General features: G+C 37.7%; 2 protein-coding genes across 2 annotated transcripts; one reads left to right on the plus strand and one right to left on the minus strand.

Annotated features, from left to right (window-relative positions):
* Nucleotides 1–37,065: 37,065 nt before the first annotated feature.
* PRRG1 (proline rich and Gla domain 1) lies at nucleotides 37,066–100,210 on the minus strand. The gene is made up of 5 exons (XM_049834738.1): nucleotides 99,882–100,210; nucleotides 71,467–71,805; nucleotides 53,056–53,105; nucleotides 48,719–48,879; nucleotides 37,066–41,172 (listed from the first exon to the last, which is right to left on the minus strand). The coding sequence occupies exons 1-5, from the start codon at nucleotides 100,208–100,210 to the stop codon at nucleotides 40,648–40,650; spliced, it is 1,404 nt and encodes a 467-aa protein (XP_049690695.1). The 3' UTR covers nucleotides 37,066–40,647.
* A 5,969-nt stretch (nucleotides 100,211–106,179) lies between these two features.
* On the plus strand, nucleotides 106,180–453,817 carry CFAP47 (cilia and flagella associated protein 47). Its single transcript, XM_049834739.1, is given in 66 exon segments — nucleotides 106,180–106,381; nucleotides 116,506–116,768; nucleotides 120,118–120,268; nucleotides 125,104–125,229; nucleotides 127,294–127,432; nucleotides 129,524–129,752; nucleotides 130,416–130,576; nucleotides 131,471–131,601; nucleotides 132,200–132,435; nucleotides 133,136–133,328; nucleotides 135,466–135,679; nucleotides 136,077–136,229; nucleotides 137,716–137,905; nucleotides 138,011–138,107; nucleotides 139,353–139,569; nucleotides 140,205–140,449; nucleotides 141,456–141,586; nucleotides 143,581–143,703; nucleotides 145,128–145,259; nucleotides 146,493–146,570; nucleotides 147,128–147,272; nucleotides 148,838–148,932; nucleotides 159,757–159,925; nucleotides 162,614–162,714; nucleotides 163,942–164,101; nucleotides 170,780–170,972; nucleotides 172,454–172,663; nucleotides 184,083–184,183; nucleotides 186,369–186,510; nucleotides 187,762–187,771; nucleotides 188,295–188,500; nucleotides 189,315–189,524; nucleotides 193,763–193,856; nucleotides 194,416–194,556; nucleotides 201,852–202,047; nucleotides 219,489–219,586; nucleotides 219,890–220,006; nucleotides 233,641–233,775; nucleotides 234,220–234,332; nucleotides 242,611–242,773; nucleotides 243,392–243,480; nucleotides 246,090–246,176; nucleotides 251,658–251,734; nucleotides 253,923–254,068; nucleotides 259,643–259,751; nucleotides 260,598–260,824; nucleotides 268,361–268,541; nucleotides 284,331–284,527; nucleotides 288,355–288,498; nucleotides 289,675–289,848; nucleotides 298,428–298,539; nucleotides 307,569–307,706; nucleotides 334,291–334,388; nucleotides 355,060–355,235; nucleotides 357,541–357,648; nucleotides 362,062–362,173; nucleotides 368,263–368,367; nucleotides 372,744–372,900; nucleotides 384,217–384,312; nucleotides 413,860–414,019; nucleotides 414,650–414,744; nucleotides 418,020–418,181; nucleotides 432,652–432,823; nucleotides 434,390–434,551; nucleotides 443,632–443,800; nucleotides 453,491–453,817. Coding segments are annotated over 66 exon segments (9,885 nt in total). The 3' UTR covers nucleotides 453,713–453,817.
* Nucleotides 453,818–576,716: the final 122,899 nt, after the last annotated feature.

Here is a 576,716-nt window from a genome sequence, read left to right on the forward strand (position 1 = left end):
CCGGCAAAGGCGCAAGGCCATCTTCGGCCCCTTCGTGCATGAGCCAGGCAGAGCTTGTGAGGAACGGAAAATTTAGGCCACTGAGGAGATCCCTAGTTGAAAGGAAGGGGGGGGAAAACACCCGAAGGAAAATCTTGAAGCAGGTAGTAAGAGCAACTCTTACATGACACAAATGCACAGTTGCCACATCTTCCCCTGACGGTGTGAACTTGTGCAGCGTAAGTGAATTTATCACCAAAGATCCGTGACTTATGGTCACCTGGTGGTCTCTGGTACTTTCTCTGGAGATGCAGCCTCCATAATTGAGGGCCTCCCCCGAGGAAGGTGGAAAGAGCAGCTTGCTGGGGGCTCCAGCCGGTAGCCGGCAGCTGGCACAGCAGCAGCAAGAGCCGAAGGACTGGCCTTTGGACGTTGAAAGACCTTTCTAGAGTTGTGGCTGGCTTCTCTCTGCTTCGTGCTGCCTGCTTGTTTCAGCCCTCTTCCTGCCTCCCCCTCAAAGTACCTTCAACTCTGTGCAGGTCCTTAGTTGCACTTCCACACCCGCTTTTGGTTTGAACTCACCTGTTCTTTCTCTTTCCTTCCTTTTTGGGGGGTTTAGGATCCGCTCAGAGACACTTGTTTCCACCCTCTTTGGTTTCTACACTTCCCTTCAGTGCATTTTTTTGCCATGTTTATGTACATTCCAGATACCACCCGCTAGTCTGTTTGTACAGCGTCCCTTAAAGCCCCATTTTCTGGCTTATTCGCAACTGTACCCTATGTGCTTTCTACCACACAGGTCTTGGCAATCTAGAGCATTGAAGGTGGGAAAATGCCCTGTCAATGGATAGGGCACCTCACTGCTATATTATTTTCTGTCATAAACTGGTTTCTGCTGGCCCGTTGGTAGGTTTCAGGGTGTAGCTAGGGATTTTCTGGCACAATTTCTGTTGGTTGTAGAGAAGTGTATTCCCTAAGTGCTCTTTTAAGTGAAAATTTGGGAATTTGATTTTTCATTCTGACACCATTTATTCCACATTTTGGGGATGCTTGCTTCATCTTTTCAATCTTTTTTTTTTTTTTTCAAATTAAAAGGGCTGGTATTTTCCTGCAGTCTTCTGGGGTGGGAGGTGTCTCGTACATGGTCTTCCCGTTGATGTGAAGGAATCCTCTCACTGGAGGTGCTTGCCTCCTTTCACTGAAAGTAACCGAGTCAGTAACCTTGGCACAGGCACCTCTTTTTGAGAACCTTGTCAAGGGGAAAATGGATCTCAGCCAGTTTCAGCAGCAAAGGATTTAAGAAAAATACAGACTTTATAAGAAAATCACTTGGGTTAGCAACACTTTTCTAGATGAGGGTCAAATAAGACTGCTACAATATTTTTCAAAAAGGAGTCAGTAATGACATGCTGAAAAGGAGCACCTTCCGTGCTCTGGAGAGTCTTTTGACAAAGTAAAGAGTGCTTAGCCACTGTAGGGTCAGCAGGTGTCATACAGCAATCAAGCAAGAAATGAGGATGACAGTTTCTGCTGTACTTCTTTTGTGTAAGAGTATTAAACCACCAAGCCAAAAGGAGAGCTACATTAAAATTACACATACGCTTCTTATAGCTGTAAAAAAACCTAAGTCTTAAACTGCTCATGTTTTCATTTACAAAAGTTTCATGCTTTTAGACAGGATGTGTTCTGTATCTTTTTCACTCAGCCAAGCACAGATGCAGTCCTCTGCAATGTGTATGTATCCTGCCTGATACAAATGGAAGAGAAGTAGGGCTGATTCTCAGATGTAGATCGTGTGTCTCTCATCAGATCACCCTTTGAGGTTTGCCCTCTTCTTGGGTCCCAGGGCAAGTGTGGGCCTCCGGTGTATGGCTTCAGCTTGAGAAAAATGTGAATTCCCCCCTCTCACCCTTCTGCACTGCTACAGCTCCCTGGTTTTTGCTCGCTGGGCATGCCATGCCTCCTCTTTGGCTTTGTAAATCTGATGCAGCAAGCCAAGAGGCAGGAAACAAATTACAGATTATACGAGAAAAGGATATGATACTGGTGTGGTGGGTGGAGGTAACGGTGGAGGTGGGAGCTGGAGCCTCAAAGCTCTTTCTTCTGTTCTAGTAAATCCATAATTACAGAACACGTATTCTGGACATATGCTTGTTGCATATCGGTACGATGTAGACTCATGGAGTAATTCAGGTTGGGAGGGACCTTAGGAGGTCATCTAGTCCAACCCAAGCTCAAAGTAGGGCTAACTACTTATTAGTGTACTTGTTCAGGTATGCTTGTTCATTTCTACTTTTGATTTACGTATTCCTTCAGGGAATCCACCCATCTGATATTTCCAACAGAGCACAGCAGTCTGTCCTCAGTTGTAGTGTAAAGACTGGGGGCATCTCCTAACATGTCTTACAGGTTAGCCTGTCATTTGTTTTGTATACTTTTTACTGATGGAACAATTTAGTATGCCTTTGGGATTTTTGGATACCCACATGGTTGCCAGTTATGTTCTTACCCAGTATTCCACATCTTTCCTGAGCTGAAGGTGAAACACTGGGCTCCCATACACAGGCTGAGCTTCAGTAATGGAAGTGTATTTAGTGGTTAACAGAAGTGTGTTTAGTGGTGTGAACACATCAGCAGGGTTGTGCTAGAGGATCTTCAGGCTGGTTTGAGTGCACTGGCTGTTAAATTCAAAATGAGTTCCCACCCTACCTATTAAAATCAGCCATCAGTACCCCTTACTGCCCAGTACTGCTCGTCCCTCCCCAGAGAGCTTTGGCACTGCAGGTCAGCTTTGCAGCTAGCTCGTCTCCCTGCCTGTTTGGGCTTTGTCCTGGGAATCCACACTCCTAAACGAGTGGCTCTGGGGTTTACAGGGTCACCTCTATCCCTGCCCTCTAATCAGTTCATGTTTGGTAGGCAGCTGGCCCTTGGGCACTTGGCAGAAGGGAATGAATTAGGCAGAGCTGTTTCATGTCCGCATTAGAAAAGAAGTGCTTGCATTCCCCAGATGCCCTTCTTCTACCTTCCCTGCCATGGGTTCTCAAAGAGGAAATTCTCACTGTGCACTGCAGAGACCATGCTAGTAGCCAAAATACGGAGGAGTCTGACCAGGAGTCACACAGCGGAGGCAGCCCCAAGGATTTCATGGCATTGTCAGTCAGTAGCCACATTGCCCCAGCAGTCTCTGGTTGCTCAGTATATTCTGGTTTCTTACCATAAGTATTTGTTTCATTTCTCAGGTTGGGCTATCCTGTTCTGTATGGACTCCACTTACAAAGATACACAAAAGCTTTTTTGTTTTTTGTTCCACGATGATGAATTGACAGTGATATGAGGACCTGTTTTGAAAATGAAGTGCTTCTTGGCATTGCATAATGGAATCTCTTTTCCTAAGTTAAGCTTTTATTCTGTTACTTGTGTGTAGTTGATAGTACAAACACAATTTCTGCATGACAGAAGTGATACAAGTTTTAGTGCATGTATTGCCATTTAATCACAAGGAAAATTACACATCAGAAGATAAAGCATGTTATTTCACAGAGATTATGTTAAATATTATGTCACATATTTAAATTATCCTACCTCCTTTGAATTCCAATAGGTATACAATGACTGCTCTTGTGCTTTTATGCAGCAGACCTACACCCTGAGACTTGCATGTATTTGTTGTTAATCAAGGTGGTCCATGAGCAATGGCACTAATAAGGTCTGGTGTTGACTGATTTGTTTTCTGCTTTCCATTATCACCATCTTATTCCCAGGCCTGCCCCGTGTTGGCATTTCTCACCTTGGTCACTGCATCCCAGTCACGCTCTTCCCATTTGGTGGGAAGCGTGTGCCTGCAGCTGGTGAGCGGAGTTGAGTTACAATTGGCCCATGCTAAGGGGCTGCATTGAATTACTTTTTGCTCCAAGGGCACACTGAATTTCTGTCCACTGCTAAGTTCCATGAAACTTAGGAATTGAACAGAAGTTTAATTTCTTTGAGACTCTGTCTTTATTACCAGAATTGGTTGAAATTGGCCAACAGATGCAAGATTATGGGGATGGTGGGATCTGCTGAATAGGTACTCGGGTAGTCATGTATGATCATGCAAACCTTGCTTCCTTAAGAATCTAGGCTAGAAAGTTCTCAGGTTTGGGATTTTTTTAATGAGAAAGTACAGTGAACAATTTAAAGGTTCTTGTAACAAGGTACTGAAGGTGTGGGTAGAGGTGGTCATTGCTTACAGAATTGATTCTGCTTACAGAATAGCACATTTTCCACTTGTAGAGGAGGGCTAATTTTGGTAAGGGTTTCAGCTTAGGTCGCAGCTGTTATGAAGTCTCTTAAGAGAGTACACATTTTTCAGTATCTCTATGTAGACTTATTTGCGATGGGTGATTCAGCTGTTGACAAATGCCAGGGCTTTCTGCAGAGCAGGAGGTTTGAAATTCTGAGTTTGGGCTTAACTGGTAAAAATCTAACTTCAAAATAGCATTACCTTGACCCTATCCTGAGCTTTTTCCATAGGCATTGTTATTCCTAGCATTCCTTCCCTCACCTTGAACCTACTCAAACTAACAGGATGGTGGAGCTATTTTCTGCAGACATGTCTGTCACAATCCACAGTTTCTTCATCCAGCAGATTATGTCCATTTTTTTATGTTCAAAGTGATTTCTAATGAACCACGAGTACTCTTACATGCCTAGAGAGCAGTACTTCATCTGCCGTTCTCTGCATGTGTCTGACATTGTCTAACGGAATAAGGAAGCAAAAAATCCCACTGTGCACACCACTGTTAATATTAAAACAAAACAGTTATTTTTGTCTTACTAATTAGTCTGTCAGTACAACATATATTGTAAATTGTAAATTTCCTTAAGTGCATCTTTTCTACAGCTGATGCCAGTGTGATAACCAAGATTTTAATTGTAACTTTTTTTTTTGAGCTGGAATTTGGAAGCATTTCAAAGTACAGGAAAAAAACCCAGTATCTGAAATCAAGTAGTGTTTTTACCTGAAAGCAGCTAACATTTTTATCCATGATGTTTTACTTGAATTTTCTTCTCTGTACATTTTGCTGCTGGCTTTGCACTGGTTCGTCTCAGTAATTGCTGTCATGGAAATACTAGACTTTTATTAACAAATCATGCTTCTACTTGCCAGGGCAAAGACCTCACCCAGTGGGCCTCATCCCACAGAACCTGCACGTGATGAAGAGAGCTGGGGACAGTGACTGGGCCTATTGCAGCCCTGGGGCTGGACACAGTTGCAGGCACTGAGTAATAATGCAGGTTGTTGGGATTTCGGGCTAGAAGACAAAGTCTGATAAGAAAATGTCCCGGGGTCTTAAATACAACTAATGATGATAATAATGTTTTTATGTCCTTGAGGAAAGATAGCACCTCCAGAAACAAGTTACGCTTTAATGATATGCTAGGAAGTTAGATATCTGCTAATGTGGATGGAAGATTTCCAAGTTCTGAATCACCAAAACTAGTGCAGCATTTGACCTTTTTTAAAAAATTTCCATCTTGACCAGCATACTGACCAGGTCTAAATCTCTTAGCTTGACATATTTGAGACATTCATAGTTCCAGGTGATATGCTGCGTGTTAGAAGATACGGACACATGCACTGTCACACACATAAAGTACAATATTCTCCAGAAACAAAACCTCTTCCAGGATGTTTGTTGGTTTGGTTTTATTTTGTGGGGGGTTTTTTGGTCAAACTAACAAAACCATAAGACAAGGCTGGGTTTACAAAAATGAAAACTTTAACATGAGACTTTTTCTGAGAACTTTCTAGCCCAGCTATTTTCAGCATAACCTAAAGAGTAAAGTAGCCTAGGTGAGGGAACACTGGGTCATGCAGAATTGCATGGGTCCAGCTTTGTGTGAGTGAGAGCAGCCTGGTCTAGATGCTTTCATGAATCTGCAAAATACTGACTTCTCTCCATGGGAATCTGAAGAATTATCCCTTACAACTGCAGACCTAGGAAAACATAAAATAACCTGACTTTGCATGTATAATTATTGTCCACTCAAAGAATGAAACATAGCTTGATTTAAGACATTGAAAATGAATGAGGTTGATACTCAAGAAAACAGCAGTCTCCTCAGGAATTTTTTTGACTGACATATTTTAAAGTACAATTCTCAATATATTCACAGGATGACAGAATGGCTGAGGTTGGAAGGGACCTCTGGAGGTCATCTGGTCCAACCCCCCTGCTCAAGAAGCATCATCTAGAGCCAGTTGCCCAGGACTATCTCCAGGTGGCTTTTGAATATCTGAGCATGGAGACTCCACAACCTCCCTGGGCAGCCTGTGCCAGTGCTTGGTCACCCTCACAGTAAAAAAGTGCTTCCTGATATTCAGACAGAACCTCCAGTGTTTCAGTTTGTGCCCTTTGCCTCTTGTCCTGTCACTGGGCACCACTGAGAAGATCCTGGCTCTGTCTTCTTTGCACCTTTCCTTCAGGTATTTCTATACATTGATGAGATCCTTCCCTGAGCCTTCTCTTCTCCAGGCTGAGCAGTCCCAGTTCTCTCAGCCTTTCCTCATATGAGAGATCCTTTAGCCCCTTTCTAATCTTGGAGACCCTTTGCTGGACTCTCTCCAGTAGCTCCATATCTGTCTTGTACTGGGGAACCCAGAACTAGACACAGTGCTCCAGTACTATTCTTGGTCTACTAAATGTTAAAAGTCCATAAAAGTTTGTTTGTTTTTCATGTAGATGTTGCAAATGAACTGAAAATAGGTCTCAGAAGAGCAAATAACTAAGGATGCCAGAGTTTTTAGTTCTTAGGAATCCTGAAGCAATGCATGGAACACTTTTTTTTAAATCCAGTGATGATGTTTTCTTGGGAAAGTGCCAAGAACATTTCAAAATCAATTTCTGTTCACATTCATTTACAGCTCTTGCACTTAGTACACCGTCTGTCTTCATTTCGTTGCTATATGTTAGTCTGATGGGATGCATAGAAGCTGTGCTATACTTTGCTAGATGAAGATTCATCTGTAGCAGTTTATGCTGTTTTGCATACTCACCATCCAAGGGAGAGGTAACAGAAATGTGAAATACATTATACTCTGTCTGTTTGGGGGTTTTTAGTAGGAACAAGCTTTATTACTGGTTTGAAGTTATAGATTAAAATAATATGAAGTAATGATATTGGACTTTGAACAAAAGTATTTTGCATTATTTTTGTACCCCCAAATGTGTAAGCCATGATCCAGGAAATGTTTACATCTGGGATTTGTCTTACATGTGTGAATAGTCCCTCACTGCTCTCAGTAAGTATTGTTTGCAAGATCATGGTCTAAGATTGTTTCAGAATGCCATTAAGCATTTTTGTTTTTCTAGTCTTCAGTTTGCAAATGCCTTTTAAAAAAAAAGCTGGAGGATGTATAAAAATAATGCACAGCTTCATGAATTATGCAGGGAGACATTTTAGTTCCCTGTTGATAAGGCAAAATGTTCAGGTGCTAAGATATAAATTTGGATGGGATATTACAAAATTAGGCTCTGATTCAGTAAACCATATGGGTCAGAAGAATTGCTCACATAGTTGATATAAAGCACATGCTCGAGTGGATCAGACCTATACTGCTCTGGCACAGGATTTGCCCCTTCCAGGTTTCTGTAAGTTGAGATTTCTCTGAAGTAGGCAGAATTAAGGCTGTTTAAAGGACATTTTAAACCACTTAAGACTTCGCAAAGTGACACTAGTGAATGACAGAAAAAAAACCCACTGCCTTTCCACACAAACATGGTTATTATAAGTTCTCTATGTAAGCCAGATGATTCAAGTTCTCTAATGAAAAAGGCAATGTAGATAAAGGAAATTATATATATGTAATATTTATACACAAAGTTACATTATATATATGCATGTATAAGCTCATTTCAAATTTGAAAATAAAACTTGCTCTGATGAGTCTGAAAATAATTTTAAAATGGAACCCATTCCTTTCTCTGATTATTACCTTTGTTATTGCACCTCATTAAAAAGAAATGAATCCAGTTATACCTACTCATTTACTGCTTGGTTTATTTGCTGGTTTCCACAGCTGGTAAAGCCAGCCTTTTTTGTGTCACCTCATTGCTTTCAGCACTTATGCAAAGAAGAAGAACCTCGACACTACTTTTTAGAGTCACAACTAGTTTAGAAGAATTTGCCTGCATTTGCTGTCTTCTCTCGCTGCCTCTCCTTCTCTGTTCCCCTCTGTCAGAGTCAAATTATGAAACAAAGCCATCAGCTTTCTGGAATCAGGCATTAATAAACCATTTGATGAGAAACCTCTCCTTTGAAAAGGATGCTGGGCTCAATCATCAGAAGTCACTGCAATAAAAATTTTGTGCTTGGAAGTGCAGCTGCTGATGCTGGCAGGGCTGGACTGGCTGGCTTTCTGGATGCCCCACATTTGGATGCTTGTTCTTCAATGCACAGTGACTTTCACAGATGTCGGTGCTTGTTACCTAATGAGAAGAAATTAAACTTCTGCATGTTAGCCAATGTGCAAAATGTTCCCTCCTTTTCATGTCACTTTGCCTTCCAGCATAGGAAGGCTCAGAGTCACACACTGGGGTACTTAGTCACATTTTCCCTTATTCGCCTTTAGATTTAGGTATTGTGTTCAGGAGATGGATTTAAGTTTCAAATATTTCTTCTGATTAGAAGAGCCCTATCTCAACAGGAGGTCAAACTGATGTTTTCAATGGGCTTAACTCCCATTTTCATTAAGGTCCTGGACTCCCATTTACATCAAGGTCCTACTCTTGCATAATGTTTCCTGGAGTGGTGTCTGGATCAGCCTTGGCTGTCACTCCAGTTGCTTTTCACTGCTTGGGCAGTTAAAAAAGGTGGAAAACCAGTATATCTGACCTTGTCATGCACAGGAATTTTCCACTGGCATCCTCCCCACCATTGGCACGGAGTTCCTGGGTGAGAGAGGACATGTTGCAAGCATTTTATGGCCCAGTGATGACCTGTTCCTAAAATAGGACCGAAAGACCATTAACTTCTGGAACAAGGTAATGAACCACCTCCTCTCCCACCCACTCATCCCTGGCACACACGTCCTGGAGAGCGTAGGTACTCCCTGCTGACTGGCAGGCAGCAAGTGGACTGTGAAAGGAGCTCTGGTGGCACTCGGGCAACGTTTTGCTGCCAACACGTTATGTCTTTAGATCCCTGTTCTTCACCTTATGGCCCACAGGCGTGACTGTCAAACATAAGAAGTTAGGAACAGAGGTTTACATGTGTTGTCTGTAAAATTACTAGTTAATTCATTGTAGGTCCCACTCTAACCCGTGGCTGAAAATGAAGATTTCTGAAAAGCCATCTCTGCCTCCAGCATGCTGCAGAGAGAAGACAAGTTCTGTAGAAGGTGACTTGCCAGGTGCAATTTCTTCCATCATCAAAAACTCTCCCTGCCTTGCTTTGTTAAAAGTTGCCGCTCTTTGGTGCTTGCCTTGCAGGCCCCAAAAGCTCATTTTTCTTCTCACAGAGAGTAAGAGCCCCTGCACAGGGTGGGGAGGTACTCTGGTTACGGGGCAGAGGAGGTGGTTCAGGAGCCAGGAAAGCGTACTGTGAAGTGACACTCCCTCATTTAGTTTGTTTTCTCCTCCCTTGTCCTGTAGGTTGGAGGAATAAGGGATGGCAGCTGGCTGCTTCTGGGAGGGAGGTTTCAGCTAGTAAGAAGGAAGATGTGGTAAAGCACGGCAAACAAGTGAGACGTAGCCATAGCCCGAGGAAGTGTGACGTGAGCCAAGTGTATCAGTGTCAGTCTCGGTGTGTGAGACTTGACAGGTCTTTCATATCAGAGCCACGAAGGTCATGTGTGGGTTTGGAGCTTCCCTTAGGGCAGCATAAGCAGGATTAAAGACCTGAAATTAAGTCCATTTAGTTTAAATAAATTCAAAAGATGCTTCCTTCTTCCAGCACTTTCTCCTCTGTATAGGTTGGATTTTTATGATGTCAGGAATTAGTAAGAGTAATATAAGTTCCAGCATGTGGCATAACTGAGATGAGTTAAGAATTCATAAATGCATTTGGAACAAACAACTCCATGTTACTGAAAATAAGATCAGTTATGTGATTAAAATGAATGCAATCAAATTCGAAGCTTCAGGCACTGCAGCTAAACAGACTGATATCTCTAATCAGCAAACTATGTTCTTTTAAGGAACATTATAATTTGAAATGGAGAAACTACTTTAAAACCATCTTCTCTAGTGAACAAATGACTATGCAGGAATATTTACATAGTCGTATACGACCTTTTTTAAACGGAATTCATGAAGATTCTCTAATTGGAGCTCAACAAAAACTTTGCACCTAAGAATTTGATACAAGGGAGACATCTGGTGAGACATCCCCGTAATGCCATGCCTCTGCACTGTCAGGCTCGCAGCAAGTGGAGCTGGGCTTAGCTTGCTCGGTACAGAATTCCTCAGTGAGCCTCAAACGTACCTATGAGACACACTGGAAATTCTTGCCTCCTGGCAAAAACCTGACTTCTATGTCAGTTGAAGTATTTATAACATCATCTTTGGGGACTTAGAGAACTGGGGAAGGGAAGGGAAAAAGCAGCAAAAAGAAAAAAAAATAAAGAATTTGTGTGTTATATTTTATACTTCTCTTTGATATCTGCACACACAAGCAATTTCTTATAATTTTTAGAAGTTCCCTATTAATGCATTTCATTTATGCTACACTGATGCTTTTTTACTCTAAGTTAGTGCTCATGGAATGAGGTAAAACATCCATGTGACTGGGCCAGGCTAATGCTATGATTGAGAAGAGCCAGGACCATAGACTGCCTATCATCAGGCCTGTCCTTTGGTGCACCCTGCTTTTGGAAAGAGTGATCATCCTGGTGAAATCAATGAATGTGACTCCAAAAAGCCTTGGTCCCACTCCCAGCCCTTCTCTTCATTTGCAGAATGAACAGAGAGGTGAATTCATCCTCTGCAGGAGAGCAGCTTACCTGTTCGATAAAGCACAGAGAACTGGTATGCCTGTTTTTAGAGCTGAGATCTGTGAAGATGTCCGTGAGACCATACTTGGGTCTCTTGATTCATGAGACTATGCAAGTGTAAAACTTTATTAAAGATAGGAAAAGCTAGTAATACCTGATTACCATGGCAGTTTAGGCCTATAAGCATTTATTTGGAAGTGACATTTTTACTATTGTAAAACTCCACCTATTTTAACATGTATTTTTGAATGCATGTCTGTGGCTGTATGCCTCTATACAAACACAAAGGTGGAGTGAAAAAATAAAGCTAATCCTAAGTTTACTGTGACATTTGTTTGAGAGACTTAGGTAACTGGGTTCCCTTTTGTTGCATTTTCTACTTTTGAATTGCTGGAAATGTTTTTGGTAACCACACATATTGCAGCATATACCACAGAAATACCGCAGGCACTATATTTTTTTGCACCCACAATTAGAAATTGAGCAACTCAATGGAAATCCATCAGAACAACTTATCCTGTGCTGCAGACGTATCTGTTGTGAGATCTGATGTCCATATTCTATCATTTACCAGCAGTCCTGGCTAACCGGGGAGGTCCCAGTTGACTGGAAGTTAGCAAATGTGATGCCCATCTACAAGAAGGGCTGGAAGGAGGATCTGGGGAACTACAGGCCTGTCAGCCTGACCTTGGTGCCGTGGAAGGTTATGGAGCAGATCATCTTGAGTGCCATCACACGGCACGTACAGGATAACCAGGGGATCAGGCCCAGTCAGCGTGGGTTTGTGAAAGGCAGGTCCTGCTTGACCAACCTCATCTCCCTCTACGGCAAGGTGACCCGCTTAGTGGATGAGGGAAAGGCTGTGGGTGTTTTATGCCTGGACTTTAGTAAAGCCTTTGCCGCCATTTCCCACAGCATTCTCCTGGAGAAACCGCTCATGGCTTGGACGGGCTTACTCTTCACTGGGTAAAAAACTGGCTGGATGGCCGGGCCCAAGGAGTTGTGGTGAATGGAGTTAAATCCAGCTGGCGGCCGGTCACAAGTGGTGTTCCCCAGGGCTCAGTTTTGGGGCCAGTTCTGTTTAGTATCTTTATCAGGGATCTGGACGAGGGGATCGAGTGCACCCTCAGTAAGTTTGCAGACAACACCAAGCTGGGCAGGAGTGTTGATCTGCTGGAGGGTAGGAAGGCTCTACAGAGGGATGTGGACAGGCTGGATCGATGGGCCGAGGCCAATTGTATGAGGTTCAACAAGGCCAAGTGCCGGGTCCTGCACTTGGGTCACAACCACCCCATGCAGCGCTACAGGCTTGGGGAAGAGCGGCTGGAAAGCTGCCCGGCAGAAAAGGACCTGGGGCTGTTGGTCAAGAGCTGGCTGAATATGAGCCAGCAGTGTGCCCAGGTGGCCAAGGCGGCCAACGGCATCCTGGCCTGTATCAGAAATGGTGTGGCCAGCAGGAGCAGGGAGGTGATCGTCCCCCTGTACTGGGCACTGGTGAGGCCGCACCTCGAGTGCTGTGTTCAGTTTTGGGCCCCTCACTACAGGAAAGACACTGAGGTGCTGGAGTGTGTCCAGAGAAGGGCAACCAAGTTGGTGAGGGGCCTGGAGCACAAGTCTTGTGAGGAGCGGCTGAGGGAACTGGGGCTGTTCAGCCTGGAGAAAGGGAGACTGAGGGGAGACCTCATTGCTCTCTACAACTACCTGAAAGGAGGTTGTAGTGAGGTGGGGGTCCATCTCTTCTGTCAGGTGGCTGGAGATAGGATGAGAGGAATTGGCCTCAAGTTGTGGCAGGGCTGGTTTACATTGGATATTAGGAAAAATCTCTTCGCCAAAAGGGTTGTCAGGCATTGAAACAGGCTGCCCAGGGAAGTGGTGGACTCACCATCCCTGGAGGTATTTAAAAGACATGTAGATGTGGTGCTTAGGGACTTGGTTTAGTGGTAGACTTGGCATTGCTACGTTAACGGTTGGACTTGATGATCTTAAAGGTCTTTTCCAGCCTAAATGATTCTGATTCTGTTGCAGCAGTCTAATATAGTAATTAGGCTCAAGGTGAATCTTCACCTGAGGCTCATTTGACAAGTGCAGTCATTTTCCAGATTTCTTCCTATGTATAAATCTCAAGTCAGGAAAAAAAAATTAAATTGCGTTTATGGTATCTATTTATAGTGCTGTCAGGCTCTGGCTGGGGTCATGCTCAGTTCAGCTGCCCTTCTGCCCACAAGATTTCAGTTCTTCCGAGCACCTGAGATGCTACCCAACCTTCACTTCAAAAAGCACGTAGACAAGGCACTTCAGGACATGGTTTAGTGGGCATTGTTGATGGTTGGACTCGATAATCTTAAAGGTCTTTTCCAACCTAAATGATTCTACGATTCTATGATTCACTTTCCTTTCCTTGGAGCCCCAATGCTTGCACTGCAGTTTCACCTGGCTCTTCTGCTCTTCAGAACGGTGAGCCTTCATAAAGGGTAGGAATATGCACTACCAAAGGTCCCTGCAATGCTTATGATGTCATACACTAAGAATACCTTAAATTTAGTTTCCACAATGAAAGGTGCTGTTCCTGGCAGATAAGACTGGCTGTGATGTTAATACTCTGTTATCTATCATAGACACAACAAAAACTTGCAAAAAATTATCAGACCTGCATGCACTCTTTTTATTGTAGGTGTCTGATAGACCCTGCTGAACAGAGCCTGCAGAGGACCGCTAGCTACTATTTCCTGAGTCTCACAAGTGATGTTTGAGACCATTCTCTTAAATGTGACATCAGAAAAAGACTTTAGCTTCATACTATAGTGGAATGAAGTTTACCTTCCCAGTCATTACTGATTTTGTTGAGACAAGTGCAAAATGGGCACTTGTGGCTGTGCTGCATGTAGGGTACTGAATGGTAGCTTCTGTGTGGCCGCTGTTTACTTCAGAAATAGTATGTCATCATCAGTTGTCCAAAGAACAGAAAGAAGACTTCAAGGCTGTCAAATTCATCTTAAGGCTATAGTATTGCCAGGATATGCGGCAAAACAAGAAAAAATGCCCTCAGAAAAAAATACGCTGCTGTGCACTGCTCTTTCATCTTCCATTTTTCCCTGCTATACTGCATTTTTGGTTTGTGTTTTCAGCGTGCCTAAAACAGTAAGTTTCATCCCCCTGCTTGTAGCTTCCTAGATTGTACTGCAGTGCACATAATAAAGATTGAATATTTGCTACTGGAATAAAAGTTACCTAATCAGGTGGCTAGAATACAGATTTACAAATCAGAGAAACTCATCTCAGTTCTTGCCTTAGCTAATGATCTATTGTGTGCCTTCAGTGTCTGTGGCAATTTCTCAGATATAGAGTAGGGAGAGTAGGACGTGTTTTTCATGATAAAAAGAAGAGCTGCTCAGGTGAAAAATATTCTGAAATCGTATTGTGATTTTATTACATTTTAATTTCCCATGATAAAGAACAATGATATCTCTAAATTAAAAGTGAAATATTATTAAGACATATAAAAGTGAAATTTTATTTTTACATGTCAAACTAGGTCTTATTTGAATGCCTCTGGACTTTGGTATTGAGCTTTTTCAAAGAAGATATATATATATCTATCTCTACCACTTTTCGTTGCATGTTTAAGGTTCGTAACCTCATTGAGCAATGACTGAAGGAACCAAAGAATGATATGTCATACTTATCTGTAAACTATATTTTACGTGTTTATTGCAAGGAATGCAAAGACTGAGAATTAGAACTATAAATAAAATTTTATTTGTTGTGTTTGTCAAACACACACAGGCACACTGGCCCTTTTTCGTTTCTGGTGTTCCGAATAACGACAAGCAACAAACAGTTTGGAAAATCAGAAAAAGGTAAACATAAGAACCAAGATAAAATCATCATTATCACACCTTTTATAATTATATAACCACTCCAGAATAACTCATTTAGACATTGTTCTCTTCATATCCTAAGAGAGTGCAACACAGTTTTTCTGCTCACAGGCATAAGCCTAACCGTTGTTGTTCTTTTTATTCTGTATAAAGGAAATTAGTTAATATTTCTTCCAGATGGAGAATTCTGCATCATATGTGGAAAGCTGTCAAGAACAATCAAATCAAACAGCAGTATAAAATATATAACATAACCCACCTGAAAAACAGAAAAGAATTTTTTTGCTATATTCCCATTCTCTTTTAATCGAAAGCTAGTTGAGAGTTTCTAACCACTCATGTTTTTCAAATGATTGATTTCTCACTGAAGTGGCCAAACAATGAAAATATTGCAAATCAAGCCAACCTCCCGAGTATTTTATGCCACTGAAAAATGACATATGATTTGCTTTCAGAGACTTTTCATAACTTGATTAATAGATTCAGATTTGGATCAATAGTTGTTCTCTCTCAATGGACTATTTACTCCCCACCTTTGGTTGTATGACCTTATGGAGCAAGGGCAAACATCATCATTGCTGCCTATTCCTGGTGAAGTTAATCCGTTCACCTTTATCACTGGCCAGAATTAGGGACTAAGCATACCTATAGCACAGTCATTGCAGCACTGACCTGCTGACAGAACAAATGAGTTTGAGTCATTGTGTCCATTAATTTTTAAATAATTTACATAAAATTGGCAGCTTCAGTGAGAGCTTTCAAGGCCAAGTATTGCAGCATACAAGGAAGCACACACAGCTACCTCCTTCAATTCCTTTCTCACTCACCGCTAACCCTACAGCTCAAATTGAGGCCAGCTCCAAATTATCTGCCATGTGAATTGTGCCAAGTGAACCCAGACTGCCTTTTCAGTTCATAAAATATTCATTCAGTCCCAGCTGGGACTGTAAAATATGATGTTTGTTTATAATGTTGATAACATACCCTTTTCATTCTCTTACATATGTATTAAGGAAATAGTTATACAACCACTCACAAGTACAGCTATATGACAAACTATAGCTCTAAAAAAAAAAATTAACTTCTCCATCTTACTCTGCTGGAAGCCCATTTGACACTACAATAATCTGTCTAATCCAAATGATAGCCATTACAAAAATGTTTCAAATTTTCACCCTGCCATAAATTCCTACCCTCTCCCTTCATATCCATCTCCCATGTGGGAAACATAAGTTCCTCAACATTGCCTTTTCCTGGCATTTGATACTCCGTATTGGACAAGTATTTGCGGCAGGATCAATGCAATGTATTTCAGAGCTTCAATGCTAATGGAACGAAGAGCTTGGAAGTCTCCCAGAATATATATTGACTATACCAGTTTAGAGAACTGGCGAATGCCTAGAAGAGTATTTTAGAACACATTTGAGAAATTTTGTCTGTATTACTCTTGGGTTTTCTGTCTTCTTTAGATTTACAGGCAAGGATTAATGCAAATCTTTACACTTACAGAAATTAAGATATTCACCTCCCAAAACACTGTTAACATATTCTGAAAAAATATTTAAAATTAACTTTTCAGTAGAAAATAATATACACACATACCTATCTGTAGTAGGTGTATTTATATGTGTGTAAATTGGATAGTGTCATGATATAATGCATAGGTTTATTTACAAGATTTGGGATGAATGTGTCATCTTTACAGTCCAAACAACTGCTAATAAAATGCTCAGAATGCCTCATGCTAAGAAGCCTTAAGAGAGAAGAGTTGGGATGAGTTGCCTTGTAGCCCCAGTGTTGTGACATGAACAAGAATGACACAATGACAGACACTGCAATTTGAGTTGGAACTATACCCATCAGGTTTAAAGAGAAAGAAGGCAGTGTGCTTTGTGAGGTGCTAAACTTTACTATTTGGTCTTTATTGGCATCTGATTTACACAGTTCAACAACCTGCCATTTGTCTTTAAATCAGAATAAGGTCCCACTCTAGTTGAACCCGGTACTTACCACATGAGTGATAACACGGGTACTTACACGCTACTTTAAAAATTGTGTTATATATTCTGCTGGTGTTACATTTAGATCATCCCAAATACAAGCTGCTTGCTACTGTAATATCATAAGGTTTCTCTGTATTGGATATAAAGAACTGAGGAATAGTTGTATCCTGTTTGAATAAAATAAAAAAAATAATGTTTAACAACTAGTCTGTGCTGTGTTGCCTCTCTTGGTGATAAAGGCTATTTTAGTCACAACCAGAGAAGCATGATTTTTTTTGAATTAGGTAGGCACGAGAACTGGTTTGATTAAGAACTTTGGATATATCTGAAATGAAATGAAATGTCATGCCATAGAAAAGCTTATACAAGGAGTAACAGTCATGTAGCAGTCATGAGAGTCTGAATCTGTCCAACTTTTCTATATCTTAAAGCGATGAGAGAGAAAAGTAAGGGCAGATACAGGACATGCTGAGTACAAATGTATGGCCTGCTATCATTGCAAGAACCAAATTTAGGTCCCAGTCAGAGAGCAGATGCCTGACTGGCAGAGAAACTCTGAAGAGATGTTAACAGTTGGTTGGAAAGATGAAGCACTTTTCTATGGGAGAGGGCAAGGTGGCTACAGCTGTCAGCTGCGCTTTCAACGAACTGATGAAGAGCTCTATATTCTTAAGTTTCAATAGGTACTATAGGATCTTGCTTAAAGAATCCCCCCATGTGTCACAGGCACATTTATACATAATGTCAAAAACCCAGTCCACTGGCCTTCATTCAGATCTAGCAGACTCTTTTGTGTTCTTTTTATAAAGAGGTTTCCACATAGGCGAGATCAGACATGCTCTTACCCCAAGAGTCTTCCAGCCACAGTGGTGTGAGATGCAGGCACTTGGGGTTTAGATGAAGCCACTCTTCCCAAAATGCCTTTACCTGAAGTCTGGGACTTTCTACCTTTCCAAGTCATAAGAAAATTGATCATGGGATATCCCTGACCGTAGAAAATTTTGTGAAGATACTGTCTTAAACTGTTTGTAGTGACTTGGACTGTCTGTAAGAATGGTAATATGACCCGTAATTTGAGTAGTAGAGGGGTAGACTGCAGAAAACTGGACTGAGACATCATGCCCCACGTACAGATGTTTGCTGCTTCTCAACGAAGGGGAAATTCCTGGTACTTCCCTTCTTGCTTCTAGAATTAGCATTGGCCATCATTGCCTCGATATGAAAGGAAGGGCTGGCACACTTTCTAGACAGTCCACATCTCTAAAACACTGATGCATAAACAAGCACTGTAGTGGACAGGAAACCCAATTTTATAAGAGTGAACGAATCCGTGCGCTATATTCAAGCCTTGAGGCATCTGTTACGGATTGCCTCAGAGTTTTATTTCGAAAGCATACTTCATCCAGCTACTTAAAAGTTCATGTTACTAGAGGGAATACAGTCAGGCAGGGGACCGTCAGGTGGTTGACGCTGAGGGTCTGCTGGTAGGTAATCCAAAGGGACTCCATTTTCTGAGGGAAAAAAATCATTGATGTGAATTTCCTTCTTTCTGAGATGAGGAGGGCTGGTTGTCTAGCCCCTATGCTAGAAGAGAAGCCAGTTGCTGCGGAAGTCGAACTGGTGATAAGAGTGTCCAGAAAAGTGATGAGGAAGGTGAATAAGTAGCACCAAAGAAACCAGAGTGCAGTCTATCTCCACGAGTTGCATTGTCCAACACTTCAGCCTCTGAAATGGTTGATTCCAGTGTAGAAAGATACCTGGCTAATTAGCTGTTGAAAGGGATCTATAATGAAGATTGATAGTGTGGGGAGAGAGAAAGACTGTATCCTTCAATATGCCTCCAAAGCTATTCTGTAGAATACGAAGCTACGAGAGGCTGGTAGATACAAACAAGTGGCCTCCAGCAGCAGTAATGTCTAGCTGAACCTTGTTATCTCAAGATTGTGTTGATATGCTGTCACGGAGGACAACTGGCTTCTGGACTTACCACACTAAAAGGTAAACATAGTATGCGCTGTTGCTTATGCTTAGTGGTTCTAGATATTCTTAGAGATCAAATGGTAGCCTTTGACTTCTTGCACACTCAGAGTCCCATCTTTTCTGGGACCGAAGATCTCCACGCTCTCAAGAAGATCCTCTGCTGGAGGAAGAGTCTTTTCCCTTGGCAGTCCCTATGTATACATTTTACCGAGGCTGAAGAGGCAAAGCACTGAATGGCAGTGACCATGGGATCAAGTTTCACTTGTAAAACAGAGATGAAGGTGACAGCTTGAATAAGGAAAAGATTAAGAGCTTTACCTTGAGACAGATCATCAACAACTGCTGTCATTTAGATGAAGTAGAGATGTGCATAAAGGGTGAAAAGAACTCTACTTGATGATTATAAACAAAAATGTTTGCTATATACAACATTTTACTTACTGTATCCTCTCTCTCCAGACTTCTCATAAAAGGATTATTGGACAGCTGAGTCTTTTCCAAGGCTCCTGCCATCACTTACAAGCCCAGGGTAGGGTGAATTTAAAAGAAAACCAATTTCAGATGCAGGGCGCTGCTATCACTGGCTCACATTTTGGCTTAGGTGCTGCACAAGGTTTCCCACATCAAGAAGACTGTTTCCACTTGAAATAGTGCACATGGATATAAATGAACGTTACCTCGTGCTTGAGTCCTAACATAGGGCAATTTGAGGGGACCTACTATTTCATCTCATAAGAGCCAAGAAACCTCTATAACCGTGTACCTTGGGTGAACCTGCAAAGAAACCCATTCCTACCTAGACAGAGAAGTAATAAAAGGTCTGTTGTAGGAAGATGGCCCTAAGTGAGAGTGTGCACTTGCAGGGTCTGCTCTGGCTTGGGTGCTGAGAAAATGTGATCTCAAGAGTCTGCCCACATTATCTACCAAACAGGCTGCAAAAGGACCTACTGCTAGAAGGACCAGTGCGGCGAAGAGGAAGGTATATATCATACAGCTACTATGGCATAAACCATCTCAAAGGAACTTGAGGCTCATCCCAGTGCATTTAGTTGGGGTTTTTGGGGGGTCATTGGTGCAAGATTTGGAGGGAACTGGAGGGAGATAGCCTGGATGTGAGGAGCAGTCTGTACAGTCTCTCAGGGGCTGGAGAAGATCTGGGAAAGAGCCTGGCTTAAGGCAAGCACCCCAGTTTGCCTATCTGACTGGTGCCTCAGAGCTGCATGTGGGAGTATGAGAGAGCCCCTTTGGTAAAATCCCTTTCAGCTCTCTGACAGCCAGAGAGCTTCTCTGGCAGGCAGGAGAAGCTGAGAATAAAACTGGTGGTTTTGAAAAAAACTTAAAAAAAGAATAATACAGGTTCTCTTGAGAGATATAAAATCCTTATTCAGTACTTGGTGATAAGACTCAGGGCTGAGGAAGTGCCTGAGAAGTGCCCTGAAAGCCAGAGAAGGAGATGCTTTAGTAGGTGAAAGATAAGCCATGTATCCTCTTTTCTCTCTTCTCTTCTCTTCTCTCCTCTCCTCTCCTCTCCTCCCCTCCCCTCCCCTCCCCTCCCCTCCCCTCTCCTCTCCTCTCCTCTCCTCTCCTCTCCTCTCCTCTCCTCTCCTCTCCTCTTTTCTCTTCTCTTCTCTTCTCTTCTCTTCTCTTCTCTTCTCTTCTCTTTTCATTTTCATTTTCATTTTCATTTTCATTTTCATCACATGATAGAGACCTGCCATGCCAGTTTGGAGGCACTGATAAGGAAAGGGAGCTCACTCAGACCTATTTATATGCTTCAAAGATAAAGAGAGATCTTATATCATGAAGGTGTCAGTAGTGATGGAGAGCCGCTTTCCTGGGCTGCTTTGCAGGTGATTGATGTCTCCTTTCTAGCTATGGAGTTATGGTGGGTAGAAATTCTGCAGCGTTGGTCCTCTCTTGTTTTTCTGTAAGCCAGTACTGAATTTTCAGGAAATCATATACTTCCCAGGAACATACTTTTCTCTGAGGCAATATAGTAGTATATAGCATATCTGCCAGAAAGGGAAATCTCTCCCCTGTAATCTGAATTCTACTGTATGTTTCTGAGGACCCAGGAGACAAGGAAAAAAGTCCAATTGTTAAATGAAAGCAAATAAGGATGAAAACAATTTCAAAAAAGAGTAAGGTCTGTGTGAGGGCAGGACACAAAGAAAAGAAAAGACAAAAAGGAAAACAAAAGTAAAGAAAAAAGAAGATAAAAGCAAAGAAAAAGGAAAAGAAAAGAAAAAGAAAAGATAAAAGAAAAGAAAAAAGAAAATAAAAGCCTAATTTGGCTGGTAGATAGGCAGTGATGAGTGTGCTCATCTCATAATTATTATGCAGCTAAGCAGGAGGTACATCAGTATGGATGTTGTTAGGGCTAAAAATCTTGTCTTGCATGTTTGGATCTATGCACACCACAGTTTGCATGCTCATATGGACAATCACTTGAAGGGAAAACACAATCTGCTATAATGCCTATCTGCTAGACAAAATGTGCATGATTAGTTCCATATGGCTTTTCTTTCTGAAACAGTAGAGCTCCAAAGTGAGGAAAGATTTCAAACAGAGGTGATGATGTATTTCAAAATCCCGGTTCAATAATGCACTTATGGGGGAAATTGGCCTTCAGTGGGATTTAAACACACATTTGTGTGCTTTGCTGAATAGAGATGTCTTTAAACGTCTGCTTAAAGACATGTACATACTAAGACGTGATCTTCTTTGGGTGGGCTTTGAATCAACTCCCAAGTGATTTGCCGAATGAGGCTTCAAAAGAAGATATCTGCAGTCTACAGAAAAACAGTATCTGTTTTCTAATGTAACATTTTCCTTTACTGCTGAGCTGCATTATCGAATAGAAAAGTGCTAATGCTATTCCTCCTCACACAGTCACATTCAGGAGATAGATACACTACTTAATGGAAGGAGGTGCCTAGTCTTATAGGTGCCTCATCTTACAGTTGCAGAGGAGAGAGTCCTTTAGAGGACAAATCAGAAAATCCAGATGTTGCACTGCATTTGAACGTAACCCACCACCGATGACTTTAAAACAGCCCCCGACCTTTCGTTCCAGCTTTGAAAAGCTTCTGGGTGAGCTTTTCTTTCTCCACACACCGTACAAGGGAAACGAGGCAGGCTAGTCTCCCAATTTAGATGCCTAAATCAGTTGCCTAAATTTAAGTGCTGTTGGTAAGCAACATGAATAAGCTCTTTTAGACAGAATATTTTAGGGGAGATGGGCTCTGAACCACTGTCATAAATGCAAGAAAGAAAACAAAGCAGTCTATCCAGCATGGCTGTTTGCTTTCAACAGTCAGGAGCACTTCAGCAGGCGTTCAGCAGCGGGATGCAGGAGTCGTGATGTTCAGCACGTGAAATCCCTGTCGTCAGCACCGGCCCGGCCATGCCGTGTCCAAGGGTGGGGTGACGGTCACTCTCCGTCGAAAACAGGAAAATCAGGCATCCAAGTGGGAATGTCCAAAAGCCAAATTGCTGAGCACAGGGGAGTTTTAATCAGAAACACCAAGAGGTCTGAAACCTTGTCTTTGATGTTTCCCAGGGGGGGAAACAGGGATTCAGAGCCCTGAAAGCACTGTCTGAGGTGTCTTGCCTGCTCTCTTCCACAGCCAGGGATTACAAAATGTGCCCAGGAGGCGAGAGCTAAATCCCAAATCATCATCACCCTTGCTGACATTTGAACCGATGGCTCTGCATTACAGGAAAATATGTTAGCTGCCAGCTTATGGGATGTTTTGTACAGAGGTAAGCCTCACCTCTCTTACCGAACTCGGACAGCCCTGTAAAGTGCTGGATTTGTGCGAGCAGGAGGCAAGGGTCCCACAGGGAACTGGATCAGTAGCCTTGGCTGAAGGCACTTAGCCTGGGGAGGGGTGCTCTCTGGTTCCTCAGGCTAACTAAGAAAATCGAAACATAGTGCTCATAAAACAGGGAAAAACGCTCTAGAATAGGAGCCAGAGTCCTGCCCTCAGGAAACACGCAGCCCATTGAGCTCCAGGTCCCAGTTGCTCTCTGCTGGTGCCACGGTCCTTCCTTTCCCAGATGTACAATGGCCCAAGAATAATGGGGAACATTCCCACCCCAAATATGCAGTGTCTGATGTTTAGGGCATTTTTTGAAGCTCAGGGAGGTGGAGGCTCAAACTTTCGTGGGATTAGAAGAGCCTCGGATGCAGGTTTTATGTTTTCTGGAGCAGTGCTCTATGTTATTGGGCAGAAGTAGGGCATCACGTTTTGTGATCAAGTCAACTTAACTGAACTCAGGAATAGTTCAGGCTTGTGAAATGAATTTGGGTCAGGCCCCAAGCAGCCTCACAAATTAAGCATAAACCTAGCTGGTGAGCTCAGGGAAGCCAAGGCCATGTAGAGCATATCTGTTGATGCTGCAGTAGGCTCTCAGGGAAGATTTTCTCTGGGGACGTAGGTGTCCCATGTGCATAAAACAAGGGAGACGACAGCATTTCCCTCAGCTAGTCACGGCAGGGTACGACAAGATCTTGCCTTGATTCCTTCCCCTCTGGGAGCTTTGCAGCCTGTGCCTCCTCCACTATCCCACCGTGATTGCTAGTAGCACAGGCTGCATGTGAAGTCCTATCTGAATGCAGTTTTATTTAGGAACTTCTATTTCATATACAGAAATAAATGGCTCGTAACAAGGACTTGAACTGCTGTCACTTTTCCTCTCCCTCAGGCAGAGAAGGGAACTCCCTGCCAGCTTTCTGCATGCTGGCAGACACCTCCAGCCCTTGAACAGGGCTTTTCACAATGTACATTTTGGGTATAGACTCTTAAATTCTGCCTAAGCACCTCTTTGCATGTATAAATCTCTTTTGGGAGCTGAGAATTAATCCGCATGCCTCACTTTTTGTCATCTGCAAAATGGAGAATTTCCTTACCTGACACGAAAAGTGAGAGGATAAGTATTTCAGAGACTATGAAGTACTCAGACACCTCTCTCAGTGTGGGTGACAAAAGTACCTTGGCTAGACAGGAAAACTCTGCTTTAAAATTCCCAGAAGAACAGCACAGAATAGAGATGAGAGAGAGCAACGTGGGAACCAACTGCAGCAATCTGTGTGATAGATGGTATCACTCACACAAAGGCAAAATGGATCTCTGTGTAGACTTTCATCCCTCGTACGCTCTCTTCACTTCTGGCATGTGCTTCATCTGTGCACTACGCCACGAAATAATGTTCACCCTCCTGCTTTTTAATTACTGTCTGGTACATCGAGTCCCCCAGAAAGAGAATTGGGAAGAGGAGTTGCTCGTATTTGGACTGCTGTATGGGGTTTGTGTGGCAAGGTTTTGGTGGCGAGGGGGGGGTGACTTCTGTGAGAAGCTGCTGGAAGCTTCCCCTGTGTCCCATTACCCTACTCTGCTTTGACTGGTAACAAACGAAACTGATTTCCACACGTCGAGTCTGGTTTGCCCATGGTGGTAATTGGTGAGTGATCTCTCCCTGTCCTTATCTTGACCCACGAGCCTTTCGTTCTATTTTCTCTCCCCTGCCCAGCTGAGGGGGCAACGGATAGAGAAGCTTTGGTGGGCACCTGGTGTCCAGCCAGGGTCGACCCACCACGCCTGCTTACTCTTTTGACATTAATGGGACAATCTTTGCAATTCCAGTAGGGACCTAGGCTCGGAGCTGTTTTCTGCAGAAATGCAGAAAGAGAAGATGTAGGGGGAAACGGAATTCTTTGACTAAATATTTACCATGTGCAGGTCTCGCACCACTTTCTCCCCAGGCAGGGCATCCCTTGGCCATCAGCCTCGGGCGGTGAGACCCCCCCGACACCGAGGGAGGGGAGCTGGCAGCTCTGGCACCTTTAGCTGCTGTTTCCAGGCTCGCCCCACGAGAGGGCAATATAGCAACATCCATTGCACTTCCCTCCCTTAATAAAAGGATCAGGCTCTTGAACTGAGAATTTCATTCTACAATACATGCATAGTATGTCTAGAAAGAGCATTTACTCTTTTAAAGTGTTGCTATTTTGCTTATAGCAGTAACATATAATCAGTATGCATTAAATTTCTTTCATCTCACAGAAGCTAATATGACCCTCTGCTGCTATCCAATCTAGGACAACTAAACATCGGAAGAAAACTTCGGGTTTTTTTCATATCTCAGACGTTCTATAAGGCAACTAATCCGGAGGCTCAGTGGTACAACTCATCCTCAGGGGTAGCCCGTTTATCAGTCGTTTTAACAGGACTAACAGAATGAATTAAATTCGATAGGTTCATGTCCTTACGTTCATTAACCCTTATGCAATTAAATACCTTATTTTGTATCTCACCCTCGGGTCTGTAACCTCCCTTGTTTAGCCGACAAATTTCTGTATCACCTCCTAACCTGGCTGATCCAAATGAGCTTTTTGAAAGTGCCACTGACAGCAAATCACTGCTCCTACTGCAGTCTATAAAAGGTTTATCTTCCACTTGAGTGGAAACTGCTAACCATATGCTAAACATTTTTGATAATGCCATGCAGAAATGTTTTTTCCCCCCGTATTTCATATTCTGTCTTATATTTCAAAAGGCCACACATATTTTGCAGCTGTCTTATCAGATGCAGCTGAAATATTTCTCTTCTGAGTGAGTCAGTTCTAGACGAGTGATTTGTCTTCACTTTGCATTACACAGAAGTTACTTGCCAGCTCCAGGCTCTGGCAGTGATTTGCAGTGTCACCAGCTATTAGAAAGGAGAACCGAGAGTCGTTAACCAGATCTTGACAGGTGAATGACAGACAAACCACATCCGAAATGCTATGACTAACGCTGTTGGAAGGAGGAAACACGTTCTTACAAGCAACCCCTTAAAATGAATAAAGAAGTAAGGTGAGATAAAGGTCGGTACAGGCTATGGCTGCGCTATTTGCAGCAGGATGAGCAGCAGACGATGAGGACAGAAAGGCAGGGACGACGTTGCAGGGACGCAGGGAGGACGTTGCAGGGATGCAGGGAGGATGTTGCAGGGATGCAGGGAGACCTGGCAGCACTGACTCCTCCAGAGCAAACCGGCTGGTCAGCCTGCAACCGAGCGTGCCGGCGTGGGCAGGCGGCAGCAACAGGGACCGGGGCGCTGGCTGGGCCAGGCCCACGGCCGCAAAAGGGTCAACATTTTTAGCACGGCATGGACATGACTATGTGTGCTTCTCCCACTTATCACGCTATTTAATTGCTAAACCATCGGGCAGCTCCGTCGGATGGAGGGAGTAACTAGTTTGATTAGTCACTGTTTGCGAAATCGTTTAGACACACGCGCTGAGCCGTCATCGTTTGTGAGGGCGAGCTGCCGCCCTCCGAGGGCAGGGGAGAAGATGGTGGAAAGCAAAGAGTCGTTGATGCCACCGAGACTGCGGCAGCGCTGAGGGGGCGAGTCTCAGCAGGTCGGAGAGAAACTCTGCACTTGGAGAATTGTCTTAGTACTTCTGTATAAATGAGGACAGGTCAGTCCCTGATAATCCTGTGCCCCACTGTGAGAAGTGGCTGTGCTGCCATCGTGAAAAATTTAAAAATTAATTTACTTGCCTTTTTGTTTCATCTTTCCTTTGGGCACTGCAGACAGGCAGGGAGCACTGTTACCTCTGCGCTTCTGCTGCCCACGGCTTTTCTGCTGGCCCGGAGACGCAGCGTACGCTGACGGAGAAGTCTGATGTGGTACCTTTCTACGCCAGATGTATTTGAAAGGGATCTTTAGTAAGTATGTAGTTTCCAAATCTACTTTAGGAAAGACACGAGGAAACTCTGCTCAGAAAAAAGCGCGGTGGGAGTGGTGCAGCACGAACCAGGAGCACCGAGCGGCTGCTGCTGGCCCCACAAAGAGAAAGAAAATATTTCTGATAGGAATGCTTAGCAGATTCAAGCACGAGTAAATATAGCGGCGCATGCCAAAAAAGCGAAGGGCACCCCGGGGCCAGGCTGGGAGGCTGCCGTCCTCCCGTCTGCCCCATCACATCCATGCGGAGCAGGCAGAAGGCGACGGGCACCAAAAGGAGGGTCCTGCGGGTTATGGGGATCAAACCACGGCCAGGGCCACGGCTGGGGTGCCTGGGGCTCTGTAGGGCTGGCTCCGGTGGGGAAGAGCACCAGGGACCTCTTCCCTGGGCTGGGAGCAGACCCTGCCGCCCCAGCTTCACCAGCCGGACCCCCTGGCTCGGCTCCGGAGCTGCCCCGTAGCCGCGGCCGTGGCCAGTGGTCCTTGGGTCTGCGGTGGTCCCTGGTCACCGTCCCCAGCCTGGCTCTGCCCCGGGGCTGCCCTGCTGCCAGGACAGCCCGAAGACCAGTATGACCCTTTATAGGTTCATCCTTCTTCATGAAAATAGTGGCCTTCTCCAGACTATTTTTTACCAACTTTTCACCGTAGTTCAGCAATAGCAAACCACCGGCTGGAAAATTTCCTTTACATCAACAAGATTTGCTTAATGGAAAAGGATGTTACTATTATGGAAAGCAGTTTTTCCAGCCCACAGAACCAAATGCCAGCCAGCAACAAAAAAGCGAAAAAGGGGGAAAAAAGATGGAACCTATAAAAAGCTCTATAACTTTTTAAATGTGAAGCTTTACTTGTGTTATATATTTGACCATAAATTGCAATAGGCTTTTAAGCAAAAATAAACTTGAGTAGACTTTAAAGAAATTTTATCTGAGAGACACATATGTAAATTTTATTAAAGCTTCATAAAGAGGAAAATACAGATTTAGTGTGACATGCCATGTGTAACCAATTCATAAATCTCCAGTTAAATTCAAACACTGTGAGGGACGTGCACATGTAGGGGTTGGACTCTAGATAATCCCTGCTATTTAACTGGGGAAAAAAAGAAGAGTGGCGAAGCCTAAAGAGTTTTGTCAGCTCAGCCACCTCCAAAATCACATCCCAGCCACGCACAGTCCTGTTCTCACAGGACAAACTGCTGTGCAAAGCCACTCAAACATGCTGGTCACAGAGCATAACCAAACAGGATCGGCTTCTGAGTTAAGAAGTAGATAAGATTCAAACGAAGCCGACCTGAAACTTCAGCCCAAATGAAGAACTTCATGGGACAGGGCTGGTTCTGCCTCGTGGCAGAGGACGGGAGCAGACGACTTCTCCAGCCTCTTGCAGGCCTGTGCTCACAGCAGTGACCTGTGTGGATGTCGCTATCCAAAATTTGCAGCTTTTGTGTTTTTTGCTTAATTATTTTAACCTGTAGCTAAAATACACTTCTTTGAAGCAGGTAGCTGTCAAGGTGCCCCTTCCCACTACCTGGTTAAGTAAATACATGGTCCTCATAGCTAAACATAAGCAAAGAGGTTCGTATTTTTAGCTCTTATTTGATTACCACCTTTGCTACAAGATTTGCAATAAATATTCTACAGCATCCAGATGAACAATATGTTACAGAATTGGAGCATCAGCCACTACTACTTAATCATGGTTTCATTCTTTACATTTTAAATAATTTAACTGGCTGAATCAGCTTAATATCAGGGGAATCTGCAAAGCATTTAGAGCTTTTGCAGTCAAGTTCATGACAATTTCTTTTCTCCACAACCATAACTGTTTCCCTGAGTACCTGCCTACTTATTTCTTGCCTGGGATGTTTACCTATTACACGGGGAAGGTCAGTAATTTCAGCTGAGACAGACTGGCAGTGTTAAGCTCAACGGGAGCCTGACCCCCGGTTCCATAACCAATAGGTTATGTAATAGAAGTTTATTACTTTTCAGAAAAAATGACAAAACTAAACATTAACAGACAGATTGACTTTCCCGTGGGGTCACTGTTCATTAAATTTCCCACTGCTTTTACAATCTGAGCCACTACAGTCATTTAGCTTTTAGCTCAAGTCCTTAAAGGGAGAAGATTGTTTCTTTATTACCTTGCGACTATCCTTCATTTCAATGGCATTTTTCAAGCTCTCATCTTAAAACTGGCAAACACTGTTAAAAAACCAAAACCTGTGCCTTCTATGTCTCAAACACAAACAAACCCCGTTGCTTCCATCCCTCTTGTTTAAAATCCAACAGGTACCGATTTGTGCCAGGCAGGTAACTGGGTGCCTAATGGAGACAGCTGGGTAAGGATGAAAAATTCCTTCCCAGAGGCTGATGGTAGACCCGCAGCAATTATCTATGAAGGTCTCGTTCTGTAAAGCAGCAGGCTGTGGGGGAGGCCGACACGTTTTGGACCCAGGACTGGGATCTGGGGATGGGTAGTTGAACTGAGGAGGACGTGCCAGGGAGGGGTTTTGCCACTGTGCACAGATGCCCCAAGGCAATCATAGTGCTGTAGCTGGACCAGAAACCGGTGACATCTTTTGTCTTCTCCTTTCCTCTTCCAAAAGTCAATATACGGACTTTGAAGAGGTACCATTACAGAAGGTCATCCAGGTACGTTACAGAGGACTGTTGTGGGAAAGGGCACACACAGAAAACAGAAAGAAACTGTGGAGAAACTCCCTGCAAGAGATCCTGCCCACCAAAGGAGAAAGGTGGTTTTTTATTTCTTATTAGGAAGATATGCCATAACATTTAAAACCTTGCAAAAAAATAATTTTAAAAAAAGGATTTATTACCCACCTTAATCACATTCTGTATCTACAGATTTCAGTGGCTACAAGGACAGTATTTTACGGGCCCTTCTTTAAGGTGACAGGGTATTTAAATATACAATGGCCACAATATCCAGTGTTTGAAGAATAGTCAGAGAACCCTCTTATCTTCCATCACTGATTTCCCAAGGAAAACACCTTTTCTGCACATATTACATGATACACAGTAACCTAGTTCCCTCATTTTCTGATAACATGGGGCTCAGGTCATAGATTTTACATTGCTTTGATGGAAGACTGAACAAAACTCTTTCATGCTTGCCTCCTGCTAATAGACCGTGACCTTTTAACTTCGTTTCCTACCACTGACTGATCGTGGAGCAATGCAACCTGACCGCCTGCCCTCCTGCCCACTCCAAAATGAAAAGGTGATAAAAACAATAGACAAGATAGAAAGAGGCAAACATCTGTTGAATCGATATTCTGTGTCTTAAAGCTGTTTTTCTGAGCCCTTAACCCAGCAGACTACAACAACAGCTAAGGATGCCTAAAACAAGAAACACTTGGGAGAACTTTGCAGCTGAGCAACAGCAGGGGAAGGAGGATGTTCCTAACATTACAAGCTCCAATTGTTTTTCTTTTCTAAATCCAGATTTATTGTTTGGGGCCATCACCAAAATGTTCTTTGTTTTTCCACTATGAAACAGATGGCATAAATGTGCCCTGCAATTTTATTGCTACGTTACAATTTCATCGTGTCGTGCTCAAACCAATAGGTTCATTCAGTCTACAATAAAACTTTCATTCTGCTGTGCTGCCTATGGATGCATTGAAAAAAATGGCAGTTTAAAAAGTTTCAAGTTGCTAAATCAATATTTCATAATTTGTCTCATATTGGTTTTATTAGCGATAGAAATGAAGCTCAACAACAGATAAAAGCCTGAAATGATTACTTGGAAAGATGTAATGGGAATGGACTTGTGCACAACCACTGCAATTTTAATCTTTTCATTTCTTAATACAAGCTTAATACATCTTTCCCGACACGATGAGATTAGACAAAATGGCTCGGCTTGTTCTTTGTAAGGTTAGTCAAACTACCAGCTGAAAGAATCTTTCTCAAGGTTATACACAAGTGGAAGAAAACTTCTAGGATAAATTTACCTTGGCATAGGCTAGAATAAAAAAGAAAGCCTCATCTGCGAAGAGGTGCTCTGAAGAGCGTTCAGTTCAAGAGGAACACGACTAAAGGGAAAACACCTGAAATACAGCAAGATTTAACTCTCCACAGTTTTTTATCAGTGCTTTTCAACCACAGCCAACAATCAGCCGTTCAGCACATTTAATCATTTAAGGCCAGAGGCAGGCACAGGAATTTGCTACTCTAACCTCAGAGGCATTCTCATACCCAGGGCAGAGCGGAGTTGATACCTGAATACATAAACATATGTAGAAATCCAACTTCAACCACTCTGTTGATTTCTTAAGGTGAGATAGGGCAGGCCAAGCTCTATTGTTGTTACAGACAGAGCTTTAAAAGGGAAATGACACGGGGACATGTTGACGACAGAAATTCTTTTCTTCTACAAGAAAGATATTGCAAATCTCTTTGCTTTAGGGGACACTTTATCTATTTGCCCTGTAGAGATAACCTTATACACACCACCGAAGGAGCAGAGAAGTGATTTAAAAAAATCCAAAGGAATGAAAACACTATCAGGTTAGACAATCACTGCAAGGTTGCTGGGATAACCTCAGCATTCCTGCACGCCTCCCTCCCCGCTGCCCCACCGCACGTCAGCCAGCCGCCCATTAACCCTCTCTGGAGGTTGTCTCCTTCCCACAGATACCACCAGCGCCTGCCCTGCCGGATCCAGTTTAGTGGACTGGTATCTCTGGTTGCCCCCCGAGGGTGGTTGGTACTGCGGGACTGGTCCAATATCCCCATTTTGAAGATCTCTCCGCTGTGGATTTGCTGGGTATCTTGGGATCAACCGCGGCAGGAAGGCAGGCCAAGTCAAAGCAGGGAAGTCTGCGTTAACTCGAGCCAAATATAGACAGTGAAGTTATAAAGAGATCAGAGATACCTGTACATGAACAAACCCGAGGAATTTGGAGGACTTCTAACACTCCTGTACTCTTACTAGTGTAGTTGCTTCAGCTGACCTGGCCTCTTCCTTTTCTTTTTCTTTCTTTTTTTTTTTTAATTAAGAAAAATACTAGACCATTATTTAATTGTATCACTTTCTTTAGATTTGGCATTAGAAGAGACCTTTTAACATTTCTGAGTGCCCTTCCAATAATTAGACTTGCAAAACCCACCCTGTAGCATTCTATTAAAATTAATTAACTCACCTGCCAGCAGTTTAAATAACAAAGTGAAGAAAACAATTTGTATCAGGCACCAGACAGCGATGGCACGAACATTTCAAAAGCACACTCGCATAATTTCTTTACGCTCCCTTCAAAGCCTTGTAAAAAAAATGCACCTTTTACAACACGCCCTCGAGAAATTAAAATTAAGGCCCCATGAGTCAGAGAGAGAAAGGCAACGCCATGGACCTGGAAAGCTTTTGATGCTCACCCAACCTCCTCTGCAGCACAAATCCAGCGAAGATGTCGCTACCTGTAGTTGCAGGGCTATGGCACAAGGAGAGAAGTGGTTTCTCAAACAGTGTCATCGCAGGCGGAGGAGGTTATCCGCTGAGAAAGCGGAGGGGAATGCCAGGAGGAGAAGGGGGAGAGCAGGGCGGCGTCTTGCAGCATCTCACCCGTGAAATCTCACGGCAGAGGAGCACTTGTTCACGACTAACGCGAGCGATCTCTTTGAAAGAAAGGGTTAGTGAAATGGTGTTGGCTATTCGCAAGACAACTGTCGTCGTCGCCAGCACAGAGGAGATGCCAGGTGACAGGTCCACAGGCTGTACCTGACCGTGAAGACCCGTGTCCGACAGCAAAATGGGCTCTACTGGTCTTCACCCTCTGCAAGCCCCGGCACAGAAGAGCTGCTGGGAAAGGCAGGCCGGAGGGAAGTGAATGTTTTGGCGAGGGGCCTGGCAGGGCATTTTGCATGTGTTTTGCCCCCAAAACAGGAGCCTGAGAGGGGTGTATACCTCTAATGCCGCTCTTGGAGAAGCATTTTCAACAATATGGCACAAAAGCTGGTGTAGGAAGTACTGGTGAAGCGAGATGGTTTAGTCAGCCTCATCAAGCTAAACATGTTTTTACACAGCAATCTGGAAATCTCTGGACATATGAGCAACGTTGGATGGTCTTTTTTCAGCCAAGTTGCTAGGAGACATCACTGGAGTCAATCATATAACCATCAACTACTGCTGCTCAGGAATTTTTTTAATAAACTCTTTTATTCTGAAGAGTAATTCAGTGAAGCTAAAAATGCTCATGGGACCACGCTAGTTTTGACAAAAACATGCAACAAAACCTGCACTGGCAGAGACTTTCAGGTTCCAGATGGAATTTGTGATCCAAAAAGTGTAAAGGAAGGTCACCAGCATATAAAAAACCCAAGAGGAGCGGCTCAAACCCACACCCTGTGATATCCCTTAACAGAAAAATACCGGTCTGCTTTCCAGCAACCCTAAGAAGCTAATTAAGTAAATTAAGTCTATGGTAAGTAGTTTAAATTCACTACACGCAGAAATCTGCATATACTATAGGAAATTTCAAGGGATGTTGAAGTGTGAAAAAGATGAAGACTGCTAGCCGAGTCTAATGTGCAAAGCAGCCTAATGCCCCGCAAGGGAGGAAATCCAGGTTCAAATCCTTTCTCCAGGGACGTGGGGGAATGACAAGGTCAGGGCAAGAACCAGCCTTCCTCATGGGCTGGGGGTTGGCCGACAGCCCCAAGCCACTGAGTATTTTGGCACTGGTATCGTCATTTTGTGACCAGTCTTCGGGCTGTGAATTTTGTGCTGATGCAGAAGAGTAGATGTTGAAATCTGAAAGCATTGCGCAGGACAGAAAAGCTTTTTCTAAACACTTTGGACAATGGGGGAGATGGTAGCATTTTCACAGAGCCGAGCTGCCTGTGTGGAAAGGCTGAAAGGTAAGGAAAGTGGTGGCACAAATACGTGTGAAAAGGGAAACTGAGCTACAAATAACACTTTATAGGGCTAAAAAAAATTATCAAAGAGAACATAACATTAGAAATTATTTCCAAAGCTACATTTCTTCTAAAGAATCTGCACAATAAAAATATCAACATTTATGTCCTTTGATATAAGACCACGTGAAAGATTTTAGGGGGGACAGAACAAGAGGGTATCATTATTCAGCAGTGTTATTAAATAAAGTGCAAAAATCAGTGAGTTAAGAGAAAAAAAACCCCAAACCCAGAAATAGAAAAACAAAGCACCTAGCTTTTTACCATTACCATATATATCTGACTAAACATCCCTTCATTTTGCAAAAGCTATTAAACTGTTAAAAAAATTCTGGAGCCGAGACCAAGAGTAAAAAAAAGTTATGTAAGTGTTAATAACGATTCCTATAGGTAGTAACAACTCTACTCTGAGTACGGCTTCGGTAGCTTTGCCCAGCGCAGGCTCCACGGAGGCATTACGGTGGGCAAACACGGTGCAGACACGGAATCGGTGCCAGTCCCTGGAGACCATTACGGTCACGCAGATGTTAAAATCAATGTTTTGTTCTCAGCTACCCCCACGCCTCAAATCTTGGCGAGCACCCACACGTGGAGTACAGAACCTAAAAGGTTACAATATGCTTATTGTGGGCGAATCCCACAGAAGCGCCAACGTACAACGGGCTGGGTTGTGCTAATTGTCGGGATGATCGACCTTCTCCCAGCCCACGAGTCTCGCTACGCCGGCAGACGTGCCGCACGTCGCCGATGCTGTGCCAAACCCTCTCCGATGCAGGGGGACCGCCCGGGGCAGTAGACTCAGCCTTAGGTTTGGGGTCAGCACTCTTTTTTTTTTTCATGGGAGGCAGCTGTTTTCATTTTAAAGTTGGTGTTTACCTTCAACTTTCTCCACTCGTAAGGCGCTTTCACAGAGGAATTTGCTTACTGCTGCCTACGCTACTAGCAAATGAATGTGCAAGTGTGCCCAGCCTTTATTATACTTTTACTAGCACTCTTGAAGCTGTAGGCGAGCTGGAAATGAACCAAAACATAATTTCACGTGGCTGTTGGATGGAAGAAGTACATTTAGAGACACCAACCTAATGTTCAGGAACGTAAGCCCACAAGACAGCATGCAAAAAGGGGATGCTGAGGTGTAAGTATCACTGTTGGGAGACGCAGCAGGCATCAGCGTGAAACTGTGGTTTTATTTAAAACCTGGTGAAGTAGGTACATGCGAAAAACGTAGTCTGACCAACCCTTATGCACGTTGGTTGTTTGTGTTTTTTTTTCAGAGGGCAGATATCTCATCTTCATCCACCTGTAAGGAAAAATTGTGGTTACAATAGAACCACAAACAGAAAAGCAGACAATACAAAAATGAAAGAAAGAAAAAATAACCGCAATTCTAATAGTAAATGGAAATAAATGACTTGTGATAAGACAGTTTAGGGGTACCAGACAGGGAAAATTTTTGCACTGGTCACACCGTCCTTGCTATTCTTTGACAGTATCAATTTTCACAGAAAATCCTGGCAAGAAACGCTGTCTGCAGTGGTTTTAATCTTGGAAATGATCCATGTGTGTGGCTGCATTAAGACTGGAAGTTAAAAGGTCACAGGTGACAATAACCTCAGGAGCCTCTGACCTATGGAATTGGTCCAGGGTCTGTTCTTTGGGAAAACGCATCCTACACCACGGGAAAGGCCAGGGAGGCAGCCTGGTACAGCTTATTCCTTATGCAGAGATTTCATTGCTGGGAGTATTGAAATAAATTTTCTGAGTACTTGTTTCTTTCTTGCTTTAAGCTCCTCAGGTAACCTCAGGAGCCACGCAGGTACCTACAAAGCTCCCAACTGGAGAAGGTAACGGCAGGTCACGCTGAAAGGGTTTGAGTCTTAGATTTTGTTGTTTCTAAGACAGGGGAAAACAGCACAGCAGTCGGGGTGTTTTTACTGCCTGACACACTGGAGACAGGACACAGGGAAAGAGAACACAGGTCCCAATATTACAGCAAACATTGCTGCAGAGCGCTAAATGGTAAACAAATGCTGCACAATATAGACAGTCAAAAGAATATCAGGCAAGGCCTTTCTTGCACTGACTTGTTACTTAGCATTCAATAACTCACTGTCAAATGAAAAATACAATTACTGGGATCCCACTGCAGAAGAAAAGTGTAGTTCAACTTTCTGGCAAAGCTCGAAGTTCAATTACTCTGTAGCAAATCAATCAAATGGGTGTGCAGCAAGCAATGAAATAGTACAGATGTCACCTCACTACTCAGCTAAACATGGTTTTTCTTCTTCTTAAAAATCAGCAAGTAGCACTAAGAAATTTTTACAAAGTTCGCATTATGCCGAAGATAAAAAGGAACCTATCAGTGTGATTGAGAGTGGCAGAGAACAGCGTTCAGGGCGTACGAAACAATAAATAATGAATGTTAATCACTAGCAACCTGGTGCGATGATTTGATTTTTATAGACACCAAGATTCATGATACCAGTTTAACATTATATCCGCCACTTTCAACAGCTAGAAGCCAGGCATGCAGAGGCAATCACGCATTGAATCATGTGCAAACACATTACCCACTGCTGATGGATGTACGGTCAGGACACTGAACGTGTATGTGCACAGCGAACGCCACTTAACCCACCACAGACTGTTCTGTTTGGATGGCGTTGGTCTGAGCTACGCAAATAATAGTTTACCAAGGGGAGCAAGGTGCTACGCTATGCACATAGTGGCTTGGAAAGTCACACACACTTTGTTGCTTCAAGTGACTCTTTTTGTACTTTTGTTATGACCAGTACAAAACTGCACTCGTGTTTACGAAACTCTTAAGATACGCACCTCCTATCAGGCTTCACTAACGTCTCCAACAGGCTCCAGTCATTCAGTAAGCTAGTGAAAAATACAAGGGACATATTATCCTGTTTACCAGCACCTGAGCGAGACAAGATGACACAAAGGTTGTCTTGACTGGAATGGAGATCTTTAGTTTCCAGCAGGGATCATTAAGCAAGGCTGCGTTTTGGTTTTTTTGTTCGCTATTAATACATCATTCCCAGAGCTGATGCAAAGTTTTGCAATCACTGCCTTTCAAATGGCTGAAGCCAACTTTGAAAGTAAGTCCTCTGACTTAAACATTTTTGCTAGAGTGTAGTGTTTCAATTTGCTGTAATAGAGAATAAGAGAAATAGAATCATTAAGTTTGGAAAAGATCTCTAAGATCATCAAGTCCAACCATCAATTTCTGCTTTCCCTCTGCCTGTGACTGTTATTTCGCTATGGCTATAATAAATACTTTTTTTTTTTAAATGGAAAATAAACAAATTCACAAATCTGATTAAAACTGAGCCTGAATTTTGAAAGCATATCAAGTCTACCTGCAAACAAGATTATATTTATATTTTAAGGTATCAAAACAATTGATTCACTGCAACTGATTAAGTACATACAAGAATGGAAATGAAAACATTGCTTAAATACACAAAGTTAATTCTCACTGTAGTTGTGTAGAATTGATATTTTGAAACATTAGAGGCATCTTAAAAAATTTTATTTAGCACATCCAAAAACAAATGTTACAAAAAATTTTCTATAAACATAGGCAAAAATGTTTAAATAGGATAATTTAATGTAAACCAAACCCCTTTAAAATATGCAATACTGTAATCAGAGGTTATTTACATCCAGTGAAGACAGAACAACCTTCACTAAGGCTAAATATCATCTAAGCAAATAATTAAGTTCCATAATTTCTTAAAAAAGTGACACTTATATTTAAGTTAGTTTTAGTAGATAAATCATCTCAGTCCTAATATAAGATGAAATTCAATGTTACATTCAGAAGTGGGAAAGGCAGTATCCTGACTATTCGTGTCATCAGTCAAGATAGTACTGCATTCAGACTTGCAAAACCTTTAGAGAGGTACAACTATAAATTTATAATATTTATTCCATGACAATGCAATTACAGGATAGGTAAAACAACTAAGTGACCTGGAAAAAAAAAAGCTGTATAAAACCCCAGTACAAATGAAATTTTATTTTTCCATCAGATTAGAAAAGCCAGCCACAAGACTAAGCTATTTTCCCACATTTCACGAAACAGAACAAAATAATTTGTAATTTGAGGTTATTCCAACATGGAGAAAGCTGTTCATGTCTTAGGAAAAAAAATACATTTGGATAACTGTCCCATGCAAGTTTTCTTTAATTATGAAATTTATTCACCAGGACATAAGTTTATAGCCCGAAATGGCTTTCATGCTCATGTACATGGAAAAGGCATAGCCCTTTTCAACTAATAATTTCATAAATTCAACTCATAGATCATTTTAGATATTTGGTTGTGGCTTTTTTGGAAAGACAAGCATCATTTTTGCATTGCACATAAAAGTATCTACAGGATACAGCAACATAATCAACTTAGGAGCCAGAAACATAAAACCGTTAAAAGTGGTAGTGGAATACAGAGTAATAAGGAAAAACCCAAAAGCCAGCTTATCTCTAGACTGCCCATGTTCAAGGGATGATGACAGCTGCTGAATGACCTAATGTGAAATGGGTGATCTCCATGCATTTCCCACAGGAGAGTCTTATATCCAAACAAGAAAAGTGACTGCTAAAACTTCTAGCTGTGCTGGCAGGAACAGGAGATGCCAATATGGCACGGACATTGAAACACCAGCTCTTTTTGAGGTGGTTTCTGCACGTTGAGATGAGGCACTTTGTTTTGGTAACGTCTGCCTAAAGCAGTATATTAACTGTTGCTCAGTATAAAAGGAGCTTTAACTTCTACAAGTGGTAATTCAGGACACACAAGAGCTAAAACCACTTCAAAAGAAAAGGTCAGACAGTCCAAAAACAAGACCCAGGCAATTCTTACTACAAGTGTCCAAAACATATTGTACTTATCTGCCCAATATCTATTATATAATAAACATAAATAAGAGTTATCTTTTTGACAGCAGTTTGACCTGGAGTTCATCTGTTAACTCTTAATACAACTTGCCTCAGCATCTGAAGATCCCCAGTAGACAACTTAGGCAACCTACTCTCTGTCAAAAATGAGAACACAAAACTAATCATAAAAATCCTTACTTCATTTGTCAATACATTATATCAAATTCTTACAGAAGTCTGCATATACACACCCATCTTTGACCATACATTTCTTTTCAGCAGCTTTCTGTAAAATTCCTTAGGGAAAAGACGGGCCATGCCCCCATGAGACAGTAGACACCAGCACACGTCTCAGACATTAACAGCAAGGATGGCACTGGCATTTCATTTGGGGTCTTTGGAACAAGATGCAGTTTGGGTTTCTGTTGTAAGAAAGCCAACATAACACAGTAGTCCTTCAGGGCTAAATACATTTCAATCTGTGCTAACTGATCAGTGGAACACAAAACAATACTAAAGCTAATGCCATGCTACCTACGTGTGGGAAGAAAGAAAACTGAAATGAAAATTCAGAAGCTAAATCAAGCAATGAACTTTTAAATCAAGCTGGGAAAAAAGAAATCGCCACACTACAGCTTGCACCACCTTAACTACCACCAGCATCTAAACCAGGTGGTGGAAATTCTGTACAAACCTCTATTCTAACTTGCATCAAGCCTGTCAGAAACCTCCATCTCTTCAGCCTCTAAAAGTCACTCCGGACTAATGCTTGGGGCTATGCCTGCGTTGTGTTCTTAGAAATACAACACGATGGGTCCTCGGAGTTCATGCCCTCTGTCAGGTGGGCTCCGCAGCTCACAGCCGGGGCGAGCAGAGCCAGGCTGGGCACACAACTTCTGGAGCCAGCCTGGACTAACACGCTTCCCAGCAGCTCTTACTCTGATGAGCACTCGTAACCCAAGAGCTGTGAAAAAAAGGCTTGTGTACACTGAGAACGGAGTGTGCCTTAAGAATTCATGTCATGGATAAATGCACTACACTGATCTTAGAAACAATGAAAAATGTAAGTAGCTTTATTTCTTTATAACATACTGTTAACTTTTGCAACAGAAGCACCTTGTTGGAATGGATAAGCAATAAATGTATTTGTTGTTGAAAAGAGGTATCTATATCCTCTGCAAAGTATTTCCATAGCCACCAATACAAGGTGCCCACACGGTACATGTACACATGCAAGAGGCAAAAGAATATCAGGATTTGAGGAAGGGGTTTTTATTTCGTAGTTGGGGGGGGGAGGGGAAAGTCACACACCCCGAATGTTCTCCCTTTTTTCCCCTTTTAAAAAGGAAATTAATACCTCTGGGTTTATGTGTTTATGGATAATAGCCTGGTCCCAGCGAAGACTATGATAGGAAGACTATGATCAGGAATTTATCCACTCTTGAGTATAACAGTATTTCATTATTTACCTTTGCATGAACTTTCAAGTTCTAAAGTTAACATATGCACACTTCTCACCTCTAGAATACACACGTACAAACAGATAGGAAAACAGAGAGGAAAGGCAGAACACAGACAGAAAAGTACACTAATAAATCCACTAATTAGTATCTTGAATTGTTAGCGTCTAAACATTTACAGAATTTTGAGTTCTAATAGCAAAAGCTTTAGAATACACCTCTTCTGCTAGGACTCTGAAATTATTGCTATTATGCCAGCATACTCTTAACGAGAGACTGGTTTGAACACAAAGGCATACTGCTCTCAGCCTTCCAAGGGCCCAGGATAGGGTGCAGCATGTAACAAAAACCCAAGTGAAAAAAAGGAACCAACCAGACCAGAGGCAATACTGCAAAATCAGTCCCCTTTAAGTGTAAATAATTATCTAAAATGTTGCTTAAGGATTTCCTACTTCAGGCAATTCTGGCAGTCTGCAGTAAGAAAGGGGAGGAGGATTCCACAAATCTTGTGGGGAATGCGGACAACGTTCTGAATAAAACAAGTGACATCCCTCAAAGCAGAGGGACTTTTGAGAAGTATGACAGAGTACCACGTTTGTACCTGCACTCACTCTCAATACAGATTCCTTAAGACCTGCCGTAGAGGAAAAAATCCCAAACCCAAAGAACAAGTGAATCTAAAACAAAAGTGAAGTTCATTGTACAAGTCCATTAAATTACAGAAATGCATAATAAGCCAAGATAAAGTGCTACAAAATGATTAGTAATTTTTAAAAAGTCCATAGCATTCTTCTTGCTTTACTTAGTACCGGTGACAACAGGAGATAGTGCAATGGCACTGGCTGAACTGGAATTCACAATGTCTTCGTATTGCGGGGGTGGATCTAAATGTTGTTCAGTTTCACCGCTTCTCACACTGATTTCGCCAGTGGCTTCCTCATATGAAGGAGGAGGATCACAGTTTGAGAGCCTTGTGGATATTGAGTCTGACCGTCCATCCATATAGCTCAGACCTCCTGGAGAAAGCCCACTGACTTCATACATTTCCTCCTGTGGGGAATGAACAATGCTGAGAGGCGGCGGAAGAGGACCTCTGCCATCAGCCACAGCACCATCACCCATTGCTTCGTGGGCTCCCCTATGCACGTACACCGACTGTCTACGCATTTTCTTTTTAAACAGGCATCTCCATATGACAAAAATGACAATGAGGATAACAAAAAGGCCAATGATTAATGGAAATGCAAGGTAAAATGAATACCAGGTATGTCCTGTGTTACTTTCTCCCTGAAGTCCATTTTTGTAGACTTTCCAGAACTCCTTCTAGAAGAGCAAGACAGGATAAGTCAGAAACTATAAGACAGTTAAAAAAAATAATCACTGTAAGCAAGTTGTTTTAAATGAATGAGGAAAAAAAGGCATTTCAAATACTGATGATTAAAATAAGAACTGGTACGGATAAGCACACACAATAAACTTTCAAATTTTCTTCCGATGTGATTAGTGATACAAAAGGGTTTTTGTTTTTTAAAATCAGCTCCTCACTGCTTTTAAGATTCCTGTGTCTGCACTTAATATTTACAGCAGCACAGACAGGACCAGGTAAAAAATAGTAGTGGTAATAATAATAAAAAAAAAAAATCTAATCAGCATGCATATCAACCCTCTGGTGGATCAAAATTTTTCAGCACCACTCAAGGTAAAAGTTAGTGTTTTGTTCATCTGTTTTAAAATTGTAACAATATACTAATACAATTTAACAGGGAAATACTGTTTCGGAATGACAGACCATTTTGGCAAAGCACAACTATGTTGTACTGTCATCTCATAATTTAGAATTCCCCCACCATGTGGCTCATAAAGCAATCGTTGTCAGCTTATTTTGAGTTGATTCATACCCTCTGTTTATAGTTAAAAATAGCTCCAGCACTATGAGAATATTACACAGCTTATTATATTCTAGAAATTTTGACAGCACAGCTACAGATAAATGGAACAAAGTGAAAAGTGAAAATATGGACAAGTGAAAACAAAGATGAAGGGGGATACCAGTACTTGAAAATACTCTTTGCTATATTAATATGCACACACAGGAGCACAAAGATCATGTCGCCATCCAATTTTCTCTGCAGCGAATGCTATGAAAAAAACAGTACAAAGAAAAACATACACTGCCTCAAAAAAGTAGTCATCCTCACCTGTAGCATAAGGTCTCTCCTACTAAGAAACACTTCCACTGTACTGGGGTTTATAGTCATGTATAATTTAAGAAAAAAATAAATTACCTCCATCCCACCAAATCCATGCCAGAAACTCTGAACTCTTTAGTTTTCTTTAAAAATGCAGAGACCCGGCCCATTCACACTCATGCCAGCATTTATTTTAAATGATAGCACACATCTAACATGCAAGTATTTATAAAATAGTCACCAGGAAAAATGGATGTCATTGCTCAGTTATTAGTAAATGAGATGCTCAGGCTGCAGACTGACTGACTTTGTGCACAGACAAATCAGATCCATCAATTTTTTTAGTTCAGGACTGCTGCCACATGATCAGCATTAAACAGATAATGCCACCAAACTTATCTCAGAGGCAGCTTGGGTCCAGAAGCAGCATGGCCCCTCTAGTGTGGAGGCTAAGTTTGCCCTGTGCAAAGCCAGGACCAGGACACCATGGGCAAAACACATGCTCGCAATGCTTCTGGATCAGAATTAACTAAGGTTAAGAGCAATGCCATGTGCATGAAACAACTGGCTATCCTGTGCATTTTCTTTTTTTAAAAATAAATTCAGTTGTTCTTAGCCCTATACTCAGTACAAGTTCCCCCACCCCCCAAAGTCTTAATTCCTACAGCAGCCCAGGATCAGGCATTTTTCCTAAATTCCAAGGCTTGACATCACAAGCAGGTCATCACAGTGCTGCTCTTTGATGTGAACCCAGGTACAAATCATCTAAGCAAAGTCAGGTAGCATTGGCTTCAAAGCAAGCAAGTCTCTGCCTTCCTTGATGCATTGTTCCACAGTGAACTCCAGATCAACTGTGCTGACTTCAGAAAAACATATTTGAGGGGGGAAACTAACATTTAAAAACTGGCATTAGCTGCACAGCTGAGGACTTTTGGGATCTCTGCATGATAAAACCCAACAAACCCAAAAACTGACAAACCCAAAAACCTCAGTTCTCCCCACCATACCACCAGGCAATTAAGATCTGTTACCTATTACCTTTCCATCTGATTTGAATACAAGTAACTAGATTCTTTAGTGGAATAAATATATTGTCAACTAAAAAAAGCTGGTAAGGATTCATTAGAATTATTAAATGCTACTGTCTGTACTGGAACCACACTTCCCACTTCACTGTTCTGTGGCCTCAACAGCAGCAAAGGAATAAAATGGTGCAGTGTTTGTTTTTGAGGCCAAAGTTGCAAAGGTTTACTGAAAGTTATCAAATATACTGTGCAAGGATGTATTGTTTTAAAGACTCTGTGGAGGAGAAAGGTAGATTTGATGAAAAAGAAGAAATCACACTTTTCCCCTAGTAATATATTTTGTTTTGCAGACTGCAGAGGAAAAGCACCTTCTCCAATGGAAGGGTAGTAAGTTGTGACTGGTACTTTAGTACTGTTTCCATGTTACTTCTAGCTCAGCTCTATCTGCTGGAGAAAAGGTCTCTGTACCTTCTTGAGAAAGCTGAAATACCAGCATCTGTCCTTGTCACTCTGCAACATGGCAAAGCAGCAGAAAAGCTGTTTTCCCAGAGTGGCAGGCAATTAGTTCAGAATAGGGTGTGTGGCTGTGGGGGATGTTCAAGTTGATGGTGTGACCGTACAGGTGCATAAAGAGCTTAAGAGTTTAAACTGCCTTAAGGATGAAAGTAGTTTAATGTCCACTTTCATTTACATGCTAGACAAAGGAAATAAATTCCAAGACAGTTTAGACACACGCACCCATGTCAAAAATTACAGTGCTTCAGATCTAAGGTTATCTTACAGAGACAGAAGAATAAAGTTCTGCACACAGGTAAAAAAAATGCTAAGAAAGAAACACTTGTTTCGTCATTTAAAAAAAATAATCTTTCTTTCAATTTTTCTCTTTGGAAAAAAAAACCTACCCCACAAAAATCCACCAATGAAAAACATACTAGTACTAGAACTCAGGTTTCCAGCTTGTATTTTTGCAAGCCAAATCTCAAAGAGAAGCACAAAGACTGTTAGTTTCAGACTGACGGAACTGCAGGAAACTAATACTTCAGGTTCAAGTTGCACAGCTGCCAAGCAGCTCCCCCTCTGCTCTGTCATCCCACAGCTACACTGCACTGTAAAGTGAATGCACAGGAAGAGGACAAGCCACCTGGTCAAAGTCAAATCATGCCCAACAAAACCACAGAGAACTTGGATGAATTTGCACAGTCTGAAGATTTGTATAAAGTGCTATAAAAAAAACCCCAAGAAGCGGAAAATACTGAAAACCTAGGAAACAGCTGTACAACTCAGAGAAAGTTAGAGTAACCCAAAAGTTGGAAAACTAACACCACAAACATCCCTTCCACAACTGCTGGTCTCTTAAACCAACAACAAAAAGGACTTTCTTTCTACTTAACAAAATTACTAACTCGTGATTTATGAAAAGGACACTCCAGTAATAATTTATCCTTGAGTGCTGTACGGCTGGGAATACCACGCGTATATGCCTTAAAAGGCTGAAAAACTAAGTTAAGCAAGCCACAGAATCAGATAACTGCAGTGGAAAAGACTTAGAAAACATCCAATGTATATTCCTGCTACGAACTACTTTTCTGAATGTCCCTTACTGCTTTGGCAAATCCAGTTTGAAATAATCAAAAGGAATTCTCAAGGGCATCCCACGCAAAGACAGTTATGGTCAATTTGCCAGAATTTGTTTCCCTTTTATTTCTAATACTTCTCAGAACAGTCAGCATCAGTCAACTGGATCTGAACGCAGCATTAAATAAGGGATCCACATGAAAGTTAAGAGACTCGCACCCTGCTGAGAATTCCAGCTGAGGCCTTTACTACATTTGGCAGCATCGTCAGCCTTAAATGATTCTTGGTCAATTGTCTGACTTGTTTTAAAGGTGGACCAATAATATACCACTCAGAAGACTGCTTGATATTCAGTAGGCAGAGGATGCAAACAAAGCAATAATGGGAAGTGAGTGTACCTACTACACCGTTTTCTTCTGGTGTGCCCTCAATTTCAGTTGGCAGGAAAAGATTCACCTCTTCTCTTCTGGGTATTTATCCAGCATCCATAATTAGAAATAGACTGATGCTAGAAGTCTTACTTGATCACATCATTTTAGATCTCGTGCTGACAAGTTTTGAGTTGCTTGCTAAGCTTTTTAGTAGTTTGTTTGTTTGTTTTGCTAGAACAGAGCTATATAGAGAATCTTGCAATCTGTGACATCTAGCTTTTAAAAACTTCACGGAGTATAATTTAAAAAAATGAATTAATGGAAATAAAATTAATATCAGTGCTTAAATCACACTTCGTACAGTAACCTTTAAACAAATCTTTGAGTCTCCCAACAACCTTTGACAACTGACCAGTGACCACATACAGTGCTGCCTGCAGGCTACAGGTACTACAACTAAACAGCTTTACTAGATCAGACCTAGGGTTCACCTAATTTGTTACCTTCTCTCTGACAACAATCATTAAGAGACTGCCAAAAGAAGAGTTCAAACACAAGCAGGCAGCGATACGCTCCCAGCCTCCACGTATTTGTACTTCAAGACTTCTGTTAGCCAAAGCTGACCCCTTTTATTCAGTAGTTCCAGATTGATTTATCTTCCATTCATTTATATTGTTGTTCTCTGAACCTATACGAGGTTTTAAGATCTGAGACATCCTGCGGCAAGGCAGTCCACAGTTCTATTATCTGTGGTGAGAAGAGATAATTCTATTTGCTTTGAACCTCTACCTTCTAGTTTCCTTTGAGGTCCTCTCAGCTCCCCTGTCTGTCAGAAGGATGGCAAGTGACTGACCTCAGTTCAATGTTCATGCTCCTCACAGACATCACCACATATTCCCCGATTTAACTCTTTTCGGATCTATTGTTACAGAAGTCTTTTCATATCTTTGGTCAACTGCCACACTTTGTTGGTTCTCTGGTCTTTCCTCAGCTACTAATTTGCCTTTTAGGAGATAGGGAGATCAGATCTGTACACAACACATTCAAGATGCGGATGTGCAATGATGTAATTATTTTCTCCACTTTGATCCCTATTCCTTTCTTTGGATTCTTAGCACTCAGGTTTTTGCTTTTGACTGCTGAGCATTAAAGTCTTCATAGATTCAAATTCAGATCTTGCTCCCGAGTTCAGTTCAGAGCCCATCATATATATAATGAATGTTCCCTTTTCCCCCGCACGCATTACATTTGTCAACGCTGAATTTCATATCCTACTTTATCCACAACGTCCCGCAAATTCTTCCCTGTAGGCTCTAGCCTTACTAACATAATAGTATTATCTTCATAATTAACTTTATTTTTTTAAAATAATAATTCTGAACCTATGAAAATCCCCAAGCCCACACCATATTAAAGGCATTCAATATTTCTATGACAGCTATGCACATACACTTAACATACACAATGCTAACTTCCAGGAAAAACTCATGCATCAAAAATAACTTGAGGGAACTGCTTGATATTATTTTAATATTACAAATCTGGGTGTTGCATACCTCCCCGGAAGACTGCAGAAAAACAAAGAACCAAGTGGACAAGATAAAAAATACAAAGAGAGAGATTACACAAAACAAAGCTACCATGAGATAAATAAGCTACAGACCCAATTCAAATCCAGTCTATTTATACTATGATATCATTGCATCTTTGTTTACTCTAAACCTACTGTATCATGATCCTAGCGTACTGCATCCGTTTCCTTCCCCTGGGACACAGAAGTTAAGTCTTACTAAGTGGCTGTAAGGATGAATACTGCTGGGGCACAATGGACTAAATAAAGCCTAAGTAAATGAGGCTGGTCAGGCACGACTGCACATTAGTAGAGCCTGGCCCATTAACAAGCTACCAACAACAGAATAAAACAGCTAGGCGAAAAGGACAGAGTAGCAGAAATGGATAAAAGGCCAGAACCTTATTGGGAGCTTCTTCTCCACTTATGACACAAAGGTTGTGGCAAGAGCAGAAATGTAACTATTTCTATTTTATTATTTCCCAAATAGCTCTGCAAGGGAAATGCTATCTACCAAAACAAAATGTTCCTAAATGGGGCAAAAGGAGCTGGAAGTGAAAAGCAACATGTTTTGGCTACAGTTTGTCTAGTAACTTGAACTTCTTGTGCTACGTAAGCAAAAGTGATATTGTGTTAGAATTTTACACAAGTTATGTCATTGTACACACTATTCTTAATTACACAATGAGCTATCATTAGGAATGGCCACACCAAGCCAAGTTTGGGAGGTAAAAAACATGTGTGTGCATGCATTTTAAACCTTCAGAGAAAAGAAGCTTTGAAGAGACACCGCATGTTCTACTACTTCATTTTAATAAATCAGAAAGTTCTCATTCCAGCCTTATCCATCTCCCCAGGTATGACCTCCAACAAAAAGATGCCGAGAACTTAAAACGTTCAGCACGCTTTTACACATCACTATTTTTTGATGTGGAGCTCAGCCACTAAAGGGTGGAATGCATCACCTGTGTAAATGCTGGAAGAAAACCAAAATGCCCCCGTGCCACTTCACCCATTAACCCACTGGCCTTGCAAGTACAATCTGCCTGTGCAAAAACACACGAGGGATAAAAGGATTTTTTTGAACATAGGTTTTCTGACTCACATTTTCTAGCACTTGTTTTTCTCTTTAGATTAATTCTCAAATTCAGCCCTAATTTCAGCCATGTCTGTCTTGAATTAAAAAAAAAATAATAAAAAATTCTTGATTGTATTGCATTAAATAGGTCAGATGCCACCAAGAAAAACCTGTGTGCTGTTTTTATTTGTTGGGAACAATATAAGATATGTTGGGTATGATGTGCAGCTATTGCTTGCAGAGCCATTAGCCCACAAGCTTCTTTTAATTAGAGAAGCCAACAGAATTATGCAACAACTCTGTGTGGGCCGTATCTGCTTCATTCCCACAAAGTTAATGTATCACTGCCCTTGCATAACACATGGTAACACTGAGATCATTGTGCTTTCCATGTTTTAGATCATGGGGGCTTGCAGATTTTAGCCTGAAGAAGGCCACTAGTCTTTCCTTATTTTTAGACTATTAATAGTCTGGGCACTGAACACTTTGGCCAGCTACACCAGCACCCGGGATTCAAAGGTGTATTTTAAGTGGAAAGCTTTTTGAGTTGCTCACTCATTTTATGTGAACATATTCAATAAACGAGTTATTCCAGAAGGAGTGAGATAAGTGAAGACTTGTGCCCTTTGCTACTATATATTCCCCATAACAGTCCCAATAGCATAAATTCTTCCAAGACAACTGCATTTATGATATCCAGGTCAGACTGTTGTGTGATGACAGGAGAACCAGTACCTAGGCTATTTGGGTAAATAGTGCTGCCAAACAGATGACAGTTTTGCCCACCTTTTCTCAACTGGAGGTATTAATTCATGTTCCTTTTCTTCCCAGTTGTCAATTTTCACAATACTTATGAGCATAATTACCTTTGAGACTTCCACCCCTTTCAAATTCAGTTTAAGTGGGATGAAGGATTCAAAAGTTATTGCTGTGCAGTCTATCCATCTCCACTGTACGCCTTATTTGCTTAAATAAACAGGTCAAAAAGAAAAACTAATCTAATGTAATGCTGGAAAACACACAAGCATTCAGCACACCCAAAATTTAGTATCAAAACATACCGTTTTTTCCTCATTTTCAAATGCTTCTCTTGCTTCTTCATAGCTACAGATTTCTTCTTTGCATTCATGTTCTATGTCACCTTGCTTTAATTCTTCCAGAAATGTGTTGGCTCTCGGGTATCTTTTTAACACAGAGTTGGCTTTGTCCCCTGTTAAGAACACTGAATAAGAGGAGAGACAACAAAGGTCACTTCTAAAATAGATATCCAAAACCTCACGCCAAAATCACTCAAAGAAAGTGTGCATTTAAGAAACAAAGAGCTTTTTCAAAGTCTTCCCCTTTATTTAATATGATAAAAGGCCTCTCCTAGTTTTGTTCACTATTGTAAGTAGTTGGGCCTACAATTTCAGTAGTTATTGCTATAACTTCATAAATGCAATGGACCTCAATTCAGCATCACAGTCATGTACGCTTAAACAAGATTGAAGCCAGTGCCTAAGAAGAGTGCTCAGAAGAGACAGGCACATGCTCAGCTCAAGCGACTTCTTAAACTAAGATGACACAGAACAAACAAATCCTGCTTGTGAACATCCAAAAAGATATTTGCAACTGCCTGAGGGCATCACAGCCAGAATGCTCTGAAGTTTTTGATATAAATATTTATGAATATTACCCAGAGTCACACACACCAGAACAGCTGGATTTATCAAAGTTTAAGTCTATAAGTTTTCTTATAGGAACTGCAACTTTGAAGCAGACTTGCTCCCTTCACTCAAGAAATCTCAACCATGAAATACTGACACTTTTGGGGGTGTGGGGGGGAAGTAGCCTCTTTCTAGTTTCTTAAATCATGCACAAAACCCTGCCTTATTTGATGAATCAAATACAACAAGCCCAAAAGGCAACCAACGTTCTGACACACGTATTCTTTATTTGCTTTCCTTACTTTTCTGTTCAATGAAAAGAGCTAGAAGCAACCTCTTTTCTTCTGATGTTCCAGCTTTCCCTCAAATTCCCCGACGCAATGATTTTTACAGTAATATGCAGCAACTGGAACACTCCAAAATCCAGCAGACTTAATTACCCAGGAGGTATACGTACAGTATTTCAGGTCAGAAAGCAAGAACATCATGTCAGTGCAACACTGTTCTTGGGCTCTCACTGCCAGCAAGAAGGGCTAATTATTCAATGCACTGGCATACTAATGCACTCATGCCACTTTCCTGACCTATGCAATCATTTCTGCATTGGTTCATTTACAGCTAGTCTGAGAGCGCCAATATGCTATGAAGACAAATTGTCATTGTCTGCTGAAGGACAGAGACTGACTGATTTAAGCAATGATTTATCTATAATTTTATATGAATCAGTTGGCTGGGTTTTTTTCCTTAATCATCCGATTTTGAATTTTAAAAAAGGATGGCAGCAAGTCTACAAAGATGATCACTATGCTTTTGCTTTAGATAGATGTGGTGGCATTTTTCAGCAATGAGGCTACTACCATAATTAGGCTGATCTACATTAATTTCATTTTGTTTAGTCTCTGTGGTATTTTTTGGTCTAAATTGTTAGACAGTCATCTTCCTTTTGCAAAGGATTAAATGAAGATTTGAAGATTAAGCTCCAAAACACCAGTCACGCCTATACTTTCAGTTTAATACATGTGGTATGTACATGCACCACACTAATTACACTATTCATGGTGTTGCCAGAGTTTCAGTGCATACAACTCTGCAACTGTACCTATTGCAATTTTGGTTTTCTACAGCACCACAGGTGAGCATGTGGGCATCTCCTGTTGTGTAAGTTCACTGACTAAAAAATCTCTTCAAAAAGGAAACAAAAAAAAGGGATGGCTTCTTTCCATTTGCCACACAATTCTCCTTACTCCCCTCTAGGCCTGAAGAACTTGGTTTCTCTCAACATGCCCCAGTGATCACCTAAACATAATGAGCTGAAGGACTTGTCCACATCAGGAAGCCAGCATGCAGCCACGCATGGGGATCGACTGCCAGCACTCTACCTGCTTCTCACCAACTCCTCCTGTGGGCATTCCTGAAGAAGAACAACCTGCAGCCCAGACTCTCTCAAGAGTCCCCATATGTGGAGTCACCGAAGAGTACATAACGCACTATAAATCAAGTTTCCCTTCCTTCAGCAGATAAAACCTAGGGAATTTCATTTCACAGCTGGAATCCATCCCTGAAAAGAGCAATAAGAGAAACTACGACAGCTTTGTACTGGATGCAGAGGGAAAAGAAATACAGAGGAAAATGCAGGTAGCTGAAAATACCCTGATTTAAAGGTTCTGGCTCCCAGAAACAGTACACAAATCTTTGTTTCTGCATGCACTTTCCAATTTACCAAAGCAGCAAACTGACAAAAAAGGTTTAAAAGCTGGTATGTTATGAAATATTGCATTTGATACACATTGGAATTAATTTCTAGGCAATAGGTTAGTTTTCCAAAAAGAGCTAAGCAGACATATCTGCGTCAAAATGCATTGATGAAGAACAGCAAAACATTAAAATAATTCAATATTCAAGAGTGGCCAATATATGACTATCTAAAAACCCCAACTCTTTATTTAGCAATTCGTATTCAGAAAGTTTCTCTCTTCTCTCACAATACAGTATAGAAAATGCATACATCACAGGCAAAAAAGCCCTCTAAGGAAAATAAACCACACCCCATATTAATTCTGAATCTATCTGATAAATAATGATCTATGTTAATCCAGACCAGGAATAGCTTTTGACACTGCAAGGCTGGAAAAAAAATGAAGTATATTAATTTTGCTTTGATTTGACATTTTTAGAGCTCTGCACACTCCTAGTGACTTTAAATCCTATTGAGAAGTCAATACAAATGTACCAAGGAAACATAAAAACATACACTGATCCAAGCAATCTTGATGGAGATACTGACTGAAATACAGTGTTTTAATGAGAATCAGTCATTGCCTGATGAATCCTGTAAAAAGAGATAATGGAACTGTATTGCAGAAACCACTCTGACTGCTTAGTATTCCAGGACCATCACCATGTAGACATTTAATTGCATAGGTGTAAAAAAACCTGCTTTGTGTTGGATGACCACCTAGCCAAGCTACAGTGTGGCTGAATTCCCTACAGCTGTTACTATGGAGCTGAAGATAATCAGGGAGGAACTGCATGTGGCAAGAATAATAAAGCAAGATAAAACTTACTTTTTCACTTTAAGAAGATTAACTAGCAAATACAAGATAAAGGAAAAATCAAAATTATTACTTTGGCATTATGTAACATAGACACAGAAACAAATATCTGAAGTCTCTTCCTCTCACAGTCTTTCTAGAATATAGATGAAGATATAAAACTATCAAATTTAATGCATTTGAATACATGTTTATTTCTTCAGACATGCTTGTGCTCTGTGTGTAACTGTAATACTTGGCTTTTAGCAAGTCTTTATGCATCAGAAAGCTACAAAGAAAATCACTCCGAAGTCTTAGTTTCATTTATTATTGAAGAGAGTAATACAGTCAGATCAATGTATTATATATTCTCTGGAAAACCTGGGTGCGATCGTAATAGTGAATAGATACTCTAGCAAGGCGAAATTCAATCAGAATCAGAGACAGGCAAGGACACAAGAGGATATATACATCTCAGCCTGCCAGCTGAAACTGTCACAGGCAAAGAAAATAGGCTTCAGGTCTTTAGTGATAGAAGGAGCAGGGAGCAGCACCAGCATGGGAGAAGTACTGAGACACAGAAGTGTTGCCAAAGCAAAGCCCAGGGCATTCTGGACACCAAACCCATCTCTACTGAGACCATTTTTGAGGCTTCCTTTTTCTGACTCTTTACCAACACCCAAGCAGATGAAAACCACCACTAAATACTAGAAATTAACAATTTTAAATTCGAAGCTGAAGCTACTGATAAATTCGAATCTTTCTGTAGGCGATCTTAAAAAAACTATTTGGTTTGCACAGTGCAGAAGGGAGAAAACGAATTCTGAGCATTTATTTAGGAAGCTTAAAAAGTGACTTCTGCTCTGAGAATCTGGAGTTACTGGGACAAGCGTAAAAACAGTTAAAACTGAAGTACTCAAGGCTGGAAATTCAGCTCTGTGGTCTTCATTCTGCAGCCAGCTTTCAAAGGTCCACAAATGAGTCTGTGATATTATGCTCTGCATATAATACCTCTGTCAGAACAGTAGTATGATTCCAGTTCAGTTTACTGTGGGCAAAGATCTGCACCATATGTAACACCAAACCCAGTTCAATAGCAGAGGACATTTTTTGCGCAAACTGACTGGGATTTTGAGCAAAGGACAGTTTTGGGGTGTGTTAATGCCCACTTGATAGTGGATAATAAAGAATGCACACTCATCACTAAGTTAACAAACTTACCACTATCCATGATGATTACTGTCAAGGCAGGGAACTCGCAAATACCAAGTCTGTAAACAAAAGAGGAAACATCTGGTTGAGTTTGTGAATTACCATGAACTTGGAAAAGTTTCTCTTGATTCCCAAGTAATGTTACAAATATATCAGTGTTGGAAACCCCATGACCAAGATTAATCCCTCTTTTGAGCTGTATGGCTACCACATGCAGACTAATTTCAGTAGTATAGGAATACTGTCCAAAAAAAGATAACTCTTGTGAAATGGTGAATGCTTTAATCTCTTTCAAAGCTTTCCATATTTAGAATATGCAAAAATGCTAATATGAAATAGAAGGTGTGTATAATTTTAAACAAATCTGCAACCTCTGTTTTACCTAATTGAACTTGAAAAGTATTGCATTCTCTACTGTAATTACTTATACCTTATCTAAGACTTAAATTCACTCTGCAAAGATCATCAAGTCAACTCATTATCTTTAGTCTACGGATCAGATTTTGTGAAATCAGAATGAGCACATGCAAATTCATTCAGAGTCTGCTACTGATTAAAACAGAATGGCTGCATAAAGTTCAAGAGCAGAACAAGACCTGTGATTTGGCGAAGGAACTTGCAATACATGTGAGGATCCCACCCTGCCCTACAAGAACGTACATGTACTTTATACCTCATCTTGGAAAGAGAACAGACAAGAGATGCTCTCAGTCAAGAAAGTGCCTGAAGCTCATTGCACCCACCAGGCAGAAAGCCAAGAAGAACTGCATTTGAAGACAGCAAGAGTAGTTTGAGGGACTGTTTTCAGTTTCTTGGAGTTGTTGTTAGCATGGGAAAAATTAACAAAATAAAAGCCTTCAGGAAAATAGGAGAAAGGTGCAGCTGTCTAACCAAGTTGGTAGAACACCACAAGGTTAAAGTTTCTTCTACTAATAAATTACCTACTCCAAAAGGTTAGCATTAGTTCTACTTCAGAGGCCAGGTTACACATCAACATATCATACCATACTAATGTCCTCACTCTCCATAAAACCAAAACCTCATAAGCAAACCCCTCTGTAAAAAAGTGACAACTATGCACAAAGTTTGGCCGTAGCTGCTGTGATAAACAAAGATGGAGAGTTAACACTTCCAGCACGGCCCATTCACCACTGTAATTCATCATGGAAAAGCAGACTGCAGTACTTGTAAGGACTGCTCCCGAAGTGAATGGAGCTCTATAAAGGCATCCCAGTCTGCTGACAAAATTGTAGGATTGGGACTACAAGACATGTAGGATGGAAGAATAAACTGATATCAAAGCAAGTTCATCAAATCTCTGTAAAGGCAAATAAATGTGAATAAACAGCAGATATTAGAGCACTCAGATCTCACCACCATGGTATTTAGCTTTTCATTACTAAGTATTGTAGGGTAACAGAAGCAGAGGGCTTAAAAAAAATTCTTCAGAATATATATAAGCTCTTTTAATAACCTGAATTTTTCTTAGCAGACTGCTCTATGCAAAGACAAAACTGCCTTTGCCACTTGCTTCTTGAATAAAATTAAAGTTAGCGTAGTTTTCTGGATAGTCACATTGTTATAACTCAAATATCTGTGCTGAAGAAATTGCCAAGCTTTTAATAATAAACAGGTCACACACACAAAAAAAAGCTACTGGTATAACTATTCTCTTCATCTGTTGCATCATGAGTTTCTTTTGCCCTTTATGACTGCCAGTTTCAGGTGGCTGCTTTTGCAACAGCACCTCAAATAAGATTCACAGCAATACAAGAGCAAGACCCATGAGTGCTCACTTGCTCTGTTGAGCAGAATACAGTGCATGAAACACACCTTGCAAGGCTTCCCATCTCTAATGGGGATGTTTTTCTGCATTAAATTTCAGTTAGTGTTTAATATTTCACCCTTTTAACAAATAACTTGGGTGTGGATTTCAACAACATTAAAAAAAAAGGCAAGCAGAACACACGCATCCACATCCATGCTCACTGAGTCACAACTAGATGGCTCTGCCTACTGGGAACTGTCGCAGAAACAAGGGGACTAACATGCTTCTTCCCTGCTACGGGATGTTTTCCACCAGGAGCAGAGTGTGACACTGCCTAGGCGTGCAGTGCCGCCTTAGAACCTGGCACCAGGTGCTTGGTACATCATGATTTTTGGGAACGAACCTCAGAATACTGACATACACAGATTGGGAAACAGGAAAACCTGTGGAGGAGGAGAAGAAAACAAAACACAAAAGGAAAAACACCTTTTATTTTCCTCAGTGGAAACTGAGGCAAGTATATTACGAGCTAGTGACAAAATAAAGATTTGCTGAATTGGGAGCAAACCACAAATTGTTTCTCTTCACCCTTCCTTCACTACAAAAGGAACCAGCGTGCCCTTCTCTATGAAATGTCAAATACAGCTTTCCAGCAGCTGTGGTGCAGAAACTTCAACAATCTATGTTAGATTCTTACAGTACTTACGAGTATTCAGAGATCCCTGGAACTAATTATGTCCATTTTCCCCGAAATGTGTGTCTTTTTTATGCTCCCCTGCCTTCCCTCTTCGTATCTCCCCAAACTTCTTCATTTCCAAGCTCTCACGAAACATAGCTAGCTTCTTGCTATGACACCCAAATACCTACTGGGCAAGAGGTTGACTGAGGACACAGGCAATGGTTGCCCTGCCACTACATGGACATTACACTCACAGAACAGACTCTCCCACTGCAGAGGAACTGCTTGGGTCTTTGCTCTCTACTTCACTGCCCCTTCCCCTAAAGGGAAGGAGCTTAATTATATTTTGGTCCTCTACTCTCTGACAGTCTTGTTTCAAATTGGCTAAATAGTTCACAGGTTGTTTGGATGAAGGGATGAAACACAAACAAGTACATACATCTTTTTTAGCTTCATAAACCAGCTAATAAAACTGAAGAGGGCTGGCAACACTACAGGAACATCTTGACTTGCTACTGACTCATTTATTCCTCTACCCAACTCTTTATTTAGTTTCTTGCTTTCAAGTCTTCATGAACCTTACTGAAGGCTAGGGTGGTCCTATGGCATCAGAGGAATGTTTTTCATATATATACACAAATGCAAGAACAAGAAAACCCCCACAGACAATATCTTACTAGTAACACCGATGTTATTGTGTTTCAGGAATCCCTCTTCCAACTATCTTCTATATATTATCCCTTACACACCCTCCAAGGTTATACATCACCTTACACTTGCTTGCAGAAAAAGCGACAACACAGTGGACAGCATGGATAACACTATAGCCAAGCTGAACGTCAAATTCTGAGTTAATGGCAAGCTGATGTACCCGACCAAGTGATCTCTTCTGACTGCTTACTTGGCTGTCAGTATAATGGTAAAAAACAAAACAAAACTAAAACAATCAACCATCCACTTCTAGTAGAAAATATAATGACTCAAAGGGAAATACAATGAGTTCTACAGCACGTGAGACAGCAACGGAGACATACCAACAAGGCCTATGCTATTTACCAGCAGTACTGTGCTCACCACCAAAGGGCTGTAGCATCTTACTGAGGAGAAATGTTTTGCATGAAAGTTTAAGGAACTAATATTGAAGTAACAAATCAAGCTGTATATTTGTTTCTACAACTAACCTAACTATGTTTTCCTCAATCCTGAAAGTGCCCAAACCTTGTATACACCGTGTATAAGCTCAAAGCATAGAATATTTTTATACACATTTCCAAAGCTGGTAATCATATTCTAGCAGTGCAGTGTATCCCTTAAATTCAGAAGCTAACTAATTTCAGCACTGAAAGTTGTTGGCTCAAGACAGTATTTCTGCAAGATTTTGTTGCATTTATTAAGATAACCACATTAGGTTGGCAGGTACACCTCTTCTGGGTACATTTCCTGACTACAAGTTTTATGGAAACTTGTGTGCAGCACATACCATTAAAGGACAGAGGATCTGATGGGGGGCACACAAGTCCAAACTGCGTTCAGTATTCTCACTCACTGACTATATATTCTAGGGAGACAGCACATCAAGAACAAAGCAAGTCCTTAAGGGAAGGGATTACAAAAAAGAAGGGAAAATAAGGATAATGTAAAGCAGCAGCAGTACTTTTCCTCACTCAGTTCCTCACTTGCTGTTTTAACAGGGACTTAAAACATTGCAAGGCCATCATGCTCCTCTCACAACCGGGGAGGGACGCACATTTACAGTACCAGGTAGGGAAAAGGGAACTGGCTTTTTTCATTCTGCAATACAACTCTAACAGTGCATACAGCTGTTAATTTTAGTTTTGTTATCTGTACAATTAATGAGAGCACTGGGATGCAATTTACAGCCAGATGCCACATAAAGCTATATAATTTTTTGAAGTTATAAATATTGAGGTTCTTCTGGAGCTTTTTATGAAAGCAGGGACATTCAAAGGACACTGCTAACTAAAACATCAGTAGATGTTCAGTCTAAAAATAAATACCCCTTTTCTAGTCCCCAGCCCCAAACCAGGTGCAATGAAACAACTGAAACACTCCTGTGGGAGGTTTGTTTAGAAGAAAAATGAAAACATTAAATAATTACACAGGAAGACAGATGATAATTATCTGACTGCCATTTATTCAAAAAGTGTTATGTGCCTACCTAAAAGTCCCAGTCCCACCACACGTGTCTTTTCCATCCTTGCAAGAAAAATGTTACAGAAGACTACAATTTTACTTACTATAAGCTGTTTCAAAAGAAGTTTTTCCCCAGGGAAAGTGCACAAAAGAATTTACATGGATTCAAATGCTAGAGAAAGATACTGATTTTTCTCTGAACAGGAAGTCCATAATTTAAGGATATAGGAAAAGCCTGTATTTATTAAGTTTGGATTGCTTGAACCGCAAGGTTTTCCAGGGAATTCAGGTGGGAATAAAGAGGGATGGAACACTTTGGAAACTACTCTATCAAAGATACAAAAGCTTTGTGCCACCTAAGACTACAGGGGAAAGGAGAAGAGTGAAAAAGAACTGAAAAAAACCCTTTCCTTTGTAGATACTATCCGATCACAGCATTATAAAACATTATCATTAATTTTGATTACATATGGACCCAAAACCACAGGCCAGATCACTAAGAGAAACCTGTACTTAGCAGACTGCCATTACGTCTAAACCCAGTAAAATATATCATTACTCACAGAACTAGCATGCTGAGTACAACTCTCAAACACCGCCCTGTTAGTAGAGAGAAGGTGGTTCCTCATGACTGCAGCTGGACAGGACTTAAGCCAGCTGAGACTGAGGTCTAAGCTTCTGCCTCAATTTCATTACCCCTTCTTTACTTAGTGGTTTTTTGTTGTTTTAAAGCTGTGACAATGTTCTGGCTCGTTATTCTGTGGTTACTTCCAGGCTCTTCCAGTTCAAAGGGGGAGTTGCTATAAGCTAAGGTATCTCTTCCTTCCCCTCCCCGTCAAAACCAGACAAGAACAATCTCCTGATACACACATTTTGGCAAATAGAAGAACAACTAGGAGGACAAGTAACAACACTATCACTTCAGCAAGGCAGAATTTTGGTGGGTTTCATTGTTTTGAAGTGCGTGGGGACCATCTAGGGCAGTTCCTGGGAAGCTTAATTGAACACTTACATAACTACCTGTGTTGAAACCAGAATTGCACAAATCCTCAAGAGACCATGCCTTTCTGACCAGCTTACACAGCAGCATTTCAGACACCTCAGTCTTCTGTAAGCTACTGTTAAAAGACATTGCTTTAGGTTAGACAATATCACTATGCTTTGTGAATTGAAATTTGGAGTATTTAACTTGATAATCCATTTAAGTGTTGACATAACAATAACCAATTCTACTCCTCCTTTTTCAGGTAGGAATGGTGAACAATTAAACAAAGCTTTCACAGTAGGATCTATTTTTATCCTGATTTTGTTTGGACACAAGCCTAACGATACTGTGTTACTTATCCATTCTACTTTCTGTTCCCTCCTCAACACCTTTTAACTAAATTGGACAGTGAGATTTCTTCTTCTGTGTACCATAAGTTTTCCACAACAATCAATGACCAAGAAGAACTGACAAAACCCGTTAATTTTCTCACTGAAGTAAAGATGGGGTTTACCAATTGTGGCAGTATCTCATAAAGCACAGCACCTGTGGCAGCTGTAAATCATTATCCATTTTTGCCAGCAGAAAGTAGGTAGTCAGAAAGTATACACCATGCTCAGGAGCAGCCACAGCCTGTACAGACCTTTGCAAGCTGGTAAGTCAAAAAAACGTTGAAGAAATGAGAATAGGGAAAGAGCGCAGCCAGCACATAAGAGGTGTCAGAATATTGTGGTGATTTGGGTTAGCTATGGGGTCACAAGAATAAGCATGTTATAGAATGGAGAAGAACTCAGATTAATGAAGTAGGAAAGGGCAAAAGGTAACAGAGACAAGAAAACAGCTTCATTATAGCTCTGGTGCTCCCTGACCTAATTACGATTTAAGTGTCAGCTTCCAAATCAAACTTAAGGTGTCAGCTACTTTGATATTATCTATTCTAATTTAGGCTTGAATAGGTGGACTCTCTATCTGAAGCAAGCACAGTGGTCATGAATAATAACTTCTAAGTGCATTATATTTATCTCTATCCATGACTATATTCACATTAGCCAGGAATGCAGAGCAATAGGAGTGAATCTGAAGAACAAAACAGTTGGTGCAGAGGACCCAACATTAACACACCACCACGCTGAGAACTTTCCGTTGGGGTAGTTCTAATTTGCTTCCATGAGCTGAATGCTGTGTGGCAGTGGGACTGCAACAGGTATGCTCTTGGAGCACATCTTCTGGTTTGCTTTCATCCAAAAGTAATTCAATCTGAGTGCTTTGAAATGATTCTGCAACACAAACCAATGCACAGTAAGTGTTGACAATCGTGAGTTTTGCTTCCAAAGCATACTCCTAATCTGAACCAAAATGCTACTGCAGATACACCCAATGCGTACTGTATGATGACACTCAAAGTAGTAAGAACCTCTGAGGAAGGAAGCTCTAGATAAATGATTCCTCAGCAAAGAACCAAAGGTTGCTATGGGATGACAGTGAATGTCTGGCAAAACTTCCCGCAGAGCTACAAAATTACTTTGTCAAACAAGTTGACAAAAACAGAGGTAATGTGAGGTTCTCCCTCAAGCAAAAAACCAAACCAACCAACCAAAAAAAAACCCCTAGAAACAACCTCACCACAGTGAAAGAGATTTCTGAAGCAGTCTATGTGCTTGTCTCTTATCTTCAAGTGTTGCGTTCTTACTGTAGAAATGAAATACTGTTAATAAACAGGATGCCACAGGGCCCAATTTAAGAGATAAAAAACTTGAAATACCAGAGTGTTTACTCAGAAACGCCAGAAAAAAAAAAGAGACATATATAGATAATCTGGGAACTAGGAGACAATCTAGTCACCCCTCATCTCCCCCAAAAAACTCCACAAACAAAAAAGCACATTGTCTCCCCACATACCCAAAGAGTGGAAACTTGCAACTACAGACTACAAAATTAACATCCAGTTTATGATCACCGTTATCAATATTTTCTATTACTTCCCCTCCAAAATGTTACAGGCTTCTAAAATAATTAAGTAATACACAAAGTCGATACACAATAAGCCAGGGAAACTACATTATGATCCTTCTGCCTTGCATTTACAGGTGGCTGAAGTTTTAAATAATGTATTGATAAATTCTTATGTTATACTAGTAAAGTGACAGCTGCTTATTGAATAGCTATCATGTATTTTTTTAAAATTTATAGTAAGATAAAACATTCAATGGACTTGCTAGCTCTTTTCAAGAAAGAAACCACATGAACTGTATCAGAATTGCTGCAGACTGTTTTCTTTATAGCATATTTTCACTCACAGCCTCCCTAAAATAGAATAAGCTTTTAATGTGGACTCATTTGATTTTCCCCCCCTATTTTGTCCTTGTTTTCATACAAATGTAACATTTGCCTGTGCTTTGTAAATTACAAACAAGCCAGCTTTCATTTTGCAGTTCAGTCCATCTCCTGATGCTTTACAGACAACAAACTGAGGAACATTACTCAGAAGCTCTCAACTCCAGTTGGAAACTGGATTGTATATGGATTAAAAATTACATGCTGCTTTTATTTAAAAGAAAAAAAGATGAAAAAGAAAAAAGAAAAAATCCTTTGTGTTTAAGTAATCACTATATAACCACTCTGAGTTCAGAAAAGGCAGACATTCAGCTGAGGTAATTGTAACACACAGGGCCTCCCTGGATAAGTTGGTCTCTTGGCTATACACCTGTGACCAGAGAAGAGAAGATAAAACACATTACAGCTAACCATTATTTCTCACACCATGAGAAACAGGAGGGCACCCACTGACCTAAGCTGACATAGATGTAAATAAAGGACCTGAATTTTCTCATAGTGCCTAAGTTAGGGAACTTGCTGCTGCAAGATACTGTTCAGGACAAAAACAGAAATAGCTTTAAAAAACAGAAAGGAAATCAATAAATGAGGGAGACCTTTGGTGATTACTATAATAAAATTCTCCAGATGTATCCTCTATCCTGTGAAACTTCCGATATACCGGGGAAGGCTCGCTCTGTCCACGCTCTGCTCCAAGACTCTTTCAACAGCATCTCCTGCCAGCTGCTGGCACAAAACACACCACCAGGCTGACTTTTTGGCTGATCCAGTATAGCAGCTCTTACTTATGTTCTCCAGTGTGCTAAAATGGCTAACCATTTAGCTTCCAACAACCTTCACGTTATTAATACCTAGTTTAGCATCTTCTACAGTTTGTGGCCAGACGTAATTTCCCAAACGTTTCAACCCTTTGCTAAAGTTCAGGAGCCAGCTGACCTTCAGATTTTAGTATTACACAGTTTTTCAAAAAAAGTATGTATTATTACATACACACAAGGGTCACCACATATGCCTTTTTTGGTAACAGTAACTACCTGGCTATGAAAGGAGGGAAGCAGTCCAGTGCCCAAGATGGAATGAGTAACTATATCCAGTTCCTCTCCAACGCGGTTTAAAACTGGTTTAGGACCAGGAGAGTAAATACCAGCACATAATAGAAATCGAGTTGACAGATAGCAAGTGGTCTCTTTAACGGATCCTACTCACTATCTACAATCTCCCTTTTTCATTCAGCTCTGGGTCTCCCATCTGCCCCCAAATCAACACATCAAAACATTCAGGATAAGCAGAAAGTAGATTGTAACAGTGCTGTCTGCCTTTTAAAAGCATATATGGGTCAGGTAGGAGAGGAAAAAAAAAAGAAAAAAAAAAAAGAAGAAAAAAAAAAGAGTACTACCTTTACTTCAGATTATACCTCTCCAGGCATGAGACAGAAGGGCCAAGCAACCTGGGCACAGTCCATTCACAAGAATATCATTTCATCGCAGGTACAGTGTTTGTCCACTCAGAAAAAGTCACAAGATCAAAGCTAAAAATGTACCATTCTTCCTGCTTTGAAACTCGTTATAGATACTTTCTTTCCCAACACATCTTAAAAAGCAAAACCATGACCCAAATGTCATAAATAATACCTTTATGGATTTTCCAATAACACAAACTGGCTGTACAAAATTCAGCCTCCAGCTGTATCAGTCTGTATCCAATATTCAAGTCTCCTCTTTTCACAGGAAAAAAAAAAGAGAGAAAAAGAGAGAGAGACCTGACAATTCTGTACATTTGAAAAAGATTATTCTCAACTCAGTGACTTTTTCTTGAAATTGTTACAATACTGTGAAGGGTAAAGAGCAATCGCTATTTTTTAAAAATCAGTTTCCCTCTAAACTACCACTATTTTTCAAGCAGCTATTAAAAAACCCCAGAATGATCCTAGATTTCAGAATGCGTGTTTCTTTAGCCAAAAGAAACCTGGATAATTTCACCTTGGCATCTTCAGTTTTGCATGCAATGATTTTATAATGAACATAAGCCTACTACTTTGTAAAGTTTATTTTGCTTTTCTGTGATGAGGCAAAGGTGAAGCAAATATTCTGTTCTGTACAGAAACTGCATTTAGCACTTGTTTGGTAGGCCAATGTCTTACACCTCATTTAATTTAGAAAAATTAGCCAGAAAACAATAAAAAGTAATTTCTTTGTGAAGTGCTAAACTAAGCTAGAGAAATGTGCAAACAAAGCCTTCTCTTCCAAATATTTACGCACCGTCAGCATGTTTTAATACAAGTTTCCACCCTGCCTGTCTTCCCCTGAAGCAAGGCACATATGACAGCATTTCAGAGCATGTTTTAATGGGATTTTCCAGTCAACCAAAAATCAAATTGCATAGAAGTGATGGAAAAGTCATAAATACATATTTCATCTTACTGAATTATATGGTAACTAGGGAAAAGATAATGAAGCACAACTCCTTTACATATTTTTATGAAGTTTTCTGTCACACTGGGAAATTGCATAAAGAAAGTACACAGAAAGGTATACACCACCAGAATCCACAGAGCAGCTGCAGTCATACTCCTCAGTAAAACAGAAGGGTAAACAGCCCTACAAACTGGGGCGGGGGAGAATTTTTTAAATACTGCTGTTTCCCACTCTCACAACACCCACAGCCATTTCCCCTCACATCAGCTTTGCCTGAATTTCCAAATACGTTAAGATGCACACATTACGACTGTCTTTTTTACTGCATTTTACTGCATTACACTTAATTTTTTCTAATTTTTTTCTGAAAAAAACCTACACACAAAAGTATTCCAGCTGATTTACACGTTTGGAGTATAATAAAACGTGATGTTTTGGCTTCAGCCTTGCAGAGGAGTCAAGAAATTTCTCCTCCTTTCCTACCTACCACTGCTACCCACCTTTTACTGGGGACCAGTGCCCCCGATGTGGGCTGATGTGGTTCTGTGCTCTGCACTACGGCTTCGCACCTCTCCCACTGACCTCCCTCTCCTCCTCTCCCTCTTTGCTCTCGAAGATGGCCGCAGAAGGGAAGTATGAACTTCCTAGACTGTATCTGCCACCAAAGCCAACCTATTGGGCAACTAGTTTTGCAAACCCTCCTTATTTACCTTGTGGTCTCAATAACAGATTACATTTTATTTAATAAGACTGAAATCAAGTATCAATTTTTATTTGAAATGGGTACAATTCTGTGAGATTTACTAGAAATGCAAAAATTGAAAACTTCAACAGTATTTCTTTACAAAGGGTGTTAACACAGTTTTCCTATTTTGAGATTGTTTTCCTTCAGTAAAAGAGGTTTGTGTCTACATGGGGTTTCCTCATGTCCTCTAGTCCAACAATTTTACTCGCTGGTCCTTTCCAACCAACTAGTACAGAACAGTAGAAAACCTTAAATTCATGGAAGTTTTCCTAAAGAAAGCACACTTGTATAGAGAATGGAGGCATTCTGAACATTGTAACTCGATAAAAGTCTGGAAGACAAATTAGTATCTAATTCAAATTTGTCATTTATGAAGAATTAAGTACCACAGTAAAGCTTTAAGTCACAGGTTATAACTGATCAACCACGCAGCATAAATCCATAGGAAACGAAGTCACAAAACTACTTATGAACAGTTTTCCACAGTTTCAAGCACTGTGAAAACACTAGAGCAGCTCCCCAAACTAAAACAATAATTCTACTGATGCTCTCCTACGCCTTATGAAGTGATTCAGTACAATACCCATTCTGTCTGTCAGTAGGAAGCACAAAAAATTATATAACAAAACAATTCAGAAAGATTTTAGCTTTAGAAATCATTTTTAAAAAATTTAAGGCACGAAAAATTTTACTCATATTGAAGTTCCTAACACTGCCATGCCAAATTAATGTGATGAATTTGTGTGCAGTTAACCGTATTTGCAGATACCCTTTATCTTAATTGTATCAAAAGCATACACGGAATTAAAATAAAGTTAATGCCCGAAAACTTCATTCACAACTGAAGAACCTCCACAGGATCTAACATGTCTAACATTTGTTCTGGAAGATTTAGAGGGTGCTGCTCCCCACCCCCAAGAAGCTGTATACCTACCCCAGCACCTAGAGATTGTGAAGGAGGAGAGGAGTTTTCCAATGCAAACAAATACATCACTGATAACTTTAAATCTGGTAATTCTGCTGTATTCATTTACATATGTAATACACTGCAGAAGTCATTGGAGAACCTTCCTAGACATGCTGCCCACCAGCAGGTGCATCTCCACCTTTTGTATTTCTGGTGTAGATCACTTCACTCACACAAAAAAATCATAGAACCATAGAGCAGCCCAGGTTGGAAGGAACCTCAAAAGATTATCTGGTCCAACCTTCTGTGGGAAAGGCAGCCCAGATGAGGTTATCTAGCACCCTGTCCAGTTGCATCTTGGAAACCTCCAGTGATGGGGATTCACCACGTCCCTGGGGAGGTTGTTCCAGTGAATGATTGATCTCACTGTAAAAAATTTCTTTCTCATACTGAGATGAAAACTTTGATCAAACCTTTGCCAAGATGAGGTCCTAAAGAATGGCCATAGTAAAAGTGCTTTGATACTTCTGTTTTTCTGAGACAACAGAAGATCTGATGAGCTTGTAGTTGGGCACTTCTTTACAGTTCATCGTAAAGTGGCCTTTCCATAAAAGATGAGTTTGTTCACCTTCTCACTTTCTGAGTTTGACCCCAAGATCTGTTCACCAGGTTCTTGGCCCTCTTGAGGGACTTCCTTGTATCTTCCCCTGTGAGCAATTTGCTGCTGTCCTTCAAAGATGTCAGCAAAGACAGACACTGATACACTGCTCCTTCACTGATAGTTTCAGAGTCAGTGCTTAAATCAATCCCAGCTAAAGCTGCTGTCCGAGTAGGTAGCTGTCCCCCCCAGCCACATAGTCCCACTCCCTCCCTTGAGTCAATACAAGGTCCAGCTGGTAGTCCCCAAGGCCAGCCAGAGGTAGCGCAGTGGAAAGCCTTTTGTGTGCGTGTGTGTCAGTATGCTTGTTTTAGTTTGACTGGTTTCATTTTAAAACAAATCAGCTCCTTGGTTTAGCTGACTGCACAGCATTAAGAGTGCTATTGCCAGTACAAGAGAAGCAGTCAAAATGCAAAACCTAGCAAGTATGGAGGGGAAAAGCAAGAACTCTTGTTTTCAGGCAGCAAGACAAGCTTAGATCAGTTAAGCTGCTTACAAAGCCACACACTCAGTTCTCCAGACTAAGTCATGCCTTTATTTTGCTGCTGCCCACAGCTCTGATGACCAACAGTAGCGAACAGAAAACCGTACAGTGAGTCCGCTTCATTTGTGCTACTCAGAACTGCTCAGCAGTACTGCAATAAAATGTCACAGACTGTGCCCATTTCAGCTGCCACAGGGGAAATCTATAGAAAGACAGGCAAGAGAGTTAGCCAATAATTTTGCTGTTGAGACCTCATTCAACCCTTCCCCATAGCCATGAGAATGAAGACTAGGGACAGAAAAATGAAAAGAAAGTTGCTTCTCTTCCCAGCTTTATTTAGCAAATAGTTTGAAGAGTAATATTCTGCAAATAAAAGCTGAAGAATACATACAAGGTCAGTAAACAGCACACTGATAAACCTGGAGGCGCTGTCAGGTGCAAAAGTTCACATGCATGTCTAATGAAGCCACTCTTTCTGAATTTTCCTGGTAGCATTCCCATAAACTGCCTTACACCAGCAAGCTAACAAATTCACACTTTTTGAGCCAAAAATGAATCATTCTTCAATGCTGAGTAGTAAATATTTAGCAATAGAGCTAATTATAATAAATATTACACAGTTTAGACAGTTACATTAAACAGTTAATGTAGCAATAGGGTTTTAATGAGGAATTGCTGTAAAGTGACTCTTGAAACCGGTCCATGGCATTCAGTCTTATACTACAGGAAAACAAAGAGCTCAGCAAAACAGGAACATCCAGAATTACAATAGGGTGTAACGTCTTGGTGTAAACAAACAAACAAACCACACCTACCCTAGAGTTCTGGCAAACATAGAAATTCTGCAGTTTCAGGCAACAAAATTAATACTTCACCAGGATTAAGAAGTTTTATCTATGATATACTATTCCAATACTACCTTTCACACAGTCTCTGGATTTTAGTATCACTTATTCTGACCACTGTTGGAGCAATCATATCCTCATATCCGCGCAGACTGACCACTACATTGAAAAACTTAAAGTATGTTGACCAGGTGAGCTTAAAATGTGAGATGCCAACTTTCAAAAGTCACTTCAGAAGTGCCGTGAGAAGCTCGATTCAAATGCTTTAAAAGAAACACTCCACTGAGCGGTTACACAGCACAATGTAATGTATAAAATGCAAATGATACCAAACTTTCAAGATGCAATTGCAGGATAGTCTGTCACTCCCACATACAAAGACATATACTCTCTCAAAAAAAAAAAAAATAAAATACACAAAGCAGCATTCTTAGTTTGAAAACAGGCAACACTTCTTGAGCTACTATATTGTCCAGGAGTCTTAGGCCTGGATGCTAATACCAGTATGTTGGGCTGTGCAAACATGGTTCTTGTCTGATTTTACAGTGTATTTCTGAACAGATCCGTAACTTTTATCCAAAGTTAAAAGACATTTCACATAATGATTATCTATCATTAAAAATAAGCGATAGCCAGTGATACACATCAAGCAGCTTTCAACAAATGTTTCCTTAGCAAGCCAAAACACATGGTATGATTTTTGTTGGTTAGTATGTAATTTAACTTCCAGTATGAAGACAGGCTTTGCTTTTGAAATGTAGCTATTTTAATAACACTATTCAGCAACCTTGATTAAAACACAGATCACCTGATAACCATCAAAACTGTTGGCAACAAGAAAATGGACTAAGTGTATTTCAGACCTCACAAATGTATATCAAACTTTACTTAACAAGAATCAGTAAACAAAACAAAGGTAAACAAGGAAAGGGCTGGGTATTGTCAGATTAGATTTTAAAAGGTCAAATAGTTACCAACATCTGAACTCAAACAAAAATAGCTGGCAGGAGAACAGATATTAGACATTAGGTCATTTAATCCACTCCCTTGCCAGTTCTGTATTGTTCTCTACTGCACATTGCAAGTGCTTTTGTTTATAATGTGGAAGAGGAGAGGAAGCAAGGGATGGGGGAAAGAAAGTAGATTGTCTGTGGAGGCTGAAGCAAAAAAAATATTAAAGAAACATGAGCCAGAGAAAAACAGCATCCTGGAAACACATCTGATAGCAATTCATGAAAGAGCAAGATAAAAAGAAGCACAAAAGTTCAGAACTGAGCTGAGAAACTGAAAGCAAAAGCTCTTAATGGGATGGTGTAAGCAAATAAAATTCTTGCCTATAGGAACCTGGAGTCATTTGTCGAGCAAATGGGAAGAAATGAAGCATATAAGATTTATGGGACTAATGGAAGAGGGAAGTGGCAAGGCAAAATGGCTTAGGTTTTTCTCAGCACTCATACTGGAGGTCAGCGGTACCAACCACATCTCTTGTTCCCCTGTCCATCCAGTTGTTTATAAGAGCCAGGTAAGAGTCAAAAGTAAGTCAGATATATTTTTTTTTTCAACCTGATTAATTCTGTGATCCATCTCACCAGATGGATATGGAAATGGTTATGCTATCACAAGTGAGGGAGGTCACAGAGGTAGGCAGGACACAATGATGGAAAAGAGGATCACAGGAAAAGGGAGCTGTTTAAAACGACACAGCAAACAAAAACGGTTCACAATACTGTGGTCTAAATTCACACTGTCCTGAAGTATACTTTATCCCTGCTTTTGTCACAGAATTCATTCATGACTCTACATAAATTACTTAAAAACGCTGTTTCAATGTGAACACTAACTACATGCCTTTTATTTTAGGGGTGCCTCTCCCAAAATCTGAGTGCATGGCTTGCAAAAGCAGCATAGGCTTACCAGATATTCAATTTATTTGCACCTGTGTACTTGATATAAACCAGGACACTGAACCCAATACCCTGAAAAAAAATCAGATCCTACACCTGGACCAGATTTGGTCTCCATAGTTTTATCTTTCATTCTTCATGTGGAATGGGAGGATGATTATTTCCTTGTCTTAGGAGAGTTTTGTCAATTAAGGGGGGGCTTTGTCAAGTACCAAGATATTAAGGTGATAAGCACAGTAGAAGTCACAAGGAAATTTAGAATTCCATAGTCAAAGCAGAATTTGAACACAGATTTGAGTCATGCTCAGGAAATAAGTCTTGATGTCACACAACCAAAATAATGAGGTTAAGACCAAAATCCTTCATCTCTTTAATACCTTGAGTATAACAGGATTTTTTACACAACAAACAATATGTTATTGCTCAATAGAAAACTGTAGTTCAATCTAGATGTATGAAGAGGCTGAATTAAAGCTAACTCAAAAACTTCAGTTCTCCTTTTCTTCATTTGTGAGTGCTTCTGGAAATGACAACATTAGTATAGTTACTCTAACTGTAACTATCCACTTCTAACAGAAGAAAACTGATGCCACCACGTTATAATCTCAACACCTATGTGTGTTATAACCAGACGCAATGCTTTGCCGTTTGAGCTAATACATTAGCTGGATGCAAATTTCTGGATAAACTTGCGTGAGAAAGGGATAATCCGTGTTTTGCCTGGGGATGGCTGAACAGATGAGTAAAAAGCCTCACTCCTCTGTTTCCATGCATTATTCTCACACAGAAACTCCCCATCCCTTCTTCTCTGGCTTCTACCCTCCCGCCCCTGGTCCAGCAAGAACTACTCTTGCAAACTCACCCTTACTGGATGTCTACGCAGACTGCTAGTCACCTCCCGCACTTGTAAACCTCCCCCACAACCACTTTATCAATGGCACTCACGCCGTTCAACACAAGACCCAGAATGCACAACATCGCAGTTGCATAATCCCTTTACACAGGTATGTGCGTGCCTATGTGTATACATACACATACGTACATAAAAACCCCAGTGCTTTTACATACTTACTTACTCATTTATATACAAAAAAATTAAAACTCTTCCCCCCCATCACACATCTTTCCTTGAGCTAGCATGAGCATACCTACGGCAGCGCAGAGAACCAGACATGAGTACTAACTAGGTTAATGAGAAAAAATGCTTAAAAGGCTAGTGTGAATCTGTGGGTAACGCTCCATGCCACTTCATCCCACTGCTGTATAAACAACAGTGCCAGCATGAAGAGAAGATGGCACAGAAGGTGGCCACGAGCAGCACACCTAGTTTGGGGTTTTTTCCAGTGACAGCATCAGCCTATAGTAATAATAAATTTAAGGTGTTGATTTCAATCTAGAACACCAACATCTGCATAACTGTCCCTCTTCTCTCCCCAGACTTATCTATGACAATTGGGTTATGAAAACTTGAGATTCTTTCAAGTGTCTTCACTTAGTTACAGTCTTCTTCCCTTTACTCACTGGCTCCACTCCTCTGTTTTGTTCCCAACGAGCCTAGCCACTGCTCGTCCTTTCACCCCTCAATCAATGCAAGATTCAATCCCAGTTTCAACTGTGATGACATTGAGGCTCCCTGTGCTCCTCCTGTTTCCTGTGGGTATGAATAAGTGGCCCCCTTGCCAGTGTTAGGCCTAGGAGAGGTCCATCAGACCCCTGCAGAAGCAGGCTCACAGGCGCAATACACCTACCCACACTCAGCATCTTAAGGCTTCAGCTCCAGTGACTGCCCTGGCTACTGCAGATCTACTACAGATGGAGCCTTTGGGTGACCCTTCCAAAGCGAAAAAAAGTTTTACCAGGAACATGAAAGCTTCAGAAGGCTGCGGTTTTATTTTGTGGTTTTGTTCTGGTGGCAGTGGTTTCTAAAACTTCAGAGAAAAATTCATTAGCCGCCTATTTTGGGGACAGCCATCAACCTCCTTCAAAAACAGAAAGCCGGCAGGATTTTTCCTTTGTTAAGCACAGCCAAAACGTTTTCTGCCCTGGCTTAACTGGAAATGGCACAAACCCCTCGAGGGAACTTTTCCGGGCGGCTCCGCCAGCAGCCGCCGGAGCCCGGCGAGGGGAGGAGGGCGGCCGGCTACGTTTCAACCCCCTCTCCCCCCTTCGAGGGCCTCCCCGCCGGGCGCACCCCCACGCGAGACCCCTGCCCCACGCACACCCGCCGGGCAGCGCCGCGGCCCCGCTCCGGGCAGCCCCCTTCCCCTTCCCGGGCACTCCACGCGGGTCCCTGCCCGCCCTGGGGTGGGGGCAGCGCTGGTGCCTATGGCTACCCCCGTAGCTAGGCGAGGGGGAGCACCGCTGGCCGGCCCCGCTTCTCTCCCTGCGGCGCGGCTGCCCGCTCCCGGGACGCCCCTGCCCGGCCAGCTCTCCGCCACCGGCCGCGCTGCGCCCCACAGCCCGGCCCGGCCCGCGGGACGGGACAGGACGGGACGGGACGGGACGGGAGGCGCCGACTTCCTTCGCTGCTGCTCCGTACTCACCGCTGCCGCCCGACGCGAGGATCCGCCGGGAGACCGGTATGAGGGCGGCGGAGCTGGCTGAGAGCTGCCGGCCCCGCGCTGCCGCCGCCGCCGCCCCTCAACTCTCCGGTACGTGCCCGGCGGAGCAGGCGACGCCGCCGCGCATGCGCCGCGGGCGGCTCCCCGGAGCGGCCGCCAGGGGCCGCGAGCGGAGGGCGGCCGTGAGGCGGGGCGAGCCTGAGGGGGCGCGAGCCTGAGGGTCCGCCCAGCGTGAGGGGCCGCCCGTCCCACCGCCGCGGCTGTCGGTTTCCCCGCCGCCCCTCTCCTGTGCCCGGCCTGCGGCCCAGACCCTCTTCCGAGCTGGGTTTTGGGAGTCAGCCACCCCGGAGGGCAGGGTGATCCCTTCCGCCGCCCGCCTTGGGGGCTTTTCCCTCGCCCGGGGCCCAACAGACCTTGTTAAGGGGTGGGAAACGCGGGCGCGGCGGCAGTTACCTCACCGCTGCCCCAGGCCTTTGCAGTCCTAAAGTTTGTGTCAGTTTGTCCGTATAGGTGCATGCAGCCTTTTCTTGTGGTAGGGAAGTCATCCTCCCCCCCCCAGCAGTTGTGCCCTTTCATGGAGAGCTAAAAGTGACACAAAAACTTCGAATTTTCCCTTTCGTTGTGTCCCCAAGGGTGGCTGCATGGGACAGCGGGTCTTGTTTCCAAGGTCTGGCCCTTTGGGTGTGCTCAGATCTCACCCCCCCCACCCCCCGGTAGATGCATTTCAGGAACCCTAAAACCCTAATGTTCCACATTAAAAATTAAGGGTAGGTTGGGTTTTTTTGCACTGCCCAGGCTTGGTGCTAACTAACTTTTGGTCCTTCATCTGAAGCAGAAAGGTTTGTTTAGTACCTTTGGTTTTGCCTCTATGACTTTTAATGGTGCATACGGAAAGAGGATAAAGCTGCTCAGAAAATTCACAGCGAGTGAATAATCCCTACCTGACTTCAAAGGTGCCGTTGTTCAGTGGTGCAGTGGCCTGGTTATAAATGACTTAGGAACGATTCACAAAAATAACAGCTTGGCATGCCAGAAGAGAGATTGAGGTCTAAATGGTGTGGAGCGTAAAATGCCTTTTATTCCATGAAAATGGAAGTGAAGCTCCCTATAAATATGCAGTGTCTTTTGAAGTTTACGTTGCTACTGCCTTCATATTCAATGCTCTGTGGCTGCAATTTTTAGTGAATTACTATGCTGTATACCAGTACTTTTTAACTTTAATTTTATATTAATAGACAACTGACAATGAGCAGAAAAACAAATGAGGTAATAGTACAGTCAGAGACGTTTAGAGAACAGAAAGATGAGACAGTTTGCAATAGTTCAGACATGTCTCAGCTTCTTTAATGGATCTTGACCTATAATTAAAAGTTAATGATTTCATATATGTCAGCTGAGACCTGACACTAAGACCATCACGATTTAAACAAAAGAAATTACATTAATATGTCTGACAGTACTTTGACAGAATTATCTAGAAATTCAAATCCCTTGAATCGATAGGAGACAAAACACTTGTGCTCTTTGAAAGTTCGCTGAGGCCCTGACAACAAATGGTCATCAGTAAGTCCCATATAAATTTCATATGTAGCTGAATCAATCAGGGTCACAATCAAGTTTAAAGAGAGAGAAAATGATAAGGTAGTTGATAATCATGAATATTAGTATCATATGTAATATACCTTTCCTACTTCACAGTTTTCTCAGTTTCTGAGTCTAGTACCGTCCACTGGTGTTTTGTATGAGGTCTTCTAAACAAAACAGACTTCACTCCACAGAGGACAGTCTTCCCAGTGTTGTTGAACTGATAGTCAAAACTATTCTGCAGAATTAATTCCAGTTGGATATTAAAAAGTATTTCAATAAAGCCCTCTTATCCATTCATTCATGTCTGTGAAGGACAAAATCTGCATCAAAAAAAGAATGGTTCAACTAAACAAAATTTAATATTGTCTACATAATTAGATTTTCATTTATTTGCTTAAAGCATTGATTTTTATAAACTCAAGACTAAAGGTCAAAAAACAAAGTTGGGAGGAGGGAAGGGGCTTTGAAAACTATAAAATTGTATTATGTTCTCTATAATAAAACACCATGAGCAGTGTAACACTTACTCTTATGGCTGAAAGGCTGAGAAGGCAGAGACACACTGCACAAGTAAACACTGTGTATAGGGAGGAAAAAAAGAATGTCCCAAGTAATTTTCATGTTTGATTTTGTATTACATTTGTCACAGTAAGATGTATATTTAGTGAACATGGATTCTTATATGCTTATGATAGTTTTTGACATTTTCCACATGGAAAAGTTGTTGTAAACCCATTTTATCTCTTGAGAATTTTCACCTTTGTGAGTGATATACACTTTCAGCCATCTGCGCAGACAAAAGAGGTTATTCCTGAGTCATTTCTAAACTCCAGCAATCCCTGGTTGCAAAAACTACCTCGGGGTATGAACAATTTTCGTAAATTACAACAATCACCAGGCATTTGAGTTTGTCCTGAACACTAACCTACACTGATATAGTTTTGTTACTGGAAGAACATAAAATTGTTTTGAAGTTACTCTAAGTTGTTCCAATTGCCCCTTGTCTGCAGCCAAAGTAGTAAAATGTTTGCCAAGAGAACAGTGATGTGTTAAGGACTGCCCACGTGGCATGACAAAAAACATATGATTTTCAAATGCTGAGAGTCTGATGTTTCAAGGAATTCAAAACTGAAGATCTAAATATGAAATTTTATATGCAGTATTCACAGACTATTAGCTCAATTTCTCTTTTCCAAAAGAAAAGTTTCCTTTTTTGCATCCAGTAACAGTTGCATCAGTGAGAAAAACACTATTATTGCTTATGTTGATAATACTTTTTAGGACTAGAAAAACATCTTCAGTGCTATGAAGAAGGAATTTAGAGAAGACTCAAATACATTTAGAACAAAAGGTACCTTTTAAATTATGGTGTTGTAATTGCTTTTGAAATACAGATAACTATATTCTATTTACGGTTTGGTCTGAATCATCAGAACATCTTTTTTGAGTTGTAGACACATAATTCACTAATCTAATAATTTATTTATTTTCTGAAATGAAACTGTATTTTGTAATTTAATATACAGATACCGATTAGTTTTAAACACAATAAAAATAAAAGACAAGGCATTTTATGACTCAGCTGCAACTTTAAAAATATTTTACTAAGTAAATGATGGGAAAGGTACAAATTTTAGAAACTGTCTGTATCTTAGACTAGAATATTCTCCAGAATTATGGCCTCAAGTTTCTCCTAAAATAATACCGCTTGAAATTTCCATGGCATGAACAAAAAATAGTGGCAAGCTTCATTAGGTTGTTTGAGAGAGTAAGGTGCCTTCCTCGGGATGGTCTTATCTGACCTTTTGCATTTTCTTGTAGGTGATTGGGACCAATTTTCATGTAAAAGGCTGAATCTTTTTTCCTGCCTGCCACAGCCTGATGCAGGTACTGTTGATGCTATTGTCCCTGCTGGTAAGTGAGAGTGGGAATATCTAGTGGCTCGTTCTGGCCCTCTCACAAGACAGCAGTAGCAGAGGCAGTCCACTCTCCTCATCTCAGTCTCTTCCGTTCTACTATGTGAAGGCAGCAGCTGTTGTAGGGCCTCCTTCCTGTCCTTTCCCCGTAGTTGGCTGTAATCCGGAAATTGTCTGGCAAATTGCTGTTGTTAGAGAGAATGAAAGGCGGAAAGCAAGTGCTTGTGCAGAGGTATGTGGTGTGTGGCTGCAGCATTTGGAGTTTAGGATGTGTGTATGTCTGAGTCACGAAACTTGGATTTGGCTCCTAATCCCAATGCTGCCAAGGTTGGCCCATTCTGAATCTAGGGCTTAACATTTTCTTCAGTGTCTTGACACCTGATTCTAATGCCATGATGCCTAATGACAAAACACTTTCCAGGGGCCCCCCATTCTTTGTTATTCCCATCAACTAAGGCATCAGGTTGATTTCTTCCAAATACATAGCAGGCAAAATGGCAAACTGTCGTCCTTCTCAATGATGAGGTTAGAGGTGAGAGCTCCAGTGTCCACACACACCCCTGAAACTTGTTTGTGGCAAACTGCCCAGCTCTTCCATGCACCTCTAACATCACCCCCTTAGCATCTTGCAGACCTCTGGAAGTCTTGAAACAGGAGATGTGCACTGTGTGAAGAAAAGAGGAGGAGAAGTCAAAGGCAGGTGTGTAGGCAAGGCCTGAGAAAGAGCACCAGAGTTTTTAGCAGAATGAAAAGGAACCTGTTGCCACCATCTCCTGAAATATCTGTGGGAAGGGGCTGTTCAGCAACTTGTGTGGAAGCTCAGATTCGTTAGGAGGCAGGTGAATGTGAAAGTACAGCAAAAGTATGGTACTTGTAGTGAAAGGCTGAAATGTAGAAGACTGCAAAATAAGGAAAAATAGATTTCACAAATCTGTATCAAATGCAGCTAATCAGGATAGGCAAAAAGAGACAAGAAACTATGTTGTGGAGAAAGGAGAAGCTTTGACAATTGTTAAATTCATCTTTAAGGAACGAAGGAAACAATCTCCCTGCAGTTTGGCTGAACAATGGAGACAGGCATGCACCATTGTAGGTTGGGTCTCCAAGAGTTGTGAATTTGCAACTGCCTTTCTTTGGAAGGCAGGGAGTTTTTATGTAATAATTTACAAATGCTTGCCACATCCTGTTTGAATAAATAGCATTTGGCCATATCTGTTTAACTTAATAGCAGGTGGTTGGGAAATAACCAGGAAAGGCAATAGATGAAAAATTTCTTTATAAGGGCTAGGAGGCAATATTTACCTTAATAATTGGGCAGTACTTTCTTCCTTGATTCCAGACACATTGCAGAGTTTGTTTGTGAAGGCTTAGAGCCAAAAGCTGAAACGGGCAATGAAAAAGTTAAAAAAGACTCTGTGAACAGAGGACAAGAAATGTCACAGCCATGTTGGAAGAGAGCAAACTGTCATTGAGCCTTGCTGAAAGGAGTGGAGGCATAAAAGCAGACCAATCCTTAAGTAGAACTCATTGGGGAATCTTACAGTTATGTAGACTTTCTCCTCAGAAAAGAATCAGTTTTTAAGGATGTAGTTTAATAAAATTTAATATGGGAGAGGTATCTTGGTTCCAAGGTGGGATTTCCAGACAGAAAGAGACTCATTAGTATGAGTAATAGATGTACTGTTTAGGTAGTTTACTTGGATTTTTGAAAACAAATTCAAATCTCTGCTCTTCTACTTCCCATACATGAGGTGGGGAAACATTTGGGTCCTGCTTCTTGGAGATGTCTCACTTTATATAAAGTAATTAAGTATTCACTGGAACAGCAGTAGTAAACCCACCTGAAGGTCCTAACTTCCTGTTAAGCTGAATGACAGTTTTCATGAAAAAGTCGTAAACCTCAGTTTCTCCCTGACTTTTGTTGTGGAATGTAAATAATTTTGAAATGTTATGTCGTATCTGCTTTCATCTCTAAGAGTAAACAGTCATTTATTTTTAAAAAGATTGTCATAGGCTTGTAAGCCCAGGGTACCTTTAGGAGGCCCACTCCTAAATCCTGAAGAAAAGAGGTACAAAAGTGAGAATACAGCCAGACCATTCTGGGGTGAAATAATTATCATTATCATGCAGCCCAGGAGCAGGACAAGGAGTGGGAGAAACAAGAATTCCAGATGAAGGGAGATGAAAGTCCAAAACCTATCTCAGTAAAAGAACTGACAGGACTTTAAGAAATGGAAGGAAGCAGAGTTGTAGCTAGCACAATATCTGTGATACTGTACTGTTTTCTAGAAAAATATGGTATAGTATATACCCTAAATTTAGGCACAGTGTACACATATAAAGAACAAGTGCCTTACAAAGTCTTCCTTTTTTATGTGTATAATATGATACAAGTAAAGATACTTTTAAATACAGAACTTTCTTGAAACAAGAAAAGGGGATATGTATCAAGTATCATTTACTGCTAAGAATAGTGCAGGTTTATTATGGGTTCTGTCTTTCAAACTCACATATTAAGTTTTCCTGTTTATGCTGTGCATTGTGTTTGCACAGCTAAATTGTACCTCGCACTAAACCATTTCCCTGGATGTCACACTTTCACATAAATGTAACTGGTTTATTATCTCTTTGTCATCAAACAAAGCATGCAAAGGTAAAACTGAGAGGTTTCTGGATTGCTGTGTCGGACACAGATCCAGTATCCTCATTACTCAACATTTCCTGCTTGGTGACTTTTCCTCATCTCCTGACAAATGACAAATTTCAGCACGGAAAGGGCTAGTCTGATAACGAGAAAACAACACAGACTTTCCCTTCTCCTTTTATCCTTTGGTCTTGTTTTGCCATCTCATTTTGAAACTTCTGAGGGCACAAAGAAGCAATAATCGCTGCGGGGAATTGTACAGTATTTTCCAGTGTATTTCGCCATTTCTCCCCTCCAGTCCCTCTGCCTTGAGATCCTGGACTGGAGCAGAATTCCTCTTAGCCATGTAGGGCTACTTTAGCTTCTATTTAGGGCTTATTAAAGTTGCCTCTTAATCAGGCAGGGGAGTTGGTCTGTAATGGCAGCATTGATGAGTGATGTTCCCCAGGAGCTGAGTGTGTTGCCTTGTAATGACCCTTAACCCTGCTTCTGCACTGAAGCATTGCCTCGCAAAATCTTCAGATCAGCAGACAGGCTTCGCTAAGCAGTTGCTTGCTGCATTATGTGAATGTATACCACATTAATGAATTATACACTCTTGGGCTATTTTCAAGTGTGTTTAAATATCACTGTGTAATACATTAACTCGATTCAAATATTTTAGATTTTTTTGTAATCCTTTATTATTCCAGCACAGTGACATTGGAATGTTTAGTGTTCTGAATGACTGACCACTCACATCTAAATGGCTTTGTGCTTTCAGAAATTAATTTATGATTTGCTACACTCCCTTCCCAAACACTGACAGGATTTGATGTGTGTTCCAGTTGTATTGTGAATTGTTTGGAAAGCACAATTTTGCATCTGTGAGTGTACTCACCTGAATTGCTGTAGACCACACAACTGTGCTATTGATCAAAGCCAAATATTACAAAATAATTGCAAGTGTATTTCTGTTCAATAACCGGCAGTAAGGAGAGCAGGCTGCATGTAAATCCTATACCATTGTTTTTATAATGTATATTTTAGTTTGACTGGTGGCCTCCATGTGACCTATGAAAGTTATTTTTCTGATCCTGAGTATCCTATATATCTCATAATTCCTTCTGTGGTGTTGAAACAAATAAAGGGGAAAAGAAAAATAAACAAATAAAGGGAAATATAGGAAAACAAATCGGGTGCTTTAGCTGTGCAGTTCTTCCCTACACATTAGCAACCACAAACCCCCCAGCATTGTATGATATAAGTCTGCAAGTTAAGATAGTGGTAAACCTTGGAACTGAAGATTATGTGCCCAGATCCCTACTGTGGCAACAAAACAAGCAACTTTCTAGTCAGGGCTGCTGCGTAGCTTTGTTTTTCATTGCATAAGGATGTGAGAATATTCAGACTAACATCCTCAAAGAAAAACAAATAGCTGATGAAATAATACATTCTTAAGAGTCTGACAACTGTTAGGAGAATTCCAGTTCCTATATTTGTGGAAATAAGAATTTGGGATTCATACTGCTAGTCTCTACCCTGTGAGTTTGGATTACATTTCCATACTGTTAAGAAGAGAGGGAGAACAGGAAATAGATGACTGAAGTTTCATTTTATAACACCATACAAAGCTTTTAAAAGTCCATTTGATGTAAAAAATAAATAAGCAACTATGTTTAACAGGGCTGTTCTAGCAATCTCAGCAGCCCTGTAACATCACAAGCAACTCAGATTTCTTTTCTGTGGTTTATAGTGTCTCTCCAGAACATCTAAACAGAATTGCATCCTTGCAATGCATTTTTTTCTTAAACTCTGTTATGCTGTTTGTAATATATATTTGATACACACATTTAGCAACAAGGCAAGCATACAAAAAGAGCAAATATCCCAAGTATAAAATCCAACATAAATTTAAATGACTGGAAATTGACTTATTTAGCACTTTGTTACTTCAGGCTGTCAGAATTCCACTGACGTGATCTTATAAGATGCAGCACTGCGTGCCTTCTGATTGTTAACAAAAGCCTAAGGAAAATTATATTTATTCTGTACAGTCCTCCAAGTACGTAAGTCTTGAATTCACCCACAACTCAATGGTGGCAAAATCCTCTGTTGTGCTATAGTTCTGCTAAATGAGAGACCTTATTAGAAGACCCCACTTCTATCCTGGGCAAAATAATAGGTCTCTTGGGATGAGTGACTGATTGATAGACCAGATGGGTGTCTTGTCATTCAGAGGGACCTTGACAGGCTAGAGGGAAGGGCCAACACAAGTCTCATGATGTCCTGCCCCTGAGGAGGAATAACACCATACAACCAACCTGCTGGAAAGCATTTTGGCAGAAAAGGACCTGGAAGTCCTGGTGAACGCCAAGCTGACCATGCCATGTGCCGTGTGAGGGAGGTGATCCTTCCCCTCAGGTCGACCCTATGACACCCATTTGGAGTGCTGGGTCCAGCTCTATTCTCCACAATATGAGGGAGACATGAACTTACTGGAGAGAGTCCAGCGGAGGCCATGAAGATGGTGAAGGATTGGAGCATCTGTCATATGTGGAGAGATTGAGAGAGCTGGGGCTGCTCAGCCCGGAGAAGGAAATGCTCAGGGGAATCTTATCTATGTGTATAAATATCTGATGGGATGTTTATCCCATAGAAGGTAAAGCCAGGCTCTTCTTAGTGGTGCCCAGTGACAGGACAAGAGGCAATGGCACAAACTGAAATACAGAAAATTCCATTTAAATATAAGAGAAAATGTTTTTCATGGTGAGGGTTGTCTAACACTGGCACAGGCTGCCCAGAGAGGCTGTGGAGTCCATCCTCGGCGATACTCAAAACCTGACTGGGCATGGCCTTGAGCAACCTGCTCTGAGTAGAGGTTTGGACTGGAGGATATCCAGTGACACCTTCTTGCCTCATCTGGTTTGTGCTTCTGTCTCCAGACCAGAACTCCATGTAAATGAGGGTTTTGCAGGGGCAAAGACTATAGCAGTGGGTCTGAAACATAGGACTGGGCCAGGTCTTGTGTTTTGAACCAAATTGTACATGTTTTGATTAAATGAGGAGAGATATGAGAAACTCCGTGCATGTAGAACAGGTCTAGCTGCAATACAAGGGTGGTGGCCTGATTTACAATACCAGGATGCAGCAAGCAAATGCCACCAGGTGAGGACCAGGGAGCAGTGGGTAACAGGGGGGATAGAAAACACCCCCAGAGGCCTTCTGGAGCAGGGTAGAAGCCACCGATGAGACTTCCTGATGCTTGTTCTTGCCTCCCCATGGCTTTCTCTACCACCATCAGCTCAGAGCTGGCCCCCACTGCCGGTGCAGGTGCTGCAGGGCACTGGGGCACTCCAGGCCCTGACATCTCAATTTTGCCCACACTGGATTCACTCTCCAGTTTAAATCAGCAATTTTTTCACAGCTATCTATGGCTAACCTAACTGATTAGTTGAAAAGGAGCGATGTTAGAAACGGTGTGACTATTAGCATTGGGAAAGACAGCAAGCAGAGGACCCCCTGGTGAAGCACTAACTCCTTGTGTTACTGAGTAAGTGTGTTAGCGAATGAGAGGCTTTCAGGTGACTGCACCCAAGCCTGCGTGAAATCACAAAGTTTGAGCTTCTGTATCAGCATCAGTGATGTAAACATTTGCCTTCGGCTCTGAGGCTTATCCTTCTTAGCATTGCAAAGAGTTAGTGGCTTGCATGTGTTCATTCACAGTTTATTTTGAAATGTCTTAACTATTGTTTCTGGATATCTGAGGAGATTGTAGGATAACACTGGAGGATTATTGCTGTTTGGGTAATGCTAGCTTGTTTCTACACGGCTAACAGCCATATTAGCAAATAATTGATATGTGGTCAGAAGCAGGAGCAAAAGTGGACTTAATCTTCAAGCTAATTTTTGGTAAAGATACACCCTTCTCATCTTGCTTTAACTTTGTAATATTCAACAACCCTGAGAAAGGTCATATTATTCTTTTGTAACTCATAACCACGTTGGAGCTGGATCCAATGGTGAGAGCTTAAGCATTCCACAGTTTGCAACTCCATGGCTGAAAGAAGAGTGGTAAGAAGTCATCTTAACAAAATCAGGAGCTCTTAAAGAGAAGAAAAAGGAATACAGAAATAGGAAATTGTGTCAGATGAGTGAAGATGAGTATGAAAAAATGGGGTGGGTGTGAGGGATCTAATCAGAAAGATTATAGAACAGCAACATGCAGAGAGAGTGCAAACAAAAAGGGTGACAAGAAGTCATTCTATAATCATGTTAACGATTAGAGGAAGACCTAGGAATGGTCTTTCTACCACTTAATGAAGTGGCAGAGCAAGAGAGGTGTAGAGAGCAGTTATCAATATCTCACTGTCAGACGAGCTTCTGGTAGATTTGTCTGTAGTCCTGGTCCATTCAGTGAGTGATAAAATGGAAAATATGCTTATTACAATGTCAGATAATATGTGGAGAAATGGCCAGTATGCTTGAGGACAGGATTAGAATGAACAGTAATCTTGATAAACTGAAAAAATAGAGGATGAGATTCTATAGAAACAAATGAAAAGTAGAATACTTGGGCAGGAATAATCACCTGCACAAATATGGTATGGTATATCAGTTCTCCAGGGGAGGATCTAGGGAGGGATCATGATGCAGTAGATCACAAGCTGCATGTGAAGCTAAACTGAAATTCGTGTTGGGACTTACAAACAGTAATAGATTGAAGGACATAAAAAGTCACTTTTCCATTCTGCTTATCACTGTTAAGGCCTCTGCTGGAGTACCATATCCAGGTTCTCAAGAAAAAAATGTAGGACAGTTGGAGAGAGTTTAAAGGAGACCAGTGAAAGTGATCAGACATCTAAGAAGCATGGCTTACCAGGAAAGACTGAAAGAGCTGTGATTGCTTAGTCTACAGTGGAGAAAACTGAAGGCAGACATGACAGCAATCATGAAATACATAGAGGCTTTTCTGAAGAAAAAGGGAATAGTCAATTTTTCAGGTCCTTGGTGGACAGGGAGAGGAGCAAAAGAGATTTCTGTTGGGTATTGGGAAAGTCTTTCTCACGGTAAGCTTAACAAAACAGTGACATTCATCGCCTGGATAGCTTGCAGTCTCCGTAATGGGTTCTTAAAAAGTAGACAGACACATGTCAGGAATGGCAGTATCATTGATCCTGAACTGAGGCAGGAGGATTATGATTACTAGATGCTTTCTTGAAGTCTTATTGAGTTCTTAGAAGTTTCTACCAATAAACCTCAAAGCACTTTTTGCAAGAGATACTATATTTAAATAATACGTTTATGATTAAAGAATTCCATTTATTCCCAGTCCACAGGAATTTAAAAATTATTTACAACTTTAAAACATACTAGGCTCCTGTATCCTGGCAAATCTCCAGTAACCCAACTGACTGCCACAGATCTATCAACAACCTGTGATTTCAGTTGCTACGCAATAAAAACTTACTGTTGTTCTTAACCTATAGCATTCTTTTAAGCTGGGTGTTTGGCTGTCAAGTGCTGGTATAAGTTTCTCACATAGATCAGGATTTTAGATTACTGGGTGAGGAAATTTTGGTTCCACATATATTCATCCTATGTATCTGTCATCAGGTGGTTCCGTCCCTCCCTGCTGGCAGGTCTGGCCGGAGTTGAAGCTTTGCATAAGGCAGTCTGCAGTAAAATGCAACACCAAACAACCAACATCGTGCTGATCCTTTGAGTTTTGAGTTTAGCACTAAGGCATCACCCGTGCCTACTCTGCAGACAAAAAATGTGTTCTGAGATATATGCCATGATCTTTTGACAACAGAAATACCAAAGAAACATTACTTTCTTGAAAAACAAGCAAACAAAAAGAAAATAACAATGGCTGAAGGTCTCATTTAATGAAAAATAGGGTTTATACATAATGCCACAAAGAGAAAACAGCACATTACCTGAGATCTGTGTATGGTCTTTCTCAAATATTTCCAGATACTTCCTTTCTTCTGCTAAGAAAAAGAAAAGCTGATAATTCACACTGAAATAATTTATCATTCAAACCTCTCCTCGTAATATGATATTTCTTTTTCTTATTTATTTGCCAGAAAATACTAGGATTTCACCTGCTTATGGCAACAGATACATTTCCATTGCTTGGGAGAGCCAAGAGAATCTTTAGTGGTTTATCTTTCCTTTTCCCTTTACGTGGTGTCTAGAAGTCTCGTGCCCATAAGGATCTCTCCATTTAAATTTTATTTGGTCTCTGTTTTATTAAATAGAATGCCGACCTACATCTGATTGGCAGGACAAATTCCTTAGAACAAAGGTGATGATTATCCCTGAAATGTCTGCTTACCTGTTAGAAGAGAGGGCTTACAAACTGATTGAAGACAACCTCATCACTCTCTTTAATGCCACTGTATCTTGTAGTGAGGTGTTAAGAGAAGGATGGGGGAAAAAACCAGAGATACATGATAAAGCCATGTGATATTATGTCTTTAGCTATTGTTGTGTACAGTCCTGATGAATTAGATAGCCAGTTAACTTTATGAACAGCTCCTGTGGGCAGTGCACTGTATTTTGTAGTAGATACTTTCTGTTTGTTGGCTCTGAACTTCCCTGAACAGCCTTCTGCCAAGAACTGGACTTCGTGGACCTAGAGCATTTCCACCAGCAGCCTTCAAAGGAACAGCTCCATTTTCCCAGCCCTTTGCTGTTACATATCATTCCCTCAGTGCAACTTTGGTGGTTTACTGTAGCACTTTTCTTATCTGTTGTAGTGCCAAGTGAAACAAGTTTATATAAACATTCAGTGGCAGTTTTGTGCTAACACATTTTATTTTGCTTTCCAGCCCTCTAGCAGTATGTACATCGTCAACAGTTACATCTCAGCTGTGAGTTGGCCCTTTCAAACTCAGAGCTAGTAAAATATCAGACTTTTATAACAAAAAGTGAAGTATTATCTTGCTCTTCAAATGTGTTAGTAATAGTATTTTATCCAAAGTATTTGATAAACAACATCTGTTGTTTCCCCAAGGAAAAATGTCATGAAATTTGTACTGTCATACAATCAGTTACTGTAACCAGACTTAATACCTAAGGAGACAGGAGGAAGGCTTTTAAAAGGAAAACAGTTTAAACTAGTGTTTCAGGCAAACCAGGGAGATAAAAAAATGTATTTTTCTTCCTGATACTTAAGATCTTACCAAATTCACTATATCAAAATGAAAATCGTAATTTTATCATACAGTGTAATTTTTGCTAACACAACACTCTGAATATGTTCTTGAAATCTGTTTTAAAATGGTGAATGATCAATAAAATGTATAGCTGCTTTCATTTTTAGAATTTGTTTAAAAAGTCTGAATCAGGCCAAGTAAGCAGATATTTGAATGCTTCCACAGTTGCATTTATATAACCTTATGCCCAATTTGTCAGCAATAATGCAACATATGGGGACAAATTCAGATTTGGCTGGAAAAGAAACATTTTTGTATTGCTGTCTGAAGTGGTGTATTTTGGATCTCCATTAAGCAAACAGATATTGTAAAAATAAATTCAATTTCCTGATTTCATATTCAATTATCATGTTAAAAATAGTTCTTATTACTATTGTGTTGTATTGTTTTCCAGCATATGCTGATTATTAAATACAGGATTTAAAATATACAGATAGGAAGTAATTTGTTTTGCAGCTGAATAGTGATTCAAACTCAATGAATCTGCTCTTAGGTTTGATTCTTTCCAAATATGAGAAATTCATGAGAACATTTGTATTAGCTGTTTAAGATAATATAAAACAACTTTGGTTTCTTCTGGGAACTCTCTATAAATTTATACCCTAGTTGCATTTGGCTAACTATTTCAGTTCAAGTCCTGCAAATCATTAGTTCTGAAAACTATCAGGTTATTCAAGAAAAAAAATTTGGTTACAGATGGCTTCTAAAGTTATTGCAATGCCAGATGTTAACAGTATTTTCTTCCATTATTTATCCTTACGTTCACTTTGTGCCATGCAATGAATATAAAGAAAATGATCTGTTTCTTCTCAACTTGTCTTCAGGCTTTACACACACACACACACACACAAGACAGAAAGTTGCTGGTTTTAATTGAATTTATATATGCATCACAGAAAAATGTTAATCTTTTCTATTGGTCTCAGGGTGTGCAAGTGTTTGTTCTTAAAATGTTTAGAACTTAAATTTTGGCTCGAAACTGATCTCACAGTGTTCCTTAAAATCTCTAGATCAAAGGTGCTTTGGAAAATACCTGTCTAATAATACCAAAAGACCAATGCTTTCAAACTTTAAGACTTAAATTAAAGGTTCGGTTCCACGTACAGCTGAGCTGATTACATGCTGGGACTGAAAGGAGGAGAGCTTCCTTCACCTTTTCGTCTTCCAGTTCCCTGTCTCTCCAGTTCTCTCTTACATCATCCTGCTCTCTCCATCTTCTTTCCTCCAGGCCTTCCCTAGTTCTGACCATCTGGTCCATCCTCCCCTGCCTCATTCCAGCTCTGATGCTCCTCAGGACCTCACCCATAGTAGCAGAAATGAGTTTTTATTGACTCACCTTGTGGAAATGAACTCTGAGGTACATCAGCATCGATGGACTTAGGAGACACACAAGTGGCAAAGGTTTTGGGAGTATTGTGTCACCAGTAGTCGCCCACAAAAATGACTTTAACCTAGAGGTCAGGTATCCTACTGACAGAAAGTCCTTGAATGTTTCTGAGTTCAAACATAGAGTTGTGGTTTTCTGCACTTCATAATATAGAGAAAAACAAAAGCAACAGTCTGCTTGCATCTCTGTTTTGTCACTTAGCGTCTCTGTTTTTGTCACTTAACAGCATGGCAATTTCAAAGAAATAATGCTAATCAGTGTCCAGCACTGTCTAATGAAATTCTTTTCAGCATGAGCATTTTTACACTCCATTGGCCTTTGTGGATGGCTTCCTGTAAAACAAAGATGGTGCATTCAGTACAAAATCTAATAAATGGGGAAGAACAATTAAAAGGTTTTGTTCTCCCTATTACAATGTGCCTGGCAACTAAGGACAGGACAAATTTGATTGCAACAAGAAAGTCCTAATGGGTTTGCCAAGATGCTATCCCCAGCATGTCTCCCTAATGAGGCTGAGAGACTGTGATTGGGGGTGGTATTATATTTATTCTACACACACAGAAACATTAGCAACCCTTTGGAAAGATTAAGATCCTTTCTAGCAGTATTAATGGATGAAAAATGAAGATTTTATTTTTTTCACAAAGAAAACAAATTAAGAAACAAACACAGGAACATTTGGTTCAAATCAACACCAGCAGTTTTCCATCCAAGAGGATTTTTGCTTATTTTTATTCTTTTACCATTTAAAAACTAGACCAATTTATTTTTTCTTTTAAACTGATGCCCTGAGCAGCAACCTTACTCAGCACAACAAGATCCCACAGTAAGTCTTTTAGAAATGATAAATAATGTTAATGAAAAGAGTCATCCCTTCCCTCTACCTAAAGGAGCCTAAACATGCCAAAATACCTGATAATCAACCACACCTTCAACTAGTTTTGGTTAAGGCAATTCAGAAGATAATGTATTATGTTTTCAAATATCATAAGGGGTTTGTTTGCCTTATGGTTAGCAAGCATTTAAACATTTAGATTTTTAGGCTTTACAAGAATCAGAATCTGGCTTCTCACCCTTTTCTTAACTGGAGGCCATGCTTCTTAGGAAACAAATGCAATATAATCTTTAATAATTACAGAAAATGGTAAGAAAGTCATTCTTTCAAAATCAGTGGCTAACTTATACATGAGTACGGTAGTATCTGAAACCTATCACTGTCAGCAAGGTGTTTTTCAGGCCACTGGAAGGTGCTGTCAGTGAGCAGCAAGGGTCGGGTTCTCCCCCAGGGACAGGCAGCCAGGAGGTGAGGGCAGTGATGTGACCAAGCAGGGCAGGGATGCGGGAAGCTGGGGACCAGTGAGCTTGCAACATCCCTGGGGCAGGGACTGGTGGCCCCAGGCTGGGCTGAAATGGGCCTCCCAGTCCATGAGAAGGGTTGGGGGAGGCCCTGGGGGTGCTAGGCAGGGCCAGTAAAACTTATTCATGCACTCAGGGCCTTTACAGATATCTATGGGCCTTCCTTTGACGGCCAGAGACATCCTTTCACAGTTGTGTTAGCTGCCTTGAACAGAGTTCAAGGTCCACATTGACATGGGAGAAAGCTACTTTTTTCCTCACGTGTTGTGAGATAGAGTTGGAGGAAATCACTGGCATGGGAAAACTTCTACAGCTTGTACTGTGTCTGTTCTACAGATAAAGTATAAGTTCATTTTTTCGGTATTACATTAAATACAAAATGCATTGTGGAGGTTGAGCAAAAAATCTGAAGTCACTTGCTACCAGTGAATCTTTCTGTCATAATGTGAGCATATTACATGTCTTTTGTACTGTTCGATGTGGACTAAATAACAATCAGTGGTGTATTGAGGATTTGTTTTTTCAAGAATGTAATTGATCAGCAGTAACAGATGCTGGGAAAGGGTTTTTCCTAAGGTAGCACAGCTCCAGGAGCAGGAATAATGCAGCACCCAATTCCAATGTAGGTATAAATGAACAAAGGTTAAAAAGAACACTATTCAGAAGAAGAAATCTTCTTTAATGGATTTATAAGCTTAAATATATTTTGTGAATGATCACATATAGTTGTCATCAGAAAGTAAATGTGCTCAGCAGTACCTACACAGGAACAGTTAGAGGAATGCTGCTGAGATCAGATTGTCAAGATCCCAGAAGTCAGGAATGGCGGAAGTCTTTGTAATCTCAGTTGATGGCCTCTTTTGCTTGTGTTATAAGATAGTCTTTAGTTGTTATAGCCTCACCATTCCATTCAATTTGCAGAATAAGCAAGGCTTATCTAAAGTGAGATTCATCCTGCTTTTCCATAACTATTTACAAATTAGACATCTAGTCTAGACTAGTTCCTTCTCTTTGCTCTAGCCTCTGGCTGCACACCAAAGCAAGGAGAGCAGAAGATACAAAGTCTGAAATATAGTCTCCCATAAGTGGCACACATACAGTTTGGTCAGTCTGAGGAGCTGCAAGTGGTGACATTAGACTTTTTATGGATTGTAGTTAGTTTTCTAATGAGGCTTTACCAGTATGTGCAACCTGAGATTATTTTTTTCTTACTGGTCAGTTGTCAGCTTTTCACTAGGTTGCAAAAGACTCTTCCCTGACAAAGAATTAACCCCTAAACAAAGGTCAAGCTCCTGCACTAAAATCTAGATAAAACAGTATGTTCAATGAAAAGGCTGACAGGACTGTATTTTAACATGGGTAAAACAGTGTGATTCCCTAGCTTTATTCTCAGAAATGTCTGAATTGTTAGAGTTGAAACTTTTCAAAGAAAAAGCATTGTGCAAACACCAGATATGGGAAAATTTCCTTGTAAGTAATTGAATTTTGCATAATTTTAAGCCCTCAAAACCAAGGCCTTTTAATAGCACATGTGGCCCCATCTGTAACAGAATTTATTCCAGCTGCTTGTATTGTGATGAATCCCCAAATATGCAAAGGATTACCCAGCTGTCTGGCAGACCCCCCTGATTTTCATTATGTCCTGAACATTCAAAGTATTTTGAGAAAGTTTCAGTGAGCACCCTGTTCTCCAGAGATTTAAACAACTCTACAGTCTTTTACAGGCAGGTATGAACTCACTCTCATCACATTCTAAGTCAACTGGGAGCCACGCTGATGTTTTAGCACACTGTTGAGCCCAAGCTGATGTACTCTCACAGGGTTTATTAGCTTTACCCCTTGACAACAGCTTTACATAGCTTCTAGCTTGGAGATGGCTTGTATCCAGTCTCTCAGGACCACGTCTGCCTGCAGAATCCATGTAGAGGTGCCCGTGGGAAAGGAGTTTAAGAAGTGCTGCCTATCTTGTACACAGGGGAGGCTGCTGAGATGGTGCTTATAATGTGAATAGTAAACTTGCTTACAGCTGTGAGATTTCTCTTTGGCAGCTTAGAGGGAACTGACTGCAATCATAAATGCACACTGTGCAAATGGTACTGTATTAACTCATTATAATGGTTTCTATTTTGTTACTATCCGGCACTGTTATGCACACTGCACAGAAACTAGATTATCAGGAAGAGTGAAAACCTGCCATGGGACAGCTATGTCCCGTTACATCCGACAAACTAAATAACTTGCAATGGCTTTCAGAGCATGTATTATTTATTATCAGTCATACAGTCTCCCTCAGCTGTTTTTCAGATTTGACCTGCACTGCGGAGTTTTGCCAGCAGAGTTATTTCAGCTGCAAGTGTGAAAGTAATCGTACTCCCTTGCTGATAGAGCCGTGCTGCAGAAGAGAGCTTTTGTTGGCTTGATTAATGTTGCAGGGGAAAAAACCATAACCAACTTGACAGAAAACCCCTCTTCAATGAATGCACACTGCATCTTCACCAGGCTGCTGTGCCAGAATAGCTGTGCTCAAACTGGGGTGTCAACAGAGGCTCTGTAGGAGAGATGTGCTCTCAGAGATAAACAGTCTTTAAAAAGCAGCCAAAATGGAACCTACATGTAAAAGGAGGAATAATAATTTTGCTTATTATGCATCACAGAGAGGGTTACACATTATGTGAAATCCTGGATGTGTCGAATTCAATAGCAAAGGCCCTGTTCTTGTAGGCATAGAACTAAATGCAGGATTCAGGCTGAAATTTATTCTTTGGCTCAGGCAGTCCCCATAGAACTAACCTGTTTATCTCTTCACATTGCATCTTTTTTGTTTTCCAAAGGACTCCTAGTATTTAATTCTTTAATATATTGAACTATAACATTTATTCTTCATTTCTGCTTATTGGAATGCCAATATGCTCTCTTTCCTTATTGTTGCTTTATTAATGCATTGTTTTATCGAGGTAATGGAAATCGTTAGCACAAGAAAAATACCCATGGAGAACTGTGAGCTTGTAGGGATTAATCATCTTTCTTATCCTTTTGAGAGTTTGTTTTTAATTCAGGGAAATCTCTTAGGCTAAATGGAGTGGGGGAATAGAGGGAAGGTCAGATGAAGCCGGAAAATAAAACAATCACTCAAAGAAGAGCATTGCTCTGCGCAGTGAACACAAAGATAACAGCCTGAACAGAGCAGAGGTGTGGAATATGTTTTGCACATAACTACCCACCAGGTCCAGGCTGCAGCTTATTGCAATACACTGCACTGTTGTCTTCATTAAAATTACTTGATTTCCTGAGATGTATAAGTTGCGCTTGTCTTCCCCCTGGTGCCACATATAAAGGCTTCCTTCATCAGTGGTGCTAGTCTTCTGTGCATGTCAAGTCAGTGTTTAATGCCGTCAGGTAGTCCCAGGGTACTCCTCGTGTTGCTTGAAGGCCTCGGCGCTAAACCTTAAAGTGATTAAAAAATCAAGACCAATCTGTATTAAAGGCTGAATTTCAGTCTATGAACTACTAAGGCAGCTGATCTCTTGGGATGGTGCACTTTACAATTCAGAAGGTAAAGCACACAGAGCTGGGAGATTGGACAATCTCAGGATCACACACAATTTTTCTTCCTGAGGGAGCCTCTTCACATGCCTATCTCCTGGCTAACCCAGTCCTCAATTTTGTAGTCAAAATAATAATAGTAACAAAAATCCAAAGGATAGATATATATACTGAAACCTGAGGGAGATCAGATATTTCATGAAACCCACTAAGGTCTTCATTGCTGGAAATCTGGGTTACAAGTAAAAGTTGCGTAGCTATGACAGTGATGGGTAGGATTTTTAACCCCCCTGTAACCTGATATGAGTTAGGAATAATGATGACAGTATTTTGTGACTTTTATTATATTTCTATGAAGTAGGAATGGTACAGTGTTAATTGCTTATGGGTTTGTCTGTTATATTTATAATGGTGTCATACAGATAATTGCACTCTGCTAACTGGGTGAGTAACATATCTCAGGGTGGTAAAGGATGAGTAGGACTGAATACAGAAGTCCCAGTTTTGAACACTGGTCTTTCATCAGAGACCATCAAAGGTCATTTATGTGCCTCACTGTACTTCATCTGTCATCTGTCATTTGAATAGTATCCTTTAAATTTTTACAAATGTATTGCCAAGGATCACTGACTAGGAAAAAAAGTAAACTTCATATCTGTACAATAGTTCATTAGAGGAAAATATTCAAAATCCAATTCATTATATTAATTTCTTCTTAAAAATGTTAAAAGCTATATCTTTTGAAACTAAGAAACTGTTATTTGGATTTGAACAGAGATTTGAGAAAAACAAGCAAGTGCGATACGTAAACTCATAGGCTAGTCAAATGCAAAGGTAGGTGGATGCCACCTAATATAGTAATTCTGTAGTCATAATTAAATCATACAAATTAAAGTTAATAACAACAACCACAACTGCTTTCCACCCTACAAATTTTCTCCAGAAATTACAGAGGCATAATTAAGCTAACATAACTGTACTAATATAACTGTCTATATAGATGCATATTCCAGTATGAGAGTGGCTTTTTCTGGTCTAGCTGAAATAATTTCTGAAGGAATTAATGCCAAAAGTGGAAAAAAGAACTCTTATAATGAGGTGAAAGTGTCCACATATGAATTTGTATTAATGCCATTGTAGCACTTTAGAATCACAGCTTACCTTTTATTGCCATAATTTTCCATGTGAACAATCTGTAATCTTCTGTCAAATGCCAGTAGCATTAACACAATCTGAGTTCAGTCTTGCATGAGGGTCCTATTCTAAAATAAATTCAGCTGTGTTTCAAGCTGTTCTCTGCATTTCCATTCTTTTTTCTGGTTCTGGGAAACTATGCTAAAAGCTGACTAGTCACATTTTTCTGACTTGCACTGCTGACATGTAAGTTCTTTTAGAACTTAGAGTATTTTTTACCCTCTATTACAGTGTTTCATTCTTCTTCAAGTGAAAATGTGTATTTACACGTAGTGTTTCTAAAATGGTCTTGCCATTTGTATAAATACTGCTCTGTGTATACAAGAATATTAAGTTGCTTAAACAAACACATAAAAGTGTATTACTTGATCTAGGAGAAAAGCATTTGTGATCCTGGTGTAATGTTGGTTTCTCTGTGTTGATGAGGACACATACTGGTTAAAGTAAGTGAATCTGCATGTGCGTTTTAGCAATACTATGACTCCATAATAATCCTGGTTTGCTTTTGGGAAGACTTGAGGGATATGCATTTCAGGTATGGTTGTGGAGTAAATGTCATCTCATATTTGCAGACAGCTGCAACACGTGCCAGCAGAGCTGTTCATGCACAGGCCATATTCATTCTTCATGTCACCAGAGCATCAAGCAAAGGCAGCAGTGGTGCCTCCCAAGGAGCACGTGTGTAATTCCTCCCTTCTCAACACTTCATTAGTTGCCATCGTACTTTTAGATGTGATGCTTCATCAACTCTATCAAGATACCAGTAACCATAAAAAAGAAGTCTCTCTATATCTTTTCTTTCCCAGCTGCACGAGTCAGTGCAATGTGGATCAGATTATTGACCTCTTCACTCTTGGGATACTAGAAGGATGATTTTCATAGCTGCCTTGTTGAGTCCCAGGACCCAAGTCCCTGAAGGGTCTTGAGAATCCTTTCAGACTCTGGACTATGTCTCCTAAAAATAGCTGGAAGATGGCTTTTCCTTTATTTTCCTGTCAGTTGCTTTTCCAGATGTCTGGCAGCCTTGACAGTTGATGCAGGAATATTGCCTATTGCACACACGCCGTACAGCTGCTCTGCAAAGGCGTGCTCGCGTGCACAGCCAGCCTGCCCTACCTCACTCGATGTGCCAGCAGCGTGCTCATCACGTACGCACGTCAGCTGTGCGAAACCACAGAGGCCCTCAGCCAGCATTGCTCAGGGCCCCCAGTTCCCTCTGACAGCCTCCAGCAGGATCTCTTAGCCACGCTTTTTCTAATTGAAGGCAAATCGCGTTTGGACCCAGTAGTTCCAGCATGCCTTTCCATCCGCTTCAGGGACTCGTGTACTCGTACAAGTAGTTTTGCTGTAATTGCAATGCTGTGATGTACAGCCCCGAGAGGAGTGTGGGCAGTATCGAGCTGGGGCAGGTACTGATGATACCATACAGCGTCTGGCTGGCTTACTCAGCCCTGCCAAAGGTTGCCACCCTGTTGCAAATGTGGCAGAAGTAAGCAAGCGCTTCTTAGCTCCTTCCCTTAGCAGCCTGGTGTCGTGGCTCAAGCCCGTCTTTGTTGATAGCTTAAGGATTTGCTCTGGAGGAGTTGAAGTACGTGCACACACCGCAGTCTGCCAACTCTTCTCTGAGGAAAATAGCCTCTGGCAGAAGAGAAGAGGCAGTTTTGAGACAGACATTATTGTAAAGTGCTTTGGCAGGGCTCCCTACAGCTCTTCTGTTAAAGCCCTCTGTGGTACTGACGTGGAGAGCGGTCCTACCGACTTCTGTGGGAAAGAGAATAAAGTCCCATTTTATGTGCAATGACAGTACATCTTTCTGATGCAAAACCCACCTTCCTAGGTGTACTGGGAAAACATAGTCATTGTGGACACCGAGTTTCAGTGATGAAAGCTAGGGCTGACTCATTATTTCATTATTTATCTCATTATTCTGTGAATAATGAAAGCCAGATTTGAGACTATAGGGAAAAAAGGAATAACCTGGCTTATTTTAAAGTTACAGAGTGTTACTGTAATGCCTCAGAGAGAAGAACATAGTTTTGGCCCTTTTGTAGTTTCAGATAATTTATTCTTCCTTAATTACATAATTTGCTAAAACTCATAATGAAGTGATAAAGCAAATTTAATTTTTTACTGATACGAGTGGTAGAGGTGAAAGTAATTTCCAGTTACCGCAGCAAAGCACCAGTATCTATTTAGAGAAATAAATTGATTTAGATGCTGTAAAAAGTGGCAGCACAAAGTTGAAACATTACCCATACTGTTAAATAATTTAGCGAGTCATTTCTGTCTCACTTGAGTATATCTGACTTGCTGCACTTCAGGATTTGTATTTGTAGGCCTTTGATCTCCCTGAGCTGACTACCTTTTACATCCTTCCCATGAAACTCAAAGGAACGTCTCTGAAATGAAGGCTGTGCCTTAAAATGCTTCTGTTTCTTTTTCCTATTCACTTCAGATCCAAAGGGTCAAGGCCATTCAGAAGTGCGAAACATTTTTTTCACTGACCATAATATTATTCTGGGCAGCTCCTCCTCCTCCTGGAGGAAGGGCTGTTTTTTCTCTGGGTGAGATTTCCAATGGTTCAGTGGATGTCTCACAGCAATAGTGATATCTGGCAGTGAGTTTCTCTGAGAAAGCTTCACTTGACTGCGGTGAAAGAGGGAGCTGGTCCCCTAGCTGCTGTCTGTTTACAGGCAATAGCTAATTTTAACTATGATGTAAGTGAAATCCTGTGTTGGATCCAATATAGTCAGGATGAGTTACCTAATTTCTTAATCACATGTCTATTTTGAACTCCAGTGTGGCAGTTAAAGATAAATGAATAATCTCTGGACTTGATGGTTACCTTGGGACCAGTGGTGTTATTATACTCAACATGAACAAACCATGGGCAGTTCCATTCAGCGTTATATATTCACTTAATATAGATAGATAGATATGCTTCAAATAGCAAATTAATTTACTGATTTGAGAACATTTCTGAGATAAACTAGGTTAAGACAAAAAATAACCCTTAAATTTGTGAAATAAACTCATTACCCCATTGATTCCACAGTCAAGTAAGAAGTCAAGTAAGTGTAGCTTGGCAGTTTGGTTTTTTTCAGTGGTGAGTGAAGGAAGAAATTAAAAGAAATATTAAGAAAGAAATTAAAGGAAAGAAAAAACCTAAAATACCAATATTAGTTAGTATGAATTACGAATTAGAAAAAAGGGAATGTCAATAAGGAGAGATAAAGATATCAGAACAAATGAGATTGAAAGTTCTGAGGACAAAAATAATACCTTCTCAAGGGTATTAAGGAGAAAATAAAATGTAACTGGAATCCATTGCCACAGGGAGTTGGAAATTTTTGAAGAGCAAGAAGAAAAACTATTTATTCAATAAATGTTTTTGTCTTCCCTTTGAAAAGAAGCAGAGGAATGTAGTCATAACACATGAGGATGGAGAAAGTACTTTCCAGTGAAGGGAATCCCACTAACTCCAGTTTGTGTCCAGCGGTCCAGCCCGTGCTCGCCGTCGGCACCTTCTCTCCAGCCAAGGTCAGGCACTTCCAGAGGGGAATTTATTCCACTCTCTGTACCTGGGGCTGTAGCATCCACGTTACCACCATGCCTCGGGGGGGAAGCAGGCCAGGTGCGTACATTACGTTGCCCTTTGATAATAAAACGATGCCTGCATTTGTGGCGGAACCAGCCGGGCGCTCGGTTCTGCAGACCCTGTTGTGCGGCGAGGGGGGTGCACAGCTGGTGGTGCTTGCTGCAGGCATGGTCTAACGATAGCTCCTCCCGTGCAGTTAGGGGCAGCTTCAATAGGTTCTGTTTGTGGTTAAATTACATGATCCCCCCGATACAATGAATGATTGGGTATCGCACAGAAAGTGCCCTTTTTTTAGCAGCTTTCAAGATAATAGTCTTTGACAGTATAACCATTGTCTGTTCAGGCAGAGCTTAAAATTCTTTAAGATATTCTGGCAGTGTTTTCCAGGTGTGGCTTTGTGATAGCCTCAGTGCTTTGCAGTACCTTCTTCTTCTAGGTCAGTGACTCAATCACATACGCGTTCTTGTTTTAGGATTCCTGAAAACTCCGTTTGCACGGCACTTTTTTCAAGAATATAGGCATACATGTATATAATGCTTTGTCACCCATGTGTTATTAATATCTGTGTGCTTACAGCAATGTTACTGCTATGTGCTCAAATTTATTTGCTTCTCTTCAGGCTACAATAATTCTCTCCTTCGTGGTGACCTGTTCAAATCACAATTTCTTTAAAAGCGCAGTTGGTCAAACTGTTCAGTACCCAGTTTGTACATAATCACCGGTCTCTTGAGGAAACATTTGGGGTTTGCCTCATAAAGTATTGATTTTTCTGTGCCTTGTTGAAAATAACCTTGAGATAACGTATGTAACAAATTACCACTATGGTACATAATACCATAACCTGCATTGCTAATAATTCAATAATGGATGAAATAGTACACATAAACTAGAAGGCATAGGACTGTAGAACAGCCTGTCCCACCAAGACTTACTAAATACTGTCTTAATCTCTGATGCCCATATTGTAATTTCTTGCTGATTATATTCAGTTTTCTTCTTGGTTTGTTGAGACAGTGTCACTGATTACTGATTACTATGGATTCATAATAAAAAGCTTTCTTCCACTTCTTCCATTCAGCTCCTGTTGTTCCTGTGACAGTAGTAGTTGTCATCCACCGGGGCGGTTTATGGATTATTTTCAGTCATTCTGATTGGAGAATGATGTTTGGTTGTACACCTAAAACCTGGGAAGTATTGAGCAAAATATCCTTGTAAAATATGGGTTTCAATTTTAAAATATGGTCTTACTCTGAAAATACCATGATAGAAGTTTTTTTTTTTGGGTGGGGCCTACCAGCTGACTTTTGGATCAGAATAGTTCTTTATCGTGAATATTTGCTTCCATTTCTCTACAGCAAGAATGCATCCTAATACCTTTCTGAAACTATGCAGTCAGCTCCTTCTTGAGGAATGCCTGGTTTCCACTGGGACGGATTTTACCAGTTCAAGGGTCATGAGTTTATATGTGGTTCTTTCATGTATCTGCAATACAGCTCCACACAGTAAAGTAAGTAAAGCTACTGGTTTACAGTCTTCTAACATACAGTTAAGATGGTGGACCTTTCTATACTTAATTAGATCAACTTTGCTTCTATTAATCCTTGCAATAATGTATTTTAATAGCAACAAACCACATAGAACTGATAATATTGCAATTGGATTCATCTACTATTATTACAGTATTTGAAACTAATGAGAACACAACTTTTTCAAGGAGCAATGATTCTCCTTGGCTATGTACTGAAACATATAGTCTTTCATTTCTTTGTGGGAAGGCTTCAGTCACATCATTGCCCATCAGTGATAGTTTATCCCAAATGGATTCAAGGTCTACAGTATTCAGTGTTCCATTCACTACACCTAAATTTCCTAATAAAGTACTTAAAATGCTACTTCTCCCTTTCACTTTCAAATATTTCTCAATCCATTGCTTAAACAGGCTTTGCTCAGCATATATTCCAGTTGAATAATTATGAAATTTAATGGAATAGTTACTGGAGTTAATTTGAACCATATGTAACTTTCTACTCTAGCTTTGAAAGACCTTCTGACTTTCCATATTGTCTTGGAAAGTGAAGCTTCCGGGGTCTTCAATTCAAGCAGTAGTTGGTATTTGCCCAATAAAAGGAAACAATATGAGCAGATGGAGATGGTCTGTGAGCTTGGGTAGGTCCAGCATTAGAACAAAGCAATCTGACGTGATCTGTTCATGAATGAGCCTATTCTGGCAAAGCTAAACATTAGATGGAGTTAGTACAGTGTGATGGTGGCTGATGCAGAGCAATGGGTGCACAGCAGGACCAGTTGTAAATGCTCTAATACTTCAAAACCAAATCCATCTTCAGTGTGTAGGAGGTTTTTGGGCCAGGGTACAGACTGACTCCATAGGACCCCTTTGGATCACCACTTGGGGAAACCAGTATGGTTTAGTTCTTTTTCACCTATTTACAAATTGGATAAAGCCATTCCTGTGAAAAGAGCTATCACACAGTTATCTGCAATGCAATTACATAATGTGGCGTTTTAACAATGGAGAATTCCCAAGGAAGCCACATCAAGAGCAAATAATGAAAGGCTTGTGCACAATCTTATGAATCAAGAAAAAATAAATCCCACATAGCAGGACAACCCCAAAGTGTCCACTTGTTCTGGACAAGTGGAATATTCCTACAGAATGAACAAGGAAACTTAGAAAATTAGTAAAAGGTAGTGATAAAAGTTAGGATAAGGAGCGGTCTACTGTACTTATGGCCCTAAGAGCAACCGCTGTGGTTTGATTGGTATATGCTTCTTGAGACTTTCATTTGAAGAGAACCGAAAACAGCACAACACTAGCTGTAAGCAGGGTTGCTTGTTGAATGGTAATCTGAGCTGAAATCTTGAAAAAGTTCAACCTAACTAACAAACTATAAATTGTTTGGTTTAGAATTTGAAGAACAAAGTTTTACATCTACAACACTGGAATTATATCACACTGCTATCTTTTGTTTAGGTGATTTCCAACCAAGGTACCAGTGGAAATATCCTGAAGAGTTTAAAACTTACAATCAGTGGGCTAACTGGACTATCAATGTTAACAAAGGTATCGTACAAGGTCTAATTCATTTTGAATGTAAACGGCGAGACCCAGATGATCAGTGATCACTGGTGTGGGTACATATAACAACCACACTAGTTTTCCTACTGAGGTCCCTAATTCCCTTGCTATGGCTTTAAGCTCAGTGGCATCTAATTCCACTTTAACCATGATTTGCGCCGTGTCTGCTATTACAGCTAATTTATTTTTCAGCTAATTTTTTTTAGATGAAATCTGTTTGATGTCTCCTTGTATTTCATAGTGTAATCCAAACAACAGCCTGTGCCTCGCTTAGTGTTTGGCTTAACTCTCTCCCTCTTCTGGAAAGTGTCCACCCTGTTCCATACCCGTGCCCTTTTCCTGGAAATCCCATAATATAGCTGCTGTCCTTAATCCTTCTGTGGTTGCATCATATTCCCAATTACGCTTGGATATTGTTTTCAGCTTGCTTCCCGAACACTCAGAAGCCAGAACTGCTCATCCAATAAGCTCTTTGAATGCCCTTAACTTGGTTCTCATTGACAACCATGCCTTCAAAAATATGTTTTGCATTTCCTAACTGCCTATGGAAAGCACCCTCTGTCTGCAGATTAGGACCACACTGAATCATGATTCTAACTGGCAAGGAATTTTTCCCTCCTTAGAGATGGCAAGACAAAGGTGGTGATCCTTTCAATTTGTTGCTTACACTCTCCTCTTTCCATTACTGGACTGGTTACTGTTCCATTGCATATTCTGCAATCTCCCACTGCAGATCTTGTTTGGATATTTGGGCCTGGGTTGCAGTCAGAACGAGACAAGGAATATCTCTTTCCCTTCCCTCAGAGTTTCAGGAAAAGCTTACTCGACTATGCTGCCCACGTTCTCCACCAAGCATAGCAGCCAAATTACCACCAGGCTTCAGGTGGGGAACCCGGCCAGATGTGCATGCCATGTTGCCCTTTAATGACAATAAACCAGTCCCTGCCTTTGTAGCGGTACAGGCTGGCACGGCGCTCGGTTCTGCGGAGCCCGTCCTGCAGCAAGGGAGGGTGCACGGCCGGTGGTGCTTGCTGCCGTGCAGGTAGGCACAGTTTACCGATAGCTTCTCCTGTGCAGTTAGTTAGGGGCAGCTTCAACAGATCCTGTACGTGTTTGAAGTTACGTGACCCCCTTACAACTCCCACAGAAGGCGCCTGGTTTTCTTTAGCAGGCATCAAGATAATAGTCCTTAACGGCATAGATGGTGTTTGCTTGGTCACATATGCATTCCTGTTTTAGAGTTTCTGAAAATTCCCTTTACACAAAACCGTATACAAGAATATAGGTGTGTGTGTGTATGCAGTGTTTTTTAACCTACTATTACTAATATCCGTGTATTTACAGCAATGTTACTGACATGTTTAAATTTATTTGATTCTCTTCAGGATAATTAGAATCAAATAGCTCTATGGGGATCTTCTCTTTCTTTCTCTATTGTGGAATCCTAGGTAACTTAGCTATTTTTAGATGAATTTAGGTGAGATGAATCACACTATTAGTAGCCAACGTGGATGTTAAATGATGTGTATTAGCAGAAGAATATTTCACATTGGCAAACCTAGATAGCTTATGCCCAGGATTCCTAAAAGCAATGACTTTTAGGATTGTCTCCTGCAAATGTCAGGTTTGAATAAGTCTTTGCATGTGGACGATTCTGAAGATCAAAAACATACTAGTATTTTATGAGTATTCAAAATGTTCAAGGGGGAAGAGAAGGTAATAGGAGCCTTGGTGGGTAGCATCAGTTCTTGGCAAAATAGTGGAAAAATGATAAAGATTCTGTTGATAAAAAAATGAAAGAGAAGGGTTTATTAAGCTTGGTAAACATGATTTATGAAAAATAGGCTTCGTCAAATATATTTGATTTTCTTCTTACAGTTACAGTTGATAAAAGTAAGTACATAATGGACTTCGTGAAGCATTTGATTTACTATAAATGACACGCTGATAAAAATATTAGGGCTATGCAGTATGAGTAAAGTACATCTTAAATGGATTAAGAACTGGCTCACAGGACTCAAAGAATACTCGTCAGCAGGGAGTTATTACTGATGATGACATTTTTAGGAAGGTTCTCTAGGGATTAGTTCTAGTTCTCAATCAGCTTCGTTTTCATCAGTTCTGTGTTCTTTGTCATTTCAATCAATTAGCTGAAATAAGTAAGAAATAAAATCAGTGGTGTCAACATTTGTGAATGGTCCGAAGTGGTAAGGAATGTGAAAAACAAGTCATGCAAACACAGTATTCTGGATTACAAGGGAGAAAGTTGAGCTAAGTGAAGCACGCTGTACTTTAACACAAACTGCTAGAAGAACATATGACAAGGAATAGGACCGTAGATCTTACTTAACAGGACAGAGTCTGTGTCCTGGAAAACAACGAGAGGTTTTAGTAGAGAGGCAGCATGATCTCCCTGGGTGACGTGCTATAACAAAAAGTTTATGGTGCATAAACCATAAGAACTGTAAGCAGGGAGTATCGAGGTGATTTTAGCTCTCTACACAAAATTCCTAGTGTATGCAGTTGTGATATCAACACAAAAAAAAAAAATCACAAAAATGACTCTGAGGTTGAAGGCAATATTTTACTGTAGTAGACATATTTGTAGCATAGTTAATGTATCAATGCCCCTGAACGCTATTCCTTCAATAGTGTAGTTCTGTCAATCAAGTTTTTTGGTGCCCTCAGAGGAGATTTATATATATTTATATAATTTCTCAAACAAGATTTTATATTGGTACCTTCAAATGAGATTTGTATATATATAAAATACATATAGTACATATATCATATATATACATATATATATATATATTCCTGACCTATATAGGATGAAGGCCAGATATTTTCCTTTGGTTTGCTACTCTCACACTTCTCAGAAACATACTAACCACTGTGAGACCTCTGTGGGCACCTGGATAAAACAAGAGATTGTCTTACCTTACAGCAACACCAAGAACATGAAGTGTATGTCCAGAAGTCCTTATGTATTAAACCAGTGAGCTGAGCACTGAATGAAGACACACAACATCTGGCAGAGTTTTGCAACGAGATTGTTAACATGTGAGCAGTGCTAAATTAACTGCTGCTCATCAGAAATAGACCATCCACTAAAATACACCCTGAGATGCTGAAAAAGTTGGACTTCTTTCACTTATCAAATAGAACGTGGCCTTGTAAGAGTGTATAAGCACTTTCAAAGGAAAACAATACTAAACAATAAAGGCTTCTCAGTGGAACCAAGCAAAACAATAATCTGGGCTTGGTTACTAAGGCCAAAAATATTCAAAGTACAAATCTGGCACATATTTATTTTGTTACTTTTTTAATAGCAAGGCTGATAACAAGAACAATTGTCAAAAGAGGTTGGTGTTTCCCCTGTTAATGTTACAAAATCAGTGGTGGATATCTCTTGGAAGATATAATAGAAATTTTCTTTAGGAGTTACTGGCCTCTACAAAAGTATTTATGTAAAGTTTAATAGCCTGTGCTGTAATAGAGATCAGACTACAAGATCTAATACTGTCACCAAAGGAAATAATCTATAAATAAACTATACTAAAAGTATTACATGAGAAATGGCATTGGAAAGCACCATTCAATTATCTTATAAATAATACCAATGGCTGTGATCCTTTCTTGAAATTCTGGGACAGAATCTTATTTAATTTCCTACTAAGGCCTAAATATTCATTCTTGAATTGCCGTGAAACATATATCTCTCTCACATATATCTCTCATATAGAGTGTCATAAGTCATGGTGATATTCAGAAAACTGAACCAACTGGGAGGATGTAGGGTGTGATTGTTAGAGCTGGAAGAAACCCTATTAAGATCCAAGAGGTTGAGTAGAACAGAAAAAGAGGACATCTGTCCTTTATTAAATGATACTTGCAATAGAGAGAGGTAATGAAGATTAATATTGTTGGTTTTCTGATGCTTGAGATTAAAGCAGTATTACACAAAATTCATGCAGTAGTTACTCTTGCAATACTGACATGGTACTTTGAAATTAACTCACATTGCTGCAAGTATGAAAGATATTTCCAAAACTGAAAGTAAAAAGGATTGCTTTGCAAAATGCAGTGATGCTAACTTACTAATTAATTTAAAGTGGTGATTTCATGATCACTGGCTGCCATTAAATTGTTTCTTGCAGGATCATGCAATGTGTTTGTTTTGAAAAGCTACACCAATTTGCTGTATAATTGCAAGATCTAAGTGGAATAAAGTTGAAACAAATTGCAGGAGACAAATTCAAGAGCTATATCTTACAGATGTAACAGACCAATTTGTTTTGTGATTCCTAATTGTTAACAAGTCAATGGAATGAAATGTGCTTTCAGAAGCTTCATTACTGACATCACCCCATTCAGCACAGAAGCTGCCTCTTTGTCTTCCTGCCCTTTGAAAGTTCCAGCAGTTGATGCTGAACAAGCGAAAAATAGCTACCAAAACAATAAAAGCACAAAGTATGGGAAACACAGGCTGAGTCATGGAGAGGAAAGAGAAGAAAAGATTAAAAATAAATGGGAAATTAATGAATAAAAATATGTTGCTCTGGGCAGGCTGGGGTATGAAATAAATTGCCGAATGAAAAAGAAAACTGACAAAATCATGACAATCAGAAACAACGATGATAAGTGAATATAGAATAGTGAGTCAGACAAATATTAAATCTTACAACTAGAAAAAAATCAAAGGGAAGAAACAAGCTACAAAGTAGCTCAGGCAGGAAGCAAATCAACTTGAGAAAAGTAAATAAAAAGTGATTCATAGAGGGACAGATCTAAAAGCAATGAGTTTGTCCAAGATAGGCAAGAGGGTCATAGCTAACAAAGAGGGCCATAATTAACAAAGACATTTTCAAAGGGTCATACTGAGGATGAAATAATCAGTTTCATTAGGTAACAAAGAGTAAGGACAAGCAGAGGGAAGAACCATTGTACTCTGAGCTTTCCCAGCTGTGAAACCTCTGTGTATGCCACAGCTTCTGATTGCTGCATAGTTAATGACGCGATGGCCTGAAAAAGTAAAGGCAGACTTTTTTTATGTAAGTCCGTGCCTTTCTGAAATTGTTTTTCTTATTTGTAGAAGAGTAAGTTGAGACATCTGAGGGTTCTTTGTTTGCTTTTTGTTTGTAACATTCCCTTTCTAGGGAGTTACAAAAAACCCTTTTGAAGTATGTTCTGTATTTAGTCATTCATTTTTAAAAAACAAACTCATGGTTTTTTTGCAAAAATGCTTATGGATTTTTGATATCTAGATTTCTAAGAAACAGTGCCAGTTCTAGGACTCCCTTTCAGAATCTAGGAGTGAAAGATGTCCCGTTTTATTTTTAACTCACTGAAAAACCTTTTCTGTTACTAAATGGCAGTCATGGATTAGTCTAATCTACCGATCTAAACAGGATTTAGTTGACATGAAAGAACCGCTGTCTTCAGAAGCCTGGTGCGAAACAATGTGCATGATCTCCCCTCCTAAAAATGACTCATTGAGAGCAAAGGCACAGAGCGGCTACAAAGAATCGCCCTTATTCAGAGAGACTAAATAACTTATGTGATGTTTTGTGTTGGAGTGCAGGCCACACCATCACAATAGCGAAGGCTGTGTACAGCCCCTACATATTTTTGACTGAGAGGAAAAAGTATAATCGTAGATTCCATTCCTCAGACCCTTTTAGTTGAATGTGGTAGTATTTCTACAGTTTTACCCCTTTTTCTGTTTTACATAGTATTTGCCTGAGTCAGGGTCCTGCTGCCTACACGTGACTGCTTCCCTGGTCTCCTTGAGTGACCTCCCCAGCTGGGCGGGCAGCCACTCCAGTTTCTGGACCTCAAATTCATCTGCACCCTTGAGAGGGTGCCAGCATCACAGCACCTCTCTTAACTCTCTGTGACCCCTCTGGAGCACCTCCAGACAAGGACTTCCTTGGAGTCTCTTAGAAGCCAGTCTTCAGCAGTAAAATTGACAGCTTAGCTCCACCACCAGCTGTTTGGCTTTGTTTGTAGAAACTGCAGTTACCAGGACTAAATCTCTTTAGGATCTACATTTTGATGGTTAGACTCGATGATCTTAAAGGTCTTTTCCGACCTATATGATTCTATGATTCTATGATTCTACATGCACAGGCTCAGCGTACTGCAAGATCAGTTGCAGCGGTGAATGGTAAGGAGCCATTCCCAGGTATCATTTAAAGTCTCTACCTGGCTGTCTCATCCATGCCTTATTCAACTCCTTCCCTTTCTCCTTCTGTCTCTGAGGTAACACCAGAGCAGTCAGCGCCCTAGATCAGGATGCGGCACTGCCTCCCGTGCTGACCACCTTTGCTGTCAAGGGTTTGTTCCCAAACAACTACAAATTGTCAATGTCTGGTAACTTTTTGTCCAGACCGTGCCATCACCCTTAATTTTTTCCACTGTTAGAAAACCATACATGCAAATCCAGAAAAACTGAGGCAACCGCAGTGAACATAAAACTGCATCCCAACATAATCTTCAATCTACTACAAATCCGCCAGTTAAATAAGCTGACTCTTTGTTACGCTTTACTGTTTGCATTGACCTCAATGACTAAATATTAACATATTCTATGATTATTTTATATATTGAATAGGATCCATCTTTGTTCAACTATTCCGGCTTCTCCATCTGCTGTTTCATATATGAATTCTTCCACATCTTTCAAGACTGCAGCTACTGACCTACAGTTGTATTTGTCTCATTGCAAAACTTTTTCACATCTTAGCTTTTTGAAACTTTTTATTATTCTTCATTAATTATTTTGTTCTAGCAACATGTGAAATGTCTTCTAGTTGCTTCAAATACTTCAAAGACTTTGTGCCAAAACTTCTAGCAAACTTCTCTAGTATATTCAGTTGAAACCACCCCAACTGTGCTTCAGTTGTGATCTTGGTAGTGTGGGAGAGAGATGAAAATTACTTATATGTTTTGCTACATTTTCAGATTCCAATTTATATTTTTTTATCTGTCATCCATAGTGTTTAAATGCTTCCAAAAGAACAACGAAGACTTTCAGTTTCTTATATCTTAGTGTCCTGCATATCTGGGATTAGCGTTTGTAACTAACTACATGTTAATAGAATATTTTTTTGTTTATGTGCCCTTGGACATTTTAGTTTTTAAGTGGAAACTGAATATAACAAAGATGAGTCTAATTAGAGATTTCTGGAATGCCGGTAATGTATTTAAAATGCCAAAACAACCATCTACTATTCAAAGTGTCAATAAAACTGCTCTTGGTGTACTTGGTTACCTCTGTACTAGTGAAGCATCTTTATCTGCAGCCAGAGATCTTGGATTTAGAGACAAAGAGTCCATGGATGATGGACTGGGACTAATCTGGGACAGTACAGTGAATGAGCCACTGGGAAGATAAGGATAATTAGCTATTGGAACAAATCAAAGAAATAAGTATGTCAGAACTGGAGATCTTGATACCAAGATGGGATGTTTCTCTAAAGGATAAGTTTTAGTACAACTCCAGCTACTGGAATTAAAGAAGCAATTAGATCTTGGTAAATGACAAGGCTTTTATATTACTGAAAGTCTAATTAGATGGTCACAGGACCATTTTTGTCTTAAATATTGTGAAATGTCACTCATGACTATGAAAAACCAACTTTGCTGACTACTAGGAAATGCTTCACAATCTGTGGCAAGATGTAACGTGATGTGTTAAATACTGTGGATAGTTGGGCCCCTGAAGCTTATATAGGATGACAGAGAAGTGCTGGACTCATGATGTCAGCATAAAGAAATGCTTATTGTATCCTTGGCTAGAAATTTGAAAAACTTTGTAAGCTGGCTTCTAGCCCTGTGGGTAAGAACTTGAGGGGAAATGTTCCAGTGGTTGCTGAAAGCTGAATTTGAGTTAAAGTATGCCACTGTGAAATATAAGCAGCTAATTCAAATATACTGAATTTAAAATCAGTATTAAAGTGTTGTTATACTTCCTAAACAGATAATGGCATTGGGCAGATGAATTTATTTTCCGAATGTGCCCCAAAATATAAAAATATTGCAATAATAGAATTCAGCAGTATAAATTGCTATGCTACGTCTGACCACTCTTTTGGCAACAGAGAAAAGAAGAGCACTGTCATAAATATAGTAGCTTTCTTCATCTCTGCTGCTTAGTGCACAGCTGTTCTCAGTGCTGGGAGGCCTGCAAGGGAAGACAAATGAGAAATAAGTCATGCATACAAATCCCTACTGCATTACCATTCTTGTAGCTGATAGGTTCAGCTAAGTGCCTCCTCTTAGGATCGATGGAGAGTTATGATGTGCGTACCATTGATTTCTGCAAAATAAAAGACAAATCCTGAAACAGGGTTCATTAACAGTCAAGAGTGGGGAAAAACGTAAAAACACTCTCCTCAAATACTCTGCTTATTTTGAAAATTCTAGACCCTGAAATGTTTATGAAGAAAACTCTTCAGAAAGCGTGTATGGTAACTGCTTTGGCTCTTACACAGATCATTTCTGAGAACACATGGAGACATAAGAAACGTGCTAGACTTAACGTTTTATTCAAAAAAATAGAAATACTAGAAGATCACACCACAGTAGCTCACAGTTTATACGGACAAGGGCTTGGCTGCGTGTCCAGCAGGAACAGAGACCTCTGTCTTTACCTTTCCTCCTCCTCCTTTCCCTTCACTCCCTCTCCTGCCCTCCCACGGCAGGGCCATCCCCTGCTGCACTGCTGTGCCAGGTAGGACTCATGAGGGCAGAAGTGGATCCACTTTCAGCAGACTGCTGAAGGATGCTGGGTTTTGCTCTCTGTAGCAGATTCATCAAGGTGTGATCAAAGTATGTACTAGCCTGCCAAATTACATTAGTAGCTCTTAAATTGGATTTTTCCTCTAATTGGAAATGCCTCTTGCATGTATGTCAGATTGCACTCACCCACCCTAAGCTATTTACGAAGTCCAGTGAGAACTTATTTTGGTTGTTTCAATATTTCCTAGGAATTCATAGTGCTCTTGCAAATAATTTTGTTATACATTTTCTTTCACCAAATATCTAAGCAGTTAGATCTCAGAGATATAGGTGTATTCAGTTATAGTAAAGCAGCTATAAAGTTTTTGGAACCTCTTGCATTTCCAAAATGCACATTGAGCTTGCTGACCTGCAGGAGAGGCCACACAGTGCCCAGGTAAAGCTAATAAAGTCACGCCTTCTCCCAGAAAATGTGAAATCTGCCTGCACACAGGCAGATGGTTCTCTGTTTGGGTGGAAGAAAGAATTCTGTAGGAGACACCGTCAATTTAATGTCTTTTAATTTTCACTGTAAATGCGTCTACAGTTTTAGGCATATACATATTGCAAAATTAATTAAAATTATGCTTTCATCATGGTCTGCTCAATTAATATTTTGAGCATGATTTACTGGTTGGGCTATGGAGAAGCTAACCACTAAGGGCTGCTTCTGGAAAGGAGGGTCCCTCGCTCTGGGTGCTCTGGCCAGCCGGGGTTGTTTGAGCACCAGCTGCTGCGCTGCCATAAAATAGCCGCACTGTTTGCTGCTGGGGCGCAGGCATTTCAGCACACAGCCGACGCTAAAGCAGAATGTGTGTGCTTTTTTCATGATCAGGCAAAGCATTTTTGATGTTTTCTAGTATTCTGCCTTCTACGGTACTTAGCTCGTGCTGCTTAGCTTTCATTTCCACCCCCTTTTCAGAGAACTTTTAGCGAGATATAGAAAGGAAATAGTTGTTACAGCAGGTGACGGATATTGCAGTGGTGGAAGCTCACTGTTGACAGGACCTCATCACATACAAGACATATGAACTTGTGCCAGCTATGAATTAATCTAGGATATTTTGCAACAATTTCTGTAATTTCAGGAATGTGGATCCCTCTTCAGTTAATAGAAAGTAATAAGTACTGAAGAAATGAGATTCAGCTCTCAACAGTTCCCCAAACTATTAGCTCTGTGTGAATAGCCTTCAAGACTGGTAATACTGGTGACCTCTATTCCCACTGGATAATTGCTTTTATTATGCATTGCCTGTTTCTGTTCTTGTCTTACAGCACTGATGGATGTGATTTTGTTGTATATGACATAGGTGCTTAATGAAATTGCTGAAAGAAAGTTTATTGCTGAGTTAAAAAGATTATGTCAACTCTTGAGTCTCAATGAGCATCTTACCTGGAAGCTTGCCTTTTTTTTTGCCTCAAATACATTAAATATTTTTCATTATGGCTAGGAAAAATTAGAAAGTGCAAAATGTCCATCATATGTAGCCTAAAAGACAAACATATCTAATACTACCATAATAAATAGGCATGCTCTATGTGTAGCTGATAAACGAGGCCACATGGTGGCAGGTGAAATGAAGTGTAGATAAGGTGAAAGTACTGCATGTTGAAAGGAGAAGCTGAAGACCTGCGGAACCCCTATGTTGATATGACCAGTCAGAAAGAGAAATGGATGTCAGCGAGGAGAAATCAATTTAATGTCTGCTTTATGCAAAATATCAATACAGACAGGATATTAAACTGCATTAAGAAACATATCTACAGATAGATTTACAGGCAGACCACAGCATTTAAAAATAGTGAGTGACTAGAAAAGGGAAAATAAATGGCATGGAGAAACCCTCAACTGAAGAAAAAATATACAAATACAGGATTAAGCTGAGCAAGAAATATTAGGATAGAGATATATAAAATAATGAATAGAATAGTGAAGGTCAGTTGAACATCCATGTTTCTCCTTTTTGCCTAGTGTGCGATGAAATGTTGAAATAGCAATCTGAAAAAAATCAGTGTAAAATTCATAAAAGAAAGCGTATATTGACACAACGCATCATTAACCTATTGAGTAACATGAATTCCCCAGAGTATATATATCTTCTACACTCTGCAAGATACGTTCTATCCTAATTCCCATTTAATGCAATTCTGAAGCTTTGTTATTGATCTTCAAAGCCATCATTGGATAAGGACCCAGATAAATTGGGTAGTATCCTTTCGTCTGTAACTTAAGAAAATAAATGAGCTCTCCTAGTGTAATGCAACAAGCTATGATGATGTTCATGAAGACTAGGGTTCGTATTTTCAGGCAAAGTGGATTGATAATGCAACGAGTAGCCGTAGAAGGTTATACTGAACCACAGTCTGACTGCATTTAAAGTAAATAGACATATCTATTTGGTAATGGTTTTCAACTGTAATTGAAGTCAAGGAAATAAAAACATCAAGCAGCTCAGAAGGCTGAGTACCTAAAAAGCTGAAAACTGGGGAGTGATCCGATACTTCAGACAATCACAATGCAAATTTAATTTATTTTACTAAGAACTTGGATTCTAAGGAAGTAAATTGGATAAATTGCATATAAAATGTAAAAGATACATGTATAATAAAAGTACACATAATTGTACCACAAAGTGATTAGGCGGTAATTTTCAGCCTTCAGGCAAAAGAAAATAAATTCACTAATATCTGCACATGCTCCTCAATAATTTTATCATTACTGCCTAAGAAAAAGGCTCTTGAAATTGTTTAAGTAACTGGATAGCAGGAGACCTGCATAAAGTCAATGTGATATATGGAATTCTATTTTAAATACCTATGTAAGGGGAGGGGGTTGATCACCCTCTGGAGGTACTTATCTCAATCCTAACCACAGTGGAAGCTTAGACTAGACATTGATTTTATATCAGTGAAGTATGGCGAGATGAATCCCACCATTAGTAACTTGAAGAAATCACACCTTAGTTGTGTATAGTGCAAATTTAGTATTGATTCATTGATACCAATAGCTGTTGACATCTTGAAATCAGCCTGGAAAGGCTACTGCTCTGGTTCAACATGGTAAATATCATGATTTTATGGGAGTCTTTAAAAGCCACAGGCAGCTCTTAAAGAAACCCTGAGTTATATGAGAGATTTTCCAAACTATCCCATATCTGAATTTCCGATTGCCTATATATGTGCAGTTTCTCCATAGTTATGTTCTGGTTTGATCAGAGATGATCTGCCCAGCTCAGAAACATACATCTTCATCATGTTGCTGAGTGTGGTTCAGTGATTTTTCTTTCTACCCAGCAATTTTTATATTTGTCCAATACACGAACTCCGTGAGTGGATATGGATGCTTTTAGAGTTACTAAATTTTTCATGAATGAGGATGTTTTCACACATGGTGACTAAAAAAGATACCAGATGCAGAAAGAACTTCCATTGGAACAGACTGCAGGAAACAAAGGGTGCATTTGTACTTTGGTGCTGAAATCTTTGGACTAACTGCTGCGAGCTTGTAAGACCAAAATGTTCAGCTCACTGGGTGCTGGTACTAGCCTTGGTCCCCAAATCAGTATTGCCATGTTACAGCAGTACTATGGCTTCCCTCTTAGTCAGGCTATTTAGCTAAACTGAAGGATTACAGTGATAAAATCACTCTGCTTGTGCTCTGTAGATTTATATAATAGCTCAGTGTGTGGCTCTTGGAGCCCTAAACCATATTGCCGAATAATGGAGACAGTATGTATTTATGATTCTGTTTTTTGTTTACCAATTTCTACAGAGTCACCCTAAAGAGAAAAAAAAAAGGAAGGCATTTTTGATTGCCTTGTCTAACTGACAGTCTATGTGTCGTTCACTTTTTTCAATAATTTTGGTCCTGCTCCTTTCAACCCAATCTGAGAAGGAAGGACCTCTCAGAGATTGGCAATTCTTACACGTTTTGTGAAGACTGATGGTTTCATTGAGCAAAAAGACCCAATAAAATCTTCATTAGTTCTGCTTCTTGCAGAATGCTTTGTTTAGTGAAGAGACCTTTAGAGAGAATTAGAGCCCAAATCTGTCATTTTGAGCATTCTTGTTTTCCACTAAACAGAGCAATTTGCAAGATTAAATGCAAAGGAATATATCTTGTTACTCATCATTATTTGGACTTTGTTTCTGACTCCTAAAAGCTGATATAAATGTACACACACTTTATTTGTTTTACCAGTAAGTGGCCCTATTTCCTTCTAGTATATTCTAAATATATTTATTCCTCCTGAAGTAGAATAAATAGGTCAGCATTCACAGTTCAAATCACAGTTCCTCTGGATTCAGAATGAAGTGCAGTATGAGTGGCAGTTTGTTCAAATTAGTTTAATTATCTCAGATATCACTGTCATTTCTTGTTGCTGAATTACTATCAAATAAACTACCCTTATGATCATTTTAACTGCCCCTTTTCCTAACCTCTTGAATACTTTCTGAAGGGGTTTGTCTGTGTTTTTAGAGATCCCTGGATGAGTGAGAGCTAATTCTGATCTAATAGATGACTTGGTCAGTGCACAAGCATCTTTGATCTGTGTTTAGAACATGGGCAGATAGGACCAGCGTCTCAGGTCTCCCTATTTTCTAATACGTGTTTTCTAATAATGTTTTCCCCTGTGCAGCAGGGGAAAACAGACTGGTGATGGCTTTCTAATTCTGCATCTCATTTTACAATGGCCATGCCCCCAGGATAGATCTGAACAAGCTGGGGGCTATTTCATTTTAAATAAATTAGCTTCATCTATTAAATGGAAAGAACTAATGATGCTATCCTGGTTTTCTGGCTGGAACCTGGGAGGATAGTCAGATCAGTGGATAGTCAAACAAGTTTCATGTCTGGAAAGTCTGGCTTACAAAAGTTGGAAGTGACTCAGACATTGAGGTGTGGTAGAGATTTATATAAGGTTATACTCTTCACTCTGATGACTATAATACAATTTTGAGAAGTTTGCTGTGAAGCTTTATTATTCATCATCTGATACTGCTAAGGTGAATGCAATGTGAATTGTACAGCTTACTGCGCTGTAAAATAGCATGAATTTCTGCAGAAGTAAAATCACTCTTAATGTGGTCATATGATTTAGTGATAAAGGAGAAAGAATATGCATAATCCATACGCTAGCACTAGTTACGAAGGATTCTGTCATCAAAACAAAGTACGCCTGTTCCTTTACAATAGTTTTCTCTTTGGGGATGATTATTAGGTGACTAATAAAAAAATTTTATGAAGCCAGCATAAGCTGAGAAAAGGAAGGAGCCGAGTCCATTATCTAATGTTGTTTCATAATGAGTTATCATAATGATGGCAATAGTAAGCATTTGGATATAACGATCTGCAGAAGAGGAGGAGAGCCTAGCCAAACTATTTCAGAGAGATCAGGATTCTTCTAATGCAGAACTTGGCTCCTCTACACACAAGCTAAATCACAGTTAAAATTTGCTTTCAAAAAATTTAGTTAAATTGATAAAAATTTTGTATGGACATATCTACATCAAATCAAGTGAGAATAGGGCACTGTTCTTTGCTATTAATTCTTCTATGACAGAAGTGATTTTTAAAGATTTCTGTCTCTGCTGCTTGCTCCAGCCCCCACTCACAAAGTTAGCATCCTGTCAATAGTGCTTCTTCAACTGTTCATGAAACAGAGCTCTAAACTGAGACCAAGAAATAATCTTGCTTAAAGACAACACTCCTCCAACGACACCAAAAAAGAGAAGCATGTATGAGTGCTTTTACCCTGGATCGTTTCACAGGTCAGGTTTATTATACAGCCCCACATGGAGCTCAGTTAGCAGAATGAAAGCTAGTGAACTGACTAGGAGGCAGATGGGAATCTAGGACACCAAGAAGGTCAGAAGGAGTAGAGAGGGCGGGAACCTTCTGAGGATCCTCTTGTACTCCAGCAAGGTCTGAACTGAAATGAAAAATCATAAGCAATTTTTCTTTCTAATAGTTTTGCTAACAATATTAAATGTTTGTATTGGACAGGAGTGAGAATAGATGAGAGAAACAGCTCTGCAGACCCCCAGGTCGGTGAAGAAGGAGGGGGAGGAGATGCTCCAGATGCCAGAGCAGAGATTCCCCTGCAGCCCGTGATGAAGACCCCGGTGAGGCAGGCTGTCCCCCTGCAGCCCAGGGAGGTCCACGGGGGAGCAGATCTCCACCTGCAGCCCAGGGAGGACCCCACGCTGGAGCAGGGGGATGCCTGAAGGAGGCTGGGACCCCGTGGGAAGCCTACACTGGAGCAGGCTCCTGGCAGGACTTGTGGCCCCATGGAGAGAGGAGCCCGCGCTGGAGCAGGTTTTCTGGCAGGACTTGTGACCCCACGGGGGACCCACACTGGAGCGGTCTGTGCCTGAAGGACTGCAGCCCTTGGAAGGGACCCACGCTGGAGCAGTTCATGAAGAATTGTGGCCTGTGGGAAGGACACACATTGGAGAAGCTCATGGAGGACTGTCTCCTGGGGGAGCAGAGGAAGAGTGTGAGGAGTCCTGCCCCTGAGGAGGAAGGAGCAGCAGAGACAATGCGTGATGAACTGACCCCAACCCCCATTCCCTGTCTCCTTGAGCTGCTGCGGGGAGGAGGTAGAGAAATTGGGAGTGAAGTTAAGCCTGGGAAGGAAGGAGGGGTGGAGGGAATGTGTTTTAAGATTTGGGTTTATTTCTCATTATCCTGTTCTGGTTTGATTGGCAATAAATTAAATTAATTTTCCCCAAGTTGTGTCTGTTTTACCCGTGATAGTAATTGGTGAGTGATCTCTCCCTGTCCTTATCTTGACTCACAAGCTTTTTGTTATATTTTCTCTCCCCTGTCCAGTTGAGGGGGAGAGTGATAGAGCAGCTTTAGTGGGCACCTGGCATCCAGCCAGGGTTAACCCATCACAATGTTCCTACAATTCTCAGTGGAATGGAAAAAATAAATGTGACTGACTACTTTGCTGTGACATAGTATATAACAAGTGACATATTTGACATTTTCTCTGAACTAGTTAGTTCTTTGCTTTTGAATTTGATTATTTCCAAGTACTAGAATGGGTAATCAGAAAGACAGAACATTTCCACATTACTTTGATGTGAAAACTGAGGAATAACCCAAAGTAAGATAAACTAATGAGCTTGTGACTTTTTGGCACCATCATGATGTCTTTGTAAAGTTTCAAAGGTTTCTCTTTCTTTGGATCAGATATTTCTTAGGTCTTATCTTACGTCTCTTGACTTTCCTCAAGAATTCATTCAAGGATCAGAGAAACTATGTAGGAGTATTCTCCGTTCTCTAGTGAAAAAGCAGAGGGAGTTTAATTCTTTGATAAGGTAATCTTCTCTTTTAATTTTTTCTTCTTTTTTTTTGTGTGTGTGTCAGTTAAGTACAATCATGTTACCATAAAACAGATTCAAGTAGTCATCCCAAAGAACTCCCTTCAGATGCCTGGATTTTACCCTCAGCACTTGCAATGTCATATTCTTCTTACTCATTCTTCAGTACCTACCTTTCTACAGATGGGTAGCTATCACTCGAATTTTTAAGAGGGACAAAAAGACATGTTAGCATCCCTCCCCAGCAAGAGACACAAAGGCTCTCCTCTCTCATTGCTCCCTCTGGGTTTCTTGACCCATTAAACATAGGCTTTTGGCCCTTTTTTGTACATTGGTAGTTCTCCTGATCCTGTACCATCCATGTTTGCAGATTCTCACATTTGACTTTTAAAATATAAATAATTTGAGTCCTCATGCACTTTCAAGGGATGAAGTAATCAAGGCAAAACATTTTGGGTTAATCAAAACTGATGTTTGACGTTCTGTGCGCATGCTGTGCGTGCTTTTCCCCCTCCTTGCTTCTGCTATTTTGAAGCAAAGCACATCACCCATTATCCTCCAAGTCTGCCTAAGTGCTGGATTCTTGTCAGCTTCATTTTACCACTTAAATTACAGCATAGGGATACAGAACAGGAACACATCTTTCACCACTCAGTAAATGCATGCAATGAATTATTAGCGTAGTCACTGGCACTGCAGACACTGAGCTTCCCACCAACAAACAGGCGCGTTAGTGCCCTGCTGTGGTTCTGTGTAGACCACGTCTGTGATTAACATGCATGCCCAGAAGAGGAATCAGGTCATTTTTATTTCAAGTTAATCCACCTTTACTGTAAGAAACCCAGGGCAGGAAGAACATCCCTGTTTGTATTACCCCTCACTGTCCCGGGCCGCTGCTGGAGAGCAGAAAACACCTCAGGTGAAGAAGAGGGACCACGCTGGACAAGCCGGAGCCCATGGCAGGCCTCAGGTGTCTCTTTACTGGTAAAGGCAGGCCAATAGGATGGTGCTGTTTTGGCGTACTTCCAAAAAACCAGGGGGGTCTGTTTTTTTTTTTTTTTAAATTTCCTTCCAGCTCCTGCCCGACCTGGTGCCCATGAAATGGCGGCCCTCCACCTGCCCCAACGGCCCTGACTACCGGGGCCCCCTGCACCTGCCGAGGCGGCAGAGTGTGAAAGCGTAAAAGGGCGGGCTCAGGCTGCGCCCCTGAGGAGACCGCAAGGAAACGCCACAGTTTCGAGCTAAAAATCCCTTCCTTTGGGCAACGACACGACACGGCGCGGCCGAGGACGCCCGAACCCCGATGGCACCGCAGGGCCGGGCCGAGCCGCTCGGCCCCTCCCGCCTCTACCCGATTTCTCCTCTTCCGATTGGTCAGTTCGGAAGCGCCGCTCTTTTCCGTCCAATCCGCGTCCTGCGTCCGTTGCTAAGCGATCGTTTCCAGGCCGCGCTGATCGCCCAGCTGAGGCGGCGGCCGCCATGGCGGGTGGGTGGCGGGACGTGGCCGGGGTGCGCATCGCCCCGGCTGAAGTGTGCTTCAGGGACGCGGTGCCGGGGGGCCGCTACCGGGCCGCCCTCAGCGTCCAGAACGGGCGGGTGGAGAGCTGTCGTCTCCAGCTGCTGCCGCCGCACCGGCCCCAGGTGAGGGGTGGCCGGGAGGGAAGCGGCGGGGAGCGTCTGCCCCCACAGCCCCTGGCCCGGCCGGGCGGGTGTAACGTCGTCGAGGCCTGCCTCTCTCTACGAGTCAGCTGTCGGCTCTGTGCTTGTTCATGCAGCACCTCGCACCGGTCCAGCGTGCGTGAATAACGGTAGTGCCTCATGAGAACACACCTCACGAGTGGGTCCCGAGGGTCTGTATCCTTCCCTCCCGGGGTTGCCCTGAGGAACCGGTATGCAGCCCGCTCACCTCGTGGTTCCCAGGCCTTCCTTGAGGTGCAGAACATTGCCAGAGGAAAAGTGCATCTCCAGAGGCTCTGCTTTTATTTCCTGCAGTTTTGGGGGGGTGTCTGCCCACATGTCTGCCCAGCTAGGTAGGTCCTGTGTAAGAGGCTGCTTGGGCAGGTGTAAATGCTTGTCTGTGTTCAGCTACTGCGAATGGAAAATGCTACCGTGGACTGTCTGAGCAGCTTATGAAACTGACTGGAATTTGCTGGTGAATTGGAAATTAATTTAAAATAGTTGAATAACTGGATAAACTGGAAAGAATAAGAGGTAATTCTTAGAGCCAAAGTTGTCTGAATTGCTTCTTGTGTGACAGTTCAGAAGGAGGAAGCCAGTCTTGGTTTATTGTTTTCTTGTGAGAATGTGTAGGTCTCATTTCTATGATACTTGAAAAATGTTGTCATATAGAGCTTCAGATGAGGCTGCTCGTTTGAAGCCTGTAAGTCAGAATGAAATGAACCCCAGCCTTCCCAGTTCTGTATTTTCCTGAGGTCATGAGCAATTTGAAGAGAGCTTCCTTTTTTGTTAAACCCATAGTTTCTGTGGAAGTAAATTAGCTTTCTTGTATGTCTTACTACATGTCCATTGCTGGTAAAAAATCCTGCTTAGCTTTACTGGCTGGTTTTGCACTCTCCAGAAATTTTATCCCTCAAGAAGCCCACGAGTTCCTTGTTACTTCAAGGAGTGTTACGTAGAAATGGCTCACTTTGCTATGGTGTGAACACCAAACTCGTGGTGTGTTCCAGCTCAGCTGAAGGGCACAACTTTTGTAATTGTTTTTGCTTGGATTTCCATAGGGCTGATTGATCGCTCTGTTACCTCATTTCTGTATTGTATGTTTCTAAGTTTTTTGAGTGGAGTGCATTTGTGGTGCTTGCTTGCAGAGAGCCCTCTTGGAAAAGAGGGTTTTACAGTCTTTTCTCAAGATAGTATGTTTACTATTGATAGCATCTGATTAGTTCTGGAAAAATCATCGCAGAGCCAGACTTTTTAAAGGCAAATGCATCTTTACAATTGTAACCGTTTTAGCCCTTGACTTTTAAAGTATGTGGGTCCAGCAAAACCCAGCTGTGGTTAGTAGTTTTATGTTGCTCTTTGGTCTAGCTAGTTTATTATCTGTTAATTATGCCAAAATCAGGATCGAAGGGTTGGACTGGCGTTGGGGGTGGAACAGAAGCTGGTGTTGCTTTGTGTTCACAGCAACTTGAACTATGAATAAGTGTATTCCAGCATAGTCATTAAAATGATTGTCAGACAATTGAAGTACCTTGGATAATTTCACTATCTGTGTAGTCAGCCTTTCTCTTGGAGGTCAAGAGTGGCCAAGACTGTGTATGCCTTTTATCCCACCCTAAAATCTGCTAATTTGCATGACGTAGACATCTTGATTTTTATTACACTGTAACTGAAGATTTTTGGAATGAGCTGGAAGCTGTTGAGAGTGCTTGATCTGGTAGGGCTGTGCTTATTCTGTTTTGTTAGTTTTCATCAGCCTTATCAATTTTTCATGTGCTCCAGATGTGGAAAGGCAGAGCCAGTTTTAGAAAAAAGAAAAGGTTACTCAACAATAACTTCTGAGTTTTTACCTCTGTGAGTATCTCGTGCCTTTTGCCGAGTATTTTAATGCTATTGTGCATGAGATGACTAATATGACAGGGGACAAAATTCCACTTCACATGCTCCATTCCTGAAAGGTCTGTTGTGTTGCCCTTTCTCATTCCCAGACCTTGTGCTGCTATCTGCGATTAGATGGCTCTGAAGTATATGACTCATCTGTAAATTTTGAGGCATACATTCATAGAGTGCAAGAACTGAAAAATAACCTTCCTTGAGCTGTCGTAGTGCATGGCCAAGAAATGGCTTTCAAGGAATTTAGCTTAACAAAGCAGTTTTCCATAGGTTTCGTTAAAAGTTCATAGTACGATATATTCATTTTCCCTTGTAGAGAATGAATATGCTTGGCTGTTTAATTCTCTTTAGAGAAGAGTTCAATTTTACACAGTTCAAAATTAAAACATGGCTGCTCTTTCAAAGTCAAGCCCCTAATCACAGTGCATATTAGATAAAAAATTTCCTTTAGCTGAGTGTTTATACTGCTAGGAAAATTATAAGGGAATAGAAGGAGGTGTGCAGACAATAGAATCAACAAACAGTAAATTATATGTTTGCATATTTCAAACATAAATTAGAACAGAAAACTTAAAGAATACTGGGATGACTCTCTTTCAGAAATAAACATTAATTAAAATGGACATATAGAGGAGAAACATACTGTGGATAGAGTGACGTGAATTGTAAGGAGACTGAAACACCAGAGAAGCTCTAGACCTTGCTGTGAGGCTTTCCTAGGAATGTGGGAACTGCTGGATTTCCCACTACATGCTAGTAGGTTACTCGTGTATACTGTTCAAGGAAAGATGGGCAGGAGGTGTTGGATATAAGTAGATGCTTACAGACAACAACAAATCCAGAATTATTTTTTTGAGAGATGAAAAAGGTGCTTCCTCTCAGCTGCTTCTGTTTTTTTTCTCTTTCATTTGACCCCCAAAATTGGAGGTGCCATGGGCCTTTCAAGCAGATTTTTCAATGTACAGTGAGACTTTCTGTTGACGTCAGCTGAACGTCAGTGAGACCTAGAGAAAACTCTTATACTGTCTCCTTTTGCTGCTGCTTTGGACTGAGACTTAATCCTTATTACTTTCTCAGGTACTAAAAAGATTCTGCATTGAGTAGTAGCTGAGTTAATTTTGTATTGCTTTAGAAGGTTTATTGCAATGGTAGGAAAAGCTCTCTTGAAAGACTAGAAATGATATTTACTCTTCCATGTAATTTGATGCGTTAGTATTCATTGTGTCTTTCTGTTTCACTGTAAAAAGTCTGGGCTTCAGTAAATAGGAAAAGAAATTTTATAAATCCTGCATATTTTAAAATTGGTTGTGAATTTTAAATCAATCTGCATATTCTTCTGAAAATGAACCACATGTATATGTTTTTTAATCTAGAAATGTTTAACAATTTTAAACAAAAATTATGTTCTCTTAAATTGCAGTTTAAACTGATTGTGGAAAATCCAGAAAAACCTGTTGCATCTGGACTTCAAGTTACAGCTGTTGTGGAATATTATCCTGAGAGTGAAGAAGATCTTCAAGATAGACTACTTCTTTTAATAGAAGATGACATAGTTGATATCCCCCTGCTTGGGTATGATGGTCAAAAGTTCATATCCTGCTGTTATTATTTGCAGTTTAATCTTATGGAAAGTTTGCGAATACATGTCACCTATGGCTATGTAATTAATCTGTCAGTTGCATTCAAAACAAATAGTAGGTTTCCTTACAAAAGTAAGATTCCCTGCTCCCCCTCCCCCAGCAGCATACAGGTAAGAAGTTAATTGAGGTTATGTCCCTCTAAGATCTAGAGAGTTTGGGTTTTTGTTTTTGCTTTATTCTAAGTTGGTTGTGATAACGTTGATAATTTCCACTTCCAACATTAGACAATTTAACATCTACTCTTAATGTCTTCCCTCCTTACTGAACCACTTATATAAGAGATTGTCCATATTTGCAAAACTGTATTATAGTGAAACATATGTTGCCTAATTCTAAAAATACAGTGTATGTTTTAGAATAAGGTCACACATTGAAGGATCATTTTCATCAATCCATGTGTGATTGTGCATGCCTATCTCTGTGTGTGTATATGGGTATATGTCTCATATATTGTATGTAACATATATTAGTTGGAAAAAGGAAGCCTCTAAATATAGTTTATCAGAGTTAGGCTAGGTGGTTATCTGAGGATAAGGGGAAATTGCTCTGGAGTACCTTTCTCTCCTTTGTCTATAAAGGTAAATTAGAATGACAAACTTCTGTTTACAGGTCCAGCTTTTAGATGCTTAAATCAGGACAGATTAATCCCATAAACTATTGCAAATCATAGGTTTTATGAAAATCTTGACACTACAAATTACATGTACAGACAGAAAGGAATTTCTGTGGAGATTTTTCAGTATGAGTTGTTTTTAAAAATCAAGCAATCCCACAAATGTCTCATGCTATCCTGAATTGTGTAAGGTTTTGCCTTCAGATAAGCAATGCTTACTCCTACATTTTGTTTACATGTTATGTCATGAACTTTTTTGCTGATATGCTTTTCCTCATTTAATCTTAAAAGTTGTGGGAATTTTTTTATTTTAATGTTGTACTCTTGTTAATGTAGGACACAAATAGTTAAGTCTGACTGTCTACCATTGGAAGACTTGGAAGTAACAATTTCAATTAGTTGGGTTTTTTTCTGTAGTGTTCGTAAACTCTTATTCTCTTAGGCCATGGTATTAAACAATGCTGTTATAGCTTTCTTAAATTAACTTCAGAGAAATTTAAATGGAAAGCCCTAAATGCTTTTCTTTGGCTGAAAGACAGGGATGACTTTTCATAAGGTAAATACAGAACTTAGTAATTCGATATGATTGTTTTACTATTAAAGATAGCTGTCTCTAAATACGTTCTCCCAATCTATATTTTCCTAGAAGAAAAAAGTGATTAGGGAACACTTTAGATTTTTTTATGTTTTTAATTTTTATTTATTTTTTACGTGGGTTTTTGTTTTTTGTCTTTTGGGTTTTTTTAGATTTTATTAGGGTAGTATTGTGGAGGTAAGACCACTTAGGGTGATAATGCTATTGGTGAGTCCTTTCTGGAAAGGCTTTTGCAGGGAAAAAAATTGACAGGCTATAATAATTTTTTTTGCTTGTTTGGAAAAAAACAAATATACTTTGTGATTCTTTTTAAATCAGTCTTTTTCCTAATGTATTTCTTGTAATGCATGTCTGCCGTTTATAGATGATGATCAATTATTGCACTGAAGGGTCACTAAATACATGATATATTTTCCTATACAAACATAGTTTAAAATGCACCATTAACCATTTTGAGAAAATAATGTATATAGTGTAACACTGATTGAGAACTACTAGGCAAAAGATTTTTTTGATAAAAATTGCATTATCACTATGAAACGTCCATGAAAGTGTTTAGTTTGGTGGAACAACCTGAAAATATTTTCAGGGGAATATTTGCAATGTTCTGTTTTGAGGGACAGACGTCCCCCTTCCCCCGAATTTATTTAATTCTGATATGGTTTTTTTCACTTCCTATTTAAAAGTTTGTGCATTTTTAATAATGTTATACTATTTCTACTAATGTATCAATAATAATGTAAACACTAATGATACTTTTCCTAAAATGTCAAGAATTGAAATAAGTGATTTTAAAAATGGTTAAGGCTATGCTTAGATATATGTCAAATTGCTATATATTTTTTGACACACAAAAAATCTCTTATCAGCAACAAATTCTGATTTTTGGCCAGCTCAAATATAGTGTTTATTTTCATTATCTCTGGTGAATGTCACTCAGATTGTGTATTGGCAATACGTCTGAAGAGTTGCACATCTGCAAAACAGAATTAAGTTTTAAAGCACGTGACAAGAAGTTCAGAAAATTCATAAATATAATCCAAGATAATGTATTATTGTATAAGAAATATTTTGAAGTTGCTGGTATTATTCAGACTGGCCTCTTTAAATGTCTGCTACTTCTCTCTTACCCGTTAGCTTATTTGTAGTCTTCTTTCTTTGAAATTATATTGTTTTTCAGTCTTTATTTCTGTATGGGTTTTAGGCCAATATGTACATATATGTAATTCACACTGAATTTGTAGAAATTGTGCGTCTGCGTGTTTTGTCCCTAGAATTTTATTGAAAGAAAACTTCACTGGTGGTTTAGGAAAAAAGCATGAAAAGATTTAAACTTTTTGCCAATAATTTGTGTGATTCCTTCAATCGCATCTAGTGTTCATTTTAAGGTAATCTTTAGTCTGGGATGAGATTCACTGAGAGTGTAGGCAAGGTTAGTTTCCCATACAACATTAAACTGCAGTAACACTTATTTTTGTAACCATTTATTTGGTAAAAAATGCCACAAAAATAATTTTATTTCTATTGTGCTTTAGTGACATTAATATCACAGTTGTTTGGTTTGCAAGTAAAATAGCTGTTACGTGTTTGCCTGACTCATGAGACTAGATCCAGTGGTTAATCATATTGATTTGTGGCTGGTGTATTTGATATAAGGGAGGCAAAACAACATTCTTAGCTTAATCTCTACAGCACCATGGATTTATGATGTGCTCAGTAATACAAGTGTAATGATTTAGTTATGTAAATATTAGATGGCCATAGAAAATACTTAAGGTTTGGGAATGTGTTTCAAACAAGCCAGTTGCGGTTGTGTAGTGGTGGTTTGTTTTTTTTTTTTTTTTGTTTTTTTTTTTTTTTTTTAAATAATTAACAGAAACTCTGCATCCAAAATTTTTTTGAAATATAGTAATTAAGAATTCTTTTTGTTTTAAAAAATATTAAGAAAACATTGAAATTAGGCATTTCCAGGGGTAAATTCCATCTTCATTAAAAAACCCCAACCAAATACAAACCAGCAAATTAAACCAACCAACCAAACCCCACCCTGTATTAAAAAACAAACCCCAAAACCTTTAACTTGACTATCTGTCTTTTTCCACAGGTCAGTATCTATTGAAAAATCTCACTGCAGTTAGAATTTATGCTTATTCTTGTCCACTTGGGAAGTTTATATGTATGGATCTTGAGAGGAGAGATACTTGTGTTTCATTTTTCTAACAAAGCTTCTTGGAAGAATGTCTGAATACTTGGAACGTGTGAAGTTTTTACAGTCTTTTCAAGTGTACTCTAATTTTGATAGCAGTTTCCTGGTATTTTTTTTGTTGTTTGTTTGGGTTTTTTAATTGTTTTGGTGTTTTGGGTTGTTTTTTTTTTCTGCATCCTTGTGTTTCATTTTTCTAACAAAGCTTCTTGGAAGAATGTCTGAATACTTGGAACACGTGAAGTTTTTACAGTCTTCTCAAGTGTACTCTAATCTTGATAGTAGTTTCCTGGTATTTTGTTTGTTTGTTTGGTTGGTTTTTTTAGTTGTTTTGTTGTGTTTTTTTTTTTCTGCTTCCAATATTGCATTACAATAAATTATTAAAGAGAATTAAAAAGTGTATTAACATTCCCAAGAACAATTTCTTTTGTTGCATTTCCTGATTAATTTGTTTTTTTGTTTTCCCCTGTCTCCCTTCCTTTCCCTCCTGCTCCCCACCTCCCTTTTGCAATGGATTATATGGGCAGGGTCTAGCTAGCTCAGCCAAGGAGATTTATCTTCCTGCTCCATTTAGTCTTCCTTACTGCATGTAATGCAGATCATGCGATTCAATTGTTCCTGCGTGTTCCTGTTTGTGGTTAAGAGGAGATAGACTGCTGTGCTGATGTAAAATTCCAATTCATATCAAACACAGTTTTATGTGAGATCGGAGGTGTGATTGTATTAGAAACTGGAGCCTTTAAAATACAAGTTTCCTGAAGCGAGTATGATCTTTTCATTATAGCTAAGCAGTACCCAGCACAGTGATGTCATCATGCTGGTTGAGGCTCTTAAATAATACAAATAACTTGCGTCATTATCTACTTCTGTCTGTTATAGTAAGTTTTGTTGAAACCACATAAAGTATCTATTAAACGTGAAGACTGTAAATTGAACCTGGCATGCATGTTTTCCCTCTGCTTTTAGTTCAGGCAGCTGAATAATGAAATATTGTGAATGTTTAACTTTGGTCTTATTTTGTGATGCAACTAACTCAAGATAGTTTTATTTAAAGTTCTTTGTAGTACAATAAAGTATTTGAAATTAAACAGAAATTTATACATTCCATTTTGACTAATTGTTTAAAGGTATGTTGTTTTAATGTTACACTAGATAGCCATTGAAGCAAACAGCTTGATAGATAGCTAGATCTCTTTTACACCTTCCCTGTGTATGCTATGCTGCTGAAGTGAGTTGCATAAACATTGTAGGAGAACAAGGAGAAAAGGAGAATTCTCTTCCACTGGAGTGCTTAATCAAATTTCTTTAAAAATGCAAAGGTATTTTCAAGTTTTGGGAAAATATAACCATGTCTTTTCTCTGCAGATTAATTCCGTGCTGTTATCTGGAAATTGAGTCAGACATTAATTTTGGCACAGTGATTGCAAACAGTAAAATAATTAGTAAAGAGATTAATATTGCTAACCATGGATCATCTTCAGGTAAATATTTAGTATAGATTAAATTATAAAAATATTTTGTTTCCTTGGCAAATGTAATTTTATGCAATTTAACCCTTCAGTGGCCAAGTAGAAATTAACTGAAGTTCTGGGTTATGCATATTATGAGTGTTGTAGCTAAAGTTGTTATAAATGGCCCATTGCTTCTGTAGGCAGTATTATATTTCCACTTAGGGAAGAAAAATGAATTTAGAACTTTGTCAAATTTTAGGAGTTTGCTACTTATGAGTCCCACCTGAAAGATGTAAAAGTAACAGTTTCTCATTGGCTTACTATGCTCAACATAAATAGTAGCAAATCACATCTGGTCTTGCTTTGTTGTCTTTGTGATTCTGTGATCCCAATAGCTGTCTAGGAAATAAATTACAAGCTCCCTGTGCTTTCAGAGCTAAAGTCCTCTAGGATGGGAATTGAACCGTATTTGTTACCAGAAGATAATGAGAGGTCTGATATTGCTGCTATAGCTTTTGAAATCATACAGCTTTCAAAACATGCACATCCTTCAACTTCTGTGAGGGACCCTTCCAAGGAGTGCAAGAAACATGGAGAATGGAGTGCAAGAATGTTTATGTGATCCAAGTAACCTATTTGACTGCCTTTTCCACTGGACAAAGCTGCAGACACCTTTCTCTGGAAGTATGGTGGCAACTATGCTGAGTTTCAAACAACAAATTTGAGGCAGTGAACTGGTTTTGTTTTTCACTTGTACAGCTGTTTATTATATCACAAAGTATCTGTATTTGCATTAGGCCAAGGTTTTGTGAACATTTGCTTCATAGATTTCCACAAGAAATATTGTACCAAGAGAAAAATACGTTATTGTAGAAACATAGAAATGGGTTGCAATATATATATATTAAAAAAATAAGTTAAAAAATCAAATGGCTGTCTATTTAGAACAGAAATTTATTTTTAATTTCTTTTCCAAAAAACAAAGGCATTTTTTTTTCTAGCCAGCTCAACTTAAATTAGGTGTAGTATGTAGTTTATATAATCAACTCTTACACATACATACTAACTTCTTACTTTGAGGAATTATGATTAGATAAAGAAAATGAGATAACCTACAGTACATATGCATCTACAACTAATTTGCATGATGTAAAATTTCTCATGTTGTACAGGAACTGTTTCTAGTTATAAAATCTGTTGTATCACATGCAGGCTGCATGATGGAGTTTTGCAGGATTGGACAGAGCCAAAATTAGAATGAAATCGGTGGTTAGTAAAGAATGTATTGAGGGCAGACAAAGGAAGAGCTGCTGAATCTGTGTTTTTGTAGGCTCTGTAAATTGTAATACAGCAGGTTGCACTAACAGGCAGTATGTAGACTATCAGCAGGAAGTTCTGTATGCTGGCCTGTGACTCAAGGATTGCATTTCATGTGTTATCCCATGCACAAAATGGGTCCTTTGTTCCTGCTTCTGATCTCATATCAGAGATTATTGTCTGAGGTCAAACAGTGCATTTTTCCTACACCATTTGAAACAGTTTCTTGCTATCTATGATATGACAGATAATTAGTGCTGCTGGTTAAATACACATTTAATAATCTTGTCACATTTTAAAAAATATTTTTATAACCTAGAAATATTCACTGTCCTCTCCTGCAATAAGTTGTGTTGTGTACATACCAAATCATGAAAACTATTGTTACCTGCAATATGCTGTTAACTTTCTGGCTTTGGTAGCTGCCTGGAGCTGTGTATAAAATAGCATGTAACTTACAAAATGTTACCTACAGCTGCTTTATAATATAGTCACTTTTGTTTGGAATGCGAGTACCTTTTCTGTTACAATCACAACTTGTGAAGTGGCATTGTACATGTGGGTGTAATATTTAAAGAAACCTTGGAAATAATGATCTACTCTGTGTTAGAGAGAGTTTTGGAAAAGATTAACTCCATGTTTCCTGTTTCCATAAGAAAATGTACTGCTTGTGAATATCTGCATTATGTGTTTTGTAATCCCAAATGTGTTATAGAAGAATGTAAATCTACAACTTTATGTTGTGTAACATGCTGTGTATTATTCTGTTTCTTTTAGGTGCATTTAAAATATCATATGATGGGGCTGTCCTGCTTAACATAGAACCTACTAGCGGAGTGGTAGAGCCGAAATCTATAAAGATGGTTAAAGTGGATATCTGCACAGATGTACCCAGAATCATCAAAGAAGTGATAAAGTGAGTGTATGACTGAAGAAATCCAGCTCTATAAGTTATGTTTTTGTCTGTTATTAATTCTAGTCTTTATTGTACATGTTTGTTTAAAAAAGTTAAAACAGTTGCTGTCTTCCACATTTATTTTTATTTAATCAATTTGATGATTATGTTATCTCCACAGAACAATGATGCATAAATTGCATACCTAGCTGTGTTATTAAAGAACTCTCATAAATTGTAATGATATGGATGTTTGCACATCTCTCAGTTTACGACTAACCAAGAGCTTTTCTATCTTCACCTTTCTATACATCCTGTGTTCCTTACTCTTTTTAGCTTCTGTAACTTTGCTATTTTTCTTTCAGCTCTGTGTTTCAGAAGTCTTAGAAACATGATGTCCTTTGGTGTATCTTATTTTAAATGGAGGGGATGTATTTGCAACCACTAACTCTTTTAAGAATAGACTATTTTTAAATGCCTACTCTACAAATGGTGAATATAGACTTTTTGGGAGGTGCCAGAATTTGCAAGTGGATACCAATCCAGAAAGTCCTTCTCAATCCTGTTTTCTTATAATAGTGAATAATTTGTGGCTGGGTATTTTTGAGAGGGTGGGGATGTTTCCTGTTTTGTTTTTATTAAGATATATGACTTATTTAGTTCAGTTCTTGCCGTTCTTGCTTTTTGTAGCCTGTTGGAAAAGGAAATGAAAGGAAAGGGGAAAAATTCTATTAAGAGTGCCTGGGAAGACAGTATCTGTATTTTGCCACACAGTTACATCCTCCTTCATATGATATTTTCTTTGGTTACTGAGTTTCAACCTTTTGGTTGGAAAGTGTCATGCTTTCTGCCTTTCCTTTGCTGTCCAGGCTACCACCACTGTTTTCTTCACCCCATCTTGGTCAAATGGCTACTGTCTCCTGCAGTCTCGTAGATAGTTTATCTATTAAACTGAAAGAACATAACTACACAGAGCTCGGATTTCATCCTTCACCCATTTCCTGCCTTAAATTCTACATAATTCTGTCAGTGAATTTGGCATTTCTTAGTCATTGCTATATCCTTTAGACTAAATGAAATCTTAAGTTTCCTTGTCAAGCCTTGCATGAATATCTAAATATATGTGTATACATGTGTGTGTATATGTATTTAAACAAACTGAATACTGAAAGTCTTACAATGGGTATTTGACAGGATTTTGACTTGGAGAAATAGTACAGTTTTGATGAAAACACCCTGGTTATTTCCATTTGCCTTGTCCTCTAAGCATTTTTCTTCTATGCGCAAGCAAAATGCTTTTCAGAGGAGTCTACTCTTTTTTTTTTGATATTTCTTTTCTGTCTTAGAGAATCTCCTAATCACGGTTAAGAAGTTGAAAGATGATATTTAGAGAGTTTGAGATCCTCTCCTAGATCCCTTGTGTAGTTGTATATGTGACTATTCAAAACAAAGATTTTTTTCTTTTTTTTTTTTTTTTTAGCTCAGAGGCTAGTTGATGCTATTAGAACAATAACTTGTATTGCTAAATTTTATTTTTGTGCAACAAGAAGAAATATGCTTTGTTCCAGTAGAATTCTAATAACGAAGATTTGTACAATGTCTATATAGTCCTTTGGTGTTTTGTGGTATCATCAAAACTAAGCATTCAGGCAGGAACAGCAGCAGTTCTTCAACGCTTATTCAGATAAACTTCTAGCTCCAGTTGCCTAAGACAAAATTACTAAATATACGCTGAAATTGGTACCTAGATACAAAGATTCTCAGAAATAAGAGCAGTGTATCATCTGTGGACTTCTGATTCTTTTGAGATGTCATTCCTATTGTTTCAAACACTAAAAAAAGAAAAAGGGGAAAAACTCAAAATCTCTCCAAAACTTCACCATGTATTGTGTGATTCTTCCTGATTGGTAATATTCTTGTTAGGTATCACATTGTCAAGTACACTCTTCCCTAACCACCCCCGCCCCCTCTCTGCTTAGTTTATCTATGGAAAGCCAGTGATTTAAATGTTCTGATTTGATTCAGTTTTGCATAGGTTCTAATATAAACAAAACTAATTATTTCTAACACTTTTCTACATTACCTATTTCTGCTTGCTACTCTTACTGATAGAGTGGAGTTGGAAGGTCATGGCTGCACTGAAGTATGGATCAAAGCTGTTGTGGTTGAACAAGTTATTAAAGTTCTAGGAGTGTCTTGTGGAAATGTATTGGAATGCATTAACTTTGGACCAGTTTACTTCGGGTCTTCAAAGACTGAACAAATATCTTTATACAATGAAAGTCCTGAGTGTACGGACTGGGTAGCAGTACTGGAAGACAATGCCATTGGAGGAGAGATGGTAAGAAACTATTCTAATTTTTATTTTAGTTAAAAACTTGTTTTCATTTCTGCTTTAGCATTTTTTTTTGTTACTCAACATTCATCTTCTAGTACTATGTCATGCTATTTCCTGATCAATAGGCTTTCTGAAACTTCTGTCCAACCAATACATTTTTTACTATAATTTAACCTTGGAATTAAGTTTTTCAGATATTTCTGTTTCACTATGTGACATCTTAACCTTAAAAATGTTAAGTACATCCCCTGGGTGTGTTTTTTTTCTTTTTTCTTTTGTTTGTTGTTTTTTTTGAGTGGATTTGCTTGAAATCCTACTAGATTTCTTATAATTTAGTAGGAATTTTCAAAATATATTTTGGTATTCTATGATGTTAAGCATCTGTAGTTTCACTTTTTTTTTTCTCGGACAGCGAAATCATCTGAATGAGCATCATCCTTAGAAAAGGGAATTCAGAATATTGCCATGAAATTGATGTTTAAAAACTGATAAATTAGCCATGTGATATGTAACTATCTTAGTGCTATTACTTACATTATATCTTTCTACTTTTTTGTGAAAGATATCAAAATGTATGTATAGGGAAAAAACAACCCAAACAAACCACCAAACACAAAAATGGAAGCAGAACAGGCTGAACTATTTAATATTTTGATTATTTTTTAGGGGACAGATCTTCAGAGGAGTGCAGATGCTGTTTTACAAGACTTAAGCCTCAAAAATAGAACAAGAGATGTAGATGTTTCCACCTTGATCTTGTGCATTCCCAACCAAGGAACCTTGCAACCTTATGAGAAATTATTGGTTACATTGTGCTTTAGTCCAAAGTGAGTGGTCGAAATTAGACACATGCACACAAGTTGATTCGTCTAAACTCTTTTGTAAAGAGCTATGTTAGAGAAAATAATTTGAAGTTAAAGTGCCTGCAAATTTTTTTCTGAATGACTGTTTATGTATTTGTGTGTTAAAAGAAATTGCTTGGCATGATACCACAAATAAGAAAACAAAGTCTGAAGTGATTATCTAGGAGATGTTTTATAATATAATAAGGATGTATGTGAACCAAGAATTGGTTAAGCTTTTTTTTGTGAGAATAGGAATTTTATTAGATTAGATTTTGCCAAGGGAACTAATTGTAGCTCCCATTAAACATGTTGAATCTCTAAAGATTGTTGAGAGAGTCCTACAGTGTCAAATTAAGTGCCTTTTTAATGACTGCAGATTTATTTCATAAAGATATAGTATAAGTGCAGCATTATGGCAATATATATATTTCATCACCAAAAGACTGAAACATTAGGGAAAGCTTTCATTCCATTGAAAAAAAGGTAAGGACAAAGGAACATTTCTTCTTCACGTAAGGAAAAGAAAAAGAAAATGTGCTCTTGCCCTTTCCCTTACTTAAACTCTAATTAGAAGTGATTATTATGCATGTAATATTAGTTTAGAAAACTTGTAGGCTGGAAAAGATATCAAATGACTAGTATATAAGCATACAGATATTGTTGAGCTTAAACTTGTTACAGTTCTATTTTCTGAAAGGAAGTATAATGATAATTTGTTCAAGCTGTAACCAACAGCAAAGAAGCCAGACTGGATGATGAAAAACAAGCCTTGATTTTTTTTTTATTTTTTTTTTTTTTTGGTGGGTTGAGGTGTTTTTGTTTTGTTGTTTTTTTTTTTTTTCCCCATCTTGTAATTAGAGATTGTGACTCTTACAGAAGATTTAAAAGGGACTTTGGAGTAAATGACTCATCACTGAAACAAGATTACGTACTGTTTCTGAGATTTGAAGCTGTTGGGAATAAAGATGGCTATCTGCAGGCCCTCAATGATGGCACAGCATTCACAGGTACGTTATCAGAAATGTATAGTCACCATCAGAAATGTATATATGGATGATAAAACTATGTATCTTGATTTTTTTTTTTGATTTTTTTTTAATTTCTTCATCATAGTTTTATGGGAAACCTGTGTTTATTTTATTTATATCAATACAGATAAATTATTGTAACTTACATCTTTAATGCTTTAGCACCAAAAACTCTTCGAACAGTGAGTAGAAAGGAGGAGGGAATAATGCATGTCATGAGTACACCTGCTGGTAGTGAATACCTAGGACCTAATTATAAATGTAAATATTTGGAGAATATAAAAAAGACTCCAGCCAGTTGCAAGTCACCAGCACTTTGGTAATACCAGTTTTGTGCATTTTCAGGTGACTATTTGATCACCCTCAACTTCCTTAATGAGGGAATATGTTATCTAACAGCCACTATAAGTAAGCATGTCTATGTTAAGTTTATAGAAAATTGCATTATAAATCATTTTGTATTATGGTATTACTTGGTTTTTGGAACCATATAATACAGTATGACTTTTCTGTTTGTAAGCCAATAGGTGTGTGAGGGTTTTTTTGTTTGTTTCTTTTTTGTGTTTGTCTAATATAGTGAATCATCCTCATCACGTGGAGTTAGCCTTGACAGGTTCTGGGCTTCCTGTCATGTTAACTTTTAATCCAGGACCAGTTATTGAGTTTATGGACTGTTTTTTGGGTGAACAAACACAAGTTCTATGCACACTCAGAAATGAATCTGAGTCCCTTCCAGTAACATTCAGCTTCCGCAAGACTGCTCACTTTAATATTTTTCCTCAAAAAGGAAAAATTAAAAAAAGATCTGCAAAGGTAACTAACTCTTTCCCTTAGATTATGTAGAAATGCAGATTACTTTACAGTGGACAGTGGTGGAATTTCTTGAATGTAAAACAGAACAATTTCATTTCAGTAGCCATGATGTTTAATATCAGCCAAATATATAATTTTTTTTCCTTATGTAGAGTCTTTGAATCCTCTTTCCTGTATTCCAGGAAGCAGCAAGTGTTATTTTAAATTTCAAAAAAACAATTGTAATACTAAAGAAACTTTAACCAGGTTTTTCCTGGCTTCAAAGTTTTTTGTATCTTACTGACTTGAGAAGCATTGGTTCATAATCAAACCTTTGCAGGATCCTTTTGATTTTTTTTTTTTTGCAGTAAATCACAAATACTCGAGTAAGACAACATTTATTTTAATGGAAGAAACTTTGCCAAACTTAAGTCAAATATGGAAGCATCCATAATTCCATAACCTGGAACTCAGGGCACAAGAGAGAACAAGTTGTCCCAGAAATGAGCAAGTGAGACTTGTTCTGATGTGTAGCAGTTTTCTTTCTATTTCCTTATATTGCTAATTTATGTGTGGCAGTTGGCATACTCTAAAAGCCCAGTTTTGAACACCTATCTTAGAAGTAAGTGTGGAGAGAAGTGACTCAATTAAACAGAATTACACAAAACTTTTCTCTTTGCTTTTCTGCCTCATATATCTCATAATGACTTTTCTTTTCCAGGATGTGATATTTTCATTTTCTCCCCATCAAATAGGAACATTTAAAGTGAAGCAAGTTGTTGATATCATTGGTACAGGACTAGAGAAAAATAATTTACAGGTTTCGAAGACAAAATCCTTTCACCGCATGTATTTGAGCTTTATTGGTGTGTGCAAATCTAAGCGAAAAAACATTCTATTCAAAATTAATCCTGGTAAGATGCCAAAAAGATAAGTGACAAGTGATAAAATGTTTTAAAAGTACATTTTTTTAACATTATAGATGAGATTTTTTTTTTTTTACTATTTTTGGTTTGTTTTTAAAAAATATCTCTTTGGGACTAGAAGGAATGCTCAATTGTATGACATATACTCATGAGAGTATAAAACAAAAGCTAAAATAATGGTAGCACCCCCCCCCCCCCCCCAATATTTTAACCCAAACTGAACGATTAAAGCATAAATTTTCATCATATGATTATTTAACTTTTATAAATCAGAAAATAAAGGCTTCAGTTTTTGGCAGCGATGCCATTACACAGCTAATATGTTTCAGTTGTAAAAAAGTAGAGAGACGGGTAAAGCACAGAAAGAAGTTAGGAAAGATAACAGGGTATTCTTTATTGATTGAAAGTTACTAGTCCCAGGTGAATTTGCCCGTCAATACAGCCTGCTACCTGTCCCATGCCCATTGACTCTTCCCATCCTATGAAGCCTATGCTAGCATAAAGAATCTTTCAGGATATGTAATAATTAGTCCCTAATTTGTTCCTCATGTTCCTAACCACTTTACAGTAGATTTGACTAAGCCTGTCACTGGATTTTAAAACCAGACATGGGAAACGTGGCTTTTTCTAGTATTCAATATGCCATAGCACCTGCAGGTAGTGTGAGTGCAACGGGGCTGTACTGTACAGTGGTGCATCTGGTTTCCGTGTGTAGGTAAGGAGGGGAGCTTGAATATTCCTTAACTGACTGCTGCCCACTTGAAGATGGGCTCACTAATGAAAAACAGGAAGGCAATACCCATATTTCTCAGAGTGCATTGTAGGGAAGTAAAAAGAGAAAGTCATTGGAAAGTCGGGATAAAATGTTCTTTCTACAAGTATCAGAATGGTTGATAAGCCACTGGACGTTCCTGCTACTTTCAGGAGGGTATTTCAAGTCCATGGCAATCAAGAATTGATGAGAAACTAAAGTTTTGCAAGCTCTGGGTTTTATTGTTGCAATCTAGAACTCCTGCAGTTTTCCTGCTTCAGAAATACAATTAAAATATGTTTCTGTGGATCAAAGATTTAATGTAGTATTCAAGTTTTGTCAGCTTTTCTAAATGCTCTTGTCTGACATTTGCTCTATTAATGTCCCCATTCTGCTCCTATTTGCAGGTTTTTATAAAGAGGTTGTGAGGGGTAATTGTGCTCTATAGGCTACTGATATCTGTGTTTTGCTTTTAAGCTTTATTGAAGTGTGGAGGGAAAGTGATCTTTTTCAGATCTTATGTAGATGGTCTCTATATCTTCCTGTTCTCTTCTCCCAGTCTCTGTGGATAAGTATGTGTACTTGTCTCTGCATTCGGTGGAGGGGGAAGAGACTGGAATGAAGCTTCTTGCACACTGTGCCTCCCTGGGCAGTAGAAGTTGTAATCGCTCCTATAGTTTGGAGGATGGAAAATAGTTTGGTGTTTTTTCTTTCTTTTTTTTTTTTTTTTTAAGCCATTTTAGAGTAAAGTAAGGTTAATGTGGGTAAAACCAATATGTGTAGTATAATGTATCAGTTTTTGTGCAGGTGAGGGAGGAAGGGGCAGTTGAGGAATGGATTTACTTATTTGTAGTGCTATTTTAAACATGTACTTAATGTAAGGAGAGGTGAGAAAACACATGGCCTAGTTTCTGTCATAATTTTTCTCTTTAATGTATATGTGCTTTTCTAAAACTAGAGTGAAAAAGATCTGAGCTCTCTTTAGTTGTGCTAGCTTGGGAGTTCTTTGTTGAAAATCATGCCTGTGTTTGCAGCCCTTAAGACAAGCTTTAGGACACTGCAGACAGTGTTGTGACAGAGGCAGCTCTGAGTGTTTGGTCATGTGCATGTGCAAGACAAAATGTCACAGCTGGACATAGTAGTAGTGGTCTGGGCTCTAGTATTTGTTAGTCTGTGATCTAGGCCAGGGAAGGCAGTTGACTGTTAGTATGGTCGCCTTCCCTCTTGTTTGAGAAAAACATGATGGGATGGGTGCCTCATTGTTGTGCTGCTGGGTGGACCAGTATAAATTAAGAAATATTTTTCTAATACTTTGGATTTTGTTTAGAAAGTATTAGTGTAAGTGTATGTAACATGTTTTATTTGAATTTGAAGGTATAACACCAATGATTTCCAATGCAACTGGACAGTTTGTAGCTGATGGCATAGGACGGTACACTGATATGGCACCTGTGGCAATACTTAAATCCACCCAAACACAAATTCATACTCATCGGATAAACAGGAATTGTAAGGGTGATGCACTTACAGCTTTTCCTAACGATCGTGCAGCCAGCATTAGGCCTAGTGAACGGAATAAAAAGTACAGGTAAAAATTATGTCAATATAATATTTAAAACCACACATTTGTATATACTGTATAGTAGATCAAGATTGGTTACTCATATGATAGTTTACTGTTGGTTGTTTTTTTTTAATAGACTGAAAGTTCTTTAAAATTCATTGCATTCTACTTAACCTTGAGCCTCATGCACATAAACTTCTTGAGTTGCTTTTCTTACATGAAACTTCAAATGTAGCTATTACAATTTCAATATTTCATTTTTATGGTTGCCTTTACAAGGTCAAATATTAATAATCAGCTGTGATAAAAAGAATATTTGCAATGAAATATGTATATAGAAAAATCAATGTGTTTTCATTCTAACAAGACGCAGAACCATTTTATGCATGTAGCAAAACTACAATTCTCTTTAAATGTTTAGGACTATTTTCACAAAGACTGAAAGATATAATTATATAGATCCGGAGTTTTCTTATACTGACTGTGAACGATTGTCAAAAGAAGCACATAAGGAATACTACGCAGACTTCATTTCTAGTTTAAGACAGCGCCGTTTACAGAAAGATGCTGCTAGGTAAGACTTTGTTTAAAGGACAAATATTCAGCATAAAGGCTTATATGAAAAATATGTGTATATATGTGCAGAATTAACTTTGTGATACTAGTCATGCACCTAAATTGGTTCCATGCTGAAATGCTTACGGTCTTGGGGCCGTCATTTATAATGCATTCAAAACCTGTTTTGTTCAAATCTTCATTTAGACACGTAGAGATCCCTTCCTGGGTAAAACATAGGGAAAGAGGCATGGAACTTGAAATTAAAATGAACTTAAGATGCCAAGTCTTAAGAAAATTTGGTTAAGGTTAATAGGAAAACCATAACATTGATTCTGTTGGATTGTCTTTTCTTTTTATGTGATAAATTGGATGTATTTCCAACTAGCATGTCTAGCTCACCCAAAGTGATAGATTCAGTATGTAAATTTTGATATAATTTGTGGAATGAAACAGAGAAGGTTAAAAGATTATATTGGTCTTCTAGCCTTATCTTATAGTAAATTCTTACTTCATGAATTTGTGTATTTGGTTGGTATATTGTGGAGCAAAATAATGGAAAAGAACAACTGACAGCTCTGCTACTTTTAAAAGTTTTGTTTTGTTTTGTTTTTTAAACAAACAACCCTCCCCCCCGCCCCATAAAGCCTCTAAAGCAAGAGGAGTAATACCTTAAGTGTTAAGTTTGCAAGGCCCATTATTTAAAAATTAATAAGGCCAGTGGATTATTCTTGTAATCACAATTTACCTTGCTCTGCTAATATACAACGTGATTCAGACAAGGCCTTCAGAGCTGGATTTACTTTATTTTTATGCATGCGTATGATGCATGGCTTTCTTGAAAGGAACTGGTGTTGTGTAGTGGATGAACTGTTGTTTATACGACCATAACACACATATTCAAGGTGTATTGCGTGAGGAGCAAGAACAGAAATGAAAATTTCACAGTTATCAGATGAATGTCACTGTTACTATCAAACATAGTAATAATTTTCTGAATACTTGCTACAAAACATCTGTGTAAGATCTCTGGAAGTTTTAAATCTCTTGGTTGCAGGTGAAATTGATTGGTTGGAGTTGAACTTTGACCAAGAAAAGTTAATTGCTCTGAAAATTAGGCTGTAAGTGGTCCAGTTCAGACATATACAATTAAAGGATCCTTTGTAATCTTGGCATTTGTTAACTCTTAAGTGCTTGACTCTAGAACGTCATTGTTCTTTAAGAGGAATTTTAGACATGATATAATATTTATATTTTGGTAGCCATAGTGCTTGCAACCTATTTAGCTAAGCAGTTGCCACAAAATGTGCAACAGATATTAATCCTTGCCTAAACAATACAATAAAAGACTTTTCAAGGCATTTTCTGTACTTGAGGTTTTTTTAATAATGAAATTTTCCTACTTAAAATATTATTTATGTTTAAAAGTCTTAATTTAATGTGTAAACATGAAATGCTCAAAATTCTAGATTTCCATATTCTTTTTTTTTTCCCCTCCCCTATAGGCAATTTTATATTTATAATAATTCTGTGAGCATAGGCCTTAAACCAGCTGAAGGGCTTGTGTCACCAAAGATTTCAATGACAGATTTTCACAAGGAGAAGCTACAGTTCAAAATGCTTCCTTTAGATGAGAATTGCCTATTAACTAGTCGAAAATTGGCAGCAATTGGTTCTCAATCTTCAATCAAAGAAGTAAGTTAAATGCTTGAGTAGTAATGTAAGCATAATGTGTTTACCATATAAAAAAGCATAAGAATTTTGATTCTGCTCTGAGAAGATGTCTTATGCTTATCACAGATTTGGAGTGGGCTTAGCGCTATGCCATATTCTACCCAGGAGAAGGAAGATTGTAGTCTAACTTTGACATCCAAGCAGCTTCATCAAATATTCATTGGTAAGATTTTTAATTTGGTTAGTAATGCATATATTTGTTATAAAAGCACTTATTTATAGTAACACAATTTATGTTCATGATTGTTCACCTTGAATAGAAAATAGCTTAATTTGGTGGCAGCTTGATATCTATAGTAGTGTTTAACTAAAGCTTGTACTCCTCAGAAAACACTGAGATATAAATAGGTATGACCATATAAAAGGAGAGCTTCTTTTAAAAACTGCTCATAAACCAGCCTATTACAGAGAAATCAACAAAGCATAGTATGAAGGTTACTTATACACTTATGCCTTGTTATTGGATAGTATCTGGACCGGCATTAATATCAGGAAGATTCATGGGAGTGTTCAAAATGTTTCTGGGAATTAACAGTGATACCCCAAAAACATAAAAATTCTTCAGGATCCTCCTTCAAAATAATTTCAGTGGAATGCTCTGTGATGGGGAATATCACCTTCTAAAGTCTGTGACAGACTCATCTATTAACAACACTTGGTACTAAAACTGGTCTGTTTTAGGGTCATTTTTTTTCCAGTAAAATTATTTAGTAGCAAAGTGAAAATTTTCAGTACTTTCTGGGCTTTTTTTTTATTTTCAATGAAGCCAGAACTCTAATAGTGTAGCTGTGTATACTGATACACTTGGGAAAAGGTAGAATAAGATAAACATATTAATACAAAACTCTAAGTACTTTTTGTAAGATGTTTGATTAGTGCCATAAGCACCAAAGTTTGCAGACCAGCATAAAAACCAGTGGTAGCGGTAAATAAAGTAGTGTGATAATTCTGTCATCATCAAATTACGTGAGTTATTAAACCAAATGGTCACACATCAGGGAGCATATAAGCACTTAACAGGTTAAGTGCATAAACTTTCAGTGAATTGCTGGTTCTCTAGCCATTTAAATACCTGATTAATAAAAAGAAGTATTTATGATTATTAATAGTGCCTTTAGTAATTAGCACATTGCTTTTCCTTTTTTTAATAGCTGTCTAACAGACAGAATTAAGAAATAAATGTTGGTGCTGGCTTTTTAGTTGTACTACTGAAAATATTCACAGAACTTGCATGGTACTTACTTCCAAATTTTAGTGTGAATCTGTTCTGCTACAGGATTGTTCTAGCTGACTAATTCTGTAATTTGAGAAACTAAAATGTTTTGATCATAATGTTTTAGTAGTTATGCTTCCTTACGTTAACATCCACTTTTTAATGTTGAATATCTTTATTTCTTTTATATTCCAGGTCCTTCTACTATGGATTTTGGTGATGTTTGTGTGTATTCTACAACAGCCAGAAAACTGCACATCATCAATAACTTGTTAGTTCATATATGGATACAAATTGAGATTGAAATTGATGAATTACAGCAGACGGGTCCATTGTCTCAGGTTGTGCCTCCTCTTACAAAGACTCATATTCCAATTGTATTTGAGACAAACACTCTTGGAATGTTTAAAAGGTAAGGCTTATATTTGTCTTGATTTACATGTTTTCTTTGGAGTAGTAGAATAAAAAGTATCATGTGTCTTGTTTAAAGTCAGTGTAATTATGATAAGTGTTAATGGTGTACACTAGTTTATGGTGATACTGCAATAATTAATGCAGTTTTATGTTGCAAAATTTGGCTAGTATAGTAATGTTTCATAGTGTTTAAAAAAAACCCAACAAACTGTATGAATGAAGCTGCCAAAAGTCCATATAACCACAGGTATATCAGGGAAAATAGTTTGCTTTTACCGTGTATTTGTTAAGATACATTTTATGGAAAATACCGTGCTCTTTCTGGCATAGTGTTGCATCACCACATCTATGCTCAGATCTTTTGATGCAGCTCATGGGTAAATGTATAGGCAAACTGTTTTTTAGCCTTCTGGCATGGAGATCCTTTGGGACGATCTTCACTTTTGACATAATTTAAGTTGTATGCAAAACAATTACAAGTTGCTTTCTCTTCTCAGTCTTAACTGTGTGTTCACAATCAATTGTTTTGTTGAGTATTTTCTTGCTAATGATTATATTTCACATAAAGTTTACTCTGACTATAACATAATATATATGTAAAAATATTGAGAAATATGTATTTTTATGTTACAGGTCTTTCACTTACACAATAAACAACCAACACCTTGGGCATGTTCTGGTAGTTGCAAATGCAGTGTCTGTTGAACTTGAGCTGTCTGCAAGGGAAGTGATTTTAAATCCTATTCCTGGCTACCTAGCAGAGACAGAATTTAGAACAACTGTCAGGGTATACAATTCCAGAAACCATCCTGCTGAGTTTACTTGGAAACCTATAATTACAGATAGAGGAACTGCATTTTCTATACGTCCAACCAAAGGTATACTATGCAAGTACAGTGTGTGTGCACGTGTCTTAAATGTCAATAATCTTAAATAAGACAAACATTCACCTGATACTATAAACTGTATTTTTTAGATTTGGGTCAATATCAGTATCCCAAAAGTAGTACCAGGTCAGAGTGTTAATACCATAGTGGCACTCCCTGTATAAGCCCTACCTAAGTGCATACTCAGTCCAGTTTGTTGTCTCTATGTCCACCCAGCAGCACTTATGTAACCATTTTTCTAAGCACAGATTGCTGATATTTAAGAAGGGAAGCAGCTATTTAATGGCAGTCAGTAATATTATACAGCTCATCAGGATAGGAAATTTTCCAAAAGAACTGTATGGATGAAGCTGCTAAAAAGTTGATGTAGACAGTCTGAGTGACACAAATGGAATTCAATCTGGGATTAGTTTCCACTTGCATTATGGATCAGTATTTGTTAGAAATGTGTGAGACATCAGCTTTTACCTTCTTTCCTTTGAAAGATAGTGTTCTGCAGGAGTATGTTGGAGCTCTGTTATTAAAGAACTGCTAACTGAATTGGTATTACACTGTTCAAACAAGATTTGGCTGGATCAGGAACTTGGTGTGCTCTGATTCTTGAGAAAAGATATCTCTGCTGATACGAATTCAGACTCAATTGCAAGCAAGAAAATATATATGGTCTTTCCCAAAATTGTTATTATTCAAGGATAGTCTGTTCTTTTATTTTTTCAAATGTTGACTATTTGAGTAATTATGGCTAAAAATACTAGTGAAATTTGAGTGTATTTTACTGCAGGATACTAATAAACAGATTATGCAATTGTCATGAGAATTCAGAAACTAATTTTACTTAATTCAACATACTGTTCAACACCTTTGAAATGTAGGCTTAGTCTTCAGTAATAGAAGGTCATTTTGTTTTATTATGCTTATGTTACTTCTAGTTATACAGTGTAATTTGATAATTGTACATGCGTATGCTATAACGTGTAAATTATGCTCATTTATTTAGGCTTTGTGGAGGCCTATAGAGATCTGGAGTGTGAAGTTGTTTGGCATCCAGGGTTCAACTCTCCTGAAGAAGGAGAATTCAACTTGTGTGTGCGTAAAGGAAACACAATTAAGTTGAAATGTTTTGCAAAGGTAACAATTCATAAAGCAGATCTAGAGAAGCAGAATGTGTGGGTTTTTTTTTAACACAAGTAATTTCTTAAATATTTATATTATTTTGTATTCAGAAAATTATTTTAATTTCACATGGCTTCTATTTGAAATGTTTAAGAAAAGAATATTGCTCCAAAGACATAGAAACATAGAATTGTTTAGGTTGGAAAAGACTTTTAAGATCATTGAGTCCAATTGTCAACCCTGCCTAATAACCTGTGTCCTGAAGTGCCTTGTCTACGCGCTTTTTTAATACCTCCAGGGATGGTGACTCCACCACTTCCCTGGGCAGCCTGTTTCAATGCCTGACAACCCTTTCAGTAAAGAAATTTTTCCTAATATCCAAGGTAAACCTCCCCTGGCACAACTTGAGGCCATTTCCTCTTATCATATCACCAGCCGCCTGACAGAAGAGACCAACCCCCACCTCACTACAACCTCCTTTCAGGTAGAGAGCAATAAGGTCTCCCCTCAGCCTCCTTTTCTCCAGGCTGAACAATCCCAGTTCCCTCAGCTGCTCCTCACAAGACTTGTGCTCCAGGCCCCTCACCAACTTGGTTGCCCTTCTCTGGACACGCTCCAGCCCCTCCATGTCTTTCCCGTAGTGAGGGGCCCAAAACTGAACACAGCACTCGAGGTGCGGCCTCACCAGTGCTGAGTACAGGGGGATGATCACCTCCCTGCTTCTGCTGGCCACACTAGTTCTGGTAGAGGTCAGGATGTCGCTGGCCTTCTTGGCCACCTGGGCACACTGCTGGCTCATATTGAGCCAGCTCTTGACCAACAGCCCCAGGTCTTTTTCTGCCAGGCAGCTTTCCAACCAGTCTTCCCCAAGCCTGTAGTGTTGTACTGGGGTTGTTGTGACCCAAGTGCAGGACCCGGCACTTGGCCTTGATGAACCTCATACAGTTGGCCCTGGCCCATCGATCCAGCCTGTCCAGATCCCTCTGTAAAGCCTTCCTACCCTTGAGCAGATGGAGAAAGCAAGACAAAGACAATTTGCTTTTTTTCTTGTTTTCAGCTATATACTTCCTTTGGCACCACAACTTAGTGATCCTTATATATTAAGTGGTAATTGTTCTTCCTGGCATGCATAGTTTAGCCAAACAAAGGTTGAGAGGTGGTTGAGAAGGTGGTATGATAGTGCTTTAGAAATGTATTACAGGGGTAAAAATCAAGCTGTGTATGGGAAGGTATGTTTCAGAGCTTCAGGGTAACAGCAGGCTGTTATGTAATTTTGTATTGTCATTTGAATATGGTATTTGATACTTTGAAAAGCAATGTTCTGGATAGTCTTCTAAACAACAAAATTCAGCTTAAATTAATCATTTGTTATCATGTTACATGCCAGGGAGTGTGAAGGAGACAGATTTTTTTTTTTCTTTTTTTTTTTTTTTTTTCCCCTCACTGTATTCTACTGGCTGCATGCTCTTGAACTTCCATTTTGGGAGCCAAGAACACTTTTCCCCTTCCTTTTGATGTGCCTGCTTTCTCTCCCTTTTTTTTTTTTTTTTTTTTTTTTTCCCCCCCCCCCCCTCCAGTAGCTTTTTTCTTTTTTTCTTTTTCTTTTGAAGCCTTGGAAATTGCCGAATGTAAACCAGGATGTGTGTAAATTAGAATATTGGCATTTCTACTGCTATTAAAATTTCTTGTCCTGATCACACATTTAGGATTAAAAAAAAAATCATGGAGCTTGTGCTGTTAAATTAAATTTGATTAAAATATTTGTCTTGAAATTAGCCCAGAAATATCTCTGGGACTGTGTCTGTTCACTTTAAATCTAGGTAAGTTCAATATATTGAGTAAATCTTGTCTCACATTTAAACTGTGTTTGTCTATTTGAATACTTTAATTTATGCATTTCCACAAGTATATTAGCTCATTATGTAATGAAAAGAAAATTAGGCTGAATTATTTATTTGTACTTAGTATTATGTTATTTAGTCTGTTTGTTTTCTCTTCTTTTTTTATAGCTTGGTACTACTAAAGTTCAGTTTATGGAACAAAGGATATCCTTCAGTCATAGTCCAGTGGGTTTATCTACTTGTAGAACAGCCATTCTTCAAAACATAGGACACAATCATGCGTACTTTCAAGTAAATTAAAATTATTTTTAGCATATTTGATTTCTGGGGATGGGGAGAAAAGAAGGGAGTTCATTTTATCAGATCATGTTACAGTTTTCTGTTCTCAGTTATTAGATACACACCTACTTAATTTTTTTGTCTGGTTTTCTGAATAAACAAGGTTTATGTGAATAGGAATTCTGTCCCTCTGTCAAATTTGGATTGATGGATAGATGGACTGACAGACAAGCAAAGTGGTAATGGTCTAAAAGATTCTGGAAGTTTCATGAGAACCAGTGGTGAGGGTAGAACCACATACTGGTGTACCCTGTGAAAAAGCAGTTACAGCTTGGATGGTTTTTGTATTTCGAGAGATAGAGCAAACTGGTTAGTCATCCTATTCATACTGGCTGCCCAGTCAGTGCATGCATAGACCCAGACTGGTCACAGCAAATGTGATTACTTTGCTAGAGTAACATCTGAGAGGAAGATAGGCTGTGTTGTGAATTGGATAAGAGATCAGATGGATGCCAGAGTGGGTAAAGACATAATACATGAATTAGTATGAAACCTAACCTCATTCATTCTCCTGACCACAGATGTGATGATCACAGATTATTTTACTTTACTAAATTGATTTTCATTTAAATGCTCAGAATTATTTTACTGTGTTATTATGGTACTAAGAAACTTGATTAATTTATTTTGATTTGTACCATATTTCTCTATTTATCAACTGGGCATTGTAATAACAAGTATTATTATTATTACACTCTTGGAGGATGGGCCTGAAGGAATAAAATCAGCATAATCAGTAAGATAAACAAGCAAACATACCTGGCCTTTTAAGCCTTCACAATTACTCTTAAGCCAAGAGATGGCTGGTTGGTCTTGGTCATTATCACTTATGTAGCTATACTTTTCAAAGTTATCTGTTCGGAGTGCATTAGAAGAGAACAAATTCTATTTTTGTCCTTAATAATTGTGGGTAAACTGAATATTACTCCTAGTATTATTACTGAATTTTACAGTATTAGGATTATGTGTCCCATCTTCTAACTGTGAATATCAAAAAAGAAGATAGGAATTTATCTATCACTGAAAAAATGCTTTGCAGAATATTCTAGAGACTTGCTAGATAGCAAGTCTTAATTTTAATAACTTCATGAAAAGAACCCAAAAACCAGACTGTGAAATTTCGAGCTAGTGTGCAAAAATTATTTCATAGTAGAAACTGACAGTCAACATATTTAGGAATCTGTTACTTTATTTTGCTTGCTGGTATTTTTGCCCCAAACTTCTAAGTCCAAGTTAGCATGATATGTTATGAAGGTTCTCCTTGTAGGAATACAAAATCTTCATGGTAGATATATTGATATTTAAAAAAAAACCCAAAGCAAAACACCCTCCCTCCCTTTTTCAGTATTATTAATGCTTCATGTTTGTGTTTGAAGGTTCTTGATTCAAACCCACTGCCTGGAATGATGATCACCCCTTCTGAAGGGGTGGTACCTGTGGGAGGCCATGCTGATCTCAAAATCTGTTTCACTCCGAATGCAAAAATGAGTTTTGATACAAGAGTGGAGGTATGCAAAACTGGAAGAACTTTGAGTGTTACATTGTGTGTCTGTTTATGTGTGGAGATGTGTGTACATTTGAGCATCTTTTGGATTTTATCTCCAGTGTTCTAATGCTTTTTAAGGAAAAAAAGAAAAAAGGTTTTCTTAAGCAGTTGATGGCTGCTGTAACCTATTCTGTTATTTTCTCTCAGTCCTGCTCTGAAGTATCAAAACAGCCTCTTTGTTTGAGGTTCATATAATACCACTGGCAAGCTGTTGAAACTAACGTGATTGTCTTCAGGCGATCATGTAGACATATCTGCAGTTTTTATGATCTGTGGAGGAGCAGGGTTGGAATATTGTAGTGTCTTTAATTTCTTGACTTCTTTTTGTGGTCATCTCAGGAATGGAGTTACTAGTAGATTCGATTTGATAATAGTGCAATAAGCATGTAATCCTATTTTGTTTTCTGCATGCCTGCTACCTGAACTTGTCCTTGGTCAGATAAGTGAGAATGGGAAAAAGGATGCTATTGCGGGGCTGGTCTTCGCTACCTTTTCTGACTCTAATCCTGGATTCTCCATCTTCTGTGGCTGCCTACATTATGCTTGCTAAACTTAGTATCCATTTCTTTTTTTGCCACTTCTAAAACAGATTTAGCATTGCTCAGAACAATAGTATCTACTTTGTATCAGCAACTCTGTCAAGCAATTTGTGTTGTAGTATACTTTCCAATCTTCACAGCTGCTGAATAGATCTAACCCATCCATTCAGCTTTCTCCTGTTGGAGAAAACTGTTCATTCCAGTGAAACAGCCTCCTGCAACATTATTTTTGTCTGCAGAAGACTGGTCTTTCCTAAAACTTTGTTGTTTTTTTGTTGTTGTTTGTTTGTTTGTTTTTTAAATTGACATCTGTGACTGTCCCAGATATGGTATGCCACAGAGGCATGATTGGTTCTTCTTTGAAGCCACATCTCACTGGAACCTGTATATATATATATTCTAGAAAATGAAGGAATTTTCTTTATCTCTATGTTTCCATAACAAAAATGCTTTATATTATAAGGGCAGAGTTATTTCCATATTTTCATTACAAATTATGCTGAGTGTCTCTTTCCACTCTATATCTGTGTGGTAGGTTGGTTTTTTTTTCTTTTTTTTCTTTTTAAACTTTTTTTTTGTGTAATTATGACAGATTTGGTGAGATATTGATGTTAAAAAGGCCTTGTCAACAATCACACTGTTATCCATTCACTTAGGTAGCAGTGCGAAATTCAGGAGTACTAGTACTTAGGATTGGTGGATTTGTAGAGATCCCTGAAATAAACATTGATGTGGTAAGTGAAGAAATTGTAGCAATTGGTAAGATTGATACTGTTTTGCTTTATCTAGATGTCTAAGTGGCTTATCCCTTCTTCATATTTCTCATTTTTTCCTGTACTAACTTCCTGAGAAAATTATCAAAGAGAAGAACTTAGGAAGAGAAATTAAAAACTAAGTGTACATATAACAGTTGCACTAAATGATAGCTGACAGCTTTAGCTTTTGAACTTGATAATCCAGAAAAAGTATGTTTAAAAGGGAGAGGATTTCTGTAAGGTAGTTATAGGAAAAAAATGCGATAAGGGGGAAAAGGAATCCACTGATCTGTTTACTGAATGATGAAAACTTTCCTGATGGTGTAATTGGACTTATGTATTGAATTCTAAACTGTTGCGTTTTATGTCCTGGACAGATTTTAAAGATAAGGTTTATGTAAGACAATTGATTAACCAAGACTGTTATTGTGTTATAAATTGTGAATCTTTGAACAATTATATTTTTCACATTCTGTTCAATTATAAACTTGACTTCACAGTGCTTTGACCTGTTTTTTTTTTCTTTAAACTTACAGGAAATATTTGACTTTAGTGGTGTTTATGTCGGCTCTACAAAATCAATTCCCTTTTTGCTGCAGAACAAAGGACAAGCGTGTACCAGAGTGGAGTTTGATTTTTCTAAGTATAAGGATTTTAAATTGAATGCTAATGACCATTCAGGTATTTGCTTTTGCTATATCAGAATTTTAATTAGATAAGGAATGGATAATGCTAAGAGAAAAATCTGTCAGACTATTTCTGGTATACAAATTTTCTGATTTAAGACAACCTAAAGCAATTATTTTACAAGTGCTGCTTAATATAAATTAAGAGGAGACATTTTGGTTTGCCTGTAAAATGACATTTGCCAAAAATAAGCATTTGGAAAATGTCAGGTTGCCTGTAGATTTTTTTTTTCTTTTTTTTTTTCTATAGATGCTAAAGTATGTTAAAAAAAAAAAAGTTTGAATACCCTCTCACCAGTTCAAATTACAATCCCCCACATTTAAAAACACCAAGCAAAGCCAAACAACTCTACTCATTTCCTATTCATGGGCTTTTACCCATATTTTGACAATATTTACCCTCCAGTAAATTCATCATGAGTATAAGGGTCTGGACTTCCCTGTTTTCCTAATCATACAGGGTGTCTGCAGGTTAATCACAGGACCTCTGTTCTGCCTGATGCCCAACTCAGAATGACATTGGGGCAATATGTGGAATTAGATTGCTATTCTTTGTTGTTTTGATAGAACTAGTGCAGATTCTTATCCTTGACTTGTTCATCCCTTTTTTTACTTCAGTCCTGGCATCTCCTTTGCTGTTACAACATCTTTATTCATGTGAGAATTTTGCAGCTATGCTTATATGGCCTCTTGTCCAAGCAAGCTCAGGAAATCAGGACTCTCCTTTGCAAGACAGTATTGTAATATTATTTGTATCTTTATGTAGAACTATGTGTGGATGATGATACAAAAAAATCTCACAAGAACAGAGGGGTTTTCTTACCATGGGGTGGACTTCAAAGGGAAGGTGAGGGCTCCTGGTTAGTCATCTTAACTTGGAAGAGAAATGTAAGACTGTCTACAGCAGGCAACTAACTAGCCAGCATGGGAATTGACTCATTACACATAATTTCTAGATCAGAGTTTGTGCTTGAAACAAGTAATGTGACATCCAATCAGGTCCAGTACTGTTCAAATGGTGAATACTGGATGAATACTGATCCTGGTGTTTCAGGATGAATACTGATCTCAGAGGAATGCCACCTTGTTTGTTGGAAATCCATGCTTCTGCCAGTGCCTTAAAATTGGACATGAAAGTCTGAAAAATGAAGCAAGCCTTACTGGTAAACTTCTGTAGTGTAGATTATGCCTAAAGTAATTCAGAAAAGCAGTTTCAGCCAACTATTTTTCTCCCTGTGGTATTAGTTTTCATTATTTAGTTAGCTATTTTTGCCTAACACTTTTATTCAAAGGTAAATGTCAGTGGGTTTTTTTCCTGAAATATTGTATTCTCCCAAATCAATAACTTTAATGACAGTTTCTGTTGATTAACACTTCTCAAAATTACCTGCAGAATCCATGTGAGAAATACTGTATTAAATTGTAACTTTGTGCGAAATGTTTACCATAGAGGTATCTAGATACCTAAGGCTGGAAATCACTTTGAAGTACTGCAGCTATTACAAAGTTGATATTTAGTGTGACAACATCTGTAATTTGATTCTGAATTTTGTTTGACAGTGGTTGACTGCTGTTCTTCAAAGCCTTATTTGTATTCGGTTAACTTAAAGGGAAAGTCAGCTTTGCAATGCTTGTTGTCCTTCATGCCAAAAGAGGTAGGTTTATGGGGCAGTGGTGATTATGCTAAATTAAAAGCATGCTCTGTGATATTTCTACAGTGAAAGAATATAGACGTTTTAGATGCACATTTTAGTGTGTACAATAGTTTTATAATAGTAATCCAATTCTTAAGAAAACAAGTTCTGAAATAACCTTTATATATCTTTTGCTGCTTTCCTTAAATGTTTGTGTGCACAAAGAAAACAGACTTTGTCAATTACTTAAAAATGGAAAAGGTATAAACTTAAATTGAAATGTCTTACCACATATGCATTAAATCATTCGACAAACTGGCCGCCATTTTCTTTTTGCAGCTATTAGTGCTTTAACTCTTAGATGACCAAGGGACTGCAAAAGTAGAGGAGTTTTGTGTCATAAAGACTGGCAAAATTTCTTTCTGACTGAGCTATTTGAGGGAAATATATTGAAGATAAGAGACTTTATGGGTTAGCTTCATATCAGGAAAATAGTATTTTATTGGCAGTAGGTGTCAGCAGAAAGCGCTATAGCAAATTGTAAATCTAAACCTATTCAACAACACTTACGAAATGAAGGGTTTGGGGTTTCCACATATTTGGAGAACAATGAACTTGAAGAAAACTTAGTCTTTGATGTTATGAACCAGCTTTAGAACAAGCAGCTGGGGACCACTTCTACAGCACATAAACCTGTTGCATTAGCTGCATTTTTACCTTAAAAAAATAAATTAATATCAGAGACAATGCATTTGGAAAGGTCAACAATATTCTTTTTTCACTTTTTTCCCTCTCTCTCCTTCCCAGCACTTTTGGTTTTGAATAAAAGGGAATTCCTTTGTTCAAAGCATCATTCAAATAGTATTTGCGTATTGCAGGCTGTGTCTGGTAACACTGGTTTTCTTCCTCTTATTACTGTCAGCTTAGATTCTGTGTACACATGGAAGATCTTGCGAAGTAACTGATGGTGTGAATTTATAGCACATTCACTACTCTGAGACAATTTTTCCTGACAGAACATGAGTCAAAAGATTCATTAAAAAATGAGCTATTTCAAACCAAATTAATTTCCTCCTATAGCATAGCAGGCCCTGAAGTTAGGGTAGAAGCAGTAGATGTTGTATCTTTAAGTATCTTGACACTGATGCAACATTCTCATAAACAAGGTAGTCAGATTTAGAGTAGATACAGTGTTGGGAAAGTATGTAATAGTTTGCAATATGATACATACAGAATATCACCCAGTGACCTATTGTCAAACTGGAGAGAAAGTCAGGAAGGAAAAATGCTGAAATTTTCATTTAAGTAGGAAGGGTCAGTAATAGAAATGCAGACTAGATAATGCTGTTGGAGTAATCTGTGTATGACACCGTAGATCACAAGCTGAACAAGAATTAAGAGTAGAGGCAGACACCATACTGATTTATATGAATAGGAATAATGTTAGTAAAAGAAGTAAAATAATTATTCTAATCAGTGCTGATAACACTTCACCTGCAACACTTTTCCCATTTGGGATGCTACACTTAAAGAAAGAAGTGGGAAAATTTCCCTTGGAAAGAAAGTCCAAAAGAAAGCAATGGAAATGATCAGAAGTCCTGAAAGCACAAACTGTGTAAAAAAAAAAAAAAAAAAAAAAAAGGAACCAACTTCCAATATTCTGTGGAATATATTTTATACATGCTTGTTCACTGCAGTAGATGGGTAACGAGTAGTTGGTTTAAGTTACGCCAGGTGGATTAGATCAGATATAAAAACTCATTGTAGCAAAAGGAGTCAGATATTGGAATAAATTACCTGATAAGATATCTCCATTACTGAAGAGTCTTAAGAAGGGGTTGGACAAGCATCACCAGAAATGCTTCACTCTGTCCCGAGTGGACAAGTCATGTGTCAGACAATCACATTTATCCATTATAAAATCATATTCTAACAGCATGTTGTTGTTCCAGAGACAAAATTCAGGCCCCTCTAAGGCCAGTGTTAAAGCTTTTAGTAATTATAACAGTACTTATTAGTGGCTCTTTCTCGCTAAGTGTGAAATTCAAACCAGTTAAACAATAACTAATACAAAGGGATATAGATTTTTGGCTTAAAATGATGAAATTGGAATGTGGAAAGGCCAACTTCCCATATAAATAAAAAGAAATGCATAAAATAGTGTAGAGCCATGTAAAACAAAAATGGGGAAAAGATCGATTGACCTTTTAATGAGTACATTTATATTATTACTGTTCTTAACAGCCAAGCTTTGAAACTTAATTAGTTTTGATTTTTATTTTACTGGTAAAGTCCTCTGAGATGCATATTTCATTTACAAAAGCAATCTGTTGTAACAGCATTCTCTCAAAGAACATTTTTCAGCTTAAAATCATAAGTATTCAACAACATTTTAAATTTTTTATTCTAATTGAAAGTTTGTCAATAGAAATAAGAAACAAAATGCTGCTTCGTAACTGCCAGTTAGCTTCTAGTAAGCCATAGATATAACACTAAACAGGGAAAGTAAATGGTTGTTAAAATTGTAAAGCCCTTCTGTAAGAACTTTCCAAATCTCCCAAGTTTCCATTCTTTTCTGTTCTTCATTTTGTGTCATTTGATTACTTTGGAATAGAATATACTTACTTTTGAGGAGTTCAAGTTGAGTTGAGTTTGTGCATTAGATGAGAACAAGGTAATGATGGTACAACTAATACTTTAGATTAGTTAAGCTAGTGCTTCATTTATTTTTTTTTTTTAATTTTTTTTTTTTTCAGCCTCTATACAGATAATTCAGTTAGGAGTTCTATAAAAATAGAATGCCACAAATGTACTGAGTTAAAAATTATAAATAGGGTCTAGAAATACTAAAATAGGGTCTAGCAATATTGTTCTATGGATGCGTACTATGTGTAAGATTTAACAGGTAACAGTAGTTTTAATTCCAAGGCCTCAATTTCAATTTATTGTCATAAAATAATTTTACTTAAGTCTTGTCAAGTATTTAACAGAGGTATTTCTAATCTACACTGTAGATGCAGTTTTCTTTTTTTTTTTTTTTTTTTTTTCCCCTTTAATCTCAGTAGCTAAAAGCACACAATTGTGTACAAGATCTAAACCACGTACATATCGGTGGGAGCCATAACTTGAAATCTGACAAATCTGTTCTTGCTTATGGCATTGGGTTTCTCTGGTAATAGTGCTGCTGTACAAAGTGATCCTTTTTTCTCCACTGTAGTGGAAAAGAGTGTAGTGGGTGGTCAGTCATTCCCATTTACAGACTTGTGAAATATCAACTTTCTAAAATCCTAAATGCCTTCCTCCTAGCCCCAACTATCAAAACAGGGATTTTATTTGCCTCCCAGTACTCAATTTCCCATTATTACAATTGAGGCCTGTTACTATTTTCTTTCCTTGTCAAGTTGCAGGATGGATTAAGAGTAGAAATGTTGCAACTGACACTGCTGTAAATTCAAGTGATTAACTAAATTAATACTTCTGAAGACTGCTGAAATAGCAGATGGTTCTTCATGTTTAATTTCGCTTGTCATGTAAACTACCGTTTGGTATTACTGTTTGTTATTGATGAGCATCTCCACCTGTCATTTGATACGGGTGGTATGGTAACCTAACTGAAGACAAGGTTATACGAGTCAGCAGTCTGCTTTAATTATGATACAAATTTAGAAAAAAAATTCTTACATTTGACTGGATCTGTTTTGTGACTACTCTTCTTAAAAAATAAAATAATCTGCAGAATATATTGCATCTGTTGGTTATTGATTTCCCTACAGGGTTTTCTGATGTCATCCTTTCTTAATTTTTCAAACTCTGGGTCTAAGTGTTCTTCCAGTCTTGAGAACAACTTTTGGCAAACACAACTTCGTGCAGAAGTAAGGGCATAAAGAACTTCAAGAAGGAAATTTTCCTAGGGCACCTTATACCTCATAACCAACTAATAACTGCTGCTTTATTGAAATGTCTTTATTTCAGTTTCCCCTTCTCTCCATGTGCTCACAGTCTTTCGGTGCTGGGTAAGCTCACTGTACAACCAACGCTTTCCTTCTGCTCCAAGTGTATTACTGCCCGCCTGTAAGGGGGCAGCTTACTTATTGCCAAGCAAGACATGCTCAGATACACTTAAAACTTACAACCCACTGGTGGTCACAAGTTAACATCACTGAGAGTTAGTGCAGTACTGATGGCTGGCAGCAATAGCACTGACTAATGTTGAATGAAGTTAACTTTGAAAACTAAATGTGTTGCCAAGTATGGTGTGACTAAAGGAAGCATCTGGAAGTATATGTACCCCCTGGGATGCTGTAGCTTTTCTTAAATTAAATTCCTGTGAAGTAGCATGCTAATAAAAAGCAGTGTTCTGTTAAGAAAGTGATCCAGGTACCAGCAGCTCTTGTTGTGATCAGAAAATCTCAGTAGTTATTGATTCTTAAAACGTTCCCCATTGGATCAGAATTCTTTTATCATTCTACCTCATCTAGATTTCCCCTTTTTCTCAAGTGATTTCTTCCTTCGCTTTCCTGATTTTCCAGTCTTGAAAAAACTCTAATCTTCTCTGTATATTGAGCTTCCCCTGTTCAGGTTTCACAGTTGCAAGTGCTTTTTTCTGCCTCTGCACTTGAACAGCTGTTTTTTCTGATCTCATCACCATTTTCTGGACAACTGCTCTTACCCAGCTTACCTCTCAGCTGCTACAAACCTGCATCCCATTGAGTTGCATTCTTTTCTATCTGCCTTCTGGTTCTACTAAAACTTCCTGCTGTTGTAGTTGTTACTGATAATACTACTCTATAAACCCTAAAACCCCACTATACTGACGTTATTGCTAAAGAAAGTAGATACTAGAACTAAGGAAAATTAAAATAATTCAGAAGTGTTGATAAAAAGAAATAATCACAAAAGCATGAAATTATTTTAATATGCTTTAAAATTTTATTAAAACTACTTGAATTATTAATGTAAGGTTTCAAGTAATTTAGTCTTGAATGCAATCTTGAATTCTCCTGCTAAAAATCAACTTGGCAATAGTTTTCCTTCTGCCTCAAAAAGCTTCAAATCAACAAATGAAGTAAATACATAGGACCTCTGAATAGCTCCTACAATTCTCACTAAAACTTAATTTCTACAAATACATGTGACATCAAAAGATGCTCTTAGAGAATAAGTATGTTGGCCTGCTTATAAAATATCTAAAAAATTTTGAGATAATTTTTCCAATAGTCTAAGTGGTAAAATGAAGTCGATGCATTATATATGAGGCTAGGATGCTGCTCAGACATGGCCTGGCTGTGCCTTCTTGTTATTCCAGTGTCTCAGAAGGTGTTAGAGGTGAAAGGGCTCTCCGCCTCAGTGGAGAGAGTTTAACTTTGGTGTTTGGCTGTGAAAGTCAAAGCTGTAAGTGAAAGCAGTATACAAAAATATATATAAATAGGTAAGCTAGCAAATACTACTTAATAGCATATTTGTATACGGGCTGTATACTGCTTTCTTTTCTGTTTTGATATAACTTTGTTTGAGAGACACTTCAACTATGTTTTAGGTTTTTTTCACTGCAGTGTAAGGAGGTTTAGCCAGCTGAACATCTGATAGGCTAGGCAGGGTTCTCATTTTAGAGCTGAATAGAAAAAGATTTTCTGGTAATTAAACAAAAAACCCAACCAAGCAAAACTAAACAAAAACCCCCATGACTATCTGGCCAAATACCTGTTGTAGCTCCCTCATCCCTATCCAGAGCCAGAGCTAAGAATTATTGCTACAGATATTATTTATTGATTGATTACTAGCAGTGATTATTTTTGACCCGAGTTTTAAATCGTACTGTCCAAGAAGCATAGAAGCATGGCTTTTCTGACCATGGCTCTCTTTCTGTAAACTACCTGTCCAGGTAACCTTCCTTTGGATTTGTGCCAGGGAAACAGGCAGCATGTAGTCACTTTAAATATTTGCTCATTTTTGTTCCTCAGCTGTTACGATGTTTCTCCAGGCTGGATGACCTGCCTGGTAGCAGCAGCGTCATGTATGGTCTGGTAAGGAAAGCAGGCAAAGCAAGGTGCAGGAGTGTACTGCTTCAAAATGACCTTTTTTCTTTTCTTTTTTTTTTTTTTTTTAACCCTGCTGAAAAATAAAAAATTCCAACATCTGGGAAAAAGACAAAATACACATCTGTGTAATAATGATGCCTAGGAGGACCTTTGATTGAGATGAATAGAACGAGTCACACCTGTCAGAGCTTATTGCTTAAGCTTTTTGTAGAGAAGTGACAGGTGGTTTTGTTTTGTTCTGTTTTCTTTTTTTTTTTCATTTTTAATGATGTAATTCTTTTCTGTTCTTTCATTAAAAAAAAATAATTCACCATGTAAGAAATGAATTCTGTGGAAAAACTGCAGCTGTGGAATTACAGGGTGTTGCTGGTGCATCTTCTCTGACAGTATACAAGGGAAAGAGTTAGTTTTATTTCAGTGTTTTGAATGATGGCTTCAAACACTAGTTACATTATTCATTGTGGAAAGCTGCTTATCTGTGATATAAAGCTGGGGAATTTAGGCTGCATGAAGGATTTAAATGTTTTTTAGGGAAAAGCTCCTGTTAAATCTGAGGGGAGATTGAGAATGTATGTTGTATACAGTTGCAGGACATAAACCCTTAGTTTTGCAGTTAGGTTGAAATTTGAATCAAACTGATTTTTTTTTCTAATATACTTTACATTCTCTCATAATACTGCTGAATCCGTATGTTGTTAGTGCTATAAATAAATAAAGTTCAAAATCAGCCTTTACACAAAAATTCAATGAGTTTTAATGCTTCAAGATATTTGAACAGTCTGCATGTTATTATATGATAAATAAATATAAGAGTATTAGCCTTTACAGATGTTTTAACTTAGTTTTAAGTCATAAATTAGCTTACTGATGTATTTGCAATTCCCTGTGAAGTTGTACTGTGAAAGCAAGTACTGCAATTTTAGGGAAATGTCGCATATTCTTTGTGCTAAATAAACTAGATGATTCCTGGATTTGACAGCAAAATTTTTACTCAACCTTGAGAATATATGCTGTATTACAATAATAATTAGCAAAATATATTTTATGAAGCATAAAATATATCATTGCATTGGGGTACTTAGTAAAGATAGAAATGAAGTAACTGCTTTGAAAGTTTTTTTTTAAAAATAACTTAATTTTTGTTTTCTACTCTCAGATTTCCCCCTCGACCTGACAACTGTGCTTGAGTCTGTTTATTTTTTATGCATAAGTTTTATATAAAATATCATTTTAATTGTCATGGTTGATGGGGTAGTTGTTTCCCCTTTTGTTTCTTTCAGTATACTGAGTATTTAGGCCTGAGGCAGGAAAGCATTCAGCTATGTTCGTTCTGCAATGTTGGGCTTAGAGCTACGGTGCACTTTGTATCAAACCAATTTTATAGATTCAAATGAGTTTTGGTAGCAGAGCTTTCTTGATCAGACAGATTTGTTAAAATCAACAACTTTTATTTGTTCAGCAATTCTAGCAAAAAAAGTGGAAGGTGTTTTAAAATGCTGTCTAAATAAAAGTTTGCAGGAATATCAGTTTTATTTAAAGAATTGTTATCTACTGGTGGCAGCCTACCCAAGCATGTACTTTTCTGGAATCCTTTGGAGGTGTTCTATGTGATCGCATAACAAAAACCCCCTCTGTCTCACGTGACTAGTCTTTTTAAAGCTTCTTTTGAAGTATTTTAATTGCTAAGACTTCCACTTTGTAGATGATGCCTCCTTTCCAATTAACGTGCATAATTAGTGTAAATCAGGACAGGAAAAATATTTCTTCTAATGATACAAACAACCTTGAGTGTTTGTGAAAGAACTCTCTCTGGGCTGCTTGCTTCCTGCCCCTCCATGTATTCTCTGGTTTATGAAGTTAAATGCAGCTTCAGAAAAATATCTCAATAGGTAAATAACTGTAAAGTATTCATAAATTATTTAAAAAGCAACTGCAAGTCCAGTAATAGTATAAGGATTTTTGTTTTTTTTAATATCGTCATTAATTTTTTGGAGTATATCAACTTATAAGAGAGAATTTTCCATTATGGAGTTTTAAAGATTAAAAATGCAACATAAATTCTTTTTCTTAAAATATGCATAAAAAGAAAAATAATGATTTACTTGCAAAGTGAAGTCCTAAAAAAATGAAATTAAGTTTTAATTCTGTTTCAGTAATATGTGCGTGTATGTATGTGTGTATATTGATGAATTACAATATGATTTCTATGTATATAGAATTTTTAAAGACTTTTTCATTTGTAGTACAGGTTAGTTAATGTCCAGTTAATGAGGCAAAGATATGTGTGAATGAAACACAAGGTCTATGATTTGTTCTCATATAAATACATTTCTATGAATTATGTTGGCTCTGAATTTGCACCATTGTACTTCAAAGCAAATACAGGTTTTCAGTGAGCATCCTGTCCTACACGTAGTGAATTGAGTGTCTTGCACATATTTGGTTTTATTTGCCAGTTCTTAGCAAATAAAACCCTTCATGCATAGTAAGACTAAACCAAATTTTCCTGATAGCAGGGATGAAAAACAAATTTTGAATAGCTGCTTTGGGAGAGGGATGAAGGGATTCTACCTTTTGTTGTCTGACCTAAACATACTAAGCATAACAGCATTGATGAAGAACAATTGCAGTGCTAGACTGTATTCTTTTGCATAGCCAATGATGTAATGATATCTGTTATAGACTAAGCATTTTAATCTTACTAAACTTTAAAAACTTACTTTAAAAACTTATATCTGTCATACATGCTAGGGATGGAAGGGGTTTTCTAGCTCACTTTTTACTGTAATTCTTGGCAATGGTGTTTCAAGTGTTACAATTACCCATGTAAAGAAGTACCTGCTGGCTATAGGGAGCTACCAAAGCTGGGAGCAATCTCAGAACATCTTCTCAGTCATCTTCTCTCTGTTCTCCTTACAGTGACCCATAATGCTTGGGAGAAGTTGGTTATTTATGCAGCATTTTGCATATTACACCTCTGAAGCTGTGTTCTGGGTACACTGTACCAAATATAGCAAACTTCTTGTACAGCCGAAGGAGTGTGACAGAATCTTTGGATTGTGTCTGTGTTGTGACTGTTGTACAAGATGCTTGATCTATAGAGTCCTGTAAAGTTTTTTTTCTCACTCTCTCGGGTATTGGTTCATTTTACAGTTCTCTCTTACATATCTGTTTTAACAGCTCCCAGAATTACCAAATAACCATATATTCAGCTCTGTTCTATCAAACATCTCTTATGTTTTAGGAAGAAGTTCTAAAAGATTTTTTTTTTGACAGATTTCACAGCCTTGAAATGCAATGCTTATTACTTTCTATAAGAAAGTAATTTCTATTACTTTCTGTAAGAAAAGATAGTTAGTTGTTCCTCTAAAACTGTGAGGAGCCACTGTTAGTGACATGAAATCATGTGCTTCACACATACTTTGAACTGAAAGGAACTTCTCACACTATGAAGAAAAGATCTTTTTCAGTCTAATTTTTAATTATGAGTTTTTATGCCACAGGAGCGTATTTTGAAGATGTAACTTGATGAAGTGACTTGAGATACTAAAAATAGAAGGATATGCAAATCGAATCAGGAGATTTTTACTCAGTCTGACACACCTCGAGCATTAGTTACTAAAAACATCTTAAATGGCATTCACCATGTTAATTTTGAAAACCCAATTCTGTGTTATCAAATCTAATAGTTATCGGATTTGAAATATCAATATAAATTAAGGAACTGTGGTGATCTCAGTAGCAAAAATTCCCCTCATCCCGTGCTTTCCTCTTGCTAAGCACAAATAAGCAAAATGTTCCAGAAGGCTCACCACACATCTTGCTCACCAGGAGTTCGTAATTGTTTGTTACAAACCCTGCTGGAACTCCAAACGCTGTAAGTGCTGCATACTTGCTTCTCATTATCTAAGCTCTGTGCTGATTCTCTTGCAGATGGCTATGTGCCTCATGTCCTAACATAGGACAATTTTTTTATTTTTTTTTTTTTTACATTTCTTTCCTGTCACTTATATATTCTGCTCACTACCACATATGTCAAAGTGAAGCATGACGCACTATTTTCTGTAGTTTTTGAAAGCTTTTAAATGATTCATAACTTCTTTATACAGCTGGTTTTACTGCAAATGTTGACCAGCATGCAGATTGTATAGGCTGGAGTCCTTTCTGGAGAATTCTGTGGCCTTCAAGGTGAAAATGTTATTTGAAGGACTCTAAGAGTGGTTTCAGTGCAGAAGTTTTGTCTTTTCTTCTGTTCCCTTCGTTAGGGTTATCCATACCTTTTTGTCTGGAGAGCATACTGCTCCAGTGTGGTGGTCCTTGGAGAGACAGAGTGAGAGGCAAAAAATGCCTCCTTCAGAGTGTGTTGTGAAATAAATTTGCCCTCTCAAGTGCACAGTCTCTCAAAAAAAGAGGATTTTGTATAAAAGTGCTATCTTTTAAATTTTAAATCCCACTTATTTGGGGCTGTGGTTGCAGAGATAAAGCTAGGATCAAAATCACTGGAATTTGGACTCCTGGAATTCAGTGGTGTTCAATGACAAAGGTTTTAAGAATTTTTTTTTTTTTTTTTTTTTTCCTTGAGCTTTCTCGATTTTTAACTCATGCTCCACCTTGATCTCAGAGCCCATTTTGTTTATGCTGGGTAAGGGCTGATACTGGGTGCTAATAAACTACTATCCTATTAATATAATGATCAGGTCCTAAATTAATTTCAATAGTTCTTCTGAAATAGCAATACTGCTCAGATGGTTCAAGAAGTACCTACAATTTCTGGAACAGTAATCACAATGATATTTTTGTCCCTTAGGTGGCAGCATATGACTTCACTCTTCCAGTTAATACTCCTCAGGCTGACTTCGCATTGACACAGCCAAGCCCTGTATCTGCAACTTCAGCTGGATCCGTAAAGCACATTGTTGCTCCTCGGCCACAGGCCGTGGCTGTGGCTCTTCCATTCTGTAGAGTTAAAGCAGTTGGTAGGTAAACTAGGGACTTAAGCAAATGGTGGATACTTATATTTGTAGTGAAGTTTTTGCATGTATTGCAGAGAATTACTACTTAACTGAAATTTGATTGATAATTGTATAATTCGTAAATTTCTTGGAAACTTTCAAAATTTTCGAATTTTGATTTGTATTTAAATATGTGTAAAGCTGAACTTTCTATATATAATTATGACATGGTGGAAAATATGTTTTTTCTCATATAGCCCTTTGTCATATATAAAAATTGGTTTACCAAAACTCACTTTTGCTTCTACTCATTCACTAGTTTTTCTAGACCATATCATGCAGACCCCAGTATTTACAGCAGTTAATCTGAAAAGTGTAGAAAAGTAGTATGTCATTCATACTCCTTTTTTTTGTGTGGTTTTTTTTTTTAGTCTTACCCTGTCAAAGCTAAGAGCTCTAGCTATATTTAAAACTCCTTTAAAATGCCTCTGTCTGGCCCTGATCCGATCTGAGACAACTGGTGGTAATTTAGTTCATTTGCTTCTGTTTGCTTTTATGTGCAGAACTGTACTCTTTTGGCCTGTCAGAATTTGTTAATAGCCAAAGTTATAGGCTGTTTGCCTGCAGCAAGAAATTGATATCTTAAATGATTCTTCTCTGCTTTTCTCAGAAATAATTTGTGGTTCTCTTTAGTCTCCTGTCTGATCCTTATAGTCATGTAGACCTACACATTGTGAATACTTGAATTCACTAGGTTTCCTCAACTCAGTGTTTAATATGTAGTCGCTGTTTATTTGTGATGAGACTCAAGTGCTGAGTGTCTTCCTGGAATGATGTTTGTGTAATGTTTAAACATCTTGGGAGCACTGAAGGAGACTTGGCCAATTAAAGGCATAATGTGGGGTAAAAGCAACTCCAATTTATTAGGTTTTATCTGTTTGGGTTTTTTTCTTTCTTTCTTTTTTTTTTTTTTTTTTTTTTTTTTTTTCCCCCTGTAAGGCTTTAACTTAAGTCTTACTTTTGAGATCTTCTAAGATACCAAAGACCTTGTTTAGATCCTGTGGTAGAAGTAAATTCATATTAAACATTTCTAAATATATTTAGCTTAAGAACACGTAGAATAAAGATAAATGTTCATACGTATGTGAGATTAGTAGAAGGCACATCTCTAAGAAAAAAATCATGAATCAAAGTGACAAATTTCTAGTGCAGAAGTGATTTATGTAACCTGAAGAAAAAATAAAATGTTTATTTCCCTTTCTTTGTGGAATAATAAATCAATACAATCAGTAAGTCTCACTAATAAAAGATAATCTTATATAAATTTTATCACAAATTTGTACTTCTGCCACACAGAATTTCTTCAAAGTTTTTTTCCTTGTGACATCTTTTGTGGTTGACTGGGATTCAGACTGCACAGGACAGTGCATTTGGCACTTAAATCAACAGCTTATATCTGGTGTTTATACTCGTATTGTTCACCTTGAGAAAAGAATCATGAAAATCTTGGAACAGTCAACCCAGTCTTTTAACTTCAGTGTAGTCAATATGTTTTCAATCCATCATGGAACTTTTTTTGAATTTTTTTTAAAAACAATGTCTGTAGACTGTTTCAGCACCTGGGAGGGAAAGCAGGTCTCTTAATTAAATACTTGTAAGACTTTTCCCTTGGAGGCTGCTTATTATTATGTAAGAAAGCACTGAAAGAGAAAAAAACCACCCAGCCCGCACCAGAAAACTCAACTGGAAAAACCACAAGCCCTACCTCAGCCAGACACAGAAGAGGAGGACATATTATCAATGTAATAGCCTCATGTGAGCTGACTTTTTTTTTTTCTTTTAAATCAGTCTCACATTTTTTTGTGGGTGGATGATTTCCTTTCTTTTTCCTCTTAGACTTTCAGTTGTGCTGTGTTTTCCTTGTACAGGCAGTTTCTATGAGAGGTGGGGACTTTGTGAGTGACATAGTTGCATATTGGTGGAAGCATTCCAGCAGATTATGTTCCTAGATATTAGTTTATAGAATTTATATGCCTGTGCTTTAGAGAAATATGGATAGTATTGTTGTTTACATAATGTGACATATGTAATTAGGAAATCCTTTGGGCTTTTGGGGGGGGAAGAGAATTGATCAACACATTTCCTCACTGACTGTGAAACAAACTTGCAGATTTTAATAAACGGATACTGTATGCTTGCTAGGTTAATTTCCAGTGTTAATTTAATCAAGAAGCAAAATGAGGCTGTGGGAACATATACCTTTGTTTTCCTAAATCCTTACTTTAAACTTCATCCTTTGTGACAGTTTCTTTTTCTCCAGCTATATGAAATTAAGAAAAATGCTGGTTTTTGTAAAATCTTTCAAGTCTTTTCTCATGATTACCATCACAAATGTAAATGCATTCAACTGCAGTAGAAAGCTCATGCGGCTCTCTGTTTATAGCATCTTTATGTGTAGAAGAGATGCTGTAAGTCTGGTAGATACAAAATTTAGATAATTTTAACGTGGCTAAAGGGTCATAATAAGACAGAAAGTTAAATTACAGTAACTATATATATAGTATGGGAACAACAGAAAAAATACAGCTTTAAAACAAGGGGAGAAAATTTTCTGCTAAACATGTGCAGAAACGATGATTTTATGGACGGACTTTGAGGAAATTTTTGTCAAAATAATGGTGTATAAACATCTTAGATTATTTTTTCCAATAGTACTTAAATCACCATTGGAGTTCTCCTCTATGGAACTTAAATTTGCACAACATGCAAGTGGCATACGTTTCAACATTGCCGGTGAAAGTCTGAATTCTCAGGTATGTAATCACAAGTGTTGTTATAGATATTCTTGGGTATAGCTTTCAATTACTCAAAAATGACTGGGAAAAGAAGACAGATTTGGAACTAAAAACTCAGTCATATTCCAAATATCTGGTTTAAATATAAATAAATATAAGTTTTCTCATTGCCATTTTGTTCAGTTTTTGATTTTATGTTTGTGTTTTACTAGAAATTTTTCCAAAACTCAAAACTGGGCTTGTCCTGACTCTGATATTTGAGAAAGTGTGGGCACTGTGAGAAACTGACCATGAGTTGTGTAAGAAGTAGCTTGCTTCCAAAGTTTTTCTGCCTCTGCCTATACTAGTAAACCAGACAGTGACAGTGCAGGAATCCAGTCAATGTGCCATGGTGGTCCATACAGTTAAATTGCTGTCCCAGTACCTTGTATGGTACTGATCTCTACCAACTGGCACTCTCCCAAAAAATTCCTGGTCATGATTTAGGGCTTAATTGTAAGGAGGCACTAAATAGGATATTTGACCACAGCCATTCTGTTTTGGAACATAAAGAATTTGGCTCTATGAGTGCAAAACATGCCATAACATAATTTCATGTTTCTAAGTCCCAAAGGCTTTGTTTGGAAATTATAAAAAAATATTTTTGGCAATGATGAAAACACTTGAAATGCTTTTTCAAGTATCTTCAGAAAACAATGATAATACAAAGTCAAGGCCTTTTCCTAACTATGGATGTGTTAGGAAGTGAAAGAGCAACTCTGAGATAAAGGAATGGAACTTTTTTTGTTTCCACTGTCGTCTTATTGAATTGAAAGAATGGGTTTTGAAAACCTGTTCTGAACTCTTCCTTTTTCAACATATCCACCCGTAAGTCTAGATGTCATGACCCATGTGTTTAGTGCTTGCTATGCTTCATTTGTATCGGGAAGAACTCATTTCTGTTTGGCTAAGCACTCCCACTGTGATGCTTTGATCTATTTACCTTGCATAAATTCTGAGAAGAAAGTATTGCTCTTCGTGAATGTAGTGAGTGACTGGAAAGCATCTAGTCTGTGCTTATAGACATACTCATCTTCTCACCTTACAGATATAATGAACTGGGTTCTTCATTGCTTTCTAGTGCTTTCTTGCTTTTACTCTGATCTGATTGCAAAAAGAATGCTTAGGATAGAGCAATATGAAAAGTATCAAGGTATTTGCTGCTTTCCCTTTTCCATCATGTCCTTTCTCTGCAAATATTTACAGAAGCTTGACCTGAAGAATGTCTCCAGGCAGCAGTTGACATGGAAATTGAATTGTGATGATGCAGGCAAAAATAAAGATGATGGTATTTTTAAATTTAGTCTGCAGACTGGATTTCTTGATCCAGGACAAAAAGTCCGTATTGCTGTATTGTTCTGCCCTTGTAAGTAATTTTCTGAGTTCTTCTACAGATACTTTGGCCAATATACCATTTTCATAGATTTGATAAATGACTTTTTATGATGAATTGTAACTAGTACTTGTTTTGATTAACTTCCAGTTAACATGATTAAATAATGAGCTGAAATGCCAAAAGAAAGGTGTGTTGTGGTTCTGAGAAAATAAGACAGCTGCAGACCTAACAGAAAGCGTGGAATTACTCGATCGCACTATTTGAAAAGTCTGGTTTGCACACATAAAGCATCAAGTTTTGCATCTATGAAGCATCAAAGGCTGGGATAGCTGAATCATTTTCAGTACTGCTCCTTCACGTGCATTTAGGCTGACTGACAGATACTAAAGCTTTCGAAGAGTACTTGGAATGTGTACGAACTTTTTTCCTAAATAGCCGTAATCTTAGATAAGCATGGAAATTTCCTGCTTCAATGAGATACAAAATCACTTAGCTATGGTATTTTCTGAGTAGCCTGCTCAGGCAACCAGACATTAAGTAAAAAACATAAAATAGATTTCTAACAAAACTTGGGAGCATGCAGGAAGATGCTAATCAACCACGTACACCAGAAGAGGAATGGCAGAACATGAATATTGGGATTCTACCTTATTCCCAGTCAAGTGTTTAGGGTAGAGAGTAATGTAACGCTCTATTTGAGTTGATAAAGCCCCCCAGCTTATGCAGCTGATGCCTACAGAACTCGGTTGTTTTGACAGTTTTAAGTGGCCTATTTTTGGGGCCCCAGCATTCTCAAGGGGAAGAGAAGTTGTTTTTTCAGTCGTATCTGATCCCAAGTCAGCAAGTGAGCATCCCTGTCCTAAAGAAAGATGTTGCTGCTATTCTTTATGATAGGATTGAAATCTATAACCTCACTTAAGTACTGGGAACTATTTAATATAATTATAAATAATAAAAAAAAATAGGTATAAGAGTCTTGCCATGATTCTGTATGATAAATTGAGAAGACTGTATTAGATGTTGCTCCGCAAACTTGTGAATATGCAAGAGCGGTATTTAATTGCACATGTTGCTCAGAGTTGCTTGCTATACTACAAAACATTTTTCCATGGTCTTATGCCTTGTTGGTAGCTTTTGTCTTCAACTTATGGTTGAAGAAAAATCACATCAACTTGTGATTTTGCTTCATGAAGTGGAAAAGTAATTAATATATATTGATTTTTGCAGAATTATATAGAAGGTAATTTGTTTTAAGTTCTTTTAATTTTTGTTTCAAGTAGCAAATTCTGACTTTTCTGAAGTAGTATTTCTTTGTGGATATAATACCTTGAAAGTTTCTGGCCCAATCAGTATCTATAGTGGTAGTTTTTACACTTCTGAGCTGTCAATGAGGCATCCTTTTAGAAATACGTATTTAAATTACACCATTAAATTATATATTATTACAGACTAAAATGCTAGAAGAAAGTTAAATGGCATTTACTATTGGAAGGTTGAGCAAAAATATTTAGAGCATGTTTCTGGCTTTGGTGCATCACTTTGTCTCCACTTCTTCTACATTCCTCCAAAGAAATTGCAACCCCCCTGGTTTTTGGGTCTGAACCACAAATTTATGAAACAGCCGTGAAAATGTGTTCAATGTAGTAAAAATTTTTTACTAAGGTTCTATATTGTACTTTGTGTAATCCTTGTTTTTGGAACAAAATGATGTGATCTCATCTTTGTCTCGTCTATGCTGTTCCTCAATCAGTTTTTAGTGATAACTTATATATGTTATCAAAATAAAATAAACATAGATGAAAATTTTTGTTAAAAATTTATTTTGGGAGCGATATGAAATAAAAAATCCAAGGATACTAGGTAAAATGAGTGAAAATATTGTCTCGGGGTGTGAGAAAATGTTAGAACACAAAAATCAGAAGGAGTTAAACACTGGGAGCAGGATGACAAGATTGGACAAAATGCAGAGAGATATCGTAGGAGAAAAATCTGGAAGTTATCTCTTCTCAGATGTTCAGTTTTACAAAGTGGTAGAAATATGGACTTGGAATCTCAGTTTACTCATGAAGGATGTAAGGATCTACTCAAAGCATGTCTGGAGAGTGTGTCTAGACAAAAGAAAGGCTTTGGGTAAACTTCTGTATTTTGAGAAACTGTTGAGATGCAACTCAGGAAAAATAAGTTAAGGAAGTAGAGGAACAGAAACATATTATGACCCCAGGTCTTTGGAGGAAGAATGTAGAGGTAAGAGGAGTGGAAGCCTAGAAGGTTGGAAAGTGAAAAACAAACGCTCATAACCTTCTGTTTTATCTTGAGATGCAATTAAAAAATACACATGTAGTTTACTGTAACTCTATTTATTTTAAACATTTTTTTCTCCTTTCATAAATTTCTACTTTGCTTTCAATAAGGTATTATATTTTTTTTTCTGCAGTATTTCAGATAGTAAAGCCTACAAAATAAGTGTTGTAACTTTGAGAAGGTATTCCAATAGATATTTTTGCAGAGTGTGCCTATGATTAGAATAATTGTGGATCATACAAAAATGATCACTTGTGAAGAACACATATAAACATTTTTGTCTGCTTTGAATTTGAGAAACATCTTCTTCTAAAGGGAGATAGAATAGCTGCATTTTGCATTGATTAGGTTAATGTATATAGCTTGGAAAAGAAAATGGCTCAGGGCAATATTAGACGTGGTAGATAAAAAGAATAAATCTGTATTTCCAGATATCTGGTGATTTTTAGGGCCCAGAGGAGCACAGAGTCTCATTTTCTCCTTCACTGAATATAACTACTCTTCCTTGTAAGAGAACATTAGATACATCAAAACCCACACAGGAGACCTAGTTAATGAGTATGGTGTGCTAATCACCTTTATAGGTTTGTACTGTACAGTTGTATGTGGGGGTGAACAAACCTTAAAATGAACTTTGAGTGTGCATTAGAGTAATTTGTTTAAATATGCCACAACATTTATAATAATGACAGTGCAAAATGCTATCGTAAGCTACAGTGTTAAATTAAATGCAAGAGTTTATATAATGTGTGGTAGTATGATGCTACCTGTTTAAAAAAGCATACTAAATTTAATAGAGAGTCTCAAGAACTGAAGTTATATAAATATGATCCTCTTCTGCTGTACTATAGAATAATGCATTATCAGTATATGAAAAATTTCACTGTATCTTATTGTAATATGAAAAAACTTATCTGCAACATAACAAGTTACAATAAATCTGTGCTCTGGGATCCCATGTGGAAAAATACTCACAAACGCACCTGCGAGTTACCAGGAGTTCAGCGCCCCTGGAAGATGTGATAATCATGTAATGGGCACAGATGACCCTGATGACCTCCATCTTCTAAGTTTTTTTTCTGCAGTAGTAAGATATTAAATAACTATGCCTTTTAACAGTTTCTGTGGAGAAATGGCTAGTTTACTTTTTTTTTTTCATTTTTTTTGTAGGGCTTACCTTTAAGTTTTAACTACCTGTGACTTTTCTTCTTTGAAGTCTGTATTTCAGTGTATGCAAATTCTTCACTGGCACCCATTTATGCTGAAGGTGTATATATGCAATAAGGCATGAATTACCGGAAAGTCCAAGGCAACTAAACTAAAAGTGCTTATTTGGGAGACAAATGTAGGAATTGAATAACAATCTAATACAAAGTTAAGAGGGTGAGAAGAGCAGATGGTGATTTTACTTTCTTCCCACACACTCTCAAAAGATCGAAACCCATGCTATTATACAGTTAAGATTTCTGGGGGAAAAATAAAATAAAAAAATTACATTTGTGCTGCTAGAGAGGAACAAGGAATATGGACACCCTTAAAGAGGTGGCTGTTTAAACTAGCTTTTGCTGCTAGCTTAAATTGCAACTGAAACAGGTAGGGTGGAAGGTGTGGGGAGTTGAAATTTCTCCTCCAGAAGTGTGTGAGCAGTATCGGATGGAGAACTTGCATATGTGTATAACTGACTTTTGGTAGAAATATAATCTGTTTATGTTTCTATTAACAAGGAATCTGCATAAAGTATAGTCCCAGGATAGCATCCCAGGGAGTTAGGCACTCTGAACTGGATGGGCTTTCTAGTGTGAATTAGACTGAAAATGAAGCAGCTAATGAATATATGCACAAATGCACTTTGAGGAGTTGTGTTCCTTTATTCAGGGTTTTTTCTCAGGTAAGGCAATGAATGCTTATTTCCCCTAATAAATATATCTAGAAAAAATGGGGAAATTTCCCATATAATAGTACAGATTTTGTTAGCCCTTGGCAAATTTAGATTGGCAGATTTGTAAATACCATCAAATCTCCCTAAGGAAAACTTTCACATCTGCTGGACTGCTTGTTGTTTGCCCTATAGAAATTAATGGTGGTATATCAGAATGGTAACAGCAGCACAAGCTTTGACAGTAGTCATGAAAGGCGTGAATAATAGAATAAATTCATGACTTCAGCTGTTATTTCAGGACATAATTGTCATTGATTTCAAAGTAATTTATTTAACATGAAATATCCTGAAAATGTTGGTCCTAGGCGTTACAAACTGATGAACAGTACTTAATGAAATCACTTCTTTTGTCTTTGTGTCTGTTTAAAATGAGGACAGTATTGCACTGGTGTTTCTGACGAGCAATAAATTATTGGCTTACATATTATGCAGAATTTTGGTGTTAGTAACTGTGTGGAGCCACACACAGAATGATCAGCGATGCAGAATAAGCACTGTCTGTTCTGCCTTCTGAGTGAGTCAGGGATTCTATGGCAAACAGATGTGATCATGTAGTTAATGGATTTGTTAGAATTGTTATGTACAGTATGGATGAAAACTTTGTATGAGGAAAGCTTAACGCCACTCTTTCCTAACTTTTGAAGGTTTAACTTTGGAACTGTGGTTAATATAAATATTTTAAACTGTGAGTTTGTGAAAAATGCATTTTCTCTGGTACTGACATATGCTCCTCTAGTTTTCTTTCTTCATGGTGTTCCATCCCTATGGCGTTTATGGGTTATGGCCCTTCACGTTCATTTACCATATGTCATACATATGTATGAAGATAGGATACCAGAAATACGGTTTAGTTAGAGCACAGCTGTAGGACAGTAGACTGTCTAGCTTGTATATGGGAGTAACTTGTATAGAACATCTTTTCTTACAAGCATGTAAAAAATATCCTGTTTGGCTCTTCATCCACCTCCATGACCTTTTCTGATGCTCTCTCACCTTTCCCTCATAAAAGAGCTAAGTGCCAGAAAAAGGTGTGCTTTTGCTGTACCAAAACCTAGAAGCACAAGCTTCTTAGCCTTCTCAGCAGTATTGTCTCCTAAAGATGATTTCCATTTAACAGGGATTTAGCCAGGCGTTGCAAACACTGCAGCAAGTTCCTATTTCATCTGGGTTTTTTACTTTGCCAGTTTCATGTTTTCTGGTCTGAAATGAAAGGATCCACAGGCCATGTTCTGGTGAGCTAAAAGGCTTCCATGAAGCTCCTCTGTTATCATCTCCATGAAGAAATTGGCTCTTATGAGGAAGGAATAAGACAAAATATTTTGAAGAGACTAGGTTTTCCTTTTTGTGTTTGTAAACAATTGCAGCTCTTTTCTCAGGCTGTGAAAATAATTATCTGAGCTAGTCTCAGAAGAGCTTGTCACGTGTATTTTGTTTGCAGTGACACATATGTGCTCATACAGACACATAAAATACAAAATTGTTTTGCTATTTCTTTCCATCTTAAATATTAGGTGAGGAAGTTTCCATACTTAGTAATCCGATGACATAGGGGAATCAAAGGGAAAGGTGTTCTTGAAAATGAAAAGATTAAACTTTTTGGGTTGTCTTACAACACCTCATGCAGATTTGTTTCTAAATACAAGAGGTGTTCGTTAGTTGGCCCTCAAAATTTTTTATTTTGCTTGCTCTTCAGCACGTAGGAGTGACTGTACTGCATGTCTGGAACACCATTTTGACAGTGTAATGGGTTTGGAAGGAAGACCCTTGCTCCCTGTATCAGTGAAAGAAAATGTGCTTTTCCATCCCTGAGAAAACTGCCTTGCAGCAGTTAGCAAGATGGCGTGAGAAAGGGCAGAAAACAAGGCAATGGGAGATGCTGTCAGTGGAGGGTAGAACCCGTCCTACTGGCTTGCGTGAGGCTGACTTGGCGACAGTAGAGGTTTTAGAGTCATCTTTTAAAATATAGTAGTGATTGCTGTCTTAAAAGGCACCAACATTTTCTTGTCTTGGCAGTCAGTTGCTTTTCTTATTTATTCCTTTATAAAATTGGGATTCTCTGTGTTAATAAGTGTAATTTATAATATGACTGCAATTCTTGAAATTCTGAGAAGTGCTACATTGATGTTGTATCTAAAGGAATATTAATACAATAAATGAAGAACTCTTTCCAGCAAATTAAAAAAATATGAATTTCTGGGTTGCTACAGGCAAGTGTTCTAAGCTTTTTTAATAAGTAATTCTTATACAACACTTACTGTATGTTAAGCTACATTTTGAGTAAGAAAGCAATACTGATGACTTCTTAAAAGAAAAAAACCAAAACCTGAAAAACTCTCACTATAACTCCTTTAGTTGCATGTATTTATGGTAATATAATTTTGTGGCACTTGTTTGTGTGTTTTTCTGTGTGTTGTGGTTTTATTGTTTGTTTGTTTGTTTTTGTTGTTTTTTTTTAACCATTTTAACAGCTTGTCCTGGGACATACACATCTGAAATGTCAGTGTGTCTAAATGATAATCCATCACTTTACAAAGTAATATTGTCTGGCACCATGAAGTCGCCAAAAATAAATTTTGATCCCCCCTTCTTAATGCTGATGCCAGTTCCTCTGGATGTGAAAACTGAAACAGCCATCAGTATCATTCCACAAGATTATTTAAGGTATAAATCTCAAAATAATTTCTTTATGGAAATCCTGAATAATTCTTGGTTTTGTTCTCTTCTGAAAAAGTGAATTAATTTTTGTTTATGAAGGTTAGTATTAATTTTCTGCTCATCAGAGTAAAGAGTCTGCAAATTTAAGAGAAAATTTCTGTTATTAATGTTGCTGTACATTCAACAAGCCCATGTTCTGTCCTCAGAACATTTTTGCTTCATGAAGTGACCATCTTCTGATATATTCACTCTGACAGATGTTTTTAAAAGTATTTAAATAGCACAAAAATTAAGAAGAGAGTCCTACCAGGATTTTTTGTTAACTTTAGCCATATACTAAGACGCAGAGTCTTATTTCTTTCTTCTTGCATTGTGATCAGATAAAATCTTTCTTCTGTTTTATTTTCTCTACACATTATAATACACTGTTTTGAAATCTAGCTGTTGTTTGGACAATTGGTGGGTTTGTGTTTGTTTTTGTTGTTGGGTTGTGGGTTTTTTTCCCTTCCTAAGCAAGATTTCAGTACCAAAGAGGGCAGCAAAAATGTTTTAATCTTGTCACTTGAAAAATATATGGATTATTTATTATATTATTTTTTGTAGCTCACCCACTTTATCCTGTTATTTGAATTTATGAGAGCCTTTTGGTAATCATATTATATAGATAACCCAGCACCACACCTATTCCAATTTGACAGAAATCTTAATATTTTAATCTTTCCACGCACTCTTGTCTACATGTGTGTCAAAAGATGCTTTTCTGGTCTTTAAGATACAACTTTTCTGTTTGTAACTAGTAAAGAGCAGTAATGTTAGTTTGTTATGCTTACGTAGGTATCATTTCAATCCCAGAAGAACTGGAGCAAATCTCTTTAAGTTGCTATAAATTAATGAATTTTATCTTCAAATTATTATTGTCTTATCTCATTTGAGTTGTAACAATTTATCAAGTGATTTGTCTATTGTCGGTAATTCAGTGGTTGGAACTGAAAGGATTCCATATGGGCCTGGACTGACTGCCATTCTTATTTCAGAACTGGAACTTAAAATTACATAACTGAGGAAAGCATCTTAGGTATCTTCACAAATTTCCCCTTAATATTTCTATTCTAAAACTTGCTTTAACTTGTTGTGCAATAATGCAGTTAAATCAATATTAATGAAAGCTTTAGTTTAGGAAACCTAAAGTAAGGAAGTAATATTTATGCCTTTTGTAGCACAATTAGTAGAAATTACTTTTCATTTGGATGTTGAACTATTGTGAGTCAGTATAAAACTTTCAGATACATATGTAGAAAGCAAACTAACATCTAAATGCTAAAGGGATTTTAATTCAGTTAGTTTCACTTGATTTATACTTCAAAAATGAAGTTATTCTTCTATATTTGACTGTGAAAAGCAGTTTTGTAAATGTGTGAATCTGTGAATCAACTTTATTACTGTCATTCTGTGAGCACAAACACCTTTACTATTTATTTTTAACACAGGCAATCACGAATTCAAGTTGAAATTCCAGAGCTTGAACTTGATGATGGTGACAGGATTTACCCTCTTTCTGTACAGTTCCCAGAAGGACAAGATATTGTTATTTCATCAGATGGCACAAATGAGGAACTAATTTGTCATATCAGCTTCAAATCATCTAGGCCAATGTCATTCTTAGGGAATATGTTCTTCATTGATGAAGAAAACAACAGGTAATGTGTGCAGTTCAAATTCTTTTGGGCACAGGGTCGAAACTGCCAAAGTTGGATATAAGACAAAGAACTCGTAATGGTTGGGAAAAGACATAAAAGAATCATTCTGAAAAAAATGAAAATGAAACATAGAAATGTATATCTTTTTTCAACTGAATTAAACCCCACAAAATTTAGCTTTGGTCTCTAAGGTAAGATTCATCTAAGTGGTCAACTTAAGGTCTTGTATCTCATTCACATCTGCTGGTGGCCTGGTTTCGACTGGGGTAGAGGTAATTTTCTTTCTAGTAGCTGGTATAGTGCTGTGTCTTGGATTCAGTATTAGAATAATGTTGATAACACATGGATCTTTTCAGTTGTTGCTAAGTAGTGTTTACGCTAAGTCAAGGATTTTTCAGCTTCTCGTGCCCAGCCAGCAAGAAGGCTGGATGGGCGCAAGAAGTTGGGAGGGGACACAGCCAGGACAGCTGACCCAAACTGGCCAAAGGGGTATTCCATACCATGTGACATCATGCCCAGTATATAAACTGGGGGGAGTTGGCCTGAGGGGGATTGCTGCATGGGAGCTAACTGGGCATTGGTCAGCGAGTGGCGAGCAATTGCATTGTGCATCACTTGTTTTGTATATTCCAATCCTTTTATTATTATTGTCTTTTTGTTATTGTTGTTATTATAATTATTACTTTCTTCCTTTCTGTTCTATTAAACTGTTCTTATGTCAGCTCTTGAGTTTTACCTTTTTCCTTCTGATTCTTGTCCCCCATCCCACTGAGTGGGGGGGTAGTGAGTGACCAGCTCTGTGGTGCTGGCTGGATTTAAACCATGACAGCTGGTAATTCTTATGTCTGCTTCAGTCTTCTCAGATTGCTTTGGAAGAGACATGATCTTCATCCAGCAAATCTCAATGTTTTCTACTGCAAAATATTTGGCTTTTTGAAAAATACCCTATTAAAATTTTACAGTCCATTCCATGCTGTATTTCAAGGTGGTCTGATTTTGGGTTGAGTCAAACTCTGTGAAATTTTATTCCACCGAGCCTTTCTCCTATGTTTCATTTTTTTAAGAAGAAGGAAGTGTTTGTGATTGGCTTAGAGTCTCTTTTCTGGCATCTGGAAGAGCTGGTGGTTCTTGTCACCTATTTGCAAATCTTTACAAAGTTGCAGTGGAGTGATCTTGCAAAGGATGACTCCATTTTAAGTCCTCTCAAAAGCTTCAGGTGTTCCTCTTGTACCTGAGAATTCAAGAAGAGACATCTTTGAGTAACTTAGCAGGTACTGTCTCTAAGTAAGAGATTCTAGTTATTTTGAAGACTATCTGTACAGTGTGGAACTGTGCAAAAGTACTCATGGTTGTGGTTTTTTGGGGGTTTGGTTTGTTTTAAAAAATTTTTGATAATGTGGTTTATTCATGTGATTTATTATTTTTTATATTTTTGTTATTTATTATTATTGATATATTTATTATACATGTGGTTTATTAATTCCTTGAGCCTTTGAGCTTCAGAGCAAAGGTAGGGAGACTTCTCAAGGGGGAATTACACTGGAAGTCAGAATTTCATTTTGCTAAGAACTGGCAAAGAACATGTACCAGTTTTATTTTAAAGGGACATCCCTCCCTCCTTCTCTCAGCATATGTCATTCTTCAGCCTTTTGCTCTCCATGTCATCTGTCCTTTTTCCCCTGCACTCTACTACTACCTTTTTCTTTTGAGTGAGTGTGTCTGCCCTTTCTTTCGTGCTTTTAATTATTTTTTTAAATGTTACTTTTAACTCATCTTCTACTGTTATATCTTAATCCTTAATTTTTCCTTCTCTGGTTTTATGTTCTCTGTTTTTAAGCTTTTTAGAACAGGACAGCCTATTATGAGTTTGTATCCTCTGAGCTGAGGCATTTCCTGATCTCTGGTTCTTCTGCAATATCTGCAATATTGTTAGTTAGCTTATTAGGAATCTGGAGGCTACTGTCCATACCAAAGATCAATATAGAATCCTTCAGCTGGAAGAGTGTGGGTTGGTTTTCTTTTCTTTTGTTTTGGTTTAGTTTTTTTTGTGTGAGTTTGTTTGTTTGTTTACTTGTGTTTTTTTGTATTAGTTTTGGTTTTTTTGTGTTCTTTTTGTTTGGTTTTTTTTGTTTTGTTTTGTTTGTTTGGTTTTTTTGTTTGTTTGTTTTTTTGGCTACTGAGAAGAAAGCTGAATATGTGTGTTCCGAGACAGGAATTGGGAACTATTAAGTGGTTAATGTATTAATGCTTCTGTCATTTTTTTTTTATTTTTTTTTTTTTAAATTGCAAGGGGCAGAGCAGCTCTATAGGGAAATGGTGCATGAATAAAAAGGAGGCCAACTCCTAATCTCAGTGAAGGTGTTCTTTGGGTTCTTTTGCTCTTTTGGGTGGTGAGCAATTGCATTGCGCATCATTTGTACATTCCAATCCTTTTATCATTAATGTTGTCATTTTATTAGTGTTATCATTATCATTATTAGTTTATTCTTTTCTGTTCTATGAAACCATTCTTATCTCAACCCACGAGTTTTACTTCTTTTCCCGATTTTCTCCCCCATCCCACTGGGTGGGGGGGGGAGTGAGTGAGCGGCTGCGTGGTGCTTAGTTGCTGGCTGGGGTTAAACCACGACAGGGGCATAAGATAAAGAACCATTTTAAGAGCCAGGTGACACAAGACTGCATGGATGGATGTTGGTTGTCTATATCAGTGCAATTTATTGTTTACAGATTCTAAAATATATGTATATACACACATACATAGATGTGGTTTTCTTTTTTTGTATGTGTAATGCTAGGAATTCATAAAAGTATGCTAGGGATACATTTCAGCTTTAGACCATACTTCCTGTATGAAAAGTATATGGGATACTATCTTTTCTCATATACTTCTGATATATGAGACTCGGGACTGGGTAGCAAAGTATGGAAAACTGTTGGTGTCTTCTCTCTCCCTCCCTCCCTCCCTCCCTCCCTCTGTGTTGGGCTCTTCAGTGTTTTCTGCACTGCCTTAGAGGGACTTTCTGGGCAGCAGCAGCAGCAGAAGCAGGCACCAACAGTGAGAAGGGATAAGTGACAGATATGCTTTACATTGGTATTTATTTGTTTATCTATTTCCTCAGATAAAATCCTGTGCACTATGTCAGAAAGCATTTGAAGTTTTCAAAAGTACTGAAATTATTTGGGAATATAAGCATGGGAAAAATCCTTAGGAATTTATGTGGTCTAATTCCTGTTAGACCTAAATTCCTTTAGGACAGAACACCTAGAGTTTGACAGCAATTTATATGCAGTGTTCATACCAAAATTCATCTGTTTAAAACACTGTTTAGTGATGAAGACTCAGGCAAACATGAAATTCATACCTCTTATTTTCATTTTAAAGTAGTAGGCTGTATTTTAAGTAACTTTTATGGTGAAAAGCAATGCAGAAGATCTCCCCTGCCCCTAGTAAATGGAGATCAAATCTGTTATTAAATGTTCTGTGCAAAAATAACTTTTCGGCATTTGTCCCTTTTGTTCATCTCTCCCTTTGGTGAGATAAATGAGTGTATGCATGAGAAGGAAAGACAGGTACTGCTGTGATTAAAAGTCATTCCTGCAGTTACTATTTTCAGTAAAGCAACTATTCTGAGGGTTAAATATCTCCACCCTACAGCTTAGAATCGGCTTTTTCCTAAGCATAAAACTAAATTTTATATTATTTTGATGCAAGGGTTATGGATCTTTCCGTTACTGCAGCTTGCATTGCATTAGTATTTATATTTTTCTGTATAGATTGTCAGCCAAGAATGTATTTCTTATTAATTTTATTTAATTCTAAGATTTAATCATTGTGTGGGATGTGATTCATAAATGTGTGCTAAGGCTTGCAGTAATTATGAGAAAAGGATAATTTAAGCTTATGATGGGGTCTGAAATATAGCAGCTGAGCAGGCACAATATTTAGTTTTAATAACTGTTTTTATATGGTGCACTAGCAGATTCTCAAACCTTGTTATAGAGAAATAATCCTTTCTGCTGTGTAATAAACGTTTTTCTATATTTGCCGTTAAAATGAAATAAAGGATACTATCCTCAATTTAAAGGCAAACTCAATGTGTTTTTGAAAAAAATATGCCAAATAAAAGTCATCAAAGTAACCTTAAAAGGCACCCCTGCTCATGAAGGTGAACAAATTCATGCTCAGGAGTGTCATATCATCTTGAAATTGTTGCTCTATTTTAAAACATAGTAAATAGGTATTTGTTAAAGGACAGAACTAATAACATTGGTTTGCAAATATACGTGATTTCCTGTCAGGCAGTTGCATGTGTGCGTGGGCTGTAGGAGCAGATGATATAAAACCTGAACACAACTGGATGAAATAGCACACCATCCAAAACAAATGGATTCTCTGTGTGCTATTAGTCAGTGTAGTAATATTATTCATATTGGCTTTTGGAAGAAATTATTTGTATCGTAACCAGAAAGAATTCTTTCCTTCGATTGGAAATGTAAGTGCCTGATTCTCTAATCCTGAGCATATTGTTATTATTCTAATAAAGTCTATGATAATTTATCCAGACTTGGGTGTCGTTACTACTGTTAGTATTACTATGTGCTTTGATATTCCACTCTATAGTAATCTGTAGCTGCAATTTCTTGTTCTCCGCATATCTACCCTCATTCTTCCCAGCACCCCCCATGGGAGACCTGTGCAATGCGTTCAAACTTCAAACCTGATTCAACTAATTATCTAAGCATTTGAGCAGTTTGTTTCGAACTGCGTAACTAATGAATTTAAACTGCTTTGTTAATTTGAGTCTTTTAGGAAGGCAAGATTTCAGGTCGTCTAGATCTTTAATAATAAAACAATGAAACCTATAACCTTTTATATCACCTATAAAAGCTAACTGGTCTTGAATAGGTTCCTGGTTTGTTTAATAGGCCGTGAAATCTCACAGTATCCGTTGCTGAAGATGTATTAATGTTAGGTATTCTCCCCTTATGTTTCCATTTTCAAAGTAATAATATGTATTTTTAAATGATTTGAACTAAAATTTTGAACTTCAACTCATATTCTGTGTTCTGGGATGGCATTAAAATAAGCGAGTTAAAAAGTTATTTTAATATGTTAGTAAAATATCACATCCTGTATTTAACTGCTTAGAAGAAGAGCCTTAATTTCTAAGCAAAAATAGTTCTGGGCATATTTCAAACCATGAGTATTGATGACACAAATACTGTGTTTTGGTCATTTTTTACTTAGGCTCTGCAGTATTTTGCTTTTCTAAGGTCAGGTCTAAAACTTCAGTAGGATTGACTCTCATAGTCCATATTAAGTCCATCCAAATAATAATGTTTTTTTTTTTCTTTAAATCAGAATGAACATTAGGTAAAAGATAGGTATTGTTGAATTCGTCTACTTTACAGAAAACATTTGAAAGATGATAGGCAATCATGTTTTATAGCAAAACCATGCTATAGGTAGCTGTAAAAGAAAACTGAAGAGATAGATGGTTGTCATTTATGCAAGTAATTTACTGTGTGCACAGATTCCATTAAATGGATCATAAGAAAGTACATTAATATTTATTTAATGACTGCCTTAAATGAGAATTTGCAGTTAATTTCTAATGTTATTTTTAATCTTGCTCCTTTGACTCCAAAGCAGAATGAATGACATTTCCTTGCATAGGGCTGATAGGAATAGAAAAGTAAAAGATAACATAAAATCCAAGAATGTCTGGAGCAAGTGTTTAATAAATGGGAAGAAATATTTAGCTATGACACTTAATTCCTTCAACTTGAAGAACTAAACCAAAAAAAGCCTCCGCAAACATGGCATATTTATATATTTGTCCTATACTTGTTATTATATCTTTTAATTGGCTGATTAGATAAATAATTTAGTGGGAAAGAAAGTTTTCTGCCATCCTGATTGAAATGACATTTAACTTTTTCTAAAAAAAGTAGTAGTAAACAACAGGTATAGGTTGTGTCATACCATCAAAGAAAATGATGCTCTGGGCAGCAAAATATATCCTCCTCCTCCCCCCGCCCCATGTGGTGGGTAGAAAAATTGTTGTGACCATTGATGACACAAATGTTCTGAGGTCCTTGCCTCCCATGTTCTACAGTTCTCCATTTTCTTTCCCACTGGGAAGCTGGAGAAACTCATGCAATTTCTGATGTTATCCGTGTTGTTCACGGCTGCAACTTCAGGAAGAGAGGATGTCAGGCATTTTAGTCTCTAATAACAACATGATGCAACTGAGACACAATCACTAAAAGGTACCCAGTTATGAATTGGTTCCAGTTGTTTTGATAGTCCATGAGATCTCAGGGTCTCATGGAGGGAAACGGTACATTCCCTTTTGCTGTTGGGAAGCGCGCCTAAACAGTGCAACTCTTTAATGGTCATTGCCGGCAAATATCAAATGTATGTATTCTGCTGGCACACCTTAGAGAATAAGACCTGTCAATTTCTTTCAATACCATTTAAATTCCGAGAGACCAGGGAGCTAGAAAACATCAGAGTTCTTGATATTTGCATGCTTCTTTGCTGCATTCATCTGACCTAATAACATCTTGGCATTTTACTTCAGGTAGTTGGGAGGGCTTTTGAAAACCAGGATGGTCCAAACCCATTAATCACTCCTGTTCCTTTCTGTGCCTGTGGCTTTCTACCATTTTGATGGTATAAGTCGTGCATATCGTGTGAAACCATGTGTCTGTCAGTATTTGTTATTGTATTATTTTGATTGCTGTGGAAGCCTGAGCTCCTGCTACAAAGGATAAGGGCTCCTCAGTGTTGGGGAACTGCTCATTTGTGAATAGAAATGGCAGAGCTTGCATGGGTCATCTTTTCCTCTCCCTTCCAGTTCTGGCATCTCTGGATCTGCTCAAGGATTTTTGTGGGGAGGGAGGAGGGCAGGTCTTTATTTATTTTTAAATTACAACTTCTTGTTCCCTCTGTCTAGGTTATTCCTTGTTCTTAAAGATCTGTAAAATGCCTTACTCTCATGTCAAGTTTCCTTTTGGCACTAATCAATTCTGCAAGCAGTTTGTTTTGTTTCCTAAACTAGCAGTGTGTGCTTCCATTAAATTAAATTTTTTTTTAATTTACCCAAGCAGTGTTGCTACACAAATTTGTCAGTTAGATCCTAATGGCTTTGGATTCTTTCTCTTTACAAATTGTTAGTGATACCCTTCATCTGTTAATGAATACTGTTGAAGAAGGCTTTTATAACTATGCCTGTATTTTTAGAGCATTTGGGGTATACTGATACAAAACAAATCACTTGTTTCTACTTAGAAAAATGTCTGAAATGCTATAGAGCAAAATAAAAAAGATAAATATATTTTGATTCAGGTTCTTTTTCTACAAACATAAACACAAACAAATGAAAAAAATTTGAGTTAATTTAAGATAAGTGAATGAACAGTTTTTATATTGAGTGTTGGATGGTATCTTTTTGTCATCACAGTTGGAGCTTTAGTTTTTGGTGATCAGCATGTTTCAAATGTTGGTAAACACAATGTATCTAATGGCCATTCTCCTGTTCTGTGTTCTTTGGAAACATGCATTAGAGAATAAACACTGAAGTAGCAGTGGCAATGATGGTTCATGTAGATAACAAATTTTTTACTTGCTTTATTAAGCATTATAAAACTGAATACACTGAATAATTTAACACATTTACTAACTTCACATTTGCTAGCAATACAGGTGCCTTTCATTCTAATAGAATAACACAGACTTTTATATTATTTAGTTAAGCCCTGCTGCAAATACAGAATAAATATGTTGCACGAGATTTCTAGCTTTGTAACCTCACTTCATGAATGGTGTTATAAATAAAAGTCAGTGGTACAAGATGATTTTAAGCACATGCAGAATGTAAATGTCTTTGTAATCTGTTCACCATATGCGTATGGAAATATGCATGCTTTTCTGTTTGGTGCCCTGTGCCTCGGTGCCTGAAATGTGTATGATAAATACTTAGCTCCTAGCACCTTTTTTTTTTCTACCATGCTTCCTTACAAATGGAGTGTCTTCTTTTGAAAATCAGGTTTTTAGGTACTGACTCATTGTTCTTGAAGTTTTCTTTCAAATACCACTTTTGGGAAAATACTATATTAAAATACTCAATGATTATGATGAGTGGACAGGTTGCTAATAAGTGAGTAGACATTTATTATCATGGAATGGCTGAAGCTGGAAAGAGCCTCCAGAGATCATCTAGTCGCCTCTTTGAATCCCCTCCTCAAATCAGAATCAACACTATTATCCAGTTGGGTTTTTAATATCTCCAAAGATGGAGACTCCACAACACTCACTGGTCAGACTCAGCCACTGTTGTGGTAATATTTTTTTTTTCCTTATGACTAGATAGAATTTCCTGTATTTCAGTTTGTACCCATTGCCTTTTGTGCTCTCACTGAGCACCACTGAGAAGAGTTTGGCTCCATCTTCTGTAGTCCCTCCCATCAGATATTTATACACATAGATGAGATTCCCCCTGTGCCTTCTCTTCTTCAGGCTGAACGCTCACAACTCAGTCTCTCTGCATATGGCAGGTTCTTCAGTCCCTTCTTGATGCTTGTGGCTTTTTTGCTGGATGAAGTCTTCTCTTCTGAATTCCAGGGTTGCGATACGGCTTTTTGCTTTTTTCCTCCTTTTGGAATCCTGAACTCCATCTCGTGGTCATCACAGCCATGGTAGACCCATGGTCACAGGAGCTAAATCCTTGCTGTCAATATCAGCTGCAGAATCAGTTGTTGACTCGCAGGATCCATCCACTGATCCTCAAGCTCTTTTCTTTCACCAGCATGATTGAAGAGAAGACCACCTGAGCCCCATTCCCTTGATCATTGCCCCCAAAACTGTGCAGTCATGCCTCATATGTTCGAGGTCTCTCCATCAACTTCACTGCTGCCTATGTGGAAGAGTAGCAGGGCCAACGGTCGGACAAACTGCATCAATCTCTCAACAGCATCCTGGATTAAAGCCCCAGGCAAGCAGCAAACCTCCCTAGATGAAGGGTCAGATTGGCAAATGAGGTTTTCTGTCCCCCGCAGCAGGGATTTACTCCCAACTATCACTTGCAGTTTCCTGGTGTTGCTTCACAGCTTGCGCTCAACCAGCACAGGTGCTTCATCGTCCGATCTTTTTCACCTTATGAATACTCTGGAACTTCTAAATTTCTTGGTTAAGAATGTATTTGCATTGCGTTTGCTATTGGCTGGGTGTATTCATTTCTCTTACTGTCATACCACGGCAACCAAGGAGGCATGTCCTTGTTGGATTGTTAACAGCATGGAACAGGGAGGACCTTCTCTTGCAGCAGCACTGTGAGGTCTGAGGCATTTATTTGTACACAGATGTTCTGTAGCGATGGCCGTTCTTTATATTCGAGATTGTGCAGTAGGTTGCTTTGAGTAGTATCACTCACTGAATTTGGGGAACTAGTTAAGATGTAGTGCAGTTGTTCTTGAGCACACTTTTCTGTGTTTCGTTGCTGTACAAATAGGAGCATGAATGAAGATTTGGCATAGGCCCAAATCTCAAATCAGTATTGAGGATGGAGATGGCTGAGGTGCTCACCTCAAACTGAGACAGCAGAAAGTTGACCTAGTCCAATAATACAGACATCTGAGTTACTTGCATATAACTCGAGAGCTATGTCTTTCATTAACCTTCATACAGCTTGCTTCCACCCTGCCACCGGTTCTGTTGTCTGAAGTTAACCTAACGTATGGCTGCAAAGTATGGAGGGTTGTCGTTTATGACAGTAAAGTCACAAGTTGGAAGTTGGCAAACTTTTCTCTGTTTAGTTATTGATCCTGTGTGTCTTCAAATGGCTTGGTAAAGGTAGAAAAATATTATGCTCTGACACCTGGTTTGGGCAGGTACAAAGGTGCGTTTTGTACGCGTAGACAGATGTAGATAATCCTCCCGTAGCCATCTGTCATGCTGGTGTCCTGCTCCTGAGATTTTTGCTGAATAAAAGCTGAAAGCATGAAGCGAGCTAAAAGAAATACTATGCTACAAGGTGAAACTGGCCAAGGCCCTTGCCCCGCTCCCAGCCAAGTTCCAATAGGATTGACACATCCTAAGAGCAAACCAAAATATTGCAGAACTGGATTATAGATTTAAATAACTGTTAGCTATGAACTTGGAATACAGATGTGAATATTTACAAATAAGAAAGATGGCTATGGATTTTGTTGGAGCCTTATTTAATCAAGTTCCTCTGAAAGCAGTATCTAAGAATTTTGTGTTTAGAGAGAGAAGTATGAAAGAGGAAAGAAAGCTACTTTCCGGTACTTTTAAAATATTTCTGTTTTCTTTGGTTATATTACTCTATAACAAAGCAGTGGAAGGTAATTATGTCATATTATAAATTAATCTGAAAGGTCTTGTGATATCTTTTAATATTAATCTAAATTTACATTAAACTGTAATTTATCCTTCAATATGTAATTTAAAGAAAACAGAAAATATTTTTTTTTATTCTGTGCAAGGTATATATTCAATATGCATAATTCTTAATATACTAAAGCAAGATGGATATCAGCACGCTGTTTGAATTATTAAAATACATTTTTCTTTGTATATTTGACAGCATAGTCAAAATATTTTATTAATATTAATGTTAGTTAATCAGTTAATATGGTGTAAAAAAGCAGCCATGTAATAAAACAGGACTAAGCTCAGTTGAATTACATGTCAGTTGCAGTAAGCTAAGAGCATACATACAGATGGCTAACAGGGATCCACTGATGGCAATAATTCGCTTGTTGACTGCACCCCAAGAGATTGAGGTGAAGTACAAAAAAGGGTTAAAAGGTGGATTGCTACACATTAATATGGCTGGTACAGACAGTCTAGTGAACGTTGGAGCATGTACATCAATTTCTATTACATTCTAGCAGTTGCAGTCAATATCTCATTGTTTTTAAATTGAGTCTATTTATAAATATGTATTTTGAGATTTTTATAAAGTCTTGTAGAATAAATGTTAAATCAAAACAGAAGTTGCTTTTCAAGAAAACTTCCCATGTCAAAAGTTACAGGATATATTTAGCAAGTTAGCAGTCTCCTTTAGGACACTTACAAATGTCAGCTGTAATTTTAATTGTTTTTTGTCTTCAGAGAGACGGTTTATTTATTTCATGAAATCTCTGCTAACTCTTAGACTTTCAGATTAAGGATACATCCATGCTCATGGTAAAACTATGAAGTGGAAATATTATGCTGAAATTCACCATTTTGGCATATGCAGTCCCATCTGTGTACTCTCCTATTGAACCAGAATAGAAGAGAAAAGAAGTTGTCTAGATACTTTCATTCTGTCTTTTATTCTTGTGCTGAAATATTTTGATTACCATGGCTAAACAGAAAACTATCACTTCTGTATTTTGTTTCGAACAGGTTCTCAATTCAAGTTGCTGCAACAGCAGAGAATTGTCTTCTTACTTTATACCCATATTTGGCATTTCACCGCTCTGATCAACAAATTAGCTTGAGAAGCAGTAAGCAGTCAACATTCTACCTCTTAAAATTATATTATGTCCAGTAGTGTTATCAATGTTTTCAGTGTGATAATAGGGATGTTATCATTAAGGTAGTATTTTTTTCTCATTAATTACAAGGGGATACTGCAATTGAATTTTTAAAACAGTTTAATAGCTTCTGTTTTCTTGTTGAAAATGGGGAAAACTTACATAAAATTAGGTAATGTTTATTGAAAAATATTGGATGAGCCTAAATCTTACAGAATGTTTTGTGAAGTTTTTTAAACTATGAGTAGAGAAAACAGCTCAAACAATAGAGAATAAATTAAGATAATTTAAATTATATTGATAGAGTGATCATCAGTAGTTCCTAGGACAGCAGTTGGATATGTTTTGAAGAAAGCAAAAGAGAAGAAAGCCATATGATGTTATGTGAACATAGTTTGCATTTTGGGAATAATTGTCAGGTTTTTTTAATTACTATCCTTGAAGGCTGAAGAGCATAGCCATATTTTAAACTCTAATAAAAGCCTGCAATCAGAGACTAGAAATATTTTTATCTGCAATGTGTCTCTCTGCTTGCCTCTCTTTCTCTACATCTCTCCCTGTGTCCCCTTGCCCTTGGCCCCATCTCTGCCTGCCTCCTGCCCCCCAACTTCTACCTGCCTCAATGATCTGTAATCTCTTTATATGTAGCTGTGCTTATGGGAAGAGATTAGGATCATTGTATAATTCCGGTTGGAAGGGCTCTCTGGGGATCATCTAGTCCAACCTCCTGCTCAAAGCAGGGTAAATTACTATATTTTTTATAGTTTTGGGGATCTGATATATTTTGATGAAATAAACAAGTTTTTCAAGTAAGCGAGTTATTCCTTAGGTCTGAAATAGATGTAGCTTTGAAGACTGTGAATTCTAAGATTACATTAACTTAAAATAAGTATGTTACTTGGACTACCTAAGAGAAAAGAGAGTTGGTACTTGTGAAGCTGGGAAAGGGATTAGCAAGAAGACAGGTCATTTATTAAATTATTTATTTTTTCACATACAAGGTAGGAATAGGTACCATATCATTCATGGATCATAGCACAATTAAATAAAGATAGGAAAGGGGGAAAAGTATTCTCTCTTGTAAATGTGTGATTTTATTTATTTATTTTTTTTAAGTTTTTGGGGGGTGACCAATAGATCATTTTTGCAAGCTTCTCTTTCGAAGATGCTTTGTAGGTTTCCCTTGAGGTTTAAGCCAGAAATAGTGATGATTTTATAAGAACTGATTTCCCATTGATAATGGGATAGTTCTGTCCTGTATTGATTGCTTATTGGTTTGTTTACACTATCAGTTTGTACCAGTTTTGAAGCGAGTCATTACTGCTAAATTCCTTGAGTCTATTTTATGTGGTTTTGTATAGACAGCTTTGGTGTGGAATGCTGCTCAATGTGAACAAGCCACATCTATACAACACAGTGGCTTTGAACGCTATTCAGGGAAGGCTTTGCTTCCACTTACCTGACACCATGCTTTTGTGTTATTTGCTCCAAACCATATAAATAACAGTGCTAGCAATCAAAAATTTAAGAAGTCACACAGAGTTCTTCCTTCTCTTGCTGATGTGTTTATTTCTTTAGAAACTACACTGAATTCCTCTTCTACTCTTGTTCTGCAGACTGACATTACCGATAGCTGGCAGAGGTCCTCTAATCCTATTACAGGCCAAAATGAGAATGCCAGAACATATGTTCTGGCAGAACTGATAGATTGATAAAGCATGCTTTTGAGTTTGGTGTGTAAAATATGTGTTGTTGAGTCTGAAAGAGCTTGATAATGGTATGGTCAGACTCATTACAGAGCTGTGATCAAAAATTCCTTAAGAATATTTTGTTCATCACTTAGAATTCTTGAATTAGTGCTGTTTGGATAGGTGCTTTTCAGCAAGTGTGAAGACCCGTCCTGTAAAACATACAGTTAATGGAAAAAAATATACGGGTAATTTTTTTCTTTTTTTTTTTTTTTTTTGTCCCTGGTCTAATGAGCAAAGTGAGATTTTCATTGTGAGTCAACTGAGAACTTTTACTTGATTAATTGAAGCACAGAATAGAAAAATATAGAAGCAGATAACCATTTATAAACTGTTATAAACAGTTTTATTGTTTATAAACAGTAAAATATGTTTCCTCAACTGCACCTTGTAATCTTGTTTTATAGACAGTAAAGACTGCAGTAGTGGAGAAGTTGTTCTGCATCCATGTTGCACTCCAAAATCACTTTCCCACAGTATTTCCTCCAGTTCCTTTGGTGCAACCACTGACTCAACCTATGAAGATTCTCAATCAGGTATAGTGCAGCTGTTCACTTTAAACATTTTGAGCTCTCACAACTGCTTCCCACTTACTGCTTTATACTGAGATATGTTTTACTTTTGTAAGCTTTGCCTGAAATCCTTCTGCACATATAATCAATGAATATTGGGGAGGCTGTCCTCTCCTGTGACACCATGGGAAACCTGGCTTAGAGTATAGAAGCAGAAAAAACTCTCCTTCCTTTTAGCAGACTAAGTGGAAGGGAAATCAAACTATTAACACCCCCCCCCCCCCCCCCCCAAACCAAACCCCCAAAACCCCCACCAAAAACAAAACCAAAGAATGTCAAGGTCCTATTTACAATAACATGTCCATGAAGGAGCCAGCAGAAAATGACTACTGAACAAACCTAAGAAATTAGTTGTTAAGAAGGGCATTGTTTCTGTAGTCATGAACTAAGCAACCATATATGCTCTGTTAGTATGCTATATTCTGAAAAGGTCTACCTGTACACTCAGGTTAGACTTTGACATTTTTATTGCATTTATGAAGTACTGTATAAAAACAACCATTGTCAATGGGGCTCAGTTAAGGTGCAGTTCCATAAGAACTAAGAGTAATAGATCTTCTATAAAGTTGTCAGGTGACTAGTATCTGAGGCTGTTGACATCTTTCGGCTGGTAGTTTTCTAACTAGGAAGTTAGAACAGCAGAAGTTACTGCTGCTGTTTTATCACTGTTGGGATTCCACTCTTGCAGATCTGCTGATGTTTGTGTGATCATTCTCTAAGGTACTGCCAAGCCAAAAAAGGGTAGTTAAACAGATTAAATAGTAGCTCTTTACGAACATGATTCATTTTTAATGGAATGATGTAAGAAGAGTTCAAAAGAGCAACTCAGTTTCAGATCTGAAAAGGCAATAACCTCTGGCAAAGGTGGCAGTGACAAGATGGGGAAAGTAATCTTGTCAGCTAGCAGAACTGCACAAACTCAGATCTGACTGCATGATGATCTCATAAAGGATGAGTCTCTCTTCTCCATATTGTACTGTTTTTCCTCCTTAAATCCTAACAAGATTTTTTTTGTTTTATTCACTAATGTATTGTTTTTATTTTTTGCATCACTTAATGAAACACTACAACTGCAACAGTGGTATTAAAATAGACCTTCAAGGATGGAATCATCTAAGTTATTTGTTCTATGAAGAAAAGTGTTGTTTGTTTTCTCAGTTATCTTTTGTGCGATAATAGTGTTGTTGATGTTGTTCACAACTAGTAGTGTGAAAATATATAATCTAAGTTCTGACCAGGTCAGAATTTATGAGAGAGAAGGCCTGACAGAGGGGAGAAAAGTCCAAAGGCTTATAGGTCAGGATGTAGGCTTAGTTATGCAATATGTGATAAACCGTTTGACCACAAGTCAGTTACTGAGCCATGCGATCTGATTGAGGTGGTGAACTAGCATTGACTAGCTGGCAAAGCTGTACCTACTGCAACTGTATGTAAGACTGTTTCTTTAAGATTGCTGTCTGTGTTTTTGTAAGCCATGCCTGAATTTATTTTTTCTGATTGGGTAATGATTTTTTCTTTAAGTGAAATTAGATACCAAGAATATAGTTTGTTTTATTCCCAAGATGTGCACGTCACTTAAATTGTTTTCTCCTGAAATAAGTTGATAATTCATTGTCTGGTTTTTGTTTTCAGAAAACAATTGTGTCTTAAAAAAAAACAACTGTTTTTTTACTTGACAGAAATAGGGAAATAAGGAATGTTTCTGGATTTTTTTTTTTGTGTGTGTATCATTCAGGGTCGGATACTACTTTTGAAAGTGAGAGTGATGAAAACATGAGTGAGGAGAGTGAAGCTGACAGTCAAAGTGATGGGAGAGAAAATAAATTTGAATTATCATTTTTTCCTGAAGAAGATAAAGAGGAGTACATCTTCTTTCAGAAAACCCTAACTGCTGTTAAGAATTGGTTCACTCTCTTTGGTTGGTCTAAGGGACAAAATCCTATTTCAATACCATATTCACTAAGACGGTAATTCATATCTGCTTAGAGCTAACTTATATCTGCCTAATAGAATGTTAACATATATACTAAAATGTTTTGGATATGATCTGAGGAATATAAACACACTCTAATGCACAGTTGCATATTAAAATTGTAGCATCTATGTGCTGTTTATGTGAAAATGTCATTCAGGTGTTATTTTTCATTTTCTAAAATATATTTCCAACTATGATGCTCTGATGTATCATAATGCAGTGTATGTTAAATATGCAGTTCAACCTATATGTCACCCTCTTAACTGAAATTGATTCTTCTCCCAGAATGAACACAGTTCTAGCAATTTTTTCATTCTTTGGTGGCATAAATAAGTGTTTTAACAATATTTCTTCCCCCCCCCACTGTGAAGATCAAGAAACAGATGGGAAAGCAAGTTTCATAATCAACAGTCTTGCAAACACCCTGGAAATAGATCAGTCTTAGTGGCATCACTTAGTTGATATTATCTAGCTCGCTACTAAATAATGAAGCAGCCAGTCTCCTGGGACACAAACACATAGGCATTTATTAACATGATAGAAATCAGAGTTATGTTTGGCAGAAAGCAGTGACAAACACAAATTGATTTATGAAATATTTCACATATACTTCTTAAATATTACATGCAGTTCGAAATTCTTACATTATTATGAAAGTTCTGTAAAAAGCAAAGAGTGCTATACTTTTCAACCTTCTTGCTGCTGTTTTTACTTCATGGTTTATTAAATTTATCATCGTGATATATATAATGTTAGCTTATTTTGTGCATTTAAAAGAATAATATCAGAAGCTTTTTTTCTCTTAGTGATGTGTGTAAAGTCCAGATGACCTCTTCGCAAGAAAAGGTTTTTAAACAAAACCTTGGCAAAGATACTAAGACTGTTTATGACATGTTATTCCATCTGAGTGGACAGTTGTTACCAGGCGTTACATCGAGCCAGTCACTGCCCCTTGATCCAGTTGAACGAATGTTACAGCTCCACCGGCAGCATTCTACATTGCTTGCTTTCCTTAAGTAAGTACTTGTATGATAAAATATGCATGCATGTATCTTTTCTTTCCACTTTTTTTATTAGCATAGTTCTAACGTAATTCCAGCTGAACAATATACAGTGGCTTTAGGGTTTCCTTTATACTATAACTATTGTGATCCAAGATTTATGTATTATAAACTTTAATTAATTTTTATCAGGTTTATCCTCTGCAGTTTGTACTAATTGAGGAGTCCTTTGGTAGGGCTATATCCAACACAGGAATTCCACAGGATCTCTGCTCCCTTAATTATGAAAGATGACAACTCAACCTCATTCCTCAGACAGACTCAGTAGATAGCCAGATCAGGTTTGCCATTAATGATCTTACCATTCACTGATGCTCTTTGTCCTGTAATTACTGGCTTTTGCAAAAATTTTGTAGACTTACTTTGTAATCTGTAGGTCTTTTATACTAATAATGTGCCAAGAAATAGAAGCACTATTCCTGTTGCTGAACGGATTTAGCTATTAGCTACCTTCATTGATAATCTTATCTTGTCATATAATGTGGAACAACTGTCAAAGATGGTGCAAATCAAAAAAGGTTAATAAATTCTTCTTCATCCTTCTTGGCTGTTGCTGCTGTGAAAGAGAGAAGAAAATTAACTTCAGAGAAAGTCTAATGTCATGAGATCCTTCAGGATCATCAGAAGCCCTGAAAGACAGCATCTCTGCTTCTTTTCAGCATCCTCACCTAGTATTCAAGAGGCTGTAAAGCCATTTAAAATCTGTTATTTACATACTGTTCTAAATACAAGCTTTCTATTTAAGAATAGTGGATAGTGATACAGTTGTATTTGAATTCATAATGAGACCAATGCACACGGCTCCAACAACACTGGACTTTTATTTGCAATTTTCATCCATGTCATTTTTATTAAAAAACAGGCAGAGTAGCATTCTTCTGTGCATCATAGATAATATTGTGGCAGATGATTTGGAGGAGCTGTTGCAGCAGTGGCAGAACCAAAATAATTTCTCATTGGATGACAGTGATACCTACCATCAGTCATCCTTCAAGTTTGAGTGTGCCACCCAATATCTTTGAGTATAGCTGAAAGCCTTCTGGGTTGTTACCAGCTCTGGGAAACACTTCTTCACCCTGATGGTGTCAGGTGGCTTGGGCAGACAAGGTAAATTCTTAGCACTTTTTGAATTTGGATAGAGTGGTGCATATGCTGTGAAGCTGGCAGTATACTTTTTAATATGACCCAGTTTACTGAGTCATTGCACCTGAGAGAGAGAGGGAATGTCTCTATACATTATTTATCTCAAGTTTGTTTATTGTAAAATGCAAATAAAAACATTTATTCATAACATTGAAAATGAACAATGCAAGTGGAAATATTTCTTCAATATGTAGGTGAAGAAATGAAAGAATGTCATTAATCTGCTTAAATTAAGTTTGTACCAGAAAGGTCTTCCAAAATACCTTATTTTGTTTATATTCTGCCAGCTTCTGGCAAGGAGGCAGTCAGGTTTCTGTACTTTTGCATATCTTATGCTTGAAGTTACCTCTAACAAAGTCTGTTCAGGAACTTCCATCAAAATATTCATTCACAGAAGTTTCCTTAGTGTTTTCATGGAATGCTTTTGGAGCACTCCTAGATAGGGTCAAAATTTTCTCCTGGTGGAGCCTGATGGCTCTTATGTCCAGTCTTCCCATTGAAATTTTCCAGGGAATCTAGGTGTCTTGAAACTAGCGTACATGATGTTGCATAATTTAAAATGATGATGAGTTTTGGGGTAAATGAATCCCAACCCCTTTTGCTAAGCTAATTGGAAAGAAATACTGAAGAGTTTCTAAGGTAGTTTCTTGGGCAATTTGGAAAGCTATTTAATAGCTAAGTTTTAATAAAAGCCTTCAGTCTTACTGAGTTTTGTCTGTTAACTCTCTGACATATTCAGGGCAGAATTGGAGCAGCAGCCAGTTGGTCAAAGCTAAGTTCAGTGCCTCTGGACACAGATACATCTATGACTGATGATTGACAAGGTCTGATGATTGGAAATGAAGTAGTAATCCATAACAACCCTAGAAAAATGGTACAAGTTGCCATAGAAAAGCAGTTCTAGCTGGACTCCTGTGCTTATATATATTTGATGGTAGATGATTAAATTGGTGCTCAGTATGTGCTTAGCATTACCACATCCTGTTAGTTTCTGCCTCTTCTAGTTTGTGTGAATCCCATCAGATTTCTTCATTGTTCTTGATTTATGTATATTCTTTCCCTACTTGTGCATTTTAGGATCACCTAGAATATTTGCATTTCTTCACAGGTTGTTATTTAAGAACGTTTATAGATCACAGTACAAAAATGTCTGATATCTGCGCTGCTGGCATGACTGTATGTAGTGATGGTAAGACATCCACAGCCAGCCTAGATATGAATAATTAATCTGTGATCTGCTATCCCTGTATGTTCATTGTGTTTTGTGGAAAGTGCAAATTCCCTCCTGAAACCCAGGAGGACACTCTGAGGTTAGAAACATACAGTTCTTGGCTTTCTTCCCCCAACCAGTACTTTCTGGTCAGCATGGTTGAAATAAAGCATAATTCATCGTTCAAATTTTCCATTTGCTAAAGCAGGTGGATGTTGTTCACTGTTTCAAGCAACATTCCAAGTATCAGTTTTATTCTCTGTCCCTCAAAAGGTTTCCTGGGTACATTAGCACAGTAGTAAAGGAAAAGTTTTGGTATTTTACAATACAACTAACTAATTTGTTCCACGCTGTGTGTCTTGAGGAAAAACGCCTTAACAGTGTGAAAATACGGATGTTGGAGAACTGGCATCATGTTAAATATTGACCTTAATGAGGAGGAATTTAAGATAGTGTTCCTCAATAACAAGAATGCAGACGATTCTGAAAGCATACAGTTATATAGAACCCATCGTTGCTATGATGACATGTAATGTTGTTATATAGCTTTTCTGAAGATGAAAATTGTAGGTTACACCTATTCCCATATATCTACCAAATAAAAATATTGAAAGAAAGATAGGACACCTGCAAAGATGAATGTTGTATAGCTTCCTTCTTTTATCATTTGGGAAGAACTGAAGTTTTAGAGGGATTTCATGGGACAGAGTCTATGACTTAATGGAAAATGGGAATTTCAGACACGGTAAGTTTTAGAACCAGACTACTAATTTGATGCTCTTTTGGGTCCTTGATTAAAATATTTGTCTTTTAAAAAACATGCTAGATAATTGTATGAAACATGAAATTTCAGTAATCTGAGAAGATAATGCCAGTATGTAAAATATGAAGACAAAAAATGTGCTGTTACCAGCAACATATAATTCTGTGGGAAGAGAAATAAGTTGTCATGATCCTAATTTCAAACTGTGATGTATGACTTTTAACATACAAATTAAATTGAATTTGGACTGTATGATACCGGAAAAGTATGATCACTTCATTTGAATGAGAGACTGATTATGTAAAAAGAAAAGTTCATCCGATCATTATTCACATTAGCCATATTAAAACCACCAGAGAACAATGTAAATCTAGATACACTAGGATAATCTTTCTGACCTAAAAGTTAGGAAACTTTTCTGCTCTCCTGAGAAAAATAAACTTAAGAACTCTTCATTATTTTCCCCTTTCCAGCAAAGTTTGTTTAAAATGTGTCATTTGAGGCAAAGACTATTCTTTCTTCATTTGGAAGTTAGCTTTTTTTGGTATTCAGTCTAATGAAGTTGCCTTTTGTTACTGCAATTACTTTTCCTATTGTATTTATTAGTCACTTGAGAGCAGATGGCAGGTCGGTTTAACAATTAACAGAGTTTTGAAATACCTTTGCTTACAGCCGTAAGACTTCCAATATCAGACCAGCAGACAGATAAAAACATCATCAAGTTTTAATTCTACTAATGTTAGTTATGCTGGTTTTGACTTTCACATGGAAATGGGTATTGTGTGTTTTGATGCTTTGTGCTATAATAAACCCTTTACAAAGGAGCAATTCTCATAAAGAAGCCAGTCTGTCCAGAGTTGTATGTGCTTTTAGCATTTAGTTGTTGGCATAGAAATTGAACATGAACTTCATAAATAGAAGCTATCTAAAGGAATTAGTAGAACTGGATCATTAGTCCAAAGTGTACTCAGAACTCTGAAGAGCTTACACATAGGTTAAGCAAGTTGAAAAACTTGGACTGCTCTTAAAAAGAATTATTTTGCTTACCTATTAACTTTTCCTGCTTTATGATTTCAGAAGCCAAGGAGCATATCTTCCTCATGTTATGCCAGAATTTCTGCTTGAACCTGATGATTATAAGAAATGGATTAAAGTGCAAACTGCAGTGAAGGTAGGTTTGGGTTATTTTTGTGTGTGTTTTTCTTCTTTTTGTAACAAAGACCACATGCTTAGTGTCAGTCCTTTGAAGATGAATGGAACTTCTCTGTGGACCGTGAGTATTCCTACTGCGGTTGTTTCAGATTGCATAAATCTAAGCACATGCATGAGACTGAAATTTAAACTGACACCAACATTTACACCCTTCTCCCCCATTTTTTCTCTTCCATTACTTCTGAGACTACTGATACCTTTGATTAATTTCCAACAGATATGTTTTCTCAAAATAGAATTAATTTTACTGCTTTCTACTGGTTTTACCATTTTTAAAAAAAAAAATCCTATGTGTTACCTCTCTGTCCTGATTGCTGCTTTTAACTCCTGTCAATTCCGTATTGTGCTTATTCCTGAGATAGCAGGAAACTGTAAATGGTTCTAATGCTGATCACTATTGCACTATAGTAGATGTTATTAGTTATTTATGTCATTGATTCATTATTGTCATCTTGTGAATTTCCTATCCAAACTACTGAAATGAATATAAAAAATAAATCCCATTCCTTTATTTGAAGGGTCACACAGATGAGTTGAAAAAAGGAGATGTGAAAAACTCAGACGTATTTAGCAACAAGCATCTATTCATTCTGGAGGACAGCATGTTTGAGACAATGAGCAAACGAGCTTGGACAGATGTGCTACTGCAGGTATACAAGGTAAATTGTAAATACATTTACTACTTAAGTTCTGAAGAACTGATGGCAAAAAACTTTGTTTTGAACAAGATATGTGGTATATTCAAGGGTTTTTTTTTTCCAAACAGTTCTTTAAAACTAAATACTTTTAAGTATTTTTTTTCTCTCTAACAGAGAAGAAAAAGAATGAGTGAGAACATTTTCATTTTCTTAGTTCTGAAACTTTAGTAGTGTGTTAATATGTTTCAATTAAGAAATGCTATGTTAGAAGAGTCTGCATTTTGTACGACTAAATTTTACAGAAATCTTTTCTTACAAATAAAGAAAACTCTTCCACGCTTTTTTGTTACCCTGGTTAGAAGCACTTTTCACTGGAAATACTTAGTTGACTAGACATATACCCAACCATGGTATTTATTATCTTATATTAGAATGGAATTTTTAAACAGGTAAGCTTTTTTATAATACCTATTCCTTTTAAGAAATAATGAACTTGGTCAGTATGGATTTCTCAAACTTTATTAAATTTTCTTTTTATTGATGTTACATAAACACTTTGGATGTCTAAATTAAAGTAAACCTGATGTGCTCACTAATGATCAGTAATGTTTGTATGCCTAAAAATAAATATTTACTTATTTCTGTAAAAAGGAATGGAAAATAAATGGAAAAAAAATAATTATCTGGGCTTCCCAGTACAAGCAAAACATGGACATACTGGAGTGTGTATCCAGTGAAGGTTCCCAAAGTTAATTTAAGAGACTGGAGCATCTGTCATACAGAGAGAAACTGAGAGAGCTGAGATGGTTCAGCCAGGAGAAGAGAAGTTTCAAGAGAGATTTTATCAATGTGTGTAAATATTGGATGGGAGGGTGTGAAGAAGACAGTGCCAGGCTCTTCTCGGTAGTGCCCAGTGACATGGTGAGAGGCTCTAGGCACAAACTGAAATACAAGAAATCCCATGTAAACGTAAACTTTTTTACTGTGGGGGTGGTCACACACTGGAACAGGTTTTCCAAGGGATTGTGGAGTGCCCATCCTTGGAGATATCCAAACCCCAACTGAACATGATCCTTTCAACCCACTCTAGCTGATTCTGCTTTGAGCAGGAGTCTTGGACTAGCCAATCTCCAGAGGTGCCTTCTAACCTCAACTATTCTGTGATTATGTGATTACTTACTGAAAAAGCATAATAAAGAATGACAAAATGTATGTTAAAGAAGGTATGTAACAAAGATATAGAGTTGATCTACAATTAAAAATATTAGAAAAATAGCTGAGAGTAACTTATATCAAGCACTATGTACCCATGGGCTGAGACAGATGACTCTAAGGATACATGGGCACATGGATGTGGAAAAATGCAATCACAGTGACCAGAAAGCAAGTTGCTTTTCTGTTTTTTTCAATTTGCTGAATTATTCATAGCTACATGACAGACTAGAACAGAGCAGAAAAACCCCCAAATTAATACTATGCATGTGTGTTGTTTTGGTTTTGATTATTTATTTTTTTCCTGATGAGATGAAACTAAAAAATAGGTAACTTAAAATGGCTTGTTTCAGTGAGGTATTGTATTGGGTTTATGTGGCAAGGTTTTGGTAACAAGGGGCTAGAAGGGTAGCTTCTGTGACAAGATGCCAGAAGCTGCCCTCATGTTGAAGTGAGCCAATGGTAGCCAGCTCTAAGATGGTCCTGCCACTGGCCAGGGCTGAGCCCATCAGCTGACAGTGGTAGCACCTCTGGGATAACGTATTTAAGAAGGGGAAAAAATGGCTGTGCAACAACAGCTGGAAGAGAGGAGTGAGAGTATGTGAGAGAAACAACACCGCAGACCCCCAGGTCAGTGCAGAAGGAGGGGAGGAGGTGCTCCAGGCGCTGGAGCAGAGATTCCCCTGCAGCCCGTGATGAAGACCCCGGTGAGGCAGGCTGTCCCCCTGCAGCCCAGGGAGGTCCACGGGGGAGCAGATCTCCACCTGCAGACCAGGGAGGACCCCATGCTGGAGCGGGTGGATGCCCGAAGGAGACTGTGACCCCGTGGGAAGCCTACACTGGAGCAGGCTCCTGGCAGGACCTGTGGCCCCGTGGAGAGAGGAGGAAGCCCAGGCTGGAGCAGGTTTTCTGGCAGGACTTGTGACCCCACGGGGGACCCACGCTGGAGCGGTCTGTGCCTGAAGGACTGCAGCCTGGGGAAGGGACCCCCGCTGGAGCAGTTTGTGAAGGACTAGAGCCTGTGGGAAGGACCCACTTTGGAGAAGTTCGTGGAGGACTGTGTCCCATGGGAGGGACCCCACGCTGGAGCAGGAGAAGAGTGCAAGGAATCCTTCCCCTGAGGAGGAATGAGCAGCAGAGGCAATGTGTGATAAACTGACCCCAACCCCCATTTCCCATCCCCTTGTGCTGCTCGGAGGGAGGGGTTAGAGAAATCAGGAGTAAATCAGGAGCCCAGGAAGGTGTTTTAAGATTGTTCTTGTTTCTTATTGTCCTACTCTGATTTAGATTGGCAATAAATTTAATTTCCCCAAGTCGAGTCTTTTTTGCCCATGACTTATGCTAGAATTAGTGGAGCAGGATGATGGTTCCAAATAGATCTTTCATCTCTCTGAGCATTGGTGTAGACACAAGAATAGGATAGAACACATGGTTGCTGGGGATATGAAAAAATTCAGGTTTAGATGAGTTTAAAGCTATTGTGAAGATGTGCTTTTCATCATTCTAGTTCTGTTTCATGCATGAGGAGCATATTTCGGCTTCTCATTCATTGTTCCATCATCTTTCTATCCTATAATAGTACATTTTACAGCGTTATAACATCACATGCCTCTTCTCTGTCTCTCCTGCCAATGTCTTGGGAATTATACATCTCTGCTTTACTTTTTTTGTGGTAGCCTCATGCAGTTTGGCTAACATGGTATTCAATTAGGTATAAAAAAGCATAAACAGAACTCTTAAGATAACATGACCTTACATTGGAACTAGTCACTTAACATTGAAAGTCCTGTTCACTCTTCCAGATCCATCTGTTCAAACCCATTTTTGACAAGGGTGACATGACTGCTGATGAACAAGGTTTATGTATTTATTTTATTAAATTTGTAAAGGAAGTATGGGAACGATAAAGAAAAACAGGATATGAACTGCCAAGACAGCAAGATCAGTTTATATGAAAAATATTTGTTTGGTCTAGTGTTCAAATATTCTGAAGTTAAGAGAATGTTTCATATCTTAAGAGCAGTTTCATTAAAAGGAAAGTAGAGACAAGCCTTTTTGTGATTACGATAGCTTGATTTCAAGCAACATAAGATGAAACAGAATCCTTTCTTACTCACATAGCATGCTGCAAATTTCAGAAAATGTTAAAAGAATTCATCTCTTCACTAGACATGTTTTGTTATCCGATTTTATTTTAGAAATAAAATGTTGTTATTAGAAATACTTAATATTATTCTTTATCAACTAAAATGTCATCCCATATTGCTTTCTCACCCATACCTGATGCATTATGGTCCACTTATGAAAACTTCTGTTGCTGCAGAAGTTCCAGAGGAAAAAATATATACATAAATCCAGCTCAGGAAAATAGAAAATGAAGTTTATTCTGAAGAAAGGCTAGAACCTGTGGAGAATAAAAGGGGGAATTCATCATTTGTAAAGATATACTTTTAGTCCTCTTTTTGAGCAAGGGCTAAAATACTAATGGTATTCTACAAATCTTGCAAGTCTAGTCTAATGGAAATACATGGACGCTGGCAGCAGAAGTAGTAATTTAGCCCTTGATTCAGGCTGGATTTTCAATAAAGATAATTTATCTTTGAATTTAATGAGCATGTAGTAATAAGGATGGTTTTTATAGTTATAAGTAATAACGTTTCCTATCCTGATAGTTGATTTCTTTTTTTTTTTTTTTTTTAAATAAATACAGTGTGCTCCAAAAAGACACTGTATGCTAATGTCCTGGTCCCTCAACAGGGTCTCAATAGGAATGTAGACATGTGGGCATCTTGGCTTAGGATGGATTGGACTTTTCTTGTTAAGAGAGAGTAAAAGAATGTTTTATGGGTAAATAATGTTTCATTTTTTTCTTCTAAATGTAGTTGCCATTACTCTTTCCTGTTTTGATCCTTTTGATAGAACATCAGGTTATACTGATGAAGGAATGTTGCAATAAATTAACTTGCAAAGAAACTGCTTTTTGAGAAAACATGAAATCGTATATATTTGATTGCTTTTTTTGCTATTGTTTTCTTCAAATTTATATCTGAGGATGCTGTTATAAAATTTTGAGATTTCTTTTTCTCTTAAGATAGTTCTATGCAAATCAGTGAAGTGCCGTGGAGAGAAATCCAAATATTTAAATTAAGTTAGCTCAGCCTTCTCTGCATAGAACTAGGTTATGCTGAACTGAAATGCTTCAGGGTTTAAAAAGGAATTTCAAAGCAACTAAATTTTTTAAAAAAACTGTAATTAAATATGGATGCTATAATTCAGGTCTCGTGTACATTAATAGTTAAGTAGGTTTTATATATTAGTATGTCATAAAAGGTTTTCTTCAGAAAAACTTGAAAGCAATGGATGACAGTCCTTCATGTTATCTGGAAAAAAAAGAAATCTAGATGTAAATGTGGAAGCTGTGAAGTGACATGGCTGTAGCTGCATCATACTATATGTAAAAGTGTTCCTCTCCATCTGTAGCAAATGGAGGGATTAAAAGGTTTTAACACTGCCTCAGGAAACTGATGCTTTTTCTAATGTACCTGTTAAAATCTGGTATTGGAAAGCAATATGAAGAGAAATAATTATAAAAGGGGTGCAAGCTGTTTTAATTCTGATGAGATGAAATGAAATGGCATAGCTTTTTCTTTACGTATACATGTATCAGGGAATTGGACGTCACTGGGAATGTTTAAGGGAGTGAGAAACTGGGCCCAATTCACACTTCAAAATAACATTTTATTGGATTGAGATTAATTGTCAATAGACGTTGATGATTAGTTGTTAGTCTTTTTTTTTTCTCTTCTCTTTTTCCTCCTCCAAACAATTGGTCCTTAACGAATTTATCCTAAATTATCTGTGAATATATGACACTGTGGAGATGATGCAGTGTAGTTAGCATTTATGGCCATGGTCCTTGATAGTCTTAGTCACCAGTCAAGGTGGTCAGGCCTGAGACCTCTTTGATGAGGGAGGATGGAACCAAAGCTGTTGACTTCATTGTCATCCTGAAAATCAAGTTCTGTGTTCTTCCTTGAAACTCCTTTTTCTGTGCTGTCACTTCAGTTGGGGGGAAAAAAAAATAATCAAAGGTAATGTGTAGAATATTTACTTTTAACTTCTTTATATTTCTGATATACTTTATATACATATGTTTATATATTTTTTTAAAATGTACATTCATGCAAGACTTAATCAAGGACCTCTGAGTGCGAAGAATTTTCTTGCAGGTATTTTAACGTTTATTTTTTTCAGGAGAAACAGTGTAATTTGGACCTAAATGAGCAATTGGGTCATGAAAGATACCATTTCAAGATTTTCTATAGATTGCACTGGACATCAGTATAGTAGTTCAGTAATTAGTGCTTTGGATAGAATATACACAGTAGTTCTTGGAATCCAGATGGGTCTAGTGATTTCATCCAGTTCATCAAAACTTGGAAAAAAATATTTAGAATAATAGAATCGTAGAATACCTTAAGTTGGAAGGGACCTATGAGGATCATCGAGTCCAACTCCCCGCTCCTCACAGGACTACCTAAAACTAAACCATATGACTAAAAGCGTCATCCAGACGCTCCTTGAACTCTGACTTCTTGGTGCTGTGACCACTTCCCTGGGGAGCCTGTTCCAGTGACTGATCACCCTCTCCATGAAGAACCTTTTCCTCATGTCCGATCTGAACTTCCCCGACGGAGCTTCATTCCCTGTCCTCGTGTCCTATCGCTGGTCACCAGAGAGAGGAGATCAACACCCCCCCTCTGCTTCCCCCCTTGAGGAAGCTGTAGACCGCGATGAGGTCACCCCTCAGCCTTCTCTTCTCCAAGCTGAACAAAGTGACCTCAGCCACACCTGTAAGTCTTGCCTGTGAGGCCCTTCACCATTTTGGTCACCCTCCTCTGGACACACTCTGATAATTTGATGTCTTTCTTATACTGCGGTGCCCAAAACTGCACCCAGTACTTGAAGTGGGGCCGCACTGGTGCAGAGTATAGAGTGGGACAGTCACCTCCCTCGACCAGTTAGCGATGCTGTGCCTGATGCACCCCAGGACACAGTTGGCCCTTTTGGCTGCCAAGGCACACCGTTGACTCATGTTCAGCTTGCCAGCAACCCAGACCCCTAGATCTCTTTCTGCAGGGCTGCTTTCCAGCCTCCTGTCCCCCAGTTTGTACGTCTAACCAGGATTACCCTGTCCCAAGTGCAGAATCTGGCACTTGCTCTTGTTAAATTTCATACAGCTGGTGATTGCCCACCTCTCTAGTCTATGCAGATCTCTCTCTAAGGCCTCTCTACCCTCAAAGGAGTCCACAGTTATTCCTAATTTCATATCATCAGCAAACTTAAGGTACATTTGATTCCGGTGTCCATATCGTTTATACAAACACTAAAGAGCACCTGCCCTAAAATTGAGCCCTGGGCAACCCCACTAGTGACTGGCTGCCAGCCTGATGTAACCCCATTTTACTATAACTCTTGGAGCCTGACCCATCAGCCAATCGTTTACCCCTTTTATTATGGGCTTGTCTAGGTGTATGCTGGATGTTTTGTCCAGAAGGATACTGTGAGAGACAGCATCAAAAGCTTTGCTAAAATCCCCAAACCCCACATCTACTGGCTTCGCTTGGGTCAACTAGATGGATGACGTTTGCATAAAAGGAAATTAAGTTGTGAAACCATGCTGGCTATGACTAGTGACTGCATTGTCTCTCAAGTGTTTTTCAACAACTCCCAGAATAATGTTATCCATAATTTTACCAGGCACTGAAGTGAGACTGACAGACCTGTAATTACCAGGGCCTTCCTTCTTTCCCTTTTTGAAAATTGGGACAACATTTGCCAGTTTCCAGTCAACTGGGACCTCTCCAGACTCCCAAGAGCATGTGGAAGCTTCAACTTGCATTTTGTTTAAGGAAGCGAAGGAATTCCCTAAAACCTCAGCAAATCTGTTCTCTTGTGTGTTATACATTTATGCTAATGTATAATCTATTAAGCCTTTTCTAAATTAGAAAGCTGTTTGAGTTTGAAGTGGTTTTTTTTCTATCATTTAACTTGAAATTGTTCTTTTTGTATTTCATGCTTAAAACCAGTTTTTCTAATTTCAGGTATTTGTTCTTCCACGTGTTTCTTTGTGTAGTATCACTGACCTGTTCAGCTTGGAAAGTGTGCAGAACATGCCAAGAATAAAATCAGAACCTTTATCCAGTAATATATATTCTCCTTATGAACGAACCATCCTCACCTGGTTGAATAAACATTATGAGAAGAATCGAAGAACTGTGTGGAAAGATTGTCAAAAAGGTGAAATAATTCTTTCACTATGCTCTTCCTTCCTAAAATACTTCTTTTTTAGACTTTTAAAATTGTTATTCATAGAGATACCATGACAACTTGCCACTGGAAGTATTTTGGGGGGGATAAGTTATTGCCTACCTGTACGTATTTCCTTTTCTTGTCTTTCTGTGTTCCTAGGTAAGTGTCTTTTGACTAGCACAGTTCATGAAATATCTTCTGTGTTCTGTGTGTTCTTATAGTTTCTAACTAGGCATAAAAGGTGAAATGTGGTGAACCTTCTCACTTCTTTCCATTAATGATCTCAGGAAGGGACTGCTAACAGTAATCATTTTCTCTTCATTTTTGCTATTAATAGTCACATGCAGATGTTAGTATTTATGCTTATAGTGATGCATTTGAGAGCTAGCTTTTCAGAATTCTTAGAATAATTTTTGTATTGCCTTTATTCTAATGCCATTTAGGAAGGTAATGGAGACCAAGGTTCTAGATTATAAATTTTGTCCTACTTGCAAGGTCAGTTTGCCTCATGATCACTTGAGTGATCATAGACAAAATGACCTGTTCCATTAAAGATGGACCTAGGCAGTTCTGGTACTCAAATCTGATAAAACCGGTCAACCGGTAGTAGTTATTACTTCTATTGCCTTGTATGATTTCTCCCTTTTGCTACTTGACCCTAACTTCATTGTTTCTTTCAGCATTAATTTTGGATCGATAGTTAACACCAAGAAGGGGCAGTCTGATGATGATCAGGGAAGAACTCCAGAATGGCTTATAAGACACATATGGAGAAGACTGTCTAGTGTCATTCTTGCCTTGAGTGTTTTCTGACCTGTCTGAATTACGGGCAATCTATTTGCATATCATCTTCCATAAGTCTCATCAGGTCATATTCTCTACCTTCCATATGCTTTGAATATCCCCTTGCTTTTCTTATTTTACTGTATAGAAGGAAATTTTATTAGATGTTCTCAAATGTGTTGAATAATTCTGCTGTTAACATTAAAAGGTCAGTCCATACCCCCTGCATCCAATAGAAATGGATTTCTAGCTGTCAACTCCTAGTTTGCGTCTGATCCTATGATTAACTCAGGGAGCTTCCCTAGCTAAAGTAACATGCCCTACAGTAAGTAGGTGTATTTGCAATGTATTCTTTTCTTATTATCTGTGTTTAGTGCCTCCTTTAGTGGAGCTGTCTTACAGGCGCAAGCACTCTACTCTACTGTGTGTTAGACTCCCGTATGTATAGATGACAACTTGCAGAGAGAGTGGCTACGTACCTGGCTGGTGTTGTGGCTCACCATAAATGCTGCCTGGATACATTCTTCAACCCCACCGTCTCTTCTCTTTATTGTAGCCTCTAGTAATACCTAGATGTTGAGGCATGACTAGCCTTGTCCTGGCCTCTGGGAGCTCGGTGGGGAGAATATGTATGTCAAAATGTGTCATATTTAACATTAAACTTTTGCTTGAGTTACAATGTCTAAAGATGAGGGGAGTGAATCTGAACCATGAAGTGCAGATCTAGTGGACACCAGTGGGCAAAAAACCCCAAATGTCTCAGTCCAAGTGGAATATCTACTGATGCTGCATTTTAAGGAGCCAATTAGGGAAAGTGTTTTTGTTGCCTAAGAGTATGTAATAAAATAGAATATTAAATGAGTTGTTTTTTTAATAAGTTGTCATATGGTTATCAGTGATTGTAAAGCAGGGGGTTTGCAATTATTTAGTTCTAAAGGCTCCCCAAAATTGGCACCCGAAAAATAAAATTTAGTTACAATATTGGGGTTCTCAGAAGATAATAATGACTTCTATTAAATCATGGTAATAGGACAGATAACTCAGTAGGTTAATGTATTCATTTGTGCAGACCGGGTTGCAGATTTGGCTCTGGGTCACAGGTGAAGATGAATTTTGTGGTTACTGCCAGGGGACATTTATCTGCATTACAGTTCTCTCTTACAATTTCACTTAATTATACTTTTCTGCTTTCAGAGAAGTGCAAGGTTGGAATGAGAAGGCAGAGATTATATATGCTATCTGTATGGGGGAAGTTACAGATACTGCCTTGCTATATCGAGTTGCATATAGCTTTTTTGGTTCATGAGTTGTATATTCTGGTTGCTAGGGGGCACACAGAAATAGCTTGGTATATGCACATGAGCATGCCCTTTTGTTTCTATTTCCATTTCTTTCACAAAACTACATAAATAAACATTGCTAAAGATACAATAATTAAAAAAAAAAAGCTGACAAATTATGAAATTCACATTCTTATCTTATACCTCTGCTTTATAAAAGTTCTTAACTGGGTGATCTTATCCTGTTTTGTTTCACAGGTGACTTGCCTCAATATCTCTTTGAATCCTCTCATTTAGCCTTCACTTTCCTCTTAAATTTTCTTTTTTACTGCCTCAGAATTGGTGTCTGCTAGTGTGCTGTTCTTTCTTCTAAATCAGGTAGAGAATCTGATGGCAAAGGACACAGAAAAGGCTGAGGTACTCAATGCTGCCTTCGCCTTGGTCTTTACTGGTCAGACTGGCACTGAACTGTCCCAGGACCTCGAGATGAATGGGAAAGTCTGGAGCAAGGCAGACGTAGCCTTGGTGGAGGAGGATCAGATTAGGGAGCACTTAAACAAATTGGACAAACACAAGGCCATGGGACCCAATGAGATGTACCAACAAGCGCTGAGGGGACTGGCCAATGCCATTGTGAGGCCATGCTCAGTAACCTTGGAAAGGTCAGGACAATCGGGAGGAAGTTTGGACAAGGTTTGGAAGAAAGCAAATGCCATTCCTATCTGGAAGAAGGAGGATCTGTGGAGCTACAGGCCAGTCAGCTTCATCTTGTTTCTTGGGATGGTGGTGGAGTGAATAATCTTTGAAACCATTTCCAAACATATGAAGGACAAGAAATAGTTTTGGAGTAGTCAGCATGAATTTGCAAAGGGGAAATCATGCATGACCAACCTGGTTGTCTTCCACAATGACATGACTAGCTCAGTGGACAGATGGAGAGCAGTGGATATTTTTTTATCTCAACTTTGGCAAGGCTTTCAACAGCCGCCCGTAACATCCTCATAAACAAACTGATGAAGTACAGGCTAGATAAGAGGACAGTGAGGTGGACTGAAATTAGGCTGAACTGCCAGGCTCAAAGGGTTACGGTCAGTGGCACAAAGTCCAGCTGGAGGCTGGTCACCAGTGATGTACCTCAGGGGACATTAGGCTGAATTTGGTTTTTAAGATTGTTCACTGGAGAAAAATTTATAGATCTCAGCAGATTTAATATTTTGATATACTGTTGGTCCTTTAAATTTTTATGATGTTAAGGTTAATAATCAAATTTATACTCAGATATGACATTTTTGATCGTGTTAGCTTTCAATTAAGCATTTAAACAGGCTTTTTTTCAGAGGAACAGTTAAAAGTGTCATAAGGAAAAACATCAGTCAAAGTATAGTAAATATTCATACAACCCAGCTGAAAGTCCCAAACATCCACAATTTTCTCTTTTTGTTGTTATTTACTTAATATCACTAATTTTAAGAGAAGGATTTGTTCTTTTATTCTTGCTACAGTCCAGATCAGAGAGCAATTACCACTTTTTGCTTAACGTTTATGCGCCTGCATATTATCATCCAAACACTCTGCTTTGAATACAGAATTAGCCCTGACTAGCAGTATGTCTTGACTATGGAGCTGCTTTCAGCTCAAACTCATCTGTTGGGTGATCCATCCCTACTAAATAAATGAAGATCTATCCAGGCCACATTTCTTAGTCTTTCCTTTGATACGTAAGCTACTTAAAGTGAAATGTGACAGTAAGCCAAGCCTAAGTAACTGCAGTGCAGAGAGGTTTTAAATATATATCTTTATTACTTCCTTCTAAAGTTGAAGATAACTATGTCATTCATCAGAATGCTTCTCTTGCAAGAATTAAGATCTCAATAGCTTAGAGAGAACATTAGCAAGGAGTTTACTATCTCCACATCTTCTGCCCTTACTGCTGCTAAAAAATAAGTATGTTTTAAAAGCAGCTTGGCATATGTTTTGGGAGGGCAGCCTTGTAATATGTCTTATTGACCATAAAATGGAAAGCAGTGTTGAAACTTGAGACCAAATGCTGTAAAACTGCAAAATGCAACTTTGCCTGTTCTGCTGAGACCTTAATTATACATGAAATATAAGATTCAGTGCCCACTTAAGGCATTATATGGGCAATAGTAATGATAGGAAAGGAAGCATGAATTATTTGAATGTAATAAATTTTCAGTTTACCTTCTACCATTCCTTATCTTCATGTTTCCTTTCAACATTTCTCTCTGAAAGACTAACTACTAATAGTATAAAAAATAAGAGTCAGGAAAAACCCTTTAAAAGTTTCTAGAGTATTAGAATGCCATAATTCAAACCCTGTACTTCCTAAATAGAAAAAAATTTGCATGTTAGTGAATTAAATTGCCACCTGAGAAGCTGTATGTCTCTTCCTTATTAATTATGGTTCTTGCCATGGTGAAAAAGATAAATTATGTTTTGGGAAATAAGGAATTTTCTTGAATGTATCCCAGGAAGATCTTGAAAAGAGTAGGTAATTCTACATGTAATATAAAATTATTATATAATATGACAGCCAGTAAATTGAACAATATCTGAACAGTCAACCTAAATCTGAGATGTAAGAGCTGTATCCAGAGTAGATACATCTTCATTTTACTGGAAAATCTACTTAGAATGGAAATTCTGTGTAAGAGGAAAGAGAAGTGCTAATCCATTGCCAATGCAGGTTTGTCTGAAAGTGTTAAGCATAGTAACATCTCTCAAGATTCTTACTCTCAAATAAGAAAGTTTTGGTTTTGATGCATTTTATTCACTTCACTGTGAGGTGGGATTTTTTGTTGGTTTTATTAATTATATTTTTTTAATTTTAATATCAATTGATCATGGCATCTACAGTAAAAAGGTTGAGGAAGGAGAGATTTTAGTGTGAGAAGACATGGCTTCACAAAATTATATGAGAATTAAATAGAATTCTTGTTTGTTTTAAGACTGATTCTATAGAACTTTTACTTAAGGTTGTTTCTAATATAGCAATTAAACAACACACTCTTTTCTTTCCCTTGTTTTCATGAATTTTTCTTCCTCTTCCCTCTTGCTTCTTTCCCCAGTTTTTAGGAATGGTATTTATGAAGTCCATCGATTCCTTCTTCTCAATTTGATAGTTCTTAGAGACAATTGAGAAACAAGAGTTAACAGATATTTTTTATCTTTGAAGGGTAGAAGGGAAGAATCTTATGTAATTTCATGTAAGATTTCTTTCAGTTAAAATCGCCGCAAAACAGGCTTTTCCCAAAGAATGAATCTTGCTTTTTACACACTTGATAAAAAGCTGAATTAAAGAAGGGGAAGTGACTATCTAATGAATGCCATCATGAGTATCGTAAGTCTGGCTTCCAACAAAATATTATGAGAACCATTGTTCTTGAGTGATAAATCCTGGAAATTGTTTTCTGAAATATAAGTTAGCAAAGTTTTAAGCCATTTTTCTGTGTTATATTTCATGATTTGCACATCAGAACACAAGAATGAAACATAATATATAAATATGAAGTCTATTAACTAGGCTTTTCTGTCCTACTTGCCTCTCTTAGTCAACCTGAATGCTCCATGTTTAAGAATTGCATTGTATCTTGTTCCCTTTAGCTGAAAAACCCACAAGATCATATCAGGGTTTTATTCAACACAAAAGAGAAAAAGAATTATTTTCCTGAGTTTTAAGTTCATGTACAGTTGAGAAATAAGCAAAACTCCACGTTTAATTTAACTTCTTAGATTTCTGGAGTAGTATAAAAATATTTGGTTTGTACAGTTTTATTGTTTTTTACCAGCTGTCATTATGCAGCTTCAGGGAAATAAAAGTATGAAGAAGGATAGTCCTTGGAGCCCTATACTGAAAAGATTCAAAGTGTTCATGTTTGGAAAACTCTTTAAAAGATCTTTCAAAAACAAAAGCCCTAACTCTTCAGGCTGTGTATATTTGTATATATATTTGCGCATATACATATATATGTGTGTGTAGATGTGTGTGCGCTTATATATAAAATATATATGTGTATATACATATATGCTGATCCTCAAACAACTAAATAGGAATAATTGGGTAAATATTTAGGAAGAAATTTTGTTTCCTTACTTGCAGTACACTTTGAGATGCCTATACAGCTATCCTACTTTCAGCTAAACAAAGTGCTTCACAGGGTTTGTATGTTAACTGGAATAAATAAGCTTTCTGATTATTTGTGTAATTAATGCTACTTCTGCAGTGTATACCAAATATGTAGATTGAGTATGGTATAGCTGTAGATTTAGTAATACTATTTCAGATACATAGTTCAGAATATGAAGATTGGAAAAGGTTCTCTTAATTCACTGTAAGCACCAAACAGTGAATTTCATTGAGAACAGTATTTAACTTTTTTTTTTGACTAAATAAAATGATGTGGGGATTACATTCCCCACATTCCATTACAGTATTCATTCTGAAGCCAGTATAGAAGCCAGTTATGCTGTAATGAATTGCTGTGATTTATTGCATTTTACATCAGTCATCTATAAGAGAAATGCCATGATAAAAAAAATAGTGTCAAAGATGACCTTTTAATCTATAGGCTTTTAGTACCATTCAGCGATTTTAAAACTAGTTCTCTTTGCAAATGGAAACTTTCTGTTGAAAAACAACAAAATGGAGACTGTTATAAGGTAACATTCTTATGCGATGCATAAAAAACCTAAGGAATTTGTCAATTTAAGATATTATTTGGGATAAGAATCAGCAAAAATAAAACAGAACTGTGTAGATAGTGGAAGACCATTGGAAAATTTTATTAGGAGCAGAAAGGTTAATGTTCTTGCCGGAGGGTAAAAGTCTTCTGCAACAGATGGGAATAAATGAGACATATCCCCAGCATATTCATTTTTATGTCATTGCCCCATGTGGTGTTTCTTGAATATTTCTGCTTAGAATTATTATGAATTGACAGTGGTATTAAATCGATCTGTTCCTGATATTTCAGGAGTTCTTAGAATAATTATCAGTTTTGATGAGCAAGCATTGTAGCATCCTGCCTGAAGCAGGAACTGTAGTTTGCCTACGAGTCTCTAATAAAAGATTTCTTGTTTTCCATGTTAAGATAAACATAGCCTCACATGCTCTATGTGCTGAAGGTAGGTACGTTATCATTCTGTTAATCCTAAATACGTTTTAGGAAAAACATAATAGCCTTTTTCAAAAAGTATTCAAAGGCATATTTCCTCTGATCTTTCTTATGCTCTGAATTGTATACTTCAGTACCATCATTTTAAACCTTGTCCTGGTTCTAATGTCAGCGCTTACAGAAAAGGTTATTGCTACATATTTCTTCTGTAAATGTTTGTATTATACAGTACCAGACTTAAGCTTTTGAAACGGGACTATAGGCGTTATTATAGCTATAGATTAGTTCCACCTCCAGAGATTTTGAGATCCCAGAATAGGAAGTTGTTATATAATATTATAAACCGTTATTACCGCAGTAATTTACATTAAAAAGGACATACTGTGATAGTTTACAGGTCTATCTAGCTCAATATTCTACCTCCAATAGAAGATGCTTAGAGATCAGTAACAGTGCAAACATAGGGCAATACTTTCTTTATGCATACTGTGAGACTTCCTGATCTGAAATTCAAGACTACTTGAGATGGAAGTAGTACTTCTGTAAGGTTGTACTAGGTTTTTATTCTGTGAATTTGTTTAATTGTATTTTGAACCTGTGCAAACTTGTAGCATCACACCATTCTGAAGCAGTAAGTAGGTTGAAAATCTATATTCTATGTAAAATATTTTGTTTTGAGCTTGCTGCTTAATACTGTAATTTGGTACTTCCTTTACTGACAAACTTGTGTATTCCACTGAGCCATTTAACGATAATGTCTGGTTCCCATTCTGAATATCACACCTACTTATATAGACTGCTTCACATCACCATTCAATTGTTACTTTTCCTTTGTAGTTCCATAGTCTCACTTATTAATTTCTTAGGAAGTGCAATTTCATACCTTTGATCATTAAAGGTCATAAATGGCAAGATTTTTGTGTGAATGTATTAGGTTTATTTGGAAAGTCTTATAGAATATTAGCCTAATCCTATATATTTTTTCCTCTGTTTTTCAGTAACTCAGAATTTGAAAAAAATGCTTGTGGCTATAGAACAGGAGATTATAATTTGTGAAGATGTCTGTTGCACCTCCTTAGACATAGATCATTTGATTTTGCAACTGATAGCAAAGATTTAACTTTTTTTATTGCTTGTGAAAACAGCAGAACAGCTTCACAAGAAATACAGTACTTTCTTTAAAGATTTATTGCTATTCTTACTTCTTTATATAAAATAACTCTTAAACTTAGTAGATTAAACCAAGTCTGATCCTTTAAGAATTTTAATGCTTGGTATAAGACCATTTTGTTCTTTCTGCATGGTCTTCTTATCCAGATAATACCAATACATCAATCATACTTCTGTGTTGCAACTTTTTTTCCTTTTCTATTGGAATTTTTCTTTTAAGATTAATGATTATTTTTCATGGTTATTTTTTTCCAGAGTGAAAGTAATGTGGTGTGTGCGGTGGAAGAGTTGTTTAAGTGTACTATTTTGGGGGAGGGCTAAACAGTGTTCTCCTACCAGAAAGATCATGATTTTGTCTTGCTAACAATTTTGTACTTTTTTTTTTTTTTTTTTGTGGGACTGATGCCAAAGGATGCCTTCATCTATCTATTTAAAATAAGATTGGATATCATTTCTTCCTGGTTTTCAGAAGAGGGGCCAACAGCTTTAAAGATTTCATTTTCACTGTTAGTAGTGAGATGTGTTAGCTATTTTGAAATGGTGAAATGTTTGACTTCAGAGATTGCTGGGAACTCTTGATCCAACTACCCATTTTTCAGGGGTGTTTCTTTGAATTAAAACACTACCATCTTCAAAGAGATACTTTGTTACCAGCTTACTTTACTACTTACTTTAGTAAGTCAGTGAGATAAAGCATACTGATGGACCGGTTAATAAAAGCGAAACTTGAAAAAAACCCACAGTAAAGCACAGAAAGTAGGAAAAGGAGAAAGAGAACAGAAATAATCTGTTTCATTCTTGTGTGCAAATACTAAACTGACTTTACCTGTAGTGTACTGGACAGGTATTTGCCTAGACTGTTACAAAAATCTCTGGAAAAGTAGAATCCATAGTCCACTTTAGGTTAACATCTGCCAGTATTTCCCACTCATTTCCATTTGAAAGAGTTTCCTATTGTCGAACATAACCCCGAATTTCCCCTGCTAGAGTTTCAGTCCACCCTTTTCCTTCTAAAATATGGTGTGCAGTGGATCTTCTTTGCTTTTCTAGTAACTTTATACATATTTGCAAATTATTATGTTCTTCTTCAGTTAGTCCCTCTCCCTGCTCTTGGCAAAACAATTCCATTCTTTCAGTCTTTCTGCGTATTCAGCTCATTTGTTTTCTGGTAAACTCTCAGTTGATCTGTGGCTTTCTTGAAGTTTGGTGCCAATTACTGGTTTTATACCAGGTGAGACTTTACTAGATCTGAATAGAAATGAATGGATCAGTCTACCTGCTTTAAGATACAACTCTCCTATTTAGGCATCCTAGCAAAGTATTTGCTTTTTCTGCAACAGTATGAGATATGCTGTTGTCTCCGGATCCTTTTCTGCAGAATTTCCATCTATCCAATTTTCCATCTAGTACTTGTGTAATGAATTATTCTTAATTAAGTGCAGGACACTGCAGGCATCATTATTGGATTTCATCCCATTTGTTTCAGATCATTACTCCAATTCCTCAAGAGCTTAAATTATAGTCTTTTCCTCATGAGTACTTGCAACCCATTCTTCTTCCCAGAGTCAATTCTTTAACCTGCTTGATATCACCTCCAGATTGGACTAAGGTAGATTTATGCTATGTTCCAAGTTGCAAATGAATATATTGAATAGTATACAATCTAGGACTTTGCAGTTTGATTTGTGGACAGCTGATAGTTAGGCTTACTGTTTTTCAGTGAGCTTTGTGCTCCACCTAACAGTACCTTTTTTCTAGACTACTTTTTCCTTGCTTCCTGATGAGACAGAATGTGACCAAAACCTTACTGAAGTTAAAATGTCTAGTATTTGTCCTTTGTCCATGGTATCTTCTACCTGGCAAAGAAAGGGACAAAATTGGACCTAAAGGAGTTTATGGTGACTGTTGGTTGTTATTCTGCCAACAAAGATGTTATGTGTCATTTTTGTATAGAATTGTGACAGATATTTCCTTGTTTATCTCCATTTGGAAACAGTTTTCTCAGGTGTCACTCTCCAAAGTCCCTGGGCATCCGCTGGCATTTGTCTCTATGCATCTCTCTGATCTTCAGGATCTTCTCCAACTGCCAAGACCTTTCCTCCAGTTAGGAACTTCTTTACTTTCTTTCCAGTCCTCTATTGTCTCTTCAAGATCTCTGCTTCTTTTTGGGAATGCTTCTTTTTGGCCTCTTCTTCTTTCCATAACTCCAAGTCCCCAGTTTTCCCAATCTAAATAGTCTGTGTGCAGAAGCGCAACTCCTGATCAGCCTAATTGGTGCTTCTGTCTTACGCCTCTTCGTTAATGGGAGAATTCAGAACATACCACTTTAGTCTCGGTGTTATCAAAATTTGCAACCAGCCCCTATGGGCTGCAGCTAGCAAGTAGCAGGGATCTGTCTCAGAATTCAGAAGATTAGTTTTGGACAATTTCCTCTCTCCCTGCCCCCCCCAACCACAGAGAGTTATCTGCTACCTGTTAGAGTTCAGGTTTTAAGCTATTTTTGGTCTACAATACCCATCAGTCAGGTTTTCATCATGACATTGTCTGAGAATCTTTACCTTAAAGATCCATTACTATTTTTTTTTTTTTCCCAAGGATTACCAATACAAATGAAATGTAATATATTTATATGCTTAGAGGAAGAGGAGGTATCCTGATTAAGACTTCTGATTTCCATTGTTTATTTCTACTAGAATTGTGGAATTATATTTAAAAATTATTGTAGAGTGGTTAGCTGGCAGATTTTCAGCTGATGTAATTAAGAAAAATACATTATGTTTTCCGACTATTCAGAAGCATTTGAGTTAAGTAAGTTGATTCATAGTAGAAGGATTAGCTGGAAAACAACAAAAATACTTATAAAAGTATTTAATTAGTCAAAATAGGAAAATATTCCACTTCATGGTTTTTTTTTCTTAGTGCTCTGATTTGTGTAGGCTATAAAGCTGTAGTTCAAGAGATGCTTTTTAAACAGTAGTGCTACCATGCTTCATTTTGACTGGCACAGCCATTTATGTGGCTGCATGGTAAACTGGATTGGTGTGATCCAGATTAAAAAGTAAAGAAATGTTGTGCCCTTTCTTTTAAAGCCAGCTTTGTTCCTACACCCACTTTGCTGCCACACAGACAATTCTACCAGCATGAAAGAAAGGATTAGTGGAGAGAGAAGAAAGTACATAGGTACTAGGGACAACTGGTATTGCTTAAGTGCGCACAAGTAATCCTCCCACCAGAACACTAAGAGCAGCTAATGGTACACTTAAAGTAAGATTTAAAGTTAAAATAGCATAAGCAATAAAGTTTGCTTTTTAATCAAAGCATCTGGTTTAACAAGTTTCCGTAACCAAGCTGAGCAAATCAATCTAGATGACTAACCAGAAGAACAATTCAATATTGGACCTAATTTAAAATGAAAGGAGAAGTAGTTAATCTTAAAAAGTTAAAAACAAAAATGTGAAAATGGTGATTTATTAAAAATACCAATATTGTGTGCTGAGAGTGAGTCTGAGTTCTATTAATAAAAAAGACAGAAAGATTATTGAATTTTATAGGTCCCAACTATGATCAATAAAATGATGGATTTATATTAGAAAGACTAACTTTTAAGGAAGAAGATCAGCTTTTAAAAAGGTATTTTGCTATTTTTAAAGTATTGGGTTTTGCAGTGACTACATAAAATATTTTTGAAATAACTGCAAGCAATTTACCAAGAAGTTGGGATGAAATTAATGTCTCCTACTGTAGACATCCGTAAAATGGAGGTCTGAATTCAGTTAAAATTAATACTGTGCCAATATAGATGTTGAGGCCCATATGTACAGTGTTCTTTTCCTGTCATAGGTAACATGGAGATCTTATATATCCATTCAGACTTCATCATTGGTACCCTGCCCTCCAGAATTACTAAGGATGCTTAAACTTTGACTTTTCTGCTTGGAAAAAAGTTATTTCAGTTAAACAATAGGAAAAAAATTACTTCTGACACACTGAAATGTTTTTTTCTTTATAAATTTATAAATTAATGTCTTAATTTTGATTTGAAAACTTACAGAACATGAAATATTAACTATTAATTCTAATCCTCTTTTAAATGCTGTTTTTAAATTTTTTTTAACTGAACATAGATTTAATGAATATTTAGAATAACATGTAATTGATTTCGTTTTCCTTTCTGTTCATATTAATGAAACCATGACAATAAAAGAAACATCATTTGAAGTCTAAATTGAATTAGAACTTTCATCAGAAAAGGAGACTTTTTAGATAGCAATTTGAAATAACTTTTTTTAATGTTCTAGAAGAAACTTGTTTTCTGTAAAAGGGAGGAGTTTGTCTCTCTTTTTAAGCCAGTTATTTAAACTACTAAAGCTTATTTTTTAATAACAAAAAATGGAACAAAATAACACTTTCGGGGCTTCCAGAAGAAAAGAGAGTTTTAAACAGTGTAATTATAAATATATTTAATATATAATAGAACATATTTTATATAATGATTCATTTATAGTAAGATTTCTATCTGCTAATACGGTGAATAGCTTTTGGGTGGGAGAGAAAGGGAATTGTTGGCCAGAGTCACACCTATTTAGATCCAAGATCTTACTGTCGTGAAAGCCATCTTGTTGAATATAATTGGATGTATAAACAGAGAATGGTGGGAAGAGACTGAACAGGGCGATGAGGCAGAGCGCTGCAGATAGAGCTGTGGACAGCAGCAGCAGCCATCAGCTTTCAAACTCATTGACCTGCTGATCTTCTCTTTCTTTTGAAATAACATATGAAGCCAATTTACAGCATGAATAGGAAAAAATAAGGGATTTTGGACCAAGCTTAAACATCACCCCGCTGAAGTGGAAAACTAAAATCATTATCAGTGTCACAGAGTTAAGTTCAGGTGAAATTACATGCCTTTGTTTGTAAGCTTGTGCAGCATCTGCTTCTGTTCTTTCTTACTAGAGCCATATGAATATGCTGAAGTATCTGCAAATAGTTGATGTGAAGTGATAGACATGTAAGTTTTTCAGATGCTGAGGCGTCTGTATTCTATAAATGAACAAAAGAATCATGAAATACAGATTTTGCTTGGAATATGGTACAGAAGTTTGTTGTAGGTTGAATTAATTTTTTCAAGTGTAACCAGTTATCAATATTCTAATTATTTTCCCCTGAAGTTTTGAGACATTCTTTTTTCCACTGCAGCAGAGTGTTTATTGTAGCAGTTAAAGAAATAATCTCTAGCACCCTGCATGAAAGTATTTTGTAAGAGTAATGTTAAATCTCTATTGCTTCGTAAGTTAGACCAAACAACATCTTTATTTCTGCATTATTGTACATGAGCATGAAATTAAAAAAAGAAGTCTGAACTGAATACTACTAAAAGCAGCAGGTTGTAAGGTTGTTTTAGGTGTGTAGTATCTTTCTTGATGGCACACCAAATCCTTCTGAGGCTCTTTTTTTAGTTCTCATGCCACAAAAAAAGGATCATTCCCTATAGAGTATGTTTGGGTTTTTTTCTGAATGTCTACTTTCTTTATGTGTCATGTCATAAGAAGTCCTGTACAGAATTGTCTTCTAAATAATTCTTTTTGACCTGTACTTCAAGTGCAGTTTTGGATCGCTAACAGAAGACTTGATTCCTCTGTAATATTTTTTCCTTTCAAATCAGCAAAAGATAATCCTGAAGCTGAACCAAGTACTTCCTCACAAAGTACTTGGTAATGAAAAACACTTTTGGTTTTGATATTTTCTGGAAAAGGTCTTTTTTTTTTTTTTTTTTTTTTTTTTTTTTTTTTATAACTTTGTATTAAATAATTGTGGGGACCTTCTCTCCAAATAGTATAAATATACCAAACCATTAATATGTCGTAGTGATCCTGACTGGAAGATCACTGTATACAAAGGAGCTAAGTGATCCACATAGGAGTTAAGTTGAGGAGGTGCAGGCCTGTGCTGCGCCGTGCATATCGCTGGGCTACAGCACAAATTTCGGCAGCTAATTATAACAGAGGAGCCTGTAGGCAGCTCCCACCTGTGTCCCCCTGTCTTTAACTAAAACCACAGCACCAAGTTCTCACGTGAACAATCTTTTCATCTGATGGTAAAAATGATTAGCAGAATTGGTTTATTTTAACAAAATCCTATAGGAGCTAACCCTCCAACAGAGTGCGTCTGTACAGGATGCTGCATCCTGACTGGAGGTCAGTTCCAGGGCTGCACAGCTTGGGGTTCCCAGTGGCTGAAGGGATTGTAAGGTTATTTATAATAACCTATTTTTCCCTATAGCATTAACTCCAATAATTGGCAGTGATACTCTATGAAATCTTAGTGTCTGTCTTAGCGGGATCCTAATGAACCAGCACCCCCTGGTGCAAAGCATATGCACATCAAAGTTTTACTTCTGGAAATTTGCGAACAATCTTGGAAATTTCTGTAAGAATTTCACTCTTCTGTGACATATAAAGTCACAGTTCGATAAAATTCTCTTGCATGTTAGCTAGCTTATTTTATGAAAGTGAGTACTTAAAGATTAGTCTTTCCTGGAATTAATTTTTATTTGAGATTACATTTTGATATATTTACTTTGCATTAATATAGGATTCCATCTGAATGCACTTCCTACTTAATGATTTGCCCCATGGTTATTTTATTTCTTCTACTTGGTTCTTGAATAGTTTATCTCTTAAATTTAGTCTGAAGCATAATGTTTACAGCACCACAGAATAATTTTATAAGCTTACAACTAATCTGGTATAGATGAGTAGTTCTACAACCAAATTTATACCTGTAGCTGGTAATAGCTACTTATTGGCGAATTCAATTTAACTGTACTTCTTAGGGGACCAGTTGAAGTTACTTGAGCTGATGTTGATAAATTATGATCTGACATTAGCAGCAGCTTCTCTAGCTACTTTTTCCCTGTCACTAATTACAATTTTGCAATCGCACTTAATATAAAAAAAAAAAAAGGTGGATAAAGGCAATAGATGATGTATAAACTCAAGTAAAATAAGTTCTAGTAAAAGAAAACCATTCTTCAACACTATGTGGAATGTTTACCACTGTTTCAGTTTAAGATCAGGATTTTTTTCCCCAGTTTGAATGTTTTTTGCATTTGTGGCCTGGCTTTTGGACAATAACTTGCTTGGTTGCATCAGCCTGGCTGATGTCTGAAGGTACTTAGGAACCAATAAGCTTACCTTAAGAAATTTAATGATTTTCAATATACAACAGCCTACTTTCTTAGTCAGTATGGTTTTGATAGTCGTTGTTCATAGGGTACATAACATACCCCAAAATACTATCTCAAGTTTAAAACCCTTAGTAACACTCATTGAAGTGTTACATCTATAGCGTAGTGTTATCTAGTTTGTGAGAGCAAAAGATTCAGCATCATTGATGACTAAACGAGACCATTGTATTCCAAATGCATAGAGAATCTATGCTTTTCTCTCTCTTGAACTTTCATTTAGTTTATGGTATTCCTTCTGTAAAGGTAGGGACCTGTAAAATATACATGACTTGTGCCCCTGCTTTCAAGTGTTTGGTCTTGTAGAATGAAGATCTTAATAAGGACAGATTGAAATAAAGGTCTGAAATGTGTAACCTGGTGAAACATTTTATGCTTCTGTTCATTTAAACTATTGCTATGTCAAGTACTGGTGTCTCCAGATTCTTTTGCTAATGACGATATTGGGCTGTTCTGAACATCATCATATTACTATTGTTAACAGTTCGGTGTTACAAACATTTTTTATCTTTTAATGGTAACATTTTTGAAAGAAAAGAACATTTCTTTATATTATAACATTAAGATATTTATGTGTTTATAATATGTAGGAGATTTTTGATCATCCCAGATTCTGTAGCATATTGGTGTGGGGTTTTTTTCAACTTATGAAGCTTCAAACTTGGTAAACAATACACTGTCTGGATGTATAGTGAAATAAAAGCTATATAATTTGTACTGTATGAGAAAGCATGATCCCAATCTATCTGAACAACTTGCCAGTGGCTGAAATCCAGTGTTCCCTAAATTTGGGAGCTTGGACCTGAGACGGTAATGAAAACAAAGAAAATTAAGCAGTAGGTATTTTTGTAGTAGAAGTTGGAAGAAACTGCAAATAACACAACAGAGAAGTCATGACTCAGTAGTTGAATATTTGTAACAAGATTGCTCTCCTTAAAAAAGGATCATGTTTTCTGTGTTCATGCTTCACATTTACTGGCAAAATACTGGTAATTGGGTATAGACAGTGATTTAAAAATTTTCTGTTTTGGTATGTCAGTAACTTTTTGTAGAGAGTATCTCATGTTGAGAGTTTTAAAATGACTGTATTCTTCCTATGGTTTATTATTATGCTTAAGAGCAAAAGTCTGTTGTTCAAATGCTGTGTTAAATATTTCAGACATGAAATGCTTCAGATAAGAAATGCTAATAAATAAACTATATTTACTTTCTTAATAATCAGTTTTATTTTAAATAAGAACATTGGAAATATAAAAAAACATCTAACCTTGCGAGGCATAGGCCTTTACAACACAATTGTAGAAATAGTGGTCTACGTTGCAGGAATTGAGCTGTTAGCTTTCATTTATATTGCATTTGTGACAAATAATTTAATGTGACCTTAAAGAAAATCAATAACCTTTTCTTTCTTATGTGCTTAAACATTGCAACTTTAAAGGATTCATGCATATTTTCATGAGTTTCAGTACCCCTGAGTGTTATGCCTATAAAAAAAAATATAATTTACATGTTTAGGTTCCTAATCTGTGAGGTTAAGTTTAACTTACCTGCTTTCCCATCAGTTGTGATGAATACTCTTGCATGCTGTATCAGAGTGTATGAATAGTAGTTACAATATTCTAGGTGAGATTTTTCCTGTTTTCAGCAATGGGTCTGGAAGAGAATTATACCTGGGAAATTCTACATGTGAATGGATTTTTCCTTTTTCTGTTCTTTCTTCTATTCAGTCATTTCAAATTGTCATCATATCTATCAAGAATAAAATTAGGCATGTAAGGAGAGAAGAGTCTAATTCATCTTGCTCTGTTTTTAAATCAGGTGAAGTACCACCAATGAGATGGATAGTAAATTTTGACCGAGATCTTCTAGATGGCCTGGTATTGGCAGCACAGCTGGCAGCTTATTGTCCATATTTGGTAAGGACTTTTCTTAATATTGTGCAAGTTTTATACCGTTTATTAACGTAAGTGGGTTTATTCAGGCCTTATTTTCCTTTGGAACTGTTGGCTTATGTGGTTTTTAATAAAGAAAAAACCCCCAATGTTTAGCAAGTCTAGAGTGATTATTTCAGTATTAATTTTTCTTTTCTCTCGGTATATTCTTAATAGGGAATTTTAGTTCAAAATTTAGATCTTATAGATTGCTGAAGGAGTGAAAATACAAACATAGTCATTTTGCTTAGTGGAAGATCAAGAGTTTGATTTCTCTGTCTTCTCTAGATTGCTACTCACTTTGTAAGGATGTATACTACTCCAAGAACTCCTGAACAGTTTCTGCACAACTGTTTGATACTTGTGAATGCTATGCATGCTGTCAGTCTGGCTATAGACATAAAGGTAAATGATTTTACACTAGTGGTTCTAATATACTTTTAAATTCTTTTTTTTAACTTTTATGATAGTAATATTGTATATCAAATTCAAGTGAGATTTTAGTGAAGCAGTTTTGTTTCATGATGTGCTACTGTATGATGGAAACCAAAATACTGCTTCATACAAATACACTTAATTACAAGCAATTTCCATAATTCCTTGCTTTGTAGAATTGCATGTATCTAACTAGCTGAACATAAGATTAATTCAGTTCAGATTCTAGCATTGTAAATCACACAATGAAAACCTGAATGGAATTTATTATTAGCGTTCTAAAGCAATTTAGGAAAAATATGTTTAAGAACAAACATAATGCACTTCAACATAAAAACGAGTGGTAAAAAAATTATATCCATGTCTGGTGACACTTATGTGCATCTATCTAATCACAAAGGCCCACAAGGGTTCTGTCCCGGGTTTGGTGCACACAGAAGTCAGTAGTTTAGGACTACTGGTGAGAGTAACACAGTAAGCTGTCAGCTTCTGACATCCTTTTTTGGGAGGAATGTGGTGGTGTTGATGTTAGTTTCTTCTTCAATCTAGTGTTCACTTTGGATCATTTTTTATATGCTTAGTAATATGATTTATTTCTCTGTCTTTTCTTCATCGTCCTACAGCCCCAAATTTTCTATGTATGGTGCCCTTTACATATGTTGGGTATTATTTCTTTGTTCTTTTTGTTGCTCCTAAACCCAGTTTTCTCCTGCTTCAAGTCCGCATTTCTTTAACTTGCCATTTGAGAGTTATTTGTAGCTGTGGGTTCTGGTGGTATCATACAAAGATAAGAGTAAAACAAATTGGTCACAGAGGCCTGATCAATTAAAAAAGTTGCTGTCACAGCTATAACCAAGTAAAGCAAAGCTCTACGAGCTGGTCAACAAGACTTGACAAAGGCTTGTCAAACCCCAGTGCTGAGGCCCTGTAAGTTCAGTACAAGTAGAAAGCCTGTTAATAGCAATGGCAAGGCTGTATTTCAAGGTTACGTGCTCACAGGGATTCATGCTGTTTTCTTCCATGTGCTGGTTGCGTGTGTTAGTTACCAAACTGTTACTTATCTAAAATAGCAGATTCCCTCTTATTTTCCTTTTCTGCTTTGCTCGCTGAGTCATTAACAATCCTGTCCTTACCAAAACTAGTAAAAACTGTTTGATGTCACATCATTCACTTAAGAATTTGCGGAGTAATGCACCTTCCATCATGAGCAAAGTGAATGTCAGGGACTGTGATGGGCTGGGGTGGGTGTGGAGTATGTCGAGCAGGCTAGAAGACCAGAAGAGGATACAGTAGAATAGACATAGTATTCATCAGTGTATGAGGAAACTTTCCAAAGGAATTAATAGTATTAGGAATCAGATGTAGAGGTGTGCTGTGAACAAAGGTATGAAAGAAAGCTCAGTTACAACTTTTTTCTTCCCCTTTCCATTCGATTGTGTTATGATTACAGGGAAAAATTCACCCTGCTATTTCTTGTTGTATCAGCTACTGTCTTGCTCCCACATCCTGAGACAGATATGCTGTTATAAATTGCTTTGCTGTGACAGGCTAAACCGAGAAAATCTACTGGTTTGTATACTTGTGACTGACAGGAAATGTAAAAAGATAATCTAGTTATAATCCTCAAAATTAAGGCAAGTTTTGCCTCAGCTTTTAACGAGAAAAACAGGCAGTTTAGGACCTGAAGCCAGAGGCTGGATGCCCGATATGCAGAAGGAGTTAACCACATTAAAGGTGGAAGCAGGGCTCCAGGATATACTCTTTAATGCACTTAGTGTGTTTTAAGACTACAATGTTTACAATACTACAATATTATTAGTTCAGCATATTGTTGAGGTATTGGTCTTTTTTTAGATGGGAAAGTCTATCTCCATACAGACTAGGAATTTTAACAAAGCTATGTAATCAGTCAACACCAGAAGAAGGAACAGATCTTGGATCTTTGAGGTCTGTATTTTAATTTTAGCTAAGACACGTTCTATGATCAAAATATTGTAGAAAGTAAAAAAATAAAAAAATAAAAAGAAGGTAAAGGATACTTTTTGCCTAGATTTATTGGAATTCATATACACATTTCTAAGACTACTGTAGAAATTTCTTAAGCTTCTTGTTCTTAAGCAATAAAAGCAGAAAAATACATGAATCCTGTTGCTGAACTATCCTATTTAGGTTTTTCTCTCATAGTCTTGTCTCTTAAATTTAGCAGGCTAAAATGTTCCAACAGTATTGGCCAAGTTCTTGACTATCAGGCAATCACTGCTTCTGAACTTTCAGGACAGCTTTCCATTAATTAATGCAAGGATGGTGGTGATAGCACAAGCTGAGACACTTTTTAGGTCTGCAATAGATGGCACTTTCAATCACTTTAAAAATCTAAGATTCTATAATAATAAAGTTCAACTGTCTGGAATACTTCAGCTGCAAGTTTAAATGATACCTCTAACGGAGTTCAAGGCTTTTAAATCCTTTTAAGGATTAAGGTATAGGCTTAAGATGGAGTACTTTGGGCAAGAAATTCTTTGTTTCCACTTTCTAATCATGACTGACAGTTCAACCCTGGAGTATTAATGGTGTCTTTCTATGTATTTTTTTCTTTGTGTTTGATATTTTTAAGTTCTAAAACACTTTGATTTAAAGAAGATCCAATTGAAAGCCCAAAATAAAATATTGCGAGATAGGATGGTGGGTAACAGTGATATGGAGGGAATGTACATGACAAGGATAGATTAGGAGGGAAGATGCAGTGATTGGGGATAGCCAGTAGAGGAACTCATTTTGCTGCTGACTGATTTAAAATTGGGGTCAACAATACTGACAGTTATAGTTGGGACCAAGTAAAAGGGAGGATATTTTCAGACAAGCTGTAGAAGATGATGTGAGTAAAGTCAGAGAGAGTTAAGAAGCTGAAAATGAATGTGGCTGTTTTGTTGAAATGAACGGGGGCATTCAGCGTTGCTGTGGAGTAGAAAGCAGTGAAACTGGGCAATAACATGGCCATATAATCAAAAACGGGGGGTAGATGGTAACCCCAAGACTTGAGTCTGAAATGAAGGAAGGTAAGAAGATGCTGTCAGGAGCCAATAGAGAAGAGGAAAGAAATGCAACAACACAGAATTTTTTGAATTTCCAGTATATATCCAGTAAGGATTTTTACTTGAGGTAGTCTATACATTATTGTATGCACTCAGAAAGGTAACTTCCTGGCTGTCACTTAATGCTTTAGTCGTATTTTTGTTGTAATCATCTCTAAAGATGATTAACACTTTTTTGTCTTCAGTTCTCTCTACTTTAGTAAGGAGCTATTAGCTTGGTAAATATGGCAACTTCTTGACAAAAGTAATTTTAAGGAAAAGGGATTTCTTTCTTAATTCTTAGTTATTTGACTAAAATTTGTATGACACTGCAAGTATACAGATAGAACTCTGTATCTGTCTATCCACCAATCTGTAATGTAAATGCAAATACCTTGGTTTGCCTGAGATAGGAATCTAATATTGATGTGCGGTCTTAAATTCAGAAAATAGAAGAGTGAAAAAATTAGAAATCACTTTTATCTCTTAGAGTGTCAATTGTCTTCTCATATGTATCTTTCCTAGGGTATTCTGGAAATACTTGAAGTGGGTTGTAAAGGACTGAATCTTCCTAAGCATCCTTATAAAAGCGGTGGCAACAACCGTTTCCTTTGCTATGTAAGCATGATAAATCAGAGCATTAGATAAAGAACATTTGGCTGGAATTCAGCTTATTGATAATATTGTGCAAAACATTTGATACTGTCCCACACAACATCCTTGCCTCTAAAATGGAAAGACATGGATTTGATGGTGGACGACTCAGTGGATAAGGAGTTGGTTGAACGGTCGCACAGGAAGAGTTGCAGTCAATGGCTCAATGCCCAGGTGGACACCAGTGACGAGTGGTGTCCCTCAGGAGTCTGTATTGGGACGAGTATTATTTAATGTCTTTGACGGGGACATGGACAGTGGGATTGAGTGCACCCTCAGCAAGTTTGTGGATGACACCAAGCTGAGTGGTGCGGTTGATGCTCTAGAGGGAAGGGATTCCATCCAGAGGGACCTTGACAGACTTGAGAGTTGGGCCTGTGCCAACCTCCTGAAGTTCAGCAAGGGCCAAATGTAAGGTCCTGCACATGGGTCGCGGCAATCCCAAACATGGATACAGGCCGGGCAATGAGTGGATTGAGAGCAGCCCTGTGGAGAAGGAATTGGGGATATTGATGGATGAAAAACTGAACATGAGCCAGCAATGTGCGCTCGCAGCCCAGAAAGCCAACCGTATCCTGGGCTGCATCAAAAGAAGCGTGACCAGCAGGTTGAGGGAGGTGATTCTCCCTCTCTACTCCGCTCTTGTGAGACCCCACTGCAGTACTGCCTTCAGCTCTGGGGACCCCAACATAAGAAAGACATGGACCTGTTGGAGCGAGTCCAGAGGAGGGCCACAAAAATGATCAGGGGGCTGGAGCACCTCTCCGATGAAGACAGGCTGAGAGAGTTGGGGTTGTTCGGCCTAGAGAAGAGAAGGCTTCAGGGAGACCTTATAGCAGCCTTGAGTACCTAAAGGGGGCCTACAGGAAAGATGGGGAGGGACTTTTTGGAAGGGCATGTAGTGATAGGACAAGGGGTAATGGCTTTAAACTGAAAGAGGGTAGATTTAGATTAGATGTAAGGAAGAAGTTCCTCACTGTGAGGGTGGTGAGGCACTGGCACAGGTTGCCCAGAGAGGCTGTGGCTGCCCCATCCCTGGCAGTGTTCAAGGCCACCAGGTTGGATGGGTCTTGGAGCAACCTGGTCTGGTGGAAGGTGTCCCTGCCCGTGGCAGGAGGGTTGGAACTAGATGATCTTTAAGGTCCCTTCCAACCCAAACCACTGTATGATTCTATTCTATGATTCACTTGCACGATCAGATCTATTGAAACATATGGAACTGCAACAGACAAGTGATCTGTTTAGGCATGTTAAGTTTTAAGTTCACCTAAATTATACCCTTGGGCACCTCATAAACATGTTGTAGAAATGAAAGAAAAGAAAACGTATGTTTCAAAATTGGTGGTGCTTTTTACTTCCATTAGAGCAACTGAAAATTAGTTTGACCTGATAATGATCTCACCTGGGATATTTCTGGAGAAAATGTATAAGTCTGCGATAGCTATAGTCTTTTAAAAAGGATATTCATATATGTGTACAGTAGAAACATAAAAAATATAGACTTTTCAGCTTTACTTAGACACTAAAATTATTGCTTGATCTTTTTCCAGACTTGCTTTTCTAGTCTCACATTGACTTCTAGCTTATTGAAAACTTCTCTGCTGCACTTGTATAAGCAAAGCCTACATAAAATTAGGAACCTCCTTTTGTTCACAAACAGCATTGTTTCCTATATGTTTACATTTTAAGTTCAATGTTTAAGCATTACAAATCTGGAAATAACTAGTAAAGATTAAATGTATGGCTTTCTGTTTCTGAAATTTTAAGATAGTATTTTTATTACCTTCTGTTTGTTTAATATTTTTGCCATAATTTTCAGTAGTCCTTTGCAATTGTTTGGTTAAATTGGTCACCTAGGTAACATATTGTGGCCACTGATTGCAAGCATTTTCTCTTTTCTAGTTATTTGTGTCCTGCTAGAAGCTGTTCTTTGGTGTAGGATGTCTATATTTATCATTGCTTTGTAGGCTTTGTAGTGGGGAAAGCCTTGCATGATTTTTGCATCTGTTGAATAATTTGTTTCATTACGTTATTCAACTAATAATTACATGTTCAGAAAAATGGAGAGTGTTATTGCCACAAGAGGTGGTTCAGAGATCTACTACTTCCTGATATCTTTTAATAAAGTTTTTCTTTCTTCTTTTCTGTCTTAGACCTATTTTCACAAAATCAGGCGGCATTACTTGTAAGCAGTTACAAACTGTGTTCTGAGCAGTAGTACCAGCAGTACTAAAGACCAGGCTTTAGTAATATACAGGTGATTGAAAATGTGGAGAGTTGATTATGGAATTAACAGCACGGAGCTGATGGTATTATAACAGTTAAATAACTTTTTTTCACAATAGAACCAATCTACTAGGCCTTGAATTTCTTGTCCAGTTTTAACATAGTTCTAACTTGGAATATTTAGAATTTGAAGTATAATAATTTATCCAGTTTGTCAGCTTCAGCATTTTCTTTAACTAGGCAACATTAGAACACAAATAAAAAGCTAACAAGCAATCACCTAACTCTTCCAGAAACGTGAGAGGCTTTTTCGTATTTTGAGAAACTTTGTTATAGATACAATTTAAGGCATAAATCTGTTAAACTTTATTAACTGCTATTGTTTGCTAACACCATTTTTTAAAGCAAATAATGTATATAGACTATGTGAATATTCTGCTGAATGTTGTTATGAAGTACACCGATTTATTTATTTATTTATTTAATTTCTAGACTAGTAGATTACTGTCACAAATGCAGTTTTATGAATTCAGCACAGGATAAAACAGAATAACGTTTTCTGAGGGAATAAGTTCTGATCTAAGTGGAAATGAGTAGAAGTAGGTGGCAAAAGAAAGTTAGGCTTCAACAGATAATCTACTCTGGCATCTTTGCTATCTTAAATGAAAATGCAGTAAAGATGAACAGTAGAGGTGTAAAACCACAGCTATACTGGAATAACTTCTACAAATACTTGTTAACATTCAATAGCCATTACTGAGATAAGTGAATGGAAAACATCAGAATATTTTTCAGACTTCAGGTTTAAAGCTTTTGGCAGGCAAGAAGCTTTTTTACTTTGCATGGTGAGTGCATCCTAAAATTCCAACTTTAAAAAACAGTGGTGATAGAAATAAATAGAAATACAAGATATGGCATATGATTACGTCTGTGCATGAAGAGTTTATGAAATGAACCTTAAGAATTATGAGGATAAGCATTATCTAGGGAACTATGGAGAGTGACAGGGAAACTTCCTATCAGTGCCCAGTGATATACTTGCTCTCTTGGAAGGTTAGAGCAGGAGCTGTGCTAGAACTGCTGGGAGCAGGATGCAATGCTTGGCTGGGCACAGGGCAAGAAAAGAGGGGGGAATCAATCAGTAACTCTTCCTGCCTTTATGCTTTATGGAGTCAATGGATTTGCCGCCAGGGAGCTCCACTTCTGCCTTTGCTATGGAACCTCCTGCCTGTCTCTAACTTAATAAAATAGACAGGAAATTTAGAAAATTTGTAGGTTACCTAGTGAGATTTAATGCAAGATGAATTTAATATGTATATAGGTAAAAATGTGGTAAGGCTTGTCTGTTCTAATATATCTTGTCAGGTTTCTCCTTCCTGTTGTACCAAACAAAACAAAAAATTCATATTCCTTATAGTACAAAGCACACAGAACATCTTCGTGCGGGACTACAAACATTTAATTTGCAGGACTACAGGCTGAGCTGTAGTCAGTAATAAGTCTGTGAAGCTTTCAATAACTAATTCATCTCACCTTATATAGTGTTTATCCTATGGGAATGGGGTGCATCCCTTCTCTGCTTTTAGTCCATGAGCCAAGCCTTGCCATCTTTTCCAGTACTCAGACTCCCGGTGCCCCCGGCTGCTCTGCTCCTGGCTGCGGGGTGCGACGGGCCCTGGCTGGCCTCTAGCCTGTGGCGGCGTTTTATTGCCTTTGGCTACTGGCTCCCTGGCCCAGAGAGAGCAGCTGGCCATTGCTGTGCCCTGGCAACTATCTCTGCCTTTAGTTTGCCTTTCAAATTTGGATGGATTATAGCTTCACTGCCCTTTCTGGGTTTGTTTTCTCCTACCGAATTGAGGGTTCTTACATGCAAGACACAGAGCATCTCATTATAGCACAGTGCCTCACGGGCTGAAGGAGCCAGAGAAAATACTGCTGGGTTCATCTATGAGAATTCTTTAATTTCTCCTTTCCATAAAACACGATGGATGGGAAACTTCTGACTTGTACACCGATGGGAAAGAAAGGTTATTCCTGCATTGGAAACACTGTGTTGGTTTGACTCCTTGTATTTCTGAGTTTAGAATTCAGTTTATTCCAGATTTTTTGGGTTTGAAATGCAGAATTGTTTTCACCCATCTGTGACAAAAAAAGAACATCTAATTTTCCCTCTTCTCTTTTATGTCAAATATGGGTTCACTCTTGGTAGCAGAAGAGCTGGGCACCCTGTTTTGATGAGTTTTTAGGAAATGAAAGAAAAATAGTAAGTTCTTTTTATGTACTTCTTGGTGGTGTTCTACTGAATCTTTCAAAATAAAATTGTAATTTGTGTAGGCCTAGAATGGCATAAGCTGGTGAAAGTGAGCATTACTTCAAATGCTCGGTGTCATTGCATTTATTTAGAGCAAGTTCATTAAGAAAACTTAGCTTATAGCTCTATCTTTTCTTCCAGATTCTTTCTCGGTTGCACTGAACAGAACTTCAAAAAGAGTTTTCTTAGGCTGCCTTTACAGTTTTTACACAGAGGTAAAGGGAGACTGCTCATAGGCCTGGAAGAAAAAGAAATGAAGACTTCTAAGTAGACAGAAATCATATGTGGATCAGGAGGTCTCATGCTTGAGCCTGGGAAAATACTCAAGTGTATGCGTACTTACCATATAATCGTTTCCATGTAGGCATCAGCTTGTAGTGGTGTCCTTTTGGCCCATGGTCTGAGCCGATAGGCTGCTCTTAGGTTCCTATTTTGTATAAAGATTTTTCTACGTGGAATATTTGCTTTAAGCTACCGAGTTTTTTTTTACGTCATTTTGGAAGAAGGTGGCTTCACTAGAGTTTCAAATGTTTGCCCTTTACACCCTTTCTCCTCACAAAATTATTGTGTCAAAATGCAGCTTCTGCTAGCTGAAAAAAACCTTTGTTAGTTGCTGATCCATCAATCACCAAGTAGAGGCGGTTTGAGGGTGGAGCTATTAGTGCTTGTGCTCAGTGATGCATCGTTTTGTTTTCTTAGACCTCTTGCCTTAGGACTTAAATCTCAGCTGCTTTCTATGATCCTATGTTTTAGGCAGTAGATGTCAGTCAATATTGCATTTTAATAACATCAAAAGAGGAAGAAAACTCAATAAGTAATTTCTAATAAAAAAGAATTCATAAACTGTTAATGGCAGTCAGGCTTATTTCTGTATGTAAAGAACGAAATAGAGAAGAATTTAAAACAATGACAGAGAGGCGTTTAACAGTACTCCATAAATCCTTAAGCCACTAGTTTCCAGAAGCTGGCAAATCACGTCAATGGAAAGACCACTTAATATTTGCCCAGTTTCTTACACCTTTTACTCAAGCAACTGCTCTGTTGGCAGTCAGAATGGTGGGATACCCAGTCTCTGATAACTCCAAGGACATCCATAAGCATTTATATCTTGTGGATCTTTGTTCAATGTCATTACAGCTGCTTTTGTATTCTGACAAGGGACAGTTCACGAAACTGCTTTTTGCCATACCTGCAGGAGGAACTAACTAGAGGAACAAAGGCCTTTCTGCAAAATTTGAAGATGGGCTGGCTGTTGTGTTCTGTTCTTTGGAATACGTATTTACTTTTCCACAGAGCATTGGATCTTCAGCTTTTAGTAATTAGGAGGTTGAATTGGCTGGTTTGTAGAGGCACTGCAGTATATGCTCTAGTATAAAACTTTAACTTGGAAATAAAAATTAACTCAGATAGTTAAGATGACAGATATGTCTATACATCTCTCTTGCTGCACTACAGATGGTCCAGAAGACGCAAAAAAGTTTTCTCTCTTTTTCAGCCCATGTGGCTAATAAATGTGATGTCTTTTCCCAAAGTCTCTTCATTAATATTTGGGAGGCAGAGTAACTGCAGTTATTCAAAACTTTCTGATAATGAGAATGAAATTTTTACTTTGATTTCAAGGTTCCTAGTGGGAACCCACATGGGACTAGTTCTTCCTATGGAGTTGCTTTATTCAGTTGACTATTTTAGGCTTATTATCTCCCACTGATTTTTTTTTTTTTTTTTTTTTTTTTATTGCTAGAATTTTTTGTTCTTGCAAATGACCAAAAAAAAGAATTTTTAAGTAGTTATCCAAACCCATTTTTTATAGCCTTGGAGAACTATGAATGGAAGAGAGAGAAAAACATAACTTTAAATCCCATATCTATAGCTGACCATGTTTTAGGAACACTCTAAATTAAGTCATATTTTTTTCAGATGTTTCAATAATCTGGATTTTTATTCTTCATTTTATCTTCTTAATACCGAAGATGAAAATATAATCTGTACAAGAATTTTATTAGAATAAAAATATTGCTACATTTTCTTGTTATAATCTAAACGTGTAGCATTTTTCCTATCCAATAAAATAGAGACTTGGCTCATCTAGAAGCAGACGTATACTAAGGTGAAACACTAACTAATGCAAATAATATTTCTACATGGGCTCGCATCAGAGAGCAGGTGACTGACTAAATAGCTGCTCTGTTTCCTTCATCCTGCTGCTTTAGAAATAGTATCCATTCCCTTGATTAATCTGCTGGAGAGTATTGAGGTTCTGGAATAGATGGTTCATTATGAAAATTGCCTCATAAGAATCAATTAAAAAAAGATTTAAAGATTTTTTTTTTCCTCTAATGCTCCATTTAGGCAATAAACATCTAATCATGTTGAGGACAAGAATATAGTTGGTCATAAAAATAAAATAATGTGGGGGCTGAAAATGTGGTCCTGTGAAAAACCGGTATAATGTAGTTTATAGAAGAAATATTAACGTATAGAAATATTTCTTATTCTCAGAGATCCCTGGGAATTTTAATGGTATTGACAATAAGTATTAAAATGAGACTTTACTGACAAAGTATCAAAAGAAAATTAAGTTGATACAGCTTTATCCTCATAGTTTACTATTAAGAGGTTTTGCCCCTGAAAAGGTACAGTGGTAATAAAATTTGCCCATGAACAAGATATGTTATCTAGAGTGATAATTTTATTTATATGAGCAGCAAAATTTTTAAAATATTTCACAAAAGCGGTTGTGCCAAAAACCTGGGCTTCTTATTCAATATAGTTCAATTAATGTCACATTTTATTAGATGGATGCTATTTATTTACTTTTAATTTTTTTATTAATCCGATCTCCTCAAAATTGTCACATTACCATTTTTATTGCTTTCTTAACTTACCCAGAAAAGATAACCAAGGCTTCCACTGGAGCATCACATTCTCTCTCCATACTGCCACAGCTGGAGTCATCTGGCAAATTTCAGTTAGAATTGCCCTTTTCCCATGATGGATCTGACAGTATCACCGTACACTCTTCTAGCACGAGTTTTTGCTTCATATCTAATAAGTTGCGGCCTTGCTGATTTTTCAGGTTATGTTACAAGAACTTCCTTATAAAGCTCTGCTTGAGGGAAGCACGTACGTGCAGAGAAGCAGGGAAATTGTGTACTGGATTTACTGATAGCTTGCTAGTCTTGAATCAGTAAATATGTTTGTGCTTACAACGTGCGCGAGAGATTTTTGTACTTATGGAAGCTATACTTATGCAGCAGTCTCTCATCTGGAGAGATCTGTGTGCTGTTACCAACTCAGCTGTAATTTCCTGACACACAATGTGGGCTAATGTTGTGAGTGGGAAATTTTATTACTTGCAGTAGTTTTTGGAGGATGGATGATGGTGAACAGTGAGAGCAGACTAAGAGCAGTTAATTCCATGCAACTTTTGATTTCTCTTTTTGCTTACAAGCTACAGACATTTTTTCTAGATCTTTTTCCACCAATGTGCCTGCCATGTACACACTTATGAGGCAGATTCAGGTCCCCTATAGTATATACTTGTTTCTAACCAAAACTGGTGTTGTAAATAAAACTGGTGCAAATAGAATCGACGTTCTAAATAAAACTGGTATTTTTATTCTCTTCATTCCTCTTCCAGATAAACAAAAAAGGCTGCCATTTAAGATACATTTTTTTGCTTCATTTTTTCTTTTTTGTTTGTTAGTGCAAAAATTATGTAGTCTTCGATATCCTAAGTATGCCTGTGCTACAAAAGAATGTTTTATCATTTAAGACTTTTTTGTTCGTGTCCTTAGAAATGGATGTGAAACTTCCAATACTTGCTGATCAGATAAAGCTATTTTTCCTTATTGCTAATGTATTTGAATATGAAGTATCTCCTAGAGGTTGTCAAGTTCCTAGTAAGTTCAAAAACCTAGTAGTACAGCTGTTTTGTGTCATAAAGTCTTGGGATTTAGAAGTGTCTCGTACCACTTTTCTTGCTCTCTCACGTGACCATACAGATTTAAAAGACAATGTCTTTATGTATATACAATGCTTCTAAGCAATGTAGAGGTCAATATTAAAATAAGTAATAATGTGCTCTATTCTTTGAGTGGTTTACAGCTTCAAATTCATGATGTGATGAAACCATGTGAAGAAGGAGGCTTGATTCTGGAACGAAGGGATGAGTTTACCTGTAGTTAGGCACAACTCACCCAAGCTGCTTAGAGAGGGTGACAATCAGCAACAGCACAACAGATCAGGTTTTTTTGCTTGAGAATTAGGCAAAGTTTTTGCTGTAAGGTGAGGGTCTCTCAGTTATGTAAGGGGTCCAAATAAAATGTCTTGAATGAAAAAAGCACCTTTTAATAGGATAACATGTTAATGCAGTGGTTTGCTGCTTAAATCTACTCCCAAGTGTGTATATTTTTCAGTATGACTTGATATTTAATTCAGGAGAGAAATTACTGCAGTTGTAAAAGTTTATTTAGTATATTATAGACAACTTTATTATAATAACATTATATTATAAGTTACTAAGCATTAAATTTTAAAATACTTAATTTGTTTGATTTAGGAAGTACAGAATCTTATTTGTTTAAATCTGTAGCCACATCTTTCCTGCCTGTATTTGTGGGAAGACACATCATTAAGTCTCTTTACTATTTGATTAGTCTTCTGAAAAGTTTGTGCATTTGATGGAGGAGTTTCTGCCTTTCTCTTTTCAGTGACTTACCAGAATTACTGAGGACTAAAGCTTTGACGTGTTTTGCAGTTGCCATTTAAATTCATTTCTGTAAATCAAATATTTAAGATGCAGTAATACTTGCTACCTTTTGTAAAGCAATTTAGCATCTGCAGTAAAAATAACTATGTAGTTGTTAGTTGGATGGTGATGTCTTCATAAACAGTTGCAAAACTGTATCTAGGAGTGTTTGGGATGGTACTTTACATAGTATACTGAAAGATTTTAGAGGTTCTTTTTTTTTAAAGATAATAAAGACATATGTTTTTTCCAGACGGTGAATTTTACTTGCTTTTTCTATTATGCTTCATTTTAATAAAAACAACATCTGTTTCTGTTGAACTGTAGGGGAAAAAAGGTGGGTTTAGTTTTTTGCTTAGGTTTATTACCAGATCATGTCAGTGGTCTTCAAGAATTATTTTTTTGGTGCACTGACAAGATTCATATTCATCTTAGTTATGGACCTAATCCAGTTATTAAAAGTTATGTTGAAAATATTTGTATAAAAGAATTACCTTTAATTTTTTTATTCTTCAACTTCATATCTCTGAACTATACAGGCAAAATTTTAACTGAATATCTGTTTGTGTTTTTTTTTTCTTTTCAATATTAGGCCACTGACATCTGTGATCCAAACCCAGTCACAATGCTTATTCTGTGTGTCTACCTATATGAAAGTCTCCCTCACTACTTACCCAAGAACACTATAGAATTTACAGGTGCTCTCCACGCAACTGTTGTTAAACAGGTACTGATACTATTGAATTCAGATCAGTAGCAGTACAAGGTTAAAACACTGTGTGTATATATGTGTTTCTATTATGTATATACTACAACAAACAATGAATGGGTTTCATGTCATTAGGCTACTAAATATGGAAGATGGAAGCATGCATCTTCTTTTTTTTCTCTTCAGGCTTGGGATCGTGGCTTCTGCTGCTGATTTTTCCCTATGCTTGTAAGAACAGAAAAAAATCTACAAATCTAACAAATCTGAGATCAAAGATAGAGAGGAATACGAGATTAACAGGCATAGGAGTGCAGTGTACACTACAAAAAGAGTACTCAGAAAAAATGAGGTTGGATAGTCTGTGGGAAGTCTACATGCCTTAGGAAGAAAAATGATCTACCTAGTCATTTGAAGTACTTTCTTATTTTGTGATAAACTGTTTTGTTCTTGGTTTTTTGATAGCTGCGTCTGAAAAACCCAAGCAGTAAAACTTTGATATACAACGCTATTCTTGTAGGAAGAGATGCTGATGACTTCTCATTACCTAAAGGAAAGACTGTCACCATTGCCCCTAAGTAAGTAATGATTTTTTTAGTGTTATTAGTAAGTCTAGCATTATGGAAATATAAACCTACTATTTTAATAGTGGTGGAACACTAGAAACGTGTTCAACTCTAAGCAGGGCAAAACTAGTCAGTATAAAGATTAGGCTTTTTCTCCTTAACCTAGAACAAAGCCAGAGTGATTTATCAGTGGGACACTTGCAGTTTAGCTCAATAGAGCTTAAGAGCAGAATACATGCCTTCAAATCATTAGAGGAGCCATCTGTGTTCAATAAATATTTTTGTCCTAAAGTATTGTAAGCTTTAATTTTCAGTTTGGAATCTGCTGTTCTATTTTATTTTTTTTGCCTAACTGAAGTTGAAATATCTCCTCTGAAGATGATTCTCATTTTTGGCATCAATGCATTGTGGAAGCATGAGCAGGTAAAAATTATTTCTTTTAAGATTTCAGGTTTTGTTTCTTATTCTTAATTGAAGCATTAAATTGGGAATTTAAGAGACCATGACACAGGTTTGATAGTAGTGTTATGTTGCTTCTTTTTGCCCCCATCCTCCCTCCCCACCAAGACAGAAACTGTTGCAGTTGCAATGTAGTTATTTCTCTGTTTTACATTTCTGAAAGCCATCTAAGGATTGTGGAGAGATTTAATGTTGAGAAAACATTAAGTTGTTAACATTTTTGGTAGCAGAAATACTCATGGTATATTGCCATCTTTTTGTTCACTAAGTATGTTTTGCTTTTTCTGTTCTATGTGGCTTTATGACTAGATACAGGAATTTCACTAATCCCTGTTTAACTAGTGAAGACAAGAGGGATGTAGCAGTGACTCTGGCTGTCAGTTAAGAGGTTTTAAGTTTAGATTGGAAGTCTATTTAAGATATTCCTTTACAGATAAAATAGATTATGTTGTTAAAAAGGAAAACAAAGGTCAACTTTTGTATGAAAAGAAACTGTGAAAAGAAGAAAAATTTCAAATACATATTGTCAAATTCAAGAAGACTCAACATAAATACAATGCTCTTTAAGGATGATCAATATTTCAGTACTAAATGACATAGTTACTGTAAATATATGCATAAGGGACAACAAATAATGATATGTTTTCAGCGAGCTGTGAGGCTGATTTGATTCCATTTTCTTTGCAATTATTTCAAATAAGAATTAACATAAAAATGTAAGCCTTGAAAATATCATGTGTTTCTCTGAAAGGTCAATGCCATGGCTGTTTTCACTTCACCTTTGAAAAAACAACCCCAAACCCAAGACACAAGTAAATGTGGGCAACCTTGTCATTGAGCCTCTTGGAATTATATATAGCAGCAAACATTTGAAAAAATGCATAGAAATAAAAGCTTGTGGAAACACCAGTCATCCACTGGTGACCTCTGCAGAGTTTATAATGTAACCTTACTTGTAATCTTGGTCATTAAATGAAAAATAGGTTCTTTGTAAGTAATAGTTGCCTTAATATTCTGCTGGAAGTGTTTGAGAACTCCAAGCATCGGTGGGGTGGGTGAGAGTCTTGTAGGTGCTTTATATTAGATCATAATATCATAGGTGGGTTTTGAAGTGATAGTAACATGAATAATAAAACAACACCTCTGTTTAATTGATTATATTTAGGCTTATGGCTATTAGTGCTGATTGATATTCAGTTGTGTAAGGTCAAAAAAATGGTAGAGGATTTGTAGGAGAGAATGTTCTGTTTTCTTTGGAAAGAATGCCTTCAGAGAAACTCAGAAATGAGGTAGGCTTGTAACAGACTTCTAGAAAAAAAGAAATATATTTATGGCCTAAATAAAAAGTGAGGGAGAATTTTCAGCGTATTCAGTAAGAAATTTGATGTGGGTGTATTAGTAAAACTTAATGGAGTTATTTTTTGATGGGCATGACTATAACATATTTAGGAATAAAAGATGTTAAAATAGCTAAAAAGAGGTGCTTCACATCAAAGTTATTTGTTCTACCTTTAGAAGTAAATAACCCATAAATATGGGATTGGAGGCAGATGAATAAATGTGTTAAAAATCACTAAAAATTAGGAAAGCCTACTTGCCATATCAGAGAACAGGAGTCCTAGTTTAAAAACAGGAGTTATACTTTAAAAAAAAACTTTCTGAGTATCTGTAATGGTTCAGACAACTTAAGATCAGATATCTCTGCATCTTCGTTCCCCTGAATTGAAACTGTTCCTTAGAAATTTATGAATATTATATATAAATATGGCTATGCCTTCACCACTAAGTTCATCTTTCATTGCAAGCTAGCTTGATACTAGCCAGCTTTTTTTCCCCTGAAACAACAGGTACTTTAGAGAAACCAATGAACAAGAAGCAGTTAAAAATAGCAGCTATTGCCTTGTGAAGGCCTGCTGCAGGCCTCCAGTCAAGTTGTCAAGCTTGCTTTGCCAAAGTTTCAGGGTAAAAGGTCACAGGAAATATTAGCAGTTTGGAGAATATTCACTCAGGAGAGTTCAGGCAATTACAGCTGAAAAGATGAACCATAGCCTCGATAAGGAGGCTAAAGAAACTGAAACTTGTCAGTCTTCTGATTGGAGAGCTGGAAGACTTTAAGACAGACATGTCATGTATAGTGAGTGACTTGTCTGTAATTATCTGCCAAATATCTATATTCCGATATTTAGAAGTAACTATAATTGGATTTAAGATGACTGCACGTCACTATAATCACTAATGAAGAATAACTGTGCCTGACTAATCCTGTTGGACCTGCTGGGTGAGCCCACTTGGCACAGAGGATTCCGTAGATGAAGGCCCAGGCTGAAAGAACTGTGTTTACTTTCCAGGAACGATGAACTGCAGGAAACCGATAAGCTAAAGAGATCAGGGAAAAATTTGAGCAGAAAGGCAAAGGGTAAAGAAGAGGAGTGACTTAAATATATTTAGGAAGCAGTGATGCAGCATTAGACAGAGATGCCAATGATTTTAAACTACTAATAATGAAGTGACAGAAATGTGTTATATATGTCTGTCTGTATTTTCAAAGAAGAGTGACAATGTATACTGTGGTCCATTGCTAGCTGGAGAAACTCAAAAATGGCTGTGGTGGGGTAAACTTGGCTGGCTGCCGGACACCCACCCAGATGCTCTCTCACTCCTTCTCTTCAACAGGACAGGGGAGGAAAAATTGCTAAAAAAGGTTTGTGGGTTGAGAGACGGGGAGACTGCTTACCTTACCAGTCACCATCACAGGCAAAACAAGCTCAATTTAGGGGGAATTATTTTAATTGAAAATGAATTAAACCAGACTTCTGGAGTGAGAAACAAAGATAAAAATTAAAACGTCACCTCATCTCTTCCCACCCTCTTCTCCCAGGCTCAACTTCGCTCCTCCATTCCGGAGTCCTCCACCTTCTCCCCCTGCCACCCTGACTGGCACAGGGGGTAATGGGGAGCAGGTGGCTGCGGTCTCTTCATAACAGTTCCTCTCTGCTTCTCCTTCCTCCTCGTGCTTTTCTCCTTCTCTGTGAGTCCTTCCATTGGCAGCAGTCCTTCAGAAAAAATTGCTCCGGCACGGGCTATCCACGAATCACAATTCCTTCAGGAAATATCCAACTGTTCTGGCATGGGGCCCTCCACGGGCTGCAGTGTGGATATCTGCTCTGGTGTGGTCCTGTCCACACGCTGCAGGGAAATATCTGCTCTGGCAGCTGGAGCACCTCCTGTCCCTCTCCTTCTCTGACCTTGATGTTCCCACTGGTGTTTTTTACTCCTTTTCCTCGCTCCTCTGCCTTTCTGATGTTTTTGACCTTTCTTAAATATGCTTTCACAGAGGTGCCACCAGCTTGGCCGATGGGCTCGGCTGTGTCCTGCGGTGGGTCCGTTATGTAGCAGCTCCTGGCCTCTTCTCACAGAGGCTGCCCCTAGAGCCCCCCGCTACCAAGACCTTGCCACCTACACCCAATATCTGTCAAGAATGAATATTTTATAACAGTTGGCTGAGATGAAACTGGCTTCAATCCTAAGCAACTGAACACCAGGGAAATCTTCTGAAGACTATACTGTCATTCTGCTCTGGCTTTTGGGATGCATCAGAACATTCTCAGTGTAGCTTAGTGTCAGATCTTGCATGTAATGTAATTAATCTTTGATCTGGGATTTCCACTCTCCAGGGCACTGCACTGTGCCATATAGACTTGCAGTTCACAACAGTAATAGCATAAAAGTCTCTAAGCTCTCTTATGTGGTGTAGATATGCCTATAAGTTACTCAGTCTGGGTATCTTAACAAGAGCAATGATGAAGATCAATATTTAAAAGCACCTTCCTGGGAAACGGACTTGTTTATCTGCAACCCATATAGAACAAAACTTTTTATAAGAACAACAGCTTGAAGCTGGAGTTGTACAAATTCAACCTGGAAGTAGCAAAGGTGGTTAACTATAGAGGGGAAGAAACTCTATCGGAATGACAAAGCCTTTAACCTCATGGGGTTTGCAAATCACAGAACATTGAGAACAGTGCGAGAAGTGACCTCAGAAAGTTATTTAATCCAGCCTTCAGCCTCAGATAATATGGGGAGCTTTCTCAGAAAAATGCTTCTGCCAGATGGCAGTTATCAGAAGCAATTGAAGGCTGATTGTGTTGCACATAATGGCCTACAATGTATAACTACTTAAGATTGTGTTATCTAGTAATTTCTGTTGGCCTTAAACTGTGCAAATTTGATCCCTCCAAACAACTTTTTATTTTTCTTTTCCTACACCGAAATATAACAAATAAGAGAGAGAGAATTTGCTTGCTTTTTTGAAAGATGGTACATGCTGAGCTGATAAAAAAATTAAGAATCTTTGATCCCTACAGTATATCAACTGAAGTGGGTGTGGATGAAGCTAGTTATAATAATATGAGAATGAACAAGATTATAGAAGAATTCCATGAGCTGAATTTTACCTCACTTTACATTGACCACAACACAGTTGAATAGAGAAAAAAACTAAGCAACTCTGTGTTTTCTGTGATGCTGGCTTTGCCACAGAAGGCAACAGTTCACAATTCAAATCAGATTTCTCTGCTGTTGCATGAGCCGGAGGACAAAGAGGCAGAATATTCCGTATGTTCCATTTCCCTGTCATTCCTATTTGCGACAAGAGCAGAGTAGGCTCCTTAAAACTTGATCCTTAAAGTGGCTTTGGGAGTGTATGTCTCAGGCATTATACTTCTCTGGGAGTCTGCAGTCCCAGGATGCATTTTCCAGGATTTTTTGAATGGCAGGGTGACTTAGGAGCCTTAGATTCTGGGGGGCTTAGCAACTCTTCACTGTTAAAAATGGTAATGTCTGGGGACTCTGCAGCAGGAACATGAAAGCTCTAAGAGCCAAGTTTTCCGAACTGCCAGGATTTCTTCATTGATTCTCAGAACTGACGTCCTGAGAATTTTGGTGTTAGGAAGAACTTTATCCTAAGTGTTAAGCCTAGAGATCATGCTGGGTTAAATTAACTATAGTCATCCTTTCTGCAGTTTAGTGAGTTTTTTTCAATTCTGCTATATCCTTTTGGAGGTAAAGAGGTGCAAACATTAATTGAGGTTTGAGCCCTTTGGATGCGGTCTGGTGGCCTAATGGTGATCTATGTTGTTGTCTGTTCCTTTTCTAATTATTCCTCACGCTTCTTTTGCTTTATTGGATGTTTCCCAGCACTGTGCTGATGTTTTCATGAAACTATTTGTCACAAATCCCGAGTTTTCAGTGGTGAGTTATATTGACTTGGAGGCCATAATTTTTTGTAAACACAGAACTGCTTTCCCCGTGTGCTTCTCTTTACATCCATGTACACTGAATTTCCTTGTCGTTTTGTTGTCTCATAAGGCCGTGCAATCTTTGCACTGTCAATCTTTGTCCTTACAACCTGGAGCAACTTAGAACATTAGTAAACTTCCTTACTCTCCAGTTGTCACAGACACTTGAGGTCTTCATTAATGGCCTTTCTGCATAGTAAGAAGTGACAGTGTTGACTCCTGCCAATTAGATCTCATTGATCTAGATCTTGTTTACAGTGGATGTCATTTATACTTATCCTATTCTTTTATTCTTTATAATTGTTTCTACTACATTGCATGGGATAGATTTGAGGTTTAAAGGTCTGTTATTGTTCTGATCTTCCCCCAATTTTTTTTTTTTAAGGTATTGGTGTTCCGTTTATCACCATCCAGTTCTCAGGTCCCAAGGTAGTTTTAAGTAAGAACACTATATATATATTCTCCCCCCCCCCCCCCCCCCCCCAAGCCCCCGTCCATCATAAGAATGAGATAAAGGATCTCCCAGAAACTTTCTTTGACAGCAGCTGTCATCCAGGGACAAATCCTGCCACTACTCCCATCAAAATAAATTTGTAGAACTTCTGCCATCATTGTGATTGCTCAGCTTACATGAAGAGATGTGTTCATTGAGTTCACTTGAAAAAGTAGCTGTTATTATGAAAGTTATGAACCAAATGTAAATTAACATGATTCCATTGAAGACGTGGTACGCTGATTGCTATTACAAGTCCTCTACTTCACCACTTACTTGTCTAAGTATATGTACGTACAATACAAAATAGGCATATTTCACATACCACTATTAGCTGATTGCCTCTGCTTTAGAATTTCCAGTTGGCAGAAGACCAATAAATCACACATAATTTCCTTCTGCCTTCTATTTTAATTCTTTTCTATCAGGCTGCACAGTTCCTATAAATTTTTTAATGGGGAAGGCTGACTTGGGTTGGGGAGAGCTTTCTTTTCATTCAAGTATCCGCTATCTCTTCCAGAAAGACAACTAACAAACCTGCAGTTTATAAATATAACCTTTTCCAATATTTTCAGAATTCCTTTGAAGTATTATTTAAGTAATATCAGCTTGAGTAAATGAAGAAATTTCAAGATTTTTAGTATAGGTTATTTTCTTTCTGCCATCTCTTACACAGTTTGTTGGGGGGTAAGTTTTAAAATTTCTTGAACTACATAGAATGGCATTACAATGAAAGTATAAACCAGTCAGCTGACTTTTGGTATGTATTTAGAGATATTCTACTTGCAAATCGAAAAATATAAGTATTTTTCTGTTTAGAGAAAGCGATCTCTGCTCCAGTCATATGTGTAGATAGGCAGAATACATTTAAGTTGTAGTGTTCTCTTGCTTTTAGAACAATCCTACACACTATAATTTTTCTGACCTTCATGCAGTCTTAAGACATTAGTCTCAAAATCAGGGAGTGATTTTTGAGAGCTTCAAGGTGTGAGCTTCAGCCATTAAACTTTTCTTTTTGATCTTGCTTAGTTGCAGAACCAAGGCAAATCAAGTGTAAACTTAACTCTTACCTAGTCTAAACTGTCCTTCCATGTGGCCTCCTCTTCTCCAGTTTTCCATCAGAGACATGAGCCTTTGCTTGTATGAGAGGACTTTTTTTTCCCAACCTCTTAATTACTCAGCTTTACTAATTATTCTGAAGGCTTTTTTTACTCATTTCGTTCATGATTAAGAACATCTAGATCTGCCTCACAACATGCATAACAGGATGTCTAACTGTTTAACTCTCAAAAACCTATTCAAATAGGGGAGCATAAAGTAAATCAGTTGTTAACTTAGGGTAATACTATAAGGAAAGAGAACTTCCTGTTTTACTGTGTGAGGAAGAAAAATTAAGCTACATGCCGAGGTTATAAAAAGCAATAGGGACTCGATATTGTTCTTTTTCTGTCTATATAGTTTCTTTATTAGAATATTTTAACATGCTCTTAGGCAGAAGATTGAACTACAACAAAGTATTTCAGAAGAAACCAATTACTTTCTTTTCTAGCCCCCTTCCATTACAAAGACTCTAAAATGTGTTCCTGAAATGACATTTCTGAGTAATTTCTGAGTCACAGTTTTGTGCCTATTTAAATAATAATAATAGTAACAACAACAACAACATCATATAATTATTATATATAATAATAACAATCATTATTTGAGATATATATTTTTTTTCATTTTTTTCCCCTAGGAGACAAACAAGTATAACTGTGGAATTCACTAGTCGTTTTCTGCGCCCTGCTGAAGCAGTGTTGCTACTGATCTCAAAAAGTGTGGGTGGAATAGATGGTGCCACACTGACATTCTCTCTGAAATCTGAAGTCAAGCATATTGAGCCTGCTGTAAGTTTATATATGTATGATTAACATTGTCAGAAAAAACGTTGTTAATCTGTACATTGTATCAAACAAAAGTGAACTGAGGTAAGAATAAAAATCTGAGTTACCATCAGCATTAGCCTTTGACCTACAAATTTTCAGGTTTCCAATATTAGCCTATGTACATGCATAAAAAAGCCTAGAGGAATATTTAAGATTCCTAAGGATATAAATCATACTTAAATCCTGAATAAATTTAAAATTTTTGCACTGATTGCTCTGAAAATAAATCTGGAGCCCTTTCAGCATATGAATGCTTTTGGAAATTCCATTGTGGAGGCGGTGATATGCTTCAGCCTAGTGATTTCAGCAAACTTTTGTTAGACGTTGCTAGGTTTGTTTGTGCTTTTTAACTTTAGACAGTGTAGATTTAAGATATATCACAGAAATACTCAGAGCAGAGATAGGCATGTGTTCCAGCATTTGTTATCAAACATTCATTGAGCAGATCTGGATAGATCCTCTTCTGAACTTAGATGGTGTTTATGTGATTATTTTTTTGTTTTTTGTTTGTTTTTTTTTTTTTTTTACATGACTCTATACCATAGCAATAGACACTAATGTTAGAAAGGAAGGTTGGGGCAAGAGAAAAAAAATAGAGGACACGTAAAGATAAGAAGGAAAAAAGATGATCGCTTGTTTCTTGGCCTTGTGCTACCATTTGGAAGAGCATTTAAAAATGTGGTGAAGTTTAATGCATGTTTAAAAAGAAATAGGCTTTAACTGTTCTTTGCTGGCAACAAAGCCTAGCATTTAAATTATGTTAATTTTGTAATCACCAGTGGTCAAACACATAGTTTATTCTTCTTTGAAATATTTTCCTATTTGTTTATGTATTATACATGAATGTAGTTTCACAACTTTTTCATATTGATAAAAATTTTTGTTCTCTTTTAGGATATATTAGAATGCAAATCTCCATGTTATGAGCTGAAGAAAGTTATCCTAAATGTTACTAATCCCTTCAGAACTGATGGCCTATTCAGGTAGACAATGCTGTAAATACAAATCTTTAATGATCATGCTGTTTTATCAACACTTTTCCATAATTTTCTTCTTCTCCTTAAAAATGTAAAACCTTGAGGTTAAATTATAGAGATTTACATTACCAAAATTGTTACAAACACTGTGAAGTGGAAGCTATCATAATGGATAAAGAAGATAAATAAGCCTTAATTGAAATCCATCTCAGTGTAAGCAATAAAGCTAGAGCTTTAATCAAATGGAGTTCATCAACCTTGCTTGTATTTTTGTGTTTGGCTGAGGTCCAGCAGAATTCCAAAGAGAAACAAACCACGTTAATTAATAGTTGGTTATTTTTTCCCCAATCTGCTTTATCCTGCTGTTTAAATTTTTAAGCATGCAAAAGAAAAAAACATGCGTTTGCCTTGAGGCTCGCATCACTATCAGTTAATCTAATTTTTCATTTGTATTCATCGTAGCTGTAACAACTGCAGAATTATAAATGTTGCTTTCCTTAATACAAAAGAAACAGAGTACTGTGCCCCTTTAAAATCTATTTATGTGACCTGACTCCATATTTTGTCTTTTAGTCTGTAGAGCTAAGCATTGGTTCATGTCCTTCATTTATGTACAGGAACCATTTTCCATAATATTTTTAGCTTGTTTTACTGATCTGTTTAATATACGGTGCATAGACTGCAACTTAAATTTCTCTTTTCCCCATGGAATGGGTTTGGTATGGACACCTGTAACAGGATTGTTTTCAATGCTCCAGCAATGTGCTCTGGCATAAGCCTCATATGTGGGAATCATATGAATTTATTTAGCTTCTGGCTTTTTTTTAAAGTCCTTGAGGTCGTCAGGGAGGCTGCTTGTGATCAGTTCTATGATGTGGACGGCTCTCAAAGAATAGATTAAAGGCAATGAAGTAATGTAGTTTTACGTATATCATTCAAATCTACTTGACAACTACTTGAAGTAATTATCAATTTGGGCAACATTTGAACCAGTAATCAAAAATACAAGATCCTTTGTATCAAGGTTCCAGTGTTTTGAGCCATCTAGGGTTCCATCAGGAGGTGCATTGCTTAGTTGCAAATAACAGTAGGAAGTGCACTCGTGATACCAAGGAAGTAGCTCTTTTACAGAAAACTAGGCTGAAAAACTTAACACTAGGTGTATAATACAGTATGATTTAAGAAAAGGACAAATTAAATATATAAGTGCCTCTCTGTACTCGTGTCAAATATATAGCAAATGTCAGATATTTCCAAAAGCTGTAAATTCTGCACCCTAAACTAATGCTTGCTTAGCGTTTGGCTATTAGTTAAATATTACCCATTATATCAACTAAATAATGTTTTCTGTTTTTTACAGTACCTAGCTTTTAATACTTATTTATAGATACATATTTTAAAGAATACTGGATGTTTGTAGTTCATTAAGAAAAATTAGTTGAATACTTTTAAAATTGTCCATTATATTTCTTTGTGAAATGCAGCTATTTCTCTCCCAAGAATAGAAAAATATATCTAGAATATAAGATACTACAATAAGTAATGGTCATTATTATTATTTTTTTAAATGGCAGGTTCAACGCTTGGGCAGAGAATCAACTAAAGCTGATGTAAATTATCATAGCTATTGAAAAGTTTGAATTCAGATCCACAGCTAGTGCTAAGCTAATTGACATTGGCTTCTGTATTTTTACTATGTCCTCTGTAATCTTCCTTCTGTTTTTACTGTCATCTAGGAGTGCAGAGAACATGCAGAAATGTAGTTCAAAAAATGAATGAATTATGTGTGCTTGTACCATGTAACAGAAGTTCTATAGTGACACCAAAAATTAATCCTTGACTAATGACTAGCAGCAGGTCAATGGATTATCCAATACCTAGAATGGAAATAATGTGTGCACAATATAATGTACATAAAAGGAAAGAGGATGCGTATCTTCCAGGAAAAACTAAAGTGAAGCAGTTGCTTGTGGTTTGTCAGGGAAATCACCATTTACTCTATCTTAATAGATTCATTATTTACAAAAGCAAAATAAAATTAACTGAGCTTTTCTTCTTCAAGTGTGAATTGATTATTCAATCATTTATTTAGTACAGATCATATTGTAAATACACTTTAGAAAATTATTTCAAATTAAAATATGTATGTCATTTGTCTTAATATTGAAATTGGCATTATTTTTCTGGTTTTAAATTTTTCTTTTTTTTTTAATGTTTTGAAAAGAAAATTGGTCTGCATGTCATGACATGGCTGTGGACCATGCCTATGATTGCAAATCAACCTATGGTATTGATCAGGTAGTAGTTTACAATATTTCCCAATAACCCTTGAATAAGTGTCTCAGGATTTTGCATGCTCACGTGAGCTTTAAATATTACATGGCCTAAGTTATGCAAAATGTTTTAAGTTATTAAATAAAGAAGAATTAATAATTATTAAATAAGTATTCTTTAAAATCTGTTTAAAAACTTTGTAACAGTACTTTAATAATATTTCCAATTGAAAATAATAAGCTTCTTTACCAAGCCTTCGTTTAAAAGTTAGAATAAACTGAGTTTTGTCTTCATTCTGCAAGTGAAAAATGCAGTGATTATGTCTACTTGCCATACTCCAGGGTCATTTTGCTGGAATCCACAAGTTATTTAAGGCAGCCAGAGCAAATATATCAAGCCAGGCAAATAAAGCAAGAGCAAACGTTCAGGTAAGTTCTAAATGGCAATTGCTAATTATAATATCTGAATTATACAATTGTATTGGCATTACATCTTTGTGTATAGTTGTATGCATACCCACTGTAAAACATTACAGGTTAGGACATGGAAATATCGTAGAATTATGTAACTTTTTAAAAAACACTTGACAGATAACTTAAACCGTGGAGAATGGATAAATGTAGTGTAAAAGATAAAAATGCTTGTAATGTGCCATTTGGAAAAAGTGTTAGAGAAACTAGGATCGGAAGGTGAACTATTGATGCTGGGACAGGGGCAACTGGTGACTTCGGTGACTGAAATGCTGAAAACTAGTTCCAGTTCACTGCAACAGGATTAGTTCTGATTCTTGGAATGAAGAAGGTAGAGATATTTGAAGGTGCAACAGTAATGTCAAGTTTTTATTTATAAATAGGTAGTGTATAGAATTCTAATTGTACCTCAGTGTAAAATGTTACAGGTTCAGTAGGCTCCTGGAGATGCAAGGGGTTAATAGTGCAGATACATTGATATAAGTTAATTTAATTTTGTGTCTAGACATCATTACTTAGCTGAACATGGACAGATTTTCTAACATAGGAAATCTGGAAGGAGTAGGAGAGTTCAAAGTAAGCATGGTAAAGATAATAAAATAGCAAACAGTAAAAAACAGAGAGCAATTGGAATGGCAGTCAAGGAGAGATATAAGGAAAAGATCTATGCTTAAGACATAGTCTGCAAGAAGACTTTCTATCTTCACTGTCTTTAATTGTTAGACAGTAAGATAAATACCAATAAGCTTAGATGAACAGTCAGCAATCTTTGTGGGCAGGGAAGAGGTGAAATGTAAATCAGAATCGCCGATAGTCAAGGTTAAAGGAGAGAGAATCGAAAGAGTTTGAGAACTAAAATTTGCAGCACTCTCCAGAAGTGGCCCAGCATAGAGAAAGAACTACTACAAATGTCTAAAACAATGTTTGGAACTTGCCAGATATTAAGAATTGCACTGTTTTAATAACTGACAGTTTAATAACTCTATTTTTCAGTCATAGATTTGAAAGTGTTAATTCTTTTTGGTGATAGATTTTGCATTCACATATCAGGCAGTTTATTTATAGAGATCCATTTCTCTAATCTTCTGTCACTTCAGCCATGTTTTAGAATTATTTATTCACAGAGCAGTATTTATAATCATCAGTTGGAATCGGATAGTAGCTAAAAAAACCCCAACAGAAGTAAGAAGTCAGCTTAGACGAAAGATAACCAAAGTGTAACCCATCAGGTTTCCTCTCATAGAGGCAGGATCTAGCTTTGAAAATACACTATCAGCAGCCCTTTCGCAACACACGTGAAAAACACTCCAGCCCAGAACTACCTCCAAGAAAGAATACTATAGCCTCCAGAACACTATTACAAAGACATTCTAGGTGGATGCATTCCCTGCCATTCTGTCTCTCCTTTCTGTTCCGTGGGCTGTACCGATTGCCAGTGCCCTGTGCGCTCGGTGCACTTACAGCTAAGCTACACGTGTCAGGTGTGCTACAACAGATGAACCTCCAGTGATTAATGATAGTTTCGAAATGTGCAGCCAACACCAGCAGAATGATTTTCGTACAAAACCTGCAGATGTGTTTAGCGAGGCCTGTATCCAAGGGGAAAGAGCCATGCCTATTTCATGTAATATATGTTAGAAAAAAGAGTCTGGTTGTAACTACCCGTTAGTCTGATAAGATCTCCAGACTCTCGGCCTACTAACCGAATGTTGGACTGATTTGACGGGACGCTACTTCTGTTCATTCAACTCTGAAAATAGGACTTATTCAATGTATAGTTCACCCCAGTAAAGAAATGTGTTCTCAATTTGTAATGTGTTTCCATGTAATATGCTTATTATGTTATTTTTTCATGCAGCTTTTGAGCAATTTGTTATTTTTACAGTGATTCTTCTGCTGTAGTCTGTTTTTGCAATCATGACTTGGCATTGTGATTCAAAGATAAAGCATTGAAAGAGATGACTTTTTATATAAAATTTGTATTTTTGTATTTTTATGTGAGATACTTATTTGTAAGTACGGAATAAATAGTATGTTGTACTCGCATACCTCAGAGATCATTTTTCCTTTCTGAAAAATGGTCTTTAAGTATAGGTATTAAAATGGATCTCCAGGGTAACATATTCTGCGAATTTTACAAGTCCATTTATTTAAGTTTGTGATTTTTTTCTTAGCCCAGCAAGATTAACTATTTATTTTAAGAGAGACCCAATAGCTGTCAAATACTGTATGTAATAATTGTTTGCTATAAGCTGGTTCATCAAATTTTACTGCTAGGGGTGAAAGACTTTTATGTGTGGATAATATTAAACCTGAGTCTAGAGCTGAAACTCACAGTATTTTTTTGAGATACATTACAGTATAGTTTTCGGCATCTATGACCTCTGTTCTTTGTAAATTAGACAAAACTCTCCTTCCTTAAATGTAACTGCACGGTCTTAATTCCTGCCAACAATGGTAGAAATTATTTGTAAAGAAGGATAGAAAAAGTCATAATAAGGGAATGTGATGGTAAGAAGCCCAGTTGGCTTTGGGGGGATGGGAATAAGCAAAGATTTTGTTGTAAGTTGTTTTTTCGAGTGTATCTGTTCTTTTCAAATACACTTGAAAAGCAATATTGTAATGAACAGTTAAGGTGTTTAGGTTAAGATTCATCCCCTTCACTGCTTTCTCAGGCAAATCCTTGATTGCATTAGGTTCCTTGTGAATGATTAACTGCACTGTTACTGAAGATAGATCATTCCTGTAGCCTTGGTGTAAAAGAGGTACAGAGGGAAAAGCTTTGCTGTTCCTGGGCTTTCTTATCCCCTCTTTTCAGGGCTATAACCTTGTGGAAATGAACCTTGTATGTGAACTAAATTAACTCAAACAAGAAGGGAATTATTTTTAGTAGAAATTGCTTGAAGAGCTTCTCTTACAAGCTTTGATGATTCCTAGCAAGATCACGAACAACTTTATAAAGCAATGAGCCTCTCATTTTGTTTACTATTGAAAAAGCAAACTTCCAAGTGATGAACTTCTTGTGCATTTCCAGCCAAGATCCACAGTTTACTTTATTTGTAAAAATACAATTTATTTATTATTGTAAAAATACAATTTATTAAGTAGACAAAGAAGGGAAAAGAGGAATAATTCACTGCAATCACAATATGTTACATTCAAAATAATATTCCCAACAGGTAAAATTTTCAAGTTTAGATGGTGAAATACGAATATCTCTGAGGCCAGAAATCTGCAGTTGCACTGAACAATATGTAACAACAACAACAGAAATAAAAACGTTAACATTTTAATTGGAAAAACTGAAATGAGATAACGTTTCAGGAGATGAAAGCAATTAAGGTCTGAACCTTCTTTAGGATTTGGTAATGTCGCCCCCACAAAGATGCAGACTTCTGTTGAAATGAGTGGAGCCCTGCACAGGAGTTGGATTTCTTGTATTTCTCCAGGCCTAAGCAAGGAAACAAAAAGGGGATTTGTTAGCTTTACTTGACATTTGTTGAACTGATATTGGGGAATTTTTATTGTACCCCTTGAGTCAAATTAAACACGCATTTGTGCTTAAATATAAAGAATTAACAAAAAAATGCAGCGGGCAGAGACCTACCGCCATAAGCGGTTCTACAAGGAGTCCGCCAAGATGCGACATGAGCTGATGCCTTCTGTACACTTGCCCCGACACCGATCCTGTGAGCGTCAGCATCAGGTTCCTTAACTGGGTGTTTGGTTCATCCCCCAGCCTGTTTACCACAAGTGGCTCCTGAGCACTTGCATTCCATGAACCTTTGGTACCAGACAACGCTGCAGCATTTCTTACCTCTTCAGGGAGGGAAACTTCACGACCTCAGAGGGAATCGTTCTGTACTTGGCATTCCTGCTTCCAAACTGTTGGACCTTCTTGCCCTCCGTGCCAGATTGTTCCTTGGTCCTGAATTATGATTGCTGAGCAGTTAAAATTTGAATTTCCCCTTCACTGGACAGAGTTCCTCTCCAGATGGTATCAGAAACAGAGTTTGAATTTAGAGTAGAGTTTAAACCATGAATTCTGACTCTGGAATAATGACTAGTAATGACTAGTGGTATATCCAAGGTTTCCAGGAAGCCAAAGCCATAGGCTAGAATCTTCATTTACTAGATAGTTATTATTTTTTCATATATGACCTGCTGGTATGTTTTGTAATTAAGCTAATAAATGTAAAATGTTTGCCTAAAAGTGTGCATCACACACACACACACGAAAAATCTGGTATTCTGTAACATACAAGTATATAGCCTGGAATTACAATTAATGTTTAAAAAAATTCTAACTTTAAATGTCTTATTTTTATTGTTTCTAAATGTTAATGTTGTATTAAGGTACTTTGACCACTAGGTAGACAGATAAAAGTGAATAGATTAGGTTAGCTCTCGGGATGGTACCTGGATAAGGTAATTGGGTTAACATGTATAAAGCAGAATGCTTATCTCTTCTTTAAAAAGAAGAGACTGTTGGGCTAGAAAGAAGGTAAAGAGAGCTAGAGAAAAAATTCAGGGCTTAAAAAAAAGTTTAGGTAAGAGGAGATCTAGTCTCTGAAGTGTGTTCTGATAAGGGGCAAGGGAAGACTGTTACTTTTGCAAATCAGTTTCTGTAAGAATCAGCGGTCTAAAGATGTGTCCACAAGGTCTATGAATGTAAGTCTAGAGCGAGCACAGTGTATCTGAACTGAATCTGGTTTGAAGATATTTAGATGTATTTCTATAGAGTACTTTTTGGGGGAAAAATTGGAAAGACTGAGCGGAAGACAACTGAAGAGCATCAGAGGAATGCAAGGCCTTACCACTTCATGATGTACCAGGGTACAATTCTTTGCGTATCCCTATAGGATATTGAAATGATAGAGAAGAATCGGGACTGAAGTGAGACACTGGAACAGGTTGCCCAGAGAAGCTGTGGCTGCCCCATCCCTGGCAGTGTTCAAGGCCAGGTTGGATGGGGCTTGGAGCAACCTGGTCTAGTGGAAGGTGTCCCTGCCCGTGGCGGGGGGGTTGGACTAGGTGATCTTTAAGGTCCCTCCCAACCCAACCCATGCTCTGATTCTATGACTCTAAGTCCCCCCAAAGTGTTTTTGGGCAGGAGTACTTTTGACTGACAAAATATAATTATATTTATTTTTAACACGGAATTTTGCTTATGTGAGTATTGCAGATATATTATACTGGTTAATTGAAGGGAGTGTGTTCTGGCTTTGCTGTAAATACGACTACTAACTTAAGTTGAAGAGGTGTTATTTAACGTTATGGGTAGGTAGATGGTTCCAAAATGTGGTGGATTTTTTTCTTTCTTTCTTGAAAACTTTGCTTTTCTGGTATTTATTCCTAAAAAGGTGGATGAAGCTATCTGTTAGTAATAGAAATATCCAGCTTTAGAGTACTGCTTTAATTTTTATTTTTTCCTTTTAGTTCTGAAAATAACATATTAAATTTTAAAAATGATGCACTGCTTGAAGATCCAAATGAAGAGAACAACTTAAATGGCTGTAAGTACCTCTATACAATACCTCTTGTGTCACTACAGTAGGAACTAGATTATCTACATAAGCAAGATTTTGACGTCTAACGTATGTTCAGTGATTACTGTTTATGGGTATGCTTAGTAACTATTATTTATAGGATAGTATATCTTCTTACATATTTAATTTAGTGAAATGATTTCTAAGGTTTCACTATGGTCCTAACGATTTTACAGTTAAAAAAAAAAATTATCTGTTTTTCTTGTTTTAAGGGCCTGTGGGCTGGCTTCATTGGAGTCTGATGTGGAGCTTTTGCAGCTTACCCAGTTTATTTTTTAAAATACTCATCAACAGGGACTGTGCATTTTTTGCTCATATTTCCTGTGAAATGTCAGTCAACAGTTCTGTTAAAACGTATGAACGTAGAGCTACAGCTGTTTTTGAGACTGTTGCAAGTCCACTTGAGCAAAATTTGTAGGTTGGCCTTAGGTATTAATTTTGTCCTCTTGGAAAATATTGTTGTGTTTCTGTGAGGTCATATTGAAAGCAGATTTGTAATCTGAATAATCTAGCCCTTCTAGATATATTGATTGTCTCATATTGTTTTCTGAGATGTACTTAAAAACCAACTAATACACAGTTCCTAAAAATAAAAACTATGTACCTTAAGTAATGAAGTGGGGTACAACTGTTATACCAATTTGTGAATAGCTTACAAAGGTTTTTATGGCTTCAATCAGTTTGGGCTACAGAGACATTTTTGATGGCATTTCAGGTCTTTGGAAACAAAATTATTTTCTCATTTCTTGTAGAAGTGCTTTTCTGCTTTGTCATTCTCTCAACAACATGGTGAACAAAACCTAAACAAGAGTCTGATGTACATGTTTTACACCCTGACCTGAGAGAACATGTACTGTTAAGGGTCAAGATCTGTAAGTGGAGATCAATAGGGATACTTTTTTTCTTTTGGAGCAGCCATAATAAAAAGGAAGAAAACTGTAAAAAAAAAATAATCTAAATTACTTATTAAATGTTACTTCTTTGGCAATTGTTTTCATTTCGCAGAATCCAGAAAGAAAGTGAGGAGGGAGGGCTCTCACAAGACTAATTCAATCTGGTCCACAGTTTGCCATACTTTGAATGAGGAACACTTGAACAGGAGACAAATTTGGGCGTTAGTGCCTTATTTAGTCAAAAATTAGTTGCTGTTAGGGCTGCCTTATTCTCTTTGATGAAAGGGTAAAAATCGGACTTCAGTCTTTTTGTGTTTTTTTGTTTGTTTTTTTGTCATTGTTTATGTAGGCTTTAGAAACATCAAATTCATCTCAACTTGAACTGTTGGTTAAAGCGTGAATATTGGGAAATTTGAATTTTTATTGTTTGGAAAACAGTTTGGACTATGGAGAGAGAGAAGGTGGATGGTGGCTATGCCTTTCTTCAGCTTGATTCTTGGTAGTTTTGAGGGGTGAATCAGTCCTATGTAATTGGCCAGAGTTTGGCATAGGTTTCTTCCGTGGTCTTCACTCATTTCTGTTGCCTTCACTTTCAGTTCTATTCTTAAGTCCGCTAAGCTTCCTAGAAAGCTAGCCAGCCAAGCTTGAATGAAAGTCTGGTTCTAAGGTAATCTGCATTAGCAAAATACACTTAGCAGATGAAAAACATGCAGTGAGAAAGTATTCAGACTCTGCCAGATTCAACCCCAAGATTCTTCATGACTTACGAAGAAAGCACTTTCTCAGCCTAATGCTTTTGTGAAAGCAACGCAAAGAAAGCAAGCTTGCCAGTGTTTAATTTTTGTCCATTCTGAAGGATTTCAGACTATAATATAACATAGTTACTGCTGCTAAGAGCAAGATTGTTTGTTTAAATAGTAGTAAACTGTACTTTCTGGCAGGAATAGTCATTTGCTTGTAGGCTGTACATCCTTAAAGCGTTTTTGATGGTAAGAACTGTCTGTTTTCCCCAGTTTTGATTCAGTGCACAGAGTAAGAACGCAAGTAGTTAGCAAAATGTGTTTAAATAATACAGCATGCAATATTGCAGCACATTTACACAAGTGCAACCGTAAATAGTTGTTACTGATTACAAGCGTGCCTTAAATACTGATTACCACAGGAGACTGTATACAGTATCCTTATATTTAAACTCAGGCAGCTACATTATTTTACAACCCATGCTGTTGTATCTAAACAACCATTTATACTTATTTTAACAGCTGACCAATCCAGCCTCCTGAATGAGTTCTTCAGTCCAACGGAAAAACTGTTCTTGGAGGGGAAAAGTTCTGCAGCTTTAGATATTCACTTCCTTCCCTTCAATCTGGAAAAACGTTACTGCACTGTCATTCTGGTTAATGAACTGGTAAGAATAGAAAGTATGTTCTGTGAGTGGTTTTCATGTGATGGCCTAGTCAGTTAAGAATCAGGATATGTTTGCCAGTTATGTGTGAATAGGGTAAATGAATGTACAAATTGGTTATGTGCACATTTTAAGGTAATGTTTTTGCACGCATATGCAATTATACAGATGTGATCTATGTGCTAACTTTTGGAAAAGAAACTCTTTTCTCTTTCTTTTTTTTTTGTTTAAGATACAGTATTCCTATAAATCATGGAGGAAAATGTTGCTTAAGAAGTTGGTCAGAGATTTATGCAAGATTATAGGCTTCAGCTAAGAAATTTAAACCAAAGTTTATTGCCGTTTTATCTCCACATAATTAGAATTATATGAAATGCTGCAAGTTACTTTTCATGTCAAATCATTACAAATAAAAGTAATACTGCAAGGAATGTTACTTTGGTGGCTTTTCTGGGCAACTCAGCTTCAATACAAATATGGAATGTAAATAATTTTTCTTGATGTGGGAGCAAGAATAATGCTTTTGGATGAGACATAGGCAGGGAAAGGATAAAATTGTACTGTACTTCTCCCTGTATTTATCACTGTATCTAAGATATGCTGTCAAAGTAAAATAAGAAATTATTTTCCTTGCTCTGTCTCTTTTTAAGTTTTCTGCCAATTCTAATTCCATTCAGTCCTTGTCACCAATGCAGGTAAAACTTTTGAACAGATTATACACAAATACTGACTCCATTACCTTTCAGTTTCTCTTGACTCATGTAGCCTGGGTTTTGCCATATATACTTAACTGAAATGGATTTCATCAAATTACCAAGACCTGGTTTTGACCAACTTTCAGATCTTAAAATTTGTACTCCAGCTTGTTTGGTGCTCCTGTAATCCTTTATCTCAGTGGTCACAATCTTCTTATTTACAATCTTCTTTTTTCTGTGTCTTTAGTCCATCTTTTCACCTCTTTAACCTCTCTGCTGTGTTTTGTCTCTAGCTGTCAATGTTTTTCAACACCCTGTTGTTTTCCTAATCTTCTTTTATGTGTGGTTGATCTCAAGGCTTGCATTCTGCTGTTTACTTTCATAATACTACCTCTGTGTTTCAGCTTTCCCTCTGTGCAATCACATGTATCTGCCATTCTCTCTGCCATGTTTTCATGATTCGTAACAATACATCCAAAACTAAATGACTTATTCTTTTTCTCCTGCATGTTCTCAGCTTTCATATTTTTCATTACTATAGGACAAGAGGCGGACAAGAGGCTCCTGCTAGTGTTTAGTGTTTGTATGTTTGCTGTTTGTTTTTATTGTTTAACCAGGACTTTGGCTATGCCACCTGGCCAACTTAATTTTTCCCTAGCTTTTAAAGGAAAATAAGACTAATGCAATGATGCCCAAGCCTGTCTATCTGACCCTTTCAATATTTGAAACAGCTAGCCAATTTTTAAGAAAGCAAGCCATGTAGCTGGAAGTCTTAAGGAGTATACAGTTTACTTACGTTTCTTGAAAATTAGCAGACAGTTAGAAGAGGGATAATCCGTCAAATCTTACAGTGCGACAGTGAGCTCATGTGTTACTGACACTAGGGAATCACCTACAACGAGGCTGTATAAATGTCCCGATGTCAGAGGATAGCAATCTTTGTGGGTGGTTCAATGAAAAATCAATCCAGTGCTCAGCATCGTTCAAAAAAGAGTAATTATTAGCAAAGAAATAGACATCAAAATGTGAAACCTCAGTATGCCTTTCTAAAGAGCCTATCTTTTTGAAGACAGTGTTCACACATTTTGAGTATTGCGTGCAGTTCTAGTTACCCCAGCAAACAATATAATAGGGATAGGGGAAAGAAAGAGAGAGAAACAAGGATGATCAGAAGGATGAAACAGTTTCTTTATAGAGACAGATACTTAAAAAAATAATTTCCTGTAATTAAAAGAGAGATTGTTAAGGGACATGACAGGGACATGAGATTATGAATATTTTGTGGAAAGTTAATAGAGTAACTGTGGCAGGGTATACAACCTGAACCAAATGAAGCACTTTTTCATATACAATGTTTAACTTATGTAACTCAGCTATCATAGGACAACTTGGATGCTAAAACTGTTAACTAGTTCAGAAGAAATTAGACAAACTCATGAAGGTTAGGTCCATCATTTTTATTCAATTAAATGTCTAGATGCAGTCTCTAGTCAAGGAAGACCCTAACCTACTGGTTTCTGGGAGCAAATCTGAAAAGAATCTTCTTTTCCTTGCTATGATTTTATACTCTTTCTTTAAACCTCTTCTATTGGCATTTCCCCTGTTTGTTTCTTTATTAGAAGCAGAAGTGTATACCCTGACTGAGAAGAGGAGGCTTATGCTACATTAGGTATAGAGCCTGAAAACAAAATAATTTAATGAAGAGAAGGGAAATGGAGACATGTTAATGGGAGGAAAGCAAATCTAAGAGATGTGGTCAGAGCTATGGGACAGTTATACTTCAGGTGAAAAGGGAAAGGAATGTTTCTGACAGCTGCGGTGTTGCCTCCAGTGGTGATGTAGAAAACCTAAATTTATAAACCTAGCTAGTCACTGTTCTTAACAAAGAACTAGTTGACCTTATCATAGGAGGAAGCATTAATGCCTCAGAGAAGCCACTGTTATGTCCTGTATGGTAACTATTTCTGGAACACTTGGTCCTTTCAGCTTAGCTGAGTAGGTGGGATATAATTAAAGGCTGCTGAAAGTGCAAAATTTTTGATACATAGCACCACAGGCTAGAGAAATTAAGTGCCATCCACATAATTGCATTATTTGTAAGAAAATGTGGTGAATCTCCTAGGGAAAGATGAAACTGCAAGATAGCTAGTGCGATTTTAGAGCTGTATAGTAATGGCAGAGGAAGAAGCTGGCTTGCTTAAATATTGTGTATATGGCTGCAATATTTCAATCATGCCGTTATCTAATTGACAAACAGGTGTAGCTACCATGCTGTATGACAATCAAATGGCTTCATACAATGATGAGACTTGTATCATTCAAATATGGACTTCTGATATATATAATCTAATAAATAATTTAACTTAGCATTTCTGTAATTTCTTCCTACGTACCTTTCCTACCCTTCTTGATGAACGGACAAAAATAGTATCAGAGTAAGACTATTCCTTCATTACAATCAATGAAGAAGGTATTGAGCTTCAAATCACTAGTTAGACTTGTATCTGACTAGGAATCCTATCTTCATTGCATCAGCTATATATCTGTAATAAAAGCAAGAAGATACACTTATTCAAGTTTGTTGCCCTACTCAAGTATGTTGCTTAAACTGTTTTGAAAGTATCTGTATGTTAACTTTTCTAAGGTTTGAAATGACAGCACAAGTTGTTTATAACATTTGTCAAGGATTTGTTTTGCTATTTCTTTAGTTTTTTTAAGAAAAATTGAAACTGACATTCTTCAAATTTTTAGCATAGATCTTTTCAGAGAAGAAATGATATATTGGTTAACATAACCGGGTTGCTTTTTCTCTGTATCTTTGTTTCTGGGAGCTACTTTAAATGTGAACAACCTGTGATTCCAATGATAATGATTTATTAAGTCAGAGTTTAAGAGCATCAGTCCAGACTTTCACAGCTAAATGCCTAATATAAAATTACATGGTTTATTAAGAGAATGCTTTACTATCTGTTGTTCTTAATTACTATCTTGCGTGGAGAACTGCAAATTCCTAGTAGCTATACATTCTTTTGAAATATCAGTTAGCAATGGGATTAGATAAATAGCTAATGGTAGTTCAACAGCTATTTTATTAGCTATTTTTATTATCAGTAAACCATACAAAATGTTGATGCTATCCTGTTTGCAGCTGATGGAAAATGGAAATATGAAGCATTAAAACCAGGGGGATACTAGCTAAACTCTCAAAATACGGTAAAATACCCATTCTGTTCCAAAGCATCAGGAAAAAACCTCAGCAGAAAGAAAACGGGATTTGCATTCTATGGAGATCAAAAAGCAAGAATTCTTCAAAGCAAAGAGGGAAGTTTGTTCCTACCTGTAACCATATTGATGTCAGCAATGACAAGAAAAGTAATTGATAGTTGAATGGCATCCTAGCAACCAGTGCCTTCATGAAATTAGTTGTATATGCTGTGAGCTTGTTAACGGTCCTTATGGAGCGAAATCACTGTGTCAAACAGGAATAATTCCTGTTTAAATTGGTTCCCAGGAGTGGCTATTAGTTTGTGTGTGGGAAACCAATTTTGCTGTAGGTTTCTTTAATCCTTCTCAAGGAAGATTTATCCGAACGCTTGAATCAAGGAAGGGGAGAAAATGCCATCACAACTGAATAGCTTTCCTTCTGCTGGGTCAGATACATAATTGCAATGCTTTCAGCCTTATCTGACGAAACTATGAATAAAGGTAAAATAAAAAGCAGGCTTGTCTTATGTTATTGACCAATATTAAAGGCAAAACATTGCATTGGTTGGCGGATGGACTAAATTATATAAATAAATTATTTCCTTCATATCTGGTATGAAGAATAAAAGACAGAATATGCATCTTTAGGGCAGAGCTTTACAGAATGTGGTTTATGGAAATAAAAAGATGCCTTTCTGTGCAAATTATATCAGTTGTTGCAGCAGTGCTTGGTCCTTTACCTTGCAATCAGTAGAAGCTAAAGTTGTCCAAAAAAGTTTGTGGTAAACAAAAAGAAGTTATCAAAGCAATAGTTATATATATCTATTAAATCTCCTGCCTAGTTCAGATAGATATGTAGGTACATAATTGAGACATATTTTAGTTTCAGGATGTTCTGATTGTGGTCTTTATAATTTGGAGTACTTCTAGTGCGTTTTCTTTTTTTAAAAAATACTTTCCTGTCTTTCATTTGCACCTTATTTTTTTGTTTCCTCTTTGATTCAAAGTGTTATTTCTCTGCTAATTAATTTATCTTTTCCTCTATGACAAATTACTGTCTTCCTTTGTTCTAGGTCATGTTTGTATTTACTTTCAAGCTTCTGTAGGTTTTCCATTATTTTTGATGAAATAGTTAAGATTTTTTAACTTTATTTCTCCTTAATGGAGAATTTGTACATGATGCTAACCTGCCTTGACTTCTGCTGTTTTTTGCTTTCTAGAGAAATGTTACTGACTCAAAATTAATCTAAACAGTTTTTTAAAAAAAGTTCTTAACAGTGAAGAGCAATGAAGTAAGCTCGTGAATATGTTTAAATTATATGTAGCTATAGCACATAATTAGAATTCAATTTATTGCTGTATTTATGGGTCAGGGTATCCTCATTCAGTTAAATTATATGAGGAGTTGGAAAGGATTCAACTCGTTGAAATTTCTTGACTTTTCAGTTTTAATATTATCAATTAAAGGTACTTTATTATCATAGCAGGGTTTGAAATGATAATTTTATTTTATTTAAACATAGTTTTAAAATAATGGGTCTCCGGAATATGTAAATTATTTCACAAGTCAGATCTTAAGTATTACTAGGATATCCTTGGTTTTAGTTTTAAGTTTTGCCTTCTGTTCTGCACGAGTTGCTTTCTGAATTGTGTGGATGTGTATGCTCTTGTGTTTCAGATTGGAGAATTCATATACGTGGTAGAGGGAACAGGCGATATACCTTTGCCTTCAGGATTGCTTCCAATGGATAGTCCAAATGTTTTACACGTTAGCAGTACATTAGAAGGTAAAGCGAACAGAAGGGAGAAAAGTAAAATAGAGCAAATAATTCTCTTTCGCAAATGTTCTTTAGTTCCCATGCGTTTTTGTTAAAATTAATTAAATACATGTGGTAAAAGCAGTTGTTTATAGTGAAGTGTAAGAAAGATATGACGGTGTAACTATCAGATATTTCTTTTCTCTTCAGAGCAGCAGCTGGTCGTTAGCTATCTTCTTCAACTTTCTTGTATTCTTTTCAACATAGTCCGCATAAATATTTTTTTCATAATTTCTCTTCTTTTCTACTTCAGATGAACCAGGACAAGTCATCTTTACCTAGAATTTTTCTATTTTTAAAACACATGAGTTTTGTATGCAGTGCTGTGATTTGACAGGCAATCCAATACTTTTGTCTTCAAACAGCCAGTGATAAACTGCTGTCAGTCCTATTTCAGAAATAGTGTAGCTATTATTTGACATAATTACTGGTGGTTTCTTTTAGAGGGGATGCAACATCACCCAGAGGGGTAAAAGAGTGACTGTGTTGTGCAGGTAGCAGAAAGACTTTTTTAAATTCTCATTACTGTCATAATAGCAGTAACACTAAAGTCTGGGATTTTTTATTAACTATCAAAATCAACTTTTGGTTTGGATTTCAGTCTGTGTTAATTTTTATTTCCCCATTATGATTAAAACTAAAAAACAATATTACTGGAGTAAATAGTATGTACTAGAGTAATAGCATGTAACTAAACATCAAAGGAATTTTGTATTCTGGCTTTTCTTTGGAGATTAGAGATTTTAAATACTCTATGCAGTTACACTAGCAGCTGACAAATGTGGGGGTTTTGTTGTTTTTTTTTTTATTTAACAGGTCCAAGTGCAGTGGGGCCAGTTTTATATTTGAAATGTGGTCTTGCTCAGATTCTTGAAGAAAATCTGAGGATTCCATTGATCAATGAATCAAAAGAGAGGGCTCTGGCCATTGCTGCACAACAGCAGATGTCAACTATTGAATATGAAAGAAGGAAGATCACAGGGACTCTGCAGAGCAGTAGTGTTCGAGTTGCAACTGCATTGTTAGGGCTGTCCAGAGTAGAGGTGAGAAACACTGTAATCTGTTACTGCAATTAGTTATTGTTCTTGATTTAAAGCACTGAATTTTTTAAGTTTCAGGAAATAGTGTGAAGTTATTTTTTTTGCACACATTGTGTAATGACAGTTACTAATCCTAATTCCCCTCAGACAGTGCAATATTTTACATGTTCATTCCGAAGCTGCTTCCTCACTCCATGCTATTAAGAAGTGCTTCCTTTCAGAAATCTTGGCTGCAGTTAAAAAGAGCCTTAATATTTTACTTCAGTTAGCTTCTGGAAAATACACATTGATTTAAAAAGCTTTCATACTCTGTGTAATAGATATCTGTATTAGTATCCTTCCTTATGCACGCTTTTGTAAGAAATGACATTTCTCAAACAGGTGTGTGGTTTTTTTTTTTTTTTTTTTTTTTTAAGAAGAGACTTCGGGAATAAATCAAGGAGCAGGAAAGACTTTTTCTTGTCTTGCAATCAATACAAAATAGTTTTGGAAAACCACAAATCTTCCCTATAAGCTATAGCTCCCTACTTATACATCATTCCACCCTAGAGATATTTCCTCAAGATTTCAACATCTAGAAACAAAAAATCCTCCCAAGGTAGTCTGTAAACATTCAATTAGTACTTGTGAATAAATTGGTCATAGCAATATTGCCAAATAAGCAAGCTTTTTCCTCATGTAGAATGCAAATGTAACCTTCTATGGATGATAGCCACACTCTGGGTTTTCATTTCCCTTGCGAGCCTGATGTTACCTGGCCTCAGACAGATTGCCGGGCAGCTGTGCTATTCCAATTTTCCAGTTAGACTGTTCCCTGAGTAAGGTTCCCAGCACTACATGATTCCCAGTGCTAAGAGGAAGAGAATTTTCCCTGGTGTCTTGTTGTTGCTAAAATTATGCCTTTTGTTTACAGGTAAGTTTAAAAAGTAATATAAAACAAATTAAATGAGGAAAAATGACAAAGTAGATTAAATCTGTCACATGTTTATAGTGGGACAAGAATTGTAACCATGTAATCTAGACTCCAATAGTTTGCTTTTGGATTATAGCTAATGCACTGCTGTGGTAACACTTTATAAACTTTTCATAATTGAAGTCCCTTAATATCACAGTCACTTAGCAAACACTTGATGAAAGACTTGACTGCTCTGAAGCTGTGGATATAATCAAGACAGAACATAATAGGAACACTCTCTGTACCACTAGGTATGCTAAGATCTAATATGAGTTATAAAATTATGTGTATTGTAGTAGAGTGGAGGACAATTAGATTAGTCATAAAATACATAATGATGGATACTAACGCTGAATAAATTACCATGTGAGAAGTGAAACTAATATGCAGAAATAAGTATTTTGCTCCTTGTACAGAAAGTGTTATAATTGCTTATGAGAAATAAAATGGAGAAGTTCTGCTATATACTGATGTAGAAAAGACTTTACACATTAAAAATATCTCAGTATGGTAAACCGCTATGCAGATTAAATTCCAAGGAGTGTTCCTAATAACTTTTTGTTGTAAATTCTTACTTACTGTCTGTATAAAAGTGACAGTATAGAAATTCTGGTGGCATTAATTGAGGAAACTTTTTTAAGTTTGGAGCTGAAGTATGGGTTTAGGCTTATTGTCTAAATTGGCCCACCACCAACACCAAAAAGGACCTATCCACATCTCCTGTGCAGGAGTGTTAGCTAAATCTTTATTTCTATCTTTTACTTTATAAATTAGGTTAAAATCATCTCATTTAGCAGTTCTGCTAGAAATAGAATTTTAATAGCTTATTTGACAATCTTGGGCACTGAAGGACTTACTAACAGCAAGGTTAAGTAGGTAACCTTCCATCTCCCTCCCTGTCCCCCAAAAGTAACCTTTACTGCCAACACAATCCAAACCATTTGTTAAAGGATTTTTCTTTTTGGTGCTAAACTTTGGTATAATTAAAAAAAAAAAAACAAAAAACAAAACAAAACAAACAAAAAAAACCCCAAAAAACCCCCAACCAAACCAAATTTGAAACCAAATAGCATCAAAATTTAATAGAGTTAGAGAAGTTACATAATGAAGAAATAGGAAGCAAGAATGCTAAAGCAGTAGGAATCCAAAGATGCAGATCTCAATATTTAAAGGAAAATGAGAGATTAAAGTCAGTAGCCTTATGCTATTTAATTCTATTAGTATACACCCTATAAATAAATACAAGGCATAAAACCCCAGAAACTAAATAATAACCTGGTTGCATGCCCATTTCTGACTGTGAAATTTTTATTGGTTTTAATGAAAGATGTTAGGAAAGTTCTGAATTTTACTTTTTAAGCATAGAGTTGTGTTAATTTATTACCTCATGTGCTGGTTTTGGCTGGGATAGAGTTAATTTTTGTCATAGTAGCTAGTATGGGGCTATGTTTTGGACTTGTGTTGATAACACAGGGATGTCTTCATTACTGCTGAGCAGTGCTTATCCAGAACCAAGGGCTTTTCCACTCCTCACCCCACCAGCAAGCAGGCTGGGGGGGCACAAGGAGTTGGAAGGGGACACAGCTGGGACAGCTGATCCCAACTGACCACAGGGAGATTCCAGACCACAGGACGTCATGCTCAGCAGATAAAGCTGGGGGAAGAAGGAAAGGGGGGATGTTTGGAGTGATGGTGTTTGTCTTCCCAAGTCCCCGTTAGGTGTGATGGGGCCCTGCTGTCCTGGAGATGGCTGAACGTCTGCCTGCCCATGGGAAGTGGGGAATGAATTCCTGGTTTTGCTTTGCTTGCGTACATAACTTTTGCTTTCCCTATTAAACTATCTTTATCTCAACCTACGAGTTTTCTCACTTCCACCCTTCTGATTCTCTCTCCCATCCCACCATGAAGGAGGTGTGTGAGTGGCTGCGTGGTGCAGTTGCTGACTGGGTTTAAACCACGACACCTCCTAAGTACTTCATTAATTCCTCCTAAACCATTTTTAGGTAGTAGTAAAGGGAATATAGAACGGACCTCAACTCTCTGCCACTGTTAAGGTTGGGACTGGCATTATTGTGAATAATTACAAATTAACTTTGTTAATGATGAGTAAGAGAAACCTGTAGGTGGGAAGTTTGGGTGAATGTAGATAACAAGGGATGAAAAAGGGTATCTGGAAACAAAGGGGAGAGAATGTGGAAGAAGAACATGTTTAGATTGAAGTTGCTAATGGTGGTAAATAGAGGAAAGTGAATAAAAGAAAGGAAATAACAGAATAATGAGAACTCATTCACTTGGGTATGAGAGGGGAAGGATGTTGCAGTCAGCGAAGTGAAATTCAAAATACCATGCCTCAGCATTCCTTTTATCTAGAATTTACCTAGAGAGGCACCAATTAGACCCAGTTTCTAGATACACGGCACTCTCTTCATAGTCAGAGATGCCAGTAGTCTCCTTGTATAATTAGATATTATGATAGGAAAGGAAGAGAAGTTGTGTTCTACAAGAATCCCAAAACTAAAGCTTGTGCTTCCCGCTGTGTCCAGATGTGTCCTCATAGTTAAGTTGTAAAAAGTATTTACTCTAGGCTCCATTTTGCCTCCCTTCAAGTGTGTGGCTCATCTGAGCATGGACACCAGATCTCTGTACCCTTGGCCATATTCCAGCTGTTAGGACGTTGTGCATTTTCTTTCTATCCTGCTGTCCATGTGACTAAGCAACGTTGACTATTTTTATCTTAGTACATCATGGTGGTGGTGGTGGTGAGTTTTAGTTTTGATGAATGGAAAACGAGCAGAGATCTTACGTACTTGAAGCTATGGCTTCCACTGCTTGGCTGATGTGACAGAATCTCATCCTACACCTGTCCAACTCTGATCTTCAAAGTTTGTGCACTTCGTAGTCCCCCAGGATTCAAGAAGGATCTTCTGATCTTCCATGTGATTATGGAAAAGTTGTAAGCTCAGTTTGAACAGTTGGCTTTTTTAAATACAGGTGGGTTGTGGGGGTTTTTTTGAGAAAGAATCATGGTGTCCTTGAAGAGAGAAGATACTGTAATTAAAAAGTTACATTAGATACGTTTGAATGGGAATGAACTTTTCACAAAAGGATCTGTGGTCAGATTTCAATTTGTCGAAATTGTAAGTGGGACCAATGTCTTTTATATTACATCACTTATCTTTTGATATGGGATTAAGGGAGATAGCAAACATAATTGATCACAGGGATTCTGAGAGATTGAGATCATAAAATTCTTTTATTCATGAGGAATGGTTTTAGAAGTTAGTTCCTGGAAGGAAGAAATGGGCCTAAATTAGGATTTGGAAGACAGTAATATGCAAGTAAAGAGTAAGGTGCCTCAGTACTCTGTAATAGAATCTGCCATCCTTTATACATAGGAAGTGCAGATGGTAAATCTACAAAAATACCTTGGAAAATCAATCAGTCTTTGAAAAATATCAAGTTTAATTCTGATGCTTTATATACCCTGCTATCCTTTTTAAAAAAAATATTCTAAAAAAGAAATTAATGCTGGGAACTGAATGCAAATACTGTTCTTAACTGGTAATAACACTTCCACACTTGGAATATCATGAACCATTACATTGATGAAGTACATATTGGAATCTGTCTTATTGTAGCACAGCAGCCTTAGACCTGCAATTGATAATGAAAGTTAAAAAATATTAAATTCCATTTAACTCTCACTGCCCTGAAGAATACTAAAAAGAAGAAGAGCAGCTGCAACATTTATCTGAATTGAGTTGGATATTTTCTCTTTTCTTGGAAATGTTATGCTTTGAGGCAACAGGGTTTAGTCTTGTGTGTGTTTGCAGGATTTTCTTTTTCCCCTTTCAAAAAGATCTAGGTCTCATAAAAATATTTTGTCCTTTAGTCTTTGACAAGTTACCAGGAAATACTTGAAATGTTCATAGATGATGTAGTACTAACCAGCTGTATTTTCTCCTCACATATCTTTAAAAATGAGAACAAGGATCTTAAAATAAAGTACTTAAGTGATTTTTTTAAAATCATAAGATAACTCTTCAAGATAATTAGAATTTAAATGTGTTCAGTACTCCACCAAAGGTCATCTTACAATCATTTTGTCAATTAAGACTTCCCAAACTTTTTAATGATGTTGGATTTTGATGTCAATGTTGGAAAATAGTCTGATTACCAAAATCAGGTATAAATTTATATTTGAATATGCAGAAGATCAAAGTCAAATTTAAACTGGTAAATATATGTAATTCTTTTGGTTTGGAACTTCCCATTACAAGTGAGAATGAAACATCTTTTTCCCACTGCAAGGTTTTCTGTCATTCCAGTCCTATCAGAGAGAAATGGAACTTGCTATTAATAGAGCAACTGAATTATTAGCACCTATTGATTTTTATATTTATTTTGTGTGTGTCTGTGTGTGTGTCGTGGTTTAACCCCAGCCAGCAACTAAAAGCCACGCAGCCGCTCACTCACTCCCCCCCACACCCAGTGGCATGGGGGAGCAAATTGGGAAAAGAAGTAAAACTCGTGGGTTGAGATTAGAATGGTTTAATAGAACAGAAAAGACAAAACTAATAATGATAATGATAACACTAATAAAATGACAATAGTAATAATAAAAGGATTAGAATATACAAGTGATGCACAATGCAATTCCTCACTGCTCGCTAACCGATGCCCAGTTAGTTCCCAAGCAGCAATCGCCCTCAGGCCCGCTCCCCCCAGTTTATATACTGGGCACGGCATCCCATGGTATGGAATACCCCTTTGGCCAGTTTGGGTCAGCTGTCCTGGCTGTGTCCCCTCCCAACTTCTTGTGCCCCTCCAGCCTTCTTGCTGGCTGGACATGAGAAGCTGAAAAATCCTTGACTTAGCGTAAACACTCCTTAGCAACAACTGAAAATATCAGTGTGTTATCAACATTCTCCTCATACCCAACTCAAAAACATAGCACTGTACCAGCTACTAGGAAGACAATTAACTCCATCCCAGCTGAAACCAGGACAGCATGACAAAGAGAGCGTACTATCAGTGAACTTCCAGTTTCGCATGAGAGAAATTAATAGGGAGTTCAGGTTTTCAACTCACCTAACAATTCTTCTTGTCCCTTCCGTAAATTATATTTGCACCATAGAAGTGGTGCAAATACAGTAAAAAAAGAACTATGCTAACGTTTTGTTTTGATGAGTATTTTTTTAGTCACATACATCTGTCCAGTTGTTCTTCATAGAACAAGGATCTTGAATACTAATCTGTTTCTATATCTATTGTGTCAAAAAACTGTATTAGCAACTAAAGCTTAACAGGTTCCTAAATTCCATACGTACTTTGTGTTTAACACCATATTGACACTTTGGATGGATAGATTAATGGTCAAAACAAAGCAGTGGCAAAGTGCAGGTGTGCTTTCTAAAACTGGTAACAGAATGTGAGCTTTGTATTAAAGCAGGAAAAAAAAAAAAAAAAAGGCAAACCACCAACCCAAAGCAGAACCTCAACCCAGTGGATTTGAACAGTAATTTGACCATATTACCCTTAATAGCAATCCTTAAGAACAAACAACTTTCCTTTTAAATCATCTTTTTGAATTCCCACAATAGATTTCCATTCCTTGTCCCATTGCAATATGTACTGCAATACCTGCTGTCCTGGCATTATTTTAAACCAATAAGCTTTGAGAAAAAAAAACAGTTTTCCTAGCACAAGCTGAATATTTCTGTATTTACCTCCTCCCTAGTTTTGCTTCAAGATAATTGATCAATTAAAAGACTTGTCTATAAAAAATGTGACTAGATTCAGATATTAAATTTGTTCAGTTTACAGTTAATCTTGAACATTGCAATTATACTGTGTTATTGGATCAAAAATCACAATTTTGAGCAAGTAGTGTTTTAAATCATTGCATTATTTCTGTAATGCTATCTTACAGGAGTCAAATTTAGTTCATTAAGAGGTTTAGATGCCTATTTTGAGCTTGCTTTTACGTAGTGTGCTAATCCTTTACTAATCTGTTTTATGCTGTTGATTAGCAATGCTTTTTACCAGGAGGAGGAGCTTATTTGTCCCTTAATTTAATTCTATATGCTTTGATTTCTAAAATATATTGTCCACATTAAAATATCAAAGCTAGCTCAGCTAACGGTATAGTTATCCCTTGCAAAATATCAAAGTAATTTTTTCTTTTCATGCTTTTTATTATTCAGAAACTATGAAGTAAAAGAACAAACATCTATCTACATCTGATACAGAATGTATTTTTCTTTTCGTGTTTTTTCTCCCCTTTTCCTGCCTTCCCTGAATACATATAAAAGATTGCAGAGTGGTTTCTGGGTAGCAGGTGGTTTTACTGTAAATCTCAAAATGCATTTTCTTTAAACGAATGTTTCAGATGCATGATGTCTAAAAAAACTATACAAGACAGTTTTTATTTAGAAGGATCTCTCAACAATTTCTATATAACTTGCCTAATTACCAATTCAATTTTAAAATTACAACCTTAAGCCTGTATAATTTTACATTTCTTAACCTGAAATGATTATGATATGATTGTTCTTATGTATACATTATTCCTTCACTTGCAGAGACGTGCACTCCCGGAACCTTGTAAATTCCCCCCAGAGTTGAAGTACGTGGATTACAGTGTAGAAGTGAGCATGCAAGAATTCTTTGAGGTTCCTGAGAAGTTCTCTATTCCAGTATTGGCATCAAGCAGAGTTAATTTGAATGTTTCATCAGCAAAAGACCTTTCACCTCAGAAAACAGGTGAGAATAGTCTTAAATATGATGAATTTGGGTTTTTTTTCACGAGATAATCTGTATTTTTAAGGTTTTCCTAAATACATTCAGAAAATGATCTTTCTCAATTCTCCTATTTGTCAAAGTCAACCTTGTCTTTGTCATCGCTACCCAAGTTGCATCTTACTCACTCAAAACAGTGTTTTCCACTTGCCCTTGGTTTTTTCAAAGGTACACAACCACAGGAGACTTGTAAATGAGGAATTTATTTGTTTTGTTTATCTGACAGATCCTGAATTTGTGCTTATTTCTCACTTCCCCTTCTTATCCAACACCGATCTGTGCTCAAATTGTGCCAGTTATACCACCTATCTTTTCTTGTTTGCCTCTCCTCAGTCAGGTAGAGGGAGGTGTCAATTAGTTGTTTTCTCCCTGCCCCTCATCAATGAGAAGTTGTGCATGAGTCTTCAGAGTGATCTTGTCAACTTTGGTCAGTGTCTGTTTCCTCTTAATTTTTCTAGTATCTTAACTTTTATACTGAAATCTTAATTGCTTTCTTTTTTGCTTGGCTTCCATTTTGATCCCTCCTTTGGTAGTTGATTTTTTTTTTTTTTTTTTTTTTTATGGTTTATTTTAGCTTATAAAGCACTCTAGGTTGCATTTCTTAAAAAAACTTAAGTGGCTGAGAGAACTGGGGTTGTTTAGCCTGGAGAAAAGGAGGCTGAGGGGAGACTTTATCACTCTCTACAACTACCTGAAAGGAGGTTGTGGCGAGGTGAAGGTTGGTGTCTTCTCCCAAGTAACAAGCAACATGACAAGAGGAAATGGCCTCGAGTTGTGCCAGGGGAGGTTTAGATTGGATATTGGGAAAAATTTCTTCACCAAAAGGGTTGTCAAGCATTGGAACAGGCTGCTCAGGGAAGTGGTGGAGTCACCATCCCTGGAGGTGTTTAAAAGACGTGTAGATGTGGCACTTGGGGAGATGGTTTGGTGGTGGACTTGGCATTGCTAGGTTAACGGTTGGACTCAATGAAGTTAAAGGTCTTTTCCAGCCTAAATGATTCTGTGATAAAAATTGTGTTTATATTTATCTGCTAGGGTATCTGTGCAAGGTTATATCACAGCTAATGTAATGTCCCAAGGGTATCTGATAACAACACAAATAATTTTTTGTTTTCCTACTTAAAATACAAGTAGTAATTTTCTTAGCAAATTTTGTAAAGGCTTGAATTATAGTCAGTGCATCCATAGTTTTGTTTCATCACTTCTTGATCCATAGAGTCCTTCTGCATGTTTCCACAGTTCACTTCCCCAAGTGTCATTGGAATTAGTCATGTGCTTTCATGGTGTATGTTTGTTTTCATACTTGGTGTATCCCTTGTGTTTTTTGTTTCTTTCCTGGAATAAAAATAAAGAATTTATCGATTATTTCTGACAAATCTTTTTGTTACAGATTCATTCTACTTAAATTACAGTGTCTGTGCTGTAAAACATTTTAGGGTGTCACTAGGCACTTTTTTAGGAAGATGACAACAGTTATTGCAGTGTTAGAAGCAAGACTAGCCTGATGAGTGACTACAGGACAAGCAGTCAGCAAAAGTTGTAGAATTAGATGTAACACAGGTTGAAGGCTGAAAAATTTCTGGAGTGATATTTAAATCCTAGTTAAAATCCTTTTGTTGTCAAGTTAAAAAATAATTGCCTGTGTTTGTAATAATTGATGTAGAGGTGAACTAAAATAAGTCGTAATGGCTTTGTTGAGTGGTGTAGGGGATTCTTTGGATTGCACTGTAGAAGAGGGGAATACCAGCTGGGATAGAGAGCGAAATCTGCACACACAAGTCTGATAAGGACATAATAAGACATCCATCATGATCTCAGAACAAAGGTTGTTAACTGACCAGATGGCAGGTCACTGTTGCTTAGCAACTTCTCATATTATTTTTAAAGTTAAAATGTGAATGAACATACCTAAAAATTTTAGAGGATTAATTGCTAAAATGTGGTGAAGACACTACATTACAGTAAGGAATTGGTTGTTTTACTGTCAGTTTATGCTGCTTCTTTTTCCATCAAAGGACATTATAAATGTATCTGAAAGAGGGAAGCAAGCAATGAAAAGTCAGAAACTAAATCATACTGCAGTGAACACAATCTCTTTGATATTTATTTTTTCCTTCTCGGACACTTAAATAGTTACATGAGGGAGTAGAAATGTCAAGATGATGCAGAAAAATACATGGGGCTTTGGTAGTGAATTCAGAGAGGTGGTGAGCTGAAGAACAGCTAAAAAGGGAAGCTGTGATAACCAGCTGATAGCACGAAAACAAAGATGTGTTCAGTACAAAGGCAGTGCAGGCTGATTCAGTGTATTTATTGTGCTAACGGGGAAACACAGGAATATTTACAGGCTCTTAGAAAATCTAATATTGTGACAGAAGTCCTCAGGTGGTGTTCCTGTGGATGGAGGCAAAACATTGGTCTCATCTGAAAATTTTAACTTCATTATCTGTAGAAGAAGCAGCATTTTAGCCATGGTGGTAGCTTTCCTTAGGGTGGGAGTAGCTGCTTCTCTGAAGAAATGACAGAGTGCTTAGATTTATGAAGAAAAACAAAGGTGGAAGCAAGCTAACTAATATCAATCCTTGGATCAGAATTTCTTAGGCTGCAGTAGCAGGAAAAGTGCCCAGCCAATATCCTAAGAACTCTGCCAACAGGGAATTAGAAGGTAAAAATCAATGCCACTCAACATATTTTCCTGTAAAATAGATCTTGTTAAATAACCTTATTACATTTTTGGCAGTATTACAGATCTAATAGATAAAAAGAATACAATATGTTTACCTTACTTGCAATATGACATCTTGATCAAAATCCAAACCATATGCTTGTATGGAACTAAAATAATATATTCGCCAGATTGAAAAACTGTAGCAAATGTTGTTAATTCATTACTGGAGAGTCATCAGAAAGTGAGCCCTCAGGAACTCATATTTGTTGGACAGTTAGCTACTTTCCATCAGTAATTTAGAAGATTATATAAAGTCTTTGTTGAGTTAGCAATGACCCAGATTTTGTGAAAGAATGGTTAGCTGGAATTGCTACATAGTTATAAACTCTGTATTTTAGTGCAACCAAACAGGTAGTAGTATATGTGGAACAGAGTCTGCATGCTAAACCAGGTAAGAGGCTAGTTTTGGAAAACAGTTGTTAGTGAAAAGGACTGACAGTCACAGAAAATTTTTATTTCTGTGTGAGCTCTTTCTTAATGCTGAAATGGCCAATGAGATCTACAGATTAATTAGAAATGTCGTAAGGATTGGGGAGATGGTCTTGTCTCAGTACACAGTATTGGCAGAAGAGCGTGTACAGAAGTGAAGGGTCTGGTGTCTGTAAGAATTTTGTGGAAATTCTGAAAGAATTTGTGAAAGACAAACCATAAAATGTTCCAGTGCTAGAAAATAAAGCATAGGACAAGAGCAACCCCACAACCACTTTGAATTCTGTGTGCCTGCCAAGCAGTTCAAGCACAGCCCCTATAGTGTGTCAGTGTTATGTGACCCAAGGAATCTGTACTTACTGCATGTGGATGGAGCTCATCTACTACGTCTGCCACCTAAGAATGCCTAAGGACACAGTCTAATCCTCAGGCCAGCTCCGTTTCATACTGAGATTGTTAGGATTCTTTTGGTCTCCTTTGTGCATTGATCTACACCTTGAGTACCCCCATCCTCTTAAAGCTCCTCTTGATGATATGCAGAATGTATCCTGTAATTCTTTGCTTTGTAAAAATTTTGGTGTGCAAGAAGATCACATCACATATCACAGTGATTGTTCACCATTGTCTTAAATAGGATCCTGAAGAGCTTTAATCTCTCTGAATCATTACAAGTAGCCTGGGAAATAATTCAATCCCCGTATATAGCTCAGAAGAAAGGTAATTCATAGTAAAACTTTAATGCTTTATAAACCAAAGGATAGTGTATTGAGCATTTAGAAACTTGTGTTAGGCATAATTAACTTTGAAATAAGTTGCTCTTTTCTTAATGGTGTGTTATTAAAGAACAATAAGGCTAAAATGTCAAGTGGAACTAAAATAATGGCTCCAGATTTTAAGCAACAGAGAAGCAGCGTCTAAAACGAGCTCCATGCTTCACCATAACAAGTTGCTGGTTTCCTTGGATAAAGCATCCACAGAAATGCTTTGACTGTCTTGCCTCATCTGTTTCTGTATATGTGTGTTTCCAGAGCAAAACCAGTACAAATTGCACTTGGTTTGAGGTTTTAGGTAATAAATTCTATCCCTTTGTTTTCCCATCATTCACACACCTCTTGCTGTAAACCCTTATTAGTCAAGGAGTCATTCATTTTGTGGTTAACGCTAAAGGGAAGATGTGATATTAGAGTTAATAGAGAGATTGTTGTGTGATGAGTGAAACTGCAAACACAAGGAATTACAACCAGTACAAAACAAAAGGGCATAAGACCGTCAATTAGACTAGAGAATCATGTATCACAGAATGGTTTGGGTTGGAAAGGACCTTAAAGATCATCTAGTTCCAACCCCCCTGCCACGGGCAGGGACACCTTCCACTAGACCAGGTTGCTCCAAGCCCCATCCGACCTGGCCTTGGACACTCCCAGGGATGGGGCAGCCACAGCCTCTCTGGGCAACCTGTTCCAGTGCCTCACCACCCTCCCAGTAAAGAACTTCTTCCATACAACTAATCTAAATCTACCTTCTTTCCATTTAAAGCCATTACCCCTCACTCTATCACTACAGTCCCTGATAAAGAGTCCTTCCCCATCTTTCCTGTAGACCCCCTTTAGTTCTGGCAGGTTGCTATAAGGTCTCCCTGGAGCCTTCTCTTCTCCAGGCTGAACAACCCCAACTCTCTCAGCCTGTCTTCATCGGAGAGGTGCTCCAGCCCTCTGATCATCTTTGTAGCCTTCCTCTGGACCCGCTCGAGCAGGTCCATGTTCTTCTTACGCTGGGGCCCCAGAGCTGAAGGCAGTACTGCAGGTGGGGTCTCACGAGAGTGGAGTAGCAGGGGAGAATCACCTCCCTCGACCTGCTGGTCACGCTTCTTTTGATGCAGTCCTATAACCTAGGGAAAAAGTTTTAATTACTACTATGCAGCTATAATAAGGTATACCCGCTCCTATAATTCGTTCTTATCAAACCTGTCTTTTCTATTCTGCTTCCTTTTCTTTCCCAAGAAATCTTTGACTTCTAATGAAATCAGAGAAAATTAAGAAAGGGTTGTGATAAGCTTTTCAGCAACATAATCGACAGGTTTAATTAAGTGAGTGTCATACTACATGGACCCCCTTTGTTATAGAACAGAATTTTATGTAACCGAGTGGTTAAGGTACTCTTGACCTATTTTTTTCCCCATAATCCCTTTTTGTTGTCTATTTATAAGAGTATGGGCTAGGCTAAATGTGGACATAACAAGGTATAGTTGTGTTATGATCATATGTTTGCATGCATTGTACCTGTTAGTGTTGGAAAGGAGAAGTTATTCTACACCTGTAGGTTAGGAGGTTTTATTATTATTTTTAATGTTTATATTCTAACACAACAGGATAAAAATTCCATATCTACCAGTAATAATGAACACTATGTAGATTGTACAATATAAATACATTCTATTTGGTCACTTCAATATATATAACATAATTTCATTTAGAGGACCCCATTACATACCCAGATTGGCATGACTGTTGAATTTTAGTCTGATATTTACTGGCAATTTAAAGAAGAAAAAGAAATACCATACTTTAGAATGATACTTAAAGATAGGTATCATTCCCATTCCTTAGCAGAGAGGTTTTGTATTCTCCCCCAAAATCTACATCTTCAGCAGCAGCATGGCACCCCCAAACCTGATAGTTTTTGACTCTGTATTAGTTTATGAAAATGTTACCCATGAATAACTGAGTCTATAAATAACATTGATCTGATCTCAGTATTTATCTTATGAAGCCTAAATGATAGGCTATAGTTAGAAATATGTGATATTATGTTTTCATTTCCATGCTTTCCAACAAAAAAAGTGCAGAACAACTAACAATCAAGAATTAAATTTTAAATTGTTATTTGGCATGCATCATTCTTACTGTTTGAGATGAAAAATACTTTTCAGTGTTTTCCTTTTGTGTTTTATATAGTCATATCAGATAGCTAAGTAAAAATATTTACCTGCACTGTAGCATCTATAGATGGACTTTGTCATGTCAGTAATATTTTCTAATCAGTATGTGTTTCCTGATAATGATATGCTATGTTTTAAAATTTGCATCAATATTTCTTCATGACCTGTGGTCAACCTTATCGCCTTCTTTCTATGCCTTTTAAATAGTATCTCACATACTTGCTCAGTATTGGGTTTAATCAGGGCAATCTTTTTTTATCTTTTATTTATTTATTTATGTCTCCAAAGCAATTTCCTGGGGCTTTAAATCTATTCTGCAATAAAGTATTATCAGTAATTGTGTTGTTTCTTCCTCGTATTCCATGGTCCACATGCTGTATGTATTTCCCTGCATCTTAGTTGGTCTTTTCTCTCTGAATAAATGTTGTGGTTTAACCCCAGCCAGCAACCAAGCACCACACATCCACTCACTCACTTCCCCCCCCACCCATTGGGATGGGTGAAAGAATCAGAAGGAAAAAGGTAGAAGTAGAGGGCTGAGATAAGAACAGTTTAATAGAACAGAAAGGAAGAAACTAATAATGATAAGAATAACAATAATAAAATCACAATAATAATAATGAAAGGATTGGAATATACAAAAGAAGTGATACACAATGCTCACCACTCACTGACTGATGCCTCGTTAGTTCCCGAGCAGTGATGCCCCCCGGGCAACTGCCCCCAGTTTATATACTGGGCATGACATCCCATGGTATGGAATACCCCTTTGGCCACTTTGGGTCAGCTGTCCTGGCTGTGTCCCCTCCCAACTTCTTGTGCCCCTCCAGCCTTCTTGCTGGCTGGGCATGAGAAGCTGAAAAATCCTTGACTTAGCGTAAACACTACTTAGGAACAACTGAAAACATGCGTGTGTTATCAACATTCTTCTTATACTGAATCCAAGACATAACACTATACCAGCTACTACAAAGAAAATTAACTCTATCCCAGCCAAAATGAGGACAACAGATCTTAATCTTTTAAAGCAAAATTACATAGTCCCTGTCCAATAACAAAAATTTTGTTGTCTTTCCATTTTTCTGTTTAAATCTTGAGGTTTTGCTCTAGCCCCTTATCATGTTAACTTTCAGAGTTCAGTTCTCTGATTTAACTGACAGTATAGTAATAAAAAATTAATTACATTTAGTGGTCTTAATTATCCAGGATAGTGAGGCACAAAGGGGATTAAAAAGTGTAAGTGGTAGCATTCCTTTTTACTCTTCCTTCATACAAAGGATTTATTTAAAATACGATTCCATTTTTTAAATGTGGCTTTGAAAGATGATGATATAGGTCTTTATCTTAATAGTTTTAATGCCATCTATATCTATTGAATAGCTATTTCTACTATATTTTAGTAGAAAGTTGTTTTGGTCTTGCAAAAGTGAGAGGGATTTAATTATTAGACTTAATGCGTTTCTTTTGTGTTTAATATCGGCAATAATGAATTAAGTGGAGAACAGTTGTATTTGCCACAAGTTTTTTTTGTATTGTGAAAACTTTTTGGAAGGCCTCTCTCTCATGCTGGTGTGTGAATAGGCATACTGCCGTGGTGAAGAAGGATGTTAATCAGAAAACACACCAGAGTATCCTGTACCTCGTTCTCTGGTCAGAAACGAGGTTGCAGAACATTCACTGAAATCTGGAGTTGGCCTAGAAGAAGAACATGTGGATACACGGCAAAGGCTTCAGGCTTCCTTGACAGATGAAGCCTTCAGGGGTTAAGATGCTCGTGTGTGATTTAGGTTTTCATCAGTGAACTCTGACATCTGCTTGCATGACGGTCAGTGTCAAGGCCAACCTCTGTCTTCGTTGCAGTCTTGAGACTATTGCGTCTGTGAGGCTTAGACGATACTGCTCCTCTAAAGTCAGTAATAGGTTTGGTGTTGGCCATGCCCATTTCTCATCGTCACTGGATCCAGGAGGAAGACATTGAGTTCCTTTCATTGTATTTATTTGATATAATTTTATTTTATTTAGTATTATGTGCATATTTGCACCTGTGCCATGCTGTGACTGGAAGAATGTTGTGCTGTGCCAGTGTCACTGCCTGTCTTCCTTCTAGAGGTGAAAATACAAGAAACTTTGAATAGAGAGGTTTTATGGCTCAGAGTTGTAACTTTATAAGCATCCGTCTGCCTTCATGTGTTCTGTGCACCTTTAGGATAAAACAATTGAGTACATTTTGCTTTTAATTTGTAAAGATAGAAGTTTTAAAACTTTTTAATGTAGTTGCCACTGTCACTGACTTTGTAATGCATATATATGTTTATAATTTTGGTAATTATTATTTTTCACAGTTTAGTCGAAAGATTTCCTGCCATGCAGTCTTATTTTATAGAAGTGTATCTGTAGAAAAGAACATGCTCTTCCTGCAAGTGAGGAGCATGTTTGACAAGTCAGAGCTATTATGTTATCTTTGTTTAATGGAGTTTATGAGCAGCTCATCTGCTGTATATTTGCTGCTCCTGTCTAGCAGCACAACACCAATTTTGGCAGGGTAAGAAGGAAATGGCTATAGATTTTTGGGTAAAACTCTTAAAACCAAAACAAAAATCCATCCTATTTGTCTTTTCAGCTGTTAATGAAAGATCAGCTTTAACTAAGTTTAAATGAGGCAGAACAGCTTGCTCAGCAGTTGGGTTTATTTGAAAAACATGGGTTTTATACTAAATAATGTTATGTATCAAAGGTGAAATAACATAAGTTGAAAGGGGAGGAAGGGCTTTGTTTTGCAAAGTGATGTCTCTGAAAATGTTTGAGAAATCTGCAAAGTAGCCGAGTACTAAGGGTTTCAGCCTTATTTCCCACTCTGTGTTTTTCTGACTTCAGCTCCCTCTCACTCTTTCATTAAGGATTTTCTTTTTAAATTTGGAAAAAACAAGGGTCTTGAATGTGTAACTGGCAAAATATAGTGTAGGTATTAAAAAGTGCTATTACCGTTTTATGAAAGGAAGAATATTACTGGAACATCACGTCTAGGTCTGGTTTCCATACTTCAGAAGGGAGGTTAGAAATGAGGAAGGGTTCAGAAAAGTGTTGTAGTAATTATTTCAAGGTCTTGGAAGCTTGAATAGCTTGATATCTCAGTGATCTCTGAGGGAAAGAGGTCCTGTTCAGTTTACCTGTAAGTACTTAAAAAGGGAGAATATGTCTGACTGTAAAGGGCTCCTTGCAGAAAGCATAGCGCTTTCTACATAACACAGAGATTTTTAATGAAACAATTTATGATACCTGTAAAATGACGTGTGAGGTTTATTAAATACTGACACATACTCAAGAGAAACAACAATCTTTCTACCACTTAGTCTTATAAAAAAGAAAGTGGATGCTTTCCTAAGATACACACTTTTGTTCCAACTGTCAGGCTAGGTCTTAATATTAGAATTACTTGGTGAAATTCTAATGTTAAGATAAATGTCCAATAATATGTCTTTTGGTATTAAAAGTGAAATAAAAATTTGATGCAGTCAGACTATACAAAGAGGGGAAAAAGAATAAATGCTTAAAAGCTAAAATTGCACAAAAATAAATACATTCCTAGACATCAAGTTGAAATAAATAAAGACTGAAAAATCAAAGCTAAAGTAAAAATTAGTTGAATGATTAGGGAAAAGAGAAAAAAATTTACTCTGGAAGATGGAAGTTGGTTATCAGATTTCTCAGTACTCAAAATATTTGCACCAAAGTTGAACAACAGTTAGGGACCATAATTTTAATACACACAAATTCAGAAAATAGAGTTCAGGCATATGTAGGATCTTCTTTGTTGAGAAAGGGAAACATTCTACAGCTAATTTGAGCAATTGCAATTTGAGCAAATAATACAAGATCTACTGCTACCAATATCTAAAACTAAAGCGGTGGTGGGTATCCAGTTGTAAGAACAATAAGCATTCCAGAGTTAGGAAATTCAGGAATTTTCTGGAATAGGCTGTGCCTTTATATATTTTAACATGACACTGGCAATGGCTTTAAGTAATTGAAAAAGAAAGGTGTAGGAATTCCTGAGATGAAGCACCTCACGTATTTCCATGTGACGGTTCACGGATACTACAGCATGCAAGTACTTCATAAGAAGGGCTTCGTGTTTATTTGGTTTTCTTTTTTCAGACTGTTTTTCTGTTTACAGTCTTCTGCCTTGAAAGGACTTTATGTTACCAATTGTAGTGTTAGCAGAAATCTGATACTATTGCCCTTGGACTAGAAGTATTTTAAAGGAAAGAAAGTATATTGGAGTAAATGATTGATAGCAATTAATATGCAAAAGCAATACAACAGCACGTCAGTACCAGCATATCAATACTTTATATTATACGTTGTAAGAATAACCAAATATCATCTGCTGCTGCCATGTAATGATAAACATCCATATATATTACATCAGTAATGATAAATTTGTGCAATTCCTTAAAATAATGGTAAGATTTTAATTTTCAAATGGATACGCACCTAAACAAGTATGCCCTGATATACGCTTACTGTATTTTATAAGCATGTACATTGTTGAACTTTTCTGGAATGTTTTTAGTCATGCCATAGGGTTCAGTTTCATTCCTAGTTTATAAAGATAGACATAAAAAGCCTAGGCAGGAAAATAGAAATAAAACATGGTGTTTTGATGGCTAGATTGTACTATTTCGGCATTAAAATTGTCTAGGAAGAAATAAAAGTCCACAGTGCATTTTCAGCGAAAAAATGTTGTTCCACCTTGCTATCTAATTTAGATTCAGTATCAAAAGCTACTATCAGAGTTCTTTTGCCTCTTACTACAGGATTTGATAATGCTGGCTGCCTGCTGTTATACTTGCAAAGAATACCCAAAAAGAGCCCCCCCTCCCCCTTTTTTTCCCCTTCCTTCCTCCACAGTGAATGGATGAAAAAGCTTTCTCTACAGAACTATCAAGAATTGTTAGAAATTTTCTACTTTCTTCATAATTGTTCCTACAGTTAATTTATTCAGATTGTTGTGGCTTCAGTTAAAACAACTACTGTCTTACTTTTTTCTCTTTTTTTGAAAGAAAACTTCTCTCCTTAGAGAATTCTAGATTGCAGAAAGGAAGGAATGTGTATTATCATGTGCTACAGAAATCTCTAGCTAGCTCTCGTTATATCTTTTTGGCATTAAGCCTTCATTACTAATTTTGCATTAACTTACTGTTTTGCAGTAAGTGGTATAAAAACTTGGTCTTTGATTCTCTCCATGTAATACTTCCTTATGCATTCAGTGCACTCTTCATTAGTTCTGAGCTCTTTTCTCTGTTAGTAGGAAAATTTGCTTAACCTTCCTTCTTTTCCCCTTGGTTGCTTATTTTTGAAAGATCTCATCTCAAACACTTCCTTCTTCCAGTCATGAAGAATCACTTTTGAAATTTTTGATATTTGTAAATTCTGGGCATATGTGTTAGAAAGATCTTGGCTCTGTCTTTGTTGTGATTTTAGATAAAGAGACTTTGAATTATTACTCTACTATTTTTTTTTCTCAATGCAATATTTTATAATTTGGCTAATCCTTTTCAGTAGGGGCTATACATCAGATGACTGAAGAAAGAACCTTAGCTTTATTATGTTTCTTCAGTTGTATTAAGAAAAATTTTACTTGGCAGCATTCCGATTGCCCATTGGCATAGGGACTGTGTAGCCTGCTTGTTTCTAAAGCACTTATGAGTATTCTTCAGGAATAGTGAGGGGCAGTGTTTATTAAACAACCAACCTGCAAGAAGGTCTTTCTTCTACTTTATTGTAGTGCCACACAGCTCTTTGCTGGCTGCTGAATGTGATACATGAACACGGCTGCTGAGTATTCATGACAAGACATTGAAAAAAAACTCTCTGCCATTTGCGTTTTTAAATCAATTAAGGAAAACCTGTTCTCATCCCCCCCTCACCCCCCCCAATATATGTTCCTTTTCCAATTGATCAAGTGTATTTAACTGTTTGTTTAGATATGTAATGATATACTGTATTTAAGTGGAAAAAAGAACCAATAATCAGTTAGTAGGTTTTTTTATAAACTCTTCTACAAATATGTTGTATTCAGATAAAGTGAAAGAAAATCAGGAAACAAACACACACAGTGATAGCAAAAATTTCAAAACCTATCAGCACTCATTAAGGGATATAAACCAGTGGTTGCTTTTTCAAGACTACTGAGTAGAGTGATATTCTAATTCAGATGAGCTCATTTGAAGACCCAATATATAAAGAGAAGTCAGAAGAGTCTGGGCTCTTCAGTATTTAACCTCCTAGGAGTCCATACCTGCAAATTCAGTCTTTGGGTTAATTTAACCAGTTATTTGTGACACATGCACAGTGTCAGAGATGTTCACTGTGAAATTTAGCTTTGAGCTTCTAAATAGATAGAGCCATCATGGCTGAATAAAAGCTAATATAATGTGCAAGTAGTTGACTAACTGCTGAAGGCCAATAGTTTCCTACCTTCAGAAGTTATGACCACAGATTGTGATATGGAAGAGTAGCATTTCTATTCTTTATTCTTTCCCTCCTCCCATAATTTGTGGTAGGGCTAAAGAGCGATTACTCTGCGAAGTGCCATTATTACTAATCTCTAGAATATATTTTTTCTTACATTTTAATGTCAAAAGAATTGTCATTACTTTTCTTTGAAAGGTGCTGTTTGTTGGCCAATGCAGTTAGAGGATTAACTTTGAATTCAGGTCAGGCAGATCTAAAATGATGAGTTGTAAGACTTGTAAGAACCAGAAAACATGGACTTTCTTAATTCCAGATAGTGATCAGATTGTCTTTTGCTATAAGTAAATGGCACAAGATGCCAGGCAGTTGCCAGAGAACATGATCAAAACCTATGTGCTGTAATTTAGCTTTCCAAGAATGTGTGGTGGTATTACACACCAAAAGTATTAATTTTGCAAATAACCCTGTGTTGATAACTGTATTCACAACTAAACCCAATTCAGATATTCAGATTCAGGATCAAGTAAATGTTTCCCATGGGCATTTGTCTAATACAAATCTATAAAATAAAACTGTTTGCCTATTTCACATGAAATAACTGCCCATCAAAAAAAAATAATATCCTGTCTAGGGAAAGAAACTGTACCAAAAGCCTGTATTGGTCTGCCTGACTTTTCACTGTTGTGGAAATACTTGCAGTCTCATTAATTTCCATGGATGCAGGCTCTGCTTCCTGTTACACAGAAATAACATAAATGCTGCCATTGCTTACCGTTACTACTTTTGTCTCAGGAATTGTTAAGCCAATTTTGACCCTGTGGATTATTTTCATTAAATCTTTGAATTAATTCCTAGACTAATCCTTGCTGAATATCTTATGAGACTGAGAAAGAAGAAAACATGCTAAGCTGAGAAACTTTTAAGCTCAGTTTACTCTATGGTATTTAAAATTAGCATGAAAAAACATTTTGCAGAAACCCTCCCAACCTTCACGTATAATTCACAGGCAAGTGATTTCTCTAATCATTTTGATTTGGAGATCCTGTCTTGCTTCAGAAACCATGTCTTATTGCATAAAATACTTATCAAGTTAAATAAACATCACCAATTTACTAGGTTTCCTTTTTATTGATTGTAATTGATCATAATATTTCAATTATACAACAGACCTATTCTTCAATACATTTTTTTAATGCATAAGAAACATATTTTAATGAAAGTAATGCCAAACTAAATATAAATATGGAATGAGATGGGTAGGAAGACACTTCTTGGTTTTCTGTTTAAATTTTTCTATAGGAGGCATTTCTGTTTGAAAGTGTGCGCTTCAAATATGGGTCCAACTCAGTGAAGGATAATGCTAATTGTTAGTAATTACAATTTCTATGTAGAGCAAGAAAGTAAAACTCATGCAGAAATATTCTGGAGTTGCTGGTACACTGTTTTATCCTTCTTCAAATAGATGTTGTAAACATCTACTTTATCGTGAAATGCAAGTATTTAAAATGTGTACTTTAAATTCTAAGTAATTATTTTGTTTCAACATCCTAAAATAATTCTTGTAGACAGAGAAAATTAGGGACTGTACTAATGAACTGAAGAAGGGAAAGGATGGTTTCATTCCTTGCATAACTGACAAACTCAGGTCACTTTTGTGGAAGATAGCCCATAGGGATAATAACTTAGTGACAAAATAGAAAAAAGAGTAATAATTCTAAAATTACCAGGCCATTAATCTTGTCTTTAAAAGAGAACAAACTAATTTATTTCAGATAGGGTTAAACCTGAGGTGCAATTTCTAATCTTTCTGATAGCCTAGTAATGTTGAAAGATTAATAATGTCATTCTGTATGGTTCATCTCTTGAACTTGAGCTATTTTTGTGAAAATACTGAAGTCGTGATGACATAAAGCGACAAGAAATCTTCAATTTGGTGTTCGTTTTCAGAGGGGTGAGAACTGAATACATGAGGAGCACCACTTTTTGGAATAGAATGAGCAACATTGCAAATGAAAATTGATTGCACTTTCTAAAGTCAGTAGTCGTCATTGAAAATATTAGAATAGTTTGAGACCAGTTGTCATACATATCATCAGGAAATAAGCCAAATTAAAGGAAGAAGGGAAATTGCACAAGAATTTTTCAGGTGTTCCCCCTCAGGGAGCAGCAATTTGCTTGGAGTTTTATCTGTAAGGTTCTCTTGTGTCATTACATTGTCTCTGACCTTTCTCATTATCTTTTCCAACTTGAGGCATTGGTTTCTAACCTTGGAAAAGAACAGTCTTTGTTACGTTTACAACTACAGTGACGTTTTTACAGCAGCAGTCTTCATGTAGTTTTTCAGGTTTCTTGGAGACTCTTGGGAGAGTTGGACTCTTTTTATGGCCAGTCACCGGAGTTCCTCATGTGCCTTCCCTTCTCCTTTAGAAAGTGTCCTACAAGGGCTAGTGAAGGGCTTAAAATACTGTGAAAGAGCCTGATCCTTTCTGTAAGCAAGAGCAGAGGAGGAAGTCTTTGCAGCAGACTTCTTAGACCTGGCTGTGTCCAAAGATGGACAGCAATTGTATTGCATCTTCCTTACTCTAAAGATTGCTGTGGGGAGTTTTTCATACCTGCTGTGGATTGGGCAAATGGGGCTGTTCATGGTTCTGTTCCAACTTGGACACCCCTGGCATTTTTGGTAACTCAGGCGTTCAGTCCAAAATTGGCCATAGGAAAAGTCTAATGAGTAGCTCTCATGAGAACTGCTGAACTTATCAGAACTCCAGTCATTGTTGGGGCTGCTATTCGCCAAATGTACTGTATTGTTTCTGATACCTCTCATGGTAACTGTTGACAAAAGTATAGTAACTACTATACTTTTTGATATTTGCAGAAATTCATATACATTAAACTTTTCTAATAAATGTAATAGAGCTTTAAAAGTATTTCTCTCTGTGCACTACTAAAAACAATAGAAAATATTGTTTAGATGCTAAAACATAGCTTTTTTTTTAGGAAAATAAAAATTTGACTGTGCTTATATGGTAACAGTTCTAAAAGTCTATTTTGTTTTAAAGTGTTGCATGTACTGCTGGGGAGACTCTCCTACAGTTTATTGGAACTCTCTCCAGATTCTGCTTATGAATTCAATGTTTCTGAAAAGCTTTACAGCATTGCAATTTTTTGGTTTTGCTTTTAGATAGAAGTGATGCGGTTGAGCTTCCTATAAAATTCATTCCTCGGCATGCTGGTCGCTACCACTGTCAGATTCTTCTGAAGTCCTCCTGCGATGTTCGTGTCTATGAGATTGAATGTGTAGTGAATACGGACCATGCTGAAGCAGAGCTTGAATTTCTAACTCCAGCTTACCAGGCAGTGATTCAGGATATTCCAATCGTAAGTTCACTTTACCACTAGAAACTAGACTAAGATTCAGGACTTTTAAAAACTGGACTCTGGATCAATACTGTTAAAATTTACAGTTGTAAAATGCACAAAGCCTGTAAATACTGACTTGAGTATTATTACTCAAAGTCTATATTGGACATAATATAAAGCTTGTTGGGAAAAATAGTTTCTGGCTGTTCTTAAAGTAAATTATTATTTTGATGGGCTTATTTCTAATGTTTCACTTCTGACAATTGTTAATCTGTTATTTAATAATGTTATCACACTGAAAGTGAAAAAAGGAGTTGTTTAGGGAATAAATGTATTGTTTCTGAAAAAAAGGAGAGATGTTGAGAAGTAAAATAGAAGAACTAGATTATATACAATTTAAAAAATATGGCGAGCATAGGCAGTATGTCGTATATAGTTTTATCATACCCATTTTGTTTATGAAACCCTTGACACATGAGAAATAAGGCCAGGGAGTGAAGATGGAGTATAGGTTGGAACATCATCTCCCTCGGAAAATTATTGTTCAAATTTTAGAGAACTTTTCCCATTTACAAAACAAAAAATACGAAAAAAATTATATGAAAGGAGCTTAAGCTGCGAGAGAAAGGGTGAAGATTCTTTAAGACATAAAAATAGTAAAATATTTCCTGAGGTTTGAACTACACTTTGGTCTACATACTTGATGTAACCTTTTGATATTAGACCCACTGAAGAATACTGGTGTGTTAATTTATAGAAAAATTATCCTGAGATTTTGTAGACAAAAGAGTGGGGGCAGATTCAAACACGGAGACTTAATGTCCAGGGCAAGAGCATACTGTGGATGCTCTGTGAAATACTGAAGGTAGACAAGAACTAGTTCATTAGGAAAGAAAAAAAAAAGGTAAAGAAAATGAAAGGAAATCATATTACAGGGCTATCTTCTCTTACACATAAATTTTAAGATATTCATATGTTATTAAACATTGATTTATTGAATGTTACATTAGTTGAAAACCAGCTGTTGTATAACACAGAAAGGTTAGGGGGTTTACCACCTTCTTTAAATAGAGAGTTTCAAAACAGATTGGCTTTATTCTTTTGGGGGTTTTTTGTGTTTTTTTTTTTTTCACTTCTGAGTGTTCCTAAGTATATGCTTTTAAATTTCATGCGGGAGTCATGCTTTTATACTTTTAAGTACTACTTGTTTTCTTAGCAAGGAAATAAAAAATACCCCAATTGGAGCATATGTTCTCTCTGGATGTATGTGTGTGTTTGTGAGAGAGGGAATGTGTATCTCTTAGACGCTATGATTCCGATAGACTATCGGAAATGTTCCCATGCTTTTATGTTGTTAGTTAGCACTGTTATATTTGTCATTCAAATTACTGAACTTTGAAATACTCTTTGGAGGAAGACAGGTGCTCATAGAGAGTGAAACTGAGTTATGGGGTTGTTCAATCTGCTAAACTTAGTTTCTTCAACCTAATATTTAGTGTTCAAAGCACTTTTTACAGACACTAGCAAACTAACTGTCATCACATCTGTGTGGTAGGTGGAACACTTTAAAAATCAAGCAAATAAAATGGTCAAGTGATTTGCTTAAAGCCACACAGTGAATTAGTGACAGAACCAGAATAAGAACCCACCTGAATCTGAAATCTGTGATTGTTTTTGATACGGGAGTTCAGGCTGAACATCTGAAGTTTCTGTAATTCTCACAACCATGAGATGAATGTAATCGTTCTATTAATCACTTTCAGCCTCTCCAGGTATAGGTCCTATACACGCAGCCTTATTATGTACCTTGGATTTAACTCCCTACCAACCTGTGAAAAGCTTCTAACTTCCTTAGCATTAGTTGGGTTTCTCATTGACTTAACAGGCTTCAGATAAGATGTCACATTAAGCAGAGATCCTGTAAGAATTAGATGATTAAATAATTAAAACTGTTTGTTAATGCATAAGTACAAGGGAGTAGAATTTAACAAACATTTTATTTTCATTTTCTAATGTTTGTGGTTGACCTTAATGTCTTTCTTTAGAAGATATTTTTAGACAAATTCATGCTGTAGTAGAAGGATTTGTTACAGAAGAATTTCAAAGTGGCCATGTTTGTCAGCTACGTTTCTCCAGCTGACAAGTTTTTTTTGTTTGAGATTAAGAAGAAATGCTTATGCTATGTATTGGTGTAATCATCACTAGCGTGGATAAAGGAAGCATCTGATAACAATGGCACTAGAAATCATTGAAAATAAAACAACTTAAGCCCCCAAATTTTCACTGTGCTCCTCTTTTCCTTCCCAAAGAACAATCATGGTGACGTGTTTCGTCTGTCCCACCTTTTAAAACAGTAGATTAGCAAAGGGTGATGACCTGCCAGTTTTAAAACTGGTCAAGCTGGTTTTCAAAAGGATAAAGTTGTTCCTGATATATTTTTTTTTTGGGGGGGGGGGGGGGGGGAAGGAGAGAGAGAGAGAATAAAAATAACCTCTTGTTGCCTTTTTTCCCTTTCATTTTATCCTCAGCATGAGTATACCAGTTAATTACTTTTTTTCTTTCATGTTTTCTACCAGAGGTGAAGTAATTTGTTGTTATTACAGAATTGGAGACCACAGTGATGGAAGTATTCTGAAAAACTGAGGCACTATACAAATCTCAACGTTCCAAACAGGCATTTGTGCTTAACTACTAGGAAATTTACCTCTTAACAACTACGAATTTAGCATTCATATTAATCATATTAATCAAACATTAATCAAACCTTAGATATATGATACTGCAGGTCTTGTGCCATGCCATGGGGTTAGCTCTGATGACCACAGGTGGTGGTTCTTAGTTTCTGAGGTTGAAAGAGCTGAGCTTGAGAGACTTCCAAAGAAGGAAACAAAGATTGAAGTATCACCTACCTCTATTCCCCCAAATCCATTGTTTATCTCTGATGTCTATATGCAATGTTCCATTGATGAAGAACATTATGTGTCAAGGATTACTTCCTCTTTTCAGAGACGAGATCAACCTTCTCTGTTTTGACAAGGAATGTATTAGCTCTTGAATGCCAGTTTATTTTCTTTTTCAGATGGATGTTAACCTTTTTGCAGACTGGATATTTGGTCATCTGGTTCCTTCAAATAGTGGGAGGCTGAATAGCATTATTTTAGTTTTACTATTTTTATGCAGCCCCCAAGCATGTATTACAGAATATCTCACTTTCTACCATAATCAAGCAGTTTTGTGATACATCTGGGTGCAAGACAAACATGTTTCTTAAATAGGCTTTCATGCTACTCAGGACAATCATTCTTTAAAATTGATTAGACTCTTGAGCCTGTAAATACTCCTTTGGAGATGGAGTCCTTAATTCATAAGCAAGACTGATCCTATAACATAGTCAGTGGCCAAATGAGGCACTATATGCTAGTACACCACATCAGCACTTCAAAGAGGTACGCTAAGATTTTCTACAGATGGAAAAGGGACAGAATTTTGGCAAGCATTACACAGCATCATAAAGATACTTGTAAATGTTTATGATGATACTTATAAATTCCATCTTGACCATTAGCTATATCATGTACATATTATTCTAATGAGTATTCCTGCTGACAGTATTGCTGCTGACAGTAATGATACCAGTACCTGTGGCTGCCAGGAACAAGGGATTTAGTATTAGCTTAATTCATTCTTAAAATACACTGTTTTATTCTCCCCAAAGGTGCTCTGAGCCAGTACTTTGGGAAAATGAGTACTGTGCTCTGATTTGATGATAACTGCAAGTAAAAGCTGAAATGCATGTTAAGGTCTTTAAATGCATAATCTAATTTACATCTCTACTTTTATTTCAGAGTAACATGTCCAGCCATGACTGGAAACTTGAAGCAATTTTGGAAGGACAGGGTTTTTACGGGCCTCCTCTAATAAATGTGGGTCTAGGTGAAACAGCTCTGTATCCTCTAATGTTCAAGCCTATCGCTGAGGGCATAACAATGGTAAGAGGGAAATTAGTTTCAATATTTGAAAAGGATGCTTCTGTCCATAAAATTTACATCGGTGTCCAAATTACAAAAGTGCTTAAGCAGTTACTAATATTAAGCATCTGCCTGAGAGTCAGAAATTGAAAGATTGCCTACTAGCTGAAGTAAAAAAACAAAGGAACTAACTTTGCAAAGTTTAAGATTAGGCATGATAGATTTCCCCACCATCCTTTATTATCTCTTCCTTTATTTGCTTTTCTATCAAACCCTCCATTTTCATGAAACAACCAGTTACTCTATAGACATTCTGAACTTTGAACATAAAAATGTACATTGTGTTAGTCTAAATTTAAATACGTGTATTAAAATGTATTTCATTACTTAAGTAGTAAAGTAATAATGTTGAGTATTTCTCATTGCATGCATACATCACAAATGAATTTGTGATGGGTACTTTGTTTCATAAAATAATTTCTGTTACAAGTTAAGCCACTGCTTAGAAGCTGCTTTTGTCACCAGAGGAATCACTATTCTGAATTCTAAAATGAAGAGCAGAGCAAAGGCTATGACACCTTTAGCAAGAAGCGGTATATGTATTTTTACCTCTATACAAGCTGAAAGATTTTGACTGCAGGTTGCTATTCAAATGTGTGAATTGCCAAAGACAAAAAAAAAAAAAAAAAAAAAAATTGCTCTGTGAAACATTAGTAATCCTTCTGCATGCATTACCAACCAAATATAATGCAGTTTAGGAATCCAGTACTATAAAAGCCAAAAGCCCTGAATCCTTTGATGACAAATAATTATGAAGAACATTTTAGTTGAAGGACACATGGAAATGATTGAGCAAAGTTCTATTTTATGTGAGGAGTAAAGATGCATGAGAACATATTTTCTTGGATTTTTTTTTTCCAGGAAGAAGACTAGAAGTACAAAATCTAGATATATGAAGGCTTTATTTTGTTAAATTTCATAATTTAGAAAAATTAAAAATAAAAGCTGTTGTTTCTTTAGTTTTCTTCTCTGTTTAACAGCAGACTTTACTTAAGAGCTAGAAAAGTCAGTAGGAACACTTACTTGCAAGCATGTTTTGTTGCCTGGATTTAAGATTAATAAACTAACGGAGTTGGTTTGGCAGCCGAAGGGGATTTTTACAGTGCTGAAACTTTTTTTCTTCTTTCTTTGTCATAGGGAAGGCTTATTCTGCGAAATGATACAGCTGGCACTGAAAACTTCTTTAGCCTTAAGGGAATAGGGAAGAAACCTCTGGCACAGGATTGTATTGTGATAGATTGCCAAGTGAGCAAGGTGACTCAAAAAACTTTATGGGTGCCCAATTATACCAAGAAGAAGTTAACATACAAGGTAAATTTTTGCAATAATGTGACAACTATTTTTCTATCCGAGGGCCTACAGATGATGTATTACAATAGGAAACATTATTGTAATTGCAGATATACTATTAAAATTCATGTATCCGTGAGAAATTATATCTAACTATAGTTTATACCTTATGGATATGTTTATAGTCAGGAAATCTGTGAGATAGTGTATGATTTTGCTGTATGTTCCATGGAAAAAGATTTCTTAGTTTTTTAGTCTGGTTGCTAAGGGGACAACACTTCTACAATTGCACTCTCTCATTTGCTAGTCTTTCCTCCCTTCCTCCTCCAGTGCTTTGAAACCAGTGGCCAACTCCATCAGTTCTGAAATCAGAGAAGGGGCTTGAGAATTGCAGGGTTCCTAAAATCTTCATAAAGCATTGGAATATTACAGGAAAAGGACAAAAATTATTATCCTACTGAGGGAAAGATTGCTGCATGAGCTCACTATATATCTGTTTCTAATGGCCTAATGGCCTGGCCAGTCAGTGCTTGCATATCTTGGAATGAATTATAGCAGTTAGTGTCTTTTGCCCAGCTGTTGTTTCAGGGATGTTGGATGGAGTTGGGAATACTTTGCATGTTTGCCGATAGGAACGAAAATTCAGAGGAAATAACCAACTGGAGTTGTTGAAGGGCAGTGGGTCACTGGGAAGATGGGGTAGGAGGTGCTGAGGTAGTTGTGATTTCAGTGGAAGTTTATGAGATATACATGCTTAGAAAATACAGTTTTGTTAGAAGATCTTTTTACTATTAAATATAGTCCTTATTATTGTTCACTGGTTTAGTTAAATATATTTTACAACTGTATTTACACAAACACATTTTCCTAATTAAAAACACTGTTCTATTACTGTAACTGCATGGTTTTCCTACCATTCGTCTTGTCTGCATGTTTAATTTGACAGTGATAAAAGTATTTCAGTAGTATTCCTCACCGTAGTATTCCTCACCTTCCTTATCCATGTATAGGACCCCATGTCATATGCCAGCAGAGGCAGAGTGTACATTGGGGCAAAAAAGATGACGATTTTTATGCTCAGCTGCAGAGAAAGTTCCTGAGCAAGAATATCTTGGACCTTGCTCAGCAAAAGCCATCCTTGTGACTGCATTATGGCATTTAAATCTAGAGTAGGTAGCATCTAGATACTTTGGCTGTATACTATTTGCTAGGAGGGCTCAATCTATGAAAATGATGCAGGAGAGCATGCTCTAAAAATTGTCAGCATATATAAATATATATTTTTGAACTGAGGGGTTTGGGTGTCAAGGTTTTTTTTTGTAGATTTTCTTTTGAAGGGAAGGAGAGAAAAAGGGGAGAATGTATGTTCTAGAAGATAAAATCTGACTAGTTAACTAGTGTGGACTTGTGAAATGAGTGATTTTTTGTTCTCTGCCTTGGTGCCAGTAGCACCAAATGCTGCTTTACTCAAAATGCCAGGTATTGGTAGAGAGTGGCCCCACCTTCTTTAATAGAGAGATCATTTATATACCAGCAGCATTCTACTATTGGTTGTTTTGGATTTCATGGCAATGTGAAATCCTTCCTTAAACTCTTGCTAGTCTCCAATTTCTTACTATTATAGGAGGATTTAAATTTAATAAACTTTGTATATCATTAAAAGGTCCAGCTTCATGTTCCTATTTTTTGACTCATTATTAACCCCTCCAAACAAATTAGGAAATGTATTTTTGGGGCATCACCAGCTTTGACATTTTTCTTTTCACCAGTCTTAGCTTTTTAGATGTGAATGCATTTACATTTCTAATATGTTTGTACTTTTATTTCTGAAAGAAGTCAATGTTTTTGAAAGTTGACAACAGAAGTATTTCTTCCGCTTTCCCATTTCAATATTTTTTGTGCCAATGAAAGCAAAAGACACTGAAATATCAAACTTCAAAATGCATTCAAACTTCAAAATGCATACATTAAAATTATTCTTGGTATGTCTTTTTCAGAAACATTGTGTTAAATGGATTTCTGACAGTTGTAACTACTCCAGGGTCAGCTGGGTCTGATTGAACTTTGACCTCCTTGAGGGTGTTCTCTGGGTACCAAAATCTGGTCTTTGAGTGGGTTTTTCTTCTGCTTCGTTGGTTTTGTGGTGGTTTGTTTTGCCTTTTTTTTTTTTTTTGTGTGTGTGTGTGTGTGTGTGTGTATCTCGGAAGTACCGCTTGACAGTCCAACCATGTGTGCTCTTTTTGCTCTGGGACTTTTGGGAAAGAAGTAGTAAGGCCAGCTCTTTCATGCCTGTATGCATGTAATAAGTTAATCAGTGTGAATAATGCATTTTCTGTATGCTAGGTTTTTACCCAGAAGCCATTGTAGGACACTTGTTGAAGCGAGGTGGGCTGGAATTGTTGGAAGAGCCATGATTACAAAATCTACCAGTGTCTGGAAACTGTCACCTCAACAAAGCAAACAATATTAATCACTTCCAGCACTCTCCAGCAGATGTCATGTAGTGTCTTGTGCTATTGTAGTGAGTGAAGATCGTTTGCTTGCTTTTAATTCCCAAAGGGTTAGTCTGTAAATTAGAATTTAATCAGTAAATCCAGGACATGATCACCATTATCTGCAGTTATTAGGAGAAAGGGGAAAACCTCCTCTAAGAGGGAACTGTGACCAACAGCCTTGTTAGAAATGCAAAATAAACTTTATTTATTCAGAAGCGTAGAGCACAAGGGCAACAGGAAAAAGAAGTGATACTAATTTTGATGTTGTTGTTCATTCCATGCTGCCTGATCACTGTAATTTCTGGATAGTGTGTTGTGAATCAGAGCACAACAGACTGTGATTTTGTCTTTGTCATGGTTTCCCTTGGGAGCAGTTGCTGGCAGCCCAAGAACTCCTCCTTTTTAGTCCAGCATCTCTGAAATTTTACCGTATTGTCCTTTGGCTAAGTTGATGACTAGGTAGAGGAAATCTTGTCAGCTTCGGTGGAGACAGAAAAAAGATAATTCAAGAAGTAATAGTTTTAGAAATGTTTTTGACAGGACCTTTTGTAATTTTGTTGGCTAGTGAATATCTTCATTTTTTAATTAGTTGGTTGATTTACCCTGTACATCCTCCATTGATGGAGTGTATTAACTATACAAGGTAACTTCTTATAGATAAACTGGGGCATACGTGATATTTTTAAAAAACATTAAGTATTTCATTTACTGAAATAATAAAGCTCAACCTATATCAAGAATGGTATAAGATGTGCCAGTAGCTGATGAGCATAATAATTTACAGGCATGTCCATAAACAATTTACTGCACAATGAATACCTAGCAATAAGTAATTCAGCTGAATTAATACTTGGGTATTTTTGCCTTTGAGGTGTAAATTTAGCTTCGCTATTCCATTTTAATAACTGAATATATTGAACTATAAACTTAATAAAAACTCATTTCATTAAAAAATTAATTACACTGTATATATGTTACTCTGTTTCTCAGTATTCACAGTATTTATCTATTAGCCTCAACCAAAATAAGGGTACTACTGTAAAAGTGATTATTTAAAATGAAAGTTAAGTCTGGGAGGAGAAAGAGGGAAATAATTCCTCTTCCCTCCAAATCATGCTTTTCCCATTTCAGACATATATAGAGTGTTCATGTCTGGAGCAACAATAATTTTTGTACGTGTGGTTTGTTTGTCTGTGCAACCATTAGTATGTATCAAGAGAGCTGGGGAGGGAAGTACCTTTGGAATTCAGTGGAGGTCATGTGCAGGACTCCACCAGTCTACCTTTAAAAATGCTAAGCAAAACACTTTCAGTGCCCAGAAAGCTTTCCATGATTAAAAAGACAATTTCCATAAATTCCCTTGAAAAATGTGAACATTTTTATGAACTATTTTCTACTGATTGATGCGTAAACCTTAGGGAAATACTGCCACTATGCTCTTCATGGCTGGTTCTAGGGGATATTACAACAAATAGTCTTTCTTGTGATTAACTTACTCCTGGGTCGGAAAAAATGTCACGACAGAATTCATAAAGAATGTGTGCACATATAACGTCAGCCAGAAAGCACATCCTTCTCTGATGCTGAATTAATGTAAGGTTAGTGACTGCAATGTAAGTGGATTTTAGTGGCTGTAAAATTAGATTCAAATCATCCTACAAGAGTAGGAAGCATAAAGTATTTCTATAAAAATCCAATCTGTCAGTCTCATGACAAAATTTTTTATACCATTTTCTTTTGGTTTTTATATAAAACTCAGTCTGCTAGATATAAATAATTGTCTCGTGTGTTGATGGTTGCTTCTAACGACACCTTTGATAGTAACTTTAGCCATAAAGGTGCCTAATTCTTTCAAGGCTTGGTTTTGCAGTAAAAATATAAAACTGTGTAACTTTCAAAATAGATGTTCAAAATAGATGTCATTAAAGTAAACTCACCAGAGGAATCTCAAGCCTCAGTTAAATTACCTTTCAGGTATTAGGTTATACAAACTGTTAGTAATTTCTAAAAGTATTGCAGAATAAATACATAATAAAAAAATATGAAATCCCCTGTTCTTCAGTGCACTTCTCTCTCTATATATATCCATTTTGGATCTTTACAATTTCAATGAAAGGATGACATAAAGGTTGGGTATTTGTAACAAATGTCTCAAAATAATAAAATTGTACACTGTAAACCTTTAATAAGGGGCTTCCCTGTTCAGGCTGTCTTGCTTGGTAATCCATGCGAGATTTCCTGAGAATAAATTCCGTGCAACTCTGGTAACCTGATGGCTGAAGGTCCTATACCCTCATCAAATTTATACTCTTTAACCACGAGTAAATCTGTGTATTCCATACATTAATTTAAATTAATATCAACAGTATCATTTTTATACCTGTCACGTATGCACATAACACTTAATAAAAATTTGCACACAAGCTCATGCATATGATTCTAGATTGTTAAAAGCAAGGGTATTTCTGGCTCTGGGAAGTCTTTTGAACCAGAGGATTTATGTGATTAAATTCATACTATGAAAGAGCAACACTTTCAGTGCCTTTTGAAGCTTTTGTAAATAGGGATAAAAGAGGTGACAAAGTTCTGAGCTTCTGGTTGCTTTCTTTTAGACACTTCTTGCCTTGAAATCCACAGATTTAGACAGCCATCTGGGTTCTCTGTCTAGCTGGCAAAAGTAGGCACCCAGCAACAGAACTCTAAAAGATGTAGCAAAAGGAATGGAGGATCATATAACCAGGCCAGTGGTAAAATAATAAGATATATTTTCTCTGTGGATGTTTAGTTAATCTCTTCAATCTGAGCAGATTAGGGCCAAAGGGGTTTGTTCCAAGGTCTACAGGTCTGGCCACTGCCCTAAACTCCTAGTTATTTAGTAAAAACTGTTGCTATAAGTGTCTTTGTGGTCTTATAGGTGGGATCAGCGTGACTTCAGATATCCATGAAAAATTGCCTAATTTGGGAACTGATGGAGTCCAGTCATAAAGTATGCACAGCAAGGCTATCCACTGTCAAAGAAAAAAATATTTCTGGCTCTATCCAGGAGTGAAAATCCGAAGATCCTTCCTAGCAAAATATTAGCTTCCTTTACAGGCATAAATTTACAGCTCAGTGGAGAAAATAATTGTGTACCTTTCAGAAGCAGATGCCCCGTTTAAATTTTTTTATTTTTTTTTAAGCTAGCCAAATTTGAGAACTATTAATTTCTGGTGGTTCTGACCAGTAAAAAAATCATAAGGGGTGGTGACAAGAAGTTATGATTGCCTTTCCATTGTCCATCTCTCATCCCATCCCTATTGAACAAAAAAGTGACAAAAGGAAGAAGAACCCTCCTCAAGAGACAGTGTAGTGATATATATGTATATATATTTGTAAATATAAGTATGTGTGTGTGTATACTTTATGCAAGCAGAAAATGGACTCACTTGATTAGCACTTAGTAGAAATATGATACTAGAAGGGACCACAAACCTCAGTAGGTCTCTACCCTCTAGAATTGCAGGCAGTCGTGTAGTAAACATCTGGTTTAGATAGACTCACAGACATCTAATCCGTGGGACTCTTACACCATGAAAGACAAAATCTTTCGCAGCTCTACAACAAAACATGGGACCTGCAAAAAAAAAAGATAACCGTAATGTGTTATTGGAAACGTGCGGGAGAGTTTGAGATCACCAGTCTTTGGACACTGAAACAGCAGTGCGTTTGTTAAGTAAACATCCCAGATGATCCTAGAAAGTCAGTCATGTCCAACACTAAAAGAACAAAGCAAAAAACCCAGGAATCTTATCGGTCTGATGCAGGGGAGGGAAGGCAGAATTCCTTCCTCTCTGTTGATATGGGCAGTGGATTCAAACGCCGAAACAGTGGCCGTGTACGTACTAACACGACTTCATTGTTTATACTCAACTTTTTCCTGTTTGGTTATACAATCACTTCCTTAAGGTTAACAACTTCATTTTAAAATCATTTAGCTTCTGGCAATTCACTACTCTCTTTGGAAAAGTATGCAAAACTTCTCTTGAATGACTGAAAACCATCAAACTTCCAGTCCATATTTATTCATCAGCAGTCTGTATCCATTTCATGTTTATAGTCAACTATGTCAGTAGTGTTCCTTTTTACTTTGACTTTTTTTTGTTAGAAACTAGTCTGATACATCCAGTCTTTGACAGAAACTGTATTACCCTACTTTCCTGCATTTTATCCAATTTAAATTAATCACATTTATCCTACTTTTCATCTGCCTCCATGTTACTTTTTCCTTAAAAAAAAAATCTCATTTTAATTAATCTGTTCTATCCCTAATAATTTGCTGTCTTTTCTGTTAATCTAGCCTTATTTTTAGGTACTTATCCTTTACTTCTGTATACATTACTAACTTCATGGTCAACTAAAATGGAGTAGTCCATAAACGTAGGCTCACGCCTAATTTATGGTTTATCTTTTATGAAATGAAACTTCCCCATCTTCAGTGTGTATCAGCCCCTCCTTTCCTATGCTTTCTCTTTGTTGTTAATAGTTAAAGATTTTTTAAAAATTTTTTTTCCAAGTGCCAATTAACAAGGCTTTCAATCATTCTCTTTTTGGCCTGGTTTTTTTCTTGACAATTGGTCTCTTTTCCTATTCTTTTTGGTTGTTGGACTTCAAATAGCCAGCTTGAAATGCAGATTTATTGGGGAAGAGGAAGATTGTTTCCTTACATTTTTTTTTTACTGTGTTACTTGGAATAGAAGTTCCAGATTGTACTAGAACTTGAACAAAGTATTATATTAACATAAATACCCCAGAGACGACAAACATTATAGGCAATGACTGGCTGTAATAGAGGACAAGATGGTGTTAGAATTGTTTTTTTCTACAGAAAATATGAACAAAACTTATTCACTAAAAAAAAAAAAAAGAAGGTAACTTTGGGGAGGAAGAAAATGAACCATGCATCTAATGCTTTTACTGTTGCAGAAGAGATCTTTGTAGAATCCAAGTCTCCACTTGGATGCTTGACAGGCTAGCTATAGTCATTAATGAAATGAATAAATGAGCTGGGGAAAAAAAAAAAATCAAGCCTTTCTGACTTGACTTGTGATTTCACTCAAAATTCACCTAAACAACACAGAGACAATTTTCTTATTTAACGTAATAAGAAATCACAGCATGCTAGAGTACTGCACGATATCCTGAAAATGTTTTTTAAAAGGACTCCATGCCTCAGTGGAAAATCACCACCTGTAGTCAGATATCCACTGCAGAAATTGCAGTGCCAGGTTGAAATACTATCACTCAGCAGCAGTTTGCTCCACCCTGTGGCAGAGGTAACAGAAGAGAGGGTGTGAGGAGACCCATTCCCACAGCCCAGCTGCTGGCTTTTTGCACCACCAGTGATTAAGCAGTTAATCATCAGCTGTGCTTGGTAATGCCTCAAACTTGAACGTCTCTTCCATGAGCAGCTGATCACAGAGTCTGTCTGTAGCAAACTTACAGAAGTGACAAAGAAATGAGATGCAATTCAAAAATATTCTCAGCCTGTATTCCTGCAATCAGCTTTATAGTTTGCAAAATCTAATATTCAGCATATGAAAATTGTATTGGTTGAAAAGACTATTTAAACTATTGTTTATATAGTTACTATGTATGCCATCACATACGTGTCACTTACAAAATACGACATATCAAAAAGCGTGGTTTAATATGACTTGAGGTATAGCAATTGATGTTAAAATGACACTTCAGATTTTGCTTCGCTCTGTCTAGTTAGATGGATCACTACTGTTAAACCCCTTTGTTACACTTCTAAAGAAAATGTATGTAAAATATTAAGGACCTGACTGTGCAACTCTGCGCATATGTAAGTAGTTCCATGGGCTAAGCGAGATACTTTTATTCGCGTTAAGCAATGACTTCAAAATTTGTGCTTGATATGGTCTGCATATGCCAGCACTACTCTTACAGTATGTATTCTTTTCATGTGCATAAAGGTTAAGACTTACCAATAGCATACATTATATTCTACTTTTCAAAGCAAGTAGAATGGATATTGTGTCTATAGTGTTCTTGCAACAGTAACTTGCTTTTGATGATTTTTCCTCTGTGAATTCTCTTCGTCAGGTATCTTCAGATCTTTCAATGGTGGCTGGTGCACCTATTATCACTGTAGAACCAGATGACACAGGCGCTTACACTTTGAGTGTATCTCCGTGGAGACGAGGAACGTTTCAAGGTACAATGTAGAACCAAAATATATAAAATGTCTATAAATTAGCAGATTTTGTTTACACTTAATGCTTGCACTTCTGTTCAACGTAACCTTTCTTCTGGAAGTAAGGCTATAATTACTGGTGATGGTGTTTTTTAAGCTGGCTCGTATTTTTATTTGTAAAGGTGTATTACTGCTAAATATGTGGTCAGGTCCTTCAAAAATGCCAGCATATGTGCAATTTTATGCATCTAATTGGTCCCATGAAAATTGACTCAATAGGAATTAATGATTTGGAATTATCACCAAGTTCTTGGGTCTAAATTTGATTTTCCAAAACTTGTTGAATAGCTGTAGTTATCACAGCGCTACTAGAACCGAAGATTTAAAGGCAGAGACCAGAATTTGATTCTTTCCCTTGATTGAAGTTCAGTTTGTTGACCACAAGGCAAGAGTACATACAGAGAATGTAGTGAAGCTGATTCCTTCTTTGAGATGTGTAGAGGCTAGGAATATCTAAAATTAATTGCAAATAATTTGCATCAGTCCATGTTTATACTGGTATTCTTATGATACAATAGCAAGACTCTTGCTTTTTTTAACTAACATCAGCATGTCATATTTAATGTTTTGTCCTGAAAAGAATTTTCTTAAACAAATATTTTTTTTAACAAATCAGATTTCATCATTTTCAAATGCTTAGTAAGAATTTTACAATTCCATGGTGCTCATTCTTTACCTCATAACATCAAAAGCGTGATTGTGAGGATGAGACTGTACAATCAGTCTTCTTCTTGTAGAGTAGCTATTATAGTAACTCTCGGCAGAGCAAAGTACGAGAGTGTGTTTGGGAGGGAATTATGGGAACAGAAGAGACCATTTTAAAGCAGCTGAATAGTGCTCAGGAGACCTAGATTTGAACAACTTCTTAAACAAATTTTTTAATCCAAAATGCTTAGTGTATAGTTTTGATTTTGTGCATTCCTACTCCAAACCCTTGATTCTGCTGTTTTCTTAGACAATTGAGATTAATGACAGCTGTTTTCTCAACATTAAAAAGCTATTAAGTTTTGTCCCTGAGGATGCCAAACTAGTTTGCTCTTTTGGCCGTTTTGGTTTTAGTATCTGATGTGTAAAATGGAAGTAATAATGCCATCCCAATTCACAGGTGATTTGAGAAGAGATTAATACTTGTAACAAAGCTTGGCCTAGTGCCACAGGAAAACTTGAGTGCCCTCTTGCTAAATCTGTATCCCTGAGACAAAATTCACTTTATGTGAATAGGAGTCAGCTTTCAATGATATTTGTGACCGTCAAAAATGTTCACCAGAAAAAACTGAGGATGCACTTTATTTTAACTTATGCCTTTTTTCAGGCTTTAAAAATTTAAGAATATTCTCTTCTTCTGGCTTAGAAAATTCCCAATTCTTTTATATATACTGAAAGTTTCAGTAGAAGAGGTTCCGCGGGCGCTCTCATACAGCAAATTAATACAAGGTGATAAAAGCCACGCCTTAAAGGGACAGAGGTGGCACATTCACATTGCCATCTCCTATGTTCTGTCATTCCCCTAACTTCTATTACAATGGTTTCCATTATGTCTGGAAGTACTATATCTTCACTGAGCCAGAAAAAGAGGGAACAGTCAGTCTCTCTAACCCAACAGAAAAGTTCTCGGTTCAAAGGCTGGGAAGCCACGCACAGTCTTTTTTTCGGAAAACAGTTCATTTATTTTACACTTTAAAATAACTCAATAGAAGGCTGAAGTTATCCTTTGAAAAGAGACAGGGCCCAGTTATCTGCCATCCGCCCCCTCGCTCACTGCTTGCTTTAATCACTACCTTAGGAAATCATGTTCATTCTTCCTGTGGAGCAGGGACAGTTTTGGTTATGTCGCAGAAATTTGTGGTAACGTCAGTTAGGAAGTGCTTACTTTGTGGCTTCGAGGGGAATGGAAGTCTGTCTGCTTCACGCTGTGCAAGGCTGGAAAGTCATATTTGTTCCCTGAAGCGGAATGTTCAGTTCCTGGGAAACTTTAATGTCAAAGCTGAGGTACATGTGCATTTTTGGCACTTTTAGGATTTTTCAACAGCCAGCCTGAAGCTTGAGGATCACAGATTAGATGTAGGTGATTCAAGTGGGAATTAATTAGGACTCGGGAATCTTAGTCTTTTCTGGGTTCAGGATACTCCAGGTGTAGTATAGTTTAAACACCCAAAAAGAAAGGTACTCCTTACTCGCTTTGGTGAATTTGTTCAGATGGAAGTAAATAATCCATGGGGCCAACATGCTGAATGATTGAAAATAAAAAGCAATGCTCAAAATCTATCTACAGAGTGAGTAAATTTTATCCTGTGGGGAAAAAAGAACAGCTATTTAGATATCTAGTTGAAGGCTCTGTCATAGTGCTGATGGGTGATTTCAAGTTTAGAACTCTCTAACTTGGAAGGATAAAACTTTGTAGCCTTGGTGTTCTAGTACTGGTGTTGTCGTATTAAAATAAATCCTCATAAAAGGACTTTTACCATATAAATTGTTGTTCTGAGGAAATGGTCTGCATTTTTCCTTTACATTCAAAGTCCTTTTCGTTGCAAAATTATAGAGCTGCAAAATTATACTTCTTTTGCTTTCGTTCTTGCTATTTTATGATAGCTAAGCTAAAAATGGACCCAATTCTTTTCAAAAGTCCATTTGGAAGCATTCCAGCAGAGGGCTAATATTATATGCTTTGGCTGGTTTGTAGCTGTATGACAGCTTTAACAGAGAAATAATAGCTAATAAACATCTCTCACAAGATTCTGGCACCAGATAAAATTCTTCAGCAATCTTTTTTCCAAGTAATAGAGCAATTTCCTTTAGGTTTGATAAAGCATCTTCTCCATATTACTTTTATCTTTTCTCAAACTCTTATTTCTGCTCTCTACAGAATAGACCAGAATTTTTTCCAGAGCAGACTAAAACTTATAATACTTGACTATTTCTTGTGCAAAAAATACACACCTGTTATAGTCAGTGTCCTTTCTTTCCACAAAAATTTTCCACCTTTTGGGAAAGAGCTTTCTAATTTTATGTATCATCTTTCATTTATTTTTTAACTATTTCTGTACTTAGTAAGCAGCACTTTTCCATGCTACTTGGAGCTTTTGAAGCTTAGATTGAGGAAAAAAGGGGAGTATGTTACAGGCCATGGCCTGTCAGACTGCAGCTGTAAGACAATTTTAATGAGATGGCGAAGATCACGCCAATACATTCTAGCCTGTAAATGAGTTGATTAAACTTGTTTAACAGTATTTTCCATTTAACACTTATGTGAAATCTGATTTTAAAACAAATATTGTCCATTTCTTTGTTTGGAGGAATTCTGCAAATTGATCTACTGATCGCTCTAATTTCAATGGAATCATAAAATCACACGCAGGAGGAAGACCGTCTCGGTAGCTTCTTGTAGCCATTGCTGAATTTCCAGCGCCTCTCCGTACCTTTGCTTTAAGCCCTTCCTCTTCAACTGCGACACCCTAACAAATTGAGTCTAATTCATCTGTAATAAAGACACGCTTAGAAGGATCTTCTGGTTTTTTGATTACCGTGAATGGCTGCGGCATAGCTCCGCTGCTGGATCACCGGAGTTCACCGAAGGAGGGCGGCTCTATTCGTACATGGCAAGGTGGTCCCCAGCGCACCCTTTCCGTCTCTCCTCGTCCAGTTGGAGTTGCATACTCCTGTGCCCTTTCATATCCTGGTTTCGTTGTCACATCAAGGACGGACAGAATAATAAATAAACAAACCAATTCACCTCTTTATTAAATGCTACAAACCCATATATGAATGACAGCTGACAGAGGGATTTGCACTTGCTCATTTCTCCTATGTGTGAGTCTTCAAGCTTATTCTGCTCCCTTTTCATTTCATTGACACAGGGAGCAATTCATTTAGTCCCAGTATACCAACAAGTAGTAGGATTTACAGAAACTCTTTAGAATTTACATATAACATTAAGAGGTTTTCCTAAATAAAATAGAGATTATAAAGTTTTGTTGTAACCTACAGTAAATATCTTTTTTTTGTCAGTAGAAAAATTGCCAGAAGAAAAATTGGCCAAAGCTATAGCTTACATAAACTGCACTCTTTTTAATTTATCTTCTCTCTCCTATGGAACTTATCTGAGGCAACAACTATACATTGATTTCATTGGCCAGAAAAAAAACAGGAAAACATAAAAAACTCTCCTCCTACTCCCAAGACCTATGCTTAATAAGATCATGTTGGTATATTTAAACCACAAGCCAAACATTTCTATATCTTTTCAGATTTGTGTGATGAATTCCATGGCCACATAGCCTTCTGTTCTTGTTTCCAGTAAAAATATTGGGATATTGTGGGCTTTTATCATCTCTCTGCACCAGAAAATAATCATGTGCTTTTCAAATAGTCCACTCAAATTATAAAGAAAAGAAAAATTTGAATATTTCTCCCTTTCTTAATTGGATTCAGGGATGGGGGATTGTAGTGTATAGCCAATGAGTCAGTCTAACATGTGGTCTTGCAATTACAATTTTATTGGAAAATAAAACAGCCTGCCATCCCCTTTAAAGGGATGCATCTTCTCTGAAGCAATATAAAACGAGGCTTTGGTATTAATATGTGGACTGAAGTTGTATAAAATATTTAAACTGGATAGTAAAGCTAGAAAATTTGCAACGGTGTTTTGACCAAGAAACCTTTTAAAGCAATGTTGTATCAGCAAAAAGAAAACCTCCACACTTTATGTAATTTTTAATTATTCATTTTCAGCATCATTCTAGGAATACTTGTATTGTTGCTTTGGCAAGTTTAGCATTTTATATGTATGCCAAAGAACAGCTGAGAAGAAGAGCGGTATTTTCTAAAATACTTAACGGTGCCATAATTCTATGGCCAGTTGAATTGGTGGGAATTGTATCTCTGTGACGTACATTAAGTCTTGCTTGGTTTTGAATGTATGCTTTAAAAATTGTCAGCCAGGATATTTTGACAAGTTACACTGTTACGTAGTGTATGACACACAAGTCAGAACTGAGCAGCTAGATGCAAGAAAAACCCCCGAACGCTGGGGGCTGTTATGTGTGAACAAATTATCGTTTATCAGTTGCTTTGCAGCATCGATAAGGTAACATAAGGTACCCCCGCCTTTGCTGAAGACAGTGGAAGCAACAGTCGGTTCTGTAGGACGACAGTACGTTCACAGCCGAAAGACTAAATCTTCCTGTATCAAAGCCCTTTCACAACACGGGAGCCAAGCTCAGCAGAACCTGACGAAGAAATGTAAACATGCTTATGTGTTATTTCCAATGTCATTTCTGATGCAGTGTTTCTGCACCTTTCCAATGTATTTTTTCATTACTCCATAGGGTGCTAAGGACTTTTTATTAGTCTTCATTTTATAAAACTCTTTTTCCCATCCTGCAAAGCACCTTTTTGATGGGATTTTTTTGGTAGCCCATAATTTGAATAAATTCATATGTTTATGCATCATCAGCTCTCTTAATCTCCAGTAGTGGTCATTGAATTGCACCATTCGCTCCTGAACCAGGAGAACCAGGAGAGTATTCTGCTTAGGAATACTTCCTAGGAAAATATTCTGCCTTAATTTAAAGAGTCAAGTCAAGCAGAGCATACTATGTGCTAAGTGTCCTTACTCATAAGGATTCTGCACTCTATATTTGACTAGAAATTAATACACTTTTTTGTTTGGTTTTAGTTATTTGCAGTTCTTGCCAGCAATGATTTTCTTTTTTTCCCCTAATAAATAATTTAAATAGCTCTGAGCCAGTAGTAGATACTTTGGTGCCCATAAAAATTATGAAAGACAATTTATGAATATTTTAAGATTAAACAGATAAACTGAGTTTAAAAATGTATGCCATCTGTAGTAAAACTGATTATTTTTTATTGAAATACTTTGACAGATTTAATTGAGTGCCTTGCAGAGTTCTGAATAAATTACATCAATCCAGTCACCTTTATTGATCAAGATTTTAACCTCATTGTTATTAATTCTGTTTGTTTGAGAACTGTTTTCCATAAAGAAGGAAAATTGAGTGTCAGCAATTATAGTGCAATTCTTCACTGATTTTTTTTGATTCTGCGATTGCTGGATTATCAGCACAGTGGTTTAGCAATTCAAGTAGGTTTTAGTTACCATAGTTCTTCCGCTAGCTCTTGAAATATTCTTGACCATTAGCAATTTAAAATTCTGGAACTTTTCAAGTGTTCCAAGATTTGCCACAAATAAAAATTAATTATTTGGAGTTCTTCAGCCGATTATTTTGATGCTTTTGAGAACACATTTTGTGCAGAGCTAAAAAAGTTAGTTTGCTTTACCATCCCCCTACTTACTGATGAAATAAGAATTTCTAAAAAGGTGAACACTCGTGTTCTGTCCCTCTTTCTCTCACATGCACATATGCACGATACAATACTCTGAAATACAGACAATTGATGAATAAATGCTCCATTGTCACTGGAAGCAAGGACTATAAGGAAAAATTACTTAAATTTTAAAATGAAGTGTAACAAAATATTCTCTACTGTAAGGAGGCTTTAGAATTTATGGATTTAGTGATTTTCAGCATTTAGTCAAGTATTTTTAGCCAACTTTAAAGCTATAATTTTGCATTTTTTTAAACTCATTTTCTTATAATTGTTGACACCTTTCAAGTATGTTGATGGTTAGGATGGTGTTTAAAATTAATGAAGTCCTTCTCTTCCACTTTGCTTCTCTCCAATATTGTGATGCAATAGACCAAAATTATACTAGGATTACATATTGAGACATAGGTCAATTACTCAGTATTTACCCTAAGATCCATTAGCTATTAGTGCCATCAAATATGTCCTCTTACACCAATATTTATATACCTTAAGCATTTTCTTCAGACTTTGTTCCCATGAGCTTTCCATAATGGTTTTATTTTTTTATTGTACTTACACATCTACCTTCTCTTTGAAGGTTTTTTAAAAAATATTCAATAATTTCCTGAAATTGCAATCACTCTCCTGCTTATTTGGACACAATTTCTGGCTTCTGTGCTATGATTAATTTTAGGAATTTGTAAAAGTTTTCTGTTTAAAATGTTTTTTGTTTGTTTGTTTTGGTTTTAATTATTTTTATTTTATTATTTTATTGGTATTTTTATAGATTTTTCTTAACAGAGGGAAGAAAATCTGGGATTCTAATTTTTTTAATCTAAAATTAGATAGTTCCTTTCTCTGGCTTTAAGTACATACCTATTTCCATTTTTTTTGGTTCTGTTTTCAGCTTTGGTGTTTTATACCCCTGCTACCCAGTTGCTGTCTCTGAGAGATGGGAAGATAAACCATGCTTCCCTGTAATGATTCAATGTAATCCTTCTTAGCAGAAATAATTTGTCCGTGTTTGTCATGTTGAAATCGCCACCTGGTGTAGCTACCACTGAGCATATAATGTACAAATTTTGCTTTTCCAAGACTTACTGATAGCATTTGACTTTAGTTATGTTTTATTTGCCTCTCTTTCATCTTTGGTTTAAGAGTAACATCCTTCTAGCATAGTATTATTATCAAAACTAACCATGAGGCCATTTTATTAAGATTGATCCTTCCCGAAATGAAATGAAACTAGGATGTTTAGAAGCAGGAATGCAGCCTTCTGCGGAAGGCTGTGATTAAGGGAAGAAAGTTAAGCCTCAAGGACTGTAAATGAGACGGGTGCGTACAGGGATGTATGTGTACAAGAACTTGATCAGCTCCTGGCTGCCAAAGTCACGACGGCTTCCTGGGCCCGTTGTCGTGACCGGCGTGGTGCCGTCTCTCCCCGTCGCTGCTGCTCCGTTTTCCAGGTCCCACGTGAGCATTGGTGCTTAGTTTTAGCTCTTCTTGCTAGTAAGATGCTAAATTCAGCTAGTCAGGGAGCACAGCACGTCCTGTCTGCTGTGTGATCTGTTACCCCACATCTATCCCGCTCAAAGCTGGAGAAACAAAAACTACCATTAAATGTAGGTATTTCCAATCAGATTGTTCTGGGACTCTCATAAAATTATATTAATTCTCCATTTCAAATTAAAAAAGTTCCACTATGAATAATTTTCCCAAACCCTTAATAAGACACAGTTACATAAGTTCCCTTTGGGAGACCTTTTCACATAAATTCTAATGATCTCGAATGGGAAAGTTTCTTACTGTATAATATCATAAAATAAGTCACCTCCTCAAATTAGTTTTTCATTGTACATATGAGGCAAGAATTAAACTTGCAGCATATATTTATTTCAGCTTTGAAACTCTCCAGAATGTATTGAAATACTGAGGGACAGTCATTTAGATAAAATAGTAATGACATGTAGTATTTCCAAAAATTCTTAGTCAGAGGGACATAATGCAAGAAACAAAACCTGCTTATTTAAAGCCAGTATATCAAATCTTCCAGAATAACATTAATGTTATTTAAAGGAACCATGTGCATACTAGGTCTTTTAAATCAGATTTTATATTATTAAATAGAAATCAGACGATTTAAAAGTCCTGGTTTTACAATCTCCATGTATTTTATCTTCCTTAAATACTTGATTACAACTTAACATACAATTCAAAAATGTATCACAGGAGTATTTTAACTATTACACTTATAGCACTAGAATGAGACACCGTGGTTTAAAAACATAACAGAAACAATCGAGACTATGCACAGAAAATTGTGCTGGAAAGAGAGATACTATTACTATCTGCCATATTTTATAATTTTTAAAAGGTGGGTTTGCTTGTATTTTGTATTACTGATCTTTTCAGGCACTTATTACTGATCTGTTCAGGTAAGTAGAAAAACACTTTGGGGAGAAAAAATGGTTAATTTCCTCGGACTTACTCAAGACGTATTTTTTATTACCATAAATTATAATTGGATGGCTGACACCTGGAGTGGAAGTTTTACTTCAGTTTTTATTAGTTTTGAACTGAGGAAATATTCCTACATGTCTGGCAGTCTGTTTTATAAAGCTAATGCCCCGGCTAATATAACACCTGGTATCTATTTGTTTTAGGTGTAATTTCATTTGTTGCTGAAGATGAAGACCAACAGCAGTCTCGACATAACAGCTCACCAGAGAAGACAGATGGTGAACAGGCCCTTCAGAAATTGTCAACAGAGACACCACAAACTGTTGATGCAGCAAACACGGGTATGTTTGTTATTATGGATAAGTTCATTGTCAGTTTGTATAAACTTGTATCATAATTTCTCTTTCAACTAAATGTATATTTAGTATGCCAGGCCACATGTCTGCAAACAATGTTAAGTCAAATGTTTATTCCAGGCATACATGAAACGTCTCCTTTTATGATTTTTGAAACATTTTTATTGAATTTTAAGTCGAGCTTGTTTTTTCTTTTTCTCTTTTTTTTTTTTGCAACAATGTCTCTGAATGTCACTTGTTGTTGGAGAGGAGCAGCATTTGTTAAATGCTTTCTTTTAAAAGTATCCAGTGTTAGTAATGCTGATGTCAAAGCAGGCTGTTTCTGAAATTCACATCGGTCCACTTCATTCCACTGTGGAAAAAACTTTCTTTTTACTGTCAGTCATAGATGCTCCTTTGGTCAGTTACAGTAAAATCAAGAGAAAATTCCAGAATACCTGCTTACTTTCAGAATGTCACCACCTAGTTTATAACAAACAGTTTCTGCATTATTTTTGAGATTTTTGAGTGCTGCAGAGGAATACTTTTGTGATTACAAATGTGCACATCAAATACGCAAAGGTAGGTTCTTGTGTTTGTTTTTAAATGGATTTCTCCATTTTCTTCTTTATATTTGCAAGCAAAGCTTTGCCTGTAGAACTGGGTTTTTTATGCTTCTACTACCTAAACTGGAATGTATTTAAATTGTTAAGCATTATGATAGATGGCTAAAGCATGTTTCTCGCAAGGAAAGCTATCAAGGAAAGTTCTTTTTAACCTGAAAAAGGCGTTGTTTTGATCAACATTTAGGTTTTAGGAAATTGCGAAGAGCTTGCAATTGGAGATCTCTTTGTCTTCTTTATAACTGTATTTTCACTTTAACAGAATTTATCTAGTTTTAAAAAGAATTAAAAGCTAATTTTATTATTAAAAAATAATAAATAACTTGAGTTAATCCATTGTGAATATCAGAACATCTGCTCCTTTATAGACTATTAATATCTGTATTTAATAATATGTAAGAGACTCAGAGATTCGTATCCCATCTCTGACTTGAAGCAATCCCAAGAATTTACAATCTGTATAGACAGGATAGAGGCAGGAAGAAGACAGAAGCTCGGAGAAGTGACGTGACTCTCCCTGATCATACCAGTAGCTTAATGTTGGGGAGTATTAAAAAAACCACATTTCTTTTCCTTACAAGGCAGAGCCCTACCAAGGGACATACGTTGTCTCTCTAATCTACCAGATTCATTACCACATTCTTTTTTGCTAAATATTTTACATTAATTTTTAAACACTTTTTTTACACAGCTCAGATTCCTGATGTACTTAGCTTTGTGGTGTGCAGTCCACTTCTTTTTAACAGCTGTAGTTAAAGCTAACAAAAGATAATAAAAAGTTTTCTGTGCTTATGTAGCTCTTACACAAAATCAGATCTTCTAGAATGTTATTTTTGTGCAAACAGTTGATAATACAATGTGAGTTTAAAATAGAAAAGGAATAGAAGTGGAAGAGAATAATGTAGCAGAACATGCCTAAGTGCGCTTTTCAATAGGAGACGGAAAATAATCAAAAAGAAAATAAGGTGACCAAAGAAATACGGTTTTCCCACAGTGCTTATGATAGAGATAAGACTGTTGCAACAGTGGTAAAATTATAACAAAAAAGCAAAAGGCAAGTCAATGCTTGACAAATTGAGGAACAAGGGGTTGAGAAGAAGTCTAGAAATATTAAATAGAGGATTTTCAAAGCCAAAGGAAAAAAATATAAACTAAATCTGAAAAGAAATAAGGAGTTTTGAGGACAGCACAGATTCAGTTCTCCTGTCTGGTATGTTTAAGGGGAGCATTAGTAATATTGAGCGGTAGTGGTTTTTAAAAATTCTGGCATGAAGAGAGCTAGAAATAGGAGAAAGTCCTTAAGAAGGCAGTTAGAAAGAAAGGAAATAATCAGTATTTAGGTTTCACTGGTTTTCAAGGTTCAAGAATATTTCCTTGCATTCTCCTCCTACAGCTAGCTTTTTTATTTGAATTTTCATGTACAGCAACACAGAAGTTGGTTGACATTAAAACTCACACAACGCATCACTAAGTTTACAGAAGAAGGATTTTAACAAAGATTAAATTAAGGTGATATATGCAGACAATGCAGTAGAGATGAGAAACAGCAGATTTCAAGATGTTAGGAGGAATTAATCACAAAAGAAATATCAAAAGTGATGCGAAGTACAGGGATATACTGGAGATAATCTTCAAATCTCTACTGAAAGCCTGCAAATGTTCATTAATTTAATTATGCTTGTATTGTCCAAACTAAACACTTCTGCTTACGAGATATTTAGGCTTTGCAAAGTTAGGAATCATCAGCCCAAAACTAGTAGAGGTTGTAATTGAAACTAACTGAAAATAGAAGGTTACGTAAGAAAACAGAAGGTTCAGTGAGTGGATTTCTCAATCCTGTCCCTATCACTGGTATGAATTGAGGGCATTGCTCTTAGGTAGAATTTCCAGCGCAAGTTTGTTGTTTGCTATTATTATTACTGCTAAGCTTTTTGCTCAGTTTGGTTCCCCATTAACAATATGAGACTGATCTACTTCTGCATTTGGAATGTGTTTTTCAAATATGTCGGTGGGTGATTAGTCTAATAACTTGCTGAGAGGGGCCAGGTAATCAGCTCCAACTCAGCTCTCTCTTTCACCGCACACTAATTTCCATGGATATAATCACTCCAGCACACAGGGTCCTATTGGTAGTTGGAGCAATCTGCACAGCTTATTCATATATGGCTGCATCAAGGTACTGCATCTTATCTTTCAGTTACCATCTTTTGCTATTTTTGTGCTACTGTAGAGTTATATCTTTGTCTTATTGCAACCTACGTGTTTCTAGTAAGTTGTACTAACTCAAGTTTCATGACTGCTAGCAATGTTTAGGGCATCATTAGGATTGCTTTCTAAAGTGGACTTAAAGTAGGACATGAAATGACTCTTCCCTAATATAGCATTGCTTAACAATAGGATTTTTTTTTCTTCAATACAGAAGATATACCCTTACAACGCCCATATCCTAGGAACACCAAGCTTCTGCCTCACCTTTAAATCAACCAACTGCTTCTAGTCATTTCACAAAACACTATCTTCCATCACAATCATTCATTTGTACTAGACTTCTGTAACTTTTACAACTGGGGAAAGTGTCTGCTGAAAATGGCTAAATAGAGATGGAATGTAACAAGGTGCGTTCTAACTCATATGGTAGTAGTAGTCGTTTTCTGAACTTACTTCAAAGAGGAACTGACAGAGTCTTAGCTTTATCCTACACAGTTTTCTTTTACACCGATATTGTTACTGTAGTTTTTCATAAAAATTTATTATTCTATGGCTTTTCAGAGTAGAATGACTGATGGATGTTTCTGAGATTTAGAATTTCTTAATTGCAAAGCGCACACCACTAGTAGAATGCAAAACACTTGCATTTGAATGTGCATCACACACTGAAGAAGTGCATCTCAGAGCTGTGAATCCCCAGGGCTACTGTTACTGATCTGGGGTAACAGAAAATAGCAGACTTTGGATGTAGAGAAAATTAATGTACAGACTTGAATCAGTACAGGCCAAAGCAAGTGTGAGGTTGTCCATAGCTGAATAAGGTTAGGAAAAAAATCTCTAATGATAAACACAAGTACACCAAATATTTTTGTCTTGCTGTCACTCAGTGAAAATTATTCCTTTTAAACATACTAGAAACTACTACCTTGTTATACACATCTTAACTTTCAATATCATCTTCAGGTACACATACATATGCATTATATAAGTATTTATATGTGTATTTTCCTTTTTTTTTTCTTCTCCAAATTACACTGTAGGTATGACTGTAGAAGAATGTGATAATTTCTAGAATGGTTTTCATATATTCTTTTCATAATTTCTACCAAAATCACTCATTATGCTCTTCCAAAAAGCTAATGATTCTGAAATTTGTTCAAGATTTTTTCTCCTTCAGGTGTAGTTAAGAAAAAGCACATTTAGTCCTTGCGGTGAAAACCATTGACACAGCAATCCTTGCGAGAAATCCTTTTTATGCTGTCTTATACCGGAGGGGGGAAAAAACCAGTATACAAACCAAAACCCAAACAGAAAAATGTCTGCAGCACCGATGTAGTGACAGGGGCTTGCCCCTTTCTAAACTGGCATGGGTTTTTAGTTCTTTCCAGAGTATATTTCTGTCTTTTGAGAGAAGAGGTCCTAGGGTTTTTTTCTCATGGGAGCCAAAAGTAAAACAAGGCTAACTGGCCGCTAACACAAAGTAGGTTGCAGGTGGTCTTTCATGTAAGACTTATCTTTAGATATTCCTACATACTAAAGTGCTAAACTCATAAATAAATATTAGTCATTAAGAGATATTTGTTTCACAGTCTGACTAAATGCTCCTACATTTGTCAAAATCTCTTCTCGAAGTAGAGGAAATGTTTCTGCTCTACTCTGGAGTCCATGGTAACTTCTTAAACTGAACTGCCCTTGGACAATTGTCCCTGTGTTGAGCTCTTTGCTGTGTAGCATGTGGGCAACGGGGAGGATGCTTGGCTCGGCTTCTGCTGGACCAGCGCAGCCGTCCGCAGGAATTTGATCCAACAGTTCTGTAAAGAGGCAAGAGCGTGAAGTTGGTGCAGTCGCTGCAATGACTAAGCCTTGCGCTGCAACTGCAAATCCCCTCCTCCTCCTCCAGAATCCTTCGCTCGCTCTCTTCAGCAGCGAACCTCAGCGCAGAGCTGGCACTTAAGCAACAGCTTTTAATGTTCCTGCCAGTGGTGATGTCTCACAGCTGAGAGCTACAGCTGCAGAATGGTTGTTTGTACAACACAGGGGAATTTTGCATGTGCTGTTGTCTTATTCTGGCTGCCCTAAGCATTGCCTTTATCAAAAGATTATACTTCCCATTGTGTTCTTCTTATGGAATGCATTTACATTTGTATGCCATTGCCAAGTTTTTGAATTTCTTTGTACTTGAAAGGCATAACATCAAAAAGATACACTACTTGTGAATAAGCCGTGATAAAAAAAGCATAGTCAAAGCGGTTAGGCCAGGTATTCATTTTGGCAAAGCCTGTTTTAATTATCTTTTTAAAGCTAATTTATCCTTCAACCTGACCTTCAGTGACAGTTGACATTTCCTCACCTAAGTTGTCATTGTACTTCTCATGATATGTCTTTGACAATCTTTCCTATTCCCTTTAAAAACAACTGCTTCCGAGTGGGTTCGTTGGGGAACTGATGCCTTGTGCAAGTAGCATTACCTTCCAATGTGGTCCTCCCAGACTTTCAGGCTTGAAATCAATCCCCGAGAGCTGAACATCTGTGGTGGCACGCTGAGGTATTCACGTGAGGAAGATAATGAAATAATTTCTTTGTTCTAGCAACTGTTAAAGGTGATTAAGAGGAAAATGTTACTCAGAATGGTGACAATTTAAACTAAGACTTCGTATTTATTCACGATAATTTTTTTAAAAGATCATAAGAACTGAGTATACAATGGTAAATGTTAGGATTTATTCAGTATTAATGCAGTATTATGATTAATATGCCTTAATCTATTAAAGTTATAATTGTTATATGTCACAAGCATATTTATTTCTAGAGTTACCATCTTTCTAACAGGACTATTCTTAAAAATCATTTTGAGTTAGCTACCTCATGAATTTTGATTGGGTAGTTAAGCTATTTTTCAAATTAATCTGCATACTGTATGTTCAAGCATATTGTGCTCCACCTTCAGATTAGTTTGTTTTAATTGATTCTCCTTCTTCAGAAAAAAAAAAAAAAATTACAGAAGAAATACCCAGAGAAAATAATCCCCATGTAAACTGCATGCATAGTTGAAAAGGTAAAATAGCAACAAGGGCTTGTTTTTTTTTGGGGTTTGTTTTTTTTTTTTTAATAGCATTTTAACATTTGCAGCTCTACTTACACTAGTGCATACAAGCTTTTGGGGATGGTTTAGCATATGTAGAACATTAAGGATCAGACTGGTTTACCCCTTTTGCCTTTGTCAAAAAGAATGTTCAATTATTGTTAGCTTTCTCAGTAGGTGCCCTTCTGCAGTACTGCAAAGTGTTAGGCATTTTCCTATGCCCTTTTAAGACTCAGAACAGCTTGATTCCCCTAATAAACTATCACGTTGTTTTGAAACAATTCAGATGTAGCAGTGCTTCAAGGACCTATGGCCCACATGGAATTTTGTGGGGCATGGTATGTGTGCAATTACAAATCTGTGCAAACCAAGCATGGTAGCCCATTTAAAATTAATAACAAAAGCAATCCGTAATTGCTCGCAGTGTATGGCTGCTGGTGAACTTTAGGTTACATCACCCTTCATGCAGCAGGTGTTTTAATATTGCTGTGCTGAGAAGGCTGGTAATGTTGCATCTGCCCTAACCACAAATAAGTCACTTCATTTGTAATCCTGTGCATCTGTATATTTTTGGATGTCATAGCATTTGCATCTAAACAGATTAAATTTTCTTACCTAATTAAAAACGTCTGTGATATGCATTTTGCTTGTTCTCATAGTCTGTATAAATTATAAACCATATTACTGAGAAACACATTCATTCTGTCACGTCTGGCAGATCTCAAGTATTTGTGTATATATGGAATTTTGTCAATTAGTAGTCCATTTAATAAAAATATTCTGGAAAAAAAAAATCCTGAGCAAAAATAATGGGTGTAGTTGTCATGGTTACACGGCTGGAAGTACTCTGGACTTTTGCCTGTCCCTCTCAAGTTCACCTGTGAAACGACAGGCGTGACTTGCACCTTGCTGCATTGAAACAGCGCAGCAGAACCACCCTTAAATCTTCCCTTTCTAATCCTCCCTTCAGCAATAAGGCTAACATGATAGGTCCAGGTGTAAACCCTTCCTAGTAGTCTGACAGAACGCATTCGGAGCGATATAAAAAAGAACATTGTTGGAGCGGAATAGTAAATGAGCTATCAACAGAGCAGTAGTTTCTTTACAGCCAGTGCCCTTGCTCTTAGGTTTGAGTTGTTGAGATGCTCTTTATCTGGGTCATCATTTTGCCTTTCCTACTTTGTCATGCTTACAAACGATTCTTATTTTACCCCTTAGCAAGTAATGAATTATAAACACAGAGAGCACATAATAGTCATGAAAAAGAACACTAATTGTTACCAGTTCCTCACAGCCATATAAGCAAGTCTGGGGCAGAAGGTAATGGGGTGAGGAGAGGACAGAGGGAAGGTCCCTATCAGTCTCCTCCGTTCATGCTGTTTCAATTGCTATGACCTGTGAAAGGATGCACTGAGCCAGGAAACAAGAAAAAGTCAAACTTTATAGCCTAATACTTGGGCCAGTTCATAAGACGTGGAGTTCATATCAAATATGTGAATTTTCAAAGCCTTTTGCAGTATGGGGTTTTTTTTTTCTATCTGAATGATTACTTGAATCTATTACATGAATCTAAATGTTATGATACATTGAAATTGCAGTAACATCAACAAGATTGTCTAAGAGCAATTGCTTAGAATATTATATTGCGTAAGGGTGAGAACAATTTCCTTCAAGGTGTACGTTCGGTCCCTCAAGCTGAGGAAAGAATTGCATATACATTCTCAGAGCCTGGCAGGGCAATCCAGTACTTAAGCTATTGTATAAATAGATTCACAAACCCAGAGAAAAGTTTTAATGTATTTATTTCTTTGTTGCAAGTTTCTGAAAACTAAGCAGTTCAGAAATATCAATTAAAATATTTGACTGAGTCAAAATTATGTTTTTAAGATGAAAGGAAACATTAATTTCCAACAGGAGAAAATAAAACACATTTCTCCATCCAATCTAATTTATTTTTTTCATTTTTCCATCAGGGTGCCCCACAAGTAGTAGTATTATAATTTTACTAGAAGTAGTGCTATACTTTCATAACTAGACGAGTTTGCACCACATACTACTACCGTTGTCTGCCTCTGAAGCTATAACTAAGTTGTTCCTGAAGACTGTTTGTGATTAGGTAATTCTAGTTGTGTAAGTCATGGTGTTTGTTAGTAAAAAACACCATGTAAGTTCACCTCATTGTTTTTTCATGGACGAATTTCTCTCATATCGTAGACCCTCTTGTCTACTTGGTAGCCTGCTGCTGGAATTTGCTAAGGACTTTTATTTCTATAGCAGCTGCAAAATAAATGGACCATATAGAAATCTGGCTTTTAATTTATTCCAGACACTGGACATTCCTGCATTCTCATACATTCAGTTGTGAGGTAGATTTGCCTAACTAACCAGCAAAGGACCACTCTGACATTTTTACTGAGTACGCAATAGATATTTCTTGTCCATTGCAGTGATTTATTTATTATGGTGTCTACTGTGTCTCTCAAAATATTTCTTTTGCTTTCTCTGTGGGCACAATAGAGTCCTAATTGTTCTTGACATACTTACGAAGTTATAAATATTAGAGAACTACTGTTTCCTACTGCGGCAAAAGACAGATGGCATTTTATACATTGTCGTCACAGAGCGAGAATATGTGTGTGCAAGAAATGTAATTGAGAGATTTGGATGCTCTTTCAAGGCATTATTTATTTCTGTTTATGGCATTTGGCACTGTTTTTGTAGCAGAACTCTGTGAAAGGGATTTTTTTGATTAAGTAGAAAGAAGCTCACCAAGTAACCTTGTTCATTTGGTATGGTTTTTCCCTGTTTATCTTTTTGTAATATAACTCATTAAACATTCCTCCAGAAAATGCAGATATTCACTAGTCACTGCTCCTTTCACCCTCAAATATACATTTCAGAAATGAAAAAAGGTTCAGAGCAGGTATGTTACTGGTTTGTGTTGATTACTAGTACCAGATGAAACTATCACTGCTATCAAGGAGGAACTGTTGTCAGAAAAGTCATAGACTGGAGCATATTCAGTTGCTGTGTGACATTAGCATTATCACAGCGAGAATTAACCTGAATTCAGAAGCCCTTGTGGCCTTTTAGAGGGGTATCCTACCGAAGTCTTTGGCCTTTAGCATTACTTGATTTCCATAACAAGCTAAGAATTTCTTCATTTTTACTGCATTCTCTGCCTGTAGGTCCTTGCTGTTCACTTGCTCTCTCTCAGGAGCAATTGCAGTGAAAAAAATCAGTGAAAAGGCCAGGTGCTATTTATTCCTGGTCAAATAAAAGTTGTTCTTGAGAAAGCTACTCACCACTAACATGTTGTTTTGCCACTTAGAATGCAATGCATCTCTCATACAAGTCCTTTATCTCTTCTTCCTGGAGAAATCATTATATTTAAAGCAAACTGTATCATCTGACCAAGGCGGCCAGCGGCATCCTGGCCTCTATCAGAACTAGCGTGGCCAGCAGGAGCAGGGAGGTGATCGTCCCCCCGTACTGGGCACTGGTGAGGCCGCACCTCGAGTGCTGTGTTCAGTTTTGGGCCCCTTACTACAGGAAAGACACTGAGGTGCTGGAGTGTGTCCAGAGAAGGGCAACCAAGCTGGTGGTGAGGGGCCTGGAGCACAAGTCTTGTGAGGAGCGGCTGAGGGAACTGGGGTTGTTCAGCCTGGAGAAAAGGAGGCTGAGGGGAGACCTCATCGCTCTCTACAACTACCTGAAAGGAGGTTGTGGCGAGGTGGAGGTCCATCTCCTCTGTCAGGTGGCTGGAGATAGGATGAGAGGAAATGGCCTCAAGTTGCACCAGGGGAGGTTTAGATTGGATATTAGGAAAAATCTCTTCACAGAAAGGGTTGCCAAGCATTGGAACAGGCTGCCCAGGGAAGCGGTGGAGTCATCATCCCTGGAGGTATTTAAAAGACGTGTAGATGTGGTGCTTGGGGACATGGTTTAGTGTTGGGCCTGGCATTGCTAGGTTAACGGTTGGACTTGATGATCTTAAAGGTCTTTTCCAGCCTCTGGGATCTCTCTGGGAGACTCCTGCATTTTGTGGTGCTCTTGGATTACATGCAGTTTCCCTTCTTCTAAGTGAAAGTAATGTGGGATGAGAGATTTTTTTAAACAAAGGAAAACCTGCACATGCTATTTCTTACGAAGGAAAGGCTTTAACAGGCTGATTAACCACTTTTTTTTTAAATTGGGCTATCTGTGTTAATTCTCTCCAAAACAGTGTAAGTATTTGTAAGAAAGCTACTAATGAGACCCAATACACGAGGAGTATTTTTTCTAGCAAATGGAAAAAGCCATACGTGTCACTGTTAAGTTATGCGAGTTCTTGAATATGCATTTTATTTCATTTATCAAGTATAACTCTTCCAGGTTTTGAAAGCTGCTGCTGTAGCCCTGTGCAAATCTGGTTGACGTGGGAACTGAGTGCCTAGGACAGGTTAGGTGCAGGCTGGGTTTCCAGATTGTTTAAGCATCAGATGCTGGTAAACCTCTCCTGTGTGTGTGTATATATATATATATATGCACAACAAAATAATTTTCAGAGATAATAAACTTCGCAAAATTTGAGTGGATTTTCACAGAAAGACTAAAAAACATGTTTCTATATGTGATGTGACTCCATCAAAAAATGTCGTCCCCCCTTCTCAGCAAAATACCTAAAACCCCTTACTGTAAGAAAATGTTGTGTATTTTCTTAGAGTAGCTGTTACTGGATTCCTTTAGCTAGAAAAATCCAGAAAAGCAACCCCAGGAAGACAACTGGCTTGCACAATTTTGAATTGGAAAGTTAGTTTAGCAAAGATATTAGCAAATGTCAGTGAGTTTTAAAATGGAAACAAGTAGGCTAAATCAATAACCTTTTCCTTCGCCCCATATTAACTCTTGTCCTAAATCTCATTTGCTGCTGGTATTGCAAAAACTCGAGGTTCTAAGTCTTTTTAATTTGCGAGCCCTGCCTTTTGTACATAAGAGGAGAAAAAATGCAAACAACATTGTGAAGTGCCAAATTAAATTTACAGTATCAATTCTGGTGATTGTTCAATTAATATACCTTAATGAAATCATAGACGTATAAATATTCAAAAATAATTTGAATGTTGTTATAATATTAGCAGAAAGGATTGGAATACTGCTATTATCTCCAGGTTTTACTTCTTTTGTGCATAAAAAATAATTAAAATATTAAAAATGTTGCAGTATTTACATTTGCTAATATGCCAGTGATTGTGAGTTCAAGCCATACAATGGTTTACGTAGGATGCATGCATCAACAAATGTGTTAAACTTTATATTTAGGTAGTTTTTATATATGTGTTAGAGATTATGCAGCAACAATCAATCAATAGGTAAATGAGATTTCAGATACTAGAATGTATCTGGCTAGCAGTCACTTTGCCTTTCTGTGAGCTGAGGAAATACTTTAAAAGATACTTCGGGGTGTCATTATCTGTCTGTTAAATATCACACTTCAGTTTACATCCAAAATTTGAACTGATTTGCGATGAACTGGCACATCCTTTTCCTTTACCTTAAAGTATTTGCCAGACTTTATGTTACTCTTTACTGGATATTAGTTTGACTGTCTATAGTAACCTTACATATCCACTAATATTTTTTTTCTTGACAAATATAGCGGGGGTTTTTCAGGCAAGATTTTTTGAGAGGTATTTTGAGTCCTGAGCACATTCTTGTTTATCTGTACTGAAAGGTCCTTGCTTTTTTCTTTTCTGTTTTACAATAAGGTATATTTATTTGTTCCACTGAAATTTTGACCTGTATTTTTCCACAAAGACTAGAGAAATCTCACTCTTATTCTTCTGTTTCAACTAGTTTGCCTAATTTCCTACCAATAAATTTATGAAGAGATCATGTAATGTTTTTTCTTTATTACTCTTTATAGTGTTACATTGTTTTGAAGCGTAAAAATGCATATTTTAAAACATCATACTTTTTGCTTAGGCTTCACATAGCAGTGACATTGTAATTGCAGTAAACCACGCTTTTTACGTAGCAGGTGTTTCACAGATACAGCTAAAGAAAAAGCGTCTAGCATAAATGTTTTGTATGTCACTATTGTGGATATATGCAGTACTAAATAATGTGCAGAACAGAACCTAGCAAGATCTGACTTTTAATTTTTTTAAAAAATGTGCATAGTGTATATGAAACAGGGGAAAATTGCATATGTAAATTGCTGTCCAGTCATTTTCAATTGGCAATGCATCATGGTCCCTTATGTCCATGTTACTTCAGACTCAGATTTCATGCATGTTTAAAAATATAGCCCCTAATAATGACAAACCTCATAGAAAAGTTGCAGTGCAGTAGGTAAAATAACAGTAATTCCTCGGGTTTTGGGGGGTTTAGAAAGGCTTTTGTGTTTTTGACAATTAGAATGAATTATAAAAACCTGATTAGCATTCCTGGTAAGATATTAAAGTAAACGTGTTATATAGGAAGAATGCTGCTTCTTTCATAGTGTAAGTGATATATATAGTAATTACTGTTGAATGTTAGAAAGAATTAGAGGATTGCTTTCACTAAACTCTCTGGATTTATCAGTTATCTACACCTTATTTCTCCACCAATATATTGAGAAATTAGTAAGAACAACCTGATAAAGTTCAGCGTCTGTAAATATGGCAGACAATATCCATGAAATTAATGAAGGATTGGTTTTATTTAGCGTGGAAGTACATGAATATAAAGTTCTTCTACTTGAAGATTAATGGAATTTGACTTTGTCATTTCTTATTTTATTGAAAACATAAATTGCTCACACAACTCTACAATAGGTTTTGCTGAATTCTAATGAAAATCTGCCCACTTCGTCATTGTGGTCGGGATTCTATTTCGTATAACTCATTTTGTATTTTATGTATGATAGATAAATAAATATAGTTTTCCTAAAATTACTAAAGAAGTTTACCTAAAATTACCTAAGTGCTTAGCAGAAACATGTTAAAGAGGTCAGAAAATTGTACTTATTAATAATATCTTCTTAGGGAACACACAGTTTTTATCCCAGAATAATGTTGCCTTTTTTGTGTGTGTGGTCCTGCTTTGTGTTGCCTTTTTCCCTTGCCTTAGGAGAATGAGATCAAATGCCTACTCTGTGGCAGAGCTTGGAATGGAAAGTGATCCAAATCCCAGTGAACCTGATTAAAAGGTTCCTTTTAAAGTAAAAAGGTTATGCTGAAAAAGAAAATAGATACTTGTCAGATTTAATGCCTTTGCCTTTGCCTAGCTGTGTTTCTATGAAACATTACAGTAAGACTATATTAGGGTCAATGACATGCTTTTGGTTAATTTCATATTTTTACCGTACCACCTATGTTATGGAAAAATTATTTTTTATTAGTAATACAGAATAAAAAAAATTCTGATGAGTGGCGGTCAGGAATCACTCTGTAGGAAGCATGAGTATAATTTTTGTAATTCTGGCTTATGTTCACTTGGGAAATAGGCATTCCTAGTCTTAAGATTTAGCATGTTTTTTAAAGGGAACTGCAGACAGTGAACCTGTTCAAGTATGCTAGAGAATTTAAAAGTGAACCTTGTCTGGAAGTGAGCTGTCTTCCCACTGAAGTCTCATGTAGGTTTCATATAATAAAACCACACTTAAGTCATAGTTAAAAGTTCAGTTAGAAATTCACGTATATTCCAGGAAATGTTGTTAAATTAGTTTTCTGGTAGCTAGAAGGGGTAAAATCTTTGAATATTAATGAAGTTCTATATGAAAAATGAGGATACATGTTGCTCACCATTTCTTGGGTCTCTCTGATATTCTTTAAAGCTGCTGAATTCCAAGCTGAGAGATATAGAACCTTTAGGGAAATGCAGCAATTGATTTTACAGTAGCTTCTAAATTCCAAGGTAATTTTTATAATTCAATTGATTAAATGGCATTTGCCTCTCAAATGAAAGACTTGGGGTGCTTAATAGAGTGTAGCTTTTAAATACCTTGCATGCGCAGCCACTCATAAGAGCAGTTACCTGCTTGTGTGACACAACGCTAGTGTAAAACTGGTCTAACTTTGTCTTCAGTAAGCTTATTTTGAATTTATTGTGTTGACAATAAGAGAATATGACTTGGAATTTCATAATAAAGAACATTTAACCAGTGGAAGTATATTTCACCACAGCATATTACAGCTAGAGAGCACAACACCTGGAGGATTGTTAAAGACATTCTAACAGGCTTTAGCTGCTAAAAGTTTTGGTTTTAAGGTTTGCTAAGCCTTTACAATAAATAAGTGCCTTATTTGTGAGCAGACTTCTGAGATTTAGGAATACTTGCTGCTTTTCTGCTGCCTTTTTTTTTGACTGCTAGTTTGATCTGCCTGTCACAGAACATTATGTTTCACTAATGTACTTTTATATTTAATTCAATAACTTGTGTTGACTGAAAAAAAAGTTCAAAAAGGCATTAATTACACATTAGTATGTTGTTTCAGTACCATGAAGTTTTTTACCAGTTCTAAAATCATACTGATTTCATAGTTGAATTTTTCTGGATACAGTTTTTTTGATGTTAAATTTTATATGTCAAATAGCTCTTAGTAGCCAAAAAAATTAATTGATGAAGGTGTTTTATGTAGTATAACAATATCACCTATTTAAAAAAAAAAAAAAAAAAAAAAAGGTAAAAAACCAAACTAGGGCCAATTAGGTTTTCTCTCTTTGGAGCAATATAATTATTATATGTATAAATGTCTGTGTTTTATGTATTTTGTATTCATCCTGATGTGGAAGAGAAAAACACTTGAATATCATTTTAAGGAACTTCATGACTGGAAATCATCTGAGTACAACCTATCCTACTGTGCCAAGGGTATATCAACCGTGACTGTGTGTACGCGACTCCTGAGCTGGCTTTTACATTTTCAGACATGTTAAAATGTCTGTGTCACACAGCTTACCCAAGCTGTTCACCTGGCAAGTGATTTCCTAGCATAAGTCACAGTTTATACCCTCTTAAAATCTGCAGTGCTCTGCTAAACCTGGCCACTGAATACTATTTCTGCCAAGATGTAGGGGAAAAAAAACCCCTAGGTTATTTTACTCCATCCTTTTCTGGAACTTCTTCAAGCAATTAGTATTGGTGGCTTTTCTACTACACTGACATAAAACGTCTTTCTCTTCTGTTCTCTTTCCTATCCCATTGCTCATCACATGATTCATATTGGTTTTGTATGCATCCTTAAATATTACTGATGATTTTCCTAACCCTCCAGAGAGCCCGCAGGGAAATTTAAGGACCCCTTTTTCCATGACGACCTTTAGCAGCTTTATACACCAGCATGATAGGAATGAGCAGTAATCTGTCTGTTCATTATCTGAGACACTATGGGTCAGTACCCAGAGACAAGTTACCTCTGGATTTTTCCAAAGGTAAGACATAGATAAACAGAGATTTAAGGAAAAAAAAAAAAAACCAAACCAAAAAAAACCCCCCCCCAAAACTTGTCAATAGAAATAAAGCCAGGTAAGGCAAATGGAGAAAAATCAATAGACCTTGGAAAAACCTCTTAAGGATTTGAGTCATTTTAAAAGTTGTATGAAGTAAGTGGGAGCAGAAGAGGTTAGTACATAACTTGTTTGTGTTCATTGGGTTAAGAAACTGGCTGACATGATGAGCATGATCATGGTTGCATCTACTCAGGACTGCAATCCTAGCTCTGGGGTTTTTAACAGAGTGCTAAGAATCTTAGTTTCATGTGAGGTAGAGATTATGACTGTGAATGAGGGTGTGTGGAGGTATTTGGTGGAACACGAGAGTGTGTTTGTTAGGTGTAACCTGGTAGACTTGTTCCCCTGTTGATTTTGATGACCATTCCTCTAGGATGTTCTCTAAAGGTACTTACTAATGAAGGTGCATGACCCAAGTAATCTGTCCTAGTTCCTCTCTGCCCTTACCATTGTAAAGTTTTCCTGATACTTTCCACATGTACTAAAGCCCACCATTTGCTACTCTTTCCATCAGGGACAAGGAGTTCACATTTAGTAGCAATCTTTTGCGCATGTGAGGACTGTAATCGTTGTCTTCCCTTAAAAATCTTTCTAAAGAAAAAGAAAAGATTTCTTTAGCAATAGTTGTTTTCTGCACTTCAAATTCATACTGGTTATACTAGTTTTTCCGTGTTTTCAGAAGTCTTTTCATCATTGCATAACAATTAACTACTTGGTTTTTTTTTACTTTTCTTCTTGAGTTGTTCTTGTCTCTGTCCCTCATTGGAATTATGTGCTGCTTCTACTCTTAGACTAGATTATCCTAAGTATCTACTTAGCCTCAGCTTCTTTCTTTGCCAGGTCCTTGAACTAAGGTAATTGTAATAATCAAATAACGTTCTTAAAACAAATACAATTTATCTTCACATTAGAAGTTAAACAGTGTTTTAAAATGTGTTAGTATTCTAAGCAACCAAATCACTTCACTATATCCAATTATAACAAATTTATTCTAATCAGCAAAAAGTTCTAGTTCCTCTTGCTTGCTATTCAAACTTTTAAAACCATTATAGAGTAACTGAAAGACTATCATCTTCCCATAAATTATCACAAAGTTTCTGCTTGTAATGATGGTCTCATTTTGAGTTAACCAATTGAGACACGTTCATCTTCTAGACCAAGATTAATAGAGCCAGGCAGTAAAAGAGAAACCAATGTTGTAAGGGCAGGGTTTGGAGAAAGCCATGCGATACACACGTGTCTGAGGTGCAGGCTGCTCCCAGACGAGCAGACCGTCCTACCTGAAACCTACCGCTGCTCCCCAAAGGTGCTCTGTTTGTTTTCAGTGGCTCATTCATGACAGATTCCTTACGGAGTAGGTTGTTCCATCTCCAAAGTATCCACTTCATCCCACCTTTTCAGTGAGTATTCCGTGCCTTATGATGCAAGTCTGGGGTTCTATATACTGTGGTGTATAGAAATCTGGTGGCTATATGCTCTTACTAAAGAAGTCAGGGTCAAGACATGTAATTGACATTGTGGACCGACTTTGGTAAGGTTTGTGACAATCCTTTGCATTTATTTCTCCAAAATTTATTCCTCCAACTATTAATATGGTAGAATATTCCCCCCTGCCCAGAAATCCAGTGAGTTTTTGACTTCTGTGTTGCTAAAATGTGCTGAATTTCTCTTCGGTATTTGGAATTTTCTTAAGCTTTGCATACTTTGTGTTCACGTATGTCATGCTGCCTGCAGAGCTTAAAATGGTGAGGGGAGATGGAGTCTAATGCCAAATACATTACCTGTGTTATTGTCGATTTTTGATCTCTTGCTTATATCTATATTTACTGGTGTCACAAGTGCTTGGTATCTGGCTGGCATACGGGCATATGCTCTGAGTTTACTCCCCATGCCACAGTTTCCTCAGAAAAAGAGTTTAACCTGTGAACCAGATCAAACCTTGTGTTCTGCCCCAATGAGTACCAGCAGATATGTCTGTGTGCCGCCAATAGATAGTTGATAGTAGGCTAGATTAAATTTCATGAAAGGTACATGTCCTGGATAAGTGCAGAACACAATACAAATGGAGACTGAAAAAAGCCCTTGTGGATGGGGAATAACCATATTTGCCATATATACATTTTATCACCCAACTGCAAGGGAGAAGGGAGACCTGTGATATCATCATATTAAGGTATTGAGAATTTAGGAAGGGCATCAAGAATATTCTGAGTTAAAGGGATATTATTTTTTTTCCAAATCCCATAGACAGCAGATCTGCTGAATGATTTTTTTGAAGCTGTTACCTGGGAGATGGAAATGAGAAAGTGTCTTTATGAAGTAAAGATGTCTAACTGGGAAATGGTGTTATGACATCATACTGTGGTGATATCGATAGCATGGAAGACTAAGCTTCAAAAATGGCAGATGTCAACAGCATTAGTCATCCAATTCTTTGAAATAAGCTGTCTGTGGTGTTAAAATTCTCTCTTCTCACTGTTTTGGAGAAAGTTTAGGGAAAAGGAATATCCTTCATGGGCTAGTGGTGGTCTGAGTTTCCACCGTAAGGTAGTGATCTTCGTTTGAAAAGATGGCATTGAAAGCAGAAGAAAAAAAAGCGAGGTTCTGGGATTCTGCCTTATAAGAGATCTGATGCTTTTTGAGAGCTTTGTTTCCTGGTGACCACAGCTAATTCCAAGGGCCAAAATGTGGGTTTGGTTTTACATTTTAGAAAATTGTTCTCAATTTTCCCAAGTGACAGAAGGCTTTGGAGCTACAGTCATTACATTCAATAGTAAGTACATTTTCACACATGAAAAGCATCATAATTTCATTTTAAGTTGCAGCATTTTGAAGTGCACCACTTTCATACACCAGCTCCATTTTAGGTGGACAAACTAATGCAGTCTTTCAACCTCAATGTCACTTTAGTACTGTCCCTCTGTATGTCCTAGATTTGATACAAAATGTGAGACACTCTAAATTTATGAAAGTTGCTCTAGGCGAATTATAACATCATATCCTTTAAGACGAGATTAATGTCTGAGGAATATTAAAATATTTTTTCAAGCAATGTTGTAAGGCATACATTAACTGAATATTCATTGAAATGTTAGGGTTACTCAGATATGCTCCTGTGCATACAGTGGCAGCTGAAAGCAAAGTTTATCTTGCCGTGTAATGCAAAACCATATTTAAAAGTTATACATATTGATCACATTTATTGAAAAAGTATAACCCTTAGGTGAGAAAACTCATGAGCTCAAGCCTAAAGGTGACAACCCTAAATTAATAACTTCCTTGGAAGAAGAAAGTGTAGAAGCCTTGCCTTTCCAAAGATAAGCTATTCCTCACATAATAAAATGAATATTAGTGTCTGCCTTTTGCATCATTTAGAGGCTTTAACATAATAAGATTGCAACATTTTCTTAATGTGTTAGTGTTTTACAGCTTTCTCCCCAAATTAAGTGCAGATTTTCTACACTTGGAAACTAAATTTGGAGAGAGATATCTAGAGCTAGTTAAAATAGGATTTATTTTATAAATAATTTTCAGTGGAGTGGTGGGTCTACTTATAAAGAAAAAATGCAATTTTTATCTGGGACATATGAACCAATTAGATTTATCTAGAGACACTGTTAAAAGAAATATCCAAAACCTCATTGCAAAGGGTTTATATGTGTTTGGACACATGTTTGTAACTAGTTTTGTATCTGGAACAAACTTTGTGCTTTATGGTAAGTGAGTATGAAGTAATCCATTAAGATTCTGCAAAAAAAAAAAAAAAAAAAAAATTACAGAAAAAGAATCTGTGAATTTAACATGGTAGAGAAACGTAAATTGTCAGGAAAAGTTTACAGAAGAAATGTTAGGTCTTTTTAGTGTAATGCTTGGATTGCTAAGGCCAGTCAAATTTGAAAAATAAGGAACATAAATCATCACATGTGCTTAATAGCTAGTCTGTTCCAAATAATTTATATAAAAATTATTTATTCTAAATCAAAAAGGAAAAACTAAATAGATATGACATATACTTATAAACTGACCATTTTTCATGAACAACAGCTCTTGTCCATCAGAGATGGCTCTGCAGGGGGTTGGTTACTCATGGACGTTGTGTTTGCATGTGAGCAGAATGAAGTCTAAATTTTGATTTATCCTGTGCTAGCAGTGGTGAGCTCCTTACATATTGAGAACTATTACACATTTACGTATCATAGGGAACTAAACAAAATGCCATTTTTAATATACAGTCTTTAAAGCGCAGTCATATACTATGGGAACAGCATCAAGGGTACCTACGCAAAGAGCATTTAGATAACTACCAGCCTGGAAAGTTTTTTGCAGAATGAAGAAGTCAAGCTGTGTTATTCCTTTGCCTGCTATTGCTAAAAAACATACCTTTAAAGACACATTTAAGAGTGTTGTTGATGTTTTATTTAAAGCTGGAATTGAATCTTATTTAATTCTTTTTATTGTTATATTAGCTCTGCAATTAGTAGGTAAGAATGCTGTCAAAAGAATGCACATTGAATTTGAAAGTATCACTTTAATTCAGCTTTTGTTTATATAATCATAATTTTGATGCCAATATGAGAAGTCTGTAAAATTAGGATAAAGTATTTCAAATAATTTTATTTAGCAGTACAATTCCAATTGTCCCATTGTATCCATATCCACCCGCTCCCCCCTCTCCCCCCCCCCCAACACCCTAGAAGTCTACAGTTTTCAGGAGACCAAGCCAAATCTTCCTTCATTATCAGTGATGTGTAATTCAGCTGAATGATAGGCAGCTGTTTCCCAATCAGCAGAGAAGAATCTTTTCTATTTTTAAGCCAATATATAACCACTGATGCTTGACAACACATTTAACGGCTGGTGTAGCAGAGACAGGATGAAAAAGTAATTTTAAGGAAAGGACAAGGAAAGGGGACAGAGAGAACAGAAATTTCAGTTTATGGCTGATATGGTAGTAATGTATTCTCATCCAAGGGAGCAGAGAAAATCAGCTTGTGAGTATAAGGAAGGGGATTTTGCAACTGATAACTCCTCAGGACATGATACGAAGTATAAGATTAAAAGTCTATGGCTTACAACACTGATTTGTTAAGCAGAATTTTATACCATTTTAAAAATTGCACAATAAAATAAAGAGATCACGCACAGGAGGAACAGCTTATTTGCATCACTAAAGAGAAGGACAAGACACCAGACACAGGATTACAAAAGGATGTTCAGCTCTCTGGAAGAAAAACTGATGATTTTATGTCATATAAGCTGGAATGAGATTTGGAGGATACCTGTGAAAATTTTAACCTGAAAAGTTTATTGAAAGCTCAAGTTTAATTTTTATGTAAGTTGTAATTTAGTGGTTCTGTGTTTTAAATACTGAACTTTATATTCACAAATGTAATTACTGTAGGTAAATATTAGTTGAAGAAATGGACTTGTTATTAAGGAATGGTTACAGAAATATGTCTGGGTTTTGTTTTTGTCATCCCTCACCTCAAATTCAGTGTAACTGCATGTAATAGAAAGCACACAGCTTTCTGTACTTCCAATCTTCCACATTTAAAAAAAAAAAATAAAAAAATTACAAAATAATCAGGGAAGGTTCTTAAAAACTACGAATAAGTAAGCTTTTATAGTGATGTTGACTGAATTTGCAGTAGCTAACATATGGAAGATGCTGGTTTGCCCTAACCATTAATGACAGATGCTTGACCCTAACTAGCAAGGGTGAAAGCCTATTGACCAAGGGAGAAACTAAAAGAGAAGATAGTGGAGATTAAATATTTAAGTAGATGCATTCTTATGTTCAGAAGATTTGTGCTTTCTCCTTTTTAGCGGTGATTTCTGTATGAAGCACTGACTAAAATTTGTTTTGTTTGTTTAATGAGATCTGACAAGATCATGACCTGATGGTTGCATAAAGCGGGCTAAGGATTTTTATTTGTCATCAAAGCCCCAGAGTGAGATGATAAGAGATACAGGCCTCAAGTCAAACCAAGTTTATCTCATAACACATCAAAGTACAGTGCTCAGGCCCTAAGAAGAGACTTCAAATGCATTAAAAATGCCTGTGCAAGTTCAGAAAAGTGGGTGTATAGGTAAACGTGAGTTTATACTTGTGTTTGCAGTAATATTCTCTGTTTTGAGTTGTTCACAGAGTTCTAAGAACATCACGTTCTGGATTGAGATGTTTGATGTGGAGAAAAAGGCATCATCTCAAAACAATGTCATTAACTTGGAATATTTTTCTGTTAGAATAAATGTTTTCTGGGCTAGAGAGAAAAAGAAGAGTGTCTACTTTTTTCTGCCTGTTTTTTAAACGTGTGCAGAAAACAGAAATGGACAGATACAATCTTGTTCTGTGAGTTGGGAATGAGCCATCTCGGTTTCAGCATGAGTGGATTGAGATTATCTCTGTTGCCTGTGAAGTTTCAGCCTTGTTTTCCCAGCATCTACTATCTGCTAAAGTAAAACTTGTTACAAAAAACGTAACAAAAACCAGCAAAAGAAATCCCCCAACTCCTGACCTTCTGCTCTATACATTAACAAATGAAGTTCTAATACCAGACCTATTTTCAGCCGTGCAAGTTCTTCTTCAGGTTTGAAACAGAAATGCTGAGATACAACTAAAGGAAAGGTCAAGAGCGGTTGTTGTGAATTTAATCTGGTTATGCTCATTTTTTTCAGGGAGCTAAATCTTTAGTAGATTCTTATAACTTTGGAAGTGACTTCTGAGTATTCTTGAGGGTAAGAACTAGGTTCTGTCTTGTGGATTGCCTTGTCAAGAGTAGAAATTCAGAGTAAAATTAGGCTATAGTTATTTGAGAATAGGAATACTTGAAATAAATTGGCTTCGGTCTACCCCAAATATGTTATATATGGATAAAGACCTGAGGTGGGACTCATCTGTAAAGTCACTATTTGGTATCAGATTTATGGCTAAGTGGGAACAAAGCCTGAGGTTTTATGTTTTTAACAATGCAAGTGGCCAGCAAAGCAACTATTCAGCTATGTTTTCACTGAGTAAAAGTTGACAGAACATCAAAGTTTATACAACTTCAAGGCTTAGTACTAAGCAACACTTGTAGGAATGTTTGTTTGGTAAAGAGTTCAGCTGCAAAAATAAATGGAAAGATGCTCCTTCAGCAGAGAATTTCCAGGTTCTTTCCATGTGTTAAGAAAAGTGTTTTGATTAAAGTATTTGACAATTTTTAGGGAAAAGCCTGTTGAAGGCATTATGCAAAGTATCTAAATATATGTAGTATAATTTAAAAATACATACAAGATATTCCCTCCCAAACATGATAGCTGTTTTGCAGAAAGGTAATCTGTGGGCTGTGCTGTTTATTTAGGGTCTCCAGAAAAAATACTTGATTTTCTAAAAATTGAGGAACATTTAAAGAGAAATGAATCTAAACATTCAAATGCATAAAAAGTACAAAAAGAAATTAAGACTTCCTTACAAGAAAAGGTTTGAGTAGCTCAAAATACTTGAAGTCAAAACTCAAAAGAAAGCAACTTGACCTGAAAGCTATCCTTTTGAGACACGTCAGGAATTAGAGTATTTTTGAGCAATTTGTGTGAACGGAATCAATGAATTTGTATATAAAAGCAATAGAAAATGCAAGTAGACTATAACTTCTACATTACTGTAATTATGAAGTACAGAAAAGTGGTTCAGGGAAGTTAAGAGTTTAGAGGAAAAATCTGTGATCAGAGATGACAAAACAGGCTGTAAGTCTATATGGAAAAATACCTTGGTAGCAATATAGATGTATTAATTGCTGGAAGGCATAACATTGTAATGACAAGTAACAAAGCAGTTCCACAAAACTTGTGGTTGTGCATTAGGGAAAAAAGGAAAGTACTCCTGGCACACTGGAGATACATTTCTAGTTGATCAGTTTGTTAGAGACAGAGTGTGATACTTAAAATATCTGTCCTAGGGAGAAAAAATGGCTAGAGACTTTTCATGGCAAAAGCAAGCCTTTTTACTTCATTCTTTATTTCTCTTCATGGTGAGAACTAGCCATTTCTTCCTGTTCTTTGGTTTCTGTGTTTTAATTCCATCTTTTAACATTCTCTTTTCTGCAGCTTAGTTTCCTTAGAAGCCTTTGGAAAGGGATCTTAGAAATACAGTTTTGGAAAAGCAGGGTACTATGTGAACCACATCTCCCTTATTCACACAGCTGCTGACTTTGTCCAAGGATTCAAATAGTTTTATGTGTTGTGGCTTCTTTCCATTATTGTGATTCTTAATAATTTTCCTTGGAATATATAAACAAACTCAGAGCTGTAATTTCTCAGCTTATCCCAGAGACCTGTCTAAAAACTGGCAGCACATTCTCTGCCTTTTCATGTATTGGTAACTGAAGTTGATTTAAGCAACAGGTCACGTGCCCGTTTGCACCACCACACTTTCATACACGAATTCCTTTTGAATTGTCGGGCAGCGGCGCTCTTGCCCGGGTGATTTGCTACTTTCCTCTTTACCGGTCTGCTCCAAAACCTTTCTTACTGAAACCTTAATTTGGGAGAGTCCCTCTGACCATTCCCCTCAAAACAAGCTCTAGGGTGGGTGTAGGAAGCCCCGGAACTCCAACTGCAAAAAATTAATTTAGATTTTCTGCTTCAGCCTTATCTTACTTGGGCATTCCTTTTCCACCCTGATCATCTATCAGCCTTTCTGAGTTTGGCAGGCTACCAGCTTCAGATGCCTTTGAAAAGATTTTACCACTGCTTTTTAAGGTCTTTAGCAAGTTGTCGCTCAAGGGCTTTTTTTTTGTATGGGTGTTCTTGGAGGTTTGGGGACAGGGAGGCAGCCTTGTTAATTTTCTGTTTAAGTAACAGTTTATGTTCTTTTCCATTTTCCCTAATTGTACAGAACGTCCATTTGTGAATGTGTTGCTTTGCTTAAATCCCTTTGTCCTGCTGTTTAATCACATATCCTGTATAAATGGAACTTAACTGTTGACATTTTCTTTTGTTGTTTCCTGCCTGATTTTCTAGACTTCTGTTGTGTTCTTTCCTACAGTTTGACTGCATTCTTGAAGGATGTGATATCCCAAGCTATGGGCACCCTTTGATTTTCTTTTGGTCTTTAACTGAGAATATTCATTTCAGGCTCTAGGTGACTTATTCTGTTTTGGTGTAAGGGGATCCTCCCTTCTTGCAGAAGTCATGTCTCTTCTGAATACTATTTTTTCACTTTTTTTTAATTGATTAAACTTAGTGTCATGTGTTTGCCAGAATCCCTTAATGGGCATTCAGAAGATGTTTTTACCTCAATGATGTTAATTCTTATAGAACTTAAGATACTGAGGCGACTCCAGAGACTGGAAGACTGTAATATTCTGCTGGTATTAAAAACCAGTAAAGTATATGCATATCAAATTAGCCTGAACAAAAGAATGGGTAAGTTAATATAGGATGTATTCAGTGAAGATTTAAAGAAAGTAATATAATTAAAGCCAGTCAGACACAGTTTTATTGGAAATAGGGTTTAGAAATAAAGTCATATATGCAGAATGAGGAACTACAACAAGGAAAGCAGTGGCTCTGAGAAGAGCCAGGGTCACAGCAGAAAAGAAAAAAACGTAGGTACTCCCAAGACTAATGCTGTGGTAAAACAGAACTGCTAATGTAGCTCTCCTGTGTATAATTCAGGGAAGCATGAGTAGGAGGATTAAGGTTATTTTCATCTCATACAATAAACTGACAAACGGGAATACTGCAAGCAGTTCTTACGTATGCATTTTTAAAAGGTGCTGAACAACTGTATATACTTGCAAAAAAAGTTAGCACATAAAATATTTGTATTGCGGAGATCAGGCCTTATAATGACAGACTCCAGGCTCAATCTCTTTTGCCTATCTGAACAGGATTGAAAAGCTAATTTTATTAACAGTCATGACTATGTTCTAAATACAGGAAAATGCTAGATACCCAATGCTAGATCTCTTAAATCTATCAGAGAAAGTCATTACAAGATCTTTTGGCCAGACGTTGAAGCATATCTAATGGAAATCGAAAATTAGACTCATATTTAAATGTCTTCCAATGCCACCAGAACAAACTGCTAGTGGATATCTTCAAATCAAGACTCAAAGTCTATCTGGAAGATACGTTCTAGCAAACACAGGTTGCTTGACTGAAGTTGTCCAACAACAGTTCTATGTAACGGTTCAAAGATCTGCTTGCCTATGCTTCCCTGTTTCTGGCCTTGATTGTAACATTCATGCAAATTCCAATTATTTAAGGGTTTCATAATCATCATCAGAATTTAAAATCTATCCTTATAATTTCATGAGCATACACATGTGTGTGTGATAAATAGACTTCTGTGGCTTCATAAATGATCTCCAAAATTCAAAGGGAGTCTCTGATGCATTTCAGCTTTTGTACACATCATTAGAATTGCCCATCTCTCCTTTTTGGACTAGATAATACAAAATACTGAAGGGAATCAAATCTTCTGGATTTCTCACCGGTTTATCGTGTAATTAAATGTGGGTTTACAAGAGTTTATTGCATGTTTTTTCTGGCCAGACTTTCATTAGTCATTGATAACTGCACTTGGGATAAGATAGATAATGAATCTGATCTAATAGGATAACACTGATGCATGAATGTTTTGATGCGTGTATTTATCACCTTTGAGCATTATCAGTCTCTTTAATGCCAACTTGTTTGTTATCACAATAACACAGGACATCCTGTCTCAAAACCTGGTGGAAAATGCGTTGCAGTATAAATCAATGTATGTTCAGGCATGTATTTGAGGATGGATTCTATGTTACTGGAAATTCTGATCTGTTTAATGAATAACTTGTAGTTTTGAATCTATGGTGGATTAATAAAAAAAGAATTCAGAACACTTTTTAGCATTAAAGTTGAAGAAATAGTTACAAAACCATGATATCTAAAATTCTGAAACAATGTGATAGTCTAGGAAACTAATTTCCCAAAGTGCTATTTCCATTCAATTTGTGTATATATTGATTTTGTTACTATTTTGAATCCAGACAAGAAGCGATTAGATAATGGGGTTGGTTGACAGCAATTAAATCGGTTCATGATTTGCTTTGTCTCAATATGAACAATGACTGGCATTTCTGCTAAAAGTCCACATTTCTCATTGGTCTGAATGCTGTTAGGATTGATCACCTCATAAGATGATTTGTGAGGCATTTTGTTCTTTTTAACACAGGAGGAAGTTCTTCAAATTGCAAAGTGTGGTTCTCCTTAAAGATTAACAGCATACCTGCAGCGCCGGAAAGAAAGATAGATGTGAAATGCAGAGCTCTGGTAAGATTACTCTAAATGTTTAATTTTATTCTACTTCATTAGAAGAAAAGCGTAATTTTTATTGTTGGTCCGGCTGCTGTCACAGAGGATTCATCAATTATATTAAGTGACCACGCACAATCACTTTTTGAATAATAAAACTCAGTACTTACTAAGACTTCATTTAAGCTCAGTGGTATGAACTAAAATGAATGCTTGAAAAAAAGTGTCTTCTTTATCCTATTTGAATTATTACATTTTTTATTCTGCTGACATCTGCTTCTAATTTTGGGTCTTAGATAAGGTTGAAGTCTATAAAAACTTCAAGCAGTTTCTGTATAGTCCACAACAGAATAAGTACCGTTTGGTACCCTCCTTCCTTATTCATGCTAAATTATTATTGTCATTTAGATTTCTTTAATCATTAGAATGTATTTAATCATATTTGTATTACTAGATAAATACATACTTTCACTCTCAAAAATTAATGTTAGTCATTTTAGAAGAATGATTATTAAATAAGTTGTATGTTTTAAATCACTTAAGTATGTAGAGATAAAATAACTGTTTAGTATGTTTGCTTAATTGATACTGTTTTTATTCTCCAAAGATTTGTAATTGTATTTATCTTTGAATTATACTTTGTAAGGTTTTCAAAGCTAATATTTTTCTTATCTTCTGTAAATGGATATTTCTTTTATCATCTAAACATCCTGCTTTCTGCATGAATTGTAAGCAGCTAAGAAATACTGACTTTAATAATGGATGCTGGTAACAGGTTCAATGAATAGAAAAGACTGGTACGGTATTTTGCTGCAGGAACACTTTTGCAAATAAAAATACATGATACAAGTACTAGGGGACTACCTCTTCCAGTAACAGATACTGGGAAGGGAGAGAAGGCTCCTCAGTTGATTTTACATGTCAGCATGTGTTTATGTGGGGGAAAAAAATCCAAACCAGTAAACATTTCTCAAAGTGTTGAAAATATCACTGTTCATATCATCACTTCTGTTTTGTTCTTCTTTCCTTGAAGTGTAGTATCCTGATTGTGAACTTCTGTAGGGCTGAGAAACAAATTAATGATGTTTTCAAAATCTCGGTGTTGGATGAGCATGGTGTTAGGGAGGTGTCTGGTGCTAGTAAGAAATACAAAAGCTAGACTCAAAGAGTTTGTGATTTGAGACCTTGAAAAGAATAGTGCAGGTTTTCTGATCTGAAAATACTGTTAAAATGGTAAAAGGAAGACCTAGATTTAAAGTATATTGACTCCTATTGTATAATAAATTCTCAAGGTGCATTTTAACTCTGCCTATAATTTCTAATCTAATTCAGTATGAAAACTGGCAAAAACCAGTAACAGTGAAATCCAACATACTTTTACAAGGTATGGGGTACTGAAATTCTTGACCTGAATGGGGATAATTCCTTTCTAGGAAGATGAACGAGGTAAAGAAGTAGCTGTACCTCTTCTTCAGATCTCTGTGGAAGATCTCATAAAAAGCATTTTTATTGATGGATTTTGAAGATGACACAAAAATTTTTGACTAACAAATAATACATGTGGTTACTATTGCAGAATTGCTATTACTAAGTTAACTGGTTACATGCCAGGCAGTTCATTATGGAATGGGAGAGCTTTCTGTCTCTAATGTAAGTGACTGGGATTAGTCTGTCAGGGTGACACCGGTAGAAAGAACCACTACTGTCCTTAACTGCAGTCCTTAACTGCTAAAGAATGGTCAAATACAAGCAGAGAGCAAATAATGCTGGTGGTATTGCTATTAGAACGTTGTTCACAGATCTGGTTCTTGGAGGTTAAGAATTGTATTGAAATACTGAAAGAAAATCAAAGAAATCCACTAAAAGCATGGGGAACTGGAAAAGCAGGCGTTGTCATATGAATGCTAAGCATCTCTATCAACTTAGTTTGCCAAAGAAAAAATGGAGAAGGAATGTGATCATTCATTAAAGAATATTGAGAAGATAGTGATGGTCTCTCAGTTTTGCTGACCAACATGCACCAAAAGCTAGTGGCCAAAAATTGAAACCTGAGAAATATTTAAGCTTGTGTGGAATATCCTAGTACTGAGAACAATAAAGCATTGGAAGAGCTTACTGGTGGAAACAGTAGACAGAGTCTTGTAAAGCTGAGGACTTGAAATTGCTTCAAAAGCTGATAAATTTTTAAACAGCATAGACACCTGGTACATCTGCTACATCAGTGAGTCAGATTTAATGAATGCATTGATCTCTTTTTGACCCCAGAGTCTGTCTTCTTCCTTCCTGGCTTTTGGAAGGAAAAGAATTAACAACATTTAATTTAACATACTAATAACACTGCTTTTGGACAGTAGTTATAGCTGTATCTCATAGTCTAATGCAATACAAATTTATCCTCGGCATGTTAAAAGTACTTTTCCTGTCTTACACAACTGATGAGATTTCTGAAACATCAGAAATTGGCTACAGCAGAGGTAAAGTTGGCAAGACAAAGTTTTAAAAAGAGCAGGGTGTATATTAACGTCTTGCTTTTCTTAATGGATAGATATGTGGCCCCGGTGACTACCAGCCTCCAGACAGCGAGGGAGTCCCCAGGGAGGTGAGGGCTGGTGGGCATCCAGGAACAGTGGACAGTATGGGATCATCCTGACATATGTCACCTGGGTGCCACGAGTGCTAGAGACATTGACGAGACTTCGATGCATATATTTGCTTGCAGATTCCAGTTTTGTGCTTGAGGTTTGGAAATGCTTTAGGCTAACTCAGCCTTTTGTACTTCATAAATGAGCGTCAGTTTGAAATGTGATGCCTGTGACAGGATGATAGGTCATACCGTATGAAAAGGGTGGCAAGACGTGTGTGTCAGAGCTCCAACTGAGTTTGTAGATTTTCTGACCCTTACGGATGGCCTGAGGCAGTGGCCATCAACTGATGTTGCAAAAGGAATCCTCTGTTGAAAAGTGAAGAATATTTTGAAGAATCAAGTAGGTCTACCTGGCAGCACCATGCAATTGACTGTAGCTCGGGTCTAGGAGAGTCGGGACAGAGTTGACCTCTTTTGCTTTCAGTGCACAAAATCAGCTAAAAGGAATTACCACACTTCTGTCTGTACTGCTGCCCCAGAATTTACACGACTTTACCAAGGCATTGTGTCACCATCCCCTTGTAATTCGCTCAGGATTCTCTGCCCGACGTAGTATTGCGTGTGTTTTCATCTGTCTTTCTTATAATACGTAATTCTGACTAGATTCACGATCTTGAATTGGAACAACACAGGATTTTCCAGTTACGTTTATCTTTGGTTTGAATTGTTAATTCTCTGTCTTACCACCCTTAACGTGCAAAATTTCAGTCTGAAAAGGTATCTGCAAGTATGAAAAGGTATCTGAAATGCTTAGAGATAATTTGGTTTAACTCACGTTTTTAATAAAATACAATAAATTTGCATTTTTACATCGATGAGACCAATCTCACTACATATCACTTTTGGATGTGTTCTTTCTCTCAACCTAAAATTCAAAGTGGAGGTTCAATAGTTAAATGGTTCAAACCCAGTTTTATGCTATTCAAGTTCTGGTAAAACTCTTTTGGCTTTTCATGGCTGAAGACATTTAAGCTTGTATTTTGCTAATAAATCAGATTATGATTAGGCTATTTAATGGAAATAAAAATATTAAATAAGTGTGTCATATTGAAAAAGTCATTATTTTTAAGCTATAATCTTATTTCAATTAGTTTAATCACTGTATATCAGTAAAAGAAATGTCCTTGTTTGACTAGAATGCTTGAAAGGGGTACTCCGGATGGCTGAAAATGTCATTTTTCAGTAGGCAGAAATTTGCTACCTCTTCAAGGGAAACCTTTTCTTTTCCTCCCTCCGATAACAGCCAAAAAAGTAGGGAAAATATAGAGAATTACACCCCTTTTTGCCTTTCTTAATGTTAAATATGTATTATATATTTATATACACACACAAGTGTATATATTAATTTATATTAAAATATACAAAGGCAATAATCTGTGCTAAGGATACATTTTCTGGATCAAGTAGAATGTCTACTAAATGCATTTAGAAATAGAGTAGTAGAATGATAATTCCAATAAATAAAAGATGATGATTCCTTATAATTAATCTTTTCATCTGTTATCCATGCTTGCTGGCAGCAGAGTCACTGTAAATTACGATAAGAAGATAACTTTTAGACTGGTTCATCCAGCTGTAAATAGTAACTTTGGCTTCCATCTTGTCCCAGATGTAGCTCCATTAAAATGAGAAATTTAGTCTAACTGGAAGTTTAGATTCAAAGCCTATTGTAGTCCTTACTTTTCAGTAGATAGTATGGGTTTCTGGGAAATAGATGAATAAACATTTCAGTAAAGACCTCAGAATTTGACCCATAAATTGAAGGAAGTGGCTTTTTCATTTTAAAAGATAACTTTTTCCTATATTTTAACATAGAAACACAATAATTCCTCTAATTTAAAACACATCTATCTCTAAATTGGGTTAATTTTTAGGGTTAATTTTTTTGTTGTCCATGTGGCCACTAGAATGCCTTCCACAGACATAATAATGGTATGGACCCTGGACTTGTCTCCAGAGTTATTCACAAGTGTCAAGGGAAAAAGCAAGAGTATGTACTTATATAGTATAGTACTTTCACAGCTTTTAAGGATTTTTACAGGAGTCAGTGGGCAGTTAGCCCTATCCAGTCTCTTCATGCTACTCATGATTTTGTAGACTTCTATACATCCGTTCTGAATTATCTCTCTCCAAGATGAAGAGTATGATAAGGTAGTCATCTTCATTTATGTTTTCCACTTGGACCGTCATATTTTACTATTCTAATATTTCCCCCAATATATTTCTTTCAAAAAAAAAAAATTATCAAACATGTATTAAAAGGAAGAAAATAATTTCGATTTTTAGCAGTGCTTGTCTTCTAACAGCTTCACTGGATGCGCTTTGAAGTGTGGCTATCAAAACCAAGCTTTCAAAACTTGGCTCTACCAGTTAGTCTTTTTGGTTTCTTATCACTTGATATAAATCAAAGCATTGATGAGATAATTGGTCAATATCTTAATATTAGAAATTTTACTACTTTAAAAAATCCAATGCAACATAAAACCCCCTAGATTTCCATCAATGACATTTAAATTCGTTAGGTGAAAAGTAACAAGAGTTGCTAAATCCCGTTGACCTTTTAAAGTAATTCATAGCACAGCAGCTCCTTATATCAAAAGTCAATCTATGACAAACTTCCTTGATGCTAATACTTGACCATACCAACCATTCAAATGAAATCTTAGAAGTAGTGTTAGGAAGACCTTATTATTTGTCCCACTCTCAAGAATCAAGCAAGTTGTCTCACTCATAACCTGCAATTGCTCTTAGGAAGTATTCCAGTGAATATTGATTGTGAAGCTCTGATTGTAAAACACTTAAATAAAAGAGGAGATTTTTCTTTATTTTCTTTTTGTAGAAGAAGAATTTAATTTTTCAAGTAAGAGTATAGCTTTTACTTTGAAGAAAGGAGCGTAACTCTGATGTGTAGTTCCCTCAGTTCCTCATCTTTTCCTGCCCAGTGTGTGCATGGCAAACATTCATAGAGTTAAAAGTAGTGTTGATCTGTTCAATATGCAGGAAACCATAAGAAGTAATAGAAATATTTCCCAGCATAGGAATGAAGATTCTAATGGCCAAAACCTAAGTGTGGCTCCTAGGCTGGTAGGGTGAAATACAGTGTAAGAAGGATTTAGTTTTTATAGGTAGATCCCCCTCCTATTTCCAAATTTATTCCAACTATTAAAAGGAGGATAGTGAGACTAAGGAGTGAGTGAGATCCTGAACTCATAGGAGGATCTGGCTTAGCTAAGTTTCATTTTGTGGAACAACGGTACTTTAATTTTCCTATATGTAGTCTCCATCTTTTGTGCGTTCAGATCACCTTGACTATGTCTTCTAAATATTTAGGGGTTCATCTCTGAATTCTTAAAACACTAATTAATTATTATAAACATGTATGCAACTGTAGAAAAGACCGATACATTGGCTTATTTGCATGAAACATAGATCTTTATACATTGTACATAATAGTGGTAATAGTTTCACATGCAGAACTGTGAAGAGGCTAGGGGTTAGACCCTGAATCTTCAAGAAGCTAGAATTTTTCAATGGACTAGGATGTAGTTTAAATAGAGCTTGCATTTTCTTTGAGTGATTCAGTTTTTATATATGTATCATACACTTGAGAATGTCCACAGAATACCTCAAAAATCTTAAGAAGACGAACTAGTCCTCTAATCAAGAATGTGTCTATATCGTTATATTCTGATTAAATAGATGGATTAATCAAGATTCCTGATATATTACATTTACTAAGGGGTCTTTAAGAAATACATGATAACCAGTTAAGCATATTTTGCAGCCTTCTATTAAATGAAAATACCTTCTCTTCCTGCTTTTATATTGAGTACTTGTGACAAATCTCATTGTACCGTCAACCGTGTACAGTTTGTGTCTTCTGACAATAGTGGTAATTTTTTATTTTGCCTGAATACCAAATGTTTTGACTACAACCATATATTACTTCTCTAAGAGAAACAAGGCAATATACTCATTCAGTGAACACATCAACCAGTTTATAAGGAATTGCAATGATTCATGTAGTAAACCAATAGCTTGCTGATCTGGGTATTTTTTCTAATCCAGGCACAAAACACTCTGAAATCCACTCATCACCATTCCAGAAATGAGAAGAACCTTACTGAAATGGAGGGGGATTAGCCAGACACGGGTTTATTTTCTAAGCCCTATGTATATTAATAGAAATTAGATCAGTTGGTGAAGCCTGGAAAGGTTGTAAGGATGCATTCCAGCTGTGAAGGATTCCTGCCTGCCTTGATTGTTGGTAAACAGGGGAACCCTTATGAGTGCTTAGATGATAAGCCTATTTTTCAGAGGAGGGATATTATCAAGTATTGTTAATACTGAAATAACCCAGTCAATCCTATCGCTGCTTAGAACAAACACCTCCAACCTTTCCTTACAACTTCATCGGTCACTACCCAGCTTCAAACTCTATTTTTTGCCAGCTGTCATAATGAAAGGAATTCTAAGTACATGCGTCTTTTGTCGGTGTCTTTTGCTTTTCAGTCTAGCCTGAGAAGCAGTTCCAGCAGTTGGCACTGCTGGCCTGTAGAGAACATTTCCCCACAGTCGTTAAAAACCATCAGTTGTGCTACTTGTATAAACATTTCCATAGCACTGTGCTGGAAATAATTCCAGTAAGGAAATTTGGGGATTTGTGAGGCCTCATTACCTATTCTATTGTTTTGAAAAATCCTTCGAAGTTCTGGTTTGTTCTGCATGGTGTTAGGGAGATTGATGTTGGAGACTTGTCAGCTTTGGCCTCCCCCTCCACCAATGCAAATTTCAGGTTGCATTTCATCCTGACAAAGACCATCAACTCTACTAAAAGAGATCAGCTAAAAGCTAGTTCAGGGAAAAAGGGAGCAAGTATGCTCTGTGATCGTTGCCTGCCCAGGAATTTCTTCCTTTTTCTTTGGTGAAAGCATTAATGTGTTTTTATTTCATTTTGTCTTGTCCAGCCCAGCCCGTGGCAGTCTAATGAATCTCAAAGGCAAAGGAAAGAAACCTGCAACAGTAGAGATGGTACAGGTTGCAGAAGTGTACTTTCAAATGTATATTTGACTTCAAAAACAATTCTAAAGTATATTTCAATAGTTCTGTGGGTTTTACTCTGTTAGTGACTTCTAGATAGCAGAGGCTAAATGAGACTCTTGTTCATCAGTAGCTGACAGCCTTTCAAATTCATTATGAATTCTAAAAATCAGGCTGTTTCTTTTCTCATGTATGATTACAAGAAAGATTTGTGATTTAGCATGTGGAACTATCATTTCTGTTGATCACAAGAATGCTGTTCACTTGTCAATAGCCGAGTTCTGCAACTCTTAAGAGGCAGCGAGAAGCAGCAGGCTGTTATCAGCTAGATCTGGAAGTGCAAGTCAGAAAGCAGATAAGGAACAGTTCAGTTTGGAACTGGATTGACTTTATCCCAATGTAGCCTACTGTATAAAGAGAGGAGGAGCCATCCTTTGGATGTTCTTTTCCCTTCCCAAAATCCTACTCTCTTCTTTAGATGGTAGACTGAGAAGGAAGGATGGATAGCAGCATGGGATTCGTACTCGTCCTTCTGCTGGGTCTACTCCTCAAACTTTTCTCACCCAGCTCCAGAAATGATTTTGCCTTCTAATGGATTTATAAGCTGTAGGTCAGAAGTAGCACCTTTGCCAACTCGGTGATATTTTTCTTCCCATAGGATAGATTGGTTCAAGGAATGGCTCCTCTCAAAAATCATGGCAGATCTTTAGCACTTGGGAATCATGCTTTGGGGACTGTAGAGGTAGAAGCTATCTGTGGGAGATGTCAGTCTGTTTTAAATCCATAACTGTTTTACAGAGAGGCACAACGATAAGGGATTGCACAAAAGATGTCTTAATTTTCTCTAGATCGTGCCTCTTCCCTGGCACCTCTACTGTTTTTGTTTAATTACTTGAAGGGAACCCAGAAGGAAAGATGCATTTGTATTAGCCTTTCAGTTCACAACAACAGCATGTTTTTTGGGTGTCTCTCCTGATCATCCCCACTTATTGCACTTTCATTTATATCGCACAGCTGTCCTGGAATGCATGAAATGCATCTTTTTTGGGTGTAACTTGACTGGAGGATATTTTCCAGGTGCTCATCTAATGTTCTTCAACCATTAATGGGTTTCTGAGTTCATGGGAGCGAAATAGAACTACTTATAAGCAAAACATCCATGGGCGCTCGTACTGTGTGGATGCCGAGTCCTCACCGCCAGCTGCTCTGCTCCACGTGTCTACTCCTTTTGTGTCCCACTACATGTTAATATAGATAGATCATAGCACCCAAATCTTTGTAACTCTTCCTGTCAAAGACGACTGCGTCATGTTTATTCTAACAGGAGTTTGCATTGTGTGGGAACTGCATTATGTCAATAGCCAAGTATACTGTAGAAAGCTTGTTACAAATACAACCAGTGTTAAAGTAGATCCAACTGAGAATTTAAATTATGTGTCAGTGTCTCCTTTATTTATTTAATTAAAAGTCTAAAGCATATAACTAAGAATATTTTGTAAGTATGTAACTTGGCAGTTGAAGACAGTGACACACTGTTTTCATAGCTGTGGTGCTTTAATTTTTCATAAATCCTAAGCTAAACTGCAATCTGAATGTTGTTATACATGGCTGGTACTTGGATCGTGTTCTCAGAAATTGAGTAACCTGAAGTTAGGAATCATGCCCTAAGACCAATTTTTAGAATATACTTTTGTAACCATTGGTAGCATAAAAAGTAACATTCTGTAAAAGAACCATGGCTACATGGTTTGTGGAAGAAAAACAAATTTGGCAAGGTGGTAATTATTAATCACTCTAAAAGCAGTTTGGCAAATAATTCAGACCAGAACGTATTTGTATAGCACATTAAAAAAAAAAAAAAAAAAAAAAAAAAAAAAAAAAAAAAAAAATTAAAGAGTTATCAACAGGAGGGTAAATTATTAGAAATACTAGAATGTGAGTGAAAATCTTTGATAAATATATAGCAGCTGCTAATCCCCTCCTCTCTTCCCTACAGATGCATGAATCAGTTCTGTGATACAACAGCAGGGAGCTAATGTAGATCACAAAATGACAGCTGAGCTGTCACGAACTGCCATTGAACAAAAATGTGAGGTTAGATCTAAACCAAGTAATTAGAAGGGTGTTTCATCTATGCTAGATGAGTGGTCATATATATGAAAAATAACTGTGAAGTGAAGAGAGTAGCCTTGTATAATTAAACTACTATGTCACTTAGTCCATAACTGCTGTGCCTAGCCCTGTGGCTTATGAATCAAAACAAGAGTTTTTTTGCTCAACCATTAAACACAGCAAGTCCAGAGAAGAAGTTCTTTTTTAAAAAATTTGCTCACAGCTGGTATCTGGAGCACAGAGTGTATAGCTTAGTGAATTAGGCATTAAAGTAACATCACTGAAAGGAAAACTTAATGTTTGAACTCTGTTCCCTGGATATAGCTCTGTAACGATTGTCTTTCTAATCAGTAGAACTTGTGCTAGCTTTTTAGCTCAAGGCAAAACATGGTTGTATATACACTCCGTAGGCCTGGAGGTTTTTTTGGTTTGGGTTTTTTGGGGGGTTTTGGGTTTGGGTTTTTTTTTGGTTGGTTGGGTTTGGTTTTTTTTTGTTTGGTTTGTTGGGTTTTTTTTAATAACAATGAGAGGAGCCTGAAAAAGAACAGTGAGAATTTCTCCAAAAAACGTAGTTATGTATAAATTTTCAGACTATGTTTGGAGGCTCTTAAAAGTGATGATTTGTGAATTTTTCTGCAGAAGGATAAGCTTTAAACCTGTCCTGCTATTTTTCTGAGTTGCCAAGAAAATTGGTGGTAATGCCACTGGTTTTCCCCTCAGTGATTAATGTGAATTAGTGAATAGTGAGAACTCGCAGCTTTCCTTGTGTCGTACGAAGAAAAAGGAAGAAGGGATCTTTATTACATATTCATTCCATTCCTATGAAGTTTGTCCATCTATATAACAGGAAGCTGTATTTTTTACTTGAGGCTAATTTGGCAGGGGTACTACTGCTCTCACAAAATGTAGCAATATCCCTGCTTCTCCAAAATAGTATTTCTGTGTTCCTGTGATCAGAATTCTATTTAAAAATGCTGGAGTGAAATTCAAATACTGTTTTATAGTTGTGCATCTCTAGAACATGGGTTGAAGCAACTAGCTGTTAATTTCTGATGGTTTTCTATGGATAGTGTGAACAGCTTCTGAAGCAGCAAATGATAATTAAATGGCATCATTACAACAAGCAACAAGTGTATCCACACAAACATTTTCAAACAACATCTGAATCAGGAACTTCAAGTAAGTATATGAAACTAGTTGATTACAGATTTGATTTGCAAACAGATGCTGTGCTGAAGTTTGTAAAAGACTGTTAACTCAGGAATTACTTGCTTTAAGTTATACAATTTTAGTTGACATTTTTACCTCAGGCTAAACCACTACCTATTTTAGATGGTTTGGCCTATTGAAAAAGGAATCCAGATCTTTCCTTTTCTATTTGAATCAGAGTAAGGAATGACTGTGTAATTGTGACTATATGGACATATGTCTGGCACGTGCTTAATCATCATCCTCCCTAGAAAGGAGGGACCAGTGTCTGTTACTGTCTGAGGACTGTTCTTCAGTCTTTTTAAAATGAATTTGCTGCTTGATTTCAATTCCTTGTATAAAGATATATGACAATCGTTGCAACTGAAATCTTAGAAGACTAAAGAGAAGGTAAAGTCTCAGTGAGCATAGAGACTACATTGGTTTAATCTCCAGAACTATTCATGTAAAAGCAGCCTAAAGGTCATACAGTTTGTTCCCTGCAGCAGATATTTCTATTGAACAAATTCCATCTCAAGTTATTTTAATGTGGAGTAAAAATTAGCACTACTCATTTCACATGGAAAGAGATAGTGAACGTGTAATCAGTAATTATTCATGTATATATTTCTCTGGGATTTAGAAAGGATACTTTACAAAGAATTTTAACAGTTCAAAGGAAGAATCTGAGAAATCAGGATGCTTTCAAAAGCTAAATTACAATTTGTTCATGAATAGTCATTATTCATTAATTAAATAACACTTTCAGTTATTATGAGTTGTTTGTATATTTGCAGGTATTTTTAGTTCTAAATGCAGAGAAAACAACCGTATTTTTTAATTTTGCCAGTTGATAATTATTAAGTATCTTCAGCCATTGGCAACATTGTAACAATTTACAATTTTAATAAATTGGGTTTTGGTTAGTGTATTTACTTTGGTGTTTACTGTGGATTTCCGAATGGGGAACAGTAGTACAGAGGCTGAATTTAGGCTAGTAAATTCAGGTTCATTATCCCAGATTTTTTAGAAAAATGGACCGTAACAGTTACTTTGCCTTGCAAATCATCTAACAGATTTATTCAGGTTGTATGTAGTGGTCAAGAAGTAAGCCGATTCTTAAGTTTTTATGTAAAATGTCTAAAAGGCTGGCAGTTGTTGCTTTGAGCACACTTACTCCTTAGCAGTTGTCTGTTTCATGGAGAAAATTCTAAGTGTATATTGCTGGTTCACTGAGTCAAGAGACTTTCTAAACCATATATTTGAAAAATAGTGTTGGCTGTCTTGAGAGGAAGTATCTAATATTTGAGCTCCAAGCAGGTTCTGTACAGCAGGAGGTAAGCCAGAGGAGAAGGTCTGTTTTGAACGGTGAATTATTAGTTTCTGCTTTAATAAAACCAAATGCCTGGAAGGGATTGAGTTTGGTTTCCACATAAGTGCGGAGACAATCGTTTTGTCTATCCTCTGCCAAATCTTTCCCTTTCTCTAAGTCCCCGAGAGCCTCAAGAGTACTCAAAAGTTGGTAATGCAACTCTGAAACATATGCTGCCCGCCCCCAGTTCCACCAGAGCTGTTCTTGCTGGGTTGAAACTTGTGCCACTGTTGCCGCTTGTAATGGCCCCCAGATCTGTGCCACTAATGCATTGCTTCTGCACTCTTCAGCAGTGATTTTAAAAGATCACTGTCACAGTCTTCACACTTAGCAAGATGCTTACATACAGATCTAAGAATAGGCAGGGTGTTTCCATTACTGGTTCCAGCTCTTTCCAGCCTTCAAACCTTTTTTTTTTCTTTTTCTTTTTTTTTTTTTTTTGGCAGTCTCTAGAAAAATCAATGCAGCAGTCTGTTCTGGGTGATCCATCCACAGCAGATGGTGACTGCAGGATGAATGTAACAATTGAGAAACACTTCATTAATATTTACCCAAGATTTAAATTGAAATCGCAGCAGGATATCTTTTTCTCTATAAAAGATTTAGGATGAAATAATGGCTCATGTCCAGATACATGGATATGGCAAAAAAAGTATATTTGAGGTGATTGTAATAGCAGTCCTTTCCCTCACAAGATGATCTGCCAGGGACTCAAAACTGAGCACACAGGAATATGGGAACATCAGTATTTAAGGGGCTTTATATTTTTACTTATAATCTACAGTTCTCTAATAGTCACTTTTTTCCACATCTTTCCCATGCCACCCCATACGGAGGGAGAGGCTGCTTTCTGGGTGACAGCAGAACTAGTCGGGCTGCATAGAGAGACTCGGAGACATGCAAGGGTGGCCCTTGGTTCCGACTGCTCTAATTTTAGCTCTTTCAGAGGTTCTCGTAACAGATATCGGTCAATAATGATATATATTTTGATGTTAATACTATTAAAAAACATTGCTTGTGCTATAGTGAACTTGCATTACTTTTTTAGAGTAAAGACTAAGGGAATGTGCAGGACAGATTGCTAATACAGATACCTCTAGTATGTCGCATATGGAAGAACAAATTAATAATGCAGCATTTGTTCTATGTGAGACAGTAATGTGTGAGCAAACTTTGAGGATTTAAAAGTTAACTTTGCTTGGAGCAACAACTAACAATGAGGATGTTTTCTTTTTAAAGTTTATCTGATCTTTGAAGTCATAATAAGGCATAGAACTGGATAACTCTTACAGAGATTACTCCTTCAGTTTTATATATATTTCTGTTTTTCAGAAAAGCTATGAACATTTAAGAAAGTCCCTTTGCATTATAATACTGATACTCTTTGGCTCCTGAGACTGCAGACATGTGCCAAAAATAAAAGTTGGATTTAAAAAACCAAGAGTCTAGGATTTGGGAGAGGAAGGTTTTTAGCTCAATATGTCAATATGAACTTATTTGTAATTTTCTACTCTTGGAAAATTCAGAAGAAAAAGCTATTCTCAGTACAAACCCTGACAATTTCAGTTTTGTTCTAGAATTATCTCTACCTCTATATGTTTTGTGCCAGTGATAATTATGGTATCAGTCTTTCAAATTGCAAAGAAACATGCCTCCTTTAAAATCTCTTTTTAGACCTACAGAATAAGAGAGTTGCAACAGGTGCAAGATCTAAGGCAGTCAGATTAATTAGCATTTTAACTCTGCTGATTGAGTAACTTGATGGTAGTTGGTGTAGCCGAGATGTAAATTATCTCATTAGTATGGTCATAACAATTCAATAAAATTAAATACTATCAAACTTGGCTACTAGTTTTAAAAAGTAAAGAGGTGCTTTTAGTTAGCTCGTACCAGCACGAGCTGGGAGTAGAGGCACATAGTAGAATATTTGCTTCCACATATGTGTAGCAGGAGTCATTAAAGTTGATGGAAGCATTGTAATAATTAGTCGTTACTGCTATTCTACCATAGTACCGTTAGGTTCTGATAGGTGATTGTAAGTTTAATTTTACCAAGTATTTCTGAAAGTCTTGAAGCACTGGAACACAGGCGGTGCTGGTCACTGCCTTCTCCTGATCCGTTCTGAGCGAGCCGATACCTCAGCATTCCACTGATGTGGTCTTTGTCGTGTTTGTAGTTCTGTGCCAGGGGAAGCTTTCTAACCTCACCACATCAAATTTTCAATCCAGGACAGTATGCCCATGGTGCAAATATCAGTTTCAATGCCTAATAGGGTAAATTAAATGCTTTTAGAATAAGTTCCTGGAAGTATTTCTGATGTTTGAGTCACTGACTTCATTATGAATATGCAGAAATCATCAGCACTCACCAAGCCTTCCAAAGTCTGTTCTCACCTATTGGAATTATGAATTTATGGCACTATTGTAACTTCATATAATGCTTGAAAACAAATCAGTGAGACCAGCACAAAATAACTGCAGCTAACTGTTTGTTGTAGCACTATATGGGTCAATACAGTTAGCTCAGGAACTAAACTTTGTAGTTCTGTATCCATTCAGAGTCCAGGGATAATAGTGCCCTTTTTTGGTAAATAAGAGAGTGACAAAGATTTGCTCAAACACTAAACCTGACTGACATTCACAAAGATCTCTGTGGGTAAGATTTAGTCTAGATCAGAGAGAAAATATTGAAAAAGACAGATTTTGCTAATTATCTACCTGATATTTCAGAAGCTATTTCAAAACGGAAAGTATCCTAAATTTTACATCTCCTTGAATTCCCTGAAAGAAAGAACTGGTTACAAATGGTGACTGTCACTACTCTGAGGCTCATTTTGGGCAAGTATCTCTGAGTCATGACATGCTTGAAGAAGAATTGCATATTACCTTTCCATGAGACATAACTGAGTCTCTGAGAATGCAGTAGTAACTGATAGCTCTCTTGACTTCATTATCTAAGAGCAGTACATTTCGAACTTAGAAATGTTGCACTTTCCAGTGCTTTTATTGAGTGATACTGACCTTAAGTATTTTGTTCTGGCATTGTGGATATGACAGTCTGTGAAGGAGATAGGGAATTCTGAAAAAAAAGAGAAATGTCTCTTTTTGAGAGATACAGCCTGGATTTACTGAAGTGTCAGTCATCCCAAGTAGCCCTGTTGAACAAGGACTGTAAATACCTCTATTGATTTGATTCAAACTATGGCTTCCATCATTGGCACCTCATATATTACATGTATCTGCACAGCAAAGTGACCTATAAGAATGATGAATAGGAGCTGTATTGAAATCTGTCAGTTGCTGAGTCATGCTTTCCAAAAATGTTGTTGACAAAGTAGATGTAAATTATTTTTCCTGTAAAATCCTCTGAAGATTAATTCAATCCTTTGTTACATTAATGCAGTGGCAAATATCTCCTTCCAGATTGGCTATGGTAATGAAAGAGATTAACCTACTCTTACATTTTTTTAGCATCTTATATTTTTTTAGAATCTCCAACCTGATTCAGCTTTGATAAGCCATGTTACTGTACGTAGTGGCTTAGGCAACTGAGCTGATCATTGGAAGTGCCAACCTTCCTTACAGAGGTTGTTGAAAAGTAGCTGTAATTGATAATTTCTTCATCTCACACTGCTGGATCTGAAAAGGAAATCTGCCTGTGGTCTCATGTGGATATTATTGAGCTTCAGCCTACATGGACTCAGAGCTGGCCTTGATTTCAAATGCAAAGGAATATTCATTAAGATGTAAGCATAGTTACTACTTCCTCAGTTATGGGAATTTGGGATATTAATTTAACTTTGAGTCAGTCTGTATCCCCTTGTCAGGCATGTTGTTTATAACTATCTTAACATAGTATTTCTCTTGTAATTCAACTTATCTTTGCTCCAACTTCTTCTATCTATCTATACCAAACCAGAAACATTATACAGATGGACAAAACTGGGGTGCATGGAGTCCACATATGTGTATATTATTTAGTTCATTAGGTTTTCCTATATGCATTAAAGATTATTGTAATACCACTTTGGTGTGGGTTTCTCAATGTGCATGATTTCTTTTGGTGGAGCTAAGGACATCCTAGATAGCTTCAGTCGCAGAATGTAATGTTTTTGCGGTCCCCTCCTTTCCTTCAATTTCAGAAAGATGTTTTTAGCAATCATCTATTGCAAAACATCTATTGTTTTAGGGCATTATTACTAAGGCACTAATGCACATTTCAGCTAGAAGAAATTCAATTCAGTGTGATTTCTGTATGTAAATTTATATGTAAATTTACACCTGAAACTCATTGTATTATTAGCCTCTGATATTATATGTCCTGTGCACATTTTTTTCTTCTAGTTAGTTTCTTGTTCTGTAATAGTGACAAGAATGGATTCCTTACTAAGGAACTTTTAAAAGTATATAATTTGCTTAAGGTGTTTAGTCCTAGATTTCAATTAGTTCAATTTGCTGTTCTGATAAAGACTTAAGTGTTGGTGAACAGTTGGTGCCTTTTTGCAAGTTGATATTTTGTAAGGCAAAAATATACCAAGTAAAATGGGAAAATACGATATCAAGATACCGCTGTGATTCTCTGTCATCATAACCCTACATGGAAAGGAGAGGGTTATCCTGGCAATCAGTTTATATGACAGAGGGAGGCGGGGAAAGGGCTTGTATGGTGAGGGAGGTGGTTCACTTCACAAAGATCTGCTCCATTAACTTACGAGTGACTAAGAAGCTGGAAGGACTCACCCCCTCAAGACCCACTTCCATGTGTCCGAATGATCAATGCGAGTAAGGCCCAGCTGAGCGTGCACATGTGGGGCTGGGTTAGAAGTGTAACGTGGAGAGGAGAGGTGTGAGTTGTTGTGAGGTGAGGTGAGTGTTGGAGGCACGTTGCATCAAGCAGTTCAAGAGCCAGCTCTGATTTCCAAAAGTACCTTGACCAAACTGGGCTGAACTGTGTTCAGCATGGCCCTGAAACTCTGTCATTAACTCTGCTGACCAGCTCACCTGAGCCTCTTTCGTTCCAAGAAAGAGAAATGAATAATCATGAGGATACAACAGGAGACTCTAGCTCAACTCCTGCTACTGACATACAGACACACTGATGGTGACCCTGAAAGCTCCAATCATTTTGAGCCTACAGTAGAAGGCCAAGATCTACTTTTTCCAAAATATTGCCACCATTGCAAGTTCACTCTTTGAGTAAGCAACATTCCTGCTTGTCATCAGGTGTGGCACAGAGAAAGGAGGCACTTGCCAATCTAGAAGAACAAGGATTTGGACAAGGACCTACAAAGGGAAGAACTCCTGCTGCATTATCTCACAGGGCCTATCAAAAGAACTTTCGTACCACTTACCTGACTTGACAGTTTGCTTCTATAGCAACAGCCTGGCAAACGTGGAAACAAGGACAAATGCTTTCTCCTCGAGGTCTATGGACTGGAAAAGCTGCAAACAAATGTAGAGTGAATGTCATCTCCTTAATGAAACTGGATTTTAATTGAAAACAATTGTTCTAAAGCATTAAGAAGTGTAGTTAGTCTCAGAAACTTTGGCCAGCTAGTGCTTTTATAGACACCTGATGATGGTTAGGAGTATTACAGAAGTTTGAACACAAAGGAGTGTTATGCACAGTAATTTTAGAATGTGTCCATCTTCCTATAAGCTACCTTGTTGAAATTAGAGGAGGATGAGTTGGTAGTTCAGCGCCGTGTATACATTAATAAAATGTAAAATTACCTATTATGGACTTAAATCCTTTAGGTTTAGTTGCTAAAAGGATGTGGAGAACGGTATGATGAGAAAATCTTTGGTATAAAATATGTCAGGGAAATATTTCAGCAAACAGGTATAATATCACAAAAGATCAATTGATGATGGTGAGCATCTTTTAAAGCAAAATCTGGACGGAATATTACACCTATACATAAGCTCAGGCTATTAGTGTAAGATAAAGTGTAACCAGTCAATTGTTTTTTCAAGTTCCGCTGAGAATTTAATGTTATCTCATATTAACATTTCCTTTTATTTTATTATACCTTATGTTAGATTGTTTGAAATGACCTGCACTGGACAGGAAGGGGATCACAGCAAGTTCTAAAGGAATAAAAACATGGCATATTGTACCAGGATGGCTCTGTCTTGGGCACTGGCAGTCTTGATACAAGAAGTTGTTTGAGGAATGAGATTAATTCTCTTCTGTTTTCAACTTCTGTATTTTTCCTCTGTCAAAATGTTTATAAAAAACACAACACTGAAATGTGGATCTAAATTAATGACTATAAATGCATTTGGAACTTGCCTATGATGTTACTCCTTTGCATTCTTTCTGATAAAATGGTACTTTCAGGGAAAATAATACTCTTGGCAATTGTGTGGGCATTTTGTTATTTATCCTAGTACTATGCCTCCACAACAATCCATCAAGGTCTAGAAATGTACACTATATATACATTCTGTTGATAAATATACATCTGCTCTTATTACCGTCCATGAAGTAGGAGATCTTTGAAACATTTATAACAATTCCAAGGAAATTTCCTGGGAAATTCCAAGGAAATACATAATCCTAGGCATTCATTTTATAGTGGCAAGAGAACACTGGTTTACGGTAAGCTAACTTTGGCAATGTAGAATCTCCTTTGTGTACAAGGTTACAAAGGTTTCTTTGATAATTGCTCCTTTTTTCCTAAATAAGCAGTCCATATATCCTTTTTGCTGTAAAAGTATTTCTTCAACACAGCATGTAGATATTTTACTATATAGTTGTTATGAAGCCTTTAGCAATAAAATGGTAGATAGATTTAGAAATTTGTTTACACCAGTAAAAACTATTAATCTGAGCTTTAAAATATTTTATGGCAAGTTTAAATCCCATCTTACTGATGCAAGGCACTTGAATGATTTAAATTGTTGGTGTAATCTTGCCATCTGTAGAACGTTAAATGTGTTTTATGTGTGTTCCAATAGTCATTTTCTATAAATGTAAATATATAGAAATTTAGCAAATCATAGGCAGACTCAAAGCAGAGTGAGGCAGCTGTTTGTGGGATTGTAAAGTATTTAATGTTCAGTTTTTAGCGTTTTATTAATTTTAATAGATATTTTATCTTTTTCTCCTTTCATATTGCAATTTGAATTATTTACTTTTACAAAAAAGTTTATGGCAAAATTTTACTGTAAGAACCAAATCACCATATGTTAAAAAACCCAAACACCTGCATTTTGAAATAAACTGCTTGGTTAGGGCAAAGGAAAGAGATCAAAATAGGGCTAGAGAGAAATAAATACATATATTTGGTTTTGGATTTTGCATATTTTATACAGATGAACATATATGAATAGAACATATGTATTTTAAACTGCAGGTATGCATCCTGGATTGTGACAGTGGACTTCCTTCATTAATATATTCCTTCCTGTCTGTTTAAAGTGTTTCATTTCATAAAGCGTATTGATGTTTACACACATAGGGTACATAAGACGGATTTACACAGTTTTTAACCTTATAGCGAAGAAGGGGGTCACTGGAACACTGCCGAAATATAGGAGTGTTTCAAGGGCTGCTTGAGAAGGCAATGTGCAGAGTGAACTGCCTCTGCCCAATTCCTGCACATCTTAAAGGTGTTCCAAGTGTAAAGTATGCATCTTTATCTAATCAGGCCATAGTTTGGCTCCCTTTTATTATAGTAACTGGAATTTAATATGCATCTTTAATAGAAACCATGTTTTCCAGATGGTCAATAAAAGATGATCCTTGCCTGAGTGTTCATAGACTTTAAACAGAAAGCTCTGGAGACTATCAGTACAGGAAATGGTGAAAAGGAACGAGAGAGGAAATGTTTATTGTGGTGGTGGTGTTTTAATGTCAAGTATTATGGTGTAACTTAAAAATTAAGAGGAACAGATCGTGCAGAATTCAGCCTGAATCTCTTGGCAACTTGCAAAGTGGACATTTTCAACTGTCTGTGCTTGGCTGTTGGGAGATGGCTTGGAGGCTTTACCTGGTTAGGACTACGGCAGGTCTGCCTGTAAGGTGTATTTTGGCAAGCCCCAGCCATATCTTGGAAGGTGAACTAGCTTGTTAGAATACAGACCGGCCAGGAAGACTTGAACTTTTCTTTATTTATGGAATTAAAGAGTTTACAATTTGAAGATTGACTGAAATGTCGCTTGCTGCAACTTCTCTTTTTTGGGTTAGCTCACACATTAAAGAAGGGTGCAGCCTGTGTTCACATATGTGTAAATCATAAGTAAGCATCTTACACATGTTTGAGAAAGATCTTTTATGTGTAATGGCTCATAATTAATTTTGTGTTTGGTTGGGGTTTTTTTTCCTAGGATACTGTTGAAATTCATATTCCCATCACTAATCCTGCAGACAAAATTCTCCAGCTGAGTGTGGTGCTGGAGAATCAATCACTTTGTGGACAAAAGACTTTCACTCTTAGGCCCAAACAAAAATTTTTATATCAACTAAAGTTTTCCCCAGCTGTTGTTGGCACTTCGGATGAAAGGTAAGTTGCAGAGTTTTGATACTTGTGGTTCTGGCTCTTGTACTAATAAATGAACTGCTTTCATTGAAACCTCGGTCCCTTGATGTAGATATCACCCTAAAAAATCCCACATAATGGGCAATAAATGGAATTTTAAAAATTTCCAACTTTAAATATATCATATCCCAACCAGCACCTTTCTTCTGAGGGGAAAATCCTGACTGACAGGCAGTAGAATAACCCCTAGTTAGTCTAGTTCACTAATTCAGGGAACAATGTTTTAGAAATTTACTTAATATTACAAGTCCCCTCTGAAAACTTCAGATGAATTGTTGGTTTTGTAAGTTTGTAAGTTCCATAAAGTGAGTAAGAGGTTTTCTTTTTTTCTACTGAGAAGGAACAAAACTATAACAGCATAACTAAAACCAGGTGAAGAACCCTTCAACAGTCTTCACAGAAATCCATTTAGCTTCAGGATCTTCCATTAATTAACTATGATCTACTAAATGAATATGGAGAGGTTTTAAATTACAAATTTTTCATTACATTGGAAATCCCAATGAAACCACACAGGTATGATAATTAGCAGTACAAAGACAGATGACCTCTTGGTCTTAGTTTCAGCTAAACCAGTTCAGCAAGTGACTGAAGAGTGCAGAAATACAAAGCTTATTTTCCTGGAATTTGGTTAGCAAAGCATTATTTAGTCGAAGGGCTGATTGAAAATCAATTCCCAGTTTTTCAATTGTATCAATTGACTGGCAAAAATATGGGGATGGGGAGGAGGGTGAGGTGGTGGTTTACGAGGAGGGCAGAGACAGATGACATGTTCAAAGACCCAATATTTACAAAGCCAAAATCCATGTATTTCAAAGTTTTGTTCAGTTTGCTTGTATTGATTTTTCCAAAGACCCGAATAATGGCAGGTATCATTGTAGAATACAACTTTCAAGCAATACTGTTTTTATAAAAATTAGTACTCTTACCAGTTTGGTAAATATTTTTTTCTGTGGGAATTTGTAGAAATTACACATTCTGAAGCTGCAAATGAGAATAGAACTCATTTTTTTTCATATTAGATAATATTTCTGGTATTTTTCAAGTGCGGAATTTCCAAGTAATAAAATAAAGGTTTGTTTTAACTGGCAAAATTTTGGGCTCGGCCGATTGTTGGGCTGGGACTTAGGGCAATATATACAAAGGTGACATAAAGCACACCTGTACGTATTCAATACAATTATGCAGTACTGTACTAGAAAGCTAATAGCTGCTTTAAATTGCAATAGCTCCCAAGGACTGCAATTACAGCTGCACAGAGGTTCTTCTACGTTACATCCACACTATTATCTTTTTTTCTGAAGCCATGCTCTGTTTCCTTTGCTATGGCAGCAGCTGGGAAGAAGTGTCATAAAAGTGTTTGTGGCAGGTGTACCTTTTCAAATGGATCATTCTTTCCTAAGCTGTTTTATGCTCACTTTAAAGGCTCTGTTGGCACAGAGGATAGTCTGGAACCGTAAAGTCAGGGAACACGGTTATCTATCATTTAGAGCAAGAACTGATCCTTAGTGGGTCGTGGGTTTGCACAGTGCATTTCATGTAAGTTTTTCTACGCTTACAGTGTTTTGGTTTGATTTTATTATGACTCTTCTCCTCAAAAAAACAAGAAATAGAAAAAGAAATCCATAATAGGAAAGGAGTGTGTTAGAATGTCTGTCACAGAAATATACTGCTGTACATATCTCACCTAGCAATTTTCAGTCATGACAACATTTGATTAATATCAAAACAGTATATTGAATATTCCTTTGAAGCATACCTCTTTGGCATGCTCATATAAATGTGTCTAAACCTATTCCTCAGTTTTCATCACTAGATTGAAAAGATTTTCCTTTTTAAAATCAGTGAATACTATTTCTATTTCTTTATCCTTTGAGTTCAAAATGGCTAAAAAGAAAATACTGTGACATTGAGGCAAAATTAAAGCTTACTCTTGCAAGTTAGCAGTTGAAATGCTTTTGAGTTATATTTTTGAAAAAAGCCAAAACCAAACCAAGCAACAAACAAACAAACAAAACTCCAACAAACAACTTGTTATGCTAAAAGTTAAGAAAGGTGAAGAAGTGATTTTGTCGCATCAGTAATTGTAAATATTATTAGGTTTGGTAGCTGAATTCAGATACCAGCAAGAAGTGTTATGGGAAAACTGGGAGCTAATTAAAGAAGTCACTGTGTTGAACTCATTAGGTTTTTCCTGAATTTTAACCTGTACATTTTTAATTGTCTGCACAAAAGCTGTGTCATACTGAGCTTATGTATCTGTTTTTAGTGTCATATTTCTGTCAGATATGGTTGGAGAGTTTTGGTACGCACTGAAGTTGATTGTAGAGAAACCATTGCCAACTAATCTACCTGAAATAGAATGTGAGCTTGGAAGGTAAGTATGTAGTTCATAGAGCTGAACCTTGTCACTGGTTCGAAGTATCATGGAAAACAGATGAAGAATTTGCATCAAAAAGCCAGAATAGTGCTGCATATGTACTATAGTACTTTACAGATAATTTTCATAGATATATGTGTAGATAGGTGAAATTCTCTTTGCAGAAAAACAATTGAAATGGAAATGTAGCCTATATGTAGACTTCCTCTGAAGTCTTTATATAGAAATCACTCTGAAAAAACTGCAGAATGTAATCATAAAGATCCATAATACAGAGTTCTGTAGGTTTGTTTTATTTTCTGTTTCTTTTCTCTTTCGGAACTAGGAATATATCTGACAGTCCTGCTTTACAAATGCTTGTACACCAGTTATCAATTTCTTTTAGCCTCTCAAGAAATGGCAAAGTAATACAACTTCTGTCTGGCAGATCCTGGGGCTAGACATGGTTGGAACACTGCAAGTGTTAACAAAATGAGCTACTTAGAGCAGACAGAGAAATGAACCCAATTCTCGTTTTCCTTCAACAAAATTTCATCTTGCATTTCCATAGCATAATTTTCAGTTCTCACTTTCAAGACAGAAATCAAAACTTTTAGGATAAGACTTTCAAGAATGCCGGAATTTCAGTAGTGCTCTTCCACCTCTTACCTCTGCTTAGTAGTAGGTTCTGTGGACACACTGCTCTTCTGAATGCTAAATCCCACTTACTTCTGTATGCATTATCTTTGACTAAATCTCTAATTAATATACGTTACAGACTGAGCAAAAAATGTTGTTAGAGAGTACCACATGAAGTTTTACCTGATTAAATTTCTGTGAGTGAATATATTCTGCTGTTCATGGATGATGCAAGGACCAGAGTTAACTGGCAATGCCTTTGTTACTATATTTTCCTAAGGAAATCAGTAGGGCTTTCCTTTTCCTGGTTTTTAGTTTAAAATTCTGGGCTGACTGAAGTAAAAACGTAATTTTTCTCTACTATACAGGCTGACACTGTTAGGAGTTAGAAATCACTTAAGTTTTCATTCACACTATCTGGCATTCAGAATTTTCTCCAGCATTCACTACCTGTGAACTACATGCACACGTGATCTGGCCGAGAATGGCAAGTCATCCTTTCCTACTGCAAATAAAACATGTATTGGAAAGGATTAACTCCGTTAACTACAACACTTGCTTCTCAAAACTACCATCTCAAATTCATTGGATTCCATGTTTTATTTTTTCAAATGAAATTTCTTTTCACTTTACAAGTAGATGCATGTTGTAATTCCTATGCATATGTAAATGAACTCATCTGCATCTGCCCTGGGCAGATAGCGGTGGAAGAACAAAGAAGTACTATTTAGTTTAATTAGTGGCAACAGCAGCAACAACAATAATGTATAACAAGAAATTAACAGTAGTCTCTTTCATGTATCTTTATATATATATATATATATATATATATATAAAATAAAAAAGCGTAAAAAACCTGACAAACTTCTTCCTTTTCTGTTTGCAGTATCTGCCATATTCTTGGTTTCTTAAAGTCTCTTGCTTTTTGATCATTTATTTCCTTCAACACTCTCCTTTTTCCAGAAATGTATTTCTATTATGTCATCAACATAATGTCCTCATCTTGAAGTGCAAAATTTTGGACAATGGCAATTGATGATGGCATTGAGGCTACAGTTAAATTACTGAGAATTACCCTACCTACTAAAAAGATGAGATAGTCCAAGTAAATTGGCTGCATTAATGTATGCTGAATATGTAAAGGCAATGCAGGTAGACATTTATGTGTTGTCTGTTTAAGAAAGGTATGAAATTTTTTGTTTTGTTTTGTTATGAATGGGTGCGCTTCCTTGCTATGTTCCCAGAGACGTGGACTGTAACTGTCTTAAGAAGTTTGAAGCATTTCTGGTTGGTGAAGCTTTGTAGTTCTTTAGGAGACTAACTTCCATTCTACCACCTTTTCCTTGAATGCAGAAGAAGCATTATCACATATGATATCCTTCTGAGAATAATGTTTTTCATTATATGCTCACTGCATTCTTTTTGCTATCATTCTGAAAAATCTAAGAAATTATGTCCTTGAACTATCACTTGGAACTGGATTAGGAGCCATTGATACACTTAGAATCGACTTCTAACCAATTCTTGAAAGAGAAAACAAATTCTAACAGTTTATCTTTAAATCCTTCTTCAGATACCCTAACGTTCTGGGTTTATCACGGTCAGATCTGCTTTTTGTTGCTGTCAAGGTAGATTCAACACATCCTGTAGCATATGCCTCTAAACAAGGAAACCTTTTCCTTGGTATTCTCCATCGTCATTTATCCATCCTGTTATGGGCTCCACAGTGGAGTCATTGAGGATGAGTCAGTCCAGTGGTGTTCACAGTGGTCTTGGATTTACTGTCATACACAACTTTTTCTAGCATAACCACAGTAGTCAGTCGGTGTGGAGTGGCAGAGGTTCTGCATGGATTTTGATCACATGAAGAACCTCTAACAGTCAAATAGCGGCTTACTGAAATTTCAGATATTCCAACATAGTTTTTGCTTTGACAAAGCATTACGTGTGAAAGAGGCAAGACAAAAAAAATAAAGGCTAGAGATGGTAAATGTGACAAATGGGAATTATCAAGTGAATCTGAAGTTCTTGTGTGAAAGTTTCCTGGTATTTCTCTACTGTCTGCTGTTGAGACCTCAGGGATACAACGCTTTGACAGTGTTCGTCAAACCCAAGTCTGCCACTCAGCTGCTGGGGATTTATATCACTGCATATGTTGGAAGGAGCCTGCCTGCACACAAGTTTTAGGGCCTGAAGTTACAGTCATAAGGCTGGACTGAAATACATTCTCTTCTGAACGTTGCTTTTTATATTTTCTTTCTCCTTACTGATTTAGCTATGATTAACTGACTAATTTTTTCCAGAGGATAAATATGCGGAACAATCTTGCAGTTGACCTGCCACAACTTTGACTAGAGGGAATATCCATTAGGTAGATAAATTACAGCAAAACCAATATATGTATGTAATTTTTCAGACTTTTCTTATTTACTGTTTTCACTGATTCACCTTGAGTCTTTTTTCTGTGTCCCTTGGAGTTATAACGAGATTGTGATTTATGGTCATACATCTTTGTTAAAGGCAAATAATATATTATTTTGATCAGAATAGAGTAATTTTGGGGAGTCTTATGAATTCTTTTGAAAATTGTGCTCCTTATTGAAGGTATCTTGTGTTTGTTTATTCTTTAATTAGAAAATAAAGAAGGACAGTCTGTAAAATAGCTGATTTAAAGCATAACATTTAGGCAATCAGCATACTCCAATTTTCTTCTGGGACAGCCGCAATACTCATTATAATACATAATCTACATGTGCAACATAATGATTTACCATTATGCTGTAATGAACAATGCAACAATTGTACAAAATGAAACAGAATTTGAGTCCATGCAGAGGAAGAAAGAGGAGGGAAGCAAGCAGAACCTCCACTGAAATGGTCGGTGTGGAACACTAAGTTTGTTTTGAGATCTCAGGGTTACAAGATGATCAAGAAGAATGGTTGCCTAGTGGCACTACATCAAAAGCTATTGGCAGCACCACTTAATTACAAGCTTTTCCTGTAAACCATTGCTTGGACTAAAAGGAGTTACAGATAGCATTTATCTGATTACCTTTAGTTTCTGTCCAGTGCTTTTCCTGAGGCAGACTATGAGTCCATGGATAGACTACGGAATAATAAGACATACTTAAAATTATTTTACTTTATGGAACCAAATTTTTTTGTTGGCCTTGGCACTCTGAATTATCGGTTTGACTAAAATGTTTTATTCCAAAGTTAGATCTACAGAAAGTAAGGAAAGAAAGGCAAGACATAAATCTGCAAATTGGAACCTAGGAATAAAAGTGAAGCTGTGGTATCGGAGACACTAGGATTCGTTCCCACATCCTCCTATCGAAAAGTTAGGCATCAAGTTTAAGGCATTAAGTCTAGGCTCCTCCTGTAGACCATGAAAAGTGATTCCAGATCTTAGTGATCTACATTAAGATCAATTCTCCCTGAAAATATTTTTCTCCTTGTTGGGTATCGAGGGAGCTACAGTCCTTTTAAGCAACTAACTTAAACTAACTTCCTGGCAACTGAAGTACAGCAAGACAAATTCTGCCCTTATGAATGACCCGAGTATTAGAATGGTTATTGCTACCAGTTTTTAGTGTTATTAATCTTTATTAATAATATTAATTAATGCTGTTAAATATGTGTCCATACTAGTGGAAACATGCTAATGCAATAAACCAAAATTCTTCTTTTAAAAGTACTAGTTTTTCAAGAAAGAAAACAAGTGATGAATAATAAAATGCAATGGAAGAAGCTTTTTAATTAATGGTCATTTCATATATGTATTTTTTCCAGATGGGCTCGTATATACATACCTCTCTTCAATCCTACACATGAAACTCTGGAACTAGAAATTGTTAACAGCAATCCTAGCAATTTTTCCACTGAGACTGATCCAAAACACCCTGTAAGTAAGATTTCTGTGCTTTCACAAAAGTGATAGAAGAGAGCCTTCTTTTCAGAACATATTGAATTGTGCATCATACTGTGGGTTCAGAACACACAACATAGTCTCAAGAATTAGAGGCATTGTAAGTATGTATTCCAGAGATTTTATAGTTTAAGGATGAAAACAATTAAACTTGAAGAACAATGCAAGTTGAAGTATAGATGTTTTTTTCCCCTGGAATGCTTTGTGGAATGGTTTTGAGAAGCACTGCAGTGTTGGTTGCAAATAATATTCAGGAGATAATAGAAGAAGAGGTTGTAAACAAACCAGCTGTATTAGAAGCTTCACAAGTTTCTAAGAATCAACAGGAGAGCTAGGTAAATATTTAGGTAAGTAGATAAAATGCTAATGTAAGAATATAAGAATATCTCATAGTTATGGCAGTTATAACCAACCTGCAGAGGCTATGAATAATAATTTGATCAATTTAGCTGCAAGGAAACTTCATGTACCTGGAATACCTGGAATCATTTTATTCTCCAAACTCACATTTACCCTGAGACTGATTTCTACTGAGAAAATCTTCATCCTGCTGCTATTATGTACACTACTTTTTCCTCCTCCACCACAGTTCTTCCATCTTGCTGCCTAACATTTTTGTCCTTTTGAGGACCGAGAGTTATATAGATTTCATGTTTTTATTGAGATTGCCTAGAGTTCTAGATGGTCAAGATTCTGAAAAATATTTGTTATTGACCATTGATTACTAGTTAATAATACAGGTCCTATAAAGAACTCTTTGGAGGTTGCTGACAACTAACGCTATTAAATATGTGTCCTTTTTATGATGGGGAGATGAGAGAAGGGAGGACGGATGCATGGAAATTCTGGTGCAAGGGGTTAGGGGGTCCTGTTGTTAGGATGTGAATGTAGAACCTTTAATGTGAAAAAAGAAAATGAAGAAACCTGTTGCAGACAGGAAAGAAATGGTAGTTGCACCATTTCTAGATGTGAGGAAGATAATACAGGGAAGACATACACCAGAGCTGGTTTATTTGTGGAAACTGGTATAAGGCTCAGAGAGGGAGGAGAGGGATATTGTAATAAGATCCTAAAATAAAACTGAGAAGGTAGAAAATGGATTGTATGGGGAAAAATAGAGGAATGCTATAAAGTCATAACATGCACTTTTGGCTTTCAGAAACTAAACAGCTTTCAGCCTCCAATATAGCAGTACAACACGACCAAATTTTCTTAAAAGGGGCTCTAAAGCTAACAGCGAAAGGAGATCACACTTATTTACTGAACTGCCCTATATTTTGCATACATAGTATTATGTTAAATTAATAGTATAAAACTGGAAGTGTTTATTTTAGTCTGTCTTTTATCTCATGCATAATAACACATCTTCATACATTACGTTAAAACTCATCAAGTGCTCTTACTAATCATTTCATCAATTGGTATTTGAATAGGAGCTAAGAAACATAATGGATGCAACTATATTAATCATCTAGGAGTATTACTCATGTTATGTTTAGGTCATTGGCACAGAAGCAGATTAGATTTAATTATAGTGACTTTTGGCTCCTGCAGATTGCATGTTACCTTGTCCAGGAAATTAAAAAGAAAATAAAAAAATCTTCTCCTTCCAGCTTTCCTAATTTATCACCAGAGATTCACATATCACCAATAACTACATTACATTGCTTAGGAAAAGACACATTCAACACTACCTGCAGTAATTTTCTTTCTTTTCTTTCTTTTCTTAATAGAATACTCAGTCCTATATGTTGTTTATGCGTTGAATTCCAATTTACAGCAGTACTTTCAGTTAAAGGATAGCTTTGGTGAATTTGCTATAAGCAACTACCTAGCATTTATTTCATGTGTCTGTCCCTTTTTGAACTTGTTTCTTCCGTTGCAGACCCATGTTTGGAGAAGTACTGTGATTTCCTTCCCATTTTGATAACAAAGACGGGGGATGGCCTTTAAATACCTGCTGCCTCTCCTGAATATATTGCATCCTAGGTTTAGTCTGTCCATACAGCACTGCATTCAACTTCCAGAAGTTTACTACTAGTTCTTATAAACTGTAACCTGCGTTTAAGGTGTTAGTTTATATTAATGCCTGTCTCAATGTCTTTGTGATGTGTGACAGAAGTTTCCCATCTTAATTATTCAAGTTTCTGCTCTCTTTAAAGCAAATAATGCTTTCTTGTCAGCAGAAAAAATCTGGTTTGAGCAATCCTCAGATGAAATGCAGCAATAAAGAGCAAATTATTAGAACAATAGTTTGAAGATGGGATTGCCCAATTAAGATAGGTAATGTTTGAAGAGAATTAGTAGATTAATTTTAGAATTCTGCATATTCTAAATCAGTAATTTTAATGTTTCATATCGTTATTCATATTTGTTTTTATGTCATCTAAGATGCAGAATTGTTGAAGGTATTGGGCTGTCAGAAACTATCTCAAACGGATTTAATCAGTCACTGAGTTATGTTAGCTAAAACAGATTCAACACAGATTTCAGAGAAAATTTTATCTTTCCTGGAGATAATTGCCTAAGATATTAACCAAAGTTTTGACTAAAATTTCAGAATTTAAACAAATTCAAATATCATATTTATCATACTTCGATGTGTGTGTAAATTTGTTTGAGCTTCAGTTTGCAACAGAAGGCGTTACTAAAATACCACAAGGGATTATTTTCTATAGATCTGATTCAATTTCAAGTACTGACATAATTAGAAATAGGCTTTCCTGAGGTCCAGCTGAATTACTCTCAAGTATTCCTGAACTTCTGGGTGCTTAATGAAGTCTAAATGAAATTCAAAAGCTTTAAATCTCGTCAGCTTCATGTAAATTAGAAGCAGCTCCATCACCTACTTTGTAAACTGATGAAAATGAGAAAAATGTACATATCTTGTTAGGAGCTGTGCAATTGTAGCCTGAAACAGCTTTAAATGGAATATACGATGTTGGTTTTCTTTCAATAATTTGATAAAGGTTTTCAAGGATTTCCTTTAATGTGATTTGGATTCTTATGTCTTTTTTCTTTCTTTCTTTTTTTTTTTAACAAGTTACACCTAATTTTTGTTTCCCGTCTTGTCAACCTTACAGTCTATGGATTAACTTAACATCTTTAGAAATGCTGCCAAATTCTCAAAAAGTTGGAACAGAAGTGAACTCCCCTAAGTTTGCTGCAAAATTCCTAATTTGTTTTTCATTAGCATGTTGGGCATTATGAGTTTCTGGGGGAACAGTCATTGGGATGTTGAGTTTCATGTTTCTTTCCTAACCACAGCTTGCTTTATCTCTGGTAGAGAAGGATTCATGTTCAGCATTTAACAGATGAAAATTATCAATCATCGGTAATGCTACGTTCCCCAACTTACTTCTTTCCCTCTATATAAATACATGGACAGATTTCACATGTATGTCTATTATATTTATACACGCATATATTTATGATGTAACTTAAATGTACAAAAACCTCTTACAAATGGGGTATTGCCAAAAAGAAACATGCTTTCACTGTAAGTCTTCAGATTGCTGTTCTCCTGGCTTGTAGCTAGCCTAAACCTTTTTCTTGAAGCTGCTTCCATCCTAATTGGCTATCAAACAGAATTTTTTGGGGAGGAAAAATAACTCAATAAAGAAGGGCTGGCAGAGAGGAGTGCAGTCTCAAAGTCTCTGTGGGCAAGCTTTATTAGTTTCTTAACGGCCGAGAGTATTGTTTTGTGCAGCGTAGAGAATACACTTTTAGATTTAATGAAAAATTTCCCTCCTTTGTTGGATTTATAAGAGGAATAATGTATGTGTATTTGCTCAGTCTTCTTCAGACTCGGTTTCTGTATTTGAACAGTTATATCTGAGACCTGATGGTACCAGTGTCCTTTCACATGGGTGTCTTGGTAGACACTTGTTTATTTAAACAAAATGAAAGGCAGGGCATGGGTTAACTTTAGCATATTTTATTGAATGATTGTGGCAAAGTATTACCTTCTTTAAACATCTTGTTAGTGTTATTTCTCAATTCTAGTTTTTAAAGCAATTTATTCTTTGGTTTTCAGTAGAAAGTAAGTTCTTTTTTTTTTACCCAGCTCTTTATTTCAAAGAAAATTACTTTCTGGATACAGTAAAACATCATACTGTGTAATATAAAATGATTTTTTTAAAACAGATCTATAACATAAAAAATAAAAATCTTTCCTGCTTTCAGAGCAGGCAGTGTGCTGGGTTATCATAACTCCGTGTTGATTATTTAGATTCATTGTGGCAGTGCATTTTCTGTGTAATGATAATATGTCAAGTAATGCTTATTGAAAATGGAATTCCAGTCTGTTTTCATCTTTATGGGAGAGTTATTATTCCAAAAAATGTAGATTGCTTAGTGAAATTACTAAAATTTTTAAAATTGTATTTTTAATTTCATCATGTATTTTTATGCTGTGACAACCTGTATTTACCTTGCTTTTTTGTTTCGTTCAAAAGTATTTGGGAGGGGGTAATCAATAAGGTTCTTTCTCCATTTGTAAGTCTGCATTTGATAAATGGGGCTGGCTGGTTTGGACAAAGTAGGTAGGAACTAGACTGCAAATGAAAATAGAAAGTCTCAAAAAAAAGGTCTCTGGATACTGAGCATGCCCAGGAACTCCCTGAGAAATGAGCTGCTCAGGCTCCTTTTAGATGACGAACAGCTAAATGAACTCCGGGCAGTGGGGCGGGTGGGAATGGAGGTGGTTTGTGGGAGGTGGCTCTCCCCAAATCCGTTATTCTGGGTAATACAGAAACCTTACAGAGGTGACAAGAGGGGGAGGGCGGCAGTTGACTGCTGGTGGCAGTAACCACCCGTAGGAATACCCGTTGTTGAAGGCACACCAGCATCCCAGTCCATAATTGTGCCGGTACCCTATAGACACACTTAGAAGCTGACTGGCAGGACCAGGATCCAGCTCCGAGATGGCAGGGAAAGCCGTGGGGCAGCGAGGAAAAGCAACATAAACCTCATCAGGGGCCTCTGCCCTGGGCTGGGAGCGGACACCTCTGTCCCTACTTCATCCTCTGGGGTCTCCAGTTGGCCTCAGCGCTGTGGCCATGGCCAGCGGTCCTGGTGCCCCAGTTGGCCCCTGTCCCCGTCAGGGGCTGGATGTGGTGGGACAGTAGGAAACAAAAAATGAATGTTTTAATAACTCCTGTTCACTGCCTGTTAGCGGCTCATTCTTCCAGGGCTGACATTTCCTTTATAAGAGGGCTTGTCGGTGCCAGCTGTTGTAGGTTGTTGTTTTGACCTTTATTAGTTGTAAATTATATTCATTTTATAAAGTACAGCAAGAGTGTCCATAATTCCAATCAATTTTCTTTTTCTATCTTCTTACATGCAAACATTATTTAAACAAGTATGATATTAAAAGGCTAGTACTTTTTTTTTTTTAATTAAAAAAAATAGACGCGGTAATTGTGTATTCAGTGATTCTAGCTGATCATTCCCTCAATGCATTGGCATTTTTATTATTCATAATTCTGTTCTTTCACTGCTTTTCTAGTTCTTAAAAACATTTATGACCCCATTGTAGTCAGCTACTTTGCTTTTCCCTGTGCTATCGAGACTCGAGTAGTATACTTCAGATGAAGAGAAACCTAGCAACATCATTTACAATGTTAGTTTAGATAAAGGAAAGCAGAAGAGAGACGAAGCACTGGTTTATTAAAACCTACCATGTATTTCCCTTATAAGCCAGTTCGTGTCTTTGGAGGTCAATGTGATAACCTTTTAGTGGCATCGGTGCGATCAGACACCACAGTCATGTTTGAATGGTGCTTGTGAGATCCGCTGTCCATGTCCTTGGAGCGATCTGTAACAGCAGCTCTGTAGTTTCTGGGGAATGAACGTGCAGTGACTGCCACGAAGATCGTTTACTGCAATACACTTGCTGCCTTAGCTGCCTGCGCGTGCTGAGGGGACAGAAAGCATCTGGTGGAACACATTAATCACGTAAACATCAACCCTGTAGATACAAAGCACAAAACAGAAACAGACTCCAAAAATTGATTTTTTTTCACCCCCTCTCTTTCCTTTGCTTCTTTCTTGTATTTCTACAGCTGATTGTCGCTCCTCATTCCACCACTGAAGTACCTGTGCAATTCTGTCCGTCTGCCCTTGGAAGAGGCAATCACAAGGCATCAATAACCTTCAGATGTTCACAGGTATGATACTGTGTTTGCTGCCCACAATACTTGGAATTCAGATTAGATAATATTTTTAATAGGCACGTAAGTAAGGGTTTCAGTCTGTAGGTCAAGTTGAAATTTAATGACTGGATGCATAATGAAAAAGCAAATGCAAAGATGTTCAAAAGTTATAATTTGTTTTAACCTTAGTTTTACACAGAAATTATTCTATTTACAGGATTAAAATGTGGCGTAATGGCCTAGGAGCTAGAATAAGTAATGAATAATTTTAGCTTTCTTGGTAATTAGTTCTGCTGTTTTTAACACCAGAAGACCAGCACTTCTTAGCATTGTGACCCCTGAAATTAAATTTCTTGATGTTTTTCCCAACCCAAAACAAGATTAAATTGTTTCATTTTTTATCTGATCTGAATTTTGGAAGGTCATGCACTTGAAAAAGTGACTTCTTCCTTTCAGTTTATTTGAAAATGGTTTTTACTTTGAGCATCTTAGAATTGTTGACATTGTTTTCTGTGAATTTTCCTGATTTTAAACAAGTAAATAGAGAAACATGAGTCATCAACATGACCTACTAGCTGATTAAAAATTACAACTGGAAACAAAAAGGAAAACTGATAATAGGATGTAAATGACAATATTTAATCACATGAGCTGTGGTTGAATGAAGCGTTTGCTTTCTCTGCAATTTCCTCTCTGTATTCTTTTTGGACTTTCAGATATCCTAATAGACTGCTGACCTGTGAATTACTCCAGTGCTACCAGGAGTTTTCAGTAGTGTTTTAAGTAATACTGCAAAAGCAAATATTCTTTTATATGAAGAAAACAAATAGTGAAGGAAGTGATGTGACAATTTTTTTTCCTGATAAAGTATGTGGAACAGACAGGTTATTTGTAGGTGGTGTTAACACAGCGTTTATTTTCAGGATCTCTCTTCTTAAATATTTATTAAGGATAAAAACAAGGAGACAGCAATTCTCTTATGAACAGTGTATATCCAAGGCCAGTGCAAGAGGACAGAATGTCCTTATCTTGTCTGGATCCTAATGGTACACAGAAATCTTATCTATATTTAAAAAAGAAAAAAAGAAATTTTTCACCAAATACAGAAGCAATAAAACATTAGAATGATTCATTTAAACCTTTCAGGATCAAATTGAGCCCTGCCACCTGAATCTTCTCATCCAGTGCATCTCACTTCAAGTAATGGCAAATCTCCAAGTTTTTATCTGCAGTGAACTTCAGTCAGTATCCCATCCTTCTATCTGCTTTGTCCAGACCCCTTTAACCATTTCAGTATATTGCCATAACCTTTGTGCTCTTTTTATGCCTGAATCTTTTGAATTTAGTAAGTTTTTGTTCATTTTCACGGCTACAGTCCTTACTAAATTAATCCCAGACTATTTTGGTTTGCTAATTGTTATACTGATAGCCGACACTGAATATTTGCACACATGTAATTGCCCTTTTTAATGAAAACTTGAAGACCATTTCTCATCAGTGGAGGATGCCTCAAACAACTTTTAATGTAACCCCCCCACCCTGACATTGATTTTCCTCCCTTGATTTCTGTGATTAAATATATCTGAATGGACACTTAAGCCATCTGATGGCTGAATAGCTGACTAATCTAAAATCAGTTAATGACAGTTCTTACAGGATAAGCCTTAACTATTTCTGATTGTGCGTCTTTGCTGAACTGAGAGAAACTGCTCCGTGCTATTACCTGCTTCGTTTGTTTCTGGTTTGAAGCTGTATGAAGAGCTCTTCACAAATTGAATCCGAGTTTAACTCTAATCATTGCGAAAATCCGAAATTAAGTTTGTTGGGACAGCACAACGGAAAGGTCAGCTTGAACCTAACCCACACCCACAGTTCTAACCTATCTGTATTATCCTATTCTTTTACCACATTGCTAGCATCCAGGTGTAATGCAGGGCATTTAACAGTAGTAATATTAGAGAGAAACTGAGCACAATATTAGATCCTATCTTGTATTATTTGCCTTAGGATTCTGGGGGTTTTTAGTCTTTTTTTCCTCTTGATTTCTTGCACTGAGCATACATGATCTTGAGCTCCATCACAAAGCGGGTCAGTGAGGAACAGTAACTGCAGGTCAGGCAAGGCAGGCCTGTCCTATAATCTGTATAATGTTTTGTTTGTCTTGTTTTATTTTCCAGACTGACTGCTAATTTTGTTTGGCTCCTTCTTTAGCTGCTCAGTTTGACAAAGTTTCAGTGTGTTGTTTTAAAGGCGCTCAGCACTTGAAGCAATGGCGTTCGAAATGGCTCTGCTCGTTAACCACGAAAAATCAGAAGCTCAAACTTGATCTTTACAGCTCACCTGCACAAAATATGAACATGTGCACTCCTCCCACCCCTGCACTGTACCTCAGTGTAAAATTACTTGCTATGAACAAGGTGGCTGACACAAATTTACGGTGGGCATGGAAAGCAGTTAGGCTAATATTGCCTCGTAACCTCTGTATTAAGAGGTTTGTTTTTTAAAAAAATTATCGTTACTGGCTAAGTAAGCACCAAGTATCGATAACAAGCCGGTGTAGACCGGTAATAGCTTGACACATCCAGCTTTCTGAAAACATGGTCTGCTGGAGTGCTCATGCCCGTGTTCTGGTCCTTCAAAATAAGCCTGCAAAGTGTGCTCAGCCTTTTGTTCACGTTTAACTTCTTGAGGCCGATGTGGTAAGGAAGCACGAGTCAGGAACACAAATGCTGTGGCATACTGGCTTGGCAACTGTTGGGCAGGTTCTTGTTGACTACGACCAGCAGAGGGGCTTCACCAAAAAATTAGTCCTGTGTTGCTTCAAAGTCTATTCGCCTTGCCGTCAGAATCTGAACAGTGAGCGGTGGTAGCCTCCTGCTCATGAAGCTGTAACCGTGAACGGGCTATGGTTAAGGCAACAATAACAAAACAAATTGTAATTTTAAAGGGAGGTAGATTTAATTCTTATTAGTCTGAGTAATACAGAAGTTCCTGCAAACCAGGTGTTATAAATCACTGTCTAAATCCTAAACAAAACACAGGCTCTACCTCTATATTCTGACTTTTAGTATTGGGTAGTCCCTATGTCAGTATATAAACAGTTCTTCCATCTTTTTTTCTTTTTTTTTAATTAAAATCCTGTAGCCTTGGATGACTTTTACCAAAAACTTTCCTTCAATAAGATTAAGATGTCTTTTTTCTTGTTGGATTGAATGTTTCTCTGTAAAATGATAATAAAGGCACACAGTTTTGCTGCCAAAGCTGTTTTCTGAAGACTTACGATGCGCCATTTTATTTATCCCTGTGTATGCTGAGAAGTCTCAGTATATTAGTCACTTTTTACTGTAGGTATTTTCAGATTTGTTGTTAGATTTGTGAACCCTGTCTATTACAGATTTTCCTTATATTTTTCAGACAGGCTATGCAGAAGTAAATGCAATATTTCAGATAATGAAAATAGTGTTTTGATTTTATTTATTATTTTCTATTCTCTTTGTGATGCATACCTTTTTGAGTGATAATGAACAAAACAGATCAAAGGGTCACTTTGAGCAGTTTGTAATAAGCCTCAGATTTTAGTCTGTATTGTTATTATTTAAAGGCAGCAACATGAATGTACAAATTAAACATTTTCCTTAAAATAATGGTAGTATCTTTATATTTACCATTCACCTTTGCTGCTCATTCACCTTTAAAGGTTCCATAATAAGTGGCATTATCAACATCAATCTTCATAATCTAAAAAGAGTAAATGTGGGGCAGGCAACTCTTTACTGTCATGCTGAAATAAATGATCAAATTTAACACATTAATGTAATTATATTTTTCTTCTTTTTTTTTTTCTGCTGTGGTGATACTCTGTATCTACTAGTTCTTTCCAATATTCTCAATTCTTCTGTGCAGAGTGGTTAATGCTCTTTATTATCTTTGGAGTAACAATTTTAGCTTTTTGTATCATTCTAGTGCTGTCCCATCAAAGAATTATTTTCCTTCTTCCTTCATCTTCTGAAGAGAACTTCTCACTTTATCTGCTTTCAGGTTCTAATATACATGCTTTGAATTGTCCTCTTGCAACCACCTACATCTTTCCATTCACTACACTGGAAGCTCTGAGTAGCTACATGGAAGTTAAATACTCTGTGCTCAGAGTAGCACAGAAGTTAAATGCAGAGGAGATGTGAACATCTCCCACTACTAATTTCCAGACAGCAATACCTAGAGTAACATAACAGCTTGAGTGAAGGAGAAAGAAAAAGAGAAAAAAAAGTGTTCAACAGCAGTTCACTTTTACAACAGAAAAGAGACATAGAACACTAGAAGAAAGAAGCAGGCAAAATGCCTTTAAAATGTACAGAGCTGATAATAAATAATGATACATGTTTCATTTACAGCTTAAAGAGTGGATATTTTACCTTTTCGGTACTGGTCTTCCTCCTCAGCTGATGGAACCAACCAGCATCAGTGCATGCATTGGCCAGCATTCTTTTGTCATCATATCCTTCAAAAATCCAACTCCTGAAAACGTGGTCGTAGATGTCATGCTGACAGGTACAGGGGTTTGGATTTTTTTGGGGTGGGGAGAGGAACTTAAGCTCCTTGGGTCGCATTAAAAGTGTGAGTGGGATGCAATTACGTTTACCTCCTGCCATTTCCTGGCAACAGAGATATCGTGTATCATTCACGTCTGCCTTGAAAAGCTCTTTAGACTGTGCTGTGGGAGCTAAGAAATAACACAAACCTTTAACAACTGTTCACAGTAGACCTCTTAGCTCATACAGCCTCATGTATACATGCAGCCAGTTGTTGGCTGTGGACTGCGCTGTAGCATTTAGGCAATAGGAGACCCCTGGGGTGTGTTTTGGGAGCTGTACATCTAAGCCAAATAGCTAATGTTTTATTTTGGTTTTGTTCTTCAGTTATTTTCCAAAATATTTTATATTATTTTGTCAGATTCTAGATAGCTAAAGGAGTTAGTAATGGCAAAAATATTTGAGTTTTTTTCTGATTGACCTTCCAAGCAAGTATATTTCAGCAATATTTTCAAACATACTTTAAAAATAAGATCCAGAATTTCCAAAGATCGTCAAGTCACTGTCCATACTGAGATTTCACAAATACTGTAGAACTCAAGTTTGAAGTCCCGGATTCTCCTTGATGACTGAAATTTACTTAGTGAAATTTCACTCTGAGTGAAGCAGAGAGCTTTAGAATGTTCTCTGAATCTCCACCTAGTCCAACGTAACATGTAGCATCAAAAAACAGGTGCCAAAGCTTTTCCTCCCATCTACGTATAACAAAAACTGAAGATAAACCTTTCAGTGGCCCCAACAGAGACCCCATGGATGGGGAAACAGAATAGCAAAAGCAAACCTCTGCAAAAGTAAGTTTTAAGCCACGTTTACACACTCACGCTATGATTTGGGGTTTGTGGCACATAAAGTGAAGAAATGTGACTTTAAAAATGTAGATTCATGTTTATTTGTTGTACTGAACTCATGCTATTTAATCACACTTTCTGAGACGTGAATTAGAAATACAGAAGTACAGCTTTGGCTACATGTGTAGTTAATATACAGAGGATTTTGGAGATTCTTTTACCTAAATGGTGCCTGGTCAAGAGCATTTTGGTCTCATGACTGAACGCTCTATACTTTTGCTGACCAAGATTTTTTGGCAGACTTGAGTGCTGTTTCCAATGTTTAACTGCTAAAATATTTTCATTCACGACTGTCACAAAATAGAGTCCATTCGTAAACAATCAGACCACTTCTGAGTTTCTGTTGAGGTACTCTTCTGGACAACAGTAAAGGAAGAAGCAGTATGCAGTGGATCCACTGTTTACAGGCTAAGAAAATCACAGCCAAAATTTGCCTGCTGAGTAGGGGACCTGGCAGAAAGGGGAACAGAGCGTGTCCAACGTCCTATTTATCTGACATCTAGGCACCCTTAAGTGACAAGGAGCATTGCAGACTGGGTTTGCAGACAGTAAGAGGGCAGTTGATGCTGCAGTTGGCATTCAGTGCGCATACAGAAGGCTCAGAAGTGCTGCTCATAGTCGAAAAGGACGCATAAATGTTGACAACGCACCACAGGAGCCGCTCTCAGGTGCTGGATGGTGCCATCATTACTTCTGTAATCTAAATGGAAGTCCTGAGGGTGGATGCTACAACCCTGGTCTGAGGCAGTTGGGGGTTCTCAAGGTTTCTCCCTGGCACTGTGCTATGAAAGGCAACGACCTCACCGGTCAGAGGTGTGTTCTGGTAGAATTCCTGTGGTGCCAGATGCAGGAGCTTTATTGCGTCAAGGTTAATGAACCAAGAGATTGACAGGATCTTTGCAGAGACTCTGCAGATACGAGACCCCAAACCCTTCAAGGCTGAGAAATTTGGTGTGACCAAAAGAAGACAGAAGCATCAAGAAGACGCAGAGTCCCAGCAGTGGGGAAGTCTCCATTTCCATCTGCAGCTGTTCCTCCAAAGAGGAGGTTCAGAGTTCTGGAGGAGAGGAAGGGAAAAAAAAGTTCCACTGAGGGAGAAGAGTCTGGGCTGAGCATCTCAGGTTTTTCGATTAGAACCAGCACTATTAAATAGGGAACAATGAGTTTCCTAGTCGTTGAATTTTTCTTCCTCCAGGGGACAAAACCTGCCAATTTCCATAACAGTGTATCATTTCAGGAAGTCTTCTGCTTTTCTGGAGCTCAAATCTGAGATGCTGCAGAAAAGATTGCCAAGGCTTATCCGACCTTGCAGTTACTATACCTTACTGTTCATTCATACAGCAAATACATGGATCTATACACCCTGTACAGCCAAGGAAACATTGAACAGATTGAAGGAGACTAGCATGTTCTGTGGGCATTCTTTCCTCAAATATTTGTGCATGCATTTGCATAGAGCTTGGGCAGCAAAAAGGAAAACCGGGAAGAGCAGCAATTCCAGGCCAGTTGCAAGGCTGCAATGTGATCAGTTGTGAAGACAGTCAGTGACAGTGTGCGCAGTCGGAGCATGGTTGTGGACGAGTGCAGGCTGTTTAGAAAGGATAGAGAGGTCAAATTTGGTCACTTGTATAGCTTAGGCTTCTGTGACCATAAGATGATTATTCATGCTTATTCAAGTCTCTGTACGCTAAAGTACAGAAAGGTACTCAGAGCTGCATCAGTTTTGCAGAAAATTTATTAACAGCTTAGGAGTGAACTGTCTGATTACTTAGGAGGACTGAGAATTTCAGCAGAAGACCCGATTTAGCAGTGCAGGGACCCTCTCGGTGAACTAACATACAAAAAGGAAGCATATGCTGCTGTGTATATGTGGCACTAAGAATGTATTAACAGTCTAATCAAAGTCTTAGGTCTACTCAAACTATAAATGATGAGATATTATCAGTCCAACTACAATGATAGTAGCTGTCAGGGAGCAGCAAGAACAGGCAGTAACAAAGTAAGGCAGGCGCCAAAGGTGACAACAAGACTGGCAGAGGCCCTTTCAAACAGCGATTGCGATCCCACAGCATCAAACCAAGAAGACCATAGCAGGTCTGGTGGCAGTAACCAATTTCAGCCAATAATCTAGTGACTGACAGCCAAATCCACAGTGAGAAGGCAAGTCTGTGATCAAGCCAGGAAACCAAGTAGGCTAGGCTTGGCAAGAGCTATGGCCAGAGACAGCATGCCTAGGACGTTGCTTGGGCAAGGATGGACAGCAGCAACCTGAGTTTAAATGCAACTCATGCCAGTGGGTGGAAGCCCCAGAAGCTACTCGCTCACGACTTAGCTGTTTTCAGAGAAGTCTGTTACCAGATTGTACAGCTGCACTGTATCAGAGCAGATCTTGAACGCAGGCAGCTACAGCCTTGTGTGTGGAGAAGAGGTTAGAGAGAATTTCGGAGAATGGTTGTTGGCTGGATGGATAAATTAACATACATCGCTCAACTCAGGGCCCTGGCCACTAATGCTTTTAGTCCAAATTATCCAGTTAATGCTAATTACTGCTGATATATACAAATCTTCTCATATCTACCTTGTATTACTTCACAGGAAATTACCAGAGAGAGTCATCAACACCCTAGGTTCTTCACTGGGAAGGAAATGTTGATAAAATGCCAGTTTCTTCCTTCTCAGTCTTGGAGCTGCTTGATGTTATTTTTATATGTTTCCAAAAGGGTCTGTTGTGACACTTGCTTTCTTATTGATCCCCAGGTTTGTTTCCACAATGACCCTTTCATTTTGTTAGGTCTTTACCATATATTGTATGATTTCTTTAGGATAATACCACAAAACTATGTATCACTAGGCCGAAGCTGAAAACCAAATCAGGCAACAGTTGGCACTTCCAGCTATGTGCTGTTACAGCTAAAATAGCTCAAGTCCAAACAAGGTGTGACAAGTCCTTGATGCTTTGCACTGTTGACTTGGTAGAAAGCCCCTGTGGCCTGTTACTAGCAGTGGCAATAATGTATTCCCTGCACTACACCTAGATGAGGTGGAAGGAAGAAAAGGTAACAAAAGGCAAATGTAAAAGTACCATGAGGATACTTACCAAAAACCCAAGAAGGCCAAAGCCCATTAGGTGTGACAACGTAACAGGGAAAGTATAGGCTCACAAGAAGGTATACTAGTTGCATAAAGAAGCTGAGGGAAAATGCAGACAGGTCCATTGATGGATGGGGGAGAATCAACTAGTTACGGACAATGCAGAAAAGGCTGAAGTGCTCAGTGCTTTTCTTTGCCTTAGTCTTTGCAAGCAAAACTTGTTTCCAAAACAGCATGTGCTGATTTGGTTTGAAGGGGAGATGGGCAGCTCGTAGGGGAGCAACAGGCTGTGGACTTCTTAGGGCAGCTGGGTACATTCAGATCCACAAGTCCAGATGAAGTTCACAGAATGATAAAAGAGTTGGCCAATGTGATTGTGAGGCTGTGGTTCTCTATGAAAATTCATGCTGATCAGGAGATGTTTCTGTTGACTGGGAAAAGGCTACATTATTTCCTTCTTTGAAAAATGATAGAAGGAAGACTGAAGGAGTGGTAGGTTGATCAGCCTCACCTTAGCCCCTGGTAGAATCATGGGAGACATCCTTTTGTGGTTTGCGTAGCCCGTGAATTGCATATCCTCTTGCAGTCCATTTCCAAGCACATGAAGGTCAAGAAGGTAATCAGGAGTAGTCAAATGGGTTCGTTAAGTGCAAATCACGATTGACTAACATGATTGCCTTCTATATGTAAATGAGTGATTATGCAAATGAGGGAGGAGCAGTGGCTGTAATATAGGACGATTTAGTAAGGCTTTTGTCATTGTTTCCTGTAGCATTCTTTGGAAGCTAAGGAATTCTAGGCTTGATGAATAGACTGCTGAGTGAGTTGAAAACTTGGCTGAATTATTGGTCTCAAGTGATAATGATCAACATCTTGACAGTCAACTGCTGGCTGGTAATGAGTGTAGTACCCCAGGGGTCAGCACTGGGGCCTGTATTATTCAAGACCTTTATTAACGACATGGATGGTGACAGAGAGTGCAATGTAAATTAGGGGAAGCGCCTGACATGATGGATGGTAGGGCTTCAGTCCAGAGGTACTTTGATAAATTATTGGTGTAACTTTTTTTGAATTGCTTTTGTTCGTCAACTCATCATCCATGGAGCAGCTTGAAGATACAGTAAACTTTTACATTGTTAGTAAAGCAATTTTCCTTCTAAAATGTTAAGTCTTTGTATTTTGCCCTCTCGTTCCATCTACCCTTTGTGCTTATCTTAGCTCAGACGCTTATAGAAGCACTGTGAATTCCTAGCTGTGCAACCCACCTTATTTGACCAGGAGGTAACCGATTATATAATCTCTTGATGTGTAGGTGTGTATTACATATGTGGTATGAAGGTTGCCATTACACCTCATGGAGCGCAGCATGCTTTGTTCTAGTGTAAAGTGCAAGCTGGTATTCTGATTTGTACAAGAGCAGTTATGAGAAACAAGCTTCTTGGCTTGTTAAGCACAAATCTAGTGCTGGATAGCATAGTTTAGTACTCTAATACTACTATTATTTGTAAACAAGCTAATCTAACACGCTCTTCACAAAACATGGAGAAGAACGATCAAACTTATCCACAATGCAATTTCATCAGAAATTATTTCTAGAGCTTAAATATTGGCACTAAAACCTAGTGAACTGTGATGTTCTGAGAAACTAGCAGAACCTACATTGCTTAAGTATTTTGGTGAAAACATAGTTATCTCTCTAACTATAGAGCATTAATTTGTCCCAGGGAGATTTTCAGTAATAGAGACAGTGCAGAGGTAACTGGCTTAGACAGTAAAAGACTGATGTTGGGTTTTATGCACGAGAAGTTTTCAGTCTTCATTTTTCTTTACACATCAGTAGACCTGACATGATGATGATCTAATGTTTCTGTGATCTGTGGAATTATGAAAAGTTTTCTTTGAAAAAATAAATTTTGTACTGTGATCTTTATGGAAGTGAAACCATACTTGTCTTTAAAAGCTGTCTCAAATTTGTTAATCAGCTTAATACATAATGTTAATTTTCTAGTTCAGTTTCTGCTGGTGAACTGTAAGTAAAGTTTGCTTATCTTTAATCACAATAAGATAGTTGAGTTATGCATTTAAGCTGTCTTTAGACATGGTTGTGCATGCTATGATTTGCTCTCTGTACGAATTTTTACTGCAATTCCTATTTCCTTCTTTCAAGAGGAAGAGAAATGTAGTCTTATGAGCAAAGTCATGGATGCATAAATTCAGCTTAGTATTTCTGGCCATTACATACCCTGGGAAATAATTTCCATAGTGGCCTAAATATTTAGTTGAACTTTCATGTTCTCGAGACAAAGTTTACCTGCAAAGAAAGCAAATAGTATTTTAATATATTAACTTTGATATTTTATATAGCATAGCAATGCAGATATGTTAGCCCCGTGTACAGTATAAGCTAATTAACTTGGGTTTTTTCAACATTAAGAATGAATTTACCATCCTGCAAGGCTAATCGGTCTGGTGAGAAAGTTATCCTAGTATGAATACAGTACTTCTAGTACACTTCCTTCCCTACCAAGAACTGAACTTTGGTAGTTCGGAACTTGTTCTGCCACAAATTTCCCCCCGCCCCTTTTTTTCCCCTGTTTATTTTGGTTGTATCAGTTTGTTAATGAGGTGTGCAAAACTATACATTATTTCAAGATCATTTACAGTCCGAAGTTATGGAGAAGACTGGATCTCTTATCCATGTTGTGATAATCTACACTTTATTTTAATGTGTTTTGATATGAAGAGCCTATTTTTGTCCTAAGATCTCTCATAGCAGTGCAAGAATACACTTGGGAAAATACAAGCAAATTACGAATGACAGTAATATTCCTTCAGACATAACAATAGTAACCTTCCATGTGAATTAGTTAAACACAAACATTTTAGTCTGAAATAGAAAGTAGTCTTAATTTATTCCTTAAAGAGTGACAGCCTAGTCATTCTTAAAACCTGTTTTTTTCCTGAAAAATGTTAATCCAAAGAGTAGAAATGACCCTGTCAGCAGGTAACTCAAATCCACAGAAGTTTTTGGATCTATCTCTGAGAACAGACCCTTAAAACTGTAGGTTTAGTAATATAAACCCCAGGCTACTCCCGTTTTGAAACATATTACCTGATATTTTAGCATTAAAGCAAATTATTGGAATGCCTTCCTTTATTTAATCTTGCGCTGGACTCATCATGCTCATTGCTGGCGTTATTGGAGGCCAGAGAGAGGGCAGAATGGGGAAATCAACAGAAACTAGCAAGTCTGAAGGTAGAATGAAATGTTCGATTGATCTTGATCTTTGCAAATTGTGTTTCAGACCATGTGCTGCTTCTTAAGAGAATTAGAAGTGACAACAATGAAAATAGGGCATCTCAATAAAGATCAACATTTATAGGTTTACTTAATGCCTTAAAGAAGATTACAGAAGTTATCTGTATCTTGTTTTCAAGTAATATTTCATAGGCACTTTCTGCCCTAGATAGATGTGAAATTATGTTTAGTATTGCACGGTTCAGGAATTAAAATAGAAATTAATTGGAAATTGTCATATCCGGACCATTTCTGAAGCTGTCATTTGCATTTCTGAAGCTTTGTCGAACTCAAAGCACTATTTCTCAGAAAGGTTTCTTTCTGTGAATTTTGACTGATACTGTTGTACAGTCTTTTATTTTGGATAAATATAGAGCAAGTAAAACTACCTGCCATCTGATAATTTGTGATGAAGGGGTAAAATCTTGGACCTCCTAAAACTTGTTTTTTTCTTACTGAATTTAATAGCAATAAGTTTTCTTCCCAGGATTTAGATATGTACCCGTGGCTTAAATCTGCAGCTGTTATTCACATAAGCATTCATAGCTACATTAAGAATATTCATGGGAGCAATGTTTATTTGACAGCAGGTAATTTTCCCCAATATGAGCCAATGATCAGAGCTACAGAGTATGCAAACTCTTGTTACAGATGGTTTAGCAACCATTTGTACTAGTTCAGCTGTTTCAAGTTGAATATTACTGCTCTTCTGTAAATACCACTATATAATATTTCTACTAAGAATTTATGGAAGCAACTAAACTGATATAAATAAATGATACCACTGAACTCTCCAGTGTAAACCAGACCCCACAGAGTTCACCTGTAGAAGAATTGTCCCTAAGTGTAAGTGGTTTGTTAATACCTGTAATGATTTATTTTGGTCAGAATGAATGATAGAATGGTTTGGGTTGGAAGGGACCTTAAAGATCGTCTAGTTCCAACCCCTGTGCCACGGGCCAGGACACCTTCCACTAGACCAGGTTGCTCCAAGCCCCATCCAACCTGGCCTTGAACACTTCAGGGATGGGGCAGCCACAACTTCTCTGGGCAATGTGTTCCAGTGCCTCACCACCCTCACAGTAAAGAACTTCTTCCTTACATCTAATCTAAATCTACCCTCTTTCAGTTTAAAGCCATTACCCCTCATCCTATCACTACATGCCCTTGTAAAAAGTCCCTCTCCAGCTTTCTTGTAGGCCCCCTTTAGGTACTGGAAGGCTGCTATGAGATCTCCCCCGAGCCTTCTGTTCTGCAGGCCGAACAACCCCAACTCTCTCAGTCCTCATAGGAGAGGTGCTCCAGCCCTCTGATCATCTTCGTGGCCCTCCTCTGGACTCGCTCCAACAGGTCCATGTCCTTCTTATGTTGGGCACCCCAGAGCTGAATGCAGTATTCCAGGTGGGGTCTCACGAGAGCGGAGTTGAGGGGGAGATTCACCTCCCTCGACCTGCTGGTCACGCTTCTTTTGATGCAGCCCAGGATACGGTTGGGTTTCTGGGCTGCGAGCGCACATTGCTGGCTCATGTTGAGCTTCTCATCAACCAACACCCTCAAGTCCTTCTCCGCAGGGCTCCTCTCAATCCACTCATCGCCCGGCCTGTATCTGTATTTGGGATTGCTGCGACCCATGCGCAGGACCTTGCACTTGGCCTTGTTGACCTTCATGAGGTTGGCACAGGCCCACCTCTCAAGCCTGTCCAGGTCCCTCTGGATGGAATCCCTTCCCTCCGGCACGTCAACCGCAGCACACAGCTTGGTGGTGTCAGCAAACTTGCTGAGGGTGCACTCAGTCCCACCGCCCATGTCACCGACAAAGACATGAATAATTTGATTTCATGCTTTCAGTGGGCCAGATGTATTTTGAAGCTTCAAGAAAAAAAATGCAACTGTTTTTTAGAGGCTATTCACTTCAAACTTTGAAGGGCCATGATCAAATAAAAGATTAAAGCTACAGTGGTAATTAGGAATCAGATAAGGGAGGTAAATTGGTTCCTCTCTGGAATCCAGTGTTATCTACATTATGAAAACTGATATCTGTGGCAGTGTATAAGATCGCTTTGGGTAAGAGTGTGTGCACAGTCATATTAAAATAGCTGTCTCATATTCTTGATTATTAAATCCTACCTTATTTCCAAGATAAGGTTGCACGCACAGTAGCTTGGCCATGTCTTTTTCCATACAAAGATTTCCAAATGAGGATTGCCACTTTCAAAATGTGCATTGCAAAATGTTTTCAAGCTGCTTGCTCTGACTTTATTATGTAACTGAACTAAATACTCAAAGGTAAGTCTGCTACTAACAGTTATTTTTCTTTCAGGCACAATACACTGGACATAAGTAATATTGCATATATTTGAATCAGTGTTAGAATGAAGTAAGAGAAATGTGAAAAAAAATATTATTTTTCAAATCAGTTTTGAATGTGGATAATCAGTTTAGAATAAAAATGCTAACATCACTTTGTGCTGATTTTGGCATAATTCAAACCGTAGCTACCAATTACAAAAATAATGTGCAATATATAAATGCACTTCTGAACTGATAAATGGATTTTTGAAACATCATGAAGCATAACCTAGTGCTTTTAATTTTATACAGTGAAATTATTTTTCAGAGGAAAAAAAAAAAGATTTCCAGAGTTTAGTTAGCTAGTTCTGTGAAAATTACTTTTTAGCTCACTATGTAGACAGATGTAAAGAAAAAATAAATAACAGATATTTTACACTTTGGAAAACTCTTCTAGTAGGGGAAATTTACAGCATTCAGCTTGTTTGCATCGCAGACAAAAAAAATAGAAAAGAATTCCTTCAGCATAATTAGCATTAGAGGGAAAGCTTTCACACTAAGCTAGTTTCTGCCATTGCAGTATCTGAGGTCAAGAAAGATGGAAAGATAGTTCCTTTATTGATGTATTAAAATGGGTGTGTAGGCTTTTCTTTTGCAGCCATCTTTTCATATTTAGAAATGGCCTTTCAATTCTTTAAGTATTTCCCTATAGATTGCCGATTCTGTTTCAAACCTCTAAGCTGGTTTCCAACACCTGAAACTTTGTTCTCGAGGTAAACTAATTTTGAGGCTGTTTTTGTTCTCACAAGAAGCAAGAAGATTGATATTTCCAGGGGAGCTTTTGTTTGCCTTTCTGAACATCTTCGCTCATTGTTCTGTTCCTTAAAGCTATTTTAACTTTGTTCCGTAACCCCAAATGACAGTCTTCCCCTGGCTGTTTGATGTATTCCTGTGTATCATATCTTCCTGTCAGCAGTTCATCATTCTGGGTTGCTACCCTTTATTATGACACATTATTCAGATATAGTCTATCTATTGGGCTCAGATTCTTGAAGTTAACTGCTAGATATATTTCCTACATGGCATTTCCTGCAAGTGTCAATTCTTTTAGCAAGACACCTTTGGCTGCTTGAACAGCTCCAAAACCCGTATATAAAATCAGACTTCAAACCAGTTTTTTCTATCTCAGTTTTCATTTATCCACGCCATTGACAGTAATCAGTGAAAACAATCAAAGTAATGCCTAAATCCTCTGTCTCTATGAAGTAATCTGTTAGTTGATCCAGTAACTTGTATCAAGAAAGCAGCTCTTGTCCGCAGCTGTTGCCGTACTGCTGCTCCCGTACCTGTTTCTCTCAAGCTTTCTCTTATATGTTTCATATCACCATGAGCTTTCTTGGCCATTTGATTTTTTTTTTTTAATCTAGAAAACAGTTTCTTTTGTACTCTCAGATGTTATTTAACTGAAAACATTTTAAACTTTGGGATTACTCGATGGTGTGTTATTTTATTTTTATTCTATTTAAGAAGTTCTCCATATTGTATCTATAATTTTATTTATCACAATGAAGAAAATACTGAGAGAACCATTAAGCAACAGCGGGGGGAAAAAAAGGCCCATGTGCTCCTATTGAGAACATATTTTTTAAAACCTTTGTCTATGAAGCTGTTTTATTAGGGATATTGTTCAATCAATTTTGACTTCTAAATGAATTTCCCTGAGTGATTTTTTAATTTATTTTTTTTTTAGATCAGGAGCTGTCCAGCTGTCATCTCAGTGCAGCTGTCCTATCCAAATCCACCAACAAGGAATCTGTTTTCCATCTTCTGCTTAAACAACCACGAGGTATGTAATTTCTTGAGTTCTACTGTGATTTTTTTTACAAGGTGTGATCTTTTATGGTCCCTGAAATCTAAAGTGTGTATGAAATTCGGTGTTTTGATGAGTGCAGCTCACCAGTTGATGTATTGAGTCTGGCTCCTTGTGGAAACAAGAATTAGTCCGTGTCAATGAAGTTTGTTTGTTTTACTTAAAATAAATGAGTGAGTAAGTAAGTAATAATCAGAGATGCATCCAGTAAAGTTCCTCTGAAGTATGTATTGTTCATTTTTATACAGTTATTTTTTCCTCACCCCTGCAATGATTTTCTTGGACTTTTGCAATATGTTTTCTTTCATAAATAATGTCTTACCATCAAAGTACCAATGTCATGTGTGATGTCAAAGTGATGATTATGTGTAAAAGAAAGAAGAGGGATGCAACCTGACCTCATAATAGGTGCTATAAGTATGACACAAAAAGGGTGAATGAGCCCATATAGTAATCTAGTCTTGATGTACTCCGAGGAAAGGCTTTGAGTTAAGAGATTAAATCCATATCAAAATAGTTGTATTTTAAGATTGTCAAGATGAGCAACACCTCTATAAAAAACTTTATGAAATATTAGGCAGAAAAGCATCAATTGTTAAAATTCTCAATTAAATATAAATTGAAAATCTTCTTAAAAGTTTTTTTTTAATGAGAAATTGTATGGGTTTGTAATAAGTGTAAATGAATACACTTGAAAAGTAATTTTTAAGTATATTTAAACTATTATTAATACTTATTTTCTCAATTTATCCTGCAACCAGTCACAGTTTCCTAAAACCTGAAGTACCAGGAAGGAAAAACATGTAATAGCTAAGAAATTTCTTTTAAAAAGAAAATTTTCCTAGTTTGAAGGATCAGTTAATGAGAAATGGAAGGGGTAAGAAATTCCAAAAATAAATGAGTTAAGCATTTATAACTGCTTTTACTTTTTACTGAATTAACAGAAAACAAAATAGGAAATAGACTTCATACTGATTTGGTTCTAGATAGGCTTATCTTTCTCTTCAGACTTGCCAGTCTTTTAAACTGTTTTTGGTTTTTTTCTAAGATAGTTTTTCTGTTGCAAATTACTACTTTCTGTATTTTCCTATGTTCTTCCTGATAATGTCAAATGTGACAATAGAAACTATAAACTATAAACCTGAACTATCTGGAAAGGATTAAACTATTTGGTATTTTTTTGAATTAAATTTTAGATTACATTGCTGGTTACGTCTGATCTGAGGTAGGATAGGAAAGGATTGAATTGCCTTTAGTGTTGTAATTTTACCAAAATTTATTTATGATTTGTATATTATTGCAATGGATTTATTCAATTTATCTAGTGTTATGTTAAAGCTCAGATTACCACAAAGTGAACATATTTTAATCATTATGAGTTATTCATTGAAGTATAGGAAATAGGTATATTTCTGTATTTACACAGAATATTTAAATATTTTTCTGAATAATTATTTCTATAGATTCCTTCTCAGATATACTTTCTGATTTCAAAACAGACAGATAAATTATTCATATCTTAAATTATTTACCAAAGAAAATAATTTTCCTTGCTGGTATCCCACACAAACGTATGTGTGAGCATCCATTTCACATTAATATAGATTTTCGAATAAATGATACCATTTTCCTTGAAGAAATGGTATCTATCTCAAATTAAAGACCTGAGTTAGAAAAATGAAATGAGGGTGACTTGTTTTCAATTTCATTCAAAAATTCGCCATATACTGTGATTTTCCTGAAGGTGTACTTGCCACACCTTTATTTTGTAAAGGATGTTGCAGACCCTGCTTTTCCCAGCAAGGAACGGTTTTTGTTTTCTCTCCTTGAAGCTTACTATGCCTCAAAAATATTTCTGGATGATATAGAAAGAAGAATTTAGAGGAAAAAGATGTAAGAATTGATCTGGACGTCATATCATTTTCTATATGTACATTTTACAGAGGCATATATACAAGTTGCAACTCTTGTCATGAGTTTATATATATTTTTTTTTTCACAGAAGCAGTGAGGAACTGTCCAAAACAATCTAATTCATGTAAATAAGTAGAACTGATAGAGCAATCACTTGACAGAAATATTAAAGCAGCAAAGCGATCTTTACAGATTGTACTTTCCACTACTTATTCTTTTATGTCTTAAATATTTTCATGATGTAATATTTTTTGCTCTGAAGATTCTGCAGCCTAATTTCTCCTGTTGGGAGGCCATAAGACTGGGGGTTGCATGCTTTTTTTTGCACTTGGTCTCACTCACAAGTCAGGGACAGTGGAATCACGTTAAGAATCATTTTTATGGAAAGACTCTGTACTTCTTTTTCCCTACACTTAACAGTAGATGAAGTGTGGATTAGATGCAGGTGTTACTGCTTTACCACTGTTCCCTATAACGAAGAAAGAATAATTTTGAAAACATGTTGGAACCAAATATTCTTCTTAGGAGACTTGCTGGAGTATGATTGCTAGGCCATTTTATGAGCAACATTTATACTTGTGGAAAATCTGTGCTTGCTCCTAATTACTTGTTTTTTCCTCATTGACTCTAAAAACCAAAGGGAGAAATTCAGAAATAGTGAGATAGGCTGAGAATCGTGGACTCAGTTTTTCATCGTACTTTTACAAAAAAGCCCAAATATTAGCCATGCTGTGAAATCCTTACTCATGGTAGACTATCCTTTTTTCCTGCTTCGGCTTCTCAGTAGCAGCATAAGTCTTCTGGACTACTTGGTACTGTTTCCCAGTAACACAGAGTGCATTACTTCACCTCGTCCTAATACCGAAGCTGCGATCTCATTTTGCATTCACCCTCCAGTCATTGCGTTTTACAGCTTAGCTGCTGTTCCAGATGGTCACATAGGCTGGCTGTTGTCAATGACTTGCCGTAGCATCAAACGAACAGTAAACGGGGCAGTTAGCTGAACCTAGTTTTTTAGACACCTCTCTCCACATTTCAGCACAAATTTATATTTAGGAACTTCTCTATTTTAAACTGTCATGTCACCTGTTCTGTGTTCATCTCTTTTCCCTTTTTACTGAGATCTCTATGATTAGCTGTTTAATTTTGCCTTCTAACTTTGCCGCAGTGTAAAATACACGTATTTATTAACTCTCCCAAGCACTTGGGAAAGAGAGACAAAACGTATTCTATAAATGTATACACTGTTAGGGAGACATTTTCCAAAAAGCTGCCTGCAGTATTAAACCACTTTGGCAATCGGATTTGAGATATTAAAATTCTGTGTATGCACTTTGGAAGCATGTTACTATTATAGTTTCATATTTTATTCAACAATATTTGAGAAAGCATTTTAGTGTACTTTTTATGTCATGCACAGTCCACTATGACTATGGATAATTTGACTTTTAAAATAATTTCCCCTAAGAAATGGCATAAATTTTGTTCAGGTCGTCAGGCCATTTCTCTAAAATGTTAGATTTCAGGACTTCATTGTTTAATTCTATACTTATTTGCATCTGCTTTTCTCTTTCACTAATTCTGCATGCAGAATCTGTTTTTTTCTTGTGATTGCTTTCAAAGACTGAAAAACAATGAAGCTAACATACTTGATTTTCCTGGTTGTCTGAGTTCCTAGGAAGACTCTATCTCTGTCTCTTTTATAATGCTTTCATTACCACAAAATTACTTGAAGAGCTTGAAAAAAAGAGCTGTGAGAAATAGTTCTCCATTCTAGCAGACTATTTTGAAAAGGTGTTGGAAAATATTAAGCTTTCTTTCCTCTTCCATGTTTTAGCTGCATTCTGTGACCATGGTTTTGTCACTCACAACAAACAGAAATAATTGTACACTTTATAACTTACACAACTGTCAGGAAGTAGTCAATATTCATATATATAATTGATTCTTTAGGAAAAGGACATTCAAGCAGTAAAAAGACTGAACAACCAGGTACATATGCAATACTATCCTATTTTTATCTTCATAAAGAATTATTAATAATTAAATTATCTGGAGAAGGACACACACACACTGAGATCTCATTCTAAACCAAACTGAAATATGTCAGGATAAATAGGAGATTCACTTACAAAAAAAAAGTTTTCCTTCTTTTCAGGGTTTTAGATTCAATATTTCCTTCTTTTTGGCACACATTTTCACAGGAAAGCTGAAGGAATTAAAGTTCCATTGAAATACTGGAGAATTCAGGTGCCAGATTTCCTTTGAACTTCCTTAGTCTAAGTATTTTCCTATTTTTAGGAATTTATCTATTCAGGTCTTCCTTCTTTGTGATGAACTTTTGCTACTTTTCTTTAGGTTTTATCTTCGTTCATTAATGTTACTGCCTTCCCTGAATTTTTACCTTTGGAAACTATCAAGTTTCACTTTTCTGAGCAAAACTCTTCAACAGATGAATAGTTCATTCACATGAATAGTTTGTAAGCTGTGGTACGTTAATTACTTGTGCTACACAAGATTCATTCAGGAACTATACAGCCTAGTATCAAGTCAAAAGCTGCCTCTGTCAATGAGAGTGGCCTCTAATGCCCATGGTGCAGATGCTAGCATATGGAAAAACAAAGTTCATGATTCTTGATTTAGATTTTCTCGGACATCTTCTAGATAGTGTAAATAACTTCTAGTCTGGGTTTATTTGTGAGGAAGATTTTAAACTTGAATGTAGAGAGATTACTTTCTTATTGTATAGTCGCCACAATAAATAATACTGAATTTGAGCAGCTAATTTAGGAAAACAATTTGAAAATTATGTAAAACTAGGTAGAGCAGGTTGAATTGAACCTGGGCTGCACTGAAACAGGGTTGAGGTTGGCGGATTGAGTTTTCTCTTTCCCTGCTGACCCTTTTTCTGATCAAATAGCTCTGTGACACATGGGTGTGTTAACTGTTTCAAGACTGACTACCATTTATACAGAAGGCTTTGCAGGTAGGTGTCAGACATCTCTCTGACTCTTCATATCTAGGACCACGGACTGGTAGGTTGGTCATAGATGGAGAAGCAATGAGGTCAGAAAGGAATGAAGGCAAGGAGCAGGCAGGCGGTCTTCTGAAGTCAACCATCAGTGGGTCCCACTGGTGCCGTTCCCCACGCTGTGGGTACGGTGAGTTCACAGGACTGCAACTCATCTTTTCTTTCTACTCTACTGTCTTCTGTTTTTTTGGGGAAAGGGCAGTTTAGTAGATCAGGTTTTGCTTACTAGTGTCCCCATTTTCTACCCTGCTGCTTCTTCTGTTCGTGCTCCTAAGTTGCTGTTAGGGCTGCCTTCCTGGGAGGGGTCCAGGATTAACTCCTGGATCAATTCAGTGCACAAAGGCAGGTTTAGCTCCGGTTCTGCTATGTTACTATGAATACAGGACAGTGGCTGGCTGATCACAGACTGCATCTAAAGGGAGAGTTCCTGGTTGTTGGTTACCTAGTAGAAAAATTTATGGGCCACGTGTCCTCAGCACCAGTCTGTCAGAGAAAAGTTTACTGACAGGCCGTACCCCATTGCAGACTGGTGGGTTGTCCCTGACTGATGGAGGTCCCATAGAGTTGGTGGTCTGGCAACCGGGAGCTTCATGAGAAAATTGTGATACCATCTTCACTGGAATTGTCCTTTGAGTGAGAGACCTACCTGTCCTCCACCTTGGGGTCATGAGATTCCTTCCTCACTGGATCACTTTTGGGGTGGGCATCTTTTGCTGTGCGCAAAGAGACTTTGCGAGCAGGATTTGTGCAATTTTAGAATACAGAGCTTTGTTTTATTGGCTAATAGATGCACTAGATAACTAGGACTAACACGCTGCTAGGCTAGGTATTAATATGGTCAGTATTCCCAGTGAGACACGGGATGTATCTTTGCTGCTCAGGTTGTCATCAGTCATTTGGGGATGGCTCAGCCTCCACTGTTTCTTGGAATGGGTTGATCCATGATGTTGCTGAGTTGCCACCTTCTGATTCTTTGCTTTCTTTTCATAGATTTTTTTATACCGTTTCATTTCAGTAGTTTCATACCGTGTCCTTGAGCTGCTACTACCATTCTGTCTATGTTTTTATCTTTCTTATCTTGCAAGGATTAGGTATTTTCTCACACCTTGCCAATTTTCCCAGTAAAATCAATCCAAATTTGTGGTGATGTGCTGCGCTGCACCTAATTAGGCTTTGCATCACAGGCAGGTGAACTGCTACTCTGAAGATTACATATGCTTTTGAAGAAATTATTGTTTATGCTCACTACAAAATAGCTTTCTTGAACACAGTGTATGCAAGACAGAATGGCTTTCCTTCTTGGCCATCTTTGGACACCTTTGGCCTATCTATATGACTGTTGCCTTGTTTAATCCTTGAGCTAGCATCTTCCCTTGTTCTGTTATCTCTGAAGCGCCATCATGGCACTCAGAAGCTCGTACAGATGCAATTTGCTTTGTGAAGTTTCCAGCAGAAGGGAAGGCATTGGACCCCTTTCCTACTCCATGTACACGGCAGTTTCCTGATTGCTGATTCCCACTGGCTTACCTCTCTCGACCGGGTGAAACCGTTATAAAAAAGCAGTGTTCTCACATTATAGCTGACAGAGAAGCATGCTTTTTTAAGGAGGGCGTCAGTACTGGGACGTGACATGGCAACAGGAATGATGCAGTCTAAGCCATATTTATCTCCAGAGAGATATGATGCTGATGAAGTCAATACATTCCGGCTGGTGGCATTCTTGAGTGCAGGTTGTCTCTACTATCAGCATGGGAAACCATGGAGAGGTCTCTAAAGCCACAGCACATCTAAGACTTTCCTCACGCGGAGAAAATCGGTGATTAGTAGGGACATTTTTGTGTCATGTTTTAAGGCATTCCTGCAAACTGACCGTGTGAATGAATAGTTGGGGAATCTGTCCTCAAAAATTCTTATAGGAAAGCCTAGTTACAGGTAGTGGGAATTCTAGTGTTAATGAGTGATATGCTTTTCAGCACTGAGACGGGGGTGCTTGGCGTATTGGTACGTCAAAACATGAAATATTCTAATACAATGAACAATAAAACTTGAAGATTTTTCTTTGTACTTTTCTGGAATGTCTTCAGGCCGTATTTTATATGTATTTATAGGGCCTGTTATATACACTCTTTTCTCCTTTGAGTTTTACTATCTTTTTAAATTATATGGTGTGGACATATCTTTATGTGTTTTTGCAAATGCAGGCAACTGTTTTAGCGAAATAACTTAAAGTTAATGAAGTGAAAGGCAGCACTGTAAGAATAAGCAGAAAGTCTCTGTTACTGTTCTTTTAAAAACAATCCCTTGAATTGAAGGAGTAGAACAGTACATTCCCTTGACTATGTAAGGAAATGGCTTATCTACTTCAGCATTCTCTCCTGATGTTGCAAAAGGAGACACAGGAAAAAAGATACTCAGGATGCAAATAAAAGAAGGGAAGACCTCAGAAGCCCATCTTTTGCATAGTCCCATGCAAATCCACATAAGACTTCCCATGTGAATTTATCATGGAAAACAGATTTTCAAGCTATAATTGCCTCACAGATTTAAGCTAGGCCATGCAGTACGTTTCCTCAGAATCTCACAATTTGTTACTGAACATCCAGAGTATAGCACTTCAGAGCATTTAAACTATGCAAATCAGCCTCAAGGGAGGCTGTTATTTCACATTATCTTAGCCTATTTCTCTATTTAGAAATATCTGCTGTGTTTTAGAACTTAACAAGAAATTATCTCCTTCAATTTCAATAGAGCTAGAAAATGAAAAGATGATTAATTCTGACTTAGAATAGCATATTGCTGCTAATCTATTTGATAACAGCTGTGGATGGACAAGATGGAGCCAGAATGTGTCCTTGAATAAGACAGAACTACTTACCTCCTCCCCACCACTTTTCCTGGTTCTTGCTTCTAGTCTTCACCTGCTTAGGTAATAAACCCAATGAAAACTCCAGAGACAGAGATTTGTTTCATCCTATAAATTAATCAGTAAATCTATGTCTAGCTCTAAATTAGCAATAAAAAATTATCTGCACTAATCTTTTGTTTCCAGCTGCAGATGCACAGTGGGGAAATTACCAGCAGCATCAAACAGTTGTTTCTTGAGCAGAACTGAAGAAGCTCGATTTTCTAGACTTCTCTCTTATATCCGTTTTTCCTGTCCTCAGCTCTTGGAATAATCACAGCATGTCTCTGTCTTCCATTAATTCATTTGTGCAAGACCCTTTTACGTCCATGCTCCACCCCCAATATACACTAAAGACTAAGTTTCCCCCTTCCCTAAAGTAGCTAGTAATTTCCCAACTGAGAACTACAACTGTTAAGTCTGCTGTAGCTTTTCTTCCTTTGTGTTTCTAAGTTGACTTTCCGTGTCTATCCAGCTGTTAAGTTCCACAAACCGTTGAAGAAATGTTGGAGGTCTATGTCTAACTTCGCTGAAAGTGGACAGAACACCAAAAAAGAAATAAGCAAGCCCCCCCCCCCCCTCCCCCCGCCACCTTACTGGTATTGATATTAATAGCAAATTGTATGGAAAAAAAGAAACAATTACACGGATCTTTTTTCCTAAAGAAGAGGCTGCAAACAATTATAGAGTTCTTGAAAACATTACCTTAACATACTGTATTTTTAAATGAGGAGATATGTGTAGGAAAGAAATTGAACCTTTTGCGTAAGAACTTTTGGAGATGGAAGATCATGATAAAATTTGATGTTTTTCACAAGATGGTCTGAGGGGTTGAGGGGAAGAAGAGCTAGCTGGTTTGAAGTTTAATGTCTTTTTTGTTTTAATTACTATATTCTGTCCTGGAGAGAAAAGACAATTTAAACTAATCTTATTAAGTAACTGTCTGGGGCAAAGATTTTATTTTAAAGCATAAATGCTGGAAGGCAGTATTGAAACTGAGCTTTCAACCTTGAATTTTTATGCCTTAAGAGTGCTTGATAATTACACTGTTGAATTAATGTTCATTTTTTTTTCTTACACTGAGTTTTTCTATAACTTTTTTGTAAGATGTTTTCATTGTTTTTTTTTTTTTTTTTTTTTTTTCTTTTGGTCAATGAAGAATGGGTCTCAAATAGAAGACAAAAGCAAAGGGAAAGTAAAATTCTATATATAGTATGCATTCAGTAGCTAAATGACAATTTTTACCCATGGTGGTAACAGAATTCTTCCCAATACAGTGGCTCATGCTTTAAAGTCAGTGAACCCTTAAGATTTTTCTTAATCAGAATTTGATTTAGCTGACCTGCAGGAGCACTGTGTACTTCAGCTTCATTTTAAAAGTTTTATTTCCCAAGTGTTAAGCTTTTTATATATCTATTTCAGTATGATGATCCCTGCTCTGACCCTTTTTTTTCCCTCATCCAAAGTAACATCAGATGTTCTTAGACGTCCAGGCTCCAGTGCCAATGTGAGGAGTCACTGGGCACAGGTATTTAGAAGACAACTGTAAGACCTTTTTGCAAACCCTTGGTACTCTGTGTAACTGCGGTATTGAGGGACTGTGAATAGCAGGGATGCGCCTGGACTGTCTTTTGGAATTTAGTGTAATGTAGCACAGACCGTGGTATGTTACACAGGAGCATCTCTTTTTTATCTTGTATTTGTGTAAAACCCAATCACACAAGTCAAACTTATACAATGAAATCATTCCATACTTATCCTGCCAAGTAATTAACCTTGCTTCTACATGTTTTCCAGAGCTCTATGAATTCTTTTGTCTACCTTCTCATAGTTCTACAACCCTTCAACAGATATATATTTCTGTTGCTTTCTAAGAATGTTCTTACACAGCAGCCTCGGTTGGAATTACATGAAATCTCTATCTGAATTGCAGTCAGCAAGGAATAGAAAGGAAAGCTGGTTATTTTTTTCTTTTTTTAGTTTAGTCACTAAGTCCCCAGGACTAGTTGTTTCAATTGATTAAGAAAGCTGTCAGAGTGTGCTAGGCATGCAGATACGTATTTCCCACTTCTTGGTGGAGTCAGCATTGGTTGGGCTTTAGTTTAGCAGTATACACAATAGCTAGATCCAAAACTGTTGCCGGTAGCAGAAAAAAATCTTGCTGAATTAGGAGGTTTAACATTTAAGAGGGTCTATGATGTAGTGAAAGGCTTAGTATGCTTAAAACCGACGTGAATCTCAGGCCGTGAGAGGTAAGAATCCAGCAGACTTTGGAACCACAAAGGGTTCTCCTCCTTCTGCTGGAGCCAAATTCGAGCCAGGGGCTTCTCCTGCCCATCCAGCAGCCAGGGTGAGCTGCTTTTCCTGCAGCAATTGCACACACACACAGAGTGACACAGAAATCAGTGCCTTTACCAGCACACCCCTAAAAAAATGTCAGCTCTCATGTAAATATGAACAGCCTGGTGCAGTTGCTGGTGTTTGGCTGATTAGGATTGAACTGTGCTGGAGGTACATGCACACACCTTCAATCTACTGATGCACTAACACCCCCCCCCCGCCCCAGATCTTTTAGATACTAGCAGAGACTTTTAAGTTTCTCCAAAACTCGTGTCTGGCTCCTAGGCTCCTTAGCGGGTCACCGGCTCAGACCGTGGGTCTTTCGGGATGCTGGTCTGCTCCTACTTGCTGGTTTGTCCAGCTCAAAGTTCTCTTGGAGAACACACCCATGGGTTCACGCAGCTCGCAAATACGTGCATGTCTGCTGGTGTCTTGAAAACTAAGGCGGATTTAAGTCTGTCCTGTATGTGTGCTCAGTCTGGAGGCCCTTTACGCAGTCACTGGTCCTGACCATGGGTCTTTCCAGATGCTGGTCTCCTGCTACTTGCTGGCTAGTCTGACTTGATATTAGGTAGCGGCACAACGTTGTTCTCTCCAGTGACTGGTCTTAGACTTAGTCTCTCCAGTAGCCGGCACTCAGGCTTCATCCTACTTGCTGGCTGGTCCAGTTGGAACTTTTCTAGTGGCCAACTCACACAGAGGCTCAGGATAGGGAGTGTACTTACACATAATATAGACATAGGATTTGATAAGAGTATAGGGTAGTGATCAAGCTGAGGCGCTGTCAGACAGCTTTACTGGCCAGCACCTGCTTACACGACCGGCATCTTTTATCCTCCTTTACCTTTATTATCCTATGCTTGTTCCTCCCTCATCCATTTTGGTCTTTCTCTTTTCCCTCCTGTGTTGTCTCCCTTAAACATCCCATAATACGTTTTGTACACACTTAAAAAATGTTTGGTTCTGTGTCATTAATAGAAATAATAGCTGCTAACAATTACATTCAGAAGTCAGACAAATTATTCATGATAGGGAAAGATGCGTTTGGTTTGTTCAGCTCTGACTGATGGACGAATTTCCTTGATTCAGTAGTATATTTGAGTATGTTTAAATTCAGGTATGTAAGACAATCCCTAAAGAGCAAAAAAAAATTAAATTTAAACATCTGCTTCGGTTGCACTGAAATTACAGGAAATGTAAATGTGTATGTTAGGCAAGTATTCTAATTCCTGTGATGTGAATTAAAGTGGGATTATTATTAAAGTGGGATTATTTGAGTGTTTAATTATTTTGATAAATACTTTAATATGCCAATAACTATATGTTCACCTCAAAATTATATATTTCTCCTTGTTCACAAGATATAACCTGGATCAATAATACTGTAGCTCCAGTTCTTGACAAATGGTGTCTTTAAAACTGTTCTCTGTAGGGGAGGAATAATTTAATTAAAACGAACATCATATCCTTAGTACTCCACTGCTTTAATTCTCTTCCCTAGATAATTTGTCATACTATTACTAAGATTAACAAATTATTCAAAATATTTTTTTATGGGGGAGATAATAAATTATTCACATTCTCATTAAAAATTGATATCTTTCAGTTACCAGGGGGAATTGGATTCCCTGATTTACTTTTCTGTCACAAAGCCTGAATGATTAGGCAGGGCCTATTTTGGTTTGATAAAGCCACTGGGATTGTACCTGTCTGAGTGTATTTGCAAAAAAGCATGTATATCACTAGTACCTCTTTCCTCTTCATATAAGTCTCAGTAAAAATTGATTTATCTTTCTCTTCTACCTTTTATGATGCATACAGGACCTTATTTTCAGCTTTCACAATATTTATGCTGAAACCCTTCCTGTTTACATGAAGACCAACAGAGGCTGATACCCTCAATTATCAACATAAGTAACGATATTGCATCTTACAATAATATTTAGGTTTAAGCAATATTTATTTCTTTAAATGCATCATTGATACTGAGCTGAAAAAAACCACACCCCAAACCCAAACCAACCCAGGAAAAAAAGAATATGGGCACTACTGCTGTGTTTGCTGCGTGTGAAAGAGGAGGACGTGCTTTAACTGTAACTCAGTCTTTGCCTCTATTTTAATGTGGTGCTTATTCTGCTCATATGTCATAGTATATAAGCCAACAGAAGGGATTTTGATATTGACTACAGGACATACTTTGGATATTCTTAGGGAAATGCAGAACAAAGATTTTTGTTACAAATAGTTGAAAAGTGTTGGAATCATGACCTTTACGATCACAAGGAGTAATATCTCGCAACCATTCAAGCACACAACACAAAATTCTTCATTGGACATCAGAATTGATGTTAACAACATACATAAGATGCTTTATTACAGTCACTTGGTCTAATGTTGTCTTCTGCTGAGTGGAGGGAAATTGAACTTATTGCTTTGCACGGTAATGGTATCTTTTGAGATGACAATAAGTTTAAAGGCTCATGAGAGCAAAGCTGGAAGGAAGAGTGTTTGACTTTCTGGGACTCTTCTTGCTGGGACATTAATTTTACCAGGCAGTGGTTTATGTCCAAGGATTTGACACTTCTGATGTTACTGTTAATATGCTATTTTAGGTAAAACCTGTATTTGCAAAAATAGTTATAAACTTTAAAATTTAAGTAGGTAATGAAAGTGCACTGATACTTAAGTACTTCCCACCCTTGCATGTTGTTAAGGTACTTGATAATTTTATTTTCACAAATCTTCACTTACAATGTTAAATACCTTCCCTCAAGTATTCATTTTGACCGGAGAAACAGAGGTATAGGTGTACTAAAGCTTTTCTATACTAAAGCTGTGACTGTTCAAAAATAAAACCTAGAGTCCTGAAAGGTAATCAAATCCTCTTTTCTCATAGTTGTTTGGTGAAGCATTTGGGAAACAATTGTCATACAAAGTCTAAAAGGAGACTTAGAATGCACACTATTCTGTGCAACCATCAAGAAGTCCATGAAATTTCCTGATGTGACTTACTTTTATCTGTCAATTGGAACTACTAATTTGCTCTTTAAGGTGTGAAATTCAGTCTAGTTAATATATGAGAGGTTTTTGTAATAGACGAACTTACTAAATGCAAATCATGTTTTGTGATTGCCTTGTTTGCCTGCTTGTGTTGTAAGAATGTTAACATTAAATATGCTTCTTTTGTACATTGAGGTGAAAACTATAGTATTGCAACAACTTTAGATGTTGCATTTCTTTTATCTGATTGCTTCACAAGCACTGAAAATCCTTTATAAATTAAATAATTTTCTGCTTCATATAGATATTAAGATAAAACAAAGGTTAGTAGCCCATAAAATTTGATATCTATTAATTACAGGTAGTGCTGCCTTTTTCACAATGAATACCAATAATGTAAGCTATTCCCTCAGGTCTGCTGCCATTTTTATTACCTCTGCTACATGCAACCATCAGAAACCACAAACTAAATTGCATGCAATCCTGTTAGAAGCTGTACAGTTCCTTTTTCTAGCCATTGTATACAATTTTCTATTTTCTATTAAATAGGAAAATAAGAAGTTGATTGTTGAAAAGAACTGTTATTCAGACCTGTATGAATAACACATTAAGTTTTCTACATGCACAAACAAGCAATTCAGTTTTACCACACACAATAGCGCAAGACCACAATACAGAATACAATAGCATTTCAGTAGCTGTTGAGGAAATTTTGGATGATCCTTATCTTCCTATCTTGCTTTGCATCTCTTCAAGTGTAAAATCACCAACTGTATCCTATTAGTCTTCTCTTCTTACTGATTTGTCCCTTTTCCAAATCAAGAATGATTTTTTATGTTATTTTTGTTTCTTGGATCCACAGATTTACCTAATTCTCCCAACTCTGAATTAAGTGGAAATGCTATTTTCCCCACTTTTTGGTACCTCTGCCTGTTATTGATTAAAGAAATACTGTGGGGGTTTTTTTTAAAAACTCCTTGAAGCCTTTTTATTTATAGAGTCCCTCCATTTAACTCTCAGAACAATTCTCAAAGAAATGTGGAGGATTCACCATCACTGGCAAATTTTAAATCAAGCAGATGTGTTTTTTCTAATTAAATTCTCTTGTTCAAGAAGAGTTATTGAGACTGAACCTTGATTTTTCAGATGTGTTCTGTGAAGTCCTGTGTATTTAGGTCAAGTTAGATGATCACAGTGACTGGAATGTTTAGCAGTGAAGAAATGAAAAAAATCTCTGCAGAGTTCTGGATAAGGAAACATTCTTTAAACATGATTGTATTGGTTCAATCAAAAACGGCAAAAAATACTTTGAAATTTCTGAATTTACATTTTCAGAATTTCCTTCATGTTATTTTACTTATTCTTTTACTACTTCAGGATGAAAACAGGGACAAGAAATCAAGTACCATCAATAGTTATGGGCTGTGCAAGCTTTCTTTTCTTTACACTTAATCATTGCAATCTGTTGCCTCTAAAGAATCACCATTTTCTTTTAAGTTTTGTGGTCATTAGTCTTTATACAATAGGAAGATATCTAATAATGAAATTTAACTTGGAGATCCAATATTTTCCCTCAGAAAAAGCTATAGGTTGCAGGAAAAAATGAACTACTAATTTTTTTGAACATTTTTCTAACCTTTTCTCCAACTCCTTGCTGCCCTATATCAGAAAATAACTCTATTCATTTTTTTTTTCCTTTAAGTTGATACCAAATGACAGTTTGTGAAGATCTGTTCACCATCATCTTTATACACAAGGATTTTTTCCTCCACCTTTTCTTCGGTTGACACCTATGACAAACAGCTATAGAGAAAAGCTTTTGCCCCTACATTTGTTCAATATTTGACTGCAAATCACGTATGCCTTGAGCTGCTTTAGAGACTGTTCTCAACCATATGGAAAAGGAAAATGCCTTAGATTTGAAGGCTGGCTGCTTTTCGTTTTGACAGATTTAAAATGGATAATCCTAATTGATTAAGTCACTTCCCTGAAAATTTTCATTCGCAGTTATCTCACAAGTTATTGTCAGTGGAAGCTATAGTTACTGACCTAAAATGTCTCCTTCCTGTTCCAGAAGGATATTGTTTTCATGTAGTTTTATCCACTACTGTATTTTAACTAAGTTTTATAAAAGAATCAGCAATGGTTATGTTTTCTTGCTTCCTGAATCAAAAGAAAAATAACTTGTCTTTTAGTAAGAACTAAAAATATGCAGTTTGTGCAAAAATAAGTAAAAGCTAAATTATAGACATTTGTTTTGTATTTCATATGAAAATGTTGATGTTGGTAGTCATCTTGCCTCTTGAGTTGTGGATTGCATATGATTTCCATTTCTGGACTCACACGGATGTACAGGCTCTGCAGCAGCCACCTCTGTTCAGAGACGCTGCAGCTCCAGTTTACCATTGAGTCATCCAAAGCCTGTCTTCTGGGTCAGTACGGTTCAGAATCATCCTGACACTGTCACGTAATTTGGGTCCTTGATCCTTTCCAGAATATCTTAATTCCCACTTTTAGTGACATCTTCTTTCTCTCCACTGGGGCACTTTATTTGATTTTTTAATCTCCTGCCATAGCAAGTCTTTCCAGTCTGGTTGATTTCCTACCTGTCTACTTCTAAGCATTTTGTCCTGTTCTTCTTGTTCTGGAGGTCCCCAAGCATATCCCTCTGTATTCCTCTCTGCATTTAAGAGGCCATCAATTCACACATTTATTGGATTTTGGGAATACTGACTATGATTTGCTCTAAGTTAGGACTACAGAGTTGATTTTAACGTTGTCCACGCAACAGGCAGCAATGCACAATCCCCAACCAAGAACTGCTAATTGCCTTTATGGCTGGAAACCCATGCCACATTTCAGCTGCCCCTCAGGAAACCAGGAGAATCATAATAATTATTATATTAACCACAAGAATTCAGGGGATAAAATATTATGAGATTTCCATGATGTCTTAATAGAATTTAAAGATGATCTGTATCTATACCTGAGTCTGACAGGTGAGTAGCTCTGTGCCACATTAACTGATCCAACATGTCCCAGATCTTTGCAGTAGGGTTAAAATATTTCTGAACATATATCTAAACTGATATATGTCCTTACATGGTATAATGACTAAGCAGCAGAGATGTACGTAAGTAGCATGTGAGACCACACTGACAATAAAAGATGATACTGTGTAGACATGGGAATTTTCAGTTTGAAAAATAAATTATTGTGTAGTTTGAGACCTATGGACCTGAGACGAGTACAGTATGTACGGGTTCTGTCAGAAAGGATTACTTGTTAAAAAAAGGAACAATTTGGTGTGAATTACCAGTTTGGCCATAAAAATCCAAAATGCCTCTGAAGTGGAAAGGCACTTGACAGCTCAGCATAGTTTCTTGCTAGAGGATATTGCTGATGTTTTTTTCTTTACTTCTTCTAAGAACAAATAACTGTTCTGTGATAGTCTTGATAAACTCTGGAGCAGGTTTTGCATGACAATGATAACAGTCAGAACATAAGATGTGTTTTTTAAATTGTAATCCTGGACAAATGATTGCTGGCCTCTGTATGAGGCTGCTGCAGTGAAATCAGTGCTCAGTCCTAAAATGATAATAAAATCCAACAGCAATGACATCCGGGCCATTATTTCACTTCATTTTCTCCTGGACCAAGGAAGTAATCAAAATGACTTGCTAAAATGTAAAAGAAATGAAAGTTCTTTGTCTTCCCTGAGGGGTTTTCTTTTCTTACATGAAGTTTTATAAATTGAGTCCTGAAACCTTGTTTTCAGAGTGCATGGGTTTTATTTTTTCTTTTTGACTTGCATTATGCCACAAGAAACTTCTTGAACTCATAGCTAGCATTAGGAAGAGAAGACTGCTTGGTTTACGTACCAAGTTGTCTTTTGCGTTGCTGTTAATGCATCGTATGCTATTTCTGTGGAAAGTCCACAATACATCTAAAACCAAATAAGCAAACAGAACTGTTTTGCAGCTGATATTACTTTATAAGTGTCACATATCAAACACAGTAGAACAAAGGTTTTGAAATGTTTATTTTGCTGAGGGAAAGAAACTACTCAAAATTGTGAAACAAAACTTCTATAGGGAAAGTAACTTGAGGGCAATAGAGGTCTCAAGCCTTGAGGATATTCTCTGAAGATATCAGCTTCTAGCCAAAACCCAGATACTTCTGTTACATTGCAGCAATTATTGGCTAACCTTTGACTATTTTACATATAAGGACAAGGACAAAGAAATTCCATCCGCAAAGCCGTGAGTAGGAGAAAGGGACTCACAGGAGGGAGACAACTTTTAGAATAGTTCATGTAAAGACTGAACCCCCAGCTCTAAAAACCTTTGTTCTGCCTAAAGGATTTTGAGTGAAATGCAAATAATCTAGAATTGCCTTTTGTATTTTATTTGCTCTTCTGCTTTGTAGGTAGGAGCTTGACCATATATTTTCATTTAAGCCTGATTTCTTTTATTTTCCTGTTGAATAATAGGTGTAACTAGTATCTTTGGAATGTTTGAATCTAGAGTTTATCTGCTGACAAGTTTCAGGGGTTAGCACTGAGGCTGGCATTGCTGCATGTTGGGTTTTAGGATGTCACACACAAAACACAGCAGGCAAAAGGGCACATAAGTGGAGCAAAGAAATTCTTGTTTAATTTGACAGGCTAATAAAAGTTATTATTAGTCCAGTTACAATAATACTGCTATTCATAGTCAACAATAACAGAGAAAAGCCTCTGTTAACATAGTTAAAATTGTTACACAGAAAAACTTTCCTATTATCTACCCTTTTTTCCTGCTGTATTGCTCATCCTTCTGGTGACCCTCTGGGTCTTAATCTTGACAGCATCAGTCCTCCCAGGTGCAGAGCTTGGGTGGGGATGTCAGAGAGCTGTCAGTGCCCCAACTTCTTTGCTTGGAGGCCTAGTAAAGTGTTCATTCCTCAGCAGTTTCAGGATCTGGCTGGATTTATTTTTATGCATTATCTTAACACGGTCTGTGTAAGTGAACTTTGTTTTTACTGGTGCTCAATTATTCCGTTTTCTATTCTCTGCTTTATCTAAACTGGATTAACAAGGTTGTATTCCTGTAGTGACTGTTGTGATTTGTGTTTACAGTTTTGGACGTCTGGTACCTTCCTGTGTTTACACTCTTGCAAACCATTTTTTATTCTAGTATCATAGATAATTCAGTCTGCACAGATGTTTGCTCATGTCTTTATAAACTCAAAATATCCTAAACCAAACCTGACTGCTAAACAATTGCTATCATAAATAAGAGAAGCTAAAACCAACTTATGCCAAATGCCATCTTAAGACAAATGTCAATCAAATCCTTAGACTCTGCCTTGTAAGGCCACTAAAAAGCCTGTTAATAGTAATGGGAAGAAACCATATTTACCGGGCTACAGAAGTGTTCCCTTTAGTAGAAACAATGATCCTGCTACGGGAATTATTTAGCTATGAAATACATGTAGCATATTGTGGGTTCTGTCATTCACAGAACTACTGGTTTTTGACACAAGTCAAATTAATGGGCAAAAGTTACTTTTCAGGAGGGATTCTTCTTACCAACTTTGTCTATTTTCTTGAGTACTAAGAAACCAAAAAAACAGTATAGAGCTCAATTCTGCCTTTCTACAGAAACCTGTAAACCTCAAATGATGAAGAGTATAATATCAAGACTATGAAAATGCATAACTTGGGAAATATACATATGTGGCTCTCAGTGGAGAATAATAGCTAAACTGGCTGTTTCAAAAGTTTATAAACTATGTCAAGGAAACAACTTTGGAAAAGACAAAAGTGCTGAGTAATCATTCTATCCCATGCACTTACAAGGGTCAGTTGGAGAGGTACATATATATGTTTCCCGTTACTGTCAGCTGTATGAAGTGTGATATATCTCCTGGAAACTTGTAACAAACAGTACAATTTTTGGTTGTATATAAAAAGTAGAAGGATGTAACAGCACCAGTATCATTACAGATTTCACAACACTTTGCAGATTTTGATTAAAATCTGCCATAGCTTCAGAACTTGACTGTGCTTTCAGAGATTGGACTAAGAGATAAGTATATCCAAGAAAAGTTTAAAATGAAAGTAAAAATATATCTGTCAAAAATAATCAGATACTTGACGTATGTTGAAAATTCAATTACTCCTGAACTGAAGCACCATGGACTCAAGACATTTTTGTGTGTGTTTGGGTCTAGAAAAAGATTAGTATAAGGGGAAGCTGTCATAGTCTTAATTTACTTGCAAGTACTTTATCTTAAGGTAACATGAACTTTCTTTAAGAAAGAAAGGATAAAGTTTGGTGGTTTTTTTTAGTGGCTGGGCACTAAAAAGAAAGTCACACTTCTTTACAAAGTATATGGCATTTCTTGTGCAGCCCTTGCATTCTCAAAATATTTGTGTGGTTATTTTCTTGTTTTTGTTAAGATTTTGGGTAGGTTATTAAGTGCCAGCAAACTGTTTTGTTATATACAGAACACAGTTAATTCACTGCTGTAGAGAGGGAGAGAGGTTGAGTGGGCTATAGTTTTCCTGTTAACCACAGTAGGGCAGAACGTGTAAGATCCTGTTTCTAAAAAATATGACTATCCCTCCACTCACCTCAGCAATCCTGCTCCATCCACACTGTGTTTCTGGTCTTTCTTCTATATCATTATTTATCAATTACTCTTTCTTGAGAATATCAGAATTATATTTAAATATGTGCAGAAATAAAATGAAAATTTAGTTAAGGAAGGACTGACTGACCTAATTTAATTGAGTTTTTACTTGTCTATTTTTTAATGTGTCATAAATAGAATCATTCAGAGAAAAGGTGTATTGATACATCTTTTAACAGTGCTGATGTAGAGGCGATTTTGCATTTTTTCCTTTGACTTTGCAGTATGCCTGCTGGTTTCTGTGACTTTGGATCTAGGACATTACTGTGCTGCAGACCTTTAGATTTTAGATGCCTGGATGACATCACAAAATTTTATCAACATAAAGTTGTCATCAGGGAAATAAGGATGATAAACAATTTTCAAATGTATAAAATGGTCAAAGGAAGGTGGGATAGATCTACTGTCTATCAGATTATTGGAGGGAAAAAAATAGATTTGGAAGGAAAAAGCAAGAGAAACCGTTGGTCTACCATAATGTTTTAGAAAAACTGTTGGACCATAGGATGATTAGAAAACTTTTATTACTCTCATTCCTGACTATTTTTCTTCAGTCCTTACTCTTACCTGTTTGGCATTCCCTCTGCCACGTGACTTTCATATAATGCAGTCTGGCCTCCTCCGCTCATTCCGCTCTCTTCCATAGCATCATTTTGCAAGTTGTTGTCCATGCCTGCTACTCTTTTGCTGGGCCCTCAGGTGTTTCGTGTGTTTGTTTTTCAAGTCTTATTGCTCACTATTCCCTGTCTTTACAATAATTTTCCTTCTCTGATGTGTGTCTTATGTGTTGTTCTGTACTGCTATTCCACCTTGCTTTCTGACTGTTCTCTTGCCATTCAGATGTGTCTTTCCTAATGTGTTGGCCAACTGGATTTCTGTAAAGTGAACCCAAAGTCCATCACCACAGCACCTCTGAAGGGAAATTGCAAAGCTATCCCATGCTGCCAAGACAAATGCATAATATAACAGCAGAGATGGAAAATATAATTGAATGTGGCCTGTATAGGAATGCGAGGCAGCTTTTTCAGATTTAACAGGTCTGTAACACCTACCCAAAGTCTAAGTTGCAGGTACCAGCGCTTCAGAGATAAGAGGGATGTTCTGTAATAAACCAGTTGCGGAGGTTATGTAATTTCTGTATTACTGCAGAACATTCTTACACCAAATTTTATAATCAGATGTGATATAGAAGTGATGGAGACTTTGTTCTGAAATATATTAAGCAATATTCTTATACTGGGGGTTAAAAAAATTATTGTCCGTTTATCCTCAATAAGAGAGTGTGATCTTCATGTTATTAAATACATGACATGTATTTTTTAAAGTTTTCTCAGATTTAAAGATCTTAAGTGTATTTTTTCTTGTTTTGGTTATCACCAAAGTGAATTACTATACTTAGAAACGCTTTTTCCTTCAGTGTGCTTAACCCTTGTAAGCTTAGTTGTTACTGCGCTTCAACGATAAATAAACATAATAGGTATTTCTGCCAAAATAATGGTTTTGGTTTTGGCTGCAACTGCACTATAGGCTATTAGTTAGAGAGAGATAATTTTATAAATGAAAAGGGAACTTTATGCTTGGCCTTTTAGACATGCTTCGTTTAAAAACAAAATAAATTGCATTAAATGAAACAACATATTTTATTACTGAGCCCTGTTCTCAATCCATTTATTTTAATCTAAATAGCAAATGTTTAACTTGTATCCATTATTTTGTACCAGAAAGAAATTCTTCTAAATTAAATCTCTTAATGAAATAAGCCAGGAAGACTCTGCCAGAAGTATACAAATTGTATTAACACAAGATTCATAAAACGGCAAATAAAACTTATAAACATGCTGTATCTAATACATTTTATTGTGTGCTTATGATAGTGATGATGTGAAGCCTTTCAGTTAAAGACTCAAACATTCATTCCTTTATTTGTGCCATTTATTTCTTAAAGCAACTTCTCAAGTTTTAACTAGTCATTTGTGAAATTGTTTATTAGCATCTGAGCTGCATACTCATGACTTAACTTTTCCAACTAAGGAACTCGGCAACTCAAGGGGGGGATCTTATCAATGTATAGAAATACCTGAAAGGAGGGTGCAAAAAGGACGGAGCCAGGATCTTCTCCGAGGTGCCCAGTGACAGGAAACACAGGAATGTCCATCTGAGCGTAAGGGAATACTTTTTTTACTGTGAGGGAGTCCGAGCATTGGAACAGGTTGCCCAGAGAAGTTATGGAGTCTCCGTCCTTGGAGATATTCAAAAGCTGTCTTGGACAGGGTCCGTGGCAAACAGCTCTGGGAGAACCTGCTTGAGCAGGGGGCTGCACCCCTTGTCTGCCAGAGGCCCCTTCTAACTTCAACCATCCTGTGATTTTGTGAAGGTTTCAGAGGCAGGGGAACACTCTAACTTTTTGTGGAAGAATCCATAATTCAGGAAGCAGAGAGTCCTCCTAGAAACACAGTCATTGTGGACCATCTGTGAAAGGAATCTCTCTTGCATCCCACCTACATAAATAAACTGTACTGAGGGAAGGAAAATGGTGATGTAAACATTAAAAAGTGTAATGAGATTAATTTAACCTTTAGCATTTTGCATGCTTATTGTATTAGCTCTTTTACTTACTTTATTGTATGTAAGTTGAACTAACTTGAAGTGCATCACATTCCACTTTTTTTGTCCCAGAGAAGATGCAAATAGGAGTTTTACCATAACATATGTGCCCTGAGAAACCATAACTTAGATCAAGTTATACTTCATTTATGGATTTTGCTCTTCATATCTGAGAGGACATGAAAGACTAGCAACCAGTTATCTTCCTGGTTCATTTCAGATATAGAAAAAACATTCAGAACTTCACTGATGTATGGTTCAAGACACGTGACTAACTGACATTTTAGTAATACATGTGCCCTTCAAACAATCTCGTTGAGATGGTAAAGTTTGTTTCATATCTTCCTCGGAGATGTAAGTCATGCATCTTGGAATACTTTTTTGTATAAATACCATAGAACCATAGAACAACTCAGGTTGGAAGGGAGCTCGACAGATCATCTGGTCCAACCTTCCATGGAAAAGAGACCCTAGATGAGATTATCTAGCACTCTGTGCAGCCGTGTCTGGAAACCCTCCAGTGATACGAACTCCACCATGTCCCTGGGAAGGTTGCTCCAGTCATTGATTGTTCTCACTGTAAAAAATTTCTTGGGTCAAAATGAAACCTCTCCTAGTGCAACTTCTACCCTGTCCTAGTTTCAGCTGGGATAGAGTTAATATTCTTTCTAGTAGCTGGTATAGTGCTGTGCTTTGGTTTTAGGACGGGAACAATAACATACCCGTTGCTCCTTGTCCTCTCCACGTGGCTCCTTGTGCAGAGCGAGCCTCCATTCTGTTTGTAGATGCCCTTTAAGTACTAGAAAACTCTGGTAAGGTTCCCCCCGAGCCTTCTCTTCTCTAGGGTGAAAAGATGGAACTCCTTCAGTCTTTCCTTACAGGGCAGGTTCTCCAGCCCTTCGATCATCTTTGTGGCCCTCCTTTGGACCCCCTCCAGTCTGCCCACAGCTTTTTTGAATAGTGGGAACCAGAACTGGACGCAGTCCTCCAGGTGCAGCCTGACAAGTGCCGAGCAGAGGGGGACGATCCCGTCTCTATCCCTGCTGGTAGTGCCGCTGTGGATCCTGTGCCGCAGGATCTGCGTTGCCTTCGTCGGTGCAGCAGCGCACTCCTGGCTCCCGTTCAGCTTTTCTCCCCCAGGTCCCTTTCAGCAGGGCTGCTCCCCAGCCACATCAACCCCTCGCCCGTACTGGGCTCTGGGGTTCTGTCGTCCCGCGTGGAGGACCTTGCGCTTGTCTTCGTTGGACTTCACGCAGTTCTTGCTGGCCCGCTCTTCCAGCCTGTCCAGGTCTCTCTGTGAGCTGGCTCTCCCTTCTGTCTACCTCACCAGTTTAGTGTCATCAGCAAACTTGGTGAGAACCTCTGCCTTGTCAGCGTTATAGGTAACTAGTTTCCCTGCACTATTTAGCAATGGGACTGTGCTTCTGCTTACTACTCACATATCTGAAGAACCTTTTCTTGTTGTGCTCGATATTTTTGGCCAATTTCAGGTCTAGCTATGCCTTAGCCTTCCTGACTGCATTTCTGCATGCCCGAGCAAGGTTCTTGTAGTCCTTGAAGGGTATTTGGCTGCCTTTCCATAGCTGGTATGCTGCTGCTTAGCCTTTAAGCGCACCCAAAAGCTAATTATTAAGGCAGGGTGAGCTCTTATTCTGCCTTCTTCCTTTCCCTTTGTAGGAGGTGCACCGTTCTTCATATCACCTGAAATTCACTGAGATAAGCGTCTGCATCTGGCTTAGCAAAGAAGAATGTATTTTATATGTATTCTTAAAAGCATAAACAGGACAAAGCATAGTGGTCTATCGTGATCACAGAACTGTTTAGGTGGTAAGGAACCTCTTGAGATCATCTTGTGCATCCAACTTCTCCCTTGATCAAGCAGGGTCATCTAAAGCAGGTTGTCCTGGACCACGTCCAGTCAAGTTTTGAATATCTCCACAGATGGAGGCTGTTGGCTGTTGTGTGATGGCTGTCAATTCAGAAAATTTTATTCGTATTTACTCATTGAGACTGACTGATGATAATACTGATGCAGCAAAAGTAGCACAAACTGCTACATTCTCACAGGTTGTTAATTAGAACCCATAACTAGGGATTGTGATCATGTTTTACTGAAAGGGAATCAGAAATTCAAGCAGCCTCACTGGATGCACTAAAAAAAAAAAAAAAAAGAAAAAGATGCAAACATAAATGAACCCACCCTTAATAACAGTTGAGGCAGAAAGGCTGTCTGTCTGTTCTTTATTAAACTCTTGGAATTTAACACTGAACCACTTTTGGAAGAGCTGCTATAAAACAATCTTAGTCTTCATATGTGAGCTAGGCTTTTATCTTTTCTAGCAGGTGAAAATAAATGAAGAATACCTAGGACTGACTTTTATTATGTATTTCAGATACTTACTGGAGTGCTGGCAATATCTCATTCTTTACTGCCTGGTGTCAGTCCTCCTTTTCTGGATGAGTTCTTTGAGAAAGAATTAACAGCCCTTCCCCAGCAGCAGCTGCTGTCTGTGAATATTTTGGAGGTTACCCTTTCCAAATTCTGAGGATAATGGTAGAAACCAGACCTGGTTATACTGGGTTGACATTTATATGGCCAGTGTTAATTTTAGCAGGGCTGTCTGTGCTTTTAACTGGAATGATTATAGACTAATAATTTTAACGGAGAAACTATAATGAAAAAAACCCCCAACAAACGAAAGTGTCCACTCTTAAATGATTCCCCATCAGACTTCAACATCAGATTTCAAGGCATAGTGAGCTCTGCCTCATCTCTGTTTTTCAACTAGAGGAATCTGAACCGAGTGCCATTCTTCTGGGTACAGTCAGTGGGAGGCGTTTTCAGATGCTACGGAATTAAGCACAATGCATCGAGGAGATAGTCCTTTCAACATTTAGAAAATCAGCCATCAAAGCACCTTACCAATATGAAAAATACATGGCTTTAAGATAAAGTTCAATGAGAGGATGATGATTCTTTTCAAAGATATTACAGGATATTTTGCTTATTGCCATCACAATTTTATCACTGTGACACTGCCTGCGATGCTTGCTCTTAAACATTTTCCTAAGCTACTGTAGAGGCAACAAATCCATTCTTACCCATCTGTATTCCTTCCAAGTAACATCCTATCCATGGGGATCCACTGCTTCATTACTTTAATTAATTTTAGCTCTCATAGTGCTACACTTTCTAGGGCTGACACAGAAATTACATAGAACTCACCCACAGTGCAGTGCCCCACAGAAGTGAAGCGGGGAATTTGCAATACACTCATTTTGATTTAATGATCTACTTCAGTTCTGAGTTCTAGGCTCAAGTGTCAGAGGATGCAGTGCCCAAGGAATTTTTTACAGAAGCAGTGTTCTCCACCAGCCTTTGGAGAGGCTTGAGGCAAGGCTTAAAACCAGGTTACTTAACAAAGAAATGCGGGAGGACACAGATCTCCGCATGATTCTCTGTAAGGCCGTTGACTCTAATTGCAGCCGTTGGTTTGAGTCAGATGGCTTCAGCCTTTTAAAGGGTCAGCTGAGCTTACTCTGCTGTCGCGGTTTCCTAATGACCTGTAGGACAGTGAAAGAGAAGTAAGGTATTATCAAAATCTGGCCCAAAGCTTTTTACCAAATGTGATGCAGCTCTATTCCAAAAAGAGTCTCGCTATGGGTTTCTTATGAAGAGTTTGCGGTTATTCGTTGCAGTAGAAATACTTACATGAAGATAAGGGATCGGCTGTTGGTATCAGTTCTTGGTCTCCCTAGCAGGGTATTTGAGGTCCACAGGCAAATAGCAGCAACTTGGTTGGTAATGCTGATTTGTATTAAAGTCGTCCACATAGGTATTGTCTGTTGTGCCAGCAGTTACTGGCCCACATTCTCTAAATGGGAAGAAGGAAAGAGAAGCATGAAGCAATGTGTGATTTTTGCGTTTAGGCCTACTTCATCTGTCTCATTAACTAGGCAAAATCATAAGGAAATAAATCTGTACTAGCAGTTAATGATCAGTTGGTTAGTTGACAGCTGCAGGCAAGCCCAGTGATATAAAAATTACTGTCATTATGAACAGCTTCTACTAAGAAGATTTTTTTATTAAAAATATGAACACATTCTGTTTCAACAGCAATATTATAAAATTTGTCTTTTCATGATCTTTAATAACCAATTTTCTGCCAGAATGACCCAGAATGCTGTCATATGGGTTTTGTATTAAAATTTATTTAAAAAAACAGGGAGCTATGCCCTGTAACAGGCATAATTAAGCTACAGTTCAAACAGTATATTGAATGCGCATGTAGTATAACTAGGTACTAGTTTACAGTCTGTTCTATTTGTCATACGTTAAAAGAGTTGCAAATGAAACTCAGGGATGTGTCGTAACGGCGTTACAGAGTGCCTACAACTGTTGTTGATTGCACTGTTTTGGTATGTTATGTATTTGGATTCAAGGCAACCTCACTGCAAATACATCCTGAAGAATACACTTCTAATTTAAAGATATTACAGGCCTCTGCCTTACCAACACGAGAGTAGCCCCAAAGTGGGCAAATCACAGTAGAGAGCTGTCTCTTCTCTGACAGAGGGAGAATAAATAGTGCAGCAGTGCGGGAGCTGACTTGTGTTCCGGAGGGCTGGATCCTAGTTCAGATGTTTTATGAAGTATGGCAACAATGTGTGTGGTCAGCTTATTTATTTCAGATACTGGATTAAAAAACTAGTTGCTATTTTTTAAAGGTTTTCAAAAACCCTTTGACCACCTTACTGCCAACAATATGTGTATATATATTGTATATCTTTTAAATCTTGGATATGTACTTGATAGATAATGCATTGAATAGGGAGTATCAGATCTAAAGAAAAATCTTAAATCTTTATTAAAAGAAATAAAAGAAGAAATAGGGTTTATTTTTTTTCATCTAGATAATAACATTTTTAATGGATTTTTAATGAGGATATTTTCAAGCTATTTCAAGATACAAGACTTTTCAAGTAATTATTTCAAAAACAAATTGCTCATGCCATGATGGACTTCTACAAATACACAACAATTAAGCAATTATGAGTGCAAAGCGGTTGGTTAATTTCCATAACTTCTACATGATAAGCCTCTCACATACAGAAATCCAGATATATTTAGGTAAGAATTCCCTACTGGTTGTAGCATCCGTAATAATATGAGGCACTGGTCTATATATGAGGTCTTGAGGCTTTGTTACTGAAAGAGGCAGAAATACTGCGGACAGTCGTTTGTCTTTAAATAATCCCAGCCTTCCTAATTTAAGATTGACTTTCCAACCTTAATTTGGTTAGTTTATTTTAATTTAAGAGTGTTTCTAGCTAAAAGCTTTACAGCTACAGAACCACATCGACTCCAGTGTGGTTTTATACTAGAGGAAGTACATACGTAACACAGTACAAGATAATTCTTCATAAAGTTAATCAGTCTGGACAGGGCAATTTATTAATTTAAATATGCTGTTAATCTACGCAAGCTACTTTGGATATCTTTATTCAAGGTTGCTGTTTGTGTTGAAGGAATAAATGATAGCAACAACAGATTGCCAGGTAGCAATAGAAGTTGCAGTGTCCAGTAGACGTTATAATTAAATGCTAGCAGAAGATTGGTGCAGATGAGGAGTCCTGACTTTTGTTCTGCGTTTTGGTGAGCTGCCTTTCAAACCCTTCTCTCCCACCCTGCTGTGATTTACCTTTGCTGCTTCTGGCCATTCCTGTCTGTCATCATTTTACTGTGTCTCCCTACGTGTCCACCCTCATTCCCAAACTTCCACGCGTCCACCTCTTTTTCGTATTTTGTCCTTCCCAAGATCGCATTACAATTTGCTTATCGGCCACTCTGCTGCAGCCCTCAGCATTGAGGTCTTCATCCTCAAGCCACTCTAGGCTGTAGGAAGGTGAGCATTTGGAGCACGGGAGAAAGTTTCCTCGCTGACATTTTTTGAGCGCACAGCAGCCTGTGGTTATCAGAAGCAGCAATCACAGGGAGAGTGCTGCTTGTCCCATGCATACTAACTGGAGCAGATTCAGTCACTCTCGGGGAACGACACTCATAGACCTGTATTAGCATGTATGCGTTGTAGCAGGCACGAAAAATCATCACAAAAATGGATTCAAAGCTTAATGTAGAAGTAGTTATTCGTTACTAAGAGGTTTTTCTGCAGATAGAATTAAAGCTGAAACCCTAACCCCAAGATGTCATTTCCACCAAATTTCAAGAATTCTTTTCAAAGCACAGAGCTCGACAGTGAAAAGACTGTATGATTTACTTGTTCTACTTTGTGTAATTTTTCTATAACTTTATTTCTGAAATAGCTGGAACACACCCTGAGGTAGATGTTCTGACACTCAGCAGACTGGCAAGTCATTGGAAAAAGGTCCTTAAAAATGCAGTGTATCAGGCCACCTTCATTACAGACAACATATGGTTTTGGGTTTTTTTAAACAGCAAAATCAATCAGATGAAAAATTGTACAGAAAAGGCATGGCTTGTGTAATAATAATGTGGATTCAAATACATTTCAATTATGTCTTGAACATGAACAATTGCTTTTGGATTGGTCTTTTTAATGCAGTGTTACTTTTTTACATTGCAAGCCACAGATGCTCAAAAAACATGACTTGGGCCCTAGAAAATCATGGGATTGACTTACGGATATTACATGTGATCTTTGAATATTAAATGTGGGACATTCGTTTAATTGCGCTTGTTTTGTTTTGAGCCTTCACAGTCTCCCCGGGTCTCATTTCAAAGTTTTGTCAGTAAGTAGAAGTCTAAAATAATACTTTATGTAAACTCCTCTATTCAGGACATTGAATCACAAAGTACCTTATTACAGGGAGACAGGCCACAAATGCTACTATAAGATGAGATTTGGCTGCAGCAAGAGCAGGGTAAAATGAAATTTGTTATCACAGGGCGCATGGTATGCTATGATAAAATGTTAAATAGTGTATCAAAAAGAAAAAAAAAATATGTGAGTAAAATGATACAAATAATTTTCAAAACTTTCAAAATAGCATAACGATCTGTTCTATCTTCCAGGAATCCGATTAGCTCCAAGAGAAAAAATGGACATCCCAGTGCTATTCATGCCGGATACAATGAAAATGTATGAGGCTGTGGTGGTAATTCATGTAATGAGGGAAAATGGTGAAAACTGGCCTTATGAGGATTCTGCTGAATTAAATAAAGACTTAAAGAGGTAATTTATTCTAATAGGAAAAGAAAAAATAGTTGAGGATACTCAATCCTATCATCATATTCCCCTTCGGCTATTCGTGTGTAGCTCCCAAGGGCAATCAAGTGTCTGATTTTGAGGGCAATCGGTATCCAACAAAAGCTTTTAATGTACCCTGCAAAGTATGCTGAGTTAGGGTAAGACTTTTATCTGGTTTAATACCTACCTTTTCTAACTTTAAATAAAGAAAATGTAAAGTACTAGCTGCCTGTGTAGTTATGGATATTGAACAAATTAAAGCTCTTAGATGCCTCTAATTTTTCAGTATGTTTGCGCTAATAATGATTCTCCTGTGGGTATGTTTATGTAATGCATAAAGTGCATAAACTTTGTTTCAGTGTAGACATGACATCAGAGAGAGTATGTTAGGCCAAATGTTCTCATATCCTGACAGAATAATATTCAAAGACGGTAAACTAAGTGGATATAAATTATTGCTGTTCTGATTTGGCTGGATCTTATTTCATATTTTCCTTCGATATAATTAGCATTACAGAGTCTCACCTCTCCAACAACTCTCAAGTCTAGATTACTTTGGGAAAAAAGTTCTCAGCAGTCTATCATAACGATACTCTTCACTTGTTTTCCAAGCAGTCTTACTGTAGCAGAGAATGGGGGAATTCAGGGAATACTCTGGATCTACCCAGTTCATGGAATACCTGAAGCACCACCACAGAAATTAGTTCCAGGTAGGTAATAACTGAAAAAAACCTCAAACAATAAATTTAAGAAAATTAAATAGTTATGTGTGTTCTCTCCTGCTTGATCACAAGCATTTGCAGCAGTACTTTGCTACACCTTATAAAAAGATAAAGTCACATATTAAAAATAAAGTCTCCTTTCCTAACCTACGAAGCAAATCTAGATCTATTATTTTGTTCTCACTGTGGATAAAAGGAGCGAGGAGCAGCTGAAAATGTCAAGATTTGTGCCCTTCAGTGTCCCAGCTAATGCTGAGTTAGAAAACTGAAGGTAAAGCAAACAAAAGACTGACACAAGGGTAGATTTCTGCTTGCATTCCCAGAACACCCTTCTGGAGAGTTCACAGGGTGCAAAATATTGGAGTAGATATCTGCTGTTTCTCTCAGCCTTGAATTTCCTTCCTTAATCAAAACTAGAATACAGAGTAGTGTGAATAGCAGTAAGTTTTCCACTTGCTCCTGAGAGGTAAACTTGCATTAAAAGATGACTGATATTCGTAGGGGTTTTGTTGTTGCTTACTTTTGGGATCGTAAATGTTTATAGATTTGATGAACCTATTTTTGAAAGGTGTGATAGAAACCCCGAATTGTGAAACAGAAGTTGTAAACAGCTTTTTAAATCTATAACCTTGATGAAACTACAGCTCGAGGTGTAGATGAGGGACAATTTTACACCAACTTGTCTTTTCATCTTGTCTTCTGATGAGTGAATATAATGCCTTTCTACACTAAATAGACTAAGGTACAGGAACAACTTCTGGAAAACTATAGTAATAGATATTTTTACTGTCATTCATTTAATTTGCTTAAGGACCCTTTCCTTGCAGACAAATGCCAATGATGTGGTATTAATTAGAGCTTTCAACTCCTTAATTTCCACTTTAATACCTTAAGGAATGAAGCAGAGTATTATCACGCAGTCAACTGTTGCCCAAAATGACGGTTTTAACAAGTCTCATTAGCATTAAAACTATGTATATTAATGTGAATATTTGTTATATTATTTATGTAATTCACTGGCAGACTTTGAGATAAATCTCCCTTTTATTGGGCTGTTGTTTTCATTAGGTATAGAGGTTATGAATTAAAACTGTTAGCCTTCATAAATTGCTTAAGTGACATCACATCTGTAGAATATTTCTAACTGTGTTATTCTCTAGTTTATGTTCAGTAAATGTTTGTAATGCATACAAGGAGCATTGCATGCATTTTGAAGATGTACCTCTTTTTGGCCATCACCATGTTATGTTGGGCTAATTTGTTTTTCTAAGGAAATACTAGGCCTTTCATTGAAAAATGACCTGGAAAACTAAAATGCCTATTTGTAAGTGTATTTATGAAACTGATTCCATTCCTGCCTCGATTCTGAAAGCCTATTTTCAGTTTATAAATGGACTTTTAAAAAAATCCCTCTTTTAAGATATGAATCCAAACCAGGTGATTTACAGGAAGCCTACTTTGTTTTTAAATCATTGCTTTTAATAATGATTGAAATAGTATTGTCATTTCTTTTAATACAGACATTTGTTAAAATTGCCTGGAGGCTACAAGCGGTTATGTCAAAAACCAAAGCTGCTTTGCTAGTATATTAGACAGTTCATCTTTTATGTCATTCGTATTTGCATGTTAATAAACTTCTAGAAGTCACTCGGCTTAGTATCTCATGAGACCAATTAAAATGATCAGTGGCCACAATCCATGTAGTACATGTTAAGTTGATTACAACTTGGCTATCTTATAACAGTGATTACAAATGGAGAATCATCCAGAATATTTTTTTAATTCTTGTAGAGTCAAGGCAGCATACAATGATTTAGATTGGAAGGCACCACCAAAGGTCATCTAAACCAACCCCCTGCTCAAAGCCAGGTCTAATTAGATCAGGTTGCTCAGGGACTTGCCAAGTCAAATCCCACACAAATCTGATTTTCATCCATAAATATTACTTAACCATTTAGGAAAAAGAAAATGTAGAATCATTTCTGGTCGTAAGATGAGCTGCGGAATAGAAAATGGTGTGGACACAACATGTGCACACCATAATCTGAAATACTTGGTAAACTGATGTAATACAGACAATGTAATTCATTCTTAAATATAAGTCCATGCATCTCAGCAAAAAAGACGTTTGCTAAGAAGAGAGCTATAGAAATTATTTCAGCCCTGTTAAACAGTAAAAGACCACAGAAAAAAGGTTGATATTTTTTTTTTTTTTTTTTAGAGAAAGGACATTACTTGAACTTGGTGTGCACTTACCTATTTTCCAAAATAATGATAGTGAATCTAGCTCCAGAACTGAAAGTTGAAGTTAACATGGTATAGATATAAGGGTTTCATTGCTCTTTTAAAAAATATTTTACATAATTACTTATCAAATATAGTTCTAAATTATTTATCATTAAATCTTAATGTTAAGTTCACAGTTAATTTTTAACCATTGGGTATAATTCTGTCAAAAATAATATTAAGACCTTGAAACTAAGAAGTACGTAATCAGCTCTTCTTTTTCATGTTGATTTCTGTAACTCTATAAAATTCTAAGTCTTTTCTTTGGGAAAACATATTTTTCTTTCAGTTCTTGCATCTAATTTTCTCCTCTTTCTGTGCCAATAATTATTGAAAGAACCATAAAAAATAACTATTGAAGTAAGCTTTATGAAATCTAGTGTATAAGCTAAAACCCAACTACCTTGTAGTGAAAAAAGACATATTTTAGAAGCAGTAAACTAAAATCACTTACTGATTCGAAAAAGCTCTGTCATGCTTCAAAGAGAAACCCATGTCAGAATGCTTTTTATTCTGGCATAGTTCTATAAAAGCTGAAGTTTGAACAACAGTATTCTTAAATTAAGAAATCAAAGAGTAACTTAATAATTTTCTTTCATTTAACTTTTAAATTTTTTTCATTTCTTTGTTGTCCTTTCAGTCTTCTTTTCTCATTGGCATATTTCAAACTATGCCATAAATTGTATTTGCAGATGAACTAAAAGGAAGATACATTTCGTGATTACAAATAAGGGAGAAATTTGCAAGTGCTGTTGTGAACTAAATGTAGGAGCAGATTTTCATTTGCTTAGCAGTATTTTCTACTACTTCACCTAAACAGAACAATAGAAACTGTGGGTTAGGGAAAAGCTTCTAGTTGTCTTGGTCCGTATTGGAATTCTGTCATTCTCTAAGCACATTTAACTTCTATCTTTAATTATTTTGTTAAAATCAAGATGCTGACGCTTTACAAATAATAGGTTCTTGCTTTTCTGTAGCTGCGGTACGCTGTCGAGCCAGGCAGAGAGTGGAAAGAAGAGTAGAAGTGCTGCTGACTGGTGTAGTTCCTGGTGCAACTGCTATGCCTGCCGCGAGAAATTCTGCCACGGTCAACACAAATAAGCCAGCCAACATCCAAGAAGAAGTTCAAGTCACTGACGGTAAGAATAAATAGCTTGGATATCATGCTATTTTAGGAACATTGCAAATAAGATAAGTGCTTCACCAAACGTAGCTCTGCCATGACAACAGATGAGGTTTAGACAAATCCTTCTCTCAGTCCATATTTCTACCCCGTTGCAAATACGGGACGTTCGTATAACAGTATGTCTGCAGTTATAGGCACCTTTGAACCTGAACCTTTCTTTTTCTGTCTTGGATGGGAGGCTTGCACACATACCCTCTCTCCTTTAAAAACGAATAGCCTCCACAAAGTCTAAAGTTAGCAAAAATATGTCTGTGTAAGCATTGCAAGGAAATATTTATCTGTAGGTTGTCCCTATTTGTAAGATGCATTCCCACCGGCAGGCCAATATCTGCAGCAAAATGGATTGAAGAAGGAGGCCTTGTTTGAAAGAAGCAATAAAGCTTTGTGAAAAGAAAGCTTCCACTTACTGTTAATCAGCAGAGGACACAGTGAAAATCAATTTCTTTGGAGATACACCAGCTTTTCATATTGCATCTCTCTGAAACAGAATGGCACAATATATAAGTAGTAAGAAAAGAATGCTTGTTGCTGCTGTATGCTCAGTATTTCTGTTAATAGATGTGTGTTAACGGTCATACTCACTACAACAAATTATGCATTCTTTCATTTTACCTTCATCAATTATTGCACCTTTGAAGCTTAACCTATATTTCTTTTTGGGTTCAAAGTCATCCTACTTTTTTAGAAAAATGTTATTTAAAAACTATGACACACAATATGAGACATCCTAATGTGTGTTTAACATAGCTGTAAATGAGGGGAAGGGGTCTCACCCATGCTCTGACTTTGTCAAGAGTGTAATACATTGTATGGTGGTAAAAGCTGAGTCTACGGAAGTTGCTATGATTGCAATCTGTTAGGCAATCAGTTTGAGAGGCAGGCAAACTTGGCTTTTGTGTCTCATTTATGGCATTTAGAATCTGGCCCAGTAGAGGCTTTGTTACAGAAACTCTCCTGCCAAAGAACTGTGAAAAACTGAAAAGCTGTAAAAGGTAAATCCAAATGCATTATGTCCTTCCTATAAGAATGATTTTCATGCAAATATGCCCTCACCCTGCACACTGACCGATGTGGTCTCATATCAGCAATCACTATCCAGATCCTTTTTTTTTTTTTTTTTTTCCCCCAATACTTTTAAAACAGGAGGGGAACTGAAGTTGAACTGTTAACAAGAGCTTGCACAGCATATACTTACTGATTACTTAATATTTGGGATTACTTAGTTAAACTTTATATTTGCTCATATTTCAGTGTCAAAGATAACTTATAATTTGGACATACTATTATATTACCATATTACAAAGTGACAGTGATCAGTCTAGCAACATAAAAACATGTGAAGTTCTCAACATATGTTCTTGCCTCTTTGGAGAACTGTAAATATTATTACTTAACGTTATTCAGCCTTGTGAGAACTGCTGTGTATCAAAATACATGGTACTTTTTTTACTGTAGAGTAGCAGGCTTAGCTCTTTATTGACTTGTCACATATGAGTAGGCTACCTTAAATATATCTTAAACATACCTGAGCTATTTCCCTCCAGCATGGTGGCATCTGAATTGACAAGAATAACATGCATTGAGCGAGTTGAGGCAGCATTTTGAAAGACTTGCAGATTCATGAAGTGTAGTGCTTGTTTTATTCATAGGAATAATATTTCATATTAACGCTGGCTTCTGCACATGCTGCAAGACATTGATTTGGGACATTGCATCTTTTCAAGCAAGAAGTCTGGTAATGAAATGCTTTACATCATAGGTAGTAAGATCATTTATAACTCTGATGCTTTTCATGGTTTTCAATGACATTATAATGTCATTATTGCTAGATGAATTTGATGCCTGTTAGGAATCAAATTTAATGGTACTATCTCAGCTTTCTGCAGTCTACTAGTAATAACGTAAATAAAAGCGTAAACCTCTAAGATAACAGCCTGGCAAGCTGTTTTTCATTTTTTCTCTTCTGAAACAGTGATTCATCAGAGCGTATGTGTGATGTGCAGAAAGCAGTTTTTATATCCAAAGATAAATGATGATAATTACTGGCAGATCAGATTTAAACAGCTACTACTGTGCTTCAGTATTTAAATTATTTGGACAAGTATAAATTCTTGGGAAGTGAAAAATCTTTAAGCATATCTTTTACATTAAAAGAATTCAATTTCATCCGATCCAGAAGATACCATCTGAAACAGAAAATTATTATAATTCCTTAAGAAAGAGGGGACAATGTAATTACTGTCTAGCTAAAGTTACATAGTTTGTTGTTCAGAAATCAGCAAAGTTCCAGAGATCAAATAATTAAAGCTTAGTGTTTTAGATGCAGCAACTATATGGCCCTTTAAAAAATATTTTTCAGTTGTATTAAAAGTATATTTTAATCTATACGTATTTTTGATCTGTTTTCTTACATATGGCTCTAAAGCCTTTTTTTTTCAGTAAACGAAATTTAAAACCCAAGATTCATCCAAACAAGTGTGAAGATTGTTATTTTTTATTCTAATAAAACAGCTTTTTTAGTTTACTTTAAATATTCAATGGGACATACAACATGTTTAGTTTCCCATGATCTTCTGAGAAAAACAACAAACATTCACAAATTATCAGTATATAGATATTTGACTGAAATTGTAGTACACAGCCAGAGTATCTTCTGGTTGAGGAAATACACTAATCAGTCCGGTTCTGTCTCTGTGTTTGTAATGGTCCTTTGTAACCCATCCTTTTCAATTGCTTCAGTTTATCGCATAAACCACCCGTAATGGCTGGATGTTTATAATGAACTTCCCTAATCTTTATTATTTCATAGCTCTTCGCACAGCCCAAAGGCTGGTCTTAGCTCCTTGCTCCTGGGTTCTTATTTCTGGGAAGGTTTTATGAGAATTAATTTGGTGGGAGGGAATAATGCTGTCCAGGTTCTGTAGGGTAACACAGGTACGAGGGATTTTTTAATGTTATGAGCAAGTTTCACAGCTATGCTGACCGCTGACTAAACAGATGGACAATTCAATTGCACCTAGTGGTTAAGCAACATTTTCCAGATATGTTAATCCATAATGTACATTGGCATACGTTATGCAAAGCATATCTGTACCCTTTGTTTCACTGTCTACAAAGCCAGCAAATATATATATATTCTACACATTTTTTTTTAGCAATTATCTAAATTATGGAACATTCAAAAATTCCTGAAGTGCCGACACTCATCAGAATACACTCTAATTGCTTTAATTTCATTAAAGCTGCTCTTTGAAACAGGAACAAGAGCAACATGTCCAAACACACGTTAAAGGCTGTTCCCCACCCTAGCAAGATTTGATGTTAGCCACTGGTATGGATTCCACTAAATGCCAATTTGATGGGATAGATCCAGATCGGGAAGCTCGCTTTTCAGAAATGAGTTCAATAAAATTGGATATGACCAAAGAAATCTTATTAGCGTAAGGGAAAAGGATGCCAGTAGAGGGGGAGACAAAATATTCTTATAGACTTCTCTCTCATCCAGAGCAATTTTAATTTAACTGCTGATAAAGTGTCTCAGGTTAATATTGAAAGCAATATGAAGAGGATAATAATGATGAAGGTGGCCCTATATCTAACTTAAGCCATCTCTCTATTGTCAGAATAGTTGTGGAATTATATTTGAAATGGTATTTGAAGATGAGAGAACTATAGCTATGAAAAAGATTGTTAAGTGATTTTTTTACTCTGTGAGAAGTGGAACAAAGAGCAACAAAGTGTTTGTTTTGGATTAACAGTTGGTGCAAGCTGTTACCAATGGCAAAATGAAACTGTTGACAAGGCAGTGAACCACCAGTTGGGTCACTCTGTAATAGATTATTACCTTGTTGTTAAGGGTGACAGCTCCCGCTGGAAAACAGGGAACCCAGTAGAAGTCAAAGAATAGGGCATCAGAGTACAAGTGAGAGCCTAGACAAATTATTTTGCCAGCTACATAATTTTTGTTTACATCTGGCTGTTTGTTTCTTTATTTATGAGCGAAACATAGGAGAGATTTGCTGCATTGTTTATTTTCTTTATGGAACTGCAATATGCACAGGCATTTTAATGAAGAACTTCAAATAGAATTTTATTTACCTGATGATGATATACAAGGTTATCACTTGGTCCATTAAAAAAATAAGCAATTTAGTATAGTTTTTTCTCTCACAAGTACCCCTCCCACCATTTCTTTATATAACTAGAACAATAATGACAAATACCGTAAAAAGAGCTTGTGAATTGTGAGCAAACACAGTTTTTAACCACAAACCACTGCTTATATTTCTGTTTACAGCACACTCACTCATTTCTGTTTCTTTCCCATTTTATAAAATGTTGAAATCTGCAAGCCTTAAGAATGAGAGTCATCATTATGTAGATTAAAATTACTTTTTAACACCTATGCAAAATCATGCTCAGTTAAAATGTTCAACACTTACAAGGAACCAGATCAATTATAAACTATTCTGGAGGTAGTTATTCAGCTTCACAAACGTGCAAAAAAAAAAAAAAAAATCCTGCAAAAAAACCCCCTAATACAAACCCAGAAATGATTCAATTCTTTCTGGTGCTACTTTTCAGTATGATATACATCCAGGAAAAATGAGAAGTCCAAAAAAAACTGATTGCCTAGCCCGACGTAACGTATGTCTGAAACAAGAATGCACAAATAGATAACTCTTAAAAAAGTGTTTTGAGTTAGAGGCTAAAGGAAACCTAGGCAATGTAATTTGCTGCAAGAGTCTATGAATTACTTTAATTGTTATGTGACTGTGATTGCCAGAGTTCTGTTTCTCCCATTTCTTGTTCACAGAATTCCCTGTAATTTCTTTGGTTGGGTGATAAGGATGTATTACTTCTATAGAAGCAGCACCACTACACTCTTGATTTGTAAAGATATTTTGGGAAAGCTTCTGTAAGTCAAAACCATAGTCAGCACAGCTCTCCAGGACCTTAGTTGTGCTTCCGCAACATCATAACACCTCACAATGATCTATCTGCATTACTTTGCACTAGGTTTTTTGCATTATTTTCTCGTTAATTATGGGCCATCAACAAAGGATAGCTAATCAAAACCCTTAAGATGTGAACTCAGTAGGTTTTCTAGAAGAACAATGAACCAGTGCTCTCCCTGTCTCAGCTCTGTTCGTGTGCTTTTCATTATAAAAAAGCAAGCAGAGGGTTTATACACCTACATTTGCCTCGGATAATGTATCGGAGAGTCACTGTAGTAACAAACACATGCACACATACAACTAGTCTATCACAAACGCTCTTCTATTTCCAGTTTATTACATCCTATTGTCATTTTTGTGCTAAAATTCTTTGTCCTTGTCTTCTGTCTCTGAAGCTGCACTCTTCAAGTATTGTTGTTCTTAGAGAACAGGAAGTTATCCGCTCTAGATGTCCTTCATCTCTCCCACATTGCACATTTCCAGTACGAACACGAAGCAAAAAGGAAAAAACAAAACTCCCCCAGTTGTTATGGAGAATGTATACTACTTTATGTTTTTGTAAATCAGTGCATCGAGCCTGTAGTTTTGACAGTTTAAGAATAAGTTGATCTGAAGATATAGCTAGTTATTAAAATTATAAGACAAGTAACTAGAAGTTACATAGAATCGCTACAGAACACTGAATGAAATTGTAACCTTGAACCGTTACTCTTTCTTCAAGCCAGCTGAGAAAGACAGAGTGAAACTTCAGAAATTTACAACACAAAAATCTTTATTAGTTCTGAAACTTGATTTGTATCTGAAAAATAACACAAGCGGATACTCCCATGAGATTACATCTGTTTTACAGTAGAGGAACTTACACTACCCTGTGTTATAGATGTTCCACCCTATGTATAACTGACTGCAATTCATTGGATACGGAAAAGGAAGCAAATGAATGCGGCCCTAGTGATTAGGTCCTGGGTTCTAATCTCTGTGGGTCAGTCTATTTTGTATATTAGAAAAGTCAAAAGAAAAAAAAGCATCTTTTTGTAATAGACCATAGTATAGTGTAAAACTAAGATGTGCTTACAGATTCTAGTGATAGTACCAGAAACAATTTATCTACATCGGTAGAGGGTTCCATGTGAATAAATTTACATTGTTGTTAATTTTCAATGAAAAATTAATAGGTGATCATTGAATCAAAGATTATATCATAGTACAGATATTAGAATTTAAATTCTATCAGGAAAATTATAAACAATTTAAGTTATTTTGATGTGATGTAAGACAGATTCTTTCTATCTTATTTATAAGAAAAATACTTTTATATGAACAGATGAGGAATACTTGTTAGGAAATTTTTCTTTTTTCCATATCCCCTTTCAAGTTAGAAGGAAACACAGAGAATCACTCCTTCTGATGCTGCAAGTTTATATTACCCCTTTTACCCATGTTTATGTTTGTTCATGTAGCATGGATTTTTAATTTGCAGAGCTACTGAGTGGGAGCTTCCAGTATGTGGGGCCGTGTTTTCAAAACACAAAAATCTGGTTTTGTATGGGAAGATCTTCAGGCTCATGTTCTTTAGTCTGTAGTCACACGTGCTTATTTGCCTAGTGATTTAGATTAAGATACTGGGAAATAGCATAAGCTAAGCTGACATCTTTGTCATCCGAACTTCTAACAAATGAAGTTATTAAAAAAAAAAAAAAAAAAAGAACCAAAACAATTCTTGGTCCCTAGGTCCCCATTTCATATGAAGACTATGAATCAATGCATATATTGCAAATCACAAGAGCTAGCACATGTCCTTCGCATATGTCCTTTGCATTTGTCCTTCTCATATGTCCTCAAAAAACCCAACACCCAAAACTGTAAAATACACACATTCCTATGCTGCATCTCTCTTCCAGGAATCCCCCCCAAAGATGCAGTTTTCATTGTGTTCGATAGGCAACCAGATTCTAATCAGTCTGGACTATTTATTTTAAGAGAAGTTATTGAATTGTTATTAAGAAAAGTAATGTGTCTGCCTGAAATATCTGCTAATGAAGTTAAAAAATTTTAAAACACTGTATTATTGCTCTTCTAAAACTGACTTGCAGTGTAATTGCAAGTGAGGAGTAGCTCAACAGATCAGACTGTAAGTTCTTCTCAGCTTCTGGAAGTGCTGCAGACTCGATACATGTAAAAGTGCCTTTAAAATCAACATGAAGCTCTCTGCTACATACGTGCTATGTTATTTCAAGCATTGTGAGTTTTGGAGTTTTCTGATTAAGAAGTCTTGGATTGGTTTGTGTCGGCTCTACAGAATTTCAAAGGGCAACTAGATGCTACTGGATATAGGAATATTTTAAACAGCAGTGTTTTATGACTCATTGAAAAACTGAAACTGGCCTTGCTGAGTAGGAACCGCATCTCAGTACAGTTGAATACATTCGGATTTTTAGCAGCAATCGGCCAAGGTGTTCCTTCTCACTCAAAAATATTTCAGATTGATCAAGGTTGATCAGAAAAATCTATTTTTATAAAAGCAAAGTGATTCTAACTTTGCATCCAAGCTATAAGATAGAAGTTAAAGGTAGTCAGAAAACACTTATTTTCTCTTGGAACAGGTATTTTAAACTTATTTATTGTATCGCTGCCATTAAAGCAGTAAAATCACCATACATTTTATAGACACACAGCTGATTTACAAAGTGATGCTTGGATCCACAATATTTTAAGATAGTATTCCTGAACATAAAGAATTTTAGAAGTAACTATGCAGGAGCTTGAATTTCTAAATGCATAATTACTTTTACTCAGTAGGACAAATTATGTTTGTATTTTGCATATAACCCTAATAAGGAACTGTGAAGGAACTGAAATAGCTAGTGATAGGCTAAATCTATTTGTTCTTCTCATTTGGGACATCACATTCATACAGCAGTAAAATGATATTTTAACTGGCAAGTGATACAGTTCCATAAGTGGAGTTGTTATGTTCCAAAATATGGAAAAGGGTGGTTTCTGTCTTAGGGAAGTATACTTGTCATAGTACACGTTGACAGTATTGGAAGACAAGGAGTAAGAAAGATTTGTAAAGCAAGTGGTTTTAAGAATGAATTTTGAAAAGAGAGAGAAAGGGACTAAGTGTATACAACATAATACAAAAAGCCAGAAAATTCTTGGAACACAAGAGTGTGATAAAGGAATTAGTGTAAAATCACTGGTATCTTCTTAACCACTTATATGAAACTGGCAATTACAGTCATTGATGCATTGTCAAAAAAAACCCCAAACATAAGACATGTCCTTTGAGTTATGTATTTCCAGTAAACCACCAAACAATAAAAAAACCAAGCTAAAACCTAGGATACTTCCGAAGGTGAGAGGGCGTATGGGAGGAAGGAAAGAACAGCCATAGTGCTGACATAGAAAGACTGGAAAAAACCACCTTGCTCCTGCTTCATCATCTGCAGGTTATCTGCTGGCCTGTTTGTAAATACACTGCTCCTCCAAAGGAATCTGAAGAAATTTGCTTGCATTGGTAGTTGGTATTCCAAAAGACAAGCATAATTTGTTTTAGACATTAACGTAACTAAGCATTAAAGGACACAGACATCATCATGGTGAGTATGGTGGAAAAAACTGTGAAATAATAAATAATATTGTTTTCAATTTAGCATTTGTGTGGGCCAATACAAATTGAATGGTTAGGTTAAAAGACATCTTGAGTTGTTAATGATTTCAGGGGGCAGGGTTCAAAGCGAGGCGAGAGTCAGGATACCATGGAAAAAACAATGTCTGTGTGCATTAAGGCTACATCATAACGTATGTTCATGAAGAAGCTGGTTTGACGTTGCCTGTGCCCTGGTACAGATGTGATCTCTATTTGCTACAATTGCTAGCTAAATGAAGACAATGCTAAATAAAAAAGGAGAATGTTGAAAAAGGAATAGAAAGTTTTTCAAAGAATACATTTTAATGAGTTATTTTTAAATATTAATTTACAGATTAGTGTACTAATCTAAGTAGAATGCCAGACCAAAGGAAGATAGTGTGTGGCATCCTTTTGTTTTTCATGAGGTTTTTGTTTCAATTTACTATGCCAAATAACATCAAAATAAAGAAAGTAAGAGTATGAAGAGGGGAGTATGGATAGACTTAATAAAAAGGGAATTAGTCCAAAAAGGGTTCAGCGAGAGAGGGAATATATGGAAACTAGCTGCAAGGAAGAATGCAGAAATGTATGCAGAACAGCAGATGCTAGATGCATACCGTGTATTTCATATACATGGACTCACCAACTTCCATCTTATTCACTAAATGTTGCAGTGTTTTGAAGAAAGCCGTTCTCAGAAAAAAAAAGGGGGGGGGGGGGGGCGGGAAGCACTTTCTACCGCTTTCTTTGCAGTAGAAATCAGCTTTAGCAGTAGAAAGAAGAACACTTAAAGAAGTGTTTTGAAAGAGAAAAAATTAGCAAACAAAAAACAAATGTAAGAGAAAATTTAGAAAAGAAATATTGAAGTTCGTTGCTAGGGGAATAGGCAGTAGGATGCAGGGTAAAAAAAGATGTGTCTAAGAGCGGAATTTTGCAGAGCCTTGAAGATATGGATGAAAAGCTTTAATTGGATATGGAAAGAGAAATTTGCAGGGAAGAGATATAAAGATGTATACACAGAACTACACTGAGGATTTCCTTGAATTGCACTGAGGATCAATGACTATATTATGAACAGAAGGAGACCACTTTATCATCCATTTATTTCTTTGTATTTAAGGTAATTTGGTGCCCGGCATTTAATGAAGTGTATGATGTTATCTTTGCTGGTATTTATAATGCTTTTCATACAGCACTTTTGTACCTGTATGAAGAAATTTACTGAAAGGCATATTCAACTGCAACCAGGTCTTTTTGGGTTCTTCTGCAATTTGTTTATTCTGCTGCTATTATCCTGGAGTTACAACATTTTACAGTGAGAAAGAGATATTTACTTCTCAGATGAGATTCATTTCTTACTGCCCGGTTGATACTGTCTGCTTAAATGTTAAGATGTTCTTGACCACCAGGCTGCCTCTTGTTTTTTTCCTTTATTACTCTTATAATTCACTTTTGCTATTCACTTGGATATTTACTTGAAAACTCTATTAAAGTGATTTAATCTACTGTACAGTAACATATTCCGCCTGCTGCTACTTTTGCTGGGAAGGCATAACTGCATATTTAACGTTCATTCCCCACTGCCTACTGAGTTCCAGCAGTGTGCGTGAAGAATCCCGGAAGACAGTGGAGAAGCAGGAGAAGGGCAAATCTCAGATGAGAGCTGAGTGGGGCTATGAAGAAAGATATTTCGCAAGGTTTGGAAGGTCAACATTAGATGCCACTGTCTGGTAGAAGTGAGTAGTTAAGGTCTGGTCCTGTAGTTTCTATTTTACTAGTTTGGAGACTATTAGGTCAAGAGGGGAAGAAAGCTTTGTTAGGTGTCAGGGCCACTATGGATACTTAGCCTTGAAGAATTAGCAGAAACAGAAAAAAAAAAAATATCAGTGAGAGAGTGCAGTGTGTTTACATTCAGCACCAGATAAAATAATTTATCTAGCTTTTGAGAAACATGAAGCTGCACGTTTATGAATGGCTGAGCTTTCATTCTGTGTTTGTATTCCGTGATTGTGCTGACCTCCTTTATTAAATAACAGCAAGTAAGATTGCAGCCTGCTGAATGGGAGGTGAGGAAGGCCAACGGAGTGAATTTGCTTGCATCTCTGTTTTATTGCATCTATCCAAGGGAAAGCCTCTGTAACGAGGACAAGCATTTTTGTGATCTGAACCTCTTTCCATCGCAGCTTTAATTTCCTCCTGTCTCACTGGAAGGGGGAGACAGTGTGGAAGTAAGGAGAGTCCCTTAGAAAGTTCCTCTCCCTTGCTGGTTTTGTGTCGCCAAGCCTGCTGCAGATGGCGCGTTGTTTGCAGAGAGCTCACTCAGGTAGCTGGATCTCCTCTCGGTATCCACGAGAGACCGCAGCCTCACAGGCCAGGGTCCGTTCGATACGTATCGTCAGAAAACACATCGGGTAGTGAGCTGGTCTTCGGTGAAGTCAGTCGCTTTTCAGAAATACGAGGGAGGTACACAGAGCTTCTCTAATGACAGGGTGAAACTCTATTCCAGGTCAGATATATCCCGTGGGCCTTTCACGGTACCTTCTGTAGACATTAGTGCCATCAGTGCCTTTGTAATTAACTCTTTCGAAGCTTGAATACAGCTCCTTTTCCACTAAAAAGTCATTTCAGTTCCCGAGGTTGTTCTTATGTGAACCTGTCAGGCTTGTCTTTTTATTTTTAGATGTATGACATTTATTAATTAATTTTACAGTAAATCCTAACAGTCACAAAAATTCACGTTCACCCAGTTTATATGCTCAGAGTGTAAAATCCTTGGAGTTTCCACACTATCACTCTTAAGAGTCAGAAAATAAATTTGAAAAAAAAGTGGTCTATTTCCTTTCATCTTCTTAGAGCCTATTTAAAAAACCCCCACATATCCTCAACACTTTAATTCTAGTGCTTTTGAAGAATTAGCCTTACCAGCACTTGAAAATAAACATCAGCCAAATCATAGAAGCATATAGCTTAAAAACCTTATTGTTTTTTAAACATAGTTGCTTCAGTAATTCTGCATACACAAATGTTCCCTAAATGCATACTACCTTTTGGAAGTCTTTATTTACACAAAGGAAAACACTTAAAGACTGAGATTAATTGCCTTTCAAAACAAGATATATTTAATGCTTTAAAAAATTTGTCTTGGAATAATTACCTCAAAAACATATTCTTACTCCTTTTCTTACTTAAATAATGCATAATATTCTTCAGGAAATATGAGGAAGTAATATTTTTTTTTATAATTGGAATTTCTATTCCCTAGATGTAACCAGCTGTATATAAATAGCATGCTCATATCTTCACAGTGTTTGGATTGATAAATATCTGTATGTTGAGTCAGATGTAGTTAAAACTCTTCCTGCTGCTCTCTATTTGCAGAACAGAGGTGGATTAATTGGGGTATACTTCATATCTGCATGTGTCTTTTACAATTTGCATTAGATATAATAAGAACTTAACCTATACTAAAATAGTGATTTTTAAAAAGAAAACTAGTGAATGAAAACACACAAAGAGCTGGGCTAAAGGATCAAGGCATATTTGCATAGTATGCTGTATTGTATTTGGCATTACTTTAAAGAAAATGTTAATTCTGTCCCCAATGTTTTATTTATTTCACCATTTGAATTGAAACTAGAAATTCTAAGAGTCAAGAGAACTCTGAACATTTGACACTTTGGACAAATTTCTAGCAATTATTCACAACTTTTTTTTGCCTCTAGCTGCAGCTAGTTTGTTTAGGCAGCATGTATATTATGGAATTGTCTAGAATCAAATATTAACATATTCACAGAGGCTTTCCATAGTATGATAATATAGCAGGCTTCAGGGCAGCTATCGTGAAAATCTAATTACATTTTTCTTTTTTGAACAGGCCTAAACTAGATTGGCAGCGTAGATCAAAACCAACTAAGGGACCAGCATAAGGAAGCTTTCAAATATTGGCACTTAGAAATGCATCACTTTTCCTTAGGTGTTGTAAATACTAAAATATTTTAACTAAATACTCAATATGAGCATAGAACAGGTTACAAAACAGCCTGGAGCAGAAAAAATATAAATATTTAATTGCTTCTGACTAAAAGGTACTATATACACGTGTCAAACCAAAACCAAATGTCTTTGGATACTAAAAGCAGCATGCAGTTCACGTTTTCTTCCTAGCATCTGAACTATAAGCTTTTCCTCAGTAGCATTGTGTGATATAACTGCTGAAGGAAACATCTGCTCAACAGTTGCAATTTTCTCACTGTAGAATGCTCCAAATGATGTCATATTTTCTCTCCTGTAATAAGTTCATTTTTTATGTCTGAATCTTCACGTTTTGGCATTTGTCTAGGGTGACTACTACAAGCCTTGGGCTGTGTTGGAACCTGAATGCATGGCATAAACATTATATTTTTCAAATAGAGAAACAACAAAGCATGGAACAATGTAGGATGATTCTAGAAATTTTATAAATTCTAGGAAAAATATTGATGTCTAATTTCATTATAACAAAGTACATTTATAATAGATGGATTAATACATGGAAATCCTGTATATTCGGTACTCTGTGTATCTACTATGACTGATAATCCTTTGGTAACTGGTAAGAATATTTTGCTTATTCTGATCTGGCATAAATTGTACAGACTTCTGTGTGAAGGATCCAGTTTAAAGAGTCAGAAATGTTTCAATATAAACTGCTATATTTCTCAGGGTTAATCTGTATGTTACAAAAATATTGGCAACAAAAATTCAAGCTTCTTGTTAGCTGATGAAGTAGGAAGAAGGAATTCATACATTTCAGAAAAGGAGAAGGGACGACAAGCGTAGGAAGGTGTCTCCATACTTAAATTTGGGTAGCATTAGAGATTAGGAAAACCAAAGTAAACTTTTATTCAACAATCTCCCAGTGCATTGTCTCTTGGACTTTTCATATAAAGAAATAAGTAGTCTGTATTTTAGAATTCCAAGTCGGAAGGCCTTAGGAATGAACTCTGCAGCTGACTGGCACTCTATAGCCAGCATATATTTACAGGGATGTACACACGGGAGTTCTGCACAATGCATTGTACTAAGCTGGCAAATTCAAAATGTGCCCTGAGATATGTGGTCATAGTAAAATGAAATCTCCTGTAGGATATAGTGGTTGTGTTAAAAGACTTTTCATCCATAAAACATGTAAAACTTTTAAATAGATTAGCAGCTTGAGATTCTTTTCCTCATAGAGACATTCCCTTCTGTGCACAAATTAGCATTGTATACTGAATATCACAGTTTTCTTTATTACAGGTGGAGGAGGCATTTGATTCAAGAAGCTCAGCTGTTTATTCGTATGTCATTACTACTTGACCTTTTCATATCTACAGGGAATAAGAGAAGACGCTGCTAGTGACATCTTCACTATTTTTCTGTATTCTGTTTCTCAGGCTTGCAGCCATCAATGGCACCGACATCCTCAATGACTTTTTTTTTTTTTTTTTTGAGATTGTCCCAATGGCATTACTCAAAAATAGCATTACATTCTTGCAATTTTCATTTGGCTGATGAAATAGAAATATCTCACTGTAATGCACAAACGGTAGCCAGAACAATATTGCTGTTATTGTTCACATCTACTAAGTAGGCTTTCCAGCCTCCGTTTTGCCGGAAACTATATAGCCTGTCATATGAAATTGGAAGATTTTGCTATGCAGTCAGAAGCAAAATCACTCAGGTTTTGGGTAATTACTAGTTTTACTTATTTGTCATTTTTAGTAACAAATGAAAGGATTGTAGCTACTAACCAGCCAACTGTGTGATGTTAGAGTGCATACAGACTGATCTTTTTCTTTTGTATCATTTAGGCTTCTTTACAACAGTGGAATTTCTCTATGAATTGCAATATCAATCAAATGAAATTAAAACTCAGCTTGAATCTTTGGTTGGTATGCATCTGGTTCAAAGAGAACGAGATACAGAATCTGGAATCGTAACACTGATCTTTAATATAGTGTTTGCACCTAACAAACCAATGAGGTAAGCTCCCAGTCCTTATTACCAACAGAACATGCAGTAAAATCCTATCTGGTCACTCTTAGCTATGTAAGGGCCTTCCTGTATTGTTTTCCTCATTTTGTTTTCACCTCTGAGATCAATTATTTTAGATTTTCTCACTTACTGCTTCTCAATATGATAACTTTGATATTAAAACTGACTGTTTCTTTTTAATGCCTGTGAGATGGTTCTGTTGAGTTACTGCCTTAGTCTGTTTGTGCATCAATTTACTTCTAAACGTTGGAGTATTGAAAGACTTCCAATGAAAATTAGTTGCTCTCAAAATTTGTGGAAAGCATACAGACAAGATGGTCTGTCAGTCTTGAAAAACTTTTCCTAGACGAGCATGTGTGCATGCATATTCTCTGGCTGGAAGGGATGGTTGAATTTGAAATTAGTCTCTAGTGCCCCAGTAACAACAGTCCACATGAAAATATTATCCTCTTTTGTAGCTGCGATATGAAAAATGATTGGTTCGCTTTGACTTACATTAGTACATCCCACCTCTTTAAAAAAAAAACCTGCGAAAAGGAGATCCTTTTTGGAGGGAGGGAAGTTGTTTCTTCCTTTTGAAGCAGTCAGATGTGTATGGGGAGGAGGTAGGAAAGAAGCTTCAGTAAGATGCAGGCACAAGGGAACTTCAGGGGCTCAACGTTACTAGGAAGACTAGAGAGCAGTCACTGCTGAATGGCATGGGTTGCATGCAAAGAGGGTGGGTTTAGGATGCAGGAGGGAACTGTATTTGCCGTAATCCAGAAGGTTACTGAAATAAACAGAGAGCAAACCTTTAGGAAAGTCTATCCACCTACCTCGTGCAGTGTCTTTGTGTCAGAAGGGAGATTAATTAAGAAAGCCTTTTTATTTCTGCCCTTTCCGTTATTATTATTAATTATTAGTACTAGTATCATTATTATCATTATTATAAGTATTATTATCATTGTTATTATTATTTTGGATTGGGTTTTTATCTTCATATATTTGAGATCTATCAGGCTTCATGTAGAGGACTCAGTAATGTCAATTAATTAGTTTCTTTGTCATCAGAATCTACAGCACCAACTCTCTTCTTAGATGGTCTGAAGACATCAGAGTCTGGAATTTTTCTAAAGTACATAGACCTACGTCAGATCTATTTGAATTCTAATATGAACTGCTAACATGGTTTGGACCAAATTCTCCTCTAACACTAAGTAAATAAAGAATAATAAGTAAAACAAATTGAGTTAATTTTTTTTAACTCAACAGAGGGTAAGAGAGGAAGAATCAAATCTTATGGCTGTGCCCATCATTTTGCTTTCATATTGTGCCCTTTCTTGTACTTTGCTGTGAATATCAAATGCTATTTAGTTTACATTCCAGTCTAAAGTGCAACTGATGCGGACTACGCCACATAAAATTAAGGATGTGTTCCAATTTAAAACTATCTGTATCTTCATTTTACTGTAGTATAGTTCTACAAACTTAAGGCTTATTTTGGCTATTAACTTACTGAGTTTACGTTTGATAATGCTGTTCTATGTAATGAATGGTTTTATTTGAAATTTTAAGGAATGAAGCAACTCTAGTAGTACGGTGCACTACAGGTGGTGTTTGGAAGTTTCCAATGCTGTTCATTGCCACAGAGCCAGAAGTGGATGATGTTATCAACATTGAAGCAGTTGGCCTGAATAAAGAATCTATAGTTGGCTTCAAGCTTACAAGCCAGACAAGGTAAAAATACTTATGATGAAGTATTTATGCAGTTTTCTGAGGCTAGAACTCACATTCAAACACATTGGATAGGGTAGATTTGGGCAACAGAAATATAACTGAGCTGCAGCTGTTTCAGTAACACATCATTACTTTCAAGTGCAGCATTGTATAGGTAACAAATTTTGAAGCTGTACTGTAGGAAACAGAAACATCCCACATTTAGGCTGCAGCCACTCAATAGGAAATTTGTGGAATAGATCCAAATGCTTATGTTATGACTTTAAAGTTTTGCCCTAAAATGCTTTTGTGTGGTAGAATGTGTAATACAATGTTAAGGCAGGTATGTTGTGATAATAAAGGCTCACTATTAAAGCCTTAATGTTTTCACTCATAGACTGTTTTTCAAAGTACTTCATACTTATACCAAGTTAAAAACAATCCTTTCCTTTAAAAATTGTTAAATGTGTCATTTTTAAAAAGTATTCCTGTTATATAAGCATGTTATGGATTAATGTCTACTCTGCCCTTTCACAAGATAAAATAATTGTGTCGTTCTTCAATATTTTGTTACTCTCTTTTTTTAAAAGTCCTGCAGAAATCTCTGTTAATATATTTGTACATACATTTCAATATTTTCTCAGAGTTTCATAATGTTATAGCAAACCCATGGTGTCATTTGTCTACAGCAGAAGGTCGAGGAAAAAATTGTGTAGTACTGATACATAAGTTTTAAAATAGTAAATGGTGAACCTGAAAGAATTGTGAGGCTTACAATCTAATTAGCTCATGGAGGTTTTCAAATTTCTTTTTTACTTAAAAATTGTCTCTTTTTACTGTTTATCTAGAAAGTGTGCCAGATATGCTGATTGATAGTTAACTTTCGTTGTAGATACATGCTTTTGTAACATCCCCAGCGTGAAGTGTCCTTGGTTTCAACTGATTTATTTCCAAAAGCTGTGCATCTAAGATGGACAGTTGTTCCAGCTTTTAGATGGCTGTCAGTGATGATAATTACTGAGGACTGTGACAAAGGCTCCTATCACAGTGTTCAAGTTAACAGCTTCAATAGAATGAGCTCTTTCAGGACAAAAGTGAAGCAATTGCTCTGGCAATACTGTAATCTCCTGGTAGGTGTTTGATAGTAGTGAAGAGACCTAATGTTCTCCAGAAAGGTATTATAAAACCTGAATCAATATGGTTATATAAAGAAGGAGCCATGATGGAAGACAGATTCTCTTTTTCCCTTAAACAAATTCCAACTTTATTTTACATAACAAGGGTTGCCCCCATACATTTCAAATACAAAATGTAATGCTTGCATGTACTGAATAAGCTCCGTCTCATAAATAGTGCCAACAACTGCTCTGTGAGTTTTATATTGCTTTATCTTATCTTTGATTTGCTTAGGAGATTTTGGTGGTGGAGGTTTTGTTATAGAAATAGAACAGTCAGCCAACCAACATTTGGCATACTGGCTCTGCAGTTTAAAAGCAATTACACAAGAAACCCATATATTACAGATGTAATTTAATGCTTGAATAGCTCAAATGACTTGGATTAAAAATAAACCCATGAAATATTAAAGTATGGATTAAAAGTTTCAGTTTGGATATAGAGTGTCATCCTGTAGACCTTCCCTGAAAAAAATGATCACCCCTTTGGAGTTTTTCTTAAGTAAACAATTAACAGCACAATCCCATAGATAATCAGTGCTGGCACTTAAAGAGAGGTGGCGTTTTTTTCACCCTGCATATAGGTACTTTCTGTCTTCCTTTCTTATGCTGGATAGTACCTTGTGGCACTGCTACTTTGAGAGTAACTGGGGGGGAAACAGATGTATTTCTGAGTAACCTGCTAGAAAGGGACTCTGCAGCTCTGCCTTTTTCTCCTTCTGCTACTTGCAGGACAGAGTAGTTGCACAGCATCACTGAGCAGACCTGTACATCATCTTTTTGGGTTAGCAGGGTGCGTAGTGATGCAACAACAAATGTTTGAGAACCAGAGGCCCCAAAAAGGCTCAGTATCATGTTAAAGGCAGATTGGGATTCTCGTATATGTACCAAGTTGAACGAGGATCTTCAGTGATCCACAGAGCACCTTTGGTGACCTCTACAAAGCTGTGAGGTCAACGGTTTTACCTTTCTTTTTCTTTACAGCTACTGCAACTCAAATGTGGGCTTCTCCCTTTAATTACACCCCTCCCCAGCAAAATCTTCAATGTGTATGAAATATTTCAGACCGAATTAATGATTTTCCAATTTACCCGTAACTACGTTTGATGTAGTTGCTTCAGGAATGATGAACAGTTACAAACGGGAGGTAGTTGCTACGCTGTTCACAATGATCTGCAATAATGAAAGCTCTGAGAGTCCATGCAAATATGTAATGCGCTCTGTTTTAATATATTTAAAATTGACACACACATGCCCCCAATGAGAAACAGCCCAATATCTGCTTCAATAAATAATGAAAGACACTGAGAATGCAGCCAATCAGTTTTGTTGTATGAAGAAAACTCAAATATATTTTTTTAAACTGTCTGCGCCTAGGACAGTTCTGATATATGAGTAGTCCAATATTTTACTTTCAGCTTTAAAAATTCAAAAGGGACCTGTTGTTGAACGGTTTCTTGTAGTGGGATTAAGTTTGGTTAGAGTCATATCAGCAGACTTCACTTGTTAAATAAGAAAGAGCTGCCACTTTTTAACATACACAGGGACCTTTTTGGGGTTTTGTCATAAATGTAGGTTTAATTCAACACCAGCTGAAATCATTGGCAACGTTTCCACTGAGGTAATTGGCTTCGGAACAAGCCTCTAATGTTTATGTTAATATTAGTGTTTGTTTTAGTACCAAATGCATTATTGAATGCTAATGGTTTACAGAATGACAGCAGTATTCACCAAAAAGAATAGATAGAATATTATCCTTGGAAATAAAAATTTTAGAAACTTGTTTGATATCCAGCTCAAATTATTGGTCCATTATTTTATGCTACTGTCTGTAATTGAAACAGAAAAAAAATTCTGAAAGTGATGCTTTGCTTGTTTTACTGAAAATAACTTCTTAATATATTTTTAATCAATTGTGTTTTGGGATCAGAACATTCATATTGATACAGAACTGTTTTTGGAGAGTACTTACTGCTATATATTCTAGTACAGAGGTATTTTGGCAGTTGGATTTATTCCTTCACTTTAAAATACTGATATCCAGCTACAACAGAATGTTACCTTACTTGCTTTCCAGTGCAAGTACTTCATTAGCCAACATGAAACGTGGATAGATACATATGAATACTATGTTTACTCAGAAATTTTTTGTAAACCGCATTACTTTTGAATGTTTAGACAAGATGGTGGCTAATTCTCTCCTGTTGGTTCTATCTGCTTATTTCTCACAGAACCTCCTTTCACCAGTATAATTCTAGCTTTCCATGTACCTGTTAGTGATTGTTTTAATCATGTATTGCTTCCCATATACAGAAAAATTTTATCTATCCTTCCATCCCAACCTCTCATTCCAATCCTGTGTTTATCACAAACAGGATATTTGTTACCTTGAGGAAACTTCTCAGGTGACCTCAAACTATGCTTCAGAAAAACACACTTAGTCAGCACCTGCTCTCACAAAAGCATGGTATCAATACGGTCTCCATGGAGTGGTATCTGCCAAATCCAAGATGCCGCTCGATTTATGGAAACAGAGCTAAAATGAAGTGAAAACAAAACCAGGTGGACTGGGGAGATGAGAAGAAAGATGATATTAGGCTTTAAAATGACTGCATGTGCAGACTTAGTTATCTTAACCTACTTTTCATATTTTGAACACCACTGTGGATATTTTCCTTATTTCTTCTATGCACACTTCCTAGCGTATAGAATAAATGCTCAATTAAAAACATTCCTTGATCACAGAAAATTAATTTTAATGCTCTCTGAAGAATAGCGGGCAACCATTTTTTCTGTACCCTCCCTAATTGTGAAGGGAAAAAAAGGTTTACAGTTACAACTTTGAGAAATATTTATATTTTATTGTAATTACTGCTGTATTTCATTAGAATTACCATGAGCCAGAATTATGTATGCTGCGAGAAAATGCATTCATTAAGTTCTCAGCACACGCACCCTCTCCCTCCCCCTCTCTCACACGTCGCCGTACACGTTACAGGCCTGGATTCCTATGCCAATCTCGTTGTAACCAGTTCTGCAAAATTCTACCGTTAATCTAAAGATGGAATTAGAATACTTTATCTTAGCATCTCCCACATAGTGGCAGCTGCAAAGAACAAATGTTGACTGAGCTCCGTTTTCTGGAGTCTGAATGGAGACTAGTGGAAAATACCAGGAATGATACACATGCGGCAGAGCTCCCGAAAAGTTACCATCGTCCTTCCCGATAATACGATACCTGACATGTCACACGTTGAGCCAGGAGCTGTATCTAGCCATGTCACCTGGACCCCTTTTAACTGGAAAAGTCAGTTTACCAATCCACAAATACGGTTCCCCTGGGTAGAACAGGAAAGAGCCAGAAATCTTAACGTTTTGTGAAGATAAAAACCATAGCTCCTGCTTTGGTTTTACGACATGTACACAACAAAAGTGATGTTATAGTTGGTAAAGCATTCCCTGACAGTCATTTGTCATGCAGTGTTTCTTCATATTTTTTGAAAGTTCTTTAATTCCGAAGCAGTCTTTCTAAAGCTACAGAGTGATAATTGGAGTTAAATCTTCTCTGATGTCCAGAGTTCAGGATTTAGAGCGGTTAAGTAAACCAGAGTCGGTTTTGGTATAAAACATAACCGGCTCCGATAAATAATGAGGATTTCCTAATGTTTTTTTCCATTGTCATTTTTTTGGTTGAAAAGAAATTGTCTAAATCATACCATCTATCACTAATAATTTTATACAATTTGACAACTTCATAAAGTTAATAAGTTTAAAGAACTTCACTACATAATAATTGAAATTTCTTGTGTCATCCAACCGATGTTAACTACTAATTAAAAGAAGTAAGTTTAGTTATGATTAACTACTTTTGGAAGCACATTGCAACATTTTCAAACCGTATCCCCTGTTTGCTTAAGCAGTTCTGTACTTTGCAGATTAAAACATTTTGTTACTCTTCTTTTATAAAAAATTTTTATATTTGACCAGAAGCACTATGTGTTGTTTTTTACGTATAGTTTGCAAAATGATAAGTTTTGTAAAGGAATACATTTCTACAGGAATAATTTACTGCTTCACTAGTTTGAGGAAGAGAGGAGTAAACATTAAAGCTATTTTGAGCCTTAATTTAATAAAGGCTTATATTTCAGATTTCCTGGGTATTTTATAAGTTTTGCAGTGAGATCTCTATGGGAATATACATTTTAAGGTTTTCTTTAACTGAAGGCATAAGGTGCTATTCTTTTTTAGTTTACTAATTTGAAAATTATCTAACTAGAATGCTGACAAGCACAGACTGCTATTTAAGAACAATGCCATTTAAGAACAAGATTGAAGGAGTAATTAGAATTATGTCGATTAAATACTAGCTCAATTTTTTGCTCTTCCTGGTTGCCATGATGTCATTGTCCAATAATTATTTAAATTCAAATTAATATTGACTCTTGTTCATTATTTGAGTAAGGGCAGCGTTCCTATTGTCCGATAGCAGTACCAAACTGTTGTGACAGGAGTTACGGGGCACACGGGTGGGAAGGCACATTTGCTTTCTCCGGTTTATATGGCCACTGCCCTTATATTTGCTAATTCATTTTTGCTTCATTCGTATGTGTTTTCAAAACTCTACACATCATTAAACTTTATCAAGTGTGTTAGTGTCTGCCACCCTTGAGTTAAACAAAAGCCTTCTTGAAAAAATAGACTGCCTTATCACTGTCCTTCATGGCCGAGAAATGACAAGCCAAACATTGACTCCAGAGCTGTTTTACCTGAAGCAGTAATCAAAAAGGAGGAATTAATTTTTAATCATTTTAAACCACATAAGTATTAATTTTTAATTATACCCTAAATATACAGACAGTGAAAACAATAATGTCTGAAATTCAGGTGCTATTCTGGGAATTTTATCTCCAGCTTTCTCGTTACTATAGAAGATGAAAATGAGAAAGCAATTTACTTATGCTAGTGAGCTAGCCAGAATGCCAGATCATCTCCCTGATGTGAACATGAGTGAAAACGCTACTTGCTTTTTCCTTGAGAGGCCATCTTTAGATATATTTAAAAAATAAAAATTCATGATTTATCAGCACTACAGGCACTGTGAAAGGTTCCTGTTTTCGATGGTGTGTAAGTTTTTAATTGCTAGTACTTGTGCTGTGAGCCATACCTTTGTCAGAGTCCCTGCTGTCCTATCATATTATGGCTATACATTTAATTTGCCAGAATTTCTATTTTCCTGATTTGGACATACTTTCCACTTTGAGGAACATTTTGCATCCAGTAACTGACTTGACTCTTTTGTTTAAAACAGCCAGGTTTTGGGGACGGGAGGGGAAGGGAAGGGAACAGGGAGGTTTTAGGTGTAACGATATGTATTCATGTAAGGATGTCTGTGTGTATGTGTATCTATATTTTACCCAACGCAGAAAAGAATGATAGTTGCCTTTAGTACCTTGTGCCAGTGCTGTCAAGAAACATGCAGATTTTTCTTTAAAGCTTTTTTATTAGTTTCTCTCCATTTTTATGAAAATTAAAATCTGACAAGGTGGATGCAATAAGATTTTTTCTCTGACTTGGCAAATATCTTGTGTGCGCAATTATCGATCAGTTTTGTGACAGTTTCATTTTAAACTGTCTGGTCTCCTTTGTCAGGACTAAAACTATAGCTTTTTCTCCTGTGTGTTTTCTGACTAACTGTTTTGAGGAATGATTTATAGTCTCTGAAAAAAAAAATTACTGTTCCTTCACACCCTGCTAAGATGCAATTTCTTCAGAAATAAAGTCCTTATTTTCTTGTGTCTTCTGTGCATGCAGCCTGTCCCATCTCCCTTAGCTTTTCATGATTGCATCTGTAGCTAAGTCACGCTCTTGTATGTCTTACGAAGACACAAAATACTTATTAGGAGTTGTCATCCCTAACTACTTACCAGAAAACAGACTGAACATGGGAGATAAAGAAACTGCTGTCTTAAAATGTTCCTAAACCTAGCCTATAGAGCAATGATGTTGGAAATGAAGACCTGTGTTCAGGTCTCTTTTTCCAGAACCAGGGTTTGAATATTCATCTCAGATGGTTTTGATGAGTGCTCTGCTCCGCTACTCAGTCTAAGAGGCATCACTTCTTTTTCATCCCGTGCCTGCCCTTTGTGTGTAGTAATTAGGCTCTAGGCAATCACAGCTGAGCAGTCCTTGCGGGAAATACGGATGTGAAAATTCGAGGCTTAGGTGGCACGTAGATGGGAATTCAGGTCGCAACCAGCTTAGTCCTTATGGCCCAGGGCTATAAAATCAGCTGCACAACTTCAGGCACCACAAAAAGAGATTGTCAGCATAAGTTCAATGTCACAAGACTTGAAATGCAGTTTCAGACATTCAGTAGTTTTGCCCACCTTGCTGTCACCTAAAGGAAAAGCTAGCCTAAATCTGCTAATGCACCCAAGTCCGATGGCACTGCTAAATGGCAGTTAATTTATTTTTTTTTTTTGAGGCGGCAGAAGCTTTTTGTTTTCCGTTTTCTGCACTCACGCTATTTGTTTCTACAAACTTACAGTGTGACCTTTTTTTCATGAGAGTATTTTGAATTGAGGAAACCCTTTTGTGAGAACGAATTCCAAAGGAGATCTATTTTTAAACAAGATGACATAGACCCAGCATACCACCCATGGAACAGCACTTGCCCGGGAAATGTGGGACATATCCGTAGAGATATGAATTGTCATAAAATATTAAATTTCAGTTCTTTGTGACTGTTTTCTTTGAAAAGCAGTGTTATTTCTGGTGTGACAATGCATGAATAAGCAGATTTGAACAGCTTTTCGTTGAGATGCTCTTAGTTTTTCTTTCTTCAAGTTTTATCAACTGAAAATGTGTTCCCTTTAAGCATGCATGATACTTGCCCTGCTGTACTGTGGCAGACTGTTGTGGTTTATTTTTTGACCACACCGTTGTATTTCTAGTTTCAATTCCTTTTGTTCTCTTTCTGTCCAGATAGTGATAGAGTTGACCTTAGCAACACATATAAAGACTAAAAGGAGAATGCCTGACTGGAAAATACAAAAATGTATATTCCTTTCACGCTGACAAAGTTTATGGCAAGGAGTCCCTGAGGAACTGTGACAGACAGGCTTCAGTTTGGGATTGGCCTAAGATTATTTTGTCGTCCTCAGCCACTGTCTTTACCAGGAATAAGACGTTGTCTTTGGTTCAACAGTACTGCCATTAAACCAGCAATTAGAGAAGATCTGCACTACCCGTGACAGAAATTCTTTGAGATAACAGATATACAATATCATCAATAAAGGAACCTAATTATTATCATTGCAATATCTTAACGTGTTTAGTTTATGGGATATAAAAAATGTGGAAAACAGTGATAGAAAATTATGATTTTCCATATGTTCATTTCAAGGCTTTCAGAGCTCCCTCCCAATCTAGTAACACTCCACCAGATTGCAAACTCAGTTCTAGTCATAAAACTTAATAAAATGGGTGGCTTGTCAGTTTTATTTGATTAGAGATTGGAAAAGTGAGGGTTTTAATGGGAAAAGTGGATTTTCACTCTGATATGGAATTTATTTCTATCACTACTCTTGTATCTTTACAGGTCAGATGATTCTTTCCTTTCTAGTGGCAAATGCTATCATTATTCTGTAGTTATTATAATATTTATAATAGCATGTAAGTATGTTTGAAATGGAAGATCAGTATGCGAGTCCCTGTGTATGAAGATTATAAATATTTATAGATAAATGTAAATAATTACTAAAGAATATTTATTCTGTAAGTAAGAATGCAGTTAAAATTCTGTATGCATTCCATGGGCTGCCAAGTTTCCTGAGTCATGCCACCGGGTGGGCTTAAAGTTAGATTGTAGATACATTTTATTAAGATACTGTAAAAGGCACAAGAGCCTCCTGTGCTTTTCCGTAGGTACCCAGAGCCATTCACTGCGCACTTTCTGGCGGGCAGCGATCCCGAATTCCTTGTGCTGCCCCAGGCTGGAGAACTTCTTCCAGAAGGCACGGTGGGAACCCATATAACGGTGGGATTCAAGCCAAGGATGTACGGCAAGAAGCACACGGCGACACTTGTGATTCAGGTAAGCCCTCCTGAATGCAATAGACAAATGTGCCTTCAGGAGTGGAAGGAAAAAAAGAAATCCTACACAGAAAAAGCAGCATTGGAACACACAAATGCATGTACTGTGATTATTTTACTACTCTTCACAATGGACAAGAATAAAACTAAATTTTGAAAATTAACTCATGACAAGCTGGAAAAACATATTATATTTTGATTTCTACGTTATCCCTTTGCCATCATCACCAGGGACAGATACTTGATACATTTGCCCCAGCTCTGTAGACAGCATGACAGAATGACTTTTCACAGAGAATCAAAACAATCATATTAAGAGCTGGTGGAGAATATATGAGTTATTGAATATGTGAGGCCTAGGTTATTGATTTTACTTGTAGTATCCCTCCTAGGATCAGAGGCACTAGAAGCGAGATACTAAACTGTAGAAGACAGAATTTCAGAACACAAAGCCAGGAATAACTTTTTTAAAACAAGCTTCAAAATAAGCAAAAAGGATTTGTAGCCAAATAGCTTCTGTAAGTCTGAAGGTCAGGAAACATTTATTCCTTGAGTAGTAGTAAAAATGTTCTTATTACTGCAGGAATTAATTTTTAAGTTTTAAGTCATTCTTTAAAGGGAAACTGTTTGTCAAAAACATACAGTAGCGGCAAACGCCCCAAACTCTCTACAATGCACAGTTTGTAGTTTAAATCTATTCGCTGTATGCTGGCAACTCTAGGCGACTCAGGCTACTATATTAGAATTGAAACAGCAATATTGATTTAAAAAATAAGATGGTCAAAACAAAGTTGATAAAAAGACGCATGGCAAATGATATAGTGTTTTATCTCTCTGAGTAACAACTTGTACGACAGTGAATAAGAAATTCAAATCCTGGAAAAACAAGAAGGCCCTTTAATCCCTCCTACTTGTTTTCTTTTACTGTATTAGACATTTGATTAATTTAGTCTTTTTACATAAAAAACATTTGAAAAAGAAAATAACTGACTGAATTTATTCTGTGTTCTTTTCTATTTACATAATGCTATATGACACATCTGCAGAGCTCAGAAACTTCTAATGTAGTTCTGGAACTGAACTCCTGTTTTTAGGCATGACACTTGGAAATGTACTAGCCATGTTTGGCTTTGGATTAACTTCCATCGCTAACAAAGAGCTTTAACATAATAAATTTGTCTGGAATGGGATAAACATGATGGTCAAAGATTATTACTAGCTTTCTAAGAACTCAGTCAGTAATCCAAAATTTCCTTTTCGGAATTTATCAGTACAGATGGGCTTTAAGTAACTGGATTTTCAACCTATACCTATTCACACCTCGGTCTCTGGTTATGATCTGGGCAGACAGCTCTTTATATCTCCACCGTTGGTACTGTGTGCGGGGAGTAGGCAGTCACTCGTACGTATTACATATACGTATCAGGTCACATCTTATTCCTGTATGTTCAAAAATACATTGAGTACTCTTAAGGCTCATAAGTGCAATTTGGACCAATGTTACACCATCACAGTATGTTAGAGATATTTCTGACATTCTTACTCTAACTGAAGTATTAAGTTGTTTCAGTAATGTTTTGGTGATGCCTATGTTCTCTTTGCTCGTCATATTGATAGTCCTTTTGCGTACACCGGATTTTCCCCTTTCCTCCCCACACAAGCTTTCGTTCCTGTAGCTCTAATGTAAGCCAGAGAATCTGCAACTGTGTGTAATTCTGCTGCTGCTCTGCTCTCAACATTGACCTGAAATAAGACGTGGTGACACGTTGAGAATACCAGATACCCATTTCTGCCTTTCCTGCTAGTTGAAATAATTTTCATTAGTGACCTGAAGGAGACAGATTTAGTTGGATGGCAAAACCAGTATTAAATCACCCTTACTTGGGGAATAATAATGGAGGTGATGAAACGCAATTAATGGTGGATCTAACACTGAAGAAGCTCTCTTACACATACCCTTTCTAGCCAATATACTGGCTGAGGCTTTGGGCTGTTTTTAGAAACCGTGAGGAAGTTTCTTTCCTTTTACAGTGTCACTGCTCTTCTGCTGCTGCTGTAGTAAAGGGCTACAGCACTCTTGCTGTAAAATTTCCTTTGCATTTCTGAGGGTAAAGCCATAGTGCTAACACTAATGTATTTTTATTATTAAATTCTATGAATAGTGAGTAGCAGAACTGTCATTTTTGTGTGCTTCAATGAACAGCGATAATTAGGCTGTAAATTAGCAGAGATGACAGTGCAAGTTCTTTATTTTATGTTGGTCATTACAATAGTGTTGTAAAGTAAAATGGGAGGTTAGGATTATGAAGAAAGATCCTACGGCCATCTTTTTCTCATTTGTTGTAAACAGCAAACCCAAATATTGTACATGCAAATTTTTTTGTTTAGTTGCCCTGCTGAGAACCCAATCTTGAGATAATTAGCATTAAGAGATTACAATTTGTCTTTACCAGTATTTAGTGTCTACATTTTATTCACTATATGTACATATATAATTGAAATAATGTAGCGCACAAATCAGGTACTTTGTGGGATATTTTGTGGATTCTCTAAGACCTTAATATTCACCAATACTTACAGTAGATTTTATTAACGGTAGGAAACCTTAATTACTTTGCTGAAGCAGTTAAATATTCTTTAACCATCATTAAAACTTCTGTTCTGATTCAACTACATATCAAAACAATTGGAATTAGAAAATTAATTTGAATAGCTGTTAGGAATCTTAATTTCGCAAAAGTGACATAGAAAATGACTTTAAAATTTTCTGTAGTTTAAAGAATGAAATATAATAGAAAGCCGGTAAAGAAAATAATCACGCTCGTTGCTGTAGCAGTGAAAGAGAACATCATAATCTAGTCAAGCTACAAGTAAGAAACAGTGATGCGGTGCCTGAACAGCATTTTTAAATAGGTATTATTCCATAATGAAACTTCCACATTTATAATAGCCTTCATAAACAGCACAGTTCTAACCGAAAAAAAATTAGAAAATATACTGCCACAAATGAAAAATTGGTGAAAAGCGCATGCTTCTTAGCTAAGCTATAAAGTGCTGTGAGTCAAAAAAGGACTTCCTCAGCCACACTGACATCTCAGGGCTGGGCTGCGATGTGCCGGTAAAGCTGAATGGAAAACCCGCCGAGCTCAGGGACGGCGAGGTGCGGCTGGGGTGGGGGGATGCTCCACGAAGGTTTCCTGGGGCAGAAATCACTGCCAGGCACAAGGCGGAGCAGCCGGGAGGCTGGCGAATCCTTGGAAAAGGGTGTACTCGAGTTGGCTTCGTTAATTTGCTTGCAGTGTGCTGAATTCAGCTAGAGACCCGAGCGATTGCTTTGTAATTCGTGGGTGAGACTTCAGGGATATTCTAAAGCAGAAGGCACACAAAATAAGTCTTAAATGATAAAATAGATGTCAGAGTGAACCAGATTGCAGGTAACATTATCAAGCCCTCCAGAAGTCAGGCTTGTGCACCTTTATTACTGAATAATCACTAACTTAGCCTATGGAAGATAGCATATCAAACCCATTTGTCATGCTGTTCTGGAAATAAATGATGCAGTGTGCAAGCCACAGTACCCAGGTGTGCCTTCCCTAAGCTTGTCTGTGCAAACTTGCGTATCTGAACAGCAAATGGTACTATTACATATTCAGTGGCTTGGTGAAAATATGTTCTGCATTGTTCCTGGTAGATTTGTTAATTACCATAGTTTAATGTTATTCTAAATTGTATCTCTTAAACAGAATAAGCAAGGAAAAATGTAACAAAGTTAATAGGATTATTAAAACAGTTTCACATTAAGTAAGACATCACCTGCCTCCCTCGCCACTGGTTGATGTTGACCTGAGTTTTACGACTAAAAACAGAGATTCAGAAAATTCATTACAGGCAGTGAATGTAGCACATCCTATAAGTAGCAAGACTGGATTTTGAGTGCAGAATCAATACTCAAAATTTTTGATTCGCAAACATGAGGACAGGTTACTTTGCTTATTGAGACTATAATTCTCGTAATGCCAAAAGAGGATAACAATATGGGAACCAGTGCTGTATGAAAGTATTCAGACCGTCGCCAGTCCTGAAGCTATGATTGATATTGATTGCATTACATCTAAGCAATGCTGTGAAACTTCTAATATTTGAACTGCTGAAGTCAATTAAGCCACCTTTAATTCTATCTGGAAGTGTTTCTTCTCTAAGCTAAGAAAAATGATTGTTAGCTATCTTCTTCTTTAGAAATTGCTCACAGCCTGGCTGGGCATCGGTCTGCTTGTGGGAGGTGGTGAGTGATTTTACATCCCTTCTTTTTTGTTGTGTTGGGTTTTGTTTGGTTCCCCGCCCCCCCCCCCCCCCCCTTCCCTTCACTTATTAAACTGTCTTCATCCTGATCCATGAGTTTTCTTGCCTTTGCTCTTTGCTTCCACAGTTCTCATAAAGGTTTGGTTTAATTTCATTCTGTATACACTGATCATAATCGGTCATCTTTTGCTTGTCACCACTGCACTATAAATTAAGGGGGCAGGGAATATTGGATGCACTGTCTGTAATTTCCTGTGGTTTAACTTATTTGGAACTCTTGCAAATTTTATTTGGACTTGCTGAGTTAACACTGTTTGGAAAATAATTGGAATACCATTTACGTTAAAATTCCTGATACTTGCTCCCAACAATTAACGCCCTCCTAACATAGATTTCTCTGGCAATTAATTAGCATGTAACTCAGTAGCATTTCCAGCCTACAGTGAATACACATGGATGATCTGTGTTCTGCAAATTACTCCTATGAATCATGAGCCATCTGTAAGAATGGGTTGAATACCAAAAAAATATACTTTTATATAAATTGTTTGGTGACTATTACCAGTATTTGCTGAATAAATTACTTCATGAACATTACTCAGTCAGACATCAAGGTGGTTAAATAACTTACTTGAATAACTTATGATATTTAAGAAAAAGTGGCAGAATTAATCTCTTTTTTAATTCTTTAAAATATTCTTCAGAAAGATTTAGCTCTGCAGATGGCCATTACTCCAACCAGATGAGCCAGTTTATTACTCTCTTCACAATTCAATTAGATTATAGTTATCAGGAATTTTGAGGTTTTGGTAAGAGGAAGTCACTCATTTCAACAAGAAATCCTCCCTCAGACTGTCAAGGACATTCAGTCTGTGTTCTCATCTTTCTTCTTAAATTGCATGTGAAATATGCCTAGAGATGCATTGCAGGGAGCCTGGGATTCTTAAATACCTATGTTTATATTAGATTTATCTTCTTAAAAGAGACTGTCTTTTATATTTCTATTCTAGTAGATGGTGTAGCTTGTAGTAGATTTAATACATTCATCCTTAGACTTTGTTACTACCAGTGCTAGTATTAGAACTGTTCCTAATTTGACATAATAAACTGCACTGCTTTAAGCATAGGAAAAGGAAGAGTTCCTCTGATTTGGGAAATTTTGACCCACTTCTTAGGCATAAATACAGCTTGTAAGTCAAATATTCTACCATGTATGGTCATATGTAGATGACCTTTCGAAGTCTCTCTTCTCCACCGCTCCAGAAAAGTCTAAAACTTGATCCATCTTTTCCTTTGCTGAAATGTGTCTGAGCTGGAAACCCAAAGCAGCAGCTCTGAGGCACTTGCACAGATTCTGAACTTGGTAGACTTGCTCTTGCTGCAGTTTTTGTATTGATTAGAGCAGTTGTTGTAGTTAAGTTGTATAGCCTTATCCTGAAGAAAATACTTATGGCTTCAGCAGCATTTGAAAACCTAATATTTTCCCTTGGAAATAAAATATTCTATTAAAATAGTCATTTGTGGGTGTCTAATGCTTTCTGAAAATTACTGAATTCTAGGTTGTCTTGAAAATTACTGAATTCTAGGTGGTTCTAGTGCTAAACAAAGTACTAACTCAAGTTATGTCGACAGTGACAGTAACTCTTTTCCATCCGTGTAATACTTGTTTCCCCTTTAGCAGAACATTCTGAACTAAAACAAGAGTCTTTCTTTCAGTAAATCAATACATAAATGCACAATTTTTTCACAATGACCGTATCCAACTGTCTTGGATGATAACACATAATTTACAATAGATGGACTACCATAGTTCAAGATGATAAATTAGGGTGGGTTTTTTTGTTGTTATTGTTCTTTTTTTTTTTTTTTTTTTTTTTTTTTTTCCCTTCTAGCTTGATGGATCCTATCGAAAGGATTCATGGGATAATGCCCACAACATTTTCCCCATTGAACCCAATGAGATTCCATCAGGCAAAAAGCAATCTCTCCTGCCACAGAACAACATCTGATGCAGGCTACAGCAGCAACAGAATAGATGGCTTTTTTCACCAAGTCAAGGCACAAACTGTTTTCACAGAACGTACAGTTTAGGATATTTGTATAGCAAACAGGAAATTAGCAAAAGGCTATATCAATTTTTTGATGCTGATGATAAATGAAGTTGAGAGGTGTCATAGCCCACCACTTTTGTTTAAATCCCCCTTTAAACAATTACTAACACTATAGACAGTAAAATTAGAATATGTGTGGATTCCATGAATAGAAATGATTTTTTTAGTAACTTGATACTCAGTTTAAATTGTTGGCTGAAACACCTATCAAATCTTTTCTCTGACCTTGAAGTGATCAATGAGACTTGCACCTGGTGAATAGGACCCTGAGGTTAAATTTTCTTTAAACTACATTGTTCATCTGGCGTACGAAAGAAAGATAAAGCATTTAATCTTGTACTGAAGTTAATAAAACAATTAGCTAACTTTGGAGAGTGATTTTCTTTTTTTTAAGTGACAACTTTATCTTTGGAAATAAGATACTGATGTTGGTCCATGTCACACCTGCTTTTGCTGGATTTTATCCTTACAGTCAGTAGAGTTACTAGATCATTTCACAGTATTAAATAAGGTTGAGAATAAAGATGAGTTAATCTGCCTGTTTTACACAGGAATAATATTCAATTTAAATTAGATTTTGATTTTAGCAGAATAGTAATGAAAGTTTAAAAAATTATGCATGCATGGTGAAATATCTATTAAGATCTTACGCTTACTAATCTTATTTGAATAAGGCAATTCATTCAGAAGACACTATGTAAAATCAGTACTGCCAACTTTAAAGTACAAGTTTTTAAAAACATTTCTTTAAAAATACACAGCAAAAAAAAAAATCACATATTCTTTCAACCTTAGCACAGAAAAGTCTGTATTCAGTTACCAAAATACTGGTTAAAACCAGTTGTGTAACAAGAAGCACGACAATTAGAGATACATAAGGCGATGACATTTAAGAGCTGCAAGTGTACACAGCCTATATGTGAAATAGCGTAAATGCTGTATAAGTACATAGCAGAGAACAAAGCCTGTGCCAAAGGTTTTACAGATTAATGGTCTGAAACTTCTTCCTGCTGAATAGCTGCAACATGAATGCAAAATGCATGCGTGCAATAATATCCCTTAAATATACTTTAGCAATGATAGGGTAACAATTAGAGCAATAGGAAGGAACATATGAAAGATAGCAAAGGCAAACATCATTGATCCAAACTTTTTCAGTGGCAAATATAAAATCGATATTTAACAAAACATATTACAGTCAGAGAGCCACTTTAACATCCTTTTTATTCTCTATGTTGTTATAATGATGAGATGACTGTAGAGAAAGTTCAAGATGGAGAAGGTTGACTGCTCTTCCCTAAGGCTTTTGTAGTGCTTTACCTAGACCATAATTAATTGACAGAATGCAATAAATAACTAGACGAATATACACACCATGCTTTGGAGATGGTTGATAGCGTTTATGCTATGTGAAAATTTGTCACAGTTTTTATGGATATTGTTGCTCCTCTCTATAGGCCAAATCTGCTTGGCGTACTGACATACCCAGCAGCAAAGCAGAAGCAGAGCTCTCAAAATGGAATGAGCAAATGAGCCACAAAGGCAGTTGGAAGCTGGGCTGTTAACTAAATGCTTGAGCGAAAAACTCATGAGCTTTGAGGTTGACTGTTGCACTGATTTCCAGATCGATTTGAGAGTATAAGCAGCCTTTCTGACCTTTTGTTTCCTTGGATGAAAAATGACACTGATGTTAGGTGTAATGGTTATATCTACAAATGCTTGTTCTAAGGATTAAGTTAGTTTTAAATGGGAGATGAATTACAGAAATCACAACTGGTGGTGTAACGATAAATCGTCATGACTTGAAGCAGAAGAGAAAGGTGATACTACAAGGCATGCCTCTGTAGCTCAATGCAGCATGGTGCAAAAGCCTAGCACCAGCAAACCTCTTCTAGAACCACAAGCAGCATGGCCGTGGGGTTGCAGTGCTGTGCCAAATGTGGAAAGCAGATCTTGGGAATTTGGCAGCGTCACTTATTTAACGTGACTCCACTGCTTTGAGGCTGCAAAGTCGTGGAGGCCGGTGTGTTCTGTTGACTGTGTACTATGTACGTATGTCCTATGTACGTGCACTATGTTCTGTGTAAAAAAAATGTCACTTGTATGAATGTATTTTACTAGACCTACATCGTGTCATATTTTTTACTCAGTCTTCCCTACAAGTTTTGCCTTGGAAGCAAAAAAAGCCCTAAACACAAAACCTGGGATTTCCAATCGCTGAGCACGAAGGAACAGGTGGCAGTGCATGCCTAAAGTGGGCATGCAATGCTTTGTCTTTCTTTTGCATAGTACAAAGCTGGACATAATGACCCATCATTTGAAATCTTTGGGTTTTGCAATATTTCTGTTGTTTGTTTGTGTGGGGTTTCTTTACAGAAAAGTAGAACAGAAAACTAAAAACCGTGAATAGACCTTTTCTTAGATATAATGACAGGAGAATGCTTATGACTTGGAATAAAGACCCGCTTTCAAGAATTAAAATGATACATTTTGAAAGAAAAATGACTGAAAGATCTGCAATAGTTCCACATGAGTTTTTAGCAACCAAAATTCTGCTTCAGGACACAAATGAAACATGGGAGATAGACAGCAGTATAGCCTTCATATGCATAGAAATAATACTCCTTAAATGTGGATGGATGGGCTGTGTAGTAAGAATAAGAATCACATAGTAAGAATCAAGTACTCAAGCATTATAAGACATGACATGGAAACATATGCTCCATTCCTAGAGACCAGTTATAAACAGAAAGCAAATGAAGAGTGTCATTTTCAATTCACATAAATATTCTTCAAACTAGAGATTTCAACATGAAGCTGCAATTCTCTTGTGCATACTCAGAGTCCTTTTCTCTTAGTTTTGTTCATTTTTTTAATGCAAAAATTCCACCATTTGATAGTACCACTATTACCAATACCAGAGCTGCAATTAAATCCTACAGTATAAACTTGAGGCATTTATATTGTACTATGGAATAATTACCTTTGAACAACATACAGACCTATGGGGTTTACTAAATAAAAAAGGAGTTTTATATCAGCCAGAAAGTTAAATATCTTGTCTTTGTTATGCCTGGTCCTGAATAAAGTTAAATGTGATTTCAGTTCTCTGTGTTCCAGGAGTGCAATTCTCATTCTGTGTTATTCCAGTACCTTACATGGAAGAGGATAAATATCTTTTGAAATCAATGTAGCATGGTAAATCACTGTCAAATTTTCAAGGTATTTGATCACTGATTCTTTTTTTTTTTTCCTTCTCTGTCTCTGTTCATTATTTTCAGACAGAATCAATGCAATGGACATATGAAATCAATGGACTGCCTCCACAGACCTTACCACCTACGAGGCGAGCAAAAGTCGTTTCTACTAGCAGTTACATAAGATCAGCCACAGTTAGACAGCGCAATTTTTTACGTGAAAATCTGAAACTTACAACCACTGGAGTATCCTCACCAGTCAAGGGGGCACCTTTGGTCCTGAGGACAAAACAGAGAAAGTTATGATCAGTTATTTTTTGGTTGGGGAGCACACTTTGGTCAAATAAATTCTGCAGATTAAAAGAGGATATAGTGTTTTTAATTATTTTTTTTTTTTATAAAGCAGATATGATATGCATTGATAGTATATTTTATATGGAAGATTCAGAGTGCCTGAGCTCTAGTAATATTCTTATTTTTCTTTGAGGGATTTTGGATGCTTATCTAACAGTTTGTGAATATCATACAGATGTCAGCAAGTCCTAATGAGAAAAAACTTTGAGTTGAAGAAGTAGACTTGAAAATTGGGGAATTCAAACTAATGCTTTGCTTTCTAAGGGATATTAGTTTAGTAAGACTTTAAAAGGAAGCTTTAATTGAACATATTGTGTGATGTTCAACACATTACATCCATGCAAACCAAGCAAGCAAAACCAATCCCTGATATCTTTCACAATAAAATCCTTACCCAAATTTTGCATTATTTTGCTAAGGTAAAGCATGTTTACACGTCATATGCCAGGAGCTTGAATGCCTTTCAGATTCTCTTGCTTTGGCAAATTTCATTAATTATGACAATTTTGCTTTGTCTAAAGTAAGAATCCTGATTTAGTCATCCCATAACACTCCAAAATCTTAGATAATTATACATAACATAGAATGAAAATAAAATGTCCTCCGTCATTATTTTTGTGTGGAGTAAATTTTAGAGAGTGCTTTAGAGTATTGAAATATAGAAGGCTATGAAAAGTCAGTGGGGAATGGAGCCAAGTTTTACCTTTTTTTTCTAAAAGAAAATAAAAGGTACTATTCATATTGTGTTTCCATTTCCATTTTTCCCATCCACAGGTGACTTTAGATGGGTATTCAGGCTTTGTGTGCTCTTGCTGTAATGTGGAAAATTAGATCTATGCAGGCATGCTTTTTAAGATCACTGGATGGGTAACTCCCACCTTCTTTCTGCACTGACATTGTTTTTCCTGTTTTTACTAATAGAACGTAGATTGCATTTTTGCCTTTATTTTGATGGCGGAATGTACTTTAACAAAAAAATGGCTTGGCACAGATTAAGTGCTTTCTTGGCACAAATACAGAATGAGCATCATTGCTCAGGAATGGGGAGCCTGAGAACAACCTATGTAGGTCAGTGTAAATGAGCACCAATAAAACCATTTTACCGCAATGTGCTTGAGGATTTTGTTTATGCCACACATTTTAGAGAAGCTATTACAGAAAATGTTGGGAACATATAAAACAGCAATGGCACTGTTTAATATCTCCTTTTAAATGCAGTGTGCCCCATTTTGGTCAGAAACCAGGTAATGTGAAGCAAGAATAAAATCTGCCTTACAAATTCAGTGCACAACACGGGAAAGATATTGTCAATAGTGATACCCAGTACATATCTAAAAGATATTAAGAAGCTATTGCACTATTTATCTTAAACTGCTACTGGGACCACAAATACAGCTAGATTTCATAGGAAGGTTCTATCTGCATATATAAATGAAGCAAGTATTTCTCTATAAGACATCAGAATTTATGGATCAGAAATATGCAATGGTTTCACAACTGATTATTGGTGTTCAAGAAATATTTCAGTGACAACTTTTCTTTGTAAAAGCTTTGTTTTCCTTGCTTTGCCTTTTTTTTTAAGTTTTGCTTTCTTATTTCAAATCACACTTGTTTGCAAGATGCTCAAAACTTTATAATTCTACCAAAGATGGATTAGCAGGTGGCATATAGGTGAATCACTGAACAATTAAATGGTGCTTACTCCAGAAATTTTATTTCACAGTTTGTTTCCCTGCACTTGCTGCTACATGTAGTAGATTTTAAAATTCTGTCATACATTCAAACATTAAAAAAATCCATAGGCAAATATTATGCAGCAAGATATATATCAGAGGAGCATTTTCGAAGGTGCAGTTTAATTATTTTATCTATCTTTAAAGTGAATGATAATCTATGCTTTCTGGACCAGATTACAGGTTTTTTTCAGTGTGTACAAGATCACTCATGAGTTATGCAAGATATGCCATCATCAGTTGAATTTGTACCTAATATTACAAATTTATTGCATTTTTCTTATTTCTTACAGAGTTCAGACAGAACTGAAAATATTTCTTCTGATGTTAAGAGCATACTTGCAAAGGTGATTTAAATAAAGACCATTGTATCTGTGTGGTTGTAACATCCACAATGTTTTACATATTATCCACATACATTTATGGATTACAGTGACTATATAAACTTTCTATTAAAAATAAATTCCTTTCTACTTCCTACCTTGATGCTTTGCACTTCTGTCACTGATGTGACTGTATTCTTTATAATGCAAGGGCTAATTCTAAGTATATATTTAAAAAAACAGTTTATTTTCAGCAGCACTGGAAGATTTCCAGAATAATTAGTTTTATTCATTACTTGCTCCCTCCATTTTACTAGAATTACTGAGCCATATTGAAAATCTTGAAGTTTCAACTCATGGAAGGAAAGAACTGATATGAGAAATGATTATAAAATGCTGCTTTTGTTACTTAAACTTGGAGAATTCACTACAAAGCTTTTGGACCCACCATTCTGGAAGAGAAAAAAATTAACTTTGTTTCTCCATGTTGGAGCACCCTTGATGATCTTCTTCTTCTGAAAAGGATGAAAAAAAGGAGTATGTCCCTTCACATTAATCTGTGCAGGTACAGCAGAATCTCAGGGAAATAGGGAGATATTGGTTATTACTGTAAATAATAGCTCTTAATTTCTAATTGCTAATTTTGGTTAGAGATCTTAGATTACTTGTACTGACCCCACTTATATATTTTGATATATATGTAAATATCAAAATTACAAAAGAAGTTTTTCAAAGTCAATATGACACTTAAGTCCAATGTCTTAATCATAGTCTTACATGACACACGAGTCAGCTGTGCCTTTGCTTGTTACTGGCTTACGAGCAATACTAGTGGGCTAACCAGTGCAGTCACCACCTGTTTGTTTATATTTTTTCCTCCCTTGTCTCTTTATGTCTCTCTAAAATGATTCATCTTTCAGACTAATTAAAAAAGAAAAAAGGATTAAAACCTTATGAAGCAACATTATCGTGTAATGTAGAACTGGTTACTTAGGAATGGGGTCTACATTTAATCTTATTACTAAAATACCGTGCAGCTTTTGCAGCTATTGAGCTCCTGTTTTTAAGTGACGTGTCCAGCAGTGGAATCAATCTGCCCTAGGCGGTTGCAGGACCGTACAGTCAGAGCAGTAGCTTCTAAACAATACAAAAACCATCAAACTTCTAATTGTTTGACGTTTGGCTGAGCCTTATTTGGCACAATACTACAGAGGAGAATGACACAAGGATAACATGGAAATGTTTTTAGGATGCCTGCCGTTAGTGGCTCAGCTTGGAGTGGGTTTTGCTGCCACATAACTCAGAGGGTTTCAAGATTGCTTGTTCTACTCATGTCTGGATAGCCATGGCATCAATAACACTCTAAGACTATATTATACCTGATCTCACTACTTATATAAAGGTTTTAGAGTATCAAACTTCCCCTTCAAAAATAATAAGAGCTTAACATTAACTCCTGCGTCAGTGCAGATTTTGTCTGAGTCTGGAGAATTGAGAGATAAAGATGGCTTTAAGCACAGAAAGTAATCATGATCAGGTAAAGAGCCCATTGGGGCGTGGGGCCATATACATTTTGACTGCTAGCTACAAGGAAAGGTATTACTTTAAGACAGCTCTTTGGGACCGAAGCCAGATTAGCAGAGGACATAATGCTGAACCAACAATGTTCCTACTTGAATGAAATAACATGGCAGCAGCCAAATCTGAGCGTGCACTTTTTTTTTTTCTTTGATCACAAACCCAAACTATCAGAAGAAATGGAAACTTCTGGCTAATCCTGCTTATAGCAAACATCAGGGGGAAAAAAATTGCTCTATATTAATAAATATTCCTAGAAGAAAGGCTTAATATTCAGAATAAGAAAGAAAATCCTTGGCTTTGCCTTACTATTTATTTACTTGTGAGATGTTTAATAATTTTATATCTCCCTGCAGTGACTGCTCATTCTAAAATAAATGACTGAACAGTGCTTTACTGCTGACACAGATCACAGTTTGTTGCTAATGGAATGTTAACTGCTTTTTAAGTAACTCTGAATAAACCTGCTGATCCGTAGAAGATTCATCTAAAAAGGAATCCAATTCATCTACTAGCTTTTCTGCTTCCACTGACATGAAACATATTCTTCTGCAGTTTACTTTACTGCAGTTATTGTAATACTGATAGTGTCAAATTTCCTACAGTAGGATATTTTACATTTTGAGACCATGGCACGATGACAATGTGGTGAGGTCACGGCAGGACATGGATGCCAAGGTCACTGCACAGATGTCTGTCCAAAAAGCACTGCTTGGTGGCTAGAGAAATACAGACAGACAGACGTGGGGCTAGCAGAATCTTTGAGGTTGGTTGTTTGTTTGTTTTATTCCAGGATTTACCTCTTTTCTGTAAAGTACCCAATTTCTCATGGTAAAAAAACAAACAAACAAAAAAACCAAACCAAAAAAAAAAAAAACTGTCCGTGGAAAACCTGATAACTCACTGCTCAACCCACCATACAAATACACAGCAGATGCTACCAAATCTCTTACCAAATCAGCCAAGTCAACCACACCACTCGGCTTGGTGTCATCTGCAAACTTGCTGAGGGTGCACTCAATCCCACTGCCTGTGTCATTGATGAAGATATTAAACAGTACTGGTCCCAATACGGACCCCTGAGGGACACCACTCATCACCGTTCTCCATCTGGACATTGAGCTGTTGACCACTACTCTCTGGATGCGACCAGCCAGCCAATTCCTTATCCATGGAACAGTCCACCCACCAAATCCCAACTCTCCAGTTTGGAGAGAAGGATGATGCAGGGGACCATGTCCAAGGCCTTATAGAAATCCAGATAGATGACATCCATACCTCTTCCCTTGTCCACTGATGTAGTCGCTCCATCATAGGCGGCCACTAGGTTGGTTGGACGGGACTTGCCCTTGGTGAAGCCATGCTGGCTGTCTCGAATCACGTCCCTGTCCTCCGTGTGCCTTAGCAGAGCTTCTAGGAGGATCTGTTCCATGATCTTCCCAGGCACAGAGGTGAGTCTGACAGGTCGGTAGTTCTCAGGGTCCTCCATTCTGCCCTTTTTAATAATGGGTGCAATGTTTCCCTTTTGCAGTTGCCGGGGACTTCACTTGACAGCCATGACTTTTCAAATATGATGGAGAGTGGCTTGACGACTGCATCAGGCAATTCCCTTGTAAGTATCATGACTGATACCTGCAATCCAGAATTTAATATATTGGGCACCCTTGCCAACAATCTGAAACACTTTTGACTGCTTAATATGAACGGACAAAACAAACCTAAAGATACTAGGTCACTAACGTGTATTGCCAGCATACAAAGTCCATTTATGAATAGTTCTGTCTAACATATGGTCTATTATGGTGTTAGCACATATACATCTAATGGAAGAATGAAACAGTGAGTATTTTTATTCCTTGAAACATAAAATAAAGGCATACTTGTGAAACTCTGCACTTGGAAAGTCAAGCTGAATGCGCAGGCAGTCAGGTGTGTGCTTCAAAATTCAGAGCATACGTGTGGGTAGCGGGTTGAATACATGGTAAATAAGTGGACAGCATGGACTCAGCAGTCTTGCATTGCTCCTGGCATAAGCTATTGCAATCAAATGTAAAACCTTTGATGTTAAAATGCTTTTCTGAGCCATGCAGCTACATGGCTAACATTAATTGGTACTTGCATTCCATTTATCATTGTCTTATTTCTGCCCTGATGTTTGCTATCCTAAAAAAAACCCCACAAACCAAACCAAACCAAAAAAAAAAATCTAGCCTAAAAAAGGCTACCTTGCCCAGATCTGAGTCTTATTGTGCTCAGGTACCAGTTATTCATCATTATAAAGCAGTTCTTAGTGAACCTGAATCTAAATTACCTAGAAGAGATATTGTGAAGGGGAGACACAGACAAGCAAGTTCACAGCTACAGAATTAAGTCTTCATGGTAAAGAAATCATATTGTATAGAAATTATTTCTAAGGAAAGCTCTTTTCCCTTAGAGAACAGTATCCAAACACAGTGGCTATGATCATTGCCTTATCAGAGATTAATTGCTAGATGACACGGTGTTACTGTACCGAGACACAAATAGGCTGCAGGCCCATTAGTTTAGCACATTAAAAATATTATTAGTTGGGGGTGCGACACCTGTAAGAGCCGTTTGGTCATTTGCAGGTCACAGAAGTCAAACTCCTTGATTTCAGTAGCAGGAGGTTGTCTGGAATTACAATACCCATCCGTGCTCCTACCTTGGATGGTAGAGGACAAAAGGCTGCAAAGAAGCTGCCTGGAGGTTTTCTTCTTTTTCTTCTTCTTTTTCTTCTTCTTCCTCTTCTTCTTCTTATTTCCTTCCTCCTCGCTCCCCCCTTGTGCTGTGCTGCTACAGCTGCCAGGATCAGTAGCAGCCTTCAAGCCAGAGCTGTGCTGCCGTAAGTAAGAGGGAACAGCTGGGTGATATTGCCACTGGGGGACCCATAGCTTTAAATATAATCAATCTATGGTCCGATATAATCCTTATCTTAACTTTCAGAGCATGCTGCAAATTATCTCTGTGCCCCTTCTCCAGGTTTGTACTAACAGGAATAAATTACAAAGAGGAAATCTGCATTTAGCTTACTGATGATAGGTGATAGTGAATTGTGATGCTGCTCTTGGGAGGAGATTTTACCTATCATCTAGTGCATCTAGAATGATGGTTGGCTGCAGTTCCTATCACTTCTCAAAATGTAAAAAAAAAAATAAATAACTTGATTATTAACAGAGAGGATTAATGACAGAATCAGCTAGGTAGACTACCAGTGATTGAATTAATGAAATCAAAGCAGCATGAAGAGGGAAAATATGAATGGAGGGGGTTCGCTGGAATTATTTGGGAAGAGAAAGCTTGAAAGTGAGGAATAGCTCCACCTTAAAGAAAGTAGGACAAGACAGCTGGCAGAGAAAAGTCACAAGGTTATGGAGGATTATTTAAACTAGAAACAGGAGGAAAAAATCAGCAGGTGTTAAGCAACACTTGGGGCAGTCACAGACATCTGCCAGGACTGTCAACACTATGACAGTATCTCTGTCACAATGCAAAAAGTAAGAAAAATTATAGTAAAACGGGGCGGGGGGAAGAAACAGTGCAGAACCCAGCAGTGCATCAAGGAAAATCAGCCAACAAAATTGTCCAAGAGTAAGAATAAATAAATACCAAACATAGTTCAAACCTCTTATAAAAAGAAACAAAATAAAAACCATATTGCCAAGGAACGCTACCATGAGAGGAGGACTATTGTAGTTCTGGCTGTAAAGTAGAAAAGACAGAATAGCCCTTAACTGCAGTACGATACCGTGGCAGTGGCATAGTTCCATCAAAAGAGATTGAGAGAGCGTTTGGATCGGGAGGAGGCCAGCGAGGAGAGTCTTTAAGGACGCGGGTGCAAGAACGGCTGGCTCTCAGGAATGAAAGCACATTAGCAGCATAAAGCTACCGGCTCAAAAGAAACAACATTGCATTCATAATGTTGAAGAGAGGCAATTAAAAACCCAAATACCACCCCCCCCCCTTAAATCAAACACACCTGTATCTGATAAACTTAGATTTTGTAATGTCACTTGATGGACAAAAGACAGTCAGGTGTTTAAGAAGAACTCAGTTCCCCAACAAAATGTCACTGCATTTGGTTCATTTCCAGGAAATGTACAAGGCAATTAAAGCCCATATTGGGATAAATTTAGCAAGGCTGTATCTTGACATGCTATGTAACTGTGTCTAGCAAAAGTAGTTCAAGAGCATTCAAGAAAGTACTATTTTTAACATAGTATGAAGGTAACATAAAGAAATAACTGGTCTTGAACTTCTGAGCCGATAACGATCATCATTTAAATAAGTTAAAAATGAGAAATCTCCACTCTGCACTGTTCAATAAAACCTGAAGAAGCAGCAGAGCTTTCTCCCCAGATGCCAGTCACAGTTACTGACACAAATGCCACCTTCCATCCCTCACTGTTCTCCTTTACATAAATATTACATGTATCTAAACATTAGCATGTAAATACACTAACTCTGACATATCGCTTTTCTTCTTCCCCCAGGCAAAAGCATCTCTTTGAGAAAGAAGAATGTGGGTGTACAGAAGGAAATAGAAAATTAACCAATAGTTTTCAATCTCTCCCCAAACTAATGCATACACAATTCTCACTAGAAGGAAGAAACAAAAAACACCCTGGACTTTGTCAGAATTCAGTACCACACATTTCTGTAGGATTTGAGGAGTGATTCATTTCTCAGTGTCACATAAGAGTAAATACCACCATATATCCTCATATAACTCAATTACAAAATAGAACGTCATGAATATCAGGTAGAAAACTAGAGACACTAAGACTATAGAGGCACCCTTTGTAACTTTGCCTTAATTTACTCTTATCTACCAACAAGTGCTTAATACTTTTGCCTGTTATCTCCAAAGTAATGGCTTAATGCAACATTTACTAACATATCTATTCTCATTAGAAGTTTGAACAAGATGCCAAAGAACTGCCTCAACTTACTGCAAAAGCGATAACTACATTTTGTTTGTTGGCAAAACACCTTTGGTTAACAATGGCCCTGAGCTACACCAGCCAGTGATTTTGCTACTGGGAACAGCACTGGGTCACATGTAGGGCCATGCTGTTCAACTCTGCTGGCAAACTTGATGAGTTTTCAAGTGTCTAAAATAAAATTGCTCAGCTAGAAAACTAACTGGCAAACTGAAACCAACAAAAAGAAATGAGGCCTGAGTAGGGAGACATAACAGGTCTCTGCCCACTTTCCCCCTCCCAGAGTCATGCTGTGTTGGCAATCCCTGAACACTTTCCATTTTGAAAGGGCCGTGATTTTAAATTAAGAAAAGAAAGCAAAACCAAACCAGACTTCTAAAGAGGTTGAGGAACAAGGTGTAAGAGTACTGAAAACAGGGAGGCAGAAGAGGGTTGTACATATGTGGTTCCCATGTATAAAACCACAATGAGGCGATACAGGCTGCTATTAAGCAATTTGCCACGCGTGCAAGCTGTGCTGCAGCTGCTGAGCTCAAATGACTGACCAGCACCTGACTGCAAATGGGAAAATGGATTCTTTTAGGACCTGTTAAAACTGGAGGTCAAGTGAAGAGAGGAAGGACCATTATCCTTCATTTATGAAGTAACTGTAAAAAACCTTTAACTTCTGATATGCAATGTTACCGTTATTGTGTGCAAAGAGTTGCTCGCACTAAAGACACACCTGGTTGAGAAGAGCCCATGTAAAGCATGGAGAATCATAGAATCATTTAGGTTGGAAAAGATCTTTAAGAATATCAAGTCCAGCCATTAACACTGCCAAGTCCACCACTAAACCATGTCCCTAAGCACCACATCTACACGTCTTTTAAATAGCCCCAGGGATGGTGACTCCACCACTTCCCTGGGCAGCCCGTTCCAACGCTTGATAACCCTTTTCATGAAGTAATTTTTCCTAATATCCAACCTAAACCTTCCCTGGCACAACTTGAGGAGTGGAAAGCAAGACATGACAAAAGCAGATACGAGAATTTTGTTGGCAGGGCAATATGGAGTGAGTCCTTGTGGATGGGGCTCCTGGCTGAAACAGGGCATGAGAATCTGAGATCCTGTCTCCTGTTGTCTTCAAAGAAATTGGATTTCATTTCAGAGATGCCCCTCTTCATCATCAATTTCTCCTCTTATGAGAAAAAACTGCAAGTCCTTGCAACCCAGTTAACTGCCTGGGTGTGAAAGAGATAAATGGGGTTAGAGCTGGAGGCTCTTCCACTTCAGTCTCTTAAGTGGCAACTAGAAGTGAAGCAGAGGACAAACTGCTGTAAGGATCCCTTTGGGTGTCAAGACAGACTTGTAGGAAGTTGGTAAAAATGGCATCGTTTCTATGACTTGACAGCATGTCTAACTTAAGGCCTTAGACTTGTTTATTGCCTGCAGATTTAGAGAGTCCTGGGGAGCCCAGGCTCGTTCTTGTTCTTTTCCCTAAGCAGTGGCTTGATAGCAACAGGCTGCAATTAGGCTCTGGAGGATTCAACATGTAACCACTGGCCAGAAGGATTAATAGCCAATGAATTATAGCCTTATGGATAAGAAAAATATTTTTTGTGATTGAATTCCTGTGGATGTTTGTGATAGGAAGCAGCCACCAAGTCCTTGTTGCTGCTTTGCACCATGCAGCTGTATTTCAGTGGCAGATGGGACACTCTGCACCGGTAATTTAACACCAGCTGAGGCCCTGGTCTTTTTGGCATGTCTTTGCATGAGTCTATATGCAGGGTTGAACAAGGATCATGGAGGCTGTGGTTTTCAAAGTTCAAGAGAAAGAAGTCCAAATCTCGAGGACTGAAGTACACCCAAAGCTCCTAGACTAACAATTTAAGCCGTGATGGCCATGTAGATTTTAATAGCAGAGTAGCCACTTCATATGTACCATTGACACAATAGGTCATGATGCAGGTAAGAGCTCACTAGGGCCACCAATCCTACTGCATTGGTGATGAGTTTTCATACAGGACATGTGTGTCATCAAGATGGGTGGGACACATGGGTGTCTGGGGCCATCCCCTTCCTAGCAAAGCCACAGGGAGTCATCTCTAAACTCTGAGCATGGCATCTAATCTCTGCATTTGGTACTTCTCATAGTTAAAAAGAAGCAGAAATAGCTCAAATTTCTCTTTATGGCTCCTCCATAACAACCAGAGATGCGAAGAGCTCTTTTTTTGAGATTATTGCAACAGGCAAGTGAATAAGGTGGTGATGTATTTTTAATCACTGAAATGATTAACATTTGAGTCTATCTAGTTTATGTACACAGCCCATAAGACACCCAGAGCACGCAAACGTAGTGATCTCTCCACTCACTGCTGCGAGGTTTTCGGGTTTCGGGGCTCGACATTTTGGGGTAACTTGGCCACTGATTGCCGTCTGCTGCAGGATGTCGCTCTACCAAGGGTGGCCGTCTGTCTAGGAGGCACCCCGTCAGTAGATCATCTGTCCCCCAAAAGCAGCCAGGCAGAGGCCAGGAGGGGAGAGCTTTTGGTACCTCACTCTGACAGCCAGCCTGAGGCAAGTTTTCCCCACCTCTGAGCTGGATCCCTGATAGGAAAGGCAGGCCCAACCAAACAGATGGCCACTTGGCCCAGCTCTTAAATAGCCATGAAAAAAATCACAACGAGGAGGAGGAGTGAAAACTGCTTTAATCTCTGGACTAGAGAAATGCGCTCCCCTGCTCTGTGCTGCATGGTTTCTGAAGGAGGTGTAAAGAGACCACGCCGCCACGCTAAGCCCCTTGCTTGGCCGCAGTGCCTCAGGCTCAGTTTTGGGTGAGATGGATTTTGCTATTACAGATATGTTCTAAAAAGCTGTCCATCTTCACAGCCCAGCAGGGCCCTACCGCCAGCTTTGCCTCTGCCTTTTAAAAGAACGGAAAGTCATCTGTTTCTCAAGGGAGTAGGATGGGTGGGTTTCTACGGAAAGAGCAGACCCTGCTAAGCTGGTGCCCACCTCCTGGTTCCCAGAAATCATGGTCAGAGGAGAGCTGTGGCAAGCCAGGAGCGGAGCTGGGGGCGTGTAGGTAAACACATCCTACCTGCAGGCTGAGGTGCAATCCTGGGGGGACACCGCAGCTTTGTTCCTGAGCCTGATCCTCAGCACTTGTGCAGGACACACGGCAGCGCTGGGATAGTTTTCTGTCCCGGCGCGTACCCAAATACACACTCTCAGACCCAGCCCTGCCTATGGGGTTAGGGTCTCCTTTCTGAGAGCTCTCTCTCCCACCCTGCACGAGTGATTTCAATGCCCAGCTCAGATTTCTGGGTATTTTGGCAGGGGGTGAGTACCCGCATTCCTTTATGAACCAGCCCTCGGTGCCAGGGTAGGCTGCAGAAGTGGGATATAACAGTGGTGGGGCTGGGCTGGGGCTGCTCCGGGGCGGCGTGGGGTGGGCTGGGAGGGGGGTTGAGAAGCTGGTGCAGAGCCAGCGTGAGCTGAACCGCAGCACGGTGAATTAGCGAGCAGGGACGGTGAATTAACAAGCAGGGATGGTGAATTAACGAGCAGGGACGGTGAATTAGCAAGCAGGGGTGCTGCTGAGCTGCAAAGCCGGTGCATGTGCAGGGCTGCAGGCTTAGGAGGTGACCTGCCCACTGCAGCCTTGCATCCCGTTCTTAGATTACAGACTTTAGCTCGATAACAACTGCGGGTGTACCTTCTTTCTCTGAAGAGGCACAGGCTGACTTGTTTACATCAAGCAGTTCAGGGACAGAAGGTGAAAGTGAAAAGATGGAAGCAAAATATCATTAACAATACAGAATAGGTACACCCGGCTTTTTTATAGCACTCTTTATCCAAGAATGCGTGGAGCACAAGATCACTGGTTCAAACGCCCCGCGACACCCTGGTTGGTCATACCACGGTTTGTCTGCTGAACCTAACTACTTCTTCTGCTGAAGGCCGGTTTGAGCCACACGTCAAAATATTTGTTATTCTTACTGCGTAAATAAACAGCTTGGGACTCTCCCTCCAGTGCCCTTCACTAGCACTGGCATTCATGAAAGAATAAACAAAACCCGGGCAGACCTCAGTCCTCGGCCCAGCAGCACGCTGAGCAGGCCATTCGTCAAGAGGCGCAGTCATGACCGAATGAGCAAAAGCTTTTCCAGAAAAATCCGTGACACCCAAACCTACGGCACAAACGGTGCTGTACTGGGTTTAGCACCTCCCAGTTAGAAGTGACCTGTTTCGATTGCTGTAGCGGGGAAGCGGCAGGGGACGTCCCTCCGGAGGTCACTTCAGAAACCTCCTGCGAGCGTCCCTTTCAAGGAAGAGCATGAAACAGCTGCGGATCTCTCACTGACAGAAGGGCCTCATTCACGCAAATATTCAATCGGAAGCTGTTATAAAGTGGGACAGAATTGTATCCGGGCGTAGAAATCCAGCCCCAAGCCGGCTCCTCCTTGGAGAGCCGCGTCTCTCGCAGCGAGACGGCTCTTTGGCAGCTGCCGCCCCTTCCCCGCGCAGCATCCCTGGCTTGGTTCCCCCCACAGCCTGATGCTGTTTTCTCACTCATGCCCAACGCTGGCAGATTATTTGACAGCCTGCTGCTATTTTTACCTCGTAGCTTCTTTACTCAGCTGTCTCAATCAGCTGCTGCTTTGTTTTTGCTCTCCCTCTGCCTGCAGAATAGCAGGCTGGAGGCTCTCAAGTCTTGCTTCTGTTCCTGCTCTCCTTCAAGGCTTCTCTGTAAGACTCCTATCAAAGTCAGCCTCTTCTTTCTCCATCCCAAACCTTCAACAACCAAGCCATGCCACATTTGTCTTCTCGTATCTGCCTCTTCCAGCCTGACTGTGATAGAAAATGCCAGTTTTTAATGCTCGCTCACACCCCAAGCAAAGACGGAGAGGCGAGCAAACCCTCATTTCTCAAGACACCAGCTAAGAACCTTAAATAAGCTGAGGGAAGCAAATGATTCAGCATTAACAGGAGGTCTCAGTAACAGATGGCAGAGTAGACAAGCTAGCTTGTATTTGCTTGCACAGGGAGGCCTTTTGTGCCAGTCTTCTGGAGGGGCTGCTTCACGTGAGAGGTAATTTTACTGGCTGGCAGGACGACGCTGCAACGAGAGCAGGTCCTTTGTGCATAGGTCGTTACAACACTCACAGCTGCCTGTGAGTGGTTTTCACGCTTCTAGTTTGTATTTTGAGTAGATAAACATGTTTTTGCTGAAAATTTCTCCTGTCAAGAAAAACTAATTTAGTTGTTCCTGCAGTTGTGCTCTGTGATATTTAATTGCTAAGGCTCTTTTCTCTGAGCACACTTAAAATTAAGCTGTTTCAAAAGAGCACGCTCCTATGCAGATATACTTAGTTTAAAGTATGGCTTCATATTCTCCATCAAACAAGCCATTAATAGGACTTAAGACGTCAGTGACCTCTACCTTTTCTTCTGTGATTTAAAGAAACAAAAGAAAACAGAATATGATTTTGTACAGGCTGTAGACAACAACAAAAAAAGCTCTTGGATGTTGAACAATAACACATGAGATGTGCGACTGGGACTAAGGTGTAGGGGCAGTGGTTTTCTTGTAAGGTTGCGATCACTAGATCACCGTATATCCCAATTAAAAGATGTCACCTAGATTAGTAAGCCAGAATAGAATACTTCAGTAGCTCTTAAAATACTGGTTTATTTCAGCTGCACGTTCAGTGCTGTCTCTGGCCTTTGTCCGACCCAAAGATCCTCCCTCTGAGGGAAACAAGGTACGGGTAGAGGCCACTGCTGCCATTTCACTGTCCTTCCACTCTGTGCAAACACGACTACCCTTAATTCCCCCAGCACTGCGCAGCATACAAGGTGACCTTGAGTATGTAAAACTCATTATAGACTCTCATTGGAAATCTCATCCTCCACCAGTTGTTAAAAATGAAAGATGCTTTATCAGCCACAGGATAATACTCCAAGCTTTCCCTTCCACGTGCCGTTGCAGCCATGTCGTAGGCATACCCATAGGTTTAACGCTTCCAACCTAAAACCAGCCACGTCTATTTTCTTCTAACCTGGGATGCTGAGGCTGTTTCTGTCTCATTGTGGGTTACCCATCCGGTGTTACGGTCTTGTGAAATGGCTGAGAAGTGGCTCTCGTGCCCCGCTGCTCTGCTAAGTGGGATTTCTCTTAGCCCGTGTTACAGAAAGGTGTTCAAATCGAATAAATACCTGGGGGCTTGAGTCTCTATAGCTCCATGTGCCAGAGGTCTAATTTTTCTGCCTTGTTCTAAGGATCATTTTTCCCTGTGTGATGTACACTAGCAGGTTTTTTAAGAACAGGTACCAACGGGTATATCTGTAATTATAGTTCCTATTTAAAATGTTACATGCTTTTCTTTTATGCAAACGCAATGGCATGTTTTCTAACTTTCACAGTTTTAACTGCTTGTCAAACAAGTATTTTTAAAATTGTCTGAAGGACTTACTGTTCGGTGAGCTGTGAATGTAAAAAATGCCTATTTGAAATGCTTGGCTACTTTTAAAAATACCTTGTCCTTGGAGGCAAAGAAAAAGCAAAACCAAATCTGAAGATGAGGCTAGAAAGACCACAAAGCCTTGTTTTATCAATCATCTGATGTACACTTTTAGGGAGAGATGTTCATTGATGTACCTCGATTATAAAAACCTAACTTTGAGGTCAAGTTGACTTGGTCAAAAAAGCTAGGACACTCGCCATATCTGGGTAGGAAACAGAACAAATTCAGTGTGTATGGAGGAGTGACAGATGCCTCTTCTAGAGGACAGAGGAATTAGACTCTGTGTTAGGTTTAGGTTTTAGGGCTAAGATATAAAAAGGACGTGATCCTTGCCACACTGTCTTGACCCAGCCCTGTGTGCATCCCACTCAAGGTGGGATTTTGATGACATTTCAAGATACTGAAAGTCGTGATTTTAGTGGTGAACTCACTTCCAGCTTTCTTCCCTTGAAATGAGCACTCCACCAGTGTGAATGTCTTGGGGGAGTACATAGGACGCACAGGCAGAGTTTTGTGCAAGCAATAATGTGCCTAAACACCTGGGTCAGTTTACATGCACAAAAGAGTGTTATAATCTTCTCTCGGGCCTTTTCCTAGGCATAAAACAGTTCAATAGGGTGCTGTTCTGTTTCCAGACACTGACTTCTGTGTGCATAGACCAAACATGGAACACTTGACTACCAAAAGGAGACTGTGATGGAAAATTATGAGTCTGTGAAAACAGGGACCCGCACTGCATAGTGATTTGCAGCCTTAACTACAGCAGTTGCGAAGGGTGACAGCTGTAATGATTAAGAAATACAGCCCAACAAAAATTACTGCATTTTCCAGGAGTGACACGAGACATAAAGCTGATAAATAATCTTCTAGGAATCTACTGCCCATAGCATTTTATTGTTATTATGAAACAGTATTATTCAATAAAATTAAAAGAAAAAAGCAGAGCTATTTATTTACAAGACAGTGTATTGATATAGCTTACATTGCTAATAGTCAACCCCCAAATTACAACCCTTTGTAATTAGTCATTTACCATGACTATCTCTAACCTAGATCCTGCTAGCTTAACCAATGTATTTAGCTGACCTCTTAAAAAGCTTCTAACAAAGCAACAAAAGACTTCCAGAGATAACCAAAGACTTTACAACAAGCAAAGAAATTTTTTTCACAACACATAAATTGTTCATATTAATGCATGAAATCAAAATTGCAAACCAAATCAAAGAATGTTTGCATAACCATTAACTTTAAAAAAAAAATCTGTATTTGAACAGCCACCAGAGGCTGCTAGAGACTGAACCTTGCACCCATTGACCTCCCCATTATTACAAGTTTGTTGGTCTCCGTTGCAGTGTTACTTGTCTTCAACAGCCGGAAGGTCTGTAGTGCCCACTTTTCCTATGTGACAACTAGGATCATACTTAACTAACCATACTTTTCTGCAATAACCCTTAAGCAGCCTTTCCCAGAACAAGAGTGTGAAATGTGGATTAAATTTTGCTTTGAACTATGGCAGTTAAAACTTTGCTATTTATATGTGCGCAACTGAGAAAGAACTGAAGTCTTTTGGCCATATTATTATTTTTTAAATCATATGTAAAAGCATGCAGGGTATTTTACCAAGGAGTTAAAATTTCTACCCCAAAGACCTTGTGGTCTCCAAAGGTCTAAAAAGACACAGGTGCATTGGCTACAGGCTAAAGGACTCATTTGTTGAAGGTGCATGGTAATGCTAGAAAATCAAATTTCACATATTATTAAACACGGTCTCCAGTCCTCTGCTGTAACTCTGAAACCCTCTGGCATTTGAGGCTGTGGAGCTGCTAATGCTGTTCTGGCTGGGAAGGGGATCGGGGGTTGTGGCTATACCAGGGTGGGCATTTTTTTCCTCCCTCTCTCTATACTCCTTCACACACCCTAAATCCCATATTCAAATGGATGGAGCAGTCCTCTCAGGTTAAAGTCAAGGCACCCACGTATCAGGTAAGGTGGTCTGAGACCTTGGTCTGTCCGGACAGCAGGACAGCCAAGGCTTCCCCAGCCTCACTAAGGTTTTCTTGGTTGGGGCAAAGTTTTGGTGTAGCATTAGGGCTACAGAGAAAATTCATTTGGGGAATGCATGCGAGGGGTAGATGGCCTCCAATGTTTTGTCACGACGTAGAAAGGGCAATAAGGAGTGGGCTGATTGGGGGGGTTCTTGTACCAGAAACATTACTTCTGAGGTTAGATTGGTATTTGTGGTGTGGGGAGGTGCTGGTTTCTAAGAATTATCACTCTAAGCCATATGCTATCGACTTCTGCATATCTAAGAAGTTCTATAGCTGCTAGATTTCAAGCTTCTGGTAAGCATCTACAATTTTTCTTCTTTTAGATATGAGTAGATATACAAAATGATACTTCAGAGCTTTCTGTTTAATGATACTTCAGAGCTTTCTTCTAAGCTCCAGAACAGTTTCTGCATGTGTATTACAATAAAATAACGTAACTAAATAACAGCAGATTCGTTGAAAGTGGCATAGTCTGGGCTAGGTTATTAGCATAGCTTTAAAGTTCTTTACTGTGGCTGCAAATGTCACTGTTTTCTTCTAAACAGATTTCTTCCAGATCAATGCAGAATTACTTAATTTGATTTTAAACAAACAGTGGCAGCACTTCCTGTTAGTCTAAACAATAAATGACAATAACAACAATAAAGCATCGTCTGGCAGGATGGGATACAGGTTATGTTCATATACCACCAATGGCTGTGCACCAGCATAAAACCGTCTGCTCTCCTGTTTCAGTTCATAAAAGCTTAAAAAAAAATTAAGTCTACCAACTGGATTTTTATTAGCTTGGCTATTGAAGTCAGAAAGCAATAAGTGCTGTTTATCTTCAGAACGGAAGATTCCCAAGAACTTGATTTAAGCAGTTGAATAAATATGAGTAAGGAAAAAGGAGAAGACACATTAAGAGCATACACAACGTTTTACCAGCTAAAGGCTTGTTCGGAGAGAAGCATGCTGAATAAAAGCAACGCCCAAGCAGCAATGTTGGTATCCCTGGCTGGGTTGCCCTTCTGAGACCCACCACCAGCCAACTGTCCGTCCCTGGGCAGAGCGTGGGCTCCGGGCAGGGAGCGCGGAGCGCATACATGCCCCAGGATGGGCCAGGTGGGGATTGATGGTTGCCAACAGTTCCAATGGACCTGCCTAAAGTGGGGGGGCTTACAGTCCCTCCTCCTGCCCCAGAAGGGTCAGCTATGCCCCCGTCGCTCCTGGCAGGGGGCTGTCCCACCAGTTCTGTCAAAGGGGGTTCAACAACTTTCTCAGACAACTGCTTCTGCCCTTCACCCATAGAAACCTTCCTTAATGCTGGGTCGGGAATATGTCCTCTTGCCGTTTAAGCTCAGCACTTGAAGATGGAGAAGAGGTGATTCCCTGCTCCTCTCAAGCTGCCTTTTACATATTTAAAGACACCTGACTCTCATGTGGTGTTTTCTTCTTTAGGCTACATAGCCATTCATCTTTCCTCAGAGCCAACCTTCCTCAGATCTCTGGTTATTCTCTCCTCTAATCTTTTGGTAACCGGTTAGAAATGTGAAGCTGAAAACCAGAAGTACCCGAGCTATGGCCATATCAGTACCACGTATAGCAGGAGACTCATTTCACACGATATGCAGGCTTGACTTTTGTTTCTGCATCCCAGCCAGCTATTGAAGCAACCTGAAGTTGCAGATCAGATAGAATATGAATCAAAATAACCAATGATACCACTTTGCAATTCTCTTATGTGTGTTTATGTAGCTATTTTCTCCTAAATGTAAAATGCTATATTTGTCCCTGAATCATACTTTTTCATATGAAAATGTCAAGAACATTTTGAGCTCTAAATCTTGCATTCAGCAGAGTGGCTGGTCCCCATTTAGTCCCTTTTGGTGTTGTCTGCAAATTTAATTTGAATACCCTGTCCAGTCATCTAGAACAGTAAAGAAAATATTAAATATTACCAGACTCCAGAGAGTCTGCTCTGGATACCCTTTCATTTTGGCAGTGGCTCAAGAATAACTACAGTTTGATTACAGTTTTCCAGCTATCTTTGCTCTCACCCTCTTGTGGTTCCCCAAGTTTGATGATGAACATGTCATTCAAAACACTACTAGGAGCCAAGATATGACATATTTTGCTTCCCTTCTATCACAGTGTTTCCATGTCACATAAGGCAATTAGATTTGGCAAAAGAAAGCCTTGTCAGACTAAGTCATGTTTCCTTTTGCATTCCTTTTTTTTTTTTTTTTTTTTTTTTTTTTAAATTCTGGGTGATTAAAAATAGTCGGCTTGAAGATTTCTTTCCCTACAATGTTTCTGAAAATGAAACTAAGCTGACACCTTTGCAACTCTCTGGCTCCTTCTTTTCCCTCCTTTCTTTCAGAAAAATGGGCATTGCATTTTCCTTCTTTAAGTGCCTGGCATTCACCCATCTTCTGCAAATTCAACAGGATAATTACTGATGAATTGTGAGATTCCCACCAGCCAGCTTTGGAAGCAAACCAAAGGTGAAGTTCATCATACTAAGCAGATATTAAATGCCATACTTATATAACTGTTTTACCTGACTGAAGGCTGAAGTCTTGCCTCTTTGTCCAGCCATACCTAGTACTCATATTGGAGTCAAAGATTTTTCTTTTCCAATCCATCTTATTAATTTTAAATGTATTTAAGAAAGAGAGAAAGAAAAAAAATCATATCCAGTGTTTTATAATGATGAAGAAAAAGCAAACTAAACAAGAGATGGCTGCTGCATTGTCACCTTGAAACAGAGAAAAAATTGTCGTGACAGACACTCGTTTGTCTTTCATTGTGGATCCCGTTCAATACACAGAGGTCAGACTTGCTTCATTAAAAGAGGAAGAGGCACTACTGAACGACGGACGTCTCCCCGTCCTCCCAGTGAGATGCATACACTCTTACTGTGCAGTTAAGCTGTTTGGTTGTCAGCCTCAGTAATATTGCCTTTTTTATGGATATTTTTAAAATATTGACTGGCCCTTTTTATTGTTAATCATTCAAAATCTGATTTTAAGCCTTCGCCCTTTTCCAGCTGCAGCTATTTTTCACTGGAAAGCTCAAGTATATTTCTGCATGGGGTTTATCTCCCTGACAAATTTCTATTGCTGACTACAGTTGCCGGAGAACTGTTCAGAAAAATGGTTTAAAGCAGGAAAAGTGTATTAAAAAATAGGTTACCTTTGCACAAAAAACATATATATTTAGGCAAAGCCCGTACATGAAAGAATGTCAGCCTGAAAGGAAGCTGCAAGGAGTACAACACAGGCAGTTATAATGGGCAACTTTAGCTCTTCCGACAGCATTTATTTAACTACATCACAACACTTCAAACTCCCTTTCAGCTCTATGGCCCCAAAGATCTAAACAAATGCTCATTTAAACAGTCTCCTTGCTCCAAAAAGCTTTCCTTTAACTGTTGTTTAAAAACTACAGAGAAGACTGCTAGAGGAATTCAATCACACAGGAAAAGTGTCCCTGAGCTTGCTGCCTATTGCAAGTACATCACGGTATTGTTTCTTCCTCTTTCCATACACACCTCGAGGATAGTGTGGGTCCAGACTCACTAGAACTCTTACAACTATCTGAAAACTCTTTCAGAATATTCTTTTCTTCCTGCACGGAGCATGGGTGGTGCATATGCTCATGTCAAGCCCAGAAGCACAAATGGACCCAGAATTATATACTGGAACAGGGTGTAACGTGCTGTATGTGTGCAGTAACCCTCACTGTGTCTGAGATGGATTCCCACCACTGCATACAGCCATAGGCTATCCTTAAAAGCGACCACTGTTTTCTTAAAAACAATATTTAAAAGCCCCAAACACTCTTCCTCCCCTCCAATTCATGAGTTTTTGCACTGGAGTAGTAACCAGCAGTCTCAAGAAGGTTAGTTGCCATTGTGTGAAGTTCTGCATGTACGTCTGTACGTATAAACACATACTTGCGTATGTACGTATACGTATATATACATATGCACAGTTGTCTTGGGTCTCAAACTGAACGATGGAGAAAGGCAAACTGCAGAAGAGGGCACACGGAGGTGAAATCATCTGCCTGTGAGCGCAGAGCAGTTGGGTGCCAGCAATAGAAATACAACTGCATCTGTAGATTACAGTTGGGAGCTCCAGACTTTACTACATCTCTTTTCTTCTGCCTTTAGGACATGGCTGAAGTTTGCCACATGTCCCCCCAAACATGCGCACCCATATTTTCATTTGATAGGAAGTGTTAGTACGGAAAGATGGGAATTTAAGGAGGGCTGGTGTAGATCTACCTCTCACCCACACTTGACATCTGGAAGTACCTGGGGAGATGATACAGAAACCGAGGGGCCAGTAAGCCCTCCCCGGTCCACCAATTTTCCTTTTCTAGAGTTTTCCCCATCTTTACAGAGCCTGTCCCACTTGGTGCTAGAAAATCTCCTGATGCCTTTGCTGCTATTCAGGTTAACGCTCCAGGACATATCAGATAGAGAAAGGCAGGAAATTTCTTAGTTCTGATTGTGCTCTAACAGCTGCAAATTCAGCGCCGTTGAGACATTGCTGGGACCGGCCCACTCCCAACTCTACCTTTCCCAGAAACACAAACGGTATTCAGAGACGTATGCATGAGCTATGTCCCCCTAAAGTCTTAGCAGGCAAAAGAGTGGGTTGAAGCTGGATTTGGTTATCTTTCTATCCTTAACCCTCCTGCCACTGTAAATCATTTTTGTAGGCAAAGAGGAGAAAATAAAGTATCTGCAAAGTTATTACCAAGAGAGAATATGGCCCAGAACTTTGTCAGCCGTCAAAGTAATGATCCCATTTTCTATGAAAACAAGCTTGTTACTGTCTATTTGGTACAAGAATAGTATGTGTGTTCCAGGGGAAAAAAAAAAGAGAAGACAAGAAAGGCTACAGGCCCAGCGCTAAAGGAAAGCACATTTGCACATAATACGCTGGAGACAAACATATTCAAGAACAGTTCATTTTGATGTAGTGGCAGGTCCTGTAATGTTGCCAAGGACAGTGTAAGTTGTTGGTCTCCTAGGCTGGAGCTGACTTAGAGCAGTATTTCTCCTAAGTAAATAACTTCATTGTGTAGCACAGAAAAAAAAAAAACCAACAAAAACAAACCATCATAAAGCCACCAGTAAATGTGTGCTAGACATTGACATTTTGTAAGTCTTCTAAGCAGGGTGGGAAGCTTAAAAATAGGCCTTCTCTTTGCACCTCCCCCACATGCACCTTTTTTTTTTTTTTTTTTTTTTTTTTTTTTATCCCCCCCCTCTGCTTGTCAGGTGGTCATGGCAATCTGCTCAAAGGAGCCTTCAGAAAGTCCACAGGTGTTGCTTTTTCTGGCCTCTACAGAGTGCTAATAGGCAATGTTATAAAAACAGAACTAAGAAATCTCCCCTACTTTGAGTTCAAGAACTGTAGTAAAATATGAAGCTGCAAAGAACTGGGGGAAATAGCTCAAAATAAGGTATGTTCAAAGTTCTCAAATGCTTTCTGTGCAGAGCTTTATGTTACATTGAAAACTACATTTGCTGCTATATTTTAAAGTTACTTAAGCTACTTCGGCACCACTAGATTGGTGAGTCAGTTCTATGTAATAGCTATGGTGAATGGAATACTTATTTTTAAAAGCTGCTCAAAATTTAGTAGAAGTTTTCAATCAAAATTTTTTTATTAAAAAATATACACTTCTATATACAGCTCTGATGTCTGGCTTGCATAATGGAGGAAATTAAAATATTTGTCCTACTTAAGGATCTATGTATTTCAACCTGCAATCATTGTATGAGTAATAAGTATAAGCACCATAAAGAAAATGGCAAGACTGAGAAATGAGCCTCTTCTATACATATGCGCATCTGGGGCAATACCTTTGAAATCAGAGCATGTTACTTGTGAATATCGCTCTTGTTCTTTGGTATTTGTTCATAATATTAAGATGAATGTTTTAGCTTTCCACCGAGTTTCATTACTGAACAATCTTGCCCTATATTGCTTCCTTAAATCATGGAAGAAAGAAGTAGCGCAGCACTCTTCTCCAGAACAGAGTTAATGTGGCTGTAGACCTCCAGATTTTAAGACAGTTAAGAAACTCTAACCTGTGCCTGTGATGGGCCTCTATAGAACACCTTCATAATAGGCAGAGTTATTTACTGCTTGCTAAGGAAACAAGGGAATAATAGAAAAAATACTAAAATTGCTGTGAAGCAATTTATTGACTCTTGTGAAAATAACAGGAGGTAAGAAAGGTGGGAAGGGATGAGATAATGGAGGAGGGGAGTAAGAGATGGAAAATAATTTTAACTTATGTACGCAATAATTTCCTGGGCTGTGATGTTGTCTGGAGGGAGAGGGGATTGAGCTGGATCTGATTCGTATGTAGTAGTATTCTTTTTTGGCCTTTGGACTTGGTCTAAGCAGTTATTTGAACACCACAATACTAAGGTAGCATCTGCCTCCTGAGAGGTTACAGATAGCATTGCTCTGGCAAAAAATAGGAGTTTGCATCAGTCCAGCATACCTACAGATGTATAATGCATTTATGGCTTAAAGGACCGGTATGGGAATTTTTACATTGCAGCATATTCAGTTTCCTTTGTAAGCTCGTTTGATTTAAATATATGAAGGCAGAATCCAGCTGTTTGGCTTTTTGGTGAATACAGAATTAACTTTCTGAAAAATTGCTGGTGGATGGATTGATTTGCTTGAAAGTTAAATAAAATATTCATCCTCTTAAGAAATTCAGCACCTACTGTCAGCCGCCTTGTTCACTTAAATTATGTTAACAATTAAAAGGAGATATGGATGATTCCAAACCCTTGGAGGCCAGCCCATGAATGTCTGTGCCTGCTACTACATGCGAGTTCACTTTTGTCCTTACTAGGTAAACATGGGAGGTTCTCTTAAAGTAGATAACTTTTCACTATGAGGATTTGCAATTATACTTTCAGAATGGCTGCTGTAGGCTACTGCTCTGAGTGCCTTACTAGGTAAACCATGGGGATTTGGGTTTTGGGTTTTTTTGAGCCAGTGGGCAGTCGGATCCCTGGTAAGGGTGCCAAAGAGGGAAAATAACCTTAAGGATGGGTGTTTCTGCCCCAAAGGAGGTGATACAAATCCCTCTTGTGCTTGGGTGGAGCTAGGATGGGAGCTGGAAGACATGAAGGTGAGAGGAAGGAAAGCTCTGAGAAGGTTGTCCAATCCTGCACCCCACAGCGGGTGGCCAAGATCCTGCCCAAACCACCTTTGATACTGCCTGGATGATTCACTCTCACTTTAAACATATCAGAAATGAAGGCCGCATAGAAACTGAATGCTCTGGCAGAAAGTGTAACAGTATTGAGATGGAGTGGGAGCTGGGCTTGGGATGTGCTGCGGGATCTTGGGAATTATTTGAGCTGCAAGAGGCAATCTTGGGTCCTCTGCCTTTGCTTGAGAGAATGAGTCCCTGGGGGGTTAATAGCAAAAAGCAGCAATTTTCCTTGTGTGTTTGAGGGACTTCTTAGTTTTTCTTAATCTACCACCTCTTCTTGCTGAGTAAAATTGGGATTTGGGAAACAGAAGTATTATAACAAATTTGTCTGGGGAACTGCTTTCATCACCACCCTAGGAAATGGGTTGGTTAATGGAGAGGAGAATGAGTTTTTTACTATTGAGTTCTGTAATGGGGCAATACTCTGTTTTTGCAGCAGATGGGTTGAAGAGGCCTGGAATATCTTTATTTTTTTCACTGAAATGGGTTGGAATTGTGGTCGGAAAGAATTCCTTGTGCTACAATGGAAAATAGGAATGAAAGGTTCTTATGTAGAGAAAGGAGAAATGAAGCGCTGGATTCTGTTGCTAGTTTTTGCTTTGTCTCTCTGCAGCCTAGTTATTCACATTCATGCAGTTATGTAGGCTAGTCTGCTGGTTTGTCAGAAGTCATCAACAAGTTATCCAGACTCATTTATCTTGGTGAAATTTTAGCTAGAAATGTGATACCCTATGCATAGATCAGATTTCCTCAAAAGTATTGTTCTCCTGTACCCTAAGTTAACTTGGGCAGCAGGTATGTAAATTGCATTTAAATGTTTGTACATCTGAAAAATCTTTCAGGAGATAGATAATTTAATTGTACAACAGTTCCCTTTTCAGAGATAGTTATTTTAGGATTCGTATGATCAAGATGGCCTTGCTGATGTGTATCTACTGATCAGGAAATTTGATTTCATAAGGAATGTAAATTTTTAGAGAAATTATAGCCAGCTTTTTCATAGCAAGTAAGAGCTGCTTTTAGTTAAAAGCATTATAGTTGCATGTGACAAAATATTTAATGAAAAAAAAAACCAGAAGAAAAGCAACACTTGTCTTTCAATCCTCTTCTTTTTGATAAAATTGTCTTTTCTTTGTTTTGTTTTTTTTCTTGCTATTGCCTTTACTTCCTATTGAAAAGATAATTTCTCTCCTTAAGATGTGATTTTTTAAAGTTTTTTTATTCTTAATGGAAATGACGTACCACTGCTGTGTTCTGCAATCAACCTTTGTCATTTGCTTAGGTTGTGCGTACAGGCATTAACACAGCAGGTGAAAGTTTAAGTAGTACTAAAAGTTTGAAGTTTTGCAGTCAGTAAAACCATAGCCACTCAGTGATGCTAGAAATAGTAGACTGCTTTGCAGTACAGTAATTGTGTACAGTCTCACTTGTTCCATTCCTACCAAAGCTTAAAAAGTATCCTGCGTCCGCTCAGGAGTGTGTTATCCTCTGCTGAAAGTGTAGACTGGAAATCAGATTTTGATTTAGTTTCCTGATAAGACCTTCACCCTCTAGAGATCAAGGGCATAAGATTATAAGTGTAAACTGACTCAAAACAAAATGATGTGCCAATATCATTCCAATGATATTCCACAATATACTCCAATATTATGTTGTTAAGGAAAATGTAATAAATTGGGTATAGCCTGTAGTGCTGCATGGGGTTGCTGTGACCCAGGTGCAGGACCTGGCACTTGGCCTTGTTGAACCTCATACAATTGGCCTCAGCCCATCGATCCAGCCTGTCCAGATCCCTCTGTAGAGCCTTCCTACCCTCCAGCAGATCAACGCTCCCGCCCAGCTTGGTGTCATCCACAAACTTACTGAGGGTACACTCGATCCCCTGGTCCAGATCCTTGATAAAGTTATTAAACAGAACTGGTCCCAATACTGAGCCCTGGGGACACCACTTGTGACCGGCCGCCAGCTGGATTTAACTCCATTCACCACCACTCCTTGGGCCCGGCCATCCAGCCAGTGTTTTACCCAGTGAAGAGTAAGCCCGTCCAAGCCATGAGCAGCCAGTTTCTCCAGGAGAATGCTGTGGGAAACGGTGTCAAAGGCTTTACTAAAGTCCAGACAAACAACACCCACAGCCTTTCCCTCATCCACTAAGCGGGTCACCTTGTCATCAAAGGAGATGAGGTTGGTCAAGCAGGACCTGCCTTTCACAAACCCACGCTGACTGGGCCTGATCCCCTGGTTATCCTGTACGTGCCGTGTGATGGCACTCAAGATGATCTGCTCCATAACCTTCCTTGGCACCGAGCTCAGGCTGACAGGCCTGTAGTTCCCCAGATTCTCCTTCCAGCCCTTCTTGTAGATGGGCATCATGTTTGCTAACTTCCAGTCAACTGGGACCTCCCCGGTTAGCCAGGACTGCTGGTAAATGATGGAAAGTGTCTTGGTGAGCCCCTCTGCCAGCTCCCTCAGCACCCTGGGGTGGATCCCATCCGGTCCCACAGACATATGTGTTTGTCTAAGTGGTGTAGCAGGTCACTAACCATTTCCCCTTGGATTATGGGGCTTCATTCTGCTCCTCATCCCTGTCTCCCAGCTCAGGGGCTGGGTACCCAGAGAACAAGGGTCTTACTATTAAAGACTGAGGCAAAGAAGTCATTAAGTACCTCAGCCTTTTCCTCAGCCTTTGTCGCTATGTTTCCCCCTGCATCCAATAAATGTTATATATTGTTGACCTTTCACTTACAAAAATAAGGGATTGCAGAAAAGGTTTTTTTATCTTTGTGTCTGTCTGTACAGATTGAACAGTCTCTGTTCATTGTCTGATAGAAAATTTTCACATTCATAATGCCATTTTACCATTTTGCTACTGTTCTGTTACGTTTGGTAGACTGACATGTGTCAGCATTTATCAAGCTCTGTGTGAAGAAAACTTTGCAGGTAAAAAGTATTTAATGTTGTATAAAAATCTGTATGCCACTGGTATATTTAAATACTCTAGCTGTATAAATCAGACAACATGGAGGCTTGGAGTCAGTTCACATCCACTTAGTACCAGAAGTAGAACATTAATGTATAGGGAAGATAAATGCTGTGCTGCTTTCTCACTTGCTGTGGTGTCTCTGTAGCCTCTTGCCACAGGCTAATTTCCATGTCTTCCAGCTGAGCCGTTCTGTTTCAGAGCTGTGATGGCAAAAATTAAAAATCGGCTTCCACTGCCTTTTTTGTTTACCAAGACAAACAGGAAAAACATAAAGAGTGTTTTTCTTCCTCCTAGCAAAGCACTTGAGTGCAAGCTTGCTTTACATTGACCTCAATGAGACTTAGAAATTCTTAAGAGCTTTGATTCAGGGCCTCTGTTCCTAATCCTGGTTGAATTCAAATTTCTCATTGACTGGAGTGGTGTAGGAGACAGCTCTTAATCGCTTATGAAAGTATTACAGAAATGGTTTGAAACACTGTAGAAAGCTATTCTGTGCTGGTACAGCTATATTATCTTGGACCATTACTTTAAAATATGGCAGCGTTTTGGTTTTATAGTGGAAGCTACAGAAGCAGCTGTGTGCATTGCTCATATAAATGGAAAATAGTTCTGAGCAGTATTGTGTCTTTGTTCTGCTGATTCTCTGTAGTAGTTATCTCTACTTTCAGGCTTAAAAGCTTGAGGACTTTTCCAAATTAACATATATTTCTTGGTATTCTCTATTCTTTAATTGTGAATGTGGTCTTTACCTAAATGCTTCTTTAATATATTTCAGATATTGGTACAGTACAGTAAACATGACTTTGACACACGTAGGTCAAAAATCCAATGCTGTCAATGAAAACATCCTATGGGAGAGTGAATAAACACCTTGTATGATCCTAGTAAACGTACGAACATATTACTGCATGATCCTGCAGGACCTTCAGCATGCATTAGTCAGTCTTGTCACCAACAGTAGTCTACAACGACAAACAATGTGATTACTCAATGCTTAAATCTGGAACATTTTCACGTGTTTGTCATTCTAGGCAGAAGAATACCTGATTGAATCTGCATTTTCCTTTAAAGCAGCAGTGCAGTTTCAAAGCAAGTTCCCTAGCTGTCCCCACCTTCTGCAGATTGCTTTGGTTTTCAGGGCTCTTCTGGTGTCTGGGAACTAGTCTCTTCAGAGGAAACTAAACAAATTCTGCTCCGGGTGTGCATCCCGATGCACTTCTAGTCCTTCTGCAGGTATAAAGGTTTCAACCAGTAAGTGCTACTTTGGACTGCTTGGTCACATGCATGGAGAGGGGATGTTCCGTCCTGATGACCCGACTAAATCTAGTCTGAAGTAAAATCTGGAGAACTGTGTATAGAGAAGAAGTAGGGTCCTCAGCACCAATAGCTTCTGTTTGCTGATGCATTCCTATTATGCTGGATGATTTGCTAATGTAGGTGTAGTCTTGTAAAGGCTTTAAGTTTGTTAAAAGCATTTCCTCTGCAAGTCTTTATCAGATATCTAATTTCTTGCATTTTTGAAAAAAAAGTATAACTGGAAATGAGAGAGTAGATACTTGATGTGAAAAACTTCACTGACAAAAAGAAATGGAGCACAGTGAGGAAGTAACGGAATATTAGTTTCTAATGGATATGTTCATGGCTTTTGCCATTGTCATGCTCTTTCATTAAAAAAAAAACCCCAACCAAGCCTTGTACTAAGCACATTACAATGCTTAGCAAGTCACTGAAAGTAATTACAGATAATGAATGAATATGGCATCTCAGTTTGCGTCTTCACCTACTTCTTAGTACAGAATACTCTCTTGCAGTGCTGTTCTCCTGGAACAGAGGTCTATAGGCCTTTGGCATGTCTTACCCTACTTATGTGGAGGTTCAAAAAGGAAAACTCATGTATTCTGTTCAATCAACAGCTCTGATTTTTTTAAAAGTGCTTGTACATCATCAATGCAATAAAATATACAGGTTAAGGAAATGGAAAGCTTCTGATATAGATAATAGTATTTCAGAAGTTTGATCACTTCCATATGTTCTTTTTACATGGAAATATAAGATAATCTAAATCAAAATTCAAGTATGAAGTCTTCTGAAATAAGTGATACAGGAGTTGCCTGCTCTAGCTTAAATGAGACATGCTGCAGGCTTTATGCAATCCTTCTGTCTGGCTTTGCATACACTTGCCAGTTCTGCCTGCTCTTTTGTGCTCTCACCGTCTTGGATATGTTTTCTTAAAATCCCAATCAAACCAGGTGTTGAGACCAGATTCTCAAATATATTTGGTGCCTAAATCAGTGGAAGTTAATCTCTTAAGTACTTGCAAGTCTTGTCCAGTGCCTGCAAATATCATAAAGGGGATTAAAAGGACTGCCAGTATCAAAGAAGGACAAAATTAAGTTTTCCTCTAATACTTCACACAAGTCCTAGGAAGCAGTAGAATTAAGTCAGATCTTTGCCTCTCTTTGCTCAAAGACCTGTTCTGAGCTGCAGTTGAGGCAGAGAGAAATAGTTGCGGTGTACTGTCTTCTGATATTCTCTAGTAGGTATGTGTTCCCCGTCATACTCAGTGAGTGTAAATTGAGCCAGTCTGATGGGTAGTCCAGTGTCAAAATTAGGGCTGGGAGCTGTAAACAGCAGGCTTTGCTGTGAGCAAGCAAGAATCTGCTCATGATAGTTGCATGCTGCTGCAGGAAGCTTAAAAATGTGTAGGAAATGGTCTTTGAGCTTCAGTGGATTAATACCACTTCTTACTGTTTTTCTTGTTATGTTCTATATTGCTGAGATTTTCTTTTATTTTGAACCTTTTGTGAACTATATGATGAATGAGAATATGTGATGGTGTCATAGGAAAATTAGCACAGCCAAAGATTTCTGGTATATTCTTTTGTTCACTGAACCATGAACCAATCCCATCTTGATATAACCTGCATGTTGGGTACCGTTTCATGTTGGAGAGCGTCTAGATTGCTGCATCCAGTTTGGGGCCTCAGTAGAGGAGAGGCACGCACAAAGTGAGTCCAGGGGAGCTCCCAGGATGGTTTGGGCAGGAGCAGCAGCCCCGTGAGGAGGTGGTGCTGGTGGAGCAAGGCTTGCTCAGCCCAGGGAAGGGGATGGTTGCAGGGCCCCAGCAGCTGCCTGTCCCCATCTGGTGGGAGGTTGCTTGGTTGACCATTGAGGAGGTTGACCACAGACCCTAGCTCTGGGAGGTTCAGGTTGGATTTCAGGCGGACCAACCCCTGGGGGGGTAGGATTCTGAGATGACTCTATTTTATCATTTATAAAAGGAAAGAAGAACAAAGATCCAGTTTGCAAGCCATACCTATGCAGAATTTCCACTACAGCCGTTAATTACTTGGGTTTCCAGGAGTGGATATTAAATACGGCATGTGACTATCCGTCAGTGGACGCTTTTGTCAGTGCTTTTCCACTGACCTCCTGGTGCTTCCAAACCTGATGCTGGGCATAATCCACTTAGTTGTTGTTGCGGATGAGTGGTTTGGACCGCTTAAAGAATTGCTATCAAAGATATTAGCAAAAGTGATTTAACAGGAGTTCATAAAAGCGCGACTTCACAAAGTTTGATGGTAAGGTTCACTCTATTACTTAATATATGGATGAAGTATACAAAATAAAATTAAGTTAGAATCAAACTAGAATGATTTATAGAGAGATTGAAAATGCAAAAGAGTAAGGGAGAAACCTACAAAGAAAGATCAAGTTAGAATTGATTTTTCATAATTTATACAAAGATAGGAGGTGAAGAAAGATAGGGGAGACCCTCCTGTTGAGTCACAAGGTTCAAAGAAGACCCCCTTGCTTTCTAAACTCCTGATGGCGCTTAGGTGGAGTTGGATTGACTCCTAGTCCCAGACTTGAGCAATGGTTCATGTCTAAAGGGATTATATGTGTGTAGCAGCAGTCTAAGGGTCATTCACAGTTTAAGGTGAAACACAAGATTTAGCAGCACTTAATTCTTGACTAATCTAACATTTTATAAAGTAATTAAGTAGGTTTTGCTACAAGCACAACAGTGACTTAATTACAGATCTGACAGGGCAATATTTATATTATACTTGCTGTTAGTTACCTGGGTCAATTCACACACGCATGCACGCAGACACAAAGATAGATGTGCGTATAGATATAAACAGAGGTATACCTGTAAAAAAAATTCCCCTCGAGTTCAGCAAAATATTCATGTCAAATGTCTCGGCATTTCTCAATGGGCGAAGGGTTGAGCCTCAAGGAACAAAGGGTATCTGCCCAAGTCCTGTTGTCAGCTTTTGGCAATGGTCCTCCGATTTTTGTGAACTTGGGGGGTTTGTAAGCTCTGAGAGGTGTCCCGCTCAGAGGGAGATGCTGGTCGCAGCCCGCAGTGGTCCAGGAGAACTCAAAGGGCCTCACTTGGGACTGCTGTTTATAGGTTTGGGAGATAATTGGCTTTGGTCAGTGTAATTTAATTCTGGCCATAGTTCTTGTCAGGCAACCACGCAAGTGAGTCATGGTCCAAGCGGCAGGAGTCTTGGGTACGGATCCAGGCAACGGGAGTTTCAGGTGCTCCAGCATTGCCACAGAAGGGACCAATACTCTGGCCATCAAGCACCAGTGAGGAGACCTTGCGGTACCTCCCGCAGCACCCATCCATTGCTGTGAGAGGGTCAGGACCTGTGAGCTGTGAAACAAACATTTGTAGGGTTCACTGTACAGTTCAGGAAACCGTATGTGAGTTGTTTCTAAGTCTGGATGGAGAGGATGGATGAAGAGGTCATTATTCAAAGATGGCTTCTGTTGATAATGTATAGAAACCTGTTAATGTCAATGTAGGGTATGGAATACATAGTGTTTGTGAAATAGGTACAGTGAATATATCTGCTGGTTTTTAGGTATTTATTAAATTGTTGTGTGGAGAGGTTGGTTAAAGTACTATTTCTGAGGCTAAAAAGTCACATGTCACCTTACAAATTATATATGAGAATATCAGGATTAGCGTAGCATTATTATTCTGTTTTGTCAGGCAATGTAACTAAATTTTCAGTTGCCCTTTGGCAGCCCTGGCCTAAACAGTAGCCACCTCTTTGTAGCAATTGTTCTGGGTTGTGGACACTATTTGAGTTAGTTATTTGTTAGGTAACTTTCTAGAAGACTATAACTTTTCATCATCCCCTGAGGAAATGTTTCTAGACTACCACATTACTACCTGAAATCATGAGAGCTTAATGGATGAATTGATAGAAGTATCTTACAATGTTACACACTGTTTTGAGCACACAAGAATATCTGTATTAATGTCAAAGTCCCAGAAAGATCTTAAATGTTATAAAATTGAATGAGAAGAAGCAAAGCTTTGAAATATTGTTCATAATACTACAATACAATAAGCTTCGTACATTGAGCTTCACCACTTATTCAGCTCTAAAAAAACACCTTAGGAGACAGATATTCAAAGACATGAAGGGCGACTTTGTTAGGAGTCCGTCTAACTTTCTGTTTCTGCCTCTGAATATCTCCACGCTGCCAGCATAATGACACATGTGCACATGCTTTGGGCAGACAGGCAAATCACTAAAAGCCTGGATTTGATCCGGAGCCATTTACCTTTGTCTGAATTTGGCCTTTAGAGAGGATTTTGACTAAATACAGGAGAGAACTGTGCTGATGCTTGTGTAACTGCAGCATAGCAAGGATTTTCAGGGGAGCTATAGGAATCCAAGCTTCCTGATGGGTTTGTCTTTTCCTTTGCGTTTATCCTATGTAGCTTAATTTAGAAATTGCAATATTTAATCAGACTCTTTTTACTTTCCTGTCTACTTCTACTAATTTATCCTCTTTGGAATTTGGGCATATGCCACTGGATATAATTTTTTTACCTTATCAAGTGCTTTCTTTGCCTCCAGTCATTCTTGGTTCTTCTGCATTCCTTTTATTTCACATTAACTTTTTTCCCATAGAAAACATGACGAATGTAAGGTGATCAAATGCCCCAGATTCAGAGACAATCTTTTTTCATTTTGATGTCTTCACATCTCACGGAATTTATCAAGATCACTTTTATGTACCTATTTTTTTATGATATTAGCACCACCGCCCAAAGTCAGTCCTAAACAATTATTTTCATCAATCTAATTGCTAAGAAAGCTTGCAGTTACTGTACCTATAAAATCAATATCTAATGACGTTACGCAGTAGGATGTTAAATTTGGCACAGCTTTCTGTATAACACGATATAAATATATTTTCATGTATCTGGTATAACACATCATTTAATGTCAATCAATTGTCATTAGGAACACCCTAAGGGTGCTACTTGCTAGTTCCACCTACTGTATCCCAGAATTATGCAGCTATGTTGGCAATTGTGTAGGTATATGGAACATATGTAAGCATTATTGAAATCTAACGGACAGTGTAGTGTAACCTAGCCTGGCAATGTTAATAAATCAATTGATTGATTTTTGCCTTGTTTTACCCTTCCTAGCTTTTGGGCAAGAGGCTCCCTCTTCCTGTGTGTTTGAGTGTTGGGGTTCAGCTGGAGACCTTGGGCTTTATATCAGCAGTAATACTATGTACATCTTCCAATGGGTGTATAAGATGAAAACCTTTGAGTACAAGAAAAAGGAGCACATTAGATAAACTCAGTGATGTTAGATAAATCAGTGGCACAGCCTTTGTGCATGTATTCTTTGTTGCTTTTCCACCTGGAAAATAATATAGCAGAATTGGAGCAGGTTTGTGGATGTCAAAGAAAATGAAAAATGAGTCAATGAAAACAGCCAGAGAGGAGTTTTAGATTAGGATTGATTACTTTGAAAAAACCCTAATAACAAGCCTGAAAAAATACATATACAATGACAAATGACATGGTGAAAGGAAAGTAGGAGCTTCATTTCTTCTGCTCTTGCTATGCACAAAAAAGGTGAAAGACTGTTAGATGAAAAGCAGGAAATTCCAGCATAATAAAAGCAAACATGTCTCCATACAGTATGCAACTAGAGTGGGGAACCATTACCACAGGAAATTAAGGCCAAAGCCTCTGTTGAAGCTATCAGTACAGGTATATAGGTATCACGGCTATGATGATAGCATTTTAGAAAAGGATATTAATCCTCTTCTATCAGGACGTAAGACACCAGAGTGGTATCTAGTAAGATTTCCACACTATTCCTTCTAATACTTCCTTATGCAGTGTGACCCCTCAAGAATTTTAAAGTCCCACATTGGGAGGTGTGACAGAAAGCTAGTCTTCTGCAATAAGTGTATTTTATTATTCTACTCTTGGGGATTTATTGCTCATGTAAATGCCTCTCATTGGTGCTGAGATGCAGTACAACCAGCTGCATTTTTGGTGCTAATTCACAAGTATTTTACTGAAAAAGTCTTCTGCTGCTCTTTAACCTACATGCTACAAAAATGAAGCTGTTTTGCAATGGGTGACTCTCCTGATCAAAGCTCGGATCAGCTGATTTGTTTGAAGCCATATGCCTAAGGCTGTACACAAATGTGAATGTAGGATTTTTTCTGAAGGTCCAAAAAATCTCTCTTGTATTTAATTTTATTGTAATTAATATTTCTTGTATTTAATTGTTCCTTGCTGTATTTATACATTTGCCAGAAGATGGTAGCTTGCTTTCTGTGCGCTATGCACTGAAAGTCATGAGGAAGAGCATGCACAAGATTTCTGTTAATGCTGGTTTAGCTTCTAGAAGTAGAAAGACTTTCAGTAGCAAAGGGACACAAATAAATATGCCCCCTTTGTGTGAGTGTCAATCTTGACTCCGTGACTGGAAAATGATTCACAGTTTTTCCAAATGTCTCTGATTTAAACTTTTGTGCAGTTCAACTATTTAGTTTTTAGATATTTTATACAAAGTTGAAGCATTACATGAAGGACACATGCAAATAACCTGCAGAAGAGCCCTGCATTTTTCCTGTGTTTCATTCTGCTATCTGTGAGCTGCTGTTTTATTGTCTTGGTCTGATGCCTGTACACATAGTTTGAAGTTAATATAAATAAACAAAATGTCTTCCCACAAATTATGGGGGTTTTTTTCCAACATTGGTCTGCAATTCTAGATTTAGTAGAAAGAAATTTAGAATCTGAATTTGTTGCATACAAGCAGCATGGGAAAAACCGCTATCCTTGGTGAGTCAGTAGGATCAACATCTGCTAATAGAAAGGATTGTTTCTAGCAAACAGTGCAGGCTTCCCAGAATACCACAGAAATGTAATTTATAGTTAAAAATTATTATAATAACATGTATTTGCTTTCTGTAATCTTCCTGAGGGTAATCTTGCGGTGTCTTCCTCCCCTTCAAAGTACTTTTCAGGTTATGCACTATGAGGAAAATGTCTGCTGCAGGAGAAAAGTAACATAATCATCAAGCTACCCAGTTTACAAATGAGCTCTGCTGGTATATTGTGCAGTGCTGTCACAACTACTTGTGGTGGCTGAGGGTTCTTATAAATTCAGTTATAGCAGAAATACCACAGTCTTGTCTTTGCTGAAGATTGATTGCCAAGAAAAACATTTAATGGCTGTATAGTTTTCCATCTGACAGTCAATTGCAATGCAAAAAGAGCACACACAACGGCATCCAATGTGTGGAGTGGTGATATATTAGCAATAACAGGGCAATGACAACATATTGGGCAAATTTTTATTTGTAAGATTTCTGCCAGTGCAAGGTCAGAAACAAACTACCAACAAGAAGTCTACAGTATAGATGACTATGACTTAAAAATCTGATAAAACGGAATTGTGATGTGTACTATGCAACCACTTGTTCTCCAGTAAACTCTCTTGCTGTAAGTGGAGCATAAAAGATTAGGTAGAATAAGACCCTAAAAAGTCTTAACAAACCATATCTGTACAGTAACAATTTAAGATGAGTGAAGAATTCTGTTTCCCAAGTAAAAAAAACCACCTACCTGTGTCATGCAAACAGTAAAATGCTATATTGGAATAGATAAAGTCAAAGGGCAGAAATATAGGTATTGACAGGTTATCAGGTGTCCACTTTTATTGTCCTCTCTTTTTCAAGTGGTCTTGACATATGATTTTTTCAGATACGTGAAAAGAAAACTTACTAGAATCAGAAAAATACATGAAATGTAAAAAAACCTTCTCAACAAGAACTAATCCTTGTGCTGTTACACAATATCTTAGAAGCTGAGTTTTTAGAACATACTCATTGGAAAGAAAGTTATTTTTCAGCATTTGCTGACAATTAGAAAACAGGTAGGTAAAGTCAGGTCCTTCATCTGGAAAAACAAAGAGGAACAGCTCTTTTTGCCTCAGAGTGTACATGATTATGTTTTCTTATCAGCTGTGGGGAAAGATCATCTTCAGTGTTGCTTAAAATTTTCATATCTAGTTGAGTGCATACCTAGCATTTATGTTCCTGAAGTAAGGGCTCTATGATCTGGAAAAAAGCTGTGATCTCATCCTTCTAATAATAAACCTCAAATACTAAATTATGCATCATTTCCCTCTGATTACAAATTTCAAAGAATATGCTTCGATGTTGTGTTTGTGTTTATTATGTTACATTGCATTCCCCTGAGTACTTAGCAAGCAAGCTATAAAGTCAACTATTAATTATTAGTATTGTAATTAGAGGAATCATAATGAAACTAAATATCATGGAGAATGTAATGAGTAGCAAAAAATGGGACTGAGTATAGATCCAGGTTCCTACAGAGGTAGATGTTCTGGTGCTGTCTGAAAACAATTTCTTTTTGGTGGCTGGCTGTCACTTTCAACACATCTTGTAAATTAAGAAAGTATATAAATCAGCATGAGAGTGTTTATGTTGTTAGAACATAAGCAGAATGCATCGTGTTTATTCTATCCCAATATTTTGCTGCTTCTAATCTCTCCTGCTCCCATCTCATCTCATAAATGTGTGAGTGACAGTGTCTAAAATCCGTTTAGGATCAAAGGCTTTGAGTTGCTGCATCCAGGATGTTTGGGTATTGTCTCCATCTTTGGTTTCCTATTCTACTAAAATCGTACCTTGTTCTATATGGTGTAAAATGTGAAGAGCCTACTCTTTCAGAAGATGACCAGAAAGGAGCACATTTTAATTTTGCAAATGCCTAAACTTCAGTTATCTTAAAGCACACTACTTTCAGAGGATAAAATCATTAAAGATTTCTAAAAAAAAAAAAAAAGGGGAAATGGAAAACAGACAACCAAATATCACACATTACTCCAGAAAATCCCAAACTAATCCAAAATTACTATAGAAAACACTTTCTAGTTTGGCAAGGTAGTCAAGTGTCCATGTATTATTCCCTTGGTATCTTACCTTACAAATCTTTGAGATATTTGCAGAACAGTTGGGAATTCTTTGGTCCTCTGGTACAGGGGAAGAAAAGCTCTGTAGCAATAACACCACAGCTATGCAAGTGTCTAAGCATGTCACGGAGAAAACATGCAGATCAAGACAGTACCTCTTACTAGAACAACTTTCATCACTGGAAAAACTTTCATGTAATCACAAGATTCAGTATGAGATTTGGATAAGAGGACTGGTGAATAATATGCATGACTATAGTATTTCTTAATTTGCTACTAATTTGTTACAATGACTACATAATTAACTTAACTTAATGTTTAATTATTTTAATGTAAAATGTAATTCAAAACTAAATATTTTCAGGAGGTAAACATAGTCCATGGGTGCTTATCTATATTCTTAATGAAGTGAAGTGAAAAGAACGGATAATTTGACATTCAAAAAACAGTACCTCTGGCAGGTATGTATCTGCCTGCTCTGCTTCTCCAAGCCTCAGGGTACTACCACTTGCAATGCAGCAACTTCTAGATCCTTTTGCAGCTCAGAACTCGGCAAACAATGTGATCTTATGCCAAAGGCAAGATACTGCTGAACAGGGACACCTGCCTCTGAGGTCATACCTGCTAAACCTATGTGTAGAAAGCTGAGAGAAACTGAAGTGGGGCAGGGCTGTGAAGGAAAGGAGTTGAGCCCTAGATTGCTCTTAAACACAGTTTCCCACAACAAGCAAGTGGGTTTGGGGTGTGTGTGTATTAATTTCTGAAACAATTAAAATCTAGCAGGTGAGTACCTGTTCTCAGGAGTGCCAGTGTGTGATTTGATGTGGATTCACTGCAATGCAGGTAGAGGTCAATATCTGACCGGGTATGAAAACCTCAGGTGCTTGCCCCAGAAAAAGAACATTTGCTGTGTCCGTGGCCCTTGCTTCTGCCATAGAAAATTTAGTCTTGACATACCTTACAGGGACAATTTTCAACTATTTTCCTTCTTTGGTCTTTCTATGCCTCTGCTGCATCAAGGAGGCAGGAGGGACCCCAGACCTGCATCCTTACAGAGAATGTTTCTGGAGAGCCCGTGTAAGGACTGGGGATGCAGCCCTGAGTGGGGACACGTACTGGGTGGGAGACACCGTGTGTAGCCTCTGAAGGGGTAAAGAACAAGAACATCACTGAGTACAGGGGAAAAGGGAGCCCATAGCATGGTAGCCTGAGGTCCCAAAGTGTTTTGGGAACTTCAAGACCTCTTTGAAGTGGTCCCACAGTGTGGCATCACGCTCTGTTCAAGGAGAAAGAAAGGTTCGATATGGCGTGGGAGTAACAACTTCTGTATGTTTGAGGGTAGCAATAAGCAGTGTGATTGTCTCTCATATAGGTATTATTATTTGTAGTTGTTATTGACAGGACAAGTGAGGAACCACGGCACCAGGGGAAGCTTACTGAAAGCTATTTTTGCCTGTGTTATGATTTCCCCTCTTCCTCTTTTTTTTCTGAACGCATACATAACCTTTTCCAGCACAATTGATTCCTCTGGATCAATCTCCTCCTCATACCTAGTAGCGCCTTAGTAACCTAATCAGCCCAGAGAAGCTTTTCCTGCATTTTCCGCATCATAATCTGTCTGTGCTCCTAGATCATTTTCTGCAAGAAACAAAAGATAAAATAAATGTGAATGTTTGTTCATCTTCAGAAGATTTTGTACAGGAAAAATTGTTGTAGTGGCATAATATGGTTGTCTGTTTATGCTTGTGGAGTTAGTTAAGAGCAGCCTGGAGAGTTTTGCTTTGATGTGTAAAAGTATTTTGGCCTGTGAAATCATCCAAAGTGGACACAAGAGTGTGAATGAAATAACTCTCACATTGGGGAGGAAACATGAAAGCGGAATATGATCCAGCTTGCTTAAATCTGTGTAAGTGATGAGAAGAAATACCCATGCTTCCTCGGGCTTGATAAGGAAACGGAGTGCTAAGTGCCAGCTGGGCTCCTGAGCTCAGGGGCTTTGAGCACAGGGTGTTGGAGAGGGGGCCACGAGCCACGAGAGTCCAGCAAATAAGACCGTTCAGCGCCCAACACTACAACAGTCCAGGTACTTGGTGAGGGGGGAATGCGGGATTACTCTGATTAAAATGCTCTGCAGAGCTGCGTGAGGGTCTCGTGTCTGCCAAATCCCTCCCCGTGCAGATGCCCACTTGAACGGGGCAGGCTTGCACTGCCCGGTGCTGAGGCCGTGTGCTGGTGCTCTGCCCGCGTGTGAACTGCGGATCTGCTCCCAAAGTGCTTGAGAACACCTCTGGGTGAGGAGTGGAAGATAAATTGTATTTCTATTGATATTTTCTTCCTAGCCAAGGGACTGCTTATAAGGTACTATCTAGGCTGGATATGAAAAGTTTTAATCTTTCACATTATCAGTTGATAGACAAATTCCTTGCTCGGTGAGAAAAGCTAAACTAGGGCTGAAATGGTATTTGAAGGACAAGACAGTACAGAGAGCAGTTCCCATCAAGCGAAACAGCTTAATTTTGGCTATTTGGCCTCTCTGCTTCTGAAATGGGGTATTTCTATTATTGTTCATAGATCTGAATGCATAAATATTATCTGATGATTGGGAAAGGAAATTGCTTTTGGTAGAGCAAGTGAATGGAAAAGGGTAGTGAAGAAATAAAGGACTACCAACTGATATAATGGGAAAGGGGCTTTGCTGTGAGCATGGAGGAGGAAATACTTAAAACAAACAGAAAAAAGAGCTATATACAAAGACTCTTGTGTCCCTGGAACTTGACACGCTGGAAGAGGGTGCTGGGAGAAACTGGATCTGTGCTCAGCAAGAAAACTGTGCACAGGTTGAAAACAGTATTCAGCCTGGATAAACAAGGCATTAAGGCTAATGACAGGTGCAGAGAGTGAGGTGACATTGCTGGGTGGAGAGAGATCAGAAGACATCAAAGGGTCAAAAGTCCATTTGAAAGTTATATAGGCAAAGGCATGTGGCATGGATTCAGTGGAAAGGTCAGATAGAAGATCAATTCTTAGAAATGCTGCGAAACCAGGAATAAAAATGATGAGGTTGGAACTGGAAAGTGATGGAAAAAAAGGAGTTCAGCAATAAAGGGGGACTGCAAGCAACATAAGAGCTTTGTTATGAGCAATGGAGGGGAAGAAAACAAAGCTTACAAATCGAGACTTATATTTGTGCATATGCACTAATGCTATTTTACTCTGTGAGGTACTTACAGGCCCAGTATGTGAACAAATAGCTTTTTGTAATTAATAAAGTAAACAAAAAAATAAAGAATTGCAATACTTCAGCTGGCTGTATCAATGCTTGCCTCCTTATCTCATTTTGAGTTGCATAGCTTAGACTGCATACTGGTAAATTAAACCACACCAGGGCAAGGAACATGACTACCTGTGCTGACCAGATATAGTAGCCAGTACAGTTTTAGTTGATGGCCATCCTACTTTGGAGAGCAAATGTTTAGCACACACAGGCCATTCCATCCCAGTTGGCCCCAGTGCCAGAGAATAGTCTGTGATGATACATTTACGTAGGTGTAGACAGAGTACCCGTGGTACAGACAGCGTAAAGCAGAGTAGGTTTTTTTGTTGCTGATGCTCACTTCAACTATTATGTTATGACAGTGTATATAGCTTGCTGCAAATTACTTCCATGGGACTGCTGGGAAAGGTAGAAAAGTTTACTGCTGAGTTGCTTGTGTGAAGGTTAAGAAATAATGGCTTAAAATACGAGAAAGAGGAGGGTTAGGTTAAATATCAGGGAAAGATTTCTGAGGGTAAGCAGGCCAGGTAGATCGTATCAGAAAAGGCACAGGAGAGCTTCTCAGCAGGGATTTTTTGAATACGTTGGGTATGTATCTGTCAAGGATAGCTAATCCTGTCCTCAGACAGAGACAGATGACTTCCAGATGTCTAGTCCACTCTGTGGACAGCAAGTCAGTACATGAATGTTAAATAGAAAAGGCAGGGACGTGCCCTCAAATATCCCCAATGCACCAACAAACTGGGGGAGGATGAAGCAGACGGGACCGGAGGGTGACCGGGCTCAAACGCTTTCCTTGCGCTGCTTATCTTACTGGCACTGTAGCACGTACAACACTCGGCGTGACAGACGGTTCACGGGACCCAGGAGAGCATTTTTGTGTTTGTGTATTCTATCATGATGTTGAAAAAAGCACACTTGGCTTCTAGAGGAGATATGGATAAAGTGGATGAGAAAAACACTATGTGATTGTATAAATAAATACTATTTCATAATTTACAAGCTGGATATATATGGTTGACTTAGCAGCCTTAACTTTCTTTTCCAGCTTGTACTTTAACACAATTTCCTAAACTTACTCATAATTTCATCTTGCATAAGAAATCCTCCAAATTCTGTAAATTCTATTGACCTTTCCAGCTGTGATTATCAGTTTAATGATATGAAATTGGTAATACACAAGGTAATCAGAGTGGATCTTGTGGACTTGTCATCATCGCTGGAGGAATGCACAGTCAGCCTATGGGGCTCTACGCCTACGTGCTGAACACAGGAAGAGAAAAGCCTGGAACTCAGTTTATAACTCTAGGTTAAAATAATCCAATGTTTACGCACTTCTGTGTTTCTGGTGGTCCCATCTTCCACCTGGTTGCTGCTTTTCTTCTCTTGTCCATCTTGTTAGCTTTTGACTGCTACCTTCCCATATTTCAACTCTCTCTGGCTCCTTATTTTGTCTTTCTCTCTCCTTTTTCATTATATCGTTGCTACATTGTCTTATTAATTCTTATGTCCTCCATGATTTTTCCTACTCCCTTTTCCACTCATGCTCTTACACCTTTTACATTTCCATTTGTGTCATGTGTGGAATATGTGCAAAGCATGTTTTCCTCCTCTTTGTCCATGTATGGGCAAAGCATGTTTTTGTAGTCCATTCTAGGACTGCTAGTATGATCCGCCACTACTTAAAAAGGGTTGCATATCAGCTGGTACTTTGTAAGCAGCTGAAAACAGTCTTCATAGCAGGGGACACTGGATTGGCAGTTCTGCCTATGAAAATATCATTCTTCCAGACTACACTTCTGATTCAATACTTGATAAAGTATGCTAGCAGAAGTCCAGAATCTCCAAACTCACATTCATCTGCAGAACAGACAACATATTCCATCAACATATCAGGCTTAGTCTCCAGAGAGCTACAATTAGTCTAATCCAGATACAGATTTACTGTGAAGGAAAGGATGGGTCAATGTACGATGGCAGTACTGGAATCTGATGTGTCTGCGATTGTGCATTGGAGTGGTACCTATGTGCTATCCTTGTATTTCTTTGAGGGCCAACTTACATTTGCCTTGGGTTTGGATGAATATTTTGCATGTTACTTTCAAACGACTACAGAGAGAGCGTGTCAGCTGTGACCGCAGTGTGCATCAGATCTCTAGTCTAGAAGGGGGCTGAAGGCACCCCTAAAAGCAGGCAAGTGAGCAATGGGAGTCAGACTCTATCAAAAAATTATTTGATGCACGTCAAAGTATGTTGCTGGGCTGAGCCAGTACCTCATTTCACAAAGGTTAGGGAATGAGCATCAGTTTGTAGAAAAACTTGAGCACTGATCTTGTGTGGTATTTCAAAAAGTGACTTAAAGGTGAATGCTTCCCTGTCTCATTAATGGTCTTGGTCCTGGGAGGAATCCAGTTTCTCTTCCATTTTTTTGCAATCTGTCATAGCGTAACAGCAACACTTAGAGAAAATCCTTGGGGAAAGCAGTCTACTGTTATTTCTTAAAGATCCATGCATTCAAAGAGAAGCTGGAAAACAAGCACAAGCAATTTTTGTCTGTCATTTTGGATATCATGTCAAATGTTTACCGTCAGATTTTCCAAATGCTTTTGTCATAAAGAAACAGAGTTGAGCCAGACAGTGAGATACAGATTAAGCTCACCTGACAACTATCATCTGGCCCCTAACTCTGCCTTTCGCTGTGTGATGCAACATAATAAAAAGATGTATGCTTCAATTATAAAATGGCTTTCACCAGCAACAGTTTTAAAGAAAATTTCACATTTCTATTTATAAATTAAACTTTTTCATTTTTTCCCCCACTTTTTTCATCTCACTGTGGCCTGATGCCCTTGTCCTATGAGGCTGTGTGCCACGCCCTAAGGTTTTCTAAAATACCAGCGCTCATTATTGAATATCTAAGCTGTGGCAAAAAATACCTTTTCTCTTTTGCAATGGTTAACAGAACTAAAAATAATGAGCTAGACTTCCTCCTTCAAAAGATCTTAACAGTTTATTGGAAAAGACAGGGGGTTTAAATGTAATTCAGGGAAAAGATGTTGTAAAACTTTCTGATGATGGAATTCTGTGCACTCTGGATTTCTTCACTGATTTTCTCTGCAGATGTGGCACAGGATTACCTGTGAAGATTGTCCCTTCAAATGTAACCATGTAAAAATTGTGCTTTCTGATTCAGATGCAGTTTGTCCCTGATTGCAGTGACATAGATCAGCCTTTTTCATTGATTGTTTGTTTGACTCATTGGACTTGCCAAGCTAGCATTGATTAGAGAGACTGAACTTGATTTTTTTCTTACATATCATTGACCATGTTATTTATGCATTTCAGTGAGCTCATTTAGACAAGACTGTAGAGGTGTAGCATTAGCATGCTCCAGTATCAAGAGAACACTAGGGTCTATAGTTCAGGCTTGAGAATGCTTTATTACTAGCTGGGTAAGGAAGGAGCTCTAGGTAATGCTTGAGTTTCAAACTGAAATTTGGTCTGGATGAAATTTCTCTCCTTCCACCTCCTAATGTAAGTATGGATATCTTTCCAACAGTGGTAGAACATGTGCCATCCCATAACAATGCTGATACTACAAAATGGGAAAGCGGTGTTGAGAAAAGCTGTTGCCAAATGAGTGCAGGCTCTCAAACTTCTCTGCATTATTTGCAGTTTGTGTTTTTCTTTTCTAAGTGTGAAATTTGCTTATGTGCATAGGTGTCTCCCAAATCTGCCCACCTCTTGAACAGTGAAAATAGAGTTTATGGGGTATTTTGATGTAGGATACTAGTCTTCTGGGCAGTGGGAAGAGAGCAAATCGCTTAAAACGGAAACAGCCTCTGGTATCCTATAAAGAAAAGGATGTATTTAGAATGTAAGTACTCTTTTTTGCTGCTGTCCTATATCTGACCTGTTCAAAGTAATTCATGCTGTCTTTTAAGTCCTTGCCAACCTCAGCAAGCAGTTTAGAGAGACCAAATAATCCAGTGGCATAAATCTGGATAGCACTGAAGAACAGTTCACTCTCTGGCTGCAGCGTTTGAAATAGGTTACATTAGCAAATAGGAAAGTCACATTCTGCTTTTATCTAGAGCACCTAATGGAAATACAAATAACAGTGTTAATGGCCAATAAATTAATTATGCTCATTAGTGAATTAATAATGAAATGAAGAATTAATTCCATTTTTTAGTGAAGTTCATCTTAATTGTTTCATTCCTTCTTTCATTTTGTTTCACGATTCCCCGCTGTGATCAAGACTTCCTTTTCAGGCATCTGAATGACTAGACAGCCTCATACCTTGAGCACACCCTTCAAGATTTAGATAAGATCTTAATCTAAGGAAATGTTAGCTCTTCTTTTTAAGCATATTTCACATTGCAAGGCTCGTAAAAGAGATTTGTATTGTACAGTTTAATGATATCTGGTGGGAATACTTCACAGTAGACAAGTTTTCCCTCAGGTTTTTCATCCATGTTTAGTGTATTTTTTTCTGACACGTTGCTTATTTCATTGCATGCAGTGTGTCAGTCTATCCTATCCACAGAGTAAAACCAAACCACCCGTGAATCACCTGAAAGGAAAATGGGTACAAAAAAAAAATTGGTTTATGTAATAATTAAAAGAAAACGAAAACCAAGGTGAGACCAAGGCATGAATCTGAGAGGAAATACCCTCCTTTCCAGCTTGGCTGTTAATACTTAGCAGTTGCTAGTTGTGCAGGAAGCTTTCTGCGTGAATCTCTGCATTTCGGCGATGTTCCCCTGCACCCCATCAACTCATTAGGATTCTTGTGATGTCTGAAAAAGCAAAAGAAACAACAGCATTTGAGCATACTAAAGACCTTCCGAGTTGCAGAAACAGATGTCTAATGTCTTGCTTTTGAAGTTCAAGTCTACTAAATCACGTTTAGTTAAACCCCAAGGCTCAGGTTACCATAGCATTTGTAAACAGAGAAGACATGCAATTCTTGCCATCAGTAGATAGCCGTACTTATAAATTGTCAGGATGGACAGGTAATTCTGAAAATGGCTTCCATTTATGTGTTTAGATGGACTTCTTTTTTTTCAGACACATCAACACTCTGACAGTGATCACGTTGTTTAGGAATGCCAGTCCTATTCATTTTGCCCTGCACTCAGTGCTGAGATGTCACACTGTCAACATGCCATTAGCTTAGGGGGCAAGTTATGTATTTTTTTCATCCCTTAAAGACAAAAAGAGCCCTGAAGTATTCAAGGTTTCTGAATAACATGATTGTCCATGACAGCTGCTGGAATTGTAAAAGTTAATAACCAATGCTAAGCAATCAATCTGTCAGCTTTTGGTGAAGTAAATTAAAGGAAAACAGAAGTCAGCAGCCACTAGAACATGTTTTTCCAGCGGTGCAATATTCTAATGTGGTAGATACGCTGCTGGTTGTCATCCATAAACTAAGATAGCTGCTTTTGTTCCTTCAGCAGCAGCATTGCACCTCTTTCAGTATCTCAACCCCAGGGCACACAGGCAGGATATTCCATTAGATGTAGCAAATGGCATGCACCTCTGAATGTGGAGTCCATCTTTCTTTCCTTTTCCAATTCCCTTGTGAAAAAAAAAAAAGAAGAAAAATATTCTTCCTAACACTCTTTCTAGATTCTTGGCATAGTCAGAGCACATCAACCCATTGAAAACGTTTGACAAATTTTATCCATTTCAGGAAAACAGATAATCTATTAGGAAAATCATGTGGGCCTGCAGTAAGCCTTAATAGCCTGTCCTTATTAAGTAATTTTTAAATGCTTTATCCTGTCTCCCATTTTGCTTTTACTTCTGATCTGCTGGATGAAAACTTTGTGCCTGCAGGCCAAAAGTTTTAGGGAAAACTATACTTTTTTTTAACAGATAGTTGTGAGAGAAATAAGAATTGGATCTCTTTTTAAACTTGTTACTCTAGTCTAAATCAGCTTCTTAGATGTAGAAGACAAATGCACATTAAAAACAGTCACATCTTTTTACCTTCTCTTTAAAAAGCGTCTCAGCTGGATCTTTGTGGCTCACTTCTCTTGCTGTAAAAAGCACTAGTCTTCCTTGCCTCTGACTTTTCTAACGGGATGCTGCTACTGGCACCCTGTGTATCTAGGAACTCGATCCCTGACCTCTACCATTCTTGACACTGCTGTACTAGCAATGTAGCTAGGGCAAAAACCACTGGAAAACTGTTTAATAATTGTTCTGTATCTTGATTTTTAATTTCCTTCTAAACCATCATTGTAGGTATTGCTATTTTCCATACCTTCCTCCTGCTAAGGAGATGCAGAGAAGGTACCCTTCTTTCAGGACAGATGCAATCTCTAATGATGTTACCAATGGAACTTCACTGGATGGCCTTGAGGAGAAAGCTATGTATTCATGAGTTGCTGACTTTCCTCTTGAAGTAAAGTAAGTGTTACGTACTCACACTTCATGTCTGCAAAGAACGGGGCCAAAGTCCATACCAAAATGCACATTCCTTCTAAATCGCTGCCATTCATTCTGTAAACAAGACAGATCAGTGTGGTTGGGATCATCAGTTTAACAGAAGATAATTGAGGTACAAAGAGTTACTCTAGGTAGATACGCAGCCCTTGTCTTTCCATAGAAGCAAAGAATCATGTTTGGAGTGGATCATCTACAGGGCTAACTTTGCACAAAATCAATTTAGATACCATAACTAAAATGTTTTTCACCTGTCAGCTGAACCAGCCTTGCCATGTCTGCCCTCAAACTTCCCCCAGCTTGTGTCAATGCTCAGTATCTCTCTGCATGCAGAATTCAGCTTTTCTTATTTCATTGGCGTTAGGATGTATGTTACATAGGTATGTTTCTGCACTTTAGTTAAAAGAGAACAGTTGAAATGAAAGAAAGTGAGAAATATCCACTTAGAAAATAAAACACAATGACTTAATGTAAGCTGTGTCCTTTGCCCAAGGAGCCTCTCATTATCCCTGTCTCTTTAGCTTTGGAGTTTGAGAAGGAGCTCTATGTTTAATTATTTACTGGTTGCTATAGCAGTGCTAAATGAACCTTTGAGGCTGTCACGTGGTGGTTAGAGCAGTCACCGCGCAAATACTAAAGCAGATCTGCAGCAATATAAGTTTCCACAGATTCAAGAAGCCCCATATCCCCATTTTCAGAAGGCAGACAAGAAGGCGGGGGCAGGGGGAATCAAACCCTGCACTCTGCATTTAATGATTCAGGAAGCTCACAGAAAGTGAGCTATTTCCCTTAGAACTGTCCCCAGTTTCTCTTTTCCTGCTCCCTGCCATTTCACATTACTTCAGTGTATAAAAATGAGTTTGCGGGCTTTCAGATGCTGAGGCTCTTCACTTACCAAATCTCTCCATATTCAGACAAGTTCAATCTGTATAAAGAACATGATGATGCATAAAACAGTTACATTGCATTATTCAGCAGTCTAATTTATTTCATGAAGTATATAACAAATGAGCAAATATGTTTTGATGCCACAGTCATGAACATTGTAGGCTTACAGTAATTCAGCATGACCGATTGAGTTGAAAACCATTATTTGTGAAGTGAGAGTTGATGAGCTAGCAGTGTAAGAAGTTTTGGGTGTCCAGAGGGGAATTTTATGGAAGGATACAAAAATTATTGAAGGAGAATAGAGATGACAAAAGAAGGAGAAAAAAAAAAGTATGTAAACTGAAAGACTCTGTGGGGAAGATCCAAGACCTGTTTGGACTGAAGAAGTTTGTGGTATCTGCTAAGCAGCAGCAAATGGATTCCATTTAGAACTGTTGTTCTTCATAAAACTAACCACTTTATCTTTTTCTAGTTTATGCAAAAATACTTTAATAAAACATTTAGTTACACCTCTTTTTTTTTAAAGTAATACCATGTGAGGAACTTGTGTAGGAAAAAAGTCAAGAATCTGGACTCGCTTTCCATCCCTTTTGGAGAATATTGTTGTTGGGGAGGGGAGAGGGGGAATAAGGAGAGAACTAAACCCCCAGAAGATAAAAGATCCATATAGGTGAGACTACAGGCAAGGTACTAATTCAAAAATATCGCCTGACAGTCAGTCATTGAGTCAACAAGGAAAGGCACCAGTTTACTGAGAACAGTAAAGAGATTTTTCTATGGAGTTGCACTTTTAAAATTCCATCCTGGGTGTTTTAAGTTCCAATGATGTCTGTGGAAGTTTTGAAAAACAAAACAGGAGCTTTGTGACTAAAGATGATTATAGAATAACCTGTAGAGGAGGTAATTAGAGTCAAGAGTGACAAGTTGACAAGCACAGTTCAGAGACAAAGGTACAGACAAGCAGCTGAAGCAGCTCTACATCAGGATACAGCACTTGTGCACTGGGGACCTGTCCCAGATCCACTGAAGCTATTAAATGCGTGGCTGGGAAGATGGTGGGGGGACCCTGTACTCCTGACCTAAGAAAAAATGAATTCATGTCCTGGAATATTTTCCCTTGATAAAAATTTTCATACATATTGTGGGGAAAAAAAAAAAATTCTGTAGGAGTGCCAGCAACTTGTCCAGTCACTGCAGTGATGATTCTATTTGAGTGCCCTAATAGGTCTTATTCCCTTCTGCTTCAGTGGATAAAGCTCTGTAGGAGAGCAGGCAAATGGAAGAGAAACACTGGCTAGGTATAACCAAATAGCTGATAGGCAGCATCTGTACATGTCCTACTTGCCTTTTGCATAGACCTTTTATTATGAAAAATATACTGTGCTGCTAGCTTGAGTACTCAAACAAAAACCTAAATTAAAATCCATGTTGAGTAACGTGCTTAGTGCAATAAAAGCAGTGAATTCGCAAATAAACAATATCCTTAACTCACCCTGGTGAGACGCAGTAAGCTGGAGCTGCTAGAGCATGGGGCATGGCTCGCATTCCTCCCACAGCCAGAGAGCTTTTGTCAGTACCTTGCGTAGCACAGGATGAATCGATTCTTAGCTTTTGTCAAGAGCTTCATCTTATAAATCTATAAATAAGTAAATCTGCAATTTACTGGAATGGACCTACTAATAGCTTTCAAGAAATTTCTATCAGGTTTCCATAGGAAAACAGTTTCAAAGACTTCAATAAATGTGAGCTCAGGCAAATGGAAACAAAGATGGAAAAATATTAAAGAAACAAGTCTGAAATATTTCAGCTTCCAAAGTCTCAAAGTTGCCTGGGAATGTAAGTTGCACCAATGGCATTAATGAATTCTGCTTTAGGAAATAATTCCTTTTCACAGGTTACAAAAGCAACTTTTACTTTTTCGGCATATATATAATTTCTCACATTATATAAGCGCAGATTTTTAATATATGGACTTCGTTTAAAATAAAACAAACTCATACAATTTCCAGTCGCTCTGCACTGTGTCTTTTACGTATGACCATCAGAAATGAAGGAACATTGGTTCAATTACAGATTTCCGGAAAATAAATTTCTTCCGTATTCATAGGTTTTTAAATCCCTTGGGAACCATTTAAGGATCTAAACCTAACTGATGACATTCATGGTCATGTCTCAGAATCAGCTAAATCATCTGAACACTATTCCTTTAACCACCAGATGACCCTTTATTTTCAAAGTTCAGAATATGCTGAATAACCCTGGTAAATGATCTGTGGATAGGAAGGACTGTCTTGCTTCCCTGAAATCTTTGCAATGTATTCTGGTTCATTAAAGACATCCCAGAAGCTGCAGGAAAGACCAAAATACTATACATCTTATTTCAGCCTTCAGTGACAGTGACACAATTCTAAGATGGCATAAATAGGCCCAAAGAGAGGACAAAGTAATTTAGAAGCAAAAATATTTTGGTCAAAAATCTTGAGTTTATACTGAATTCTCTTGCATCCACAGGAAATTCAGAGACATTGGCTACAGAAGTCTTTTATTTAGACTTTCCTTTTCTCAACTTGTGTCCCTTGCAGTCAAATTATTTTGAATTTTATTTATTATAGTGCTGCAGATAATCAATAGATTTGATCAAGGCTGGCAAGTTGGCTTTCTATAAAGAGAGCTCAAGAAGTGAGTCAATTACAGCATTTAGAGAGTAACTTCTCAAGAGAACAAATCTGTAAGCAATCTAATCGCTGTCATCATTTATCAGGTGGCACTGCATCAGCTGGTATTTTTGTGATCCAGGTGAGTAGAGCAAAACTTTTGAATGAAGGATTAAACTTTGTATAGCATAGGAAAATCAAGCTTTTTCAGCATAACCCCCCCCGAATGTAGCTGTTCTAAAAGACATATTTACGGGGATTGATTCTTCAACCTCCTATGGAACCATTTTCCCCAGGCAAAATGAGGCATTGCAGGTGTAAAATGCTGTTGCTCTTATTTGCACACTGCTCGAGCAGCGTAAGCCCTCCAGCATCAGGTTCTCTGGCCCCTTAAATGCTGCATTGAAGATAATGAATAGCTCCCTGTATGACATTAGCGGAGGTGTTCGCATATTGAAAACCTTAAGGTGAAGTAGTTATTGCTATCATATACTGACAATGCATTCGCATATTCCTGCAGAGTAGAGAAGTACTGAAAAAACTCGGTTAACAGTGCCCAATGTCACTTTGGTCCACCAGGACTGTGGGACTGTTCATCTTAAATAGTTTGGCTGGATCCAGCTGTTGTGCTGGGGCGAATAGGGAAGGTAAGTGCTTGTAAAAACGGCCAAAGAAGTGTAACATCCCTCTCTTCCCATTATTGGTGCCTGCAGTCATGTTGTGGGCACGTTGCAGGGTCGCAGGCACCCGGCTGTGCTCCCCTGCCTGTTCGGACTGCCGCTTTCCCGACCCCAAACAGGGGCAATGGGAACACACGCGCACAGGGTCGGGGCTGTAAGACGTCTTTGTGGGGTTTAACCCGCTGGTCTGGAGGCAGGAGCGTACTTCATGGCATCCCAGGGACTTCCACAGGGTTTTCCTGAGAGGCAAAACCACCCGAGGCAGGGCCAGGCTGCCAGGCAGAGACCTCCAGGAGAAGAGCAGTTCTCTTGTGACTTCCACTAACGGGACTGGAAGTGCCTCGTTTGCAGGCAAATCCCCATCCTCCCTTGTTAGGATGTGGTAAGGCTTCTTGTGAAATGGGGGGCTTGGGTTTTGGACTACTTTGATGCTGCTGGAATAAAAGATGACTTTCTGCTCGTTCGAATGGCTTTCAAGGAGAAAAGCCAGTTAAGAGAGGGATTGAACAGTCTGTCTTAAATAATTTGATTTATGGATTGACTTCCTTCATAAATATTCAGTCCTGGCTCCTTTATTTTGTTAAAAAAAAAAAATTCTGGCTTTTTTGAATCCAAATTTAAATGCATCCATAGTGTACAAATGTGGATATCCCTCCCTTTGAAAATATAAAAGGACAAGAAATGCTGCCATAATCCATTGCTTTCTTGATGTGTTACTTAGTCACATGGCTAAGTGAATGGATTTTTTTGGCTAGAAAACAACTTCATAAATAAGTCTTCTTTGTCTAAAATGCAGGACTTCTTGCTTAGTTTTAATAGTTTTACCATTCTTAGGGTCATGAAATTAAGAAACCAGATTTCCTTCTCCTACAGCAGCCAGAAGTTACAACAGGGCAATTCCCTGAAAATGTCCATTGCGACAACCTGAGCGCTGTGACAGAGTGCTTGTGCTATGTTTTTTCTTTAGATTGTGTGGTATGGGGAGACAGTAGCTAATTTTTATCTGTGTGTATAGTAGGAAAGCACCTGTCTTTGGAGATCCATTGGCTTCACCGTATCATATCTAATGATGAGGATTCCCACATGTAGAATATTGAGGAGGTGACTAGCAGGATGGACAAATTTCTCAGTCTTCAACTTTTGCAGGAAATCATAATTTCTTCAGCGTTTTGTTTTGGGTTTTTTTTGTTTGTTTTGATTGGGGGGCCGGGGGCTTTATCCTTTTTTTTAAAAAAAACAGTACAAGAAATCCAGCAACGATTTCACTTGGAATGATTTTTTTCAGGACTACATGGAAACTGTTAATATATTGGCTCTCCTCTAAGATGGAGGTATTTCTTCTGAAGTGGAAACAATAAAGTTTTGGCTTTTGGAAGGATTTGACATTTTAGATCCATCTGTTTTCTTTTTTGTATCCTTATCATAGGCACCGTGGGATCAAGAGATTTCTAGAAGTAGTCTTTTGTGAAAGTGCTCATAACAGGAATGGGTTCTAATGACAGATGTGAAAAAACAGATAAGAGCTAATAATTAACAGAAACTGTTTCTCCTGAAAGTTCCTTTTGCAGGTTAGGGCAATGTAGTCTTCCCTACAGTGGATATAGCAGAAGTAGAGATTTATTCAGCTAGAGCACTGGGCTATGAGACAGTAAATCTAAGGTCTATTCCCAGCTCTGTCTCAGAGTCTGGCTTTTCTACCTAAGGCAAGTCATAGACTCTGTACCCCAACGTTAACCTGAAAAATGGCAGTGATAACTTGTGTAATTTTCCGCAGCCATGCTGAGATTAAATTATATTGGACTGTAGGATACATTTCAGATTCTTGTATGGATGGGTGGGTGAATCGAGTAGCAGGGTGGGTAACATTTTTACTATATACAAATGTGGGGAAAATCACTTATTTGTCCCCAGTGAGTGGACAAAGTAAAGATATCAGAAGTGGTTTCCTTCTCTGGTATAAGAATACACACACATGAGACACTTGTGGACCTATTTTAACTGCTTCTGACTAAAAATTGGTGGAAATATGTGGATATTGGTGAATACATGACTATAGGAGCAAGCTGTTGTACTCATCATGTTACAACAGCTAATAACCAATTCACATGTGAAATTACCTGTTGCAAAGATGCTATTAGAGGAAAATGGGAGCAGGATAAACCTTATCCTAACATGTATCTAAAATGACAAGTTTAAAAGAGCAAAATGGTACAGTTGTGACAGGCAGAATAAGACTGCCGTGCTGACCATTTAACCGTATGGTAAAGTACTTTAATTTGGCTGTGCTCAGGCTGCCAGTGATCTTATTCTGCATCATGCAGGCAGGTGAAGAAGAGACTTGTTTGCTAATTAGTGTTATGATTTGAGATGCACAGCTGTAATGAAGCATGAAATGGCAGTCACAAGAGATATTCCTGTAACCCTTGTATGTCACCCTGATGAGATGGCTGCACTTTGTCAATATCAGCAGGTAGAAAGTCCCAGAAGAAAAATACTAGATCAAGTGAGAAGGGGTTATTTAATAGAGAGCAATTAAAGAGAGTGATAGTCCTAATTACACATGCAAGTGCAGAAACTAGTTAGGTTTTTAGCACTGTGGTGACAAGAGTTATAGTCTATTAAGTTCTGACTGTTAAGCATGCTGCAAGGGAAACATGTTAATTCAGAGCATCAAAGAGCATTAGAAAATCCCCACCAGATAATAGCAATGGTGAGAACCTCACCAATCAGATCTGCTGTTGTTCAGTGAATTACATTACAGAAGGTACTGGTGAGAGTCCACCAGAAGCTAGGAAGCCACTGCTTCATAATCACGTCAAGGTGGTGTGCAGCACACAAGTAGTTTGAGGCATCAAGAGTAACCTGACCAAGATGGTTGGCAGCAGCACAGATAACTTTTTCATGACATTCTATTTCAGATATGAACTTTCAAGGAGTTTTTGGAATAAGGTTAGATGGGACAAATTCTGTTAAGTCAAAGAGCGTAAAAACCCATAGAGAACAAACAAGTCTTTTTCACCGTGTCCATAAAACACAGCCAAAGAGTGCCGAGTGATGCTCTTACTGCTTGCCTTGGCTACATCATACCTTCAAATTGGGCAAGTCTTGACGCATGCCAGCTCTTTTGCATTCTGTTTCATTCCTGTTTCCATGCTAGGGAAACAAGGGGATATGCTCCACATGAGAGCCCAGTCTGACCATGTGCTGCTTTTGATGACCAGGGGGGCAAAAGCTGGGGGTATGTCATTGCACTAATTGGTAGGTGTAATCAAAACCTCGATTGCTAGAGTGAGTGCTGCTTTCCGAAAGAGCAGAGCAAAGGGCACAAAAGGAAGCATGGACTTGGGTTACAGCTACTGGTTACCTGGAAGTGTATCTCTTGTCTCTGTACATTTTTGTTCCTTGATAGAAGTTGTGTTTTGAAATCAGTCTTCCTCATCAAGCATATATAACTGCTTTGATGAAAAACATTCTCTAAATTATTTACTATTCTTCTATGAATAGACTTCATAAGAGGTACAAGACACTGAAATTCATATGCTGAGCCGTGAAGGAAGTCACATTATGCAGTGAAATGATTATTTCTGACTTAAAAACTTCACATTTATTCATACTTATTCTAAAACTCTCACCACTTTTCTGGTCTTTCTCCAGATTTTTAAGTGGCTTTGCCAAGTCTGATCTCTGACATGCCAGTTATCTCCTCCTGAGTTTCATTTGATTCAGTTGTGCCTGATATTATCACTGTTAACTCACCTGCAGATGAAAACCGTGTCAGAACAGTTTATTCCAGTTCATTAAAAGCCATCCTTGGTTTTTTCCTTTCTCCATTCCTTCAGTAATGGATAATTTTACAGTCCCTTTCTAAGATAGTGTTTCATTAGTAACATATTATCATATAAGGGGATCTGTTAAACTCACTGTAATCACACGATACATGACGTATTTGACTTTTCTTTGTGATCTGCATCTGGAAATAACAGGAGAAATATTACTGTATTCTTATTCTGTGGAAAATCAGTAGGGTGGCATCAATCTGGTCTCTGCTCATACCTGAACAGCGTTTTTAATGAGAGAATTTTTTTTGCAATTCTTCATTAAAATTTGCCTATTACCACAGGAAATCACTACAATGGTTTGGAGAGTGTCCTGCCCCTCACCATCTCTTGTCTGTTGACCTGAACTTGTTGGACTACCTCTGCTCAGGGCGAATTGCAGTGCCTAGCTACATTTTAATCACAGTACATCATAAATGATGTTTTTAATGCCCTATCTTTTACTTAGCTTAAAATACATAAAAAAATCAAAATTCATTTATTTCTTTTTTCTAGTCCAGTTCTTAAAATCTCTGTAAATTCAATCATAATTCTATTTAATTAATTTATTTTCAAAGTACACATGGAGCACTTCATTCCGGATCATAACTACAGAGAACAAATGATGGTTTAATGGTAACTGAATAGATTGAATCCCTTCAGTTTTGAATTTGAATTTTATCCTTGAATTAAGCTGCATTGCACAATTTCCATTTTCTCTACTATTAAATGTGAAAGTTAAATTGGGACATCAGATGTTTAGAAAAATCAGCTGGACATCCACTCCCAACTTCATATTTTCAATGTATTTGAAGCTTCCATTAATTTTTGAGTATGAAAGTTTTGTTGTGCATATAGGTGTAGCTTTAGTTGAATTCACCATTCTACATGCCTAGCCTTCTTTCCCTTTCTTCTTCCCCAATCCACAAAGGGAGCACTTGAGTATAAATCATGACAATTCATTAGTGGTATATGATACTAAATACTGTGATTTTTTTGAAAAAAACAAATATACCTTAGTAAATCATGGCTTCTACAGCTGGTATGCCAGCTACCTAATGAAAAAGTCTGATTCAAAGGCTCCTGAGAAAATATTCTATGGGGAAATGAACTTGGTTTTTACAATGAGTCACATAAAGGGTATAAGAGCTGCTTAAAAGCAAAGCTCAAACACAGAATTTCCAATGACACATGGGAGCATGATCATATGGCAGGAAAAAAAGAAAGGGCGAAACACGATTTAAGAACTTCTATTTATAGCTGAAACACTTCATACTATCTAGATGATAAAAGAGACCCCAAAGGAAATGTAAGAAAGAAAAATCTGGTAAAACTCACATTTGTTGCCCTGTGTAGGGGAAAACACATCTCAGAAAAGCTGGTCTTTACAGTTGTATAAGAACTTGTAACCAAGATTGACATGAAGAAGAAATTGTTGACTGTTATGATGAGTGACAGAAAACTATTACTTCTAATTTAGTTTTGTCTCTGTACACACCTTTCTTCCTCTCTGTATATTCATTCATTGGCCAAGATTATTTACTAGCACAAGGACAAGAAAAATTAAAATCACCCTTTGAATTCAGAAACCACATCTTGTCCAACACTAAAGAGATTTTAAAAACATTATATTCCCAACTTCCCAATTTCAAACAGTTTTGGATGACAAATTCCCATAGGCTTATAATAAAGTTATCTCAGTCTTTAGGTGTACAAGGGCTAGACGAACCTATGCTTTGCTCATGAAATTTACCCAAGATCATTAACCAAATCAAGCTTTCCAGTTCCATCCCATATCATTGCTTCGTAGAAAACATGCATATGAGGTGTGTGGTTTCTCCAATCAGGGACAGATCTTTGTAACAGTTTTCTCTTTTAAAGAACTACATTTAATGAACATACAAAAAAATCTGTTCATTCTGGATTTCAGCATATTCTACTTAAATATATTTTTATACATCTTTCTGAATATAGATATAGACAGGAAATAGAGTTGCAACTCTTGCAACAGGTAGAAAGAAGCTCTAGGTGGCAGGCATAAAAACACAAAGTCAAGAAATAGAAATATGATCACTTCCAGGATAGCAGGGCACTAACAATCCAGACAGCACACCTCAGCTTGCGAAGTTTGTGAGAAAACACTTAGATTAACATATTGAAATTAAACACAGACTCCACTTTTGCTACTCACAACATATATTTAACATGAAAATGGAACATAAACCTAAATTCAATTAGCACAGCCTCAGATTCAGTTGAAATATTCTGGGGCAGTTGCCATAAAGACAGAAGCATTAGCTCTGAAGTCTGTGGTTAATCTCACATACAATTTAAGTAAGAGGCATCAATGAATCTTTTGTAGAGTACATGCTTTAACAGTTATAAATGTGAGTCCATCAATTATGTTTGTTGCTCTGGTAAGCTAGCTCATGTGAGCTAGCGAGTTCTTCTGCCTGAAACTTAAAACTTGATCACAGGCTCCTTTTCTGGATTGTTTGTACATCTGTTTGGTACCGAAAGGACAGAAAGGTTCTTTACCGCAGGAACTGGTGATCCTCTCTGGGTCCTGAGAACAGTCTCAGATTCACAGAACAAGTGAGATCATCTGGTCCAGACCATCTCCATTTCCAGAACTGATCTGGAGATCATCAGGTCCGATGCCCCTGCTCAGGGCAGGGTCAGTGAGAGCAGGTTACTCAGGATCGTATCCTGTTGGGTTTTGAGTATCTCCAAGGATGGCAACTCCACAGCCTCTGTGGGCAACTTCTTTCTGTGTTTGATCGTCAGTAAAAAAGTTTCATTTTTTGTTTAAATGGAATTTATCATACTTCAGTTTGTGCCTATTGTCTCTTGTCCTGTCACTGGGTACCACTGTGAAGAGTCTGGATCCGCCTTTACACCTCCCATCAGGTATTCATACACATTGACAAGATGCCCCACTGAGTGTTCCCTTCTCCAGGCTGAATAGTTCCAGTTCTCCCAGTCTCCTCTCACATGAAAGATGCTACAGTCCTTTAATCACCTTTGTGGCCCTTAGCTAGACTCCCTGCAATATATTCATGTCTCTCTTGTACTGGGGAGACTAGTACTGGATCCAGCATTCCAGGTGTGTCTCACCAGGGCTGAACAGAGAGGAAGAATTACCTCTATCGACCTGCTGGTGATGCTGTGCCAAATAGAGCCCAGGGTGCTGTTGGCCGCCTTTGCTGCAAGTGCACGCTGCTGACTCATGGTCAACTTGGTGTCCACCAGAAATTTCAAGACATTTTTTTGCAAAGCTGTTTTCCAGCTGGTAGACCCCACTGTGTACTGGTGTGTGGGGATATTCTTCCTCAGTTGCAAGACTTGGCATTTCCTTTCATTGAAATTTGTGAGATTTGCCATTTTTTTCCAGTCTGTCAAAGTGTTTTTCAGTGGCAGCACTTGTTTGACCTATCAGGCACTGCAAATCTGCTGAGGGTGCACTCTGCCCTATCATCCAGTCCACTAAGATGTTAAACAATATTTGCCCCAGCACTTATCGCTGGGGTACTCTGCTGGCAACTGGCTTCCAGCTGAATTTTGTGCTGCCGATCAACCCTTTGAGCTTGACAGTTCAGCCTCACTTCAGCCCATCTCACTGTCCATTTATCGATCCTGTACTTTATCAGTGTGTCTGAGGGTGTTATGAGAGACAGTGTTGAAAGCCTTGCTAAAGATAAACTGCTCTTTGCTTGTCTGCCAAGCTAGTCATCATATTGTGGAAAGCTATCAGGTTGGGCAGGAATGACTTCCCTTTTTTAAATCCATGATGATCACTCCTAATTGCTTTCTTGTTCTTAATTTGTTTAGAGATGCTTTTCAAGTTTAGTTGCTCCATCACTTTCCCAGGTACCAAGGTGAGGCTGACCAGCCTGTAGTTCCCTGAATAATCCTTCTTGCCCCTCTTGAAGATAGAAATGACAATTGCATTCTTCCAGTCCTCAGGAACCTCCCACCATCACCATGACTTTTCCAAGATTATCTATAGTGGCCTCACAAGGGGATAGCTCAGCTCACTCAGCAGTTGTGGGTGCATCCCATCTCATCGGGTTCTTGTGTTTGTCCCATCAGGGCTTGTGTTTGTCCTGTCTGTTTAAATGTCCCCCAACACGATCCTCATCTACCGAGAGCAAGTTTACCTTCCACCAGGCTTGCCCACTGGCCGCAGGCGCCTGGGATTGTTTGATTGCCAGTCTTACCAGTAAAGACCAAGGCAAAGACGTTGAGTACCTTAGGCCCATACGTGTCCTTCATCACCGGGCCCCTGGCCTGTTCCTTCAGCAGCAAGCCCACTTTAACCTCGTCTTCCTTTTGCTGCTGATGTACTTGTAGAAGCTTGCAAATGCTGTAAAGGCAATTGTTTATGCTAGAGACTGTACGGTTAGGGCTCATTAATCAGGTGTTTTTTTTCTTGTGAGGTCCTCAAAGTCATTTCTCTTACAGCCCTTTTGCCTAGGCTGACCTTGGCCCTAGCAGGCCCTAGAAGTGAGGCAGTTTCAAAGGGAAAAAGTAGGTTTAGATATTGGAAAGGGAAAGTACGGTCCGCTCTAGTTTGCGTCTGGTTTATGGCCTTGGCAGAAATTCCTTTAAAGGGTTTTTGTGTCTGCATTAGCTATGTTTTCATTAGCGAGCTGGTTCAGAGCAGTGGTGCTGCTTTGAAATGAATCCCTTGACTGTCGCCGTTTCCTGAGAGCAGACTCAGTTTCCAGAGTGGTTTTGGTATGTTGGGACTGGTTCCTTTTGGAGGAAAATAAACAAAAGCTCTTTTGAAAAGTGCTTCGATGCCTAATGGGGAAATTAAGATCCAAACTGTGGGGTGGGCTGCACCATGACTAAGCCCTCTGGCATGTGCTGCTGTCTTTTCCCTTCAGAAAGCTTTGCATCGTGAGTAGTTGAAACACTCTCCTTGGAAGATAAATCCAATCTGAAATAAACTCCCAGCGCCTCATGTAGCAGGTTATGTGAGAGGCCTCAGCACAACCTGCTTCGATCTACTGATCCACACATTTGGAGCAAATTGCTTGCTAAATTCAGCCTAGCTGTTGTGGAAATTATAAATAAATCACAGTAATATAAAGAAGCCAGTGAGTTAGGCTGGGGCTTATTAGAGCAGAGATGTGAAATAAAGACTGTGGAATATGTGATATCTTTCTTTGCTCAGCTCAGGAGCAACAAATAATGAAGGAACTTTAGAAAAGTTAAGGGAGATTTACCAGTTTGCTAGCCTTTGATTACTGTTTTGCTGAATTTTTCAGAAACAAGTTGATAAAAGCCACCAGCTTTATTCCTTTTTTTTTTTTTTTTTTTCCCAGCCAGAGTAGAGGAATATATTATTCAAAGATATGTATCTTGATTTGATTTGTATAAAATGAAGAAAGTTATAGTCAGTATAAAAGATCACACGACTGGGGATACTGGCTGAAAATCAAACCTCTATTTATAGACTTTCTAGCTTGCTTTTTTTTTTTTTTCCCCAAGATGTACAGCATGGAGGCTTTGTGTAGTACAGGTGGAATTAAGTGACACATCAACTTGTGGCCAAAATCTGATAATGATAAAAGTTTTATGCACGTGAATTATTCACAAATCCAAACATTGATTTATATTCAGCTGGAGAAGCAGGGAGATTGAGGGGGGAATGCCAGCAGAGCTACGAGTCAAAGAAATCCATCCCCTGTGACATTAGAAATATTTTTCTTCCTTTGTGCTCATTCCCTCTACTATAAAAAGGCTATGAAATACTAATACTTGGAGAAAAATGTAATGATTAATCTTTATTTCCATAATTTGAAAATGCAGTATATCATCTTAACATATAATTCCACACAGTTGATACTGTGGATGGATTTTCAATAACCTACATACTAGTGTATGTATGTTTCAGGTACATTCAGAGTAATTATTTTTTATAATGGTAATAATGATATTATTACTGCGTATAGTCCAAAGAAATGGTTTGAAGGATTTTTTTTTTTTTTGAAAAAAAAAAAGATAAGTTAGGGTAACAACAGGTTATACTGTCCTAAAAAAAAAGAAGAAGAAAAAAAAAAAGGAAAGATAGAAATATAGATGATTACAGAGTTGCCTAGGTAGGAAACCCCTGCAGTCTGGCACAAATATTCAGGAATGTTTCCTCAACCCTTACACAGTAGTTAATTTCTCTAGTATTAACAGTCATACCATCCCCTTCTACATCCCATCCCATCATCCATTCTTCATGGAATTCTGTCCAAAACCTTCAGAGCTTTAGAAAAATCAAAACTATATTTTCAAAAACAGCCACTTCAGTATTTTCCTGCAGGGTAATAAGATTCTTACCATAGTTAATATGTCCCTGATAAATGCCATCTTCCTGAGATGTAATGGCATTGTGTACTATTTTTATGTGTGCTGCAAAGTAAGTGGTATTATTAAGAAGTGGCACTTTATTTTTTTATTTACTATAATTATAATTTTCTGTTTTTCTCTGGTATGTAATATTAACTACTTTCCCATTTCAAGCAACAATGGATATAACTTCTGTCTCATTTCATTCCTAAGCCATGGATATCTAGATTCTGGGAAATATCTGGGGAATGCCTCACTGTATCTTTGTGTTATTGCTGTACTTTTTACATTTGTCCTGCTATTGACTTACTCTGAATGAAGGATACTGAGTTACATGGACTTTTGGTCTGATCCAATACATATAGTTGTTTCTAAATTTACTGATGCTTATTTTTCCTTTAGTGTCTGGTTTTTTGTTAATCTTATTTTTGTTTATATCGCACAAGGCAGAAAAGAGATGTGAAATTTTGCTAATATTTTTGCCAATATATCAACTTATTTCATTTCCCGAAAAAAAAACCCCATTCTAATCATTTAACACCTTATGCAAAAACACTACTCCCAGTAGCTCAAGATAGAATCCCAGTTACCATTGCTAATCATATCATCCTTCATTTTTTTCCGTTTCTGAATCCTAATCAGATGAACATTTTCAACATCACCATGGTTGTCTTACATCACATCTACCGTAACATTTTGCAAACCTATCCTCCTCTAGCTTAGTTGTACCTTGACTGTGGCACTGTCTGAGTATCCATGTGGCCTTTGCAGAGTGACTGCATTTGCTGAACCGTTGTACCCTTCTCCCTTAAGTAAAGCTCATATGAAAACTCATTTCTTCAATGACACTTAAGGAAATCAGTTGACATAATTGCCCATCTACTAATTTTATTTAAAATATAGACAGAAGATGGGGTAAAATGTTGTAGGGAGTACCTTAAGAACATTAAAAGTGAGCATGGAAATTGATGGGGGGAAAAAGGGGGAGATGCAAGAAACAGCTTAATCTTCAGAAAGCCATGTGAGGAAAAGATGTGCAATTAATGCATTACACACGATAAACCTTGCATCAGTCTGTGTCACTGATTAAGACCAAAGATGTGGGCAGCATCTTTGTGTAACAGGACAGGATACCTGTCTGATACCTGGCAGGTATAGCTATGGTCCTGGTTTATTTCCAACATACCAATAATGACAAGGTAGGCGATACAAATGGTATAAATTTGCATTTCGTCTGGCAGTCACTGTAGATAGCTGAATAGAAAAACTGATTACAAAATAGAGTATGGGTTTGGAACATTAATATCTTTTCTTTTGCCTCTCCACGTATGTGTATAATACATGAAGCTTCCTGTGTTCTCCCTCTGCTTCCCAATCCCATGGATTGCCTTTTTTCACTCCTCTTACTTTGCTCAAGTTCTGGCTCACTTCAGTTTCAAGTGCACTTCTGCAGGTGAATAAATACAGAGAAATGTGGTTTGTGGAAAATGAGTTTGGTTTAATATCTTCTTTAGTGTTTCTGTTTTATCAGGCCCCTGTTCCTAAGAGCAGAGATGCTAGTCTTCACAGTCTTTACTGATTTCGGGTTACATAGATAATAACATTCTGACATTGTGCCTCTAAGTCTCCTTGCAGTTCCCCTTCTGCCGTAGTTTTCTGTCCTAAAATACCATTGCAAAGTGTTTCTGCACTATTAAAGAGCTGTTGTGCTCTGTTACACAAGTGGCTGTGTTTCAGTAAGTGGTCCATATCTGTATGTGTATATGAGTATGTGTATGTTTCTATGCATACATGTACAAGTGCAGAATATATAAAAAATGCTTTTTTTTACTTCGTATAAAGATGGAGGAAGGTTTTAATTGTTGGGGTTTTTTTTTCCTGTAAATTTTTAGCAAAGTTTGCACAAAAGACACTTGCAAAGACATGAAAATCACATTTGTAATTTTCACTTAGAGTGGCACTAAATGTATGTTTCATATCTTTCTTCCACAAGCTAGCTCAGCATTCCCAGGGAGGGTTGAAAGATGAGAGTAATGTGCAGAGCAGCAGAGAAATGCCGTGGGAGTGGGTAAATCTGCATGACCCTGGACAAGTTCCAACTACCGCCCTGTAATGTGCTCCAGCAGCTGCTGGCAAAGCTATCAGTTGCTCCTTGAAAGTCACCTATCATAATCCTGATTCCACAGTTGCTGAAGCAGCTTGTCTGTTGGACATTCAGGCTGGCTCTAACCAGTCCAAGTTGCCTGTTTCCATGGCTGTTTGCATGGCAGCAAAACCACATGTGATCCATAGGCAGGAAGCAGACAACTTGGAAAACAGATTACAAAGTTCAGAGCAGAAAGGATAAAAATTAATGAGGGTAGTTCTTAATAAGCAAACAGAAAAAAAAAAGGAAAAAAACCCCCACAACTATACCAACAACCAACTCAACAAACCAGAGACAGAAAAACACAGAAAGAGAGAAACTGTAAAAATAAAGAAGGCTGCAATTGTCTCAACGATGGAGATACAGCAGATCTGTTGGTCAGCTAACTTTTTTAAGAGCCTCAAATGAAGTAATAGTACAGCCAGGTTCCTTTTTTTGACCCTTCTCATAAAGCACTGTTCATTAATTCAAATTAAACCTCCCAAAGTACAATTCCCTGGTCTGCTGCCAGTTTGTCTCACGTGAATTTGCCCTGTCAGCTGAGCACTCTCTCTCAGGCTCTCTTTTCCTAATATTAACTATCAATTAGTCCCTCTCTGGCTTCTAATGAAATGGGGTTAACGCTCCCTAAAAAACACAAAGCCACCCTTTTACAGAGCATCAGTGTGGCAACCCAGCAAGATGATTAATTTTGAGATCCACCAGAAAACTGTTAAGAACCACATAGTGCCCAAAAAAGCTAGCCGGTGGGGCTTGTTCTGTATACCACACTTGGGTCTTCCCCCCAACATTTCAGTAATTTCAAATATTTTTACTTAGAAGATGAAGAACAACAAAAAGGCATTTCATCCTAACTGAAGCTGTCATTTAAAAACATCTGGCAATAAGTCTATACAAAATGACTTAAAGAAATAAATACCTGATATCTTTTTAATATTAGTTTTCTGTGGTTTTTTTGGGGTGTGTGTGTTGTGTTTTGTTTTGGTTTTTTTAACTGTCTAACACCATCTGTGTTGCCAGTAAGTAAGGAAAGGAAGATAGACAGGATTGCCAAGCTACTAACTGGAAGAAACATGAGACTCCTGAAGGGAGGAGGGAGGTGACCTTGAAGTGCGACTATTGGTTGTGGTGAGTGGAGTTTAGCAGGGAGAAAGTTCTTATGTTGTAACAGAACATTTACCTGTGTCTTGAGGTTTCTTTCTTGAAAAGTAATGTGTTTAGATAATTTACTAATTTCTTCTTCTGATAATCCATAAAAATATGGTGAAACTAACAGACATTGCATCAAAAAAAGTAGACAAAAAAGCTGAAAAGATGGATAATTTCATATATTTGGTGCCAGTTTTGTAGGTTTTTTCTTTCTGAGAATGAATTTAATGGGATTTCTGAATATGTGAAGGACTTGTAGGACTTGAGCTTATCATATAACATGAAAGAAATTATAAATATTACAAACATAACCAAATTTTATGCTTTGAAGTATGAACTGCTCTGCTCAGCTGTCAATGTTCTTGACTTATTTTTTTGCACAGCAATTGGCTAAGGTTTTCTAAAGGGAATTCTCGTCTCCTTCTTCAGTATTATTATCTACCTGTTGTGATCTCTGGACAAAGAACACATTAGACAAACATGTGGTTGAGAAATATCTTGATCATTTCTTGGCAGAAGTAGATATCCTGTAGTAAGTGGAACAAATATGGAGAGCTATAAGCTTAAGGTTTTGGAAGCAGAAAGCATAAAAAATTTGGTTCTCTGCTTTTGTCACAATGCTCAGGACAGCAGAGGAGATATATCTTTTAAGTTCCACAGAAATATAGTCTATGTCCAGGCAGTGCAGAATTGTAAAAGATGTTTCAAAGTAGTTGCACTTAATTTATGTGGCAACAGGGATCCTGCAACAGCTGGACACCATTTTTCAGCCAAATCTATTTAAGGCAGCACTTTAAGTACTATAAAGTCAGTAGGCTAAACTGGTTTTCTCAAAGTGGTACAGAGTTCTCTTGGAAGATCTAGAGCCTGCTCTGCTGTAATGAGTAAACCTTGGTAATCTATTTAGCAGATGAAATAACTTTAAATGGATTTAAAATCATCTAACAGCAAAATATATTTCTTTCGGTTTTTTAATATTATTCCTGTGTACTACTTAAAATATTACAGACAAAAAAAAATTACCAAAGAGATAGAATATCTACAACTACAGATTAGTCTTTCTTTCTCTTTGTTGAGGCCTGATTCATATCAACTTTGTTTGACAGACATGCTGTACTTCTGGTACAGTGTGATGCCTTTCAGAAACATGAGGAGGTCCACAAACCCATTAGTCATGTTGGTCTGGGATGCTTACATTACAAAGAACATTTTTTATCTCCTCGCTTTTCCTAGTTTTCTTAGCCAAAGACTACCCGTATATCATGTCATCCTGCTGACTGTATTTCTTAAATGCTTGTTTTCATACTGTCCTTTATAATCCTCTCAAAAAGAAGAAATTATATTCAAATGTTGCTCTGGAAATTTTTCTTTTAAAGTTTTGAATGACTTTCAAATGGTCTCTTAGCTAACACTTGCACTGAATATCCAAGCATAAGGAATCCTCCAGGTAGAGAAGGTGCTTCCAGGAACCACAGACGAGAACTTTGTCAGTAGTGTATTTGAACAGATGAAAGGTTCTCAGAGACTTCTTGTTTTGTCAGAATATAGATTACCATTGTCCAAGTCTAGATTTTTATTCCCTATGCCTTTCAGCTGGGAGTGTATTGACACAGATGATGCTTTTAGTGTACTATAGACCCTAAGTTAACACCTATAATGTTTGTTCAGTGGAGGATGGATGAATGAAACAGTGATTTTGTGTTAGTATGTTGGTTTTATTGCTGTGATTAAGTTATTTGGGAATATTTTTCCTCTCATTTTAAGGTGGACATTTTATATGCAGTGTTTCATGCTTCAGCTCAAGCAATTAGATTTCTTTAGTCATTTTTGTCTGTGCTGCATGTTACCTGCAGTTTTAATCCTCAGGGATGAGACTGAATCATACTTTAAACTATCACTTGCTAGTCAAACAGCAGTGCAAAACACAGGGCAATCAGATGAATGTAATATTCTGGATTACATTTAATTATTGAATATTCTGCAATATTCAAGAGGTCACACTGGATGATCACAGAAGTTCGTTCTGGTCACCTTCCCCATAAACATACACTGTTGGGAGGTTTTGCTTCAGCGAGCACCGTTTTTTCTTTCCCTGTTAGAAAGTCAGGCACGGTGGGTATTGCTGGCAAAGTGCCAGCCACTCCTAAGCCAACTGTGTCCAGTAAACTCACATTTGAAATACTTTAAATTACTCATTCTTGGTAAGTTACGCTTCCTAAAGAGAAGGCAAAGGAACTTTGTCTCTTTAGACAGAAAGGACCAAACGCTGAATGAAGGCTAGCAAGAACCCCAGAAGACAGTGGTTTTGTAGTCATGCCCTTTGCTGTTATTGGGCTAAGAAAGGCCAAGTTTGGTGAGATTTTGTCTTACCTCCATCCCCTAGGGAAAAGAAACACTCCTAGTCTAGCCCTGCTCCTATAAGCAGGCCACCTTTTACTCAGCAAGTAGCAAACGATTCACTCTTCTACACTGGACCTAAGCTTACAGGTACTACATGCTTGCCCTGAGTGGCTCTGTGTACTTTTCCACACAAGAGTAGAAGGCAGAGATTCTCTTTCAATAGCGCTCTCTGCATCGTGACAGCTCCCCAAACGGCGGCCTCTTTCCCATGCACCATCCCAGCCTCACTGTTATTCAGTTGCAGTTGCTGTTTCAGCATTCTGTTCAGCATTTCTTTCAGTTCTTATTCGGTTCAGTTGAGTTCAGCATTCGTCCTTGATTCACAACTCAAATAAGCACTTAGGTAGTCTGGCAGGATATCCTTAGGTAAGTGACCTATTGAGCTACTTTCTGATAAAATAGACACATGTGAATGGATAAAACGATAGATAGAGAAAAAAATAGATAGGGATACTTATAGCTATGGACCAGCTTCTCTTGTGCAATTCTAGAAATGCTTAAGAGAAACAAAAGATAATTAAATATACCATTGTGCCATGTCTGATATTCCAGCAAAATATTTCAGCCAGGAACCCTCTTCCTAGATCTCTTCTTTGAATAGAAGCCAACAAATTATAGTAAGCACTCAGTCAGAAAAGTTCTTTCTTCTGATATTTTAAGAAGATTCCACATGATGGTAGTCAAGACACTTCCATTAGTGGAACTAACAAATATTTAGGTATTTAATGTATTTTGGGATGTCTATTCCAGTTACAATGTGAAAGGCTTGACGTCCTGTCTGACAGCTGCTAAAAGCGTGTTATAAAGTCAAGCCTTGAGCCTTAATGGGACTTTGTGCCCCATCCTACACTCAACGTCTGACCTTTCTTCACTGGGGATGCAATCTCCCTTCTTTCCCCCAGGTCTGGTTTGGTTAGTCGCGTGAAATCTCTGCTCAGGAAAGCGGTGGAGAAGCGACATCTTTAAAACACCATGCTGCCAGACAGCTACTTGGCTTGAAGCTGGAACTGAGAAGAGAACAGTTATAAAAGAGAGGTCTCATCTTTTCCATGGACTGCATGAAAGCAATGTTTGACAGCACAGAAAAAGGGAGCAAGGCTGGGTTGGCAGAACAAGTTGAGTTGTTTTTTAAGGGGAAGCTGCAGCACTCATTATTCCCTTAGGAAGAGACTATTTCAAATACGCCAGGAAAAACTGCAGTTTTTCTTCAAGTCTTTGTCTGTATAAAACAGGCCAAACACGAACACACTAAAGTGAATAGAAATTGCACTCTTCAGTTAAAACATTGAATGCTTTTCGGTGTTTTAGTCTAACAAGTTTTATCCATTATTAGTGAATAGCTTCCAATTCATCATTAGCTTCTTTCTGTTGTTTTGTAGAATAATTCTTCATAGTTAAATTGTACAAGGAGAACCTGTCCCACTGCTTTTAGGGGCAGGATAAAATAATGTGAACAGCAGGAGCAGCGATAGTTCAATTAGCAACACTGGCAACTTCTTTGGAATGGCAACATTGCTAGAGCCGAAGAGCTTGCTGGCACAGAAATGTCTCTTGTCAGGGGGAATTTTAGAGTCCTTGGTACAGTTTTGTAGAATAGCATGACAGACAACAAAATGGGTAACCAAGTTGGGAAGCTGAAAACACAGTACAAAGCTCTTCCACACCATAGGACTGTGCTGAAAGATTTTTCTGAACAAGAACAGCAAGAGTTTGCTAAGCAATGTATATACCATTTGCTGCTTTCAGTACATTCATTAGAGAAAGTGTGTATTTTTTTTAGCTTTTTGGATTAATTTTTCTTTTAAACCTGTGTTCCTCTAAATGTGCTTTTTTTTTTCTTTTTTTAAGAGTAGCCAAGTTTCTTGGTTTGTTTTTTTTTTTTTTATCTCTGTTCTCTTTTCCCTCCTTGCTGAATGTATGAATGAAAAGTGTATCTGGAGCAACATCTCAATAGTATATCTCCATCAGAGATTTTACTTTAAGAGTAAATAATTTTTCAAAATGTCTTTTCATGAGGAACTACAGTTATGAATGCTGATCTCATGAAATAGAATTTATGTGCAGTAATTTGCATAAATACTCCCAAACTGTATCTCTTCCATAATTAATATGTTGACATTTTAGGAAGAAGGAAAGATTATCTTTCTATAAAACCACAGTCAGTGAAAACAATTTGAAGTTCTATTCCCAGCTCCTACTCCAGAGTCCTATATTGATGCCAATCTGTGTGCCTCTGGTTTTTAAGTAGTGAGTTATTAAATAATTTTTAAATTCTTTGTTGTTGCCAGGTGAAGTTCATAACTCTTTTTTTTTTTAAGTTGTCCACGCCATGTAGCAATCAGTGACAAAGAAGAGTTTTAAAACATTGTATCTCATCTCCTCAAAGGGATGAAATCACATGAATATTCAGTTCCTCCGGGTCCTCTAAAACCTTCTGAATTCCAGGTGCGGTTCTGAAACAAAGGTCTAAAATGTGGCCAACACCAGCATGATTTCAAATAGGAATGTCATCTGCAGAGATTCTGCAGGTTGTAGCATTTGCTTCCATAGGAAGGGGCATGTTAGTAGGGGCCATGAATGCACAAAGTTGTTGCTTTGGAACAATAAGGAGTTTTAATTGCTCGCAAGCTGAGACCTTAAAAGCATTTAATAAAACATTTTTACAAATGCTAATTAATCTTCTTTGCTCTAATTGACTATTTTCACATTTCAGCAATAGATTTAATTCTGCCAAACAAGTTACCAAGTAAGTCACGATCTACATCTATTTGTTAGAATATTATCTAAGACAATGAAAGCATATTTGAGAGACAACAGAGTGGGCTTTTTTTTATTAAGGCTTTTCCAAATGGGATATGAGCTAGGCAGAAAATGAAGGTTTAGAGATAACATTTACGGTTGAAATTCACTTTTACAAGTAAAAGTGTATTTGTTTCTGAAAATTACTTTCAGGCAAGATTTGGCTCTACCTCACTGCAAGCTGGAACACATAATACAGTATAAATTACGGAATTGTATTATGATTGATTCTTTCCATACAGAATAGCATTTAACTTACCAAATTTTACAGTTTAAAGTTGCTGGAATAAAACATCTACATTTAGCAGCAGTTACCACAGAAAGAAACTTCAGCTATGTTGATTTCCAGAAGTACTTTCAAAAATTATTGATGTGTCTCAGATAAATATATGTTGTAATTGTGGGGTACTGTTGATCCCTCTGGTGTTGACTACTGTAGTGCTTTCGATATGGGCCTTCAGGCAGTTATGAGGTTAAAAAAAATCTAGAAGAAAATGAGAATTCCTTTGCCCTGTAGGAGGTTTTGTGCATTCCTTCTAATTACGGGGCTGCGGCACATGGAGTTTTTGAGATGATCGATACTTTGAAAACTCTGTGCTGTTTTATCATCTGTGCTGAGACTCATGAAAAATTAACTCTTTTTACCAGCACCTGAACCAAATCAATACTTAAGGTAACGAATTCTTGCTATTTGACAGATCATTTTATTACACAGGTAAAATCTGGGGACTGCATGGGTTGTAGGAGCTTATTCTTGGCGAACTGAGAATTGCAGGTAATAAAATATTTATAGTGCTTTCATGGAAGGGATTTGGATTACTCTTTTGCTCTAGGATGGATTGAGTTGAGGTGTTCAGAGTAACCCTTTGTGACTTAATTCAATGTGACAGGGCACAGCTATCCCAAACAGATTCTGCCTGTAATATAAAAAGGTATTGTTTACAGATACATATTTACCAGGAAACCAGTACTCCATCCTTTAAAAGACTGTGATTGGGAGAAAGACAAAAAATTTCTGTGGCTAAAGCTTGGGCCTTAGAAGCAGGAATCTGGGGTCCGAGTCCTGTTTCTAGGCTCAACATTTTATTTCTTCCTCTAGGTAATGGTGATATCAAGGCTTCTTGCCACACAGTTTAGTAACAAACTGGAGTTTTACTCAGCGCTTAGCACTGTAAGGCTTTCATCTGTGTTAGGTGTTGTAGGCATTATTAAAATAACCGTTGGTTTTAGCTGTCTTTCTCATTCTTGGAAAAGATCAAGCAGTTTGCTATGTGTGTCGCACAAAGAGTTACTTTGAAAGTAAGTTTGAGTATGGGATAATCTGCCTCATGTTGACCTTCACTCCTTGTCTAGATGATTGCCTCATCTCCTGGGGGATTAATAAACTGCCACCTACACTCCTGTCATTCCACATGTTCCCAAGTGCAAGTTCCAGCAAGTCAAGAGACCCTGTTAGATTCCTCCTCAAAATGAAGTGCAGATATTTCCACAGTGGTGGGGAATTCTACATATGTGCAGAACGTAGCCAGGTACCTACATCATATTGCCCTTACATATATTGTCTACAGTCAATTTGTTGCAGTGGTTATGTGTCTGAGATAATCAAAGGGAAACAAAACAAGGCAACACAACAGTTTCAAGGTTAACTGCAATACTTTCATTCTGAAACTTGGATGGTTACACTAATATAGAAAACTGATGTTTGGCCACTTTTTGGAATGCTCCTTCTACAGCTTCCTCTAGTAGGAGCTTGGTGGGGTTTGTTTATTTTTTTTGTTGTCTTCCTTTTGTTTTATTTAGTCTTTTAGGACCAGGGAAAATGATGTAGTAAAACCGCTGCCTTTGTACAAAAGTACAGATTTGTATGTGATCTGAAGCAATGATCTTTACAGTGATCGTAAAAATAAAAGTTGGAGATAGAGGATTTTTTGTGTCAAGAATTAGTGAAAGGAAAACAAATGCAAGGAATAGCAAATAAAATGGCAATGCTGGGGTTTTAATACACCAGCGAGACCTGTGAATTGACTTAAAAGCTCAAATCCAAGCACTGAGTCAGTGGTTTCCTAATTCTAAAAGAGATTTTAAGGTAAAGGCAAGAGGGAATTACATTAACTGGCTCATTCCCTTCAAACACATGAAGAGAAGATGTTACGGTCAGGTGCACATTTGGTGCATATCTTAGCAGTCTGTAGTCACTTACAATTTTTCTAATAGCCTTAAAATACATTGCCTAGCTTCCGCTTAATAGTTTTGTTGAATGGACAAAGAAAAACCACCATCATTGACAAAGAAGAATCACTTTCATCATGCAAGGATACTGCAATTTGGTTTTAATGTATGTATCCCCCTTCAGTTTAATTTCTCTCCAAAAAAGCAACATTTCTAGTCAGTCAGGGCAGCATGGGAATGTGTTTCAACAGACTTGGGATCTACTCTAAGTGCTGCCAGGGGCTTGCTAAATGCCTTCAGGGAAATCACCTTGCAGTCACTCTCCTTATGTATGAAGTGCTTTCAGAGCTGCAGCTGAGAAGTTCTGTATTATGCAAGTAACGTTCTATTAACGCACATGCTGTTCCCAATCAGGGTGACAAAATTAAGTTTTGAAGACATTTTCTAAGCCCGCTTTCTGCTTTAGCAGACAATTCTAATACTGGCAGAGCAAAATAAGACGACTATCCACGCAAAACAACTGACCATAATGTCACTATACATTAACAAATATGCCCCTTCATTACTTTAACATTAATGTAATGGGAAGGCTGTACAGATCATCCAATGCTTTATTTATTTTGCAGGGTTTGCATTTTGAAAATACAAAAAAAAAAAAAAAAATTATGCTCAATTAAAAATTGAGTAATTGCTAATGACCACAAAGGTGAAGAATTAGATTCTTCAATGAAAACTTTCAGAAGCTGGGTTCTTGCTTAATTCTTTTATAAACTATGAAATATATTTACAAAGGAAACCGATGCTGAATATAACTGATAAGGACAGAAAAGACTATAGAATAAATAGGAGTAAAATATAAAAAAAGATGATAATTTTAGCATGTGGTAAACCTCAATCCAGATTTAGCAATTATCAGAAGGTCACAGTGAAACCGAAAATGAGAGGATAGTGCTGTGTTTACTTTTAAAATGTTTTTTTTTTTTTATAGGTGAACATTATTAGTTCTCATTGAAGCTTCCATTATTTTTCACTGTTACATAATTTCTTCCTGAAATTTCCATTTCCCCTAATCATTAAAAATGTGTTTGTGTTTCAGTTCCATGAAGCAGTCTGTATATCCTGTTTCTACCCTATTCAATGTATTAACTGTATCTTTCCCTCACATAGTACGTAGTCATGTACTATACAGCAACAGTGTATCATGATGATCCTGTAGTACGTTCATAAGATGAATCTGTCAGGGAGACTCATTCATGGACAATCATAAGAAAAAATTAGAACCCTTAAAATATCTGTATTAATTTTAGCATGTCTAAACACTGCAAATTTACTTGTCTCTTCTGTGGGAAACAGCATGACTGGAGTGATAATCCTCTGAATAGTGCATGAAAAAAATGAGAGGCAAAATGGACTGTATAATTTCCTCTGATATACTGACCACTGTATCTAATATGTGTTTGAACATACAGTCCAGATGTAAAAACCTTCTGAATCTTGCTGTATATCTGCATAAGTGTACCTCTGATAAGGACATCATAAGGCTGCATAAGTCAGTGGTGATTCAGGTAGTATTTGGGTTTAGGAAGGCACCGAAAGTAACAAACTCTGCAGTGGTCCCTGATGGTACTATAATACTTATTAGAGAGTTACACTAGGAAATCAAACAACTGGTGCCATATTTTATACTGTGGTATAACTGTGTGGAAAATGTGGCAATGAAGCCAAGTGGACGCACAAGAATATACTCTTTTATCACTGGATTTTTGCAAGAAGTTGCACTTAATTGTGATGTAAACATGGTACACGTTATTTTTGCCTCCCTCCTTTTGCCACCCACTTCCCCCCTCGTCCCATGTACTTTCGTTACATATTGAAAATCCAGCTGCTTTTCAGTATACTCCACAGCATTAACGAAAATGTCTTTCACAATGCATGCCTTTATGTTGCGCTGCACAAACACAGGGTTTCAGGCAAAGATTTTCAAAAACAGACATGTGAGTCACCATGCCTGAACTTACATCCGAAATCACTGCTAATCTTGGAATAACAGCTGCTAATACAGCTAGTGAAGAATCTTGGTTATATCAAGCCACAGATTTTTGACTCAAATCCATCTGGAAATGCCTGCTTTCTATTTACAATCATCCAGTAGTCTTTATTCACCTCCATCCCTTGTTCTCCTACCACCCCCTATTTCTGGCAGGATTCCAACAGTTAAAAAAATACTACAGATTTATTTAAATCCCATTTTCCAAAATGTGATGCAGTAATAGAAGGAGTTTAATGAGGAACTTCATTATGTGTTCAACAGAGAGCTTTCTCACTGATCTTGCCACAAAAAAAGAATCTTCCCTCATTATTGGTTTCTTTCTGACTCAGCCAGGCTTTCATGTAAAAATAACACTAAGCTCACAAACTTGTGATGGAATGGCAGTTTTATTAGGCACAGTTTTATTACCTCTTACCAGTTTATTTTTAGAAACCCCAGATCAGCTTTTAACATGAGTGGCAGAGTAGCAAAGACAGAAAAAAAAATTGTTCGTAGTTGGAATTTCTCTGAGGAGGATATATAGAAATACCAACACTTAGGGGAGATGGAAACAAAGGCTTACAAGACAACTAGTATTAACCAAGGAGCGTGTAAAACATCGGTATTGATTTTCTGAACAAACCTTGTCAATTTGATGTTATTTTAATTTTTAAAGTGATGTTCTTGATATAAAAACCTGCAGAAACTCTGGCATTTACTGCAGATCATGATAGCTCAGGACAGTGTTAGGTATGTTTGTCACTGCACACTCCTGAATATGTGTTTTAATCACTCGGGGGCTTTCCTCGGTTTCTGAGGAATTGATGTCTGAGGAAGGACCAGATTTTTGTAAGGCTGGTGCAAAACAACAACAAGAAGATAATTTGTTTCTGAAAATTTTGAATCTTGTGTCATCCAAAGTGCTATGGTTTTTGTACACAGTGGCTTTGCTGTTCCCTGTCAGACATAGCAAAAGTCAAAAGAAGGCAAGGCTCGTGTTAAGAAATCCTGTGGCAGGATTCACCAACAAACCCTTCTCTTATATTTCATTCCTAAGATCTTTTCAGGATGCCAGCATACTAACTCCCTGAGAAAATGAAAAGACAAGAAAGGAAGACTGTAAGTGTTTACACATACCTAATGAAGAAGCGTAGTTGTTGGTGTTATGAAGTCAAAGAGAGGTGATTGCTTTGCCTGGCATGGATGAAAAACTTGCAAGCAGTTCTAAGGAGAAGTAAATTAAAACCATAATTAAATGAAAATCAAAATGTAGGGATTCTTTAGCTTGTAGAGACAGAATCTTCTGGTAAACTTTCCATAGGTCAGGACAGTCGGTGATATCCATAAAATATATAAGCACATCCTAAACCAAAATAGTAAAGACAATGTTAATTCATACACTCTATTCCTTAGTATAATGTTCTTTTTATTTTGCGTGGTTTACTCAACATAACGCTTCTCAAAAGTTTAACTTCTATTGTTTTCTATCTCTTTGTCACAGAGGCATCACTTTTTATTTAACAGGAAAATTTTCATTTCTTAGAGGTCACAGATACAGAATGTATTTAATTTTTTGTGATTAATGTTAAGTTCCTAAACACTTGTTTTACTCTTAAATACAAGCTGTCTGATCTGAAGACTTTCTGAGCAACTACAGGTTTTAGTAACTGAGGTTGGATTTGTGGGTTCTTAGCTATTCTGAAAAAAATAAGTTACTATTATTTTGGTGCTTAGTGATGGACTTGAGGACCTGAATAAAGACAAGGCTGTTAAATTATCTTAAAGAAATAAACTAATGTAAATGATGTACTAATCATCATGTTGTTATATTAACACCCAGGAACTAAAAAAAATCAGACACACTCATCCTTTAGAAAATGACTTGAAGGGCATAAAAAATAGCAGCTGCTGTGCAGCAATCATTCTAGTTAGCCAATAGGCATTTAAATATACTACTGTAAGTTAAGATCCTGACTCAAACAGTATCATGTCAAAAGACAAATCTCAGCAAAGAAATTGTCCATTGCTATTATTTATTGTTGATGTAAATTTAGATTAAGTTTGGGATGATATATTAGCTGGTTGATGGAACTTGGACATTTGTGGGTAGAGCAAACAAATTCTAACCACTGCCTCTTCTCCATTTTCTTCCTAAGAGCTTAAATATTATTTAATATAAAAATAAATTGACACCCCCAAACCTCCTAATCCAATGTTGTTACAATAACAGTGCTTACTCTAATAGTTACCTGTTTCATGAGCACCCCCAAATAGCCCTCTATGCACAAACTGTCTCCTTCCTCCTATTTTTCCTATCCCTGATTTTCCTATTTTCAGTGTAATCCAATACAGTTCTTAGCCATTTCAAACATTTTCTGTCATTCTCACGTTCTCACCCTCAACTATTTAGGCAAGACTTCTTATCAACTTTTCCTTCCTGATACAAATCCTTATCTTAATTGATAGCAAGTTTTCTCATATACCATATCCCCACAGGTTGTGCTTACTTTTCTTGGTTGATGGGTGTGTGAAAAAGGAGCCGAGTCTGGAATGTGAAAGAGACAGCTGTGTTTAGAGTACCACAGGAAAAGAAGTAGAAAGGAAAATATACTAGGGACAGAAGACACTTGTGGAGTAGGAAAGTGAGGTAAAGACAAGTAGAAGCTGAATGGAATAAAAAGTGGTGTTGGCGTCTCAGAGTACATGAAGATAGAAGTAGGCAACCTGGCTTGGTTTCCTATTGATACCAGTTACAGCACCATGCAGCTGAACTCACAGGCTGCTATTTTCCATTTGTCTAAATGCAAACTTCAGAATTATATTCCTCATACAAAGTTGTTGTGGTTTAACCCCAGCCAGCAACTTAAGCACCACGCAGCTGCTCACTCACTCCCCCCCCACCCCCAGTGGGATGCAGGGAGAGAATGGGAAGGAAAAAGGTAAAACTTGTGGGTTGAGATAAGAACAGTTTAATAGGAAGGAAGAAACTACTACTAATAACAATAATAAAATGATAATAGTAATGAAAGGATTGGAGTATCCAAAATAAGTGATGCACAGTGCAATTGCTTACCACTTGCTGACCGATGCCCAGTTAGTTGCAGAGCCACGATTCCCCTCAGGCCAACTGCCCCCAGTTTATATACTGGGCATGACGTCCCATGGTATGGAATACCCCTTTGGCCAGTTTGGGTCAGCTGTCCTGGCTGTGTCCCCTCCCAACTTCTTGTGCCCCTCCAGCTTTCTTGCTGGCTGGGCATGAGAAGCTGAAAAATCCTTGACTTAGCGTAAACACTCCTTAGCAACAACTGAAAACATCCGTGTGTTATCAACATTCTTCTCATACTGAATCCAAGACACAGCACTATTACCAGCTACTAGAAAGAAAATTAAATCTATCCCAGCCAAAGCTAGGACAAAATTTCACTTGAACATACTTCAAACCAGTTGGACATTTGCATAGAAAACTCTTTTACCAGGACGGAAACTTGTATAGTTAGGCTGGTGAACAACCATTAGAGATCAGAGATCAGTCATAATGTTTCTTGCTGCCTTGAAACTGGAGATTATCAAACCCCAGTTTATGCTGGTGTAAAATGAAGAGGCTGTTAAGGAAGATGTGCAAAACAAGGGACTCAATTTTCAAGGACACACGTGAGCTCAATTTTCATCAAAGATCCAGTTATGAACGTGTAGAAATGAAAAGCTTGATGCCTGTAGATCCAATGGCACAAGTTTCTAGCACAGGCGGTATGAGTCATCCTTGGGAACCTGCTGTAAATGAGACTGCTAGGACTAAGGACTCAGATTTGTTGGAATTTTTGAAATGTAAATCTCTTTAAGAACTTGTCTGCTCCTCTAAAAATGTCAGAAATTTCTATTTCATGTCTGCATTCATTTTAAAACTACAGTGGTCTCTCCCGTGGAACAGAGAAAGCCTTTATGTAAGAGATCAAATTGTACATGATTTCTTGGTGTGTCTGATGGTGTTTAGGTGGGTCTGCTTGAAGATGGGTATTGGACCAGATGACCTCCAGAGGTCTAACCTCAACCATTCTGTGATTCTGACATACAATAGGAAGGATGTAATCCATGGTGACAAGAAGAGGTAGCCGTTCTCTATTTGGGTCAGTGTTTAGGCCCTGTTGTTGCAGACATCCCCAAGAAGTTCACTGAATTCAGTAGCTGTCTGCATGGGCACAAGAGAGTTCTCAGAAATGGTCTTTGACCTAAGCTGGAATCTTACCCATGGTGTGGTAGAAGCCACAAAATGCGAGTTGGAAGTTGCTTCCTTTTTCTTAATAGAAAGTAACACTAATTTCTTCTCAGTAAGAAATATGGGAATTCTTGCAGATATTTTTGAAGAAAGAAAGATTTAACAGGCATGTGAAACAGATGTCCTATAGAAGTATATGTTTCTGCTAAGTAGCCAATGCTGGGATGTAGTTATGGTTACCAAATAGCTGAAGATAAGCAGGGAGGAAGATGTATAGTGTTTCCTTTGTCTCCTGAGAGAAAAATGACAAACATACACATTTTACAAAACTTCTCACTGCTGCTTACATAACTTGTCTGGCATTTAAGAAGCTCAAGATCTAATTCATTTTCTGTACTCCTTCACCTTTTAAATTGGGAAATTCTGCTCATATAAGCAGTTTCGAAACTGTATTTTGTAAGTTATTTATAAAATGTTGCTTTCAGTAACCCAAAAATAGCTAAAAGACCTGTTAGAGTACAGTGAGAGTGTAATTAAAACTGAGCAGTAAGAAGAAAGAAAAATTAATAATTTTGCATCAGAACTAACAGAATGATCTCAAATTCCATTTCAAACTCACCATGTCATGTTTCAAGAGTGCTCTTATCACCGTGTCATATTTCAAGAGTGCTCTTAACACCTGCCAAAACTTTCAGAAAATCAGACAATTACAAGTTCTCTGCACGTTTGTCAAGCAGAACTATATATATTTATACTATATGGTAGCACAATATAACAAGTCATACCAAACACCATGCTTTCTTTATGCTTTTTTTTTTTTTTTTTGTAGCAGGAGATTTTCAATAAACAAAAGGGCTTACATTTAAAAATACTAGGCCAGACCAGCAGCCTACAGCGTGCATATGATTCATGGCACCATTGTATATGGCCCAGTGACTTCTCTACTATGGATTCTCCCAGGTGCTACTGACAGTGAATAAAAGCCACCAATTTGTTGTGTATCTTGTGAGGCTGCACATGAAGTCGCTAGGTTTCTTGAATCACCTGCTGCATCCATGTTTAAGGGGGTTGCTGTTTGACTCCAGAAAGTGGCCAACCAGGCAAGATACAGAAAAGACATAAGGAGGCACAGGCAAATTATAGGAAAAGGACATACTTTATGGAGAAGAGGCATACAGTAATGAAATGAGGTGTCTAAGATCTTACAGGCTGTGCAAGTTAGAAAAATAAGTCAAATCAGACCCTGCTCCTGTGCCCTGAACATAAAATATTTCTCACCCCTTCTAGTTTTTCCTCTCAAACATTTTCCTCCAATAGAAGATTTTTTTTCATTCTTAAAATAATGCAATGAATGGAAATTTTTTGTTCTGCCTTCAACAAGTATCAGATACCAGTTAATGCTAATAAAAACCTAGACAAACCCTTGACATTCTCCACTCCTTTGATTTATAGGAAGCCTTTTTTCACCTGCCATCAAACATCAATATAGATGTCAACATTATCAGGTACAAAACACTCATTCAATTCATTATCCTGAAAAGTCTCGCCATGACTGCCATTGTTTCTATTGCCGAAAGTCTGTACGATGATGGTGCTCTCTGTGACGTATGCCTGAATGACAGACAACTTCAAAGGGCACTGACGTTATAGGTGATTAAATTAATCGTGATATGTTCATGTAGTTTGAGGTTCTGTGGTAGTGTCAGCTCTCCCTTTGACATCAGTGGTATAACAAACCTAACCTTAGAGGATAAAAGAGACTCAGTGTTAGCATGCATTAATGCCACCTCCCTCCGGCAGAGCAGCCTGCATCACTGTATAATCAGTTTATAAAGATACAGCAGCCTGTTTAATCACACCAAGTGTCAATGCTGGCATTTGACTTGATCATGTAGATCCCCAAAAGATTAGAGCTTGTTTTGTTCCATAGCAGGATTTCAGTGCACAGACAGCTCTATAAATATTCCCCCAAAGCTATAGTGTCTAAACAAATTGCTGTGCACTTTCAGGTGATGCAGTATGATGTCACAGCACTTAAACCAGGATGCCAAAAGCAGGGATTGTGAGGGAGGAAAAAAGTAAACAATTCCAGGAAAAATTCAAGACTGCAGTTTTAAAAGCAACACATCTTCAGTAAACCTGAGGGAGCTGGAAAGATGATCTTTTCAAAAGGATGGATTGAAGCAGCCCATGGGAATCTTATGTTGAGAGAGTTAATTATTACGCATTCCGCTACTCTCAGCCAAACCTAAGGTTCTTACACATTTTTTTACAAATGCCTCCCTCAAAGAAATCCAGTGAGATCCTCAACAGGGAAAAAAAGAGAGCAGACACTGGATTTCTTTTTCTGTATAAAAGAATATAGTATTATTGGGATGCAAAAAATTAAATTCAGCATGTGTGTGCATGTACTGACATCCATCCACCCAGTGACCTCTTTTTACCCATCTGCAGTGAAATGTCAATCATTTGTCAGCATTTTAAAAAGACCAGAAGTCTATATAACCAGGAATGAAACATCCTAACTCTAGGAAGGTAAATTCTGCAAACATTTGATTGACTTTCTTAGAAGCAAAAAGGTGAATAGCAAAAAAATATTCATAATCTGTGGACTTTTTACATTTGCAAAATCCCTATTTTCCTCTAAATTTTTCACTGTTTTCCTGGAAAGATTTCTCCTTCGAAGTACTTAATAGAACTAATGTTCATATGCATTTGTTCAAGTAGGAACTCTAAAACACAAGAATGCACATGCAGACAGATAAACACACCTGCCAAACGTGTTTATGTCAGTAATTACTATTCTCTTGAATAGCATGTTCATATATTGTGTGAACATCAGAGACTACTAAACTGCCTCAGTAATTGTTGCCAAATTTTCATTCACATCATCTTTTTTTTGTTTGCTCCTGGGTAAAGTTTCCAAAATGAAACTATTTCAAAAGCAAGAGATTCAATACAATAAAAGTAAAAATAGGAACAGACAGAAATACAGTCTCTTTGAGACTCAATTGATTTCTTAAGATTAACATTTTCTACCTATGATAGAATTATTTTTTTCCCCCAAAAAGTATGTTACAGTAATGTGGTCCAGAGTTGAATGAAAAGAAAGTATGAAAAATGCATATGTTGTAAGGCACCAATAAAAAATATCTGCACCACATAATTATACTTGAGCTCTACTGTCAGTCTACAAATTGTTGTAGTGGGGGAAGCAGTCTAGTGATATTTTTTGCATTAAACTTTGGGTGTCTTATTGTTTTGTACATACCAGTGTTAATTTTTCTTTAGTTGTTTTTACTTTCATTCTACTTTGAATTACATAAATCCTGAGTTTGGTGCTGACCACTTTCTTCAAGGAAAAAACATCCAAAATGCAAAGAAAATATCATAGAGCCCAGTGAAAGCAGAAATTTATGTAAACACTATATCCTTTTTAAAACATGCTTGGGAGGATTTTTTTATTTGGGTAAACACAATAAATATCGATATGAACATTTGCTGAGAGACCTCTTCAAATCCCGGATCTCTTTGTCTTTTGCTTTCTACTGTTCTTTCCTGGCCTTTCTTTATATGACCAGAATATATTGATATTTCTGTCTAGACAGGAGGTGGTTACATGACTACTCCAAGGAACAGAGCTCAAACATTTTAAGGCACTCTCATGGGTAAAACAAAACCAAACCAAAACAAAAACCAAAACAAAAAAACCCAAACAAACCAACCAAAAAACCACCTCAATCCCCTTTTCATACAATTATTATTTATGGAAATTTAAGACCCAGGAAGGAATAATTTCAAGGAACATCTAAAGCACAGCAAAGTCATGGAGACTTGCTGCTTAATTCATTCATACACCCTTTATGGCTCCAAGTGAAATCCTCAAGAAAGATGGAAAATGCAAATCATCCCCATGGACTTTTTGCTTTCTGATAGAGAAGTCCAATGGCTTCACGATGTACCCAAAAATTAGATTATGTTTTCATTTTGTTGGTTTGGGCAACTGGGAAATGAAAATTTTGAATCTGCTAGCAGTTGAAATTAAGATATTTTCTTAAAATGTAGCAAAGGAGAAACACAATACATATTCATAGGATGCTCCCTAGAAAGATCTCAGGTTATTTCCTCTGCATTCTGTTAAACAAAGAGAAAAAACATGACTGGTCTTACAGCGCATGTGAATTTGACACCAATATGCAGTGATTTCAAGGTGTTTATGCTAAAGGGACTATGACAGGAGTTGGATAACATGAGCATTCAAGGGACTTCTTATTTTAATGGTAATGAAAAGAAAATGCATTATCCAGAAGAAACCCTGTACAGTTCAAAGGTGTGTGTATCTGGTACGATCTTTGTTTTGATCTTTACAAGCTTAAAGCCATCTTTCCCTTCTTTGGTAGTGGCAGCAGGAGCTTAGCCATGGCCATACTTCTCCCTTTCTGCCTTTAAATTTCTCAGAGCAGCAGAAGCACATATTCCCCTCTGCATGTCAGTCACTTGATTTGTCAGACAGCAGCGTGGTCTCTTTGTGGAGATGCAGGGCAGGACTTTGCCTTGTGTCCTGTTGCTAATTTGAGCGCTTGTAGAATGGCAGTTAAGATGTCACTAGGTGTTTTTGACAAACACAAGTCAATCGCAAAGTGCAATCACAAAGTTGCAGTGCAGGTGAAGGACAGAAGATCGAGTTCTATGTTTCCTGCACCTAGAGTTAGTTGTTTTACTATCCTATAAGGAATTGTGTCAGATATCTACTGCTGCAGCACTAAGCCTATGCTGGATGAAGCATGTGAGGTCATCCATGTTTCTGGATTTCACTTGCGGTAGTTGAAATTTAATTTTCCTTGCTACCCATAAACTAAAATTCTGATGGTGACATCTTTAAAAAAAGGAGGACTCAGAAATTAAGCTAGACTTCCAAATTTCAATACTGAGATAGCAGAGCAAGATTATTAAATGACCAATTTATCAGCTTAGAGAGGAAAGTTAAGTGTTAGAAAACCAGACAGCACAGATTTGCTAAGAACAAATGGTGTCAAATCAATTTAATTTCCTCTCTGACAGGATAACTGGCTCGGTCAATGGGGAAGAAGCTGCAATTGTGTAGTATATTGACTTCAGTAAGGATTTTGACATTGTCTCACGTGACGTTCTCATAAGCAACATGCAGTCCACATGAAATTACCATACAAATGATTTAAAAACTTCACTTGAGCAGAAGCTGTCAGTGATTTTTTTATTAAATAAAGGCACCAATTCTCACATAACTCAGCAGAGGTCTGTCTTAGACCTGATCCTAATGAAAATTTCCAGTAATGTGCTGTGTGTAGTGTAGGTGGTGCACTTACAAAATGCATAGATGACACCACAGGATGTGGCACAAGTTCTTTAAGAACTGGCACAGAATTTAGAAATGTCTTTGTCAGTTGAAGAAATGATCCAAATTGGTGATGAGATCCAGTAAAGAGAAGTCCTACCTTTCAGGAGAAATCAAATGTGTAAATGCCAAAATATAGTACAATTAGGTAAGAAGTAATGTTATAGAAAAATCATCTAAAAGATCTAATGGATGACAAGATAAAAATGAAATACAAATATTGAACTGCTGGAGGAACCACGTATTATGTCAGGATTATCACATGGACAGAAATTATTCTGCTCTGCTTAGTGCTGATGAGACCTCCTATTTAAAGAGATGTAGATGTAGGCAAAGCCAGGGGAGGGTAGCAGGACAAGAGTTTTAGTAAAAGTGACATTTAAGAAAAGGAGGACAAATTTATAAACAATTTTACAAATGGGAAAATAAATGAGGACGACATGTAGCCTTCCACTATAGAAGATAATATACAAAAAAAGGACAGTAACTAAATGCTTGTTCTCTGTGCTGTGCTTGCAGGGCCAGGCAATAAAATACTGACTTAATATGTAGTAAGGGAGATTTAGGAATATGTTGTAAAGATACAAAGCAGTGAGTGGAACCAGCTACTGATGAGCTCTGTGGAAGAAGTGTTTCATCGGAGTTTTTAAACAGGCATTTGATATGTGCTGGGCTTTCTTATTCTTTTACTTCAACATTTCTGTGATTGTTGAAAACATGGCTTCTTTCTTCTTGTAAACTGCATGCTTCAGATAGGTACTTCTTTTTACCATTTTTGTTATAATATTTTATGATTTCTTACAAATAAGAGGTGGCTAGATTTTAAAGCTTATAGAATTTTCTCTCCTCATATCAAATGCAGTTTATAAAATTCTTCAGGATACTGGGGCAAAATACAAAATGTAAGCAAACTATTGCTATGAGAAAATAATAAATCAAAAGGGCAGGTTTCTCAAAGGCATAGTTTATTTACTCTGTTCCGGTTTTCAGAAAAGTGGTTGGCTTTATTCCCCTATCCACTGCTGACCCTGTTCAGATATATGATACTGGACTATGTCTTTCCCCTCACCTCATATTATTTTACACAGTAGGGCTTCTACAGCTGGGAACTGTACATTGCAATTTGGCATACAAGTTTATAGCTTGAGTCCACCTACCAAGCACGAGCATACAGATCACCTAAAAGCACTTTGAAATCTGCAAGCTTTCTGTATAATTTATGGCTATCGGGTATACTGATGAGTATAAATGTATATTGTTTTGAAAAAACGTTCTTCCACTACAGAAATAAGAAACAGTGCCTGGTGTTGGGAGCACAAGCTTGCACTGATTTTCATTGGAACCATGCCATCTTATACCAACAAGCAGTCCAAGCTGCCCGCAGAATGGCAGATTGCTGAAAAAAAAGGAGAGTCTGCCAGAGAAAGGATGGCCACAACCTTGCCTTGTTTATTTTATTTTTTCTCGAGGAATCCAGTACCAGCCATAGTTTGAACTCTCTTTCCTCTGCTCTGGGATAGGAAACAGGGCCTGCCGTCACTGTGATCCCTCAGGTCAAGTGGCCACCTCCTGGTGCTGTGGATCACCAGTGAAGCCAGGGTCTCACTGACTTATTGGAAGATCCTGCTGCTTATTAGGGGAAAAGGAGATGAGGAGGGAAATAAAATTTGGATGGGGAAAACCCACCCATCTGTATGGAAGAACAGAGGAAGAGGAAGGGTAAAGCATTGGTGGTGTAGGGCAGGGGTAAAAGGAGTCTGACAGGTACTCCACTCTGTTATATTAACTTGAAGTCCTTATCTGCAGAAGGCGGAAAGTGGTGTAGTGGAAAATCTGGGCATGGTAAGAGGTCCAGGCTTACAGGGTCATGCTTACAGAGAGGTGAGGTAATGCCAAGAGCACCCATGCCCCCAGAGTCACAAATTCTGTGATGAGCGAAGGGCAGTGCCATGGGAGATGGGAACTCAGGACAGTGATGATATCTGGGGAAGCAGTGGTCAGGGTGATGATTTATTCCCCTCTTCTGCTTCTCCCTTTCTTTGATCCAGTGCAAGGTAGGAAAAGGGCAGAGAGAAATCTCCACTAATAGGATCTACTGTCAGCATGGCCCCTGCCCAAGCAGCAGGGCTTCTCTGCCTTATTGCCAGAGAAGGTATACTGGCCTAACACAGGTAAGCCTGCTGTTTATCTTCTCTCTCACCTAGAGGCATAGTACATAGCGAAGCCAACAGAAAAAAGTGTTTCTATAATTTATAATGATTTATTTTAAAACAACAACCCAGTTTGCACAACATTTGAAATATACAGTATGTTATAGATCCATTAATTCTTGGGAAAAATTGTATTTACAATACTGCCAATAGCAGTTCTTCTCAACCCCAACCTTTGCCTATGTAATATTTAAAAACACAACAGGGTCCAGGTACTGTGAATCAGAATCAATATCAGTACCTATTTGGTCCAGTCTGGTGGATTCTTCAGAACTTAACAGTCTTAATGGTCCCAGTAGAGCAAAAGTCCCAGAATGATAAAAAAAGCATGTATATATATTTAAAAATAGTACCCTATTCAGCCTGTGAATTGAAATGAGGATAAGGAACTTGAGCAAATGAGGCTTCCTCAAGGACATCATTAAGTGCTCAAACACATAATTACACTGCCTGGACAGGGAACTAAGTTTCTTCATTATATTCTTCCACAGTTTTTTAGAACTACAAGACTGTAATGAGTGGAAGGAAGAGAAAATTACCTGGCAAAGTGTCCTTGCATGTTCCAAGATTCCTGAGAGTCTGCGTGAAGTTTTTTCTGTATGAGTGATTATGAGAAATCTCTGCTATTGAAGTGTACATGCAGCAAGGTTATTCACTTCATGCATCTCCTCACTTTTGCAGAAATAGTCCAAGATACCAAAAAGTTTGATCCATTTTCTGGAAGTAAAAGTAAAGTTTACTCTTCCATTGAATAGACATCTTATGTGAGAGCTGAATCTTGTTTCTTGGTCCTGGTCAGCAAGGGCACTGCAAACACTGATTTTTTTTTAACGTTTGACGGCTTGGTTTCTGTTAGGTCTACAAAAAATATCATTCCAGCCAATGGGGTGGAACTGAAAGGCCGCTAGAGGAAGATGAGATAAAAAGATCCACTTTGGTGCCTGAGTCTGGCATTAGTGATAAGGCTTTTGTCCAAATAAGGAGGACACGGTTATCTGAATAGAGCCCTGATTTCATCCAAGTGCATATTAATATAGCCTTTACCTGACTAAGAGTCTCACATGCGTTGCTTTGGGATATCTGGGTAACAAAGTGGTGGTACTGGAACATATACCTTCTTGTTCAAACCTCTATGTTCTGCATTCTGGTATCTGGATTTCAATAGCTGTTAACTTCAATTGTAGCATAATTATTCTCTAGGAAAAAAACATCCTCTCTTCAACATTTTTATTGTAAAAATATTTACTGCCTTTTTATGGAAAAGAACAATAAATATTTCCTCCACAAGAAATTCTGCAGGTCCTAGGACCACCTGCATACAACAAAATTTCTTCCCTTCCCCCAGATACTCCCAAGACTTCAAATACAAGTGCCTGCTTTTCACACTTTGAAAGAGACTTTTACAGAATACTGTGCTAATATTAGTCTGTAGAGCACTCCGCCCTTCCTCTACTTTGATCTTGGCTCACTCAGCCTTACTGCTTATATTCTACACAAGATGCTAAAGAATTACAGATCCATTTGGGGCAACAGATGTTATGTGTTGGGCTTTTGATGTGAATTATAGGTGCAATACTGATGCTACTTTTACTTTACAGCTCCTAAGAGTGATTCCCAGTTCTTGAATCTAAAAATGTGCTCTGGCCATATCCTTGTTCTCTGTGAGGACAAGGCACAGATTTGCAGCACCTTCCCTTCCACAAATCTATTTGGTTCATAAAGGAAACCAGGCCACGTGCTCAAAATGAGTGCTATTAAATGCTCCAAACAGGTACTGGTCTGGATGATTATGAAGAACTAGTATGCTTAGCAGTAACAACACTGCTGTACACATCAAAAAGAAAGCCTATGCCTAGGTTAGGTAATTTTTTATTTTTTCGTTTCTTTCTAAAGTGCTACTCTTGGGTCTTAAAGTTTAGCAGTCTCTTAACTCATTTAACTGAGTTTAGTATGTGAGGATGCAGAAGAAAGGTGAATGAATCTCTAAATAAGGAATTGCGACATCAATGTAAGAGAAGATCCTGAACTAACAGAACACACTGAATGCTTATTTTGATGTAGCTTAGAAATTAGTCATAATTTGTATAAACGGAAAAGTCCTCTGAAAGAATTTCTTGTGGTACAGAGACTCTGACGACATATTTGTTCCATCAACAAGAACCACTGCTTGACACTTCCTTCAGAAGGCAAGAAGAAAGCAAGTTGAACCACGGTTGATACCTGCCAGTTTATTGCAGCACCTATGTCAGCTAAGAAGGTGGCTTGACCTTGTTTGTTCCTGTTCAGGAATATCAGAAGAGTTGTGCTCAGCTTATGAAGAGAAAACTGCGTTAAAGAGAAGTTTGGAGCATTGCTTTGGCAGTTTTCTAATGTAATGACAGAAGTTAGATCATGCAGGAAGGTTGAGAATAGCATTTTGATTCCTACTGAAAAGACAGTAATTATGATGAGTGTGAATTTTGCCGCCTTTTACAAGTTACTGTTCCACTGATGCAGTTTTTCTGTGTTACTGGCTCATCTGGAGGTCAAATGCTGTGTGACAAGAGACTTTTAGACTCACTTGGTAGTCTGGAGTCTTGAAAGGGACAGGCAGTGCCAATGAAAGTGGGCTGCAGCAAGCACACAAGAACATTTATAGTTCCTCTTGTGACATTAATCTGCCTCTTGACTCATAGAGAGCGACTCCTTTTTTCCATATTTTTTCCAGTCATTAAGGTATAGAGCGTGCCTCTGTGGTGCCCTCTGAGCAAAGCAGAGTGAAGAGAGACTACACAAAACAGGAAAGCATAGGAGGGACAAGGGGTCCTTTGGGCACAGAGTGACAGAACACACGATCAGTACTCAGGAGATGAAAGGAACTGATCCAAGCACTGCAGAGCCCTGACGTATCACAGATACTAGGCAGATGTTTGCAGCATTTGCTCCACTGCCAGAGTCTTCTGTTGTTTCTGGGCGATCATCCATTTACTCTGTTGCCTCAGCTACAAGGTTTTTCTTTCCTGCCCAACAGCTGCTGATATCCGTTTTGGCAACAGTATTTATACTTCTGCTTTACTTATTCAGTCTTCCTTGTTTAAAGGGAGACTTGTTTTTCTACATATAATTTCAAAATGTCTGTCCAATGAGGACACTAACCAGCGACAATCTGCCTTTTCCTGCCAACAAATTCCAAATGTGGGACATGGAGAGATTATCAAAAGAGAATCCCTGAAAAGAATCTGAACTGAAAAAATTCTGTTAGTCTTGAGATATCCCTTAAATGGTCTCTAACGGGCATCAATATACTATGTAACCTTATCAGTAGACAGTTATTTTCCTATAAAATTATCTGGTATCCTAAAGAATATCAGTTTTCCTGGAAAATGTCTATTATGAGTTTCTAAAATACCTTCCAAAAGTCAAAACAAAAAAAATCTCCAATTGGAAGATCTGAATTTTTAAATTTTCTTTAAATCACGCAAAACAGATCACGTAGATACTTTCTTCACATATCATGTGATTTAATATTCAGAAATGTTATTCAGTTTCTACATGTACAGAAGAATTTAGTGACAAAACCTAAATGCAGTCATGGGCTTCCAAGTTATTTTTAGTTTGCAGAATGTACACTCTACACAGCATGTACTATTAACTGTGAAGACAAGCAAATGAGAATGGCAAAGAGAAAAATGGAATAACCAACAAATAAGCTCAACTTGGTACTCAAACTTGCTTCTTTCTTAAAAGTGTTTAATAAAAGTAATTAATGTAATGCAGAAAAAATTGGCAACATCAGAAGAGCTCCTATTCTTTCTCTCTGCGCCCACAGAAGTCATTGTAGTTGTAAAAGAGGCAGCACAACCTTGAAAGTGGATTTGCTGCACTCGAACCTGTTACAACTGCTTTGCACACTGGATTGCTACAGTGAATTCTGCTGTAAAAATGGCAGTTTCACATCATTCCACAGAAGGAAAAGGCATAAGGAACATTTTTCTGTTAATTTGTCATTTGGTGATAAGGTATATTGCAGTTATGACAAATGTAATCATATTTCATTGTTCTCTGCAGAAGAACTCTTTTGATCATGCCTGAAATACATGTGAGTACTGCAGATACCAAAAAGACTGTTAAAATGTAACTCATGCAACACTTGCAATGCTGAACATGATGCATACCAATATCAGCTCTGTAACTGGTATCTATGGATTCCTGTTGATAACGATGCTAAAATGTGAGTGAGGAATGTGTTATTTTCATCCTATTCTCCTTCCTTACCTCAGTCAATGTCAGGAGAAGACTTGGTCTGTATTATTTTCTGCTATGGTTTTTGTCATGAAAATGAAGCATCAGGGTATTCATTTCCATCAGAAGAAAGCGAGAAGGGTAGAAGCAGGAACTGAATACCACAGACTATTTTCAGAACTTTAGATGGAAAATTGCTGATATTATGAATGGAAATAGCAGAAATGTAGGTTACAAAATAAATGTTGGAATTTTTTTAGGAAAAGTGTATGTTAAAAATGTTCATGGTTAGACTAGTATGTCAGTGCCATGCATAGATTTTCACAAGTTCCAAAATAATTTAGGAATACAAATTCCTTGATTTGCAATAGCACTTCAGTTCCAAAGGCAAAGAAATACTTTTAAATATTCAACTCACAGTCTTATTGCATATGAAGGAATAATTACTTTTCAATTATGCAAACTTCCACCCCTAACAATGTAGGAGGGGTTCACATCTGACAGTTCAGATCATCAGAATTCCCAGGCTGAATCACACAATGCAAAGGGCTTGTGGTACTGTGTTAATGGTGCTGCTCTGTGCTGTATGTGCCATAGGCATTTTGATATCTTGTTTATATTATGAGGGCACTAATAAAATTTGGGCACAAGAAACAGTAGTACAGCATGAATCTTTTACTTTCAAAACCACAAGAATTAATACAGTGCGCAAACAGCACTGGTTTTTTGATACAAGAAAGTCTTGTGATTTGTTGAAAGACTGCAAAGTGAGTAACACTTCAAAAAAACCCCAAACATGGCAATACAGAATCCTGGTTTCAAAACTGAATGCTAAGACCACCAGCCTATCTGATAAAGTTACCACCTGGTAATTTGTGGGGACTGAAACTGCCTTCTTTTTGCTCTCTCTCTCTCTTCATCATTCCTCTTATTGTGCCCCTATATCATGATGCTGCATACAGAGTTTGAGTAAAAGAGCCTTTTGACTACTTCTGGGAAAATTCACATGCATGCTTTGCACTGCCCTGCTTAGACTCCCTGTAGCTCCATTCTTTGGTCCTCCCTTCCCCAATTCCCCAAGCAGCCTGATAAACATGATGCAGCAGTCCCATCAATGATTACTATGGAAATCCCATTGAACAGATTTCTTTTCCCCTCTCTGATCTCTAGGGAACCCTCCTAAATCCACTCTCTTCCCATTTCTTGGGAAGGGAGTATTCTCTTTGAAATTTCCTTTGAAATAAAGCAGGCATGTCCAATGCCAAGCAACAAGTTGTGAGGAAATGGATCAAAACACAGGAATTCATATTTCCAATCCACTCACCTAATAACTAGAAATGGTTGTAGTAAAATACTATGACATCATATAAAAAAAAGTATCCTGAAATCAACTGAAAAAGTACCTAATGTCAGTATAAATGGCTTGATAATTCTTGAGTGAATAAGATGCTAATTTTTCTTGGCTACTATTTTAGCAGCATACGCTAGTTAATCAATTTTGTTCTTTTACTCCGAACATCCTGCTTTGAGTTTTATCTTCTTTTAATCATGCACAATTTGAAGGGACTTTTGTTGAATTTAAGCTCTAGCATTTAAGTCTATTAACTTGAGGGATTGGGGAAAATCAGTGATTCCTGAGATAATAATTGCTCATAGGAGAGAGAGAAGTAAAAACCCTGGAGTCAGGACCCTGAAACATTAAGCAAACACTCTCCCTTCTCTGATGCTGGAGGAAGAGGATATCTTCCAGAGATCTGTCAAATAATTGCAAGTTAGTCCGTAGTTTGGAAGCTATAGATCTAAACCAGGAAACCCTACTGTGCATTCTGTAACCTGTATTTTACTGTTCAAAGTCAGCTTTGATTTCATAATGCTGGCAAGGTCTGCTATCACGGTAATTGAAGCTTTTGTATTTTAAAGACTTACAAGTAATATTCCTAGGATTTCTAGGGGAAAATACTTCTTACAAAGATGCATTTTTTTCTTCTTAAAGGTTACGTGCATTTTTGCCAAATATTTCAGTTGAATTGGGTGCAATTATAAATAGGGAAGACTTTAAAAACATCTAAGGCTTTGATTCGCTTCTCCCCTTTTGCCTGGCACTCCTCCTCCCCAGAGCTTCCAAACACTTCTTATTTGTGTGAAGAAAGAGTCTGTTTAGTCTGTTTGGTCTATTGGCAAGTTATGATCATAAGCAGAGTAAAAAGCAAACTTTTGCCACCAATTGGCAGACTTCATTTCCATTCAAATAGGAAACCACTTTGTGTGCTTTTTTTGCAGCTCCCCTTGCCCTAGTCCCTTAATTTCTTGGGCAAAACCAAGGGAAAAACAAATACATTCCTCAGCTCTCTGAAGCTGTTCCTTGGAATACTTTATTTTTAAAACTAACACTTGTTTGTCTTTATACCCATCCCATGACTGTTTCCAACACAGCTTTCCCCACACCATGGCAGAGCCTTCCTCTTCCCATTTTCCTTCTTTAACTGTTGATCCCAGGGCAAGCACACTGCTCATTTAACCTTTGCTTTGCGACTCTGTGTATGCAGCCAATTAAAATCGAGTAGCCAAAGTAAATAATTGAGCTAACCCTGGTGTTTGAGGGAAAGAGAGATGCATGAGGAAGAACATAGAGAGGCCGGCAGGAACGGCTTATAGATTAGATGAGGTTTAGACTTTTGGTATTGGAATGTGGATTTCATATACAGATAACTGTCATTGATGATCAGCATGGTAGACCTAGCTATTTAGGCTTTCTATCCCCTTATGAAAGGCGTCAGATTTGCACTGGTAGTTCCTTTCTCACTTATTCCTACTTTTGGACAAGATACTATTTCACAACATTTATTTTGTGTTGATAAGCAGAATTTTTTATATTTTTTTTTTTTTTTATTCTGCACATATGGTTAGGAAGTCCTATAGGACCAAAGAATGTTCTTTTTATAGTGACTAGCTACAGAGCCAAGAAAGTCATCATACATCTTGAGGCTAGTTTACATGGATATCGAGCAGTTATTCAGGGTACACAGTTAAAAAAGAAAAGTTTCACGAGGCAGAGGATAAATCCATCTGGTTATTTAGCTATGTTGCATATCCGTACAGATCAGAAACGTGAGGCAAAATCACATTTTCAGGAGTATTTCAGTGTCAAATTCTCAGTGGATACAAATGGATGGGATACTGGTGAGAGCATTTTGTCTTTAATTAGCAGGGGGCATGACATTTGTATTGATTGGGATAGGCAGATAGTAAGGTCAGATATATTATCTCTAGCAGCTTGTCTTTCAGAGGAAGATACAAGGCAAATAGAAGGACACAGAAATACAAGAATACCCTATTCACATGGAACTTAAAGAATTTTCAGCCCTAATATTTTATGTGAAAATAACTGCATGCAGAGTCAGCAGCATTCTTGCTTACCTTAGGCTGTCGCTGAAGGACATGTAATGCCAGCAGAGTTTGCATCAGACTGTAGATGAATGTCCTGACTGGTAGCCGAGAAAATTCTGGCGTGCCTGTTGACAAAAATATACCAAGAACCAGGTTTTGCAAGTTGCAGGTATCCAGGTGAGAGTTTTAGTAGTGACAATAATAACAGAGCCTTTTTTGTTTGAAGCTGATAAGCAGCTGCTATGGCTCAATGCTAGATTCACCAGCAGGTGGGTGACAGCAAATAAACTACAGCTGTGTTTGCTGTGGCTCTCATTTTATTTTGAATTATTTATAAATAGCACTAGCAGCAATTTGGGCATTACCAAATGAGATGCCCTTTAAATGATTAGTTGTGGGGTTTTTTTCTTTTTTTTTTTTTTTCTCTTGAACACATTCTAATTGAGCAGGTAGGAGCTAGATGGAAGATAATGTCAGACAGGTGCAGAGTACAATTCTTTTCAGACCTATGACTCCTGTTGTCACTTCGGCAATAATGAAGTTTTGAGTGAGCTTTTAAAAAGAAAATTCAGCTAGTGCTTTAATTTAACAATGTACTGCAAAGGACCCAACCACACAAATATTCCTCAAGCAGCACCATCTGGATATGTCACAATGTTGACAGAAAAGTAACCTAAAAATTTAGTGAGATGAAGAAAGACTTATTGTTCTGGCTCAATCTTGTCCTCATGCAGAACATACTGGTATCCTGTTACACCATCCCCAAATAAGAAGAAATGCTAATACCATGTCAATCTCCCATTTGACGTCCCATTCAGCAGTGCATCGCCAATGTGCCATTTGTGCTTTTGATGTTCTTCAGTTACCAGGCTGGAATATGCACAGCTGTGATGTGCCTAGCTCAGAGCTGACCATTTTGCTTAGACAGTCATTCATATTCAACTGTCGCCTCTCATTTGCTCCTCCAGCCAACTCTTTATTCCAGCTAATACCTGAATATCTATGCTGTTGGGTTTTTTTCTCTTTTATTTTTTTTTTTTCTTGTTCCCTTTATCATGCTCAGAAGAGATTTCTTGTAAATATCTTCAAGGATCTGCTTTGCAATACATTCGCTTAAAATTCATATTTCCAAGTACACATGCAAAACATTTGACAAAGACAGCTGTCCTGTCATACTGCCCAAGCATGTCTTGTTCTTACCTTGTCCTCCCCTGCCTGTCTGAGAGCATCTGTTGTCCCATCTCCTAGATTATAAGCACTTTGGCAGAACGTTGCAGAACTTATTTTAACCGTTTGCCCATCACTGCCAAGCATCCTAGACATTGGATGGGGAGAAAAGACCTTTCTATCCCAGCGACAGGCTGAGTTGGTTGCAATACCTTATAAAAAGTAATACTTGAACTGTGAATGAGGGTTGAGGATCTAAATACATAACCTCCTTGTGCCTAGTGCTCTCTGTTCTTCCACCCAGGGATAAAAGGGAGCTGTATATACCGAGAAATGCTTTTAGCAAGAAAATATCAAGACCAGATTTACTGAACTAAACCTTTCATTCTACTGCACAGACTGACATATCAGCTGTGGAGCCTGTCCTCTTCCAACAGGGCAGAGACACCTTCTGCTCAAAAAGCAGCACAGTGCCTCAGGAACCGAGGCCTCTGACACACAAAATAGGGACATGCAGTCAGTGTTTCGGTTGTGTGCATACTCTGATCCTACCTATATCAGTTCTGCTCCATAAGGCAGTAGGAGCTTGGAACGGGGCAGGAATGGTGCAAACCCTTTGTATTTGAAGGCAAAGATTATGTCTCTTGCGTTTGCCTACTCAGTAAGGAAAGGCAATAGCAACTGATGTTTCTGAACCCCATATAAAAGCAACAGGTCACATTTTTATATCATTATAGGCCAGGAGTCACTGCCCACAGTCCCCTCACTGCAAAAAGCTCTGGATCTAGAAACAGCTGAGGAATAGAAACCATCTTATGGCAGTTTATTTTCCATTTCCAGAGGACACATGGAAAGAATCGGAAGAGAGGGGAGGAGAATAAAAGAAAGAAAGATGAAGTGCACCATAAGGATACCCAGGGAACTCAAAAATACACTTTATAGTCCAAAATAAATTCTACTTCTGCACACTGTCATGGACAAAAAGTTTCAAGTCCTGGAAGCTGAGTTTGTTGCCAGTCCAAACAAAAATTCTGATCGCTAATTTGGGCACTGGGGGGGAAAAAAAAGTGCACAATTACACATCCATTCACTGTACACCTCTCCTCACACCCCACTTGTCCAAACCTCCCCTGTTTTCTCTGTGGTTTCCCCTATGCCTGTCAAATCATTCCCAGTGAGGCAACAGGCAGCATAAAGGCAGGAGTCGTCGTGCACGTGATGCTTTTTCCATTCTTTGCTCCTCACTGATCTCCATCCCACGCTGTTCCTTAATGTCCCTGCCCTGGCGTGGGCTAGCCACAGTCCCTTGACGGTGTCCCCCTCCAGCCTCTCCCCTGCCATTCTCTTTCTTTAATATGTTTGTGCCAGAGCACTGTATGCTCCTCAGATTTGTTCCTCCATTTTGGGGGGGGGGGGGGGGGGGTGGTTCCACTGCTGTTTACCTCAGCCTCTGAGCTGGAACCCGCTGTGCCCACTCAGGGCAGCTGAAGGCCTTCCCCTCCCCAGGGCACAATTGACACTCTCAGCCATATCAGCCCTCAGACTTGTGCCCGTTACATGTGGGCTTTTTCTTTTACTGCTGGGCTCTGCATGAGAAACAAAGTTCAGGGAAAGGGAAAAAAAAGGCTGTAAATGGAGTAAAGGCTCAGAAACCTACAAGGAAGGGGAGAAGTGGTAAGTGGGAGAAGTGATAAAAGAAAAAAAATATAAAAAAATCCTTGCCTAGAAGAGGCGGGGAGGTGCTGTGACCTTTTTTTTTTCTTGTATCCCTTGCCATGTTCCTTTTACTCCTAGTTGCACAACCCTTCCTCCCCAGCAGGGACGCCTGCGGCCTACGTGGGGCACAGGCCTCTTGCTGCCATCCCCGGCCTCGCCTGCCTTGTCCCCCCTTCTCAGTCTGGGGCAGGGGGGAGGGCTTCTCCCCACTTTTTTTTGGCTTTGTCAGCTCACAGGCCTGACAGAAAAGAAGAAGAAGAAGGGGAGGGGAGAAATCTGCTTGCTCTTCCCTCAGCTCTTGGTTCACACACCTCTGCGTGTTACTTCTGAGATAGAAACGAACACACACGCAGCACTGTTCGTATTGGAAACATCTTGCTTCAATAAATACTGAGCAGAGCACTAACTCTTAACCCTGCTTCTGTATTTTTATCTCTTTATCCTAATCACTTTTATTTTCCCGATCTGCTGGAAGGCAGTGTTTCCTCAGCACAGGCTTTACATACATCAGTTACTTTGCAGCCTTTCAGGTTCAATGTACAAATTTGCATTCTACAGTAATGCAGGATGGAAAGCATGAAAAGGTGGTCAGGGTAATTTCTAGTGCATGAGATCTTATACAATGTTGTGATAAGCTTTGCAATCACTGGATCATTACACTAATTGTTTGTCACTCTGCACATGTGCATATAATCAGCAGCCTTTAACAGAATACATTACATTACTCCTGTGTCGGATATGGTGTGTCTCAATCCATCAACAGGATGAGTTAGAAATGTATGTAGGAGAGTGTTTAAGCCAGAAGCAGAGGTTCTAATTATTTCACACTAAGTATTTCACATATTCGCTAAACTGAGTTGTCATGCTGCTGTTGATTATAATTGTCTTCTGTCATTGGCAGATGATCGTTCTGTGATTTCTGTGTCTAATGAAAATTCATTTTAACTAGAAAATTGTTTTTGCACTATACTGGATTCACTTAGAGCGTGTTTGGAAAGTGGCTATGCTGCTACTTTTACTTCTTAACACATCTTGAAACTGTTTTCTATGCTTAATAAAACTTCATTGAGAAAATTTAAATGAGTGCATTTAATTCTTCAGTGCACCTCACAGTACTGACGCATAGAAGATATTTCTGGTTTCTGTAGTATGAATGTAGATAATTAGTGGAAAATAAAAGGAATAATTTGTTTTTATCTATCTTCATGTTATTACAGATAGGAAGAAAATTGAAGTTACGTCCCTTTTTGAAAGCTGTGTGATACAATGCATGAGTAAGAACCAGGTATTGAAGCTCAGTGATACCTGCCCACTGCAATCCACCTGAGGTGCTGTCTCTCAAAATAAGTCTGAAAGAACTTTCAACACTGAGATTAAAATCAGACAAAAGCAGGCCTTTTTAAGTAGCATAAAGATGGTCGAATGTGTCTTTTAACTCTAGTATTTAATTCAGTGAAGGCTGAGGGTCTCACCTCGCCTCCTCCTGCTTTCCAGCCTCATGAAGTGACTGAAGCCTTGTTGTGAGACAAAAGGAGCAGGTCCCCTGGGGCAGACCTGAGGGAGTGGTAAATCATGGTCCTGGTTTCTCTGTCAGAGTGGATGTAGCAAAGAACAGTCTCCTTCATTCATTCATTTGGTCCAGAACTACATCTTAGCTCTTGAGCTAAATTTCTGTAAGGCAGTGTTGGGTTCTACCAAAGCAGTGTGAGTGGAAGGGAGAAAGGGGACACAAATCTTTCTTCCTGATGGAGAGTTTCCAGTTATGCAGTCTTATTGTGGGAAATGCACTGAAAGAAGGAACTACACATTATCTTGTTACCCCCTTAGATACATATACATGAAAGTCTATGGCTACTAGTCTGGGCACTGGACAGGAAACAACACATAATGAGCTGTTTTGATTATGCTAGAAAATGGATGAACAATAACTGCAAAAGCCAAACTTCTGCTTTGAAAGAGCGTAAGCTCTTTTAATAAGAGAAAATTGCCATTGTGTCATCTGTCATTTTTGAGCATGTCTTGTTGTAGAGGGGACTACTGATACCTGAGGCCAATGACAATCATGTTGTGTTTGTTATTGCATGGTGTAGATGCTAGGGGAACAGACAACTGAACTTCAGCAAGAGGAATAATGTTGATTTGCTAATAAGACACTATTCCTAAAGATAAAGCATATACATTTTTTTCTGCAACAAGTTTCATAACTGGAGCCTTTAGTATTACTATAATGTAACAACTTACTTACAAATAGCATCATCAAAACACTATCATATGTAAAATGCTTAGAAAAATGCTGTGTTTTATTACAATTTTGCAGTAATTTACTATAAGCTATAAGATTTTTACAAGCAATTTATTAATATATTCCAAATGGCATTTACAAAGTAATTAATTCTTTTTCTAGTCTCACCTATGTAGGCAAAAGACAGAGAAAAGGTGAGGAATAATGACAGAAAAGCAGTAGTAAAAATAAAGCAATTTATTCTTATTATGGAAAACTGTCCTAGGTTGCAAAATATATATATAAAATGGATTTCTGCAGTCCCCAATTTGTCTTCAGATGTCTTAAGCCTTTGACAGCTTGCTAATATAGGACATGATATCCACTTTTAGTCAAGTTGAGTAAACTGCATCTCCAATGTATGGGACACCTGTATGTATTTTATTGACCTAACAGAAAATACTAAGCTCTTTCAAGCCTTCTCCTCACTCTTGCATTCATTTGATAGCCTTTCAAAAAACTTTGCTGGGTTTTACATCCTGATCAGCTTTTTGTGAATACCCTTGGATGCAGAGAAGAAACCCAGGGAATACCCTACCTAGGTGGTTTGTCAAAAATGGAAAACCCAGCCAAGGCTTATTGAAAAGTTGAGTTATATTGGTACTGTAGTCCAGCTTTTCAGATTGTCAGTCCTTGAAATTTTAATGCTACTCACCTCCCACACTGTTATTTATTTTGCCTGATAAACAACAAAGCATGCTGGCAAAGAATTATTCTCCCATTGCATTTCTCTCCTACAGGCGATGAAAAAATACTTAGAAATAAATTGCTGGAGCATAAGTGTCATTTCTCAGAATTTCATGGGCTGTAGTCTTTGATGCTAACACAGTTAATGTACAATATGCTTTTTTACGTAAATACAAAATGTACTTAAAATCAGTACAGAAAATACAAATACCTCAGATGCTCAGCAATAGATTATGCTCTAGAGCTGGCCATTTTACAGTAAAGATGTCCTTATCTCTTACCCCTCCTGACAGAGCAATTGTCCCAGAAACACCAAGCTGAGTGGTGCGGTTGATGTGCTTGAGGGAAGGTTGCCATCCAGAGGGACCTTGACAGGCTTCAGAATTGGGCCAGAGGCTGGAACACCTCCCCCGTGAAGAAAGGCTGAAAGACTTGGGGTTGTTCAGCTTGGAGAAGAGAAGGCCCCAGGGAAACCTTATTAAGGCCTTTCAATACTGAAAGGGGTTTGTAAGAAAGAGAGAGAGAGAGACTATTTACCAAGGCCTGTAGTGACAGGACAAGGGGTAATGCCTTTAAACTGAGTGAAAGTAGATTTAGATTGGAAATGAAAAAAATTTTTAAAAATGAGGGTGTTAAGGCATTGGAACAGGTGGCCTAGAGAAGTTGTGAATGCCCCATCCCTGGAAGTGTTCAAGGCCAGGCTGGACGGAGCTTTGAGCAACTTGATCTAGTGATAGATGTCCCTGCCCATGGCAGGGGGATTGGACTAGATGATCTTTAAAGGTCCCTTCCAACCCAACCCATTCTGTGATTCTATGAAACCTCACTTTTCTGAACAATATATTGCACAAGTATTTGTTTAAAAAATTCTTTGCTAGATCCTCTGTAAAAGTACCATGGGGTCTGCACTGAAATCAGAGATAATTAACATTACAACATTTCAAATTCTCACCTTTCCTGCTCAACTGCCTGATAATTGTTCCTTTTTGTTCCTTCTTTCTAAAACATGTTAGTTTTCAAATGCCCTATCTGGGTCTTGATCTTTGAGTGATTCAGCATAAACCTCAGGTTTCCACCCTTACAAAGTTCGCAGGGCCTTACAGGCATAAAGTTAGGTCTGTTGAATTTTGTAAATCAGGCAGTAAGACACTGAGTGGGGTTGGATTTTAATGTCATTTGGGAGTTGCTGAATACTTCACCATTTCATTCCAGACCTAAGCTTCTTGACACTTAACATTTTTAACATAAAGCTATAGAGCCCTCTCTATGGATATTAACCATAAAATGAGGATAATATTTTGAGGACATTCAATGAACATCACTGAAATGTACTTTCAAGCTTCATTTTTTATTATACACAAGCTACGGTGATAAAAAGCATTAAGGTTGCAAAGACAAGCACTCTAAAGCAATATTCACTCTGTAGTTTCTTCCCTTGTGAGCTCTCTTGAGCAGAGACACTTTTTTTATATTTATCCATCAAATACCAAGCTCATTCTTGGGGGTATACGAATAAATAATACTAATAATAGATGCTGCAGAGAAGCAATGCCATCAGGAAATTTTGGATTTAATGTGGATGACATAAGTAGTTCATTTTCATTTTATATTTGAAGGCATTTTCTGCAGACTGTAACACTCTCTCTCTCCTTCCTACCCTATACAATAAATATTTTATCCCAGAGACCTGATTGTCAAACCTGGAATATTTTCCAGGTTAATCAGTTGATCCCCATTTCATTATATCCTAGAGCAGAATTCTTCACTACTGCTGCTCTCATATCATAAAAGAACTAGAGCACAGCAGGCAATGTCCCATTAGTAGACCATTCAAGCATCCATGTACACAAATGCTAAACTCCTACCATCCATCACCACTGCACCATACTCACATTCAGTTGCTTCATTTCCTTGGAGGAATCTAGCTAGGTGTGAACCAGCTGAATTATGAACAAATAATTGGTCTTTTCACTCTGACCAAGTTGCATTCAAGTAAAATAAAAAAAAAAAGAAAAAAGAATGAGCTTGAATTACCACTTTGAGCCCACTCTGGCTCCTTTTGGATCGGGGTGACAAACTTTCAAGAGCTGGATATTCTTCAGTGTCTGCATGAGGCATACTTTAGTTAGTCTGTCAGCATTTCTTTAAGTAATAGCTTTACATATGCACATATTCAGACTGCCTGGAGACACTAATAATTAGGCACGATGAATATCAGTATAGGCAACATGCTATTGTAGCTGATAAACTCTGCAGCTGTATTTGCACCAATGGCTTCCTAGGCAACATCTTAAGGAAATGTTTTTGGAGCTGATTTTTCGTTAATGAGCCATAGTTTCAATTACTTCTTTTATAGGTCTGTTTTCCCTACTCTTTAGCCCAAAATCACATGGCCTGGGTCACCATGGAGGCCAAATCGCTTATCTAGTGAACAGATACAGGAAAGAGAGATTGCTTGAAAACTTGAAGGACAACATTAAGGCTGCCTTAACATTAAGGTTATTGTAGATGTGTTGGCAAATTTTATATATGGGGCAATAGTTTTCATTTTTAGGTTTTTGCTACATCAGCTGACACAGTCAGAATTAGACAAGCTCCTGACAACCTCCATAGTCTGCTCAGTAACTCCATGGCTGCAGTTAGCTTTTTTTCTCATTTATGAATTGATTTGAACTCAGAGAAATAGTTTTCCCAGCTAGTAACCTGGAAGGAGCTTGGGATGTTAATATCAGATGTTGCAGTGCAGTTAAGGCATCGTTAGAATTTATTTCATTTTTTGCGTTTATGCAGTACTTCTTCCCAACCAGGAAGCACCTTCTTGAATATCACAACTTTTTATTGCATTGCAAGATGAAGAGTCAGACAAGTTCTGTTTTTAGAATAAAGCTCTAAATATCTTCCACTGATTTTTTTTCCTTTAATTGCCATTTTTGAGGTATTGCCTTTTCCATATTGTTAACAGATAGCTCAACAAGGGAAAAACCATGAAAGTCAGAATCATTCACTCATTTGAAATTTGGTAGTTATTGTTTGTTAGAAGACAATCCCTCAACAAAAAATTAAAATAAACAAGTTTGTAATCAAAACATCTATTTCAAATAGCTCTATTATTATATTTATTTCAGTACTAGAAAACATCTGCTGCATGAAAAACAGCAAATGGAGTCTTTTTCAGTTTTCTATACACTGCACAAGGCCATTCTATAAAATGATTATAGGAAATCATAGTGGTTTCAGAGTCAGAGGATGCCTCTCTTTGTTATGTGTAGAGCTCTCAAAAATACTGCTTTGAATACAGTATTCAAGGATAATACATTTTTCTGGAACAAATCAGAAGAGTTTTCTTCATATCCTGACATGCCTATTCAGAATTTCAAGTTGTTAGCTGTAAAATAACACTTCAAGTTTCACTTTCTTCTCCTATATTTCAGTAAGAAAGACAACTTATAATGTGTCAAAGGTTACTGAGACAGCTTGCCTGACTTTTTCCTGGTTTTTATATTTATGGTAATTTTCACTGAGTTCAAGAAAATATGTGAGCAAAAGCGTGACTTCTATATTAGGATTGAAGAAAAATGTGCAAATATTTAGCCGAAACAATGCATAAAATAGTTCTCACACTTCATATTAGTCTAAAATAACTAATAGGATAACAGCAGCAAGTATGGAATGAATTGAATTACAATAGTAAATTGTAAATAGTAATTTACTATTAAGTAAATCAAAAGCTCGAAATGGTGAGATTTACTTATTTAATCACTTGCAATTTTTTCTCAAGGCACAATGAAAGAAAATTTCAAATTGAATGTTGCTCTTTAATATTAAGTATTAGCCCCAAGTGATTAAGTTCAGGGTTTTTTTCATTCCTTTCATACCACAGCTACAAGGAAAGTAGGACTGAAATAAAAAAGTAAGAGCTGAAAATTCTGGAACTCAACATCAAGGGGCTTGGCTGTTTCTTGACATTGATGCCTGCACAGAGATGCTATTTCTACGCAGCCTGCTTGTGAACAGATCATGTGGCTGGACAGAGAGAAAGGTTTTAATCCTCTCCTTCCTCTATTGCTTTGGCTGATGGAGCTGAATCAGTGGGTGAAGGTCCAGAAGGCAAAGTGGGGAACAGGTCATAATTTGCAGCTCATATTGACTTCCCCAGTGCAAAAAGAGAGGGGAACTTTTCTGCTTTAGAGATATAATTCATACTTTCTATTGCTCCGAGGATGCAATCTAATGCATAGGCTGTTGAAGTTCCTTCTACGTGTTTCCCAGGAATTATTTTTCTCTAGCAGTATTTCTAATCTCAATAAATGAAATAAGTGAGTCACTTGAATCAAACCGAAGTCCTAACAGTAGCTTAATTTGATAACATGTCGGGGAATTTGGACCCTGCTGAAGGTAAGAGAAGAGTTACCATTGATTCAGTGGAGCCAGTGCTTCACTTGCCACTACTGTAGTTCTGCCTGGTCTGATGTACTCTGCAAGTTGTTCTGCAAAACATCCCATTTCCTCCTAGAGTTTGTATGCTTTCAGTGCCGGTAAAGAATGGGGAAAATGACGATGAAAAATACAGAGAAGATTTTCATGTTTTCTCTCTCCGTGCTTCCCCTTGTTCTGTCATCTTTGTTTGCTTGCCCTCCTGGGCTTAGCTCACATCACAGCTCACTGTTGAGAGCTTGGTTGTAGGTGACAATGCTATGCTGTTCCAACAGGGAGAGAGGCACTAAACTGTGTCCTGTACACCCTTACATATGCAATGCCTCGGTTATGAAGGGGGAAAAAAGCACGACTTAGAAATAGCAGTACAGAGAAACCTGAGTTTAAGAAAGGAAAATGTTTCGTGCCATACACAATCTCTTCAGATCCACCTAGGATCTACTGGCTGCAGGCTGAGTTTCAGAGTCGGTGCTCATTTGGATGCATGAAAAAGCAGAACAGCGCTCTGTTCTTCTAGCAAAGCCACACTTGGCACTACTTTGGAAACATTTTCTTTGCATCACTGTCACTGTCTTTATTTTAGTGCCATCTCTGAGAAACTGATTGTTCACATTCCTACCAGTCCTGCATACTTGGGTTGCATGGATACCAGATCAATATTAATGGTCTTTCCCTGCCAAACTTGAAATCACAACTTCTGCTGTCGCTAAGATCTATATATTCGAGTGAACCTGGGACAAAACTGCAGTACCAGCTCACCATCTGATCACAGCTTTGTGGAGTGGGCTTCAATGCTTACTGAGCCAGCTGACAGTGATAGCCCACAGTAACATAACTCTAGTGATAGCATCCTTACACTTGTCATCTTCTGTTGTGTCTGAAATCCTGATACATTGTCTGCCCATGTGTAGTGTGTCTAGAAGCCATAAAATAAATGTGATGCCATGTTGCAATTAACATCACTGGTGTTTCTAAGCATAGAGCTGTTAGGGAGACTTGCCTGTAGGGTTTTCTGGGAACACACTATGTATGACACAAAAAAGGCTTAAAGGAAGAGATGAATAAGGTTTTCTTTAGCCAGAAAGCACAAAATTAAATTACTGGAAACTAAGATATGGAAGTCTCTATATTAAAGGTGGTCTTATTTTCTGACGTAGAGATGACTTGCCTTAAGCTTTTAGATACAGTGACAGTGAGCTGCTATGAATCAAACAATGCTTCGCTTCAGCCTTTCACAGCTGCTAAAAATTATTCATGCAGTGGAAAGCACGATGTCTGGTCCAGTGTCCCCAAGTCAGGTGTTATGAAGTAAGCCTCCCTTCTAAGCTTTTAGTGGTGTTATTTTACTATGCAGCTTCTGAGGAAGAGAGAAGTAGCTGAAGACCATTGTATAGCCAGTGATGTCCTGTCCCCAGCTCTGCAGGAGCAGCATTGCCTGTTTTATCTAATGAGACTGTTTCAGTTGAAGCCTAATAAGGCGACTCTGAAACAGACCTTCTGCACTTATTCTTGAAAATATTTAGATTGACAGCTAATAAGTAGTCTCCACCTGCTGATATCACTGTTCCAAATAGCAAAGGACCAGCTCAGAGAAACCCAGTAATGAGGAAGTTCCTTTAGCTGGAGCTCCATGCAAGCCTGCTGTAATAGGGGAGAATATATTGTAAGGAGAAAGTATAGTTCATTCTGAAAAACTCAAGGCTGTATTCAGTGCATGTGATCCTGTAGGCTTGATCTTGACTCTCTAAGGCACTAGTTCTTTGGGTTTTTGCAAGGTGCTGTTGCATTTACAGTTTCAGAGTAAGCTCAAGTAACCCTGGATATTTTCTTTTTTTATTGAAATACAATGCTTTGGACTTGGACATTATTAACTGATTGTATTGACCAGCACTTTAGCTGCATTCATAGTTACTTATTTAAATAAAAATAATGAATCATACTTTTCTGGAAGTTTCCTGTACCCTAGCATGGCTTAAAATTGCAAAATAAAAAATCAGAGCAGGTGCAGGGTTCCAAGGCAGTGAACAATGAGAAAACAGAGCCTTTTAAAGATCCATTTTTCCTCTGAGTTTTATTTATAACTGCTGCAGGGGACCAAGCACTTGCTTCCAAACTGCATACTCTGAGGGGCTGATCCTGTGCCAATTTTATGAACAAAGCTTATATGGATCAGGCACAAGACCCAGGGGATATAACCCTGATCATTCTGCTATTTCCCACTGTATGGAATAGCTGTTGCATCTGTCTCTATCTGGGATTCTTGGTTTTGATAAAGAAAAAAGAACTTGAACATGCCACCCACAGATGAGACCGGAGTTACCCTTTTATGTCAGTCTGTTTGCAGCCTGAGAGCAGGGGGCATGCACAGCATTCTGCTGTGGCAGATTGACTACAAGCATGACTTTAATTATACAAGACAAAATGCCATGCTAACATGAAAACTGTAGTCTATTTATATGCATGTGTCTCTTTTGAAATCTTCCTCCATTTATTTGGTAGAATAACATGATGGAAGATTATTTGTGATTGTATTTTTCATCATTTGGAGAGGAACTGCTGTATGTCTTGGAGCAGTTGCAATCTGGCTTTCATGGTTGTGGAGAGCCAAGCTCAAAGTTGGTCTTTCCCTCTATCATGCTGGTAGTAATTACTGCAGGGCCAGAGAAGAACAAATGGGTAACAAGATATCAGAAGTAGTGATAAATAAGAAACAGCTGATGCTAGTTTATCCCTTAATGAGATAAACTTCATTAATGGGCAACTGATTAACTTTTTCTCTTTTTTTTTTTTTTTTTTGTTTTGTTTCTCCTTTCTCCAAACAAATTATGAAGAAGAGAGAACCCCAGCTAGAATGGCAAATATGTGCCATCTGGGAGACATTGGTTTCTCCCATATATATGTATAAAAAAATAAAAATACAGCGAAAACACGGATGTTGCTAAAGCTAAATGAAGACTTGAATTTGCAGACCAGAGAACAGCTAACAGGCTGAATCTACCTGAAGGTAAGGTATAAGAAAGTGAAACAATTCAGTTTACAGTAATGCTTAAAACTGTCCTATATAGCACCATTATTCAGAATGGAAGAAATCTAGCTCAGTCTCCAGGTGTGTTTTATGCTTCCTCTGCCATTTTCTATGCCTGTGCATATTTGTATGGTCAAATTTACTGGGTTTTGTGATTCATTATTCCAAAGTAAGATGTCTCAATCCATGTAGTTCAGATACGCTTTGACCAGCACATCAACGGAGGTAATTCTCCACCTCTACTCTGTTCTGGTGAGACCCTACGTGCAGTACTGCACCTGGCTCTGGGGTCCCCAGAGTAAGAAAGACATAGACCTGCTTGAGTGTGTCCAGAGGAGGGCCACAAAAATGGTCAGAGGGCTGGAACACCTCCCCTGTAAAGAAAAGGTGAAAGACTTGGGGTTGTTCAGCCTAGAGAAGAGAAGGCTTCAGTGAAACCTTATTGTGGCCTTTCAATACTTACAGAGGGTTTATAAGAGAGATGGAGAGAGACTTTTTACCAAGGCCTGTAGTGACAGGACAAGGGGTAATGCCTTTAAACTGAAAGAGGGTAGATTTAGAATAGATATTAGGAGAAAAATCTTTTCTATGAGGGTGGTAAGACACTGGAACAAGTTGCCCAGAGAAGTTGTGGATGCCCCGTCCCTGAAGTGTTCAAGGCCAGGTTGGATGGGGCTTGGAGCAACCTGGTCTAGTGGAAGGTGTCCCTGCCCATGGCAGGAGGGTTGGACTAGATGATCTTTAAAGGTCCCTTCCAGCCCAAACCATTCTGTGATTCTATGTTTCTATGGTTCTATATTCAGGTAATGCTACAGACACTGAAGCTCATAGCACAGTGCATTTTAGAAAATGGAAATGGGTAACAAAAAACCCTCTTTTTGTGTAAATTATGGTAACTATGTGTCTCAGGCAGATGCTTGGCTTCTTAAACAACACTCAGAACTGTGGTCCCAACCTACTGCCCTGTACAATCAAGTCCATTACAGCCAAAACATGAAAGTAAACAATCAGTGCAATGTACTTCCTTCAGCTGCTGTGATTTTCCACACATTAATACTGATCCTGAGGATATTACTTCAGATTGAAGCAATAGTTATAAGAAGAAAATAAGACCTCATCTTCTCCATGAGAAGATAGACTATCAATATCTCCATCTTCAGTACCCAGCACTGAGGTTGGTGTCATGTTACAAGTACATACAGATATGTGTATTTTCCAAGTATGGTACGTGATGCCTGAAATGTTTGAATTCTGAAATAGCAGACATTTCAGTATCAAATGTTTTTCTATCTGTAGCTTCTGCTGAAATGTAATGGAAAGGTTTGTTTCTTGCTAGTTTGAAAACAAACCAACTGTAAATCCCTAAGAAAGCTGTGAGATGGAAAACAATCAACTCTCCTGGGTAAACTGAGAAAGATGAAAAGTATAACCTGTGCTTTTCTCCAGTCAATCCATCCTCATGACAAGGATATAACATGAATGGGAAATGGCATGAACTTAACCTATCTTCTTTGCAACTTTTCACTTGTAATTTTGTGGGTTTATTCAGATGCTGTAATAAATGTGATACACTAGGCTATCTCCAGGAGAGGGTTATTTCAAGTATAATATGCTGTATTGTTAACTGCAGCTGTAATTTAATTTCTGTGTTTGATACTACTTATAGATTCACTTACATCTTGAACAAACTACTCTTGATATATTGGTTTATTCTTTTTTCTTGTTTTTCCCGTTTTTATTTTTTTTAAACCAAGTGTTTGAAATCTGAGTGTCATTTTAAGAGGAAAGCAGGAATGCAGCTCTGGGTGTTCCTGCTCCAGTAGTGCATGGCAAGATCAATTTGGGTATTAAGATTTAGCTTTTACCCTCATACAAGCCTACCAGGCAGTAGGTATTATTATGCCAGGAACTCTCAGCTTCATTATAACTTCAGTATGTTATCAGAAATCCATATATTGGGCAGATATACTGAATGATTCCATATTTTCCTTACTTAAAGAAAGCCTGTTTTTTTAATGCAGTTAGAGGTATATATTCTTCAATAAATTATTTTTGATAATCTCATATAATTTGCCCAAAATATGTAAACATCCACATTTTAAAAGAAAAAAAAGATTCGATTTTCTACTGGCATTCAGTCTAAAATTAAATGACATAACTGTTTGATTATAGTTTAATATAAAGTTGTCTCTGTAGGTGAGTATCTTTGATTCACATTAAATCAAACACACAGTGTTTACAATACAATAGAGATGTAATTTTTTCTTTCCCAGTTCCCCCCTTGATTTGAGTTTGAATATTTTTCTAATTGGACATATTTTACCACAGAATTAATTTAATTTTTTCCCCTGCATCAGCAATTAGATGAGTTACATGGTACCTACTTAAGCTGTTACCTGCTTCTGGAGCAAAATTCAGGTGACAATAATGAATCTGTTAAGTGCAAAGGAGCTGAACAGACTTCCAGCAAGCTGATGAAGCATCCAAGGAAAGGTTAACTTCAGGTTCAGTCTGCAAGCTAAAAGGAAAAAATGCTGCTGCTAGCACTAAAAATAAGCACACTGAAAAATTTTACTGTTGCATTTAACTATTTTGCTTAAAATGGCCTTTTTTTTGCTTAAAAAATACAACCCTTTGTTGTCCTTTCCTGCAACTGAAAGAATGTCCATCACCTGTAGACAAAGATTAATGGTGATAAATAAGTGATGCAGTAGAAAGCATACAAATACATATGAGGATGTGGCCTGAGGGAATTCTCTGATCTCAAAGCAGCAACAGTGTTTATGAAGGGAACTGTAGGAGAAAATTCCCTCAGAACTTAAGGCTCTGATGATATTCATCCCAGGCATTTGAGTCAGAATACATTATGCATTCATACTGAAGCTCCTTCCCTTTCAAACCAAAGCCAGTAATCACTTCCTTGGCGCTCTAAATGGAGGGGTCAGCTCACCTTATCAAGTTGCTGTGACTGATAGCATGCAGTGCTGAGAACAAAAAGTTGGACTACATTAGCAAAACTGCGAACTTTCCCTCGTGTTTTTAGCAGTGGTTGGAATGAACAGCCCCTAGGTAGAATGTGATTTCCGTCTTAGGTAAATTTGTCATGCTTCACCTGCTAGTGACTGTCTTATAAACTGCCCATGCAACTACATACACACAAGATGACTGAGAAACAAGCTACAGTGGAAACAGAAACGCCAAGCCGTGATGGGCTATGTCAGAGGTAGGCTCTGCAACACCTTCAGATGTTCTCAGACTGTTAAAACATAACCTGTATGATGTTATGCACCTGGGACCATGCCTAGAACACAATCATTCTATATTAAAAGTAGGTTTCTAGGATCTCTATGGGGAATTGTGCAACTACACGAGTATTTTGTTTTGGGTTAGTACTCTTCTGAAGTTAATATCCTGACTGTCCATACTTACTGTTATATGATTTGCACTATGGAGTTGTCTCAGAGTGCTTACACGACATTTATTTAGACAAAACTAAACTGGAAAAAACTGCTCTGGGAGAGCACTAAATGAGTGCTAACTGCAAGTGGGAGATCAGCCCATAGAATCAAACTGGAGCTAGTCTCAAAGAGAAACATATGGTTCTCATTTGCATTTGATCCTCCATGCCAGCTGTTTCATTCTACAGATCTACTCCTACTGCATGGCAACACCTGTTAAGGTCAATTTAGCTGTAGAGAAAAATGGGGCTGGACCTCTGCTAAGGAGACATGCAGAATGCCCTTCATCCTTTTGTGCACAAAATGGAGAACAAGAATAAGGCTACAGCCTACTCTCCCTTCATTCTTCACTTTAAAAGGAAGAAATTGCTGAGGAAGCACAAAAATTTAGATTATAGTTAGCTACTGACGTGGAGACCAAAGCGACATAGACAATAATTCCGGATGCAACATTTTTTCAGAGAACAAAAAAGCTAATAGTGCAAAAAGTAAATATTTCAACGGATGCCTTCTTACACAGAGATGTGCAGTGTAGACAGAATGTAATTACATGCGACTGTTGCTTTTTTGTTCAAGGGACAGTATAAATCACAGTAATTTGTGTTTGATTTTTAAAGAATATAGTGTAGATTTGGGCATGAATCAAGGAGCATGCCTTGGCTGAACTATTTAGCTCTTATTCATTTGTTTGCATCGATTTTTCCATGATTCTTAGTGTTTTTCTATTGTATAGAGAAAACAATATGGGAGACATCTGGTGGCCACTAATTAACAGAAACTCTCTAATTTATAATAACAATTGGGAGATCTACAACTAAGCTTATAAATAAGCAAATACAATTTAAAAAGTCAGGATAATGTATCATGAAATTCACCCCTAATTTATGTGCTAGTTTAGGTTTAATTATTTATAGCTATTCATAGCGTATTGTTAAAATGGAGAGAACTGTTGTAAATGCAAATGCATTAGATTTACACTTCTGTCATGGTTTAACCCTAGCCGGCAACTAAGCACCACACAGCTGTAAGTCTGTGTGTGTAAAGATATATTTATTACTTTTTTTTGGTCATACATGATAGCATCTCACTTCATTCTTTAACAAGGAAGGTAGAATGTTGAACTGAGTAGCCCTTGACGAAAGAATTTTTTCTATTCAAATCACAAAAGCAGTGTTCATTTTCTTATTCCATTGCTTGGGCAAACACTGAATAATAGACGTTACCGTATTAAGAAAATCAGTGTGTCCATGATAGACAAAGAGAAGTGCAACACATTCACTAACATCGAGCAGTCATAGACAGGGCTGTTAAGAGAGGTGCTGCTGAATTGCCCAGACTTCTGCCTGCTTAAGGTTGCATAGGTCAAAATCTGCATCCAAGACTTTACCTCCAATACCAAAGAAAGAAAGAATGTGGCCTCAGGAGAAGGCACGGGAGCTGCAGCTTTGCTTTTGAAGTGACTGGGAGTTGATCTTCAATTTGGGGGGGAGGAGGGGGATATTTCTGGGAAAAACCTTCTAGCTATCTTTTTCAAATGCCGTATCTTCTTCAGCTTTGCAAATAGCCTTACTGTGTTGTTGGGATCAACTCCCTGTCACATGGAAAACAAAGTCTGACTAGACTGTATCTTCATGAATGTCTGTGGGATTTCTGGATGTGCCACCACCTGGCTGGAGCTATACAGTGCATGTGGCCTGCCCCGGACGATTGGGCAGAGTAGCCCACACAGGTCCTGTGTGTTCCACAGGCAGAGAAGTTCTACAGAAGCAGAGGTGGGCGATGTCTCACTCCCTTTGGCTTCTGAAGGTGAATTGCTGGCATTCAAAAGGGTTTGCGTATTATGCTGAAGTTTTAAACCGTTCAGATTTGGACACTTAACAAGAAGCAAGATGCAGTCATTATTTCAGTTGTTTCCAGGTAGATTAGTGATTACTTGTGCTTTTAAAAGTGTTCATTACAGGAAAGACCAGACCTAAACATAGGTATCTATACCTTCCTAATTATGAAAATTAAGGCCACAGATTTGAAATGTTTATTTAGCTGGTATTATTTATTTTCTGAAAAGAAACATCGCAAGTACAGTACAAATAATGTTTCTTCTGTTCATGATGATTCTGAAAACAGAAAGTAAAATTTACATCTGCATGTTTGATATTTCCTGATTTTAAGGGAACATTTCTGATACAGAATTTTAGGTTAAAAACATTGCTTCTGGGAGCTCCGATGTACACTGAAAATTGAGCTATTGACCTAACTAAGAAATTAACATGATTTTGTTTTGTTTACGATCATTTGTAGATGAGGTGAAATGTTTCTTTCCCCAAAGCTAGTAAGCTTTAATTTATGCTAATGTTTTAATTTTTGCTGAGGTCTAGTACATTAAATTGTTGTGCTTGGTAATTCAATATATTGGTTTAGTAAATGTTAATGTATTCTTAATCATGCTTTCTTGTGCCCAGGTCTACCAGTCAACCTACCAGTCTATTCCCAATCTAATGTTATCTCTGAGGTATAAAAAAAGGAAACCTACATCAAGCATTTTTGCATTGATTTTTACTGTCAACTGTCAAAACATGTCACAATGTTATTCATGTCAGCATTTCTCTGAGGCTTTGAGTGTTTACATATTAAAAAATCCTTCTTCTTTGTGATACTGGAGACGTCTGTCCAGTCAGTGCTTTCAATTTTGTCTCCATTTTAAATCGTTTTAGAGTAACTTTTGGTCTTGTATTCTGATTCTGCTCTCTCACTTAACCTGTTGTTACATCAGTGTGATTTTGCCTACTTCTGTGACTGGGTTTATGAAAGGCAGGTCCTGCTTGACTCACCTGATCTCCTTTGATGACAAGGTGACCCGCTTAGTGGATGAGGGAAAGGCTGTGGATGTCTGCCTGGAAGGCTTTGACACTGTTTCCCACAGCATTCTCCTGGAGAAACTGGCTGCTCGTGGCTTGAATGGGTGTACCTGTCCCTGGGTAAAAAACTGGCTGGATGGCCGGGCCCAAGGAGTGGTGGTGAATGGAGTTAAATCCAGTTGGTGGCCGGTCACAAGTGGTGTCCCCAGGGCTCAGTTTTGGGGCCAGTTCTGTTTAATATCTTTATCAAGGATCTGGACCAGGGGATCGAGTGCACCCTCAGTAAGTTTGCAGACAACACCAAGCTGGGCGGGAGCGTTGATCTGCTGGAGGGTAGGAAGGCTCTACAGAGGGATCTGCACAGGCTGGATCGATGGGCCGAGGCCAACTGTGTGAGGTTGAACAAGGCCAAGTGCCGGGTCCTGCACTTGGGTCACAACAACCCCATGTAATGCTACAGGCTTGGGGAAGAGCGGCTGGAAAGCTGCCCGGCAGAAAAGGACCTGGGGCTGTTGGTCAACAGCCGGCTGAATATGAGCCAGCAGTGTGCCCAGGTGGCCAAGGCGGCCAACGGCATCCTGGCCTGTATCAGAACTAGCGTGGCCAGCAGGAGCAGGGAGGTGATCGTCCCCCTGTACTGGGCACTGGTGAGGCCGCACCTCGAGTGCTGTGTTCCGTTTTGGGCCCCTCACTACAGGAAAGACATGGAGATGCTGGAGCGTGTCCAGAGAAGGGCAACAAAGCTGGTGGTGAGGGGCCTGGAGCACAAGTCTTGTGAGGAGCAGCTGAGGGAACTGGGGTTGTTCAGCCTGGAGAAAGGGAGACTGAGGGGAGACCTTATCGCTCTCTACAACTACCTGAAAGGAGGTTGTGGCGAGGTGGGGGTCCATCTCTTCTGTCAGGTGGCTGGAGATAGGATGAGAGGAAATGGCCTCAAGTTGTGCCAGGGGGAGTTTACATTGGATATCAGGAAAAATTTCTTCACCGAAAGGGTTGTCAAGGGAAGTGGTTGAGTCATCACCACTGGAGGTATTTAAAAGACCTGTAGATGTGGTACTTAGGGACGTGGTTTGGTGGTGGACTTCGCATTGCTAGGTTAACGGTTGGACTTGATGATCTGAAAGGTCTTTTCCAACCTAAATGATTCTATGACTTTAAAGGTATAATAGTTTGGAAAATCAGGCCCTTGATTTTAGCTGAACTCAAAATTATGTAAATAAGTGCAGATGTCCTTTATTTAATTTCTAATGAATCTGTTCTGGTCCAGCTCCCAGTTCAGCATGTGGAAATGTGTTGTGTCGGATTCTCTTTTCACCTTGAAAAGGTTATGATTTTTAGAATTCCAGATTATTTGTGATATTTTTTTAAAGACCTCTCATAAAATTTACAGAGCACCTAACTATTCTCTATTAATCATCCACAATTCTTCATGCCCATAGCCATAGTGCTTTGGCACTAATGCTCTGTCACAGATTTCAATATTCCAAAGCACCAAACAATAAAAAATCTTATAGATTTTATACATTATTATCATTATTATGCAGATTACTGCTTCCAGCACATAATGGTTTCTTCAAATGTCCTTGGGGGCTTGTGACTACTATTGAGAACCTTGCTAAACCTTAATACAATGAAACATTTTGTCACAGCATCACATTCTGGGTGAAGGAGCCATTGACAACATAAGGTGTCAATAAAGCTCCTAAAAAGTAAGAGGAAGATATGCCACTTGGTGGCAAGGTGACTAGTCGGTCATGTGCTCTCTCTGGAGAATCATGAAGCTGCATCTGCGCTTCAGTGGTGGGTTTTGGCCCAGGACTGTCTGGGAAGGTCAGAACAGCAGGATCTGCATGCCTTGCTCCAACTGTGCAATATTTCCCTCAAAACTATGCAAAGATTTATCTCACTGTCACATCCTCGAAATCTCCGAAGCAGCAAGTTCCAACTCCCTATGGTCCTACTTGCATTTTTCAGTGCTGTGTTTCGATCGCAGACAGTTTGTTCTCCTTCTTCTCTACATTTTCTTTCGAGTTTACTATGTACGAAGGCATAGATGTATGATATACTAAACAAATGGGAAAATATTGGAGGTGGGGAGTATTGTGAGAGGACACGACTTTGTAGATTGAAGAAAAAATATATTCCTGTAAAGATTGATTAGGCCAGCTTTAAATTCACTTGACTGATCTCTAGGTCCTATTTTGATAACTCTGATTGGCTAGAAAGTAGGATTTAGGTCATGATTTCATTTACCTAAACTTCACCAGGTGGTGAAATTCCTGGTTTACAGGAAATGGATTCATAATCATTCAAAACTTCCTAGAATTTGCTGGCTACCTTTCCAGATAGACTTTAAGATGTGTTATTCATGAAACAGCAAAAATCCAAACAGCAAAAATACTGGAAACTCAGGTGCTAATTAATCCAAGAAAGCCAAAATAATTATCTTTGTGGCATCTTACATAGAAGTAAATTTCAGAAAGGTAAATTTGTACTGCTTTACACTGGATCATGTTTATTACTCACAGAAGACATTTAAACCCATGCCTATTAGGAGAAAAAGCAAGGTGGATGGAAGTGTCTTTGACAGCAGTTGTTTTTTGCATGTTGTGGAAGCAAAGTAAGATTCCCATGTGAAAATAGCTTTCTGCTTCAGGAGGACATCATGGATACTGACCAGAATGCAAGGAAAAACAAGATTTAATAAAAATTAGAAGTCAGTAAAAAACCAAGGTATTTTAAAACTCTGAGATTTTTACAAATGCTACATTATTTTAATGTTTGGGGTTTTTTCATCTTTGATGTTCATTTACTTCATGTCTTCAGGGTTACTTCATGTCTTCCAGGTTTTCACCACAAGGGTTAGAAATCTACTTTATCTTTGTAAATAAAAAATGAGCTTCTCAAGCAAGATCACAGTCGCAGCACCTGAAGCTTTAAGAAAAAATGCTAAAAATGATAACTTCCAATCATTTGCACAGAAAAATAGCAGAAGTAACACACACCTGGGTAGCATATACCTGTAAATGTAAATATACATGTGTGCACACACAGTGACATATATGCATGTATACGTGTACATGGATGGATAAATATAGATATGTGTATGCACTACTCCCCCCACACCCCTCACCCCCCCTCCCTCCGTAAATATACCTGAGTGGTACAAGATAGGAACTGTTTATAGCAAGCAGCAAGCATGTCTGGAAAAGAGCATCTGTGAAATGAAAAACACACACTCCAGTTTAGAGACAGTAATTATTAACAGATATCCAATAACTCCCCTATCCACTCAGATTTAGATATTTGTGTGTTTCTGTTCATTGTGTGGCTTTTAACATAGAAAAAGGAGCAAAGCTGTGAGAAAGCTACGTGACCTTTTATAAGCACATATATAACTGGGGCACAAAGGGAAAAACCCAGTGTCTTTTAATTAGTACTTCTGTGCTTCAGCATTCTTGGATTTCTTGTCTGTGAGATCCTAAATAGCGGAAGCACCATAAAGTGTGCTTGGAGGAAATGGTGGGAGAAAAGTAAAATGGAAGCTAAAGGAGCAAAAGGCACTGAGTGATCAGAAGACGCTTTATGCTCTTGTGTCCTGCCAATAAAGTGAGAACGCCCCGTCTACGCTGGCGTTTTGCCAAGTCCTACAGAGGTTTTAAAGTCCTCATGCTTAAAATAACTAGCAATATAAGCAGGTTTTAGCATTCACCATGAAGTTTCACCTGTTATTTGCTCAGACTATCTGTAATATAAGGGACCTGTTTGTTAAAAAAATTGTATCTGAGCATAATTCAGTGGGCTCAGGTGAAATGTTGCTGGTTTTCATGATTCCCCTGTGGAAGGCTATAATGCCAAGAGATAGTTCTCCTGAGTTCTGAGTTTTTTGATGAGACTAGTAGCTGATAAAAATAGCCAAGCACAAGTAAGGGTCCAATAAACAATAACAGTGCTTTTCTCATGGCTGCTTCTGAAATACTGGGCAGCATTCAGCAGTATGTTAACTAGAAAGGTATTGATCAATTAGAGAGACTTTAGTGAAGAACAACGAATTAATTACTGGAGGAAGATGAGGATTTAGGAGATGGATTAAAGGTACTAAATTAGGTATGTGATGGCTAAGCAAAGCGAGGAATGGTGTTCAGCTAAACCTCTCGAATTTGCTCAGGTTCAGTGTCTGAGGTGGTGCTGTGGGGCTCATATGACAGAGAATGTATATCAGGTTAAAAAGATGTCACGTTTACTTATGTGAGAAGGATGAGCCATCATTTCCAGGCGGAGGAGGGCAACGTGCCTTCTAGCAGGACTGAGGCAGCTGCAGGGCAGCCTTTGCAGCGGAATGGCGTGCAGCTAAGCTGCGGCTCTGTGCTCCTGCCTCCCTCCTGCTTTGGGATGCCACGTGTCAGATGTATCTACTCCGAGATTCTTATATGGGCCTGATGCTGCATCGCAAATGGCCCCCCAGTAAGGCCTTAGCCGTATGGGAGTGTGAAGGGGGGGGGGCAGCAGTAGGAGTCTTATGCTGAGTGTGTAAGATTTGATGGGTGAGAAAAGTGTGAAGGTTGCTAGCTGTATGCAAAGAGAGAAGTGTTTAATGCTGTAAGGGAAGATATAGCTAAGAATAAAATAAAGAAATTTAAAAATTAGGCTATCAAAAAACCAAACCACAACTAAAACCACAAAAGTGAGTTCTGCTGAGGAATTGTCTCCTGAGACAATCTGGAGGATGATTCACCACTGGTATTTTTAACTTTATTCTGTATGAAACACTAGAAAGTGTGCTTTTGGGACTAAACCTCCCTTAGCAGAGAAATGGGCTTCATGATCAATGAATCTTCTCTGATTTTACTGTCTGCAATTTTCTGAGTATATTCTAAACAATGTTCATATTTCTGTCCTGGAAGGTGCTGCTGCTGAGCAAGAAAAATCTGTGTACTGTTCCCACGAAAACAGTGGAGTGCAATGAAAAAGAGCTTGTGAGTGATAATTAGAGCTATTAGCTAATAGACTAATAATATTTTTCTCATTATGTGGGGTGGGGAGGAGGAGGAAGAAGGCAGGCAGGCCTCATGCCAGAAGCTCTGAGTCACAATTAAAAGTTATGCTGTGATCTTGCTGCATTTCCCTTTTATGGTGCCTGCCAGTCGTGTCCCCAGTAAGATCATGTGAATGTAACACTGCCATTTCTTCCCCTTTGCACTGTATCTCCTCCTCTGTGCATGCAGAGAGAGCAGGCACGACCCCTCTATACTTAAACTGTCAGCTATTAACCCTGTGTGATTTTTCTTTCTAATTTATCCCAGAGAATTCACAGAACTTTCTTTGCTTTTGCAAGGGAGAGACAAGTCATAAACACGAATTACAGCCTTAGATGTGCCCTTTCTTCCCACAAGCAAGGAGGGAGCTGTTGTAGGAGATGGAAGATAACCGAGCTCTTCAGCATTCAGAGGCTGAAGACTCGAGGTGAAACTCCTTCATGGGCCTAGCTCACACTTCCAACATGGATGCTGGTTCCGCAGGGAGAGCGAAATGACTGGTTTGGGCTCTGCCCTTGAGTCCTCTTCTCTCTGCACGCATACACAGCCCAGGAAGAGCCTGGCATTAACAGGATTCCCTGCTTAGTTGCCGTTTCCCAAGTCTGATGCAGACAGAATTTTCTTTCTGCTCTTCTCAAGCTTCTCTGTACTTTTTTGGTTGTTTGCCATCACATTTTGCATTTTTTCCATTTTTACCACATTTTCCATTGTTTTAAGTGACAACTCATCCTCCAGAAAAGATCACATTGATTTTCAACCATGGTGCGTACATATATACAGATTTATCTGTTAAAAGGACAATAATATGATATGCAGTGAATGTGCAGTCTTAGTGACGGTGATTATGGGACTGAGGAGGCAGTAATAAGTTGTGATCAATTATTATGATCAGAAGGTGACCAGGGAATGATATGTGTCTAGTTTGCTGTAACAGCTCAAGCTGGCACTGAAGTCACAGCATGAATTGTAGCGGCACCACTGACATTGGATTCCTGGAACTATTACTTTTACAACTGTCCATCTCTTTCACATGTTTTTGGCTTTCTCAGTGGTCTAATTTTTAAACCACACTGACAGTATAAAAAAAGAGGGAGGTCTTGTTTTGTACTTGTGAATATTATAAGTTCTGTAATGCTTATCTTGCTTTTTAAACTCTTGGAGTGTACATCAAGTAGGCAAGAGTGATTCGTGGATCAACTGATGCAGAATTAGAGAACTCCTGATAGCCTCCAGGACAAATCTAGATGCCAATAACAAAAAAAGACTCACTAACTTTGAATAAAAATCTTTCTGTCAGCTTGAATGATAGGTGATGCATAGCTAATCATAACTGTGCCAGCAAATCTGACAGCTCTGTTTTATCTAGAAAGTACTGCCTTTTGCTCAGAAAGGTTAAATTGCCACTGTGCCTTCTTAAAATCTCTGTTCTCCACAGCTGTGCTAGAAGTTAAAATCCAGCTGCCTGTGTGGTTTAACAGTTTAATAGATTATATATATATATTTTATTTTTTTCCTTCCAGAGCTTGGAAACTGCAATAGCCTAAAAGATTTGTATTTGACCTTCTAGGGTTTCTCTAGTACTTCTGTGTTGTTTCTCACTCCAGTTCACTCAGAGTTGCCTCAAAAGTTTATCCCAAGAATTCAGTAGGTTCATATATAAACTTGGGGTTGAGGCCCAGGAGATCAAGATGGAGATAGCAGTAAGAGTTTGTTCAGTTTCATGTAATTGTCCTATTATACCAAAGAAATCCAGTCTCTGAATTGAATTTATCTTCTGCTCTATAAAAATAATTCTATACCTGCCAAGAGCTGCGATAGTGTGATAATGTCCCAACGATATGGGTTGCCACATGATTTATTTTCCAGTAGTTAAAATTCTAGGGTCATTAAGTGGGAAAGCTAAAGGAGAGATGTTGTAAATGTAATTGGTTTAGAATTATTTTTCCCATGTAACCAATACAGCAAAAGTTTGTTTATTTGACTGTTCACATTTCTTTTGGCATGAAAGGGGTCTTTAATAAGGGAATATTATTTAGCCTATAAATTCTATGGAGACAGTAGAATTGAGTTTATTACATGAAACTGAGCAGCAAATAACTTCTAATGTGTTTTCAGTAACTTTAATCAGTAACACTAGCATATGGTGTTTTCTTATCAGAAGTGAATTGTGAAATCTTTCTTCTAGTCAAAATATAGGAGTTAAAACCATGAATGAGAAGAACTCAGGAAAAATATCATATTAAAGATGGTTCTTCTAACCTAGACAACATGTAGCAAGATGTTTCACCCACAAAGCTCCTGAAGATAAAGAAAAGTACAGTTTGAAAAGTCTGTATTTTGAAATTAATATTTTTCTTCCTCATGTAATTAATACAAACACTAATCTGGTGCATAAGACATCGTTCCTCACCAGGTCTTAATGTTTTAATCTGCCGTATAAAAAGAAAGGCTTTATAGTACAACTTTGTTAAAATCAGGAAGAAAACCTGAATCTTTTGCATGTAGAGTGTGCTATGCAGTTTTAGACCTATTTTTGATTACTTGTGTCAATAAGCCATTTATCAACTCTAACTTAGTATACTTAGTAGCTTGGCAGTCATGGAGTAGCAGTGCAAAGGGTTCAATAAAAGTGGGGAAAGTAAAGGGAGCTACTGATGGTAGATGCTTTGAGCTACAGTAAAATTGGAGGACACTGATATCCCAACAATACCTCTTTTTAGGCTTTTGTCCTAATTGACTTCTGTCCAATTCATAAACATGATCCCTGCATGCATTTTTTTTAAGCACATAGAAATGGCCAATCTTCCAAAATGGACTGGACAACTGTATTTTTTTTCTCCCTTGTTTTTCCTAGCACAGTTATAGTCATTATTAGAGCTCCCCTGCCAAGTTTCTATTATATTCAGACAACTGGACTTGGATTCATTTTCTCCACCAGGCAGTCTGCTGTGCTAATGGCCAAGCAATCAGGTCACCTTTTAAAATTACTAATGTAGTGTTTGATTGGCAGATATGTATATTAAAAATAATGTTCTCTTTATGGCTTTTATTTTCTGCTGTGCTCTAGTATCTCTCTTTACTTGGTAGTTTATTAATTGTGGGAGTATATGTACAGGAAAATAATACTGTCCCTGATCCCTTGCCCTACTTCTAATATTCCTCACTAAGTGCTCTTTTTCAGAGCCAGTTATATACTGAACTTTAAACACTGCCTTTCCAGCTCTTTTCAGTTGTACGAAGCTGCTCTGTTACCTTTCCAGCTCAATTCGTAGTTTCTCGCCTGTGAGCCAGGGCTGTCGGTTCCATTTCCATCCTTGGCCTCGCACCCTTGCCCGCCGCTGACACAACGGAGAAATAGCAGGCTGGATATTACCTCTGCTGGTGTCTCCTTTAGTGATATATAGATATAACCACTAAACGGCACCCTGCCTCAGGCTGGGTGGCCACAGGTTTTTCTCTGCGTTGCAATATGCGATTTGCTGAACAAGAAAGACCAGAATTCTGAAATGGCTCTGCAGGTGGTTGCCAGGAGGGGAATATATATCTCCTATCAGGTCTTAGGCCTGAGTCTTTTCAAGCTATACTTCAGTGCCTGGGGAAGTGCTGGGATGGACTTGATACAGATAAAGACAGAGGATAACCTGTAGGTGAACGCTGGGACCTTAGAGATTATGGTCCCATCGTTCCTTCCTGGCTTCGTATATTTGAAAGTAGAGTAGGACACAGCCCAGGTCAGTTGGTCCTGCTGCTGGTTAAAGTCAGCTCTCGGCTACTCCAGTGCAATACTTTCAAGATGATGAGAATCCCATGAGGGGTCATTCCTAAACATGGAATCTGTCCTAAATACGAAATACAATCATGAGTTTATTGACTGAGATCAGCACCTCATTAAAATAAGCGGTAGGAGAATGCTGCAAGAAATTGACTGATTCTCCTTTTTGCCAATGGGTTACCAAACAAGTAACAAGCCAAAATTCCTTCTTTGTTAAAGAAGGGAATATTTTTTTTATGGTTTTGATAGCTGCTTCCTCCACCAGTTCAGGGTCTTTCCCTATCTGTGCCATATTCTGGATTTCCCCTCAGTTTTGTTGGATCTTCTGCGTGTGTTTTTAGGTTGGTTGCTGGTTGTTGCTAGACCTTAGCACTGATGTCCTAGGATAACTTTAGTGAACGTCAGTACACAACCTGGGTAGTTGCCATTTAGTTTTTTGCTATGTGGCAATCAACTGAAGAACAAATCACATTTAGTTTGGAAGGAAAGGTTAAAAAGTCACTTAAAAAATTTTGGCAGCTATTTTTTTTTTAAATTTTGCATTCTTTAAACGCCTTTAATGTCAACAACTGAAATATGTAAATTAACATTCATTTTTTGTGAGATTTTCATTGCAGTGACAT

This window comes from Accipiter gentilis, chromosome 32, assembly GCF_929443795.1.
Source record: "Accipiter gentilis chromosome 32, bAccGen1.1, whole genome shotgun sequence".
NCBI lineage: Eukaryota > Metazoa > Chordata > Aves > Accipitriformes > Accipitridae > Astur > Astur gentilis.

Coding starts and splice junctions, on each gene's coding strand:
- PRRG1 (XM_049834738.1), bottom strand. CDS start 100,210: ATGCCGTTAAGGACTATTATCTTGATGCCTGCTAAAGAAAACCAGGCG. Junction 53,106..71,466: donor CCTCGCGTCGGGCGGCAGCG/GTGAGTACGGAG, acceptor TTTTGTTTACAG/ACTTGGTATTTGCGAGTTCC. Junction 41,173..48,718: donor TTGAAAATGAGGAAAAAACG/GTATGTTTTGAT, acceptor TTGCTCTTCTAG/AAGGAGTTCTGGAAAGTCTA.